A 576,716-nucleotide genomic window follows, 5' to 3' on the forward strand; every position below is an offset into this window, starting at 1 on the left:
GCCTGTGATGGTTATTTTTATGTGTCAACTTGGCTGGGCGACAGGGTGCCCAGATATTTGGTCAAACATTATTCTGGGTGTTTTTTGAGGGTGTCTTTGGATGAGATTAAAATTTACACTGCTAGACTGCATAAAGCAGATTGCTTTCTCTAATGTGGGTGGGCCTCATCCAATCATTCGAAGGCCTGAATAGAACTAAAAGGCTGACCCTCCTCCAAGTAAGAAGGAATTCCTCCTGCCGGATGGCCTTCAAAGTGGGACACTGGCTTTTTCTGCCTTCAGACTCCAACTGAAACATCAGCTCTTCCTGGGTCTCTAACTTGCCAACTCACCCTACAGATTTTTGGACATGTTGGCCTCCATAATCATGTGAGCCAATTCCTTACAATAAATCTCTTTCTGTTGTTCTACCTCTCTGTAGAATCTTGACTAATACACAGTCCTAGCAAACTAATATACCCCATGATAATAGGGAGGGCATTATCAATACCCTCACTTGAAAGCATAATTTTAAAACTTCACCTTATAGTTAAAAGTTATGATAAGAAGCATGAGATAAACAGACATTCATACAGAAATTATATCTAAATTCTTTGATGAGCAAAGTCCAGATGTAGGCCATGCCAATATAATTCATGTATCAAATAATTTGTGATCTGTTGACCATCTGAGGAGCGTAATCAGCAAAAATGCTATCAAAATTAGCAGTACAATAAACATATATGTGATTGCATTTATTAAATGCAATGTAATAAAAAGTATGGTAACATATGGATCACCAATTACCACCTAAGTGCACTAATAAACAATATGGTTTTTATTTATCAAAGAATAATTTATGAGTAAGAATTTGAATCCAGATGAAATTATGGTAGAAAAATATTTTGTCTGCCCAGAGCAGTTCTTTTAAGGAAATTTTCATCTTAATTAAATTATAGGAATGCTGTTGGGGGTTGCCAGTCATATACCTACTCCCATTAATTATTGTGCATGTTAACCAAACTAAGCTAATCATAGTACTCAGTAGCAGGCAAAATAATGGTCCCCCAAAGATGTACATGTCCTAATGCCAGGAACCTGAGAATATATTACATTACATGGCAAAGGGGAATTAAGGCAACAGATAGAATTAAGGTTGCTAATCAGGTGACCTTAAAATAGGAAGATTATCCTGGACTATCCAGGTGGGCCTAAAGTAATCACAAGGTTACAGAACTCAGTCCTACAAGAAGTAGGATGTAAGGTTTGATCCAGATGAGCAATAATAGTTTTGATGTTAAATTAGTGATGACATGGATCTTCTTAACATCTCCCACCAATAAGAGCTTGATTGGAAGAAGCAGGAACTAGGAGTCAAAGAGCCCATCCTCAGAGAGACGGGGTATTCAGAGACAGAGGATTGGTCTCAGTTTGACATAACAGCACTCCTCCAAGGTGGGTTCTCAGAGAAGTACATTTTTTGCCACCCACCTTGCCTTTCTCTGAAGGGTCAGAGCTTGCCCACTGGATTTATCCCTTTACTTCAGCTCTCATATACTCATTTATGCCATCTTGCTGTTTTCAGAATATGTGAAAAAAATAGGCGAAGAATATCAAAAGACAGTTCATAGAAAGGAAATATAAATGACTTTTAAACTTATGAAAAAAATGCTATATTAGCCAGAATTCTAGAATGACCCTATATTCCTGTTCTCTGGTATATACAACCTTAATAATCCCTTCCCCGTAAGTGAGTGTAAGTAGGAACTATAAATTTGTTGAGATAGCCACCCCTTTAAGTAGGTTACATTGTAAAGCACAGGTGGTGGGACAACCACTCCCTTGATTGCATTATGTTACGTAGAACTTCTGTCTTAGCAGACTGAAGCGAGAGATTCTCCTGCTGACTTTGAAAAAGTAAGCTGCCATGTTATGGACCACATGGCATGGAATGGCATTGGCTTCTAAGACTTGAGAGAGGCTCCCAGCTCACAGGCAGGAAGAAAATGGTGACTTCAGTCCTACAACTGCGTAGACCTGAATTCTGCAACCTAAGTGAGCTTGGAAGCAGGCCCTTCCCAGTTGAACTATCAGATGAGAACATAGCCCAGTAGACACCTCGTTTCAGCTTGGTCAGAATCTGAACAGAGGACACAGCTAACCTGTGCCTGGACTTCTGATCCACGGTAACTAAGATAATAAATGTATGTGTTGTTAAAACCACTAAATTTGTGGTAATTTGTTATACAATAGAAGATAATAAAATGTTCAGCCTCCCTCATAAAAAGTGTATATTAAAACTCTATCAAGATATTAATTCTTCACTTGTCAGCTTGGCAAAGAGAAAAAATTGAAAATATGCTATGTGGGTAAGAGTATAGGAAATAGGCATTCTCATAAATTACTAGCAGCACTTAAATTAGTATGATTTCTGTACAGGGTGATTTAAAAATATTTAGCAAGATTTAAAAATACATCCCTCTCATTAATCAAGTCTACTTATAATTTATCATAGAATATATTCACAAACATGGGAAAAGGTCAAGAAACAAGCTTCTTTACTGCAGTATTATTTGTAAGAATAAAAAAGATTATAATCACCCTATATATTCATCGATAAGCACCGGATTAGATAATTTGGGGTATATCCATAAAATATTCTGAAGCCATTAAAAAGAATGAAAAAGTTCTTGAAGTACTGATATCGAAGATATTCAAGAGAGAATATTGAAAGAGTATTTTGAAAGAGAAAAAAGGCTATGTTTAATATAGGGTATAAAATAAGTTACCATTTTTGTAGAGGCCAAAAAGGAGAGGGCAGAATATATTTGCTTGCATATACCTAAAATATCTCTGGAAAGTTTTCAAGAGACTGGTGACATTGGTTTTCTCCAAGGAAGGCAAGTGATGGGGGGGCGGTCATTGCTGCAGGAGTGGAATGAAGTTTTGCTGTTCACTTTTTTGTACACTCTGGGTTTTGAACCATGTGAATGTATTATCTATGAAAATATAAATAAACGTGAAAAAGCAATATGCAGGCTGTCCCTCTCTCAGTAATTGTTCACTCATCCCTTGGAGAAGAATACCACATACCTAGAGAGTCAAGACATCCCCAAGAGAATGCAGTCTACAAATAGTTAACCAACACAAAGTCTCTATTAATGAATCCAATGTGTTTTTCTTCTAAACATTAAATATTAAAAGCTGTAAGCAAGTTATGCTAAAATGGATAAGGAAATGGGCAGCTTTTCAACTATAAGTCATAGTGAATAATTAAAACTCCATTAGATCTGCTGAAGCAGATGAGCATATACTGGAGTTGCTTTTTTTCACCATCTGAAGCACAAGCCTCCCGAGCATCTCTGATGAACAGGAGGATCCACAGTCCTGATAGTCTCTGCCCTAAGGTGCGGGTCAAAGTGTGTTTGTTCTTGATAATACAACGATAGAGAATTCATAAGCTTTACTGAACTGGTTTTCAGAGAAAGGACCAGAGGGCAGCATAGAGTGAGAGAAAGCTCACTAGAAAGTGAAAAAATAAATCAAAAAATGTTTGTTAAATGCAGAAGATGGAGCCTGAGGCACCAAGCTGCCACGTGCCAGGGTGAAAGATAAGACCTCAATGCAGGATTTTCAGTGGAAGTGCTCACCGAAATCAAGGGTACAGTATGACAGCGTTGGGAGGCTAGAGAGGAGTTTCTTTCATGGAAGAGAGATGGTTTTAGAAAGAGAGCTGTTGGTAAACTAGAATTCTATCCCGATGGAGAGGGGTTGATAGCACTTAGGATGACCAACTCTTTTAAGAGAGCAATCATGCACAGCCCTAGTAGAACTAAAAACCCCACATCATACTAGAATACATAATAAACAATTATACACGTATGTTATTGCTTTAACATAAAAATATGGAAGTCGGTTTTTTGAAATTATATATTCCTTTACTTTTGTGCTACATAAATGTTAAACTATTAAAACAACAGTAAGATTGGTTAATAGTGGCAATTAGTAGAAATTAATAGTAGGACTAATTAAAGAAACAGTATTCATGAGAAAACCATATTAATTTTGTGTTTCTTTCTGTTCTTGGAAACAGGAATTTATTTTAACTCTACTTTTTAACTCTTTTTGGATGTTTCATTTTATAGGCCAAATTATTGTGTTTTTTAGATACTTTCATGTAAGACTTTTTAAAAGGAGAAAATAAATACAATAGAGCTATTTAAACAGATATTACCCATATTTAATAAAAAATAACAATGACATGTTTCTTTCTGTCCCATGATACCATAGGAATTTTTACTCTCTGTTTCTTTTCCCAATAATGCTTTTCTGAGCTGCCTGTGGCTTTTAGGACATTGTTCTTTCTCTTTTGTATAGTGATAAAAATACATAGTGGCAAATGTACAATTCACTTTGACTTGCAGCTCCCCTCTTACCAAGCCTACATTCCACTGATTCCTGGCGTCAGTCTAATGTGAGGACATCAAGCTGAATATCCTCTTGACAAAAGCATTTGGGCATGGAATACTTAGGATTTTATTTACCAGCAGCAGCAGGATTTTAGACTTGTATGAAGTCATTTCCAGCTCTCCAAAACTGTTCATCCACTTTGTATCTACAGGCTTGTTTTGGTAGACCAGGAGTTTATCAGTTGGGTCCTTTGCTTCTATAAACTTATCATATAGGCTATCCATGTCCAAAGCCCTTCATTTTAAACACTCCTAAGCACATTGGATGTCATTATTAGTTAAATCTCTATTTCTGAAGGGAAATGATTTCAAAGCACAGAGGTAACTTGAACTTTTCATATCAAAGTTGAATTCCAAATACGTTACAGCTTTAGTAAAGAAATCAAAATCAAGAAAGTCCTGTTTAACTTGGCTGTCTTCTTCTGGTGACTTCATTTTGAGTTTTGAAGCAATATTATTTTTTTTAAAAGTCAGGCTTTTTTGTTTTTTTTCTGTATGAATTTTTGTTGCACCCTAAACATTGCATTGTTTAGTTTTTTTTTCAAAGCTTTTTATGTCCCTTCAATGATTATCAAGCAGTTTTAGAAAAACAGCATATACATTTCTGTTTGTAACCCTTTTCTCCTTTCTTATTCTCAATGTATTTCCAAATTAGAGGAAGACAATCTTCTTGTCCCACACTTTCAAAATCTAATTTTACTTCAGACCAACATTTTCACGTCTTCTCTGTGGCCGGCAAGACTAATAGCTACGTGCAGGCACACGTCTTAGGGGACGATCTCCTTCCATTTCTAGGCAGTCAAAAATCTCAATTGCTTCTGCCCATTTTGAGGAAAGTGACCAAAGACTTTCATGACAAAGACCTCAAGAGCAGAGGAAAACAAAGACACACCCTTTCTTATCAGTGTGGTATACAAGGTATGCCGGACATTTAGCAGGGAAGATCTTTTCATCTTATTGGATAAGTTTATAGACTGAAAATAATTTGCCAAAATTTACATTTGCAGTGCAGAATATGCAGATAAATGAGCAAAGTCTAGTTTGTGTTTGGATGAGATATCAGTAGTCTTTTATTTCATATCTTCTGTGGTTTCATTAAAATATTTAAAGCGATGAAGATGATGACTTGAAACTCTCTTTTTCAAATCAAAGTGTCTAAAAGCTAGCAGGAACATTTTTTGTTGCCATGATTCAATATATCACTTGATACACTGTAGAAAGCATGACTTTTGGTAAGATCTGACTCTCAGCTTTATACTCTAAGAAATCAAAACATCTGTTATCAAAATTTCCCTTTCTGTTCAACCATAGGACACGTTAGTTGCAAACTCTGAAAATGTGGCTTTAGTTGGTTTCATAGAACAATCAAGGGAACAATACTGTAAGTGTTTGCTCCTGTGGTATGCCTAAGCTAATTCAGTGGCAGCTGTTTTCTAATGAGGATTGGTATCTTTTGGGGAATGATAAAACAACTTCTCTCTCTCTCTCTCTCTCTTTTTTTTGGTGAAGAAGATTGTCCATGAGCTAATTTCTGTTGCCAATCTTCCTCTTTTTGCTGAGCAAGATTGTCTCTGAGTTAGCATCTGTACCAATCTTCCTCTATTTTGTATATGGGACACTGCCATAGCATGGCTTGATGAGTGGTGTGTAGGTCTGTACCTGGAATCCAAACCCATGAACCCAGGGCTACCAAAGCAGAGAGCGTGAATTTAACCACTATGCCACTGGGCCAGCCCTGAAAAAAACTTTTGATTGATTTAGAAGTACTCACACAGTTAATCCCAGATTTGTGAGATTCAGTCTCCATATGTGCTCTCACTTTGCCTTCTTCACCATGCCCTATCCCATTTTTTTCTGCATATTGTGCAGTATGCTGTGTTTTGGTTATTTACCTCCTAAATCCAGTTGTATATGTCCTTTAATCTGTCATCAGAATAACACAGTTATTCTTTTTCAGTGATGTCTGGGTTATGCTGGCATTAGTACAGAAACTGTTCTCATTTCTATTAACTGAACCCTTAGAAAACATGGTCACTGCATTCACATTTTAAAAACTAAACTAGGTCTGTCTCACTACAAAGCACAGTTAATTCAAAGTCAAAGATTGACTGTTAACACTCACATTTACAATACACTTAAGCTGCACAGTGGCAAAGAAACAAAGTGGGACACTAGTTAAAGGCGGTAAGAGAGATTTTATTTAGTACTGCTACAGTAGAGGAGAGACCGCGGTGTAAACTAAGCTCAGCTTCACTGAAACAAAAGGCAGGAGGCTTTTTAAATGCTGGAGTCTGCTAGAGGAAGAGTTTTGAAGGTTGTTAAAGGGAGTGGCCAATGTGTTTAGACCACCTGTGTACTTATCAAAGTTACAGATACCAGAGACAGGGGCCCTATCTTTCTTGATGATTACGTTTCAAAAGGATGACTCCAAGGTCCTTGAAAAAGATATTCCTGGGTTGTAAAAAATACATTTCAAGGGAACAGAGAAAGGATTTACAATTGCAAGTCTTTTTTTCTTTTTTTTTTTTTCAGTAAATGCTTCTAAGAAAAGGGAGGTCAAGGGCCTATAGTCAGATATTGACTGGGACAGACAGTAAATTCTTTTTTCAGTGTTGATCTTTCTCAGACAAATTCTTAAGGGGGCTGAAGTGATCATCTTAGGGACACAGTCTTGAACTGTTGGAAGCTATGCTAGTATTTGTTCAAATCTCTTAGTATGGGGAGTGGATGAAATCATTTGTGATGAGAGTCTGTAGTTCTCAAAGGTAAAAGTCAAGGCCTAGTCAAGAAGAGGACTCAGAGGAGCCTAATTAAAGTTAGGTCAAGGAGAGAATCTTTGTCAACATTTAAGTGGTGTCACTTGGAGTGAGGCAATAATGGATGATGCATTATTGTGCACCACAAATCATGATTGTGACAGCCATTATGGAACATGGGTAGTCTATGTCATATCTGTTTAACACTGAAAACAATATAGTTTTCAGTCCCTATTTAGGGAGCTGCCATATGGGTTTTGTGCTTTTCCCCCAACCTTCCATACCCATTGCAGAAAACCAGGACTTTTCACATTCCTGCGAGGGGCTTCCATGGAATTAGGAGTTTCCATTGCCATAAGCAGAACAATCACAGGTAAACTAGGATGGTTTGTTACCCTCCAAACTCCCCCTTTCACCTCAAGTCAAGAGGGATTTAAAAGAAGATTGATGTCATTAAGGATACTCAGTGATTTAATGTCGACCTTGGAAAATACAGAGTAGACATTAATAAAACGAAGGAGGAGTGGCTGCATTGCATAGCTTGCCCTACAAGAAGACATTGGGGCAAAGAATTTGAAATTAGTTATCATGAAGTGATTGGCGGAAGCAGAGAGGCATTAATCTGGATCAGGGGAATTCCTGGTAAGAAATATCAAGAGATGTTGTCGAGGTGGGTATCTGACGATCCCAGAAAAGGGGCCATGAGAAAAAGAATCAGCATTAAACTTGGACCAAAACCAGAGGAAACTAACACTAGATCAGAATCTAGACCCTTCCTCTCTCCCTCTCTCCTGACCACATCCCCTTCCCTCAACAGGAAGGACTTGTTTGGTGTACATAATTAGAACTGAAGTTTTGACTGTTAATGCAACTGGGCATTTTAATTACTGACCAGAGAACATTTACCTTTATGTGAGCAGAGAAGTTGTGAAATTTGCCCTAAATTTCATTCGGTGGATGAACTACTTCCACTGAGTAAATGCCAACTAACAATGAGGAACAAAAATAAATTTGCTTTCTAATTTTACCTCCAAGAAGGCTATAAAAATTACTGAGAAAAGGTGATTTGTAAAAGGACAAAAGGCAAGTAAGGAGCTATTAATATATAATAAATCCTACAATGTCACATTCATAATTTGTTCAATAATTGCATAATAAGCATCAACTAGTCACTTACTCTGACAAAAGCCAGGAACATAAAGATGAAAAAATACTGCCCTCAAGGCCCTGAAATGGAAACACGTAAATATCCTAAGCTCTTTCCAACAGTGATTTGGAGGCTGTTGGTTTTATATTGTCACTCCACAAGGTTAAAGTTCCTCTTCAGTCTACACTGTTCCTCAGCCCCCGATCCCTGCTTCTCAGGAGGGCAAGTCTGAGTAGTAGTGTGGGGAGATTTGTTTATTCTTAAATCTCTTGATGTATGGCCAGAAGATCAAGCCCAGAAAGCATGCCTTTGAGCACCACAAGAATTTGTGAGGAGTTTTGCATTTTACCAAGACTTGCAAGAACAAAACAAGAATGCAGGAGCACAAGACATTACCTTTCAAGCCAGCAAGGGCTGACTTGGAAAATTTTAGAAGAAACACATTTCATGTAAAACAAAACCTATGGCCTCAGCAGATCATCAAGCCAGCAGCAATGTTTCCTGATCAATTAAAGAGGATCATTTTGGAGCAGATTGTTGTACTGATGAAACACATTGCTTCTTTAATTTTTTATTTATTGTGAATTCTTAAAATTAGATTTTATTTTTAAAAATTTTTTAATATTATCATTATTTTTCTTTTTGGTGAGGAAGATTGGCCCTGGGCTAACATCTGCTGCCAATCTCCTTACCATATATTCCCAACCTCAAATTTTCTGAGGTTTTATTGACAATTATATTTTTACTCTCTTTGGAAAGAGCCTAGACCAAAAACTCCTAGAGCCAGAACTATCTCATTAATTTAAGACAGCATTTTGAATGTTTATATTTGTTTTGTCTTTTTTCTCTTTTTTATAAAACACAAATCCTCAGAAAAAGACTTCACTGTACAATTAATTTTTTCATTTAAATTCAAGTCAAATACTGTGAATCAAGTGATGCCTCAAAGTACATAGTAACATACAGTTATTGAAATAACCAGAAATTCTTCCTGATTCAGGACACTCTTTATTGTCTGACACTGGCCAATAATATGTTCAACCATAGACCAAGATAATCCCTGTTATTATTTAATACTCCAGAAAGGGTACTGTGCTTTCAAGGATCCTCAAACCTCCTTGACTTTAAGGCTTTAAAATTGATTCAACTCTTTATTGTGGAAAGAAAAAAGATTCTGAAATGGTGAAATGTCAATGCTCAAGGTATAACATGTCAGAAATAGCTTAGTGAAGCATATTATATAGTTATCATATAAATGAATTAAATGGTTATATTATTTGCTCTCAACACAATTATTGACAATCTGCTATAAACAAAAAATTATATATAACTGGTACTTTGGAGAATGAAATGATGAAGAGGACACAGTCCCAGTTGTTACAATCCAGTGAAGGAGGCAGACATGCACAAATAATTAGAATATGAAATACCCAGAGTTCGCATTGTGGTAGAAGAGAATGGAATTGGAAAATGGAGTAGTCCCAGCAGGAAGCAGTTATATAACAGTAAACATAATTCAGAGATTCTCTGTAACATAGTTCCCTAACATGTAAAATGAGGTGGTGTATGGATTGGTCCAATGGTCTCCAAACATTTTGGATTGCATATATCCATTGATAAAAATTGTTATATCATACCTCCAGTATTTACTTATAATGATGTGCATGCTACATATTATATACACTATAAAGTAATAATTAGCTTGGGAAGCTTTTAAAAAATACCAAGGCTAGGATCCCCACCAAACAAGATATCTAGGAATGTGGCATACATGTGGATGTTTAAAAGTATTCCAAGGCTAGAAGAAGACACAGATGAGTAAGAAATAAAAATTAGTATTTACTTTCAAATTTGTCATAAGTGCTGTGAAGAGGTGTGATAGAATTAGAAAAAATAAGATGGAGATATTTAAATAAGATGGAGGTATTTAGGTAAATTGGATGTACTTACTTAGATAACCCATGAGTAGAGAAGGCTTCTCCAAGAAGGTGATATTTGAAGAATGTGAAGGAGCTCCCTATTAAGAGCTGAGCTGTTTGGGCTTGTGGGGGTGCAAGGCAGAGGGTGTTGGGCAATAAGAATATTGCAAACAGAGAGAAAAGCAGGATACCTACATCCAGAAAAATAAGTGAATGGGAGCAAACCTGGCTGAGTTGAGAGAAAGAATGGCATGAGATGAAGCTGGAGAATTAGATACGGGTGGTCCTATGGGGCCCTATAGTTTGGAGCATAGTTTATTCAAACCGTGAAAGAAAGCCAGTGAGGGTTTCAACAGATGAGTCATGTAGTCTGATGTTCATTTAAAGAAAATACCCTACATACACTTAGCATACCCTATGACCATTGGTTTCACTCCTAGGTGTATACCTAGCAGAAATGATATATGATTTCCAAAGAGCATGTACTAGAATATTCATAACAGCATTCAGAATAGCCAAAAACTGGAAACTATACAAATGCCCACCAAGAGCAGAATGGATTCATAAACTGTGGTATATTCATATAATGGAGTCCTATACCACGTTGAGATTTGACAATCTACAACCACATGCAACAACATCAATCGATGAATCTTACAAAAGTTAGGTTAAATGAAGGAAATTAGGCATAAAAGAGTAACACTGTATGGTTCTGGTCATATAATATACAAAAATAACTCTTCACTTGAGAAAAGGGGCAAGAAGAAAGCAGTGGACAGGTCACTTGAAGCTGTGGGGGAGGAAGACATCTCCTCTACTCGCTCTGAGTCCTTCTGGCCAGAAAATGAATTAAATTCACATAAGACAGAATAACAGGAGAAAATCAAACAAAGCCTTATAACATGTATACATGGGAGAGGCTCAGGCAAACTGAGCAACTCACCAAAATGGTGGAAGTTCTCATCTTAAATACCACCCTCAGGTAAAGACAGAGGATGTTGGGGGTGGGGGGAGTCAGTTATGGGAGATTACCAGAAAAGTACAGTAAACAAGAGTCAGGTTATTATGTAGACTTGAGTCCTTGCCTTCCACATTGATGAGAGTTTCTAGAGATAAGGTCATCCCCTCTTCTTCCTGGTACAGAGAGGGAGACACCTTTACAGATGGAGATTTCCTTTACCAATGTAAATGTCTCTTAACAAAGGGTAAGTAAATTCTACTTTTCAGAGTTTCTTTCCTGTCTGCAGTTTTTGAAAAGTAAACAGCCCAAAATATTCCTCATGCCAAAGAGACATATCTCTCAAGCCTGTAATTCTAAGTGTAGCTAAAGTAAAATTGTTTTCCTGTATAGATACAGATATACAGATATATATGTGCTTCAGCTTCCGAATTCCTTTTTAAGAGAGAGTGCTTTAAAAGGATTAACACCTAAGGGTAGAATAATTCTACCCAGAGACTTTTAAAACTCTCCTTTAAAAAAAGTTTTTTTAAAAATACTGTCTGCCTGGATTCCCCCCCCAAAAAAGAGAGAGAATAAAACAGAGTCATCAGAAAGGGATAGTGGAGGTGCCTTCAAAGGAAAATTACAAAAAGGAAAATCTCAGAAATCAATGAATGTTAGGGGCCTCTTGGCAAGGATATCTCTGTTGTAGAGATGAACTCTTCAAGCTACCTGGAGACCCAGCATGCACTCTTCTGTTTAAAATAAGGCTTCTGAGTAAGAGTCCATCTCTGGGTTGGTCATACTGACATGAACATTTCTCCTTTCCTCTTTCTGTGTCTGTTATGTTCATTTAATGGACAGTCTAAATTTATACTTCAGTCTTTGTAAGCCAAGTAAATATTACTTTTCCTTAGTCAGTGTCCTTCTGTGCCCTTGCAAATTAGTATTCTTAGTTCACAGGGCTAGGGGTAAAGCCTGGACTGTGGTAAATATACATTGGTGAATATATTGTTTCCTCAAATCTAGACAACATTCATTGCAAGATTCACTCCCGTATTTTAATAATGGCTTCACTTCATAGGGTAGAGTAGGGGCTGGAAGAATAAGAAGATGAGAGAAGAAACACCACCCCCATATTAAATGGACCTAGCAATTGTAAGTTAAGTCTCAACATCTGCAGTATTGAAATATGAAAAGAAATGTACATCTTAGAATCAGAACCACAAATTCCTCCCAAACCTCTTCCTGTTTCTTTGTCTGGTGACCTGCCATTGTTTCAGCTTCCCTTTCACCTGATGTTGCACACTGATCTCTCTAGCAAGGTCTCTCAATCTTTTAAAAAGATTAAAAGAGATTACTTCCCTCAGCTGTGACCTTTTTCCACTTGAAATGTTTATTCTGTTGCCCACTCCCTGAAAGAGTCCCCACCACTGCAGCTGAATGCCGCCAGCATCCGCTCTTCCAGAGCTATTTAGGAACGCTGCATGCAGCCGTGGAGAGGAAGTGCATGTGGGTCATCTGCAATTGAAGGGGAGAAGAAATAATACAAAAGACTTGCTAACAAAACCTTAATGTGGATGTGGCCTCCTGGGAAGCACAGGAAGCAGGCAGACCAACCTGGGTGGAGTCACAAGAAAATGGAACAGCTATTTTTAGCTCAAGCGCCTGGCATTTAAAGAAGCTGCAAACAAAGCCTTAACCAAAAAAAAAAGGACTGTGAGTACAACTGTCAGCCATGTTAGACAGCTATGCAGTGAAAATGACTGCTTCCCACACATCACACACATACTCAGCAAGATAGTCAACTACTACCCTATTAAATCAACTGTTTTTAACCACCACATTGAGGTCAGAATCCAGTTGTTTATTGAGTAGCCAGGATTGCAAGTGAAAAAAATGTTCAGTTCTGTACTGTCCATTTGTCAGCCCTTGTTGGTAGAGCCAGTTTTAAGCTACCTCCACAAAGCAGATTGAGCCAAGTCTCAGGGGACTAGATGCTTGGGCTGGCTTCCTGGGAGTGCAAGACCCTTCTGTCCCCTTTCCCACCTTGCCATAAGAGTAAAAGAAAGCAAAAGAACACTTACGAGCGTAATCACTGAGATTACATTTATTCCAAGGATATACACTACTCTCACCTTGAAGACATAAAAACTATTACCTTTAACCTTTTAGAAATATGAAATCCCTTTGATCTTCTAACTATATAAAAGAGTTCACATAAATGCAAGCAAAGTATCAACACATTTCACAGTTTTACGAACTTGAATGTACACACCCCATCTACACAGATTGTCTGTTGTTGTTGTTATGGTTTGTGATCATCAGGCCCCAAATGACTAGGTACAAAAAAGGGAACAGTATCAGGTGGCATCTGATGGAAATCCAGAGAAAAAGAACATCACACAGGAAGTCTCTAGATAACAATAATACCAAGAGACGGTAGAGACTAACTCCAAAAATGTATTGAATATCTCCCATTTGCCAGGCTCTGTGCTAAACACAGTAGAGGATCTAAAATAAAACATGGTCTCTGACTTTGAGGACTTGAGAGTCTAGTGGGTCTAAAGACATATATACAGATGCCAATCAGTCGATAAATGCTTAAATAATTATTGGTGACTGTATGCCCAAAAGACATGATTCAGTAGGATTGGAGTACACCCCTGAAATATGAATTTCTTGAATGACTCATGGCTGATTATGCTGCACAAATTTGGGGACAACTGGTCCAGGTACTTAAAAACAGAAACCAAGTGCTTTGGGAGCACCAACAAAGAATAAAATCAGTTAAAGCTTCAGAGAATGATGGTATTTGAACTGGGATTTGAAGACTTTTTAACAGGCGTGGATGGAGATAAGGCAATTCTAGAATGAAGAGAAATTGTATGTTATGTATTTGTTTATACCTCTGTCCCTTAAAACAAATTGCCAGTGCCCTACAATAAAAAAATAAATAAAATAGTGACAAAATAGGAAAAAAGGGAGAAGAATGGAGTTAAGAGAAGACAAGCAAATATGCCAACCTTAAGTATTCAATACGGTTTCTGTGAATGAGCATATAAGTCTGACTTTATGATACCTGTCAGCATATAAACAGTATCAACAAAAGCAGTCACCTAGAAGGCACAGTAAGTTCAAGGAACACCAAGGGGTTCTATATGAGTTTGGAAAATAAGAAAAGGCTATGAAAAATAAAGCTATTCAGAATCCTTCATTTCTAGCTTGTACGTAATCTCCTACTCTCCCAAAACACGTATTCCAAACTTTCCTATTTCCGTTTTTTAAATGGAAAATTCTTTGATACTTCTCCCAATGAGAGATGAGGTCTATGTTTCCTCTCCTTGAATATGGACTTCTTGACCAATAGAATACAGTAGGAGTGATGCTGTGCCAGCTTCCAGAGCCAGGTCTTAGAAACTCGCAGTTTCACTTCCTGTGTCTTGGGTCACTCACTCTTAGAACCTAGCCACCATACTGTGAGGAAGTCCAGGCACATGGAACAGGCCCATGTAGATGTTTCAGTTTATAGATGCAGATGAGGTCTCAGCAAAAAGCCAGTATCAACTGTCAGACATGTAAATGTCTGGGGTCTCTTTTATAAGGGCACTAATCTCATTCATGAGGGCTCCACCCTCATGACCTAATCATCTCCCAAGGCCCCACCTCCTAATACTATCACATTGGGAGTTAGGATTTCAATGTATGAATTTGGGGGACACAAACATTCAGTCCTTAACACTCCCCTGCTTGAAACATTATTTTCTACTCCTGGTTTTCCTCCTACTACTCTGACCACTCCTTCTCAGTCATATTTGCTGGCTCAGTCTCTTCTACTTAGCCATTAAATTTTGGAGTTCTTTTCTCCTTCTCAATATATACTCTTTTCCTAGGAAATCTTATCCACATCTTTAGTTTAATTACCATATAAAATTATACACTCACATCTCCAGCCCAGTCTTCGACTGTAAGGTATAAACCCATATATCCAACTACCTAGTTAACACCTATTTTCCCTCTTAAACCTGGTCCTTTTCCAACTCTCCCTGTCTCAGTGAATAGTACCATCATCTGCTCAGTTATCCAAACCCAGAAATCCAGCAGTTATCCATAATACCTCCCTTCCCTACCCCATATTCAGTTTCTCACTAGATCCTATCTATTTTACCTACTAAATTTTCCTCATAGCCCGCCTTTTTAATCAACCACTGCTCCTCCCCAAGCGCCTGATCTATTCCCCAGAGCCAGAGTGATTTTTTCAATGTAAATATGATGAAGTCTGTATAAAACACTTCAGTTGGTTTTCAATATCTCATAATAGAAAGAGCAAAATCTTAACATGGTTTGCAAGCCCTGTATGGTCTATCCTGTATCTGCTTGTTAAACCTTAATGTTACTTTCTCTCTTCGACTAAAACCATTCTGATGTTTAGTTCCTTGAACTTTCTGGCCCTTATTATCACAGGCCTTTATTCAGATTTACACCATCTGCACAGAACACTCTTCAACTTTTGCTTCAAACCCACACCATCTAGTTAATCCCTACTTAATAAAATATATGCGCTAATTGGCAGGAACCTTATCCATTTTACTTGTCATTATACTACTAATACCTAGCATAGTCCCTGGTATTCAATAGATGCCTAAAAAATATCTGTTAGATGTATAAACATGCATGTTTGATCACAGGCAAAACACCAGGCAGTCTGAAATGCAAGATAATGCCCAAGGGAGAAGTCAGAGCAGGAGAAATAGATTTGGTGATCAGCCTCATAGACCTGTAGGGGAGGAGGACATTTCCTCTCCCCAAATGGGGGTTCGTCTGGCTGGAGAATGAATTAAATTCACATGAGACAGAATAGCAAGAGAAAATTAAACAAAGCTTTATGAGGAACCATGGCCCGGGGGCTTTCTTCCCGAAGGAAGAAAGGGCACCGAAGAAGTGGGGTGCACAGAGTGGTTATATAGCCCCCAAACGGGGTGTTTCACATGTGATTGAAAAGTCCCTTTTACAATAGTCACGAGGCTGCTCTGTCAGCACAGTGCTTGATGGAAACAGCAGATAGGTCTGCTGTCTCAGTGAGCGCCGCAGGGTGGCAGGTGTGTTGCCTCGGGCTGGGGGGGGGGGGGGGGGAGGGGTCACAGATGAGCGCTGCAATCGGTTCCCAGCCTAAAGAAAGATGCTTAATCTTTAAGGAGATGCCAATGTTGGGAGGGGAAGAGAAGTCAGTTACAGGAGGTTACCAGACTAGCACAATAAAATGCAGATTTTAAGTCCTTGCCTTTGGTATTGATTAAGAGTTTTTGGAGAGTAGGTCATCACCTTTCTTCTTCCTGGTACAGAGAGGGAGGCACCTTTTACAGATAGAGATTTACCTTACAAATGTAAACGTGTCCTAACAAAGCGCAAGTTCCATTCCTCAGAGCCTCCTTGCCTGTCCCAGTTTATCAAAAGTAATGAGCCTGAAATAATCCTGATGCCAAAGAGACATCTTGGGGTGGCCAATTTCAGGTCCCCACAGACCTGATATCTAAGAAAGAGGAAATGAACATGATCCCCCAGGGAATGTGTGGAATAAGGATGGAATAAAGTCAAGAACTGACCTTTGAGAAATATTTTCACTGAAGGGTGGACATAAAAGCCAGCAAAGAGACACGAGGGCAAAATAGCACAAGAGGGAAATGAAAAGTTTTAGGAAAGAAAGGGTAGTCAGGAGGGTCAAGCACTGTGAAGAAGCACAGAATGTATGAGTGCTAAGGTGTTAGACTAGGAAATTAGGAGATTGTTGTTTATTATAGGAGGCTGGGAACGAAGTAAAGAATGCCAATGAGAAGTCCTCCTGAGAGTCCTAGGCAAAGGACATTGACCAAAAAACAAAAAAATCTAACATTCTGTTTAAAGCTGTATGCTATGCTAATCCTTTGCTATAAAGTTAAACTCTGCCGTTGTTCCCATATCTTCTTCAGCAAAATGTTAATAACAAGTTTCTTGTATAAGTGACATATGGGGGTATCGGGGAGGAAAAAAATCTTTTTCCCTCCACCCTCTTAGGTTCTCCATCTGGGGCCTTGTAAATTAGAATGACAAAAGACAGATTAACAAGAGAGAGATAAACATAAGTTTGTTAACATGTGCATCAAGCATACACATGGGAGCCCTCAGAAATGGGTGGTTAGAACTTCGGCTTATATAGCATCTTAACAAAAGAAAAATAAATTTTTAGAGAAATGATAAGACAAAGGAAAATGACTTTGAGATTCTAGAGTGGCAAGTTGTAGAAAGGTAAATATATGGGGAAAAAAATAGAAGATGAAGGCTAGTTTTAGCAAAGTTTGTTATATAGATTCCTCTGGTGCCATCTCTGGGCTGATAAGGGTCTAGCATTGTTACCAGTGATTAACTTCTGTCCTTTCTGGTGGAGAATGGGGGAGGGGACACCTTTACAAATTTATGTTCTACTTTTAGCCAAAAAGGGGGAGGGCAGAGAGCTTTTCTTGTATCTGCTTTTCAGTGGCCCTCAACTCAAAGTAATCCTTACACCAAAGTAGCACGTTTGGGGATAGCATATTCTGCTACTTTTCAGGGGAAATAAAGAGGCTGTATGTGTTAGACTGAGGGTTAAGCTGGTATAATGAAGAATCCAATAGTACTTTGGCTTAAAGAGTGACAAGTTCTTTTTGTTATCATGTAATAGCCCCAATGTAAGCAGTCCAGTGTGAGGAGAATCGTTTAGTGACGTGGTTTTCTTCAGTCTTGTTGTTCTATCATCCCTTAAGCCATTGTCATCATCTGCACAAAGTTAAACTGAACTTCAGACTAGATTCCAGCAAATGGGAAGGAGAAACAGAGCATAGAGGAGGCCATGACCAAAAATGATTCATATTCTTTTGGTTACATAGTCATTATTAACTGCAAGGAAGGCTGGGAAATGTGATCTAACAGGTCAGCCATGACCTCAATCATACTTGTATTACTGTGGAGAAATGGATACTGGGTATTGGCAGATAGCTGGTAGTCTCTGTCAGAACCCACATCTCTGAACATCTACATATCCATGTGCATCTTACTTCCCACGAGTAGAACATACTCTTTCATCAAAGGAGAAACCCAAAGTCCCATCCCGTTACTGAATCCAGCTCAAAGTCCACAAACTATAGGTAGTGTTCTTATGGAACTTTTGTAGTTCAGGTGCCTATAAACTAAAAGATTTTTTTTTCCTCCCCAAAAACCCTGGTACCTAGTTGCGTATCCTAGTTGTAGGTCATTCTAATTCTTCTATGTGGGATGCCACCACAGCATGCCTTGATGAGCAATGTGTAGGTTCGTGCCCAGGATCTGAACCAGTGAAGCCTGGGCCACCGAAGAAGAACATGTGAACTTAACCACTCAGCCATGGGGTTGGCCCCCTAAAAGACTTTTTTAATTTACCCAATTTCCCTACCTCATCCTACTGCCACACCCAATATGCAATGATGAAGCAGAAACAAGATAACCATGATAAAACTCCCACTTGGAAAAGGGAAGAATAGGAAACACACAAAGGTAACTAATGCATAGGAATTATCAAATCCTGTTAGGCAGAAAATCATAGAACTTTACCCTGACAGTGAAATAAGTTGTCTGGTTAGCCCAGTTTGCTTTCTGGAAATGAGTCCCATGTCCTCTTTGAACCCAACTTTGCCTAATAGGAGGTTCTTTCTTGTCCTTTACTACCAGAGTGAAATCTAAAGTAGATATTAGAAAGTATGCTCTACTGAGGAACTGGTTTGGGGTTGAACAACAAGCTTTTACAAGCTAGGCTTGTCGTTTCTTTGGCAGTGCAATTCCTTCAAGTCTTAGTAGGCTTCTGGTGTATTTATTATAGTCAGTTTCATGTGCCAGTATCCACACCCAACATTCTTTTCCAGCCATATTTCTTTAACCTGCTATATTTCTTATTCTCTGAACTCAAGCCTGGCCTCTCTTCTTCATTTTAATGAAGGTTACCTTGAGGCCATCCAAAACAATAGGTTTGGGTAGGAAAGCCACACCCAGTGACCTTGCTCTCTTTGTTTTGCAGAAAAATTTTAATGAGTCTTTCAGAAAAACTTATAGGAGTTCAAAAGTGCTTGGCCTTTCTAACCTTATGAGGCTCCAAAGGTATGGACTCTTTCCATTCCCTTACATCTCTGATTACAAACTGGCTAATTCTTGCCTGAGCTTGACTCTTTATTGAATTCCTTGCTAAAATTTTCCAAGAGAATCCAAAACATACTCATATTCTGTTCCTTCCAACCACTTCCCTTAAAGCAGATAGTGTGTCTTCTAGGTAAAAGTTTTAACAAATATTTTGCCAAGGTCTAAACAAATATCATATTTCCAGCCTGCACTATCTTGTTTCTCGCTGTTTCACTATTGTCAAACAATTTATAATTAATTGGCATGAAGGCTAAGTTGCTTTAACAGAGACCCTAAAATACAGTAGGTTGTAGAACAATGAAGATTATTTCCCTGCCAGGTAATAGTGCCAGTTGAGCAGGGCATCCTCCTCTACGTGGTTATTCATGGACCCAGATTCCTTTAATCTTGTTGCTCCACCTAGGGCTTTGTTGTCACCAATCAAAGCTGAGACTCAGCCATAACCTGGTTCCAAAATCTGGAACCCCTCGTATTCCACTGACAAAACTTTTGTCGTATGTAGGTGGAACAAGAGGTAGTGAACAAATGGAAAATTCTCATTCACTGCACATTGCTTTTCCCAAGTTGCAGACCAAACCTCTTTTACTCATAAGAGTTGTCCAAATTGATTCCTACAGCTGGCCTCTCAGAGAAGGAGTTGGCTTTCTGCAAAGCTCATGGAATCTAGTTATGGCCTTGTGTTGAAGGTAATCAATTCTCATCAATGACATGCTTGGACCTCACCCCCTCAACCATGCCAGAAGAGAGCAGATGTTTCTCCAACCATAAAAACCAATGTGGCAAATCCTTCTGCTGTCTTGTCACATTATACAGCTGTAATTATAGGTCTTGAACACCAGGCCCTTGACTGTATCAAAGAAAAGTCTATGGCTTCTCTGATCATAAACATTGAATTCTCAAGATAAGGTTGGACTTAAGATTCTGCCTGATCATGTTGTTGTTATATGAGTGCTCTGGTCACAACAGGGCAGGGGCTGGTGCTTCCCCAATCATGCAACTTAACTAGCCTGAGTCCAAAGGTTGAGGTCCTGCTGCCATCCTGTCTTGCTAGATCTCTTTGCACTGCCCTAGGATACAGTGTGCAATGATGGACATGCACACCTGCTACTGCTCCTGTCTCCTTGAGTCTTACCCAATGCATACTGCTCCACCAGCTGAAGTGGGTATGTTTCTTGGCTATTTGTCCCCTAGCGAGTTCACTTGTGGACTTTGTCTCTGAAGGAAGGCTCAAGATCTTTTTATTTAAGTGCTAGGAGAGAAAGTCCTTCATAGAAATTTGGAGGACAGAAGATGCATGGGATGCTCATATTTGGGTTTCACCAAATATCAAGCACAACTGGATGATTTTTTTCCCAAAAGCCTAGTGATGGAAGAATTAGCCCTTCATAATAGACACTACATGTAGTAGATAGAGAAAGTTGAAATCTCAGCACAGTGATATATCATTACAGTTTTGCTATTCAAAAAAATGCTGTAATCTCTTTCAAATAAGCAATATCAATACTTCTCTCAAATTGACATTTTGAAATCTCCTAACTTGGGTTTATAAATTCACTTTCTCCTGGTATGCTGAATTTCACAAGGTTTCTCTCCTTCTACCTGTGCATTATGAAGCCCTTCCTTTCCTCCTGGTGAAAAGGCAACTCTCAGAATGCATCTTAGATTGTACCTGTACCTGGAGGAACGTCTGTCATTTTGATGTGTGAAGGAACTGGGATGTGATGTTCGCACAGTTACTGGCTAATGAGCAGTCCTTTCCTTCCTCCCTGCAGTACTCTTCTTAGTAAATGATAAAGTCTTATTTTAAATTCTGAATCCATTTTCTTAATTCCTGCCAAACTAGTGATTACTAATTATGTCCCTATGCAAAGCTTTCTGGTTGATACAGGCATCAGACACTCATAATCCCCTTAGCATCGAACTCTCTGAGCCACCTGAGCTACTTATTCCAGTCCGTCTGCACAAATTCAGTTCTGGAAACTGAGTAAATGAAAGAAGACTAACATTAGCTTAAAAGATGGGATATGAATATGGAATTGGCACAGCAATTACAAAATTTTGTTGTAAAGAATGAATGAGACAGAAATCACATTAGAAATCTAAAGAATCAGCAGACTAGAAAGGATAAAAGGAACAGAAAGGGCAGATGTATTCATGTTATTCTTGTCTATTAATTTGTACCCTATATCATTTTTTAACAGATTTTAAACCAAAACTGAATTTTCTACGAAGAAATTAAATTTTACAAGCTTCTGTTTAACTAAGGATAGTCAGTAAATTATATTAATAGCTATATACCCCGTAACAGTGGTTCACTAAAATTACACTTTTTTTTAATCAACAACCATAGACTTCCACCCCATTCCAACAGGCAGCTCATCATTATGATCTCTAAATTTGTATTATGTTTGAAAGACTAATGATAGCAAGGAAGCAAGAATATCGCCTTTGATATCTCTGATTTGAAGTAGTACTTTGCAAGCTTTATGAGAGCAGAAAAACTGTGTCCTTGTCCGCAGAGTTTCTTGCCCTGGCACAGGGCAGGCACTCAGTGAGTATTTGTGGATTTGATGAATAAATAATGTCTTAGAATATCAGCCCTTGTATTCTCAGAGGTTTTGCCTTCACTTCAATCTCCGCCTAGATCTTTCTAATCAAGCAGCAGAAAGACCAAGTTCTTTCCTTTGTAGTTTAGAAATACAACATATCTGTTTACATAGTACTCAGTTTTCATCTGTCATGATCACAGGGACCAGATGGCTACCTCCTCTAAAACACTTGCCTCCCAAGGAGGGACAGCATGACAGAATGTGAAACTGGCAGTATTTGATATAAGTTCTTCATAATTCTGAAATGAAGGCCTTCCGTTCATTTTAAACTTTTTGGAGCCTCCCCATAAGGTGAACGGTTATATAATCAGGAGACTTTTGAGGCTGAGAAAATTCCCCAAGTTTCCCAGTGGTGTTTTAAGATATTTCCAGAGGGCTATCAGTGCTGACACACAGTTAAGTATCCATTTTTCTACTCTAGGGCACCCCATGCCCACCAAGAAAGGAAGCTTCAGATCTTGCCTTATTTAAAGACTAGAATAACAGAGGTAGGCTGTATTTTTCCACTCGACAAACAGTATTCATATGCCCAGCTGCAAAGGGAAATGAGTGAAATGCAACCAAGGCTTTCAAGTATGTGCACGCCATCTGCCTCAGCTCACTGCATAGCAATGTATCTCATCTGTGAACGTGGAAAATCTGTTTGGGAAGAGGCAGTTCAAATCCTATTACTGGTCAGTTCAGAATCCCCAATCATCTTTCAGGTCAATTTCAAGACTGGAGACAGAATGTGATTTCAGTATTTCACCATATCTGTCTAGAAATTGTGATGAACTGATCATTAGTTTGCATCACTAACAGGCCCTGTCTGGCCTCTCGGTGTTATTTGTGGGGAGGCTGTGTGGGGCCTTCAGGTCTTCAGATAGTTTGCATCTCTGTCCAGTGGCTGTCCACCTTCAGCTCCTTGGGGTTTTGGCCACAATGCTGGAAACTGCTGTGACTTGCAGGTAAAATTTAAAAGCAGTTTTATATCTGCTTCAGAGTGAATCACGAAAGACTATGACTTAGTGATTTGGGGTCCCAGCTACTTTGAACCAAATATATATTTGAGGTTCTTTTGGAGACTAAGTGTGTGTGTATTTAAGGAAGTTCAGCAGGTAGACTTTTCACAAATGTAGGCTTATACTCTCTGTCACAGTGATAGACCACAGCGAGCTTAGAAAATAACGGCAAGTCAAAGAAAAGAGCCATAAAATAAACAGTGAAGGGTGGGAGAAAATCAGGATGAAGTATGAGACCCTCACTGACAGTAAAAGCAAATTAAATACAATAATATAGCCCGTTTCTTTAGCCCCTGTAGTGAAATTGAAATTCCAACACAAACACATTAAGAATTGTCCATTCTGGTCAGCTTAACTTTTTGTCCTTTTCTCTATTTTGTTTTTCAGTTACTGTCTCTGTTAAACTATCTATGGGTATAAGATGGATGGATAGATAGCTTTAATGTATATATATATTTTTGTTTGTTTGTTTTTTTGAGAAAGATTAGCCCTGAGCTAACTACTGCCAATCCTCCTCAGTTTTTTTTGCTGAGGAAGACTGGCCCTGAGCTAACATCCATGCCCATCTTCCTCTACTTTATACATGGGACGCCTACCACAGCATGGCTTTTGCCAAGTGGTGCCATGTCTGCACCTGGGATCCAAACCAGGGAACCCCGGGCCGCTGAGAAGTAGAACATGCGAACTTAACCGCTGTGCCACTGGGCTGGCCCGTGTATATATATTTTAAATCATGAAAATTGAGATTAAAAATTAATGTGGAAACAGCTGTGTGTATATATGTGTGTCTATAAAAATATATACATGTATATATGTGTATATATACATACATATATATAAATCTTATTTTGTCCTTTCTTTGTTACCTAGATAACTTACAGGTCTTCTGCAAAATAAATGTTTCCCTTCACCTCAGGTTTAGTTCTGGATAATTTAAAATGGCACTGTGGGATTGAACAGCAGTGAAAATAGACAAAGGATAAAAGGTCTTCAATAAAATAATCCAATATCTATCTTTGGTTAATCCCACCTTACATCAGCATAGCCATCACCTACATATCCTCACAGGGAACCAAACCAATACGACTTCATTTGTCATTAAGAAAATATGTTGGGGCCGGCCTGGTGGCGCAGCAGTCAAGTTCGCACATTCCACCAGTTTGGATCCCGGGTGTGGACATGGCATTGCTTGGCACGCCATGCTGTAGCAGGCATCCCACATATAAAGTAGAGGAAGATGGGCATGGATGTTAGCTCAGGGCCAGTCTTCCTCAGCAAAAAGAGGAGGATTGGCAGATGTTAGGTCAGGGCTGATCTTCCTCAAAAAACAACAAAAACTTATGGAAAAAAAAAGAAAATATGTTAAGCTTCTACTCTGTCCCAGACCCATGTTAGTAACAGCAAACATTTCTATACTGCTTTAAACTTTCTCAAACAATTTTCTCTACATGTGATATCAGGCAATCGTCCTAACATATTTGTGAAGAAGATATTACTGTATTCCATTTTTAGAGATGAGGAAATTGAATCTCAGAGATGTTGATCACTAAGGTCGCATGGCATTTGAATGGCAGATCCGAGACTCAGGTCTGTGGTCACTAATGGCAGAGCCCATGGGTCTGCCACAATACAAGTGGATGATCCGAGATTCAAAGTAAAAATAAATGAATAAATTGTCATGAGGAAAACACTGGGAAGTCGTCTTTGAGCAATTTTGTTCTAGGAATGGTAACCTTTATTACATGCTTCTTTGGCTGTTGGCCTGATAATTATAAAGAATTGGGTTGGTGGTAACAATTAAGTTGTGTATTAGGGAAATTGTTCAAAAATTGAATAAAATCAGTTTTTTACATTAAAAAGGAGATAGGGTGGGGGTAATAAGCACCAGGAAATTATATAATATCTAACAGTGTTTAATTAGCTTTTCAAAAATGTGTTGCTAGGAAGCAAGGATTGTCTTTAAAATGCTTAAATTGGATTTACTGTAAAAATTATCATTTGAAATAAGTAAAAGTGATCTGGTCCTTCTGTAACTTTTATGAGCAACATCTGTTGCTAAGAAATAAGGAATGGTTAAATAGCTCAAAGCTCCTGTGAAAGGGGTCATTTTGGTCAAGGAGAACAGGAAGACAAAGTTTTTCTTCTGTGGGAATAACATGCTAGTAGAAAATAAACAAATATGAAAAAATAATATCATGTAAGGGAGTGATAAGTGCTAAGAAGAAGAGAAATAGCAGAGTGAGGAGACAGAATGATACAGGGTGCTGTTGTGGATAGGGTGGTTAGGAAATGCCGCCGAGGAAGGAACTGTTCAGTAAAGACCACAAGAAAATCAGAAAAACAAAGCACTAAAAATATGAGAGGGAGGTGCGTTCCAAGCTGAGGTAAGAGCAAGTACAAAGACCCTAAAGTGGGAAAGTCTTTGCCATTTCCAAGAAATAAGAAGGCCAGTGTGGTGGGAGAAGAAGTGAGCAAGCAGAAGATAGAAGTTGAAGAGTGCAGAAGCCTGATCATGGAGAGCCTTTTAGCTCATGGAGTAGAACTTTATTTCACTCTAAATGTATTAGTCAAAGTTCTTCAAAGAAACGGAACCAATAGGAGAAAATTAATAAATAAATATATGTATGCATATATATATATATAAAGAGAGAAAGGGATTATAGAAAATGGCTCATGCAATTATGGGACTGACAAGTCCCAAGATCTGCAGTCAACAAGCTAGAGACCCATCAGAGCCAGTGGTGTTGTTACAGTCCAAATTTGAAGGCCTGACAACCAGAAGAGCTAATGGTGTAGTTTTAGTTCAAAGGCCAGTGGGATTGACATCCAGGAAGAGCTGATGTTTCAGATCAAGTCCAAAGGTAGGAAAAAACCAGTGTCTCAGCTCAGAGCCACTCAAGCAGGAGGAATTTCCTCCTACTTGCAAGAGGGTCAGCCTTTTTGTTCTGTTCAGACCTTCGACTAATTAAATGGGGCCCACCAACATTAGGGAGGACAATCTGCTTCACTCAGTCTACTGATTCAAATGTTAATCTCATCTAGAAACACCCACACAGATACACCCAGAAAATTTGACTAAATGTCTAGGTACCCCATGGCACCTTTAAGTTACACGTAAAATTAACCATCACAAGGCCAACCTTTGTTAAATGGCACCCATATTCATCTCCTTAAACTTTACTTAACTCAAAATAAAGACACTAACAAGTTAGATCAGAATTCTGCCTAACAGGATATAAGCATCTTGCATACAACTGAAACTGCATTACCCACTTCCCCAGAAGAAGGGGTAAAGTCATTGAGGGAGTTTACTCTTCTCCTTAACCTCCTGTAACTTAAATACTATGATATAAAGTTAAAAATTCTTAAATTCTATGATATAAAGTCAATACTTCTTAGGTTACATGATAAGGGAATAAGAGAGAGAAGAAAACATTGGTACTTTATACACATACACACATACCTCAAAACATATTAATAACAAAATAAGGAGGAAATATTCATGATAATTAGAGTCTTTGTTTCTGTAACTGGTCACATGGTTGTAGCTGGTATTTATAGCTACCTTCTTCCACTACCCATTCTGTGTTCGCTTTGCCTTCAGCAGGCCCCTCAGCTGGTCACAGTTCTTTACCTGGTGGGGTGATGCAAACCTTCATTCCTGCATGGTCTGGGCCATTAACAGTCCCACCTAGATTGGGTTGTGGTAGTTTTCCATTGACCTTAATCACAAGGCATGGTAATACTAAGAGATGTCCTAAGGGATCTCCTGTATTCCAGAAATACTCTTCCTTGCAAACACTGTTGTGGAGTGGTAGTCCAATTTCCCCTTGGTAGTCAGGAGAAATCACCCAGCTAGCACAGTAACTCTCTTTGTTGCCTGTTGATTCAGAGGCATGAGGAGCCCAAAGTGACCAGGGTGCAATTTTAACTTCCAGTTCAGTGAAATCATTGTTGTGTCTCCTGGTGGAAGCATTCTTCCTTTGCAGCTAAGATCTCTAGGTCAGAAGAATATAAGGTCATGAGACGAAGAAGCAAAAATTTTGCTAATGGATCACTAGGAGTAATAGTGAGTAATGCCACTCTCATTTCCACCCCTTGATTCCTGGACCTGTGGATCTTGGCAATGGGAGAAACAACACTGTATATTGGATGCTGACTTAGAGCCTATATAGCCTTCTGGAGAACTTTGCCCCAACCTTGCAAGGTACTGCCACCTAGCTGGCACTGTAACTGAGTCTTCAAAAAGCCATTACTTCAGTTGCTTCAGAATAGTGGGGAACATGGCAAAACCAGTGAATTTCATGAGCATGGGCCCATTGCTGCACTTTATTTGCTTTAAGTGAGTTCTTTGATCAGAAACAATGTTGTACCACATGCTGTTTGACCAAATGTCTGAGCATCCCGTGGACCAGTCAAGTTGACAAATGGATAAAAGTAATGATCACAATAAGCTAGATGATAAGTTATGATAGGTTCTGAGCAGATTATTACATGATCTAGTTATATTTCAGAAGGATCAGTTTGGCAGTTGGGTATAGAATAGACTAGATGGAAGTGAAAATAAAATCAAGGAAGATTTACTGCAGGAAAGAGATGATAACTTGGACTAGATGGTGGTGGGGAGATGGCAAGGATATATTTTGAAGCCAGAGTCTATCAGATATGATGCTGGGTTGTATGTGAGTCATGGGAGAAAGAAGGGAGACCATTCGAAGTTTTTGGAATTATGGAACTAACTGGTGAATGATGATGGTATTTACTAACATATGGACCACTGATGAAGAAAGAGATTTGGGAAGGAAAATGAAGAGTTTGGTATTGGATATGTAATAATCAAGATTCCCATTAGAAATCAAGTAGAGGTATAGAATGGGTAGTTGGATTTATGAGTTTAGAGATCCAGAAAGACTTGCTGGGGGTAAAGTTGGGAGTTTTCAGCATATATAAATGTCTTTTAAACTACAAAACTGTATGAAATTGATTAGGAGAAAATAATTGTGGAAAAGAAAAGAAGAATCTAAGGACTGAGCCTGTGGCACTCCAATATTCAAAGGTGAGAAAGAGGAGGAGGGGTCAGCATAGGAGGCTGAGAAGGAGCAACCAGGGTGGGAAGAAGAAAAGTAGGAGATGCAGCCCTGGGAGCCAAGTGAACAGTGTTCCAAGAAAGAATAAGCAGCCAGATCAAATGCCACTAAACATTCAAGTAAGATGACTGAGCAGTGACCATTAGAAGAGCAATGTAGGGCTGGCCCTGTGGTATAGCAGTTAAGTTTGTGTGTTCCGCTTCGGCGGCCCCAGGTTCACTGGTTCAGATCCTGGGCATGGACCTGCACACCGCTTATCAAGCCATGTTGTGGCAGGCGTCCCACATATAAAATAGAGGAAGATGGGCACAGATGTTAGCTCAGGGCCTTCTTCCTCAGCAAAAAGAGGAGGATTGGCAACAGATATTAGCTCGGGGCTAGTCTTCCTCAAAAAAAATAAATAGAATTGGGGCTGGCCCCATGGCTGAGTGGTTAAGTTTGCGCGCTCCACTTCAGTGGCCCAGGGTTTCACCACTTCGGATCCTGGGTGTGGACCTAACACCACTCATCAGGCCATGCTGAGGTGGCATCCCACATAGCTCAACTACAAGGACCCACAACTGGAATATATACAACTATGTACTGGGGGGCTTTGGGGAAAAGAAAAAAAATAAAATAAAAAAATGGAAGATTGACAACAGATGTTAGCTGAGGGCCAATCTTAAAAAAAAAACATAGAAGAGCCATGTGACATTGTTGCTGATTTGACAACAACTGTGGACTCATGTACTCGAACGTCTGACAGAAGTTGTTCAAGAGCCTATGCAGTGGAGAAGTAGAGGCAGACAGTATGGGGCACCTCTTTCCAAGAGTTCTGCTTTAAGGGAAACAGAAAATTCAAGCAGGAATTAAGAGGTAGTATAAAGTCAAGAAAGGATTTTTTTTTTGTTGCTTTTGTTTATTTAAAGATGAAAGATAGTATATCATATTTATATGATGATGACAATGATCCAGTAGAGAGGAGAAAAAAATAATAGACAGAGAAAGGAGAGTTGTAGGAATTTAGTCCTTCAGTAGGTAACAAAGGATGGGATATGGGGCCACAGTAAAGAAATTGGCTTCAGATAAGAGCAGGGGCCATTCCCCCATCATATGTGAAAGGAAAGCAGAGAATATAGACAGTTGCATATAAGGTGGATTGATTTGGCTGATGAGAGGAAGTAGAGATTTTCTTCTGATTGCTTCTCTTTCCTCAGTTGCAATAGAAAGCAAGGTCTCAGCTGAAATATCATTTCAATGAAGGAGTTTGAGGAAAGTGAGAGAGTGAACAGACAGGGGATATATTGCAAGGCTGACAGGCAGTGCTGGGGACCACTTGAGGTTTGGTGTCACAAATTTAGAGTAAGACTTGTTCACTTGTCTTGGCTGTAGACATTAGAGGAAAGATGACTTTAACCAGGTTCAGAGGTTTACCAGAAAGCATAAGAATAATGGAGAGATATAAGGAATTTAAAGGTATATGCAAGGGAGTAATTACAGTGATGAACCATAGACTCTAAGCTGGGTAACTGAAAAGGTGATAGAGTCAACTAATTGGAAGTACCAGTGGAGTCAAAGATTTATTGAAACAGTGGTCCTAAAGGAAATAAGCTATAAATATAAGAGAGAGCATTCAAAGAATACGATGCTTGAAATTAAGATTTTGGTGATTATAAAACTATAGGCAGTGACAACTATACGAGCATTAAAGTAGGCAGCTGAGATGGAATGGAGGGTAAATCGTTGCAAATGAGGAGGTCAAGGAATGGAGAGGTTAGGGTATGGATGGATATCTATGAGGATACCGATGGCCAGAATGATGACCATAGTCATAATGGGGAGAATGACAGTGAGCCAGCTGCTAAGATCTTCAGTAAGAGAGGAAGGGGTAACCAGGAAAATGGTGACTAATTGCAATGTCAAGGGGTAGATGTAGATCTAATCCGATGGCATGTGCTTCAAAAGATCTGGAATGTTTTAGGAAATAGGATGAACAATGGTTTGGAAAGAGCAATGGGGAGCCTGGAGCTACCTGCACCACCTCTAGGCCTAGTCTGAGCAGAGAGCATGAGAAATGGACCACCATTTGAGAGGGCTCTGAAGAAGCCGGGCCTTCAGGGGGCAGCCAGTTCTCAGTCAGAGCAGCACTGTGCTAGAGCAATACAATGTGAGCCACATATGCCATTTAAATTTTCTACTAGTTGTATTTGTTTAAATGGTAAAAAGAAATGGATAAATTTAATTTTAATAATCTATTTTATTTAAACAAATATAGTCAAAATATTATCATGAGAAACCATGGAAGCTAGAAGGAAGCTATACATTTTTTAAGTGCTAAAAGAAAAGAACTGTCAACACAAAATCCTATACCCACCTAAATTACCTTCAAGATATTTTAAATTCTTGTTTTCACACACAGTTTTCAAGATCTAGTATGTATTTTACACTGACAGCACATCTCGGTTTGGGCTAGCCACATTCAAGTACTCAATAGCCACATGTGGGTAATAGCTACTGTATTGGACAGCTCAGAGAGCAAGAAGGTGAAGGAAATGTTCACAGATGAGATTGAAGACAGGCAATTTTATGATGACAGACTCTGAGTTCCAGAGGGCCAGTGGAGTGGCTGGGGGTCAGGAAGGGATAGGAGTATGTGTCAGATGAGAGAGTGTCCTGATCTTTATGAGAATAAGAGTCAGAGTAGAAAGGATGACTTTGAAGACTTGGACTTCTGGAGGTGACGGAGGCAAGCAGGGATGGAAGCGCTGGAGGGATTTGTCCCTGTGGTCTCCTGTGGGGATGTGGATAATCAGTTCTCATTATAGCCTCCTTTGGGAGACTGGTCTCTCAGGCAATTCATAGTGAAAATAAAGGGGGGTGGAGGGGGGTGTGATGAATTATCAGAGCCTTTGGATCGTCATGGCACTCGCTTCACCACTGTCAGGAGTGGGGTTCCGGCTGGGAGAGGGATCAGAGCCCTTCCACATTCCTGCCCTAGCCTTGTTGCCAGCTGTGAAGAGTAGGAATAGAGGACATATAGGAAGTGGCAGGGTACTGAGCAGGATTTGTTAGTTTGAACAAAACAGTATTTTGGGCCAGCCCAGTGGTGTAGTGGTTAAGTTTGCACACTCTGCTTTGGTTACCCAAGCTTCGTGAGTTTAGATCCTGGATGTGGACCCACACGCTGCTCATCAAATCATGGTGTGGCAGTGTCCCACATACAAAGTAGAGGAAGAAAGCCACAGATGTTAGCTCAAGGACAATCTTCCTCATCAAAAACAAACAAACAAAAAACAATATTTTACTTGAGAAAAATATTACAGAATAGTGAAATCAATGCCCCTTAACTAAAGGATACTGACAGCATAGACAAAAAGGGAAACAAAATCAACAGAGCAGACAATAGGAATGGGGAGAAGGCAGGAAAAGGAAGAAGAGATAGTGGAGTAGGAAAGGAAGAGAGAAGTCAGAGGGATGGGTGATACAGGAAGGTTTGTGATGCTCACTGTCCCCCCTTGTTTTCAGAGACCCTAAAAAGACCAGCTTTGTGAACTGGTAGCCCACAGGCTCTTTCACAGTGACTGTCAGTGTTGAAGTGCTGAATTCTCCCCAAGTGCTCTGCCTTCCCCCAGCGCAGCACCCTGCTCTGTGCACACCCATCCAGACCGAATGACCTTTTCTCATGCTGACACTCCAGGCCGTAAGTAGGTCTCCCATTTGGGTCTCCCTTGCTTACCCCACAGAATCATGTGTATAAATGACTTATCTCATATGTCCTTGAAATAAATCCCTCCTCAGCATCTGTCTTCTTATCCATGTTCTTCCAAAGGAGTGGGGCTGCTCCCCAGCCCCCAATCAGCACTTGGTGTAGTGCTAAGCTAAGTTGTCGTCTAAGTGATGACTTGCCTGCCTCATAAATTCACATCCAAGCTCATTACAGTAATGGTGACATCTCCAAAGTCTTCATTTTACTCCAAGCTATTTCTCAAAAGTTTGGAAGTTTGGAAGTATGGAAGTATCCAGCAGCTGTTCTCAAAGAGAAGGTGAAACCAGCATCCAGCACGAGTTCTGAAGAGAGGCTGAGAGGGTGAGCTGTAGGACAGCCGGCTTCATAGGAAACCTCTCCAGAGCACACATCCCACCAGCAGGTCTCCATGCTGTGGGAGAGGCATCCAAATCCTCAGGGGAGGGGCTGGCCCGGTGGCACACAGGTTAAATGCACACATTCTGCTTTGGTGGCCCAGGGTTCGCCGGTCTGGATCCCGGGTGAGGACATGGCACCGCTTGGCAAGCCATGCTGTGGTAGCCGTCCCACATATAAAGTAGAGGAAGATGGGCATGGATGTTAGCTCAGGGCCAGTCTTCCTCAGGAAAAAAGAGGATGATAGGCAGCAGTTAGCTCGGGCTAATCTTCCTCAAAAAAAAAAAAGAAAAGAAAAAATTTTTTAAAAAGATCCTCAGGGGAAATTTCCCTGTGATTAAAAAGGGCTGCCTCATCCAGTCGCATCTTTGCATGAAACCTTATCTCAATCTTGTAAAAAATGCCTGTGAGAGAGTTTCACTAGTTAGTCTAATTTTAGAATAGCGTTTTACACAGTTCAGAGGGAAACAATTGACACTTGCTAAATTGATTCAGGTTGGTTTGACTGCAAACAGAATCACATTCCCCAGGGAAGTCAAACGACCCCATCTCAGGCAGAAAGAGTTGTGAGAGTCTGTCCTGAGCTTTAGCCTCGGGGACATCCCCCATCGCCACCATCTCCCACCTCAGCGTTCCCTCCCCAGCGCACCCGCACCCCATGCTGCCAGGATGGACCCTTTTGGCATCCAGGGAGTAGGATGCCCAGGCACGGTCTGCATCACCCTGGCCTGCCTCCACCTCCCATTCAAGGAAGCACATGCCCATAGAAGTGAAAATGTCTCTGCAAGCAGACTCCCTTTTGCTTGAAGGCATCATTATCTATTTTTGAGTGGCGCCTTTTCTTCCTCTCCCATTTTCCTCCTTACGGCTCCAGATCTAGACGGCCTGAGTGCAGTCCTAGCTCCCCCATTTACTGGCTGGGTTCGTTTGGACTCCCTGTGCCTCCCATTTCCCACCTGTTAGATGGAAATAACAATAGCTCTTTCATCAACCCACATTACTGTGTGGGTTAAAATCTGTAAAGTAAATAAAAGACTATCTCTCATTTAGAGTAAGCACCCAGGAAATATTAACTATTTCTATGGAGAAATCTTTGTTATCTGCCAACTGGGAGCCTCAGTCTACTGGTCTGTTCCTTGCAGCTGCTAGTTTTAAATATAAGTTCCTCTTTCAGTGTAATGTGGTCCTCCCTTACCACCCACCCCAGTCACACAAACACATTCCTCACTTCTACGCCTACCACCATCGCCAACCCTTGAAGAGTCTAAGTCAGAAAGGAAGAAAATCCTCCAGTGACACCAGAAAATTAAACACCTAAAACCATTATTCCTCCCCTCCAATATTTAGTTCATGAACAAGATTGGTTCACTTGGACTTCTGGCCTCAGGGTCAGTATCTGCTGCTGCTGATCCACAGCTTGGGAGTTTAAGGAAAGAATCTTGTCCCTAAATCTGTCCAAGAGGTATTGTGCTAAGCCTAGCTCTAAGGATCAACGCAGCAGTCCTTGACTCTCCAGAAGAGCTTAAAGCAGAGAGAAGCCTTCATAAAGGTCACTGACAGGCCTAAATTCTCGTGGTGGACCTCTTCTGTGTCCCCAGCTATATATATTGAGGATATGTTCCTTTAAGTAAAGTGGCACTTAACCAAGATAGAACCTGGTATCTAAGTTAAAGTAGAGATGAAAGCACTCTTTGCCCTCTTTTTTGGAAAGGTGTCAGGTAAACCCACCCGCTACACAAAGAAACATAGCCTGCCTTTGTGGGAATAACAGGCCTGAGGCGCTCATCAGTCTTCTACTCCTTTTGCTCCCTCTTGGAGCTTCTCTCAAGCACAGCAATAGGCAGCGCTAGCTCCCGGCAGTCACTTTGGTTCCTCTTTAATTGTCCTTACGTCTGTTTTCCCCAGAGTCCCACATCTGCTCATGTCCAAGAACATTTCAAAAAGCCAAAGTAAATAAACAAAAGAAACCTTTCTCCATGGCTCATAAGTTGATTTTCCCAAGTTTTTCCCAGCTATAAAAAGATATTTCAACGGACAGGAAATAGTTTCCTGACTGACACACTGTCTCCTGAGGGGAAGTTTAACTTCTTGTCTCTCCACGTTTCAAGTCAGCCAGAGAATCATCCCAGCTTCCTTTGAAGGCCTCCTAACATGCTCTCTCTCGGTAATTAGGTGTTCAAGTCATGAGCACCCCGAAGTAATCTGAACCTGATGATCCTTTTAAGTAGTCCAGCTTACTGGGAAATCCCCATCTTTATTCCTAATTAGAAATGTTCTTTTAATTAGCTCGGAGAATAAGCCCAGGTATATTTGGAGATCTTTTTCCCTCTTATAGCTGCTGGTAGTTCCAGAGGCAAAATATTTTTCAGTATAAGGTGGTGCATTTCAAAAACATCCATTTAACAATATATGTATTAGTTTCCTACTGCTGCTGTAACAAATTACCACAAATTTAGTGGCTTAAACAACACAAATTTATTCTATTGCAGTTCTGAGATCAGAAGTCTAAAATCCATTTTACATTGGCAGGGCTGGTTTCTTCTGGAGGGTCCAGGGGAGAATTTGTTCCTTGTCTTTTCCAGCTTCTAGAGGCTGCCTTCGCAGTCATTGGCTCATAGCCACATCGCTCCAAACTCTGCTTCTGCCTTCACATCCATATTTTTCCTCCTTGACTTTCTTGCATCCTCTTGTAAGTACTCTTGTGATTACATTTAGAGCCCACCCAGATAATCCAGTATAATCTCCCTATCTCAAGATCTTTAACTTAATCGCTTCTGTAAAGTCCCTTTTGCCATATAAAGAAACATTCACAGGGGATTAGGAAGTAGATATCTTTAGGGGGCTGTTATTCAGCCTAATTAATACATATGACTTTCACTCATTTTGAACAATGTGAACTAGCCTGTACTATTTTTTAAAAACAATATCTTGTTTTATACATTACAATATAGGTCAATTAATAAACTCAAGTTTTCTCTGTCTTGCAGCCCACACTATTTTAATAGCTAATTTGAAATTCTGTCCTTTTCTCTGATTTTCCTCAATCACTCTCCTTTAGGATCATAAGACCTCCTAACAATATTGCATTCTTTGTCATGGCCAATAGTTTCAATTCACAGAAAACTAATTGTGTTAATCAGATCTCTTTCGGTTGCCAGTGTAACTCAGCTTAAACTGGCTTAAATTAAAATAATAATAGAGTATTGGCTCAGAAAACCATCAAGTGCAGGGGTATGGATGAGCTCAGGCACAAAGAGAAGCAAATACTCAATTACATCTTCAGGAATTTCTTTACTTGCTTCATCTCTGATTTGCTTTCTTCTGGGCTGGCTTCTTCTCAGGCAAAGGCTAATGCTTCTAAGTATTTGCAAAAAATGGCTACCAAAAGTGCCAGGCTTCCAATCTATGAACTTGGCAACCCTAGCAGAAGAAGACTCAGCTTTTTTCCCAAAAGTTTCAGAGAGGAGTCTCCTTGAACCAGCTAATGTCATGAGCACATCCTTGACCCAACTGCTATCACTAATGGGACATGATGCTCTGAGTGGTGCTTCTTGAAGCCTAGGGTGAGCATGTGATCCACTCAAATAAAGGTACTGTTAATAGAAGAAGGAGAAATGGATAATGACCAGACAGAATTAACATGTCCACTACATCTGTGGCAGACCCAATTGGCACCTTTTACATGGAGCATCTTTATAGTGTATTTAGATAAAGTTTCTGCAGGCAAAAGTATTGTTGCTTTCTTACAACCAGATCCTTACCTCTGTCCTGGGCTGCAGTGTTAGTGGGTTGTTTGTGGAGTCTCAGATAACAGTGGAGTCAGGGGAGAAACTATCTTTTCTCATGCCTAGGGCTGAATCAGGAAAGGACTATTTTCTTACTAAAATGACCAAATTCTTTAGTATTGCAAAACGGCATCACAAAAATCTGAACCCATAGTCAGATCTGTTAACCCTGGGGAAATTTAAAAGAAAATAAGTAATTCAATTGTCCAAAAGATTAAATGCCCAAAACAATTAAAACGTAGTGTTTAGAGCACTGTACTTTGATTTCCAGTAAGACACAGAATAATCAGAGTAACTGAACCAGAGGTTCTTGATTTTCAAAACTCTCCTGACTAGAAGAAGAAGGGACCAAAAAACTTTCAATTTCATGGCCTTTAAGGGCTTTTAAAGTTTATTTTTACAGACTATTCTTTGGATTCTTGAAGTCAAAAATCTTTTTCTAGGTAGGATATTCTCTCTTCATTCAAGAGTAAATAGATAGTAGTAGATTTTCTTAGTCCGATTTTAATTTTTCTCTTATTTGGAAAAGATGACCTAAAAAATAGAAAATTGTTACATGGATAAAAGAATCTGCAAAATCACAGTTTATACACTTTTAATATTGATATTTGTTATTTCTATTATAAAATTATAATCTTAGTTTCTCACAGTTTCTTTGTTAAATGATTGTAACAGGAAGTATAATCAGATAAGTATATGCTGAATTAAGGAACTGGCCTGCAGATGGCACTGCCTACCTGATTTTCCTATTTTGAGTGACAGAATTTTATTACAATTTTTAGTGGGGATGCACTTTGCCCAGTGGGAATAACTGTGGGAATAATGAAAGGGGTTGTTTAAATCAGAACATTATGTAAACAACTGAAAAGTTAACAAAAATAATTAAACCTGCATTACAAAATGAAAATTACATACATTATTGTAATTAACTTGACCATGCAGGATAAACAATAAATTATAAACTCTGAGATTTTGATATTCCATTTTCTCCTAGGTGCAGGTAAACTTACATCATGGTTAAAAGTATTTTATTCTTTTCTGATTGAATATGTTCTCTTTTTTGTTTTTTAGTTCTGGTTCTCTCTCATTTTAGAAGAACTTTCCATTTTTTAGCTTACAGTTGCATCAAGTTGGAATTTTAAATACAAAGTCTTTATTCTCTATCATATAAATTATTAATAAAAGTTTTTTCCTTTAAAACATTCTGTAAAATTCCTGCAATGACCTGTCTGCTTCTGGGAGTGGTCCTTCTCTGTCAAAGCATGTGAAACCCTAATAAAACAAGGGGCCCCTTGTAGCCAGGTTTCTACTCAGAGTTGCATTCATAGACATCCTATCAGGAAGCAAAATAATTTAAAAAGAGATTCAATCTTCTCATGCATATATTGAAGAATATTGAAAGAGATCCCATTTTGTTTATTTATTTATTTTGCTGAGAAAGATTTGCCCTGAGCTAACATCTGTTGCAAATATTCCTTTTTTTGCTTGAGGAAGATTTGCCCTGAGCTAGCATCTGTGCTAATCTTCCTCTATTCTGTATGTGAGTTGCCATCACAACTTGGCTGCCAATGAGTGCTGTAGGTCCACACCTGGGAACCAAACCCGGGCCACTGAGGCAGAGGGCACCGAACTTAACCACTAGGCCACAGGGCCAGCCCTGAAAGAGATCTCATTTTAAATTCACAGGGACACTTCTCAAATGTCTCTCTCTTTCTACTCACTTCTCTCCGTCTTTGTAACCACTCAGGATCCCCTCATGTGCTAAACCTAAAGCTCTCACTTGAGCCCCTACCTATGCATTTTCTGATCCTCTCTAGCTCTTTCCTCTCCCCAGGGTCTGTATTATATGTAGAGATTTAGTCCCTCTGAGTAAGTCATTACTCTTTTCTCCTACTGCTCAACAGTCCAGTTCCACCAAGTGCAACACTGGAGACTGGAAAACACAGCCAGACAAGTTAAAACAATCCAAAAAGGACAAGGAATAGTAGATTCTTTGCAAAGAAAAATAAAACTTTCTGAAGTCAGAGAGAGGTAAATGGGGGAAAAGGACAAGGAATATTACACAGTACCTACTCATGTTTCTACAACTTTCGGCACTTGGGTTTCAGCACTCTCTGGCTGTTGCCTCTTGTTCAAGCCTGTGTGACTCACATCAGATAAGACAAGGTTAGAAGGGGCTTTACTAAAGCCATCTGCTTTGTATGAAGAAAACATAACTTGCAAACTGAACTAAAAAGTTTTCCCTATTGCCCAGAAATCATGGATGCCAAGCCAATTGCAAGGAAAACAATTTGGGCAACTTTTTTGGACAAGTGATTTAAATGTTTACTGTTTAATTATTCACAGAGCAATGATTAGGAGCACAGACTCTGGAGCTAGCCTGGCTAGGTTCACATTCTAGCTCTACAACTTTCTCATTGCAACTTCAGCAAATTGCTCACCTCCCTCTGCCTCAGTTTCCTCATCTGAAAAATGACAAGAATAATATTATCCACCTTATAGGATTGTGACAAGTCAACCTGTCAATAAATGTGACATGCTTAGAACAGTGCCCAGCACGCAGAAAAGGCTCAATATATATCAGTTATGACCATTCACGTCCACTGTCATGTAGGTTACACAGATACATTGATTTGGGATATTAAAACATTGTCTACTGGAGTACCTTTAGTATATTCATAATGTAGCAAGATTTCTCTAGGCTGTAATACACATAATGCTGTGCGGTTCTAGGTTCACAAAAAGTGTTATTTAGTTAGACCAGAAAATCATAGTAACTCTCAGAGTCTCCTACAAGCAAAAGACTGCCTCTCCTAAGAGAAGGGCTAATGTATATGGATGTGTCCATAAATACCCAGAGTGAACTTTTTGATTGAATTTACCATTTGACAGACGTTGTTGGCAAGTGGTCTGCTATTCCCAAAATGGAAACTGTTACAGTTCTGGGATCTGGGCAAATGGGATTTGGTGCTTACATTTCAGTCTGTCCCGGATCACTCCAGAGCTGTGTTGGGTCAAGAATGGTCATGCTGGTCCACATTGTCTCCTTAGACTGCTTGACATTACCAGGCTTAGAATCTCATGCAATTTTTGCCACAGCTTTAGATGCATTCAATTTACTGGTTCTAAAGCCGGCTCTACTTTTGGACTTTAATGCTCTTATTGCTCTTGGAATCATCTTTAGTCTCTTCCCTTGTTTTCTGCTCCAAATTTGGAGTTAGCTTTTTCTCTCTGCTCCAAGCCTTCCATCCCAGATTATAGCCTCATGGTTATCTCTTATCTCCAATAGAAAGTAACAGATACAGTCATGCCTCACTTAACAATGGGGATGTGTTCTGAGAAATGTGTCGTTAGGCAATTTTGTCATTGTGCAAACATCATAGAGTGTACTTACACAAACCTAGATGGTATAGCCCACTGTATGCCTAGGCTATGTGGTACTATCTATGGGACCACCATAGTAGATGTGATCAGTCTTTGACTAAAATATCGTTATGCAACATGTGACTGTAATATGATGATTTAGTTTTTTAATTTCAATGAGAAAAGGTAAATGTAAAAGTCTTGTATAGGTCCCAGCTCTATCACTAATTATGGGTAGGTCAGTTCACACTTTGAAATTATAGTTTTCTTATCTAAAGTTTGATCCAACTCTGAAAGCATATCTTTCTAAGTGAGGATGTGAGAGTATTCAGTTCTTTTACATCCTTACTGAATTTCAGCCTAATTATTCTATCAGTTGTTGAGAGAGAGGTGTTGGAGTCTCCAACTATAATTTTAGGTTTGTCTATTTTTTCTTTCCGTTTTGTCAGTTTTTGCTTCATGCATTTTGAAGGTCGGTTGTGTGGTAGAAACCTAATCAGGGTTGCTATGTCTTCTTAGTGGACTGATCTTTTTATCATTGTGTAATATCTTTCTCTGTCTCTGGCAATTTTCTTTGTTCTGAAGTCTGCTTATCTGATATTAATATAGCTACTCCTGCTTTCTTTTAATTGATGTTTGCACGATATAACTTTTTCCATCCTTTTTCTTTCAACCTGCCTATATTGTTATATTTGAAGTGAGTTTCTTGCGGACAGAATATAGGTAGGTCAAGTTTTTTAGCACACTCTGCCAATCTTTATCTTTTTTGGGGGGTGGGGGAGAAGATTGGTCCTGAGCTAACATCTTTTCCCAATCTTCCTCTTTTTTGCATGAAGAAGATTGTGACTGAGCTAACATCTGTGCCAATCTTCCCCTACTTTGTATGTAGGATGCCACCACAGCATGGCTTGACAAGTGGTGTGTAGGTCCATGTCCAGGATCCAAACTGGTCAACCCTGGGCCACTGAAGCAGAGTGTGCAACCTTAACCACTACACCACCAGTCCAGCCACCAATCTTTATCTTTTAATTGGTGTATTTAGTCCATTTACATTTAATATAATTATTGATATGTTAGACTTTGTCTGCCATTTATTTTCTGTTTGTTCTCTTTGTTTTTCATTCTCTGTTTTCTTTTTCCTGCCTGCCTATAGGTTACTTGAACATATTTTATTATTCCATTTTGATTTATCTATAGGGTTTTTAAATATATCTTTTTGTATAGTTTTTTTAGTGATTGTTAGGTATTACATTATATATGCATAACTTGTCACCATCTCCTGATGTCAACATTTTACTAGTTTGAGAGAAGTATAGAAACCTTATCTTCCTTTATGTCCCTTTTCTCTTCCCTATTTTAATATAATTGGCCTAAGTATTTCTTCTATATACATTAAGAACCATATCTATCAGTGTTATAACTTTTGCTTCAACTGTGAAACATAATTTAGGAAACACAAGAAAAGAAGGAAAATGTTTCACATTTACAACATACTCTTTCCATTATCCTTTCTTCCTTTCAGATGTTGCAAATTTCCTTCTTTCATCATTTCCTTTTTGTTTCCAGAACTTCTTTTACCCATTCTTTTAGGATGGGTCTACTAGTGAGAAATCTTTTTAGTTCCTTCATCAGAAAATGCCTTGATTTTCTCTTCATTCACGAAGGATATGTAGCTGAGTATAGGATTTCGTGTTGACAGTTCTTTTCCTTCAGCACTTCAGAAATGTTATGTCACTTCTGTTTGGCTTTCATAGTTTCTCATGATAAATCTACTGTTATTTAAGTTGTTTGTCCTATATAGTTAAGGTGTCATTCCTCTGTCACTTTTCAGCCATTATTTTTCAACCATTATGTCTTCAAATGCTTTTTCAGCTTTGTCTTCTTTCTCCATTCCTTCTTGGACTCTTATGTCAAGAATGTTAAATATTTTGTTATAATCCCACAGGTCCCTGAAGGCCTGTTCACTTTTTTCAATCTATTTCTCTCTGTTGTTCAGATTGGGTAATTTCTCTTGCCATATCTTCAAGTTCACTGTTTCTTTCCTCCGTCCCCTCTATTCTGCTGTTGAGCTCATCCATTGAGTTTTTATTTTGGTTATCATATTTTTCAGTTCTAACCTTTCTATTTCTCTCTTTTTGTATCTTTTATTTCTTTGTTGATACTTTCTACTGTTTACTTGTTTCAAGAACATTTATAATGCTTGTTGGAGCATTTTTATGATTAATTCTTTAAGAACTTTATCAGATAATTCTAACATTTTTGTCATCTTTGTGTTGGCATCTATTCATTGTCTTTTTTCATTCAGTTTGAGAACTTCCTGGCTTTTGGGATGAGTAATTTTCTATTGAAACCTAGACATTATGCAATGAAATTTTGGATTTTATTTAAATCTTCTGTTTTAGCTTGTTTCTTCTAAGAAGGGAAAGCAGAAGTGGGGAGTGTTCTGTTTCATTACTGCTGGATGGGGTAGAATTTCAGTTTCCCATTGACATTCATTGACATCTGAGGGGAGGGGCTACTCATTACTGTTGTATGAGAGTGGGAGTTTCTGCTCTACACTCATCCTCCAGTGCCACCTCCCTGGCTCTGAAGGGCTGAGGGGCCTTTTTACTGCTCCCTTCACGGCCTTCACTGACATGGTGAGGGAGGGTTGGCCTCATTACTACTGAATGGGGATAAAAGTCTTGATTCCCAATAGGTCTCCTCTGAAACCACCTCAACAAGGAGGGGCAGAGGCATCTGATTACTGCTGGATAGATGTGGAAGTCTACATGGTCTCCACTGATACTGCCTAGGAGAGATGAAAGTCCCAACTCCCTGCTCAGCTTTCTCTGACAATAGCCTAGTGGGGGTTTTAAGGGAGATTGGTGCCACTGCCAATACAGCCTGAGGACAGTGGAAATCTAGGCTTTCCAACTCAGCATTTGCTGGCATGAGTAGGGTGGGCTACACTTTTTTCTGTAGTGTTTCTCAGGAGCAGAACAGTTGTCTAACAGTTTTCTGTCTTTTTAGCTGCCCATCTCTTAGTTTTTTGGTTAGAGAGCAGGCTTGTTTTGTTTGGTCTTCATTCACTGGCATTCACTGGTTGTCAGCTTCTTTACCTCCACATCTGGGATATATGAGGCAAAAAGAAAACCCAGAGAACACATGACCTCTGGTCCTGAGGTCTCTAGCCAGCCTGCCTTCTTCTCTCCACCTTTCAGACTCATCTTATTTCGTTTTATATATAATTGCAGAGTTTTTAGTTGTGCTTAGTGGAAGGAATAGGGAAAAGTACATTTATTCCATCTTCCAGAGGCAGATTTTTAAAAAATGAAACTGTGGGGACCAGCCTGGTGGCACAGTGATTAAGTTCACATGCTCCACTTTGGTGGCCTGGGGTTTGTGAGTTCAGATCCTGGGCATGGACCTACGCATTGCTCATCAAGCCATGCTGTGAGAGGCGTCTGGCATATAAAATAGAGGAAGATGTGCACAGATGTTAGCTCAAGGCCAATCTTCCTCAGCAAAAAGAGGAAGACTGGCAACAAATGTTAGCTCAGGGCCAATTTTCCTCACCAAAAAAAAAAAGAAAAACCACACTTAAAAATGAAACTGTAGTAAGCTATATAAACACTACAGGTCTCTTCTAACATAATTTTTGATGAGGATTTTTAGGCTGCTTAATTTTAAAACAGTTTATGACGAGGATTTTTAGGCTGGTTACTTTTAAAACTACAGATAAGAAGCAGGCTCCGAGGAGTGGAATTTGTTTGCCCTTTGATCAGAGACAGTTGCATTTGTGAAGGAAATCTCCATGCCTCCCTCTCTGCTCCAGGAGGAGGGGGGGATGGCCTTATCTCTGGAAACTCTTAATGGGGAAGGCAAGAACTTAAGTTGTTTACTGTCTGGCAACCTCATGTAACTGACCCCCCACCCCAAAATCCTCCTTTGTCTTTAGTTGAAGATAATATTTGAGCGGTGACTTCTGCCATTTACTCAATCCTGTTTGATTCTTATCTAAAAGTTGTGGGACCGCCCAATGGCCGGACCCTACCGGCACTGGTACCATTTTAACTTTTTTTCCTTTGTCTTGTAAAGAGATGACTCACATACCCATGCCTTAAATTTAGCCCTAACCCTCAACTCGGGGCAGCAGCAGGAGCTCTGACTGCCCGTGGGTCCTCTCCCCACACACCAGCTCTGCCTGCCCATGGGTCCTGTCCCCATGCCAGCGGGGGCAGCAGCAGCAGCTCTGCCTGCCCATGGGCTCTGTCCCCATGCCAGCGGGGGCAGCAGAAGCGGCGGCACCAGAAGCTCTGACTGCCCATGGGTCCTGTCCCCATGCTATTCTATACTATTCTCTAAATAAAACAGCACTACTGCCAGATCTTGAGAGTCTAAGAAATCTTTCTTTCGACTCCTCGGCTCACCGACCCCGCATCAATTTTTACTTTGTTTTACTGAAGAAAGGCTAATTTTCAGCATTCTCAAACATAAGTCTGAAGGATTAAATTGCTGTTTTAATTTATTATCAATTCCTAAATATCCAAATTTTCTTAAATTTCATCTGTTTTTTTTTTTTTTTGAGGAAGATTAGCCCTGAGCTAACATCCGCCAATCCTCCTCTTTTTGCTGAGGAAGACTGGCCCTGAGCTAACATCCCTGCCCACCTTCCTCTACTTTATATGTGGAACGCCTACCACAGCATGGCTTGCCAAGTGGTGCCATGTCCGCACCTGGGATCCAAACCGGCGAACCCCGGGCTTCTGAAGTGGAACATGTGCACTTAACTGCTGTGCCACTGAGCCAGCCCCTAAATTTCATCTTGAAAAAAATCATCCTTATCTAATTATCTTCTCAAGATTACATTAGTCAGTTGAGAGAGGCTATACACTTGAGTGAACTATGGTATTGCTATTGTTCATCCACATTAGTCAGCTTATTTTTGACGTTATATTCCTTAAAGTCTTTGAAGGAAACACATCACTACCTTCAAAGACATTACAATCTAAAACTACAAAGTAAAACAAAATAAGGTTGCAGAATTTTGAAATTAGTTTTATTATTCACATATCTTTTATCAAAAAGCATTCATTGAAAATCTAAATTGTTCCCACAACCTGAAGAAAAGCAATTTACAATAAAAATCTTTCCCATTGTAACCAATCTTGGTAGCTGGAGTGGGACAGCAGATGTTATAACACTCAAATTTCTAATTTTTTGTTTACCAAATGTAAACAAAAAGAGAATTAAATGTTGCATCTGGAAAAATTGGAAATTCTTGGGGCTATTCTAGTTGATTGTCAGCTCCCAATGGCAGTGTTGCCTGCTCATAACCTCTCACCCAAATTCTTTCATCTTCTTTCAGAATGGTGATCAGTCTTTCCAAGAGTCACCACAGAAATTCAAATTGGAACTCTTAGTGCCTTTGGAAATGTAGATTACCATTCCAGTTCAAGTGTAGGTAAAGGTCATAAACTGCTTCTCTAATCCTGCTCTCTACAAGCCTTTGGCCATCTAATAATTTAACACCATTTCTTTACATTCAGATAGAGGCATTCCCATGACCTCTAACTGGACCAGCAGGATTTTACTATTAAATCACTTATGTATTTAGAATTGCAAAATTACCCTAAAAAAACATGGATACCATTTCAAACCCAGCTTCCCTCAACTTTTGACCTGGATGATTTGTGAGTGAAGGTGAAGAAAAAACTTTCTTCCAATAGAAAGCTTTTTAGTTGCCTGTTACTCAAAATTAGTGATCATGACAGCTTAAAAAAAAAGAGAAAAGAGGTCAAAAATCTCCATAATGAAAGACATTCCCTGCTGTGAGCTCTGAAAGTGATAGATATGAAACAAAGGCAAATTTGCCTGCTGCGAGCTCCAGGGCATCATTTCTGTAGAATATACATGAATCTGCCTGCTGGCGTTTTCCAATGCCCTCCCTACTTCTCCCACCTCCTGACTGCTGCCTCCACTCAGTTTACTCATCCATTGAAACTAATATCTGCCTTCTATACTTGATGAAGATTTTTGAGGGACAAATGAGATAAGAAACAAGGGCAGTATACTGCAAGTCCAAAATAATGTTTGTTTGCTTTGTGAGCAAAATGTAATCATTTAACTCTATAAGCTATTGTTTTTTCAAGTCTGGAAGAGATATTGCTGAAGTTTGACAGTAAGTCAGAGTTTACTGGCTGCCTAGAGGAAAGATGTTAGAAAAAAATAGAACAACATATAAGAAAATACAGTAGTCTAAAATAATTCAGAGCATTGAAGGAAACACAAGGAGTGTTTGTATAGACAGAGTAAGAGGAGAGATTGAAGAAATAAACAGGATTCTGATCCTGATGTCGACGAAAATAATCCATAAGCAATCTATAAATGAAAACTTGGGTGAGTTTATTCTGAGCTGAAATCTGAGGACCACAGCCAGGGGCCTTTCTTCCCAAAGGAAGAAAGGGCACCAAAGAAGTGAGGTATACAGAGTGGTTATATACCCCGACACAGGAGTTTCACATATGATTGAAATGTCCCTCCCACAATAGTCACAAGATTGCGCTGTCAGCACAGAGCTTGATGGACACAGCAGGTAGTGGGTCTGCTATCTCAGAGGGCGGAGCAGGAGGCAAGCCTATTGTCTTGAGCTGGGTGGTCACAGGTGAACGCAGCAATCAGTTCCTAGCCTAAGGAAAGAGGCTTAATCCTTAAGGGAATGCCAACATTGGGAGGGGGAGGGAAGTTTCACCTTTATCTCAAGGGCCTTTGTTCTTGCCATACGGAATATCTAAAGCAGATATACAATGCATGCTCAACGGAGCCATCAAGCCCTTTTGGAAAGACAAGGTCAGGCCGAATTAGGTTTACACCAAATGGCTTCCTCATATTCTCCAATATATCCTATTGCTTGCCATTTTTATTTGTCACTGAGGAGCCTCATCTGTTTCAAAAGGAATGGGGTTTTTTGTCCTTAAATGATAGGAGGCCACTAAGTGCTTCTAAACAGAAGAGTCAGATGAATCAATGTATATTTAGAAAAGATCTTGCTAATGGTTCTTAGAGGAGCAACTGAAGCGGGTGAGACTAGAGGTCAAGAGATGAGTTAGAAGCCTCTTGCCATAGTCCAGGAGAGAAATAATGAAGTCCTGAACTAAGGCAATGACAGTGGAAAGAGAGAGATTGAAGATGTTGAATAGATAGAACTTTGAGTTGCTGGTTGTGTTGGGGGAAAAGAAAGGGAAATTAAAGATGACTTTATATTTTCTGATGTAGAAAACTTTATAGATGGTTTTAAGTGTTGTTGTTGTTGTTTAGTATTGTATTTTCATAAATCTCTAAGAATAGACTTCTTTCTAATTTTGATTTCTGTGGTCTATCCATACACACAGTTTTCCTAAGATACATTAAGCCAAGGCTCCATTATGCACTTGTGCCTTTTGTGAAGTTGTAAATCGTCTCAGCCTGATGTTATATATATTATATATATAATTCAAAATTCAAAAATAATTGAAAAGTGAAAGCATTTTATGCCGAAATGACATGATGTCTTGGATTTTCTTCAAAAGAATCCAATGAGGGGGCAGGAGTATATAGGGCCAAAACTGAAATAAGATTGGCCGTATGTTAACAACTGTTGAAAATGGGTGCAACGAGGAGTGGCAGTATACTATCCTGTCTACCTCTGTGTATGCTTTAAAATTTACATAGTAAACATTTACTTTTTTAAACTAACTAAAAAGCAAATTAAATAGATGCACAAATTTGAAAACAAACATTTCTTAGGAAATTTTGTTCAAAAGAAAAAGCAAGAGAATACCATTCTGGAATTAAGTAGTCATGACAGTACAGTTTTTGAATCTCTCTGAATTCCCCAATAAAAGCAACCAGAACAACCAAGAGAGCAAAACCAAAGACAGGACGCTCCTGAATTACCATCAGTTACTCCCTGAAAAACATGGTGGGCTATTCTGAGAATGGCTGCAGAAACTTGGGAGGGCACTTTTCAGGCTTCCTTGTGCAGATGACTGCAGTAGGGTTGCAGGAAGTTTGAGGATGCTGGATTCAGAGGGCAGGGGTTTGTGCCCATGAATTCTTGAAAATAACAAACCAACTTTCCATTACAAAGCCTTACACTGAGAAAATGCTAAGAGTAGAATCCTAATTGAGTAGGACAGAGACAATAGGGGCAAATGAAAGGGAATGTCCAGATAAAATGAGGGGAGAGGAACAGAAGAGGAAAATCTCAGGAAGTTCACTGCCTTATTTTTTATCACTTTGTGAAAACAACAAAAGAGAGAGGTCTAGAGTCATGGAGTTATAAAAGCTATCCTGGCTCATCCATCCCTCTTAGAAGGACAGAAATACACATTTCACTTAAAAATGAGCTTCAGAAAAGGATTTATCAAATCTCAAACCAAGCTGTTATTATTAGGAAAAAAAAGAAAATTAGAAGTATATTAAATCCTTAGATACTATGAAATAGTGCCAGAAATTCAAGTTCACAAAATGGATGAAAACTATAACCTAACATTTCAAAATATGTAAAAATAATACAAGGAAAACTATTATAAGCTTTAATAAAACACCAAAATCAGAATTTTAAAAAATTTCATAAAATGAGTAAAGAAAATGTTAAATGCGAAGTAAAAGGACTCAGAAAATATTTAGAAAAAAAGTCATTTGAGAAAGAAAGGTAAACCAAATGAAACACAATAAAAAAACACAGCACAAAATACTTTAAGGGAAGTGGAAGATGGCAAAGGAGGAAACTTTTAAACATCAAAAGGAAATGAAGAAAGAGATGAAAAGGATTTGATAGAAACTAGCAGCTATAGAAGACAGTAAAAGAAGATCTAACATGTGTATTATAGGGGATCTCTGAAGAGGAGAACCAAAATAATTGAAATGAACAAATGCTGAAATATAAAATTCAATAAAAATTTCTTTAGGGAAGATGTGAAACTACTTATTCACTGTGCCCCCTGCTTGCATGAAATAGTAGTTGACAACTCACAGGGCAAAAAAGTGTCCTTTAGGCATCAATGCAAAAATGCCACGGTAATTGAAAGGAAAAGGAACTAAGTTTGTCATCAAATTTTGACTTAGTACTACTTTATGCGAGAAGACAGTGGCATACCATTTTTAAGATGCTCAAGAAAAGAAAATATAAGCTAAGGATTTTGTAGGATTAGCCAAACTGAATTTCAAGTGCAAGAACTTCCCCACAAAAAAATTTTTTGTAATGCAACCTTCCTTCTTTGCCTTTAAAAGCCCCTGAATTTTACTCTCTAGCGGGACACTATCTGTGTTTCTACCTGAATCTCTGCTCCCCAAACTGAAATTCTTTGATCCTAAATACACAGTTTAAGTTTTCCTCTTAAACTGGTTTCTGTTTTTGTAGGTTGACCCCTTATTCTCAAGTGACCCTGGATGTCTACAAACGCTTTCAAAGTTCCGCCTAGCAGCTTAGCTGCTCATCATCCTCAAGTAGAGAAACTTATAATTTTCATGGAGGTGATTTGTGTGTATTTGTTTTTAGTAAGGAAGAATAAAAATGGTCTGGATAACAGGAGCCCAACCTAGATTTGAAGGTAGTGATTCTCAACTTTTTGGTTGACACATTTCATTATATAATATTTAAAAAATCACATTCTTTAATAGATCACTACTGATTTCATCAGACGAGTCTTTAACTGTTGGACACTATCAAGTTCACTATGGCAGATACACATTTTCCAACATTCTAATTTTCACTTGAAAGCTTGAATTTTATTATTGGCAAGAAATACTACCAATTGTTTTCCTTGAAGTGGTGGGCTCACTTTTTTCATTTTTGAAAGGAAAAATTTACCAAATGTCATAGTTTGGGCTGCTATTACAAATTACCATAGACTGGGTGCTTATAAACAACAGAAATTTATTTCTCACAGCTCTGGAGACTGGAAGTCTGAGATCAGGGTGACAGCATGGTGGGGTTCTGGAAAGAGACCCCTTCTGGGTTGTAGACTTCCACCTTTGTTGTATCCTCACCTGGTGGAGAGCAGAGAAAGGAAGCAAGCTCTCTTTGACTCTTCTAAGAACACTAATACCATTCATGAGGTCTCCACCCTCATGGCCTCGCATAATCCTCATTACCTCTCAAAGGCCCCACTTCCTAATACTATCACATAGTGGAGTTGGGTTTCAACATATGAATTTTGGGGAGACACAACATTCATAACACCAAATATCCAAATCTGAGTAACCGTAGTCACTCTTCTAGAAAAAATGATGTTCCCGATGTTCGCTGAAAAAAGCAGCTAGTTAAGTTTGCACTCAAACAATCAAAAAAGTGCATTTTCTTTTTCCTGAAACCACTTTATCGAAGTATGATTAACATACAAACAAAAAAGTGCTTTTTCTTGGGACAATCATCGTACTTTGGTAACAGCAGAAGTGCTTTATTTATATTTTCATTTCCTCATCAAGAATATTAAAAAGACAAGTACTCAAGGGACAAGAGTTAATGAAATTTAAAAAGTTTTACTACCTCCTCAAGGATTGGTGCGTTTTTGTTTGTTTGTTTTACTGCAAGTACATGATGGTGAAAAACACGACGACGACTAGTTTAGTTTGGTGCCCCTGCTTCCATTCATGTTAAGGTACCAGCAGTGTATCCACCATTGCTTTTGTACCATGAGTGCAAATGCCAACACAGAGAAAAAAAGCAAATGATCTGTTAGTATTACTATTTTCATAATCATGAAATTTATGGAAGTTTGGACCACGCAGGCCTTCTTAAAAGTGTCTTGGGAACAACTGCTTTTAAATTGTTACAATCATTGGACTCTGATATTTAAAAACTTTCACTTGACTTTTTGAGGCCTTCTGAGAGATTTTCTTTAATCCTGATGCCTGAGCCGTTGGCCTAGGCTACACCCCCACACCCTGCCGTGATAACACTCCGGCCACATCCCATGCAGGTGCCAGGCAGACCATGCCAGTTCACCACATGTCCAGTCCAAGGGTCAGGGAACTGGCCGAAGCAGCCACTTTTCTAGTCCACAGCGGACCTCCACAAGGGGTCTACCCTGCATTGTCACCATTTCCTATAGGAAAGGCTGTGTGTTTCCATCATGGCTCGAACAACATGGCCACTATGCCTCTGGTTTTGAGCCATGAGTCAATCTACTGCCTGAGGATTATAATGCTTCCTACTTAGCTATCACTTTCAGATTTACCTTGTAACAATGTGTGCACATGTATGCCTCCCTCCACCTTTTAGAAAAAATTCCTCAGAAAAATACACAAAATGTTTGCTTCTTAGGAAAAGTTGCCCAATACTAAAAACCAACTACAAGGCTGATTGGTTTTGAGACCTGGGACTCGGCAGAGTGTTTCCTGGGAAGAAACAAGTACTGAGGCTCATTATGAGAGAGCTACAGGACCACAAGTCAGCTTTAAATGATCTTACCCATCATATGCATAAGGAAACAGCACCTGGGAGATTGGCATCAGTGAAGTTTCTCATGTGTGTCCCTTTGAGCTGCTTGGGGGCTGTGGCTTTCAAGAACTTGAGATCTTGCTCTTAGCTACCTGGTGGCTCAGTGACCACCTGGTATAGATTGAGTTGTTTTCCGCCAAATTCATATATTGAAGCCCTAGCACCCAATGTGATTATATTTGGAGACAGGGCCTTTAAAGGAGTAATTAAGGTTACATGAGGTCATGAGAGTGGGGCCCTAAAGCAGTAGGACTGGTGTCCTTATAACGAGCGAAGAGACACCAAGGACGTACACTCACAGTGAAAAGGCCCTGGAGAGAAGGCAGCCTCTACAAGCCAAGGAGAGAGGATTCGGGAGAAACCACACCTGCCAGCTCCTTGATCTTGGACTTCCAGCCTCCAGAACGATAAAAAAATACCTTTCTGTTGTTTAAGCCCCCCAGTCTGTGGTATTTTGTTATGACAGCCCTAGCAGACTAATTCCGGGAGCATAAAGGAAAGAGAGCAATCCAGGATAAACTCATGGGGCCTTTGCTTTCTAATCCCAAACACTGCCTGTCTTCTGCCCCATGCCAGCCCCCAAGGCACCAGAGGTTCGGCATGCACACTAGTAAACATGGTCCCATGTCTCCTTCGGGTACCTGCTGGACTCCCTGTCCACATGACACCCTGTTCCTTCACAGAGCTCCCTGGTCGATGGACACAGATATCTCCTTGTGGCAGATAAGCGTGCAGTGTGTGCTCTGTATTCCTGGTGATGCTTTGGTTTGTCATAATCAATAATGCTTTTTAAGAATAAAACAAGGAACGGGATTTTGCAACCACATTTGTATTTGGATCCTTCCCCTAGGGCTCACACATTCCAAAGAGCTGATTTGGAAACCTTGCTTCAGTGATCGAAGGAAGATCTTCTGACCATGCCAGCCTGACCAGGACCAGGGTGCGCTAATTGAACATCTAGGGGAATTGATCGGGTCCGTGGACCACAGCAGGGGATGCCAGGGGCCACGCTCGGGTGGAAGGGAACTTGGCTCAGAGCGCTATTCTGGCAGCTGAGAACAAGCTTTGTCTTCACCAGGGGAAAAAACCCAAGACATACGCAGACTTCTTGTCACGTTAAAAATATATATAGCATAAAAGTCAATCTACCCTCTTGGAGGAGAGCTTCTGGAAGGCATTCATATACAGCTTTATATACACACACACAGACACACATCACAGGAAAAGTAAGCACAACTGAAAAATCTGAATCATTCACATTCTTATATCCAAACGAGTTCTCAGAAGAGAAATAATCTCTTTTCAGGATGCCTACAGACAGTTTATTTAATTTTCAAAGATAAAGGTTTGTTGTCATGTAGAAATAAGCCAGGAAAAGTGGTTTGCAATGTCTTAAAGAGACATATTTTCCAGAGAGAATGTTTTCCAAGTGCCTTTTGGTTTCTTGACATCTCAGCTTAAATAGCTAGGCTACATTAAAAAAAAAAATTTTAAGCTATAAACTGTACTCACTGTGTATTTACTGTTTCCTTTTTTCCTCTAATCTGTCTTCTTATTCCCTCCCTGCTGTATTTACACACATATTTCCTTGCATGTGCTCACACGCAGAAACATAACTTCATCTCCCTTCACGATTTTTATGTCACAGCAAACAAATTTACTGCTCTTTTTGCACTGCTGAGAGCTTCTCAAAAGATGTTTCATGTAAAAAATTAATCACTTAATTTAGTAAATGGTGATGCTTATTACCTTTGAGTAATTTTTTTAAGGGAAAGGGACAAGCTTATTTTGTTATTGGGGTAGAAATGAACCTTCTCCAGGCTTTTGCGCAGAGGATGAGAGGAGGACTTGGGCAAGAGGCTATACCCATGCACTTGACATCAGTTGTAAGGGTTGGTTTAAAAGAGCCTCAAGCTTTGGCGATAGAGGATTCATAATGAGTCTGAGGATGGGAATTAATGTATTTTAAAATTTCTCTTATGAGAACCACTCTTCAAGAAGGTGTGGGTCATAATAAAAGAACACTAAAAAAATGAAACTATTTTGCTAGGGTAGGGTGGGCGGTGGTGGTGAAGGACGTGGAAAGAACGAGCGAAGGGGGAGGCTGAGAAGAAGGAACTATTTTATGGTAGAAATAAATTAATAAAATATTCAAAGGAGAAAAAAAGCACCACAGTGCTTTCTATCCCACTTGGTTCCAAACACACATTTAAGGTGCTGGTTTGAAAATCACTTAAAGCTCACTAAAGCACAAATCCCTCAATGTGGCTGTCACCACAGGGCGGAGACTTCCTGTGTGGTGGACAAAGCTCCATTTCAAGACACAGCGAAGGCTCCCCAGCATTTGGATGCAGGAGGGCGGAGGCGTTCCACAGTCATGAGAATTAGTTCCTCAAAAAATCTGCTGCCCTAACGTGACCTCCTGTGGGAATTCCTTGACTGACGAAAAGCGTGCAAAGGGGCAGCTTCTGGGAGAGCTGCAGGAAGGAAGAAGAGTCTCACTTCTAGTCACTGGTCAAAAATTAACTCAGTTCAAGGCTTGTAGTGTGTAAAAGCTGATAAATTCTGGATTCCTTTCTGGATCTGGAGAAGGAGAAAAGAATTTAAAGCATTTATAAATATTTTTTTCTCTTAACGATATTTATATAAATACAGATAATTTGCTCCCTTCCTGAGCTGACCAGGTCAAATGAAATCTCAAATACAGTGAGCATGTGTAGCCTCCTATACACTCCCAGTAAAGATTTTCTCGTTTTGGGGAGCCGTGAGGATCACGTACTCTGTGGGAGTAAATGGGAACACGACTATTTCAACTTCTTCGGTGCAGTCATACTTGACTGACCTTAGAAGACACTTGAAATCAAAGAAGTAAACCACTCTACGCTCAAACCAAGTAAACTCTGGGTTCAGCTATCATGTGCAAAATTATGTACTTTAATCTTCATCTAATTAAATAAGCGTATCTGGTAACTATCAAAATCTGAGAATGGAAAAAGACAATCTTTTGCTGTTATCAGAAGTATCCAATATATGAGCCACGTTATTAATGGGAAAATCTCAATGCTATTACTACAGTTTCAAAGGAGTGAGGCTTTCCTCTTTCACAAGGGCTCTGCTCTGCGCCATATATGTCAGCATTTTAATTTTGAACAAAAAAGGAAAATGTTTGTGATATACCCACGTCTGAATAACCATAGTTATCCTTTCATGAAATAAAACTGAATATAATGGAGTCCTTGTCATTCTTTCTGTTGGAGGCCAGGAAATACAACCAAAGAAAACCCTGTCTGTTTTATTAATTTTTTTCTTTTTATTATGGTGATACTTATCACATTATCAATAAAGTGGTGATATTTTTCATATATTATGGTTAACATATGAATATATATTGAATTAACTGAATGAATATGAACCATTGTGGTGTTTTTTCTCTTTTGAAAATGTTATTAACTTATTTCTACCATATGATTGTTCTTCCTTTTCACTCTCCCACCTCCTTCACCACTGTTGATTATTTTCCTGCTTCTTTCCATACCTAGTAAAATTTGCTTATATTCTTGACATCATATAATCGATGATAACATTGTAGCGAATCTGGATCATGTTACCTTCCTCTGAAGAGTATGGAATTTCGTTCTGCATACAGTTAAATTACAAACAGATTACCTTGGTCCTGTGGGACTCAGCTGTAGGCTTTGTTAGGTTGACTCTCCTTCAGTTTTGCCTTAGTCAGAGGACATAGCCCTCAGTTTGGGAGCATGATCTTTGCTCTAGTAATGGTCCTTTTGGACTTTCATCAGAAAGCCCAAGGTGTTTATCAAGCTCTTCTAACTTGGCAGAATTCTAAGTCCAATCTCCATCTCTCCAGAACCAGACAGCAGCTGAAATCTCTGCTCAGCCCTTTAGGCTCCAGCAGCTGCTTTCTGCTGGGTTCTTTGGACTATCACTTCGCACATGCACAGTTCTGGAGTCAGCCAGTGACTTGAAGGGAATTGTTGTGCAGATTTGGCACTCTCTCCTCTGTGACTCTCTCCTCTCAACCTCTCAGGACAGAACTCTGATCTTCCTCTATCCAGTATGACCGCCTTTGTGCCTGAGCTCTATCCCCCATGGGCCACAGTGACTGGGAGATGCCTCAAGGGAAGTCTGTTCAGTGTAGAGCTCACCTAGTTTGCTTCCCTTCCTTCAAGGATTGTGTCCCTACCAATTCTGCTTTTAGTTGCTCTCCAGTGCATTCAAACTGTTGTTTGTTTTTTATATTTTTTCCAGCATTTATGATTATCAGCAGAGGGTTAGTCCAATACAAGCTATTCTTCCGTTACCAGAATTGGAACCCCTACTTCTAATGTTAAAGAACAGAGCAGAAGTGGAATTTAATCCTACTTGATGCTGTGCCTCCAACCTGATTAGTTAGCAAATAGATTTTCTGCTTAATTTCCTGCGTCATAAACATGTATATCATTCTGTTTTCTTAAAACATCAATATAATGTACTGGACACAAGATGTAAACAAGCAAGGTTAGTTTAGGTTCAAATGTTTTGATTCACAGTGTAAATTAATTAAAACTGATTTGCCTTTTAGAGGGAAACTTATTCCTGATTTCATATTTTCATTCTCAGAGAGATCTTGTACAATTTTGTTTCTACCTCTGAGAGATGGATACGAGCAACAAGCAGTGTAGAAGCACATGTGTTTCAAACTACTGTGGGATAATGATAAGCTTAAAAAATGTATGGTGATAAACTACACGTAACAAAATTTACCATCTTAGCCATTTTTCAGTGTGCTGTTCAGTGATATTAAGTACATTCACTTTGCTGTGCTACCGCCGTCGCCATCCATCCGCAGAAGGCTTCTCATCTTGCAAAACTAGAACTCTGTACCTATTAAACAACTACTCCCCCTTCCCCCAGCTCCTGGCACCCACCATTCCACTTTCTGTCTCTGTGAGTCTGACTACCCTATGTACCTCGTATAAGTGGACTCATATGGAATATGTCCTTTTGTGACTGGTTTATTTAACTTAGCATAATGTCCTCAATGTTCATCCTTTTTGTAGCATATGTCAGAATTTCCGTCCTTTTTAAGGCTGAGTAATATTCCATTGTATGTATATACCATATTTTGTTTATCCATTCATCTGTCAGTAGACACTAAGGTTGCTTCCATCTTTTGGTTATTGTGAATAATGTGGCTGTGAACATGGGAGAACAAATGTCTCTTTGGGTTCCTGTTTTCAATTCTTTTGGGTATATACCCAGAAGTGAAATTGTGGATCATATGGTAATTCTATTTCTAATTCTCCGAGGAACTACTATATTACTTTCCACAGTGGCTGCACCGTTTGACATTCCCATCAACAGTGCACAAGCGTTCCAATTTCTCCACACTCTCACCAATGCTTGTTATTTCCTGTTCTTTTGATAGTAGCGATGCTAATGAGCGTGAAGTGGTATCTCATTGTGGTTTTGATTGGCATTCCTTTAAAATGATAAACATTTTGCTTAATTGCATTGTTGCTTGCTTAACAACATACTTTAATTACAAGTAAATATTTAGGTTGTTAATACGTACATACTATTTGGGAAAATATTTTATAGTTTAGAAAATCTAACCGAACGTTTTTTGATTACCTACCATGTGTCACACACTGTGTAAAATGTTTAATATGTGATATCTTACTTTTTCTTTGCTGTTACCCTTGAGACAGATACTATCATTTTGTCCATTTTACACATGGGAAACTGAGATATAGAAATTCAGGTTCTTTCCCAGAGACTCACAGGTAAGAAATCAAAACCAGGCAATTCAATTCCAGGTTTCAAATGTTTAGACCAAAGAAGATTGTTAGGAGGATTGTGAGAGAAACCTTGGCATCTATTCATTTTGAAGCTACTTTTTCAGAAACCTGCAGCCTACAGACTTAGTCATGTTCCAGGTCTCTTGATAAAGTGAGAATCTTAGCAAAGGACTTTTTCTCCCCTCTCATGGGTAGTGAGCGCTTGATACTGTGTACAGTGGAATGTCAAGTCACCAATCTCTTCCCTTGTCAGGAAGGTCCATGGGAGAAGAGACACGAGAGTCAGGATTCTCCCATAGCAGGCTGAGAAGTTTTCATTTTATTGGTCCTCTGGGGACTGCCTTTCGGAGGTGAATCTTTGAAATTCCATATTGTAAATGTCCTTCCCTGGGCCTAGTTTTGCATGTGAGAAAATAATATAATTTTGCAAGGCTGTGGCCTAACCCCTTCCCCACTCACATTCCCCATTTGGCTCCTTCCCTTGTGTTGATTCACGTTCTGTTTGACTATTTCATTTCTTCTACACTTTTGGTCTTTTGAAGAGCTAGAAAAAAAACTAACCAGCTGACCCAAGATCACACAAATTCTATCATTTAAGAGTAAGCGTAGAGAACACTGTGCTAGAAATAGCTTGGTTAGATATAGTGCCTCTGCTCAATGATTTGAAACCTAAGCAATGATGTAAAAGAATGAATTAAGCATGTTCTGGAAAATGCAGTGAATAAGACATGTGAAAAGTGCAACCAATAAGCCACCAGTAATTGTACCTAAATAGGATAGAATGCCCCTGTTCTCCACCACGTCCAGAGCCTCTCCTTGTGGGTGCAGTAGGTGTAATGGGGATGATGTGGAACTTTGAGTCCCATCGACAAGAATCTTTTTTGACTTGATTTTTAAATATCAATATCATTTTCTGCAATTCTCTGTTTTTGTCACTGTTACTTCCTTTTTCTTAAGCCTTCAGACTAGGACTTTTAAGTCTTTTTTAGGGTAGAGGCTTAATTGTTTCTTTAAGTTCTCATATCCTGTGGGACACAAAACTGTATTGATTTTTCTTTTTTTCCTTTGAACTGCCTTTGTGCTTCTCTACTCTCCTGACACCGCTCTTTCCAGGACTTTACCAGTCCAGGCCTAGATTATGGCATCAGTTTCCTAGCTAACTACCTTCCCCTTGCTTCCCCTTCCATCCTGCATAGACTGCCAAACCAAACCCTCCTTTCACACCATTATCTCATCAAAGATTCTTTCTTCTGCTCTTTCTCTTCCTTCCTTTTTTCTTTTTATAAGCATTTATTGCTTCCCTAAAATGAATACAACTTCTGCAAAAAATTTTGTCCCCTGTAGTCTCACATTTTCCTACTGATTCCAACTAATTCTTCAGTATCTCCTAATCCTCATGTCCCATGCGATTAAGCGTGTCTCCTCCTTGTTCCACGGGTGTTGCCTTCATTCGTCATGTCTTCCTGTGATACTTCAAGGCACAGCTGAAGATTCTTCTTAAGGATACTTCAGTCTTTATTGATCTTTCCCCCATCTGAACTTCTGTAGCCACACAAAATTTAACTCAAAGTATTTTATTCTTTGCTCTTTTGGTTAATCTTAAATCCTTGCTAGCCTTGTTAAGAGTCATTTATTTGTCAATCATACCTCAATGAAGAATAAATTAGGGGCTGGCCCATGGCCAAGCGGTTGAGTTCACGCCCTCTGCTTTAGTGGCCCAGGGTTTCGCATGTTCGAGTCCTGGGCGTGGACATGGCACTGCTCATCGGGCCACACTGGGGCGATGTCCCACGTGCCACAACTGGAAGGACCCACAACTAGAAATATACAACTATGTACTGGGGGGCTTTGGGGAGAAAAAGGAAAAAAGAATAAATGAATTAATTTTAAAAAGTGATTTATTTCACTTCTGAATATTCACCAGTACTGGGCACAAAGTTACACATGCCCCTCAATAAATGCATGTTGGCTGAATGAGTGTCCAATTTATCTGTGTAATTTGGGCCCTTTAGGGTGCTTGATAAGATATTCATTTTTTTTCAAGTAATTTTATTGAGGTAATGGTTTATAACATTGTGTAATTTCAGGTGTACGTTATTATTTATCAATTTCTGAATATGCTACATTGTGCTCACCCCCAGTAGTCTGATTTTTATTCATCACCATACATATGTGCTCCTTTATCCTTTTCACCACCCCTCAACCCCCTTCCCGTATGGTAACCACTAATCTGTTCTCTTTATCCATGTGTTTGTTTATCTTGCACATATGAGCGAAATCACGGACGACTTGTCTTTCTCTGTCTGGCTTATTTCGCTTAACATCATACCCTCAAGGTCCATCCATCTTGTTGCAAATGGGACAATTTTGTCTTTTTTTTAAATATCTGAGTAGTATTCCATTGTATATACATACCACATCTTCTTTATCCATTCATCTGTGGAAGGACATTTGGGTTGTTTCCACATCTTGGCTATTGTGACTAATGCTGCAGTGAACATAGGAGTGCATAAATCTCTTTGGATCATTGATTTCAAGTTCTTTGGATAAATAGCCAGTAGTGGGATAGTTGAATTGTATGGTATTTCTATTTTTAATTTTTTGAGAAATCTCTACTGTTTTCCATAGTGGCTGTGCCAGTTTGCATTCCCACCAGCAGTGTATGAGTGTTCCCTTTTCTCCACATCCTCTCCAACATTTGTTGTTTTTTGTCTTGGTAATTATAGCCATTCTGACTGGTATAAGGTGACATCTCATTGTAGTTTTGATTTGCATTTTCATGATGATTAGTGATGTTGAAGATCATTTCATGTGTCTGTTAGCCATCTGTTTATCTTCTTTGGAAAAATGTCTGTTCATATCCTCTGCCCATTTTTTGATCAGATTTTTTTTTTTTATTCAGTTGTATGAGTTCTTTGTATGTTTTGGAGATCAACCCCTTGTCAGATAAATGATTTGCAAATAAGATATTCATTTATTAAAAACCTTTACAATATCCTAGGCATTGTTCTAGGTTCTGGGAACAGAGTGGTTATCAAGAGAGGATACACAAAGACCAGGAATGTCTCTCCTTCCTGGTTTCAGGAAGAACAGTTCACAGAGCCAAGTTGCCGGGAGTTGTTCTGAGACTAGAAATTTATTCACGTACAATGACAACATACCATTTGGTTGCTCCCTAAAAAACAGGTGTCTGTTGTGCTAAGCTTTTAGCACTACTGCCCTTGATTAATCACTTTTTTGACCTCATAGACCCCTCCTTATTCATGATTTCTGCGTACTCATTACCTGTCTCTTGGCTTCTGCATACTGATTTCTCTGAGTACAACTTTTGCTTTTTCTTGCCTTTGCACGGAAATTCCCCAAGGAGAATGTGTTGAATTCAAGTTGGTTATTACTTTTCCTACTAGTCACAGTGCTCATTCTACTAAGGCCTGAGAAATGGGAGACACTGCCAAAAGACAGTGCAATGTGAAGGCACTTCAGTTCCCTTTAGTAAAATCTGGAAATATCCAGCATATAGAAAAGTGCCTAGACTATATAGTAAGTGCACGATATGAATGAAATTAGCTCATTAAACTACATCTGGAAGCACTGTACATATTTTCATCTTAATCCAACATGTGACACTGACTTGATCCTAAATCAATTTTATAGTCTTATTTGAAAAAGTTCCAGTCTATATAAATTAAGGAAAACCTTAAATATTCCAATATACTGTTACTTCATTGGTTCCCATCAGACCACACTGCATGTCAACTACTCAGTGTTAGGTCAAATAGTTAATACTAAAAGTTCCTTAAACTATATTAAACTATTTACACAGAAAAATGGAACTAGCTTTTATTTTTGAGGTGTTGAATAACCTGGACTGAATCTATTCATTATTTTCTCTCCTCTTTAAAATTGGTCATTTGATTCTAAATTTACTTCAGATATTTTATTCTAGGCTTAGACAATTTTTCCCATAATGAAAATTGTTATGATCTTATTGAGTGCCCATGAAATAAAGCCTTTTCTAAGGTTCTTTATCCTTGCTTGCAATGTTTTGATCACGTCTGTAAATTTTCCTGTTATATAGCCATAGCATTGTAAAAACTAATGGGCAAAAAGTATAATTTCAAACACAGGCAGGAATTTTATTGTGCTAGCCTAAAACGTGAATGTTGAAAGAAGTGTCATTCACACATCATTTTTCAGTTCCAATCAATGTTTTTGTCTCGCTCCTAAGTGGGTAAATTCTCAGTCACCTTACAGTCTTTCTAAAGGTGTCATGGCAGTCCGGGCAGCAGTCTGCCCTACTCATTTCCATTACATGAGTGCTCCTTTCATTAAGAATGTGAATATTCACAAAATCATTTGCCTCTCCAATCAAGAACTTGACTCCTCAGTTGCCGCACTTCCGTTATTCTTTGAGTAAGCTATTTTTATTTATTTAAAGTTTTTTTCTTTTTTTTTGAGGAAGATTAGCCCTGAGCTAACTACCGCCAGTCATCCTCTTTTTTGCTGAGGAAGCCTGGCCCTGAGCTAACATCATGCCCATCTTCCTCTACTTTATACGTGGGACGCCTACCACAGCATGGTGTGCCAAGTGGTGCCATGTGCACAACCGGGATCCGAACCGGCGAACCCTGGGCCGCCGAGAAGCAGAACATGTGAACTTAACTTGCTGCGCCACCGGGCCAGCCCCCGAGTAAGCTATTTTTAAAGGGGAACAGTATCATGGAATCAAGGACTAAGAGAGCTTCCTATTTTTCTTTGGCACGAATATCAGTGTGATAATGCATTGAGAAATACATTAATACACAGTCCTAACAAGTGTGTTGATACACACATTCTAGCAGCTTGCATCACTCAAGAACATTTTGAAAGATATTATCAGTGGACTGGAGATAAAATACATTAAAGCATAGATGAGCATAAACTCTACCTCCCAATAGTAAGAAAATGGATTGAAGCTGAGGAAAATATTGGGAGGGCTTTCACCTGTATGTATGAAAATGGACTAGGTCTGTCTGGCCTTTGTGACTAGGGAGGAGAGCATCAGATGTTCACCAGCACTTTCTACAACATTCCTAATACTTGGCAAAATTCTATTCTTACCACGACAGTTTTAACTCTGTCACTGCTATTGATTACATTTGATGAATACATATTTCTGAAAACCCTGAAGCTGAGACAAGTCTTTCGCTACTTAAAGGTAACCTAAACATAAAAGGGTAATGGTAGCCATCATGGCTGATGGATCATTTTCCTGTTTTTAGCAGAATACAAAAAGTGATGATGAAGAGGTTATTATTCAAAACATCAGCTCCTTAACATTTTTTAAAACACATTTGAGAAAAGTAAGCTTTTTGAAGGCCAGAAACTTAAACAGAGCATTGCATTAAATAGAGCACAGGTTGTCGTTTTGATAGCAGTGTCCCTGAGTAATGGGTTTTATAATGAACAGATGATAGAGCAGAACACATAACAACACATATACACACAGAACCGTCATTTTTAAAATGGTACAGTTGAAGCTACTGGAATGATTTTAATTCTCCAAATTGTTTTGTTGGCCACACTTTCAAAATTTACTCACCAAGATAGCTAGAACAAATGCCTCAGAAAGATTTTTAAGTTTGGCCAGTGGCCAGTTTCCCTTTAGTATCAGGACTAAACTCCTGACTTCTTTTAGACTTCCTCACATTTTCTCATTTTTTGTATATGTGCTTCCATATACTTCCACTCCAACTGCTGAGGCCTCCCAGTGAGTGATGGATAGTACTTTTATTTATGCCTGCCTGAGGATAGGAAATGAATCCTTGATTTCAAATGGTGCTTAAATAGGTTGCTGCTTAACTGATTTTTACCTTTTTAAATATAAGTGCCCTTCTGACAATATTATTCAGATTTCCCGCACATTAGAACTCACAGACATAACAATGATATTTTATATGCTCATTAAAAGTCTCGAATCATTAGCTAAATTGTACTCAACTTAGCAGTCATGATCTTGAATGTCAGGTTAAGTTCTCTGAGATCCTGTTTGTCAGTATGTATATTGGGAATCAAAATATTATGTCCCACAGAGATTTTTATTGGAAAAGGGTTACAAATACTGTGTAATATACAGTGATATCATCTTCATTTTTCACTGAATCTCAAGAAACACTGACTTCTGAACATGGTTTGGTTGGTGTTAACATTATTAATATTAATTTCTTTTCTCTGAATCAACAGAAAGCTACCTAAAAGAATAGGCTATTGGCAGTTTTTAGGCTGAATAAGCTAAATCTCCTCAGCCTCCTGAGGACTTGCTCCTGCAGTGAGACCAAAGGGCTCTGTTACACTTCAGTAATAAAAAGCATGCACGATTCATTAAGAATATAGACAAGGCTTTATGTTATATTTATTTATTTTCCAGCTTGTACAAACTGGATGTAGAAGCATAAACATAGTACATTTCTACCATTTTCAACAAAAATATAACCAATATGTACAATTATTGTATTAAAAATACAAAAGGGATACAGACTCCACCAATGTCTTTCTAAAAGACATACAGGTACAAGTAGTATCAAAAGTATGAGGAAATCACCAGTTAATTGTACATTCTGCACTTGACATCACAGAGCGAACTGAGATTAGCAGTCCTATGTTCTACAATTACTTAATGCTTAGATAACATTTGTGCAACTTGTGGTAGAGCTAGATTTCTGTCTTTCTATATGCACATGAGGTCCATAGCCTATATAATAAAACTGGCAAATAATGCATATTACATGTAAAATTACAAATGCATAATTGACAATGTAATATATAAGCAAGTAGACAAATGCCATGATACAGAGGAGAATTATTAAATAAAGCACTGACATTGTTTGATACAGTGAAAAAACACTGCAATCTGACTTTTAAAATTTGAAGCTATTTACGTTTATCTACTGATCAATATGATCAGCTGAATTTAATGGAAAAAAAATCCAAGACCAGCAGTTCCTCACATTTGAGTACTACTCGGATTGGCAGCCTTCACTTTTCCGGAGTCTGTGCAAAAACAACACAAAAATAGAGTGGAGGGGTCATTTCAGTCATTATAGGGTTAATAGCAGCTGTGAGCAGGTGGTTGCTACACTTAGGCCTTCTCTATCCATAGCGTCCATAAAGCCACCTACAGGTTAGTCTTTGGTGACTAACCCTCCTTGCAAAGGCTGGCATATTTAACTAGGTTTTTGATCTTTTATCACGTTAACGGCTTGTTTATTCCCTAATGCCAATTCAATAAAGGGAGGCTGTCTTGAAAGAGCAGTATTAACAGCTGGCATTAGCTCCAACATCCCAAGCTGCTTTCACTGCAATGCTATCCAGTTATAAATGTTTCTCTTTAAAAACAAACAAAAATCCCTAAAACTAAATTAACAAAAATCAAAGAAACATAACTTAAAAATGGGGTTTGCCATCCATCTTAATGGAGCAGAACACGCCCTCAAATGACACTGTCCTGCACTCCATAAGGCTCAGACACAGGACACAAGAGTCCTATTTCCCTCCCCTGGCCATGTGCAAACAGTTTTACAGAAGAACCCCACCCACTGGGGAAGGAGTGGATAAGGTGTCTTGGTATCTAACTAATTGGCTAACATTTTATACTTCCAGGTTAGGGCACTTCACGGGTGAGGCCAGAAGGACATGGAAAGACAGGGTCGCAAGCCAGGTCTTCCCCTCTTCTTGGTGTGGCCACACCCTGTCCGGCATATTTGGTTTTTTAGAATCCCAGGCTGGCAACCCTAGTTAAAGGTTCAAAATAATACTGTAATCATTAAATGGATATAACATTTACTCTCTGAACATAATCTTTAAACTCATTAAAAAAAAAAAAAAGGAGGACATTGTAAACAAGTGGACAAGCACTGTACTCAAAGGATTTCATTGTTTTTCTTTGTCTTTCTTGGTGGGTTAAAGGCCCCAAGTAGTTCAATGGCTAGCTTTTCTCATTATCCCAATGAGACCAAGTGCTAGGACTGGATTGAAATCTAAAAGGAAGATTTTAAAAAATCCTTCCAGGCATTGAGAAGTGCAGCCAGAGTGAATCATCTTGTTGTGATGATCTTGGAATTTGGAATGATACTGTGTGATGTGGCAGGCAGCAACAGTGGGAGCTTGAAGATTGCTGCACTGTGCATTTCAAGCAACAAAGTCTGAAAAGTGCCAGGGCAATTTCTTCACAGTATTTCACATGCAAAGGGGACAGGAAGAAGGGGAGAAGAAGCCCCATGCTGCTTTTAAGGCAGGGAAGGAGGCAAACTGGTCCACCATCCTCAGAATGTGAGTTCCAAGGCTCCAATGCTAGGGACGTCTTCTTGTGCTCTCCTTTTAGGTGGCTAACTCTGGATCCAGAAACACCTGTGCCTCAAACAGCAGACACTTGTTCATCTTCTGAAAACACAACCAGGAAAGAAAAAAAAATTTAATGAGCAAGCAAGTAGTTTCTTGTGCTTAGAGAGAATACATTCACTGATGTGCTCAATAAAAATACCATAGCTATCTTTTAGTATTAGTTCACTTAAAATCCTTGTCTTTTTTCTAATTAATGATTGATGAAAAAGTTTATATATGATGCATATCTTTAAATATATACACAATATAAAAATATATACATTGTATATTTATTGATTGAAAAGATAATAAATACATCGAAAATAGTTATAAAAGAGCACGTGACTTTTTTATAATCTATACTCACACACATAAAAAAGTCTAGAAGAATATATAACAAAATGTTAATAGTGGTAATCTGCAAGTGGCAGGATTATAAGTAACTTTCAATTATTGTGTTTTGCTTTTTTCTATAATCATTATCTGTGTAATAAAACATGTTAAACTCAAAACTTAAAAAAAAGAAGTCCAAATATGATATTTCCACAGAAAACTTTGAGAATTAGGAAAGAAATCCAGCCATGTACACACTTTATTACAAGTGACCCCCTCTGCAATCTTTGGCATTTCTTAACCCTCAGTTTGCAACTTTACCTATAAAATGTTCTTTGTGTAATATATGGCTAAAGATAAAGCTGATCAATGTTAAGAAAACACAAATGCCTTGGAAAGCTTACAGATAGCATGAGTGAGCACATCTAACTTTATGGTTTTAAGAATGCATATATACCATCCTCCTCAGTGGAAAACCCTTGAGGCTGATAGGGGGCGAGGCGCGGGTCACACTCGTTAGGTTTATGCCACTGTGGTTTGTTCACTGGCCTGCCGCTCGCTGGATGCCCATGTGGCTGCTGTGGCGGTGAAGGCCCAGCTGTGTCGGTGGGTCGGGGGATCATCCGAGATCTCTGAAGCGCCACGTTGTAGTCTGGAGGTTTCCTGGCTGGATGGGAATGTCCTTCTGGAAAGTCAGTGATGGGGATTCCAATGTAGCCTGGAGGGGTGGGCGGGGGCTCTCGATACCTGCCTTCCTTTCGTGCTACAATAAAGAAAGTGTACCAGCCATTAAAAATTTTGTGGAAGAATATTTCATGCCATAAATGTTTATAAAAATAATTATTAAAAGAGCATACATAGTGTAATAGCAAACATGATTTTGTGTGGTATGGGATAGAGGTGGGGGATATGGTAGGTGGGTGAATGGATGTTAACTAAACCAAATATTCACAATGGCTATCCCTGTGTGGCGAAATAATTGGTGAGAGAAGCTACTAAGCAATCTAAGTACCTTTAACCTTAAATGGACTACTTCAAAACTTGTCTTTAGCTATAAACTAGTAATAAGGTTAACACTTAACCTTTGGGTTTATTGAAAGATTAAGCAAAGAGAGAATGTAAAAGGTCCCCAGTACGATGCCTGGAACATGTTAGTGGTGCCCGGTACAAGTTCCTTCCTCCCTCCCGGCCCCAGGGGCAAGGTTGGCTATTCCATCCTTGCCGGGCATTTACCCTTATCAGGCAGAGAATTAATTCCACATTACTTTCAGGTCTTGAGCCTCACTTTGGAAAATAGTGAATTCAAATAAATTTGGAAAAATAGTACAAAAAGTGATGCAAATTGAAAAATTCTAACTATATGTAAGGTATGTATTTTTCTTACAATTCTTTTATTAATGTCCATGACCTAGAACACGAAATCTGTAAAGGCAAGTAAAATCAAAGTTTTATTTTCTTGAACTTTCTAGACTCATCTGTTAGGAGCTAAAAATCATTTTTCTTTCATTTACAATAAAAATTCTGAGTACTAGTTAAAAGAAAGTGCTTTAAAAATTGCAGCCTAAGAATAGGTATTAACTGTTATCTCCTTATTCATCTTGAAAGGATATGAAATTTGACATCTACCCATGGCTATGTACATCGTAAAATAACTACAATTTCCCTACTAATAAAAGTGATGTTTGTAATGCTTATATTCCGGAATTTCTGACTCTTATGTCCTATAACGTATTCCTACACTTCAATTACACAGATGTTGAATATGCCATAGAAAATAAAACCTGACGGGACTGAGGGAACACGAGAGATTTCACAACAGAAACAGCAGCAGCAAAGCAACAGCATCTTTCGAGTACTTAGGAATTACTATTTAGGCACTGTTCTAAGTGCTTTGCAGAGGTTTCCTTTAATCCTCACACCAACTACATTAGTAGAAATTACCAGCTCATTTTACAGACGAGGAAACAGACAGTTTAGCATGTTGCCCGATGTCACAAAGCTAGGCAAGTGGCAAAACAGAGATTCAAGCTCCAGTCTGCCTGACTCCTAAGCTCTGCCTCATCACATCATCTCTGAGCGCCTCTCCCTCGTTCTATCTGTCATGTGCAGAGAGGATGTGTTTAGCACAGAAGCAATTTGTCTGTATAACAAAAATCAATAGAAGATTTTTAAATATGCCAAGTACACAGTTCTAAATACACTTCAAGGAAACAAAACAGAATAAAACATTTAAAACCGTTCCAATTAAACAAAAATTCTCCCTCTAGAGAATGGCCATCCTTCCTGCTAATTTTCATCTGAAAAGAGCAATGTTAGACCACATAATATCCATAATGGCAACCTACTGATCCTGATAGCTAAGACGTGCTGAATGCTTACTGTGTTGGGAGATAGCAATATGCACCTGACCACAGAACCTGGGCTCTCAACCACTCTTCATTTCAAACTCCTGAACACACTGCTAACTACACAGCAATGGCTGGGACAAAAGGAGACAAAGACCTACAAACACATCACTTTACTTTTGAAATAAGTTAGATTAGAGCCATGATCCAGACATGACAAAGCTCTCCAATAAGCTTACCAATAAGTCCCTTTGCAGTACTTGACGTCACAGCTATGTGGGCAGGCATGGGAACAGGTTTGGTTTCCTCTGTGGTCACAGATGTTATGCTGCTGCTTTCGGCCTCAATGGAAACATCTTTCCCACCCCTTCGCTTTATTGTGCCGGTGTCGCCTTCTGAGTCTTCTCCCCAGTATCCTGTGGAAGATGCCCAGCTTGCCCGGGATTGGGCTTGTTCAAGACTCTCTCTACTTTGATTTTGCCTGTTATACTTTGTGCTATGATCAGAAAACATAATTTGGTCCATATGGCCACTTGAGGCCCATAAACCTGCAGGATCCCCTGAATAATCAAAGTGAGTGTGCCCGAATGGAAGTGTTTCCCAGCTTCTCTGGTGCTGGATGGTCTGTATATTGTCATGGGAACCACTTGAGCAAGATGTCCAGCTCCCACGGCCACTGTCGGCAGCATCAAGTGAAGCGCGATCCCCCTGGTCTTGGGAAAGTTCTTCTGTGCTTGGAGAAGAAATTACCGTAGCTGTAGCATATAAGCCCCGACTCTCAGACATTGGTGCATAGGACCTACGTGGTCAAAAGAAATTTAAAAATTGAAAAAAGAAAAAGGAACATTGTTAACTAATAAACCTATGATAAAGCCAAAGTACTTTTTCCTTAAAGGTGGCTTTCCTTCATCCCACGAAGAGGATGAAAGGATCACTGAATTACACTGTAGCAGCCAGTTCTAACATGTCCAGTTTTCTCACCTTGTCATTACCATAAAATAAATATAGAGGGAAAAGAACAATTACTTGCTTATAATAAAGGAAAATTTTCCTTACAAGGCTCAATATAATCTGATTATTTCAGGAAGACAGCTCATATAAAAGAACTGGGATATATCCTCAAGTCACCCTCTGCCATCAACACAGAACTGTGATTTAATAAAGAATAAACCCAACTTGAAAAGCTGTCTGCACAACAAAAACAGCATGGTACTTAATAATCTAGAAATTGTGAAAATTAGACCCGAGATGGGAGAAAATTTCTTAGGCATTATGTAAAATAAATAGAAATATACATCTAAAAGAAAGGACTCATTTTTAAAAGATGGAAGAAGGAATGTAAAAGAACACTACAGAAAAGCCGCCTACCCTAAGCTGTACTGATCGGGTTCAATCATGGTCCGCCTTTCCATCCTGCCCACGCCTAGGTTTGTTTCCACAATGCTGACAGAATGCCTCTGGCGCCTCTCATCATGCAGTGAGACTGGCACTGAGTCAAAGGAAGAATTGCTGACAATACTAGATCGTGAAGAAATTTCACTGTGACCAGAATCTGAAAAATTATCCACAGTACCACTGGGAGCCAAAGTATAGCCTGCATGGGAAATACAAGCATATTAATTAGACACTGTAGGTTTATAACATAAAACCAAAGTCTACCAAATAGAAGCAAAAACAAAATGGAGGCCAAAGAGATCACCACTGGAGTGGGGAAAAAAACGTTTTACTTGTGGAGACCAGAAAACTGAGATAAGGTGAATTTTTACTCAAATGAAGCTTAATTTGCTTAATGAAAGTTTAGAGAGGAAAAAGGAAAACATTGTTATATGAGCCAGGAAGTGATGCAGTATCATGGCATTACTCGACTAGTCTTAGCTCCCTTAAATATAAATCACACAACTATTAGTTTATATAAAAGAAACTGTTAAGAATAACTCTGATCAGATTTAAAAGCATGAGTTTTTTCCAAACTGCAAAGTCAGTAATCTTGTTTTCAACAGAGTTTTCAGTTTTTAAAACATGGCATAGAATAATTCAACTGGAAATATTATAACAGTAAGTGGATATATAAGAATAAGATATAAGATCTTCAGATTTTTGCCATTTTTCAATATTAATAATATATTGGGTAAATCACATCAAAGCCAATTGTTTTCAAGGACATAAGTGCAAAATCTCCATTTTCTCCCTGGATCATCACTGTGTCTAAACAGATGTCTGTTTTTTGACCTGAAGGACCCTTAATTCTTCTTTGTTGCTACAAATAATGTTGAGAGTCACAAAGAGAGAGAGGCTTGTCTTGATATTTTTAATGAAAACATCTGAATCTTCTTTCTCTCTACTCATTTTTTTACATTACTAAGGATCTCATGTTACTTAAAATACTAATTTTATATTATATGTATGCAATGCAGATTTTTCAATGCCACTTACCTAATAAAAAATTAAATCTAGAGCACCTAAATGTTGCTAATTTACTCTCTAAATAGTACTTCCCCATCCTTTCAGTAAATTGTTAATTCCTGATTTATTTTTTAAAGGTTGCACAGGTCTTGATAAGATTTAATGTGTTCGTCTATGAAATGGCTTTTTATAAACCATACTGCAAGTTCTAACAGATAAGATTTAAAGCCTTTCATGAAGAGTCTGCTCAAAAAAAATCTCTATAAAAATAATTACTCAGATGGAGCACTTGATATTTGGAGGAATTCTCCCATTTTCCTTAACTAATGAGATGATTCCTCGCTTTCCCACCCCGTTTTTGGTTCTATAACCCCACCTATCCCATAGGTCCGTGGTGCATTGTTATTCTTGTTACTGTTCTCACTTCCAAGAGAAGAGGAGGAACTGGTTAAGTCCAACTGCCCGGAGCCAAAAGATCTCAGCTGATTGCCACTGCCACCTAACAACAGGATGAGAAAAGAATTCAGATATATCCATTTAACAAGGTCAGTAGAGACTGATACCCACATAAAATGCACAGATTCTTTGAAATATCTAAAAAGTAAAGCAGAAAAAGTAGTTGTTGTGCCAGTGAAATCTAACAATTTATTAATCCTTTTGGCTTTCCTTTAGGGAAAACTGTCTTAGCCATTTAATACTGGCTCACACACACCCATTCAATTAAAGGGTAGGAGGAGAAAGTAACCTGGAGGGTTATGCAGCAGAAAATTATCTATTATTTTAATAAAAGAAGGCATCAACATAAGGAAGAGAGTTTGATTGTCTAAAATTTAATCTCTTTAAAAATAAAACAAGACAGCAACAAAAAAGGTAATCAAGACCCATGTTAATACAATGAAAAATAAATCAGGAAGATAGTTTTTCTTATGTTTTTAAAGCCCTCAACTCTGTAATTAATGTTATATAATCATATTTAGTTAGACCAACTTTAGTATAGAATTATTTCCACACTTAGAATCAATAAAAAACTTCAATGTATTTTCTAAAAGGCCTTATATAGTTATAAATTTAACACTATTTACTATAAGTATAATATTAAAAAATACCAAAATCCTTCCAAATTTATAAACTTAGGGAGAAAAAATCCATTGGGCATTATATATTAGATCATTTTAAATGACTCTATAATATAAAAAATGATGTAATATATAACTCTGGAATTTTGTATAGCTGAAACATACAGATTTCTATAAAGGGAAACAATGAGTAATTTAGTAATTCAGTTCTACCTTTCCTTGGAGAACTTTGTGGAGAAGTGGGAGGAGAAGAAAGCTGTGAAGACGCATTTGATATCGTATCTTCTGCTTGTTTCTTGTGACGCTCCAAACTTCCTTCTTCAGATAAAGAAAGAATTTTCTTTAAAGCTTGTGGAGAGTTTATGCCTATAAGAGAAAGAAAATATGTATTCTTAAGATGGAAAATAATATTAATGAGTAAAAAACCTTCTTGTGTTAAGACTTAATAATACATTTAGTTTTCAACCTACTTACAATCTTAATGGTCTTGGTACTCTTCACGGTGTGAACAGTAAGCTTATAGAAGGCACAAGGTACCTGTAGTTTGGTTTCTGACATATCTGCCAGAATACTAGAAATAGACTGCTTCTGATATTTTACTTTAGATTCTGAATCTTAACCACCACTTTTATTCAGCAATATCTTTGACAACAATGAAGAAAAAATAAAGAATTCGGGAATGTTTGAATTTAGGATGAAAGTGACGCAGCTAAGAATATTTATTATTAGAACTTGGGTTTGAGTTGGAAACAGGTAGTTTGGTGTGGTTGGATATGTTAGCTCAGGGGAAGTGGGAATGATGGGAGAAAAGTAGAGCCAAGAGCTAAAAGGAAGTAACAAGAAAAGTGAATAAGGAGCTCTAAGGAATTCCATGCAGTTAATATTTGATCAAATAAATAAATGAAAGAGAAGTCAGGAGGAGACCCATGAAAGTGCTGTGACTCATGAAAGACCCAAGAAACCACAGAAGGTTTTCAGAAGAAGGGAGCAATCCAGTGCAAGGTGTAAGATCAAGGAGGATGAGAGTAGAAGAAAAAGGATTATATATGCCAATATAAGGTGATTTTTTTTCCCCAAAAAATTATTTTTCAGAAATGAAGGAGTCCCATTAAAATATCTTATAAATCCTCTAGTATTATTATAAGGCACTCTCAATTACATTATTTTGAACTACAAAGAGAGATATTTGGGAAGGCATTATAGCCTAAAACTACCTCCATCGATGCTAGTTTTAATATTCTTAGACTTAACAGAATCCATTAAAAAGGAGCAATGAAATTTCACAAAGATCTAATCCTTCACTTCACCTCATGTGTTTGATGTTGTTTTAATATAATTTTCTAAAAATCATTTTTAAAGTACTACTTTAATTACATCTATAGATACTAATATACACACAATGCATGAGAATACGAGTTACATTAAAGCTTTATGAAGGTATAGTTTTGATTGATTTGGAAAAAATTTTCAAGGCCAGCATCATACACAGATTCAAAAAGTGCTGTCTTTCAATGCTGTCAACAATGCAGATGTGTGTGAAGATCCTAAGCCTTAGAAAACTGTGTTCTTCAAAAGTAGTTCTAGTGATGAAAAAGACAGTGATATAAAAAATGCAGAAAGTGTTTAGGAGAAAATTATTTCATGAATTAGAGTAGGGGGACTCAGCATCTCTAAATTAATAGTTTATGTTATATGACTTTAAATATTTATGTTAAACTAAATAATTATCCTAAGAAGACATACAACTAGTGCATCCATATTGCTAAAGTTCATAAATTCAGATAGGCCTAAACACATTCTGAGAGAGATCCTCTCTGGGAAAGCGGGGGATAGCTTTAGTCAGACACACCTACATTTGGGCTAATAGGCTATATTTAGCTAAAGGGAAGACTGATAATCTTCCATATAACAAGTTCAGTGTAAAAGAGGAAATAGAAGTCAGATTGCAGGGCATTTAGGAATATTTGAATATTAAGAAGATAGTTGACGTAGAGACATGTAATTCCGTTTGTGTGTGATGGGGGGGCAATACAAATATCTGAAAGGGAAATGAGAAGTAAAGGTATTCTTTTCTCACTATTCCCCAAACTCAACAAATGGGACATTTATTGACCAGGAGGAATGAGGCAAAGACAGAGTAAATGAAGGATCCACCATAAGACTCTTACCTAACTCATAAGGACAGGTTGTTCTTATAACTAGCTTAGTTACCCATATCCTATTTTATCTAAGTAAACTCTTTGCTATCAGTTTATTTTTTTAAATTTTGTTCTTTTTATTAGCATTGTTTCCTTTCACAGTACTTAGAAAAAATAACCAGTACATTTTATGAACAATAATTTTGTTGTAACATTTACATAAAGGGACTACACTAGTAGATATGTTACTTTTTTTTTTTTTTTTGAGGAAGATTAGCCCTGAGCTAACTACTGCCAATCCTCCTCTTTTTGCTGAGGAAGACTGGCCCTGAGCTAACATCCATGCCCATCTTCCTCTACTTTATACGTGGGTTGCTACCACAGCATGGCTTTTGCCAAGTGGTGCCAAGTCGGCACCCGGGATCTGAACTGGCGAACCCCAGGCTGCCGAGAAGCAGAATGTGCACATACAACCGCGGCACCACTAGGCCAGCCCCAGATATGTTACTTTTTTTTTTTTTTTTTTAAAGATTTTATTTTTTCCTTTTTCTCCCCAAAGCCCCCCGGTACCTAGTTGTGTATTCTTCGTTGTGGGTTCTTCTAGTTGTGGCATGTGGGACGCTGCCTCAGCGTGGTCTGATGAGCAGTGCCATGTCCGCGCCCAGGATTCGAACTAACGAAACACTGGGCCGCCTGCAGCGGAGCGCGCGAACTTAACCACTCGGCCATGGGGCCAGCCCCCAGATATGTTATTTTTAATATGAAAGATGAAGCATGATTTGGCTCCTTAACATTTAAGAATTAATTATATTTTCCCCTGCAAGTTACAGAATCAGTGATTCAACAAATAATTCACCTCCAGACAAATCATTTGACTTAATATTCTGCCTAAATTCCAGCAATTCATTGATCATAAGGCAAAACTAGTTTAAATAATGTATATGGACAAAGCAAGTTCTGTACTCATTAAAAATTAAAGTAGAAAAAGCCTTATGCCTCCATTTCACACATTCCCCTTACACCATGACAAATGAGCATGATTAAATGAGATGCTCTATAAAAACAGTCCTTTCCACTGTCTAACTTACTAAACATTAATATTTTACTCAGAGGTGGCAATCAGGAGGAGACTCAAGTATATTAGATGATGTTATATCCAAGATAAACATTTTTTCTTAATCTGAAAAACATGGCAGTCAAAGGCACCAAAAGAGGATATGAATTTAGTCACCTACCAAAAGGTGGGAGATCCTTTACTGGTACTTTCTTCCGTGAGGGATAAAGGGACACAGCAGGAACCTGCAGTCCTTGGTTGAGTTTATGTGCTGGCTGCGGCTGCTGGGGCTGCGGCTGCGGCTGTGCTTTCTGTTGCGACCCTGCCCTTGGAGCCACTGGGGAGGTCTCGGACTTGACAGGCTTTTTGTCACCAGGGTTCTTAGGCACTGATAATTGTTTGGTTTGAAAATAGAACAAGAAATTAAAGATGTTAGTAGCTACATACAAGATAATTTTAGAACTGCATGAGCATTTTCTGCAGTTAGAATACTAAAATGTGTATCTTTTTTCCTGTTGCCTAGAAAAAGGACAGAAATGAGGTTGGGGGAGAACTCGAGGTACAGAAAATATTAAAATATGACAGGACCAAGATATTTACTTTATGAAACTAGTTATCACAAAAGATGATTACATTATTAAATACATTATGAATAATGTGGATATTTCAGGATGTTATGTGTATATATATATAAAACAGAAATATATGGTAAAAGCTTCAACAGAAAAATTATTAGGAATTACTTTTCTAAAATAGTGTCCAAAATTCCTTGATGTATATGAGCTTATTTTTATTTAATAAATGGTATTAACAAATTCTTTTTACTATCAAATTCTCTCTCCAGTGGGGTAGAATTATCTATGTTTCTAAAATAGTGTCCAAAATTCCTTGATGTATATGAGCTTATTTTTATTTAATAAATGGTATTAACAAATTCTTTTTACTATCAAATTCTCTCTCCAGTGGGGTAGAATTATCTATGTTAGCTAATAGCAGCCAATACTGCTTGAATATTATACTGAGTATATAATTCCATGGCAGACAGAATGCAAACTAATTTTATAGGGCAACTGAATGCTGTATGTATAGTATATTAATATTGAAAACAACTCAATGACACATGTACACTTCTTCCACCTTACACATAATTTATAGAAGCTAAAGATTAGGGAACTCAAGTAACTTGCCTAAGGTGACATTCCTAGCATGAGGAACAAACAGGATTTGAACGCAGACCAATCTGACTTCAGAGGACAAGAAATGCTGTGCTTTTATGGTATCCTGGGTAAATCTAATAACTTGAATCTTCTCAAATCATCTATCTACATTTAAATTCTATAGTAGATATCTTCAAACCAACCCATAAAAGACCTAAATGTGTCCTAAGTGGAAAATGCCTCTGTATTACAAATACAGATGCAAATAAAGAGAAAACTGCTCCTCCCCCAACACACACCCCATTTCTAGCCTAGCCAGATTTTTAAAGGCTGGGAAGCTACACATTAGGCTGAGTTGTGACTCGTTGTGTAGCAGAATTACCACTTTACATGGTTGCTGAACTTATTGCTGGGTGCTGTCTCGGCTGAGGGTATAAAGTGCAGCCAGCACACCTAGTTCTATGCTCTTCTGACCTGCTGGGCCCCTAACCCTTCTCAGGTTGCCCATTACTTCAGAAGTATCTGTGTGAGAAAACAAGGGATGCAAATGGGAGACGCATCCACCCATGTGTCCTGTGCCTGCACACTGGCTGTGTCGGGATGAAACCAAAACAACAGTCACCCCAATCAAGTCTAGAGTGTCATCCCCCCCACTCTAACCCAGTTGGACATGAGACCTAGCTGCATGGTTTTCAAGAGTAGCATTCCAGGTAAAGGCTGGTATGTCTCAGGATGCTATTTCCCCCTCTGCATTAAGCCCTGTTTTGCCACCACCCATACCGTTCCACATGAAACAAATCTGCATTCTAGTCAGATTCCGCAGCCACTTTAAGGAAAAACTCACATGTGTTGGTTGCTGGCTCACACTGCAGTGACAATGTCTGAAGACTCTCCTCATCCATTTCTAGTTCCAAATTGGACAGGTATTGCTTCACTTTTCGAGCCATTTGGGCATCTTCATAAAGCTTTTTGGCATTGAGAAAGGAACTACGACGTACCCGCTTTTTATGACCACCTGTCTGAGCAACATCTAGCACTGTTGCATTTGTACTACCCTGGCTGAGAGACCTGGAAGATGAAAAGGCAGATATGCAGCTCACTCTAGCATGGGATTTCTTTATCTATTTGAAACGTGCCAAGACTTACATAAATATTCTGTGTTCCAAAGGTCACATGCCTCATTCTGGTAAATAAACCGTTACAAAGGACTATAGAATAAATCAAATAAAAATCAAACTTTTTTAAATTTAAAGAATCATGTATACATACATACATATGTTTGGCACCTGTTCTGTTCCAACTAGGAAATTTTCTACTTTGCACATCTGTAGAGAATTCAAGGCAGTTCTCTCACAGAAGCCAGCAAATAATAACGATTATATGTAAAAGCTCATGCAAGAATACACAGTTACAATTAAGATTTACATTAAATTTACTTCTCCTACAGAGGATGTTTCACATAGATTTAAATAAAATTAGCTGCAATGTTAACAATTATTTTCTTATTCCTTGGGTTAAATGTAGTCAGTTTTTAAAGTAATATGGTCAATCTGTTAATAAAATGGTCATGCAAATGTAAACACATATATATAGAAACTAGCATATGAATTGTTAAGAATTATTTTTTAAAAGAATTGGTTTATAGAATGAAAATAGTAGTTAGTTGAGCTGTAAACAATTTAGTTTTAACACCTGGGGGCACCTTTTATAATAAATTATATGTATTTACTTCTCAAATATCTGTGCAATAGTATTTAAATTGCACAATTTTTCTTTCTAACATCCTTCCTTCTCTCATCCCACCTTAGGTTCTACCTATTACAAAACACACAAATTATATTAAAATAAAATCTTTCTGAAAGCTCAGAAGTATGCCTGGCCTACTGTTCCCCCAAACAATCATTAATCATTTCACAGCTCTCATGGATCATGACCTCAAAAGCAAAAGCCCCAACAGATTAAACTTGAAGTCAGTTTGCCAACTGAAATTATGCTAGAGCAAGAGGGTTAAGAAAACATTGCAAAAATGCAAAGCATCAGAAAATATAGCAGGTAAGAAAACAATGCAATGAGCGGAATAAGAACTGTGTGTGGGTATGCAAGATCTCCACCACTTACCCCAAACTCCTCCATTTCTTCTTCCTGTAAGTGAGAGCCATGGAGATTGAAGCATGGGTGTAGAAAGAGAGACAGAAAGATCACAAGCTCAGAAAGAAGGGACTAGACTTCTGGATAAGCAGTACTAGAAGCCCACGAACATTAAACTGTATAATTACCTCACACACAACTTGACCAGAACTGTTTTTCTGGTTCAAGAGACAAATATATTTAATTTTTTTATTTTAAAAGAAGACTGACTCCTGTTCTCTCCTTCACTGGATTAATCAGTTTGTCCTACACTGACAGCTAAGTCCATTGTGTGGACATTGAGATAATATTGTTTGGGTGTTTTACATATTTTAGTTCATACTACCAATTATGAATTTTAGCTCTACAAGGCAGTGTTCTGAAAAATAAGAAATAATTGTGCCTCATGTTAAACGAAAAATGTCTGAAGGACAAACTGTTTTTACTGGCAGTCAAAAATACACTCGATGCAGTATAAGACATTTACTCCAAATTAGAGCTCAGTGGAGATTCTCAGCATGACCTAATAAAATTTCTGCCATGCTACAAATATAAAACTCAAATTTTTCTCATTTATTAGGAAGCTCTAAACTCAACCTTCTCTTATCCCACATGTGCTACTGAAGATGACACACTCACCGAGTCCTAAACATGAGGGCAGGGTCCATGTTAACTGAAGCCATTCGGCCAACATGACGAATTTCTTTTGCAATCATCCTTAGCTTCTCAAAATTGACCAGCCCATCGACTTTTGAGTCATTTCCTATAATTAGCAAAGAAGAAAAAGAGTATCACGTGGCATTTATTCTGTGCTTCCACAAGAGAAGACAGAAATCCTCTCCTTTCTATTTACCTTCATGAAGGAACGTGAGATCCTTCTTGATAACTGGGAATAGAGGGATTATGGGAGGTTGTAGATTTTGACTATTGAGGACAGTGCGATATTTTGCCATGTTTCTGGAAGGATCAAACAGGTCTTGGAGATCTTGAAATAGCTTTTCATATTTATTGGGAAGTTTTTCCCAGGTGGTTCGCAGTCTTGCCACTGGTGCCAGGTTTAGGCCACTGAGAGGAAAAGAGAAAATAGGTATAAAATTAAATGACTTATGAAATGAAGGAAGTAAAATAGTGTATTGTTGATTTATTAACATATAACACCACTTCTGTATATACATCGCAATTTACAGAAAGATTCCTAAGAAACTGTTAGCAGTAATTCTAGCTAATGAGAATGGAAGATGGGAGCAGGGTCAGGGTCAAGGGGTTTTAGTTTTATGACAGAATGTAACTTTCATGAGAATAGGATTTTGTTTTGTTGTTTTGTCTCCATACGTAGAGAGGTGCTTAGCACATAGCAGACTCGCCAAATATCTTACAGTAATAAAATAAAACAAAAGCTGTAATAGTAATGAGAACATGATCAAACTCCTAGACAGAGAAAATGACTAATTTAATAATCACCATCAACATCAATATTGCTAATTGTTTCAGTCTGTATTTTCTTTCTGCCTCAATCTAAATACTTAAAAGGGAAGAAAATTAACATTTACTGGGCATCTGCCTTGTGCTGGCTGATGGAACTCCACATACATCATATCATTTAATCTACTTGATAACTCTTTGGTGTACTGTCATTTTATGGAGAAATAAACTAATATTCAGAGAAGTTCAAATAATTTACCCATGGTCACAAAGCTAAAAAAAAAAAGTGGTGAATATAGATATTTTTTGGGCTCCAAATCAGCTTACAAGAGATTTTTAAATTAAGGATTAAGATTAGGATTCAGAGAAAAAGAATTGTTAAATATGATTCAATTAAAAACTACCAAACTTACACAAATTATTTAGTGTTCCTGGATTGATATATATTTTTAATCTGCAAACTAAACTGAATCTTAAGACAAATGTCGTCTCTTACCTGATGATTGCAAACATTGAGTTAAAATTCTTGCATTCCCTACAGTGCAGCGCTATCTTGATGAAATGCTTAATGATCTTCATCCTTTTCAGCTGGTTTGTCTCTCTCAGAATTTCAGATGCTACCCAAAATGTTTCCTGGTTAATGACTTCTTCAAATTTCTTCAAGTTGACACAGCTGGTTTTTGATTTGAGTTTAAATAAATCATCTATATATTCAGTAGGTTCAATGTTACGGAAGAGTTCAAAATTTCTCATCGAGAGCTGTGTGGCAACTTCAACGGTACTGAGCTGCAGCAGGGAAATCTGACTCTCTCTCAGCAGCTCCTGAGCATCTTCGTCTGAACAAAGGGTTTCTGTCTCCATGTTGTTCTTCAAGTAATACCTACGAAAACACAGAATTCAAAGCCTAAGCAACGGTCACATGATATTCCTTGAAAGAATAACGCTACTTTTTGTAGAACGTTTGAGAGAACGCTGAATCGAATGATGGAAGAATTCTTTTTGACTAAGACAGAGTGCAGCTGCTGCCTCAGTCACCAGATCATAGAACTACTCCTCCAAAGTCGTTGATGGAAACTAACGATCACATGGAATTTCATTTGTGCCGATTGTAATTCCTTTTTTTCCTGTCCTTTCCTGCTTTCTAGATTTTATCTCTGTTTTTGCTAAAAATGACAGAAAATAGCTAAATTTAAATTTTCAGTTTAAGTAAGGAAATAGACTCTAAGGAATGAAGCAGGAGTGATGAGACACAGGTCATCATTCTATTTTCCCAGAGAGAATCTCTGCTATTGATGGGTTCAAAGTAGATCAATCCAAGTTTACTTATTTATTCAAATACCAAGGAAACCTACAAGCTGTTTTCCTCTACTTAATACTATGAGTAGAACAGACTTTAACTTTTAAATATCTGATTTTCATGAAAACCCCACAAGTAAGTGGGTCAGGTATTATTCCTATTTGTCAGATGAGGAAACAGAGGCTCCCAAAGAATAATGACTAGTTAATACCAGTTGCAGAGACTCAAGAATTAGTGCTCCTTTCCCTTTGTAAGCAACTTGTTGAAAATAGAATCCAGATGTTTGTCCTATGATTTTTTTTTTCAATGTTGTAGACAGATGCTTTCCCTAGGCCAAATTCCATAAACGAAGAAACAAATCACAATGGGAGTCCTGCCAAACTGGTCTTTTGCAAATTTCACCTAGGCAAATTGATAGGAACACATACCTTGGGCCGTTGACATGCACAGATTTCAGATTCTCAATCTTAACTGCTTATGAAGCCCATGACATGTATCCATCTATAATTTTCTTGAATAATGAAGGTGAATCATGAATCTGCACCTCAGTGGAGATCTGTAGAACTCCATCATGGTTACAGATATATCAATGTACATTCAAATGATAATGAGAAAAATCAACTTCCTAAAACAATACCACCTACTAGTGTCAGGGTTGGAAATAAAGTAAAACTGAAGAAGAGTAAGAAGGTTATAGTTGACAGCAGGAAAACAGAAGTTTTGAATGAATCATATCATGGTTTAGATGTATAACATGAAAAAGTCAAGTACAATGAAACACTCCATGTGGTGAGAAAAATAGGAAAAATGATTTATGGCACTACTTAATTTTCAGTCAGTGCAGAATCTAGTCATTAAATGAGAGTCAAAACTTAACTTTTTCAACTTTCACTAATTTGTGCCCTGAGGATACAAATTACATGTATCTATAAATGGAAATAAACATTCGAGAGACTGACAAAACCAGATACAACGTTTTCTTGGAAGTTACGTGTGTGATATAAGCACTTAGGCAGCAGGGGACCAATCTTTGCAGCAACTAAAGTTTGGTTCCAAAGGTAAGAAGTATTTTTCATAGTGTAATATACAATAATAGGCAGCATCAGCCAACTATATTGTCAAGATGCCTCCACCTAAATAAACGAAGCTCCTAGAAAAGTTAGGTAGGCAGGAGCAAATGACACTAGAATATTATTAAAAATCATGTTTGTGAATGTAAATATGCAAGGAGAAGAGAACATTAGGGTTTACTCTGTAAGTGATGTAAATTCTGCCATTCTGCCAGACCAGTGTCCTGAAGGTGAACAAGAGAAGTTTGGGTCACAGCGCCCATGTTTTGAACAAGTTTCTAAGAGATCCTTGTTGAGGGTCAACAATCTACTCTGCATTTACTTTGATATAGCAATTCTTGGTGAACGGGGAAAAACTTCTTTTTAATCTGCAAGGGTACTTACTCATTTTAAAAACCCTTTGACAATGTTCATCTTTTAGACTTTGACGTGGGTTTGAAGAGGGGGTAAAGAAATCCAATAGGATAGATATTGTATACCTTCCACTCAGTTGTATTCTATCAGCAAGTTTGGAAAGCTGATCTGGAAGTCTTCTTTGTTTGATTACTCCCTCAGGTGTGACAGAGACCTCACAGAGCGAATACTGATCTGGGGTGGCAGTCACAGCAAACTCCCTGATGGCCTGAATAACCACTTCCTTCGCTGTGGTGTCCTTACTGATCATGATGTATCGACTTTGCTGATCAGCCTTAAAAACCCTTAACACTTGATCTGGCAAGTCTAGGGGAAAGAAAAGCCATACGTAAGTAGAAAGGATTTTAATACACGGCAATACAATTAAGCGAAGTAATCTGAAAAAACCTCCTTAGAAAAGATAATACTAAACTTTCTCCTCTCCCTTCCTACAGCTCTTCTTCAAAGATTCAATCAGTCAACATACTGATATGCTGCAAGGACACATTTTCCCCTATAGATAACTGAATGATCTACAGACAAACGCAAACACATCAATACACAACAACAGCCTACAAGATTGTCAAGTTAGTAGCAAAAAATGAAAAATTTAAATCTAGAGTTCATCTTTATTATATCGAAAAGCCCATCAAGCTGGCCTAAAATATGCCTTTTACTCTATTTAATATGACGTAGTATTACCTCTATCATATGTGTGATCTTCATTTTATGAAAGAGAAAAGTTTAGAGAGATTAATTTGCCCATGACCATATCAAAATAGTCTGAAGAATAAAAAAGAGCTGGTTCCAACTGTTTGAAATTTAAGGTTCACCCTGACTCTTAGCATCTGATATAATCTATGGTAAACCAAGAGTGATACATACAGCATTACCATTATGTTAGAAGGAAAAAGATTACTACAATAAAAAAAAGGAAATATGGGAGATGCTCACCAGGAGTAGTACTGAAGTCTAAAATGCGATGATGTGACTGCAATAAATCAGGATTACTGGATGATAAGGTGCCACTGACGGGCAGTGCAGTTGGGATATGCTTCGTTTGCCTTAATCCTACTATGCTGTCATCTTGAGACTGACCAATCCCAATATCACTGAACAAAGAAGAAAATTAGAAAATAAATAATCAGCAAGTTAGAAAGCTATAACTCCTCAATATATAATAGACACAGACCATAAATAAACCATATTTCATAAAACTTACAGTTAATGTAAAAATATCATTAATAAATTTAGTTGAAAATTGCAAAAGCAACTATTGCTTAAGTGTATCCAACTCATTTTGCTGTTTCTTAAGTGTATAGTATGTTTCTCTAAAACCTGTCTTTTTAACTAGACAAATCATAATAAATATTAGTAGTTTCTCAGTATAGAAATATATTAAAGAAAAGATAAGCTCTAGTTACTGATGGAAATAGATTTAAGAAAAAAGCACATTAAAAAGAATGCATTTTGGGGCCAGCCCTGTGGCCAAGTGATTAAGTTCACGTGTTCCACTTGGGTGGCCTGGGGTTTTGCCAGTTCAGATCCCGGGCACGGACATGGCACTGCTCATCAGGCCATGGTGAGGCGGCATCCCACATGCCACAACTAGAGGCACTCACAACTAGAAGATACAACTATATACTGGGGGGTTTTGGGGAAAAGAAGGAAAAAAAACGATTGGCAACAGATGTTAGCTCAGGTATCAATCTATAGGGGAAAAAAAAATAGAGGAGGACTGGCACAGATGTTAGCTCAGGGCCAACTTTCCTCACCAAAATAAATAAATAAGCATCACATGCAAAAAATAACTAGATCATAAGCAAATGGTTATAGTTCTGTCTAGTTTCTATAAATACCTTGAAACAAGGACAAAGAAAATTATACTAAGTTTGGGATGTAAACCAAGGTGTCATAAATAAATGGAGACATTTATCATTGATTAGGTTTTCAGACATTAGAGCTTGATCATATACCAACTATTTTTTAATGGCTGTGCTCAAAAGAAAGCCAGCAGCATTCTTTCTCTTTATTTTAGGGGGAAATGGAAATTAAAGAGGTAAATAAGCAAGGGCAAGAGCTTTCTTTTAAAGTCAAGATAAAAATTAAAGATGATTTTATAGTAAATTCTCCTAAATTCACAGGTAAGTCCATGACAAATTTAAATTTCCATTTAAGCACATATACTTTTCATAAGCACATATAATTTTCATAATACAATACTTAAATGAGTCACATATTTTCTCAAATACAAATTAAGATGTTTCCTCAGTGTTTTAGAATAGGCATGCACATATAAAGACAAAAAGTTCTGAGAAACATTAAAATCTTCACATTATTAGTAGAATTTTATTTTTCAATCACATAAACCAGTCTTTAATGCCAAAAAGATTAGATGTAATACATGACACAGGACAACTGCTATGGGCTCAGGCTAAAGATATAAGCTCACTGGGCCACTCCTGGCACAAATGGCTCTAGATACTAGTATACGCCAGGCACACCCAAAAAGAGCTGCCTTCTTAAGGAATGTTTCCTGGCAACATTTTAACACCTAACATGATCTGATTCTACTTTCACCTATATCTCTGTGGGGACATGGGATACTCTTGGACTGAAAGTACTTTATATTCAAGACAATTCAGAAATGTCCGTCTCTAAGTACATCCTCTTATTATTCGACCTCTCTAATCCTCACTGTTATCAAATTGTTTTTTGGCCTTTGTTATTTTATAGGCTGTTGACTTATTCCCTCTTTTCTCTGGGTTCAACAATCTTTCTCTCTCTACTTACCTGACAACCAGATCTGAAATCTATAATCCCCTTTTCTTCCCCCCATTCACATCACTCTACTGTGCCTATCCTTGACAATTTCATCATCCAGCCTCTTAGCTTGTGTAATACTGATGATGTTTGAGAGACAGAAAAAAATAGTATATCTAGAAGATTTACCTGACCGACTAATTTAGTGGCTTTGTCAAAAAAAATGTTCATAAACACATGCTGATTTCTAGGAGAGAAAAGTTTAAGTAATAACTAGCATTAAATCAAGTCTATCATACCAATATAATAGGTCCTATAGTTTACTGAGCCTTCTTTTAAATATATATTTCTTTCATTTCAACTGCATTATATATTTGAATTACTTCAAATAATTTTCATAATACAATACTTAAATGAGTCATATATTTTCTCAAATACAAATTAAGATGTTTCCTTAGTTGTTAGAATCAACACATCTAATTATTATCTTTTTTCTTTTCCCTTCTCTAGCTTTTGAATATCTTTCTAAATACACATAGAACAAAATTATACATAGTCTTCTCATACTGTGTTCCTTGCCAACATCCTGTACTGTGGATGGATTACATCTCAGTTCTTACATGTCATATTTCTATTAATACTTGCCAGGGTCACGCTGACTTTTGTTTGATTTTTTTTAAGGTTCATATTTAACTCATGGTCAAATATGACTCTAAGATCTTTCTTGTTATTGTGCTGCTAACAATTCTACATTTAAATGATTTATTTTTTATCCTTTTAAAAATAAGTTTTTCATCAAGAAGGGTCACTTTAAAAATCAATTCCTATTTTCTGTAATGCCAGCAGACCTAATCCATTGTCTCCTAGAAACTTACTCAGTATAAACATACTCTCACGTCTATAAATAAAGCCATCATACTCAACGCTTATCCTTAGGACTCTTCTGTAGACTTCTTTTTTGGCTGATACAAAACCACCAATCATTAGAGTTCAATGGGGAAGACACAAGTTTGACACTCACTCATCAATAGTCTATTCTAGGCCATATCTCTCTAATCTGGGGATGAAAATTTTATCTGAAGTGGAACTAAAAAAACAGAAATGCATGATACAGTCCTGAATATCTATATCTACTGCTCCTCCGTAAGACTCATTGAATTATCAAAGAAAGAAAATAACCTACATGTTTTTAAGTTCTCTCTTATACCATTGTAGTTTGAGGAATATATAATAAATTAATTTGGCACACCCATGTTAACGTTAAAAGAATTTTGGCTGATGGTAATTAAATTTTATTCAGTTTATTCCTTTACTCAGAAGGAGCTAAAATGAAGAAATAAGCAAGCAAACAAGCCAACAAGCAAAGCTAAAAAAGTGTGACACCTACGACTTTGTCTAGTCTGAGCTCCTGGCATAAATAAAACAGCCAAGAAGAGATTCAAGAAAACACCTGACATTCTGACTGTAGAGCCCACTGGGAGGAAGGAAAGAAGTTCTGTGCTTGGTTGGTGGTATCTTGGCAACAGTTAAATAACTGAAAACAGAAGAGAGAGAGAAAAGAGAATGGCAAGGATGAATAGCAGCAACTGAAAGAAGCAATGATTTGGTTGGTAAAGAGCAGATGCTGATGGTAGAGAAGATATACAGAAAGAAAGAAACAGTAGCAAAAACAACTCCAAGTCATGGGGAAGACAGGAGGAAACACATACTCTTATTTTTTAAAGTTCAAATGAGAAAAAAAATAGTTCAAATGAGGAGGTGCTAACCTATCTCTAATGAAGACTGAGATGGACAAGTAAGTGGCAAAATGGGGTTAAAACAAACTTGATTGTTTAATGTTGCTTCTAAGATAATGCAGCTATAAAAGCTTAAAACATTTTTTAGACTCGTATGCAAACTTTATATCACTACCTATGCAAATCATTTTAACAAAATAAAATAATGCACAGAAAATTTATACAGACACTTACTTATATGGTTTCTGTGGCAAGATACTGATCCGAGTCTTGTCGAGTATCTTTTTTAGCTTGTTCCTTCCTCCAACAGTGTTGGCTTTACTTTTTTTATTTACTTTTTCAAGTCCTATCACCTGTTCTACATCTACAGCAAGATCTGGAATGGAGTAGCGACTGGCCTTTTTGATATCTCCAATTTTAGGAAGGTGAGGAGCACCATTTCTTTTCTCTTCTGACAATCTTGTTAGAAGTTCTTTAAATACTAAAATGGAAATAAACAGCACAAATTGGCCATTACAAGAAATCTGAACAATTCACAGGCAACTGTAGAACTTGGCGATAGATGACAAGAATAGGCTTCAGCTATCAAAACTATAATCATGTAGAAAAACACTACTCCAATGAATGAACAACACCAGGAATGTGCTTTGTATATTGCTCTGTCACTTCCACTCAGAATAAGGTAAAACAGTAGTACACTCTTTAAATCTATAGATATTTAAAACATTTATTGATAAAAACATTGATAAAAAATTATTTTTATGGTCTTCAAATCAGTAGATTTTGATTTAGATCAAAGACACATAATTCTATATCTATGCACTCTACTATAAATATTTTGATTCTTATGATGTTTGAAATATTACTTACAAGAATGACTTTTTTCATACTTAACACCTAAATGTAAAAAAAAAAAAAGGACCGAAAGGAGAAAAATGAAAGTATGCAAAAATACTTACCAAATAAATTGGTTTTCACAGTGATAGATAAGTGTGTGTTATTTCTAAGAATTTCCATGGCTTTTGACAGCTGAATATTTTCAAAGTTTTGACCATTTACTTCTAATATCTAAAAATAAAATTATAAAATTAATTTCAGTATCCCAGCTGACTGAAGAAAGAAGACACCAATATTCACCCTTAAGTTTGGATTTAGACATGTCATACCTGATCCCCTCGTTTCAAGCCTGCTTCAGTTGCTTTGCTACCTGAATCTACACTGTCAACAAAGATTCCAAATCCCTTCTCTGAGCCTCCGAGTAAGATAAAAGGCAAAGGAGCTTCTCGGGACGGTTTTGTTAACGTCATCAATCTTCTTTTCGCTTTAGCTGCACATGCAATATTTAACAGCCTTAGATGTCCACCCATTTTCTGTAAGAGTTCATAAAGAGTCGTTTCAAAAGTGGGCTAAATGCAATGAACTTAAAGCTGTTGGTTTTTTAAGAATCACAAATATTACCTCTCTTTCCAGATTATTTTCAAATTCTTCTAGAAATCGAGTCATTGCAGGATCTCCTTCAAAGTCATTGAAGTGATTATTCACCCACAATAATACTACCCGTGTAACCTGAAAAATCAATTATTTTCAATGGGTTTTCTTCTTTTAACTGTTAAAAATTTGCAATTAAACTCATCTCAAAAAAGATATCTAACCGCCAATTTTCCTAATAACAATAAACAAGAAAATAAACTAAGAACAACAAAACCTCTCATCAAGGACTTTTTATTAGTGAAGATTTTATGCATAAGAAAATGACCCTCTAAAATATATATTTATACTTTGAATGTAGACTTTACATTGTTTTGCCAAGAAGGATTTTCAATCTATGAAGGATGGTAATTAACTTACATCTTGTTTACCCTCAAAATATATTTGAAACAGATCACAATAAAAACAAAGCTATAATAAAATCAAAATAAATTAATACAAGACAAAAGAAGACAGAAGCTAATAAGAAAGGTACAGGACAGAATAGACAAAAGGAATGAATAGTATTAAGCCTAGAAAGATCTAATGCAAGGGAACAAGTTGTAAAAGGAAGGAGCTAGCTGGGAGTGTGGGGAGTTATACATTATTTGCTAACTTTAAGCTTCAGTAGGATATTAACACTTAGAGTTCTTCAGGAAAAATGAGTAACCTTTTCTTACCCTGCACACGTGTTTTCAGAGCCCTACACCTTTATACAACCAATACACACACTCACAGTTATGGAATATTTGTTTTGTACCCAGCATGAACTATGTGATGTTCATTAGACTCTAAGTTCCAACAACTTTGCCTACCACGTTCTAAAGGCATACTTAACACTACTTATAACAACACCTGGCACAGAGTAAATTCTCAATCAAATTTTACTAAATGAAGTTAGTATAACTGCAACTTTAAATATGAAGTACTGGCTTTATTTTATATGAGTTTAATTTTCTAAATTTTGAATAACAAGATAAAAGAAATTTCTGTAGAATTGTTTTCAAACAGTGATGAACTTCTTAAAGTAAGAAAATTAAGTAGACTATTCTAGCAATAGAGAAACAGAGGTGACATTATATAGTTAATTTTTAACTATAGTTAAAATACTGTTTTTAGTTCATATACTGTGACAAGTCACAGTATATAATCTGACTAATCACTAAGGAGTCAAGTCTTGATAGTTACATTAATTTTTGTCACTTACTATCTATTGTATGTCACTTACTAGCTATTGCCCATTTTTCAAAGTTAGGAAACCCAGAAGATGATCTCCTTTGAAGCTATAGCTAACACCTGACCTTTTCATAAAATTAAAATTTTGTAGCTGAGAAGCCAACTTAAAGTCATATTATCAGTTAGAAGAACAAGATTCATAAATTAATAAATTGAATACTACCAACTACCACCACCAATAAACCTTTAAGATATATTAAGTGCTTGCTGTGACGGAGGCACAACAGAAAGAACTTCTATTATTCATCTTCACAATAACCCCAAAAGGATTTTTATAAGTAAATAAATGAGTGTCAGGAGGGTTAGAGGATGCATAAGGTGAAAGGCAGAGGCAATATTCAAACCAAGTTTTTATGGCTAAAGAACTTTGCTGAGGTGTTCTAGGCCTGCGACTCTCAGAATATGAAAAGAAAAGCATTGCTGTCCAAATGATTTCTCTAAGGCCACAGAGCTAGTTAGTGACAGGACCAGCACTAGAACTTGGGGTTTTTCACTGTCAGTCTCCTGTTCTGGATTTTCCTAGCTCACCTCTCCCAAGTCTGTCTCATGTAAATCAGACTGCCACAAGGATAGGAGAAATAAGTACAGACTATGCTTAACTCTCAAACCTCCTAAGACTATGTAGTTTATCATGCAATCTGGCTTTGACAGATTTCTCAAGAGCTACTAAAGATGGTCTGTATAATGTTATATTACTGGGGCCTACCAGCCAGCATTGGTTGTAATGAAATGCTGCTCTGGCACCCATTTAAAAATTATAACTTTTGGGGCCGGCCTGATGGCTCAGCAGTTAAGTGTGCACATTCTGCTTTGGCAGCCCGGGGTTCACTGGTTCGAGTCCCGGGTGCAGACACGGCACCACTTGGCAAGCCATGCTGTGGTAGGTGTCCCACATATAAAATAGAGGAAGATGGGCATGGATGTTAGCTCAGGGCCAGTCTTCCTCAAAAATAAATAAATAAATAAATAAATATAAAATAAAAATTACAACTTTTAGGGGCCAGCCCAGTGGCATACTGGTTAAGTTCGTGCACTCTGCTTCAGTGGCCTGGGGTTTATGGGTTTGGATCCCAGGCACGGACCTATACACCGCTCATCAAGCCATGCTGTGGCAGCATCCCACATACAAAATAGAGAGACACTGGCACAGATGTTGTCTCAGCGACAATCTTCCTCAAGCAAAAAGAGGAAGATTGGCAACAGATGTTAGCTCAGGGCCAATCTTCCTCACCAAAAAGGAAAAAAAAAAAAGGATAACTTTCATCTGGTGTAGACTGACCATCTACCAAACTGCAGAATGCAGATTCTTATGGAACCCAGATGTTTGGGGGTTGCATTTTAACACATTCCCAACAGAACTAAAGTTTAAACATTTGTTGGCCAATTTACTGGCCCTTGCATTAAAAAAAAAAAAAAAGACATTTCTAGGGCTGAACTTAGAAATCAATAGCAGTAACATTTGTATCACTTTTTTTTTTTTGCTTAAAAAGTACATTCTCTTATTCTATTAAAATAATTTACACATAACTGGCATGACAAATATATAGTAAAGTATCTTTAAGTTTCTATCTGAATATTTCATATTTAAAACCAAACTAGAATATATTTTCCGACCTTATCCCTGAGGCTCGGGTCATTAAACCACTCCAATAACTTTTTGCCCACTTCCATTGGGCTAGAAAGAAAAGTCCTATAGGTCAACAGGAAGTCTTCTATGAACGTTGGATCCACCACCGAATGCTCTTCCACCAAATGCATTGTTAATCTTTCTGAGGTGCCCTGCAACAAACAAAAGGTTTAATCACTATCCTGCATAAACACCATCTATATGATACCTTGATTTCAAACTCCAACATAAGAACTGGGTAGTATTATATTATATATAATAATTAATAAAACTACTGTTCATCAGCAAATATAAAGAACTTTTACAACTGATAACTTTTAATGGGAGTTACACATAAAAATGGGGTAGGGGGCATCTTAAGTTCTCACAACTGAAAGTACCAAAAAAGTGCTTCCCATGCGACGGGGGCATGTTCGTCTTACCTTGATGACGATGTGTCCCTTTCTTGTTCCAGTTCTATCAAGTTCTCGGTGTTCTTTCACCATAACAATTTCTCCTTCCTCCTCAACTTTTTGCATGTTCTTTTCTACTTGGTTGAGAATACGGCAGTAATCCTGCTGGGCTATGCAGACAAACTGAAATAAAATAAAAGTCACATGTTAATGATAAAGTGCTTGTGAGAGACCTAGCAGTACTAATAATTCAGTATTTTAATTATTTAACATTGACATTTTTCCATGTCTTTCCCATACGTTCTAAATGAGTGCAGTAATAACCTTAATCAGACTTCTCTACTTTTTAATGCATTTCTTACTCAATCAAAAAAAGTTTCATTTTTAGACTATTTATACGTAGCTTATATTAAAAATCCTAACCATTTTAAAAATCAGAAGACAAAATTAGAAGAGCCTTTTTCACGCTGCTTCTTTGACAATTTAAAAACATTGGGTGAGGGGAGTGGAGTTTTAGAAGGACAGATGTAAAGACATTATTTCCATTTAGTGGGTTTTAAAAGCTTGAAAAGATTTTAAAAGTAACAATTTAAAAATAAAGATGGTTTCAGTAAAAGACATTGAAATTCAGAGATACCCGTGAAGTCGATATTATAAATTTGCTAATTATATTGATAAGAAACCATATTAGAGGGTCTGTTCAAAAAAGGTCCACCAAACAAGCCACAGTCTTGCTAAGCTCAAATCCTTATTTCTTATAACTGGTATTAAAGGTAATCTTTGCTCTTAAAGAAAAAGTTAACAGTAATATGCACGTTAAGCCATTACTCCTCCATGACCCCAAATATAAAATATTTCAGGACTTAGAGCAAACCACTCAACTACATTTCTTAGTAGTTTTAAAGAAGGTTAAGAATGAATTACAGAAATCACTTATTACACAGTTTAACCAGAGGCCAGTGAGGAGACAAGAGTAGATTCTTAAGTAAATAAAAATCATTGTCTTATCTGAATTTTGAATAATTACATTTTTATTTAAGAAATCACTGGGAATGAAAAAAGCATGGACATTTCTTTTTCTCCTTTAACGTGAAAAGATGGAAAAAAAGAGAATGGTTAAATTAAAGCATATATAAGATAAAATATGATACAGCCATCCAAAATCATATTCTTATAGGACATTTAGAGTTCTGGCTTAACGTTCATGATACTACATTAAATTTTTTTTAAAGGTGCAAAATCAAATATTGTAATAACAATTATAATGACGATGACATTATTGTAATCATCATCATCATCATCATCATCACATCATACTACAGTAGCCTTATAGGAACTTTCTCAATTTATCCTCCCAATCACCCCATAAAGAAGGTACTACTGCTACCCCTATTGTATAGATGAGGAAACAGCTGTACCAACAGCGTGCTAATTTTCCCAATGTTTCATAATCACAATATTATAATATTAAGTTTCTTCTACTGAGTTCGCTGATACAATCTCACTAATTTTTCTATTAAGAGTTCAGAATCAAAAAGGTAAAATTCAAGAGACATAGGCTTTTCTTGTAAGTAATTACATAGTTTAATTTTTTAATTAATCACAGGTGTGTGTGTGTATGTTTTGAAATATGTGGTCCTTAGTCTCTTGTCTCAAAAATATTTTTATTTTTTATTTTTACAGGGCAGTAAAATTGTTCCTCATGTCTCCAAATAATTTTAGGTGTTCTTTCTTATATTCAGAGAACATAATTATATCATTTTCTTCTTCGTCACCTAAAGAAGAATATATCCCTGAGTTAAAACAAGTAAGTAGATAGAGAAAAGAAGATGCTTTTTGAAGAGAAATGTACTAAAATTAATCTTCTTGACTAAGGTCTTAAGGAAATTAGAATAAGTTTGATTTAAAATTCCTGATGTCTAGACAGACATTTTTGGCATTTCTTCTGTAGCAAATTGAAATACCATCCAAAAAGAAAAAAAAAAAAAAAAAATCCCAAACTGAATTTCTAATATAGCCATATCTAAAAGAAATAAACTTAAGATGAAAACATTTATCTACAATTTTATTAGCAGATTTTTGCTTTAAGAAGTCTGTGGATCTAAGAAAAAATTCATAAGTAGAAATATAATTTTAGCTAGTATGATGAAGCCAGTTGAAAATTTGTGAATTATATACATAATTGTTTTGGTGAAGTTTTATACTTTCAGGTAGCTGTTAACACATGAAAGTACTGTATGATCTTGGCACCCTGATATAAAAATTCAAACAAGATTTTGCTTATAAAAGGCCAAAGGCAGTTTATATCACAGCATTATTTTCTTTTGGGTACATGACATCACAATTGATATGTAGTGGAAAAATTACAGATGATAAAAGAATGAAGTAAAATTAAACTTCAATCATAACACAGTGCAGTCAACTTTCAATTTATCCATGCAACTGCTTTCTCCTCCAAAACTACTTCTTAAATTCAAAGTGTCATTAGCTCCCAGGGTCTCAAGGAAAGGTGAGTCTAACAAGTTAACCTGATGAGGTTAGATCTATTTAAACTGGTACTTTGTGGCCTGTAAGGGAAATCCATACCTAGTTGTTCACACAGGTAGCCAAGTGTTCATTCCCCACTGAAGGGTGTAGGGCAGGGCTAAGCAATGCCTGGGGATCACTGGCAGGCCTAAGACGTAGGCAGTGGAGAAGGGAAAAGGGACTAGGAGAGTAGAAGAGGAGGAAAGGAAAAGAGGGATAGGAAGAGGGAAAAAGAAAAGAAAGAGGTATATAGGGGGAATGCAAAACCATTACCAATTGCCTATACCATAGGATGTCTACATCTAGTCCTGCCTTAGTCCTTCAAACCAAACGGGAACAAGGATAGACAGTGAAAGGAGAAAACTGGAAGAGGAGCAGACAAAGAAGGGACCCAGAGCACAACACAACCTTGAGCATATCATGGGATCCAAACAAACAGAAATCAATGTTAAATTTACCCACTCACTGTTGTGTCCTTAGGCTTAACATGAGCTCAACTAGATATCACATTACCCAATTTTTATTTTTGGAATCCACTGGAATGTAAGAAAATGAGAGCCAATCCTAGGCAAAGTTGCTGCTTCTTGGTAGAAAGAACACCATTTTCGTTCATTTCATTCAATAATTGCTGATTCCCTATAATGTACTCAGTGGAATGAGAGAAACTTATGGAGGCCATTTTCAAGATGCATGAAAATACGATTCTCATTGTTTCCTTTACTTCCTCTAACAAGAGGATGGTCTAACATTTGTACTTTCTGACAAATATATGACATTTTAACAGAAATACACTAAAACACTATCCCAAACAAACATTTACATTAAATGCTCTAACTTCATTCTCCATTCTCCTATTAAGGGATTGAATGTCAGGCCCGAGCAGATGGGTCCATGGAAGTATAGGAATGATGCTTGAAACTCCTGATTTAACATGTTCCTTTTATAGTGGCTTGGAGTGGAGGGGAAAGGAAGAAAGAGACTTTCTCTAGCAGATACCTTACTCCTGATCCTCTTTGTATATCGTAAAAGGAGCTATAGGAGTCTAGGAATCTTAATCACAGGTTTCTTTTTTAATCAGTTTTCTTTTGGAGTCTACCTTGCTGACTGTCACTCTGACTTTCCCACCAATTCCTCATCCAGTAAATATATTAGACTTTCTTTGCTAACATCTACCTCCTCTTTCTTTCCCAGAACTCTCAGATAACTATTTAATGCTATCTGGTACATTTGACATTATTTAAGCACACTAATATTCAGTCATAGAACATTTTTATCAATTATTCTGAAACACTTCTATGCCTCTTATATGATTTCAGTCCCATGATTACAAAATTTCTAACAAAAAGCATTGGCCAATTAAGAGGTGTTAATGCAATAGCTGAATTCTCAGAAATAAAATAACTTTTACTGCCCTTTAATGCTCTAGCAATGCCAACATGCAGAAGGGTTCAGGGAGGAACTGATAAGAGATCACAGGAAACAGAAATCTTCAACAATTTTCTGGTGTGTTTTGACTCAGTTTGGCCTTATTATTTTTTGGAGTACAGTTCCAGAGCTGAAATATCACATATGATCTCTTTTAAATGCACATTTCCAGGCCAAATAAAGACTTTGAGATTTACCTACCATTTTATTTCCCCCTATTATGCCAAATAATTGAGAGTTAATTATATTTAGAATGCTCTTCTGGCATTACATTTTCAAAACATTGAATTCATAGCCATTGTTTTTTCTCTACGGTTTTCACTGAAGGAATTATTTGGCAACACTATTTTGATTCTCCAGGGAAGATGATTATATTTATAGCCATAGTCATTTTCCTTTTAGTAAGTAAAATGCTTAAAATGAAAATTTAAATGAGTACTGTTTTACATTTATCAGATAATATAAAAATTCAATGATGTTCTTTTAAGATTTTTATTTCTCCTTTTCTCCCAAAGCCCCCCAGTACATAGCTGTGTATTTTTAGTTGTGGGTCCTTCTAGTTGTGGCATGTGGGATGCCGCCTCAGCAGGGCTTGACGAGCGGTGCCATGTCCGCGCCCAGGATTCAAACCGGCAAAACCCTGGGCCGCCGAAGCAGAGCAGTGAACTTAACCACTCGGCCACAGGGCCGGCCCCAATGATGTTATTTTAGAATAAAGTATTTTCAGATGTATTTCAGACTGCAGTCTAATAAATACAATGAGCAGCACGTAATGTTTTAATTAGTCTAGGTCAAATCTTTTAGTTTATTTATATTAAAATATTTTACCTTTCAAAGACGAATTTTTTAAGACAAGACATAAACTATAAACACTTGATAACAGAAGCATCTTAAATTTCTTTCTCACTAATATAGAGATTACTGGTTATATCTATCTAATTAAATTTCACATTTGGTCTCAATATTTTCTCTAGTTTTGTTAAATGCTTTTAAATAATTAATATAATATTGACATTGACATTTTTCTTTTGCCATCAAGTATTTTCTTTTTATTAGCAATTTTTTTTTACTTGCAAGTCTTTCTACTGATTCATACTATGATTGATTTTCACGACTTCTAAAAACAATTCCTTATCTTGTATGAATTTAAATAAAATACTGCATAACTGTATAACATCATCTTTATTAATCTACTTATAATTTCTTTTCATAATAAGCATTTTACTTTCATATTATTTGACAAATAGATTATCAGTTATTATTGATGCAAATTTTAAAATACCATATTTATAGAACACTTTTTTTAATAGAACACTTAGCTCTGTAGAGTTCAAATAACTTTGAGAGATTTATTTTTAATTTCCTGAGGTGTACTAACACTAAAAGTAATAGCGCTACTTTAAAATCTTATTTATAAATCTAAAACATGACCTATTTATATAGGCAGAAAAATCTTACCACAACTGCATACATAAGTGTTCTTTATTGAGCATAAAACATACATTTTTAATGATATTTTATACCTGGCAGTCATCCACCTTTGTTCTCATTACTCCTTTCATATATTCTTTGTCCATGGTAGGAGAGACACCAAAACTATTTCCCATACATAATATTTCTGCTTTTCCATCTGGATAAGTCACTTCCACAGAACCATTCAGAATCACTGACCAGGAGTCCAGCTAATTCAAAAAAATGAAGACAATGGAAAAAAAAACCCATCATGATCATGCAGCTGTAAACTCTAGAATAGTCCCTACAAATGATTTAGCAGATCTTTCATTTTAAAGATGGGACAAATCACTCAAATAAAGTTAACTGCTTACAAATTCACAGAGCAAGGAGTAAAGCACAGCCATAAATCTATAGATTTCCATATGCCTAGCACAGGGTTCAGATCATTTTACTCTTTTAATTTGACTTTGGATATTCTTCTCTAAAATGACACAGGAAAGAAACTTTCCTCTGTTCCCCAAAACACAGGTAAAAAAAATAAAATAATCACATTGCCTCAGTAAGAATATCATTTTGTTCCGACAAAAGGCATTATATTATAAACACTTGTTACAAAATCTGAAAAGTTAATACATCAAAATATCTCTAGTAATATCATATGAAATACTGTAAATAAAAGAAAATAAAATAATGGATTTGGAATACTTTGACATAACAATGAGAATATCATAATTCTTAAGTTATTCAAACTTATTGTTGCCTATCGTTTTCTAAGAGGAAAAAGTAAGAACTGGTGTTTTGTTCATTTGCTGTTTTGAGAGATCCTCAAACAAACTTTTTAAGTGGTAGAAATATTTACTAACCTCTTCACCATCATTTAACACTATGGTCCCAGCTCTTTCCACTACTGCAAACACCATCACAGCACAGAGTTCTCGTCTCACTGACATTGTCATATTGGCAAAAGCAGGCAACTGGTGCATAAATTCCAAGAGTTGTTCTGAAAAGTAAAAGACATTCAGTAAAAATTACAACTTTAAAAAAAAAAAAAAAAACATTCAAAAAGAGTGCTCTAGGGTTCTTTCTTTTTAAATGCCCTACAATTCTGCCCACTGAAAAATACAATTACTTTAAGTATCTTAGCAAAGCTGAATTTCTTGCAGGTATACAAAGAATTCTGTCACTGCAGAAACTGACATTTCCTTGTTGATTCAGGAGCATAATATACATTGTAATTCAAATTCTGATGGGAATGAAAAAATTAATAAACTTCAAATGGGGAATTCCTATTGAAAAGGAATCCTGATCTTATTAAGGCTTATTAAGGGGTGAAATGATAACTGAAATGAAATAGAGCTCTGAGAATTCTCCAGAAAGTCAGCAGGCCCATTCCAGTGGCTTTTGGGCAAGTGGATGCCCGAAACAGTCAGCAAAAATAACTACCTTCAACCTAAAGATATTCCAGGATTTAGAAACAAAGGGATATTTTGTATGGATCAGATAAATCCATAAAAATTAATCAACTAAAAAATTACAACATTTTATGATGAATGCAAATGAAAACTGATATATTATTTCTTATCCCACAGATTGGTAGAAGAGAAGTTTAATCACTCTTCATATTGACTATGCTGTGGAGAAACAGCTTAGATTTTGGTATAATTCTAGCTGTTGACAAGATAGGTGACTTCACAGTCTTTTCAAGTCCTTTGGGCTCTATTTTTGATTTTCTCTATTATTAGTTAGCTTTTCTAATTATTCACTAAGTTCTTTCCTTACTCCTTAACATGGCTCTATGAGGTGCATGTTTTCTTTTTAATTTCACAGCAAGGAAACTAAGGCTCAAAGTCATATAATTAGGAGGTGGCAGTGACCTGATTCAGGACTGTCTGTCTCCAAAGCCCATGCTGGACATTATAGGTAGTGATAAAGAGCACAGGGTGTGTGTCAGACAGCATTTGAATACTTACTAGTTATATTACTTTGGTAGGTTGATTAATTTCCTTAAGGCATGTTTTTCTCATTTGTAAAAGAATGATATAATGCCTACCTTCACTGGACAGCTGTGAGGATCAAATCTTAGCACAGAGTAAACAATAAATGAGAATTGCTATTATTGTTATTATTATTATATTTGTATTATTCAAACTTCTGGCTAACTAAACATTCTACTACATTTTTCACGTCCCCTTATAATGAAACTGTCCCTACGCACATTCCTTCTATCCATTAGGATTTAGTAACAAATTTTACGTTATTGGATATAGTTTGTTAATTGCAAAAACAACACAGAATAGAAAGATATATTCCATGAAAACATTAGATTTCCAGAAGGTCAGACAGAGTGGTTTTCTCTGGCTCAGCTGGGTAACATCTGTTCTGATTAGACCCTACATCATCCCTCCTGGTATAAGACTTCATTATACAGGGTGGCTTCGGTAATCAGAAGAAGAATGATAAGTGGTACCCTGGAACTCTGTCCATAGGACAGCGTTCTTCAACCTGACCTAGAACTGATGTGTCAGGAAATAATTTACTGTTGCAACTAGCGTTTTAAAAGAAGAAGAAGAAAGAGTACCAAAGCACATCACTTACAGAAAGAACAAAGTTCTGTTTAATGAAACATTTCTGAAATGAGTAGGTGTGTTTGCATCATGCCATAAAATATATTTATTCCTGGGGACAGCAGTAAAGCAATTTTGAATACTACTGCAAGAGATGACCCATATCTATTACATATGGGAGGTAGTGATCATTGTTTTACAAATGCACTGACCTTTTGATTTGAAACATAAAGGCAAATGAACAAGTTGAGGTCCTCTGAGTAGCACATCACAGTTGCTTCTGCTGTTTCCAGCCTCTGTTTTCTTCAGTTATCATCTCCCACCCCTCACCATAAGGTATTAAAATATTACCTACAGACCACACATTTTACTCTCTTTCCTCCCCTAGTAATAGCTAAATTTCCTTGGACAAGCACGGTCTTAAGAAAAATATAAGACTAGAAATTGTCAGATTTATTTTTATTTTATTTTTTGGTGAGGAAGATTGTCCCTGAGCTAACATATGTGCCAATCTTGCTCTATTTTGTAACTGGGATGCTGCCACAGCATGGCTTGATGAGCAGTGTGTAGGTCCACAGCCAGGATCCAAACCTAGGAACCCTGGGTTGCTGAAGTGGAACACGCAAACTTAACCACTACGCCACCAGGCTGGCCCCATCAGAAGTGTTTTAAATTTAACATAATATGTTTAGCCAATAATAAAAGTCAACTTATCACCACATATATGACTGGAGAATATGAAGTATATAAAATATATTCATTAATACTTGGTGTAATGATTTTAAGTGGTTTGCATAGACATTTTTCTTGCTTTTTGGCAGATTCCTACTCCATTAGTGGGTCATGATAGAACAGGATAGAAAATATCCATGTATTACATATAATAAGGATAAATAAAGGAGAAAGAAAAGATCTAATAAACAGTAAATGTACATAATTTTCTAGGCTCAGTTAAAAAACTAAAAATAAGTAAACGCTTAATCAATGGCATCTAAGAGCTTTTAAGACTCTCAAAGACTCAATAATGGTATCACTGGCTTTGTGATGACGTCTATTCTACTATTTATTACACTGGAGGATTAGAAAAAATTTAAAAATAAGGAATTTCTATCACCAATCTTTAAAAAATATAGTAAATATAAAATGGAAGCATTTGGCTATCACAGCTCAACACAGACTCCGATAGTGACACGGGGATCACAGAGGGCTAAAGGGGTTAGGGCAGCCAAGAATTCAGAGCTTGGAATGAGTAATAAGATAGTTCCTAGGACATCAGGAAAGAAGAAGCTGTGGATGGGGGAAGCAAGACTACTTTCTTCTATATTTCTTGGAAGAATCTATTAGAATAATACATTAATGTGACCTATTTTATTTTGTTAGGAAAAGAATATTCTTGTTTATAAAAGATATTAGACATTTTAAAAAACTTCTTTTCTAGTCAATGTAACACAAAGAAAAGCCAAACAATCAACTTACAGACACCAGAAGCTAAAGTCAATTTAGAAAATTAGCTTAATCCCACAACTAGAAGGACATGCAACTAAGATATACAACTGTGTACAGGGGGGTTGGGGAGATAAAGCAGGAAAAAAAAAAGAGATTGGCAACAGTTGTTAGCCCAGGTGCCAATCCATAAGAAAAAAAAAAAAAGAAAATTAGCTTATCTTATTTGCTTTGGTTTAATTTTATATAAGAAATGATTAATATTAAGATGTTTTTCAAAAAAGAATCTGTGGGGCCTGTTTGGTGGTACATGAAAGGGGGAAAAAAGGAATTCCTTGAAAGGGATCAAAGTAATTCTCTACCTTAATGTGTCAGGGCCTCAAAATAAAAAATTAAATTCTCAACAGTTCAATGGTTGTGCCTACAAAGTTATGAGTTGGACAGCAAAAATGAATAAAGTCTCTTGCTTCAAAGTATCAAAACAAAGGTACATCGAAGAATCCAAGGGAACCCAAAGGCCAAATTTTTTAATTACTGCAGGTTTTAAAATATAATAAAATATTAGCAATTTCATTTGATCCAACTTAAACCATAAACACACAACACCATCCCTTTCTTTTTTTCTAGAGGTGGAGGAAGGTGGTCAGCAAGAGAGGCATCTGGAGAAAGCATCAATTATACAGATGTTTATATAGTTCATATGAAAGCTGTCTGGTTTTAACTAAATACAGGAGGATGAGTTAGATTTAACAAGAGTGACAGCAGAAGAGCTGAAGAGTTCTGTGTATTCATTTGTAGGAATCATCATAGCTCTTGCTTTCCAGAAATTCTGGGAAGGAAACCTTTTCAGATATGAAGTAAAAGTCTTAAATTTTCAGGAATGTCATGCTACACATATTTTAGTAATCATCTTCTTCCATAACCATACGAAAATGAACATATTCAAAAGAGAAAATACATTAGCTTACAAAATAACTTCCACATTAATCTCTTTATAAGCATTGTTCAATCTAGTTTAAAAAAAGTAAACCTATGAGGAAAGGTTCTGGATTAAGATGTCAAATTGAACACACTTTGAATTTCATTTTCTCTTTAAAACTACAACAAAGATGGGGCTGGCCTGGTTGCATAGTGGTTAGGTTCATGCGTTCCGCTTCGGCAGCCCACGGTTCACAGTTTTGGATCCCAGGTGCAGACCTCCACATTGCTCATCAAGCCATGCCGTGGCAGCATCCCACATACAAAATAGAGGAATTTTGGCACAGATGCTAGCTCAGGGCCAAATCTCCCTAACCAAAAAAAAAAGACCTACAATAAATATATACATATATATTTTTAATTTTTTTAAAGATTTTATTTTTCCTTTTTCTCCCCAAAGCCCCTAGCACATAGCTGTGTATTTTCAGTTGTGGGTCCTTCTAGTTGTGGCATGTGGGATGCTGCCTCAGCATGGCCTGATGAGCAGTGCCATGTCCACGCCCAGGATTCGAACCAGCAAAACACTGGTCCACCAAAGCGGAGTGTGCGAGCTTAACCACTCGGCCATGGGGCCGGCCCCTATAATAAATATATTTTTAAAAAGAAGTTGGCAAGGACAAAGAAAATGGGAGAGTGAAATACAATTTTGGACACTGGAAATCAAATGAACATGTGGTATCAGACATAAGAAAGTGAAACCCCACGTTTTCAGAGGGTGAAACGGAACCACTCCAATTTATGCTGTAGAACTCCTAAAAGACTTATGAACTACCAGTACCCTTAGAATGGGGAATGGAGGTGATGAAGTAGGAAATGGGCTAAAATAATGAGGAATCAGGGATGGGAATTTGAGAAACAGTTAAATCCCTAACTCTAGCAGAAATCTAGAAGTTAATTATCCAGAAAGGGTTAATACAGAACAAATTTCTGTACTGGTGGCCATAGGGACAGCTGACTCCCCTTTTTCACTTCATTCAGGTCTGAGCCTCTTAAAGGGGCATTTCCAGCCCTTCCTTCTTAAAATAGGCTCCTGCTCAGTCCACTCCCCGACCTCCATCATCCTTAATCCCCACTTAATTCTTCAGATTGCAGTAGAGCAAGGACCTCATCTACCTTGTTCCCCACTGAGTTGCCAGGACCTAGAAAAATGCTCAGTCACATTAGCTGAATGAATGAATGGTTACCACCACATGATATTCATCCATAAATAGTCAGCAATTCCTATAAATGACTTTAATTATATTTTAAATATCTAATCCAAGGTTTTGGTTTTTCATCCTTGATTTTCTAGCCTATGTATGTAGGTTAAGTGGTATGAATTTTTCCTTATATATAATGTTTGTCTCCCTCAAAACACATGCAACAAGCCGCTCATAATTATGTCCATACTGCCCTATATCTAATGCAAATAGATTCAGTTCCTTGAATTTCTCTTCAAATACATATTGACTCAAACAGAGCTAGAGGAGCAGTAGAACAGATAATCCAGGCTCAAGCAAGGGTTAGAGATTCTCAACCTGTGGTAGGGGGGTGACTCTCAACAGAAATTGCTCTCACTGCCAGTATTCTAAGGAAGAAGCCAGAGTGTGGAAGACATACTCAAGCACTAAACCATTACTACACACAATCAACTCTTGCTCTGATGGCAATGGTAGGCAAAGGGAATCTCAAGGATGGGGAAATGGATACTAAGCCGCTTAGATTTTTAACCTCAGGGTGCATCTAAATAAAGTCTCAACCCCCCACAGCTCATATGCTGCTAACTTGACATTTTGCTATCTTCTTCCACTCAGTCACATCTTCATATGGAGCCAGAATAGGAGCAAATTCATTTACAAGACAGTTTTGGCCAACTGCCCCTTGACTAATGTTTACATACAGAAAACACGAGCTTAATAGGGATGATGCTCACAAGAAAAATAATGGAAGTAATATTGTTAGGAAGACTATTTTAATTTTTCTTTGTCATAAAGTAAGCTAAGAAAGAGCTCATGTGGAAGGATTTTATTAGGAAGTTTTATTATTTGTAGACTCTTGAAGGTATTGATGTAGTAAAATTGATTTTTTCAAATTTTTTTCAACAAATGTTACTGTTTATATAAAGGAAATTTATGTATTAATGGCTTTTTAAAGCCCACTATTCTTGGGCCATATTATATCACACAATTTTACCTCTAAATATTTTAAATTGTTCTTTAATTCATTTTCTCAACTAAACTCACCAATGTCATCATCTGTCCTGTCAATTGGGTCCTTCTCCAGGCAGTCTCTCACAATGTCCCTGCTCATCAGAGGATCTGATGCCCTCTCAATGTCTTCTTCATCATCATCGTCCTCAGAATCCACTGCTGTTTCTGGCAACCCACTCAGGTCCATATCACCAGCCTCACTTTCTGTGGCCTTAAAATGAACCAAAAAAAATTTTTTTAACTGTTTTAAATAAATCTTTTGTATCGAAAAGAAATAAGTCGTTTGAAATAGTAAATTTGTGTTATGTTAATTTTTCTGTAACTAAGTTACATGTATTCAATATCAACAAATATTTATGCACCAGGCATTATGTAAAAGAATTACTTCAACAAACCATGAGTGATTTTATCTCCTATTAAATTTTTAGTTAGGATTAATGATTTTATCTCAATAACTTTAACTTCTTATCTGAGCTGTCATATGGCATTTGAAACAGTAGAATAAAGAAGAAAAAGGTAGTATTTGTTTTCACTCCATTTTTCAAAGAGAATGGCTTAAGCTAAGAGCATAAGGGTGACAACTGGTTCTAAGCAATTCCTTCCCCAAATGAGGTGTGGATTTATTAATGCCAAGAAGACTGAACCACTTCTCTCCTATTAGACAGTCTTTAAGGAAAAGTGAATCACAAATTAAAGGTAACATGATCAATACGCAAACAAAACATTAACAATTAGTTTGATTATTGATTAGAGTCATAAATTTCAAAATGGTCTCTTTTCTTTATCTCAAGCCTAGAACAGTTATCCTTTTTAGGTCATTCTATTGCCTTTTGTGATTTTCATCTCAACAATATGTATAATCATATTGGCCTTGTTTGACATTATATACACAGAATTCACTAACCGCTTAATCATAGTAAAAATGAATTCAATTAAATATTAACTACATCAATCTTGAACACCACAAATGTGTTTTTCCAGATGAAATAAACTCTTGAAAGCATTTTATTATAAAACTGTTACCTTTGTAGAAGACATATATTATAAATTTACCAACTTCAAATAACTCATAACCCACATGATTTTCAAAGACAATAAGGACATCGTATTTTTAATAATAGGCAAATACAGATGAAAAATATGGGAGATTAAAACATAAAATGTTGAACCTGATAATAATAATAATAAGTTAACACTGAATGCTTACAATGTGCTGGGGAACTGCTCTAAGTGCTTTCTATATATTAACCCATTTGATCCTTAAAACAATCCTATGAAGTAAGTGCCATTATTAACTTTTATTATTCTCCAAACATTTAAGTAAAGAGAAAATATTTTTCAAAGGTTATGCTAATGATGAATTGTGGAATCAAGATTAGAAACAGCAATTCTGGCTCCAGAGTCTTAACCACATCCTAATCTGTCTATGATAGATACTTACATACGAATGTGACCTATATAAGGATCTATACTTTTTCTATAATTTAGTTTAAGTCAATATTTTTAAAAAATAAATTGCATTATTTTTTTATCAACAAAATCTCACCTTTCTAAAGTCTTGGTTTATATTATAGAACACAAGATTTAATCCCACATTTTGAAGCAATATAAGCACATGTTAATATTTTCTGAAGTTTAACAAAAAGAATTTTAATCACATTTTCAGTTCTTCAGATACCATTTCCTGAACTAAAGTACATAACATTATAAGAAAAAACTAAGGGGAAAATAAGTGAAGTCAAAATATTTAAAGAAGACAGAATAAGTGAAAATGAAAAACCTAATGTCTACAAAAGCTCTTTAAACAATGGCCTTAGTAAATGCTATTGCTTAGCATTTATTATGAGCAATTATGAGTAAAGGTGCTCCAGGTGGGAGAGCAATAAGGCCTCACGGCTGAGGCAGGGAGAATTAATTGTGGCACGCTCAGAAACACATCTCCAACTTAAATTCAGAATTGACAGAATTGTCTCTAGATTCCAGAATGAAACTGAAGTAGAACTCGATGTGATGTAGTGTGCCAAGGCTATGATCAGAGAAACTAGGCCAACATTGCTATCATCACCTTAGTTCTGAAGTCTAGAAATGTGACAATTTGCTAATGCTTGCTATGATTACATTTTCACCTCAGTTTCATCTTAACATTGCAGATTATTATTCATCACCTTATATTTTCAAATATACATGTAATCAGTCCTCTATACACACATTCTTTAATATTAGCCTAGAGTGAAGAAGGAGCACTACTGAAGACAGAAATAAAATCAAAAACCAAAAACTCTTTAAATAATATAGTCATAGAACTTAATGTTTTTAATTTTTAAACTTCTAACATATGGTAAGAGATGAAAAAGATATTTTATACCAACCCAAAGATTCACTACTATCATTTATATAAACTATATTTAAGTCTTAAGAAGAACGAAAAGACTTCCAAATGTGAAGTGGATTAATCTCTCCAAAACTGAACCCTAAACCTTATTTGTGTAAACGATCATTAGTTGTTTTCCATCTGTTACATGAATTCCATCTTTAAGAAAGCAACTATTCATAAATAACATTCACTAAACAAATTACTTAGAAGATTATTTTTATTCAAAATAAATATCCACTTTATTTTAAAATACTACAGAATATCTTTTAATAATACACTTTCAATAGAACTTGATAAACAATTTTTTAGGAATCTACTAAATTCATAATACCACTTTCTCATGAATAATGAGATGTGTACAGACTCAGTGGAATTAAGTTTAATGAACACCACCTGGTCCGTAGGAGAAGCACACTAGACTTGTAAGGAGTGCCTGGAACCTAGTGTTACTGAATTTATATTCGCTGAATGAACAGACAAACCCAGAGGTTAGTAGTTCAAATCTCAGCTTTACCATTAAGTGACTTTAGCATAAAGCCACTTTACCTCTATGAAAGGAGTTTTATCATCAATAAACTGGAGTTACATCTTGCCATTCATAAGACTGTTTATGGATCAAATAAGAGAAAAGAAAGCCAGTTATAGGCTACATCAAAAGTCCCTTCCTCAAGAGGACACATTTTTCATCTCAGGACTTGCATATATTTACCTCTCCCCATTCCAGCAATAAGCTTGCATATAATTTACATTGGCAGAATTTGTCAAAAAACCCAAAATTCTGTTAAACACTCCAACCTCTTACATACTGTAAAAAATTTTTCTCAGGCGAACTGCACCCATTAAATTCTGGCTAAATGGCTCATACAATAATTATAAAAACAGTGATCCTTACATTAAATGACTACTTATTTGATGCTTTTAATATATAATAAATTTTCATATCAATTCAGCAAATTAAGATTATCACCCCTGTTTTTCAGATGAGAAAACACTAGGGGAAATTAAAAAAATTCTTCAGTGTAAACAAAACAAGACAAAACCTAGTAATTGTGCCAGGACTCAAAATCAGGTCTGACCAACACAAACTACTAAACACTTTGCCCAGTTTTCTCAATAAACTGTCTTCATAAAGAAAACAGTTAAAATATAATAAAGTAATAAAATGTTTTCTGCTTTCTAAGTCAGAAAACATCAAATGTTTAAAAACATATATTTGCATATAAACATAAACAAAACACTTGCTATTTTTTGGCTTCCTCCAAACTACAATATTACTAAGATTAACGCTAATCTTTAAATCCTTTTATTCTAAATAAAGATACGTACATAGACACTTTATATTTAAAAGGTTTTTGATTATATTTGTCTCAGGAGCAAGAAGAAAGGCTTATATGTTTCAGTTAGGCTAATAATCCTGTCCTAAATTAATTCACCTTCCACATGTATAACCTAACATAGATTTAAGTGCACATTATAGTTAAATAGTAATATTCTCCAAAAAACTAGTCATATTCTCAGATCGATGCTGAAAGCTCTATGATTTATTTAAATCACGAGGGACTACATATATTGTCTTGTTATAAATACAGTTCTTAAACCAGTTTATTTTGCATTTTTTAAAGGATATCAAAAAATGAACAAACTCAGGAAATATTAAATGCCATAAAGCTCTAGTGAAGTGTTAATTTAACAAAAACAAAAATAAAATTACTACTAGACATTTTATCATTAAGTACTTCAAAAGCATTTACAAAAAACCTTTTTGCTTACTAAATATCCTACACATATCCCTATGTTTAAGAGGGTTGCCTAACAAGTATTCTTGATGTAAATACATTTTGTGCAGAATTTCAAACATACATATTTAACCCAAATAACTCCTAAGTCAGACTCCAACTAAATTTACGCTAGAAAGTTATATTGAATGCTAATGCTGATATTAATTTACTGAGACAACAAAGTGAGTAGGAACTGCAGACAAAACCATATATATGTAGAAAGTATGAAAATACATTTGAAAATAATCTGATGCCTGCATTAAGTCTACCTTGTGTATCATAATTTATGCTGTTACTAATTCTACACTATCAATGTTCTTTATTTCAATATAGGCTTTAAAAATATATACACATATGCCTAACAGAAAGGAACAGTTCTTTCAAGCTCTTAATGTAAATTGCTAGGTTTCTTTCCAAAAATTATAATCCTAATAGGTGTAGAATGTCTGTCTACAAATATTTGTTCTAAGTAAGAAAGTCTGTGCTAATTTGATAGGAAAAATAGTTTCATATTTAAATCCTCATATATTCAATTACTAATACATTTTAAATATTTTATTTCAGGTACAGACATTTGCATGTTCTCTTCTGCAATTACCTACTTTTGTCCTTTGAATATTGTTATATTGTGAGCTGAATATTTTTCTTGTTAATTTGCATAAGTGAGTTACATGATGACTTTAAATCTGTCTCAATTGATCTTTTAATTATTAAATTTTTTGATCATTCATTATACCATTAAGAGTTTGCTAACTCTTTAGTTTATCTGGAATTTAATCTTAATTATGATATACAGTGAGACTATAAAATGACTCCCCCACCCCAAAGGTCATTTATTGAAGAATCCATCACTTTCTTCATTGATTTGTGAATTTTTCTCTATGACATATTACATCCTTACACATCAATTGCATTTTGCTTGAACTTTCTGTTCTATCGATCGATCTATTTTTATACAACTATTTCCAGTCCACCTAAGCCACTGCTCTGATAATCATACCATTTAACCAGGACCTACTCATGGCTGGAAATTGCATTGTCTCATATCACCAACTTAGGCATTTCGCTTTCTATCACCAACAACCACCTACTTTTCAGATTGCTTCCTTCTGCTTCAAAGGTATGCCTTTTTCAAGTCAAGCATAATCTTCAGTCTTCAAGACTCTACTACCTTCTATGTCTAGCTCTCACACCTCCAGCTTATATTCCCTAGTCTAATATTTCAGTCACATTCATTCAACACATCTTTACTGAATGCCTACGACTTCCAGGCTCTATATTAGGCTCTAGAGAGAAAATGGAGACAAGACAGAGAAGTTCCCTGCCTTCTTGAAGCTGTCATTCTAGTAGGCAGATGGAACAACAAAGAAAGTAATAATTGTTTCAGTTAAAGTCTAAATAAAAGAACTAGTCAGGAAAGGAACCAAAATGTAGGACCCACTTTTCAGAGAATAATAAGGAAAGAACTCTCACACAAGATAGTATTTGAAAATGAAGGCAGAAAAGGATCAAGCTGGGAGAAAACATTCCAGGCAGAAGGCATGCAAAAACAAAGCTCTGCGGTTAGAAAGAACCTGGCACGTTGCTCCATTCGTCTTTGTGTTACACTCATTGAACAAAACGTCAGTCCTGTGTGATGCCAAATCTTTGCTTTCTTTGTGCTTACTGTGGAGAAAATTGCTTAACAGGGCAGAGGGAAATCAGTCTGTATGTGAGAGCACCAACTCAACTGAGCCTCCATTGCTCTGGTCAATTTGCTCTAGTCCTACTCTCTGAAACTATTTCAAAACTTCTCTCTTCTTAAGGCTCTCTATCCACCAACTCTCTCACTCTCAGCAAATGAACTCTTCAGAGAGGAAAATTGAAGCTAACACACAGAAACACCCTCAACTCCCAAATTCCCTACTCCAAACCTGCCATGACCCGTCCCTGTTAAAACAGAGGAGGGTTTCTTTTCTTAAAGCTGGTTATTCCACTTTGCTCTTGAATTCCTCTCCTCTTATTCTCTCAAGAAAATTACTCTACTCTTTTCTCTCTTGTACACAGCATTCAGCTTCAACTTCAGTGACCATCTAATGAGCATTTATACTCGCTTCACTGTGACATCTTTCTCCTAAGTCAGAATTGTACAAAGATTAGATGGGCTGCCAGGGGAGATAGGTGCCCAGACTTGGAATTGTTCAAGAATAAACTGGATGCTCGACTGATAGGAGAGTAGTAGAGGATTCAAATACAAGATTGGGCACTGAACCAGGTGCATGTGTCAGATTTCTTCTCAAGAATTTCTGATTTAAAGATAATAGAAATGATCTATTGGGGATCTCCCTATTAAAAGTTAAGTTTTGTATAGACAATAATTAAATCCTTAGATATACCTATGGATTTTTCCTTATGAAGGATAGAAATTTAACAGGTTATATGCCTGTCATCAAGTTTGAAGTGAATAGCCTTGAAACTCAACTAAAATGAATCAAAATACATAAGATGGATCTTCTTTTCAATCTACACCCCAGGATAAAGTCAGACTGCAGGCTGCAAGCTCCAGCCAAGTCAGAGCAATTGGAATTCTCACCCACATTGTGGATTCTCAGACATTCTGATGGTAGCTGGGGACAGCAGAAGGACCATCAAGGATTTCCTCATGAACTTACCCCAGCCTACTCAAGGTAATAACAAATAATTAGGCTAGAATTCTCAGAATATGTCTCAATAAATTACATAAACAACTTACTTCATTCTTATTATAAATTTGCCTTCTAGAAGTTCCATTCAGGTTGTAGATACTTGAAGAAAGCAGTGATAACTGCAACAACCTCAAGCTGTGTTCCCAATACAGATCTTTAAAATGTATAATCACCTCAAAGTTTAGAAGACGAGGGCTCTATCATGATGTTTCAGTTAAGATAAAGTATAGCTTTTATTTATACTGTTCATTGTTCTATTATAAGGGGTACTCAAATAAACATTAAAAAATCAACTTCTGAAAACAGGCAGGGGGTATGGGAGAGGAGAGTAAATTTCCTCTGATCCACCACCTTCTCCTCCTCTAACATTTGAAAATAGGGTTACTTTCTAAAGACTTAGTTAACACAATGCATGAAAGTAGAAATTTGAAAAGTTACTTTAAGGAGCCAGATAATTATATTTCTTATTCCAAAATAATAAAGAAATTTTTAATCAGCCAAGAATCTGCAAATAATTGCATTTGTGGCTATCAATTATTAGTCTATAAGCTCTCAACAACATCCCTGAATTATCGAAAAGTATGTACCTATTATTTCCTTAAAATAAAATTAATTTTCTAAGATATACTAAATTTAGGACTTAAACAAATATGTTTTGCCCTGATGGTATTCTAACTGTTTAGTTACTTTTAGTAATTGTTTTGAAAAACAGAAACTTAGCACTGCCTGAATACATCAATGATCCTGAAACACTGTAATGTTTCTAAACAAAGGTACTTTTATGGTCACCTCATATCACAATTCCTGAGAAGCCAAGAATTATACTTTGTAAAGTGAGTATTATGTTCTTTTTGTTTGAAACCATCCAAAATCCCATAGAAGTATTATATATTTAAAGATCCCAAAAAAGGACCTTTTATTGCATATTTTAGTCAATTTGCCTAAATTTGCATTTCTAAGCCAGTGAACTATTCCTTAATTAAAATTACTTTGCTTTTAAAACATTTCTGGAATTCCATAGTTTAGCTTTTTCTTTTCCTTTTTTTTAAATTTTTTTTAAAGATTTTATTTTTTCCTTTTTCTCCCCAAAGCCCCCCGGTACATAGTTGTATATTCTTCGTTGTGGGTCCTTCTAGTTGTGGCATGTGGGACGCTGCCTCAGCGTGGTTTGATGAGCAGTGCCATGTCCGCACCCAGGATTCGAACCAACGAAACACTGGGCCGCCTGCAGCAGAGCGCAAATTTAACCACTCGGCCGCAAGGCCAGCCCCAGTAGTTTAGTTTTTTTCTATCCATCAGTATAATAAGAATTTAAACACATAACTAATCTATAGGTAATTTTAAAAATACAAGAAAAACAATTGAATGATCCAATCTTAATAATCTCTTCTCTTTTGTCATACTCAAGACTTTAATAAGAAAAACTTACTATAAACAGATAATGCTGCAGTTTCCCCTAGAGTTTTAGTCAAGAAAGAGTCATAAGCCTAATATATCTTTAGTAAAATTAATAAAATATTTCAAGTCAAGAGAAATATTTCCATTGTAATGACTCTATTTAAATTTCTGACAACCGGTAATAGCAGAGGCAAATACAATTAGACAGTAGTTCTACTTCCTAAAACAAACATATAAGGTACTACATGTCTGTATGAAGCATAAACATTAACATTTTCTGTACATGTATATGCACATATAATATACACATATATTTACTTTATAGATGCTATCAATTAAGAATCATAAAACTCCTTGGAATACAGGAAAATGAAGCAAATGACAAGGAAAACACCTTCTTACCTGGTAGATATCAGAAAGACTGCTGCTTCCAGAATCACTAGTGATACTACATCCTGAATGGCTAGAAGAAACGTGGGTCACCTGTGGGTGGAGACTATCAGTAAGGTGTAGCTTTGTGAAATCTGCAGGAAGCTATGGAAGGAGCAGGAAAAACTAGGATTACAATTTGAATCAAGAACTCCAATAAGACATTTAAAAATTATATTATGCTCTACCCCACACCATTTAGCCAAAAATATTATTAGGAAAGATCCTTATTTTTCAAGTTCACAAATTACTAAATACTGTCCTATTAACCCAAATCATAAAATAATTTTTTTTAAGTTTATGGGCATTCAATGAACCTTAAATAATACTAAATTCAATGCTTAAATAGGTGGGTTGGGTGGTTAAGATGAACTTGGGTGAGCATTTAACTCAGTGAGCTACAATTTTCAAATTACACACCAATGAGCAAATTAGTCTACTACTATTTGTTAGCCATCACAAATGCAACTTTGTAGCAAGAAACACCTTAAATAAGAAAACAGATTTGAGGTTCTTATATGCCCAAATGATGTTTAAAGGGAAAAAAAAAGGGGCATCTTAGAATTGACGAAGTGTATTGTTATTCAAGAAACTGTGCTAGGCTCTATGGAGAAAACAGAGGAAAGAATGCCCTCAAGCAACTTAGAATTGAGAAAGTTATAGACAACATTTACCTGTCTATACACATACACCTAAATATCAATTTTCTACTTACTTGTGTTTAAAGTCTTAAATAAAAATAGCCTCTACTGAACAGATTCACTCACTACACATCCCTGAAGTGCTTCTACCACTCCCCCATATAGCAGAGAAAACGCATTGAAAAAGGACACATTCATACAAATATTTACTGAGCCCTTTTCCTCTTACTACGTGCTAGTCAGTGAATGAGACACTAAGAAAAATTGCCCTTAAGAATCTTACACTCATATGTTATTACCAATTCTTTTGAATTAAGAAAAGGGCACTATTTATCTATAATATCACATTATACACTGGCCAATAACATACAGGACATTTCAAAACATGTGCTAACTGACATCATGCAATACTGATAACATTCCTTCTTTCCTGCCTGCATATTGATCTTATTTAGCTGTTGAATAATAATAAAGACTAACTGTTAAAATAAAACTTAAATAAGAGTTTACCTTAGCAACATTCCCTTCTCTCCTTTGACCCTCATCCCTTCTCCCCTTTGAAAAAGAAGATGCCATTCCGTAGTTTAGAATAAGCTTTACAGGGAGCCGATTCAGGGTTATGACAATGACCAATGGGTTCTGCTACCTCAAAGTTCCAAACAAAGAGGCAAAATGTATTTATATCCCACAGTCATTCAGACCTGATTCGACGGATTATGATATTTAATATTTAATACAATTTGTACAGAAATAAGACTTTTTAACTTCATGGGAGATAAAGTATACAATGAAAAGATTCAAACACAAATTCATTAGGGGGGCATATTATCAGATGCCAAGTAAATGGATAAACATATGAGGGAGGAGCTCAGAGAAGTGAGATGTTTATTGAAATGTGTGAAATCATTGCAAATATGACATATCTCACTAAGAGTGTTTTTAAAAAACTGATAATTGAAGATGTGAAATATTAGATAAAATTTAGGAGAATAGCAGTTTCCCTGTAAGGAATATATAGGCAAATATCTCTAAATTGAGAATTTTTATGTATTTTATTCATAATGTAGAATAGTGGAATATTCGCGAGATTCCTTCAGAAACAATTTGAAGACAGAAGTTTACAGAGATGTGTTAATGACAATGATTTTACATGTAGTTAAGCGACAGATATCAGATATTAAATAATATGTTCAAAGCCAGCATAAACATCCTTCATCATCCTAGCCACATTTCCATTTAATTCAGTTATTCGCCACAGACAGCAAGTGGGGAAATGTTACTCAACGGCTCAGCGATTTTAAAAGGCATCAATCAATACATGTAATTACAGAAAAATAAACTGATTCCTATGGATTATCTTTCATAGACATGACTCATGTTGACATGTGCCACAGTGTGATTTTTTTTAAAAAATTAACTTAAATATGTCAAATGAAGATATAACTATCTAATGAATTTTTACTCACTAAACAATTATTTATTCAAGTCTCACAGGACTCTCTCCACTTCAGTATTCATCAGCCAGTCATCCTTCCTGACTGAGAATTCCCCGTGTGGAAAGTACTAGGAGCCATAGAGCTCCATATCTAACAGAAGAGAGGTGGATCCAGCCTTTATATACCACAATCTTCATCTATTCCTACTTAGAGCCACAAATACAGAATTACATGGCTATATGAGCCCAAGAATTATAAAGACTGCCTACAGAGAGAAGGAGAAATGCTTTCACTCTTAAGAGTTCAATTCTATTCTATAAATGCTTACTGAGGATCTGCGATATCAGACACTCTGTGAGGGGCGTGGAGTATCAAGACGAACAAGACATTCCCAATTCCAAATGCAACATCTACTACCCAAAAAGTCACTGAAATAAGTGTTATGCATAATAGAAAAATAAATCAAACATAGCTTTTTAAGTATGGTTTTTATCTCCCCACCACCACCTATGTTCTTTGCATAACAACATGAAATAATGTTATATTAAACTTAGAATAAATGCACACACAATTTAGTATTAACTAAATACTTCTTTATATTAGAATAGATGCCATGTTTAAGAAAGTTTGAAATTTTTCCCCATAGATTGGGATAACAGTACCATGATTAAACTTTATTGACAATACACATCAGCCAAGGTTATGGAATGGGAAAAGTTGTGGAAGTTGTTCCCATAAGGGAAAAGAGTCTGAAATACATTTGGCCCAGCCATAACACTCTAAGAGAATAGAGACCTGAGCCCATGCTTAGGGACAATGGGTCTTTAAGAGGCAAATGAACTATACAGGGATTGGAATTCAAGGGGCAAACACTGGTACAGGCACTCATGTTTAAACCAGAGGGCAATAGGATAACACAGAATCCCTAGGGAGACAGTAATTCATGGTCTCAGTAAAATATACAAAAAAGGAGCACATATGCCACAGACAACAGGATTCACTTATTCTAAACTTTTCTAGGCTTGATCCAATGTCTATCTAAATTACTATCAGTATGCTATTCAATTAAATTTCAGATTAAAATGGGGCTGTGAATTATCTTGTGACTCTAGCCACCATTTATAACAGAAATTCTGTACAAAGAATAAGAAAATTTTTTGAAGCTGAGACTATACAGAGTAATTATATGAATGAAATTAAATAATAAATAAATTAAAGGAGAATAACACACTTTATACCTTTTGATCTTAGTAATATATTTCACAGCAGTGCATTAAGAACGCTATTCAAAGGAACCTCTTACATTTTTCTTATCATTTAAATATTTTTATTTTAATATTTGTTTATATGAACGTAATACTACTCAAATTTTTCCTGGATCAAGCAACCAATTTTCCTAAAAAGATAGTACTTGTGAATCACAATTGTAATAAACTACTATTAGGCAAATGATTGAATCATAGTTTAACCATAAACACTACTAACTACATAAGAAACAACATAGGTAATATTTAAATCGGATTCTTAAATGCATTAAGTAAGCATAAATTTAAAATTAATCATAGTTTTGTAAAATCTGGATATCAATTGTATAATAACTTGTTTTGTTTCCTTTTCTGGGAGAAACAGGGATGCTACACCAATTAGCTTTAAACAAGAAGTCGTGCAAAAGATACTGAAGTCTCATATATGAATAGGCATTTGATAGTCTTTATTAATTAATCTAATGACTGGCATTTATAAAATTACTAGCTAATAAATGAACTCATTTTGACCATAAATGCAATGAGTATGGAATGCCTTGAAGTCTCTGACAGCACTAAGTAAATACTTTGTTGAATTGGTAAAATTCTTCAACGTGGTGATAATGACCATAGTAGAGACTAGGGTGGCTGCCCTTCTTCCCTTTCTTTCTCTCCCCCCAAAAGACTGCTTTATGTTCATGTTTTCAAGCTCTACAAGGAAGAGTTGGTATATTACTGGAAATGTAATAGAGATTCATGTTCCACAATGTATTATTATGAACTTAAGGTCACTGAGAAATAGTTAAAAAAACAAAATAAAAAACAAAAAAATACTGCCGTCAGTTGAAATTTATTTAACTGAAAATTTCCCCAAGTAACCTTAGAATCACTTTATTTCAAGAAATAGTTACAACAGAATACACAAGGTTTGGGGTGATTGTTGAAATCTACTGAATCTTCCCTGGCAACTTATCTTGAGTAACACTACCTAAGGTAAGTGAAATATCACACTTAGTGACTAAAAACTAACTTCATATTAAGATGTATCACTGACAATTTATCCAAATGAATATTCTTTTCCCTATATTATCACTGGAGTTTTGTGAGTGTTCTTTATGCTCATGTTTTCAAGCTCTGCAAGGAAGAGTTGGTTTATTACTGAACACATTTCCTATTTTTCTCTGAGGTGTCAGTGAAAATGCAGTCTCCTATATTTTCTATTCATTCATCATTTATTGAAAAAACTGTGTTGGGAGGATTAAAGGAATGACTGGGCATAAAGCACTTAAGAGGGGCCTGGCACACAGAAATCACTACGGAAGTGTGTTAGCTATAGATTACCACCTGCCAGACTCTGTGTAAGACACAGGTCCTTTCCAGCTCTAGAATTCCTGTAGCTGGAATCTAAGATTAGATACCAGCAGGTTAGTGAGCTACTCCCAGAAAGGGCTTTAGTGACCAAAGTCATCGATCTGCAGACACTATTCCCTTACTCACTTTAGAACTCAAGTTGTGTTTTAAAAACAGTTCATATTTTCTCTCTGCATGTACACAAACACATACATCGATTTTCTTTTACTACTGATCTTTTCAGATACTACTCTTCCTGACACTATCTGACCCGTTTCTACATACAGCTTGAATGGGCAGGAATATTATTTAACAGCTCATTTTAAAGAACACTTTACAATATGGTCAACTTTTATTTCTCTAAATCATATTTCTTTAAGAACACAAGAAAAAGTAAACATTTGGACTCTTAAATATTATTCATTAGAAGTAACTTTTGCTTCCCTCATACCCTCTTAAGATATGCTCTAGATCCAACAGTCATCCTTGAATATTTCATCCATCAGTATTCCACAAAGCAAAGAGAAAGATTTTTGCACAATATACAATTTCTCTTGTTCATAAATATATATATTAAGGCAAGAAACAAAGTTTTCTCAAAAGTGTCATGAGACAATAGTTTAATAAACTGATAAATATAATAATATTGCTCATTAAAATAAAGTAGATGTTAAAAACACTGATCTGACTATGTTTTATAGTAACGGTTCTACATAAATTTGCTTTACATCCACTGGAGAAAATTGCCAAAAAATTAACAATGTGTAAGAATTGTTTACATTCTCCCAGCTTCCTGCCAGGCTCAAAAGACATAAGCTTCAAGTGAGACATACACGGAGTTATCTTCTGTTCAACTTCCTCATAAGTCAGGTAACATTGAGCAAGTTAATTAACTTCTGTGCACCTTAGTTTCTTCCATAAAATAAGTACAATGTAATACAATGACTAAACGAAATAATCATTGTGACCTATAGAATCTACCTTACAGATGCCTCGCTCTTCCTTTTCATTCTCTCTGTCATTTTTCCAGCCAAGGTCCTCCATCATCTTAGGTCAGATATTTTTCAAATTCAATGAAAAACAAACAAACAAAAAAACTAACTTATTTTTGACATTGTCATACCTAACACTACCATTATAGTAGTTTACTTATATATATTCCCCAAAAAGTCCATATATTACATTTTAAATAAATTATATTTATACTGTTCAGTATATTTATACAGCAGTATATTTATACTGCTCAGAATACTATACTAAATTTTGCAAAGTAAATAATAACCTCATTGTCATGACATGCTTATAGTCTGATTACTCTCTTTTATAATCACTCAAATTTTCATAGCTAAGAATTCTCTCAAAATGATAACAGCTTGGGAGTTTGTGCTTTTGTGTGTACAGTCTTACTCTGTTTGACTGCAAAAACCTCCAAACAGTCGTGTATTTGGCCTAGACACATGCTGTCAACTAGGTGTGGTTTAACCATAAAACATTTTTCTTGCCATCCTGAGCACACTGCCTCTAGATGACAGTCTGAACAGAAGCAGCACTGTGTAGGAAGGAAAGTGCAAGTGTGCTCACGCTTTATTTAAAAAATTCCCAGCTACTTTCCTACATTAAAATAATGTGTTAGAGGGAGCTGTAACAGAGAGGACTTGAGATTAAGATATAGCTTATATACATGAATATTTCACATGGCTTTCCGTCAAACATATACTTTTATGTGTTAGAAATAGCTACTGAAATGTGGTAGTGACCTAGCCCTCTGCCCAGGGCAGAAGGGCCACCCAGATGTTTTTTAGGGTTAGTAACACATAAATGAATCATAAACTTCATTGGCTATAGCTGGGAAAATTACAATCTAACTAAATTTAATTCCTACGTTTATGAAACGGGGTTCGTAAATAGGGTTTATTTGTGTTCAAACTTGAACACAAATAAAACACTTTAGGAGCCCTGATGAGGAAAATAAACAATCAAAACTAGTAAATTGATTGAAAGGCTGTCGGTTACATGACTGATGTTTTCAATCAAATACTTTTAGAAAGGTTTTACTATTGGAATATTGAAATAAAGCACTGAATAGAAGGAAACCCACATGAACTTCACTTCAAAACATAAGAGTGGAATCTAGTAAAGTGAGAAAGTATGATCTAAGTACCATATATTCCAAAATGTAAGGCTATGCCCTATTTTTCTCAAAGAAAAGGCAATAAGAAGATTATGTATATACCATTACTATGTGCCAGGCCCTGTTCTAAGCACTTGCATATATATTAGCTCATTTAATTCTGACAACAATCTTATGAAGTAGGTATCATTACGACCATTTTAGATAGAGGGAAACTAAGACACTGAAAAGTTAAGTGATTTGCACCAAGATCATACAGCGAAAAGGTGGCTGACAGAGATCCCAGCCCTGGAGGTCCACCTCTGGAGCACACACATTTAAGCATTAAACTTCAGTGTATTTCTTAATTTATGAGTTGACTTGAAACTCTCATGGATTTTGATGAAATGGCCAAATGGCTGCTCATATCAATTTACTAATGTAGTTTCTCATACCAATTTCAAAATTACACAGAAAATATTCATCTAAAATAATTCTTCACTCTCACTTTAAACTAATCTTTAAAATGTTTATGGTAATATCCAGTACTTATAATTTTGAGATATGTGTATCCAGGAATCATTATTAAATCTGTGTAAAACGTAAAACTTCATTTACTCCTTTATATCAATTTTATCACGTGACCTTATAAGCATTCCAAGTTAGCACTGCTTCAGGTCATTTCAGCTTTATGTTCCTTATTGAAAAGAACTTTTTTGTATTACAAAAAAAAAGGTAAAATAAATTGAGAGAACCTTATAACAGATGAAAGCAACTCCTTTTCTAGTAGTTAAATTTTGCAGAAATAAAACCTTGCCTTATTTATCATTTCCCTAACATTTGACAATCAGAAAAAAATTTATGCACACACATACACAGTTAGTTAATGATATAAGCCTGTCAATTAATTTCATCACCTTAAAGAAAGACACCCGGCATACTGAGAGCAGTTCTATAATTAATATCAGAACAACTGAAAGTTTGTCGTCTGAAAGAAGGTTGTATTTTTTCAAAATGAAAATGTTTATCTGGGACCTAAAACAAAACAATCCAAACTATTTATATAATTTTCCACAGAAATATTGAGGTTGTTGATTAATATATGTATAGCCAAATGAAATGTACTCATGCCTATGAAGAAACACAATTTTATGATGGTTTTCAAGTGACAGCCACTCCATTCTCACTTCAAACACACACACAGAGCATATAATCCCTTTTCCTTTTCAATTTGTTGTTTGCAACTGTCAATAACCACTGACCTGAAAAGCACACATTTCTATGAGGGATACCAAAATAATTCTTAGATCACTCAGTCCAAGAAATTTTCAATAAAATACATGGTAACTGTTGGCACTGAGTCAAGTAATTTAAAAATCATCTTCTAGGTAGCATTTCACCTATTTAAATCCCGAACTCCTTTGTATGTTTTCTCTTCATGTTAGTAATAATTACCGCCGTTATTCCGGGGACATGTACTATGTAATGAGCAATGTGCTGAATATTCGATGTCTGTTTGTTCTAATACTTACAAAGAGCCCAGATGCGGCATTTAATTGCTGAAGTAAGAGAAGCTCAAACAGCTCCAGTGCTTTGTCCACCAGTTACAAGCTCCAAAATTTATACCCTTCTTACTTTGGACCCTGACTTTATTTATTATTTGAGGCCATATTCTCACCTAATCTTTGCACCTGTCTTCTGTCTCATTTAAACAGTAAATGCCTTAAGGAAATCTTACACTAAAATAACCATAGCTTCATTTTCTAATGGGAAAAACAATTCAATAAATATATTTTTTAGCAAAATTTATGACTACCTATATGGTAATACTGATAATATTCTACAGTTACTAAAACTTGAGTTGTCAGTCTCTTGTTTTCCAGGACCAAGTGGGATTTGTGCTATGGAAGTAACAGTCCCTGGAGAGGGTGGGAGCTGCTGGCAATATCAGAAGACAGTTTCTATGACCAATTAGACAACACCTCTGATGAGGTCCAAAGGGACTGCCCTTCATTATCCCCACTGTACAAATGCTCAAGGGAGTATGGAGCTAGGGAAAAGCATGTTTAAAGTCAAGGAAAAAAATATTCCTATGGGATCCATGGAGGATCCTAAGCTGCCTTCTTTTTGAACAAAAATAAACAGTTGGTTTGGGGAGAAAGCCTCACACAGAATTAAAAACATTAACCTGCAAGTAATTTTTTTTTTAACTCTTTTTTTTTTTTAAAGATTTTATTTTTTCCTTTTTCTCCCCAAAGCCCCCCAGTACATAGTTGTATATTCTTCGTTGTGGATCCTTCTAGTTGTGGCATGTGGGACGCTGCCTCAGCGTGGTCTGATGAGCAGTGCCATGTCCGCGCCCAGGATTCGAACTAACGAAACATTGGGCCACCTGCAGCGGAGCGCGCGAACTTAACCACTCGGCCACGGGGCCAGCCCCAACCTGCAAGTAATTTTTAAGTCTTTAAAAGCTGTAAAAGACCTTACATCCAAACACAAATGTACTTAGGTCTCTACAATAAAATACCATAAAATGGCCAAGACTGGCTAGTTATTGACCAATGTCCTCCTCTTCCAGTGAACACAGCTGGATCACATTTCCCAATCTCCCTTACAGTTACATCTGTGACAATATAATGGAGTTCAAGCCTTTGGAGAATGAACAAACAGAAGTGATACATGCCAGTTTTACACCCTACTTGTAAAAATCTTGCACAAACCCACCATGATCTTTCCCCTTGCATCAAGAGAGTCTCTGTCGGAAGACAATAGAAGCTTTGTGTTGAAGCTTAGCCAACCAAGCCACAAAATGGAGGGGCCTGGATCCCTGAATCACTGCTTAGAGAAGAACTGTCCACCCATCAAGAGTACTTGCTTTGGATTTTACGCAAAGGAAAAATAAACTTCTGTGTTTCAACCATTATGTTTTGTCTGGTTTGGTACAACGGCCAGCATTATCTTAACTCATACAAACACTATGATCATTTTTGTGACCTATTTGTGAAAAATCCTCCACAATGAAATTCTAAATTCCTTAAGGTGAAGTAGTTTGGGCTCTGATGACATTCTGACCTCAGAGTATTGTGTGCAATTTGGATAAAATAAATATTAGATTTCCTTTACTTATTCACTCAGACACATTTATTAAAAATCCACTTTACCAGTATGCAAGGCACTGTTCCAGGTTTTCTAAATATAGCAGTAAGATAAACTCCCTGCTGTCATGGATCTTACAACTAGTAAGTGGAGAAAAATAATAAAAGGATAATGAAGAAAATTGTCAAGTAGTGACAAATAGTATATCCAGCAAAGATTAAGAGAGACTGATTTGGCCTTGGCATGTTTCAGGCATAGACAGGTGAGTACATGCTCTGACAAGATCAGAGGGAATCAGGACAGAGATATTCTATGGTGAAATCATGAAGGAAAGCTGTGGTAATGATTTTGGATTTTACTCTGAGTGAGCTGGGAAGCCAGTGGGGGTTTTGAACACTCACAATGGTTTGCATCATGAAATTAAAACTTTTTCTAAAGTTTTTAATGTGAATATGTATTATTTTTGTTATAACAAAAATTTAATAGTAATTCCACATAAATCAAATAGAAAAAGATGTTTATTACAACTTGTATCAAGAGATCATCAACAAAAAAGGGCATCATAGCTTATTTTGATGGATGTACCATGGGTAGCGACTCAACTGTGAAGCCGTGTCTGTTATTGTTTATGAGTATATTGGCTATATAATGTTATTTACTGAGAAATCCCATCCCATTCCTCTTATATATGTGTGAAACACACACATAAAGGAAACTACCTTATTTTTAAATGACATCTCAGATCTTACCTCTAATAGGTCATTTCTAGATTTCCTTCAAATGCTACCACAACTGCTGCTTTTTCTAAGTATTACACCTTAGCTAGACAATACTCTTTAAATCAAAAAATAATTATATGTTATCCCTCTTAAGTTACTAACAAAAATAGTAGTAATAGTAGGTATTAATTTTATGTGTATAGTACATCAGTTTTTACTTTTACTTCAATGATAAAGATACTCATTTTAGCATTTATTTCCAAGGACTTCAAAGATAAGACATTTAACATTTATTTTCAAGGGCTTTATGTGTCAACTCTGGCACACCAGATAACTTTATCACTTTAGCTCTGTCTGAATGGCACTATGGGAGAACTGACTGAATATTTGGGGTGCATTCCTCATTGCCCAGGGCCAGCAGAAATATATACTGCATAAACTGCAAGACGTCTAATAGATTTTTCTTTTCCATTTGCCTTCATCTTGCCTTTTTTTTTTTGTTGTTTAGACTGGTAAACTTTAGACACCATATCATCAAATGAATAGTGTGAATTACTAAGACACAGTCAAGCACACATTACCTCATAAGAAGACTCCTTCCTAATACCCTCACTTCTGTCAATGCTCCAGCATTTTTCATGACCTTCTCAGTCATCTGCAAAGATTTATTTACATAATCAATTGAGCAACTCTCTTAGAAAGGACATCCTTCCTAAATTAATACCAACATTTAGTATTCTATCACTCTATTAAGCTTTTACTTTCCTTAAACTTCAACTACTCTCTCTGAACTTTTCTGTTACGTGTGTACGTGTATACATATTAATTTATTATCCCAAGTTTAAATCAGGGAAATAGAATAGCATTAATCAAAATACACTTAGGGAACCTTATGACAGGTTTAATATAATCAGTGGTGTCATTAGTGTGTGCATGTGCACACACACATGCAAATACTAATAACTTGAAAGTATCTTTAGATATAAACAGTTTAACTTCCATAACCTAGAAGTTACATAGCCTTAATTCATGTTCAGCAAAAACAAGAACTTACAAAATTAACCAAACTCCCACTCTGTGTTGGGAACACTCTGATACGGGATTTATAAACATCATCCCACTTCACTCCAATACACTGCCATTGTCCTATCTTGCTTCTTGCAACAATCTATTTCCCTTTCAATCTCTTCTCCATGTTGCAGCCAGAGTAAAACTTTTAAAAGATAATACAAAAGTACACACCTGATCATGTCAATCCCCTGCCAAAAATCTTTTAGTGGACTCTCTTTACCTTCAGGAAAAAGTTTACACTCCTCACCACTGCACCCATTATCTTCTCCTTTTGATCTTTTCACAACCTCTCTGCCTCTCATTCTCTGTACTAGATACACAAACTATTCATGATTATTTAAAATGTCACACTCTGTATCTCTCTCCTGGATCTTTGTTATGCCCTCCTCCTAGAACAACACTTTCACCCCAGGGCTAGGTAATTCTCTGAACTCTTCTCCTGGAGTTAGAAGTGCTCGTAAGATGTTCCTGTGGCACCTAGAATGTTGCCTGTCACAGAACTTAACCAGACTTTACAGTAGTTGCTGACTTAACAGTCCAAAGCTTTGTCTAGATGAGTTCAAAAGGAAATATCTGCCTTTTTCATCACTCTTTCCCTTGCTTCAAACAAAGTGCCTAAAATATAGTCCGTACTTAATACAAACACAAATCATTGAACTACAAACCCTCGTTTAGAGTTGAGGATGCTGAGGTTGAGAGAAATTGAACAAAGGCTGTCTGATCTCAATGTTCTCTCCCTTTCCAATTCTATATTCACCCCTTTTCCACCAGCGTTTACAGGTAGGATTGCCAGAATAAAATGAAAAGACATAGGAGAAGGATGAAATTATACTAAACCTAGGCTAACAGTAACTATACTTAGCAATATATTTAGTTTGGATTTCCTAGAAATCAGGACAAAAAGTTAAGGACAAAACTTCTAGATTCAAAAATTTTTGACTTCCTATCTATAGATTCCAACAGAGAAGCCTAGAAAATGAAGAGTTTTTGAATGCTACTCAGAATTCTAAGATTCATTCATCTACTTAATTATTTAACAAGTATTTATTCACCTACTTCAATGAGCCAGGCGTTGTTACAGGAGCTAGTTATATGGCAATGCTTGGCATTGGCAAAGTCCCTGCTCCCTGGAATTTACACTTCTGGAGGCAAGAGGGGCTTGAGAGTGGAAGGGGAAAGAAGAGATAACTAACAAGAAATAAAATAAATATAGATATCAGTAAGTACCATAAAGACAATACTAAAAAACAAGGGTAATGTAATGGACAGTGATGGTTGGGAATGGAGAGGCTATTTTAGATGGGGCAACCTCGGAAGGCTGCTCTGAGAAAATAGCATTTGAGATGAGAGAGGAATAAATACAAAGGATCCAGCAAAGCAAAGATCTGGGGGAGAGCTTTACAGACGGAAGGAATATCAAGGGCAAAGGCCCTAGGTGGGAAGAACCTAGGAATATTCAAGAAACAGAAAGGAGTTCAAGGTGACTGGAGGGTAGAGAGTGAGAATGGTTGAGGGAGAAAGTGGTACAAATGAGGTCAGAGTAATACAAACTAATCCTACTAAAAAGTAGGCTTTTTAAGTGCAATAGGAAGCCACAGGCCTTTTTAAACAGGCAATTAACAAGATCCAGTTATGTTTTAGATCATTCTTTCAGAGGCATTGGGGAGGGAGAATGGATTCTAAAGGATTAGAATGGAAGTGGGAAGAGAAGTTAGGATGGAGTGAGGCATCCCATCTGGACTACAGCAAACAAACTTAAAAATGTCATTTCAAAACCTAACCTGATGATACTTAGAGGGGCTTCTATAATTAACTGTTCAACTTATTCAAAAGATAAAAATTCTATCTACTTAAAGTACCATAAAGGTGATTAGTTATGTGTCACTGATTGCTATAATACTTTAGTAATTAGTTCTGGCCTCTTAGAAGTTATATGGGTGCCTAACCAAATTTCCAAGGAACAAGGGGTCAGATTATAAAAATACTCACATTATTATAGAATAACAATTTATTAAATATCCTAATCAAAATATATACTTATTTTGACCACGTCCCTAACCAGAGATTAGCATTAGGATAATATGAAATTCTAGAAAGAAGATATGGCTAGTTCCAAACTGTCTGTATGACTCAAGAAAATCATTTTAATTCCTTGCAGTTCAATTTCCTCACTAGTGTAGAACAGATATAACAAAGTCTGTCCTACCCACCTCACAAGAGAGTTGTGAGAATGAATGGAGGACAGATGTGAAAGAATTCTAGTAATACAAAACATTATGCAAATGCAAGTTTTTGTATAAAAGTACAATGATAGATCTGGAAGGATTTTTAGGGATTCATTTAGCAAAATATCCTTATTTCACAATTGTGGGATCTGATGTCAAGAAAGGTGAACTAGCTATGGCACTGCTAAAACGAGAATCCAGATCCTACTTTTATGTAATAGAAAAAAAATTAATTTGAATAATTTACAAGTTTCCTACAACATTATTGTAGCGCTAATACTTTAAATAAGTATTCTGAAGAAAACAAAAATACTAAAAGGGAAAAGTAATTTGGAATTCATTAATGATTTATTATATTATATAAACCAAAATTAACATAGGATTAATTTTAACCTCAATTCTATGATATATATATATTAAAACAATGACTGCTCTTAGAGAAGCATATAACTTTCATAATGGTACATGATCAAGGTCCCATCACTTAAAGCCACAAGCAAGTACCTTTACCTGCTTTTTGGCGCTGAATTATATTAAAAGCCTTCAAAGATAGCTTGATCTTCAATATAATCCATAGTAATATTCTTTCTAAGTAAAATGTCTGAGTGTCCAAAACTTCATATCATCCAAAATTCCTAAGCAGCTTATATCAGAAACTTTTTGCTGCTTAGGTGAATAATATTTATTTCCATATTCTATGCAAATGCTAAAAAATCACATGACTTATTATAACAAAATTCTGATCTAAACAATGTTAATCTTAATTTTTCATTAGGATTGCTAATGTAAATATTCAGTGGTTGATGTTTGCTGGCTCCTTATTGCCTTCAGTCTTTATAGCCTATTCAGTTTCATCTAAGTTTGTCTAACCACAGGAAAAAAAATCTTCCCAAGGTAAAATAATTAACTACTAATTCTAAACTTAATGACATTTGCCTATATCTGAATTTTTGTACTTTTTATTAATTTATCTCTCACACATTTAGTAAGTATTTATTAAATGGCTCTTTCATGTTAAGGATATCCTAGGCAGTCCAGATAAACTGCTGAATCTAACAGATGAGGTCCCTACTCTCATGAGGCTTACATTTCAATGGGGAAAGACATAACATAAACAACAACAAAAAGTAAAAACATAACAACAAGAACAAGAAAAACATAATAATAAATTCTTGGCAGAGAATTAAAATACTATGATGTAATAGAAATGCCTGAGTGGCTACTTTGGCTGGACCTGCCAGGAGACCTTCCTATACCTGAGATCTGAGAGTCAAGGAGTCAGCTGGATCAAGATCACAAGAGATTGAATTCTGGCAAAACAACTAGTCGAAAGACTCCATGGCTTGGTCTGTTAAGTGAACAAAAGGAAGGTCAAGGCAGCTGACATGGAGAGGACAGGAAGGAGAGTAGTACAAGATGAGGTAAGAAGAGCAAGCCTGAGCTAGTTCATGCGTGGCTTTGTAGGGAGTGTAGATTTTATTCCAAATGCAATAGGCAGCTACTGAAGAGTGTTAAAAGAAATGAAATGGTCTGATTTATATTTTATAAGATAAATTGGGCTGCTATGTAAAGAATGGTGTGGAGAAGGGCAAGATTAAAAATAAGGGGAACACTAGGAGTCAACTGGAACAGTCCAAGTAAGAAGATGACGGTAGCTTCAACCAGGATGATAATAATGGAGATGGAGACAAGAGCATGAATTCATGACAAGTAGGGCAGAATAAACAAGACTTGCTGAAGAATATGAAGTTTTGGGCAACCTGAAGAACCAAAGATAATTCACAGGTCTGGGGCTTCAAAATCTTAATAGATGGTAATGCCAATGATAGTGAGATGAGGAAACCTGGAGGACCGTAAGAGTTTGTTGCCTATTTGGTTGACTGGTCAGTTGGTTGTTTGGGTTTATATTTTTGGTGGTGGCTGGAAGAACACTCAGGAGTTATGTTTTGGCCATGTCAAATCTGAGATGACAACATCCACATCAAGATATCTAGTGAGCAACTGAATATACGGCCTTGAATTTTATTATAATCAGCCAAGGGGTGTCTGATTTGGGGGGACAAACTTCGTAAAACTTTTCACCTTTTCATTAAGTACTCACATGTTGATACATACAAAAATAAAAAATGGCGATCAAGATAATTATGATGATGAGCAAGAGGATATTTTGATCCATACTGTGATAGAGTAAGGATTCCTGAAATCAGTAAACGGATGGAGTACTGAGAGATAAGAGGTCTCAAGTTTTCTGTCCATTTTGAGCTAAACTATTAATATAAAAGTGTTAGATATATATAGCAAAAAAAAAAAAGGAGCCCCACAGGAATGTAAAATATGAATTCATTGACATTGTAAAGTAAAGTTGGCTTAAACATCTGGAATTTCCCTCATAGAATCTTTTAAGGAATTTGAGAAATACCTAGTGCCTCCTCCAAATGTATAAACCTAATAAGAGTTCAGGTGCGTTATGAACTTTGCTAGATGTTTGTCACTGGACTTAATGCACCTTTGTAAATAAAGTCTGTTCTTTAATACTTTCAATTTTATCAATAGGATTAACGAATCTCCTGAGATTGAAATCGTCCTCCTTTTACATCTTAACTCATAGAACTCAAAGATTAAAACCAAGAAAAAATAAATAGTATCCAAGACACTAATAAGAAAACACATCAAGCAAATAAGACATAAACTCTGATTTCTTGCATGTCCTCTTCCCTTGAAGGCCGTGGTCTGACATCTGTTATTCTCTGATACTTATAAACTACATATCTTCATATACGACTGAACAAGGCTTATTCCAAGGTATTCTACCAACTATGGAAAATTGGACAATGAGAAATATATTCCAATTATGAAAAACTGGAGAATAAAAAATTAAAAGTAATGGAGATGGAAAATAATCTCTAGTCAATGCAGAGAGAGTAAATTAAGGCATCTCTAACTCCAAAGTGAATAAGGGCTTTATATGGTGAAAGGAGGGGAAAGGGGATAAATTACACAATTGCCAAGAATTCTATATATTCCAGTTAATGATGGTTCAAATCTATGAGATATTTTGAAGTGAAAAGAAAAAGAAAAAAGATTTAATCACCTTTAAATCAGAAAAAGGGGGACAGGTGTCAATTTGAACACACACCTGAAAAGTCAGGCCTGAGGACAGAGTGCAAATGGCTGGCTGTGTTTGCAAGTGTGCGCACAGGTGTGCCAGTGGAGGGGGAGGGGGAAAGAGGGGAAAGCAAGGATCAACTACATTCTTAATATTACCAACCTAAATCCTCCCCAGGGTGGTTAGAGTCACCAGGTACCTTAGGAAAAAATCTTGAAGTTTCCAATCACACAATTCCTAAAGGGCTCCTCACGGTTTTGTGTGCAAGAAGTTTGTCTCAGTGTCTCCCTCTAAGTCAGTGATAAGACAAGAAAGCACTTGGCCTACAACACAGCATGTTTAGTTGATACGGTTAGTATGTTACTGTGTTAGAAGAAGATAAGTGCCTTCCTCACTTGATTTGGGGAAAACAATTCTGAAAGAACAAGGCGGGAGGTACTATGGGAAGTAAGAGAAGGAGACAATAAAGCCAGATTTAGGAGCTTTTATGCCACTTTAGAAACTTTAGCCTGAAGTTGGTCACTTTTTTAAGACTGAAATATAGATGATTTCACTGAGAAACAGACTAAATAAAATATGTTACACTTAGCATATAAGAATTTCAGTGCTAACACCTCTTTTGGCACAGATTCTCAATTTTTATTGCATGCAAATTTGGGGGGAAGGGAGAATGAACTCATGGCTTAAGAATCTGGCAACTGCTTGAATTTCACTGTAAAGAAGCATCATTAAGAAGCTAGGAATCTGAGTCACTTAATATCAGGCTTCAGCTAAATTCTTAAATGGTTACATAACACCACTAATTTTTAAGAACAAGAAAGGGTATTTTTTTTAAATGTCAGGGCTTTAGGATTCCTCTTACTGTTTTTCATACTACAAAAATGTCTTGTCTGACCCTTGCATATATATATATGTATTCCTTATTGCTGTTTTCTTGAAGAATGAAAGATCCTCACATCTTCTGATAGATGCCCATTATTAACCTGACTCTCCAAGATCACGTCTTTCTTCAGGTCAAGTAACTCATCACTCTGTGACAATGCTTCACGTTTACAAAATAAGGTAAAATATGAGGAATTCCACTGAGATAACTAAAATATCACTAAAATCCCAGTTGGTTCACACATTATCAAATAACTGAATTAAAAATTAAAAACCATGCTTGAAATCGGGATGCTTCACACCACACAGGTAACACATTTGAATGAATAAAAAAAGTTTTCACTCAAGCTTCGACATTTTGACAAGACACAGATATAAATTTCAAATTTTGGAAAATGAATAAAGAACATATGTTTACTTAATTTAAAAAATCTTTTGAACTTCCATATGAATAGTTTCCAAAAATTAGAGAAACAAATATATATGTTCTATGTTTATTATTAAGGAAAGTTACCCTTTTGTGAGAACAAGTGTCACAAACAACTAACACTAATTTGCTTAAGCTGTAAGAGCTTCTTTCCTCAGAATTTCAAAAGAGATGAAAAGAACCAGATAACAGAAGATATTATCGTAACTTAACACATAACACTATGTTCAGAGCAGCAAGAAAGCAAATAGCCATGTCCCTCTTACATGCTCAGCATTAAATTATCTTTCACAAAGCAAAAGGCATTTTTCTGACCGATAAAGCAATATGTACAGTTAAGAGGCATAGAACTCCCACATCCTGGCCTTAAATTGTTCTTCTTATAAGAAAGCAGCATTTATGAGCCCCATAATGACTATTTTAAATCCCCGGAATCACATCGCAGTAGAAAAACACTGTGTAGCATAATATATAACAGCATATTTAAATACGAACCCAAATTCCATGCTTCTATAATGGATATTAAGTTGTGAGCAAATCAAAGCATTTCTACCTTGATCATTTCTCTAAGCAAAGGTTAACTAAAAAGGCCAGCCTTAGGAAGAAATAGAATACATACCATGATATAGTCTCTTTCGTTAGAAAAGGCAAGAAGAACAGATTTAGATTAAGACTTGGTGTATAACAGCTGAAAGCATAGAATTTGTATCCACATAATGAACTGATGTCTCCTCTAAAGACGTCAGATTGCTGTTCAGCTAAACTATCTAAAAATACCTCCTTGCAAACACACACACACACGAAATGACTACAAAGACAGGTCTTACTAAGCAGCTCTACTTGCACAAAATCACTTAATAAGTGGGGAAAAATTTTAAAGTACTTAGGGAAAATTTAACAGGAATTTTTCATAGCAACTATGATCTTTTATAAGCTATTTTGAAAACCAGTACCAATTTGTAAAAAGTAGTTAATGAAGGATCTTAAAGCAAATCATAACTGATCTAAGATATCCAATAGAGGATCATGTTCTATGAACCTAAAATTAAATAAAGAAAAATAAATCTCTGAATCACTCTATTTAAAAACTATTCTATTTAAAAACCAAGAAAAGGGAAATTTTCTGGCTGGAAAAGCAGGAATCGAATTTATGGATGCCACTGTGTGCCAAACCCTGTGTCAGATATGTAATCCCTACAAATAACCTACAAAGTATGCACCATTAACAGCACTTCATAGACTAGAAAAATGGTTCAAAACATTTAAGTAATCTGCTCAATGTCACACAGCTACAAAGAAGAGGTAGGATTCCAACCACATAGTAATGACTCTAGAGCATTAAAATCTAACTGACATATCATCAATAACTGACATTCACATAGGCTCTACAGTTTGCAAAAAGATTCTGAAAATATTAACTTTTTATATTTTCCTTACTTGAACCTCAAGTTTTCCATCTGTAAAATGGGGAGAATCTCTCTTCACTCCTAGTATTTTGTTCATGATTAAAGAAAACAACATATGTAAAGTACTTAGTTAAAATAATTATAACTATTTCTGTAATCATTAATAATCTTCAAAACAATGTTGTGAGGAAGAACAGTATTATAATCATGATCTCCATTTTGAAGTGAGAAAACAGAAACTTTAAGAAGTTAAATGACTTGCCTAACAGTTGCACAGCGAGTCAACATCACAACTAGGACTCAAAGCAAGGTCTTCGTACATAAAGCATTTTATTGTTTTACTACACAAAAAACCTAGTTGGAATAGTTCGTTCCTATTACTATGGGGACAAGTTCACAGTTGGAATAAGAAGGATTTTGCTTTTAAATATCTCTATTCGCATGCTTGAAGATGATGTGCAATGAGTACTGTTAATAAGTGAGTTTTGCTACACTATGACATTTCAATATGCACCCCTTTTGCTCTGAGGCTCAGGGTAACATTTCAAAGCCACTCATTAACTTTATTATAAACCAATTGAAGGCAACATCTTTTCCCATAGCATCTTTGGATAACCCTTAAGGGAGCGAACAAAATAGAAAAAGAAGTAATGTATACATCCATTGCTAACAAAGCCAATACTTGACACACGACCTTGAAGGATGTTCTTTAATCCTGCCTACTACAATGCGCCGCCCATCGTCTTACTACAGAGAATGAAGACTGAACCCAGGGTCATTAGCACCGCCAAGAAAAGGCCATTCTTAATGCAAGGAGGACCAAAATCAAATGGATTTCAGGTCACTCTACTGTGGCCAGGTTAAAGTATATTTTAATACAGCTTTCTAAAAGGTATAATTATATTCAACAGTCCCAAGAATATGTGTTATAGTGGTGTAGGTTAACGAAATGCCAAAATTGTAATTAAGATGGACCTAATTATCATTCATTTTTCTGTATTTTAAATGGCTAAGACAATGTTGCTAAGTCTGGCTGAGAAAACTGTTTCATCTGGCTATATGCTAAAATTAGCTCCTTGTAAATTACTTATCTAACTGGAAACAAATTAAGAGATCAATCAGATCACCCAAACAATAAGTCAAAAACTGGATTCTTTTCTATATTCAAGTCTAAAAACAGAGTAACATGAAAGACCTCTGGAGAACCATACAGATGAGAAATCTCAGATGAGCATGGCGACCTTCTTGTTAAAGGTTAAATTAACTAGATAAAACTTTCATGTAAAGAGTTAAAGAGTAATTCTTCAATACAAAATTGTATCCTTGCAATTCTGGCCAAGCTTGAAGGGAAATAAAATATAATGCTTTTATTTCCGTCAAGATCAAGGTAGGGATGGTAGTTACTACATCACACATACGAAATCCCTTTGAAACTTACACTAAAGAAAATCAACTCTGAATGTAGGGGGAGGAATAATCTGTTCTCAAACTTTCTGATGAGAATTACAATCCACAGGACACACAGAAAACAACGAATTGGTCCATCCTTGCCACAATGTATTAGGAGCAAAGTTAAAGTATTTCATGCACCTTCCAAAAATAAATCTGCATGTGCACGTCAGGGCGCGCATGTGTGTGTACGCGCACACATGCAGGACAAGAAAAGACTGCCACTGGCTCCACCTTGTATTAGCTGTGTGACTTTGGGAAAGTTACTTTACCTCTCATGTCTGATTTCTTTGTGTATAAAAAGGACAACATACTTATATTGTGAGGATTAAATGAGATAATATAGGAAAAGAGTTTAGAACATTACCTAGAACATAGGAAGCCTTCAATTCTAGCTAATGACACTATTACTGTTGCTTTCTTTTACTCTAACACAAATTAGTTAACAGATGGCTGCCTGCTGAGATGAACCTATAGATGAAAAAAGTGAATTAACTTAAGGACATGTCATCCAGGCAAAGGGAAAACCTGACAGTCTCTGACCCTCTTGCTTGACAGATTCAATTATCCTTACCTCTTGGATAATGGAGTGTAAACAATATCTTTAAAAAACATAAGACTTGTGTTTAGTATGAGCCATGCATTACTCTAAGCACTTTATAGGTTTTACCTCATTTAATCTTCACACAACCCTATTATCTCCATTTTACAAGTGAGGATTCCAAGTAATAGGGAAGCTAAATGACTTAACCAGGGTGACACAAAGAGTGAGTAGTGAAGCCAGAATATTAATCCAAGTTCCTGGCTCCAGAGCCCTCCTCTGACCAACAGGCTACAGCTCTTACTGATCCCTTCTTTTCATGTAACTTTCTTCACAAAGCTTACAACTGGTCAGATTACAGTTTTCATTATCAGATGTATAAACTATTTCCTAAATTGGGTTATTTTTCTAGATAGGTTACAGGAAGCAGTTTCACTTTCTAAGTGAAATCCACCCCCCTCCTATACACTGCTGAGTTCTGAGAGTTCCTGAGGATCCCCAGGCAGTTATTTCAATATATTTCAGTATTCAGGTTCCTTTGGTGGTAGGAACAGTAGCATCACATAAATTACAAGAGTATGGTATTGAAACCAATATGAGAGCAGAGCATCTTCAACCCTGTTTTACCCTGGGCTTCTCAAATCCTGTAATCTAGCTCTTTTGGACGACTCTGCTATGCTGCTTAAAATCTCCAAAATCCATCTACCTGATATACCTTATTCCCTATGTCTACCCATATCCACCTGGTGGGCCACAGCTGCCCCGTGAACATTCCTCTGTTAAGCCCCATACATAACACTTAGTGCAGCTGTCAGCAGGTCTCTCCTGCTACTACTCTGTGAGCATCTCGAAGACAGAGGCCAAGTCTTATTCACAACCAAATAACCAAGATCAAACACAGAGCATATTGTCCTCAAACAAGGAAACTAGCAAGACTAATAGTATATCTAGTTCCACAACTATTTGCACACTGCTACTATTGTAACATACAAATGTTGTACTAAACACACAATTATACTAATGCGGCTAATACCACATAGTGTTGATTCTAAGATGCACAATTTCTGTTTTATTTTAACATCTTTGAAATCGGGATCCATCTTACAAAAAATGAAAAGAAAAAACTGGGTCATTTAAAGTAAGGTCAATCAATCAATGATGTCTTAGATTCGATGAGAAATGATATTTTCATTAAAATATATACAATCAAATTTTTAAGGAAAATAACCCCAGGGAATTCTTGATCCTTCCCACCTTCTAACACAGTGTAGTTAGAAGTGAGAAATGATTTAGTCAGCTATGTCTAGATCAATAGAGATGGTCTGACTCCTGGCTACCCTAAATGAAGACCGAAAATAAAGCCCGTACTTCAGAAACTTAACTCATGAACTTTATAATCCCACAGAGATACCCTGGCCACATCATACTTTGATTTCACTATATTCTACCGTTAATGGCTTTCTAATTATTACATGAATCTCAGCATTAGGTCAAAACTCTTTGACCTGACATTCAAAGGCTTCTATAGCCTCACCCCTCTCTTCTCATCAACCTATGTTCCTCCAGTTGCCCCTCCATCTCAGCTAAACTGATCTACTCATTGTCCCTTGATTGCAAATGAATGCTTTTGATTCAATGCTTTAGCTCATTCTGTTTGCCTTGCAAAAATTCCTCCCATTTCCTTTTTTCTTCACATCTTGTTTATGTCCTACCCTTACTTGTGGCATAGCTCAAGTCTTATTTCCTTCTTTTCAGACTAGTCAAATTACACGTGACACTCATGCCTGTGCACTGTTGCGTATTTTTTGTCCATACTGCTCACCCAGCATTTAAATATATGCTACTCCAACCAGATGTGAAATTTTCAAGCCATATTTTTAAATCTCTGTTACAGAAATCTGAAGAAGATCCACAAGAAAACATTCAAGATATATTGTTTCATTATTAATTTTCTCTTCTCAAAAGGCAAATAAGCAGAACATATAGCTTCAAAACAAAATGAAACTTCTCAGATGAAAAAAGCACAACGGTAATCCAAATAATGTTTTGTAATTTTTTTATTCCCAGGTATGGTTCATTTTTTACAATGATTTGAGATTGCTGCTGCACTAGTCAGTGGCTGTTCTTATGTAAAAACATATTTCTTTTCATCTATATGCTTTTAATATCAATATAGATTTACTTCTTTTCTGCTTAGTCACAAATTTAATAAATACTCAATTTATTTGACATTTTAATTCAGTGAACACTGAAGACACTTTTATTAAATGAGAACTACAATCTATAGTCTCCTCTCCTATTCAAAGATAGCACTTAAGTAGTCTTGCTCTAAGAAAAAACTGAGACATTTAAGTTATCCACATTTCTTTTTCTAGAGCAAAACAAACTTTTCATTTAATATCATCTAGAATCAACTTCTGTGACATTTGTTCTTCAAGAGACATTCTTTAAGTCTTATTTATATCAGGTTGTTGATTTTTTTCGGGGGGGGGGCAAAAAGAAAACAGGATAAGGAAGGGTAAAGAAATCTGGGAATATGACCAACTAAAAGGAGTGCAATGAAAAGATTTCAATGATAAAAGACATGAAAATACAGTGGAAAGGGAAGAAGAAAGAAATGTTGTCACAGGTGTTTATATTTTCTCTAGCTAAGCTATTTAAAAGTTCACTCTTTGTCTTTTGACACTTTAATATTGACTTCCCATATCTAAAAATTTTGTATAAACTTCAAGAAAAGCACAATGTTATGAATATAGAAAGCTTTATTAAAATCACACTGCATTCTTTCTCTCCCACATTTGAGATGGAATTCCAACACTAGCTGAAGAAGCTCTTAAGTAAATAACTTTTCCTTCAAAATTTAAAATATTATATATAATACATATATATTAATATATATTATAATACATGACAAACTTTAAAACTATAAAGTAGACAAAACAGCTTACGATAGAAGCTTCATAATAGTTAGAGTGTGTCTCTTAAATCAGATGTCCTTAGCCTGCATATTAGTTTTTGGGAGGGGGAATCTAGGACAAATTACATTACTAGATTTTATACTATGGTATATTATAAACATTTCCATAATAAGAGGATATGTACCAAAATGTTACCAATGGTTTTATCTGGGTAGTAAAATTGTGATTCTCTTTCTGTCCTTGTCTCTATTTTCTATTTTTTCCTCAATGAACATATAGCTATGTATTTTTTTAGTTATAAATTATGATGCACAAAAATTACCAACACAGACAAGCCACAGACTAAACTGCCACCTGAATAACTATAACACAAAACAGTGAAAATTAACTATTGCAAGGGTATCTCTTCTGAATAAAACAGTTTTAAAATATTTTTATGTTTAGGTAAATGTTATCCCTCAAGTAGTGTAATTTTCACATTCAATTGTTTCCACAAATGGAATTAATTTCAACAAGAAATAGGAAGCCTGATACATTCATATAATATGAATGTATTATAAAACACATTCATATTTTTAATTGCCATTTAAAATGAAGAAAAGTGTATTTTTGGGTTTTTGGTGAGGAAGATTGACCCTGAGCTAACATCCGTGCCAATCTTCCTCTATTTTGCATGTGGGATGCCACCACAGCATGGCTTGATGAGCTGTGTGTAGGTCCACACCCAGGATCTGAACCTGCAAACCCTGGGCCACTGAAGCAGAGCATGCAAACTTAACTACTATGCCACTGGGCTGGCCCTGAAAAGTGTATTTTTAAGGAAACAAGTCAGGGCAAAGAAAAAGTTAATTTCATCTTTCACATTTTCAATCACTGGAAACCCAGGGTACAAACTGTACTTATCACTCACCTTCTGCCAATCTTCCCCCACCCCCACCAACCCAGCCACTATAGGCCCAGTGACCATAGAATCCTTCTAAATCCTTATTGACAACTCTAAGCAATCTTATTTTTCACTAATATTAAGGGTACTATAAACTTCTCAGTTTCATAAAACCTAGAAAAACTATCTGCCACAATACTCCCACTTAACTCCAAATCTTTCTTGATTTACTGAGAAAAATTTTAGAAAGAGTACTTTCACTTGCTAAACATACTTCAAAGAGTAAAAAATATCTAGTTGAATACATTCTTTTTTTCTAGGAGAACAGAAGCAATCAAAAGATTAAAATTCTATAGGTTTTTTACTGTTTCCTTGTCTTCTTTTATTATGAAAGGTGTGAAGCTGTGTACTGGCACTTAAAATTAGTGAAATGTTGACCTATTGGAAATAATCCATAATAAGGTGCCTGCATTGTAATCTTTATTTTTGAGATCTTATATAGGGTGGTAAGAAAATATTTATCACAAGAGATAGGGCATATATTCCTGAAAATTAGCCTTTACTGATAAAGTAAACTAGGCAGAATCTTAAGTTCTAGCTTTTTCCATATGCCTAAATTAGAAATGCAATTATGGATTAATTATATTTATACAAACACACATATATGCATGAAATATGTGCATGTATATCTATGTTGACAGAGAAAGAGACAGGTATGTTCCATTTAATAATCAAACCAAGTCAATATTATAAACATCCAATGTATTTCTCTAGAGCTCCCTAAAGAAGAATATGAACCTTAATTGAAAGGAGTTTTTCAGACTGTCACTTTATCTATCAACAAATCTAAGGTAATCCATGTCTAAGATGTCTCTGAGAACAGCCTTTATAATGAACATGCAGTATAAGTTATAAAAGAGGATCTGGTGTGTTGATATGGAATGAGGAGATTTGAATCATATGAGGAATATCTATACAGTGACAAAGTACAAAGGCAACACAGGTTAGAGATTGACTGATAAGTTATGCAGATACAACACATATCATAGACTATGGAATTAAATAAGACTAATCATTACATATCATACACACACTATATATATAGAGAGAGAGAGAGAGAGAGAGAGAATACAACATAACTAATATAAAAGGCCTAAGCTAGAGGTTCAATTAAGAAGAAGAAATGGCAGAGGTTCACAATTGACTAGTTCTATGTGGCAAAGGTGTTTCTATCCCAACAGGAAAGGTGGGGCAGGGACCAAGAGCTTAAGGGGACTACCTGTGTGATATAATATGTAGAGGGACATGTTGCTTCTGTGAGTGTGCTTTGTTATATCATCTCTTTGTGTGTTTTAGAGTATAAATGTGTATTTATGTTCTCTCATATGTCTTTGTACAAGCTTCTTATCTTATCTATGTTCTAAAAAATAGGTACTATTCTATTTAACCCCTTCTGTGTAATACCTAAGACAGGACTAACAGCACTAGAATTTTAATACTGTAAATGGACATAATCGCAAGCATGTGTCAGGTCTCCAAAAATAAAAAGCACTTCTTAATGATGAAGAAAAATAAAGAGGTCAGAGAGAGCAAAGATCTTAGACAAGGAAATTAACAGAGATCTTGAGGACACATTTACAAACTTTCATTTAAATTACACACATGTACACACACACTTGCACAGCTATATCTAATCTACATCTATGTAGATCCTGACATTAATTCTTGTTTTTAAAATCCTTTTTTTTTAAAAAAAAAAAAAGCTCATAACCAAACCATAATCCAAGTAAAATATATAGATAATGACAAAAGAGGTTATTTGATCTAATCAGGACAAGTTTTCAAAAGTTTAGAAAAGATTGCTATAGACATGACAGTAATGTTATCCCTTTTTTTCTTTTTACTATGCACATAAAGGAAGCAATAAAAAAGTAGTTCATTAAGGACTTAAAAATAATTTCTACATGACTATTATTAAGCATAGGAAAATGAAGAAAACTGAAACATCACTCTGGAAGGATTCTTAACAGATTACCTGAATAAAATATTTAAGAATGTGGTCAGGCCTAAAATCAAGGAAATGGACTAAAGAAATTTCAAGTTATATTTCAGGGATAATTATACCTATATGACCAAATTGATAGCGCATTTATTTGGTGCATATTTCAGTGTTTCAAACATATAAAATATGTTTTAAATGAAAAACTATGATTGGTGATCTTTCCATGATTAAATAGTTAAAGGAGAAGAAATAATTGAGCTTCTAATGATGCATTTCGAGCATTCTCTTTTTTTTTTAAGTTGATCATTCTCTTTTTCACTAATCTTAATTGATTTTATTTTTATGTAGTCTGTTTTTAAATGGATCATTACTAAACAATATTTAAAAGCACGGATGTGAAGTATGCTTCTTCTTTTGACTAAAAGTAAGGATTTTTCTTTAATGTCCTATGAGATAAAGCTTTTTTCAATCTCATACATATAAGTAGTGTATGTAATGCATTGGCAAATTTCTAAAATACATTTTTTCACTTCTAACAGGGTAAAAAGATCTATTATTTGTTGTCAGAGTTTCTTGGCCCAAATCCAAGGCAAGACAACCTTGTCCTTGAGTAAAACAATAGGATACTCCTTCCTCTCAGGCCTCTCTGCTAGCTAGCACGGTGGAAAACCTCCCCAACCTCCCCAAGAGATAAGTTTATTTCATCTCAGGAGATATAGCTGTCATAATAGACAAAATAAAGATCAGATAAAGAAAAGGTGGAGTCTTATCCCAAAAGAGGCATCACCTAACAGCTATAATTAATCTTGGTTTTATTTTCTACATCGCCAAGGAAAATCTATCAATCAAATTATATTAAAAAAGACACTCTACCCAATGTTTACAGACAAGGTCAAATTGTCATGGTAGGATAAAAGCAATTTTTAAAAAACTGAGTTTTCTTAAATCTGTTCTAGTTAAAGAAAGGAAGTGGGGGTGGGGGTGGGGGAGGAGGAGGTAGTTACACTTCTTTGCTGGATCTTCAAATTATAGTCATTAATTTGTCAGTATCCTAACATCTTCTTCTCTGTCACCTGTATTGAACTATTTATTCTCCCTAACACAATCCATTCCAATAGTGATGATCTCATTAAATTTCCTCATAACCTTCTGATTCCTCATATCCTTCTACATCTTCCTGCCTTGGACCCTCACATGTTATTCTTCCGTCCTAGAAAAGCCTTCTCTATACGGCACTCTCAATAGTTCATACATAGTTTTGAATTGCAACCATATCCTTATGGTATGAAGAAGGAGGAGAATTCACTCAAGATATGATCTCTCATCTAAGTGTAAAGACCAAACCAATTTATAAGCACCAATTAGAAGAATTAATAAAATTAACAATCACCTATTAAGTGGCACTAAATCATTAATCAGAGAAAGCAGAGATGAATATGAAGAGACAAGGAGCAAATGAAAGTCAAGCAAGGAGCAGCGCAAGCTGAGAAATGAGAAAAGAAAATGAGCCTGAAGTGTCTGTAATCAGACCATCTTGTCCTAAATTTTAAAAATCATAGTTGAGGAAAAAATATGTTCCTTAGGAAGATAATGCAGATTATAGAGGGTCTTGGTGACCAGTAGGAATTTAGACATACAGTTAAGCTATATTACATCCTTCTTGGTTAAGAGGCTTATGAAATGATGAAATTGATATTTATGGCTACAAACGAGAGATGACCAGCATGCACTTCAGAGAGGTGATCATTAACTGAAGTTGGGCTCCATGATAGATGCAGACTTCACCAAAGCAGAAAGGGAGACAAAACAGCAAGACTAAGTGCTTCCAATAGAGCACAAGTGGCCAAGGTCAGGCTACCAGAAGTTACAAAGGGAACAGACAGAAGAAGTTGAGGCATCAAGTTTGTGTTTAAAAAGCTAAGCTTCAAAATGAGAAAGTACTTGGTAGGGCCAAACACAGAAAAGCAGAAGGAGAAAAGGGATTGGGCTAATGGCATCTGTTCTTGATCAACCCAACCCAAGTCTCAAGATTACATCAAAAAAGATAGACTCATTATTGATTGCATTTTTCACTAAATAACCTTATACAACTATTTTTATAATTCAGAAATTGATAAATAATAATGTACACCTGAAATTACAGTTATAAACCATTATAATCTCAATAAAATTACTTACAAAAGAAAAAAACTATTTTTATAAAATAGTTCTGATCATGATATTGTTATTCCTTTACATTAACAGTGCTTGGAATGTCACCCATACCAGGAAAAACAGAGTAGCAAGAGAAAAATCAAGCTTTTTTTTCAAGTCATGTATTCCACTAGCTAATACCAGCTCTCATAATTATACAATCTACACACGTAATTTAGATTAAATTTGGCCGGGTAAGGAGTAGTAGTATAGGTTTGTGGTTAAAGCAGGGCTACGAAATCAGATGAACCTGAGTTCCAGTGATGACTCCACCACTTACTAGTCCTTGGAAAAAACTGATTTTTTTTTTAAAGATTGGCACCTGAGCTAACATCTGTTGCCAATCTTCCTCTTTTTTTATTCTTCTCCCCAAAGCCCTCAGTACATAGTCGTATATTCTAGTTGTAGGTCCTTCTGGCTCTGCTATGTGGGACACCACCTCAGCATGGATTGATGAGCAGTGTGTAGGTCCATGCCCAGGATCTGAACCGGCAAAACCCTGAGCCACTGAAGCGAAAAACGCAAACTTAACCACTCAGCCATGGGGCCAGCCCCAGAAGAAACTATTTTTTAACCTTGCTAAAGCCTTAGTTTCATCAATCATCTCTTAAGAGGTGATAATACAGCTTTCTTTAGAGGGTTGTTGTAATAATTAAGTCAGACAATATGGAATATAGTGCCTGTCATACAATAAGTGCTCAATTGCTATTTATTCCCTACATTTAAGTAAGACACTTTCTTACGTATACAACTTTTTAAAATTATTTAATCTTGACTAAAGTTTCATTTATTATAAGTACAGCACCCTACATATATCAATACTTTCCATAAAAATGTACAACTGGAAAATAGATTATCAGTTTGATAGTATCAAGTTGATTTGTTTTAAATGGTTCATTTTAAGAATTTACCAAGTTTCAAAGTCATCCTATATTGCAGAACTTCCAAAAGCACACTTAAGGGATACTATTCCCATGAGACAATCTGAGCTAGGCAAAAAAGGGAGAGGCAGGTGAAAAACAAAACAGGTGGTAAATAGAGTAATGAAACCTTTAATGTTATCCCAAGGTTTTCCCCAACTTACCGAGCCTATAGAATTGTTTTCAGTTAACATCTATTAACAATCCATACAACAAGTTTTCCACAGTAGTCTTTTGAATAATGCAGTTTTATAATACATTCTTAACATGTTAATAATCTCCTTTTATTTTCAAAATTTACAAAATCACAAGGTTCCTCTGAAGGGTAACTGAAACCATTAGATGACTATGAGAACACAGGCCAGCGCTGGGTGCATTTTTGCTGACACATGGATTTTCATCTCAGTGTCATCAACTGACCATATATAATGGGGAGGGGGAGGCGATGTGATAAAACATAGAACATTTACTAGTTTAAAGGCTTAAATGAGACTTCATTAACCCAAAATTCAGTTAAATGAGCAGTTCAACAGTATTTATTGTACACCTATGTGACAGCAACTGAGATATGCACTGAGCTAGACAGAAAATGAACAAAGAATAAAAACCCATAAGATCTGAAAGAGTCTGACAAAGCAGAATAACTGAGTTTACTGCTTGTGCCCAACCATAGCTTAAACAAATGCCCCTAATTTAGTTTTTGCTTTTTAGTATCTCACTCCCTTCTGCAGTCAAAGAAGCAAAGCCATTTAAAAAGTCACAAAGTTTTTGAAGAAGCAAAAACGGAAGTACTTGTGAATTTACCTAAATTTTACTCTTTTAAAATTAGCTCTGACATTATTCCAAAAAGCCTCATAGGTCAAAAGAGGGGCATTCTTACTCATTTTTCCTCAACAACTGTTTACTGAGTCATCTATTATGTGACAGCCAGAGTAATTATTCTCCTATTCAACTCCTTGCATATAATTAAAATTTTAAAGGTTTGCTCATTAAACAGCAAAGTCTAGATAACCAAAGGACTCATCAACAAGTATATAGCAAGATCTTGATATCATAAGCTGCCAACTCTACTGCGTATGATGCTCGGGGATGGCAAATTCTAGTATTCCAATTTGTAACAAAAGTATCAGGAAATGCCACTCACATGTTTTCTAGAAATTGCTTGATTCAAAGCTATCTTACAGCTAGTGTTACTTTTGTCATAGCTTTACCCTAAATTTCAGTAAAATATAAAGCACTTGTCAGGAAACAAGCTTACAGAATAGGATACTGGGCACTCTATACGCACTATTTGGTGTTATCTGTCCCAACTGCTCTTGTTTTCACAACTCTAGTAATATTGTTTCCCCCTCCACCAGTAAATAGTTTTAGCAATTTTCTCTGTTCATTAAAATTATATTATTATTAATTTAAACACCCTCCTCCCTTCATTTTGAGAAAGGATATATGAAAAAGGTAAACAAGAAGCCTGTGGTTTAAACTTTGCTTCTAAGGTTCCACAAGTCAGTTTAAGTAACACCTTCACTTTTACCTGACAAAATCATGACTACAGAGGAGCTTTACTTCAAAGGTCCTGTTAACAAAATCAAACTATAGTGGAACTTCTCTATAACAACCTTTCTTATTAGTAAAATTAAGTATAAGGTTGGTCTTTTTCTGGATCTGATCCGAAGAGATTTCATTAGTGAGGTACCACAAGGATCTCATTATGAGGAGGCTGGGCTCTAAGCACAGCACCATATCACGCTTCCAATACACTTCCTGCCTTAAGGACATCCCAAGGTTCACTAGCAAAGTGAGATAATGCCTTAAGAGTCACTTCATCTAAGAAAGTCTCTTGGATTTAGTTAATAATTTTGTTCATAATGAAGAACAAAACCAAATTATAACGATAAATCTAAGCATCTAATATTCTAAATTCATGGCCTTCTGTCTATAAATTTTCAAAGCCTTGGCAATTTATCTCCATTTTTTAAGTTTAACATCTTATCCTTTTAGAATACATAAAAGATAATTCCTCCACCCTAATATAATACCTGCTAGATGCTAGGATGTAAAAAGAGACATTTCAAAAGTACTTAGACTACTATATAAGCTGCCTAAATTTATGCGTTTTCATTTTGGGGATGTAAAATATATATATATATATATATAAAACATGAATTAGTGTGATGACAGAAAACTTCTAACGTGGTGGTTGCTATAAAAGTAGCACTGTGAGAACTCGAATTCCTGTAACAGGAGGCTCAGATTTGGTGTTAACCATAGAAAAGTATTTCTCACAAACTGCAGTAGCTGCCTGTGGGATTTCAGCATGACAAATGCATAGCTGACTCATGGGATCAATTATAAAGAAGTAAGACTTGTGGCATTAAAAAATATATCCTGTGTTTTCATCACCTATTAATATAGGTTAAGAAGTCAGATGAGCCCCACTGATTGTTTTATTACCAAATCGATAACCAAAGCTCTCCCTCCCTCCCTCGAACCTATGTGTGAATTCCTTACTACAGATGCCCGTTCCCAGTAACCTTTTTCATGAGCTTTCATTAAATTCAACTATAAAAACATTTTTTAAAAACTATTTGAGTATTAAGTTAAAGCTGAATTGTCAAGCTTTAATTTCTGATGATAAAAATCAGCTGTCCAATATTTCTCAATGTTCGTGATTTTGCTTTAAATGAATTGTTGGTCTTGTTTAAAATTTTTTTTAAATCACAACAAAATTAGAAGAACAAGCCAGTTTTAACTTACCCTCCCTCCTCCAAGCAGACCATTATACCCTCTAAAAAACCTGTTTTTCCTGAAGAGAAACAGCAATAATTCCCATTTTAAAGCAGTTCTCTATGACGTGCTGTTGAAGCACAAGCAGCATTTGCAATACTTACTGAATGCTTCTCCTGCTGGCCCATAACTCCATGGTTAGCTGGGATTGCTAGTGGTTTCATAATGAAGAAACATATGCTGAACTGAATTTACACATCATGTACCAATCTCTCATGGATGGCAAGTCACCCTCTACAGCATTAAATTAAAAAAGAAAAAGAAAAAAAAAAGAGGGAGGAGGAAACCAAGCTGCAGCTTAAAGTGTCACTACTGGTAAGCTTAAAAAACCCCTCACACTTGTAGACCAGAAAAGGAATCCGAACAACGGTGTTCGTCTCCATTTTTATAACATTGAAACTCTAACCATCTTAGGCTATGACAAGACCGAGGAAACCTTTTACAGCTCTCAGTCTTCCAAGAGAACAAGATCATTTCTGAGATTGAAGAACAAGAGGCAAAAGAAAAGGAGGAAAAAAAAAAGCTAAAATGGCTGACTGCACACAGACTCCCCTCAAAAAGGCTTAATACAGAATTATATTAGTCAGGGTGGTATAAGAACCAGTCTCTAGCATTCAGCCAAGCATTGTTAATACTCTTGTTTCATTTGCAATCACATATACGGACCCCTCCAACCAAGAAAAAAGAAAAAGAAAGAAAAAATCAGGGCAGAGCGTGTGAATCGGGACCTCCTCCCTAGCTGCTAATGATGCTGACAGAGTGGTGACCAGTGATCTCTGTCCCACTCCACTCACCAAGTTTGCACAATTAATCTTAGCAGCATGACACTGATGGACATTTAATTTAATGATGTCTGTCCCTCACACTCAACACAAGCATGACTGCTAGCAAGAGAGTCACTAACAGAAACACAGCACATGCACACACACAATCTCGAGAATCATGAGTCTGAATGCAATACACCAATATAATTACATTATTGTGCTTACTTTGGAGGACCATGGCTGCAGGCAGTTGGCATAGCAACGCACAAGGAAAGCCATTTCCTGGGTAGAGAGAAAGCTTCCTTTTCTAAATAAAAAATTCCTCTTAGGAAACAAACGGCATTGCTGCTTCCCGCAGAAAGCAAGACACTGTAGTCTGTCTCTTAACCTGCAAGGCTCACACTCAATGCAGTTCTAGTGATGTAAGTGGATTTCTCTCTCACCCTCCCTCTCCTTCTATACACTGAAATATTCAGCTCAAATGGTACACACATTCCTTAAGGCTCGCCCCCTCCTCTACTTAACCATTTCACTCATTAAGGTAGCGATGGACAATTCAGATAAAGTAACAAGCTCTTGCCTGTATTATATCAGCGGCTGTAGGTTAAGCAAGTCTCAGAGGGATGGAATCCATTGATTGCTGACTCCAAATAATATCACTGAAGACAGGGTGGGAAAACGGAGCAAGGACTTACTTGAACAGCTTTGAACTAAAATACGATTTTTCACCACGGTGAAGATAAAAGAATGGATGTGACCTCTTCCCCACCCTCAAATATCACTGTGCTATAGGGAACAAGTACCTATCAAAAATTTACAAAATGTACATTTAACAAGCTTTATATAAAGAAGATGTGATTTTCACACACATCCATACACACACACAGCACCTTGCAAATAATGTCAAAATACATCCACTCAGGTTTTTTTAGAAACCAAATCAAACTTCTTTTAGGAGTAGTGAGTTGAAATTTAATGAGGATATGTTATTCTACCATCAACCCTTAATTTCACCTAGGTTAGTAGGTTATTTGAAAGATGTCATTATAGTTGACAAGGAATAAGAACATTTTAACTCTGAAGCACTGGTCAGTTTCTCACAGTGAAATCTATCTATAAATGTTAAATATAATAGAAAATAGATACAGAAAACCTAGCAACTTTAATAATTGACTTTAAAATTGTCAGTGCTTGCTAATTGTGTGTCTTGTCTACCTACCTGATGCTGCACCCATACTATTCTCTTTCCTTTTTTCCTCTCATATCCAAAGGCAACCACTCCCACCACATCACTATTTTGATCCTTCTTCCTACCCATCCTCAACATACCTCTTCCATAGACTTCTTATATTATCCATTATCCCTTTTCTCCCAATTTATTCAACCTCTCCCCAACAACTAGAGGTTCTCCACACTGGCTTTTAAGTATGTTCAGGTCTCTCCCATCTCAAAAACAAAACAAAAACCAGAAACCTTCCCTAGATCCTACATTCTCCTATGGCCACAGTCACTTCACAACCAAATCTCTCCAGAATTTCCTACTTTGGCTTCCACCATTTCTTAATCCCTTGCACTTCTAAAATGAAGGACCATCGTGGTCCTGTTATATAACTTATACACCTCTCTCCATGTCCAATCCATCACAATTCTCCATTGATTAAATTCTCCACCTTTTCTTAAATTCAGATTTCTCTTATCTCTTCTGCTATCTTTCCACTCCAATTACTATTTTTTGCCTTGAAAATTGTAAAAGTCTCCGTATTGACCTGTCTGGATTCAATTCTAACCCCATCCAGCCAATCCATTTACCATACTGCCTCCTGAGATCTTTTAAAAACTAAAATCTGGTCATTTTCACCTAATCCACTGAGCCCCTTTTTCAAATTAAAACACATCAATGGCTTCCCATTGCTCTGGCATACACACTAAAACTCTTATTATAGTCTGCATGATTTATATGTTTTCAAGACCTTTCATGCCCAAGCCCTCCAGGTCACCTGGGCTGCTCTTGGTTCCTTGAATAGGGCAAGAGGCCTTTTTCACACGTTATTTACTCTGCCTGGAACTCTCCCTCACCCTCCCTTTGCTGATTGAGCCCCACCCCCTCCCTGAAAATATTGGAGAAATGCCCTCAAAGTTATCATGATACTGTGTATCACTTCCCTGTAGTGCTTATTACAGTTATGACTTTACATTTACTCATGAAATTATTTAAGCAGTTAGTGTCTGCTCCCCCCACTACACTCTAATCTCCATGACAGCCGGCACCATGTTTGTCTGTGTGCCACTGTACTTGCAGCACCTAGCATGGTACACATTGTAGGCACTCACATTTTTTGAATGAATGAAATCTCTAGTAACTGGGAATGGACATTAGCAAGACTATATTTGATCCTGTAAACTGGTTCCTATCAGAATCCCAAATACTTTCAATAATAGACAAATGAATGATTTAACAGTAAATGGCGCTGATCTTTGACAAAGGAGCAAAGGCAATATCATAGAGCAAAGATAGTCTCTTCATAATGCTGAAACAACTGGACAATTACATGCAAAAAAAAATGAATCTAGACACAGACCTTACACTCTTCACAAAAATTAACTCAAAATGGATCACAGACCTAAATGTAAAATGTGAAACTTCAGGAGCTAAGGATAAAACATCTAAAGATAACAGGAGAAAACCTAGATGATCTTGGTTATGGTGATGCCTTTTTTTTTTTTTGAGGGAGACTAGCCCTGAGATAACATCTGCCACCAATGCTCTTTTTTTTTTTTTTCTGAGGAAGACTGGCCCTGAGCTAACATCTGTGACCATCTTCCTCTACTTTATATGTGGGATGCCTACCACAGCATGGCTTGACAAGTGGTGCGTAGGTCAACACCCAGGATCTGAACCAGCGAACCCCGAGCTGCTGAAGCAGAACATGCAAACTTAACTGTGTTGCACCACTAGGCCGGCCCCTGGTGATGCCTTTTTAGATACAGCACTAAAGACACAATGCACGAAACAAATAATTGATAAGGTGGAATTCATTAAAATAAAAAGCTTATGCTCTATGAAAGACAATATTAAGAGACTTAGAAGACAATCCACAGACTGGGAGAAAATATTTGCAAAAGACACATCTGATAAAGGACTCATCCAAGATATACAAAGGACTCTTAAAACTCAACAATAAGATGAACTTGATCAAAAAACAGACGAAGGGGCCAGCCCAGAAGCGTAGTGGTTAAGTTCACACACTCCACCAGGGTTCACCAGTTTGGATACCAGGCGTGGACCTACATGCTGCTCATCAAGCCATGCTGTTGAGGCAACCCACATACAAAATAGAGGAAGATTGGCACAGATGCTAGGTCAGGGCCAAACTTCCTCACTAAAAAAAAAAAAGAAAAACAGACCAAAGACCTTAACAGACGTACCTCACCAAAGAAGATATACAGATGGTAACTAAGCATATGAAAAGACATTCCACAACATATGTCATCAGGGAAATGCTAATTAAAACAACAATGACATACCACTACATAGTTATTAGAATGGTCAAAGTCCAAAACTCTGACAACACCAAATGCTGGTGAGGATGGTAGAGCAACAGGAACTCTCATTCATTGCTGGTGAAGATGCAAAATGGTGTGGCCACTTTGGTAGATAGTGTGGTGGTTTCTTACAAAACTAAACATACTCATCATAAAATCCAGCAATTGGGCTACCTGGTATTTACCCAAAGGAGTTAAAAACTTATGTCCACACAAAAAGCTGCACACACGTGTTTATAGTAGCTTTATTCATAATTGCCAAAACTTGGAAGCAACAAAGATGTCTTTCAGCAGGTGAATGGATAAACAAACTGTGGTACATCAAGACAATGGAATATTATTTGGTGTTAAAAAGAAATGAGCTATCAAGCCATAAATGACATGGAGGAACCTTAACCATATAATACTAAGTAAAGTCAATCAGAAAAGACTACATACTGTATGATTCCAACTATATGACATTCTGGATAAGGCAAAACTGTGGAGACAATAAAAAGATCAGTGGTTGCCAGCGGTTGTAGGGAGATGAACAGGCAGAGCACAGAGAATTTTTAGGGCATAGAAAATACTCTGTATGATATTATAATGATAGATATATGTCATTATACATTTGTCCAAACCCATAGAATGTACAACACCAAGAATCCTATGGACTTTGGATGAATATGATATGTCAATATAGGTTCCTCCTTGGTAAAAAAAAAAAAAATGTACCATTCTGGTGAGTGATGTTGATAATGGGGACGGCTATGCATACGTGGGGGCAGGGGGTATATGAGAAACCTCTATACCTTTCTCTCGATTTTGTTGTAAACCTAAAACTGCTCTAAAAAATTAAAGTCTTAAAAAAAATTAAGTAAATGGCATCAACAAGTAGAAGCAACCCAAGTGTCCATCTGTGAATGAATGTATAAACAAAATGTGGTATATACATACAAAGGGATATTATTCAGTTTCAAAAAGGAACACAATTCTGTTTCAAGCTAGAACAAGGATATACCTTGAAGGCACTACTCTAAGTGAAATAATCCAGTCACAAAAAGAAAAACACTGTATGATTCCACTTACATGAAGCACCTAGAATAGTCAAATTCATAGACAGAAAGGAGAATGGTGGTTGTCAAGGGCTGAGGGAAAAGGGTAATGAGGAGTTATTGTTTAATGGGTATGGAGTTTCAGTTTGGGAAGATACGAAAAATTCTGGAGATAGATGATGGTAATGGTTGCCTAACAATGTAAATGTGCTTCACCCAGATATACACTTAAAAATGGTTAAAATGGTCAATTTACAAGTTATATATAGTTTACCACAACAGATTTTTTAAAAGTAAATGGCAATTCAAGAACTAAATAATCAAAGCCTACAACTTTCATCCATCTAGCCCATATCCCACACATCCATGTGACAAAAATCTTCTCCAACTTTAAGTCAAATTACCCCTGTGCTGATGGTGTCTGACCTTATATGTGAAGATTTCCCATTGCTTGCTTCTCTCTGGAAAAACGTGTCATTTCTCTCAAGAAGGAAACTAACTTAATCAGGGAACCTGATAGATGAAGTCAGAAAATCACACATCCTCAGGCACTGATGCTTTTCTATGCTGAGACTTGGTGTGATTTTTCTCACAACCTGGCTTCTTTCTTACAACCTACATATCTCTAAACTCATGATCGTTAATACTGAAATTTTACTATTCATTCTATCTTGTACATTGAAACACAATTGTGCCAGTTTATAATATGCCAAACACTGCTTAAGAAATAAAATACAAACTGAAGATTTAAGAGAATCCCATACTATAGATTTGACACAAATAAGAGTAAATCACACTAACCTTGAAGTACCGTAACTTAGATTATATTTATCCCATTCCTTAACCATCTGGATTTAGCAAGTGGCATTAAATAGCTCCAGCTAGAAAAAGGAGCATGTAACAATTTTCTGCCCTGTGTCAAGAACATCTACTAACTTCTAAATTATCAGTAACAATGATCCAAAAGATAGCGATTACATACATAGTTCAGAAAACTACTTAATGTAAAGCCCTTCCATGCTAAATTTAATACCACGGTATTCATTTATATTTTTTCCACTTAAAGTATTTGCTTTCTAATTACTACGAAATTGAGAAAAATGATCTGCTCTTCTCAGTAATTATTAATCACATTTAGGATTAATATGTGTTTATTTTTAATATCTATGGTGTTTATCCACAGATCTCCATGTGCTTTATGAACATAATTAAGCTTGGTCAAAACCCAAGGGAAGCAATAAAACAATGTATTCATCTTTCATAGAAAAATAAAGCGTATTAGATTATAGAGTTAGTAGTTTAGAAGAATACAAAATAGAACTCCAGGTTTCTAGTATCATTTACTTCACTATCCACTATATATTATTGATTTCTTCCCTCTTCCCCCTGCCCCAGAGAAAAGCTATAGAGGGTGATGAAAATTTGTGGGAGCAGCAGGAAGAACTTATTCTTTGATATCTGGAAACGAGAAATGTTATAAATTTGATTCCTAATGTTTTATTGTTCACCAAAGAAATGATATTTAAAAACGCTATTTTCTATATAAATATACAAACCAATTAAGTACCAGGTCAATGAAAAATAAAGCTATTGTACTAGGTATGGTCAGAAGTTTTTCTTCTCTTTTCCTAAACCCAATACGCATTCCCCCATTAGTACTACGATTTCTTTCCAAAAGAAAAGTTGATTATCTGACAAATTCTTTATACCATAACTCAGTCCTACATCTCCCATAATCTCTTCCATCTTTGGGTATACCTCAGACAGGTCCTTCACACAGACTCTCCCAAAGCAATCATAGAGGAAATACGGGCTAGAATTTTATGTTTTTATTTTGACCAAATAAAATGATACTCCAGGTTCATTATTAAAAATAATTTAATTATGAAATAAAATGAAAGATACCAATATAATGTCTGACATAATAATTGTAGAATAAATATCTGAGTTAAATTTAAATACAGGCTTTAGAAATACTGGGAACCTGTTACTTAAATTAGGACTTAGTATCAGAAAGATCTAACTGAAAGTCCAAAAAGATCACCCAGATATACTCCAAAGACATGTTCCAAAGAAATCTTTAGGCTATTTCTTTAATAAAAAGTTTCTGACAACAAACTGTTTACGTTGCATCTGAATCATAATTGGAAAATTAATGTAGTAACCTATCCATAATAAAGATGCTCAATATTTACATGGAACATGTTAGAAAAGAAAGATTAAAAGATGGCATGAGGGGCCAGCCCGGTGGTGCAGTGGTTGGATTCACACAATCTGCTTCGCAGCCTGGGGTTCATGGGTTCAGATCTCAGGCACAGACCTACACACTGCTCATCGGGCCATGCTGTGGTGGCATCCCACATGCAAAAATAGAGGAGGATTGGCACACCTGTTAGCTCAGGGACAATATTCCTGAAGCAAAAAGAGGAAGATCGGCAACAGATGTTAGCTCAGGACCAATCTTCCTCACCAAAAAAAAAAGATGGCATGTAAAACAAGCAAAATAAAGAAGCCTGTAAGTCAGTGAGAAATTCCAACATAAAGAGTGGTGCTTTTAAAAATGCACTTATTTGAAAAGTGAACAAACTTTATTAGCTGATTTAACAAAACTTACTTCATTTCCTAGGACCTATTTTAAGAAATGACCAGACTTCCTCTTGAAATGCTCAAGGTTTCAAAGGTAGAGTCCTTATACACAGGTCACAAGAAAAGCATTTCACTGCTTTTTCTAGGGGAAAGGGCCTGAAAGTGGGCTCTCTACTATAGTATTTCACAAAGCTACACTCCAATGTAAATAGCAATTATCTTTATTACTAATTTGGCATGTAACATTTTCTCTTATGATTAATATGTTTGCATGAGCACAATGAATTGTTAATTATCCCTCTATTTTTATGTAACAAAAAGAGAAATATTGATCATAAACTGGAATACAAATTAGTTGAAGGCAGAGACCATACATTTTATTTATTTGATATTGTCAATGATAAATTATGCTTTATCTCTAATACCTAACACACAGTAATTGCTCAGACAAAGGATGAATGCATAAATGATTCCACTTAAACTTTTTCAAAACTAACCTGTGAAGTACTGTTACACTGGCTTTAAGATGAGAAAACGGACATAGGATAGTCTGTAGCCACAAAAGATGTCCAATTTGTTTACTGACAAAATTAAGTGTTTTAAATAACTCGCCAGGTGAAAAGAGTAGGCTAAAACCAGCAAATTTAAATATAACAGGAATAAATATAAAGACCTACATGTGTACCATCAAAACGTCACTTGTACAAATAGAGGATAGGGGAGATTAGGCTGGAGGAACAATGCATACGAGGGTGGGAGATGGGAAGAGTTATCTGTAAAATTGAGCTGGTCAAAGGCTCCATATGAGCCAATGTACAATGCCTTAAAATCCTAATACAATCTCAGGTCACATTATCAGACATGTAATGTCCCAAGCAAGGAAGACAGGAAGTTCTGCTGTAATCTGTATTTGTAGGGTATTGTAGGACCTTATCATCTAAGTTATAGCAACCAGTTCTAGACATCATGACTTAGGAGAGATAATGAGTAACTGTAGTGTTCAAGAGCAGAAACCTAGGTGATAAGGTGTCTAGGAAAACTACAAGAAGTTAGGAATGTTTAACCCAGAGAAGAGGCTTAGTGGAGTAGGATCTCTTTAAATATCTGAAACACAGTTATATGAAAGTGGAATATGAATATTCATTTATGTTGCTTTAGAGGATACTTAGAACCATGAATTAAAATTATAGAGAGACAGATTTTAGCTAAACATAAGGAAAAGTTTCTTAATAATTACACTCTTCCTACAATACACAGTAGCTGCTATGATTTACTAAAACTTTACTTTGTTATCAGGCAGTAGGGTACAATTTTGACACATATTATGTAAGGACTATCTTGCAAATATCAGCTCTAAGTGTAATTAAAAATCCTAAAGCAGAGGCTGAATGCCAGTGATTATATAGAAAAAAATAATTTGTTTTAAGATATACTTATACTGATAATTAGACAATAGTTTATAGGTTTTCCTTTTAACATCATTACTTTGCTAATTAAAAGTTCCCAAACTTAAAAATAGGTAAGTGAAAGGTGGTTTTCTTAATGTTAGAAATAATTTGAACTATTAAAAATTGTACATACCTAGATAATTGGTTTTAAAGAAAGTTTTAAAACCCCTTGAAATTACCTACTGTGTGTCTTTAATATTCTTAAATATTACCAAAATATGTCCAATATTTTCTGGTGCAGAAGTAAGCAATTTTAAGACAGTGTTTTTTCACTTCTAAAAACTAGGACTACTTTTAGACAACTTTAAGTTGTTTTGATTCATTAAAAAGTAATACTTACAAAAGATCTTTCAGCAGGATTTGGCTTTTGTTACTTATCATATTAGCAGACCTAACTTTTAAAATACACTAATTAATTACATGGTCATCCTTTGTTACGATGTGGTACTACTACTTATCAGTGAAAATCCATGTCTATATCGGAATGAAACTAGAAAGGTTAAAGAGGAAGAAAACATGCCGTGCTTTACTGATGAGAGATACATGGTTTGAAAAGGGAAAGCACTTAATTACAACAAAAAAAGACTGATGAATCAACCAAAGGCTATCATCACTGCAAATATAACTCAGTAATTGTTCTTCACATTGGATATTCTATACTCCAGCCTATTTCTTTTAAAGGTACTTAAATAGTAGGCATCTAAAGTGGTTGAGTTATTTGATATATATCTCTTTGGGATCAAATTTAAAGTATAAGTAACATAAAAGCAATATACGTTAAATTCTTTTTTAAAAATAAATAAGTTTACGTATTGGGAATGGAAAAGACCCATGTCTATGTTTGACTCTATCTCAGTGACCATGAACATTGAACATGTTACTTAACCTCTTTGACTTTAGCATGTTTGTCTCCTAAGAGTGGAGACACCATTGCCCAGCATTTAGAACTGCAAGAGGTTTAATTGACAAAATATATGAGAAAACACCTAGCCAACTAGTATATATCATAAGCATTCAATAAGGGTCAATTTTATTCCTTCCAAGATAGTCTAAAAAGTCAGTTGCACTCAAGGTTTGGGCAACCCATTGATCAATGTTGTATAGATAGCTGGGATTATTATCCTTGTGCAGATAACCCTGTGTGGAATTGTTAATGCAGGTGGATCTACAACGCCACTCCTAGAAATATTAACTAATACTAATTCTGGGAGTTTGATACAAAGACATCAGCATATAACCAAGATACTGCTGAGCACTGATTACATGCAGCACAAAAGGTATACAATGGCATACAAGATGATATCTGCTTTCAAAGACTCTATTGACTCTTCAGGAATTTAACTTTTAACAAACATATTTTCATTTTTAAAATCTAATGTCTTCAAATAAACATCAAAATGTCTAAGTTCTCATAATGGTTCAATAATCTTCATTCTAAAAGAAAATGACAATATTTATAAATGGGAGTATTAATCAATGGACTTCACTACCAGGAATAAAATTGTGACTGCCTCTCTGTTGTAATTAAATATATTCCAGACAGGAAATGCTTCCAAGTAAATTTGCCTGGAAAATAATTAAATATAGAAGATTGTCTCAACATAGAAAATATTTTAGATGCCACAGAAATATTTTAAATGTTCTCTTGAAAAAGAAGTCAGCCTACTGATATGACCACATGAACTTAAGATGACAACATTCAATCTTCCTTCTCATAAATAAATGAACAAAGCCCAAACCACACATGTAATTTCTCCCTCTCCTTAAAAGCTCTTAAAAGGCAGAGTATTTTACCTATTCATATTTTAGTTGTATTTTGAAATTTTCAATTACTACCATGCTGATATTTTAAGAGGATAATATAAGAATATTTAATTGAATATATCATACAGTTAGAATTGCTCACAACTGGCCAGATGGATCATATTCATGGAAGATTCTATCTCCTTGTTGTACCATAAAGTAACAGTTCACAGTACTAACCATAACCATAAATCTATAATGAAATACTAAACAGAATAAGGTATTCACTCATCCATTCTACATTTGACCCCAAGACTAACTGGGCTACGAGAAGAAACAAGAAATCAGGGATGAACTTCAGAAAACATCTTGGTCAGTTTACACATTGGGAGACATAAGTGAAATGTACTGTTCATCATAGGAAATGCTTACTAAAAGATCATCTTAGAGCAAATGTATAACAAAATCTATTTTTCTTGATGGCTGGTATTTTATAGGAAATAAACGTATTTTCAAGGACATAAAGCAAAATAAAAATTTATCAGACCAAGATTTAAGAATATATATCACACAATCCAGTGGGTTTTTAAGATTAAAAACAAAAACCAAAACTAATAAGATATTAATATTATACTCACATTACTAGGAAGCATGGTATTTACAATAAAGGTAAAGATACAGTAGGGACGAAAAAGAGATAATTATTTAAAGGAGAAATTTCTCTAAGTGAGAAATGATGCATGACTGTATAGTGACCATTAACCTCACAGAATATTCACGTGGACATTTTAGCTTCCACCAAGGGAAACCCACCATTTCAAATTTGAGGAGGGGGTAGTTCCAGTCCCTTTCCAAAGGCAGCTCTATCTTTCAGATATTTTGCGTTAGTAGCTGATTACTGAATCACATTGAACCTCAGAGCATGATCAAGAGTAGTAGTCTTAACATAAGCAGAACAAGTGGATAGAAAAGATTGAAGGCAGCATCTTTATTTAGACACAAAACAAAAAATGGAGCCAGTTAAAAAAAAAAAAGAAAATGGATACTCAAAGTAGAGGATAACGAAGATAGAGTTTTAAATACATAGCTAGGTTATTTGTATTTATTTTGTACTATGAAACAAAAACAATTTGTAATAAATTAGATCAGATTATCCTGAACATTAACTATTAATCACCCACACTATGCTGTTAAAACTATCCACGGTAATCTTTTTTTGAGGGTTTTTGGGGGGAAGCACCTTAAACTAGTCTTATTGTATTGGTGTCAGACGAAAAACCCATTTTAAAGGTTATCTAACAGACACTTTACATTTATGATTATACCATACTTTCATACCACACAAATTTTTGCATAAAAGATTTTAAATTATTTTATAATTCCACATAACAGCTCATAATTATCTTAATACAGAAGGGGCGTCAGAGAACTTTTTTGGGAGAAAAGAGACTGCTAAAATAAAATTCCTAAAGAAAAAAAAAACTTTAAATGAGAAATGCTAAATAAATTAGGTAAAAATATCTATCTTTAAAGATCACTGCAGTAACAACAAAATGTATTGTTGATAACCATCCAATACAATTAATATATTTAAAACACAATTATTTAATGTAAAGCATTTAAAAATACTTCTGGTTCCACCCCAAGTTTAGCATGGGATCTTTCCATTTTCTCCTAGTACCCATCAGGGAATTAAGCAGCAAGAAGGAAAAGGAAGTAAGGAGAAAAGTCATACAGCAAACAAAGTCCGGGCCAGCTTCACAGGTGTGTCACACAGGGCCTGGTGCTCAAAAGGGCCCCTACACTTGGTTTTTCCAAGGAACACTATTTTTATTTGAAAAAAAACACATAATGGACAAACTAAGGTTATTCAGACTTGGGCATCTGGCAGACATTTTCTTGAAAATCAACAAACTGAGCTTGTCACTTCAAGGAAAACAGCTGATAGGACTTTGTTTGCCAATGACAAAACTTTAGCTTTTAAGTAAAAATCGGACTTTTGAAAAATTTATATCCAACATCATTAGTTTTACAGCTTCCCAATAATTGAGGCCTTTTCGAATGAGACTGGCAGTGATATTAACAAATGTCATTTTTTTTGATATTGTATAAGGTGCCAAAATTTGGAGGACTGCTTAACTCAGTGACCAATGCATATTACAAAATCACGCATGATATTACAAACCATGCATGAGTAAAAGGATCCATTCGCTGTGTAAGTAAGACCAATGGGTTTTAACAAAAGAGAGTAAGACAAGTTGACTGACATAGTTTCACATTCCTCATTGCAACTAAACCTTTAAGAAACTACCACGTGTCAAATTTTGGTGTAGTATATCAATAAGATTATTTGAAAAAGCTGTTAAAATACTCCTCCCTTTTCCAACTACCTGTGAAGCCAGATTTTCTACCTATATTTTATACACTTCAACCAGAAGAGCATCACAACAGATTGAATCCAGGAGTAGATATGAAAATCCAACTGTTTTCTATTAGGCCAAATATTAAACATATTGGCAAAAGTATAAAACAACACTACTCTTCTTATAATTTTTCTTGTTTTGTAAAATATAGTTATTTTTCACTAATAAAAAACCCTTAACTAATGTATAACGGGTTTACTATTTTTAAATTAATGAATGAATAAATATTTTTAAATTTCTGTTTCAATTTCTAATATGGCAAATAATGATATAGATAACTCACATAAACAAAAGGTTGTTGGAGCCCTCAAAAAGTTTTAAGAGTGTAGAGGAGTCCTGAGATTAAAAAAAATTTGACAAGTGCTGCTCTAGGAAATGAACTAGAAAATAATCAGCCTCTTAGCTCTTTTAAAGAATGCACAGTTATCAACTCTCTTTAGATTCCTTTAATCAAAACTCTGTGTTTCCATAAAATACCATTTCAGCTGAACCCTCTAACAACTTAATCCACAAGCAGGATAGTTAGCTACTCATAGTCCTCCAGGCTAACTAGAGTTAGTACCAAAATTTAGGCAAACATTTGTAACAAGGAGAAATGAAACATCTGGTGAGACCGGCTCTGTGGCATAGTGGTTAAGTTCACACGCTCTGCATTGGCAGCCGAGGGTTTGAGAGTTCAGATCCTGGGTGTGGACCTACACACTACTCATCAAGCCATGCTGAGGAGGTATCCCACATACAAAGTAGAGGAAGATTGTCACAGATGTTAGCTCAGTGACAATCTTCCTCAAGCAAAATAGAGGGAGATTGGCAACAGACATTAGCTCAGGGCCAATCTTCCTCACCAAAAAAAAAAGAGAGAAAAGATGAGAGCTATCATGTGCTCATCAATGACACTCATTGTCAAGCGCATCAATATCATCAAGAATATCAACAATGCCAAAGGATTCTCTACACCCCGATTGGTTGGGGATATGCTTATTCCACCAATTAACAAATGGTAAATGATCTTTTTTCTAAAAACTCGCCTGATATTCCAAAATTCCTGATGATTCAAATAGCTCTTTTAAGGTTCAGTTTTAAAAAGTTGTATAAAGAAATGGACAGAAAGTAGAAGTGTTCTAATAATCAGTGAAAGAGAAATGTTATATTGAGATTTTAACTTTATTTTCTAACACTCCCAAATGCCTTCTGGATTGTACCAAAACCACAGGCGAGCAATTATCATTGTAACCTCACAGACATCTGAGTAAAAATCAAGACAACCTGAATATTTTCTTTTATCATCCTCAAATCCTTCCCTTCTGAATCACTCCACCATTTAGCCCAATCAGCAATTAGTATTTCAGAATTGGCTGTCTCTGCTGTCACATTTCTCCTCTAGGGTAGCAATTCCAAATTCCAAATTCCATCCAACTAGCGCCTACGTTCCACTTAGAGAAAGGAAGCCTCAAGAAAAAAAGATAAGGCTACTTGATCCCATACTAAGTTCATTAGAAATTGCTCTAATACAAACAATTACTCGGTAAGGCTTTTTTTCCCCCAATATATTCTATAATTATTGTTTTCCAAAACATTTTAAAGTTATTTTTTTTGCCCATTTGTAATTTAAACAATCACAAAGGATGCTAGGTCCATCTGTGAATTAGATATATTCAAGTTAGTCAAACGTTTACTACTGATATTCTTAGCAGTACTGAACCGTACACTTTAAAAATAGCTAAGATGGTAAATTTTACGTATGTGTTTTTTCACCAAAAAAAGAAAAGAAAAAAGAAAAACCATTGAATGATGCAATTTGAATGGGTGAATTGCATGGTATCTGAATTATAACTCAATAAAGCTGTTATTTTTTAAAAAGTATAAGTTTGCTCCTAATTCATTTTTAAAAGGAAAAGAAAGGTTTACTGCTGAGATATAAAGACTAATTTTTTGACAAAATAAGAGAGAAAATTTACATAAATATGTACAAAATATAGTAGGCATTTAAAAATTATTTTAATATAAATAATTAACATATTTCTTTTCACGAGTGATTTAAACCTAACACCTATGCTAGAGTTTCTTCCAGAGGTCAATAATATCTTCTAGCTAATAAAAAGGCAGTTCAGGTTAATAATGTTTTAACACTGGATTCAAAATCAAAAGAAAACATTTCTAGTCACCCGATATTTCAAATAGTGAAAACAGACAACTTACGACTGATAACTTAATTGTAAAAAGATCAATTCAGCACTGGTAGGAAATAGGTCTAAATATCAAAGTAGATTCTTCCAAAGAAAAGAGACATTTTTCAAATCAGCATGTGGCACTGCAAAACCTCATGACAGAAAATAAGAAATAAAAAAAGATCACATGATAAGAAATGAAACAGTCAAAGATGAAAAGGATCTTTGCTGTGGAGACTAAAAGCTAAATTTTAGCCAAGTATATTTAAAACATGAACAGGCACAGAAAGCCACCAGTGTTCACAATTAGGGGCAGGACAAAGTGGCAGTGATCTTTCTGACAAATAAATTACTTGAAATATTGCATGACTTGCTACACAACACCCTTATTACTTTCAATTTCCAAGTGCAACCAAAAGATGGGTCCAATTATGACATCAATACAAGCTTTCTTTCAAGAGGGAATGAAAGAACAGTAAATCCCAGTGGACACGGGAGTTCTGCAGCAGAGATGATGTAATATATAAAAATAGACATCCTCTAACAGAAGCTGAAACTTGTGTAAACAGCACACTGCATACTACTCTCAACTGCCTTGCATGAATTTGCAATGCGTACTGTTAATAGCACGAGAGAAATCATTTCATGTTTTAAACTATTTCCTGATTTACATTTCAATTTCTATACATACTCAACAGTGTAATTTGTCAATCTATATAAATTAAATCAACATAAATACCTGATTATAACTGCAACAAAGAGAAATAGTCCCCCTAAGGCAAGGAGATTGAGACCACCGCAGCAGTTTTAACATGCCGCGTTTTGCCAGAAATTGCAGCACATATGGCACAGTATTGTTACATCCACCTATTGTTCAAAGACCCTTCCACAGGGATCTGTCTGCAAGATGTTTAAATGCAACATGATCTGGGTGAAGAGGAACCAGTTAACCTCCTGATAATGAGTGTGAAAAGCAAAGGATACTTTTGACACTTCTCTTTAAAAGACTCTTTGATGCAAATATAAAACATCAGGCACGCAATAATAAATAATGTCTAGCAAAATTTGTGGGGTTTTTTTTATATATATCACTCCTCTCTAACACTCTTGCCACAACTCTCTTTTCCATTCTTTATTACCTGATTCAGTTTTCACATTTCTATTGGGCTTTCCTGGATTAAAGAATATTTTCTTTTGAGCCAAGGCATTAAGACCATTCAAGAAGCCATGCCTTATTACTCAGGGTGCCCTGTCTATGTGCCTCCATAGTACCTGGAATTCCCTACATTTTAGTTGCCCATTTATTTATCTATATTCCCTGTGAGACTATAAGGGCAAGATATAAGGTCGTGAGGGCAAGATTCTGTCTGTCCTGTAGACCTTTATAGCCCTAGAGTCTGGCACAGACCTGAAACAAGGTGGGCACTCAGTACATGTCTGTTAAAAGAATAAAAGTATGTAAATGAAAATACTGAGCTTTTCCTCTCTATGATACAAGAAATAGAATACGAACATTTTTGAAACTCTATCCTATTATAATTCACAAAGAAGCACGGATGGCAATATTGAAGACAAAGTCTTTAAGTTCAATTGAGCAAACATATGCTTGATGAATTTAAATTAAAGAAGAATGAAAATACTGAAATAATTAAGAAATCTCCCCTATATTTGAATAATTTCTATATAAGCATACAAAGAGATTTTAACATATCATATGAATAACCTGTAGTCATGTGGGATATGATATAAACTGATTGTTATAAGTTAAAATTCTAAGATCTTAATATTTTAGGAAATTTAATAGATACACAAGTCATTGATATATTACTCAAAACGTATTCTCTTACTTTTATGTAGCAAATATTGGATTAAATGAAGGAGAACTCAGTAAAAAAATTAAAGAAATAACTGAAATAATAAGTGACAAAGAAAAGCTATAACGTAAGTGAAAATATTGCCTACTTCTAATTCAAGTACAATAGCTCAAGTCAAAAAGTCTAATGCCAAATAAATGTGTGTAGTGACAGAAACAATTTTTTCATGTTTCAATATCTAAACAATTTTTGAAACTAATCAAACCTACCAAGAAGTCCTTAACTGAAGATGAAACCAATCTAAATCAGATCTATCTCTAAAAAAAAATCTACTTCAGAGATATATAATATGTAACCTAAGAATAATTAGATAACCATTATAAAAAATAGGATTTATATTATTATAAAGCATAACCTGATAAAAATGGGACTTATTTACATAAGCCTCATAAATGAACCAATCTTTTATTGGTGCCACATTTTATAGATATTGTATTATCACTGTCTATAATTAAAAACTATTCCCATATTGGGCCGGCCCCATGGCTGAGTGGTTAAGTTCGCGTGCTCCGTTTCAGTGGCCCAGGGTTCGGATCCTGGGCGCAGACATAGCATCACTCATTAGGCCATGTTGAGGCGGCATCCTACATGCCACAACTGAAGGAGCCACAACTAAAATATACAACTACATACTGGGGGGATTTGGGGAGGAAAAAAACAGGAAAAATAATTATTCCCATATTGTATTATACACTGTATTCAACTTACATTATATTAACTTAATTTTACGCAATATTTTTCATTACTTTTGTACATCTTCCCCAAGAACTTTAAGCCTAATCTACTGAAAAAATTCAATACATAATCATTAAACAGTGCTCTGAAGTGTATATTCACATTGTAGAAAAGGACTACTGATAAAATGTGGGAGAATCTTTTTATACAATCAATAGTTTTCATTATTTCAAAAATTTTGCATTGATTGAAACTTGATGAATGTTTTCTGTTATACTGTGTTCAAATCCTCCTAGTTCAAATTTGTATAAAACAGAGCCACACTCTTTTGGGGGAGTAGGAGTGGGAATGGAAAGTCAATCAGAACTTCAAAGTGTGGAAAGGATTTTAATTATGCAACCAGCCAAGAAAGGCTGGAAACTTTTGAAATGTCCATTGGTACACATAACCTCCATAGTGTGGACAGTTTTCAATCTAGTATCTCTGTACAACTTTTGCTCTTTCAAACTGAGAAGAGAGTCGAGCCATTTTTTCATTAGTACCAGTTTCGCCATCACTCCAATTAGGCACAAGTTAAGAAGGTCCTCTTTCTGCCCCTTAAGTCCTACTACCTCTCCTCTCCATTTTTATTATGGAACTCAGATTTCCCTGCCCACACAAACTTCTAGAATAAATTACCCATGAATGCAGAGAGGGCCTGTAATTATGAGTAAAATAAACAAAGCCTTTTTTCCCCTACCCTATTCTGAACCTGGAGACGAGGTAAACCTTTCAAAAGCCCCAAGTCAGTCCCCTTAGAGACTGACCCCAAATCTTCCACCCTTTGCTAGGAACCTTATCTACTACCTGCCTCTATAACCTTTACCAACAATAAGACTGAAAATTCATGCCACATCCTATTTTCTGGCAGTCTTAAATACAGCCTCAACCTCCACTCATCAAAATATAAGAAAATGCTAATGAAGTCATCTCCAATCTTCCCTTCTCACTGCATTTTAAAATGCTTCTTCTCCCTGCAAACCTCACACACTTGTCTTGAAAAAATGTCCTAAAAACACTCTACATGGACTATATGAGTATTCGTGTTTCTGAAGAAAATTATTATAATCTGTTTTAAACTACTGCAACACATCTAATTTTAAAAAGTGTACATAAGGTATACATCATAACTCAGTGCACATTTGAAATTTAATTCCTAGCTCTAAGTGGGAATTAGACTAACTGGTAATTTTCATACTAAAAAAGAAGATGATTAATTACATACTGATGTATCTTTTAAAATATTAAAGTTATATGTTTTTAAAGTATACTTTTACCAGATAAAAGTTCAAAACATTGATGCAATTAAAAAATTCTGATACAATTTTATCAAATTTAAAAATTGTATCAAAATTTTTTAGCTTTATCACATCATTTAAAAATTAGCAGTGCCTCCAAAATACAATATAGCAATCATGCCACCTGTGGCATTTTAATACGTATTCTCTTGTATAGAGCATAAAGTAACTGCCTCTTTTTAATTTGAAAGAATATATAAATATTTTATGCTTTCAGGCAAAGTTACTGTAATAGTCAAAGGTATTATATTGATGGTAGACTTCTTCTAATATGAATTAAATTACTCATGATCTTTCTCCTGTGCAATAAGAAAACACAAGTATAAAATTTTACTAGTTACTTAACCAATTAATTTCCAGAGATAAATCAGATTTTCTTCCTTGACTCCCAATTCCCTGATAACCCCAAATTTGACCCATAATTTCAAAAGAGTAACACTGAAAATCATAAATTAGTCATGTATTGGCATGAAAGAAATGAGCACAGATATTATGATAGGCCTTGATTAAAATACAGAATGAAATAAAAGTATGAAATCCAGTTATAAATAAAGGACAAATAAGAAAATACAAGCAATTTTAAATTCTTATTTCCTTTTTGACTAAGCATTTATTCTATCTGACTAAAATTTTCCCAGTGGTCTCCCAAAATGGTCTCATACTAGATTCCTGAAATTTAAAGCTTTCGCCTATAGCATTTAAAATGTAAATATCTAATGGATTTGCCATAACCTTTCACACAAAAAGCAATTAAACTTCCATTATATCTATCTGTCTATCTTTGTTTCTCGACTTGCAAAGCAGTTTAGTTAAGAACATCCACTCGTTTTTAAAAATGAGTAGGTTGCACTTTTATTCTTTCTTCAAAGAAGGTGGGCAATTCATCCCTACATTTGCACAAATAAAGCAGCCAGTACCATCACCTAAACCACTGATAGTTTCAAAGTTTTAAGAGATTTTACTAAAACAGGGCAAAATACAAAAGAATAGGACCAAGCAAAACACATCAATATTATAAACTCATTAGTTACAAGGCAAATTCACAAATAAACTTAGGTTAGTATTAGGAGACCACACACAAATTACAATACCTGAGATTTAGTGCATTCCTTTGAGCCAAAATGAAATGAATGCCATAAAGGAGGAAAGGAAAAGATGAACATTATCAGACATGCTATATAGTATATCTGCCAAAATGAAGATAATGTTAAAATTAGGTTAAGAATGACCATATAGAATTGCCTATACATATAATGTTCTCTATGTTCTTGGCCATGCACTTGAAATGCACCCGTAATCATTTAAAATCACCTGTGAAGTATGATCATGCATCTTTTAAATAAACTTTCCTCTGTCCCACCTTACTAGGGTTCTTTCGAAGAAAAGTATTTCTTTTAAGAATGAGTAAATATGACTTGGGCTAACAAAGAATAATAATTTTCATTTAATTCTTTTTATTCTGTGGTACCATATATACAAAACAAAATTGTACTGTTTTCAAATGTTAAAATCATGTATTTAGGTAAAATAATAAATATTAGATAAATATAATTAAAACACAATATGCAAAAAGAACAGGATCCAATATTTCCAATTATGACAATGTTGTTGCCAATCTGAACTTAGTAAAATTAATATCAACGTGTCAAATATTAGTAAACTAGCACATGATCCACTAGTAATAAAGTTAAATTTTTCATCTTAGTACTGAATTTTTGCTAATAAAAGTATCTGTTGACCAGGTAAGACATTTTTTAAAACCACTAAAAAAAAAAAGCAATCTTGTAATAATAAAAACTACACATGTTTTTAAAAAAGGGGAGTCATGTAAGAAAAGCAAATGAAATATTTCATAAAAGGGGAAAGCATGGAGATGGGAGAGAGAAACAGTTATAAAATGACACCCCCCCCAACATAAGTGTGACAAATATGACTATAAAATTAAGCCAATCAGCTTTAACACTAAATTTTAAGGGACCCACACTCCTGCCAACTGTCCTTGTATGGAATCTGATTTGGAAAAATGATTCCAAAGCAGAAAGAATATTAATAACATTAGTACTAGACTAAAATATTATAATATATTATACTATTAATATGTACAACTATTTTTAATCCATATTTCCTTCTTCCAAAATGCTACATCTACACTAAAAATACTACCTTCTTTTGTAGACAATGGTAACAAAAAAAACCTTTCATAGGTTTTTTTTAATACCAAGTCTCTCCAACAGACAAACAAAGCTGTCTTTATGATGAGCAAAAAGCAACCCTTTCCAAAAGAGCTCAATGAAATGATTCAACTATGAAATTCATGATAAATTAAAATAATGCATGGGTAGTGAGAGGAGTAGGCGGGTAACTGGTGGTCAAAACTGCTTAAATATTCAAATACAAAGAGCTCTCAGAAATAGAACATATGAAGTGTGGGTATAAAATATATCATATCACTTAAAGTTACTAAAAATTGAGTACATAGTTTTAAGTCTATATAAGTTTTCCCATGCATTTTGCATTTATACTTATTTGCAAAAGGAAAGAAAAGAATAGGTAAGAAAAACAAATGAGAAATGTAAAATAGTTGTCAATTACCTATTTTTTTATCATATTTTTATTTTAAAATTAATTTCACATATAATGACTACTCATTCAATGGTATTATATGTATAGATAAACCATCTTTGACCTTAAGATGACATACATAAGAATTCAAGTTACTTCCTTTTTAAAAACAGAAATTCTCAAATACATTTGCAACTATTTTGGATTGGCCATTGGGGGAAATATACATAGTGCAGCTAAGAAGAAAGAAGGGAATAAGAAAAGTAAGGCTCTAACACAGACTATAGTGAGGTCTTGTACAAATCACTCATTATCTGTGCCTTGGTTTCCCCAAACATAAAAAGTAGCTTATCGAATATTTATGAAATAAATTACAATTAAGTGGGCTATAGCATTTAAGAGGATCTTTGAACCTGTTAGAAATACTTCAGATCATCTTTACATTGGGATTTTAAAAAGTATCATTTTAAATTGTGCTCTCACTTCATTGTATTAAAAACAAAAATATTCACAGATAATATTCTCACAATGGTATGAAAAGCTATGAAAATAATATGTAATTTTTATGTATCTACTTTTTGAATAAAAAACATGTGTGATACCAGTCACTGGGGTTGAGGGGAGGCTAACATTTTAGATTAAGGTAAAAACTTAAAATATCCCAGTTACGATTTTTACATGATCACAAAGCTGATCCTCAGAGAATAATTTAAGAAATACAAAAGCTAAACAATGGCTTTCTTATTTCAGTGCTCTTTAAAACCACTCATATTATGTGTGTTTCCAGCAAAATCTGCACGTTGCATAAGTATACCATAGAAAGGAATCATTCATCAAATAGAGAAAATTTAAGTGTTTTTTCACAAAACTCCCCAAAAAAAACTAAAGATAAATAAAAATATTATACTTTTATAACTTACCGTATGATAGCCTCTAGGCAAAGGTGGTTTGCCCACAGGATAAGGATCCACAGTGTCAATAATTGTTTGTCTTTCACCTTTCTGGTTGATTTTTCTAAATCTCCTTCGAGACTGTCGATGAGAAGCTTGACGCTGAAAATATTCCTCATTTTCATCCATATAGTCCACCTGAAATAAAACGTCAAAAAATTTCATTTCTTCCAATACAACATTCCATATTAACATCAGATGCCGAGTAAAACTTACAGACAGTCCATATTCATTCATTTTGCAAAGACATTTGTAGACAAACTATCTTGACAGACTTTAAGTGTTTTTGAACTTCTCTGGAACTAATTGGTTTTGAGTAACTTTTCTTTTATGAAGAGGCATTTTCAGTTCCACTTAGGACAATATGGGTAAGTCTTGAATATTTTCAGTAGTCTTTGTACTGATTTATTAGTGAAAGATCTCACAGGATACATTACCATGCATTATGAAAGCAACTGCCCCATTGTCTTAACTAAAGCACAAAAACTCTCATGTATATAAGTAAATCTGTAAAAACCCCTAACTCCCAAATGACTCAAACAGGACTGCTAGCAGAATGGCTTTAGTAGATTACCTAAGGGTTTCTCTTCCTACTTTCATTCTGTAGATTCAGTTTCTTTTTTTATAAAATAGAGTTGTTTTAAAAAAATAATTCCTCATTTTAAGGAGAGAAGTTCTGATGAATGGACTAACAAAGAATAAAAGTTACATTAGGTTAATCTTTATCATATTTACCTAATGAAAATATGATTGCTCACAAAAGAGGCATATTTAGATTTTAAGACTACTGGCAAACCCAGGAGTTTGTATGATATCAGCAAGTATAAAATCCTCAAGGAATTTCGAAGATCAAAAATCCTTCAGACAAACACAAAATAGCACTAACAGAGGCCAAAATCTCTAGGAAATATCTAGAAGGCTTTTCAAGACTAATTGCTAGAAAGTCCCATGTATATGCCCACATTTTTCCAATCCTAAATTTTTACTTACTCACTTAGGAGTAAATTTTGTGAAATTTTACCAAAAGTTTTCACTAGCTTCGAGGAGGAAGTTCTCATTTCTGACAGAATTCCTCTCTTACATCATACAGACAAACCCTAAATCTTCTCTGAAAATAGACTTACAGTCACCTACCAAATACTTTATTAAATGTGAGTAAAAAGCTTCCATCATCATCTGTATTAGGCCATCACTTAGTCACAAGGTTTTCCTTCCCAGATGGGATTATGGATGGGAAATAATATGCATATCAATGTCAACTAAATGTCTATATTGGGATCACCCTCCAATCTTATCTTACTTTTGTTGCTGATTTTTTAAAAAGGGTATATATTGTCCTATATTAAAATCACCTTTATATAGTAAAGAAGGATGTGACAGGTTTTTTTGAAAGCATCAATAAAAATAATTATGTTGTTAGTATCTATTTTAACATTCTGTTTTTCGAATGTCTTATCTCGAAATACTTTTAAACAAAATTCAATTAACAAGAGAGAGAAAGATCTCCACAGAGTATTTAACCAGCATACTAGTCCCCCAGTGTTCTTGCAGTTAGAGAAAGGAATTGAAGTGTTCTCCTTACATTAATTGTGGCCTGAATACTTATCACTGTGACTCATTTGAAGTATCTCACTCGTTCTAATCAATATTTGGAGAACTAAACGCCTGCAATTCAAAGATTCTCCCCAAATTTCAACTAAATGGCTTTATCATAGATTGATTTACAAAGATCAAGCACCAAACATTTAGGTACTTGCCCCTTTTAAACTTTCTATCTTTTCCATTTAATTGAATCCTGTAAATAATTGTGATAATACGTTATGAATTCAAATTCATAATAATAAAGTTATGAAATAAATATACCTAAAGTTATAAAATATATAATACACTATTTAAGTAGTTTGTGAAAGTGCTTTTATTTCATAACTTTTTTTAGGAAAAAGTCTTCACAGAAGTATTCTTACCACGATCATTTCAGAAGGCTCTAAAACAATGCATTCACAGCCACGCCTAAAGCTTCCTGCAGAACGCTTGCCAAAACTAGAAAGAAAAAAATATTTAAGATATATAAATTGTGAATTTAAGCCAACCCTCCAGATAAGTAAAAATGAAAACAAAAACAACTACAGAAAATACACATTGGAGAAAGAGAAACTATCTTTAATCATTATTTACACAAAACGACAAGGAATCGTTCAAATTCTTAAATTTCAGAGACATATTTTTCTGGAAAATTCCAATAAAATGTTTTCAAATTAATAATGTAACAGAGAATCAGTATGAATGTTCTTTGCATTAGGCTGTTTTAAATCATTCCCAGTTAGGTGAAGATTTAGAATATTCTAATAGGGATGGGAATTGAATCGATGGTAAATTTTAAAAATATCCAAAGCAGGTATAAAATGCATATAATTCTCTTCTATAACTTAACATGCTTAGGTTAAACATTTCTTTCACCTAAAAGTATATTTATTTTTCTAAATTTTCAAATCAACTCATACTGAATAAGTTTAAGGAAAAGATATTCAACTTAAGCCTTCTTCCTTAGTTATGCAGTGATTTAATTGGATATGCACACTAAAAGTCCATTCCTCCTGAAAACTTTGAACTAGTGAATTCCGAAAGCACCACTGCCCTATCTTGATAACTTCCACCTTAACACTGGAGCAGCTTTACTCTCTCTGACATAGCTATGTGCCAACTACCACCATGAAGAAAAAATCCCGGCGAAGCTAGTGAGTCCTGACTTGCTTTAGTAATGTACCGCCCATCCCTGCCCAACCACTGCTCCCCAAATCCTCCCTTCTCTGCGGGCAACAATTTTAGTAACCAGTTTTAATAAACTATCTTTGAAAAACTATGTGAAAAAAGTTCTTCCAAATAACTATTTTATCAAGCAATTTTTTTCCCAAGTTAGACATTTTGAGTGAAATGGAAATTCTTGTTCCTTTTATAACCCTCTTGACATGGTAGTACACAATGTTTCACATATTAGAAACCAAACTAAAAAAAAAAATCTATGTAAGAGGAATACAGGAAAGTCAACACTCTCACTCTATCATTTGTGATCTCTAGCAAACCAACTTGACCACTCTCATAGTCTAAATTTTACTCATTTGTAGGTTATCACGTTAGACTAGGCCATTCCTTAAGTCCTCTCCTACTCCAAAAATCAATTTCTATGAAATCCATATTCAGCATATTTGAAAATTTTTTAAATTTTAAAATATTTCAAAAATATTCATACATACATTCATAGATACATACTCACACAAGCATACATATTAGAGTGCTTTTTTACAGTGGACAAAGTTTGCCAAGAAAAATATAATAAATCTATCTTCCCAGGCCACCAAAGTGGAGAGCACCGAACTTTACCACTAGGCTACTGGAGCTGGCCCTGAAGCTTATAACTTAATGCTACACTACAAATTAGGAAGTAATCTCAATGTGTTAGTAAAATATGTAGCAAGTTTCATGCCATCATTGCCCATTTAATTCTGTTATGACTAAGTAAAAATACATATTGTATGTTTAAGCTTTATTACTAAATAACATTAAAATCTAAAGAAAATCACAAGTATGTGACTCTAAGTTTTATCCTATTCTATTAAATTATGGAACTAAACAAGTTTTATAAACATAATGATCAAATGGTTTTCCTTTTCAAAAATTTCATGTTAGTAAAAAAGTCAAATATCTGTAATGCATACAATGTTCATATAACACAACAAAAAAATAAAAACCTGCTAGAATTGAGTTGCTTACAAATTTTAGCAACAAAAAGAGTAACGTCCACAGAAGTAAACTATATATGGTAGTCTTTTATTTTATGCATAATTCTTGCACCACCTCCCTACTTCAGAATTAAAGCTGTAAATCCTCTTACCAATCAGCCATTAATTAAACAGACTTTATGGGTAGGAAGGTATTCACATATTTAGTTGTACTAACACTATTACTTTGGGAATAACAAGTTTGCATCCTCTAAAATGTATTATAAAAAATATCTCCATGAGAGTCTTTTTGGAAGTAAGCTGCATGAGAATCTGACAAAACTCTCTTTGCAGCCACAAAAGACTCAAGTTCTACTGATGTGAACCATAGGAGAAATGGACTCCCTATCAAATTAATACCTTGAATATGCTGAGCAGAAAAGGCAAATGCACAAAGAAAACACTCTAGCAAGGGAGAATAAATTATGTCACCTATCCAAAAATCTATTATTTCAAACATAGCCAAGAACCCAGAAGGAAAGAATGGCCTCAAAAGAGCCAAAGCGTAGGTCATGAATACACATGCTAGGCCTAATGACACTGCATTTTGGCTCTTTCCCAGAGATGACTTACTCTTAGCTTGCAAAACAGAAGCTATAAGGTAGGAATGAATAGAGAGAGTAATGAAAAATGTCAGCTAGAAATTCACTAAGTCCACAAAATTCTTTTGCTTCTACTATCTGATTCTTTGAAATAATACCTATATAAACAAAACTAAGTAATATCATTATCTATGAAGTTTTTTTTTAAACTCTTTGACCAAGTTCTATGCAAATAAGCTGTTTTAAAAATTTAGATCTGGAAAATAACTATAGAGATAAAAAAGGAAACCAGATAGAGATGTATAGGGGATAAGATCCTCAAAAGACGATATTAAGAACAATTCTTTTAAATATTTCAGATGACTTAGTAGAAAGAAATGGAAAGAAATCTTCTGGTTTGCAAATGACACATAGATATTTAGATAGTAAAGCAAAAAACAAAGCCAGTAAGAACAAAGTACCAGACACTGTATAAAGTTTTATGTGAGTACAAGAAAGCAGTAGAGGATCCAATTTGTACACTGAAATAGTCTGTGTGAAAGTGATCAAATGCACACAGCATTTAATATGATATTAAACAATAAAGGAAGGGTTCTCATGTTTTAGTTAAAAGCCATAAATGAAAATTACAAGTCTTTAAAAGCATTAGAATAGTAAGTTGCTAAAATAATAAATAACAAATAATAAAGACACACCTTAAAATGATGGACACACTAGGGAGGAATAAAAAAATGAACATTATGATACATATCCTTATAGAAAACCACATAAACCTATGACAGAGTATTGCCCTAGAAAAGTTTCTAGGGGGAAAAACACAGAACTAAAAAGTTTCCAACAAAAAAAATTGGGGAATCCAAAGGGCTTTCTATAAGACCAGAGGCACAAATCAAAAGAAACTTCAGTCTTGGGCTTGCCCCGTGGCCGAATGGTTAAGTTCGCGCGCTCCGCTGCAGGCGGCCCAGTGTTTCGTTGGTTCGAATCCTGGGTGCGGACATGGCACTGCTCATCAGACCACGCTGAGGCAGCGTCCCACATGCCACAACTAGAAGGACCCACAACGAAGAATATATAACTATGTACGAATATATAACTATGTACCGGGGGGCTTTGGGGAAACAAAGGAAAAAAATAAAATCTTTAAAAAAAAAAAAAAGAAACTTCAGTCTTATAAATAGTGTTGAAACTTGGTATCATTTAAGTTTCTAAAATCATGATTTAAGAAAATTTAGAAATGATGCAAAGTAAATAAAAACATGTGTAACTTAAAAAGTACACCTACATCCTTGAGAGTTTTAGGAAAAGTCAGAAATAGGTAAGGATTGCTCCAGAGTCGTGTGACTATATTCTGCTCCAAATGTTCCTCGGTGCCACTGTCAAGACATGGACAATTAGTTCTATCAAATGCACTCTTTTTTGTTACTAAGTCTTATAAGAGACTACACAAAGTGAGCTACAGGTTCACAGCAATCTCTGTCAAAATCCCAACAGCTTCTTTTGCAGAAATGGAAAAGCGAATCTTCAAATTCATGTAGAATTGCAAGGGGCCCTAATTAGCCAAAACAATCTTGAAAAAGAACAGTCAAAGAGCTCACACTTCTGATCTCAAAACTTACTGCAAAGCTGCAGCAACCAAAACAGTGCGGTACTGGCATAAGGACAGACATCCAGACCAATGAAATAAAACTGAGAGTCCAGAAATAAACCCACATATCTGTGGCTAACTGAATTCTGACAAGGGTGCCGAGTTCACCCAATGGGGGAAGAACAGTCTTTTCAACAATGCGCCGGAACAACCATACTTCCACACGATAAAGAACGAAGTTGGACCTTTCCTCTCACCACATACAAAAATTACTGAAAATGTATCACTGACCTAAATTTAAAAATCAAAACCAGAAAAGTCTTAGGGAAAACAAAAAAAAAAAGAGGGATAAATTTTCATGAACATGGATTTGGCAATGGATTTTTAGATATAACACCAAAAGTATAAGCAGCAAAAGAAAAGTTTAAAATAGATAAATTATGCCTCATCAAAATTAAAAACTTCTGTGCATCAAAGGACATTATCAAGAAACTGAAAAGAATCTACAGAATGGGAGAATATATTTGCAAATCATACAGCTAAGACAGGTTTAATATCCGAAATATATAAAAAAACTCCTACAACTTAACAACAATTAAAAAAAAAAATTTAAAAGTGGGCAAAAGATTTGAATAGACCTTCTCCAAAGAAGATATACAAATGGCCAATTAGCACATGGAAAGTCACTCAACATCCTTAGTCATTAGGGATAAACAAATTAAAACCACAATGAGATACCTTTTTACACGATACTTGATGTTAATGAGATACTAGGACAGCTATAATTTTAAAAAACGACAGGCATTGAAAAGGATACAGAGAACTTGGAACCCTTGTATTTGCTGGTGGGAATGCAAAATGGTGCAGTCACTGTGGAAAACATTTTGGCACATCCTCAAAAAGCTAAACAGAATTGCCATATGACCCAGCAATTCCACTTCTACATAAATACCCAAAAGTATTGAAAACAGGGACTCAAACAGATATTTATACCATTTTCACTGCAGCATTATTCAAAACAGCCAAAAGGTGGCAACAACACAAGTGCTCATCAACAGATGAATGGATAAACAAAATGTGACATACACATACAATAGAATATTATTCAGCCATAAAAAAGGACTGAAGTTCTGACACACACTATAACATGGACAAGCCTTGAAAGCATTATGCTAATTTCAACAAGCCTGTCCAAAATGGCAAATATTGTAAGATTCCACTTAGATGAAATATCTATAATAGACAAATTCGTAAAGACAGAAAGTAGATCAGAGGTTACCAGGGTTTGGGAAAATGCTTAATGGTTACAGAGTTTCTGTTTGGAGCTATGGAATGTAAGTTTTGGAAACAGATAATGGTGATGCACAACAGTGTGACTGTAATTCCATTGAATCATACACTTTAAATGGTTAAAATGGCATATTGTTTTAAATATATTTAACCACAATTTTTTAAAAAATCTTACAAGAGAAACTTATCAAGATAATTTTTGTTTGTTTTAGTGGCTTTGAGTTTCTTGGCAAAAATTCAGGACTCGGATAAGAAAAAAATAAGAACTCCACTTTGACCAAAAAACAACAAATCTTAGGGACAAAGGAAGAGTTAAGTTTGATGACTGAACTATACCACCAATAAATCTGGAAAAATCTCTTTTCTACATTAATTTTGCAAGGAAGTGATAGAAGTTGTGAGTAAAAGGAGAAATTAGAAGATATGGGAGAAGCTAAACAAATATTACTAAAATATTTTAAATCAGTTTGGAAGAGTCAATTATACCTACATTTTTCTTTCACCTAGGATTAATCCCATTTTTATTTTACCCTTGGCCATAAATTAGAGGATCCTCACCCCCTGCCCCACCTCATCTCCACAGATAACTAGGGGGCAGGGGGAGGGAGGCACACACGCACAATTTTGCTTCCTATTCCTCTTCCAAATACTCATTGGACACATACTACAGAATCAATATAAACTCTGTAGTCAATACAGAGCTTACAAGAAACTCACTAAATATACCCCCATTCTTAAATAGTCTGTATCCTTTAGAAGATGAGTACGCAAGAAGTTGTGATAATAGGCAGAATACTGAACATGAGTTTAATAAAAAGAATGTCCTATTTGCTTCCTTCAGCTGCCCCTCAAAACCAAAATGGATTTACACAATTTCAGAGTTGAGAAAAAACTTAGAAATCATATAGAACAGAGTCTCTCAGCACTTTTTTCTTTAGTTTCACATCTGAAAGTATGCCATAATCCAATGTATACATGAAAGGTCCTCAAATTTTGGGATTGGCCCTGTGGCCAAGTGGTTAAGTTCACGTGCTCTGCTTCAGTGGCCGGGGGTTCACCAGTTCAGATCCTAGGTGTGGACCTAGCACCGCTCATCAGACCATGCTGTGGTGGCATCCCACATAAAAGAACTAGAATGACTTACAACTAGGATATACAACTATTTACAGGGGTTTCAGGGAGAAAAAAAAGAGGAAGATTGGCAACAGATGTTAGCTCAGGACCAATCTTCCTCACCAAAAAACATATGTTTTAAAAAAAATTTTTTTTAATCTAGATTTAGAAAAAGGTCCCGAGTGATTATAACATGTGTGACCCATGCCATCCCACTCTCCCCATGAGAACTGACCCTCCAGTTCAATTTTCATCTCACTATTGGAGAAACTAAGCTAAGCTCCCTAAGGGTAAGGTTAAATGAGATGCCCAAAATCACAATCAGACTCCGTGATGCAGGATTCTGTTACATCACACTGACCTTACCCTTTCACTTGCTTTCCTCTATAGCCCTTTTCCACGTTCAATAACATAAAGTCTAGTCTTTGGTAAGCTTGACATTTATGAGGAATAATTCCCAGACCTCCTCAGGAATATTGCCATAATGCATTACATTCACACATAAAGCACACACCCAATGGCAAGTGGAAAACAGAGCTTTGCTGAAAGGTAGATTCTCAGAGGTTGGCTAGGCTCACTCACTAGCTAGTTGAGTGAAAAAGACAAATCAGCTTTTGTAATTCAGAAGGCAATTCAAATTCAGCAAAATTACAAATGACCATCAAGAGCTTGAGGGTTGCCCTGGAATAGTCAAAGACGTGAATGTCAAATCTATAAAAATCAAGCCTCTTCAGGCAGCTGCTGCCAGAACTTCAACTAGTAGAACATCTGCTTCTTTGAAATGGCACTCATAATATCACACACCAAGATAAAGATATTTTTAAAGTTTAAACTCCTTGATTTTTAAAGTGACATAGTGTATTTTTTAACTTTAAATTAAAATATTTTTAAAAATTAACCCCTGTCTTCTGGTAATTTCAGTCTTTCTATATATACATATTTGTGTGTGTATAAGACACAAATATTAATACATATGTATAATAACTGTCTTTCAAAAGCAAGAAAGATGTAGGTAACAGTATCAATGAGATTAGGCTTGAATATTTAAAAACCTGTTAGCCCTTTCCATACTAGATACCAGCCTTTCACAAGAGGCCATAAAGTCAGAGGGAAAGAGACAAGGAGAGACGGAGAAGCACGGTGTATGTGTTTTAAGAATGCTGATAGTCTTCTGGTTCTAAACAGTATGAAAATTTAATTGCTACAGTCTATTTTAAATCCTTCTAAGTTGTTCTGTGTAAACCCACTTTACAGCTTGGCTTTCAACTATTAACCTCAATGTAATTTCAGAGTGTCTTTATAATCTTACATTAAACAACCAAAGATGGCAACTTAAATCATGCAGTTTCACTTTGGGTCAATCTATTGGTTCTCTGTGCTATTTACAATCAAAAAAAAACAAAATTAAACCCACAGAAAAAGATTAATGAAAAGACCACTTGCAGTATAACAAGCAGATTATTCCTAAATACTCGTATTCTCTCAGTACAACTAATTTAGGAATGGTTGTTCCAGAAACAGTTTAGCAATCCAGATTTTCATTCCCGGTAAGTTTTTGTATGGAATAAATTAAAAATTAAGAATTACAAACTGTTCCTAAAATTGAAATAAACTATGTTCAACATTTTTACAGGTGTAAAAGGGAATGACTTTATACAATCAAAAACATGCAGACAAAAAAATTACTAAAAGTAATTAGCCTTCTACATAAGGTAAAATAGAGAAAAATTTTAATAGCTTAATAAACTTTCTTTCAAGTTCAAGACTCACAACAAGAAAGTAAAAATGTTTGAGAATATAAAGTCTTACCTAGTTTTCATAAATACCCACAGGTAATGATACACCGGGCAGGGTGTTGCAGGCTCTTACTCCGGTAAGGCCATCCTGTCCTAAGTTTCTGTGACCACATTTTCCCCACCCAGTTGAGTCAAGAGCACTGTCTACCAGTGTGAGTTTCCACGAAAGGCAGTCGCTGAGCACAGAAGCCTCTTCTATCAGTGTCCCTAAACTTGCCCTTTGTATGGGCCTCCACATTCTTGTTGTACGTCAGAACTGCCCAGTGGAATGCAATTCCTCAGTGTTGGAATGTAAACTTATTCATGTCAGGCTATACCCAGCGAGGAAATACACAGCAATCAAACTGAGATTATACTGGTGGGCAATCCTAATTTACAAAATGATGAAACACGTAATACTCCAAGATATCAATTTTTCTTTCATACCTTCATTACTAGAAAATGGGAAGCAGTTATGAAATTTTACTTTCCCCTTTAAAAATCTAAGTAAATGACTGGACTGATGCTCCCAAACCAAAATCAATTTACTTATTTAGGACTTAAAAAAATATTCAGATGACATTGTCTTTAGATAGCAGAATAGCAATTAACTTTAAGGAAAAAAAAAATCTAACAAGTAACTGCTGATGCCATCAATTCCATTCTCAAAAATAAAAGAATAAATTTTAATAGAAGCATAAAAGAAAGTGGTTTGAAAGACATAAGAATGCATTTAATCTTTTTTAATATTTTATCCTCACTCATTAGCTTAACCATAACAGCTATTTAAAACAAAAATATACACACAACAAGTACATATATAAGTTACATGAGTGTAAATTACAAACCATATGGACTTTAACAGGCTCATATTTGAGAAGGAACTATTTCTGAAAACTAAACATACACTTAAGTGTCTCTAAATTTCTTTCAAGACATTTAGAAATATTTTAACAATCATCACTTTGCACAAATTAACAGAAGTTTGCTCCTATGCACAGTGAATCTCAATATTTAACCTTTGCTTATAAAAATAGAGCAAAAGAAAAAAATTATAAGCAAAGGCCTCATAGCTGTGTTTTCCCGTCTCTGTTCATTCCTCAGTAGCCTGTTGTCTATTTAACCACAGGAGAAGTACTAAATATTTGATATTTATGCTATTTACATTTTAATTCCTTTAAAAAAAATCTAACCTGCACTGTCTTCAATATCTTTGAAGCACCAGTAACAGCAATAGCACTGCCACCTTCTCTAGCTCTTTTCTCTGCAGCAATGAGCACTCCCCATTTCCCTGTGTTTGCTCTCAGGGAGTCCATGCAGCTATAGCTTGTGCAGAGAGCCAACATTCCTTCTGAAGGCTAATTTCCTGCTTCGATGACCCACCCACCCCTCCTGGCTGCAGTTATGTGTTACGCATGTTGCATGGGCACTGTTTCCGCATACCAGCCTCATGACCTCAGCGGCTGCCTGACAGACTCTCTTTATCAATTTCTATTAATTCATTATCTACTCTCTTACAAGTCAAGGGCTAGTAGGGAAATCTGCAATGTCTGCTCTCCTATGAGTCTTCAAGGTCAAATGCTTAGATGTGCTCAGCAATGCAATTTGTTATTAAAATTTACCCAAGCTGTATTACACACGTTGCTCTCCACCAAAGGGATGCTGATTGTATCCCTGGCTTGAGGGATTATCATGGAAAAGACTAGCAAAAATTGAAATCAAAACAACATGGGAAAAGTTGAAAGAGGCTGCATTTGCTCTTGTTCTTCCCTTCAAGACAAAAAAGGTGGATCTTACCTCAGCTGTATTGGGGTGAAGAGAACAAGCAGTTTTTCCCTCTTGCCACAATCTAAACCAGCGAAGGACAGTGGTGTGATGATGACTACACTTTGGTAGTGTCTATGTCCTCGTGACCAAACTGCTAGAGAACAGCTCAGCTAAATTGATCTGCTGCTATCAGTCTACACAGTGGCACAAACAGGTCTCTGCTGATCACAGTGCTTTGTACACAGATGGCAGCTGATCAGTTTGTATAAAAGTTATGGCCCATAACAGCTTTCCCCTTCAGCATGTAGACACGTGCCTTATCCAAAATGCCTTTGTTAAATGTTCACCATTTCATTGAAGAAATCTTGCCATGGATGAGTTGAAGAGACAGGGAACATTAGTTCTAATATCTTATCTAAAAATGACCTAAATTTTATAAAATTCATTAAAGAAGTAAAATAAAAAATTATATTAAGAAATAACCAAACAGGGCTATGTAACTTGTTAATGAGAAAAATGGTAGATGAATTCAAATGAATGGTTCAGATTGGCACTTAACAAGTAACCTGACTTAATCTCAAGAATCAAACAAGATCTCAAATAATGGCAACCAAACATCTGATATTCTTTAAAGGCTGATATGAAAAGCACCAAAACCCAGCCAGCAGCCTCTCAAAAATCTGTCATATACCATAAAAGCAGTTAAAATAGCAGACATTTCTTTGTAAGATAGGACCTAAACAATAATTTAGGTCACTTGAATAACACTGAAAATCGAAAATTCCCTTATAGATTGAGGTGGTAAAAACCTACTACTTATCATCAAAAGATAAAACACTTAGAAATAAATTAATGAAGGATGCGCATGATCTGTATGCTGAAAACTACAAAAAGGTACTTAATCTTGCAAAGGGAAATAATGGAAGACAAATAAATTATGAGATATATCATGTTCATGGTTAGAAGGCTCAATATTGTTAAGACAGTAATCCTTCCCAAATTGATCTATAGATTCAGTGCAATTCCAATCAAATCCTAACAAGTGTTTGACACTGACAAGATGATTTGAAAATTTATAAGGAAAGGCAAAGACAAAGAAGAGCTAAAACAATTTTGATAAGGAATAAAGATAGGAATTTATAGTATGTGATTTCAGAAGTTACTATAAAGCTATACAAATGAAGACAATGTGGTATTGGTATAAGAATTGACATGTAGATCAATAGAACAGAAAAGAGATTCCACAAATAGACCCAAACCTTATTGATTTTTAACAAATGTGCCAAGGCAATTTAATGGATAAAAAAACGTTCTTTTCAATAAATGGTCCTGGTATCTGTATGGAAAAACATAAACCTCAACCCTTACCTTACACTATACACAAAAATTAAATCAAAATGGATCTCCAACCTAAATGGAAGAGCTAAAACTATTAAATTTCTAGAAGAAAAACATGAGAAAACCTTTACGACATAAGTTAAAAAAAGATTTCTTAAGCAGGACACTGAAAGTACAAACTATAAAAGAAAACATTGACATAATGGACTTCACTAAGATGGAAAGGTTTTGCTCTTAAAAGACATAGTCAAGAAAAAGGCAAGCCACACATTGGGAGAAAATTTTTGCAAAATATTTCCAACAAAGGAATTGTATCCAGAATACATAAAGAACACTTACAACTTAAAAAAAGACAGTCAATCCAATTTTTTTTAATTGACAAAATCCAATTTTTAAAATAACTGTTTTCAACAGGTGAAGACATATGAATGGCCAATTAAACACATGAAAAAATTCTCAACAATACTAGTTTTCAGAGGAATGCATAATAAAACCAAAGTGAGATGACCACCACATATCCACTAGCATGGCTAAAATTCAAAACACTGGCAATACCAAGTGTTGGAGAACATATGGAACAACTAGAACTCTCATAAACTGCTAGTGGGAAAGCAAAATGTTACAGCCACTTTGGAAAACACTGTGGCAGTTCCTCATAAAGTTAAACATACATTTACCATATAACCCAGCAATTCCACTCCTGCATATTTATTCAAGAAGTAATGAAAACATATGTCCACACAAACAGATATTCGCAAATGTTGACAGAAGCCAAAAATTAGAAGCAATCCAAACCATCATTTTCAAATTATGTTTTGTAAAAGATTAATACTTCCTCGTTTACAACATTCAATAGGATTTATGAAACCTGGCATCCACTTTATATAAGAATTGGCAACATATTTCATAGTTTGCTTAAAATAGGCTATGAGGGGCTGGCCCCATGGCCGAGTGGTTAAGTTCGCACACTCCGCTGCAGGTGGCCCAGTGTTTCGTTGGTTCAAATCCTTGGCGCGGACATGGCACTGCTCATCAAACCACGCTGAGGCAGCGTCCCACATGCCACAACTAGAAGGACCCACAACGGAAAATATACAACTATGTACTGGGGGGCTTTGGGAAGAAAAAGGAAAAAAACATAAAATCTAACAACAACAAAAAAGGCCATGAGATAATTCTGCACTGAGATGGACAGTAAAGCAAAATTTTACTTGTCAAAGTCTGTCTCTGTGGCCTCCTGAACTCATGAGCATCTCTGTTTTGCTTCTGTATTCTTCCTATTTACCTACCCCTTCACCCTACCCTGCGCCATCCCCAAAGCTTTTCAAGTGACTCAATGCTGGTTATTTCTTCATACCTCCCATAGCTCCACTTGTCTGTCAAACCTTGTACCACAACATGCCTAAAATCAAATATATTCATGTCAGCTCTGACATCCACCCACCTTATCCCCTCCAGATTTGGTTATCGCTGTCAAAGTCATCATGCTGCCAGACATGCAACTTCAAAGCATTGAAACTGTCTTCTACTCCATCTTTTCCCTTGTCTATATAGCTTTAGTCACTAAATTTCATCAATTAGTCCTTCTAAATTACTCTTACTTGTGACCCGTCAACTTCTATTTCTGTGAAAACACTATTCAGGCCCTTAGCCTTGGCACACCAAGACCACTGAGTCAGAGTTCCTGTCTCTGGTCCCAGCTTTACCGAATCTTCCAGGATCCTCTCATTCTACTGATCTTAACACTTCAATAGTTCCACACTGGTTTCATAGTCCATAGCCCAGCCTCTCAGTTCAAATTTGATTGACCACCTGCTTGTAAGCTTTGAAAATGAGAGTCTAAGATCCAATCCAGATTGTAGTGAATGAAAATCTCTAGGGACTGGGCCTCAGTATTTCACCCACCCTAAGCCAGGTGAATCTAACACCTAGCCAGGTTTGGAAACCTCTACCTTGGTCGATTACCTTTCATAGTCTTCATCTTCTAACCATCTTTATTATCAAACACAATGACTCTAATCCAGTGTCTTTTCTACTTATTATTCCACAAGCACACTCTTAGAAAAATTAAAACTCATACTTCTTGGGCTTGAGTAGTTATCAAACTACTACTAACTAAAGTTACCAAACAGACAGCTCTTTTCTACCATATTTCAAGGACTACAATTACTTATACTCTGACGTGCATAATCAATGAAAGAAATCTCTGCTTTCACCACAACGATGCTTCCATACACAAAACAAACTATATATAAAGGTTTGTAAAGTTTACCTAATATATGCCAATTATACAACAACTAAAAAAAAAGTTCACTTAAATGGGATAATGATTATAAAACCTGGAAGACCCTATTCACAGACAACTCTTCATTCTACGTTTCCAAGATTATATCATAAGTTAAAATTCAAAATCAGGTGACAAAGTGGTAAACTGAAATCGTCTCGAGATTCTGAATAACAATTAATTAATTATTATTTTGGACAACTTAAACCATCATGGAAGCAGAAAACCTCTGATATATACACCCTGAAATACATAGGATTTAGACTGATGAATAGAATACTCTAAATTTAAGTTTTCCTATTTGTAAAACTGCATTAAGTATGAATATTTAATGATGGCTTTCTAAATTCACCTTAATGAACCAAAAACAATAATAAAAATAAAACACAAGAAAGAACTCAACAGATTTTGACCATTGCTCTAATTTTTCAAATTACTTTTAATTAAGAAATAACATTATCTAAATGAAACTGATACACTAAGCAGTTTATATCTAATAAACATAAAGTAAGCCGTCAATAAAAAATAGAAAGTAAAAACTGTCCTGAAATATCTGACTCAAAAAACTACTTAGATAAAGGTATAACTAGGAAAATAGTTATTTAATGTTTATGTAGATCTGTAACACGTGAACATCCAATACCAGAATTTATATTTTATATTTAATTGAAAAAAATATGCAGGGCCCAAAAAGCCAGAAATGTGCGGCAGAAGTAAGAAACATCTAAGGAAATATTTTTTAGTATTTCGAACTCACAGTTCAATATTCTCATCAGTGATAAATACTAAGCACATAGCTTTTAAATCCACATTATATTTATTTAAATTCTAACATAAAGAAGGCAGTGATATACATGTCAGATATTACTTCACTTTATTTCAACTATTTAATTCTTGAAAATTTTTACTTTAATAAAGACATTCCAATATCACCAAGTATAATTTGCTTCATATATCAATCTCTCTTAATATTCTTACTCTTATTTTTCTATTAGCGTTTCCCATATTGAAAGAATGGTTCTTTAAACAAAAACAAAATTAGTTGCAATATATTTTAGGACACCTGGAATTCATACAGGTGAAACAGTAATTCACACATCCCTCCAAACTAACCCTCCTCCAAAATAAGTGTGGCACAAATAAAGGTTGTGAGTTCCTTTACACTTAGCAGCAGATAAACAATTCCAACATTTTACAGGGAAAAACAATTGTATTTCACTGACACGCCGATGTCAGACTTTAAAACCTTTATGAAATATAACGTTTACTTTTGCAAGAGAAATCCAAACATCACTGCAAATAAGGACTTCCAGGGTGAACTCTCACACGCTCATTCATACCAAGGATCACAAATGACAAACTCCCTGACTGAAGACTTCAAGTATCAGATGACTTGTGCTATCACATCAACCATACACACAAAAACATCAGTCCTTCTCTTTAAGGCTACTTACTTTGTCAGACACTACCAATGCGACTCTTCCAAGGACTACGAAAGCCTGCATTATATGTACAGCACACCTGCAAAGTTGTAGTTATAGCAACCAAATTCCCAAATTGATCCAGCAATTGAACTCTCTCTCTAGAGAACCACTTTGCTCTGTGCATCAGGCATCTCATCAGAATATGATTTAAAAGGGGCAGGGGTGATCTAAATAATGCTAAAAATCATGTTAGCTTTCCAGGATGAAGACGTTTCATACTGAAGCAGAAAGTACACTTAATAACCGAAAGGGGAATTTTAGTATATCCCATTGTATCTTTTACATATTTTATTCTATTCCTTTAATTTAGAGATCAACCTTATTTCAAATTTAACATGGAATGTATTTACATCAAGTGTAACTAACCTCTCCCTTCAATATCATCAACTCTAGTCAAACCAAGTTAACAGTTGTTTCATTATTTTATTTCCTTATTTGGAACTCTTTCCCAGGATTTCCTTAAAATCTTTAATAAATACCTTTACCTTATACCTGTGTGTCATGGGAATACCTGGACTTGAGTCAACTTTAGGTAGGACAAGTACAAATTATAGATGATGTAACACCTGAAGGAGTGTGGCTAAGTAGATGAAGAGTGTGTACACAGGTCTGAGGAGAAGAATGAAGTAGCAAAGGAAGATAATTAACAACTAAGAGAATGTGAGGCTAAACCAAAGAGCAAGTCTAACAAAGACTGCTGGTTGTCTACTCCAATGTCTCTTTTCCTCTTTCTCCTTAGAAAGATATTTTTACATTATTATTTTTAGCAAGCACGTTTGCACCTCAGAATAAAAGACTGCATGTCTCAGCCTCCTGGGAGACCCTAAGCGGCCATCTGACTACATCTGGACAATGCGATACAAAAAGAAACGTTGTTTCAAGGAATCTGATTTGGATGGGAGTTAACTTTTTTGCTGTTCTGCCTTTCCTCCTGCTTCCAGCTTCCATTGCAGACAGGATAGCTGGATTTCGGCAGCCACCCTGTGCTGTGAACTGATGCTGAAAATGGAAGCTATGTGCTAGCGTGAGTAGAGGAAAAGGTGGAAGCCTAGAACTTTTTCAACACTGTTGGAGCCACTAAACCATCCTGGACCATCTACCTTCAGGGTTCTTTTACACAAGAGAAAAAGTAGTTCCTGCTGTGTTTATGAAACCAAAACTAATTGTAATTAATACAGTAAGCAAAACAATATCCAAGAAGATACCGTTTGCCTTTTACCCCCTCTTCTGGACCCCTGCACAGACTGACCAATACCATCTTCTCAGGAGCTTCCCCAGACTCCTTCTTCCATTATGGCTCAGCCTCATTCTTTTCCCAACTCTTCTCCTCTGTATTAACTTGACTTTCAAAAAATCATAGGTTACTGAAAAGTTATTTCTAGCATAATATTGTTAAACTCTTTTTAAAAGTGACTTTTTTAAAAAGGGAAAGTTAAAAATATAGTCCTGAGCCACTTTAATTCAACAAATATTTATCAAATGTCTGCTATGTGCTAGGCACTGGGGAAGCAAAGATGAATAATACAGCCCATGCCCTTGAAAAATCTAACAGTTTAGAATAGATATGAAATAGTTAATCCTGACAGGAATACAAGGGTAGGATTCCCAGAGAATAAAACATGTGGTTTTTACAGGTGGGTAAGGAAGGGTGGGAGTGAAGGCAGCAACAATGATGTGGATGTCCCAGGCAGAGAGAACAACCTGGCACAGGTAGGATCAGACCACAGTGGATCAGCTCAGGTGTCTGGAGAGAGTGTAAGGAATATTGTAGGTTGGAAATATTTTAAGCTGCCCTGTAAGTCTCACTAAGGAGTCTGGATTTTATCTCTTTGGCAGTTGGAAGTCACTTAAGCTCATTATGCAAGGGATCAACAGGAAAAAAATCTGTGCTTTTAAACAATGATATGGTGACACTATAGAAGTATTGAAGGCGATACAGGAACCTACTTCAATAGAGCAGGTGACATCTGAACAAGGGCACCGGCAGTAGTGATAGAGGCATTTGATTTGACAGATACTGTCATTCCTAACTCTGAAGTGTTATTTTCTAAAAAGCCAATTGTCAGGGGAGAAAAGAGGTCAGAATTGAGACTCATAGAAATTTCTAGATTAGGTGACTAGCTGTTTATTAAAGCCATTAGCGGTAGAAAAAGGCCAAGCAGACTTGTAGGTGCTTGTTGCATTTCAGACATGCTATCTAGAGCTCAAGGGACCTGGAGCAAATCCACATAAGTTATGAGTGTTCCAGACACATTCTCAACTCCTGCACCCTTCTTTTTGTTTCCTTTATGCAATGGCAAAGCTCATACCCGAGCAACACCCAACTACCCACTTTCTCCATGGTTGCCTCTAAACAGCTGAAAGTTGCTAGGACAAAAAACAAACATAAATCTATGACCACAAATATCAAATGCGCACTCAACATCCCCTTTGTTTCACCACTTTTCTCCCTCATCAAAACTGCTAAATACCCACCATTGAACTCCCCAATCTACCCACTGATCTACAGCTCTTACCAAAAGCCTGTAAAAAGGGTGAAGCTCTTTCACTATTTCCAAAGCTAACACTTCCCCCTTCGTGGGTTTCGTCCACTTCTGCAATTCCATCCCCTTTCCTGCATTATCCTTTTACCCCTCTCTACTGATCATTCCACCAACATACAAACACACACTAGCATCTTCTAATTTTAAAGAAGCAAATCTCTCTTGATTTCACAACTCCCAGCCACCATACTGTTTCCCCACTCCTCTTCTCAATAAAATTTCTTGAAATGATGAAATTTCTCTTCTGTTAGTTCTTCCCTTCCCATTGTCTCCTCAACCAGCTCCACTACTTCACTGAGACTGGTTTGCTCAGGTCACCTATGAACTCCATGTTGCTACATCCAAAGATCATGTCCCTAATCTCACCTTATTAAATCTCTTTGCAGCACGGGACAAACTGACCCCTCTACCTTCTCAAAATATGTTTTATCTCTTGGCTTGGATGACACACAAACAGGATCTCTGTGTTTCAGCACCATATTCTAGGCAGGCACAGAAGAGGTCCTCAATAATATTTGTAGGATAAATGAGTAAGACAGAAGCATATGCATATAAAAATTTCAGGTGAGCAATTTGGGAGACAGGTCAAAAGGGCTCATTAATACTAATTGAGCATCATCCAGTTGAGGACTTTCTTAAGAAGACATAACTAATAGCCCAAGGTAATGTTTGATTCTAGAAGTCGGTTCCAGTCATTTTGCTCATCACTTTATGTATGTATCTATTTATTTATTTATTTATTTGCTGGGAAAGATTTGCCCTGAGCTAACATCTGTTGCCAATCTTCCTCTTTTTCTTTTTTATGTGAGCCATCGCCACAGCATGGCTACTGACAGACGAGCAGCATTATTCTGCACCCAAGAACTGAACCTGGGCCCCTGGAGTGGAACATGCTGAACTTTAATCACTAGGCCATCAGGGGTGGCTCACTCATCACTTTCGATAATCTTTTTGGTAAACAATCCTCCTAAGATATTAAATTGTTAGACACTATCCCTTGCACTGATTAGGTTTAAAAGATTAATATTTTAAAATAACAATACATTTACCATCCATTCTTCATAATTATCTGTTTAACGTAATCATTACTTAACCAATGAAGTAGAATGCTTTGGCAATCTTGGTACAGACACGCCAGTTTTTTTAAACTGCTGCTGATTAGGTGTGGGGAAAATATCTATAGAAGAACTGAGGGGAAAGCAGTCAAGTCCAAGAAGCCTGATTGACACACAGATACACATCAATACATATCCATGCATATATGTGCACATACTAATCTAACTATATATTCACTTTATACGTACAGGTTTATATGCATAGGTCAAATTGAATATTTTAAAGTTAAAATAGAAGTACATTTCTATGATTCCCTGCCTAACCCACTGTCTTCATTAACGGGCCAACTGGAGGCCCCAATCATCTGCTTCTGCAAAATAATGTGATAATGGTTGTATACGACAATGGCTGAGATAAGTAGTTCTTATAACTTATTAGCTCTTACTAATTCTGCTATCATTCACTAACTTTAGGGTCATTCCAAATATGAATTAAACAAAGTCTTATGGTTTCTCTTGAATGTAAGAAAGGAAGAGAGGGAGGAAGGGACGGGTGGAGGAAGGGAGGGAGAGAGTTTTTCTTTTAAAGAAATAAACAACTTCTAATACTGCTGGCTATAAAGAAAACTTCTGAAAAGCTTATGTATCACCTCATTTAATCCTGTTATAAGTTACTGATATCTTCCCATGGTGAGTGGAAAGGAATGTAAGACCAATACATTATTTTTAAAACTCAGTGAGGACTGTTTTAAGATGATTTCTAGTTTTTCTTTTATTTTTCCCATTCCTTCTTCAATAACCACTCTTCTCATTCCATGCTTAATCTGTGCTATCCATGGTCAGGATTTTGCCAATACCTGAAGGTAAATCTTACCTGTAATGTGCAATTTCCAGAATTCTGATCCTCACTTTTCTTCATACCTTTTGGTTACATTTAATGTCCAATAAAGTTACCCTTCTATAACATGACAGTGAGTTGTTTTTACAATGCCATACTCCATCTTCAATAAGGCATCACATGACGTAACAGATGTGCACTCTTTCAAGAATATGATTTTCTAATCCTACACAGCTCTTTACAAGAAATAAGGAATATTTAATTGTGTCTTCAAGTCCCTACCACATACAGAATCATTCTTCCTTTGTTTCACCCTCTTTTATTACTGAAAAAAACTAGCAACTTCTCAGAGCAATCAATTAACTTATCATGTAGCACTGGCAAGCAGAAAGTAGGCCTGTGATTTTTAAACTCAAGTAGCTCATTGTTTGTCATGTGAATCATAATGAGAATAGTATTTCAGCCTCTCAGAACTGATTAGTTAAATGTCTTGTTTCCCCACTTATCCTCATTATAGCTGCCAGCTCTAATTTAAAATGTGATTATTGAGAGTACCATAGTATAATTTTAATTTTTAAACTGTGGATATATTTGGTATCAATGAAAGAGAAACATTAATTGTAAATGGACACAGGCAATGTGGTACAAATAAATGATTCATGCATTTCTCTCAATCTCCTGCTAATGTTACTTGAGACCTAACTTACCAACAAGCTAGCTTTTCCAACCAAGTTATGCTTTGTAAACTAGACCTCTCATTAATGGCACCATCACCAATGCTTTCGCAACTACTTCACACCCTGAAGTGCAGTTCTATTCTAGATAAATGATCCTATTCTTGTGCTTTCACTCAAGCCACTGCTTACGTTTGCACTGCCCTCCCTCAATCCTATTTCTGTGCCATCACTCATGCTCTCTACTCTGTCCAGATTTGCTTTCCAACCATTGTCCAACAATCTAAATCATAAATCCAACTCAAAATTCACTTCCTTAAGAGTCACCCTTCGTTACCATCCACATACATTAAAATCCCCCTGTCTTTGAAGGAATTTTGCATTCCATGTGGTCTTTGCTATATCAATTTACATTGTACTATTTAATGACCTGGCAATTTTTTTCATGTTTCACATACGACTGCCTCATCTCCTCAACCACATATTAAATTACATGACAGCAGGGAACAGATCATCTTGCTTCCTTGGTAGAGTCCAGAACTTAATGTAGAAACCATACAATAGGACCTAATGCAAGTTTCAACTAATGTTTGAAATAACATGGAAACATGCCACAAGATTTCAACTCTACCAAACCTATTTAAGAATGAGACAGAATAACCCATAAATATGAAAACAGCCCATGAAACAATCCTAAATTTTGATGGCATTTCAATGTTCAACAGTTCTCATTGGCAGTGCTTTGCCAGTTACAGGCATAATTTTTTATGACATGTAGTGTACAGATTACCCTGTCTACTAGGTCTGATGTCTGACATAATGTGGAAGCTAGACCTTAACGTCCGTCCATTAGAAGCCTTCACCCTTCTGTATAGGTCTTTGTCCCCAATTCCCCTGGCTCCAGCTTTAATTACAACCCTTCTCTTGGCATCTTCCAAGTTCCTAGGCTTACAGCCAGCCTGGGCTTATCTTTTCCTTCAAGTTTACAGCCCCTACCCTGCCACCACATTGAGATGAAGTAAAGAGATTGTTTACCAATTGCTATGTATATGAAAACTATAGAAAGTTCTTAACTATCAAAGCAATAAAGACAGTATTTTTTTTTATGATTAAATATGGTGTGCATGATCATTTCTATTAAAAGGCCCTTCCTGGGGCTGGCTTCATGGCCAAGTGGTTAAGTTCGCGCGCTCCGATGCAGGCGGCCCAGTGTTTCGTTAGTTCGAATCCTGGGCGCAGACATGGCATTGCTCATCAAACCACGCTGAGGCAGCGTCCCATATGCCACAACTAGAAGAACCCACAACGCAGAATATACAACTATGTACTAGGGGGCTTTGGGGAGAAAAAGGAAAAAATAAAATCTTAAAAAAAAAAGGCCCTTCCTTGGAGGCCTCTATGATAAAATTGATTCTGTTGAGAAAATCAAGTTCAACATTTTAACAGGAGTGGTCTTTCTCCAGGATTCAGACCAATGTAAATTCAAAGAAGAGTCTGCATAACAATAATGCTTCATGTCTTAAATATCTAGAATACTGTTTGTGCAAATAATGCAAAAATGATTGATAAATTAGTAGAAAAAGATTTCAATTCTATGAGTTAATGTACAGTCTTGGTAAACGGTCTCCTTCACCAACAAATAATCCAAATAGCAAGGTGAAAGTTTAGAAACACAGTCTAAGCCTATCTTTAATAACTAAATTAGAATTTTCAGCCTTTCAAAGAAGCTAGTAGACAAAAAATAACATATTAATCCAAGTTATTATACTGTGACTTTATGATAAAATAGGCTTCAGCATTTATAGAACGGGGCAATTTTAAAAGTGAAAAAATATAAAGTGTATAACAATTTATTAAAATTCCATAAATACACTGACACAGAGCACATTAGGGCAATAAATGTTATTAATATCTTCCTGCCCATTACATAAAATAAACCAAAAGTACATTTAAAAAAACCATTTCTATTACCACGTTAGTCTCTGGATCTCTGCCTACAGGGTGCAATGGAAGCTAGAGTGGTGATACTACCTATTTTGGAAGTGACATCAGCATCATGGCAGAGTGAGCTCTCCCGGTGAACTCTCCTCTCCATAATACAATGAAAAAGACATTCATATTTCAACAGAGACCATCCACACAACACAAAAGACATCTGAGAGACCCACCCAGCCATATGTTGGTTGGTAGAGAGGCTGGAGCCATGCAGGAAGGAGGTGGGACAGTGTAAGAGAAAGCGTTGCTCCCTCCCTAAAAGACTGCAAACCGAGGATTGTGCATGGCCTCTGAGAGGGAAGGAATGGGGGATGGGGCACCCCTTTGCAGGAACGTCAAAGATCCCCAAGGTCCCTCGCAGCCTAGGGGCAAGCCTCCTACCGAGGTGATGAGCTATCACGGGACTGACTTCATCAAGCCAACACTGCAGGAGAGCAGAGAGCGAGGGCAGAGCGAGAAAACCCTAAGAACACGCAGAAGAAAGCCCTTTGCCGCCACCTGATCACACCAGCTGAAAAACCTGGGATCCCAGAGGATCACAGAGGGCTCAGAATACACAGCACTCAACCCCAATCCAGTGCTGACAGGTGGTAACAGTGACCAAATAATATGACAATGTGAAAGAACAGAGCCACAGTCTCTAGCAGTATCAAAAATCATATTAAATCTCCAGACCATAGAGAAAATGACAAATGCCCAGAAATCAGTCATGAGCACACAGAAATATGTAATCTAAATAGACAGAGAATTAAAAATATCTATCATCAAAAAACTGAACAAGTTAAAAGAGGATGCAGAGAAACAATTCAACAAGTTCAAGAGCTACTTCACAAAAGAGATGGAAACTATAAAGAAGCAATCAGAAATATTGGAGATGAAAGACATAATAGATGAGATAAAACAAACTATGGATTCCCTGAACACTCAAACAGATATCACAGAGGAGCAAATCGGCATAATCAAGGATAGACATACTGAAATGCTCCAGATAGACAAGGAGAGAGAACTAAGACTAAAAAGAAATGAAGAAAGTCTCCAAGAAATATCCAACTCAATTAGGAAATGCAACATAAGAATTATACGTATTCAAGAAGGAGAAGAGAAGAACAGAGCAGAAAGTTTGTTCAAAGAAATAACAGCAGAGAACTTCCTAAACCTGGAGAAGGAGATGGAAATCCATATGAAAGAGGCTACCAGAAATCCTAAGTATGTCAATGTAAAAAGGCCTACTGCAAGGCATATAGTAGTGAGATCTTCTAAATATGTCAATATAAAAAGGCTTACTGCAAGGTATATAGTAGTGAAACTGGCAAAAGTTAATGACAAACAAAAAATACTAACAGCAGCAAGGTAGAACAAAATAACCTACAAAGGAATTCCTATCAGGCTTTCAGCAAATTTCTCTGCAGAAACCTTACAGGCTAGGAGAGATTGGAATGACATATTCAAATCTTTCACGGAGAAAAACTTTTAGTCAAGAATACGCTATCCTGTGAAAATATTATTCAGATATGATGGAGAAATATAAACTTTCCCAGATAAACAAAAACTAAGGGAGTTCATAGCCACAAGACCCCCCCACCACAAGAAGGCCATCATAATTAAAAAAAAAAAGAAAGGGAGAAAGAGAATACAAGGCCTGAAGTACAGAGATAAATACATAGAAAAACTCAGAAAATTGTAGCTATACATCAGAACAGGTTAGCAAATACTCCAGTATAGCATTAAAGATAAAGGGGAGGAAAACACCAAAACCAATCATAATCTTGTAATCTTGTCATTTTAACCACAAACTCACAACACAAGACAGAACAAGATGTGACAAAAACAAAATAGGAAGGGAAGAGGAAGGGGACAGCATCAGTTTAGTCTAAGGAAATAAGAGGCCATCAGAAAATGGATTAACATATCTACAAGATTTGGGATACAAACCTCAGCATAATCACTAAACAAAAAAGTGGAACAGAGACAGAAATAATAAATAAGGAGAACATTAAGAAACCCCAGGTAAAAATATATGTAACTCACTGGTAGACCAAAATAAATGGGACTAGAAACAAAGGAAATGCAGGAGAACCAGAAAACAAGCAAGGGAAGGACAGCATTAAGCCCTCATTTATCAACAGTCACTCTAATATAAATGGATTGAATTCTCCAATAAAAAGACACAGAGTGATGAGATGGATTAAAGAACAACATGCTGCCTCCAGGAAACATATCTCAGCTCCAACAAACACAGGCTCCGAGTGTAAGGATAGAAGACAATACTCCCAAGCTGATAGCAAACAAAAGAAAGCAGGTGTTGCAATACTTAGAGCAGACAAAGTAAACTTCAAGACAAGATAGGTAAAGAGGGACAAAGAGGGGCAGTATATAATCATCAAAGGGACACTCCTCCAAGAAGACATAACACTTATAAATATCTATGCACCCAACACAGGAGCACCAAGTACACAAAGTAAATATTAACAAACCTGAAAGGAGACATTAACAACACAATAATAGAAGGGGACCTAAACACTCCACTCACATCAATGGATAGATCATCCAGACAGAAAGTGAACAAGCAAACAGTGGAATTAAATGAAAAGATAGACCAGCTGGACTTAATAGATATATAGAGAACACTCCATCCAAAAACAGCAGAATACACATTCTTCTCAAGTGCGCCTGGAACACTCTCAAGGATAGACGATACAGTGAGAAACAAGGCATGCCTCAACAACTTTAAGAAGACTGAAATAACAACAAGCACCTTTTCTGACCACACTGCTATGGAACTAGAGATTAACTACAAGAAAAAAAGTGAGAAAGGGACAAAGATGTGGACACTAAACAGCATGCTACTGAACAACCAAGGGATCATTGAAGAAATTAAAGGAGAAATCAAAATATATCTGGAGACAAATGAAATGTACCATACCAACTCACATGGGATGCAGCAAAAGCAGTACTAAGAAAGAAATTCATTGCAATACAGGCTCACCTTAACAAACAAGAAAAATCCCAAATAAGCTAACTCAAACTACACCTAACCGAATTAGAAAAAGAAGAACAAAGCCCAAAGTCAGCAGAAGGAGGGAAATAATAAAAATCAAAGCAGAAATAAATGCAAAAAAGACAGTAGAAACAAAAAGACAGTAGAAAGGATCAATGAAACAAAGAGCTGGGTCTTTGAGAAGATAAAGAAAATTGACAAACCCCTGGCCAGACTGACAAAGAAAAAAAGAGAGAAAGCTCAGATAAATAAAATTAGAAATAAAAGAGGAGAAATTACAACAGATACCAGAGAAATACAATGGATTATAAGAAAATACTACGAAAAGCTATATGTCAACAAATTGAACAATCTATAGGAAATGGATAAATTCTTAGACTCTTACAACCTCCCAAAGCTGAATCAAGAAGAAACAGATAATATGAATTAGACCAATCACAAGTAAAGTGATTGAAACAGTAATTAAAAGCATCTCAAGAATTAAAAGCCCAGGACAAGACAGCTTCTCTGGAGAATTCTACCAAACTTTCAGAGAGAATTTAACACCTATCCTTCTCAAGCTATTCCAAAAAATTAGGGAAGATGGAACACTTCCTAACACATTTTACGAGGCCAACATCACTCTGATACCAAAGCCTGACAAGGACAACACAAAAAAGGAAAACTCCAGGCCAAAACTGTTGACAAATATAGAGGCAAAAATCCTCAACAAAATATTGGCAACCCAAAAACAGCAATACATCCAAAAAAATCATACATCACGATCCAGTGGGATTTATACCAGGGAAATGGGGATGGTTCAACATCTGCAAATCAATCAGTGTGATACACCACATTAACAAAATGAGGACTAAAACCCACATGATCATCTCAATAGATGCAGAGAAAGCATTTGATAAGATCTGAGAGCCATTTAGGATAAAAACTTTAACAACATGGGGATAGAAGGAAATTACCTCTACATAATAAAGGCCATATATGACAAACCCACAGCCAACATCATACTCAATAGGGAAAAACTGAATGCCATCCCCCTGAGAACAGGCGCAAGACAAGGGTGCTCACTATCAGCAGTGTCATTCAACATAGGACTGGATGTTTTGGCGGGAGCAATTAGGCGAGAGAGAGAGAGAGAGAGAGAGAGAGAGAGAGAGAGGGAGGGAGGGAGGGAGGGAGGGAGGAAGGAAGGAAGGAAGGAAGAAAAGGAATCCAAATAGGAAACGAAGAAGTGAAACTCTCACTATTCTCAGACAAATGATCTTACATATAGAAAATCCTAAAGAATCCACTGGAAAACTGTTAGAAATAATCAACAGCTACAGTAAATTTGCCAGGTACAAAATCAACTGACAAAAATCAGTTGCATTTCTACACAAACTTGCAGAAAGAGAACTCAAGAATACAATTCCATTTACAATCCCAACAAAAAGAATAAAATATCTAGGAATAAATTTAACCAAGGAGGCAAAAGACTTATACAATGAAAACTAAAAGACATTATTGAAAGATATAGATGATGACATAAAGAGATGAAAGGAGATTCCATGCACATGGATCAGAAGAATAAACATAGCTAAAATGTCCATACTATTCAAAGCAATCTATAGACTCGATGCAATCCCAACCAGAATCCCAATGGCATTCTTTACAGAAATAGAATAAAGAATACTAAAATTCATATAGGGCAACCAAAGACCCTGAATTGCTAAAGCAATCTTGAGAAAAAAGAACAAAACTGGAGGCATCACAATCCCTGACTTCAAAATGTACTACAAAGCCATAGTAATCAAAACAGCATGGTACTGGTACAAAAACAGGCACACAGATCAATGGAACAGAACTGAAAGCCCAGAAATAAAACCGCACATCTATAGACAGCTTATCTTCCACAAAGGTGGCAAGAACATACAATGGAGAAAAGATAGTCTCTTCAATAAATGGTGTTGGGAAATCTAGACAACCACTTGCAAAAGAATGAAAGTAGACCATTATCTCACGCCATACGCAAAAGTAAACTCAAAATGGATAAAAGACTTGAAGATAAGTCCTGAAATGATAAAACTTCTGGAGGAGGAAAATATACGTAATATACTCTGTGCTGTCAAACTTAAAATGATCTTTTCGAATACCATGTCTTCTCAGACAAGGGAAACAAAAGAAAAAATAAACAAGTGGGACTTGATCAGACTAAAGAGCTTCTGCAAGGCAAAAGAAAGTAGGATCAAAACAAAAAGACAACCCACCAACTGGGAGAAAATATTTGCAAATCATACAACTGACAAGGAGCCAATCTCCACAATATATAAAGAACTTACACAACTGAACAACAAAAAAACAGACCAATCAAAAAATGGGCAGAGGCTATGAACAGACATTTTTCCAAATAAGAGATACAGATGGCCAATAAGCACATGAAAAGATGTTCAACATCACTAATCATCAGGGAAATACAAATCAAAACCACACTAAGATACCATTTTACACTTGTTAAAATGGCTATAATCACTAAGACTAAAAATAACAAATATTGGACAGGGTGTGGAGAAAAGGGAACCCTTATACACTGCTGGTGGGAATGCAAATTGGTACAGGCACTCTGGAAAACAGTATGGAGATTCCTCAAAAAACTAAAAATAGGAATACCATATGACCCAGCTATCCCACTACTGAGTATCTACCCAAACAACCTGAAATCAACAATCCAAAGTGATCTGTGCATCTCTATCACTGCAGCACTATTCACAATAGCCAAGACATGGAAGTAATCCAAGGGCCCATCGACCAATGATTGGATAAAGAAGATGTGGTATAAATATACAATGGAATACTACTCAGCCATAAAAAAAAGATAAAATCACCCCATTTGCAACAACATGGATGGACCTGGAGGGTATTATGTTAAGTGAAATAAGCCAGGCTGAGAAAGACAAAGACTGTATGACTTCACTCATGTGTGGAAGATAAACACACAGACAAAGAGAACAGTTCAGTGGTTACCAGGGGAAGGTGGGTGGGGAGTGAAGGGGAGCATTTATATGGCGACAGACAAGAAATAATGAAGAACTGAAACTTCACCATGACATAAACTATTATGAACTCAATAAAAACAAAAAAAATTTCTAAACCTGCAACTTTAAAGATTTTTATTTTTCCTTTTTCTCCTCAAAGCCCCCTGGTACACAGTTGTATATTTTTAGTTGTGGGCTTATCTAGTTGTGCTATGTGGGATGCCGCCTCAGCGTGGCCTGATGAGTGATACCATGTCTACGCCCAGGATCCGAACTGGCGAAACCATGGTCTGCCGAGTGGAGCACACAAACTTAACCACTTGGCCACGGGGCTGGCCCCTAAACCTGCAACTTTATATAAAACAATTTTCATCTATTGCTTTCTAGCCCCACTGCTGTTGTAAATGAAGCCTTTGGAAAAATTAGAGTGAAAAAACTCCTTCTTCAAGATATTTCACTAGCCTCTGCCTGTCATTGTCTTAACATATCAACTACCATGACTATGGATGTAAACAGTACGTCATGGAGTGAGATATACAGCACACGACCTGTACTACTCCGTGACCACAACTGCTTTGCTTACAGGTTTGGAGACACACATGGAGTTTACACTGTTTCTATATTCATCTATGACAAATGTCCTAGCTGACATTTTCCTAAATGAGAACGAGAACAACCTTTGCTGCATTTCACGATTACCTTTGCTCACCATCTTTCTGATCATACAAAAAAACTGAGTTTATTTTAAATAAGACTTTAAGAAAAACAAAACCATAAATTGTACATTGCTTCAAGAATACAAATTGTATTCCAAATAAGAGTTTAGCCCTATCTTAGGGCGACATTATATGTAACAACATTATAAGTGACATTACATCCATTGTACAAATCTCAATGTTTCAAAACTTGATAAATTTCTAATAAATCTAAAATAAAACTCACAAAAATAACATTTACATCACTGAAATTGCTTGGAATGGGGAAAAGTGAGTAAGCCGTCACTGACAGTCACGAAGGAATTCATAGATTCCATAAATGTTATCAATCTTATCAACGAACAATATTCACGTTTGAACAACCAAAGTAAAGCTATGCAACCAAAACAACCCTTATCTGTCTAAAAGTAAAATAAAACATAAAATGCTGGCCTAAGTGTCAACTTAGGAATTCAACTTAGGAACTTGAGGAATTCAATAAAGCTAATGAAATCTGGAAGCCATATGACAGATTTTCTGCAATGTATATAACACCCTTCTTACATGATAATATCAGATGTCAAAGCAATTTCATGAGAATTAGTTAAAAATATTAAAATTTTGCTCCAACTACTTTGATTCAAAACTAACTTTTAAGGATGAATTACCTATCAAAATGAGTTAAAACTTTCAAGAGAATGATCAGGTTACTTATTACATATACTGATAACCGATTTCCAGGCTAACATGATAAAAACATGGTAAATGTAGAGAATCATCTGTGAACTAGTTGTTTTATAAAACCAGACTGTTTCTAACACCTAATCCACATGAAATCAAGCCTCAGTATTTTCTAGAGAGAGAAATATATATGAATCACAAATGTCAACCTTTAGCATAGTACCAGTGAAGACTCTTTCTTGTTAAAACAATCTCAGTACTATTCCTAAGGCAACATCTCCAAAGGGAACAAACAACTTGGACAGAGCAAATGTCACCAGGTGCAACGTGAAGGAATAAGCTATATATAGTACTAGCTTGTCATTCAGTCTGAAACACCATTCCTTCCTTCATCCTATTAAAGTACTGACTTGCATGCATTTGACATCCAGCCAGAGAAAGAGCAACTTATGTCATCTTTTAAAATAAAGACGCAGAGTTCAATGTGTTCGTGAAATAGGTCTGAACTGCAAGTCATCTTTCTTTAGAACAGCAATCTTCTAAACATTAGTTTCCCTTTCCAGAAGTTAGAACAAGCTGTTACTTGACGAGTTGATGATGGCTGGTAGTCAAGAAAGACCATCACAGGCTCCTTCACTGTTCTAGGACCTCGGTCTATAGATTTAGTTTGTACAACAGACCTTGTATCAAGATGATGATCAAATCACTAACCTCTGTTTTAAGATGCATAAATTTCAAATCACATTCATTATAGCATTATTTATAATAAAAAGTATCAAAAATTTACCCTTTACAATCACTAACTAAATTGTGGAAAGTTCAAATGACTGAATATTAAACAGACATTAAAATTTATAAAGAGTAAGCCTTTATAAAGAGTTTTTAATGTTATGAGGCAATGCATACATATGTTCTTTAATTGAAATAAGCAAGATATTAAATTATTTACAAAGTATGCTCTTAAGTATGTGGAACACACACATGAGACTAGACAGAAAAACTCTAGAATACTATTAAAGAATAATTATCTTGGAGGAGAGATTTTAGTTGATGTTTTTCCTTCTCCTTATCTTTGATAATTTATATAGTAATTAGCACTTTTTACATTAAAATTATATGTAATTTTAAAAATATGCTAATGCTTAAATATTGTTTGCCTACACTTTCTTCCAAGTTCAAAAAGAGCTAGAGTTTCCAAAAAGGGACCAAATAGTAGGTCCTGTGTTTGAAGGAGTAGGAAAGTGTTGCTATTCAATTCTCCATTCCTCCTGGAAACAGAATTCTAGAATTATAGGAGTTGGTTCACAGGGTCACTCCATACTTCCTCGGCAGAATTCTAGGAAGTACAACCATCCACCATCTCACACTGCCAGAGTTTTCTCAGTCACAAAATGCAGGTAATAATTGCACCTGTCTCAAATGATGGTTATGAAACTAAATGATTCAACATATATAAAGATTTTAGAATGGTGCCTGGCAAATAGAAATCACTATCAAAGCCTTCGCTATTTTTCTATCATTATATTTACTACTATAACTATTACCACTTCTATTACTACTACTACCACCACCAACACTATTACCATTACTATGACTCTTGCTACTATAAGAACAACAAATAGGCAATAGAGCTTCCCTCCCTCATGGGGCCATTTGCCTAAGAAAATACTGCCTGCCAGTCTGATCTCAGGGAAGCAGAAGGGCAAAGAGGCATGAGAATGGCACCAGAGATTGTTTTTCACTAGATGCAATGTGCTCTGGCACTCCTTCACTACCCATTCTGGCTGCCAAAGGCCCATCCCAAAACCTTTTTTCCCACACCCAGGTCAATCAGTCTCTACAGTATAAATTACCTCTCCTGTCTCACTGACTGACTTTTTATAAAAATGTATTCACATCTTTAAAATAGATTCTTAATATGTCCCTGACCCATTCAGAATTATTTATTAAGAATATATTTTAATATTTTTATGAGACAGATTATAAAAGGTGGGGGGGAGAAGATCACTACATTTTAATAAACTTAGTCCATTTACATAAAATATTTATTTAGTAATTTTAAATAAAGATATTAAATTAGTTAAAATTTTTAAAAAATCTTTAGTCAAAATAAAAATACTTAATTGTGAAAAATACACAATTCGGGGAACAAATAACTACTGCAACTTAGTAGCTGACACCCTCCGGGAACCCGAACATAGGTAGCCATGTATGTAACAGATGGGCCCTAACCCTCTTTGGCCACAGCTGATTGGACCTAGGTACACATCTGCCCCTAGCATAGACAATCAGATCGTAGCCTGAAGAATCCAAAAAAAAGACACAGGCACTGCAGTCAAATTGTGTAAACATGAGGGATATAAGGTCATAACTCAACAGTCGGCATATACAAGCCAAAATCACAGGGAGAAAGAAATTAATAGCATTAGAGAGTGGGAAGCCAGTCCACAGACAGATGCAAAGATGAGAGACCATATGGTCCTGAGAGGCAGAAAAGTTAACAGTGGTTCCTGGCTTTCCATTTCTAATTCCATGTGGTCTCAATGAACTTTCTTTGCATCTCTTTAGATGATTATGAGATCGCCTGTTAAAGAGGCAGATTCTACTCCCTAGGGACAAAAGTGCCCTAAATAAGCTAACATGTTCATGTAACAAATAAACATGTCACTGGCATATCTTTTGTTCTTGCTGTTTGTTAAGAAGATTGAACAATGTTTACAATATAAAACAGTCCTTCCTTAAAGATTTATGTATCAACATCCCAAGGTACTGCCTTGCTTTGTGTCAGTGGAGGAGGAAATAGGAAGAGAAAAGAATTCTGAAAAAGAATTTCAAGGTTCATGGCTAATCTCCTACAGAATGTCTATACAATACCTGCTTCTTGGAAGAAACATGGATTCCTTAATGAACACGGAACCAGAGAGGAGGATATACCAGCAGGTCCCAATATCATCAGGACTGAAAAGAAAAAACAATAGAATCAGATGATTATCTACAACCAAAAAAGAAATCAAAACATAATATAGCACAAAGTACAATACCCATGTTATTTTTAGAATCATGAAGAACAATGAAATAGCACAAAACATGTACATAAAATACCATTATTTGACTATTGTAATTCTTTTTTAAATTACTTTTTACCCCTCAAATAAGCTGAAGCTATTTATCAGTATATTTGTTTTAAATGTTCTTTAAAGCTATAGCACTTAGCATTCCAAGTTTCTTTTTTAGTTTAATTTTTTTGAACTAAAACATTTTTCCTTGCTTCATAAAACAAAAAAACATAAAGAGCTAAATAGTGAAACTCAGTCTTCCCAACCTATTCCCCTGTCTACCAAGCTCTCACATTTCTGTACCACACTTGTTGGATATTCTTTCAAAATTTCTTCATGCACACAGAAATAGACATATATTCTTATTCCCTCCACCATCTTTTTTTCTTTTTACAGAAAAGACAGCACACTCTACAGTGTTCTTTCCTTTGAAACAACTCTTAGAGATCTTTTCATTGGAAGACATCTTCCAGACGTGCCATATTTGACTTGAGCAACTCCCTACAGCCACTCATTTCAATTGTTTGTAATAATACGCAATTACTTAAAAAAAATAAAAACGGCAGAGTAATCTGTATGTACAATAATAACTGTAACTAGTAACTAGAAGTGCAACTGTTGAGTCAAAGGGTACATATACCTAATTTTGATAAATATTCTAAAATTGTTCTCCACAGGTGGTTAGCAACTTCTTTGCTTACCTGCTTCCCCACAGCCTTACTAAGATAGTTTGTTATATCTACTTAACAAATGAGTAACAATTTTATGACAAGGGCTTCCAGGTGTTTAGGATACTTCAGGAAACAACAATAACAAAAAAATATCCCTAGAATTAAATTAAACAAGGACCGATATAGTAAAGGGACAACTGGTATCAATTTAGTGCTTTACAGTTTACGAATCATTTTCTATCACTTCAACTGTCCTGTGAGGGAGTGACATCAGCATCATGGTGGAGTGGGTTCTCCTCTCAAAGATACAATCAAAAGGCCATTCATATTCCAACAGAGGACATCTGCACAACACAAAAGACGTCTGAGAGACCCAAGCAGCCATATGTTGGAAAGTGGAGGAGCTGAAGCCACCCCCCACACTCACAAGAAACTGGAATGAGGTAAGAGAATGATTCTTTTCTTCCTGACGGACAGCAACCCAGGGATTGTGAATGTCCTACGGGGGGGAAAGCAGGAAGGGAGTGGCAGTCCTCTGCAGTAACGCCATAGATCTCTGAGATTCCTCACAGCTGAGGGAAAAGCCCCTCACAGGGGTGACTAGCTATCATGGGGGTGTCTTCATCAAGCCAACATCCCAGGAGAGCAGACAGCAAAGGCAGAGTGAGAATGCCCTGAGATCATGCAAGAAAAATAAAGCATCCCTCCCCACCCCACCCAGCACGCCAGCCCAGCACCTGGGAGCTGTCCCGTGGATTGCAGCAGGCTCAGAACATGCAGCTCTTGAGTCCCACCCAGTGGCAACAGGTGGAAGAAGCAATCAAATACTACCACAATGCAGAAGCACAAATCCACACCATCTAGCAGTATGAAAAAATATATGAAATCTCTGGACCAGAAGGAAAATGACAAGTATCCAGAAATCAATCATGAAAATAGAAATGTATAACCTAAATGACAGAGAATTCAAAATAGCTATCATTAAAAAACGCAAGGAGTTAAAAGAGAATGCAGATAGATAGTTCAATGATTTCAGGAGCTACTTCACAAAAGAGATTGAAATCATAAAGAAGAACCAATCAGAAATATTGGATAGGGGCTGGCCCCATGGCCAAGTGGTTACGTTCACATGCTCCGCTGCAGCAGCCCAGGGTTTCGCTGGTTCGGATCCTGGGCGCAGACATGGCACCGCTCATCAGGCCACACTGAGGCGGCATCCCATATGCCACAACTAGAAGGACCTGCAACTAAGATATACAACTATGTACTAGGGGGGATTTGGAGAGATAAAGCAGGAAAAAAAAAAAGATTGGCCACAGTTGTTAGCTCAGGTGCCAATCTTTAAAAAAGAAGACAGAAAAAAAGAAATATTGGATATGAAAAACACAATGGAAGAGATAAAGCAGAATATAGATTCCCTGAATAGCAGAGCTGATAGCATGGAGGAACAAATCAGCAACATTGAGGACAGAAATATAGAAATGCTTCAGATGGAGGAGGAGGAAGAACTAAGACTAAAAAGAAATGAAGGAAGTCTCCAAGAAATATCCAACTCAATTAGGAAATGCAACATAAGGATTATAGCTATTCCAGAGGGAGAAGAGAAGGAGAATGGAGCAGAGAGCTTGTTCAAAGAAATAATAGCAGAGAGCTTCCAAATTTGGGGAAGAAGCTGGAAATTCATGTGAAAGAGGCCACCAGATATCCTAAAGATGTCAATGTAAAAAGGTCTACTGCAAGACATATAGTAGTGAAGCTGGCAAAAGTCAATGACAAAGAAAACATACTAAGGGCAGCAAGGCAGAAGAAAATAACTTACAAGGGAACCCCTATTAGCCTTTCAGCAGATTTCTCAGCAGAAACCTTACAGGCTAGGAGAGAGTGTAATGATATATTCAAATGCTTGAAAGACAAAAACACTCAGCCAAGAATACTCTAGCCTACAAAAATATCCTTCAGATATGACAGAGAAATAAAAACTTTCCCATATAAACAAAAGCTAAGGGAGTTCATCGCCACAAGAGCCCCCTACAAGAAATCGTCAAGAAGGCCTTCGTACCATAAAAAACAGAAGAGAGAGGCTACAAAGCCCTGAGTAAGAAGATAAATAGGTAGACAAAAACAGAAAATTATAGCTATCCATCAGAACAGGTTAGCAAATACTCAAGTATAACATTAAAGATAAAGTGAAGGAAAACACCAAAAACAAAGATAATCTTGCCATTTTAACCACCAACTCACAACCCAAAATGGAATAAGATGTGACAGAAACAACTTAGGAGGAGAAGAGGAAAGAGATTGAATCAGCATAGTCTAAGGAACCAAGACGTCATCAGAAAATGGACTATCTCATCTACAAGATTTTGCATAGAAACCTCAGCATAATCACTAACAGAGACACAAATAATAAGAAAACTAAGAAACACAGCATAAAAAACTACCTAATCAAATTGGTAGTTTGAAATACACGTGATGAGAGACAAAGGAAATGCAGGAGAAATGGAAAACGAGCAATAAAATGGCAGCAGTAAGCCCTCCTACATCAATAATCACTCTAAATGTAAATGGATTGAATTCTCCAAGAAAAAGACAGAGTGGTGAGATGGATTAAAGAAGACCCAACAACATGCTGGCTCCAGGAAACACATCTCAACTCCAATGACAAACACAGGCTCAGAGTGTAAGGATAGAAAACGATACTCTAAGCTAATGGCAAACAAAAGAAAGCAGGTGTTGAAATACTTAGAGCAGACAGTAGATTTCAAGATAAGACAGGTAAAGAGAGACAAAGAGGGGCAGTGTATAATCATCAAAGGGACACTCCTCCAAAAAGACATAACACTTATTAATATCTATGCACCCAACACAGGAGCACCAAGTACACAAAGTAAATATTAACAAACCTGAAAGGAGACATTAACAACACAATAATAGAAGGGGACCTAAACACTCCACTCACATCAATGGATAGATCATCCAGACAGAAAGTGAACAAGCAAACAGTGGAATTAAATGAAAAGATAGACCAGTTGGACTTAAGAGATATATAGAGAACACTTCATCCCAAAACAGCAAAATACACATTCTTCTCAAGCATGCCTGGAACACTCTCAAGGATAGACCATATGTTGAGAAATAAGGAAAGCCTCAATAACTTTAAGAAGATTGAAATAATAACAAGCACCTTTTCTGACCACATTGCTATGGAACTAGAAATTAACTACAAGAAAAAAACCTGAGAAAGGGACAAAGATGTGGACACTAAACAGCATGCTACTGAACAAACAAAGGATCACTGAAGAAATTAAAGGAGAAATAAAAAAATATCTGGAGACAAATGAAAATGTACCATACCAATTCACATGGGATGCAGCAAAAGCAGTACTAAGAAGGAAATTCATTGCAATGCAATACAGGCTCACCATAACAAACAAGAAAAATCCCAAATAAGCTAACTCAAACTACACCTAACTGAATGAGAAAAAGAAGAACAAAGCCCAAAGTCAGCAGAGGAGGGAAATAATAAAAATCAGAGTAGAAATAAATGCAAAAAAGACAGTAGAAACAAAAATGCAATAGGAAGGATCAATGAAACAAAGAGCTGGCTCTTTGAGAAGATAAACAAAATTGGCAAACCCCTGGCCAGACTTAAAAAGGAAAAAAGAGAGAACGCTCAGATAAAGTTAGAAATAAAAGAGGAGAAATTACAATGGATGCCACAGAAACACAAATGATTATAACAGAACACTATGAAAAGCTATATGTCAACAAATTGGACAATCTATAGGAAATGGATAAATTCTTAGACTCTTACAACCTCCCAAAGCTGAATCAAGAAGAAACAGACCATCTCAATTAGACCCATCACAAGTAAAGAGATTGAAACACTAATCAAAAACATCCAAAAAAATAAAAGTTCAGGACCAAATGGCTTCCCTGGTGAATTCTACCAAACGTTCAAATAGTATTTAACACCAATTCTTCTTAAGCTATTCCAAAAAATTAGGGAAGACAGAATACTTCCTAACACATTCTACGAGGCTAACATCACTCTGATACCAAAGCCTGACAAGGACAGCATAAAAAAGGAAAACTGCAGGCCAATATTGCTGATGAACATAGATGCAAAAATCCTCCACAAAATATTGGCAACCCAAACACAGCAATATATCAAAAAGATCTTACACCATGATCAAGTGGAATTTAAAACAGAGACACAGGGATGGTTCAATATCTGCAAATCAATGTAATACACCACAGTAACAAAATGAGGAATAAAAACTACATGATCATCTCAATAGATGCAGAGCAAGCATTTGACAAGATCCAACAGCCATTTATGATTAAAAAAAAAAAAAACTCTTAACAAAATGGGGATAGAAGGAAATTACAACATAATAAAGGCCATATATGACCAGCCAACGTCATACTCAATGGGGCAAAAACAGCTCCCTGCCTTCATGGAGCTTATATTCCAGTTGGACAATACAGATAATAAACAATAAAAACAATAAATTGGTAAACTATAAGTCAGTGCTCTGGAGAAAAAATTACTGTAGGATAGAAAATGAGTAGTGTGTTACAGTTTTAAATGGGTGATCAGGACAAGTCTCACTGAGAAGAGCACATTTGATTAAAGGAGATGAGTTAGCCAAAGGGATCCCTAAGGGATCAGCATTCCAGGCAAAAGGCAGGGAGGATCCAGGCACAAGTGCAAAGAGCACAGGCTGACACTGTCTTGCAACAGGCCAGTGAGGTGTGGCTGATGCAGCATGGGTGAGGGGCAAGCCATAGGTAAGCATAAGGCATCTATCATTGAGGCTTTTTATCAATCCTTTGGGTTTTCGCCAATTGGCTTGGATGAAAGTGGTATTTAGTGTAATTTTATTTTTCATTTCTTTTTGTTATTATCATAAAAGCATCTTTTTTCTTATGTTCATGACCCATATCTATTTCTTTGTCTGTGAAATCAGTTCATAATTTTTAGCCAATTTTCTACTTGGGACTTTTTCTTACCTAGAAGCACTTTATTAAAAATTAGCCTTTTGAAAACATGGGCTATGAATACCTTTTTCCTCAGTTTGTTGCTTATGCTTTGCCTTTGTTTACTGTGCTTCTTGCCACGTGTAAGTAATTTTATTTTATAGAGCCAAGTTTACCAAATATATTAGTGAGGATACAGGCTCAGTTACTATTAAAACAAAATGCAAAACACAGCAACGGCTTAACCAAGGAGGAAGTTCACTTCTTTCTCACACACATAATAACAGTCTTAGCACCAGGACCCCAAGGCTGATATGGTGGCTCAATGGTATCCACACCCAGGCTCTTTCTATTGTGTGGCTCAGTCATCCTCCACTGGCAGCTTCCATCTCATGTTCTGAGGCAGCAGCTCCAAATCTCAGCACCATATCCACATTCTAGCCAGTGGGAGGGGCAGAGAGGAAATACAGAGCACACCCATTTCTTTTAACAGTTCAACATGGAAGCTGCCTGCTACCTTTTCCTCATATCCCAATGAATCACAAGTGTGTTGCAAGGAAGTCTTTGGAAATCTCTGCCAAGTCATTTTTTCCCCCTTGGTAAACGGATTCCAAACGTTTTTAAAGGACACTAAATTCTACTTACAATTCTGAATAATTTAGTTACTTAAAATGCCAATCACTATCACCTAATCATTCTCCTTTTGCTACTTGCTTCCAAAGTAAATCAGCAGCTGATCACTGTTTTCCCCAAGTCCATTCTTTACCAATTTCAAAACTACGTAGTCCTCAACAGCAATGCCTCAAGAAAACAAAGGGAAATATTGTCAAATAAGAGTTTAGTTCCAATGAAACCATAAAAGTAAAATGATTTCTCAAATGAAAATGCAAAATATCTCCAAAAATAATTTCTACCCTTTTCTCCCCAGTTTTTAATCATTAGCTTTTATAATCAACAATCATTTACCATTTAGGGAAGAAAGCTCACTTGTCTTTTTTTTAACATAAGGTGACAGCATTATTACTAAATTCTGACTTATATCAAGCAAAAATTTGTTCTGCCAGAGATAAGAATAGTTTAAAGCTTTTGTAATAACAAGAAATAAAACATTAAAAATAAAGATCAAACAAAGAAATTATTTTGGAAACTTAATCTGCTTTTAAAATGTTCCCTTTACCACCAAAAGGTTGGTCAAGGAAATAAAAGCTAGAAAAATAGGAAATTAAGGTAGATTGCCATGGCCTTGGGCAAGTTAGTAGAACTGCTGCGAGAATTAAATGAATGATGCTCATTAAATGCAAATAATAATTATTCTATAGTTTTTTATCATGTTAAAAAGTCCAATCAGGGGCCAGCCCCTGTGGCCTAGTGGTTAAGTTCACAGCGCTCTGCTTTAGCAGCCCAGGTTCAGTTCTCGGGCATGGACCCACACCACTCGTCTGTTAGCAGCCATGCTGTGGTGGCGACCCACATGAAAAAAAGAAAAAAGGAGGAAGATTGGCAATGGATGTTAGCTCAAGGTGAATCTTCCTCAGGGGGAAAAGAAATGTGCAATCAATGTCACCATGGTTTAGCTTAACTGTGACATAAAGAAATGTAATATTCAGGGGCTGGCCCAGTGGCACAGCAGTTAAGTTCGCATGTTGCACTTCGGTGGCCCAGGGTTCACTGGTTTGGATCCTGGGTACAGACATGGCACCGCTTGGCAAAGCCATGCTGTGGTAGGCATCCCACATATAAAGTAGAGGAAGATGGGCATGGATGTTAGCTCAGGGCCAGTCTTCCTCAGCAAAAAGAGGAGGATTGGCAGCAGTTAGCTCAGGGATAATCTTCCTCAAAAAAAAAAGAAGAAAAAAGAAATGTAATGTTCATTGACTTCTCAGTTATTCCATAACTGTCCATTCTGAAAGCAAAATTACTATGGAAAACATAAATACAAAGTTTGTAAACTCAGCTTTCCTGGCACTGATCATAAAACATACATGAAGTAGTAGGTGACCAATGATAAAATACTGTGACAGTAAATATTCTGGTACCCTGAATACCCACTGATTAGCCCATAATTAGCTTACCTCTACATGTCAGCCAAGGCTTGGAAAAGATGAAGGAGGTGACAATAAGAAACTGGTCCTCTCAATATCTCCCACTTATAATTTCGTTTACCTGACAGATGGGCTATTTCTGTACCTTCTCCAAAAAATTCAAATGTTAACTCTCAAGAGCTACATTTGCTTGAGTTGGCATTTGCAGAGAATGATCATTCAATCAACAATCACATTGAATTTAGTGAACATTTACTACCTGCCAAACCAAATAAGATCATCATAATTTCTTTATTACTGAGTTATCTCTTTTAAAGATTCAGGTTTTATAAAAGTAAGCACATTAGAACTAAGAATACAAAAACAGTAAATCTTAAAGACGTTCTAGAAATAGCTATAAACTAGAAAGACCCTCCTCTCCTCCTTCTTCCCACCAACCCTGCCCCCCGCCCCCTGGCCCTGGACCTCATGTTTGGTTTCTGTTCTGAAAATTCCTTGCTGTGAGATGCCACCACAAAATCTGTTACTTAGTCTTAATCATCCAGAAAATTCTCCAGACTTTATTAGAAATCACTGGACTACCCGTGCTTACTTTTTTCACTTATGGCTATGCCTCACGAAGGCAGTGTTTCAGCATAGGGTACAACCTGCTTCCCTTCAAGTTCTGCAAACACTCCCTTCTCACAGTGCAGACGTTACCCATGAGGCTTCACAGCACTTTTACATGAACCGAGTGATGACTGTCACCTCAGAAGAAAAGATGAAGAAATTCTAAGAACAGTACTTGGCAGTAGCAGCATCAAACTCTTCTACATTTAAGGGGTTAGCAAACTGAATCCAAGATCTTGCTTGCAGACAACACTGGCAATGAAGCTGGCTAACAGGAGTTTGACTATTATTATTATTATTACTACCACTACTACTATTACCTAGGACTAATAATACTGAGATTTTATTCTGTCCAGTGGTTCCCAAGCTTGAATATGCATATGAATCACCTGGGATACTCATTAAAAATGCATGTTTCCAGGCTCTATCTATTTCACCCAATCCCCCAGTCTGATCATTAGGTGGGAGGTCCATCACAGGGCCTTTTAGACAAATATCCCAGGTAATTCTTATGCATGGGGTTTGTCAACTTTGAAAAATTTTGAGAAAATCTGCCTCAATGTCAAACCCCAACAGGAAGAAATGGCAAGAGAAAAACCCTACAATTCTATCAACATCCACGCAATTAAGTTGCATGTGGTGTATTCACCAGTTTTATTTTAATTTTATGAGTAAGGGTTAAAATTATGAGCTAATGGCAAAAGCTGAATCTTGGAATAAATCTGACAGAGCATTTCCAAACATCCTTAGTCTTATACCACAAGTAATGGGTGCAAAAGAGAAACCCAAAGATTAAAGAGGGACATATAGCAAAGTGGTACTTTGCAAGTCTCTCTGATCAGCCAAAACGGACATTTAGAAAAGATCTACAATTTTTATACTGAGCTAAGAACTGCAATGGACAATTGATTTGATTCTAATACATCCCATTCTACAATCGACACAATGAAAACCACAAAAGCCAGGTGTAAGACAAGGTACTCTGAAAGGCTCCCATTTTTGGTTTTCATCAACAGGGAGGAAACGAATAAAGCCACACAAAACAAAGCAAACAAAGAAAATATAAATAGACCATCACAAAGCGATCAATTCACCTTCCAGTATAATCAGATAGGAGACCTCTGAAGCCATCAAAATTATGGTCCCTATTGCACATTATTCCAAGTCCAAGCCAGAATGGCAAGTTTAGACTTCGAATAAAGGGAAAGAGGCAAAAATAAAATCTGGTCCCACTCTTTTCCCATCTTATTTCCTTCTGCTCCTCAACACAAACCCACCACTGCTGACAGGCTGCTCTCCTGTCTGTTCCTTCCCAACTCTGCCCATCTGTCCAAGATGTCTCCCTCTCTCCACCTTCTAAATCACATGGGACCTTAAAGGAATGGCTCAAACCCTACTTCTTTAATAAATCTTCTCACTCACTGTTTTCCAAACTCCAAAATACTTATCTAATTTTACTCTATCTTATGTTTTTCTCTTTTGATTTCTTATTCCTAAAGTATCTAGCTATCTTCCTCCAACTACACTGAACCTCCTTTTAGGCAGGAACTGTGTGCTGCACCTAGTAGAAACTGGGCAATATTTCAGTTATCATTTGCTCAGGCAAATCAGATCTTGACATGCTCTGCTTATAACCCATGGTTCCTTAACAGCAGAAAGCCCAAACCCCTTGGCGTAGCACATGAAGGAAGCACTATGTTGCCATGCAAAGAGCAAAGGTCTTGGAACCTACTTTCTTTCATACTAGCCATGTGATCCTGGTGGAATCAAATTCTGAGATTCTAGTTCCTCAACAGTAAAATGAGGATATCAATACCTTCTTCACAACAATACTTTGATTTAATAAAACAGTATATATGCAGTACCTTGCATAACAGCCACATTTAAAAACACTAGTTTTCTTCATCTCTTTCCTTCTATTATAACCATCTCTGAAAGGGTCAACCTACAACTTTCCTTTCTTTCCTAACCCCAACATATCCTATACTGCAAACTTCACCCTATTCAGCCATACTACAGTTTTTTCCTACCTATGCCTCAGGGCCTTCAAACAAACCTGCTATTCTAGGTTCTGAATAGTACCTTTTACCTAGTACATTTACTACTCATCCTTTGAAATCTAGGTTAGCTACCAGTTCCTCTGAGAAGTGTTTTAGTGTCTTCCAAACAAAGTGAGTCATTTTCCTCCTGGGTTCCCAGAACACTTTGTACATGCTCCCATTAAGCAGCTGTGGGAGGGTCATAATTATTTATTTTAGGAGTCTTCCCCATTAGCTTTTAAACTCCTCTAACTCATCAGTACCCCCAATATATACACTACATAATGCTTGATTGGCACTCAGATATTTTCTTAATGAATGAATTAATAACTGAATAGACACTAACTCAGATTAAGGTAATAAAGTGTCTGAAAGTCAAAGATATAAGTTTCAATTTACCAGTAACTGGAAAAATGAAGCGAGACTTAAAGAACTTCCATAGGAATATCCTAGAAATCCACAAGGTGGCGATGTCCCCACATGAAAGAGCTGTGTGCACAGCTCCACAGTCCCTATTAATAAAGCAGGAAGCTAATACAATGATCAAGTTGCACTTGACAAAGCGTGCTGAAAGAATAATAACCTAATAAATCAAAAGAAAACTGATTAAATCAGCAAACACGATTATTAGGGGGCAAAAAAGTAACGTGAAAAAGCTACTTTACTCAGCTGCTAATTCGATGTGGATCGCAATCAGCCAAAAAGATTGCTTATGGTAATGAAAGCAAGGAGGACTGAGGAAAGACTTGTTAACAAACCAGGAGTGGCAGGGGTCGGGGAGACGCCTGTGGGCAGAGTACTGAGCTAGCATGACATTCAGCTCAAACCAGGCCTCCTGCCAGCCACAAGCCGTAAACACAGACGTCTAAGTCTTCATGTGTATGCGTGTTAGGGGGAGGGGGAGGACAAACAGAACTGAAAGAATGGTACCCATGCAAAATCCAAACAATTTGGGAGAAGAAGTTAGTGCTTTCCAAGATGATCCTGATAAAATATGGCACGAGGAGGGCATCAGGGCTACAAGAAGGGATTCCTCCCACCTGAGCAGCTCAAGTGAAATACGGCATTAGCACAAGCCAGAAGTGACCCAGAGGAGTAAAGAAGCACCTCTACAATGCTTTATACGGGCAGCATTAACAAGGCTATTGAACACAGAGAAGCAAATGGATGGCAATTGCATGGCAAATAAGAATGGGTGATAGGAGCACTGGTGAAATGTCCAGAAACAGTGGTTAGGAAACCCATTCAAGGAAGAGGTGGTGACACAGCAATCAGAGAGGGGTGAGGTACAACTGAGACCACATGCACCACCAACAACAATTTTGAGGGTAGTTTAGAAAGAAAGATTGCATTAGACTACCCAGGACATTATCCCATATTCAAACAACAAAGCTGTTGGCATCGAGGAGAAATGGAAACAGGATTCTTACAACCTAGGGCTAATGGCTTCACATCTTGAGCTAAAAAACCAGAAAGGTAAATAAAACAAAAGCAGAGACAACTAGCAAGGAATCCCAGAGGGCCAGCCACCAGTGATTAAAACTAGAAAACACCTGTAGCTTTTCCTGTATCCACTGTCTCAGCAACATCATCCAACCAAAGGCTAAAACCAGAAAAGAGAAGTCTTCCCGTTTCTCCCTCTCCACAACCTACTAGCACACTCTGTTGGTTCCTCTCAGAAGACTCTCTTAATCCAAGCCCTTTGCTGAAGTTCAGGGCCTCGTTTTTGCTCCCCTCTACTGTTCTTCCACTCTTCTGACCAGCTTAGACTTGTACTCTCAAATATATGATTATGCCAAAAACCAAAGTGAAAATAACCTTATTTACAACAAGTTATGCTTTATCCTTTCACTGGAGTCCAGCAGTTCAGATCAGAGGTTTTCTTTTTTTCTTTTTCTTTTTTTTTTTTGGTGAGGAAGATTGTCCCTGAGCTAACATCTGTGCCAATCTTCCTCTATTTTGTATGTGGGACTCCACCCATGGCATGGCTTAATGAGTGGTATATAGGTTTGCGACCAGGATCCAAACCCGCAAACCCAGGGCCACCAAAGTGGAGCATGCAAATGTAACCACAACGCCACTGGGCCGGCCCCCAGAGGTTTTCAACACATACTGGTGAGCCCCTTGGGACTGCACACTACCCAGCCCTGTTTCAACCATAACAGCCACTCCCACTGAGCTGAGTAGGATGTCCTATGAACAAATTGTTCCACGGCTTTAAAAAAGTTCTAACAATGGCCACCTTCCAATATGCAGATGGCTTTTCAGATACACAATGATTTTAATCTTTTTCACAAATACATTACTTCTGTTACTGGTTTTATCATAAAGTTTAATAATTATTTGAACTTGTTTGCTCCTCTGCTGGGGCTCTAAGCTATAAGCTCAAAGACAAAATATGTATTATTTCGTTTTGTATGGCCAATGGCACAAAGTAAGCTCACTAGATAAATTAATGCAACACAGCCTCGTAAGCAACCCTAACAATACCTAGTCAAAAGAAAAGTACACTGTGCGCACCATTTTTACTAAGACATAAAGTACAGAACATATTTTAGAAAGAGCTCTACCAAGAGTTAAAGGTTTTGGTATTTATACTTTTGACTTACAGAACAGCAATATTTTATTATAAAAATATACTTCATAATATTCAATTACATATAAATATATAAATTATATATAAATTCTCACACTTATGAAAACAACACATTTAAAAAGTAGGGGATAACGTTTTTCTATTTCCTAAAAGCTCTAAATTATAAGGAAGTTACTTCACTTCTATAGTTAAAAATCCTGAAGAAAAAAAGCACCATTTTAACATTATGTTTTTCAGAAAATCCTTATTCTCCAATCAACAGCAACTCCATTACAAGGGCCTGGAACCAACAAATAGGATAAGTCAGTAACATCAATAAGAACTCTGAAAACTGAGGAAAACATTAAGGATATTTCAGCTTTATTTTAAAAATATTTTATTTTGAAATATATTGAAATATTTATTTTGAAAATATTTTTATTTTGGACAAATATTACTATTTGAAAATATAGAGGATATAGTGGACATTCATTTTTTTAAATCATGATAGTTCACTTAACTAGCAGAGTGAACAACATAAACTGCTAAAGAACCAGTAAAGTAAAAAATTCTGCAGCCTCATTCATGCAGTCATTCTTAAATTTATAAAATTCATTTTAAAAATGAAATAAACAGGGATGCCTTGGGAGCTATGAAGTTATTCAATAAATTTTTTTTTGAATGAAAGAAAAAATGTCAATGCAGATTATGTATTTGTTACACTACATCAGCCAATGATTCAGCTATACTGAGGGCGGAGGGATTTATCCAAGGGCTCAAGGAACAATTCATCAAATTTAAAAAGAGTGGCCAAATCCAAAAAATTGACTCTTTTGAAAACCACCAACGGGTCATGAAATTAATTTACAAATCTGTGTCTTTTAGAGTTACGTACTACAATTTCATTTTCACAACAAACCTGTTCCTCTTCTAGAGAAAATTGGTGCTCAGAAATGTTAAAGTAACTTGAGTCCAATTCAAAGCCACATGTGCCCATCCTCACTAAGCAGGGGTCTCGAGTGACTGCAACCACACTGCCAGTGGACAGCACCCCAAACCTGCACTTAGCAGAAAGCAGATGCAGTAAGCCTTATTTATTGACTTACACATTACTTTAAACAGCTATATCTAAGAGGAGTTCAGAGGTTTTTATTCACTAAGTAGTTTTATAGAAAATTGATACCAAGAATCTAACACCTAATGTGCAGTCAGCTGTTTTATTATGAAATTAGACCATTATCTGCCAATCTATCAAAGGAGCATCTTCCTTTGAAATAAATTCAAAAAATAACAACAAAGAAGAGACTAAATGCAAATTTCTGTGCTAGGCATGGCAAATATAAACTTGAAACATGGAGTCCCTGCCCTGATGGAGTTTACAGACTAAATAAGTTTTTTAATGTTTTTATTTAACTTCTATTCACCACAAAAATAAGACATTTTCATTTAAAGACTAATAGTAAATATAAAAATAACAACATTGCAAAACAGCTTTAAAGTATCACCATATGCACAATCTTCTTAAGTATGGGGGGGGGTGTATTGGAATTTTCATACTTACACACAGCACATGAGTACATCATAACATGCCAGGCTTGGTGGTTGAACATTCTGGTACTACAGTTCTATGCAAAGGCTAACCCTTAAAGATATCATTCTTTCAAATAAGTGAAAACCCTCGGTTTCACTGTTTTCTTTACACACACATACAAGTATAGTAAAATTATGGAAACGTGGACAAGGAGGATACATCTGTGGTTACATCTTGCTGGGGAACAAAGGAAAGCAGATTTGAAGTATTTTGTTTTTCAGGGTAAAAAAAAAAAAAAGAACTAAATTGCAACCCAGGTATTAGATGAGTTCTTTTGTAATAATTTAAAAACAAGACTGTAGGGTAAAATAAAATGAGAGCTCGGCCACATCGGAAGGAAAAGGTAGTACAATAACTGGATATGGGCCAAAGTGTGAAAGAAGAACGTTCTTAAGGATGGAAGACAGTCTGCAGGACAGGAGGCAGGAGGAGCGGTCCACAACACAGGTGAGAACAGGAATAACCACATTGTGCAGGACAAAGGACACCTCTTCCTCCTGGAGGGGAGAGTGAGACCAGACGCAAAGGCAGCTACAGACAAACTGTGGAATCTGAGAAGAAAAGTCAAGCTTGAGGCAAAGCTGGCTAGAGGAGGAAGGGGAGAGCATAAAGGGACAGCAGTGGGCTGGTCGCCTTGCAGAGCAGTGACGGTTGGGACAGCTGCAGTGAAAACAGGAAACCAAGTCAACAAGTGAAGAGACTACTAAAAGCAATGAGTGCACAGCTGAGGCTTGAAGGTCTAAATTGCACATTTACAGATTTAAATGAAAATGCTTTAAAAGACTCAATAAGCCTCAATGCAGCTCTGTTTACGGAGGAACAATTTCCTTTCCTGCAACAAGGAGAGATAAACCCCTTAACAAACTGCTATGAAAACTCTCTTGGAAACCAAAGCATTCAGTCAAACATGTATGTGGAAAACGGGCATCGAGGGGACAGAGTTACATGCATTTACAGTGTGGGTATGTGTGTGTATGCACACTTAAAAAATTCTTTTAATGGTTGAATTTCTGATCCAAAGGTTTTTAGCACTTTAAATACAACTATATATGGCTGGCTATTAAAAAAATACTAAACTGAATAGACATACTTGTTTATGTCATTTCAGATTAAATTCTTAAAGTTATCTCTAAATTAAGTCCCTCGGGTTAGAAATTTATATCGTCCACCTTAGTATTCCGAAGCCAGCAAACTACCTAGCCTATAGTAGATAACAAATGAAAGGAAGGCAGAAATTACCTGACATTCTTGTGCACTGTGTAAAGTTCAACTCATTTTATCTAACTTTCTAATGCAAATACAACTTAGATTCTAAATGAGCAATTCTAAATTTTTTTAAAATTCGATTTTATCAGGACCACAACTTTCTCCCTAATCTCAATACAATTTAAAATGGCATTTTATTATTCTGTTGGTTTACGTTGAGACAACACCACAGTGGGAGTTAGAGCACCGCTATCTAATTCCTTCCTAACAAAAGTTTAAAGCAGCTGAAGAAACGGGGAGACCACAATGCAAATTATCAAAACAACAATGACAATGATCATGACGGCAGCAGCTAACATTTCTGTGCACTTATTATGTATGCACCGCACTAAGTACTTTATACATAATAGTACATCTTATCCTCATACCAACGCTACAGAGTAAGTACTATTATTATTCTTTTCATTTTATAGATGAGAAAAATGAGGTACAGATGTGGATCAAAAGAGTATTATATTTACCTGGTGAAATTATTAGAACCATAGACTCAGAAGTCACCAACACACAAACGTAATAAGGAAAATACTCATCTCTTAGTCATAAAACCAAAGTGTGAAAGTCTTTGATATTCTGACTATACTATGTTCTTTAAGCTCAAGGGAGAACAAGAATAAACAAGTCATCTCCCTCATGAGGTAATAACAACAGGACCCAAAAAGAGGGGTGGTGTTATTAAGTTATCACAGATTTATATACAGCACAAATACAAGTGTTCTTTAATTTTCAAAATTGCACTTACACAAATTGGTAAGAGCAGAAGCATGTCTGTTCAAGGATCACAGAAGAAAATGCTTTAATTACCCTTCACCACAAGATTGACCAAATACTAAGAATCTGATTAAGTGAATCTACAATTAGTATCTGAATTTTTGGTCTTATGAAATCATGATCTACTGAATATCCACAGATTTTTCATTGCTTACTAGCACTGTCACCTAATTCTAACTGGTCAAAAATGAGCAATTGCTACAATCAGCTATAGCTACAAACTCTAGCCTAAATGCATTCAATTTAGGGTTACGTAAGATATGGCTTTGCATTATCAGCATAGCTCACATTCACTGCCTAAACTGACTTAAAAAAAAAAAAAGGAAATTTAAAGACATTGTATTCTACCTCAATTTAAATGAACAATAAATAATAGTTAGGGAGTCAGGATAATGTAGGCAGAACTGTTGATGGGTTTCAGTTGCCACCCTTGTGGAGGCCAGCAGCAGATCCCAACCTGTGCACAAGCATTATCATTTTTTTGCTTTTTTTTTTTTTTTAAGATTGGCACCTGAGCTAACATCTGTTGCCAATCTTCTTTTTTTTTTCCCTCTCTCTCTTCTTCTCCTTCCCAAAGCCCCAAGGTACATAGTTGTATACACTAGTTGTGAGCACCTCTGGTTGTGCTATGTGGGACGCTGCCTCAGCATGGCCTGACGAGCGGTGCAATGTCCATGCCCAGGATCTGAACCAGGATCAGGGCCCCTGAAGCGGAGCACGTGAACTTGGCTTTGGGGCCAGCCGCACGTTATCATTTGTTATGATATGATGGTGGCATGAACGAGGCTGGTGAGGAGGGTAAGAGCTAAGGCTGCAGAATCACAATGTCTGGGCTCAAATCCACATCCCACTTTGAGCAGTGAGACCTTGGGCAAGTTCTTTTTCCTCTCAAAGCCTCCGTTCCCTCATGTGTAAAATTGGGGTGATAATAGTATCTACCTTGCAAGACAGCTATTAGGAGTAATTAATGCATCTTAAGCACTTATTAGAGTACGTGGGACATAGGAAACACTTGTCAAATGTTTGCTATTACTTCATCACCAACACTACCAAAACCTGTTTTGAGGGTGAAGGACAAAATAATAGAAAGTTGACGCTTACTGACACTAGACTGCTTCAATAAATGTCAGTAATATTCATCAGAGATTTCCAACTCTGATATTTGTACAGCCATTCCACTGATAGCTTTTAATTGCTCCTAAAAGAAACAAATATTCTAAGTTATTTACATCTTAATGTCTTCAAGAATAAATATGTTAAGGGCATTTGCCCCTGGTGTTAGTTTTCTTATTATCAATTATGATTTGGTTATTTACTGTTATTCTGTATTTCATAGATGTTCTTTTAAGGTTAGATGGATATTTACAGTTGCCTGCCAAACCGCTCCTAGGTGTCATAGTTTCACAGCTACAACCTAGGAATCATCCTAGATCATATCCACCTGTATCTTCTTGTAAAATCCATCCTTGACTCCCCGAATCCTTCTGTCTTCGCCTCTATTCAAGTATTAGCACCTCAGATTACTGCAATTGTCCCTAGCTATCCACTTGCCTATCCATTCAATCTAATCTACCCTTCATATTTTCATACAGGCACAGATTATTTTGAGGGGATGAGTGGGGTTGGTCACGTCATTTTGCTGCTTGAAAAGTGGCCATCAAGCTACAGATTAAAAGAGACTTAAGAAGGATATCAGGGCTGGCCCCAGGGCCAAGTGGTTAAGTTCACATGCTCCACTTTGGCAGCCCAGGGTTTTGCCCGTTTGGATCCTGGGCGCAAACATGGCACCACTCATCAGGCCATGCTGTGGCCATGTCCCACATAGCACAACCAGAAGGAACTACAACGAAAATGTACAACTATGTACTGGGCGGCTTTGGGAAAGAAGAATAAGGAAAAAAAAGATTGGCAACAGATGTTAGTTCAAGTGCCAATCTTTAAAAAAAAAAAGATATCAACCAGTCAAAATGGATGGACCTTATTCAGATCTTAATTCAAAGAAACTGTAAAAAAAAAAAAAAAAGTTTGGGACAAAGAAATCTGAATATTTTAGTGATATTAAAAAATTATTTTTTAACTTTAATGATAACATGGTTAAGTTTTTTTAAGTCTTCACTCTTAAAGATAAAGATCCATATCAAAATAATTATGGATGAACTGATATGTCTGGATTTACTCCAAAGTAATCCACTGAGAGGGAGGAGAGGGCAGTAAGAGATGAAACACAATTGGCCATCAGTTGACAATGTTGGATAATGAATACGTGGGGGTTTGTTATACTATTGTCTCTAATACTGTGAGCATTTGTAATTTTCCATAATAAAATGTTATTTACAAAAAAAACTCATTTCCAGTTGCCTAAAGAATCAAGACCGACTTTTTTAAACAACACATTCACAAACAAGTGTGACTGCAGCATGCCTCTTCTCTATTCATTACCCTGATCCACACTGCAAGCCAGTCGCACTAAACTTGCCACGATGTTCAAAACATCAGGCCAGGCCCCTTTGCCTCTCTGTGTCCCTGTACATACTGTTCCTTCTCCCAAGAAAGTCTCTCTAGATCACTGGACATACTTCTGAGACCTGGTTCAAAGGGCCACTTCTCCGAGACTCTCCCCATTCCCCTCCAGCCTTCCCCGGCAGTTCTTCAGCCCTTAGCAGGTATCTATAGTCTCAGTTCTTTTGGTTGGTTAGTTTTTGTTGTTGTTGTTTTCCTTTATTGTCCATCCACCTCCCTCAAGAGATTACAGCTTCCTTAAGGGCAGAAGCTGTATTTTATTTATTTCAATAAATAGTCCCTATAATATTCATGGCAAGTTGTAATTATTTAATAAGTGCTTTGAAAACCAGGAAAGAAAGTCAACAGAACGTCAGTCATGACAAACATTATTAACAAAATAATATGTCTAGTAAATCATAGTTTATATATCCTTAATATACCAATATTTATCTACTGTATGTTTATCACATTCTTGAAAAAATTGTCATTTTTTCAAGGAATGTTACATACTTAGAAAACTATATCAATATTATTTAAAGACGGAACTATGCCCAAAGAGAAGTGGACAGCTTATTTTCCTGTTTCTGAAAGAATTATAAGCTAAAATATGACATATACGCTATCTTTGTATCTCTTCTGGTGTGGCTGTGGGTATATTTTGCTCCAGTGGAAAGATTATGCACTATTTCTTATTTCATAATGACAAAAAAAAATCAAAATACTCCATAATGTGAAATAATATTTCTGAGCCACATGTGAGAAATATATAGATACAGATGTGAACTTATCAGCAAAGGACTGTAAACTTTTACTTTATAACAGGAAATAGTTGAAATGTTTCACATTTCTAAACTATGAAAAATAAGTTAATGCAAAAATAAGTTAATGCTGACTTAGCAAGCTGTTACTAATACTTCTTCGATACTAAAGAAAGTATTTAGCCACTGCATTTACACACATTGTACGAAGAGAAAGGAAACACCTACTAGTACAAAACTTCGTTTGCTTCATGTCTTTCATATCTCACAGTTTCACACATTAGCCTGTAAAAGAACAAAGACAAATTCAACATTTGTCATGAAAAAACATACTAATAGCTTAGAAACATAAATGAGCCATATAGTCTAGAAAGTTAAGATTACTTTATATAGCTTGTCACAATCATTTCTTAGCCTCAAGATGAATATTTTTGGTCCCTAGATTAACAAAATAAAATAAAGTCTGGTAAAGAAATGCTAGAAAAGAAAACTTTTGTTAGATGTCAACTTCATCATCTTTATTTTATAGGGAACAAAATTGTATCTTTTATACTTGGTAAATGACATGTGGACAAATTAATGTTCTCCAAGGTAAACAGAAAAGGAGAGGAAACCTAAAAGTTAGAAATACCTATTAATTTAAAAAGTGATAACGTCTTTCACAGCTCAACATCAACATTACCTAAAAGTATGGAATTTAAGGGGCCGGCCCGGTGGCCCAGCCGTTAAGTGTACATGTTTCGCTTTGGCAGCCCGGGGTTTGCTGGTTCGGATCCCAGGTGCAGACATGGCACCGCTTGGCAAGCCATGCTGTGGTAGGCATCCCACGTATAAAGCAGAGGAAGATGGGCACGGATGTTAGCTCAGGGCCAGGCTTCCTCAACAAAAAGAGGAGGATTGGCAACAGTTAGCTCAGGGCTAATCTCCCCCAACCAAAAAAAAAAAACGTATGGAATTTCAGACAAAAGCAGGCTTTTATTAACTCAGTATTTTTATGACTAATGACTAAATAGAGGCTTTACAACTTAAAGATTTATTTTAGCTGATTCATCCCCAAGGAAAAAATTATGGAAATTATGGAAAACATGAATAAATGTTTAAATATTCAAAATTACCTCTAAATCAGCATCTTTAAGAAGCATCCTATTATATTAAGCCCAAGTAAAATTTCCCAAAAATACAGAAATGCAAAAAAGAGAATAACTATTCCTTCTTCTCGAAGGAACTAGCAAATTGAAAAAGCTAGTTATAAAAGTAATTATTTCAACAGCACCTCCATTTTGGTGAATGGGGCTAGTGGTCTCCGATCTGTGAAACACTGAAATCAACCCACATCCATCTTTCCTCAGTTTGCTAAATCCAATAAACACTACATACTCTTGATTTTTCACTTGGGTACTCTTTTTCCTTATCCTACTTGAGCGGTCCTCCTCATCCTCTCAATCCCTAACTCGAAACATTCCAACTGAAAGCCATTCAACTCCAGGAGGCAGCGTTAAATCTTGAATACACATCATTAAACATACAGTTTTCTTTAGTGGATTGAATCATACCAATTCTTCATAGAAAAGGATGATAGTCATAAGTGATAGGCTCTGCCTTGTTTCCTGTTAGAACGAAAGAAGGGTCTTTGCCCCAACCTCTTCACTGGACTTCATTCCTTCTCCTACATAAGACCCTGCATTCCTGCAAGCTTACCTCCATCTCCTACATCGCCATCTACTTTTCCCTCTGTCCTGAATCACTTCCTTTAACACATCTTAGTACCACCTACTGTGTGGAGAAGGAGGACACCTGTCTTGATCCCACATCCTCCCCCACCTATTATCCACATTTTCCTTTCCCCATGATAGAAATTCTCCTTTCAGAGTTGGCTATATACTCCATCTCCATTTTCTCAGCCTCTTTCCACTCCCCTGTCATTTGGTCCCTGAAACTCCAAAGAAAAGGCTCTAAAAGCTATCTGTATCCTCTGTGTTATCTAGCTAACTCTTTTCCATCATCATCTTAATTCTACTTCTTAGCGGCACTTGATGACACCCTTTTCCTTATAGCATTATCTTCTCTAGGCTTGCTGTCCCCACTCTCCAGACTTTTTCCTCTTATTAGTCATTTTTCTGTCTCCTTTGGATTCTCCCCCATCCATTCCTCTACCCGACTTCTAAATGTTATTTATCAACTCTAGATGGTCGTCAGCCCTCTTCTCCTCTGCACATATAATCTCATCCAGTCTGTGATTTTAAATTTAATCTATAAACTGATGACTTCCACAGCAATGCCCCAGATCTAATCTCTCACCATAATATCCACTCATCTACATGCCTAGTCAACATAGCCACTAGCTGTGTAATAAGCATTTCACATTCAAAATGTCCAAAACAGATCTTGAATTTCTTCCCCCAAAAGCTGCTTTCTCACAATCAGTTCCCAATTGTTTAGGCCAAAAATCTTGGAGCCATCATCCTTGACACCCCTTTTTTCTTCACATCCCATCGTTCTGCTAGCACCTGTTTCCAAAATATATCATCGAAAACTGACCAAGTTTATCATCTCCGCTGTGAAAACCTGGTATGAGCCATCAGTATCCCACTATTATCTCTTATCAGGACTACAAATGTAGACTTCTGCTTCTACTTTTGCATGCCTATTGTCCATTCTCCACACAGTTTCCAGAGAGATCTTTCCAAACGTTAAGTCAGATCATCTCATACTCCGCTCTTAATCTCCATTATCTTTAGAAGAAAATCCAAACACCTTATCCTTGAATACACTAAACTATTTACTATACTTACCTTACTATAACTGACTTACTCTACCTCTCTATACCACCGCCCCTGTCTTCCCATGCACCAAGCCTGTTCCTATGACAGAACACCTGGGACACCTCCACACTGCAGAGATCTTTGCACTAGCTGCCCTGACTCAAATGTTACCTCCTTTTCACTACAAAGTCAAAGCAGCCAGCACCCATTCTTACCATGCCCAACACACTAACATCTGAATAAAACAACACTGATCTATTTACCTAACTCTTGTCTGCCTGACTAGGAATATAAGCTCCATGATGGCAGGGGCGTGGTCTGCTCAATGCTGTATCTCCACGGCCTACATCAATGTACAGCACATTGTAGGTACACAATCAATAACTGCTGAATGAATAAATAAATTTAACCAGTGCCATCAAAAGATCATGATAAAATCTTCTATATGACAATGTTCTAAATAAATGAAAAACGTGCCAAATTGGTAGGAAATATTTTATCAAAAGCATATTGATCTTTCCTGAATTCCTAAAGAATCTACTAACCATAATTTGTTGTTTCTTAATTGTCTAAAAGTGCCTATATAATAATTACACTCTTCCATAATGCTGAAGAATATATATATAGTTCAGCAGGCTCTTGTTTCCATCACTGAATGGCCCCAGGCAGCTACTCTGCCTTTTAGAGATTTTTGGCCTCCGCTCCTAACTACATCATCTTCTTCCCCTTTGGCAAATATGCTGCTTTTAATCTAGACGGATTAAGGGAGTCAACATTAGAAAAACTAAGTTGTGTTGAAAAAATGTGTAGTTTTTAAGTGAAGACCTAAAAACCTTTAAGTTGCATAGACTACATGATTTTATAGCAACACAGTCAATTACACGTATGTTTATTAACTGCTCAGAATCAATTTATTGCCTACATATGGATGGGCAACAATAATGCACAAAACTGAAGCTTTCAAATAAAGCCTCTTCCCTCCCTCAGAGTAGAAGACTAATGTCCTACTGCCTAACACTGAATAAACAGACTTTGAAAATCCTGATTAAGAGCCGCTTTTTTTTCCCCTAAAAACGGAAAACTGTCTTATGTGGAAGCCTTAACTGTTCTCTATTAATCCCAGGGGTAGAAGTTTATTTATAAAATTCAAAGAAAATAACTCATCTAAATAAGATGTATTTTTTCCCAGAAATGGTAGTATTATAAAGCATTTTATCCAAATCATCGAGTCTATCTGGACGTCTTTTTTTGTTGTTGTTATTCATTTGGGTATTCTGATGTTGTTCCAAAAAAGGACTTCAGTTAATTTCAGCTTATGGTTTCCATAAATATGAGAAACAAAAGACTTTTTAACAGAAGAAGATAAACAGCTTAAAGACCCGTTCCCTGTAAATTCATGCCAACAAACAAAGCTGTATATAGTCTCCAAAATAGACTTTCTAAGGTGGAAATAGACTAAACTATATCCTTGAATTAATCAGTTATCTTTAACCAAAATTTACCTTTGAAATGGCAGAAAATTGAGAGTTCTAAAGCTGATGGGTGTATGGTACTTCATTATGTTATTATCTCTACTTTTGTAATTTTGAAAATTTCTATAAAAACTATTAAAATTTTCCTTTTTCTATTGCACAGAATTCCTACTATCTAAATAATTTTATAACCACATATACTATGGACACATTATATAATCAATATATCTAAATATTATCCATATGTGTGGTTTTAGATGTCAATGGGAAGATGACATTTCTATTTCCATATTAATTAATCTCATTTGCATTGGAAGATTAACTGCATTCAATTAAATAGACAATTGGTGGTACAATTTTTTCTTAGTACAGTTGTCATTCAAAACATAAAACGAAAGTTACTTTTAAAAATTATTCTTGCTATGATTTAAGCCATCTTCTAAATTCCCAATGGTTTTGCCCTTTCTAATAAAACTTGACTGAATTTTTAAACACTTAATCTGCAATCTGCTTTCATTTAAATGATTTACATTAAAAATTTAATTTTAGAAGTACTCAATCCTCTTGACACTTTTTTCAATTAACAACTAAATATGAAATTGACATGCTCACAAATTAATTAGTGTTTAAAGAGTAAAGGGAAATATACAGAAAAAGTATTCCTTTCATAATTAAACACTGCTGGTTTCACAACTAGCTAGACCTAGAGGAAACAAAACTGTCCCATTACGTTCTAGCTGGTGTTTATACGTAATCAATCTTCCCAGGGTCCTCTATTTTCTGTTCCAGTTAAGGTAAAAATCACTAGATTATATAAGATGTTTTGATCTACTAATATGAAGCCCAGATAACCATGAAGAAGGTTACTGTATCACTGTACAACAGAAGTGATAAGATTTTTATATGAGTGGCCTACATTAAAATAATTATGTATAAACTGCATTTCCCAGAAAGGAGCAGTCCACGTTATGCAATAAATATATTACAAAGACCTAAAACATACTAAAATAATGAACCTAATCATTCTTTAACTAGTTTAAAACATTCTGGTTTCTTATGTATCTGAGTGCTAAGAAGTCGATTTTCATTTGCCAGGATGGCAACTGACACTCCTTTTGGTATATTCACCAAGTGCTATTTATCACTTTAGGTGAGAAGGTCGGTCGGGGTGAGGGATAGAGAGGGAGAGAGGATATCCCTATAGCAGAAATGTCAAAAAATGATTATATAGATAAAACTGAATTCAATTTTGTGAAATTTATAAAGCCAAGTATAGGGGCTAGATGAGGTAGAATTTTCATAAGTTATCTTTAATCTTATTTCTTAACTGTAATAAACAATTACAAAAAATTCTAGCAACCTATTATCAATCAGAAAATGACTTACCTAAGTTGATGCTCCCTCAAGTTTGATAAGGCTTCCATACCATGTAAATAGGAATACACTATTTCCAGATCCTGTTTGAAAAAAAGGATAGAAATTATTAGACTTGTCAGGAAAAGAGATTTCTGAAATAAGTTATTACACTTACATACCAAATTAAAGACAGTTTTTTAATGCAAATTTTCATAGATATTAAAATAAACATTATTAAGAGAAAAGTTGAATTGCACAAATGCTATCCATTACAACCGCCTTTGGGATACACACAAAAGCTATTAAAATAAATTGACTAAAACTTGTGAAAATAAATTTCTCATAAGTGGTTCTTTATTCATCACCTATTTTCTGCCTTTCACAGCAAAATATCAAATGTAAAGTTTTAGTTTTAAAGTACAGATATTTGCCAATTCTCTGATTAAATCATTTTATTTTTTAGCTAATATAAAATTAATTCACATTATTTCACGATTACACTCAAAAATGAGCACGAACTCAATTTTTTTCAATTCTTACCACATTTCTTATATATAGAAATATTTAAGTTTAAATATTTTCTCTTTAAAAAAGAGGCTTGCTTTGCTTTTCCTTTTCATATTGCAATATATTGAAAAAAGATTCAAAGTTAGTCATGAAAGTTTAGAACAGGTAAAAATTCAAGATCCTGTTTATATTCATGTACACAACAAGCCAGCAAGGAATCAGTATTTTAGGACTCCAACGACTATCTAAGATTACACAGTTTGTGATATCAAGAATCAGAATGGATATTTACTTGTCCCCTAAATCTTAGTCAAAATCTAAAACAAAAGTATTTTAAGAAATTTGTAAAATAATCCTCTTTTTAGAAAAATAACAGTTCTATTAAGATATAATTCACATACTATAAAATTTATCATTTTAAAGTGAATAATTCAGTGGTTCGTTTTTGTACAATCATCATCAATTCAATTAAGAACATTTTCAGCACCCAAAAAAACAACTCCACCCCCATTAGCAGTCATGCCCCATTCCCCCTCATCTCGCAAATCCTGGCAACCACTAATCTACTTTGTTTCTATGGATTTGCCTATTCTGGACATTTCGTGTAAACAGAATCTCACAATGGAATATACATTTTATGACTGGCTTCTTTCACTTAACATAATATTTTCAAGGTTCACATATATTGTTGGATGTGTCGATACTTTCCTTTGTACTGCCAAACAACATTCCACTGCAGTGCTGTACCACATTGTGTTTATCTGTTCATCAAATGATGCACATTTGCGTTTTTTCTACTTCATAGCTATTATTAATAATGCTGTGCAAGACTGTCACGTGTAAGTTTTTGTTTGAACATTTGTTTTCAGTTCTCATGGGCATCTACGTACGAGGGGAATTGCTGGTTCATCTGGTAACTCCACTTAACTTTTTAAAGAACTGCCAAATTGTTTTCCTAAACAGCTGCATCATTTATAATTCCATCAGCAATATATGAGGACTCCAATTTCTCTACATACATCCTTGTCAACACTTGTTATTGTCTGCCTTTTTTATGTTAACCACCCTAATTGGGTATGTAGTGGTATCTAATTGTAGTGTTGATTTGCATTTCCCTAATGACAAAGGCTGTTGAGCATTTTTCATGTGCTTATTGGCCATTTATAAAACTTCTCTGGATAAATATCTATCTAATTTCTTTGTTCATTTTTTAATTGGGTTGTCTTTTTATTATTGAATCTTGAAAATTCTTTATGTATTCTAGATAGAAGACCCTTATCAGATATATAATTTACAAATAATTTCTCCCATTCTGTGGGCTGTCTTTACATTTTCTTGGATGGTGCCCTTTGAAGTACAAAGTTTTTAATTTTGATGAAGTCCAATTTATTTTTTCTTTTGTCGTGTGTTCCTTTAGAGTCATATTTAAGAAATAATTACCTAATCCAATGTCACAAAGATTTATTAATATATTTTCTTCTAAGAGTTCTATATTTTTAGCTGTTACATTTAGATCTATGATCCATTTTGAGGGGGGTTTTTTGTATATAGTGAGGTAAGGCTCAACTTCATTCTTATGCATGTGGATATCCTGTTGTCCCAGCACCCTTGGTTGAAAAGACTACTCTTTCCCCATTGAATTGTATTGGCACCCTTGTTGAAAATCAATTGACCATAAATGTAAGTGTTTATTTCTAGATTCTCAATTCTATTGTTGTGATCTTTGTGTCTATCCTTATGCCACTACCACACTGTCCTGTTTATGCAGCTTTGTAGTAAGTGTTGAAATCAGGAAGTGTGAGTGTCCCAACCTTGTTTTACTTTTTCAAGATTGTTTTGGCTCTTTGGGGTGCCCTCCATTTCCCTGTGAATTTTAGAAACAGCTTGTCAATCTCTGCAAAAAAGCCAGCTGAGGTTTTAATAAGGATTGCACTGAATCAGCAGATTAGTTCAGGTAGTCTTGCCATCTTAACAAGAGTATGTCTCCCAGTCCAGGATGTGGGATTTTTTCCATTTACTTAGGTCTTCTTTAATTTCTTTCAACAAAACATTGTTGTTTTGTTCTTTTCAATGTACCAGTCTTGCACTACTTTTGTTAAATTTAATCCCCTCTTTTAATTAAGAAAAACACTTCTATAGCCTTAGGAATACCTTTTAGAACAATTCAAATTATATGTGAAATTAAATTTCATATATTAAGAGTACAGATGAGGGACAATGATTCATAGAATAACTAGATAAGAAATTTGAAAACTTTTTAAGAGGAGACTAAGGTTTTCAGCCTAAAATATTTTATTGTAGTCCTCAAAACAATATTTTGATGTGTTAAGGGTGAAAAAGACCTCTTTTATAATTCTAAATTGTCCCAATTTAAAAGTTACCAGTGTTGGACATTTAGAGTGTAGCCCTCTGGTGGTTAACATTCAAATAAACTGATGGTCTAATTTTATTCATCTGTAGTCTTTATTTCCCAGAAGTTTTTTAAAAGCTATTTAAAGATTAAAATGTAAAACTAGACCCTATAAATTCAATATGAATAAGAAAGCTGAGACAAAATCTTTCCCACTATCTAGTTAACAAAGTGTACATTCCTAAAGCTAATAAATCCCTTCTATATTCTATATGAAAGCCAATAAAAATGTCCTAATTAATGAATTTTCTTTAATATTCATAATAAAAGTCCTTCTAAACAATCCTGAAGTTCACACTCTATTTTAGATATTACAAATACGTGTGCTACTTGCAGTCATTCAATAGTATAGAAAGCCTGCCCTCCCATTTCTGAAAAGGTTATATTCTGAATCTAATACTAAAGTCTTACATTTTCTTCCACTGAAGTACTTATCAACCCATTATAACCTGCCCAAGGCCTACAATGCTTTTATCTAAGCAAATAGACACAACTATTTACATTCATTTAACACTCATCAAGCAAATAAATTTACACTGACCAAAAAAGCATATTTCAGAAAGGAGTAGAAAGAAATACAATTTTTAAAAACTGGAGAAGGGAGAAGTCTAAAAGAAACATGACAGAATCAAGGATTTGCAAGCTTAGGAACAGAACGGAGGAAAGAATGGCCTTAACCCTTAAAAGACAACAGGCCCTCAAATAACTAAGTCTCTTCTCCTTCAAACAGACCAAGCAAAATCAAAGTAAAGCGGCATGTTCCTTGATGAAATGGCACTTTATTAATCTGTTGCTTTTTAACATTATGGAATTTCACAGTTGTAAAAGGGTCACCTTCTTAAATAAGTTAGTCACACCCATTACATGTGTCAGTACTATAAATGTGAACTTCACAACTTTGAATTCGAATGTATAACCTGCACAATTATACAGAATATATCTATTAACACTAACTACCACCATTATTTTTTTAACTTAAGACAATATGTATAATTATAACTGGCAAATCAAATAAGATTGCTTATTGCTTAATCAAAATGTGGAGAACAATGATGTATTCTCACCTATAAGTCACTGACATAAGAGAATGGATCATGAAGCTGTTACTGAGCCTGAATTATAAAACTGAGAGTGTGAAGGAAAGGGACTGCATTATACCATTACTGCAGGACCAAATAAAAAACATAGTATTTCCTTCTGTATGGATGTAGCTGCATAAATAAAACATTCACACCTCACATAATCGTGATTTTTTGGGGAAGTAAGTTTAAACATATGTCACGGAAGCAATACACAACCAAGGAATCCTGTGCAACTGTTTCATGTGAGTATTTTAGATATTTAACTAGATTATAAACTTCTTAAATGAATTCAACAATTATGTCCAGAGTTTCTCCTATTACTCTTCTCAAAAGAAACTTGTTCTAAACATTCTGTGCTACAAAGAACTTAAACCAGGGAAGCAGACAACATTATTCTACATGAAACTGTTAAATGGAAGGCAATATTATGTCGCTTGAATCAGGTGACTTTACAGATAGATTCTATCTAATCTTGAGATCTCTTAATTGTAACTAACAGAAGAAACGGTACAAAATTGAAGTCTAGACAGCAGGCATCAAGTAAATGCAATGCTTCACTGTGTAATATGAACACGACCAACCAGATTTGGGCAAGTAGGAAAAGCAGAGAAGCCGCGGAAAAGGCATTAGGAAATCTCTGCTCTCTGACCCTGAGGAATGAAAGGAAATTGACTAGAGATGAGCAAAAGAAATGCAAACTAAAGGAAAGAGAAACCTGTGGCTAAGCTTTTCTTCAATAAAGAGCTCAGTAGCCACCTATTAGGTTTACCAATGACTAGGGATAATCAGTAAGGTAAATAACACTAAAAGGTAAAAAGAAAGAAAAGTTTTCTTCTCCTTTCATAGGAGCAAGGTGGACTGGGCAATATTTTGAAGACAGCAAACATGGTCTTTCAAATTTTTCCATCAATTTTTTCTATGCTCTCCCCAGGTGTCCAGCAACCTCACATTACCCCAAACCCCATTTGAGGGCACTATGCTCTTGTCTAAAAATTAAAGGAAAGCAACCTGAACACAAATGTGGATGTTAGTGGTCAGCGAGAGCCTTTGAATCTTCCACGGGGAACTGTCTGTCAGCATTTGCATTATCATAGTTCAAACAAATCTCTAAGTGGTCAGAGATTTCAGGCAGCACAGCCAAGAGAAATGAAATATATCAGCAGTGTAAGGAAGGAGATTTGGGGCGTAAGAGGCCATTCAAAGCAACCCAGCTCTGCCCAGGAACTACCTCCACCCCATCCTTTCCCTACAAGTCACCCTAACTGCTGCTCTTCCTTCACTCTTGACATAGAACTTTCAACCCTCTTTTTCCCTTAATGATTGGCCCTGGTTAAAATAGTCTATGATTAGTATGGAATTGCCTTTACCCAGCAAGGAAACTAACAGGCAAAAGGGTGAGGTGCTGAAGAATTCTTGCTCCTCAAACCAACTTGAAACTTGCAACCCTTGGTGAAAACCAGATATGCCACATCACAGAGCAAGAGCTTTCTCTTAAGAGGAACAAGGAAATGCATGGCCTTCAGGGAGCTATATTCTTGGATTCTTTTTTTCTCTCTTCACAAACAGAAGATATTCACAGTGTGAAATTATATTGCAACAAACCTGACTATAAAAAAAAATGCTGGCAAGTTAAATCACCTAAAGTGTTCCAGTTTTCATTTCTGTCAAGAAACTGTGATTTGCAAACAGAACTTTCTAACCTCCCCAACTGCACCTTGCAAGACAAATAATTCACATGACTATTACTATTTTGAAGGACTCTTAAAAAGTGTGAGCTATTTTTCCAAAAAAACTTCTCTAGTCTCAAACACAAACAGGAACACGTTGCTTTAACCAGGAAGCAGGAAAGAACAATAAGCCTTTCCTTTTACCTTAGGAAGGATATCCTTTTTTCAAAAATAGATGCTATTTGAAAGCAGATTAAAGCTATAAAACCACTGTAACCCAGTAGACAAGATATTGACAGGCCAACTGGAATGCAGTTTCCCATGAAAAAGACTTTTTTGTCCCAAATGTAAACCACGTATCAAACCCCAAAAGCATCCTCTATTTAGGAGAATGACTTTTCACAACCTAACCGACACTCGTGCTCAGTCTGTAGACACAACACACGCCCAACAGGAAAGCAGACAGAGGGAAAGTCTCCACATCTTGGGCTCTTTGTCTAATTCTTCCTTAAGACTCATTCAGAACGTAATAGGACTCATAGCAAACTTACAATTCACTTAAAACTAGCTTTCAATTTCACTTGTTTACCAGCATCGGGGCTTCACTAACAACTTGCAATATATTTTAATATGATCTCTGGAGACTGAGAGAACCACTTCTCCACCTCCTGTCCCACTCGCAGCCTGGGGCACGCTCCCTCCTCCTTCCCTTTATGGACTTTTATAAACAATGCGGGTGGCTATATTTTGCACTGCACTAAAAGAAAAAATACATATCTTTTTCATTTAAAATGAGTTTTGTTTTATATATGAATCTACGTATTTAAACTAAAATCAGAAGGTGGTCAAAAGGTACAAACTTCCAGTTACAAGATAAATTTTTTTTAAAAAGGTTGATTCCTTTAAAAAGATTGTATCCTAATCATTTATGCTAAAATCAGTAGGCTTAAGGAGACCTAAGTGGTAAATGCCTGTGGATTTAAACTTAAGGAGGAAGAGAGAGGAGTATCTTGCTTAAGTGGCAAGGTGACATCAGGAATTGTCCTGATGTCAATTTATTCTCCCTTGCAGAGACAAAAAGGTAATTTACCTTTCTTGGCCAAAGATCACTAGCAATGAATTAGAGAATTATATCTTGAACATTATTTATAAAGAGGTTAAAAGCTAGAATACCCAAGGCTCAAACTCATGCGTACAGCCAAATGGAGGAGGGGGTGGAAAGGGTAGGAAGTCTGCAAGTTTCACTGTGTCTGTTGACACAGTGGTTAAGCTTAAAAGTTTTATTACTTGGGAGAGCCCAAAATTTTCTACACTAAAACGCTCTAAGAAGGATAATGGACAGCATATGGGCTTTGGAGTCAAATGGAGTAGAGTTCAAATCCTAGTCCCCATCCAGGCCAAGATGCATTACCATGGATATTGTTACAGAGACTAAATTTGCAAAACAAGGTGAATAATATCTACTTGGCTAGGCTGTGTGGCTAAAACATATATACTTTCGTAATAACACATAGCACATACAGACATTCAAAAAGCGTGGTAGCTGATTTTATTACCTATGAGATCTGAATATAAGCACAGTAATGCCAAGAATATAAAATTAAAAATATTCCTGAAATTTATATACATCAGAATTTTTACAAATTAATGCATCCTCTTCATATGCATTTCTATCCAAGAAAAAGCAAGTCAAGTGATTTATATATAAAGGGCCCCTAACTGTCTGCTTTAGGAATCCTGATTTTTGTATCAGGTCTGGTGGGCAGAGGCTGCCTATGGCCTCCGGAGCACACAGCCGGTAGCACTGGTTCAAGCACATCCCATTGAAACCCACTCCTTCCAAAGCTCACCAGGCTGCCTTCCCAATAGAGCCCAAACAACAATCTTTTGCATTGCACCCTTTCCATACAATGTCCAGCAATCATTGGGCCCAGCCTAACACAAAGGCCCTTAAAACACTCTCCCCTTCCTATCACCCTGGTGAAAAGCACTTCTCCAAGTCCCCATTTACGGCTGGCAGTGACTCTTCCTTTCCGAGCCACGACAGTTCTTCCTGTTTCTACCACTCACTTTTGGCCCTTCACAGGTGCTCTGTGTGGTCCGTTAGTTTCAGGAGTTTACATTTTATCTCTTCAATCAGAGAATAAACACCTGGAACAAAGTCACTGCGTTTTCTTTGACACCTCTTTCTGATTTCTGCATCTAGCAACAGGCTGTGGATGCTCTGGGAGCAAAGAAAGAAAAGGGCAACATTTCTGCAGGGGCGTGGTATGCACAGCCTTAAAGTGAATACTCCTGAGAATAACTTTCCTTCCTGAAAGAAGGAAAGGGAAGAAATGTGTTTTCAATTGTATTCAGAGCTGTGAGGAAACACACTTGCCTGGGCTGAGACAATTCTGTAAATGGCCACAAGGTGGCAGACCAGACCGACAATCCTTTCCTAGGACTCCCAAGCACGCTTCCATTACACAAACATAGATTTCAGTCTTTAAAGCATTTCTTAAGACCATCCCAGAATATGACGAGTCCTTTCTGCTCATGCCTCTAATGAAAGGGGGCAGGGAAGGGGAGACAAGTCCATCAACACTCCTATTAAAATCGCTTAAATTCTGTCATCTCTAGCAGGGAAAAATATGATTTTAAACCAGCCTCCTCGCCCACATGTCTTTGTAAAGCACCAGAGCAATTAAAACAGAAATGTCAGATCACTACACTGCTGAGGTGTCTGGTGCCATCCCAGTCCCTCATACCGCAGAGAGTTACATCACCGCATACTTAAGAAAAAAATCCACAGTAGAGTGATTTTCAGTAAAATTCTTAAATACATTCTTAAACAGCAATTTCAACCCTAAATCATAGGAAGGCTGTTTCTGAGCTTGCTAATTTATACCCAAAAGGAAAACAACCCCCCAGAGTTGTGATTTCATTCAAATTCACATGTTAAAACCCAGGAAAACCTGATGATTACAGTACTGGTCATTTATGATACAGCCTGGAGACACGTCTTCAGCCTCAGGTTCTTAAGCATTGTATCTTTACAAGACATGTGAATAAGGAATTCCAGAAGTAAAACGTACAAATTCAAGCCATTCTGTTTGTCTAAAACGTCCTTGAGTGTCTCCCACTGAAAAAAGCATTCTTTATATATTAAAACAAAAAAAGTGAGTTTTTGAATAGTTATAAACTTGAGACAAAAATAATTATAAGGTTCAACCTCTTGAATTAACCATGAAAATGACAGAATGGACTTCTGAGTTAAACAGAACATTCCCACGCTTCTTCTGATTCAAGTTCGTGTCAGGGAGCCCCAAGAATAGTCATGTTTCAGGCGAGATGAGTGGAAGGAGGTAGAAAAATACTTCAGATGAAGTGTCACATATAATCCTCATTCTCAAAGAGTTTATCTCTTATTGAAGAAAATGCAAGCATTAAATGATAGAGCAACAACAGATGTCAAGGCAGTTTTTATGACTCCTAACTGAGCAGTGTTATGCTTAGCAACTTAGAATACATCTTATGCCCTGTGTTCACTGTCTAACCATCTAAGCAAATAAGTTCCATTTTTGAAGATTAAAATTTCTCATTAGAGAAACCAACAATTAAGTTATGACCAAAAACTCATCTGTGCACAAATAATAAAAATATCAAGTGTCTAAATCAGCCTACAATTCCTGTTTTCAAGAGTCAGTTTAAGTATTTCCCCTTCAGAACAATGCATGACCACCAAGCCTGCAGCTTCCCAGAATTCACATCTCCTAGGCAGCAAGAAGAACACTTATCAAAATATATCTTCATTTTAAAGTAACTATCTTATTTTAATCTCTCAGATTGCAAAATCTGTAGTCAAGTTTTAATTTCACATGTATAGATTAACATACTAGAAAATTATTTCCAGTAAATTTACTTCTAGCCTGGTTTTTGCTCTCTATGATTAAGCTAGCTGGCAGTGAATGGCTACATTTTAAGTTAACATTCAAACATTTAAGTACAACAACCACAAGGTCAATCAGCTGTACACACACACACTTCTTTAATAAAATGATTTGAGGTCTTTCATTTCAATTAAAAAAAAAAAATCAACCAAACTCCCTTCCCCCCATCTCTCTTCTAACAATACAGCTAAAACCTTTGGCTTGGTCTTCAACTCATTTCCCATAGACGGTCTGGCTCCGGTTAAACCCTATAGAAACCTTGCTGAGTTGAGATGGGCAGAAGGGGACTGCCATACAACACTCCACTGAACTCAATCTCTGCAACAAGGGGCCCTGGAATCTACAAAAATCACCCTCAGGATGCCTCAAATTTCAAATACCAACCTAATTCCAGAGGCTCAATTAACGGTACTCACTTTGAACCATTCACTGTGCAAATGTCAATATTGCTACAGCGGTAAAGTTTAGACAGTTCTAACATAATAAAAGCAAAGCAGAACAGGTCACTGAGGACACAGGCTCTTTATTGCCTCTTAGCAAAAAGGAAGCGCTTCTGAATGGAAGCAGGTTTTAAATATAGAAAACTTCATTGCTGCCATTTTTCTAGGACAAAAGACAAAAATAATTTGACATCTGTTTTTCCCATCTTGAATGTTTTACAGAAGAGTCAATCACCAATGGTATTACTTATTCTCAAACTTTTCTATTTCTCAAGAGGACAGGAGAAGCAAATGAGAATATTCTAAATATGTAATTAAAGGCTTCCAACTTTGTTAGTCAGAAGTGAACTAAATGTTAAAGAAATTTTAGGTACATTCAAAATTGATCTCTTTCACATCTGCCCATAAAAGGTGAGGTGACAGAGAGGAGGGGAAGTTTAACCATCCAACCAGATAAACACTTGGGGCGGGGCGGAGGGTGGGGGGGTAGTTATAGAAAAAGAAGCATATTATTAGATTGTACAGAAGAATCAGGGACTTTTAAAATATACATATATTATATATATAATTCTAATCAAGTGTTCCGCTAGAAAGGATAGCAGGGTCAGAGTTTCTGAGGCATCTCACCTTTCAATCATGTTTTGAACTCTCCTTTGAAGCTAAAATCTAACATCTTTACTGACCCGACTATAATCGTTTTACCTCCCCCAACTGTGCACGATGTACCATATATGCCTGACAGCTTACATTTGTGCATGTGTACACTGGATTTATATGATGGATTCCATTATGTTCATAAATAAATAGACCTTTGGCCTCATAACAGCAATACTCTGACGCCAACACACACACACCCCCACCCCTCAGGCCCTCAGAGCATCATTACCAAGATTCTCCAGAAATCAGAAGGATGCAAAGAGCCTTCGGTGTGGCGACAGTGATCATTCTGTGAAGTCAGTTACTGTAGAGAAGCCATCACAGCCAGAAAGAGATGAGAAGGAAAGGTGGGAAGATGGTTGCCAACTCCACATTTCCTAAAATACGTGTTCATAACTTAAAATGTGTGTTACTTCTGAGCCAGTGTTATAAAGGGGAGATTCAGCCACTGCATCCTTGAACTAGAAGATCCATATAGGAAGAAGGAAAAGGAAGCTGTGAAATTTCCTTTTCCTGGTAAAAGACAAATTTCAAAGACGACTAGTGAAGGGGTTCCCCAAACGTAGGTCCACAGGAAAATTTTCACCAGCATGTAGCAAAATGAGAAAACAAGGACAGTCCGGTGAGATTCTTCATGAGCTAAATGTATTCCATTTAAAGAGCTCTCCTTTATTTTGGGATCATAACCATTTTTATCTTTTTGCTTTTATAATGTCATTCTTTAAAATTATGTTGATACTAGATGACAGCAGCTCATCGTTTTGTCTAATATCATTAGTAGAAGAAATTTTCTTAATTGCCCACAGTGGGTTGGTATCCTAATTCTTGAATGGTGGTCAGGGAGGTCAATGGTCTTACTCAATGAAATCCAAAAACTTGGGACACCCACTTAAGCAGTCCTACTAATGCAGGAGTGGGAAGTGACTGCAAATTTCCAAAATTATTCACCTCTTACTTCCAGCTCTTAGGCTGGAAACTTTCCAGAGAAAAACATTCCAGGTATTTTGACCCTCCTCAAAAGAGATTTTTCAGTAAACTTTTATTAAAGAAATCTCTAACGTTAAAAATTTCTGGTAGAATTCTGGGCGTTAGAACAAAATGGAAAATTTGCAGAAATGTGGCAAGATGTTTTGGGAACAGTAGGTAATCAGAGTGAGCCCTGCCAGGCAACTCTCCTATGTACTCTGCTTGCCAGGCCGCTGGGCTAAGAGTATGAATCATCTGAACCACACTGCCCAAGTTCAAAACCTGACTCTGCCATTTACTGGCTCTGTGTCCTTGAACAAGTCACTCAACCTCTCTGCAGCTGTGTGTTTACCTGTAAAATGGAGATAATAACAGTTTCTAAGTTAAGATTTGCAGAGTACATAGAACAGTGCCTTGGCACATAGTGATAGGCACTTTTTTTGAGCATCAGCTACCATTACTATTACTCAATTTTTAATGACAATTATGGAAATCTAAGGCAGAGAGAGGGGTGCCACAGGGTGAAAGACATCAGTAATTTTCCAGCCAAAGTGTGTCAGGCTGCAAAAACCTCTTGGCAACATACTCAGAATAGCATTTCAGTTTTCTTGTTTTGTTTTCTTACTTAGATAATTTCTGGTTTTAAAGTAAAATACAACGCTGCAATGCTCTAACAGTAGATAGTTTAAGAAGTAGAGAATGGGTGGATTTGAAAAGTAATAAGGAATCTTAAACACAACTCACAGTGTTCCTAATAGAAATGACGACTTCTTTTAGTCCCAAATTTCAATAGAGATTGGGGGTAGAGAGAATCCAAATCTGTTTAGATGTTATCGCTTGCTTTCACTCACAGTTCACAGGTAAATTCAACGTACTGAATACTTGCTCTGTGCAAAGCACAGTGATAGGATGTTGTCTTGAAGATAAAGAGATTGGAACAGCACAATTCTGGTCCTCAAAGAAAGTCAGTCTGTTAGGATAGATAAAACATCCTCACAAATGACTACAATGCAAGAAAGAAATTCAATTGTAAGTCATGGATGTCAGAAGTTTTCTTACTCCCAAACTCAACAAATGTTTTCTGCCACTCCACCATTGCTGCCAGCTGTTACCAGAACTTCTAAATCACATCACATATATTCTTCTCCTGTAGGCTCTTGATCCTCAAACTACATATTAGGCAAATTAATTATACCAGAAATCATAAATACCGATAATCTCACTCTTTCACTTGACAAATTGTTATTGAGTACCCACCATGCATAAGAAAATGTGATTAGACCCTATATTTAGCACCAAGTCCTTTTACCATTAAAGAAGTGGTATCATTTCCAAAGTGTATTTTTATTGGGTTATTTAAATGTATTACAGCTCGATAATAAAATATACAGCAATGTCTTCTGACCAAAACTACAAATAAATTTGCATGCCTCTGGGGATGAAATCCAACTTAGCAGAACCACCGGTGATAACTGAAGACGTGTGGGGCCCGGCCTTCCACTGCCTTGCACCTAGTCTAGGGTCAAAGCCCAGCGCCAACACTGCAACAAACTGGGGAGAAAAAGGAAGGCAGAGGACATAATCGCTTCCCCTCTATTCACAGGTCATTCACCATTATTCACAGTAATGGCCTCTGTTGAATGTATGCACAAGCTACGTGAGCGCTAAGAATATTTGCAAGCACATTCTTTTGAATATTCTCATTGGTAGTAATTCTGGGAGATCCGGCTTTTGAAAACATCCAACACTCACCCAGAACAAAGTCTAGTGAACGAGTTGGTTATTTAAGCTCAAACAGGCTCAAAAATAACATCCAAGAATAAGAAATAAAGAGGTAACTTCCTCGCGGGATTCACTAAGCAGCTCTAACAAAACACTAAGATACAGTCTCAAAATGTTCTGAGCAACAGCACCAGAGTTTTTATAAAAACTGTATTATTTGGAAGCGTGACAAATTTTAAGGATCATACTTATTTAGATATATAAGCCCTGTCTTATTTTAAATTTCACTTCCTGATAGCTGCTCCTCATTTTTAGTAGAAAATGCTAGTAAATCAAAATCAAACAGTAGATAATTCTGGGGCTAAATCTACTACATTACACTACCTGTCCTTATGTGTCATTTAACCCTCCTTCACCCTCAAATATACGGCAGATAAATACTACCTGTTAGATTTCTTATTCTTCTGGAACCAAGGCATTGTTTTATTCATGAAAGTAAATAGTAGGTGCCATTGAAATGATCCACATGTAACCTTTAGAAGCCCTTGCTTCGTCACGCCACTGAGGAGTCTACCAAAGATACAGGTACTGCCAGGGGAGACCAATCACCTTGTGAGCAGAAGATTCAGTGCAAAAATCTGAAAGGCAGAAAAACGTCTGGTAGACTTCTCCTCACAAACCCCTCAAAACACTCATGTTGACCCAGCCTCTAGTATTAGTACCCTGAGCACAAATTAAATTTTTATAAGTTAAAAAAGAACAGGAAAAAACCCAGAATGAGTACTTTTTCTTCTCTATCACCTTTTTGGTGTCTTTTCTGAAATTAGTAAGTCATTCAAGCATACAGAATTACACATGAAATAATAGCACACACCCAGATTTTTAAACTATTAACATTGTGTTCTCTGTATTATTTTCAATTCTCTTCTCAGAAATGAACAAGCGTCCCACCTCGGAAAATCTTCACCTGACCCTTCCTAAACCCTCTATAGCAACAGCTCTATTTCTTGGCTGAGATTCTGGAATGCAAGGTGCATCCCTTTTGTCCATTTTTCTCAACTATCCAGTTATTGTATAACCTTTTGGAATCTGATCTTTGCCCTTAAATTTACTGAAACTCTTTTCTCCAAGATCACTAACGATCTCTTCAAATTAATATTGCCTTTTTCCCCCCTGTGACAAGCAGTATTCTAGATGCTAAGGATACACTTGTATACAAAACTGTCCCTGTGGATATTATAGTCTAGTGGGACAGAAGAGACTGAATAAGCAAAGCATAAAAAAAGTTAGTGATAAGCAACACGAAGAAAAAATAACAAAGGCAAGGAAAGCATGAAATATCAGGAGAGGCGGCCAGTGCTGCCCACTCCCTCCCCTCGGGTCTTCCTAGGGCCCTGAAGGGCTCTACAGGCTGCAAAAAGTCAGGGACTTTTCTTACAAACCACAGTCACAACCTGATTGGTTACTATATGAAGTTGCTGGAACATATCTTCAAATAGCAGCTAAAATTCACACTAACTTTCCCCCAAAAGACTAGCTATGCCTTTAGATTTCTCTTCTGCTGCTGGTACAAGTGCCCCAGCTATTCCAGTGAAAACCCTAAGAGTTATCTTCAACTTGTAGTTGCTACTTGTAGCACCTCTTTTTTCTTTTTTCACGCATTTAATTAGGTTTTTAAAAATCCTGTGAGCCTCCTATCACACTTTTTTAAATTCTATTTTCAATGGCATGGACCATTTCGGGGCCTTCTCCCCTTTTATCTTGCATAGTACAAACAAAATCAGAGACCCAAAACAGTTTCTAGACCTTTCCCCTCCACTAGTGAAATACTTTCACTGGTCATCAAATTTCAATTGCATCACACAAGCACTCAGCACTTTCTGCACCCTGCACCTAAGGTCCTTTCCCAGCCTTCTCCCACCCTGCCTCTGCTCCAGTCTCTACTCAGATGGTTTTTCTGCCTCCCATCATGCCGTGCAAGAAGCACACTTCCTCTAGCCTTGCAGATACCCACTGCCCAATCCATCCTGCTGGGCATCTCAACTCACATCCTCCAAGAAGCCTTTTCAGGCCACTCTACCATGCTCTCCTCTCCTCTAATCTCCTAAACATCTATTAAAACATCATTCAGAAGGAACTTATCATATGTTCATTTTTACTGTTGGCTTTTTGTTTTGTTTTGTTTTTGTGAGGAAGATTTGCCCTGAGCTAACATCTGTTGCCAATCTTCCTCTTTTTCGCTTGAGGAAGATGGTCCCTGAGCTAACACCCATGCCAATCTTCCTTACTTTGTATATGGGATGCTGCCACAGCATGGCTTGGTGAGTGGTGTACAGGTCCCCGGCCCTGGATCTGAACCTGCGAAACCTGGCCACCAAAGCAGAGCACACAAACTTAACCACTATGCCACCAGGCAATCCCATTGTTGGTATTTTTTAACATACATGTGAAATATCTGTGAGGACAAGTCAATATGGGCAATACTCAATAAAGACCATATGCTCCCAAAGAGAGACCACATTTTATACCTCTTTTTATTCCCCATAATCTCTAGGAAATATCTAGAATTGCTGAATTACAGAATTTGGTTGGCAGGGGGCTCTATAGCAAGTAGTTATGCTAACTTCTGTAGTTTGACTGGTCCAGAGACCCAGAGAGATTAACAAAGTGATCACACTAAGATCCCAAAACAGAAGATAATGAGAATGCGTGTCTTGTCAATATTTATTATCTGCCATTAAACACATCTTTCCTCTAGCAGAAGCACTCGCCCCTCTCACTCAGTAGCCCTCCTCCTCCACCCTGCCTCACTCCACCCTGCCAGAGCTCCAAAGGGTTTGGCGGCTGGTTTTAATTTATAGCTCTGCTCTTTTCCTTACATCCTTAGAGCACTAATCTACATCTAGCCAGTTCCTCCTTTCTAATATCTTATTTCTCTTTCTTCAATTCTTTTGTTTTTGATTTCTTTCTTTTATCCCATGATTTTTTTTTTCACTTCCACAATATCCATTGTTTATACAATTTGTTCAATATCAACATACTAAAATAAAAATGCCTGCTTCTATGCTCAATCTGATAGGAATTCTTCACTAATGATAACCTGAGTTCGAAAATCTTTAGGCAATGAGAGGGTACATTTAATTCTGTTCAGGTAAACATATATAATATATAGAAAATCATTGCCAAAACATATCTAAACTGTATGTTTTCTTCTAAGATAAAACTGTACTGACTTTAAGTAACAGTTGCACCAGAATTAAAACTTTGTACCAGGTGGTCCATTTTAAATTTTCTACTTGAAGCAACAGTACTTTGAACAAGACTCCTTTATTGTAAGTCATCATTTAATTAATATCCAAATACCTTGAGAGCCAATAATAGTTCAACAAAACAGCTGGAAATCAAATATCAGATATAATTACTCACAGCTGGCTTCATTCAACTGATGTCATATTAAATAAACTTATCCCACAGACCTTTTCCCCTCCCCCGCAACGGGAAAAAAAATCCTTTAAGAAACATAGAAGGCTCTTTGTTAAATCTTTTTTTAAGTTTGTAGAATATATTTCAATATTAAGGATTTTCAGCAGGAGCACATAATCTTAAAAGATTTTCAGCAGAGTACATTGTTGTTTTTGGTACCATTCTGTGTGCTTGTAATATTTCAGAGCCTGGGAGCTTTGTTTTCCTTAAGACCAATATAAAAATAGAAAACTAAGTCAAAAAACACAATGGACATCTGTATTTTCATGATCTGGCATTCAGTTTACTGTTTTGATATTGGACTCTATTATTTTTATAGAGATGTCATGCCACAACAGCTCAGTAACAAACTATCAAACAAGAATGTTGGTTTCAAACGTATGGTTTGAAGACATTATTTAACCATTTTGCTGTATTGTACCACCATGTTATATGAAGGGTAACATTTATAAACAATAACAACTACCCATTATATTCCAGGCCTTATGCTGGACACTCTACATCTATTATCTTTAATTTCAATAACAATCCCACATGTAGATATTTTGTATCTAATAATTACCAAAGGGGAAAAAAATCAGATAGCTTTTAAACTGCTAGACCCACCCACACATATACGCACAAAATCAGACCCTATCATAAGCAAGATTATTATATATCTGCTACAGTAGAATTTATAAAAACCAAATAGATATACTCATTTTCTTTCCTCTCATTCATTCAAATTCATTCTCATATTCATTCATATTCTCTCTCCCTCCCCCCTCCCTTTCCCTTCCCTTTAAGAAAGAAAGAATAAAAATTAGTAGTAGTGATACATGTTATGGTTATCTAACTAGCAAACTTAAAACTAAAGTCATACACTCTACAACCTTACAATAGTCCTGGTGTTTGATTTATGATGCAACCTTTCAGCAATCACCTTTCCAGAAAGCTAAAATTAAATGTATGCTCAGCAGCAATTCAGAAATACAGAAGTCCAATCATAACATATCACTTTAAAAAAAAATAGTTTGTCATTTCTAAACTACAATATACCTTCATAGAAACAAACATAATACCAATTATACTAAAAGCAATTGGCAACCTTCGGAGCCTAAGATTCTAACTTTGGTCATCTTATCTGTGTGCTATTTCTTCACGCTCATCTAGATATCTGACGTGGTTTCCACTGTTGTGCTTTGTTCACTTGTTTTTCAGATCCTCTTTGACCAGTCAATATATCCATCTTGGTGTCTTTTAAACTATACAGCATCTAGCATATCTAGCATAACCTCAATTAAAATGTGAGTCAATGAATAAAATTTTCCTTCCAATGCATTGAAAAAGGTAATTTTCATCTTTATGCCCACCAAGTTATTTAAACAGATTAACACCAAGTTTTCTTGAACTACCTTAGTTCCACTGGATTGACTTAATTTATGGATTTTTAAGAAGGATAAACATTATTTTTTAACTAAATCTTTTATTTTTGCATGTGAAACCAAATTATTTTTGGTAATATGTAATGTAAAAATATGGACTTATGCAGCATTTATTTACAATAGCCAAGATATGGAAACAACCTAAGTGTCTGTGGACGAATGAGTGAATCGAGAAAATGTGGGGTATATATATATATACACCATGGAATATTATCCAGCCTTTAAAAAGAAGGAAATCCCATCATTTGCAACAAGATGGATGAACCTGAAGGGCATAATACTAAGTGAAATAAGCCAGACAGAGAAAGATAAATACAGTATGGTATGGTATCATTTATATGTGGAATCTAAAAAAAAAAAATAGAGCCAATAGAAACACAGAATAGAAAAGTGATCGCCAGGGGCTGGGGGATGGGAGAAATAGCAAGAGGCTGGTAGGTACAAACTTTAAGTTATAAGATGACTGAAGTTTGAGGGTCTAATGTATAACATGGTGACCACAGTTGATAACACTGTACTGTATAACTGAAATTTGTTAAGAGAGTAGAACTTAAATGTTCTAAACAACAAAAAAGAGAAATACATGAGATGATGGATGTATTAATTAATTTGACGGGGAGGAAGCCTTTCACAATGTGTACGTCTATCAAATGTACACTTTAAATATCTTATACTTGTGTAAGTCAATTACACCTCAACAAAGCTGAAAAAAAATTTTAAGATAGAAAAAGAGTTCCAGAAACTGAAAAAAATAAGAACTTATATTTTGAATGCTCTCTTGCATTTTCAATGAACTTGTACAATCTTTCTTATTCACTCTATTCTATCAACATAAATAACCAATTTTACCCCCCAAAACTAAAGTTAAGCATCCACAAGCAACCACAGCTAATTCACTTCAAGACCAAGTGCTTATTCAACACTCAAAGTTTACAGCTCACAATAAAATAATGTTCCCATGATTAACTCTCACTATATAAAGGATAACAGGATGTTATTGGGGCTTTTGGGGAGAAAAAAATTCCACCACAATTTTATAAATCTGTAAAATAGGTACAATGATAATACACAAAATTGAGTAGAAAAAAATTTCACTATAAATAACTGTGCCATTTACTTCAAGTACTCCTATCTTGTAGTAGAAATAAACATGTAGTAATTAACTATCTTTTCTGGAATAAATACGGTACAAAGTGAAAAACAAAAGCAAAAATTAACCACTTTACACAGCTCAGCAAGTGGTGCACAAGTCACTCAAAACGCTTCCTATTTGAAGAGGTGTTTGGGAGTAAGAGGGTAACAGGTAAAGAAAAGAAGACTAGTTACAGTCCACTGCCTACACTGACACTTCACCTATTTCTTCCGTCCCTGAGTAATATGACAGGAAAAAAATATTACAAAGATAAACAGAAGAGACTACTGAAGTGTGTCTTTTAATAAACTTTGCAGGCTAGCACAGTGGGTAAGACACTGAGCTCACGTGCCAGGCTGAGTTACAATCCACAGCTCTGCCACCTGCATGTTTTTGACCGGACAAAGTTTCTTAACCTGAGAAGCAGTTTCATTTGAAAAATGATGACAAAACTAATGCTCAATCCACAGAGTTGTGAGGATTACATGAGATAATAACCGCATAATCCTTAGGAGCTATTTTGATAGCTAGGAGGCGTAATGTGCAGATGTGAGCGGGATTCATGTAGGTTCTCTAGTCCAGGTTCATTAACATACACAAAACAAACTCAAATTTTAAGTGTAAAGATTTAAGAGCTTGCTTCCCTAGCGGTTGAAAATTGTTTTCTAGTAACAATTGTGACAGTTATCAAAGATGAATTTTTTCAATATACATAATGATTCCTGGATTTTTAATAAACACTTAAAAATTTGTTAGAGACAGCATATAAATGAGCAGTATGGAAGGTTTACAGTTGTTTGCATGCTGCATTCTGAAGACTCTTCTCTCCAGAATTTTGTAGTGCAGGCTTTAAAAGATTATGAAAGCTTAGAACATACCTGGAGATAATCTAAATTACTATGGCTCTCAAAAAATATGTCTTAACTGCCTCTATTATGCAACCGTTAGATTCCCAGAAGGTATCACCAATTTTGATTTATTCATTAAACTGACCAACAAACCAGGAATCAAATTTAATATGTATGAAGATAAGCAATTATGAATGGCTATGATTAACATACTATCACAATTGCCATCACCATCTAAATTACTTAATTCAAAGAACACTTTCACAGAAAGAAAAACTACAAGGGAACTACAAGTTACACATGATGCAAACTTCTGAAAATATAAGTTAACTATTTTAAAAGAAAACTACCTCTAAACACTACAGTTAAGATCTCTTCTAACCACAGCTTTCTGAACCCAATTATCACAGAGAAATTCATTACAAAATCCCATTTTACTAACAGAATTTTTAATTCATTTTGAGTAATCAATTCCTGAAAACAAATTAACACATTTATCTCAAAATGTTCAGAATGCTACACAGCAATCCATTTTTTTATGATTATATCCAAGATTTTTTTAATCATATACATGAAAGAATGTTTTCATTCAAGTTGCTATCTTTTTTCCTCTCCTCATGGTCTTTTTTCCAATGTAAGTTCATATATCTTTGATCAAAAGCACTGACGTATACAAAATCTATAGTTTTAAAGAACTTTAATTTCTAATTAGTTTCAAATATATGACCAGAAGGAATTAGTAGAAGACTAAAAATGTAGCATAAGGACAAACTATAGAAGAAATTGTTGTAGTATTTTTTCCTTTTAAACGTCAAAATGGATATGTAAACTCCACTTAAATATAAATTCCTGCCTTGTAGTCAAAAAGTTTGATTATGAAAGAGAAAAAGATGATTTCCAGGATTACATAGATAGAGCATGCATGACAAATTCACCCAAATCAAGTCTACTTCCTTTTGCAGTCATTACTCTAAAGCATAAAGTAGTATATGTTCATCCATACACCTTGTTACATACAGACAGATAAATTAGATACCATATTAAGGACATACACCTGACTCTAGTCTGAGTTCTGTGGGCTGCAATGCAGTCAATTTGAAGTAGGCTTTCTTCATATGTGTGCTAGTGAAACAAATGAAATAAACACCTTCCAGCCACAGTACCAACACTACCAAGGATACTCCTGTGTTATGAGTGGGGCTTTAAAATCACAAAGAAATGGGTTTGAGGTTTGGTTCTACCATTTACTAGCCATGTGACCCTGGGCAAGCTCCTCAACTTTCCTCATGTGTAAAATGAGGGTAAAAGTATGTTCTTCATGGAATGTCAGCTATTGTTAACATTTCACATAGAAGCATGACTATCAGTTACCGACAGAGAATAACAGGGAAGAATCAACTGCTAAAAGATACATTTCATAAAATAAATAACAATTTAAAATGAGGATAGATAGACATGTGTCTACCTGAAGTATACTGAACGTAACAAAAGACTTTTAAAAGTCTTTGTACAACTAGAATACTAAAGTAATGTTGAACAAAGATAGTTTCTTGATGAAAAATTCCTGTTCAACTAAAAAAAATTACGTAACTGTCAAATTAACATGAATCCAGTGCCATATTTCATACTTTGGTATTAAAGTTAAAATGGATTCTCCTTTCTTACAAATTAATAAAAGCTTGGTTAGAGGGAGATTAATACCTGTGTTATAATTGACTCAAATTTTCCCACAGGAGCATTCACCTGATAATCTGAGAACAATAGTGTTCATTCTTCCCAACTTAAGAAAAAGGATGCAGCTGTTTCCATCTATAAATAGGATGCTGCTGCACAAGTTGAGAAAACTATTTTTCACACCGTCAATTAAAATTACTTCCACATTTATAATGAAGAGCTCAAGTTGTAGAACTTTCATATTCTGCTAATTAAAAAAAAAGGAGCAAAATTATTTAAGTCATGAGAAAGTACCTAACAAGAGAGCAAATTAAACCACAGAAAGCAATGAATGGTTTGATAAATCAACGTGCAGTTCCACTATGGCCTAGCCAATGTACATAGACCTTTTAAATAACAAATCACTGGAATTTTGAAGACTGGAAAATATAATGCCTCAAATTTAATTTGCTACAATATATACATGAATAATTTTTCAGTGATTCTGAACTATTTTTTTGATTGACCTCTTGAACAAGAACAACACTATGCTCAGTTTTCTTGGTAACACAATAGGTTGACCCCATTACAAGTCCTAAAATCAAAAGAAAAGAAAGAATTTTCTCCACACAGATTCAGGCAACACATTTTTCCCAAGAGAATAATAATGATGCCCTGTCACTTTTGCCATACAGTGAAATCTGAAGTTATGAATTCTTGTTTGTAAAAACGAAAGAAGATGGTGCAAAATATAAACAGGTGCATGACCCAGAAGGGAAAAGTCTGAAGGAGATACTGCCAATAGACACTGCAAATGACAGACATGGAAGAGGATAACAATTAAGAGAAGTATTCTGGCACCAGAACCTAGCTGCAACCCTGACTTTGCTATTTACTGCTGAGAGACACTGGGAGAGTTACTTACCATCTCTAAGCACAACTTTCACTATACGTAAATTGAGGAGAATACATACCCTTTATAATGCTGCTGTGAAAATCAAATAAGGTAAGATATATAAAGTACTTACTTACACACTGGCTATTATTTAGCTATCTCCTATGTTTCAAAATTAAGGAAAAAAAGGATTAGCCAGATTCCACAATGCCAAATAAGACGGAAACTTGAGTAAGGGATTCCAGCAAGGTGGCCAATGACAATTTCTGGTTCCTTCAAGTTCTCAGGTCCAATTTAGCAAATACTCCAAGTAAAATTTGATCCTTGTCAATAAGATTGAATTAAAATTGCACAAAATGAGCAAATTGAGGGGCTGCCCCAGTGGCATGGTGGCTGGGTGCGTGCACTCCACTGAAGTGGCCCAGGGTTCTCAGGTTTGGATCCTGGGCATGGACCTGCACACTGCTCATCAAGCTATGCTGTGGTGGTGTCCCACATACTAAAATAGAGGAAGACTGGCAAAGATGTTAGCTCAGGGCCAATCTTCATCACAAAAAAAAAAAAAAGGAGCAAATTGAAAAGAATTAGTTTTGCGTGCTTTTCAAGATACTTTGGATGCTCTCCTGAGTGACTTGTAATCTCTGCATTTTTTTTTTTTTTGCAATCACCAAGGGTTGCTATTGGTAATTATCTACTTTTCCCTCCCCAGAAAGAAGAGAACATTTGCACAGAATGTTCAATAAGGAACTATGTAAACGACAAGTGTTCATTACTTAAAAGTAGAGAGATTTAAGTAGGAAATTGTTGAATGACCTCTGATAACCTTTTAACTGCTTTCAATAAAGATGGTTTAGGTACTGGCCCCATGGAAGGATGGAGATTAACCAGATAATCTTAAAGTCCTGCCAGACCCAGGACACGAGAAAGAGAATGAAAGGACAGTTACATGCCTTTCTTTGCTTTTTGTTCATATATAGCCTATATCTGTATCTATATTTACACCTAAGTAATAATGCTTTCCCAAATAAGGAGAACAACAAAAGACAAAAGACCACTGAACTGCAGTTCCTAGAATGTGTTGTTGGGTGGGGAGTGAAGGGGGCAGGGAATAAGCAGTAACTTTCCCTCTTATTGTTTTTGGCAAAAATGCGATGCAGACACTCTTAAGAATAAAAATTATTAAAACCTCTAGTTTATATTTATCTCCTTTAAGAAGAAAATGTTATCAACTTTCAGCATAATTCTGAAATGCTGAATTAAACAAATTAGGGAAGCAATCAATTGGGAGAATGAACTTTTTAAATGATGCGACCACAGGTGACATTTGTTGGTACTACCACAGACTTGGCATTATGTTTTGCCATTAACTGCCACCTGCCTCACTCCACCTCAATTCCTCCAAACCCCAGGCTCCCCACCCCAACCTTCTTGCCATTGTCATTGATACAAGAGGAAAAGAAAAGGGAGGTGGAATGGCTTCAATTGCTTAAGGGATTGTCAGAGGAGAAAGGTCATTCCTTTCTTAGGGAATGAAACTTCAGCAGCAAATAAATGTTGGCGGTCTTTTTAAAATTCCCAGTAAGAAAGTTGACATTTTAATACACAGGGAAAGCCACTGCAACACAAAAATTAAAGTTGTTATCTTGTAAGTTTCCCTCCATCCTAAAGAACGGACTAGATGAAGAATTCCTTTTCACAAATAGATTACAGATAGCAAGTGTAACAAAACTTGTAGTCTTGTAAAACCTGTTCTTCTAAAAGCCATTCATTCATCTTGACTAACAGGTATAGACAAGTTAAGGCAAAGGCATGATTCTGGAACCCTAGAAACCACTTCAAAAGGTCATAGGCTTATGATTCCCAAACTGGAAAGTAAAGAACACAATGAACACATAATTCAGCAATAAAATTTAGGAGTATCAGCAATAACAGATGAATACGATAAACGCATAATTTAGGAGTATCAGCAACAATGGATGAAAACATTTAGACCTCTATCTTTCCCAAATGCTTAGTAACAACCCTTTTGACTTCTTTTTTTAACTGCCACTGAACTTTACACCCTCCAGGCCAGCTTTTTTATGGCTATTACATCACAGTTTCATTCGCTCAACTACACCATCTGAGATCCTTACACCAAAGGGCAAAGCTGCCGTCTAACCTCATGGTTAATGGAGTCTGCATATGTTTATTGACATGTACAGATCATGAAATTCCTTGTGAAGAAGGTACAATTGAGTAATACCTTTTCTTCACCTTAAATGGGCAATGCAAGAATCTTGACCAGCAAATAAAGCGAAGAGCCAATGAACCAAGCTACATGCCAAGTGGGAAAATGGTTCCTAAATTAACTGAGCATCGGAGTCACAGGGTGAGTTTCTTCAATAATATGTATTCCTGAGCCCTTCTCCAGCTGTACTAAATCATTAACACTGGAGACCCAGGAACCTATATTTTTCATAAGTAGAATTTGTGCCTGACCCCCCAAGTAATTCTCATAATCAGATGAGTTTGTAAAAAATAGAAATAAGGAAACACTCGAAGGAATCATTGGCTTCCTGTCATGTGCAATTGGGTTCCATGTCAAAAGCAACTAATTACCACTGTACTTGCTAATCTTATGGTGTTAGATGGCATTGTGATGCCAGAATTTTAATTATCCAGATAGGGTATAAAAATCATAGTTTTTGCTTATGGTACAGCTTTATAGCTATACTATAGGAACATTAACACTAACCAAGGAAGCCATAAATCAGTCAAATGGAAAATGTCACCTTAAGCCATCTTAACGATTACAGCAAGCTCCTACTTAAATTTCTGGAATAAATATATATAAGTATTTATTAGTCCTTCTAGGAAAACAGATACATAACATATTGGAGTATGGTAATAGTAGCCTGACTTAGGAATTTGAACGCCTAGATTTCATTCTCAGTTTTCCTAAAAAAGAAGCAAATTACCAAATTTCTCCAAGTCTCATTTATAAAAAAGGTAATAATGATTTCATAGTTTTACCATTACAACAGGTGTGCCATTAATAAAAATAACTAACATATTCGAGCACTTACTGTGTACTAGACACTATTCTAAGCTAGTCTAACTTTTTTTTTTCCCCCTGCAGAAGATTTGCCCTGAGCTAACATCTGGGCCAATCTTCCTCTATTTTCTATGTGGGTTGCCGCCACAGCATGGCCACTGACGAGTGGTGTAGGTCCACACGTGGGAACCAAACCCAGGCCGCTGAAGTGGAGCATGCTGAACTTAACCACTAGGCTACAGGGATGGCCCCCTACCTTTTTTATCAATCAAAAATTTATATCATCAATTTGAATTATTTTTCTGTCTATAATTTTTCCTTCCCAACCCATCTAACTCCTCCCAAGATTCTCACCTAAAATGCTGCCATTGTCCAAATTAGATTACTGGATTCAGTAGCATCAAACTCATAAAAGCCACTTGTCTGAAAAGGATCATTTTCTTTTTCTTGTTTCAATTGCCCAAATAATTTATTTCTTTTAAGTTCTGTTATCTGAGACATCATAAAGACAAACATAAAAGCATATCAAGGCAAATATAAGAACAGTAAGGTGAAACATGTTTTCCTCTGATAAAGTATATACTTGTACATGCTAATATACTCTTTCTATTTCATTGTTCAATATGAACGGGAACAGCCTTTATAAAATTAAATACTTAGAATGATTGGACTGAATAACCCTTTTGTTTCGAGAAGTTAAAAAAATAAAAGTAAGTTATAAGAAATTTTAGAACTCTGTGAAATTATAGCTCTGCAGCTAGCTGATCTTACTAAAACCACCCTTAACTCTGGTTTATGTTCCTGAGAACAAAGGATATACACAGTGTGTAAGAGTGTGCCTGTCTCACAGTGCTTCAGGTATGCAAGCTTCCCTTCATACAAAAATTACCTATTTTGATAAAACAGTGGGGTTTTTGGAATATAAAGAGCTACTGAAAAATATTGTAAAAAAAAAAAAACACCAAAAGGATCCAAAGGATCCAAGGATTAATCTGGTAATGACATACTGAAAAGGATCATTTTCAACCCTCAGAAGAGTGCTATGAGGTAGATTCTTTCATTATCTCCTATTTTACAGAGGAGAAAGTTCAGATAGGTTAAGTAACTTGCCCAACATCACACAGCTTGTAAATGAAGGAGATAATCTAGCATTCTTAACCACTATGATAAACTAAATCGCTCCAGCAAAAAACACTCAGAATAAATTGTAGTCCTTCCCTCCCAACCTCTGTAATTCAGGATCCTGGGCTGTAAAAACAGACCCATGCTTCCAGTTAGGCTCACACATATTCCTTCCCAAGAATATTAAATGGAATTGTCTCTTTAAACCATTTCTCCACCTCATCTGGTTGGTCATGGATATTCTTGCCAATGTACATTATTTTTAATTCAATGTAAGCCTAAATTTCAAACTTAAGAGTGCTTGCCTGTGTTACCTTTATTATTAATAATTATAATTTATATTTATAATAAATACAATCACCATTTCAGCTGGACTAGTGCTCCACTAACTTTATCCAAAGAAAGCAGTACAATTATTCTGCTTACTTTTGCTTTTTTTTTTTTTTTTGAGGAAGATTAGCCCTGAGCTAACTACTGCCAATCCTCCTCTTTTTGCTGAGGAAGACTGGCCCTGAGCTAACATCCGTGCCCATCTTCCTCTACTTTACATGTGGGATGCCTATGACAGCATAGCTTGCCAAGCGGTGCCATGTCCGCACCCGGGATCCGAACCTGCGAACCCCAGGCCACCGAAGGGGAATGTGCGCACTTAACCGCTGCACCACGGGGCCAGCCCCATATTTTTGCATTTTTATAGCACTTTAGAAGACAGCAATTCCCAACAGGTGGTTTTTGATGAGTTTGATGCTATTTAATCCAATAATTGAATTTGGATGATGGCTTCATTTTGGGTTAGAATCTTGGGAAGAGTTGAGTAGAGCTGGAAAGGAGAAATTATGAACAAAAAATAATTCAACTTGATAATATAAATTTTTGATTGCTTGAAAAATGTGAATCTTTTTATTTTAATTAAGGAGACTTCTCTCAAAGGTTTCAGGGCAAGGAAGTTAGCAAATGACCATTTTCAAAGTAATTATTTACTTCATCTACACTTTGTAACAATATACACGACGAGTAAAATATACTGTTTTTCAGGATCAATCATATTGCTCTTACTTTTAAAAATGAATCTACTTTGAAGCATAAGGATGCATTTACTAATTAAATGGCACAGATCTGCCAAGAGACAAAAGAGTGCTGTTTTATTCCTTGAGAAGGAATCAAAAGACACACTTGAGAATCATCATATCTTCTGCAATATCGCTCAAACTAATTCCAGGAGTTTCTCCTGTTCTAAATAGTCAATTCAGATGGAGAACAATCAAATAATGCCCAGTAATGGCCCTACTAGAGAAACAGATAACATCACACATGTTCCACTACCTGGAAACTTCTCACAAAGAAGCCCATTATCTCCTTCCATTAAATACATTTCTTCTCAAGATACAATTATATCATTGAACATTCCCACCCTTGTTCAAGGCCAAAGGGAAGAAGAAATGCCTAAACATTCAATTTTCTAATCCACTTAGATCATGTCAAAACAAGGAAGAGGAAATAAAAAATGTGCAAGAAGTTGACTGTCAATCAAAATGGAAAATTAAAACTGCTCAACTGGAATTTCATACTGGCTCCAAGTGTGAAGTTTTCCAACTTTTCCCCTCTATCTACACTTTCGCAAAACTTACAAATCGCATTGCCTCCTAATCCTGATTTGAGAATCACTGCGGCAACGCCAGCTAAATGCTTCCCTGTGTTAACTTCTGTGGTTTATGTTATGGAAGTTATAGTATTTTCTGAATTCCAAGTATCATTTTTTTTATAATATTGAGTATTTCACCCCTTAAAGTTATTGATTTAAATAAATAGGTAAGCTACTAAAAAGCAGAGTGCACTATATGTTTATAATAGGTTATACAAATGACTGGCTTCCCAGGTCAACAGAACTGTACCTATGGCACATGGATTATCTTCACATCAATTATGATCAAAACAGAACATCTGTCTCCACCCACTCAGTCTAATGTAGAATTCTTACAAAGCGGTGCACTAACACAGAAAGGAATCTGACTGAGATCTGGAATCAAATCCTATCTGAGATCCTGAACAAGTCACTGATTTCCTCTGGGTCTTTGATTCCAAATGTGTTTTTTAAAAATGGTTAAATCAAGGGTCTCTAAATTCTAAAACCTTTTTAGTCAATCACTAACTCAGCCTCCTATCTATCTCAAGGAACAGTTTATAGTACAAATCATCAAGTACATTAACACAGACAAACATCAATCACTAATCGCTTGATCTTTCTTAAACGCTAAATGCAGTCATGCTTTCCCAGGCAATAGGAATTAAAAACAAATAAAAACCAAGAAACAAAGATAATGTGAATGGAATGAGAGATTACATAAGAATGTGACTGCAACCTGAGTTTAATGATACTAGAAGTATGCATTCTCCAAAGACAACTTTATGAATGAAAGGATTTCAAAAGATGGAAACACACATAAGACAACAATAAGCAATAATGTAATGTGCCTCCTTTACTCCTTAGGAGTACTCAAGAGTTGTGTTGGGAGAGAATGAACCTCTATTTTTGTCCTCTCCAAATCCTATCTACCTGGTAAGTTTTCTTGCCATCTCACCAAGGTACTGAATCTCACTGGCTTCTCTAGTTCTAACTCTGGATCGACAATAAGCCTGCTAAGAACATGCTCTTCTACGGACTTCTAGTAGAGAAAGCATCATTGACTTAAAGTTATACTGCCACATATTTATGGTTATAGAATGCTAGAGCTAGAAAAGTCCTTAGAAAGCATCCATCCATTTTATAACTATAAAGCCTAAAGAAATTAATCAACTTATAGAAGGTCAGATTCCTTATCCAACCAGTCACTTAATCAAAGCAAAGATCCTTGCTGGCTACAGTATTTATGGAGCAAGAGGTAGAAACATGTTTAAAAATTAAAACACAGTCTTTTCACTTATGCATTCAAATACTAAGTGAGCACCTACCATATACCACGCCAAGCACTGAGATTTGTGGGCTTCCTTCTAGTGTAAGGTTAGCTAATTCACAGTTTCATTTAAAACATCCATTACTCACAAATTTGCATAGTACCTTTCCTTGAACAGCCTACAAGAATTATATAAGTAACTTCCAAGGAGTGGACACTTTCTCAAAGAAACAGCAAAGACCCAATTTCGAAAAGTTGTTAGGGAAAACAAGGGGAAGAGTAGAAAAGAAAATGCTACAGATGCCACAGAAAACCTAGCTACACCTGCTCTTCAAAGTCCTCACCTTAGAAAACCATCGATAGTCCAGTTGAAAGAAGAGGCTCTCCTTCTTTAGTCACACTTCTACATTATTAAAACCACCAACATGGACATCTACTTTAAGAGTCATGCTAAATATACCAATTTTACTAATGATTTTGGATCTTCAAAGTAGAAACTACTTGGTAAGTCTGGGTCTTATCTTATCTTGTCCACAGAATGAGAAACTATAACGGTGGTTCCCAAACTTGACTGCACATTAGAATCACTTGAAGAAACTTTTTATAGGTCCAGTGCCTAGGCCACACCCAAGTCAATTAAATCAGAATCTGGCAGGGAGGACCAGGGGTTGTCCTAGTGGCTGCGATTTGGTCCTCTCAGCACCCTGAACCTAGTTCATTTCCCGGTCAGGGAACCACACCACCCATCTGTCGGTTGTCACACTGTGGCAGCTGCATGTTGCTGAAAGCTATGCCACCGGTATTTCAAATACCAGCAGGGTCACCCATGGAGGATGCATTTCAGCAGAGCTTCCTGGTCAAGACAGACTAGGAAGAAGGACCTGGCCACCCACTTCTGAAAAAATTGTCCATGAAAACCCTCTCAATAGCAGTGGAGTACTGTCAGATATAGTGCTGAAAGGTGAGAGGATGGTGCCAAAAGACCCAGCAGGCTTCCGTCTGTACACAAGGTCCCTAGAAGCCAGAAGTGACTCGACAGCACTAACAATAAGGGGTGGGACTCCAGCATGAGTTGTTTTTAAATCTCCCCATATGTTTCCAACATACAGTCAAAAGAACCACTGAACCAGACAATCTCAAGGGTCAATCTAATTCCAAAATTCTACATCTAAGTCAACTCATGTCCACTGAACCAGGTAATTTTAATGGTAATGAAGGCTAGTAATGTAATTAAATTGTCTGCTAAAGACATAAAAGATTATTGAAAGGATATATACTAATATGAAAGTGTGAACAATCGAAGTGAATGGCATATAGCAAGCATTCAAATATTCACTGACCAGCTAGACATAAGATAGCAAAACCTAAAACTAGAAAGCTAAAAAAAAATAGACAATTTGAGCAAAGAACACATTTAAGATATATAACACATAAAAATAATTATAAATATATGAGTCTACATGGTGATTTCTGAGTTTCCTTTTTTCTTATCAATTAATACTCTCATAAGACTACTATCTTAAAATCACATGCCAAAGAATCTTCATCTAAATAATCTCTCCTACCAGAGTTGATGTTAAAAATAAAGGGTGTCAAGATGAAATTCTCTACCTTTCTACAAATATGAAAGCTATACAAGAACACCCTAGTTTTGGACTTGACTTTTCTCATCTTCTTTATGGGCTTTCATTGTAAATTCATGCTACTCTGTAGTTTGCCTGCTACACTTGCACAAAAAAAATAATAAAAACAGCAACAAAAAAATTAAAACCATGATGTGTGGTTTATATGTCTTATTCTGGCTGATTTTATCTTGAACACCAGGTCAGAAAAAATATAAAATGTATTTTATAGTAATCATAAGCATTAATACTTTTTTTGCAAAATGAGACACATTACATTCAGTAAGTAAATTATCTAAAAATGGCAATGCACATAAACTTTCAGCCAGCAGGCACCTGAAAAACAATTTCTTCCCAACTAGTGGCTCTCAGAAAATAAAAATGTATTTTAATATTAAGTAACTACAAAATTAGTAAGATAAACATACTGCAAAATGTATATACATGGACAGTGTTTACGCACAGTAAGCACATACACATTTTGCATAGCACGATGTGAACCCTAGATCACTCAATAAACACAAATGATACATTAACTCACCTTAAGATTATCTGGGCCCATCACTTCACTCCATTCCATGGATAACTGAAGTTGGATAGGCCAATATGATTCCAAATTCCCCAAGAAAAACAAAATGCTTTTAAACTCTGCTTCCTAACCTGATTCTTTACAATATTCTGACAAATCTTCAGGAGTCTATGTAAGATTTTGTAGCACAGTGCCTAGCCCATATCAAATAGTCCCTAAAAAGTTGTTCAATAAAATGTCAAACTTTTAGTTTGACAATAAATGAGAAAGGGGTTATCAGGTTCAAATCAAATGTTCAGTGAAATTTAAACAAAATCAGGTGACTGCACCGTAACAGTATGGAAAAAAATAACTGGAATAACAGATAGGATATGTGGATTGTGGTCCCAATTCTACTGTTAACTGTTAGGGGAAATAGGGACAACAGATTTAATATAATATATAATTGAGCTAAGTTTTCTTACCTGAAAAATGAAAGGAGATAGAATAATATAGCTTCTTAGTTCCTTTTTAATGCAGAAAATTTAAGCAATTTATACATTATGTTAGAAAGTCTAACCGGTTTTACTTAAATGGTCACCATGAGGAAGAAAAGCTAAAGGGAGGCAACATAAAGTAAATTAGCACCTAAACTGTTCTAACTCTTCCACTGCATTCTGCCTTTACTACTGCATATCACAACTCTGAAAATATTTCTATTAGATCTACGGGTACCAGGAATGGTGCTTTACTGCTTGGGTTTATGATCAATTGGTAATTAAGACCAGAAACAGAAAGACAGCAATAATCTTGGGATTATTTCCCTATGTAAAAACATCATATAAATAATGTTACTTACACTAATAGTAATTTTATTTAAAAGGGGAAAAAAAAACCCTACCAAGTACTTTACAGCAGTTTACACCAAACTTGCTTGTGGTTTCCCCTCAATTGTCACAAGGTGATAAAAGTAATTCTAATAACACAATAAATAACTTTTAAAACTAGTTTTTTGAAAGTTTATATCAAATACTACCACATTGTTAGGAAACTGCCTTACTCTAGAAATTAAAATTCTCTATTCTTACTTAGAAAAACATTACAGGATATCTTACTGATTAACTGTTCTGTTTAAATATCTAATCATCTGAAAAATCATCAATATTGTGAGTGCAAAGGCCAATGTGGAAATCCACACATGTGAATCCTCTTTTCATAATAAACTAAAGATCAAGAGAAAATTACCTGAGCTTGTTAACTTATCAAACCCAAAAATGACAGATATTCAAACACCTCTTCATCTAAGACAGACATAACTCTTCTTTTCAGGCAACAAAAAAGGTAGGCCCAAATTTTCATGTCAAAAGAGTTAACAGTAATAAAAATATAATACTTTACAACTAAAAAAGAAAAGGAAGACTTTGGAAGAGATAATTGCTTAACAGTATTGTCTAATCTACTTACAAGATTTATACACTCATACCTGTGCCTAAAGATATGACAATTTGCCTCAGGAGTTTAATTTTAATATCAAAATTTTAAGCTTCACATATAAGAACATATAAATCCCTTGATATAAGCAAAATTATTCCTATGTGAATCAGTACATTTATACTTCTATCCTAGCTCTGTCCAGTAAGCGGGCCTAAAAGGGTAATTTCCCAGTAGCAACAAGCACATTCCGCACCCAAACCTTGGTTTCTAATACCATTTTCCAAGAAAAGAAACTAAGAGTCCTCAGAGAAATGACTGATTCTAGGACTAGGGTGGGAAAAACACAAGATGAACCTGGAGCATTTAGCAGTCCAGAAAGTAAAAAAATGCTCAAGAAAAAACAAAAAGGATGGGAGCAAGTCAAATGGACACAGGAACAAACTTGAAAGCGCTCCAAGGCCAAAAGATGGAAAAAATCTGAGCAATAAAATAATGTATTACTAAATTATAAGCCAAAGTATAAAATAAATATACTGGAGTCCATACTGGTATAATTAATTGAATAAATAAATGAGGGGGAAGAGTAATCTTCCTTACAGAAGAATTCCAAATAATTTATATAGATGTTCCTCCCTCCAACCAACAAGTGGCGCTTAGATCCTCCCCATCCCACCCCTTGTAGGTGGGTTGAATTTAATGACTTACTTCCAAAGAATAGAACAGTGGGGAAAGTAACTTTACAGTACAGAAACCTGACAAATACTACCTCAGCCAGGTGATCAAGGTCAACATCAAGTGTGATTAAGTCATGTTGACTGTATGCACCCTTGATATTATGTGATGAAATAGCACTTTACCTCCATGGTCGTCCTCCCAAAAAACCATATCCACAGTCTAATCATGAGAAAAACATCAGACTAAACCCCAATTGAGGCACATTCTACAAATACCTGACCAGTAGTCCTCAAAACTTTCAAAGTCATGGAAAACAAGGAAAGACTGAGAAACGTAGGTCAGAAGAGACTGAGGAGATATGATGACTGGATGCAATGTGGTATCCTGGATGGGATCCTGGAAGAGTAAGACACATTCATGGAAAAACTAGTAGGATATGAATGAGTCAAGAGTTTAATGTACCAATGTTGATTTCTCAGTGTTTACAAATGAATCATGGTAATGTAAGATGTTTAACAACAGGAGAAACCCAGAGAGGGACAGACAAGGGCTCTCTATACTATCTTTGCAACTTTTCTGTAATCTAAAATTAATTCAGAATAAGAAATTTATTTTTGAAAAAATTATATACATGTGGAGAGATGAATCTAAAAAAATTTGTGTCACAGCTAAAAAATATAACACAAAATAAGTTCATAGGCTCAGGCCATGCGCATTCTGCCACTGATTCTTTAATTTTGGATTCAAGTTTGGGAATGATTTACAGACTAGAGAGAAGAAACAGTCATCATTTCAAAGGCTTAAAAGCTTAAACCACTTACTTTCTCCTTTCTTCTTAATCACATCCAGTGATCAAGACCTACTGATTCTCACTCCTCAACATCTCCTCTCCACTGCCACTGTCAAGCATCTACTTTAAGGCTTTCATCTCTTTAGAGGCAGTAATTTGTCTCCCTGCTATATCAGTCTTTTCCCATCCTGTCAATTCCACACAACTGTTACATTTCTGAAATGCAAAGCTTAAAAACCTTTCATGACACCATACTTTAAACAGACACTTCAGACACACACACACAAAATTATGTATTAAAAGCCACAAAGTAATAACTGATATTGGCCTTTCCCTACCTCTTACTACATCTTCTTCAAGCATCCTATTCTCTACCAAAATAATTTGCTTCCAAAAGCCCACAGTACTTTTGCTTTTTGTTTCCTTGTTTTTAGTATTTTTCATCCTCTATCAGATTGTGAGCTCCTAAAGACAGGGAACAACAGGCCTTATTTACTCAGATTCATTCTCCACAGTCTAGCATAGGAGTTTATACAGAAAAGGTGCTTAATATATGTTTTTTAATCCTCTTAAAAACTAATAGAATTAAAGTTTCACATAAAATCAATTTAAAAATCTCAAAAAAAAAAAAAAACCCTCAATAATCAGTTAACAAGCTTTGCTCAAAATTGGTCATTTGACTGCATTGAAATCTTTTCAATTTCATACCAAGTCAGATGACCAGCACCAAACTGAACTAGACTCCTTAGATAAGCCATTATCTTTGACTGCAGCTGTGAACGACAGTAAGCCCACATGGGAAAAAAAAGAAGCCAAACAACTGGATGGTAGAACTAAAAGTACTTTAAAGAAGTACAATCTGTATGTTATAGACGTGTTGCTATGCTATGGTCTACCTTTGAAAGCAGTATTTATGATCTCCCCCATAAAGTACACTAACACCCAAAGTACAGGGACTTGGGAAGCACAATATAGATCTCTGATTTATCGAACAATTTGGGGCAAAATCAGAAGCAAAACTTCTATAGCCAAGCCCTAGTTCTATTTACTACTCAGATTTCATTACTTGATCACATCCTATTTTTCTTGCTTACTAGATTGGCAGCCAGCTACACACCCCTCACACTGAAGCTACAAAGGAGAACAACAGTACAAAGGAGAAAAGGCAGTCAGTCAACTAAACAAGAGCCTGAGTTACCTGAAACCTGATCTTCTGGGTCGACACCTGATTCCAAAACAATCTATAAACAGTTGGTCGACATTATTTGTGGAACCCACATTCGTGAATTTGCTAACTTGCTAAAATTTTTTTGTAACCCAAAAATTCATTACTTGAGGCACTTTCACGGCCATTCAGGGACACGCACAGAGGGATGAAGATTCTGAGTCATCCCACATGCATGGTCCTAGACAAGGGGGAACAAGGGAATGCCCTGCCTTCTAGATTCAGCTCTCGTACTGTAAACAACGGTCCTTTTCACAGTGTATTTTGTGTCACGTTTTTTGAATTTTTGTACTTTCTGCTGGTGATTTCACCTGTTTACGAGGGCCCCCAAGCACAATGCTGAAGTACCATCTAGTGTTTCTAAGCATAAGAAAGCTGTGATGTGGCTTAGGGAGAAAATACACGCATTAGACAAGTTTCGTTCAGGTATTACCAATACACATAGAAATGATCTATTTAGGGAAATAAACATTCAGAATAATTCTCTAGTTCTTTTTCATCATTTACATAAAATAGTCTCTTATTTGGGGGAAAGAAAAGGAGGAGGGGGCAGGAGAAGGAAGAAGAAAAAGGAAAACTAAAACCGAAATTTTATTTTTGAAATTTAAATTTGCTATTTTTTAAAGTGTCCACAATACAGTTTTAAGAACCAATTTTACTTCTTATTCAATAAGCAGACATTTCAGTTCTTTTTTTCTTATTCTGTTCTCTATATTGTTATTTAAAACAGTATTATGAGTGTGTTTCATGATGCTTTTGCAAAAGGGGTGCCTGGTCAAATAAGTTTGGGAACACACACTCTACTCTCTCCCGAATTAGAGAGGCACGATGCAGATTTCAAAATCAAGGGCTCCAAAATATGCTACAGTAAATAAATTTGCTTAATCCAAGTTTAATTTGGATCCAAAAGATAATTTAACCACAGCACCCTCTTTTCAAGAAACACAGTAACAAACATTTATAAAATGTCAACATTTGACAAAATAGATGAGAGAGAGAGAAACTGCATAAAATAGAAACAACGTGTTCACAAGAATTAGGTTTACTTTCGGTTCTTCTGGACTTGTTCTTTACAGTCCCACCAGAATACAACCAAAAGAGAAAAACATACATTCTACTGTGGGGAGAAGGTAACATGAAATCCAGATTCACTCCTGTCTCCAGTGCCTAAGTACGATCAAACTTGAGAGTGGTTTACAAGAAAATAGAAAAAATCAAAAATCCAAGCAGGGAAATTCCATTTTAAATGGAAGACTAGGCATTCAATAGGTAGTTATTAAACGTGGACCACCATATGTGATATAGATGCTTCAAAGTATTTAGGGGCAAAATGGAAATAAAATCAGGAAAAATAACTGGAAACAGCATTATATGCAACCTCAAATATTAGTAAATCATCTGACAGTTCGACTTTCTCTTTATTAAGAATCACAACACTTCCCAATTCAAGATATAAAAAAGGATTAAAAAAATAAAAACTTTGCTGAAAATATAAGGAACTAGCATTTACAATTTCCTTTTTTTTAAAAAAGATTTTATTTTTCCTTTTTCTCCCCAAAGCCCCCCGGTACACAGTTGTATATTTTTAGTTGTGGGTCCTTCTAGTTGTGGTATGTGGGATGCCACCTCAGCATGGCTTGATGAGCAGTGCCATGTCGGTGCCCAGGATCCAAACTGGCAAAACCCTGGGCTGCTACAGCGGAGCATGCAAACTCAACCACTCAGCCATGGTATTTTGAGATCTATTCTTTATTGAATCTCACCAAAACACCTACTTTAAAGAATAAGCTCTAAGAGTCAATAAACTCTACTATCTTTATAAATACTATTAAATGGAAATGTGGTTGAAGGGCTGGTTTTACAACATCAAATAAGTGATTGTCTAACTTTTCCAATTCAGTAAGCAATATAACAATTTCTGATATACATCTCATTTAACATCTAATCTAGCTTTCTCTATTTAACCTAAAAGCAAATTAAGGTTTTTCTAACCTTTTTTGAAATTCACAAACCATGTCTATTGGAGAAAAATGTAAATAAAGATAGAAAATAAGAAATTTTAAATTATCTGCAATCCCTTCACCCAGAAACAAGATTTTTTTTTTTTAACTTTTGAGGGCCATTTATTAGACACTATGCCAGGCACTGCAGAGAACTCTTTTTGCTTTTTATTTAGTTTAATCATTCCAACTACCTGTAAATTGGTAACAACATCTACAAAGAAAACTAAGGCAAACTCAATAGCAAAAAACACAAATAACCCAATTAAAAAATGGGCAAAGGACCTGAATCGACATTTTTCCAAAGAGTATATATGAAAGGCCAACAGGTACATGAAAAGATGCTCAACATCACTAATCCCCAGGAAAATGCAAATTAAAACCACAATGACATATCACCTCACACCTGTTAGAATGGCCATCACAAAAAAGGCAAGAGATAACAAATGCTGGTATCAATGTGGAGAAAAGGGAACCCTTGCGCACTGCTGGTGGGACTGTAAATTGTTATAGCCACTACTGAAAATATTATGGAGGGACTGGCCCAGTGGCATAGCGGTTAAGTTTGCATGCTCCACTTCGGTGGCCCAGGGTTCATCAGTTCAGATCCCAGGCATGGACCTACCTACCACTTATCAAGCCATGCTGTAGCAGGCATCCCACATATAAAATAGAGGAAGATGGACACAGGTGTTAGCTCAGGGCCAATCTTCCTGAAAAAAAGAAAGAAAGAAAGAAAGAAAATAGCATGAGAGATCCTCAAAAACTTAAAAATAGAACTACCATAAGATCCAGCAATTCCACTTCTGGGAATACAGCCAAAGGAAACATGAGCCGGCCCCGTGGCCAAGTGGTTAAGTTTGTGCACTATGCTTTGGCGGCCCAAGGTTTTGCTTGTTCAAATCCTGGGCATGGACATGGCACCACTCATCAAGCCATGCTGAGGCGGCATCCCACATGCCACAACTAGAAGGACCCACAAGTAAAAATACACAACTTTGTACTGGGGGTCTTTGGGGAGAAAAAAGGAAAAATAAAATCTTTAAAAAAAAAAGGAAACAAAAATACTAACTTGAAAAGATATCTGCACTCTCATGTTCACAGCAGCATTATTTACAATAGCCAAGACATGGAAACAATCTAAGCGTCCATCAATGGATTAGGAAGTTGTGGTATATATATATATACAATGGAATATGATTCTGCCATAAAAAAATGAGGAAATCCTACCATTTTCAATGACTTTGTACTTTGTACAATGATGTACTTTGAACACATTACGCTAAGTGAAATAAGTCAGAAAGAGAAAGGCAGATAACTGTATGATCTCACTTATCTGTGGAATCTAAAAGAAAAAACAACCCAAACTCATAGAAGAGATCAGACATGTGGTTACCAGAGATGGAGGGTGGGGGAAGGGGAAATTGTAGGAAAGTGGTCAAAAGTACAAATTTCCAGTTACAGTTATAAGGTAAATAAGTACTAGCGATGTAATGTACAACACGATGACTACAGTTAACACTGCTATACGATACATAGGAAAGTTGTTAAGAGAGTAAATTTTAAAAGTTCTCATCACAAAGAGAAATTTTTTTCTTCTCTCTTTTCTTTATATTGTATCAATATGAGATGATGAACATCGGCTGAACCTATTCAATGATCATTTCACAATATACGTATATGAAACCATCATGCTGTATGCCTTAAACCTATACAGTGATACATGTCAATTATTTCTTAATAAAACTGGAAGAGAAAAAAAGAAAAGAAAACTAAGGCAATAAGAGGTTAGGTATCTTGACTAAAGTCACACACCTGGTAAGGAGCAAAGCAAAAATTTGAACCCAAGTCTGTTGAGTTGATTTCTACTCATATGCACTATGAGAGTATGTGAGTATATTTTTAAACAAAAATTCAAATTACAGTATGCATTCTGTTTTGTAATCAGCTTTCATCATAAGTATCTTTAGACATTTATAAATATCCTAAAGATCATAAATATCTTTAGGAGGCAAAAGACTACAAGATTGTCTTTCACTCCAAACTCTTCACTTGCTCCATCAAGCCATTCATTTTAGATATTGAAGTTCTTGCTATTTTTTTTTTTTTTGACAACTTTAAGCAATGCTGCAAAATATATCTGCCACTTGATAATGTGTGACCTTGGGCAAGTCAGCTGACCTCTCTGAGCCTCTTACGGGGGCTCTGAAAATTATGTAAATTAAAAAGCAGTTGCTGGCATATAAATTAAGCTCCAAATGGTAGCTTGTTCAAATATCTTTAATTGCTTTCTTACAATAAATTTCCAGAAGAAAAACTTGCTGAGTCAAAGGGCATGTACATGTTCAATGCTTTTAGAGCATATTACCAAAGAACTCTCCAAAAATGGTATAAAATTTACATGCCCACCATCCCTGGATGAAAGGACCTATTCCTTATATGCCTAGAAAAATTGGGTATTATCCTTCTTTTACCAACATTTTTCCAATTTCATGAACAAAAAAACCAGTATTTTGTGCAAACTCCATCTTTAATTTCTAGTGAAAAAAATTTTTTCATATATTTTAGGCCATTTGTATTTCTTCCTTTCCTATTTTTCCTTTTCTTTTGTCTACTATTGACGTGTTTGCATTTCTTATTGGGTTTTTAAAGGGTAGTATCCTTCATGTTGCAAATAATTTTCCCCAAAGATATTTAGTCACTAATGTTTAGTTTCAGATAAAAAGAAAAGCCTGGTTAATAGAACAGTAATGTGGAAAATAAAAAAGAAGAATTATTGGATTGATGTTGTAAATGGTGAGTCTTTTAAAAAAAATCTTATTTTAGAACAGTTTTAGCAGTTTTTGGAAATGCCGCTATAAACACTGGTGTGCAGGCTTTTTTGTGGACGTTTTCCACTCCTTTAGGTAAATACCAAGGAGCACGATTGCTGGATCATATGGTACGAGCATACTTAGTTTTGTAAGAAACCATCAAATTGTCTCCAAAGTGGATGTACCATTTTCATTCCTACCAGCAGTGGATGAGCATTCCTGCTGCTCCACATCCTTGCCAGCATTTGGTATCATCAGTTTTCTGGATTTTGGGTATTCTAATAGGTATGTAGTGGTATCTCGTTGTTTTAATTTGCATTACCCTGATAACATTCGTTATGTTCTTCTCGTATGCTTATTTGCCAATTGTGTATCTTCTTTGGTGACAGATACCTCTTAAACTTGTATTTTCTATACCTGGGCTATCCAATATGGTAACCGTTAGTCACATGTGGCTATGGAATGCTTCAAATGTAGCTGATTCTATGGAGATATGCTGTAAGTGTAAAACCGACACCGAATTTCAAAGACTTGGTATGAAAAAAAAAATGAGAAATATCAGTAAGTTTTTACACAGCTTACACGTCTAAATGACAATATTTTTGGATATTCTGGTTAAATAAAACTTACTGCACCTGTTTCACTTTACATTTTTAATGTGGCTACTAAAAAGTTTAAAATTACATGTGTAGCTTGTGTTATATTTTTACCAGACAGCACTGATCTATATATAGCCTGTATTTTGACAATTGTATTAGGCAAACACTGAGTCTTCTGCAGTACTTTCTGAATGGTATTATGATAACAAGGAAATAAAGAGTAAGAAAGCAAAAAAGTTTAATAAGCAAACCATCAACAGAACTTGATCAAAAGAATTTAAAAGGTTATAGCTTTTCTTTCTCTATATATCCTAGACCCACCAAGATGTTACAGTTTTTTGCAATAGCAATGCTGTTACTTATAATCTTCTGAAAAATGCATAATTTCAGAAAATAATCAAGAACATTCTAGAACCAGGCCAGGCTAGAAGTATCTAGGTAATATGTATCACAGTTCAATTTCACTAGGTTGAATAAGTGAAGAGAAGGAATGAATGGAGAATACCCAAAACAGCATTTTTTTAAATAATAAAATGAACAGAGACTACTGGAAAGAATGGGAGAACAGATTAATGATAGCTTATGACCTAGCTTTAGCCAAATCAAAATTAAATCAAGTATTGAGTAAGGATAGGGACAAATGGAACTAAGGAGTAAGAAATACAACAGGAGAACATTCTAAACATCCATTACTAAGAGACTAGATTAACTGTGATACAATGGAATACTATGCACAAACTAAAGTAAATGAACCAGGTATATGTCAACATGAGGAAACCTCAAAAAATACACAGAGAAAAAGGCAAGTTGCAGAATGATATATGAAGTCTTTAGATGAACTTTAAAAACACAAAGGTATGGTTTATGGAGACATGCATGGAGCAAAAGAATAAACACATGGCTTGCAAGGACATCCACTAAACTCTCAACAGTGGTTAGTTCTGGGTGAGAGGAAGGAGTATGAGACTAGAGAAGGGGAAAAAAGGGTCTTCCTCTATAATGTTGCATTGTTTCTATGTCAGACACACACACAGAGGAAAAAAGAATATGAAAAAAAAAGAAATTATGAAAGACCAATGGGCTTCTGGCTACTGTAAAATAACTTCATGTCTGGACTGCACTCTGCTCTCACAGGCCCCACACACAACCCAATGCCATATTCCTGTCTATTACTGGAGGCTACATTTATAGAATCTAAAGGTCTCCATGGCAACAATATGGTCTGTCAAAAAGGGAAGCATTTGTTCAGAGTCAGAGAAAACACTTTCTCCAAAAGCGCCCTATCTCAAAAAAAAAAAAAAAAAAAAAAAACCGACTAGAAACACCTACTCCATACAACTCACTCCCCAACAAATATCAACTTTAAAGCAACCATGTAACATCTGATTGAGCTCTTATTCAGAGCATTCTATGTATATCCCTGCAGCTGTAAAAAATTTATAAAATTTGAACCAAGCCCTCAGTCAAGATAAACCATAATATCATATGGTTTCTACAAATCCTTCTTTTATTAATCAACTAGTTATGGGCCCAGTGGAATATTTTGTGCCAGAAAATATATTCTCCATGAGTGTACCATATGATAGAGAAAATGCCATTCCAAACATATATTTTTATGTCTCTCTCTTTTTTATGGGTTTCCACTTAGTGTGGGAGTCCCCATAGACTCTTTGGGACCCAAGCAAGAGAAGATTAAGATCTGAACCAAGAGTGGCACAATACCAACATTTTTCATTAACAGAATTAGAGGAAATAGGTATTTATCGTAGAAAGAATGAATTTCTACTTAATCCTTGAAAAGCACTCAAGGAAAATTTTTTAATGTTTTAAAATAAACAAGTACTTATTTTAATACTAAAAGCCCAATTCACGAATTACATTTGCTCCTCTTGATTACTTGGATCCAAACTAACACAGTGCTTAAGAGCACGGGTTCTAGAACTGAGTCCCTGAATTCCAACACCAGCTCAACCACTTACCACCTGTATGAGCCCTGACCAGTCACTGCACTTCCAAAGCCTTCTCCGGAAAATTGGAAAATACGTCCTTTACATAATGTATGTGAAATGTTTTACGCAGTGAGTATTCAATAAATGCTTGCTATTAGTTATTACTACTTAAAAGCTAGAAGACCTTTTTTAATTAACCACGGCTTTCTTGTAATTTAAAACACTGAAACACCGAAAACCTGGGGGGAGGGGGCGGGGGAGGGGGGGACTCTTTTTAGAACTACTGTATGTTTTAAGAGATCTTTTTTATTTATTAGCAATAAACTTGCTCAGTCTACCCTTTAATGCACAAATGCATTTCATATTATTTTTCTGGTTTTTCTGTTTTTTTCTATAAAGCATGAAGTCTTCTGGTAAATCAACCCTTCCTCCACAGCAGCTGTTGTGTGAAACTGACTCATGAAATGTAGACATAGAAATGAAATATTTGATCATCTGGTCCCATCCACTTGCCAATGTACCAGTAGGATTTTTCCATCCTATAATTTATTTTCAAATACTGCAAATAAATTGCTTATTGGTTTTGTCAGAAATCAATCTGAACTCATTATACATGAGAAAAATGTTCTTCATTTTGTCAAAGCTATAAATGCATTAACTTCTGATTATAAGAAAAAGGAAAGGGAATAAAACAAGATATTACCATGATTTTTAATGTTCTGAATGGCATTAAGGTATCTCATTTTGCTTTCAAAGTCAAAAAAGAAAAATATTTTTTAAATTGCTTTAGATAACATTCTTTGCCATAAAGAATAAAATTGCTATTCCTATAATCTTAGATGCAAAAAACATGGAAAAGGCGTTTGGCCACACATACTCGGAAGGTAAAGGGAATTCTCTGTCTTCCGTGCTGCACAAGTGCCCCAGACAACACTGACACCCTGAGAGGGGCATTTCTGTTACGTTACAGAGTTGCTAGGTTTTCAGGATCCCACTGTTTGTTAAACTTGTCTCCACTTAATATTAAGCATTCCTTATTGACATATAGGTAAAAACTGGTTAAAATTACCTTCGATACCAGCCAGTCAACATACAAAAATATGTTCAACCTCACTCAGAATCAAAGAAATGCTATCTAAACACTGCAACACAATTTTTCACTTCTCAGATTGGCAAAATTTGAAAAGTTTAATGAAAATTCATTCCTGGCATGGGTTTTTATACACTGTTGGTGGAAATATAAATTGGTACAACTTTTTCAATGAGCCATTTGGCAATGTCTATCAAAATGTTAACTATATATATACTTAGACTTGGTAATTTTACTACCAGGAATCTAATCTACATATTTATTCACAAAAAGCACCCACAAACACATATACACACATACATAATGATATACACCTTGCACCATGTGTAACAGGTCATGGAATCTGGAAGCACTCTAAATACCACTGTTGGGGGACTACTGAGATAAATGACAATGCATCCAGGGGAATGCTGTACACCTCTGAACGGAATGAGGCTGACCTTGGGATCAACTCACAAAAATGTTACTTAAAAGAAAAGGTAAGAAGCGTGTATACAGAATGACTACACCTGCTTAAATTAATTTTTAAAAATCTAACTATGCTTAGGGGACAGCCTGACGGCATACTGGTTAAGTGTGGACACTCTGCTTCAGCAGCCCGGGGTTTGCAGGTTCCGATCCCAGGTGTGGACCTAGCACTGCTTGTCAAGCCACGCTGCAGCAGCATCCCACATAAAACAGAGGAAGATTGGCAACAGATGCTAACTCAGGGCCAATCTTCCTTATGAAAAAAAAATCTAACTGTGCTGTAGGATCATAAAACCTTTTTTCCAAGTATATAAAAACTTACTAGAGACTTTCGGATGGTGGTATACAGAAGGGAGACTTACTTTTACTTACGTTGTTTTATATTAGGTTCTAGAGTGTTTGCAATTTTTTATGAAAAATGTATTTCTAGAAAAAAATATGAGCTACAAAATAGATTCAACATCACTGCTTATAAGATCTTCCATAAGACATTAAATTGGCATTATCAATGTTAAATTCTCCTCCCAGCCCCCATCTGCTAAATAAATGCTCGTCTTAATTTCATTTTCTACTTATTTGTGTGCTAGAGAACTATCACTGAGACTCTTTCTTCATATCGATCCCCCATAATTAGAAGAATCTTCCGCAACACTACCTTGGTTATCCAGTTCCCCATTTTCCCAGCCTATGGCAAATTCTGAATTCTCTGATTTTTTTCTTTCTTTTTATTTTGAGTGAGGAAGATTCGTCCTGAGCTAACATCTGTAGTCAATCCTCCTCTTTCTTTTTTTTTGAGGAAGATCAGCCCTGAGCTAACATCTGCTGCCAATCCTCCTTTTTTTGCTGAGGAAGCCTGGCCCTGAGCTAACATCCATGCCCATCTTCTTCTACTTTATATGTGGGACGCCTGCCACAGCATGGCTTGCCAAGTGGTGCCATGTCCACAGCTGGAATCTGAACCAGCAAACCCCGGGCTGCCGAAGCAGAACGTGCGAACTAAACTGCTGTGCCACCAGACTGGCCCCCCAATCCTCCTCTTTTTGAGGAATATTGCTTGAGGAAAACTGTCCCTGAACATCCATGCCAATCTTCCTCTATTTTGTATGTGGGATGCCACCACAGCATGGCTTGATGAACGGTGTGTAGGTCCACATCCGGGATCCAAAACTGCACCCTGGGCCACTGAAGCAGAGCACAAGAACTTAACCACTTATGCCACCAGGTGGGCCACCTGAATTCTCTGATATTTTTAACACTTAAAGCTGCCACCGCACAACCTAACATTTGGCAATTACAAAAGAAACAACCCAAAAATATTTTCTAAGAAATAGTAATATCACTGGAATGAATATACAGCTCCCAAAGCAACTGCTTTAAAAGAGAAAGGTAACTGCAGGTTTGTTTGCTGTTTACCTGCTGGATTTCCAGGAGGAGAGAGTGTTTTTTAAACATTATAGCTGGAATTTTCCCAACTTTCTTGAATACACATATATGTAAAAGTAAAATCACGTGGCTAGACTAAACTATAAGAAGCCATGCTAACCATCCTGAAGCACACTAAATCCATCTCTACCTAAAATGCAAAATTATCTCCTTACAGTGTAAAACGTTGACAGACTAAAACCGAGACTAAACACCACAATGGATTAACCTGTGAAAATACAACTGAATTAACTTTCAGACCTTCAATCTGCAACCTTAACAAAGATAATTTACAATCCCTAGTAGTGATGATAGAAAAGACCACTTGGCAGTCCATTAAATCTAACATTCTTAAAAAGGTACACGGAACAATGAAGTATTCCACTGACATTCTCAGAGCATGAGCCTTCATTTCCCTTTCAAAAAACGTGTCTCTCAGCATGCAATTCCTGTTTACCGGATTTCATTCTTCCTGTTTAATGACTCCTCCACCCCTGGTGTGACAAAACCAAAAATCTGAGGAATCTATTTTTAGCACAGACATTTACTTAGGTATTTTCTATTTAATCAACAGGATGCAAAGTTGTTTACACTTGACAGAAATCTGCCTGCTTTGTTCGCTGTCCACTTGCTAATAGTGAACAAAGGAAAATCTTTTAACAAAGTTTATTTAACAAATATAACTTTAGAATAATATTGAGCTTAATCTCTCTCCAATAACTATGTTTCAGGATTTAAAACTACAAAATAACCTTTAAGGAAAAAGTTAAAAGTATATTTATTTGTATTAGTGAAGTATTTATGGAGTATATATTTGGAGTAGATATGACAGTAGAGGAGACATTGCTCAAAATGCCTTAGAATCTTCTTTTGTCATTCTATGCTCTAAATGTGTGCTTTTCACTCTTCTCAAAACCCTAAGTATTACAGAATTGTAATCGGAAATGAGACTGAAGGAAGTATATAGAAGAGGCTGCTGGGGAACCAACAATCCTTTCAATAGAAACAGTGATGGAGTCTATCATTTGACAACTGCATATTAAAGTTCCTTTCACTCTTCCATCACCTCATCACTGCTCTTTCTTCTCCTATGGGAATTGCCCTCCTTGGACTGTGAGTTCCCTGCATTATGTCTTACTCAACGGTGTATCCCACTATATCTGGCAGTACAGTGCCACAGACCAAACAGATGTGTTCAAAAATATTTGCATGTGTCAGAGTGCCTCCGGTACGTAAGTGTGCACGTCCTAGAACTTTGCAGTTATGACTTATGCTACTGCATTCACTGAAAATGTTACTTAGCCAGGTGTACAAAACCGCTTGAGACTATTTCACGGAAAATTTACCGTAATTCTTCTGCTCTGCCTTTGCAGTTCATTATTGTGTGGAAATCCCCTTCAGGTTGCAGTTATACTGCGTATCCTTTCAATTCACATGGACTGACCCTAATCTAGGACTACATGATTGGTATCCTGGTCCTTTTATTTTTGCTTCAAATGGTCTCAGAGATGAGTTTTATGCTCCAAACACTGAAGTAGCAAAAAGATAAAGATACAGTATAAGATATTTACACTGTATTTCCAAATCTTTTCAATCAACCAAATTCAAAATATAAATTCAAAATTCTCTTGCCTTCATCATTTAAAAAAACAATATAGCTTTTTCCCCCCAACACATAAATCCTATTCCTTCAGACAAAGTTTATAATTTCCCAAATATTAAGTTAACTAACTCACCACACGAGGTGTCACTTTACTCTTACTGGTGTACTCAAGTCTATTTATGCAACTCAATGAGATTTGAACAGAGCAGAATTTTGACAAGTCTTGGCCAATATACTAAGGTATGAACCTATCCTTACTCCTCCCCACAACTTCCTAAATTTCAAAAGCTGAAAAGAGACAAAATTTTATTCAATGTGGCAGTGAAAACTAATAACCAAACTAGTTGTATCACAGTCTTTATAACATTAGCTAGATAACATGGAGATATGAAAATATGAACCCTATACTTTTCTACTTTTTATCAAAAAGAAGGGAGTATTCTATATCAATGCTTTTAGATGTTTTGTGTATAGAGACCCATTGTGTGTGTGTGTGTGTGTGTGTGTGTATCTCCATCTACCCCAAATCACAGGTCCTTTCAGCTGCGTAGGGGTGGGATGAAACAGATACCAACATAAAATCTCTAGGAAGACACCTGTTATTCCAATCTCTCCCTAGAGAAAGCTTGTGGTTGATATATCAGGTTACATTATGTGGTAAAATTAAATCATATTCATTAAGTTTCCACTAATTAGTAATTCAGTCCGTGCAAAAGCCGATTATACCATGAAAATGCTAAGCAAATTAATAATGCAATTAAATCTGTATAGGGGCACATTTACCCAACTTAGGAAAAGAATTTAAGAATCCTGGGGCCGGCCCGGTGGTGCAGCAGTTAAGTGTGCACGTTCCACTTGGCGGCCCGGGGTTCGCCGGTTCGGATCCCAGGTGCAGACATGGCACAGCTTGGCACACCATGCTGTGGTAGGCATCCCACATATAAAGTAGAGGAGGATGGGCACAGATGTTAGCTCAGGGCCAGCTTTCCTCAGCAAAAATAGGAGGATTGGCAGCCGTTAGCTCAGGGCTAAGCTTCCCCCCCAAAAAAAAGAATCCTAACACATTAACACATTAGTTGAATGCTAATTACAAATGAACAATTTCTTAATTCACTAAATCAATTCTATCAAGATAAAGTTTTTAAAGTATTACTGTTACTCTTTATGCTTATAGGTAATGAGTTGCATGTATTTAAATGTTCCACAATGTAGCATTCTACAATCTCAGAAATTTAAACTACCCTTCCCAGTAAACTTAAATCTTGCATTATTTTTGCACTTAAAACTCACTCTCGGGGCCGGCCCAGTGGCGCAGCGGTTAACTGCGCACATTCCGCTTTGGCGGCCCCAGGTTCACTGGTTCAGATCCCGGGTACAGACATGGCACCACTTGGCAAGCCATGCCGTGGTAGGCATCCCACATATAAAGTAGAGGAAGATGGGCATGGATGTTAGTTCAGGGCCAGTCTTCCTCAGCACAAAGAGGAGGATTGGCGGCAGATGTTAGCTCAGGGCTAATCTTCCTCAAAAAAAAACCTCACTCTCATTTCCTAGAATGGTGCCTCAGGTATAAATACCTAAAAAGATGTGTTCTTTGTGTTTTTTCCCCCACACACAAGAGAAATGCAAAATAACCCCAATATTTAAAGATGTTACCATGGTAAGTGTTATGAATCAAATAGTGTCCCCCCAAAATTCATGTGATGAAGCCCCAATCCTCATTGTGATGATATGTGAAGAAAGGGCTTTTTTGGAGGTAATTAGGGTCAGATGGGTCATGAGGGTAAGAGCCTTGGTCTAATGGGATAGTTATCTTCATAAATAAGGGAGAGAGATCAGAGCTTTCTTTCTCTGCATTTGCACAGACGAAAGTCCCTGTGAGAACACAGCAAGAAGGCAGCCCCAGGCAAGCCAGGAAGACATCCCTCACCAGAAACAGAACTGGTCAGAACCCTGATTTTGAACTTCTAGCCTGCAGAACTGTGAGAAAATAAATTCCTGTTGTTTAAGCCATTCAGTCTACATTATCCAGTTACAGCAGCCTGCGCAGACTAACACAGTAAGTTTCTTAAACCCACTAAAGAGTTAAGCCAGTTTTAAAAACGCATTAAATAACATACTCAAATGTATCTCTAAGCCCACTGAACAAAGGCAAAATACAGTTACTATGAAAACTCTCACTTTGATTACAAACAACCTATGATGCATATAAATTTAACTTCTTACAGAGTCTAAACATTAGAAATCAATGGCCATTAGGGACAAGAAGCCTAGGATCAAGGACAGCACTGTTGCTAATCTTTTTTTTTTCTCTGCTTTTTCTCCCCATATCCCCCCAGTACATAGTTGCATATCCTAGTTGTGAGTCCTTCTAGTTGTGGCATGTGGGATGCCGCCTCAACGTGGCCTCACACGCGGTGCCATGTGCGCACCCAGGATCCGAACCGGTGAAACCCTGGGCCGCCAAAGTGGAGCGCGCAAACTTATCCACTCGGCCACAAGGCCAGCCCCAAGGACAGCGCTTCCAATTGTAGTAAGGAATAGAGGTCATAAGGGGGTAGTGTGAAGAGATCCAGCTCAGCTGCATGCTCTACTTTTTCATGTCTACATATTTCCAGAAATTATTGATTAAGAAGGGTTACCAAACTTTCTCATGACTTAATACAGTTACATTTTATTAAAGTTCATTTGAAAGAAAATAATATACACTTCAAATACCAGAAACTATGGAGTAAAATATAGCATAACAGAAAACAATATTGAGATTTACACTTCAAGTCTATTCAACAAATATTTATTAAACATCTCCTGCAAGTCAAGCACTGTGCTAGGCACTCATTTCACTAAGAAAAGATAGAGACTTCTAATGCTGAAGATATGTCAGGTGTGAGTTAAAAAGTGTCATAGCCTCAAATCTCTAGCCCAGCGAACTCCAAACTAGTTACTTGACAACAACTCTTTGGATCACAAATAGGCATCCAAAATTCCACTTGTTCTAAAACTGAATTCCTGATGGCTATCACGACCCACATCACCATCACATCCCTCTTTTTAATTAAACCTGATCTTACTGAAGGTCCCTTCTCTAATAAATGTCATCCCTATCATTCCAGAAAGCCTTAAGTCATCATCCTTGAGTCTTCTTTCTTTCACACCCAAATCTAATATATTATCTGTTCTATTTTCACAATATATCCAACATGTGACCATTTCTCCCATCCACCAGCTGCTATCACAGCAAGCTGACTGCATTAGCTCCCTGACTAGTCTCCCTGTTTCTGCCCTCTCTCCTCTACTGATGATTCTCAACCCAGCATTCAGAATGACCTTACCACACTGCTACTCAAATCCCTCCGACTATTCCCCAACATACACAGAATAAATGCCAAAGTCCCTGCATAATCAAGCCTCCTCTGCTAACTCTCTGATATCACCACCTTCCATTTGCCACTGCCTAACTGCCCCAGCCCTGAAGCTTCCATTCTTCACCATGCCAAGACAAGATCTCACCTAGAAAGCCTTTGATGTTTCCTCCTCTGTTCCCCACAAAGCTGACTCCATTGCGTCTTCCAGACCTTCTTCAAATACCACTTCATCATCAGTGAAGCCTTCTAAATGTGGCCTTAATCAACTTAATTGTTTTCTATAACACTTATCAACATCTGACATGCTATATCAAGTGTACAACTCAATGATTTTTTAGTAAATTTACCAAGTTGTGCAAACATCCCCATAAATCAGTTTTAGAACATTTCCATCATCCCAGTTAAGATCCCCTGGGCCCTTTTGCAGTCCCCACCCCCAGCCCCGGGCAGCTAACTCATCTACTTTCTGTCTGTAAATTTGCCTTTTAGAGACAGGGCCTAAGTTCATCTTTTTTTATTATTATTAATTTATTTGAGTTCATAATAGTTTACATCATTGTGAAATTTCAGTTGTACATTATTTCTTGTCTGTCACCACATAGGTGCTCCCCCTCGCCCCCTGTGCCCACTCCCCCACCCTTCTTCCCCTGGTAAGCACTGAACTGTTTTCTTTGTCCATATGCTTGTTTATATTCCACATATGAGTGAAATCATCTGGTGTTTGTCTTTCTCAGTCTGGCTTATTTTGCTAAGCATAATTCCCTCCAGGTCTTTTCATGTTTTTGCAAATGGGATGAATGTGTCTTTTTTTCTGGCTGAGTAGTATTCCATTGTGTGTGTGTGTGTGTGTGTGTGTGTGTGTGTATACACACCACATCTTCTTTATCCAATCATCAGTCTATGGGCACTCAGATAGTTTCCATGTCTTGACTATTGTGCATAGTGCTCTGATGAACATAGGGATACGTGTGTTACTTTGGATTGTTGATTTCAAGTTGTTTGGGTAGATACCCAGTAGTGGGATAACTGAGTCATAAGGTAATTCTATTTTTAGTTTTTTCAGGAATCTCCATACAGTTTTCCATAATGGCTGAACCAGTTTGCATTCCCACGAGCAGTGTACAAGGGTTCCCTTCTCTCCACACCCTCTCCAACATTCGTGACTTTTAGTCTTAGTGATTATAGCCATTTTAACAGGCGTATAAGGTTATAATATCTTAGTGTAGTTTTGATTTGCATTTCCCTGATGATTAGTGACGTTGAGCATCTTTTCATGTGTTCACTGGCCATCCGTATATCTTCTTTGGAAAACGTCTGTTCATATCCTCTGCCCATTTTTTGATCAGGCTGTTTTGTTTCGTTGTTGTTCAGTTGTGTGAGTTCCTTATATATTACGAAGATTACCCTCTTATCGGATATATGATTTGCAAATATTTTCTCCCAATTGGTGGGTTGTCTTTTGATTTTGATCCTAGTTTCTTCTGCCTTTCAGAAGCTCTTTAGTCTGATGAACTCTCACTTGTTTACTGTTTCCCTTGTCTGAGAAGTATTGGAAAAGATCCTTTTAAGTTCAATGTCAAAGAGTGTACTACCTATACTATCTTCCAGGAGTTTTATAGTTTCAGGACTTATCGTCAAGTCTTTGATCCATTTTGAGTTTACTTTTGTGTATGGTGTGAGATAATGGTCTACTTTCATTCTTTTGCATGTGGCTGTCCAGTTTTCCCAGCTTCATTTACTGAAGAGACTGCCTTTTCTCCATTGTGTGTTCTTGGCACCTTCTGACATGCTATATATTATCTTGTTTGTGTGCCTCCCCTCACTAGAATGTAAGCCCCATGTACTAAGCAGGGGCTTTATGTTGTTCATAGCTGTATCCTCAAAGTCTAGAACAGTGAGTGGGACACAGCAGACCCTCAATAAACATTTGTTATATTACTTAATTTGTATTACAAAGACTCACGGGAGTAATGAATGTTTACTGATATCTGCTAAGGTACAAATATTTCTGCAGTGAGATTCACTGTAAAAGGAAAAAATTAAAATAAAAAACTACCCAATTTAAATGTTCCTAGGCCCACCCCCGACATCCTCATGTTTGCAAAGAGTCATTCTCTGTGTTTGTCAGAAAAATTACCCACCTCACACAGGGAATATTTCAGCAATAGGAAAATATTTTTCTGAGAACATGCCTATAAAACTATGGTAAAATCTGGGAAAAATATTTTTTCACAATTTTTGAAACATATTCATTTGTTATATGAGGGGAAACTACAGACCTCTGATGTTAGGTAAATTAAATCAGCATTAAAAAATACATTATGTGCATTTAGCCAAAACTTCAGAATGAGTAATGATTCTGCTACAAACAAAAATTATTTTGAAGAATTTTGCAAAGTTACAAAGTGGCATTCAATCTGATAAAGGACTTTTATCCAGAATATATAAAGAACTATCACAACCCAAGGGAAAACCCCTAATTGTTCAAATTGCTAAAAGTAATGTGGTATCCTGAAATGGATCCTGAACAGAAAGATATTAGTGGAAAAACTGGTGAAATGCAAATAAAGCCTATAGTTTAGTAAACAGTATTGTTCCAACATTAATTTCTTAGTTTTGATTAATATACCACGGTTCTGTAAGGTGTTAATAGAAGAAACTGAGTGACAGGTATACAGGAATTTTATTATTTTGGCAACTTTTATGTAAATCTAAAACTATTTCAAAATAAAAAGTTAAGGGGAAGAGAAAAATATTTGCAAAGAACTTCACCAAAGAGACACGGATGGCAAATAAGTATATGAAAAGATTCTCATCATTAATCATTACAGAAAGGTAAACTTGTACATGAATGTTTACAGCAGCATTATTCATAATAGCCAAAAGGCAGAAACAACCCAAACATCCATTGACCAAAATGGGTTAACAAATTGTAGTATTATCAATATGATGAATATTATTTGACCATAAAAAAAAAAGAAGTGCCGATACATAATATGACATGGATGAACTTTGAAAATACTGTGCTAAATGAAAGAAGTCAGTCACAAAAAAAATTTTTTAAACATATTATTCCATTCATATGAAATGTCCAGAATAGGAAAACCTACAGAGACAGAAAGTAGATTCATGGTTGCTTAGGACAGATAGAGGACAAGTAGTAATAGCTAAAGGGTGCAGAGATTTTCTTTCTAAGGTAATGAAAATGTTCTAAAATTGACTGTGGTGACCATTGCACATATCTGTGAACATACAGTCAGTGTGAAAAACTATATACTTTAAATGTAATGAATTGTAAGGTATGTATATCTCAATAAAGCTCTTTTAAAAAATATAACGATACCATTACATACCTATTAACATGGCTTAAAAAATAAAACTGACACATGCAAGTGCTGACTAGAATGCAGAACAACTGGAACTTTCATACATTGCTAATAGAAATACAACATGAGACAGCCGCTTTGGAAAAGAGTTTGTCAGTTTCTCACAGTTAAACATGCACTTACCATATATCCCAGCCATCCTACACTTAGGTATTTGCCAAGAAAAATGAAAATATATATCAACATAAATACTTATATACTAATGTTTGTAGTAGCTTTATTCATAATTGCCAAAACTGGAAGCAACTCAAATGTCCATCAATTGGGGAATGGATAAACAAATTTTAGTACATCCACACAATGAAATAGTACTCAGCAATAAAAAAGAAAAAAAAACTACAGATACATGCCACAGCATGGCTGAATCTCAAAAGTGTTATGCTTAATGAAAGACGCCATAAAAAAAAGATTGCACACTATATGATGCCACATATATGACACTCTGGAAAACGCAAAACTATAGGAACAGAAATCAGATCAATGGTTGCCAGAGGCAGGGCTAGTCAGAGCAAACTGACTACAAAAAAGGGACAAGGGAACTTTTGAGGGTGATGAAAATGTCTTTATTTTGATTGTGGTTGTGGTTATGTGACTGTACACATGTTAAAACTCATAGAATTTTACACTTAAAAAGGTTAAATCTTAGTATATATGAATTACACATGACTTTTTAAAAAAGTTGCGTCCAATTTAATTGCAACTTGATTTTTTTAATTCCTAATATGTACAATGATAGTAGTAGTGTAAACTGCTACTACAATAATCACCAAAACTAGAAATGTAAGCACTCTTTGGCCCAGCAGAAATATACCAGATCACAGATGTAAGGGATATTCATTGTCACTGTGAATACTCTGTAATGGTTAAACACACATGCACACCCCACCCACAAGGGAGCTCTTTACGTACTGTTCTAGAGAGATCCCCAAATTATATTTTGAGTTAAGTAAACAAACTCAGGACAGCTATATAAGTACAATTTTGAGGGTGTGGGGAATATATTTTGTATGGGTGTATATACAGATTTTTTAAAAAATCTTTGGAAGAATAAACAAGCAACTAAAATCACCGACTGACATTAGAGGATTGGGAATTAGGCAGATGTGGAACAGAGGAGGAAGTAAGACTCGCCACTGTATACCCTTTTATACTTTTTAATGTGTGACTCAATCAAGAAAAAACTAAATAATATTTAAAGCACTAACTTAAAAAATATATAAAGTACAACTAACAAACATTTTTGGAACACTGAAAACATTCCTGAGACAGAAAACATTATCATGTCCACTTACAATGCAAGTTAACTTTCAATTACCAGAAGAAAATGAGCAATCCACATAGGAGACTATGTACTTAAGCTTTCTTTCTGACCCCAGTACCCCACAAAAATAGAAGAAAATATGGAGTATAAGAAATAGAGAACAAAGAAGGTTTTGGAAGGAAAAGGTATAATTTTTTTTAAAGGAGGCATAAATGAGAAAACTTGGATAAAAAAAGCCAAGAACTTGTTACACCTTTGCAAACTCTCTATCTTTCTGTCCTGGAGTGCTGTGCTCTTCTGTCCCTAAAGTAAGGATGATATTTTCTATGTCTTGTAAGGGCCAAAGAGAAACAAATAGGACTTCTTGTCACAGACACAAAGTGACACAAGTTCTCTGCAACTGAACGACTCAAAGATATCATTTAAACACAGCTACACAACTGGCACAACCAGAGCATCTGGATGGATTATTTTAGGATTTCAGAAGCACTTAAGATTCCTTAAGATCTCACATTCCAAAATCCAGCAATCTGCCTTTCATTCTGTAGTTGAGACCGTGAAGTACAATCATAAAATGGTGTTAGAGCTAGATAACTTCAGATAACTTAAATGGTATCTCTGTGCAAGATATAGCCTTATGAATTAATTCTTAGCATATCTGAATAAACGTTTCTCAATTCTGGCCAAACTCTAGTCTGATTAGCCCTTTCTGAATAGTGTGGCCAGACAACAAATTTCACTTACAAGCTGAGACATTATCCTCATTGCAACAGTTAGAAAAGCAGAAGTGCCAGGAATGCTTTACCCTCTAACTTGCTAGTTTCAAAGTCTATATAACCCACTCAAATCTGAACCCTGGTAGCAATCTCCCAAACCTTTCCTGTGGCTTTTTCTGTCAGCATGGAAAACCAAGGTTCTCAGCTATGTTCCTATACTGAAAGGCTAAGCACTAAAGTAATTCCATGTTTAAACTTCATAAGCAATGGAAATAAGAGGAATACCAATTCTATGTTTATGACAAACCAGCAGATGCCTGGCTGTGCTACCGCTGAGAAAAACTGGTTAATTTCCCCAACACAGATCAATTTGAAAGACATCAAGCTAGCCCATTCCAAAAACCAATAGCAACTAACCAGAAGAAGATATCGAGATCACACATTTACATCCTTAACAGCAATGTCTGGTCACAAAATAAACAATCAATAAATATTAGATGTTATTAAAAACATCACGTGAAACTCTGTATTATTTTCAGATAAACCTCAAGATTAAGACAGGCTATTGAGAGGTATAGTTAAAATATCAATATCTAACACTTACTGAGAGTGAGCTATTTGCTCTAAGTACTGTATCTAATTTAAAAGTAGACCTTCCAGCACCACTTTAACTCCAATCATTTTAAAAGTTAAAAGTTTAATAGAATTACACTTTAGAGCTGAAGCTCATCTCTAAAATATAAGTAACTTAATGAAGCATTTTGAATAAAGAAAAACATCCTAAGCAAATCAAAACTTCATTTTGTAAAAGTTCTTATTAACAACAATACATTTATACCCAATCTTATTGTACAGACAGTACACCATAGTGGAAAAAATATGGACTTTGAAATCAGACAGTTATGTGTCCTCAAGCAAAACACTTAACCTCTTGTTATCTCAGTTTCTTAACTGGTAAATTGAAGGCAGCACCTCCTGCTTAATCGGGTTGGTGTAAAAACTAACTAAAAAATGAGAAAACACCTAGTTGACTTTATGGCACATAATACACACTTAACAAATGTCAACTGCTTCTCCATATCTTTCCTCAGCTCTTCTTTCTATGTTTTCCCTAAATACAAAATGAAGAACAAATATCACAACTCAAAGTATTATATGTTATTACACTGACAGGCAACCTGAAACAGCTAATGTAGTACTTGCAGAAAGGCCGCATTATAAAAATAACTCTTATTTATGGATAGAAGCATGATATAAAGATTCATTTACTGTTGCACCTTTCAATGTTGAACATTTATATTATTAAAATAATTCAAATTTCTCTTCAAATTCTTCAAAAAGTCATGAGATTTCTATTTGATTCTTATTTCTATTAACACTATTGTGCAAGTTTCTAGCTATACATCTAAGTTCACACTGCATTCAAATTTAAATACAGTATGATGACAGATTTCAATAATGAAAAAGGAAAATAAAATTTTATCCATTCATAGCACAGAATTACAAAGCTTTTATTCTAAAAATATGTATTCTGATAAACACATTTAGAATATAATATATGTACGTGTTACACACGTGGAATGACTTTGCCCCTTCCGAGCACTTTTGAAAGTGATTTTTGGGTTCAGCTTTTTTACTCAAAATGATCAAAACTATTTGAGATACATTGGTGCAGATGAGTTTTTACACAATGGTTCTTTGAAGTCTGAAAATGCTTTAACAAAGAAAAGCTCTTTATATAACTCCACATGAAGCCTATGCTTCTAAAACGATCCCGATGAAGTATTAACCTGGACAACTAAATAAAAACAATTATTTGAAAACATGGTTTTACTGCCTTACACACACCAAAATGAGACATACTTCTATAAATGCTACCAGCCAACTATTGAAAGGATCTTAGCCTATTACCCTTACAAATGGTTCACAATTTCTACTGGCACTAATACTTTTGTTGTGTCAGGGATAGTAATGCCTTACATTAGTGTAGACTTTTCCATTTGCAAAGTACTTTCTCACATACTACACTCATTTCAGCTTTACAACCACCATAGTTAAGGCAGACAGTGCACCCTATTTTACAGACCAGAAAAACAAGGCCAAAGAAAGAAGCCAAGATCACAGAGAGTAAGGGGTACACCACCAGTCCCTCCCTTCCAGCTACTCTTCGCCATTAGAATTACAGACCCCAAAATGAGTGACACCATTAGAGTGTCATCGATGGAAAAGAAGTTAAGGCATTATTAGTCTCCTTTTTTTTCCTTCTTGGATCTTACAAGAGATTGAATATGCAATTTAAAATATTGTTGATCTAAGTTAAGAAAGGTTACAAGGTAGACGTACAAAACAAAAAGCTCAGAATCCAGTGAAAGCAAATGTATACATATCCCAATATAATCTAAGGCAACAAAATTAAAGTCCAGGGCTGAGGAATTCATGCCATGCCTCGAATTCAGGTTTTTACTTCTGACTTGCTTCTGTGACTTACACAAGTCATGGTGACTAAGTAAAATTTGAATCCTTCTCGCCTAACCAGGCAATTCTAAGAATCAATCTTGGCTCAGTCTTAAAATAATCACAAGCCTTAATTATGTTACATTCAAATAATAAAAATAATTTTCTAAGAGTTAAATTTTAAGTTTGTACCAAATAGGGTGGTGCCCCATCAGTATTGCTTGTTGAATTACTATGAGGATGTCTGACGCATACTTCATACATTAAAATATGTATAGAATGCTACGGTATTATGAAACACCATGAACAGAAACATCAGTAAGATAGTGTCACCTTCAAGGAATTTTGCAGTTTAAAACAGGAGATAAGATATGTCCACCTAAAAACTATGAAATAATTACCAGAGGATAAATGCCTTAAAGAAGCACAAGCCAAAAACGGTTAAAAAAAAAAAAAATCCCATAAAGAAAAGTTCAACCTCTAGCCCAAGTTACCAGAAAAAGCTTCCTGAAGGAGGACACATTCAAGTTAGTCCTTTAAGAATGACCAGGATAGGTGTGAGGGAGGGAGAGCTGCATCCAATGAAGAGTTAGCAGCACGGGTGAAAGCAGAGGAAGCCAAAAGCTTCATTTGTGGGACACTGATGAAGCCTGAGAACAATGGCAGTTAGAATGGGAAGAAGAACTCCAAAGGAAAATAAACTAATGCTTTCTTTCCCAAACTCCACAGTTGGCTTTTTACAAAATCACTTCATCATAGGAGCAGTTTACCCGGAAGATAATGCAGGATGATTGTTCTTTGTGGTTACAAGTATCATTCCTGACAATTACCATCCACATGAATGGGTCCTACTTGACAATGAGAAATGAGGCCTTAGGTTTTTTTCCTCTAAAATACCATCCTAAATAAATAGACCCACAACAGCATTTCTCTTCTTGTACCTTTGATCTTATAATCAACTGAGAAAAGTAAAATGAAGGGAAATTGAAATTAGGACCTATCCTAAAAGCAGAGAGGAAGGATAAGCATGGGTTCCTGTAAACATTTGTAATGTAGTCATTTTCACAATCAGCAGAGTGTTTATCCAATAAGAAGAAAATTCTTATAATCTTATAATCTTCTGATAGAGAGGAATTAGGTTTTTTTTTAAAGCTTTGGACAAGAGAGAGAGTAAATGACATTTTACAATAAAAGTCATTTAACCCATTTCATATATAAAGAAAATTGTAAAATATACAAAAGCCCAGATTTTAAGTTATGGGTGAGCTCTTTCTTCTTATTTCTCCTGAAAAATTTCACCAAGCTTGATGAAAATTATGGATGGCTTTACACCAGACTTTCAAAGATTTACAGGAGATACTAGTTTTTTTTCTCTTTCCTCCATGCTACTTTGTATTTTGTTTCAAGCAATTTTAAGGTAAGTATTGTTTTCCTGAAAATTGATTCACTGTTAGTATCTACTCCTTTCTTTAAAAAAAAAAAATCCACAAATAGAAATGCACAAAATACTGTATGATATGCTTGAAGTTTTAAATTAGTTTTTTATCCTTTCCAGAAGACTACATTAATTAACTGCTTTCATAAATAACTGAGGTGATGTCTGAAAGTATAAAAACTTATTATCTTCTAAGGATAAGCGGCCAAAGGAGAGTAAACACTAGGCATTTCATTTCGGGGTGAGTAGGTCTGACACTATATACATTGTAATAAGGTTTCATTAGCATTTCTACAAAGTTTCACTTAACACTGGCAAGACATTGTTGCAGATTTGGAGTTGTTAGTGTCTCTCTCCTACCATGATGAGAGCAAACGCTCTCATCTAAGTTATTTCACTTCTAACCCCAAAAATCCTATTGGAATAGTCTCTTTTCTTTACACATATTGATATTATTAAGTACCAGAGACATACAAGTTATAACATGTTCACTAATTATTTAAAAATTATTTTTCTGATTGCCAAGAAGTAACAGCTACTGAAGACAACTCCATAGCACACTACAAAGAGGAAAGACTATAAAGTCACGCAAGTTTCTGTGTGGATGCAAGACAGCTAAAGGTTAACAGCTTAATAAAAGGTGAACAGTTTTATCTCTGAACCCAATTTGGAGGTTTAGATAATATGCCTACAATCATATTAAAGAAGACAAAGCAGAAAAATAATTCTTGATTGCAAACTAAATGGAAATTAGGGTATATTTCAGACCAACACTATGTTAATTGAGCAGAGTACCCAGCATGCGCGAGGTACTAGGGCCTGGCACATCCCATGGGCTTAAAGAACCAACCAATTCAATAATGAAAGCCTAATTTGGAAAGAAAATTTTATTAAAACTTATCATCTAATTCTTTAGTTAGTGCCGAGTTGATTCTGACTCCTAGCGATGCTGTGTACAGCACCTGCTTGGTCTTTTTGCACCATCCTTTCACTTCTGGGGCTATATCAGACAATGCTCCACTGCTATTCATAGAGTTTTTATAGCCAATTTTTTTTTTGGAAGTGGGTGGCCAGGTACTTCTTCCTAGTCTGTCTTGGTCTGGAAGCTCCACTGAAACCTGTCCACCATGGGTGACCCTGCTGGTAGGTATCTGAAATACTGGTTGCATAGCTTTCAGCATCACAGCAACACACAGCCACCACAGTGTGACAACTGATAGGCTGGCTGGCTCGTCTAACACTAGATTTCTTGAAAACCTAGTCAAAAACCACAGGTGCAGTTTCAAGGTTAGCCTAGAAAACTAAAGACAACAACCTAGACAAAAATATGTCTTTCCTAGGAGCAAAACTGTGTGACTCAGAAAAACTATATTGGATGAACATTAACAGAGAGCAATAATATATAATACATATTATGCTCAGTGTCTTTAAAATATTTTATGAACAGTTATGTTAATAATGCTATTGTGGGTAAAAAAAAAAATTTCCTTCCATAGTGTACTTGTAAAGATCATCAAGAGATACTTTAGAATAACTAAAAGTCCTAGTCCTTGTATGGCTATACCTAGAAAGAAAAACCTAATTGAGATTGACAAAAGAGCTTTGTTTTTGCTCTTTTAAAATGACAGTGAAACTAGGCTGGGGTGAGTCTCCTCCTCTTCATTCTTCTTCGCCTAAAGATACCTCTCCAGCAAAAAGATTACAGGCTTGCAATTATAGAAGACTTACTAGATCCTTGAATCCTGAAATCAGCTGAAATTTCTCGCTGAAAGCCCAAGAGACAATCCAAGAAAGAAAAACTTAATGTGTTTAATAACTTCCAAAAAGGGGGTAAAATAATAAGAGCCCATGTGTCACCTCCCCTCCCCCCTTCAAACGCCCTTTGGTTTTCCTCAAAGCAGGTTTCCACATTCACTTTATCCTCATCGTCTACACCAATGGAAACCTACTGTAAGATGTTATTCTCAACAAACTCCTAATATAAAATACAAAAACAGTCGTATATCTGGCTCTCACACCATAACTGATCATTCAGCATAGTCACCAAAAAACAACAGTATTACAAAGTCATTAAAAAGTACAGTCCTGAGCCATTGCTGGTTCCCCTTCCTCCCAAGTTTGTCAGTTTCAATTCAAACTGAAGCAGACCTGTTTCCTACCCATCTCTACGTAGTTTCTAGTCCAGTGTACCCAGTCAAGTTGAAGGGTATGCCTTAAGCATTCTAAAAGCCTGAGCTGTCCTCCACAACTTCCCATTCATCCCAACACTACTAAATTATTTGTCTTCAAGCACTTTCTCAACTCATGACTTGGATTCAAAAGCCTCCAACGATTCCTCACTGTACATCAGATAGACTAGAAAGTCTCAGCCCAGCATTGTTAAATTTCTCAAGCTGGTAAGCCAACCAGAAGGCAGTGAAACCATTTTTTGTAACCATTAGGACAATCAGCAAGATACTTATTGAATATACGCAAAATATGAGGGAACTAACACTTTCAGTACAACAAAAGAAAAATATGTAATTAAACGTTCCATCACAAAGGTAGAAAAGTCTTGCTAAGATTCAAAGAGTAAACTTACCTTACCAAGCAACTAACTTTCTAAATATTCAGTTGGAACGTTTCCTAAGCTTTTGCTGTCATTACTGGCAAAATGGAGGATTATAATAATTTATCTACTTAAGAAAGTATTTAAGAAATATAATACAAAGCTCATGGATTGATTAATAGAGTTGAAAATCAACGTTGTCATTTCCTGTATTATAAAGTACATCAATTTCATTCACAAAGAGCACAGTGTTTCCTTCTAAGGTAACAAATTTGTTTTCTGTGGAAGCAAAAAAAACTAAACAAAACTTCCATCAAGCTATCTTGCCTTGAAATAAGCAAGAAATGAAAATATGTGGCATGTGCCAAGAAAATTAATCTTACAATATGGGGATGTACTCCTCAAAAAACACCTAAGGTTTTCATTTGTAAATTGGCTAGTAATAGACTACGGAATAGCAACTGTAACATCCCTAATGGTCATCACTCGAGGTCAAGTGACTTTCTGACATTTCCTAAAAATCATTTTACACACAAATAAAATCTGAGTTAGAATAATACTGAATGAGAAAGAAAAACAATAATCAGGTGTGTTAATGTTTTGACGAATTCAACATCTATTTCCCAACCTATCTCCTTCTGTCTTTGAAGTTTTCTAAATTGTACAGCATACCAATCAAGGTTAACTATTTAATCAGATTTGTTCAGAATTACATTACAAATAACTCCAAAGGAACTCCACAGTTATCTAATACTTGACTGAGAAAACAGGCACACTTAAATTTAAGGAATGTAATTAAAAACAAAGACAAATTCTGCAGCATGAAAGCAGCCACCGACAATATGTGATGAATGAGCTTGGCTGTATTCCAATAAAACTTTATGCACAAAAACAGGCTATGGGCTGAACGTGGCCCAAGGGCTATAGTTTGCTCACCCTTGATCTAGGGGATTAAATTTTCAGGTTTGCTGGCTCTGCCCCTGTGACATAGAGAAAAATACACTCAACTACTCTCGGTATTTATATCTTCTACTCAGGAGTCAAAACTAGATGAGGGGTTTTCAACAGTTTTTTAGTGGGAAATCTCCTTTTCCTAATAAAAATTAAGTGTGGAGGCTAGGCAGGTCTGTGAGATAATGAGAAAACCACTGTCCAGCTGATCTCTAAGGCTCCAGTCAATACCAAGAACCAATACTGACCTATCATCTGTTTTCCTCAATGTCACTTCAAGCATCACCAGAAGGTGAAGGAAGCATTCTCTGGATTAGGGGCCTTTCAGATACTCCAGAAACCACACTATCTCCTTCCATGAAGAACAGCAGTTCCATGTCAAAATTAAAAATAAAGTACAGGAGGGGCTGGCCCTGTGGCCAAGTGGTTAAGTTCGAGTGCTCTGCTGCAGGTGGCCCAGTGTTTCGTTGGTTCGAATCCTGGGCGTGGACATGGCACTGCTCATCAAACCACATTGAGGCAGCATCCCACATGCCACAACTAGAAGGACCCACAATGAAGAATATACAACTATGTACTGGGGGGCTTTGGGGAGAAAAAGGAAAAATAAAAAAAAAATAAAGTACAGGTGAAAAGTAGAAGATAATGAAGTGAAAGTTAAATGCTGCTCTATATGTGTATTTAATTAAGATGTCTTGAGCTAAAAATCTGTAAAAAAAAAAAAAAAATTTACCTAGAATAAGTTTTATTACAGCTTACGTTTTTCTACAGTTTTGTATATAATCAATAAGTTAAGTAAGATTTCATTGGATCAAATTTAATCTATTTCTGATACCACCCCTTAAGAAGTTAATATATCTGCATGTAAATCATTCTACAATTAAAAAACAGTCATATCTAATCTATTTAAATGGATCAAGGCCAGGATCTCTACCTAGTAACAGTTAATCAGCAAATTAGTTCTAAATACTATAAGTGAATTGAATTTTATAATTTTATAATTTAGGTCTGTCATTAATTTAAATTACTGTTCCTATTCAAAAACTCAAAGTAATAAAAAATCTGAATAGAACAAAAGTGTCACAGGAGCCCAGAGGGAGAATTTATGCACTCTGTTAAATGCCAGTGAAAATATCACATAAATGACAGTTCAAAATACCAGTACCAAAGTGATTAAACTTACAGGGAGGCAACTGCTCACTCAATAAAAATAAATTTGTCCCACACAGGTACATGTTTCTATAAAGGAAGACAACGTGTTACAGAAACTGAACCAAAAATTTCTGCTCCTTTTCAGCTTTTATTCAATTTGCCATTAATAAAGAAGTATATAATTACTTTTTCCTCTGTATCTCAAACTCTCGGGAAAGAAAGTTGAAGTCATTAAACAATATTAACTCCAATTCTGTGCTAAGAGGTGTGCCAAGTCCTGAGCTTTAAAGACGAATAGTAAGTCCCAGCCCAGTAAGCTCTCTAGTGAGACTGATAAACACAGTGCAAGTTAATCCATTTTAAATGAAGTCAGGGTCCTAACTAAGGCTAGAAATTCAGGCAAATATTACACACACCCCCCAACACCACCAAAACAAATTGCTTACGAAGACATAGAATATTTTAAAATGACAAATACCCTCAACTCTTTCCAATAACATTTCTAGCCATAGCTTCTGATAGCAAATTGTTTAACTGACTTTACTACACATTAAGAGCAGTTTATCTATATAAATCTTGAATGCTATCATAAAAACTCATAACCAAACACAATTGCTCAAGGCAGCATACAGTGCAGACTTAAAGTTTTAGTATCAGAGCTACTCTTGTATAACATTCAACATAAAACCATTTTTCTTAAAGACATGTTTATGATGTAAGTATGAATTCAACAAATTACAGAAAATTCTATTTAAACAGCTATCTTTTACAAATATTTTATATACAAACGTATATTTTTTTTTTACAAAAAGTGATGATTCAGCTTTGGGGAGGAATGACAAATTGAAACCTTAAAGTCCCAGAAAAATGACAAAGTATTACAAGTAGAAATATCAGATTACACAAATGGGGCACAAAAAAATGAAATAAAATTTCTGGGATTTAAAAATAGAGTAAATTTGAAGCAAAAGGAATTGATTTAGAAAATAGCCTACAAGGGGCTGGCCCAGTGGCACAGTGGTTAAGTTCTCAAGTTCCGCTTCAGAGGCCCAGGGTTCGCTGGTTTGAACCCCGACTGGGTACCTATGCACTGCTTGTCAAGCTATTCTGTGGCAGGCGTCCTACATATGAAGTACAGGGAGACAGGCATCCATGTTAGCTCAGGGCCAATCTTCCTCTGCAAAAAGAGGAGGATTGGTGGCAGATGTTAGCTCAGGACTAATCCTTCTCAAAAAAAAAAAAAAAAAAACTGTGGGCTGGGCCAGTAGCTGAGTAGTTAAGTTCATGTGCTCTGCTTCGGCAGCCCAGGGTTTCACCAGTTTGGATCCTGGGCACAGACATGGCATCCCTCATCAGGCTATGCTGAGGCAGCATCCCATACAGCACAACCAGAGGCACTCACAACTAGAATCTACAACTAGGGGACTTTGGGGAGAAGAATTTAAAGAAAAAAGATTGGCAACAGTTGTTAGCTCAGGTGCCAATCTTAAAAAAAAAGAAAGAAAACAGCCTACATATTCTTTTTGATCAATATTTAAATCAATAGCTAACATTTAAAATAATTATATGTAAAGGTTACATGCAGTGCTTTAATTATATTTATATAAAATGCTCACCCATTGGTATTTTTATCTCTATTTTCAAACAAGAAACCGCAGTTTGGAAAATTAATAATCATACATCTAATAAGTGAACCAAAAAGTTTAATATATCTATATGATTCCATAACTGTAGCTACAGTAACGTAGCTCTATAATCCAGTAAGAATTTCAGAGGTCTCCTGAGAATCACTGCATAAACTTAGTACAATCATCTGTTTCCTATGGAAAGTATGTTGGACAAATACTATCAGCTCACAGCACTCATTCATCTTAATCTCTTTCTTTCCTGCTTTTTTGTAATATAGAGGTTTAAAAGCAAAATACTCAAATTTCCAGCCTCCTTTGCAACTAGGAGTAGCCATGTGACAGAGCTTTGGCCAATGACAAGTACCTGGAGAGGGCTTTCCTTCATTGGAGATAAAAGACAAACTCTTACAAGAAAAGGACTTTCAACATCCTCCCTTCTTCTCTCCTGTTTGGTGATGCAGGTGCCATCTGTGACTTTGAAAACTAAAATCACTTGCTAAGTAGAAGATTGGGCCAGTTCCCTTCACAACATCCTTGAGCATCTGCACCAACCCTACAGTGCCTACCTTCAGATTTCTTATTGTGTGAGAAAAATAAGCCCATAATTAAGCCTCTATGTGTGCAGCTTTTGGTATCCTGCAGACTAATGCAATCCTATCATAATCTATGTTATGAATCAAGTCTATCAACGCAACTTATATTTATAAATCATTTTGGTGAATTAGTCATAAGATATACTAATGATGAAAAATTATCTAGGGGAAAAAGTAAGATCAGAGAGTAAATAAATGCCAACTATTGAAAAATAGTAATATTAATAATAACAAATATTTGTTAAACACTCCATACCAGAGACTGTTAAAGAACTGTAATATACATGAACGTACTTAATCTTCACAACCATATGAGGTTGGTAATATTACCGTATCCACCCATGGTAAAATCTTCACCAATCTTTGACAAAAACAGAATAATATGGTAAAACAAAGCTAAATTTATTTATTCAAAGTTTATGACCTTTCCATTTTTATGATATTAAAATGTCCTTTCTTTTACAAAATGAGAATAGTGGAGAGCAAGTTTACATTCACTTTAACATGCTTACTTGGCAAAATAAGCAGGTGACAAATCAGTATCAGTGCCCCAGTGTTTTACGAAATTTTAAGTCCATGAAATCCAAAAGCCTGAGACCCACTGAAGTTAAGTAACCTGCCCACGACCACAAAGCAGTCTGTTTGTCACCAAAGTCCAGGATCATAACCACCAGGCTAGATGACGGAAATAGATTAAATTCAAAACAACTATTCTGTGAACAGAATTAAAGATGCAAATGTATAACTACAAAGGAAAACAGCTATCCCAGAAGATATAAAGTGGGAACAAGGACTTTTAAAGTGAAATGGTTTTACCGTGTTGTCTCCCACAGAGTTTTCTCTAGCTGTGATGCAGATTTAAACCATACCAGAGAAAATGGAATCAAGATAGGAATTCCCACCCATTCCAACTTAAGTCTCAGATGATGATTAGGTTTGGAGATTCACAGTTACGAATAAAGAACTTTTGGGTCTCTGCGTACATTATCTACGTCTAAAAGAAGTTTGCGGTTTCCCAAATCACAGGCAAGCAGATAACGTTTGCCCCTAAAGCTTTCTCCTCAATTTCTTCCAGCTCTACAAAAGTAGGGGGATCAGGCATAAATGAAGATTAGAAACAAAACTGAAATGCAGTCGAAGTCCTCCTTACCTCAATTCTTGGCATTTTATGCTACTGTATTTCAATTTTGTAAACTCATGAGTTTTTAAAACATCCCTAGTTGTTTGAAAATGTATAAATTTGATCAAGCACTTTCTTAATACAATAACTAAATAAAGTAATTTAGCCAAATATTTCTGACAATTGGACCAAGTATTTTCAAGTAAATTTGAGTGTGCTTAAAAGAAAAGGGAGTTTGCAAAACTGCATAATGTAGCTTAGGGAAGAAATCAGAAACTTATTGCCTTGAGGAATTCTAATAGTTACTTATATATATGGAAAAACTGGATGAATGTTAAAATAAATTGGTTTAGTCTACATGTACACATTTTCACATTTTTTATGTTATAAGATTTTAGTTACTTCACAGCCTGAGTATCTCTTTTCTTTTTCACTTGTACCATCAAATGCAATTATACTTGAAAACATCAAACAGAAAAAAATTATCTTAAAATGTAGAAAAGAAATGCTTATATCTTTATTACACCTGAAAATCGTAAATACCTTCCAGCTTGTATTTTATTTGTAGTTATCTCAAATGTTAGGTCTCATATTTTTTAATACTATCTTCCATACCAATTTCAGTTATAGATAAAAAGTACACAGCATACAAAAACAGCATGCATTCTCCAGTATTTACCACAAAGAAAGGAAAGGTAGGTGCCTAATGCGGGGGCGGGGGGGGGGCACTTTATAAGAAACACAAAGGCATATACATTATGGAAAAAAATACTTGTAGAGATATTTCTACCTTGAACTCACTTTCAAAGAAATTTCCCTTTGTTTTTCTTTTTGAATCCTAATAGAAAAAGGTCCTAAAAAGTCTAAATGAAAGTACTGAACACACTCAGCTTAAATAGTATTATCATCTATAGCTACAATAGTAGCTCTGACCAGATTTCTTAAACACACCCTTGCCATTCCCTTCCCTCTCTTCCACTCATGCACTCCTACCAAAAGTAACAATTTAAAGAATTTTTAAGTTCACAGGAAGGGAAAAGGGGGAGGTGGAAACCTACAACCTTAATTTCACCTTGCTTGACTTCCTTGAGCTACTATCATAAGTTCTTTTCTATTGTGCTTAATATACATGGAATGTTTTATTTTCTACAAATTTTTTCTTATACCAAGTATTCTAATTTACTTAAATTCAGGATCATGAAACATTCAAAACCGAAAAAATACACTCTATTTTGCGAATATCTACAAAATGCAGGTGAATAAATAAAGTTATTATTTTAGCTCTTCTTGTCCATTTATTTATTGGCTAGTGCGTGTATTCGTATTTTAAATTTTTTTCAACTAATAAATTGCTTTAATCATATCACTAACAGTCCAAATGCATACAAAATATTCAGCTGAAAGGTACTGAGCTCTTCTTTAAGATTAAATCATTAGTCAGAAAAAGATTATCTTTAAAAATTTCTTAATTTGGTAGCCCCTTGTCAGAGTCACAATAGGGCCGGCCCAGTGGCGCGGCAGTAAAAGTTCACATGTTCTGCTTCAGCAGCCAGGGGTTTGCCTGTTCAGATCCTGGGTGCAGATATGGCACGACTTGGCAAGTCATGCTGTGGCAGTCGCCCTACATATAAAGTAGAGGAAGATGGGCACGGATCTTAGCTCATGGCCAGTCTTCCTCAGCAAAAAGAGGAGGATTGGCGGAAGATGTTAGCTCAGGGCTAACCTTTCTCAAAAAAAAAAAAAGAGTCACAATAAAACTCCAAAAGCTATGCTTTTTTTCACTTCACTTTTAATTTTGAAATTACTCTAGACTAAAAAAAGTTATTAAAAAAATAGTTCAGATATCCTATATACTCTTCATTCTGCTTCCTATAATTTAACATCTCAGATAACCATAATAAAATTATCTAACTATTCAAATTTCACCAGTTATCCTAATAATGTTTTTTAGTCCAGAATATAATCCAGAATCCCACATCTCATTTGGTTATCATGTTTCCTTAGTCTCCTCCAATCTATGATGGTTCTTCAACATTTCATCCTTTCATAACCTGGACACTTTTAAGTACTGGAGACTTATTTTGAACAACATCCTAAAATTTGAGTTTGTCTACTGTTTTCTGACACTTAGATTGAAAATTGTTTAGTAAGAATACTATTGCAGATGTGCCCTTCTTGGTGCATCAAGATGTTGATATGTCTTATTACTAGTGATATACCTTTGATCATCGGGTTCATTTGGTGTCTGCCAATTTTCTTCACTATAAAGGTACTGATTTCCCCTTCATAATTAATTAATCACCTTGCGGGGGAGACAATTTGAGACTATGCACATCATCTGACGATATCTGATATATGACATTTCTCATCATATTTTCCTCTACTAATTTTGGCATCCACTGATGATTGCTGCTTGCAACTATTATTACTCTGATGTGTGCCTACTGGTGATTTTCTATTTCCAACATTCTGTCTACATTTTTTATTGGAATTCTTCTGTAACAAAGAGCTGTCTTCTCTCCCATTTATTTATTCAATTATTTATTTTATATTGGTATTACCTCATGGATATGTTTTCCCCCATGGAGGTTATAATCCATATTTATTTTGTTGTGCAAATTGTCCCTGATTTGGCCACTGGGACTCCTCTGTAAATACATTCATTAGATTTCCTTCTGAATTGTAGAAATGCCACTTCAGTTGGGGAAAATCAAGTAATTTCTTTGAATGAGAGATCACTGATGGCTGAGGCTAGCATTATCACTTCCATTATGACCAAAAAGAATTTCTTATAGAAAGGAACTCATATATTTCGAAAACCCCAAATGTGTTGTACTATCACAATTCTTGGTCATCCAAGACCTTATGATCTTTGGTCTTTATTTTACACATACTGTTATACAATTTTCTCATCATGGTCATTATTCAAATCAACCTCACCTTGCACCTCTCACCAATTCCCAGATATTATTGGTATTTCAGGAACACAGCTCAAACCACTCAGTGTCAATAGCAGAAATTCATTTTAGCCAAAAGGTAATGAGCCTTAAGTATGCTGAGTGAAAAAAGCCAATCCCAAAAGGTCAAATACTGTATAATTCCATTTATATAACATTCTTGAAATGACAAAAGTATAGCAATGGAGAACAGATCAGTCCTTGCCAGAGGTAGGGTGGGGGGACGACTGTATCTATAAAAGGGCAATGAGAGGAATTCTTGTGGTGGTAGAATTGTTCTGTATCTAAACTGCATCAATGCCAATATACTGGTTGCGATATTACACTATAGTTCTGTACGATATTAGTAATGGGGAAAACTGGGTAAAGGGTACACAGGATCTCTGCATTATTTCTTACAATTGCATGTAAATCTACAATTATCTCAAACTAAAAAGTTTATTTAAAAAAAAAAAGGATAATGAGTTTTGACTGTAGAATTAATACTCAGGAGAAATCAGATAATCACAACTATGCCCCAACCCTTTAGATCCACTGATTGCTATCTAGCTTCTAGGAAAGTTAGTATCAGGCCTCCCCGGAATAACCAACTAATAGCTAATTCTTCTTTAGGGTCTCTTCCTTTCTTATTAGTTTTTATGTTGGGTAGGAACAAATACCATAAGCTAGAAAAGAACAGAAAGGTGCCGAGGGTCAAATATTATGGTGAGTGTTGGTTTGTCAACTAAACCACCAACAGTTAACAGGATCAAAACATAAATTTTTATTTCAATTCATTTAGCTCATATTAAATATCTGAGAAATTCTAAACATCCACAGTCTATGATTTTCAACTTGTAGGAGGCAAGCAATGAGAAACTACAGCAAGAGGGAAGAGAGTGTTAGTTCCAATGACAAAACCAAGTTCCCCTTCAAGTCACTGACACCAACTCTTCCAACTCTTCCAAAATACTTCTTATGCTTAATGGATGTGAAAGCACAGAAATGGTGGAACTAAGAGAATTTAAAATACAAGAACTAAACTTGCCACTTCACAAAAACTAACCCCACCACTTCCACACCAAAGGTAAATCTTTTCACAGACTGAAGAAAAGGAAACACCTGAATACAGCTCCATTCATACAGTTCGGTAAGTAGTAGTTTAATTAGCAAGTGAGACTACAGGTTTTTTTTTTTCTGAAAAGATAAAAATCCTAACAGTCAAAATAATGTGGCAATCAACTTATTTTTCTCCCCACAAAGGCCATCATTATAACCACTGAACATATTTTTACTAAATATATATGTCCGAGCTCTGACACAGCTACAAAAGACCAATTATATGTACTACAAATTGCATCCCCCTCCTAATTTACCAACATTAATTTATCTAAACAAAAAAATGGTGTAGGGGAATAGAGAACTGTTCTCAAAGGCTCACTGCAATCACTACACTGTGCCATCAAAAGTCATTGTGAGTTTTTATATTAATAAATCCATTCTTGTCTGCTTAAATTCAGTCATTCCTCAACTCTTCCAAAGGATGGAATGCTTGGAAATCATATTATCATTTCAGATTAAGAAATACTAATATATTTAGCATAATGATATGATAAATCAGATATTTCGTATTAGATTCCAGAATGTACATGTAGAAGATATCAAAGTTTAAGGAAATATATTGTAAGTAAAAGAAACCTTAAAAATCAATAAAATTATATTCAGCTTGGATTTTTTTCCTATGAACTAGGAGATGGCTACCATTGTCATTTGCCATGATTAGGCTAAACCGGCATAAGGCACACATAGCGTGAGTACCTGATATGAATGTTCACACATTTAGCCAGACTGTCCCGCAGATTCCACTCCTACGGAATTTCTAGAGCATCTCCACTGCATAACTCAGGCTCCCAACCAACTCAAGCCTGAAGAACAGACATCTGCCTTTAACAGAACGCTTGGTCTCCTCTCACTCTCCTCCAAATCACAAGCTTCTACACTCGGGTGGAGTCACTCCCCATCTCCTACTCACTCCCTTGGCTCCAAGCACATGGAATAAAGGTCAACACTTCTCTGACAGTGGGTCAGTCTGGAATACCCTTCAAGTCCCCTAGTCCACTGGTATGCAAATTCCTACTCCCCAAAGACTCAAAACACACTCAACTAGGAAGTCCACAGCCTCTTCAGTGTTGGCATAGGACAGCTGTTATGGCACTAATGAGTCACATCCTACTTATCAGATACAATAGGTTGGTGGGTTACTTGACGGACAGACGTCTCATTTCATCTTTCAATTCCCAAAGCCTAGTAAATAATAGGTATTTCATTAAAATGTGCTGCAGTAAGAACTATCATTAGATACTGCACTAAATAGTAAATGTACTTTCTTTCATTTAATCCACAAAACAACCTCAGGAAGCTATTATCTTTATTTTACAGACAAGGAAATGGACTGTTACCAAAAATGAAGCAGAGATAGCACATAAAAGACAGATATCAAGGGACCATCAGCAGAGTCCACATGTCTGTATCTCCTTAGTCCAGATCAAAGTTACTTCAGGTAACTACAATTCTTTTTCGCTACCTATGAAACTTACTAAATAAGTAATAAATAAAAGGGGGGGGTAAGTTTTCAAATGAGTCAAGAAGCATCATAATCTTTCTGTGTTTTTAAAAGGTTATTATATCTTTATTTCAGATAGTTAATTTATATCTGAGGCATATCCCCCTAGTACTTAATGTGACTTGAATTTCAAATATCACCAAAGGTAGACCTTATTGTGATCATTTGACTCCCCCCAAAATCCACCTGGATGAAGTTTTTTTCAGGCCCACAGCAAAAAATTTTTTTAAAGAAAAAGACATAGTAGTTTTCTTATGATGCAAAGAACATTTGATTCCAAGAACCAAGCTTCGGAGTGACAGGGTAGCCTCCCTTTCTTGTTAAATGGCAAGACCATTAATAAAATGATAGTGATAGGAGGGTATAGCTGGCTTTGATTTTATTTTATATCTTTCCTTGAGGAGGAAAAAAAGGCAATAAAATGGCAACCAGGTAGTCCTCTTCCTTTTTTTTATTTTTTGGGGTTTTTTTTTAAACTGTTCTGTGAAGGCCCAGGGTCCAGGAAGGATGGCGTTAAACCAGTCTCTACATATTGCACTGCAGTCGGAGAGACTCATTTTGAACCCCGGCCAAGATAGGCAAAGCTAATTATGGAACTGTTAATTACTACATGTTTAAAAGGTTATTTGAAAGCGACTAAGTTTCCACCAATATTACAAAAGAACGTTAGCAATTCTTACCATAAATTTAAGTTCTCGCTTGTTCAAAGTTACATGCTAATACAGTTTGAAATTAGTATTTCAGTTATAAATGTATATTTTTCAAACTACAAATTCAAATATCTGTTGTGAAAGCTAAGTGCTTGTGGCCAAACAGGCATTACTTTGCGAGACATCCTTTTCAAAACTGCACACACATCATTGGGTCGGGTTTTATGAACAAAAACTACTTAAGAAACAAATATTTATTACTAGATCCCAAAAATGAGCTAAAATATAATCAAAGTATAAGTTGTCAAATGAAAACATGAGACTGCTCATAAACAATGATAAAAAGAAACTCAAACGGAAAATTTAACTATAAGAGACACAACTCTTCCACTAGATTTGAAAGTTAAATATTTACCAGAAACACTCTTTTGTGCAGATTCTCGTAATTTAAAGTTCTCTGGGGTAAAGGTATTTTTTCAGCCCTCCCATTATGACTCAAAATGTATTCCACTGAGTGACTTTGCAAAGAATTAAGTCTTGTACTGTTATGAACTCCCAGCTGACAAATTCATGAGTTAGCAACTAAATCAAAAGGTGCAATAGCCAAAAAAATTTTCAACAGTGAAGGAAAAAGTAATATTATTAACTAGGAGGGGATGAGGTGGGGACTGCTTTACACAAATGATTTTAAAAAGTAACTTTTACAACTAGCTAAAAACACATTAAATTAGGTCTTTAAAGTAAAGGAAACAATTCTGCAATAGATGTTTCACCTGAAAAACTAAAAACTCTATGCATTAAAACATTCTACAGAAGCAATTTCAAAGGGTCTGAACTCAATAAGTTAATAAAATGATTTGGAAAAATCACTTTATTGTCTAAAGCCTTGGGGAATAAAGCTGTTTGTAATTTATTTACCTCTTTTACTTCACTAAATTGCTTTGGTGACCAAGCTTCCCATTTAAGTGATTAAAGGCATAAACCCAAATAGTTTAATAAAGTAATTACTTAAGAGTTCTGTTTTTCAACAGAAGTGCCCTGAAAAATATCAATAGAACATTTAGTGTTATTTTCAAGCGGGTTTATTTAGAATACAGTGCCTCATTGAATAGAACTTAGCCAGGTTTCCAGACACACATTGGATTAAAGACCAGAGAATATCAGGTGAAACTGACAGCCCCTTAAATCTGCAGGATTTAGATGACAATTTTTTTTTCTCCTTACCATTCCCCTCTCTAATGACATGCCTAAATGAATGGGAAAATGGATTCCCAATTTTCAAAGTCCCTCTGTTTACAGTGGTGCTCTCCCCACCCCCAAATTCTTGCCTAGCTAACTTCTTAGGTTACACTAGTGACATCGAGATTACTTCCATGCAATTGATTGACCTAAATATAAAACTGTATCTTCACAGAATTTGGGAGAGAAACTGGGCTGGGGTGTTTTTAAAAAAAGAAAATGAATTTAACAAAAAATATTTAGATATTTTCCTTTCTTTTCTTTTAAAGGACCTTCCTTTTCACCTGTAATGTGAATCCTACAAACTCCTTTATTGAGTCTATGCTGAGAAACAGAAGGAAGCAGGACAGTAAAACGTTCCTAATTCATATGCTCCTGTTCATAATATCAAGTTTATTTACTGTCTGTTTTTCTTATATCACAAAATTCTAACTTTTAACCATCCACGAGAAAAGATACTACAGAAAAACTTCCAGCCCTTGTTTGTTAACAAAGCACTCCATAGAAAAAATCACCTTCTATCAAAACATTTTTTAGTTTTCTTTGAGTAAATTTCAAACTTTTAGAAGATTAATTACTTTTGACAAGCCAGGTAAAGATGGAGAACATTCACATTTCAAACTACTTTCTCTTTAAAACAACAATAAATAAACATGGAGGTTTGTATTAGTAATAACCAAATGAACGTCAAACTTAATAGGGCTGATACTTAAAGAAGGTTCAAAATGTTTGGTAGCTTCCTCTATATTTACGTTTTCTATGAAGGTTTAATGGGGGGTAAACGTGCTGCTTTCAGACTGTCAATGAAGCTTTCACGTCGCGGTGTTAGTAGTAACTGGCCCACTTCTGACTCAGGCCAAGTTCTATGCTGGGTCAGTTTTTATTCTACACAACTGGCACGGGAACTGGAAAGTTTAACAGTTCATTTATTTGGCACAATCCACACGTTGTCACAGTGAAGGTTTTGTCTCCGCCAGTCCTGTTTGGTGACAGCCCCCACTCCCCCCCCCCCACCTGATAGCTTTCCAGTCATTGCTATTCTAATTAATCAGCCAAAGGCACCACTCCCCACCCTCTCTACTTTCCACTAAAGGCCTCTGACATCATTTTCTGACTCCCCTTGCTAGGTTCTAATATTCTCAGCATGTGTGATTTCACTGGCACTTCAAACACTGAAAGAAACTGAAATATTTCACTGAAATTTGCTTTTCCATCACACTGTGACTGAGAACATGCATCTTCAGATGCAGAAGACTGATTCAATTGATAATTTAAAAAGAAACAGTTGGTAAGGCAGGTACATGAGACAGTGCAAGGCCCAGGGACAAGATCAAAGCAGCATATTCCTTGTTTTTGATAAAATAATCCTTTAGAATAGGAACTTTCTGGGGATAATGAAATGAATTTCTTGTAAAATTATCACCCATCTTCCACACGTTTGGTAAATGCGTGCAATCTATCTATGATCCCCCAGATGTGATGGCTCCATCAGGAAAAATGAAAAATCAAAAACGGTACCAGGTGCCATTCTTGGGTCTTGTCCAAAGGCAGTCAGTGGAAGAGTCTATTTTATTCTGTTCTCCCCACATTAAACAATAATAATCAACGTCAGAGAAGGAGAGCATTTGGATTTGAACAGATGGTACCCAACACCTAACAAGCGAAGCAACTCTTTCAGGCATTAGATCCTAAATGTCTGACGGTCCCAAGGATCAAGAGGGCTTATTTGTCTTAAGACGGTTGGCAGCAGGATCCCCTGTAGTCACCGTTCCAACGCTTAGGAATATGCGTCATTATCCAGTCAGCAACTAAGAGCAAAAAAATCAAACCGCCACATTTTTATAAAATTTCCCCCCCTCTAGTCCAACTTGAGACGACCAAATCCAACATCATCTGCGATTCCTCTCCACTTAAAGTAAGGAGAAAAGCCGCCTGACGGTAAACGAACCTATAAAGGTTAACAAACTTAGCTAATTTTGACAAGGTTGTGCAACCCCAAAAGAATCCGCAGGGCGCCCTTCCCGAGGGTGTATTTGAATATGCCTGCTTTGCAGTTATGTCTGCAATTTAAACTAAAAGCACTAATCTAGCTATTCAACTCTTTTCCCCTTCATGGGAAAGCAGCATCTCTTTTTCAAAAAAAGCAAAATAGGAGAGATACAAACATCTCAATGTGTGACTTTAGAAGGCGAACACGGATTTGTCTTTCTCAGAGCCACACAAGTTTCCTCCCATACCTTTTCAAACATCACAGAACTCCAAAGGTAGAAGGGGCCACATGCAGGAGGAGGAAAGGAGCCTGCAGCCAGGGCGGCAGGAGGAGCTGGTGGCCCAGGGAGGTCAGCCCCTCACCCCCACCCCGAGATTGAGAGGCCCCCTGTGCGGCTGGGGACAGGGAAAGCTAATCGCCCCCTCCGCCGGGCAAACGGAGGGGAAAGGTCAGGCATGCGGAGGGAAGCGAAAAGAAGGAGACTATCGAGAAGAGGGCAAAGTAAACCCGCGATGGCCAGGGAAAAAGACTGGAAGATGAGATGCCATTGGAAGTTAGGGGTCCTGATGAGAGCACAGGGGTGCGCGGGGCAAACTGTGTCAGGAAGGGGAGGGGGGGCCGGGGAGGGCGCAGCCTAAGAGGCACAAATCTGGCCGAGGGCAGCCTGCGGCTCTCACCTGGGGGGTCCTCTCGGCCGGGTTCTTCATCACCGCCTGGCGGAAGCTGTTATCCACGTAGGACGCCATCTCCCCCCGCGGGCCGGGCCGGGGCCGCTCCGCGCCCTCGTCAGCCTCCTCCCGGCCCAGCGCAGCCGCTGCCTCCGCCCTGCGCGCTCCGCCCGCCTGCCTGCGGCTAACAAGCCAAACCGCGGCGGCGGCGGCGGCGGGGCCCGCGGGGGGCGGCTCGGCTGGGCCCGGCGGCCCGGAGCGCGGGACGGGCGCGCAGGAGAGCCGGCGGGAGAGCGCGGCCGCGCAGAGGGCGCCGGCGGCGCGCAGCCCCGAGCCCCGCGGCCCGGAGGAGCCCGGCGGCGCGCTGGGCGGCCGGCAACTCCCCTTCCTCCTCCGCGGCTTCCTCGCCTCTCGGCCCGGGAAGGCTTCCTGGCGCGCCCGGCTCCCTCCGGGCCCTGGCTCGACACGCCTCCTCCCGGCTCCACTCCGGGGACAGTGGCGGCTCCTCCTGGCCCCGGCGGGCCTGAGTTATTTTTAGGAAGGTACAGCTACAGTGAGGAGGGGGAGGGCTGCGGGCAGGCGGGGCCTCCTCTCCCCTCCCGCGCCGGGGTCGCCCCCTCCTCTCAGGGGCTCGCGCCTGGGGGTCTCCGGGAAGCACTCGGATCTCCCGCGTCCCCAATCCTCGGGCACTGGGGCGCCGCGGCCGCCGTCGGGACGACTGGCTCAGGTCCGGGCGCTGCAAAACCTGATCGCCTCGTCTGACGTCCCTGCTGCTCCTGGTCTCCGTCTACTGGGCTCGGCCGTCCCTCCCGACTGCTGCTGCATCCCCTCGGGTCGCCCCGCCGCCGCCGCCGCCGCCTCTGCTGCTCCGGCCGCCGCCGTGGGCTCCGCCGCCGCCGCCTCCCCCCATCAGCGCGCCCGGAGCGGAGCTGCCCCGGCGCCGGCGCCGCCGCGGCCAGAGCACCCAGCCGGGGCTGCAACCCTCCGGCCCAGTCGCTCTCGGCAACTTTGTTCCTGGTCTGCGCGGGGCGGGAGAGGGGGAAGGGGGGCCGCGGGCCGCCCAGGTCCGGACTCCCGACGGCGGGCGTCCGAGGGCCGCGAGCCGCGCACAGCCCCCTCGGAGAGACTGTTTGGGAAGCGGCGATTCCCCTCCTCTTCCTCCGCCTCTTCCTCCTCCTGCGCCTTCTCCGGCCGCCCGTGCCGCTCCTCAGGGAGGAAGCGGCCTCCGGGGCTTGTTGCTTTGTGCTGCAACCATGGTGAGGAGTGAGTGACAAGGCGCGGGCCAGTCGGCGGGCGCCGCATCACCGGGGGGCGGGGCGTCCCGGCGCTCTGGGTCCCGCCTTCCCGCGCGGCCCGCCCCCGCCCGCCGGCCGCGCCCTCGCTCCGCCGCGGCACCTTCGGTCGCGCCCAGGTGAGCCGGGGGCTCGGGCCGCAGCGGGTCGCGGCGCCCTCGGCTGAGCGGGCCAGAAGCCCGCCAGACCTGCCCCCGAGGGGGCTGCGCAAGGGCTGGTGCCCGGGCGAGAAGCGCAGGGCTCTGTCTCCCAACTGCCTGCACCCCTTCCCTGTCTCTCGCCGTGCCCGTACCCACACCCCCCGCCGGTTCCTGGGAGACCCAGCCGCGTCGGGTCGCCTCTCTCAGACTCCCCCTGGCGCCACGCAGCGGCTAAGGAGACTGAAAGTTGACCCGGAGCAAAAGTCCGGCCGGCGTGCTCGGGCCGTACTGGGCATTGATTTTGAACCCGGGAGTGGACTTGGAGTTGCTTCAGAGGCGAGAAATCCTCTAAGGATTTATTTTGCCTGTTTGTGACTTGCTGCAGGGAAAGCGTTCCTCTCCTGCCTGGCGCCTGAAATGACCACGAAATTAAGGAGATGGAAGCGTCCCAGTTTCAACACTAAACCCAATACCGTCGAGACATTGCAAACACGCCACATTTAAAGGTGATCAGTCACAGAGGAAGATGGGCACGGATGTTAGCTCAGGGCCAGTCTTCCTCAGCAAAAGGAGGAGGATTAGCAGCAGATGTTAGCTCAGGGCTAATCTTCCTCAAAAAAAGAAAAAAGGTGATCAGTCGTTAGCGAGAGACTCCGACGACAAGTTTTGTGACATAATCTGACTTTCCATTAGGCAGAGCAAACGTCCTTCTCCAGATCCCAGAGTTCCAAGCTGGACTCACTTGGTGCAGAAAACACCATAACATAGCCCTTTAAGATGTTACCGTTGCTCCTGCTTCATTTCCCCCTCCCGCTCCGGTTCTGAGCCAGGTCAAGTTGTGTAAGGTCAACCAAGGACCTGGGACAGCTCTGGTGTTCTGATCCTAGGGTTTTATTGTCATCTGTCTCTTCTCTCTACCCCCCTCCCTACCCCCAACAAGATAATGTTTTGATGTCTGTATGGAGGCTATACTTAGAGGAGCGTTGTTACCTATATTGTGATATTGAATATTGAATGTGATATTGAATACTGTGACCTATATTGAACTTTTTTCAAATTTTCAAACATACTTTGTTAACATCTAGTTTATTTTAAATACTGGGAATAGGTTGTGAGCAAACATTGTGGGGTCCTTAAGTCACCTGTGGCATTAAACAGATTGTGTGGCTTTCTAGAGAAGGGACTGTACAACCTTGTGAAACTGGATCTGAGTTATAATTTGTATCTCTAGATCCTTTTATATTAATCTTGCTGAAACTGCTTCCTGATATTTCTCTTTCACCCCATAGCTGAGCTCCAGCAGCAAATTTTCTATGACGTAGACCACCACCTTGAAAGCAAAGGAACATGAATAAGTGCCATTATAGTTCTATAAAGAGAGAAGAAGAAAAAATCAAATCCAATGAAGTGAAAAAATATACCTGACAACTCCATCTGGTGTCTGATAGACATCTCAGAATTCACATGTGCAAACCAGGCTCCAGGTCTCCTGCCCCAAATGTGCCCCACCCACAGCTTTCCCCATTCCTGTTAGTGCCATCTACACCGTTCCCATTGCCCAGCTGAAAAACCTTGGAGTTTTTCTCGACTCCTTCCTTTCTCTTAGAACCCACAAGGATCAGTAAACTTGTCAGCTCAACCTTCAAAGTACCATTTCTGGAATCTAACCTCTATCTGCCACCTCTACTGCCATGACCCTGGTCCAAGCCAGCATCATCTTTTGCCTACAGTTCGCAGTAACCACCTGCCTGGTCTCCTTTCTGCTCATGACTCCAGAAGTCTACTTTAAACACAGCAGCCAGGGTGAGTCTTTTCATTCCAGCTCAAGTCAGTCCTCTGCTGAAAAAAAAAAAAAAAAAAAAAGGCCATTGGGGGCCAGCCAGGTGGTGTAGTGGTTAAGTTTGTGCTCCTCTTCAGTGCCCAAGTTTGCAGGCTCAGATCCCTGGTGTGAACAATATACACCACTCATCAAGCCATGCTGTGGTGGTGTCCCACATACAAAATAGAGGAAGATTCGCACAGATGTTAGCTCAGGGACAATCTTCCTCACCAAAAGAAAAAAAGGTCCATTGGCTCCCTATCTCATTTAAAGTAAAAGCTAAAGTCCCAACCAGGGCCTAAGTAACCTATGGATCTGGTTCTGGTCTTCCCCACCACCACCACCACGCCCCACTTTATCTCTCTGATCTCACCTCCTACTACTCTAACCCCTACTGGTTTTCCCAGCCACATTGGCCTTTATGCTGTTTCTGGAACACAGTGAGTAAGCTCTAGTCTCATGGCCTTTCCATTTGCTGTTCCCTCTGCCTCCTGTGTTATATCCCTACTCCTGCAGCCTGCCAAAAACTGAAACCTAGAATGTTGTTCCCTCACCTCCTTCATATCTTTATTCAAATGTCATTTCCTCTGTAATTTCACATGCCCTAGTTCTCTTCCTTGCTTTCTTTCCCACCATCTAACATACTATATATTTTACATACTAATTTTATTTGTCTCCCACCACTATAATATGAGCTTCTGAAGTCAATGATTTCTCTTCCTTTTGTTTGCTGCTATGTCCACTAACACAATGTAAATGATTTACTAACTAGTGTTACCTTGTATGTGTATGAGATTGTTACATACACTCTCTCACTTGTGTCACAGATGGGGGAGGGGAGGCTAGGAGGGAAACAACCTCTTTGAGGCTGTTTTCTGTTCTATAAAAAGATGATAAAAATTGCGTGCCCTGGGCTGCCCTGTGGCCAAGGGTTTAAGTTCGCACGCTCCACTTCAGTGGCCAAGGGTTTCGCAGGTTCATATCCTGGGTGTGGACATGGCACTGCTCATCAGGCTATGTTGAGGTGGCATCCCACATGCCACAACTAGAAGTACCCACAACTGAAATATACAACTGTGTACTGGGTGGATTTGGGGAGAAAAATCAATAATAATAACAAAAAAATGATTGGCAACTGTTGTTAGCTCAGGTGCCAATCTTTAAAAATAATTGCATTCCCTGAAGATTTGTAAGGATGCAATACAATGTGTGCAAAGTGCCTTGCATAGTGCTTGAACCATAGTACGTACCCAACAAATGGTAGTTATTTTCAAGATTGTTCTTTTCATCCTAACCCTTTGAGGTTAGTGGAACAGTTATCATCATCCTGTTTACAGATGAGAAAACTGAGACTAAAATAGGCCATGTGACTTGCCCTAGTTCCAGCCCTGCCTTTATCTTTGGAAGGGTCTGGGGCAAGCTAGCAAATGGAGACCTATATACCCTATCATAAATACTTAAAGCTATAAATTAACTAGAACGTGGTGCTGCAGGGAGTACTGGCTTCAGGCCTGAAACTCGTACCTCGTTTTCTTCCCATCTCAGCCCTATCCCATACCACAAAAAGGCTCTCACACATGAGGACACCCCAGCGTGCACATCCAAACTACAATGTACCCGTCAGAAAAGCCACCCCTTGCCAATTCTTCCAGCCATGGTCCAGCCTTGGAAGTGGCAGGGCAGTAAGTACCAGGATCCCAGATGCTCAGAGAGTATGGAACTCCCTGCCCCACAGGGAAGGGTGAAGGTAGAGCAGGGCCCTTCAAAGCAGGAGGCAGGAACCCCTCTCACCCAGATCTCACAGCCAGAATGTTGTGAATTCCGGATGCAAACCCAACTCTCTCTTTTTGGTGTGCTCTGCTGTGATATTGAATTGCATCCATGACCTCAGGTAAGGCATAATAGTATGTCTTATCCACCAATAAAATGACTAACTCACTGTCAACTTCTAAGCTATCATTTAACTTTAGTTAAAGCTAATTTTCCCACTATAATCTGCTTATCTACATATGTCAATAATGCTTGTCGTCATTCAGTATCTAGGACATCTGATACTTAGCATGCATTGCTGTTTTATTAATATTTGAGCCCCAGCAGTGTTCTAGGTCTAACATGGGCAACAGAGCTAGACACAGATCTGCCAATCTGCCGAAATGTCCAAACCAAACTGTATCAACAAACCAACCATAATCAAAGTAAGCCATCTATTATGCTGCCTCATAAAGGCAAGATTAAAAATGAGAGTTTCTTTGTTCTGTCCCTGCAACCATCATATTATCTAGAAAATCATTACAGGATAGATAGAGCCCTGTATTTTAACTCTAGAAATATATTTTAAGTTCTGGCCTTAATACCATTTACTTATAACTTAACAAGCCTTGATCTTTCCAACTGTAAAGTCTAATATATCCCTAAATACATCATGAAGGTTAGATGTTTAGAGTTGTCTTTAAAAGTGAGTTAAAATAATTTTTTAAAAAATTCCTGTAAGTCTAGCTATGACACAAGATTAGGGGTTGATATACCTTTATCTATATGTATGTCTATCTAGAGAGAGAGAGAGAGAGAGTCATTTGTTCAAAAAAACACTTTGAATGTCTACTGTTCAATCAGTCAATAAGTATTTATTATGTGCTATGTGCTAGGTACTGATCATGATGGTTGGCATACCAATAGTAAACAAGACAAGCATGGTCCCTTCTCTGGCCTTGCAGGAACTTGTTCCATGTGCCAGGCCCTGCCTTAATTTACACACCTCACTAGGAGCATGGCCAGGGTAATAGAAAGAATCCAGGAAGCTGCCCTGCTCTGCTAAGACGAGAGCTTCCTCTGGTTACCATTTTCTCCGGTTGTCACAGCCCTCTGAAGGCAAAGTTTAGAGCAGAGAGAGGTTGAATTCTCTTAAAGACATTCCTCACATACTTCTCCCTCCCCCCACCGCCCCAATTTTTTTTTGCATTGTTTTGCAGTTACTTCTACCCCTGTAAGTAACAATCTCAGGAGAGTGGAAGGCTGTGGTTTAGATGCTGTATCACTCTCAGTGAGCACACTCCTCTAGGAAATATTGTATTCACCTGCAAAGAGCATTCCAGAGAGTCCCTGGTGGAGAGTACAGTTACAGACATCCAGGGAAAGATACAGTGTGTTCTTGGGATAGAGCTCATGAAATAAGTTAGATGAAGTGTCTCAAAAGCACACTTAGAATCAGACTCTCAGGTTTCATTTTACAGGAATCGGAATAAATTCAGTTTTGAGGATGCTGCCACATAGGAACGACACTAATGTAGATATCATGTAGCTATTTAGGTATTTGATTCTAAGAAAAGAAACTCATTTTTTCCTAATTTATCAATATTGTTCCCTGATTCTGCCATGGACATAAAGTTAAATAAATATATAAATAAAAAATATTCAAGCTAGCAAATAAAACTGTTCTATCCAGTTATACTATTGTATCCCTCACACTGACATAATGACTTTCTTCCACTGATTTGTTTGCATTTGAAATATTGGGCTAGTGGGAGAGACCAACCTTCTTTATTTTCTTCTTGTGAGAAGACCGATGCTGACATTTCTAAAAGGAAATGCATTGTTAAACTTTTGATCCACCATCCATTCCTTCTACTGTTGCCTAGTCTTTGGCATTTATTTTTATGAATTGCTCTATGGAACTGTAGTCCAGAATCAGTCTACCAAGTTAAAGGAGTTTAGGTAAGAGATACAGATTAAGCCTTTTTTTTTAAGCTTGAAAATAGGTAAAATTAAGGACTTCACTTTAAAGCCTAACAATGTAAATGCCACTACACAATCAATGAGTACTTAATGCATAGATTTTAAAAGCCCATACTGTATGTCATGAATGCTCAAGTTAATCATTCAAAGAGAAAAAAAAAAACCCTTCGATTTCAAACATGCAAAGTTAAAGCAGTCTGTCATAACGAGCCTGGTATAAAACTGTATCAGGGTTTCTTCAGCTATATGAAGGTGATTACACACAACTGAAATTACATCCACAAGCAAACTGGTATGCAGTGCAGAATTTGTAAATGAGTTCTGAAGAAGAGCAGCCACAATTATTGCCACCTCTGGTCTCCAAGTGTTATTCAAGGGTAAATGCAAGTGTGCTGTAATACAGCTGTCTACTCTAGGAGTGTCAAAATCAGACAAGGTCATTTGAGGGGAAAAAAAAAAAGCAATATTCTTGACCAGCTGTGATTTTTTTAAGCTCCAGTACTAATAATCTTTCTGAAGTCATGATTATTTAATATTTGTTAAATCTGAGACTAGTGCTAGGCACCCTATGTACATAAACAAAGGCAAAGTGCCTATGTGTTGAGCTTACAAATCTAAATTAGGCAAAGGAAGTGAAGGGCAAGCAAGGGCGTGGGAAATGCGCACTGAGGGCCTATTAAGAAAATGGGGCTGTTTTATTGTATTGTTATTTTGGTTTTAACTATCAGAAGGCTCATTATGTTACAACACAAAAATGTAAAGGAGAGGAGTCAAAGGAGAAAAGCACGTTGCTTTACAGGAGTTGAAGGAGGAATCCTTAAATATGAAATGGCAAAATGTATCAAGTTAGATACCTAACGGAGGGAAGCACAAGGAAATGGCAAGAAGAGAGAAACTCTGAACCCTGGAGGGGGTATGACCGGATAAAGATAGTACTTGAGATATGGCTCAGAAGAAAACAGAATGCCCAAGCCTTTGAGAGGCATATCACAACTGGTCCTGGCCATCTTCAGTGCTTTCCTTTTACTAACGTTTTACTTATCACATAACATAAATATGACCAGTGATAAGTGCTGGTAAGACATTTAAAGCAGAGCTGTTTCACCTTTTGCTTATCTCACCTACAAGGAATGAGTCTGTGGCATCATAGCTGTAAGAATCCAGAGACAATTAAATCAAGTTAAAGACCAACATAAACCCACATACTCCACCCTGACCTGGCCGGGTGCCTCACAGACAGGTCTATTGACACAAAAGAAACAGCATAGAAGTGATTGGATTAACAGAACTTCATCACATTGCTGCAGGGAAAAAAACGTAATCTGTATTTTCAGTGGAGTCAGTAAGCACAGCTTTAAATGGCATAGTGGAATATATGATATAAGTGATATAGTGGGAAAACCTTGGAATCTAATATCAGACAGTCCTGAATTTGAAAGTCTATTCTGATACACATGAGCTTTGTGACCTTGAGGAAAGAACTTAACCTCTCTGAGCCCTAGTTTCTACCTTTGTAAAATGTAGTTAGTAATATCTTCCTTGCTAGATTAACATGACAATGACTCAAAATAGGATTTATAAAAGTAAAAACTCTTTCTCATCTCTCTCTTCTCCCTAAAAAGAATAGCATTAGTCAAAGAATATTTGTGTGGCCCTTCACGTTTCTAGGAAAGGAAAATTTTAGGTTAAAAATATATTGACCCATCTAATTAATATATAGACTTTTGAACTTAGAGTACCAGAGTAAGCTGTAATTACTTTATTGTAAATAGCCCAGAGCCTCAAAGGTAAATAATTTTCCATCTGGCCAGTGGTTCCATCTTCACAGTGCTGAGAGTGCTAGAACAGCTGGCCAGAGCTGGCAGTCTCCAGAAAGCTTCTAGTGTTCCACGGGGCAAAATAGAAGCTGTTTATGAGATGTGTCGAACCTGGGTCTGACGGCATCTCTGCCTGTATCAAATAAATGAAAAACTAGAATTTACTCTTAGGAATATTGAATCTATTGCCAGGTTTATGTCCATTTCAAAAAGCAAGGGATACTTACCATCTACTAATTTGTGTGGTATTGTCCCAATTTTTTATGTGTCAGAATTATTGATTCCCAAGTATCCATATGTGTAAATCTACACATAGCGCTCAAAAGACTAAATCTAAAAAATGTAAAATGAGATTCAGTGAACAGAGAGATCTAATTTAATTGCATACAAAAATAATATTCACAGTGATATGTTTGTGACATTTCCAACTCCTAGATTTTTAACAGATTTTAAAACCTAATCAATGTGTGCCTACCCTGGCCTACCATAGGCCAAAGAATGATGCTCCAGAGCCTCTCAGTGCCCTCCACCAAGGTTAGCTGCAGTGCTACAATACAAGTGACCAAGCGGAATCTGTGCAAAGTTACCTGAAGCATTTCTTCCACCCATTTATCTTTATGGTGATTAAAAAACACACTTTCAGGACATGCTTTCTGCAGTGTAACACAACTTCCATCAGGAGCTATGGAAACTTGTGAACACAAAAGCACTACAGAATTTCCAGAACAGATAGTTGTGGCAGCATTGGCAATTGGGTCCCAGACCCATTGGCTCTCTCTTGACAATATACTACAAGAGATCTCAAAGGAGCACCTATATAGTTCCTTTGCCTGGTTGAAGCATCTGCCATCTGTGCTCTACTATGTCAGAGGCAAAGTTAGCTGTGGATCTCTTTCCTGATACCTGCCAATATTAGAGAGTAGTCCTCTTTTTGGCCAAGACATTCCTTTGACTCTTCTTTTAAAGACAATGGTATGAGAATTGAAGGGAAATAAAGACTTTCCGAAAGAGTTTTAATTCTCCCTTTCCCCTCATCAAATGAAGCACCAAGTAATGTCCAGACCATCCAGTTGTTACTGCACAATTTCTGTCCTTGACCTGAAATGGGATTCTTTTGAAGGGGTCTGGGTCCCGGGTTGGTCCAGCTCATGCAAAGCCAGAGACAGACTAAACCAAGGTGGTAGGTCAGGCAACCATTGGTGGTAGAGAGGGATGAGAAGGAAGGATATGAGTTCTGACTACTTTTCTTGCTTCCCTTTGGGAAGAAATTGTGAGTCCATGGTGATATCTAGTCACAGCTCTCTTACTTTGGGAAATCTTTGAAACACGTCAAAAATTGCAAGCAGACGTGGTTTCTATCAAAGACCTTCGAGCAGGGAGTTTCAGACGTTACATATTCTTTCTTATACGCAGTTTATCTTTGAAAGGGGACATCAAGACCTGGGCATGTAATGTGCAAGAAAAGTTAGCACAGTCAGGGATCCCATATTTTCTTATGAAAATCAATCATCATTACCAAACAATGCCAGGACTCTTAAACACCATAGTTTTTTCCAAGGCATTCCCACAAGAGGCTCCTGGCAATTCATTCATGTAACTAATAATAGTAGCTCGCCGGTATGGAGTGCTCACTATGTGCCAAGTATTGTTTTAAATCCTCCAGGTGCACTGTCTTAATTAATCTTCCAACAACTCTGTGAGGTGGGAACTATTCCTATACGTGTTTTACAAATAGGGGGAACTGAGACTTAATGAGGTCCCAGAGCCAGAATCTAAACGCATGTCCTCTCGTGCCAAAGTACATGTGCTAAGCCCTCGTCATGGGAGTTCTCAGGTCTTCCTTGACTTATTTCTTAAACTTAGAACATCAAGTGCCAGAATCAACCATTTTTGGTCATTAAAGTGATCTTCAGCCCTATTTTCTTTTCTATCTTCTGTCCCTGATAAATGTGACATTTCCTGAGAAACGTGACTACACTAAACCTGAATTTCAGCCTAGACAACATCCCAGACCTCCAGGCTTCCCCACAGGGTATCTTCACATAGATGTACACAGACACCTCAAAATCAATGTGTCCAAAATAAACAAATGAAGTACTTAGGGATAAATCTAACAAGCCACTTACAAGAGCTGTATGCAGAAAACGACAAAACTGATTCAAGAAATCGAAAGTGTTTAAGTAAAATAGGGAAGTATACCATGTTAACAAATTGGGAGATTCAGCATTAAGATGTCAATTTTCCTCAGTTTGATGTATTGAATAAATGCAATCCCAATCAAAACTCCAGCAGCCTTTTTTGTAGATATTGACAGTATGATTCTAAACTTCATAGGGAAAGGCAAAACACTTCTGATTAAAAAAAAAAAAAAAAAAAAGCTGAAGGACACATGTTACCCAATTTGAAGACTTACTACCAAGCTACATTCATCAAGACAGTGTGGTATTGGCAAAGGATAAACACATAGACCAATGGAAAGACTAGAACTAGACCCACAAAAATAGGGCCAACTGATTTTTGACAAAGGGGTAAAGGTAATTCAGTGGAGGAGGGAGTCTTTCAATAAATGGTGTTGGAACAATTTGACATCCAAATGCAAAATCAACGTGTTCTGATTTGAACTCAATATCATTCTTCCAAAATCTTCTCTGCAAATATTTCCATATCTTGGAGAGTGGTACCACCATCCACCCAATTGCCCAGGCAAAAAAACAAGAGTCATCTTTGACTCATTTTCTCACTTTCAGTCCCTGAGTTCAATGACTCATTAAATTATGTTGAATCGCATGTCCAATCCTCCCCACCCCATCTACAGCCATTGACCTAGTTCAGGCCCTCTTTCCCGTGAACCTTATTTCCTGTCTCCAACTCCCCCAAAAGCCCTCCTAAGGAGAAGCATGGCTCGAAGTAGCAGAGGGAACCATTGCTTCCCTGAGCTCCATCTGAACAAGTGGTACATTTCCAACATTTTTAAAAAGATCATATTGATATGATGGTTTTTAGGATTACAGTGAAAAGATGTTACATTTAGTCATATTGAAAGAGGACCATAAGTTGTGTAGAGAATGCCGGCGAAGCGTGAAACCTCTTTATGCTGCCAGGGCCCTCCAGCCAATGTGCAGTTCCACTCCCTGGGGGTACTTGGCCAGGCCCCCGGCCTTGCCCCTGGCTACCTCCCCTCCCATTAGAAATTGCCTGGGCCTTTGCACAGATGATCTTTTGAAAAAGCAAATCTATCACGTAATTCCAGAGCTTAAAGCCCTTCAGTGGCTTTCCAACACTTACTCCATAAAGTACAAGCCCCTTTGCACAATGTTCAAGAGCCCTAAGTATTCTGGCCCAGGAACACCTATCTAGTTTTCTCTCCCACCACTTTCCCACATAACTTCTACTCCAATCATTCCTAACACTCGAGACTATGAGATTTGCCAAACTCTCTGATTCCTTTAAGCCTTGCATATGCCCCTCCCGCCTAGAATTCTCTTCTGTCTGATGTTCACCCGTGAAATTCCTACTCCTCCTTCAAGACCTTCCTAAGCAAAGGTCTGCGGGCAGGTGGCGTTACACACTCGATGGGGCAAGAGTCTGAGACACCTGAGTTCTAACCTAGATTCTGTCTTGCTGCATACCAGCTGCCTGTCCGGAGGCAACTCGCATGCCTCCTGTGAGCCTCAAGGCCTATTTAAAATGGAGGTTACATTATCTAGATAACATATGGGAAGCACCTGGGAAGGGAGTCTGTGGCAATGGCAAAAATGTTCTAACCGGGTAGATTGTTAAAATTTATTACCCAAGATTTGTATAGATGTGTCCACGCACCTTCCCTGCTGGTAATTTGGATTGGCTTCAGCCAACAGGCCACCTCCTTAAGTACAGCTGTTCTATTTAGGACTTGCCTGGTATATGACCACTATTATTGTTGTTGTTACCATTATTATTGATTATTGTATCATTAGTCCCTGATTCTTCACCTCCTTTTTCCCCTACCAGGTAAATTAGGGCTTCTTACCTCATGTCCCCACAGCAGCTTATACATCCCATTTTATAATATTTGACATTATACTCTAATCATGTGTCAAATGTCTGCCTCTCCAATGGACTCTGAACTCCTTCAGGACGGGGCCCATTTATTTGTGTGTGTGTGCATTCCGAGCCTATCACCGGCCCTGGCACAGAGTAGAGTCACTAAATTTTTGGTAATTGGATGAATAAAGTAAGAAAATACATCTTATTGATTAGGAGAGTATAAGAAATATTGCTTTATTGATTCCTAACAGGTTCTGAACGGCTAGAAGGCTGATGTTGTAGAAGAAATTCACCAAAAGAAGCCAGTTAGTTGGCTTTCAAAGGGCTGGACTTCCTCAGAAAGCAATCTGCGTTTGGCCAATGACTTCTAGGGTTGATTAAACTCAGGTCTTTGTGTGTTTTTGTGTTTTTGCCTAAATTCACTTATCTAAAATATCTGACTAAAAATGCTCTTTAAAAATTTAGATTTTTTTTGATGAATCTAGTGAATCAGAGCTGTAGTCCCCCAAATCCCTCACAGACCATGAAGAAAACCCAAATATTAGCTCCAAGTAGTATCAACTGTTTCTTTTGATACTTGGCATTCTAGTTTTAGTGATTATGCGGTTTTTCTTCTACAGAAAAGTTGAAAAACATGCACATATTTCGCCACATTTGGTCACTTTTGCATTCTGTCTCTTTCTCTGTCTCTCTCTATATGTACACACGTAACACATACATTTTTTTTTTTTTGCTGAATAATTTACAAGTTATAAACATCATGACACTAAACCCCTAAATATTTCAGCATGCACTTCCTACTGAGGAGAACATTTCCTGTGAGCACAAGACCAGTATAATTCCTAAGAAATTTAATTCAATAATGTCTAAAATTCAGTCAATGTTCAAAGTCACTCAATTTTTCCTAAAATACCTTTTTATTATTGTCAGTGATTTCAATCAGAATTATGATTTCTTTTCACTTTTGAAGGAAGGAGACAGGAGCAGCAGTGAACTCATCTTCATGAAGTGAGTGAGCAGAGAAATGTAGACACATTATCTCGTTGAGATTCATACTAGGGGTGGTTTGTAGAGGATCCAGCAAACTGGGGACACGTAGAGAGGTGTCCATTAGTAGGGAGTGTTGAGTAACCAAATAGACAGACTAAACAAGTATTTAGGGTACCAGCATAGCACGGGTATTTTTTTTTTTTTTAAGATTTTGAAAGGATTCAAAAAAAAAAAGGAGGAAAAAAAGGAAAAATGGCAGAAAGGGAGAGAGAAAGGAGAGAAGAAAGAAAGAAAAGTAGAAAAAGTGTCAAAAAGAAAATCAGAATTTGTTGTACTCTATCTTACATATGGGTATTGTTTTTGTTTAGAACTGCATGTGGGAGTGGGGCACCATGATTTTTTCAGTGTTTAGGATTTCTATGAGTCTGTATCCAGGCCTGATTGGCTGTGACAGGGAACTATGGAAAGACAGTCCAGCATGATCTGGAGGCACCTCACCTAACCAGAAACAACTATGTCCTGTGACTATGATGTGAGTCATCTTTTCTTCTTCAAGGACCACAATAGGAGGGTGATATCAGCCAAAAAGGTATCCGAGTTAAAATGAATACTTTTAAAAAAGACTAAATATAATTTTTATATAATAGAATGGGTACTGGTTTGTTTCCTAGTATATGCAAGGTGATCTCAACCCTGTTTAAAACTCAGGTGTCAAGCATTGTTCTGGTTTCTATGAGAAAGTGTGTAACACAAAATACATTTGATAGCTTTGCCCTACATATATCCAAACTGTGTGATTGCTCTACACTGTATATAGCCCATTAACTTTTGTAATTGTACCTCTCCTCTAATGTACCTCCTTATTCCACACAAAAAAGATAATTTATCCCCATTTGTATTCTTAAATGTATAGATAGCTGACTAATTCATAAAACACAACACGTACACAGGACCTAGTCCTAGTTTTTCACCCAAGCAGCTTTGAGTAACTTCGACCATTTTCTTAAATCAAAATACCTTATTAAGGGGCCAGCCCAGTGGCGCAGCAGTTAAGTTTGCACATTCCGCTTCAGTGGACCGAGGTTTGCTGGTTCAGATCCTGGGTGCAGACCTATGCACCACTTGTCAAGCCATGCTGTGGCAGGTATCCCACATATAAAGTAGACGAAGATGGGCACGGATGCTAGCTGAGGGCCAGTCTTCCTCAGCCAAAAAAGGAGGATTGGCAGCCGATGTTAGCTCAGGGCTAATCTTCCTCAAAATAAAAGAACAAAACAAGAATACCATACTAACATTTACCACACTCACTTGTATGTAACTATAGAGTTAAACTGGGGAATGTTGTCCCGTGTGGTTCCAGAAGCACTTTAAAAGTAATGGAAATTACAATGCACTCTGGAGAGATTTATGAGAATATTAATTAAAATAACTTGTCCTAGTTTTCATAGTTTTTCAAGAATGGAGAAGGATGATGAGTATGGCAAACTGACATATTTCCAAAATATGACTGCTCCTCAAAGCTATGGTTTTAAACAAAGTCTAATGAATCTTCAGAAAAGATGATTTCCGGTAGAACATAACATTTTTATCTCAAGAATTACACAGTAATTTATACTCGGGATACATGAGGGACTCAGCTGAATTAATGAAATATGAAAGAAATAAGGCAATTTCTGACAGTGTCGGAGAAATCTGTACCATTTTATCTCCCAAGGCATGGCCTATTCATAGTTTTACTTTGATGTGCACACATAGTATGTATTAACATTGACAAGAGTTAAGCACACAATTTAAAGGAGAAAATTGCACCATTTTGAATTTATCTCCCAGATGATTAGTAAACACCAAAAAAACTACATTTAAATAGAAATATAAATCTAACTTAAAATGCCAAGAGCCAAGAAATGCAGCTCTTATTATGCTGTTAGGTACTAAGACAAACTGAAGCTGGTGAGGGGCAGAGAGACCCACAAGTTTAATTTCATACACAGTAAGCACTTAAACTGTTGAACTGAATCGATTATTTACCTATCAATTTACAGACAGAATTGTTCCTGCAACCTCATTTTCTGATTATGATCAGATTAATTACATTTATGAAAATGTAATTGAAAAATTTTTTACTAAAATTGTATGTTATTTATTTGAAGATGATGGTTCAGGACTCCCAGCTTGTCACCCAATACTGTTCTCAATTTCCCAATCTTGAGTCGCTTCTTCTTTTTCAAGCTCATATTTGGTCCACCCTCCTACCTCTCAGGTCCGAAAGCAAAACAAAGCACACGCACACACAGAGGAAAGGTGAATTGCTAGATTTAGATTATGCTTTCTTCTTCTTGATTTTTTTTCTTTATGGTTTTTTTCTCAGAGTAGGAACATGATTTTTAAACCAAGTGCATTAAATGTGAATCAGGTCTATTAAATGACTAAGTGTTGAGTCTCAATAGGGACTGGACAAGAGAAGATGGGAAAATCAAGATTGTAACACTGCATATACTTAGAATTCCAGGTCCTCCACAGAACTTTGACCACTAGGCCATCAAGGCTAGCCCTCTAGGTCCTTCTTAACTGACCATTTCATTTCCAGAAACTGATTATAAATAAATATCAAGAGTTATTTGCAGCACTGTTTACAATAATAAAAAGTGATAACAATCTAAATATTCAACAATAAAGGGCTTATTAAATTATTCCAAACCAATAGAATAGAATACTATGCAACTATTAAGATCACATTTTCAAGATTATTTAGTAACATGAGTATATGCTCACATTATATTGAGTGAGAATAAAAAAGTAGACTCTAAATCTGAATTTACAATGATATCCCAATTTTATTTTTAAAAAAGTATGTATTGATAGATATAGAAATAGAAATAGATAGGAGTAATTTTCATGCATTTACTTATACAGAACACCAGATTAAAGCAGAACCTAAAATGAAATTCAGTTTTCCAAATATTGTACTTTAAATACGTAGTTGAGCTCTGGCTGGTAAAACCAACCAATTTACCAACCAAACAGCAACCACAAAAATACCAAGTCTTCTTGACTGGCGATCGGTATGTTTTAATGTGTCCAGTTGGTTTTCAGGTGGCAAATTGGTTTATCAATTGGAAACACTGATGCAGTAAGTAGGTCATGTTTGAGTTGTGTTTTGACCAGCTCTATCCCCACAGGGAAAATGAGAAGTTTGTCTTTTTACATCCAGTCTTTCCTTTGGTGTCCAACTCGTATATTCCTCAAACTTTCTTCACCTCCTCAACCTCATCCATTCTCTGCTAAATAACACCAGACTTAGGAAAGCTTCCAAAATTTCATTCGGCCTAAGATAAAAAGTACAAGCCAGCATCATGAAGCACTTCCACCGCAGGTATTTGAATTTTAGCAGGGAATAAGCCGTGAAGCCCACAGTGTTTCTCAACTGGAACGCTATTTGCATTTGGGGCAGGGCGATTCCAACACCAGCAGGAACTCGTCACCCCCGTCACCCTGAAAATCAAAAAGTTGACGTAGAACCAGTATCATTGTGTCCTATTCTGGACTCCTGCTGATTGCTCTGGAATTCATGTATTTGTGGATATTTATTGGGGATCAGCTACAGGCAAGGCACTGTTCTGGGATTTCAGAGCAAACTTTGGTGATCATGGTTGCACAGAAATCATGAAATAAATCATATAACACACTGAAAACTTTAACAAAAATTATTCATGTGCTGTTCATTCTAGTTTTTTCCCCCTCTACTTTCTGTTTAATGTTTTGAAGAAAATCAAAAATAAAAATAAAAAAGGTTAGATTTATCTTGGAAATAGCTGTCTCCCCAGGCCTCTGTTTTCTTTCACATTTCAAATACTATTTGCAGAGATACCTTGACTATTTTTCTTTGTCATTTACATATGGACTTGAGACTCCCGCTTACATCCCCTCTTTAGTAAATGAACAAGAAAATGAAACTGCCACCTGGTTGCTACCACAATAGCACTGTCTTGCATATCTAAGTTTCAGTAGTTTATCTGGGAGGATGATGCTTTGTTCCATCAAATTGGAGCCTCTGGGTTTTTTTCCCCCAAATGTTAATCACTGTCACTCGGCTACTGAAGAGGTTTCGTCTGGGTAATTAAAGATCTCTTCATATCATGCTTGAATATAAAGTCCTAAATCCGTCATGCAGTGAACTTTGGTCCTCTGAGTATAATGGAGGAAATTGTTTTTTGAGAAATCTTAAAACTGTAAAAGAAAAATTTGATTATACATTCCTAATATAGCTGGATTTAAATAACATTTATGCTTATTAAATAATGAAAATAATTTATAAAAACTTTTACAAAACTCAAACTTTGGGTTAAAAAGCAAAGAAGCAAACACCCCACTCCCCCAGAAACATTCTCCTAAGAGAAAAATTAATTTAGAAAAAAAAACTTTTAAAAGAAGTATTTATTACTGTTTATATGACAATTTTTTTGTGGACATCTAGATTTCACCCATACTTCTTTTATGTTTTAAGTAGTACGATGTATTCAATTTGTGGATGAAAGTAATGTTTATTTTAAAAGGAACTTTTTTCTCGATATACTGGTTGTTTCATTAATATTCTAGTAATGAGACATTATATATATTTCAACTAATAGAAATAAGAATAATTACAAAAATAATCAGAAATAACTGTGAAATCAATTATAGCTTGCTAGATGCTATATACAAATAATATAAACATATTCACCCAGAATTAAAACAATAGGTCAGAGGAACAATCCTTTGGGAGTCAATATTCTATAGCCCTCACGATGAGGATTGAACCAGACAGACCAGAATTTGAAAATCAGTTTTAACACTTATTAGAAATGTGACTTTGTTTTAATAACCCTCTCTGAGCTGCATGTTATTCATCTGTAAAGTGGAAATCGTAGCACCTGAGTCATAGTTGTTGGAAGAATTAATATGTGTGAAGCACACAGTACGTAGTCTTCCATACTTACTGGCATCACCGTCATCATCATCCTTGCCATTCAAGACACTAGAAGCCAACTATTGATTTAAAGGCCTAGTTAGTGGCAAAAATTTCTTGACTACATGAAAAAAATTAGTCCCATTAACCAGGGCTTTTTCCTGCTATCCATAGTTAAGCAGAATTTTTAGCATTATCCAATGCTCGTCAATTTTTTCATAACTGCAAACCCAAAGCACTCATTACAAAATACCAAAGAGCTTTCAGAACTTAAAAAAATAGTCAAATTATATGCTACTTATTGATCTCGCTATTTTAATTGGATCTAATCATTTAAGTGTTGGTGATTTATATACGATGGAAGTTGCAGAATATTGGTCTGTCACCCATCCTGTCTGCAGATATAATTGCTTTGGCCTACCCAGTGTTGGCAATACGAAGTTAAAGTGACCAAGATTAGAGGACAGGATTCAAATCCAAGTTAGCTCTGCTCCAAAAACTTTCGTTATGCCGTGCTATCTCTTTGATTTTCTTCCAGGCAATATATAGAGAGAGTATAATGCATAATAATATTTAATTATTATTATATATTATAAATATATAACAATGTTGATTAGATATTCAATTGCATGGTTGTTTCTATTGTATTAAATGTGTATGTGTGTGTGTCTGTCTGTATATAAGACTGTGCTGGAAATTTTCTGTTTGTCCCTCCAGATCTTCACCCTTTTCCACTCTGGTCTCTGCACTGGTAGGCTGATCTGTAAGAGCTACATCAATGGACTCCCTTGTCCACTGGGTCCTAGATAGGTTCAGTCAATGAGGTACATCAGCAGAAGATGGAAGAGAGGGGACAGCAAAACTTGGGAATATTTCTTCTCCATATCCTTCCCTAAAGTGGTCACTTGAGAGGAAGTGTGCTGCATCCGGTGACCAGACTTAAGATGAGTAAGGCCCTTGTTCTCACTAGCCCCAGGGAATTGCATCTCTATGGTTTCCCAGCATGCTCCTCACACCTTTGTTAGCAGTCCCTTTATTTAAGATCTCTTCAAATTACTCAATATGAGTATTCCCTGTTACCTGTCCTGACCCTCTGATTGGTCTGCCTCCCAGCTTTAATATCCTCCTTCTTCTAGTCAACTTCCTTCTTCTGTTGGGATTGTAAGATATGTGCCCATTCCACACTGCCTCACTGCAACAACCATGCCAGGACCACGGTGGGCCAATTGTATTAATACTCCTCCCGGAGTAGTGATTAGTTCATGTGGTGAAGCTGCAATCCAAGCTGGGATAGGGATTCTTCACCCAGAACTTCCCAAATTGAGATAAAGGTTGCCCTTTTCTTCTTGAGCCAAGAATTGTTGAATGCAACCTTGGGGCTTTATGTGGCCATCTTCCCTATTTTCCAGTAGGGCATTCTCTACAATAGAGCTCAGCAGAGACAACTAGAAATGAATGACAGACAGATGACACCAAGAAGAGGTTCCTGGAGTCATTATGCAAACTTCCAAACTCTGAGCCCCCAGTCCCTGCAGCTCTCTTCTACAATTGCCTTCGGCACTGTGTGAACATATACTGTATTTTCTTTTTGCTTGAACTATTTGGAGTTTCTGTCACATGCAACTTTAAAAAAAAAGGACTGATTAAAACAGTGGCAAAAACTTTGCAGACTGATATGTTTCTAATATTTTGAATTCAATTGTTTTGAAGAATTCAATGATACTGGCAAGAAATGCACTAGAAAAATCCTGATCCATATAGACATCAAAATCTGTGGGACTTTTTATTACCAGGAGACTTCAGAAAGCCTCTACTGAAATTCAGTTTTCTTTAGGACATATTTTGGTCATATTCCTATTCCAGATTATTTCCCAGAGGGAAAAATGGCTTGACTGGGAGAAGAAGGATAGCAATGGAGTGTGCAAAGAGGAGAGAGCTTTCATTTCTCTCATTTTAAATTAGCAAGTGTGGTTAGGTATCAATGATTAATAGTGGTGTTTTTGTTTGACCAGTCATTGTGGAATTTTACTTATTTATTTTTTTGGTTAAAGAGTGTCTAAATGAATATTAGGTAGGAGAACAGAAGAAAATTTATTTTTCCTAAACAGAGAACTTTTCCTCTGTAAGTGTGACATTGTGTGGATTCAAGAAATGTACAAATGCAGCACAAAAGACTGGGGTGTATACTCCATTACAATAGCTTGCTATGTACTAACAATACTTGTCACCCAATTCTCTGACAGTACCATTGTGAGGTTAACAAAGCCCTTGGAAAAATAGGAAATGGTCCTAATAAATATTAATAATAGTTTACTTTCCTGCATTCCAAAGTAGTAAGCCAACACAACTCACCACTTTCTGTTGTACTTATCAAAGCACATGCTTTCACTAAAATTCTAAGTTTAGTTTTAGAGCATTTATATAGTGACTGATGTAGTGGATCTCTCAAAGACTTGGAACACTGAAATAAGAGTTTATAAGATTAACAATGAACATCATTAAAACACTATAACAGAAAAGAACAAGAAACAACCACAAAGGAGGGTTGGAGAACATTGAAAAAATATTCCCCAAGAAGAGCAACTTGGATTCCCCAAATCCAAGTTGTTTCCCATCTACCAACTGCTGTTTTTACTCTCAGAATGGATATTTGTGAATTCATTTGGAACTTAGAAGAAAATATTCCTATAGAAACAATGTTAAGAATGGTGGTTAGGTTTCTGGCAGGACTTGCAAGCCTACTAATCCCCATTAGCTGAACCGAAGAACTCTAGCTCACTGTTGGTCCTGAGAGAAAATAGCGGTATTCCGACCTGCAATCCAGGATGCTGAAAAATCTTCCTATTTCCCAAACCGCCATCCACCACAACCCCGCAGTTTGGAAAGTAGGAGTGGAATCCTCCAGTGTCCTTTCCTTCTGGGCCAAGAGAGAAAAAGAATTCCTTCCCTCATGGTGACTAAAGAAAAAAGAATTCTCAGGTAGCCAATGTTAACAGGAAGGGGGCAGTGACTCTCATTTGAGGAATGTTCATAAGTTAGTTTTCAAGGCTTGGGAAGGGCCCATGTCCGGGTACTTGCTTCATTTTCTTTCACAATGAGATTGTCATTGATGCCCTATGTTTGGTTTAGTTTAATAGAAATAGCTGTGTTACTTTTCAATCATGAGAGGTGGCAGGTGTTTTGAATCTTCTTCCTTGTGGGCAAATAATGGAACCTATAAATCCGAGGCTACTCTCCTCCCTTTGCCCTTTGACCTCCATAGAGCCTCAAAGGGAAGGTCACTCTTGACCTGAGGTGCAACTTGAACTGAGGTGTCAGAAACCACACACAGATTCTACCAGCCACCTCACAGGAGTCTCTGATGACATAACAGAAGCACAATCTCCTTTACATTGTTTTAACAGCTAAAGCCAGAAATAACTCTGACATACATTAGAAAAAAATTAAGCCTTAAAAGCCTTTCTTTTTTCCTTAAAAAACATTAGCATACAAATGAGTTAGCTAGTAGTCATAAATCATTTTTTTTGCTACAAAATTATTGGCTAATTATACCAATTATTGCATTCTTAGCCTATCAGACTATGCTTTGATCATCCAGAGACAGAAATGTCTCTTGGAACCAATCCATTGGACAACAAACGGAGTCAGTTTGGATTGTTCTTTCTGAAAACCATATTGCCGGTAGTGCTCATCATCATTGCTGACCACTGAGGCTTGGTATGAATCCATCAAGAATGGTTACAGCACGCCGTCAAGAGTTCTTAAGAGATGAGTCCTCACTTCGCAACTCTCCCTTCTAAAAGATTCATGAAAATGAATAATTGCCATATAAACGTGGCACAGAGTTCTCACTTTTATTTATTTGTTTATTTTTTTAGTGAGAAAAGATTGTCCCTGAGCTAATATCTCTTCCAATCTTCCTCTATTTTGGATGTGGGATGCCACCACAGCATGGCTTGATGAGTGGTATGTAGGTCTGCTCGCGGGATTGGAACCCACAAACCTTGGGCCACCAAAGTGGAGCACTCGAACTTAATCACTATGCCACCAGACTGGCCCCCCGAGTTATCACTCTTATCTTTCAGAATACTGGAAATTCTGACTATATGGGTATGTACACATTTAAATGGTAAAAAGCCTGTCTCCATTTTAGAACACCCTTCCTTATGCACTGTATTACATTGCATATTTCCATACTGAGGACAATCTGTTAGGTCTTCTATATGAAGAAGCTAAGAAATATCTACAGAGTTAGCAAAATATTTGCATATCTATCATTTGGTTGATATTAATAATTTAAGGTTCTTCCAAACCATATGTGTATCTTTACATTTGAAAATGTCCAGGGATCATCTGACATTAAAACAATCACCATTCAGAAAAGTTTTCTCCATGTAGGTCGAAGCTTAGTGAACTATTAAAGCAATATAAGCTTGAAGTGGAATTGTCAAGATTATACCAGACAATATGATAGTAATATTGTACCTTAAAAAATAACAAAGTATGTTTACATTCTATTAATTAAATACTTGACTATTCATATTCATTATGCCAGAAGTTTTTCTAACTCCACTGTATTCACTGTTATATATGTACCCAATTGTTACATTGTGGTTTTAAATAATTTGATAGCACAAACTATTGTAGATTTTTATCTCTGATGATTTTTTTTCTTTCACAGTTTTGGTACAAACATTCTATTTATGGTAGGGCATGGTAATTCAGGTTAGGGGCAGGTCGTAACAGGAACCCTCTGTCCTTTCCCCCCATCTGAGTCCTTCTGTCATGATTAATTTCTGTTACAAAAAAAAGAAATGTGTACCATCTGTTTGCTGGTGCTTTGCAAGAGGTTAGCAGTTATTGCCTTCTTTTAGAGTAACGGTGCTTAAAATATTACATGATTTGTTCTCTGCGGCACTAAACACACCGTCTCTGCCACTGTGGCTTCGAAGCCTTCCGGTAGACTGTGAGAGACAGGTGGAAGCCACTTTTGTTAACGTCAGAGTAACGAAATGGAGACAAAATTTAAATTGTTAGTCAAGAATATTCCAATTTGTATTAAGCATCTCAGATGTCTGCCTCATAGGAGAAAAAAGAAGCAATTGAAGAAAAAAATATGCACATCACATTTACACTGATAAAAAAGAACTTCTAAAGAGTATGAGAAAAATGTGATATTGCATCAAGGTGTAACAATGGTTTTTCTTTGTTTTTTGTTTCTTCTCTCCAAAGCCCCCCAGTACACAGTTGTATGTTCTAGTTGCAGGTCCTTCTAGTTGTGCTGTGTGGGACCCCGCCTCAGCGTGACCTGATGAGTGGTGCTAGGTCTGCTCCCACAATCTAAACCAGCGAAACCCCAGGCTGCCAAAGGGGAGCGTGTGAACTTTACCAGTCGGCCACAGGTCTGGCCCTGTTTTTTATTTATAGAAGTTCTATTTAATTATTTTTTCAAATCTATGTGTTGATTTATCATAGACATTATTTTCTCATATTTCAGAATTGTATGTGCTCTTAAACACATTATATTTATTTTATAGTCCTTATCCAAGAGTTCTATTATCTGAACGTCTGAGGAAACCTAATCCCCCTACCTGTTGTGTCTGCTGATTCTCACACATGGTGAACTGTTCCCTTGTGTGCTTTGTATTTAGGAACGTGTGTTCACCTTCAACAAGGGAATCCCTCAGATCCTGAGCTAACAATGCGTCCCTTCAGAACAGTTTTGCATCTTCCAGGAGCCTTAGGCTTATCACTGGACAGGATCAATTTTTACATCAATTTTTTGACTCACAGATTCTCGCTCCAGGCAGATACCATAAATCACCATTTAGCAAAACATCATCTTCTTTTGTAAATAAAGTTTTATTGAAGCACAAAATATGTTCATTTGTTTATATACTGTCTACAGCAGTTTTCATTCTGCAGTGGCAGAGCTGAAGAGCTGCAACAGAGACTTTATGGCCCATAAAGCTAATGATATTTGCTATCTGGCCCTTTAAAGAAAATGTTTGCCAAACCTTGGTATAAATTCAAACCCTAAACCTGAGTAAGAGCTGGTATAAGGTTCCAGATTCTCAGGGGAGAGACTATTTCCTTCCACTCACAGTCCAAGCTGACGAATTTCCTTGTTGACTCCATGTGCTAGTGGGTAAGTTGCTTTTTTTTCTGTTAGTAGTCCATGCTTTCACTAAAGACATAGCTTTTTGAGGGTCTTGAATTCATGCAGATTTATTGATTCTAACCCTCTACTTGCGTGAACCCAGAGACTAAGGCCTCATCTCCTGAGAGCATTTAAATTCAAACTCCTCGATCTAGGAAAGCACATTTTCTTGCCACACCAGCAGCCCCCCGCATAGTGCTGCATAGGGGTGCACCCATAACTCCTATACTAACTCCTCATTTTTTGTCTCCTCGGTTATCACTTACAAATAAGCTAGGTATTAGCTTGTTTTCAGCGATTATAGGTGTTTTATAGCAAAATATTTCTCAAGTTATGTAATATGTCATATTTCTGGGACTTGAAAGATGTATAAAATGTGACCGAAATCTTGAAGGACTGAAAAATTTTAAATTTTGCTGAAACAATTTTAGGATTTTGAATAAAACTATCTATGTGGAATCAAAAAGGTAGAAGCTATTTAGGAAAATTGAGAAAGAAGTGGGCAATGAAGGAAGTAAAGACACATCATGGCCACCAATGATTGGAGGCCATGTAGCAGAGAGGACTCTGATATCAGACTTGCCCCAATTTGAATCTTACCTATGTGACACTTGGAAAAGTTATTTAACTTCTCATAACCTCATTTTCCTTATCTGTAAAATGAGCGTAATAAGGTCCAACCTATAGCAAAATCTCAAGACATGACCCTTGCAATTAATGTGGATGTATTGCAATGTCTTTAGAATGTTATTCACTCTGCAAATTGCCTCTCTCCTGCTTCAAGGGAAGGAAAGAACCATATTTAACATGTGGCATATATAACAGCAAATATTTCTAGCTGAATTTAGCCATTGTCATTGTTTCCATGGCAACTACCTTACTCTGAGAAGAGGGCCAAAACACATAAAGATGCTAAAAAAGATTTATAGTCACTTGTTTGGGATGATCTTCATAACTCTCGGAGTTATGAGGGAAGGAGTTATCCCAAACATGTGGTCCTAAAAACTTAAAGCAGTTACCAACTGTTTCCCTTGGGAAACTATTTAATAATTTTTAATTGTTTAATAATCTGGTCTCATTTTTTAACCATTTCTACACAACTGTCCTAGAAGGTTATCAGATTGGTACAAGTAATTTGTCAGAGTATACTCATTAGGCAGACATTAAGAAGGGAAAAATTAGCCAGAAAATATGATGTGAGGAAAAAGGCGATGTTCAGGTTTGGGAAAGGAAGGCAGGATATTGGCTCTAATTGTGGGGGTAAGAGATGTGCACAGCCTCAGTAACAACAGAAGTGAGGGGAGAGGTGGAGAGGAAACTACTGTCATAGGCATAGTGCAGTTCAATGCTATTCCCATTGTATGAGTGGTACACAACCAGTGTGAAGGCTGTGTTTGCATCTTATTTATTCAGACGTAACATTTTTTTCCCCACTAAAGAAAGCAGTAACTCATTTCTCCAAGAAATTCTTTGGACCAAGTTTGTTTCCAAATCCAGTATTTTCAAGCAATCTTTCCTGATATGACTTTTCAGAAACTCACAGAAGACAACACAAATCAATTCCCGAATAAGTTTTCTATATCTTATGGTGTTTTCATCAGTCAACAGTTTTGTTTCTTCAAATCTTAGACTTGTCTTCAATTAGAAGAGAACCTGTTCAATTATAGTGAATATAGGGATGCAAATTCCCTTTGCTTATATATTTTAAATGATTTCTAAACACATAATGAACATGATGTAATTTCACTTCTAGCCATGCCAAAAGAAAAAGGGAAGTTACATAGTGCTTGAATACTTTCAGTCTCTAAAATACAAATATCCTCAATCATTATGAAGCTTATGTTCTACAGAGAAAAATAGCTTGTAAAAAACTGACTAGATTAATAAATACTTCAAAAAATCGTAATTTTATTTACTATGAAAAGCTGATGAAAAGACATTCTTCCTCACAGTAGGAAACATAGGTTATGATGAATGTGTCTAGAGATATCCAGGGTATTTACTTAGAAGGTGGAGAGTAGATTCCACTCCGCCCTACCCCTCTTTCTTCAAAATAGGTGCTGCTATTGGGTCTCTATTCTTTGTGAAGTATTCAAAATCAGCTATCAGTTTGTTACAGACTGAATATTTGCGCCCCCCCCCCCCATTCATGTATTAAAACCTAATGCCCAATGTGAGTGTGTTTGGAAGTGGAGCCGTTGGGATTATTTAGGTCATGAGGTGAAGCCCTCATGAATGGGGCTCTCATAAAAGAGGCCCTGGAGACATCTCTGGCCCCTTCCACTAAGAGCCGATGCAGTGAGAACATGGCCATCCGTGAACTAGGAGATGGGCTCTCACCAGACATCCAGTCTACCTGTGCCTTCATCTTGGAATTCCCAGCCTCCAGAACTGTGAGAAATAAACGTCTGTCGTTTATAAGCCGTGCAATCTATGGCATTTTGTTATAGTAGTCTGAAAGGACTAAGACAGGTCCAAACGAAAATCTGCTTACAGAGGAACTAGCAAGACCTCTTTGCTTGGGACCTTCCAGAACAAAAGTGTAAATTGCTCATCACTATGTTCTAGCATATCAGTACAGGGGTAGCCTTAATTTATGTGAGTAGGTATGATTTGAAACACTCTGAAAGATCCCCTGATCTAGTGCACCTTCCCAGGAAGGTGAAATTCTATTTGCAAATAACTGCGTGCGCTATTAATGCAAAGGTACAGAACCAAACAAAACCCAATGTTGTGTTACATTAATATAATTTGAGAGCTAATCAACGCTTCCTTTTATCCCCTCAGTACACATGTGTATCCCTTCCATATGTGGAACTTGATTTGAAAACTCTATACGATTTCACAGGTTAAAGAGAGTAGTTTTGGGGTCAGCCCCATGGCCGAGTGGTTAAGTTTGTGCCCTCTGCTTCAGCGGCCCATAGTTCACTGGTTTGGATCCCGGGCACAGACCTACTCACCGTTCATCAAGCCATGCTGTAACGGCATCCCACATAGGAGAACTAGAATGACTTACACCTAGGATACATAACTATGTACTGGGGCTTTGGGGAGAAAAAAAAAGAGGAAGATTGGCAACAGATGTTCTCTCAGGGCCAATCTTCCTCAGGAAAAAAACAGAGAGAGAGACAGTAGTTTCAACAGAATTAGACTAAGACATTTTAATGAAAAGGGCTTTAAAACATTTTATATATAAGTATATATATTCTGAATATATGCATATATTCAGAACTTTTAACATTTAGCATTTAATGTAGTTTTCAAAAATTTGAGAGTATTTCATATTTTTCAATATGATTTTAAAAACCCAGCATTTGAGGGAGGAATCCCTAAACATATAAATGTTAGAGAAAAAGTTGACACAAAATCCAATGATGCTTTTTTAAGGATCTTTTCAGACACCATGCCTTCTCAGAGAAAGGAAACAATAGAAAGAATAAACAAATGGGACTTCATCAGACTAAAGAGCTTCTTCAAGGCAAATGAAAACAGGATTGAAACAAAAAAACAACCCACTAACTGGGAAAAAATATTTACCAGTCATATATCTGACGAAGGCTTAATATCCATAATATATAAAGAACTCTCACAACTCAACAACAAAAAATCAAACAACCCAATCAAAAAATGGGCTGGAGACATGAACAGACATTTCTCCAAAGAAGATATATGGATGGCCAATAGGCACATGAAAAGATGCTCATCATCGCTGATCATCAGGGAAATGCAAATCAAAACTACGCTAAGATATCACCTTACACCTGTTAGAATGACAAAAATATCTAAAACTAATAGTAACAAATGTTGGAGAGGTTGTGGAGAAAAAGGAACCCTCATACACTGCTGGTGGGAATGCAAACTGGTGCCGCCACTATGGAAAACAGTATGGAGATTCCTCAAAAAATTAAAAATAGAACTACCATACGATCCAGCCATCCCACTACTGGGTATCTATCCAAAGAGCTTGAAGTCAGCAATCCCAAAAGTCCTATGCGCCCCAATGTTCATTGCAGCATTATTTACAATAGCCAAGACATGGAAGCAACCTAAGTGCCCATCAACAGACGAAAGGATAAAGAAGATGTGGTACATATATACAATGGAATACTACTCAGCTGCAAAACAGAACAAAATCATCCCATTTGCAATAACATGGATGGACCTTGAGGGAATTATGTTAAGTGAAATAAGCCAGCGAGAGAAGGATAATCTGTGTATGACTCCACTCATATGAGGAATTTAAAATTATGGACTAAGAACAGATTAGTGGCTACCAGGGGAAAGGTGGGGTGGGGGGTGGGCACAAAGGGTGAAGTGATGCACCTACAACACGAATGACAAACATTAATGTACAACTGAAATTTCACAAGATTGTAACCTATCATTAACTCAATAAAAAAAAATAATTAATTAAAAAAAAATCCAATGATGCTTTTTTAAAACAATTCTGCCAGTCACCATTTTGGAATAAGGTAAGAGGAAAAATATTATTCATCTGTATTTCTTTCAAACAAGAAACAATGAAGAATTCCAGGAAGATCATTGATATCAGAAATGTGATTTTCCTTAGTAATTCTTTTCTCGTTTACTTGACTGGTCATTTTTCAAATTAAAACAGAAGACATAATGGAGAGATTTCTATTAAACACTAAATTGAGCAATGAGAGAGAATAACAGTTCATTTTGAAATGTTTTAGAATTTCCTAATACATTTTTCTGGTTCCACATGATCCTTTTTGCCTTGGTAAAATTTGAAGAATGCAAACCCATGACACACCAAGCATCAATCACTCTATTCTAACCACTGCTCAATCCAATTTTGTTGATTCAAAAATATTCATTGTTCATCTCGCTATTCATCATTTATTCATCAACGCTCATTAATAATACATAGTCATAAATTACAAATATCAAAGTTAACACTCTTATGACTGTCTTTTGACATTATCCGTGCAAGTTCCTAAGTAAACAGATAAAAACTAGAGCTTAAGGAATAAAGTTCAGTGGAAAAAAACAAGAAAAATACCACCTTCTTAAAGGCAAGTTTATTTATTTTTAGGACACAATGAAGCTAAGTAACTTACTGAGTCAGTCCAGCTCTCAGTACATGTTGTAAACCTTCTATTTTTGCTCAGTATCTTCCCTTTTGTTGATCTTTAAAATGAAAGCATTGAAACTTTGCTTTGCAAAGCCATCCTAACATGATATGCTACAATTATCTTTATGGGGTTGAGTCATAAATAGATAAACCAAACGGTAATGCCTTGATACATTTTTATCAACTTTTTGGGGGTACAGACCATTTAAAAATACAATCAGCCTGAATGAACTAAAGACGCACGGCTCAGCAATCTAGACAGTGAATCAGGAGCAGTTTGCAAGACGAGTTGAGACAGTCACGTGAGACACCAAACTTTACACGCTCAAAGTAAAAGGAAAGAGGGAGAGAATGGTGAGGAAAACCTGAGTTTGGGAACTAGGCATCAAACCCAAGTCTGAGTCTCAGTTAATCTTTCTGAGCATCAATTTCCTTATCTGAAAAAAGGGGATAGTTAAATCTTTCATAAATGTATAAATACCCTATCCTATCGTGTTGACTAGCATGTAATAAGTGTTTTAAAATAGTGCCTCATATTACTAACAAGGAAAACTAGTAAACAACTTAAACTGCTTTAATATTGCAACTAAAGTCAATCGTCTTAGTTGCAAACTGTAACACTTGCTTTCTAGGCCATAGCAGCCTGGCAGGGGACAATCAAGGGATAACTTCAAAGATAATAAAAATAGCCTCTGGTTTTTAGTGCTCAAAGTGGAATAACTGAGCCTCTTTCTCTCCTCCTGTCAGGCCCCTGGATGGTCCTGTCTCCTCTTGGCAGCCAGTGAAGTTCCTCCGAGGTTCAGCCCTCGCCACACACACCTGGCCTCTGCCGTTGCTCCTGCAGATGTGGGCTGTGCCTTCCCCGCTGTCCCTGGGGTCACTGCCAGCCTCTGCACCACCGCTATTTCTAGTTGCTGATGTTGACCCCTCACTCTCAATACTGCCAGGCTCCCATCAGCAGCAATAAGACATTTGCAATTTTCCCAGAGGGATGCCCTCAGTTTCCAAGGTGCTCCTGCTGTTTCAGGTCTATCTTTTAAGTGTTTAGTTCTCTTACAAGCCTGTCATTTTGGTTCAAAGGATTAGTGGAGGACCCTGTACCACGTCTCTCCCTGCCCACTGTGAACAAGCATCCCAGGTTACCACCAAGGGCCAGCAGTGTCCCTGCTCTCAGGGTGAGGCAAGTGTCTGTATTTTGGGAGAGGAAGGCTGAGGCCTCTGGGCATCAGGCCTGGGGGTTATGAGGGGACAGAGGAGAGAAACACAGGCCTGGGGCCAGCTCCCACAGGTTCTGAGGGCATGTGGAGTGGTGAGATTCTCCCAGCAGAGGCCAAACTTCAGAGCCCCCAGCTTTTTTCTGTTTTTTCTGGTTCTCTCTTTCTTCTTCATTTTATTGAGCTGTCCTGTGATAAATGTCTACATTCGTGCTATCCATTTTAGAACGTAAACGCTCACAAATTAGCTCTATGTTCAAGATGTATTATTCTGTAAAGCACCTATCACAATGACATTTGCACTTAGATTTTTTTTTAACTACTGTATCTTTGTTGTAACGATTATCCTAAAATTAAAGCAGGAAGGCAATTGAAAGGTATTATTAGCCATTTATGGATCAGTATGTTGCTTTATGTAAAGCTGTAAAGATAATGAGTATGAAAGTGCTTTGTAATATACTCTTCAATTTATTATTCCTATATTATTGCACTTTCATAAATGTGCCAGTTAAAATAGAAAAGGTATATTGTCCTCTATATTATAATTATGCTTTTAACTAGAAATAAGCCACTCTTAGACATGCTTCCATTGTTTCCTTTATAGCTATTTATTTTCTTTATGCTGTAATAGCCATGAATTTCTAGAATGATAGTCATAGAATTGTACACTTAAAAGGGATGTTAGAGCCCTTACCCATTCCTATGCCATTAGGCAGAGCTGCCCTTCAACCTATTCAGACAGGTGAAGACATACACCATTGACAAAAATATAAAGTGAATGTTTTTCTGATTATAAATGCAAGACACATTTTTTAAAAGAAGTTCTATATCTTTCCTTCATTCAATATCAAATACTCCTGGTTTAACAATATAAATACTCAGTGATCAAGGGCAAAACAAAACAAACAAAAACTATATTTCTTTTGCTAGTATTTAGCATAAAAAGCATCCATTGTGTTTTGATATTACTGTTCTTTGTGATGGGTTTTCTTTTTCCGCTCACCCTCACTGCTATTGTCTGCAACCAGGACATTTAGAAAATCACACCATTAGAAAAGGTTCACAACAACAAGACAAGAATTTTAAAGAAAAAAAAGCCCAAGCCAATACAAAGACCACTTTCCATATTATTCTCCTATGGTTATTAATACATAACTGATTTTTTTAAAATTATAATCACATACGCAGTTTTTTTATGTAACATGACATCATATTTCCAAGTTCTGACACAATGCTGATATCTTTCATTTTAATAAATTCATAATATTTCATTAAGTGAATGAACTATCATTGTTTATTTGCTATTACTATATAATGAGACAATAAGTATGTTTGGTTACACAGTTTTCTCCACTTGAAGCAGTGTCTTAATCTAAATTTCCAAAAATTTAGATTTGCGGGACTTGATCCATAATTTCAAATTACTTTTCCAAAAGATTCTCCTAATTTTTCTACCATCAGCCATGGCATGAGTGCTCTAGCACTCAGTGTTTCAGTGATTGTAATTTGCTAAGTTTGGAATAGGTGTCTTTGATGTAATTAATCTTTGGGGAACAAAATAAAAGGAAAGAAGTCACCTTAGCAGCTGCACACATCAGATCATAAAGAAACTCAGATTAATTTCAGATTATTAGAGACTGATCTAAAAATCTTATATCAGATTATCAGTTTTCAGATGTATTAAAAGGACAGTCAGGAAACGAGAACTACTGCCCCTTGCGTGCTAACTGACCCATCTGGACCACTTGCTCTAGAAGCCCTTTCTGAAGTGTGAGAACTGAACATCCTAAAGATGGTTCTCTCTTTTCTGATCTGATTGTATTTCTCCCTTGCTGAAAAAAATCTTCAGTGACTCCAATTGTCCATAGATAAATTCCAAATCCCAAGTCCTGCCTCTGAGGCAATAGAAAGGACACATGGACAGCAGTACCCTGGAAGGAGCACATTTCACAGACTCAGAGGACCCGGGTTCAAGTCTCATCCCTGTGCTAATACTTAACCTTTCAATGTGCTTATCTGCACAGCAAGAATAATAGCGTATATTTTACAAGGCTGTTTAGAAGATTGGATGAGAATTCATTTGAAATGGCCCAGAATGAAGGGCCTCGTTAAACTGAATTGCTTTCTTTCATTCCTCTTCTTACTGGGCTCAACCTTCTTTACAGCATGGGTCCCCACACCCACCTGTTGCTTTTCTGTTTCGATACCTCTGCTTATTATATTGTCTCCATCAAATGCTTGTTCTTCACATCTCCAAAATCCTATCTAACACTCAAGTAGGAAGACTTTCCAGATTGATCTCCCCAATGGAAATGGCCTTCTCCTGTGCCACCATCAGCATTTATCACAGTTTGCTGTATGTGATGCCATATATGGGGTGTCACATGTCCTTCAGAAATGGAGCCCATGTCTCAATTCTCTTTGTATCCCTCCATCACCCTAGCATAGTGCTTAGCACAAAATAAGCACCTGTCTATTGTTGCTTTTATTTAATTCTATCATATTACACTCCATGCTTTTTTCTCCTGCTCTCTCCTCTGCCTTTATCCTTTGTCTTTCATATGAAGTGACATTCCACATTGAACACATCCGCCACGAAAAATAGAAATAGAAGGCTGTGAACTTCCCCTAACCTCCAAACAGGCACACAAAAATCCCAATAAGCAAATGAAATGACAGTTTTAAGAAAGAGAGGGGGGGAAGTAGCCTGCCAAAGAAGCAGCTTTTGCATGTCTAAATCTGTCTGTTTTGGGATGTAAGCCAAAGTCAGGGGTCCAAGACTATTCCAATTCTATTGCATTCCATTTATTATTTATATAGTGCATATTGCTGTAGTCTCTAAGCACTTTAAAATGAAATACAACATACCTCTGGGAGCGAAAAAGGAAATGAGGAACAGGGAAGGGGGGTGTGTTGGAACATTGGTTATCATTGTGAGCTTGGTGAGGTCTAAGCTGAGACAAGCAGCTCCTCCTCTGTCTGACACAGGTGTGAATAACACATTGTTCAATGTCAGTGGCATAAATTTCCACTGGGAGCTGGAAGCCAACCTGTGCAGAAAAGGCTTTCTTTATCCTTTGCTCAAAAATCTCATGATCCTGAGGGGAAAGGACCCCTTCCTTCTCTGGTATCCACCCTGAAATTCAAAACCTGATTGGAGCATAATTAATACTGATGCTCACCATATCAACTTCACCCTTCAAGATAATTTTTTTTTATTCCTTGTGGCAGCAGAGACTACAACTGCTAAAGTTGCTGGATGCTGAGTTTTATTCATTTGGTTCAGTTTCCTATGGCATTTGAAAATTCTCAAAGGGAGAAGAAAAGGAGAGTCAAGTAGTGTCATCAGAGCACTGTGGAGCAGCCCAGGTTCTGTCATTTGTTCTGCAGGCAACACCACAGATACACATACATTAGGGGGTCAATAAGTGCTTTCTTCTAACTGAATTCTTCAGGTATTTCCTGATAATGTGCCCTTTATTAAGGAGGTCTAAGGAAGCCTCTGGGTCTCTCCCAAAATAGAAAAGCATCCAAATGCTTTGACACCAGACTCCAGCATTTCTGATGGCTTTACATGTGGTCTTTAGGCAAACTCAAACTTTATGTTGGGGGGAGCTTTGATAGGCTTTTTTACTCAAGCAGATTTTCTTGTTGAAGCCTGGGACCAGGGGAATAAGCTAAATAGAGATGCCTCAGCCTGGGGTGTTCAATATTCTCTTTAATGATTAAAAATGTTGACTCCAATGGGAGCAGAGCTCATGCTATAGAGATTATTATGGTTTGAAGCATTTTCTGTATGAGTGGTGAGGGCAGGGTGGGAGGGGCTAGGGAGTGAGACCATGAAAGGCGTCAGCTCCTACAGGGAGGAGGTAAGAGGGTCTCAGTGATTCAGCAGCTCAGCTGGAGGACAGAGGCAGGCAGGATGGGCGCTGAGAAGGGGATGGCTGCTGTCCTCCACAACAAGGTTTTTTAAAACTTAAATCTCAAGTGTTTTTCATTATGTGTGTAATATCCCTCTGTAACTGCCCACCCATCAGTGAAGAATTATAAACACAAGAGCTTTCTGTTAGCGGCACGTTGAGGAATATGTGGGAAGCATGTGTCTCTGTTTGGGGAGGGAAGTGAGTTGGAAAGAAATGTTAGCATGAGGTGAGTGAGGGAAAGGCTGAGTGTGGTGTGGAGAGAAGGGGGACGGTGGGCCAGAATGGGCTTGTAGAACATGGACACATGATCCTCAGCTTCTCAGAATTGTTAGGAGTTGGGCTGTATTTCCTGCACCCATGTAATGTGGGGGAGGGATGGGAATGGGAGGGAAGATCATTATTACATGACCTTTAAAGTAACAGTTGAGGGGCCAGCCCAGTGATGCAGTTAAGTTCACACGTTCTGCTTCAGTGGCCCGGGGTCACCGGTTCGGATTCTGCGTGCAGACCTACGCACCACTTGTCAAGCCATGCTGTGGTAGGCGTCCCACATGTAAAGTAGAGGAAGATGGGCACAGATGTTAGCTCAGGACCAGTCTTCCTCAGCATAAAAAAGAGAATTGGTGTCAGATGTTAGCTCATGGTTAATCTTCCTTAAAAAAAAAAAAGAAAGAAACAATTGAGCTGGAATGAGGATAAACTGGAATAAGGACTGCTACAGGATAAAGTCATGTCTAATTCAAGAAAAGAAAATAGGAAGGAAGGAAGGAAGGAAATCTCTGCTGACCTATCCCAGGCCACTCATGGCTTCAATCTTCTTAGAATGGGTAGTGCGGTCCGTGTCTTCCAGGGACAGCTTTAAGTGATGGGGAAGAGAGAGGAACACAGAAACAAAATACACTTTTGAGCTTTCATAAACCATGCTAGATCCTTGGAGGTGACCTGAAAGAGGTAGAGGTGGGCTAGGGGAACCCAAGAACAGGAGGTGCTCAGTTCCATGCCTATGGGCCCCTAACTGGCCCATAACCATCCTTCTGTTCTCCCAGGTGTTACTATGCATCCAGAAATCAATACCTTACCCATGCATGTATATTTGTATTTCAGAAGATTTCACATACAATAGATAAGACTTAAACTCAAAAGAGTGACCAACAAAAAACTAGCTGCATACAATTTTGTGTGTCCTGGGTACTTTCATTCAAATTGTCTTTTAAAAAATTTGATTTTCATGATAACCCTGTGAGGACAGACAGAAGCACCACTACCTCATCTCCAGAAGAGATCGAGGCTTACATGGAGAAGGTTATGCATTTAGCAAGTGGAAGAGTGGAGTTCTAAACTCAAAACCTTTCACCATTTTCAGGCTGCTTTACCCCACATAACTGGGTAGTTGCGATCTGTAGCATCCGGGTAGATAACTCTTTTACTGTGTGCAAGAGTTGTTTGTGTGTGTGCTTCAGGGTCTCCTTAAATCATGGGACATGGGAAACTCTGCTCAGCCCTAGCTGGTTCTTGACATGCAGGAATGTAGGCCCAAGTCTTCCAATTCTTCAAAAGAAGCTGGACATTTATATTTGTATATGAAGTCTGATATTTTAATGTTGGCACATTCGAAAATGAAAAGAAATAAACACATTCTGCAAACTAAGCATCCTGGCCGCCGCTGTGAGACTTCTGCCTTAAATCTGTGTGCTTGGCTGCCTCTCAGCGCTGTTCCCAGAGGGAGTATAAAGGTGATGCTGCTAATGTCTGCCCTCCCTTCCTGCTCCTTTCTCTCCAACAGACTCTCACCTCATCTGAATATCTGCTCCTGGATTCCTCATCTCTCTTGTCTATTTCTCCCCATCTGAGTCGTTTTCATTTTTCTTTTGGGACCCTTGGAAATCAAGCGGTGTCAAGAGAAACTTGTTTTGTTTGTTTTTTTTAGCATCCTAAACTAGGGTGAGCTAGATAATAGACAGCTAGAGGGAGTGGGGGCAGGGATGGAGGAGCAAGGAAGGCTGAGGAAAAGGCACACACAGGCGCTGCCTGTGAAGGAGAGGAAATGAAAGGACGGAGCTGACAGCAATCTTAGTAAATATTAAATAGTAATGAAATAGAGAGTAACAGGCCACAAAGAAACTGCGATAAGCATGCCAGTAGTTTACTATATTTTGGCACACAGCTGGTATTAGAGCTTAACACATCTCTTCTGATGTTACAGACAGTTTTACTGTGCTGGGAGAAAAACCTGAGTAATGAATACAAGGCAAATGCTTTTGCTATTACAGAGACAAATAAATGGTAGACTGAGAATGACAGAATAAAAGAAAGAAACTCTATTTCCATCATTTGAAATAGATGTTACATCTTGTGGCAGATAAGCTTTCATTAATTAGCAGCAAGAGATTTTGGAAACAATCATACTGTGAGTGGTCACCGCTCTGCATTTGGTAATGAAAGTGCTTTTTTGAATGTGACGCTTTAGTAATTCAGGCAACAATATTTCTCAGCTCCTATTGTGTACAAAGTAGCAGGCACTGTGAGGGGAGGCACTGGAAACAGTGGATGTAATCTTTTCTACTGAACAGCTTGCAGTCTAGTGGTATTAAATTTGCAAGAAGGATGAAGCTCCCCACGAAACGCCCATATCAAATCTTAAAGAATAAAAAAAAAAATCTATGTACTAGATACCTCTCCCAGAAAACGTATCTCTTTGCATTCATTTGAACATAATTCAAACCACGTTTACTAAAAGTCTCTGAGACCCTGTTATACAGCCACTTTGTTTTTACTTTTCTGAAAGAAAATACGAAGACTTCCATTTTCTTGGAAGCGTCTTTAAGATTTTAAACAATAAAACAGTGTCTACATTTATCTAACCTTAAGGCTACCTGAGTCTAAGCTGGAGACTTCAATTACAAGGTATACAGTGATCCTTTCTCCTGACTCTCCCCCCTTTTTTCCCACCTCCCTGCCTTTTGATTGTTATACCCATAGTATCATGAATTGCATACATATTTATTAAAACTGCTATCACTTCTCCCTCCCATTCAATAAAACAGGCCAATACCAAAGTTAGGTTGTCACACCTGTCTTCCCACTTCTCAAGCCTGACGGGGTTATCAGTAAGCACAATCAGTCAAAAAGCAAAGCAGAACAGTGGTAGTGCCACCCAGTAAGAAGAATGAAATCCAGATGCTGTCAAAATTAAGAGAGATTTGATTAATGCCACCATTAACTTTATTTTCACTGCTTCCCCAGCAGGGTTAAAAAAAAGCAGTTCAGGGCGAGTGATATACTGACACTGAGGGGCATCTCTTAGCAAGGCACAATTTTTCAAATAATGTCTAAGGTACTTGATGTGTTATCAAAAGATCACCTTGCATCTATCAAGAAGCTTTAATTATAGGAGTTAAAAGTAGCCTTTCCCTCAATGCCCATTTCCTACCCAAATTTCTCTAATATCAAATTTACTTTTGTCTCTTCTGTGACAGCAGAAATATCAGTGATGTAATGCAGTGTATATTTGGGGTCTCTACGACATCTGTGGAAGTCGAATCTTATTTTCCAGACAGACACAAAATTCACATGGCTTTTAACTCATTTTTAAGTAGATCCTGACTTAATATAAAAAATTGAGAACAGATGACCAATATTCACAAAGAATCGTAAAAATTCGGAACATTCTAAAGAATAAATATCTTCAAGAAAAGTTGACTGAAAATCCTAAGTTGAGATGACACAAGTGACTGTGTTTCAAATCACTTGGTTTGCATTCCATCCTTTAATCAATCTCGATGAATCTTGATATCATCTGTACATTTCAAGCTTCTTCCTAAATCTTCTCAACAGTTTTCAAAGCTATTTATTTTGGTGCTTTCAGGAAATCAATAAAAACGTCTTACTCTATTATGCGTAGTGAAAGAACAGAAAAACAAAAAGCTTAATTGCTCCAGCTGTGCCTTCTTGTTTATTTAAATAAAAAAAATGAGCTAATCTGTGTTGAACGCAGAATCCATTGAATTGTGATAAACTGATGTTACTTTATCCTTCTTGACAGCAATTTTTCAGAAATCCCTGTCATTTTTATAAATTTCAATAGTTGGAAAACTCTTATTTTCTCTTTGTGAAAAATCAATGATCGGTAATTTTTTTATAAGTATAGTGAACATATCTGACATAACCTTAAACTTTTGACATCTATATTTTAAGTAATTGAAATTACATATTTCAACCTAAAATTTTATGTTTTCTATTCAGATGTTAAATAGTTTTTGAACTCTTCATTTGGCAAATTATCTCAGTTTTTAAAAATAATTGTCATTGTTAGCAAATTTATTTGACAATATCTTCATTAGCAAACGGATAGGCATTTTCAATCAGAGTCCTAGGTTGAATGTGGGGAAAAATCTGTGCAGGGTCCTCTCCCCGGCTTGTCTCCACTGTGGCCCAGTGGCTGTAACTCACGTCTACATGGCTCTATGCCAACAGAAATGCCTATGGAAAGGAAAGCCTGTTCTGAACTGAAGGCTGCTGCCTTTGTGAAAGATGAGAAGACAAAGCCTAATACAGTGAAACTTCTTTAGAACATTTTCCAGGGAACTGAACATTTTGAATGTTCTACGTGGGAAAACATGCGCTGGGAGAGCAGCACAATGACGCATTTCACTGTACTTCCACTTTCCAAGCATTCCAGGGCACTCTGCATACGAGGCTAACAAACCGCTTAAACAGGAGATGGTCACAGGCTCGGGAAAGCTTTCCTCCCGCCCTCTTTGTGGTCACACAAAACAGTCAATTACTTCCGTCTGAAACAGAGGCCAGGTCTGTTCTCAAAAACCACGCTCTGGAGGAGGTATAGGAATATCCGATGGTTACTTGAGCTAGTTCAGGTGGCTTAGAGAAGGGCAAAATGGTTCCTTTACAGACTAGAAAAATCACTTTAACAAAGAACAAACGTCTCCGGGGGAAGGTAAGCACACCAACACAGTAAGTATCATCTTCGCTGAATGTTGAGTTGGAGCCATTTTAGTTTGCCTGTCTGTGCTTTTCTCTATTAAGTGTTATTTTGTTATGCACTAGCGTATCATGGTTCTCACATTTGAAAGCCTCTTTTCTTATACCTTTTAATTTATTTCAGATCATACAGAACCTCAGAAAATTGAGGACAAAATCACAGAACACCAGATACCAAGGCAGGTCGTACTGTGCTTTGAGCAACCTTTCTATAAACTTCTCGCGTTCCAGCCTAGTTATTTTCTCACAGAGCTTGTTTAGCGGAGTGTAGGAAATTCTACTTACTGGGTTTTTTGGTTATCTAGGAGCATCTCGGTATTTTTCAGATTACTAAGAATCTGTTGTAAAGTGACTTCATGACACAACAGATAAAGAGATCAAGATAAATTGCTGATGGAGACTGTGTTTTCTAAGAAGGAGTGATAAGCATTAGCAGATAAAAAATGTAATCAATCAAGAATGGAACAAGGCAGGAATAGGGAGAATGTTTTTCCATTTAAAATCTAGTGTAAATTTTGTCCTTAACAAAGTCAGAGAAAATATAAAGAATCAGAGGGAATTGTTAAAATACAGAATAAAGGAAGAAAAACTTTGCTTAAATAGATGAGTGAAGGGTTTCAGACATAAATAAATGTATGTTTGTATGTTGATATGTACGTACGTGTGTTTTGGGTTTTTCCTTTCCTGTTAGGATTAAGTAACTGTTTAAATAAATTTATTTAGGAGTTGATTATTTAGTTTGTCAATAATGAAAATCTACTTTTTATAGCTCTTTAAAAAATAACTTAAAAAATGTACAAAAATAGATCTGTTTCAGAAAATCAGGAATAATATTTTTCACTTTTCTAAATTCTAGGTTCCAGAATACTAGTGGTCTAAGAGAACGGATAAGAGTCATGGTCACTAGAAGTGGAATGGTCCAAAAAGCCTCAGAAAGTACAGGATTGAAAGAATGAGACAACCAAATATTAACTTCTGGATAACTTCCAACTCTCTATCCACCAACCCACCCCCCCAATGCCCACCTCACCCCACCCCATCTCTTTAGGGATAAGTCAGTCTCCTAGCATTTGACTGATGGTACAAGAGTCAGTTTTTTGTTTTTGTTTTTGTTTTTTTTAACTTTTTATTAAGATTATGATAGTTTACAACCTTGTGAAATTTCAGTCATACATTATTGTTAGTCATGTTGTAGGTGCACCACTTCACCCTTTGTGCCCTCTCCCTACCCCCCCTTTCCCCTTGTAACCACCAATCAATTCTCTTTGTCTCTATGTTTAACTTCCACCTATGAGTGGAGTCATACAGAGTTCCTCTTTCTCTGTCTGGCATATTTCACTTAACATAATACCTTCAAGGTCTATCCACGTTGTTGTGAATGGGACGATTTTGTCTCTGTTTATGGCTGAGTAGTATTCCATTGTATATATATATACCATATCTTCTTTTTCCAATCATCAGTTGATGGGCGTTTAGGTTGCTTCCACGTCTTGGCTATTGTAAATATCCACGTCTAAGCATATTGTAAATAATGCTGCAATGAACATAGGGGTGCATGGGACTTTTGGAATTGCTGATTTCAAGTTCTTTGGATAGATACCCAGTAGTGGGACGGCTGGGTCATAAGGTATTTCTATTTTTAATTTTTTGGGAAATCTCCATACTGTTTTCCATAGTAGCTGCACCAGTTTGCATTCCCACTAACAGTATATGAGGGTTCCTTTTTCTCCACAACCTCTCCAACATTTGTCACTTTTTGTTTTGGTTATTTTTGCCATACAAGAGTCAGTTTTGATGTTTAAGAGGCTGAAGGAGCTCCACAAACAATTGAAACTTCCCTAATCAATATCACTTCTCTTAAAATACCCCCAGCCACGCTCTCCCTGAGGATTTCCCATTAGCTACCTGTGACAGACAGTCTCTAAATGGCCCCCAATGATCCCTACCTCCTGGCATTCATGCTCTTGTGTAATGCTGTAGCCTTCATTGTGCACTGGATTTAGTGACTCATTTCTAGCAAATAGAATGTGGCAGAGTTGCAGGGATGTCACTTACAAGATTAGCTTACAAAATGGCTGTGGCTTCTGTCTGGGGTGCTCTCTCTCTCTCTTACTCTGTCTGAGGGAAGCCAGCTGCCATGTTGTGAGCTGTCCTCTGGAGAGGCACACAACACAGCCCAACAACCTGCCAACCAATGAGTGAGCTTGGAGTCAGATCCTCCCCAACTGAGTCTTCACATAAGACCTCAGCCCCATGACATCTGAACTCAATCTCTTGAGCCAGAGGCACCAAGCTAAGCAGCACCCAGATTCATGACAGAAACCATGAGATACTAAGTATTTGTTGTTTTAAGCCACTAAGTTTTGAGGTAATTTGTTATGCAGCCATAGGTAACTAATACACTTTTTTGTCCAGTTCCAGTTTCCATCTTTTTTAGTCCACCTTCTCATTTGCCAATTCCTGCCTTTTCTCTCCCATTGTCCTTCCCCACCCCACATCCTTTTACTTCTTTTGTGGGACACTTTAAAACTATCTCTGCTTCACAGGTTCCTTCAGGCCAATGCCCTCAGGGCTTCTCCTTCTTCACCTTAAATGGCCTAAAAATAATAAAGCAGGTTTTCAACCTAAGAGAAACTCTAGTACTAGCTACCATAAGAACAATTTTTCCAGTTTTATATTAAGAAACTGTGAGTCATCCAAAATAAATAATGTATCTATGATTTCGTCAACTTAAAAACACTCTAGCTTTGGGATGTTTCATAAAGTTAAGATGAAAACCCCTGATGATTAAATAATCAATTCCCTGATTACTTAAACTTCCTATAGTAATAACATAAATTATTTTCAAATGTTTTAGTTATTTTTGGTAACATTTGATTTGGATTATTGCTATACGTTAATGTGAGACATCCATACCTGAAATCCTCAAGTTTTTCAGCCTTCTTCTGGGCTCAGTTGTTACTTCAATACCCCCAATAAAATGCCTTGTGCCCCCTATTACCATCAGCTTGTAGAAATTGCTCTCTTCCAAGATTTTGGAGGATACCCTGAAGACCTACATTCTCATTTGTCATCTTTCTCTTTGGAATTTCTCCACTATCTTCAGCTTCCCCCAAATGCCAATCACACAAGACTGCTGGATTTCCATTTGCTTACTGCAAAGCACAAGATAACAAAGAACTTATAAAATTGAAATTAGACATTTGCTGAAACCAGACTTCTCTTCCAGTTTCTTGGATAACCACAGCATACGCAGGTCATCAGATTGTCCTCCTCAGGGCCCTGTGTGCCCCTCCCTCACCGGCCTCCCATACTGCTAAACCCTTCTCTTGAATCTTGCTATTTTTCCTCTAGTCCAAGAGCCCCCTGGATCCATTCCCTACCACAACCTTAATAAGGGCATTTTAACTAGGTTTTGTTTAAACTTCTCACATCTAGGTTGTGTGATAGTGGGGACTGAGGGGAAGGGAGTCTTAACTTCCACCACCAAGGACGTCCCAGACCCATTTGTGTGTTCTTTTCTAGATATTGTCGTCCTCCTCAGCTCAAATTGTTCCTAGCCACTTAAAATAACATTTTGTGTGTGTGTGTGTGTGTGTGTGTGTGAGGAAGACTGGCCCTGAGGTAACATCTGTTGCCAATCTTCCTCTTTTTGCTTAAGGAAGATTTTTGCTGAACGAACATCTGTGCCAATCTTCCTCTATTTCATATGGGATGCCGCCACAGTGTGGCTTGATGAAGGATGTTAAGTCTGTGCCGGGGATCCGAACCTGCGAACCTTGGGCTGCCGAAATGGAGTGTGCAAACTTAACCACTACACCACCGGGCCATCATATTAGGGTTTAGATATAAAGATTAAGTTTAAAAATCCTAATAAAATATTCAAGAAGACAAATCATTTTCCCATTGAAATCCTCCTGAATTTACTAACAAAATTTTTTAAAGAAGTGGAGTTTTTTCCTTAAGACTAGACTGAACACCTATTCTATAAAGCAGTGTATAGTCCACTTCAAGTAAAAGGTAACAGCTCTTTTTATGATTATTTGTAATTATAAGACCCTCTTTGAGGATCAATTTCTATATATTTGAATGCTTATTCTATGGCATGGCAAATGATTGGCAAATATTAAGAAGCTATGTCTTCTTTTCCAGTACCAAAGGTCTGACACTGAATCAAATCCTGGATCGTAGAACTGCTGTAAATTATGCTTCGTCTCAGGAAACTAGATGAAAATAAGTTCTGAGCTTCCTTGGTTCTAAGAAGGAACTTTAGAAGAATTTATGGAAGAATACATGTCATTCTAGATGACACTTAATTGCTTTTTCCCCCGATAAGTGTAAATATTTATATTCCATTATGAAAATACATTTCCTCAGAAAGGTAAGGAAGACTGGCTCCCGGCTGTGCGCTGGGGAAAACTTCCATCTCTGCTTCCCCTCCTGGTAGCTACCTGCCTCTAGTGTTTTCAAAGGCAGCTGGGAGTTTCTAGGGAAAATAACTTGAAGCATGTCTGGTGAACTGGATGAAGGATAGGAAAAAGGGAGTTGGGTGGAAGAAGGGTGCTGATGGAAGAAATTTTCCACAGGTAGATTTTTCCAGGCAAGAGAAAGAACTCAGCAGGAGCAAAGATTAAGGATAGCATAGTGCATTGGATTCAACTAAAGACATGAGGGTTGGAGCAGAGGAGTTTCCAGATCACAAATACCTGCCCTGACCCCACCGGTCAGGAGTGTGCTGGTGAAATAATGGGAAGAGCTGTCATCCAAAGTTGGGATGCCCTTTGGGGCCTAAGAAAATCTATTGGTGGCTCCCTAAGAGATCATCTCCTAGATGAAGGGACTTGTTTCCCTTCCCACTGCATCAAGGAGTCTGAGTCAGAATGGCGCTACAGAGGATGGAATGGTAGTCCATAGCCCAGTGACAGTTGAGTCAGCTGGGGAACAGAGATTAGCAGCATTTCCATTTTGCTGGTGGCCAGTGTGGATAGGCACTCCACCAGCTTAAGCAAAATATGTTTGAGTAACAGCTGAATTCGAACTTGAAGAGCAACAGCCAAAAAGAGAGCAGAGAAGAAAGTACGGGCATTTGGAGACCTCCAGAGATTCATGCTGTTGGAGGGGGAAAGGGAGAAATTTGGAAGCGGATTGATTTTCTGTGATTACAAAGGTGGGAAGTGCATTAAGCTCGGAAGATTTAGGATTGAATGTCACTGTCACCCCACTTGCATTCACAAGCTGGGAGATTATAATAACACGCAGAGAGAATAGTTTCTACCTATGATCACTTTTTCATATGGGAGAATTTCACTCATATTAAAGGTACCATTTTGACAAATATGATTGTTGAAGATCAGACTTAGATATCAATTATAACAACTCAGAAATAATTAGCTAAGTTTGAGAATCCACATTCTCTGTCATGGGTGTACAATAAGACAAAACTTTGACACAAACTCTCTGGAACACACTGACTTCGTCAATAAATCGGGGCTAATAATTCTGTGTCACAGTAGTATTGTGCAGATAATGAGAAAACTTTGGGGAAAGTGTCTAGCACATTGTCGGGCACATAGTATTCAATTCTTTGTGTTCATTGCTCAATGAAGAAGGTTTCACCAGAAAATTTAACTGGTGGCAAAGAAAGACAACATACAACATTAGAGCAAAATCTACAGCACCATGCATGAGGAAAAGAGAGGACAGATTCTTCTACAAGGTGGGGTAGGGAGAAAAGCACCCTGAACTGAAGACCATGAGGGTGGGTTTTTGTCCTGGCTCTGCTCCCAGCTCCCCTGTGTCTCTGGTTAGCTACTTAGCTAATCTCTCCCAGTATCAGATTGCTCCAGGGAAAAATGAGGGGCTCAGTCTCAGTAAGAGCTAAGGTCCCTTTTAACAATAACAATTCACACATTTGTAAGATATGATCATTTGTGTCGCTAAAACACTTGCTTTAATTATTTATTGTTTCTTAATGTATAGGATAGCAATTAGGGGATAGCAATTATTATGTTTTGTGGTTTTAATTTTTTAAACTGTAGTTTTATAGAAAAAGCGTAAGTGTGCTATAATCCCCAATTAAATCAACTACAACTGTGGGAAATTGGTTTGACTGGATGCACAGGGAAAAAGCACTCTCTATTCCTGATCCCAACTTACCTGAATTCTAGCTAAACGAGCAGGAGGGAGACTACAGACCCTCTTGGGAGCTGTCCTTGCAAACCCAAATATAAAAAGTAAGATTATGATAGTCATACCTTAAATTTGTATTCCTCTGTGTATTTTCTAACGGAAGAATGCGGAGTGGCCAGGGTGAAGGCGAAGGGTGCAGAGACTAACATACAGCGAACATTGACTGAGTACATACTATGTGTCAGGCAGCATGACAAGCATTTTACATATGTTACCCACTTTGTCTTTAGGTAAGCACAATAATTCTCATTGTACAGAAAACCAACTTGCCAATGTTACACAGAAGAGTCGTTGGGATTCAAAGCCAAGTCTGTGACTCCATTCCATGCGTTTTCTAAATTGTCGCCTGAAAACAGGAATGTAGGGAAAAGACATAAAAGTAATTGGTGCTTAAAGGTTTAAGGAAAGAACTACTGGTACAGGGGTGGAAAAACTCCCCAGTTTGCAAAGTGTGCTTGGTAATAGGATGTTTGAACATTATTATGTAATTTTAACAAATTCTGACCTATATTTACCTGGAGATACATACTCCCATATTATAAGAGTTTCTGGTTTGTATCATTTTTGCATCATCAGAGGAGGCTGCTATTGAGTCACAAACAATAGGGATTTTTCTCTAATAGAAATGCATCTGGTGGCCAGAGGAGAACATCTTTAATCCCCTATAATGAGTTCAATAGCCGTCACAACATTTTATGACAATTTGGGCTTAATTTTAATTGCTCTATCAGTCTGTTGTGTAGCATAGACAAATGCATACCTTGTTAGTACAATCACTTTGTCTATTGGCCTTGGTTTTTTTCTTTCTTTTTTTTTTCTCCGTTTTGTTTTGTGGTACTGCTATCCCTAGTCACCCAAGCTGGAGAAATGGGGCCATCCCCACTCCTTACAACCTCTACTCAACACTTTTCCCAAATGTGTCTCTTCTCCATTCCCATCACCTCTGCTTAGTTCATGCCTGCATCTTCACTTGCTGGACCACTTCAACAGCTGCCTGCTGGAGCCCCCTGTCTCCAGACTTTTCTCCTCAAGCCTCTTCTCCACGTAGCCAAGCATCTTCTACTTAACCCAAGACTGACCAGTCTCTGCCTGTTTAAAACCCTCCAGGGGTCCTCATTGCCCACAAAATGAAGTCCAAGCTCCTAGGGTGGCTTGCAGAGCCTCCCCAGCCTCATCTCACATCTCACTCTCTTAGCCATGACCTCCAGCAATGCTGAACTTCTTGTATTTTTGCTATGCACAGTTCTGTTGGCTGTTTCTCCCTCTGAGCCTTTTGCTCAAGCTGTCTCATTTGTCCAAAATGCCCTCTCTGCCCTCTCCATCCTTCAGCACCCCATTCCTTGCCTAGATTCTCGTTATTCTTTGAAACATGGTCCAGATGTCACTTCCTCCAGGAAACCCTGCCTCACTACGTTGTGAGCCCTCACCCTCTGTCCCAGACCATGGCAGGTGATCCTCCTCTCTGTCCCCATGTCTCTGGAAACAAATTAGGTATTTATTAAGTGTATTACTGTAACCATCATTGCCCTTACTACATTTTATTGTCATTTTCTGTTGATGTGTCTGTTGTCCTTCTTTAGAATGTCAGCTCATTCTTTTAAAAGTAGGATAAAAAAAGGTCAATGGCCTGTTAGTAAAACACACAAGAGATATGACCAGAAGGGTCAGAGAAAATAAGGCAAATGGCCCTTAAATGTACGAGAAGATGTTCAGTCCTGCTAATAAGAGAAATGTAAATTACTATGCTATCGTTTTTCGTACCCCTCATAAATCCAGAAGTTTGGCAACATACTCTGTGGGTGAGGCTGTGTGGAAATAGGCATTATCAGACATGGCTGGTTGGAATACAAAATGGTACAACCATTATGGGGGAAAATTTGGCAATATCAAGCAAATTTATATATGCTTTTATCCTTTGGTCTGGGAATTGCCCTTCTAAGAATCTATCCCAAAAATATGCTGCAAAATACATGAGAGGATGTGTGAAGAAAGCTCTACTTTGTAGCACTTTTTATAAAAGCAAAATATTGGAACAGCCCATATAACCATTAGTAGGACTGGTTGAATAATTTATGGTAAATCCATACATTAGTCTGTACAATAGGCTATATTGAAGCTGTATAAAAAAAGAGAAATATCTTTATACAATGCCGTAGAACGATTACCAGATGTGTTAAGTGAAAATAGTGGGGTAGAAAAACATGTGTTCAGTTTGCTACTGTTTTTCTGAGAAAGAGGAGAATATGATTATAAATATATGTTTACTTATAGTTGTAACAAGTTTTTCTGTAATAAAAAGGAAGTAACAAGATGGAGATGACAAGGATAAAAGCTAGACTTCTCTAAATATCCCTTATTTTAAGGATTTTATTTTGGAACTATGTAACTATTTTATTTAATTATAAAATAATTTTAAAAATCTCTAAAAAAATGAAACAAAACAAAACAGATGAAATCAGTATTGAGTTTGGTGGAATAATCTTCCAGAGAAGAAGTAACTCTGATTTTTTTCCTCTATTTTCCCTCCCCTCCAGTTTTTGCCATCAGACTTGCTGACCCTGAGCCCACAACAGATTGTAAAGTTTATAACAGTCTCTAAAGCAAAGCAGAAGCTTGCATTTCCCATGATGGGTTAATGGGAGGTCCTGGGCCAAAAGCCAAGATCTCCTTTATTTTCTGCTTATTTTACTAAAGAATTACTTTTCCTCATTCAGGTTCCTCCTTCCTTTCTCTTCTCATCATCATGAAAACCACAAGTGACATACCCAATGGGCATATTGTCATCTTCCACTAGGAGGTTTCAAACCGGGATGACTTGGGAAATGGTGGTTCCAAGGACACAAACAGGGAATTTTCAGAGAAAAGATTTCAGCGAGGGATGGAGAACACTTGACTATACTAACGAGAACCAGGTAACCTCAGAAAGAGTAGAAAAGCTTCTCAGACTGCAGAGGCCAATATAGAGGTAAAGAAGAGTGCAGTGCAGGTCAGGGTCAAAGAAAATGACCCTAAAGACTGACTGTAGTTGGACACCCTGGGGAGAAATAATCCATTTCTGGTTAGAAGGGTTGAGCAGTTAAAATGAGAAGTGTTTCTGTATAATACATTTGTGCATATGCATCTATCCGGCCTGGCTGTCGCAGGTCAGGTTCTCTGGAAGTTGCGGGGCAAGATGGTTATTTGGGATCTACACCTGTGAACGGAAAGTGGCAGAAGCAGGATTGGGCGGAGGAAGAAGCTGAACTGTGATGGGCTCGACAAAGCTTCAGCCCACCAGCTGAGAAATTGTCCTGTAGCAGGCAGAAATGACTGGCCATTACACCCTCACCACGCTTAGTCATCTGACACAGGCTGCCCCAGAAAGCCTTGACCTCAGGCAGGAGACGCAGCTCTCTGCAGCTAAAGCAGACCCTGAAGGAGCCGGCAGCCGGGCGCTGCCTCCTGACAACATTTCCCGCAGCTGAGATACAAGCCTTCCTTGAAGGGGGACCTGGGTGGCAGGTTTCTCTGCCTACCATACTAGCAAAACTCTCCATGGTTAATAGAGAGTGTTTTTATTTTAATCTCTCTCAACCAACAAAAGCTATTACGTTTTCAATAAAGAACCCCATATATTTAGTGTTGAATTTGAAATTACTCTTCTCTTAGAGTTTATATTCCATGGATTATCAGGTCATCGATACTATATTTCTGAGCAGGCTGGAATTAGCTATTTATTCATTTATTCATCCCACAAACATTTATTAAATATCTATTGCATGACAGTCTCTGGGAATTGAAATATGAATAAAGATGCTTTTCCTGTGGACTCCTTGGAGTTAGATTCTAGTGGGGAGGCAGACAAAATAGACAAACAAAGCAATGTGGTAAGAGTTAAAAAAATACAGGCATAAACAAGATACTATAGAAGTTAAAGGGGCGTGAAGGAGAAAATACTTAGCTGTGTCTCCAGGCATCCTCCTGGAAGAGGAGATGTGGGCTCTGTCTCTGACTAAACAAGAAACATTTGCACGGGAACATTATAGGAAGAGCAAATTACGTGAGTAAGGTCTCAGAAGAATGAAAGAGCATTGCACATCATGGGAACTATGAATAGATTGATTGATAGGACCGACGCATAGATTGCAAGTGGTTATATTTGGGGCTGGGGAAAAAATATATACATATATATTTATCTTATTCATTTGTTAATTGTACTTTATCTAGCCAGTGTTTCTCAAATGCAATTAGCAATTCTTTTCTTGTTTGTTTTTTCAAACACCCTCTGCAGAACATTCTTTGGGAAATGTTGAAAGACAGTGTTGATGGAGCCAGCCAGGTCATCTGTTACATAAGCTTGTTTCAGACCCAGTACCTGAACAGGTCTGTTCTGTCTTCCTATTGACACATAAGGGAGAGGTATTATTGGATGCACTTCCTGGGAAGGCTACAGCTGTATCTGTCCATCCTTGGAGACTAGAATACGGAACTCTGTTAGAAGGAAGGAACACTCCATCTCCCTGTCATAAAGCGTCCTTAGCAACCATCTACCTAGTTCAGGTCACAGACAGGGAAAGTAGAGACTGTACAGTCTTTGACTCTTTCTGGTGCAGACAAACTGGTTTGAGGAAGCTGAAGAAGATAGTCCAGTGACACAGTTGAGACCTTAGCCATGGCATCTGTATCTTATCGAGAGCCAATATCTACCACAGTGGGAAAACGGATGATTGTTACAGGTAAAGAGTTTTTGTGTATGTTTTCACAAGGAGATCTAAACTGTCTTTATCCCTCACTTGTATGATGCTCACATATGATACAGAATGGGTATGAAAATGAAATAGTCACATGTGTTTATCTTATACAACACTGCTACTCTAATCATGCACACTCAGTCTGGGCATCAACACCATGCTGCCATAAATTGGCATCACAGTTCTCACTGTATCTGAGCTAACTTTCACAAAGGGACATTTTTATGTCATAAAGTTTCTGTTTGTTTAAGAACTACTCTGAAGTTAATAAAAAGTATACTTTTGATCAAATTTTAATTATTAGTGATTTAAGCTTCTTGTATTTTTATAAACTTGATGGATTAGGTTGATAAAAATTTGAGCAAGATGTACACTAAAACTAGTGCGACTGTTAGCTTGCATTTTGTTCCTTCAACTTGCTTTAAATGATTTGGGTGGTATATGTGTGTGGAATTACAATAAAATGTAATTAAATAGAATATGACTAATTGAGTAAGTCTATAAGAAATAAACTAAACTTCATCTTATTTCCTTTATATTTTTAAATCATGAGCATATTTTATAAGCTATATGCCCTTGCTTACCTGTAAATTTTCACTTAAGTCCTGAGAAACCTGGCTTAGACTATCTACCATTCATTTATTTGTTTAATTCCAGTGTATACATATACAAGTATCAGAATTGTTAACCTGTACTCCATGGAAAAAACTTTATCAATGAGAGTACGGTGCTTCCTTGCAATTCCTTTTGCGTCTAGACTTACAGACTCTACTCATTTCCAAAGTTACTTAGGTCAGCACCTTTTCCTCCCACCCGTCTAAGTTCCTTCTTGGAATCCCCCAGCCTGCTAAATGATTTTTTGAAATGTTGCAGACATCAAGCTTTGCTCTTTGTGCTGTAAAGTCTATAAGTTTTGACAAATTCATAAGTCCATATATCCACCATTATAGTATCATATGGAATAGTTCTGCCACTCCAAAAATCTGCCGTGCTCCAGCTGTTCATTCCTCCTTCTCTCTCCCCAAGCTCATAGCAACCACCGATCTTTTCACTGTCTCTATAGTTTTGCCTTTTCCTGAATGTCATAGAGCTGGAATCATACAGCATGTAGCCTTTTCAGATTGGCTTTTTTCAATTGCCAATATGCATGAAGTTTCCTCCGTGTCTTTTCACAGCTTGATAGCTCATATTTTTCCATCACTGAATAATTTTCCATTGTATGGGTGTACCATCATTTATCTGGTCACTTGTTGAAGGACATCTTGGTTACTTGCAATTTTTGCAGTTCTGATAAAAGCTTCTATAAATATTTGTATGCTGGCTCTTACATGAATATGTTTTCAAATCAATTTGGTAAATACTTAGGAAAGTGACTGTTTGATCATATGGTAAGACTATGTTCAATTTTGTAAGAAACCACCAAACTGTCTTTGAAACAGTTGTACCATTTGGTATTTCCACCAGCAAGGAGTGAAAGTTCCTGTTGCTTTGCACCCTTGTTAGCATTTGGCATTCTCTGTTTTATTACTTTTAGCTATTCTAATAGGTATGTTGTTACATCTCATTGTTTTTTTAAATTCACAATTCCCTAATCACCAATGTTCATATACTTATTTGTCATCTGTATATCTTCTTTGATGAGATGTCTGTTCATAATGTTTGCCTGTTTTGTAATTGGGTTTTTTGTTTTCTTACTGTTGAGTTTTAAGGTTTCTATGTATATTTTGGATACAAGTCTTTTATCAGATAAGTATTTTGCAAATATTTTATCCTAGTCTGTACTTGTCTTTTCATTCTAATGTAATCTTTCATAGAGCAGAAGTTTTTAGTTTTAATAAAAGTGCAAGTAATCCATTTTTTCTTTCATGGATTGTGTTTTTGTTGTATCTAGAAATTCATCGCCAAATCTAGGGTCACCTAGATTTTTCTCCTATATTTTCTTCTAGAAGTTTTACACTGTTGTGTTTTCATTTAGATCTATGATCATTTTGAGGTGATTTTTGTGTCAAACTTTTTATTTCTATCATCCAATAAATTTTCTCTCTGCCTAAAGCCAGTTTGGGTTGGGTTTTCTGTCACTTGCAACTGTGATTCTTCATTGATGCTTAAAATTTCTTCTACTTTATGTCAGTGTATGTATATCCATATAATTCAAATTCTTGTCACCTTTGATAGACTTATGGTCTTTTATTATATTGATACGTAATAATTAACTTCACGTTCTCCCATACTTTATATTTAATTTCCAAATTTTTGCTGTTATAATGAAGATACATGAATAATTTTGCATAAATTATTTGTCCCTTTCTGTTATTTTCTTGAGATATATTTATAAAGAGTGGAATCAGCAGGTGAAAGATACAGATTGTTCAAGCCACGAACTTTGGAGAATTGTGTGAAATACTATGAACAATGTATTTGTTTTAAAGCTTGCAAATACTTTTTAAGACCACTTTTATTTATCTTTAATAATTGGAGAGGTATAAGGGCCAGCCCCGTGGCCTAATGGTTAAGTGTGGTACATCTTGCACCTGGTGACCCAGGTTCAGTTTCCAGGCATGGACCTACACCACTCATTGGTGACCAAGCTGTAGCAGCAACCCACATAGAAAATAGAGGAAGATTGGCACAGATGTTAGCTTAGGGTGAAGCTTCTTCAGCAAAAAAAAAAAAGAAAAAATGGAAAGGTATGTATCAATCTTGTTTTTTTTTTTTTTGAGGAAGATTAGCCCTGAGCTAACATCCGTGCCCATCTTCCTCTACTTTATATGTGGGACACCTGCCACAGCATGGCCTAACAAACAATGTATAGGTCTGCACCCAGGATCTGAACTGGCAAACCCAGGGCCACCAAAGCAGAACATGCAAACTTAACTGCTGCGCCACTGGGTCAGCCCCTATATAAATCTTTTTTTGAATGTAACTTTTAAAAATTTTAATATGAATGTTCTTAACTATATACCAATAAACTCCCACTTACTTGTCACTCATATTCAACAATCATCAAAATTTTCCACATTTGATTCATGTATCTTTTTTCTTTTTCTTTTGCTGAAATATTTTAAAGTGAATCGCGGATACTGTAGTATCTCATCCCTGTATATTTCATTGTACATCTCTAAAAAATATGAACATTTTCTTATATAACCACATTACCATTATCACACCTAATAAAATTAACAATTATCCTTTGGCATCATGTAATAACTAGTCCATAATAAAATTTCCCTGATTGTCTCTAAAATGTATTTTTACAGTTGATTATGAGAATAAAGACCAAAATGAGGTCCACACATTGCATTTGGTTGTATTGATTCTTATAGTATCTTTTAAACTGGTGCAACCTTCCTTCTTTTTTTCTTGCCATTTACTTGTTGCAGAAATTGGGTCAGCTATCCAGCAGAAAGGTCCAATGTTTTGGGTTTGTCTCTTGCTTCCTTGTCACGTCACTTAACTTGTTCCTCTATCCTGTGTATGTTCTGTAAATTGAATTTGACTCTAGAAGCTTGATTACAGTCAGATTCAACTCTTTAGGAAAGCTCGTCTCTTGGATGCAGCTGTGCACACACAACACTCAAACTTTTAAGCAGTTCAAACAACAATTTCAATTCCAATAAAGCCCGTTACTTAGTACCTTTCTAACTTATTGGGACTCAGACCTCTTTCCTCTATACTTGCAAGTGTTTTTAATGGAAAGCTCATGTTCTCATAAAAATGTTGGCATAAGTCGTTATGTACCCTGGTTAGGCAAACAAAAAGTTGATTTAATCCATACCATACGTCAAATATTGTATAGGTGCAGTAAAAACATAGGAAATGTCTTGTCACCATTAATAATTAATGTAAAAACAAGAAAATGTCATGAAAATAATTTTTAAAAATTATCTTGAATGCTCAGATGTAAGGAAAAACTAACCAGATTATAGGAGGATAAGAAAATAGCTGAGAAATTTTGTGGCAATTCTGAGGATGATTTTGGAGCACTTTTAAGAGTTTTATAGGATTTTTATTGATGTATAATTTTGTTTTAAAATCAACTTTTTCTTCTTTTGCTGTAAGTGTAACACTAGTCTTATACTTATCATTGATAGCTATAGTTGTTTTTTGATTTCTTTTATTCCTAGTGGGACTCCATTATTCTATGAGATGATTCAAAGTGTGTATTTACTTAGTGTATCTTGACTACTTAACTAATTTGACCATTCATCAAGTTTTATTTGTCAATTAAATTTTAATATTTTTCCTTTTAAAATATATTTTTAAAACTAAATTTTTATCTTATAGATTTGAAATCCAGTTTAACAAATACAGATCAAATCTCTATTGAATACTAAAAACTTGGCCATAAGCTTTGAACAATACAAAAATGAACATGCATAAGATGTTCTCTTTTTTCTAGAAGCTTATGATTTATTCTTCTGGTTAGAACATTATAGGTTATCCTGTTATCCTATCTGTTTTATTTAAATATCCATCACACCATACTGTGGCATTGAAAGACACACAAATCCAATTCCAAAGACCTTGAGAAATAATGTAAAAGAAGTGGAAAAGGAAGAAAATTACTTCATACGGGACTCCACACAACTCAGCCATATGTTTTGTTTTGTTTTGTTTTTATACTCATTTTTCTTTTGAATATCGTAATTAAAGCATAAATTACCTCCTACATTACAGATGGATCTTAGAATTTATTTAGTTTGCAATTCATAAAGGGGTAGAGATTCTTTTTGAAAAAACTGTCAGTGAGTCCAACTTTTAAAACTTTTTAAAAAGTGATATGTAACATATACTCTATCAAGTACATTAATCTAGTGTTCAGCTTGATAACATTTCACAAAGTGAACACATCTACGCATCTACTTTTTATATCAAGATCGTGAACATTTTCATTACCCTAAAAAGTTCCTTTATGCCCTTTCCCAGTCAATCTCCCCAAAGTCAAACACTGTTTTGATTTCTGTAATCCATGTTTTTGACAACTCTGAGTCTAATCTGAAAAGGTGAATTATCATCTGTATTTTTAAAACATTTTATTTGCTGACTTATTCTTCCGCATAAATTTTACTGTTAATTTGCTGTTTTAATACATATTAAGGAGATTTTATAGATAGGTTTTTTTGCATTACAAAGATCTTACTATGAAAACTAATACCATAAGCAAAATTATGAAGAGAGTTTGAGTATTCAGAGCACAGCTATGTATTTTTAAAATATCTGTTTACATACAAATGATATAGTTGGTTTATCCAGTTCCAGATTCTGTTTTAAAACTACAAAATTACATTTAAATGACACTTTTTTTATTCATATTTTTTCATGAATTCCCACTTGCTCCAAATTAAAGAGATTTATGGAATAAATAACATGGGATGTTAAGTTTAAAAGGCAGCATAATAGATAATCTAATTTATACCTATCATTTTTCAGATGGGAATACTGAGGTTCAGAGAGCTAAGCAACTTGCTCAAGGTCACACAGCCTTGATTAGAAGGATGGCGGTCTCTGTCTGCCCCTTGTTTTTATGATGTATTTACGTGCATTATATCCAGATTACTGACTAAATAAAAATATTAATGTATTCAGTTAGCCGTCATATATCTACTAGAAAATCTGCTTGTGTAAACCAGGAAAATTGCAGAATTCCATCTTATAAAGGAGTAATCACAATATGAGATTTCTGTTAGAAATATATTAGAATTGGAAATATTCTCTAGGAAATGGCCAAAAACCAACATGATGAATGAAACCATAAGTGGTAGGAGAAGTACATAAATGTGTATGTAATTTTGAAAAGCATTGCTCCATTAGCCTGGGTTTCAGATCCATTTATTCATCTCGTTTTTTCCCTGTGAAACTGTCACGCTAATAGTTATGTCTCAAATTCAATTATTTTAAAAATAGAAAATGACTTCACACTGAACTGCCAGTGGTTTTCTATTCGAAGAACAAATAAAACAGTCCTACTGCAAATTCAGCTGAAGTCTCAGAACTATAATTCATAAAGCAAATATTTCAGATTTTTAAAAACTGTCATGACAAAAGCTTACATGTTTTAATGGTACTGACACATGTGGTTGGCTAGTCTGTATTTTATTCTGTAGTCCTAGAATATGACTTGCCTGAATCAAAACTTATCTACAAGTGACGGCAGTTCCAAATCTATCCTACCTTACATTGCTGGCCATCTAAATCATCAACAATATGATTTTTAGGAAAAAAAATTAGTTCCTGCCATCACTTTGAGGAGCATCTAAAGAGGACTGCGAAGGGCAAGGCTTGCCTCATATTCCAGTTTTTGCTTTTTTTAGAACAATAAACACCTTTATTACATGAACTAAGATGGGAAGGAGAAGGGTTTATTTGCCTTTCTGGGTCTTGATTAAATTGTCCAAACTTGATACCTTGTAGCTTACATTAATATCACTTAATGTAATCAGAAATGCTCAAGATTAAGCAAAAAAAAGTTTTTTGTTGTTGAAACAGGGTTTGAAAAAATTAATCCTTTTGTCAAAGATTAGTTGATGGTTTACTGTGGGCTGGGCACTGTGCACCCTTCTAGAAAATAGAGATGAACATGAAGATCCTGCTTCAAGAAACAAGGACTGTAAACTTAGACATCAGTCTTGGCTTTTCCTCTTAAACCTTCCGACCTCAGTTTTCTCATCTGTAATTTGGGGATAATAGTTCCTATTTCATAAGGTTTTCTATGATGAGTTAACGAAATGAAAGTGCCTACATATAATATGAATTCAATAACTTTTTTGCACTTTTTTTCGTTAAGGAGCTATACTGTTTTTTTTTTTTTTCTGGAGAAGCTGACTTTCTGGAGGAGGCAGTTGCTGGGAGAGGACACAAAAATCATCCTAAAATCCTATTTTTTCTTAAGAAACAACCAAGTACACTTGATTTCACAAAGTCAGAAGCCATGAGCAGGTTTTTAAAAGGGTACAGAGAGAAATAATCTAAGATTGCCGAAACCAGTGGTTTTTAAACTTTAATGTGCATGTTAATCACCTGGGGAGTCTTGTTAAGCTGGTTGGGAGATGCTTGAGGGTTTGCCTTTTTATGAAGCTCCCAGGTGATGCCCATGTTGCTGGACCAGGGACCATGCTTTCAGTAGCAAGGATCTAATTTCTTCTAGCTCCACCATTTACTTACTATCGTGACCTCAGAGAAGATATTTACCTCTGTGTGCCTCAGTTATACAATCTGTAAAGTGGCAATAATAGTAGGTACTTCGTAGGGTTGCTGGGAGTTTTAAGTGAGTTGATACACACAGAATACTTAGAACAGCGCCTGGTACGTGCTAGGCTCCACATATGTGTCAACTATTGTCATCCGACATAGATCACTAGCAATATAAGTAAACTGCCGGCTACTGGGCCCAGAAGATGAAGTTATTTGTGATGCTAATAAATAGAGCCCACACAAAATATATTTTTTTAACGTGATAACTATTGGTCTTTTGGATTTTCCTATAAACCTGATCTAAATAATGCTAAAGAAAACAAGTTCCATTGAAAAGATGTAGCTTTCCATTTGAAAAGAATGGCAGATTTTGGAATACTACCTATAAACCTCATAATTTACATAATCTTGGTTGATGAGAACTATATGGCATTCTCTAGTCAGGCTGAAGAGAAAGATCTCCTCAGGGTGCTCTGGGTGGGGAGTCTTTCATCACAGGCACCATCTTTGTCTGTTCACTCTGAGTCTCTTTCCCTTGCCTTTCCTCACTCTCCTGCAAGAGGAGAGAGAGCACAAGGAAGCACTTTACTCTTGACACCTGCTGCGTATGACGCTAGTCAATTTCATTCCCAGCAAGTGATAAAGGATGACGTGCCTCACTGTCTTGCTAACCCCGGTTGCCAGCAATTATCTCAGAAAAGGGAAAACTTTTCACAGCACCTATTAAAAGGCCCCTTTGACGGCAAATATCATCTTTTAGAAAAATACACTCCAGGGAAAAGTCCGAGACAGAAGATTATCCGTGCCTTTAAGAATAACAGCACTGGGGTTGGCCCCGTGGCCGAGGGGTTAAGTTCGCGCGTTCCGCTGCAGGTGGCCCAGTGTTTCGTCAGTTCGAATCCTGGGCGCGGACATGGCACTGCTCATCAAACCACGCTGAGGCAGCGTCCCACATGCCACAACTGGAGGGACCCACAACTAAGAATATGCAACTATGTACCGGGGGGCTTTGGGGAGAAAAAAGGAAAAAAATAAAATCTTAAAAAAAAAAAAGAATAACAGCACTGAAAGAGACCTCAAATTATTTACCTGATCAAATCATTTATCTGGGGCAGCACTTTCTAAAATAAAGGTAATAATTTCTGGAAATTTTACAGAACTGCAGAGAGGCATCATTTGAGGAGAAAGAATGAGCAGACTGATTGCTCCTGTTCTGTTTTAGGGTTGAACTAGACAAACATCACAAGGAGTCCTACTACCCCATTTCCAAGCAGAGTTTAAGCAGGACTGAGTTTCTCTGACAAGGACCTAGGACAGCCTTAGGAAATCTTCTGGTGGAAGAAAGGGGGAGATTTGGTAAATATCTAAGCCTCATTCCTGGCAATCAAGTGAATTGCCCTAGGAATGGAAGTGGAGGGACCTGAGGGAAGACCTAGGAGCCCTAAGTGGCTGGAATAGCACTTGGAATAGCAGCAGCTCCCAAGTTTACTAAACAATGATGAAAACTCACCACCGCAGAGTTGGGGGAGGGAGGTGGCTACCGAGGAAAAAAGAGACATGGTGTGCCATGAAATAGCCAAATCCAGTTTCTGGGTCCTTTGTGAGATATTTTTTTTTAATTGAGGTCTCATTGGTCCATAACATTGCCAATTTCAAGTGTACATCATTATATTTCATTTTCTGTATAGATGGCATCATATTCACCACCAAAAGTCTAGTTTCCAGCCATCACCATACATATGTGCCCCTTTATTCCTTTCACCATCCCCGACCTCCTTCCCCTCTGATAACCACCAGTCTGTTCTCTGTATTTATGTGTTCGTTTTTTTATCTTCCACATATAAGTGCAATCATATGGTATTTGGCTTTGTCTGACTTATTTCGTTTAGCATAGTACCTTCAAGGTCCATCCACGTTGTCACAAATGGCATGATTTTGTCCTTTTTAATGGCAGAGTAGTATTCCATTGTATATATATACCATATCTTCTTTACTCATTCTCCCATTGATGGGAACCTAGGTTGCTTCCAAGTCCTTGTTATTATGACAAATACCGCAATGAACATAGAGGTGCACATAACTTTTCAAATTACTATTCTCGTGTTCTTTGGATAAATACCCAGAAATGACATTCTACTGCTAGTAACAGTAAGATCTCCCTGAAGGGGATTCTGAGCTTGCCATAATCCCAAATCTAGGGTACTGATTCTTGAAATGTAATATGTGTAAGAACCACTTATGGAGACTTTTAAGAATGCAGGATGCCCCAAATTCTGAGTTAGTTTTTCTGGAGCCCTTGAACCTGCTATTAAACAAACACACCAAGAGACTGTGATACAGATAGTCCATGTGACACATGGTGGGAACAGTAGACCCTAGGGCAATAGAAACTGTTCATATACTGTTCCTAGAAGCTCACATATGCTCCAATTCTATTGCTCTGTAAGGTCTGACTTGCCTCTAGTCAGAAGAAGATCAAGTCTTGCCTCACAGCCATTGATTTTTTTTTTTTTTTTTAAGATTTTGCTTTTCCTTCTTCTCCCCAAAGCCCCCGGTACATAGTTGTATATTTTAGTTGTGGGCCCTTCTAGTTGTGGCATGTGGGACGCCGCCTCAGCATGGCTTGATGAGCAGTGCTAGGTCCGCACCCAGGATCCAAACCAGCGAAACCCTGGGCTGCCGAAGCAGAGCGCGTGAACTTAACCACTCGGCCACAGTGCCGGCCCCACAGCCATTGATTTTTAAAAGTAATTTAAAAGGTCACAATTAGAAAAAAAGATGAGAACATTTGTATGATTCAAATTAGTGTGCATTATATCATTCTGTAAATGATTATATAAAAACAAAATATGTTTTTCAGCCCAATGAATTATGACACTGATGACAGGATAATTAGGAATCTAAGTAGTCAAAACTCATGCAAACAAAGCTATCTGAAGTGAAGGGAGATTAGTGGATAAACGCTGGTAGCAGTCAGGTGAGATAAAATCTTTGTTCACAGGAAAGAAATAATACCTCCCACATCTCTTTCTTTTAGGGATTTCCAGACTCTTTTAAACTTTAATTTAAAGACTAAGTAGCTATCACTACCCTATTTTCACAAAATGGAAGCAGAACAAAGTAGACATGCTAGTCATGTGGACTAAATAAAGAAGTTTAAAAAAAAAACCCACAAAACCGATGATTCTATAATCCTAGGAACTGACATGGTAAATCACATTCTCTTTTCTGAGGATTGTGTATCCACTCAGAACACAGGATTCAGTGCTGAACTGCACTTCCCTACCCATCACCACCCACACAGGGTGTGCGTGTGCCTGTGTGCACACAAGCTTTCACACACACCCTTTGACGTGTGGAAATGCCCTGAGGAGTGTCACCTCCTCTTGTCTGCAGGGATAAAAAAAGAAACCCACAATGCAAAACCCAGAAGACTATCAGTTCTAGATATCAGGGATTTCTTTTTTTTCCTCAAACCGAGCGTCTTAGACTCGCTAGAAATGGGCCAAAAAAATAAAAGATAGGAGGCCAGCCCCCTGGCCCAGTGGTTAAGATCCCATGCTCCACTATGGTAGTCCAAGGTTTCGCTGGTTCAGATCCTGGGTGCAGACATGGCACCACCCGTCAGGCCATGCTGAGGTGGCATCCCATGTGCCACAACTAGAAGGACCCACACCTAAAATATACAACTATGTAACAGGGGGGTTTGCGAGAAAAAGCAGAAAGGGGAAAAAAAAAGATTGGCAACAGTTGTTAGCTCAGGTGCCAATCTTTAAAAAATAAGGAAAAATAGGGGCTGGCCCCGTGGCCGAGTGGTTAAGTTTTCGCGCTCCACTGCAGGTGGCCCGGTGTTTCGTCAGTTCGAATCCTGGGCGCGGACATGGCACTGCTCATCAAACCACGCTGAGGCAGCATCCCACATGCCACAACTAGAAGGACCCACAACGAAGAATATACAACTATGTACCGGGGGGCTTTGGGGAGAAAAAGGAAAAAATAAAATCTTAAAAAATAAATAAATAAATAAAATAAAGAAAAATAAATGATAGCTTATCATTGACCTTGGCATATAATTACTCAGAAGATAAAGATTGAAATGAGAGTTTTCAGTAAATCCCCAATACCGTGATAACTCTCCCTGTGCTTTCCAGGGAGGAGAGATGCTGTGGAAATACTGTCTATATGTATGGATTGTTTTATGTGAGCGCTAAAAGTAGGAAGCTATTTACGTCAGTCTATATATTGGCCAAGAACTCCATTAGTCATTGCTAAATAAATGGCACCCTGCTGCTACTCACCCGGAACGCTCTGAGGCACGATTGGCAGCATGGAGAGGCAGGTCATTCACAATCAATGTGGGAGATCGAAAGCCTCTGCCTTTGCGATTTTGGGTCTGAGGCCCATGGTCATCCTGGTGCATAGCATTTTTTTATGGTTTCCTCCAATTGGCAATCACAGTTTTAATGGCCGTGGCAGATGACTTTGGAAGATTGCAATATTTATTCACAACATCCAGCTTTTATTTCAAGTCAAACTGTCTCAAACCTTATCTTCAAAGTTGGGTGGGAGTTTGTCCAGCCATTTTAGCGTGAAGATGTAACAAATGTAGACAAAAAGTATACATGTACATGTTCACTTCACCACTGTGAATCACCGAAAATAAAGACAGAGTGCCTTGACTTAAAATGTTTTGAAGTTGAAAGATACATTTGGGATTGAGATTGTGCCCAAAAGAAAATTATGTATTGTACAAAAGTTAGGGCCACCTATTAAAGCAGAGAGTTCACAAAAGGTGGGGTAGGGTAGCCCCACAGACAAGTGGAAAGGAAATGACACCCGACCCACCTGGCCTGGAGGCAGAGATCCAAGGTCAGGGCTACTTCAATTTGCTTGCGCTCACCTTCTCACATCTCAACTGGACACAATTGAGTAGATAAAATTTTGAGCAAGTGACTCCAACATAAGTCACCTTCAAAGACAACTTCTACCATAATGGTTATTCCTGCCGTCTGTTCATCAAAAGGGATCACAAGCATTTGGGTCTTCTATCTCCTCCCTTTACCAAATGACTGATATACTCTTAATCTCTGTCTACTCCCCACCCCCCCACCTCCAATCTCTCCCTATTTTCTTCTCTTCTACAAAGAAACTGAAGAAGAATGAGGAGCAAAAAAGCCGCACATACATAATCACAAATCCTAGTTGCTCTGTGTTTACATTTTCTAAAACTGCTACCAAAGGAGATTAGGGAATCTTGATTAGAGCTTTGAAATTCAGCTCCAATACAGAGCTGATTTGCGGTACTGCCAACGCCCAACAAGTAAATCCAACAGGCCAGATGACTGGTGTCCCAATCCTTGTACATTTATTTTGCCTCTTTCTGGCTTTCGTTTCTCTTGTTCTCCAGATTGAGACCGTCTTGTTTCAGTCACACCCACATTCTGTCTTAGGATGACCCACTGTCCCAGTTTACCCAGAATAAGGACTTTCCCGGAGACACTGACTTTTCAGTGCTAAAATTGGGATGAGTTGGTCACCCTAACTCTGACCCTTAGTTGCTGCCATAGCCAGGCCAGCATCCTCAACCCCAACACATCTACTTCAAGTTGCAGATAGAATTCATTATCTGAATTCTGCACAAAGCAGGATGGGGAAGTGTTCATGACATCAGGGCACCAGGCAAGAGTTCCCTCATATAAAGGCCATTACTAACTTCCTCCCTTGCAGGCAATCAGAGTAAGATGAAAAGGTTCAGGCTGTTCCACAGATATGATTAGATAGATGTCCACCTCTACTTCAAGGAAATCTTGCACAGTTATAAACAGGTGACATTCACTGGCCTATTTATCTGGTCTGATTTGGGACTGCTGTTCCTCTTGACTAAAGATGACTTGTATCAGACCATCTATTGAGTTCATTGTAAACCCGAGCAGAAGACCCCAAATCTATCCCAAATTGTTTCTAGTAATTCAAGATGGCCTCAAATTTTGCAGGGGGAGCAAGACCAGCATTTCGTGCCATCATACTAGCTCAGAGGGCAAAGAATATATAAAATCTTCTTTCCCCTTTTGTGTTTTGAACTTCTTTTTTCCTTGTTTAATGATCAGCTGTCCATGTATTTGTCCAGTTTCTATCATTAGTTGATATGTATTATCTAACATTAGAGTCAAATAAATCATGTAAAGTGCAAATAAGAGGAACAACATAAAAGAACTCTTGGCCACAACCTAAATGTGATGGGTTTGTACTGTGTCAGCTTAGCTAAACTGGAACTACATTTCCCAGAATTCCCTTCTCTGCATAGTTTTGGGTTAGTCTGGGCCACAGGAGACGTTTCCTTTGAGATTTGGAAGGGGGAAGTGAAGCAGCAGACATATTACTTAGGTTGGTACGGGCCACCAGGTGCTGTTGCTGTTCATGCCTGCCATTGCTGACATGTTGGCCCACCTTGTTGGTGTGGGGTAGCTCTTCCAGGGTCTTCCATATCTCCTTCTTCAACTGCATTGACTTCTGGGCCAGGTGATGTTCAGCACCTGCTGCATGCTAGTCATCTGAATCATCAAATTTGGAGGCTTGGAGGCAATGAGAGACTTACTGGAGCCCAGCTAACCTTGTGGGTTCCAGTTTATCCTACAACTGTAAAGCCCACTTTCAGTCTGTCAAGAGCATTCCCAAGCCACACATGGAACTCAGTAGCCAGGATCCTGGATTTTCATGATTTATTCTTATTCTAGCCCCACACCTTCCTCCGTCTTGCCTTGCTGAACGTCTTATTGCCCCAAGACTCCTTCTTTACCATTTTCAGACCCACATTGGCTTGACCCATTGTCTCTGATCTATGCTTGTTTCCCAGCATCTGAATCTCTTTCCTGAACTAGTGGCGATGGACTGATGATGCATGGTGGTGATATCACAGAGTCTTTCTTGTGAAGCTGCCTATTTGGGCAGCTCCAGCTAGGGGACCAGGACATCTGGGACTCACCTTCTTTCTGATTCCACTTTCAAAGGATAAGGAGACAGGACATCGTCTTAGCATCAAGGGCAGCCTAACACAGAGTATGCTACTGGGTATCTACCCAAACAACTTGAAATCAGCAATCCAAAGTAACATATCTTGAATCCAAAGTAACATAACTTGAAATCAGCAATCTAAAGTAACATATACACCCCTATGTTCATTGTCCCACTATTCCCAATAGCCAAGACATGGAAACAATCCAGGTCCCATCAACTGATGATTGGATAAAGAAGATGTGGTGTATATATATATATATATATATACACACACAATGGAATACTACTCAGCCATAAAAAAGACAAAATCATCCCATTTCCAATAACACAGATGGACCTAGAGGGAATTATGCTAAGTGAAATAAGCCAAACTAAGAAAGACAAACACCAGATGATTTCAATCATATGTGGAATATGAACAAACATGGACAAAGAGACCATTCAGTGGTTACCAGGGGAAGGGGGTGGGGGTGGGGCACAGGGGTTGAAGAGGAGCACTTATGTGGTGACAGACAAGAAATAATATACAACTGAAATTTCACATTGCTGTAAACTATTATGAACCCAATTAAAAAATAAATTAAAAAAAGTTTGTAGAAAGAAGGGGTGAACGAACTGATTTACAAATCCTTGGGAAGTGCACAATGTAGGCATTTTCCTTTATCATTCTGTTCATAGGCACTAACTTACACATTTGACTGATTGTTCTTCTATCCAGAGAGTCCTTCTGGATATCTCTTTATCCCTAAACTGGGTCAATAATTATCTCAGCAAAAAAGACCACTGCAGAAGAAACACATTTTTCACTTTTTCTGCTTACTTCTTTGCCTGGAAGAGATGTGTGTTGGTGGAAAGGAGAGGAGTCCTCCACAGCGTCTTCTTCCTCTCTCATCCAAAATTTCTCTAGCACTACTTTCTCAGTGACTTACAGGATTTGTTCACTAATACAGACTGCTGAGACTCCCACCAATCTATGCTGTATTCACCCAGGCCTCCCTCTCTCATTATGCCCTACAGAGCTTTCCGGGGTAGTGGATACTTCTGTTCATGCTCCTTTGGAGGAGATAGAAATTGACTTTTTAGCAGAAATGGAAAAGTAAAGGTATTGCAGATGCATTGTGGGAAGCAATGGGAGGGAATCACGTAGCTTCAAAGGGAATGCATTTAACCCCCTCCTCTTTCAGGGGCTCAGCTGCTGCTCACTCAGTGTCTCCTTGTGGGGGGCAGGCTACTGTAAGAAAGGAAATTGAGAGCACAGTAAGACCTCCTACTTCAGCCTTTTGAACTGGCAGACAAGCTCAAAGTCGCCAGGCTGCAACCGCAAGGGGTTACCGAAGAAAAAGTAGGAAGATAAAACGGGAAAGATGACAATCTACAAAGCCCCTTTAAGAGAAAAGAAAAAAGATAGAATTAATCCTCTCCCTTTTTCGTTAACTAGAGGATGAGAAACTAGAAAAAAAGATCTGTTATTTTTCAGTTGTTGCCTTTTCCCCGCTAGTAATTAACATGAAAAAGTAATACCTGAGGGAGCAAAGGTACTGTTAGTTTGTAATTTGTGAACACTGCCATGGTAAGTGGGTTAAGAGAGTCCAGCTATCCATCCACGTTTATTGTTCTCCCTCCTTCATCTGCTGTAAGGAAGAGTCAGCGCTTTAAGAGGGCGAAAACCATGAGGTTTTCTATATGAACCTATACATGTCGTAATGGTCTGATTAATGGACGCTGGCAGTGATTTTGGAAATCTGCGTTACAGTCCATTTCTCTTACACAGATGGTAGGAAAATTTAACAGATTCCCGTCCTCACAGTTCACAATTATTCGATTGTATACTTATATTTTTAGAAATTACAAATTCTAATTTTTCAAACTTGTGTGTTGGCTTCATTGATCTGTCCAAGTCCTGCTCAAGACCCACATTTTCCATGACTACTTCTCACTCATCATGCCCTTCCTTGCGTTTCTTTTTCAATGAAAGAAGCAGCATCCCTAGCTTTGCTCCAAGTGCTCCATGTGTAAGATGACTTTCTTAGCTAGAGTAGAAGCTCTGAGGGATGGGCCAAGCCTTATCCTCTGCCTCATCCTCGTCCATCAACATAACATCGCACATGTAGTAAGCAATATAATTTTTAAACAGCCATAATCATTAATCATTCTAATTGCACAAAAATCTAGGGGTTTTTTTGTTAGTATTTTAATATATTTTATTTATATTTATATATAAATTACAGTGCAAAGCAACACATAAAGCTGATTTCTATATTTGCTCTGACTCTCTTCTTTCTAGTAAGATAGACTGCGTCTCTTTCCTTGGTCCAGCAAAACTTGAAACTTCTGTATTTTACAGTATTTGTAAGGGCGTGAAGACAGATACCCAGAAGTCACACCAGTGTTGCTGGCCTTTGCTTTACAAAACAGTCTCAGTAATATTGAATTAAATTTCATTTCTAAATGGTTTGCCACACTTGAAAAATAATTCTTTCTAAATGGCAAATTATTAGCTGTATTTTAAAAACTGAATTCTTCTGCAATAGCATAATACTCTTTCAGAATGTGTTGCTGAGAGGTCTGCACCTGACTAGTTTGCACATGACATTGGATTTCTCCCTTCTTTCAGTAAGAGAATTCTTTCTGTAGCATACACATCACACGTTTCGCTTTCTTTCTTGCTTTCTTGCTTTCTCTCTCTCTCTCTCTTTTTCTTCCTTCCTTCCTCCCTTCTTTCCTTCCTTCCTTCTATCCTTCCCTCCCTTCTTTCTTTCTTTCTTTCTTTTTCTTCCCTTTTTTTTGAGGAAGATTAGCCCTGAGCTAACATCTGCTGACATTTCTCCTCTTTTTGCTGAGGAAGATTGGCCCTGAGCTAACATTGATGTCCATCTTCCTCTACTTTATATGTGGGACACCTGCCACAGCATGGCTTGATAAGCGGTGCATAGGTTTGAGCCTGGGATCCGGACCAGTGAACTCCAAGCCACCAAAGCGGAGCATGCAAACTTAACTGCTATGCCACTGGGCCAGCCCCCACACATTTAGTTCTTTATTCCACAAATATTTATTGTGCATCAGGGCACAGGCATACCCTGTGTTTGCATATTGGTTGAGGAAGGGAAAGAGACGAAAAGCAAAAAAACCTGGGACTTTCCAATTCCGCTAGTTTAGCATCAATTAACATCTAACAATATTGTTAAATTATTTACATTCCTGTAGGGCTTGGAAGTCCCCAGACTGATTTTCCCATCATTCAGTAAATACATGATTTTATTACCATCACTGTGATGGCAACAAACGAGAAAAATTAAGTTCCAGTTCATACTAAAAATTTAGGAGATTCTATGAAAAGGTAGCTGTAGATGATGAAATATAAATCTTATAAATTTGAAAAGGCAATGTAGAAAAAAAAGCATAAAACAAAGAATGAGACTACTGGTTGATAGACTGATGGCACATCATGGCAACGTAGTAAGTGTGTGTGTTTAAACGTATGTCAGGAGAAAAAGATCCACTGAGAGTGAGTGCCATTTGGGGTCACATACTAAAGCATGAATGGCGTAATCTGATTGCTTTTTTCATTTTTTCTTTTAAAAATATAGTAAGATAAACATAACGTAAAATTGTAAATTTAAAATTTAAAAAACATAAAATGGTGAATACTTAAAAACATACAGTTCTGGGGGCCGGCCCAGTGGCGCAGTGGTTAAGTGAGCATATTCCGATTCAGCACCCTGGGGTTCACCGGTTCAGATCCCGGGTGTGGACGTGGTGTTGCTCATCAAGCCGTGCTGTGGGAGGCGTCCCACATATAAAGTAGAGGAAGATGGGCACAGATGTTAGCTCAGGGCCAGTCTTCCTCAGCAAAAAGAGGAGGATTGGCAGCAGATGTTAGCTCAGGGCCAGTCTTCCTCAAAAAAAAAACCCACCAAAAAACCTATACAATTCTGTAGCATTAAGTACATTTACCCCATTGTGCAACCATCACCACCATCTGTCTTCAGAACTTTTTCATCTTGCAAAATCGAAACTCTGTTCCAGTTAAACACTAACTCTCCATTTCCCCCCTCCCAGGCCCTGACAACTGCCATTCTACTCTCTATCTTGACGAATTTGACTACTTTAGTAGTCTCATATAAGTGAAATCATACAGTATCTGTCTTTTTGTGATTGGCTTATTTCACTTGGCATAATGTTCTCAAGGTTCATCCATGTTGTAGCTTGTGTTAGAATGTTGTTATGGACTGAATTGTTCCCCAACCCCCAATGTGGCTGTATTTCGACACAGTTCCTTTAAAGAGAGAATTAAGGTTAAATAAGGTCATAGTGTGGGACCCTAATCCCATAAAACTGAGGTCCTTATAAGAAGAGGAAGGAGCACCAGAGCTCTTTCTCTGTCTGTGTGTGCAGAGGAAAGGCCATGTGAGGACACAGACAGGAGGGCCATCTATAAATCAGGGAGTGAGGTCTCACCAGAAACTGACCCTGAAGGCATCTTGATCCTGGACTTCCAAGCCTCCAGAACTGTAAGAAAACAAATATCTGTTGTTTAAGCCACCCAGTCTATGGTATCTTGTTACTGCAGCCCCAGCGGACTAACACATGTACACACCACATTTTGTTTACACGTTCATCCGTTGATGGATGCTTGTGTTGCTTTACCTTTGGGCTGTTGTGAATAACGCTGCTATGAACTTGGGTGTACAAATATCTGTTCCAGCCCCTGATTTCACTTCCTTTGGGTATATACCCAGAAGTGGAATTGCTAGATCATATGGTAATTCTATGTTTCATTTTTTTGAGGAATCATCACAGTATTTTCTACAGCAGCTGCACCATTTTACATTCCCACCAGCAACGCACAGGTGCTCCAATTTCTCTGTATCTCTCATTATAAAAACACTTAAATATGATATTTTGGTTCCCGTGAGGAACCTGTGACCACTCAGTAATAACTGTAGACTTGGGACTATTGACTACCCATTCAAACGTATCAAGTTAATTTGCTTTCCCATAAGCAGTAAGGTAACAGTACACAATACTGCTTTTGACAGGGGATTCAAAATGAATGGGAGCATTTGGTGCCATTTTGTATCAGCCTTACTTCATCAAAAGTTATTTCAAAATTCTGTGGTGCTAGGCTAGCCATGGTTATTCATGTTAAAAATGAAAAAGTCACCCTTCCTCCCACAGTGCTTGCGCCCATTCAACTACAACATCTTTTCAAATCTTTCCTCTCTGGGTAGTCTAAAGCTATCAGATTAGACGTCATCTCAGAGCCCACGCCCTGAATTGAATTATGGTGTTTGTGATCGTGATGTTATTTGCTTTCAGCTCCAAGTTTTATAAAATCACGTAGCTCATAAATAGAGATTAGGAATTTGTTTCTCCACATAGACTGTAAACTCTGTTAATACTCTCTGCTAAGTAGGATATCTTTTAAAAATCTTTCCTTATAATTATTTTCAATTTTTATAGATTTAAGGAGCCATTTGAGGAATAATTTTCATAAACATAAAAAAATTAAAGAAAATTGCAAAAACCCCAAATTTTGTAGTACGCTTTTCAGTATAGTAGCAATACCCTCCACATACTTCAACTACTCCAGGATCATGATTACAGCTTTTAACTATTCTGTACTATTCTTAAAGTGTCTCCTTCTGCACACATTAAAGGATAGGGATATATATTTCAAGTATTTAGTATCTGTTAGGTATTCTAAATGCTCACTAGGAGTCATTTACAGTGATCGCAGCATCTTCCTTTTTCAGGCTACATCAGCCGAAAGGCAGACTGAGGGAGAATTGCAAGTCAAAGTCAATATTTAACTGATACTTCACTTGGACTTTGTATTCTAATTTCAAGCTTTGATGTTTAATAATTGATTGAGGGAGAGGAGTAAAAATTAGCTCCGTTTTGTTCAACAGTTTTCTCAGTGATTTGAATCAAGAGAAAGCAGGCTGTCAGGTTATCAGAAGGCATAAATCTAGGAGAAAGAGAGTAAAAATGAGATGACAATTTGGGTTGTAAAAGGTAATATTTTAGAATTAGGGGCTGAAACTAACAAGATTATAATTTAACAGGAATAAATACGAACCTTGTACTTAGGATTTAAAAATCAACAATACATCGTGTGATTGGTTGGTGTGGAGGTTGTAGCTGACTGTAAACGCAAGATGAGCCTGGAGGTTAGTGTGGTTGCCAATAACGCTGACACAGTCACAGATTCTGTGTTCAGCAAAGAATCAGATGCTGCCCTAATTGGACCACACTGTAGCACTATTTTTGGTTGTGAGTGCCACATTTTACGGGAGATGTTAATAAACTGAGGAGCATCCAGAGGCAAGATGGTGAAGAGTCTGAGAATCATGGTACATGAAAACACCTAAAAAAGCGGGGCAGCTGAATTTGCAGAAGAGCCTAATGTGAGGCTTTCCCGGTGCCTGACAGGCTGCCCAATGAGAGAGGGATTATTAACCAGGATTCAGAATTCAGACCAAAGTGTGACTGGCACAGGAAGGCAGATTACAGTTCAATATAAGGAAGAATAATTAGACCTGTCCAAAAATAGAATGTCCTTCTGTTGCTGGAAGTATTTTGGCCATTGGATGAACACCAGCTGTGGGAGGGAACTCTACCTAGGATACAAGGTTGTACCTGCTGACCTCTAGAGGCTGCGCCAATCTAAAGCCCCCCAAAACACACTGGAAACGTGCACCTCTCTGCCAATACTCTGCATGCCATAACTGGATTTAGGGCTGTATTAATGTGATTTCCAAAGCTAACTGGCAACACAAGTGGATTAATATATACACCAATGCAACAGGGCATGGATTTATTTTAGTACAGGAATTTTGCCCATGGTCTCTTACTGCAGAAGCCATCAGAAATCACAACCAGTAGCACTTAATGACCCATTCTCAGAGCCTCTGAGTAGCAGCTGAAACGGAAATATTTGAAGATGAAATTACCTTCCTACCTTCCCATAAGAGTGGCAGCTTAGTATTCTTTCTTGAGTCTAAGAAGATATGAGTTACAATTTCAGAGGCCATAATCAGATGCTTTCAGGAATCAAAACGTCACCGTCATTAGTCTTGGTACACTAATATATGTTAGAAGCTGCTTGGCACTTCTGCTTCTTCTGAAACAACAGCAATGGTCTAAGGCAGTGGTTCTCAAACGTTAGCATGCATCACAATCACTTGGAGGGATTGTTAAGACACAGAATGCTAGGACCCACCTTCAGAGTTTCTGTTTCAGGCGATATGAGGTGGGGGCTGAGATTTGGCATTTTTAATAAGTTCTCAGGTGATGCTTATGCTCTTTCCACCTCTGCATTCAATGAAAGCAGATTGATAGTTTGAAATTGGGCATGGTGGAAATGTTTACACCACAGAAATTAGTAAGTGGGAAAACCACAGCTTTGAAAACTGAGAGACAGTTGTTGACTGTTTACCAGTAAACCACTGCGGTAGACTGAGAGCTGAAAGAAAGTATTGGATGATCTAATGTCTAATGCAACATTGCTCAAATTCACTTCCTTCATGGATTTAATGAATATTTCTTGAGTCCTAGCCAAGTAACCACAGCAATAGTTCTTCAATTAAAATGTGTTGAAAAGATTTCATAAGAATGGTGTACATGAAATAAATGTACTCTTGGATTAAAGCAGACAGTGAAATATGGTTTCATATATTAATTATTTACTGTAAGAAAAAGTCAACATTTGATCCATTTCATAAATGTGTATTAAAATTATAACATGAAAATGCACTTAGAGCAGCGGTCATTAAATAAATGTACATATCAGTTCATCATCATCTAACATTCACTGACTGTTTAAAATATATCAGGCACTGTTCTAAATTCTTTACATGGATTATCTCATTTAATTCTTATAAAAATGTGTCACAAAGATATTGTTATCCCCGTTTTACAGATAAAAAACTGAGTCACAGTGACAGGTATATGATACTTGGTATCAAAGTGTGTATGGTATATCAGGCAGCCATATATCAGGTGATCTCACAGGTAAGGTCCTGGAAACCTCAAATACAGCATTTCTTAAAGACAGTTTAGTGACAACAACCACCTTATTATTATATAATCACTATATTCTTAAATATATTTTTAATACATATTAGAAGAAAATACTGCTAGCATCAATACTTTCATAAAACAATACTAGAATAACACCGGCATTTCAGGGAAAACCATGTTAGACATTGGCTTGATGGTATCAAACCATGATAGCCTACCATCCTAACTCTCCTCTTTTGAGCTACACCTCTCAGAAGCAGATTCCTTGGCCCTCTTTTTATGTTGGGTGGACACTATCATCGGTTGCCATTCTGGCTCCCTAATTTCTATGCTTCCATGAGGTTGACCTACCTATACTTGACATATTTAAATTTATACATCATTATTTGGCTATTATCTGTCTATGATCACTCTGACTTAAAAATCTTCTGTCTTTAAGGTTCTTTTTGATCACAACTAGTGTAGACCCTGGGGATTTCTATTTGTTACCACCCAGTATTGCCTACAATTCATCTTTCACGCTCAGTGCTTTGTTGAAAGCCATAACATGACCTAAAATGAGTATTATGTGGAGCGAAAACTTAGAAACTCTCGAGATGTCAGCGTGTGAAACATATCCTGTAGGGAGTGTAATCTCGCTTTAAAAGGGATCCAGCTGTGAGCAATTAGCTATAGAAACCTGGGGGGCAGGTTTCAGGGTTGAGTAACAAGTTAAACATTGCATTGACAGGGCGTGGTCACTTAGCCACACGTTATAGCCACTAGCTTTTCCCCTGCATAAACACAGTTGCTCAAATTAGTTTCATTTTCGTCTTCTGAATAGACCCTTCTAGACTGCCTCTTTCTGACTCTTCAGCAAGTTATGTGCACTAAAAACCACACCCTCTCTAACAAACATTGCAACAAGTTTTCCGAATCTTAATGAGCCACATTTATCATTAACCACTAGCTTAAGTATCATAGAATTTCACAAGTTTCCAAACTGTAGACCAGCACTGTTCAATAGGAATATAATGCAAACTACATATATAATTCAAAATTTCCTAGTAGCCACATTTAAAAAATTAAGGCAGGTGAAATAACTTTAATAATATACGTTATTTAATCCAATATATCCAAATTGTTATCATTTCAATATGAAATCAATATTGAAAGTTATTAATGAATGAAATGTTTTACATTCTTTCTCTTGTACTAGTCTTTGAAATTGGATACATATTTTCAACTTACAGTACATTGCAATTTGGAGTAGATGCTTAACGAGTCCTCGATAGCTGCCTGTGGCTAACAGCTACTGTATTGGAAAGCGTAGCTCTAGACTTGTTACAGGTCAGATTAATATTTTCTTGGAACATCCAACTATCCAAACATCCCAGTTGATGAGTTTTTAACGAAGTTTCTGGAATGAGGTATCAATTAAACACTCTTGACCTATACCTTCTATGCCAGGTCATCGTTTATAATTAGGATGAATAATAATGAGTTATTTATGGTGAAGAACAGCTAGAAACTTACTGTGTATAAATAAAAATGAGTAAATTTATTAAAATTGTGATATAGTGCAAAAATAGCACAACCGTGCTAAGTGCTATAATTCAATTATTTATAATCAGATAGGGCCTGCCTAGGCCAGGAATCTAGGAATTCACAGAATGGATTCTTAGTTATTTTTAATATTTAATGAAGAAAACATAACAAATATAGAGTAGGTTCAGACTGTCTCCCGTTCATCTTCACAATGGACTCACAAGGTGATAACTTAGCGATCCAGTCTGAATCTCTTTTTGGTGCCCAACATTTTCTTATCTGGTTAAATTGGAATATTCTTGCTCCCATAGGTCATCGCAGAGCATTGTTATTTTTGGCTTTTAGGTTCTGAGGAATGGTAGTTTAAGCCCTCTTAGCTGGATGGTTAGTATTTATGGTAGCTGCATTCTCTTTAGAGAGGAGTATTTTTCTGTCTACCTTGACACTAGGAGGGAGATTGTAAGGTCTGTTTGGTGGAAAAGGAATCTTTCTCTTTTAGCATTAAAATTTAGCAAATTAAATCTGCTCTCCATCTGTTTGGCACCATGGTATTTCTTGTGTAATATCATTAAGCATTTCTCACTGCAGTAGTTCAGGGCTTTGCATTTAATCATCTCAGGCCTAATCTTGTATAGGGTACAATAGCATTAGCACAGAAGAAGCTATGGGCCTGGCAGAAGGTGATTGAAATAACAGAAATGGTTAGAAGCTATATGATATGGTAATAGGCATCAGGCAACTACTATGTGCCAGGTACATGTTTAGACATGGTATACATGTTCCACATACAATATCTCTCTTAATTCTTACAACAATTGTATGAGGTTATTAGATGTGATTTCATTTTTCAGGTAAAGAATGTGAGCCTGAGAAAGAGAAAATCTTTCCAAGAAGGTTACAAATCTATTATGAAATAGAATTCAGATGAAGTATGGTCCATTCTCTTTTCTCCACACCACACTCTTTTCTTTCCTCTCAATAAAACAAAACAAATGAAAAAGGAAATGGTTTGCTGTAAACCAGTTGCAAACCACAAGAAATATTGAATGCAAGGGCAGAGTGTGAATTACACAGAGAGAATGATGTAAACTTGGTGGAGGAAACAAAGCATTCCATCATTTCCCTGTGCAGCAGAGAGGAGGGAAAAATTGAAGAAGCAGTGAAAACAGTGGTTTCCTGAGGTGATCATAAATATGCTGCCAGAGAAAATGAAGTTTTAGAGGAGCAGTGGAAGTTGAAGAAGTGGAAAGGACTGAATGTATAGAAGTGATAAGTATGACTGAGAGACCAAGGGAGAAAGAAAAAAGTAATTCTGGTGACCATTGATTGTATCAGTGGCTTTCAAACTTTCCTGACTGTAGCCCACAGTAAGAAATACATTACATTTTACACAGGGACCCAGTTAACTAACACTGTGTTTGTATGTATGTATGTGGATAGATAGATAGATAAATGGTGACATATATAGTTAGTGATATATATATCGTATCACTAAAGCAAAGGTGTAAAGGCAGTTGAGTAAAGAAAGGATAGTGTTTTTAACAAGTGGTGCTAGAAAAATTGCATATCCATACACACAAACCATTGAACTTCAATCCACATCTCTCATCGTATACAAAAATTGGCTTGAAATGGATCATAGACCTAAATGAAAAACCTAATATTATAAAACTTCTGAAAGAAAACATAGGAGAAAATCTTTGCGACCTTGCATCTGGCCAAGATTTTTTCAACACCTGAAGTATGATCCACAAAAGAACAAATTTGTAAACTGGTCTTTATCAAAATTACAAACTTCTACCCTCCATAAGACACTGTTAAGAGGATGAAAATACAAGGACGGACTAGAAGACAATGTTTGCAAAGTACACATTGATGAAGGACTTGTATCCAGAATATAGAAATAACACAAAACTCTCAATAAGAAAACAACACAATTGAAAAATGGGCAAAAGATTTGGACACTTCACCAAAGAAGTTATACAAACAAATAAGCACAAGATGCTCAACATTATTAGTCATTAGAGAAGTGCAAAATAAAACTGCAATGAGATACCGCTACACACCTATTAGAACAGCAAAAATTGAGAAGACCAACTCTACCAAGTATTGGCATGGATGTGGAGAAAGTGGAACCTCATATGCTGCTGGAGGGACTACAAAATGATACAAGCACTTTGGAAAGCAATTTGACAGTTTCTTAAAAAGTTAATGCACCTGCTGTGTGATCCAGCCATTCCATTTCTAGGTATTTACCCAGGAGAAATGAAAGCATACGTCCACACAAAGATTTGTACACAAATGTTCATAGCAGCTTTATTTGTAACAGAAAAACCTGAAAACAACCCAAAATCCACCAACAGGTAAATGGATAAACAAATTGCTGTATATCCATATAACAAAATACTATTCAGCAATAAAAGCAATGAACTATTGGTATATGTTATAATAAAGATGACCTCAAAATAGTTATGCCTAGTGTAAGAAGCCAGACAAAAGAGTGCATACCATATGATGTATTTATATAAAATTCTAGAAAGTGCAAACTAATCTATATTAACAGAAAGCAGACAAATTGTTGCCTGGGTGTGGGAAAAGGGCAGAGAGTGGGAAAAGGGAGGACTTACAAACGGGTATGAGGAAACTTTTGGGAGGGATGGCTATGTTCTTTATCTTGATGGTGGTGATATTTCGTGGATAGAGTGGCCATACTTAGCAAGTACAAACGTAAGATGCCCAATTAAATTTGAATTTCAGATAAAGAATATTTTTCAGTATACATATGTGCTAAGCAATGTTTGGGACATACTTATACTACAAAAAAATTATTCATTTTATTCATTGTTTATCTGACATTCAAATTTAACTGAGCATCCTGTGTTTTATCAGGTAACCCTGTTGGTGTGTGTATGTGTATGTAAAACTTAAGAAATTTTATACTTTAAATAGGTGCCGTTTATTGTGTGTCAGTTATACCTCAGTAAAGTTGTTGGAAAAAAAAGAGAAGAAGAAACTGAGGTTAACCAAGGAAGATGAAGTAATTTTCCCAAGTCTTTCGAGCCGGTGGCCACAAGGCCAAGACCAAAGTCCCAAATGCCGTTCTCCCCCTCTAAGTGCTTCTTCTGTTATCACGTCGATTCTAGAAGAAAATGTTTGCTCGCAGGGTTGGAAAAATAGATCCCCAGAGTGAGGATACTCAGATAAGGACTGGCAAGGAAATTGAAATTAATTTATAATTTATAAATCTCTGCTCTTGCGTGGCTTTACGAGTCTAATATTTCAACCGTCCACAAATCCATTTTAAAAGCCAAGCGCTGCAGCATAGTGACATACATTCTTGGAATAAATAGTCATTTTATTTCAATCCTCTTAACTATCTAGGAGCACAACCGGTCCCTTGGCTGGCTAAGTAGAGAAGGAAAATGTGTAAGAAAAGGATACAAAATGTGAAGAGGACCTATCTGGTGATTACCACTTACTTGCTTTTTCCAACTAAATATTTCTCAATAATCCAAATAGCAGGTTCACATGGGGGTTTTTTTGTAGCATACTTTTAGCCATTTTTACTTGTGAATTAAATAATTTACACGATTGAGAAATACCACTTACTAGTCTAAAATGCCCTGGTCTAAATTGAAGTCACTTACTGCCATTTAGAAATAGACAACCTTTTCCCAATGGATTGTTTATCCAGGGAATAGAGTAGGAAATTGCCGTCCTTCAGCTAGGCTAACAAGTGTTATTTTAATAAGTTACATTTTAACTTGTCTGTAATTGTGATGTGCCTTACTATCAATGTCTACATTTAAAGTGGTAAATTTCTTTTCTTGTCTCTTTTTGAAGCAAAGCTGGTATTAAGTCAATAGTACATTTTACAACCCACAGCACGATAACTCGGGTAGAGATTTCCACCCAGTCCAGTGTCAACCACGCTCTTCTCTATGAATTAGGAGCTAATTACCATCATTACACCCTCTCAGCTCTTTCCAGTGTGGGTAAAACCGGTATAATTCCTACCTAATGTTATTATTTCCAATCTATCTGTATAATTTAGCATCCCACTCCACTTTTCTATTTTTTATTTGCACTAGCAGTCTAATTATATTTACATCTCCTCACAGGTCACTTACGAAACTCTAATAATAAGCAAACCAATGATCACAAAGCCAGAAATGAGACGGGGCCAAATTAACACCAGCAAAATAGAATAAAGCAAGGGTCTCTACTGGGACCTGTTGTACAAATAAACTCAAACCCTTTTGTGCAAAATTGAGCATTTAAATGGAATACTTATTTTTGCAGTAATGTAATCAACTATTTGACTCTAACAGATAGAAAGGTTTCTATGTAAAATATGCGTGGAGGTGACGGCAGATAAAAGGCAAATGTGAGAGAGATTCTAGATCAGGGGTTAGTAAACCACAGCCCAGGGGGCCAGATCTGGCTTGACATCTGGTTTTGTACAGTTAAAAATGGTCTCTAATTTTGTAAATGGCTGAAAAAATTAAAAGAAGAATTATATTTTGTGACACGTGAAAATTATGTATAATTCTAATTTCAGTGTCCGTAAATAAAGTTTTATTGGATAAGGGCACACACTAGTTTACATATTGTCTATGGCTGCGGTTGCACTGAAATGGCAAGGCTGGAGCTGTGACAGAAATGGTATAGTCTGAAAGCCTAAAACATTAGCTCTCCAGCCCTTTACAGAAAAGTTTGCTCACCTCTGCTCCAGATCCAAGGGTTTGACTAGAGAGGAACACCGACAGCTGCTCTCTCTCCGTTGCATTTTGTGAAGATGAGTTCTGCTGGAGCCCTGGCTTGCCTTGATTCTTTGTATTGTTTCAGTATAAAGCCGTGTCCTCACGTTTGATAGCATAAATGCCGAAAGAATTATAATTTAGCACGTGATCAAGAACCAAAGGAGAGGAAAGTAGTGACTTTTTAAATAATTTCATGTGGTCTTCAAAGTAGATTGTAAAGCAGTGAAAAGTGGGATTCTATGTGTGTGTGTGATTTTTTTTTCTGTGAGGAATTTTTCCCTCTATGGTTTGTAGCAGATAATCCAGAAGCCAGGACAGCCTTCTTCCCTTTTTTTCTTTTTTCTTTGAGGAAGATTAGCCCTGAGCTAACATCTGCTGCCAATCCTCCTCTTTTTGCTGAGGAAGACTGGCCCTGAGCTAACATCTGTGCCCATCTTCCCCTACTTTATATGTGGGACGCCTACCACAGCATGGCATGCCAAGTGATGCCACGTCCACACCTGGGATCCAAACTGGTGAACCCCAGGCCGACAAAGCAGAACGTGCACACCCAACCACTGCACCACTGGGCTGGCCCTGCCTTCTTCCTTTCTAGAGAGGCTGCATTTTGTTTGGGTGTGTACCCTGGCCTCACATGACTCAAGATCAAACTCTGATTCATCAAAGCCAGTCACTGAAATCTCAGTCCTCCTGTCAGGGCCTGGTTTCAGGGAGAGATGAATGACTCAGCCCTGGCCAATAAAATGAGAGGAATTCACCTGGGATTTTTCTAGGAAAGGCTTCTCCACTGATGAAACACACATACCTCCTCTTGGTCATTATGGTTTCTGCAGATACCTGGAAACTGACAGCCTCTTTGGAATCTCAAGGGGAGTTTGCCTGCAGGCAACCTGGTACTCTGAGGATGCTGAGCACGTAGACAGCAAGCACTTGTGTTTCTGAAGACATCGTTGAGCTACTGAATTAAGCAACCCCAGATTCCTCCTACTCAGAAGATCTTACTAGACGACACAATAATTTTTCTTATTATTTAATCCATTTTGCAATGAATTTCCTGTTACTTTCAGTACTCTGATGGGTTTTTATTAGTTTTACACACACAGATGTTGTTAATATCCTTTTTCATGGGAACATCTAAAGTCTTATCTCCACAAATGGTAGAGTTTCTATAATACAATTGACTATTTTATGCACATTTACGCCAGGAAAATTCCAAGCCAAAAACCAAAATAATGAGACTTATTTATTATTATCTACTTAGATTTCCCCTTCAGGCGAGATGAATATGTGGAGAATCACCTGGGTGCAAAGTTTTGTCAAAATGACTCAGTCAGGTTTATTTTCCAGGTAAAAGCCCAGAGATGTTTACACAACTTTTGATCCTGCCTTCTCTCTGTACTCACCAGGGAAAACAAGGAATTTTATATTTTTGAATTACCTCAGCAACTTTAATGATAAAGTAGTCATTTATTCAACAATTCTTACTAAGCATTTGCTTACCGTATTGCATCGCTCCAGCATGCTATGAAAGTTACAAAGCAAATGGAAGGCAGTTCAAGTCTCCGAAGGGAACTAACAAAGGGTGACTTGACATGCAGGGAGAAAAGACACACTCAGGAGACACCTAGGAAGTCTAAGCATGCACTTGAGACATAGGTCAAACTGGACTTTAAAGTTCCAATGAATAATAGTGTCTGTCATGGTTGCAGACAATGCTTCCTAAAGGAGAAAAACACAGTCTTTTGTAGCTTGTATGGTGCGCTAGTCCATTTGGGGCTGCTAGAATAGAATAACATAGGCTGGGAGCCTTCTAGACAACAGAAATTTATTTCTGACAGGTCTGGAGTCTGGGAAGTTCAAAATCAAGGCATCTGGTGAGGAGCAGATTCCCTGTCTGGAGAGAGCCTGCTTCCTGATTTGTAGATGGTTGTATTTTCGCTGTAACCTCACGTGACAGAAGGGGTGAGGGAGCTCACAGGGGTCGCTTTTATAAAGGCACTAATCTCATTCATGAGGGCTCCACTCTCATGGCTTAATCACTTCCCAAAGCCCCACCTCCAAATTCCATCATATTGGACCTTAGGAGTTAACACATGAGTTTTGCAGGGACACAAATGTTCAGTCTATAGCACTCGAGAAACCAGAAAAACAGAGGCCATGTCATACTAATCTTTGTTCACACTGACCCAGTGCCAGGCACACAGTAGGGTGCCATCAGTATTAGTAGAACCATTGGTCGAATACGCATAAGTATCAAGTGAGTTCTCTAATCTTGAGAACTCGAATTTCAACTTATAATTCTATGTGTAATTATTGTATAAATTACCCTATTGACACAATGACCCCATGAGTTTATTGGAAGCAGTTTGAGTTTATTAGAGGCTTACTCTAATGCTTTCTGATTGTCCACAGGATGCTTATTGTTTGAGAGAAGAACAAATAAATGTGGCAAGGATGTTTCTGCCTGATGTTTATTTGGCTTTTTCAGAAATTTGACAAACTGAATCTTTCAGTTCCTTCAGTGGTTAGACCCACTGCATAAATGCACCCACTGGATTGAAGTGCAGTGTTTAAAAATTTTCCAGTCCATGCGACTGTTCTGTGGTAACTGTCAGAACTGGAGAATCCTATTCACATCAGCAGTTGCAGTAATCAGTCTCTAACATTGTCTCCTCTCTTCTTCCCTCTACATGCATATGTGAGATGTGTCCATTAGAGTTCATTTCACAGTGTCATGCTCCCACCACCACCTTGTAACCTTCGTCTTGGCTTGATTCTCTTGACGAGCCCACCTGTTATGCACAGCGCATCTGCAATGGCCAATGTATGCCCATATTGTCAACAGATTTTCAAATGTATTTATTAAAACACAAATGTTCATGTTCCATTTGATTCCTGTAGATTTATTTTCTTGGTATGTTTCATTTTGATCACTGAAATGGAGAATTGGCCTCACGAGACAATGAAGTAATGTATACTATGAACTCTCATCCCTCTCTCTGCTCTTAACTACAAAAAATAAATGTTGTGGGTCAGCCTGGTGGCGCAGCGGTTAAGTGCACATGTTCCACTTCGGCGGCCCGGGGTTCACCGGTTCAGATCCCGGGTGCGGACATGGCACTGCTTGGCAAGCCATGCTGTGGTAGGCGTCCCACATAGAAAGTAGAGGAAGATGGGCATGGATGTTACCTCAGGGCCAGTCTTCCTCAGCAAAAAGAGAAGGATGGGCAGCCGTCAGCTCAGGGCTAATCTTCCTCAAAATAAATAAATAAATAGATAAACAAAATAAAAATAAATAAATGTTCTGAACATGTAGATACAGAGATTAGATTGGTGGTTACCAGAAGGGAAGGTGGGGAGGGAGGAACGAGACAGGGGTAATAGGGCACATGTGTACAGTAACAGATGGTAATTAGTCTTTGGGTGGTGAACATGATGTAGTCTACACAGAAATAGAAATAGAAACAGAAATAGAAATATAATGAAGTACACTTGAAATTTATATAATGTTATAAACCAATAAAATAATAAATAAATGTAATGAAAAGCAGTTCTCCCTCTGACCTTATGCTTAAGTGTCATATCATAAAGTCCTGAATAGGAGGATTTAAGGCAGTTCTGGAAGGTAGATTGCTCATTAGATAAGGTGCTTGCTTCTCTTTCAATATGACTTTATGCACTTTCAGTCTTATGATGGAATTCCTTAATTCACTTATTCAACAAATAATTCACTCCATTGCTTCAGCATTCAACACATATTTCTTGAGGACCTACTATGTTCAAAGAACTGTGCTGACAATTAAGAGTTTATAGAGATAATATATATACAATGGAATATTATTCAGCCATGAGAAAGAAGGACATCCTGCTGTTTGCGACAACATGGATGCAACTTGAGTGCACTATGCTAAGTGAGATGAGTCAGACAGAGAAAGACAAATACTGTATGATATCACTTATAAGTGGAATCTCAAAAAGCCAAACTTGTAAAAACAGAGAGCAAAATGGTGGTTACCAGGGGCTGGGAGATAAGAGAGATGTTGTTTAAGGGCACAAACTTGCAATAAGTAGCAAATAAGTCCTGGAGATCTAATGTACAGTATGGTGAATATAGGCAACAATATTGTATTATAATCATCAAACTTGCTAAGAGACTAGATATTAATTATTCCAACCATTAAAAGGAAATTGTAATTGTGTGACGTGATGGAGGTGCTAATTATCACTACAGTAGTAATCATACCACAACATATAAATGTATCAAATCAACACGTACGTCTTAAATTTACACAGTTATATATCAAATACTTTTCAATTAAAAATGTTTTTAAGTTTACAGAAATAAATAAGATATGCATTTACCCTCCAGGAGCTTACAAATAGAGAAGATTCAATATGTATAATATAAAAAAGAAAATAAAATTAAAAGAAACTACTGTGAAGACAGCATGCTGAGTATCTAATTTTGACTTGGGAGGATTGGGGATGTTTTCCAGAAAAGGCAGCACTCACAGTAAGCCATGAAAGATGAATTTTAATAATGAGGAAAAGTAAAGGGAGCTAAGAATCAATAAGGAGGCTAGAGTCAGATTATGAAGACACTAGGCAGCAATCCTAAGAAATCTGGATGAAAAAATTTATTGGCGCTGGAGAAAACCATCTCATGTTTTTAGAAGAGCTGATATTTTATTTTATCTGAGTTTTAGATCACTCCTGGCAGCAGTGGAGAATGGATTGGAAAGGAGAGAAACTAGAGCCAAGACTAGGTAGGAGGTTATGGGGACAATCCAGATGAAGGATAATGAAGGGCTGTTTACTTGTGTCACCCGCCCTTCAACTAAAACATAAGCTCCATGAAGGCAAGCTCTCTGCGTTATTCCCTGTTACGTGCCCAGCACTCAGAACAGTGCCTGACATATAGTTCAATCAATGTTTGTTGAATAGACGAAGAAATAAGTCAGTGAAAGAATGAATGAATGAATGAATGAAATGAAACAATGGAAGTGCAGAGAAGAGATCAGAAACAGACAGTTGCCTCAGAGATGAAATTTTCTCTTTTTCTGTGGACACATGCCATAGCTGGATCTTTTTTGAGTGTTGGCAACAGATGAGATGTGTTGGGAAACATCCCAGACTCTCCTGTCTGTGTCCTTTCCAGCTTCTGTGGCATCTGCTTCCTCAGTGTCCACTTAGAGGAGAGGTTGGCAAACTGTGGCTCCTGCATCCCCTTGGTCCTGCCACCTGTTTTTGTCAGACTTGTGAGCAAAGAATAGTTTTTACATTTTCAAATGGTTTGGGGGAAAAGCAAAAGAATAGTATTTTGTAACACAAGGAAATTACATGAAATTACAGTTTCAGTGGCCAGGTCCATAAATAAAGCTTCACTGGAACACAGCCATGGCTGTTTGTTTCCAAATTGTCAATGGCTGCTTTTGCCCTACCGTGGCAGAGTTGAGCAGTTCAAAGAGAGATTATATGGCCCAAAAATACTTTTGTATTTATTCTCTGGTTCTTTATGGGAAAAGTTTACCAACCCCTGATATAGCAGAGCTCTCAGGAAAGGATTTGAAGTTTATTCATAATGAGGAATAAATAGTTCATCGGTGAAAGTTTCTAAAATATACTTTAAAAAACGTAATAGGTAAGACAAAGCATCAAATTAAAACAAAAAACAAAGTGAAAGGAGGAAAAGACACTAAGAATAATATTAGTTGTATATTATGTGCCAGATTCTCAGCTAAGCATTTCTTTTTTTTAAAGAAAAAAAATATATATTTTAATGTAAAAATAGGTGAACTTAATTTTATTTAATTTTATTTTTTCTCTTTCAACTAAGTTTCTTATTCTTTTCTGGCAATATTTTATTGAAGTAACATTAGTATATAACACTATATAAATTTCAGATTTACAGCATTATAGTTCGATTTCTCTGAAGACTACGCCATGTTCACCACCCAAAGACTAATCACCATGCATCACCACACATGTGCCCAGTCATCCCTTTCACCCTGCTCCCTCCCCACTTCCCCTCTAGTAACCACCAATCCAATCTGCACGTGTGTGTTCGTTCGTCGTCGTATTTATCTTCTTTTCATGGGTGAGATCATACAGTATTTGACTTTCTCTGACTTATTTTGCTTAGCATAATACCCTCAAGTTCCACCCACGTTATCGCAAATGGCAAGATTTCATCTTTTTTATAACTGAGTGGTATTCCATTGTGTATATACCACATCTTCTTTATCCATTCGTCCCTTGATGGGCACTTCGGTTTTTTCCAAGTCTTGGCTATTGTGAATAATGCACTTAAGCACTTCTTTAAATAAAATTGATTATCTCCTCTCCTTCCAACAAAGTTGCAAAACAGACATCTCTATTCTCATTTTATAGAGGAGGCACCTAAAACTCAGAAGCTGAATAACTTTCCCTGGATCACGAAGCCAGCACAAGACAAAGCCAGGATTTGAACCTATAGTAGTTTAGCTTCAAAACCACATCTTTAACTGTCACTTTAGAATTACAGACACAAATGAGCAAGTAATGTTGGGCATGTGTATAGGGGAGAGGGTAAGTGGGATCCTTGAAATCACAGTTTCTCCAGGGCAGGAAGATGGAGAAATGTGGAATCATGAATCCTAGTACAGGTTTTTGTTTTTTCTGAGGAATATTGTCGCTGAGCTAACATCTGTGCCAATCTTCCTGTATTTTGTGTGGGATGCTGCCACAGTGTGGCTTCACAAGCAGTGCTAGGTCTGCACCCGGGATCCAAACCTGCAAACCCCGGGCTGCCGAAGCAACATGCGTGGACTTAACCACTATGCCACTGGGCCGGCCCCCTGTGCAGGTTTTAGTGGAAGTACATCTTCTTCCTGCATCATAAGGTGACTATCACAATAGAGGGAGAGTTGGGGCTGATTGACCAATACTGGGCATCTCTGAATAGGCATTACAGCTGGGAGTCATCCCACTAGAGCTGGTCTTCAGATATGAAAGAGAACTCCAAAGAAGATGGGCAAGTGAGGGTTTGGTAACACAGGAGCTGCCCACTTCATTGTCGGCAAATGAGGGCTGGAGTTTTGGGGAAGGATGAATGATCAAAGAAAACTTTTCGTAGGATGAAATAAAACCCCTAAGGGATGCAGCAGTTGAACAGAGATATTAATTGTTAAAGGAAAAATAAAGAGACTGTAGATTGGATGCGGACTGGAAGTTTTACTTTTAAGCAGGGAATCAGATCCAGCATAGAGTCTAGGACTCTGGAGGACGAGGTTTGGGAGAGGAAAAATGAGTTATATAGAATCAAACACCCATGGTACTGTCTCCTTAGGGAAACCACATTTCTGTGTGTTGCTGGTTGGGTAGTGATATGGAGACGTTTTGGTTAGGTAAGCACTGGGCTGGCTATAGGATATCTGCTGTGAACGTGGGGCCCACCTTGGACTATGACATCCCGCTGTCTCTGCTTCATAGACAGGTGCCTACGTCAGCTGTGTGGCCAGGGCAGGGTCTCCCCAGGAATCTCCTGTGCCATGCACATTGCATCACACTATTTCTAAAGCGCAGATGAGGAGATGGGGGTTAAGAAAAGTCCAGTGACTTAAGCCAGAGAGAATCTCTGTTAGAGCACACATACCACCACCCCCTGCCCCCACCAAACACACATTCTTGGTTTTCAGAACACGTGCACTTTCCACTACACTGTCTAAAACTAAGTGCTTTTGACTCAGCTGTCAAGTAATGGCTTTTTAAAAAATTTATTGCAGGCCACAGAGTGACTAAGAAACTAACTACAGATATGTATCTGCTCTGATGGTTATGGTAGTACGTAGTGACAACAAAATTTTAACGATGATTGAAACATTCCACAGACGATCAATATTTCCCCACATCTGTTGGTGTCTGTAGGATGTGTTTATGTGACCCAGTGGGAAAAATAGATCCATGTTTAGATAAGTTTGGGAAAGCTGGGTTACATAATTGTAAACAGGTTTATTTACCATAGGATTTCTCAGCACTTTTTAATATGCTTTTCGTTCGCCATGAATATCTAGAAGACGAATGTAGCAAGCAGTGATCCCAAACGTACTTGACTCTGGAGCACCCCACCCTCACACACATACATCTCAGGGTGCACTCATGGCGGCAGCATTTGATGAAACATTTGGGAAAACACTGGCCTGAACATATACTGAAATTCCAGCAAGACTAACACAGTTCTTCTGTATTTCATCCTGTTTAGGGGAGATTGCAAAAATTTCCCTATGACAGGAGTTTTATAGGTGAGACCTCAACACCTGTCACATTGAGAAAGAAAACAGTTTTCCATGCTCTGGCCGTTCTATGCTTTACCAAAGTAGTTCTACCTGAGTGAAAACCGGAAGCAAATAAAACTGAAGCTACAATATATCCATCCAGGGAATTAGCTGCAGTGAATACGCAACACATCGTGGGTAGCGAAGGTGATTAGGAAGCTGTGAAAACATCTGCCAAAATCATGTGTCTGAAGAGCGATTTCTTGCTTTTTAAACTTCCTTGGGAAGCTTAGATTACTCCTCTAAGCACAGACTTGTTATCACATTGACCATTGCATCAGAGGAGCAGGTCAAAGCCCTGGTCACCTGTGTTCTCTGCAAATACTGAGCTCCCTGATCCAAGAGCAAAAGGAAAGGAGCCACAGAGCCAGGAGGGGCCAGGTGACATCATGACCACAGCACAGCTTCTGCCTCCAGGGTCTTTGGTCAACTTTTGGTAATAGGAATGAAGCTCCTTCTTTATGTCCCCAATCTGCCCGTATAATCCTGCACCCATTTCCCATTTGGGCTCTTGGATTTCTGAAAGTCTTCCTGGGCCAGCAGTTCATGGTCTGTTTTTGATCTGTACCATTATTCCTGCAAATCTTAGCTCCCCTTTATGCCTTCACATCAGCAACTTTCAATACCTTTATTTAAGTGATCTTTTCCCAGACCACCTCTTATTTTTGCTCGTTTTACTCACTTCCACAATTCACTGATTCCTTTTTGTTCGTTGTCTTACATTTAAAATACCAAAATTTATTAAATACCCCTGCCTTGGCTCATCATCTGTTACAAGCTATCCTTTTCCTCTGACAGTCTTCTCCATTTTCCAAATGCTTCTGATACATTTGGGGAATTTTCTAATTCTCTTTTCAGATTTTGTCTACCTAGATAAAACACCGCACTGTCTGAAGGCCTACATTCTGCAAATGTGTCATGAGTGAGGATTTTTTATGTATAAAACATGTCTGTATTAAGTTGGTTATAAAGAGAGCGGTGTAGTGGGGCAATTGAGAGCCCACCTTGTGAGGCAGCCCATCAGGGAATAAAGAGCTTGTTAGCTGTGACTGTAGACAAGTAACCAATCTTTCTCTGCCTCATTTTCCCCACTTATAAACTGGGGGAACTACTACTACCTATCTCATTTGGTTATTATAAGAATTAATTGAATTAACATATCTAAAAGGCTTATAACAGCACCTAGAACATAGCAAATGCCATATAATCATTAGTTATTATTATTTCCACTGTTTAAAATAAGAAAAGCATCTTAGAATAAAATGTGGAGACTTTTTTGAAGTATTTTTTTCTGTCTTTTTAAGGCCCAGATTATAAAAAGGATCATCTACCTAAAGTTCACCGGGACACTTCCTATATAGGAGAAAAACGTCCGGCATTAGAAAAAACTGGAGATCTCAGATATTTATGGAGGCCTGCCTCTGACAAAAGCTTCTCAGCGAGATATAAACATGAGTATGTTGGTGAAATTGGTTGGAGAATACCAGAATATGATTTTATCAACAAAACAAGGCTGGAGACTGGCTTTCACTTCAAGGTATGGCTCTTAAATTTATGTTCTTCATAGCATCCTGTTTTCCGATTTGAATTTCTTCTGAGTTTGCTGCCATAGGAAATGTCATGTTCTTGATCTGCTGTTGAGATGTCATGGAATTTGGGTTTCTCAGAAAAATAAACGTGTGAATAAATGTACTTCTACCATCATTCCCTTTTAGTCCCTTTTATGCATGAGCGGAGAGGTGTGAGGAAAATGAAGCCATGGGTGATCCAAAAGCATTTGTGTTTGGTTTTGGAATGCGTTCAGAGTCACATTTCTGCTGCGACATTCACACACACTCCCCCAGCTTAGCACAGCTCTCCGAGTGGGTGGTGTGAAAGAGGAAGCCTGAGCTGGACAGCTTCCACAAGCCTAAGACACGAGTCCCAGATCTTTAAATCCGCTGTGTTGATAATGCCTTTGAATCAGGTAATCCAGGGCATGTAGTCAGAGGTTTCTTAGAAACCTGTCTTATTTCCTCTCGGTGATATGAACATGGGCATAAGCCCATGCAATCTCTTCTGAAACAGAAGAGAGCACCACTGATTTTAGAAGTAAAATCTGAGAATTCAGACTTTTTTCCCAGGGAGGCCTTGGCATTCTCTGAAAGTTGAACACTTGCCAGTTATGTAATAACCGGATTTCTTCAAATTCTTAAGGCAGTGTAGTACAGCCTCATACAGTAAATGTTAACAAAAGAAAAACACTTTTTCTGGCCCAACCTACGGCAGTGTAGGAAAGCAGCTGGGAGCTCAGTCTTTGAAGTCAGACAGACCTGGTTCGAATCCTGACTCTGAGTCAGGTCTAGCTCTGTGACCTTGAGCTGGCGAGCTCACCTCTCTGTGTCTCCACTCCCTCTTCTTCCACACGACAGTGTTTAGTGTGCCCACTTCATAAGATCATCTGGATTCCTATCCTAGTTCTGCCACCCACTAGTTGTCGGTGGCCTTGGGCAAGTTCCCTAGCCCCTGGACTTCAGTTTCTTCATCATGAATCTAAGTATCTACCTTATCGGGCTGCTGTAAACATTAAATAAATTAATTTATGTAAAGGGCTGGAAACAGTGCCTGGTATGTATCAAGCACTCTGCGTGTTTAATATTGTTATTCTTATATTGTGCGTATTTTATGTAAGAACACAGGGAACACACTGAGTGAGATACCTGGCACTTGGTGACATCCAATTTCTGCTATTAGTAATGTGGTTGTGTATTTAATGTTACTCAGTGTCAGTTAAACAGAATGAATGCTCAGGTTCTTAAAATGTGTCTTATTCCGCTTAGAAAATAAAGATGAAGATCAGAAATTTGGTTAAATTTCCAAACTGGCCCCCAGCAAGGAGGGTACAGCCCCAAAGCAAGGCAGCTGGTTAGAATAGAGTCCAGAGCTTTCGTTGGTTTGTTGCTTCTCTTTGGGTGATGCTCTCCTTTTGTACACAGCCCTCAATCTGTCTGCCCATCTTGGCTGTGCATAACTTCTCTTCCTTCTTATCTTTAACTTACGAACTCATTTGTCTGCTCAAATGAAGTGCATTCAGGCATTCCTTGGTTTTTGAAGCAAGCTCTGAATCCAAAAGAGATGTCGGCCACGACTCAGCCTTCCAGGAAGGTATTTATTCCATTTCTTTTGTTCATATTTCACAGACGGCTTTAATTCGCTGCTCCGCTCGGTAATACTGTCCTCTTAACCCCTGCAGAAGTCAGTGTGAGCCAGACAATGATTTTCTCCCCCAACTAGTGGCACACTCAGAAGCTGGTCTTGTTTGGCACAAGCTGTAAGGGCTGTTGCTTATCATCCGTGCACTTTCTTGGACCTAGCATTTTGACAGTAGCTGTTTTCAAGCATTTACCTATCTCAGATAACAACCTTAAACAATATCTTAAAGGGTCCCTTGGACTTAGAGCTTTATAATGAGAAAAAAAGGTTCACTGAGAATGACTATACATATTAGCAAAAACCGTATATAATTTACTCACCAGTTAAGGCCTTAAGTGTTGTCATCGAGGCGGCTAATCTTCTCCTCTGCATCCAGGGCATGACTCCCTCTATCTCCAAAGCAGAGGGCAATATTAGTTTTTGAGTCTAGCCTCAGACTTGCATTCCTTATCAACCCAGTGCTTCAGGCAGTTCTTCTGATCAATAAGACTCGGCAGGAATTGACATTTGAGCTGATACGTACACATACATTCCATGCATAAAAACAAGCTCCTAATTACAAATAATACATGAGAGTTTGTGGCATTAGCTCACGTGCCTCCTCACTGAGGAGCTGGCAATTTCCTTGGTGTGCTATAACTTAGGGAAGTGCTTCCATCCACGTCCTGCTCTTTCTCTGGCTCTCTGTCCCTGGCGGATCTTCATTACTTCCCTCCCTCGCCCGGAATAGTCCCAAACAAGACGGCACTTTGTTCCAGTCTAACTTCAGAGACTCCTCAGTGTCTCTCACTGCAATTGTTCAGAACTTTGATTTTAAGCACAAACCTTCATCTAGTGGATTTTTATAGCCTGAACGTCTGCTCTTCCTAATTTACTGCGCCAGGTTTGCATAAGACTGGCAGCTTAGGAAGCTCGGGCATCTCTAGTAGATTCTTGGCAAAATGCCTAGGGCAGTTGCTTCCTACCTGGGAAGGGTCTCTCCTATTTGGAGCAGTAGGAGGGGTCTCTAGATCATCTAGATTTTGGTAGAGAGATAATAGCTTCCAGGCTGAATGACACCTGAATACTTTCCCCACGTCACAGATGTCAGTAAAAATCACAATATCGGGTTTCTCTTCTGGATCTTTTTGTGTTTAGTTATTTCCTCCTCGTTCTTATGCAGGCTACAATGCCATAATAATACTTGTGCATATAAACCAGTAAAGACCACTGCTTTTGCCATTATCTCCAATTTAAGAGCAGTTTTTTGTTTTGTCTCTTTATGGATCTAGTCTCTACCAAGCTATATGCGTTGTTTCTGCAAGAATCTATGGAGATCATTGAAACAATTCCTTTGATTTCAACCCCATGCTAAACTCAGGAGCATTTCTAACTGCTTCTTAGCTGGGCATCTTCTCCTCTGACCTTTCTTTAACCTAGACTTCAACAGTGTCAGCTGGCTTCCTGATGCCCATTTTGGGCTCCCACACTCTGACCTCACGACCAAATGATTTAAGTTATTTGGTTTTCCCACAGAAACAATATTGTACTGGACTTGATGACTAACTCTCCATGGGTGTGATCCCAAAGACAATATTAAATCAATGAATCATAACATATAGTAGAACCAATATATCATATGGTGTAACAACTTGAAAAATCTATAGAAGGTAACTATGGGAATCCATCAATATGTTTATATGTGAAACAACATAATATAATAAAAAGTAAAATCTCTGATGCTTTGAAATTTCTTCCTCATTTTCACTTGCCACATATCCCAGCATTATAAAATACAGGGCGCTTCTTTGTGACAGTTTTATGGACATTTGAACAGACTTCTGATGAGATGTTCAGTTTTCTGACGTCTGTCGAGTAAACTGATCCACGGCTGGTTGCTTCATTAGACATTTTTCTCACTGTGAATTTATTTAGAGAAAGTAAACATAAAAAGAGCTATCACTGACTATTTAGTATATAAGTAAACTATACTTTATACTATGTGAGTAAACTTTACTATCCATTTTGCAGATGAAGAAACTGAGGTCTTGATACATGAGGTTTTTGCCTGAGGCCACACAGCTAGTAAACGGTGGAGCCAGGATTTCAACCCAGGCTGTGAATTCAAGGACTTAGTGAGAGTTCAGTGTATATGAGACAAAATGATAGAAAATGAAGTGAGAACATTAGACTGGCGTCACTGTGTAAAGCGCACGTCTGTGTTATCATTTTTCTGTAAGGCAGGTCTGGCTGAGTCAATTGCCATTGCCTTCTTTTATAAGGCCTGCATCCTTTCTTCAGGGTTCTCTCAATTTTCTCCCAGCTTCCCATTCTACATCATTTGCACACCATACACCTCATTTATAATATTAAAATGAATTATTAGTAAACACCCACATATTTGATTTCATAAGAAATAGCTTAGTAATAGTTATCTTTGAATTTTTATTTAATAAGCACTTTACGGTGTTTCAAAACATATCATCAAATACAATCTTTGGCATTATGGGAAAAAAAAGAAGACAGTGGGGTCCCACCAGACTGTATCTTCTTTCCTTGTCCCAACCTGACCCCGTGTGTTCTTCCAAACTGTCCACCTTTACACAACAATGTCCTGGAAAATTTTCAAATTCGCCTGAAAAAAAGAAGCATTGCCAATGTGAAGTTGATCAGCACGTAGCCCACCAGTCACGTATTTCAGTATTTCTGGGTGTTTTTCACCACAAATTTCTCATTTACCTTTGGGTTCATTTGGACGAATCACAAACAGTTGCATTAAAATTCCTGAGATCTCATGCTCCTGCTCGCCAGATGTTACCGTCAATATAGAAGATTTCTTAAAGATAATAAAGCTTCCTTATTCAACCAAGTTATAAAAGCAAAACAGAAAATAGCTTTTCTAAAATTAGGCGCGTCTTGGGATTGCTGTTCTTCCCCAGAAAGGCGTGTGTTTAGTTCTCACTTTATACTTCTTAGAGTTATTTGCATCCTAACAGTTTGTGGTTTAATATAAAAATAATTACATTAGCACCTTTCATCCTTCAGTGCTGTATAAAGTAATGCATTTTCTGATCCCACGGGAAGCTTTTAGGAAGGGAGTGCCACACACTGACCATCTGGGAGGGAGGAGAAACATTGGCCAAGGAGGCCAAATGACCCTCCTTTTTCTTGAAAATAATATATTAATACCATTCACCTCCTTGTACACAGATGTTATATTTCCCCCATTTTACAGAAGTTAGCTTCATAGGATTCCTCAAATAAATTCAAGGAACTAATTTCCTTATAAAATCTTACTTGTATCTGAACTTCCAGAAAATACATTTTACGTTTGATGCTTCCTTCCTCTAACAGACCATGGAAACAACAAGGGAGGTGTGGCTCGCTGATTTGCTCTCTCTGTACTGTGCTCAAGGTAGTTCCGTGAAGAACAACGTGTTTGGAATGGGAAGCGTCTCTGCTGGTAGCCAGGAACACTGCCACTCCACATGTCACTGGGCATCCCAGCCCGGGGACCCAGCTCCTCAGCTAAACACAGGGCTTTGTCTTTCTTGTTGTGGTGACTTTATAGATCATTATTGACAAATTGGAAAAAAGTACATCCTAATTTTCCCATTTTTGTTAGAATGCGGAAATATGAAATAGAAAAAGGAACTTGGTGTAATGTAGCTTGGTGGGTGCTTTTATTCCTTAATGAAGGAAGGCTGAAAAAATGCCACGGTGGTTGCTAAGTTCTGTAGGACTTGACATGACATCTTGAGTATGTGTCTAAATGTAAACATCAACTTTTGGTTTTTTTTAATTATGCTTCTTAAAGTTAGTAATTAAGCATATGCCATAGATTTTCAACAAATGTTATTTGATGAGGATAGGGAGATACAAAGCTAAGAAAAGATTGTATAAATTAGAATGAGGTCTAGTAAACCTGTGGTTTGGCTCCATAGCCAGATTCTTTAAATTATGGTCAAAGAATTCTGAAACTTGTGTGTGAGCTAATATCCCAAGCACAGGTGGCTAAAATACCAGGACATCTGTTTTCTAAATCCAGCATTTATCCTGGCTTTTAAAGATCTTTGGGAGAAATTCTAAAATCATTATAAATTTAGGGTTATAGTTTTCCCTGCTGTTCGTATACTCCTAGAGTACCTCAGGTGTATTAGCAAACATGTATAGAATGCATGGCAAATGAGAGTAGCAATCTGGTGATATCCATTCTTTTCCCAAGATTGAACCTAGGATAGCAAGAAATCTTAATAGAGCAAATTAAAACAATTCATTAAATATAGGGGCCCCGTGTGCTATGGTCCCAGTCATGTCTCTGGGTACAAAAAAATATGGCACTAAAAATAAATGCTGTAGGAGTCCACATAAGCTCCTTCAGCTGAGGAAGAATTCATAGATGTTTCTTTGCGTTGTTGTTGAAGTTTTTAATGTGACTATTGTCAACCGTTGGACTGTACAATCCCAGCCACATTCCCAAGAGCTTTAAGCAACTTGAAGTCTGAGATCGGTTCTATTGAACTTTGTACTGACATCAACTCGACTCCTCCTAGTGCTTAGCACGGCCTAGATGATTGTCAATAAATGATGGGAGATGGGGACAGAGAGAGTTTCTCTGCTCACGCAGTGTCTTTGTTAAGAGACCAAGTTGCAGACGAGGAGAAACGAATTTTTGTTTGTTTGTTTGTTTTTTAAGATTTTATTTTTCTCCCCAAAGCCCCCCGGTACATAGTTGTATATTCTTCGATGTGGGTTCTTCTAGTTGTGGCATGTGGGACACTGCCTCAGCGTGGTTTGATGAGCAGTGCCATGTCTGTGCCCAGGATTCGAACCAACGAAACACTGGGCCGCCTGCAGTGGAGTGTGCGAACTTAACCACTCGGCCATGGGGCCAGCCCCGAGGAGAAACGAATTTTTAAGTGTGCATTAGACGGAGACTTATTCTACTCCTAGCTGATTCAATAGTCATTTGAAAACTATTTACCATTTATTTTTTTTACTGAAACGTAGTTACACTGTTACTGTTCACAATGCCTGAGCTACCACTCCTAGTGTAATTCTGTGTTGAAAAGCTAACTGGACAATTAACTTGAGAGCAGCACACTTTTTAACCTTTGAATTAACATCAGTGCTGACACATTAGAAAACGCCAAGGGTGAGAACAGTTGCAAAACAGGCGCTTGACGATATTTCAGAAACTGTGCACTGAGCGCGAATGGAGACTTGGGAAGCTCTTGTGTAGCTTTTCTGTAGCTTGAATAGTTGAATCTGCTCAGATTTCAGACCCTGGTAGGGATTGTCAACAACTCTGGATAAAGGGCTGATAGCAGGATGATTGGTTACTCATCACACATCCTAACAATTCCCAACAGAATAAGTTCTAGTCTTGCTTTCAAAGAAATCCTAGTGTATCTTGAATTATAGAATGACTAAGGAAAACATTTATTTCCCTGGAGAAGTACAGGGAGAAAATAACAGATATTTGCCTTCTCACTGAGAATAAATGAGGCAACTGGTACTCATGATGCTTTTCAGGGCAAATCTATGCTTGCGGCCTTAATGAAAAATTGAAAGTGACTTACAAGCAAAAGTAGCCAGTTGAAGAATTTTCATTTTCCTCCTTTTCTCTCTTTGTATGCTAGGCTGCCTACTATTTTTTGTAACATCTCAGTTTTCCCATCTATAAAAAGAGACTCTATTAGCGTTCTGTTGGTCATAGCAAATTACCACAAATTTAGCAGCTTAAAGCAACACTCGTTTATTTGCTCACAATTCTGTAGGTCCGAAGTCCTGGGAAGGCATGGCTGGGTTCTCTGTTCAGGTCTCACAAGGCTTAAAACAAAGTGTCAGCTGTGGCTGTGATCTCATCTCAGGCTTAGGGTCTCTTCCAAGTTCATGTGGTTGTGACAGATTTCAGTTCCTTGTGGTTGTAAGATTGAGGTCCCATTTCTTTGCTGGCTGTTAGCCAGGGGCCATTCTCAGCATCTAGAAGGTGCCCACATTCCTCACCACATGGTCCTCTCCATGTTTAAAGCCAGCAACAGAGAATCTCCTTCACGTCAAATCCCTCTCATGCTTCAAATCCCCTTTGCCAGGAAGAGCCCAGATCTTTTTAAGAGCTCACCTGGTTAAGTTAGGTCCACTGAGGATAATCTCCCTTTATTAAAGTCAGTTGGTTTGGGATCTTAATTAGAACTGCAAAATCCCTTCACAGCAGTACCTAGATTAGTATTTGGGCAAATATCTGGGAGAAGGTATGCACACCAAGCAGTGAGAATCTTGGGGGTCATCTTAGAATTCTGCTACCACAGAGATAACGATAATACCTTAGAGGGTTATTAAATGGATTAAGTGAGATATGCATGTAAAGAACTTAGTATAGTATCTAGTTTAAGTCCCAATAAATGGGATCTATTATTACTAATGTCTATATATACTAGATTTTCTTGCCTATCTGGATTTTTTAATTATATTACTATAAGCACATTAGAAACATAATGGAATACGTTGCTCATTATTTGGACACTCCACGGAAAACAAAAGTACTGGGGTCATAGTCAACAAACTCCCAAAACCCGATGTTTAGTCTATTTGCTGAAAGTTGGTGTACTAATTCAAATTATCTAAAAACACTGCAATTAAAAAAAAAAGACGACAGGATACAATTTATGTTGGTATTCAAGCCCATATATAATGTAGCATAAAATGAAGTATGTGCCTCTGCATTGTTCGTTTTTTGCTTTTTAACAAGAAAAATTCATCACAGAATCCACGCCTTAAACACTGACATCTTTCAGAAAGAATTGTTTTGTTTCCACTCATGCTCTGAATATAAAATGAATACTTCAAATGCTGCATTCACACAAAGGCCTTTATGCCCCCTTTCTCCCTTCAATAGTTCCAGTCTAGAATAGGCAACATTATGCAATTTAGTGATCCAGCTACAACAGTGGGAATGCTTCTCACTGGCTGTGGGAAGAAAGACACCTAAGGGGTTAACAGTAATATTTTGCAAATTGAGGCATGGAAAGAAAAGTTCATTAGCATAAGAAAAGGTAGCCTTAGGGGATTTTCCACTCAAATGTTTGGTACTAAGAGCTCTCCATTACCAAGGAGGAGGGTAGAGAAGGGAAACCCGGGTGTCCATGCATTCTTGAAATGCATTGCCATTGTATGCATTCTCCTGGTGAGAAAGACCTCATAGCTATAGAGATGGAAAATGCTTCTTTCTAGTAAGGAAACTCAAGGATAGATATCTTAAGAGAAGCATCTTGAGTCAAGTATAGCAACAAAGAAAGAGGATTCCTGTGATCAATCCCAAAAAGAAGATTTCCTAAGTGTGTCAGGACTAGACCAGAAGTGATTTCATATTAAAAGCAAAAATATTAAGCAACGATTTTATTTTATTTTATTTTTTTGAGGAAGGTTAGCCCTGAGCTAACTGCTGCCAATCCTCCTCTTTTTTATTGCTGAGGAAGGCTGGCCCTGAGCTAACATCCATGCCCGTCTTCCTCTACTTTCTATGTAGGACACCTACCACAACATGGCCTGCCAAGTGGTGCCATGTCTGCACCCAGGATCCAAACCAGCGAACCCCGGGCTGCTAAAGGGGAATGTGCACACTTAACCGCTACGCCACTGGGTCAGCCCCTAAGCAACCATTTTAATTGTTTACTAGAATGAACCCCAAATATCTGTGATTAATTTAACTCAAATTCATCAGTTTTTAACTCATTTCAGAAATTGTATCTAATTCACAGTATCTGAATGTGGTTGGCAGGTACTTCCATTTTGTTAATGTCTAGACTTATTTAAAGATTGCTTAATAGGAAATATCTAATTTTTTTTTAAAGATTTTATTTTTTTCCTTTTTCTCCCCAAAGCCCCCCGGTACATAGTTGTGTATTCTTCGTTGTGGGTCCTTCTAGTTGTGGCATGTGGGATGCTGCCTCAGTGTGGTTTGATGAGCAGTGCCATGTCCGCGCCCAGGATTCAAACCAACAAAACACTGGGCTGCCTGCAGCGAAGTGTGCGAACTTAAGCACTCGGCCACGGGGCCGGCCCCAGGAAATATCTAATTTTGAGTTATGATTATTTTTGCTAGTTTAAAACATTCAAATTAACTGTAAAAGAGTCTCACTGACTTCCTTAAAATAGAGAATATACTAATCAGTTGTTACCTGTTTCCATGATGATGTTGAATTATTTGTTTTTGTTTTTTGGGGTTTTTTTGCTGAGGAAGATTTGCCCTGAGCTAACGTCTGGGCCAATCTTCCTTTATTTTGCACACGAGTCGCCACCACAGCATGGCCACCAACGAGTGATGTAGGTCTGCATCAGAGAACCGAACCCAGGCAGCCAAAGCAGAGCATGCTGAACTTAACCACTAGGCCATGGGGCTAGCCCCTTCAATTAGTTTTTGAATCAGTCTTTCATCTGATTCAAAACTGACCAACTGATCAGTAAAAAAAAATGATCTTTTTGATTCTGAATTTCATTAGATTTAACACCACAGTGAACATATCTGTCCAAATAAATCATGATGGATTTCATTAACAAATTAAGATGGAGAAAGGCCAGCTTATTTTAGATAAATTTTTTATAGCATTATACACTGATAGCTATAGGGGAAATGAGGAGCACAAAAGAATCTGTTGTTTGTTTCGAAGAAAAGTCTTTTCAGGGGCCAGCCCAGTGGAGTAGTGATTAAGTTCATGTGCTCTGCTTTGGCAGCCCAGTGTTCATGGCTTTGGATCCCAAGCATGGATCTGTCACCACTCATCAAGCCACACTGTGGCTGCATCCCACATAAAATAGAGGAAGATTGGCAACAGATGTTAGCTCAGGGCCAATCTTCCTCACAAAAAAAAGAAAAGAAAAGAAAAGAAAAAGAAACATCTTTCCAGTTAGGATGATGCAATTTTTGATTATTAAAAATGGGAATGAAAATCAAAGAAGATTGTCCAAGTCCTAGAAAATTTGTACAAAAGCTGATAACAAAATAATTTATAAGTCAATTGATAAGGTCAATTTTCAGGGAATCACATGTCAGAAATCAACTGAGAAATAAAGTTATACCATGATCTTACCATTACACAGTCATGAGTCGCTTAACAATGGGGATGCATTGTGAGAAATGCATCGTTAGGCAATTTCATCCTTGTGCAAACATCATAAAGTGTACTGACACAAACCTAGATGTATAGCGTACTACACACCTAGGCTGTATGGTCCTAATCTATGGGGCCACCATGTTATATGCTGGTATAAGTCCATTGTTGCCTGAAATGTTTGCAATGCATGACTGCATACAGATGCTCACTTTTCAAATTTTCTATGGAATAGTGGGTCATACGTGCATTTAAATCTTGTTTATACTGTCCCTTCCTTTATTTATTTTACAAATGGACATTAAAAAGCTGGAAGTGATCAAGGTTTCAGGTCTTCATCACTGAGACGATGACTTAAGTAAATAGAGCTGCTTTCCCAACACAAATAACTGACGCACGTGATCAGGAAAGTCATGCTAAACGAAAGCCTGAGGGAAAAGGAAGAAAAAAGGGAAGAGAAAAAAAAAATAGTGGGTAATTCCTGTGATGTTGAAATTGTAGTATGACCGCTACCTTTTGAGATGTTATGAATATAGAGCATCCCACATCAATGTAAGTAAAAAATGCATTCAAAACTGAAGTGAAATACTTTTGATAGTCCATATCATTGTTTCCCAATCCTAGTATGGAAAAATTCAACATAAATTTGACACCTCTATTTCCACGCTTATGTATAAGATGTACCATCCATTGGCTACTTCTTGGGGAAAAGGAGCCAGTATATGGAGGTCATTTATTCAGTGATAACAGACTATGTCAGTGTACATGAGAAGGTGTGGGGATTACTTTTTTTATGTGGGAACTGGTTCTAAGCTACCAAATATTTATGAATATTCTAAATTATGCTTCCTGAAAGGAGTATTCAGAGCTACACTTTACCACAGGCTGTCTACAATCCAGCTCTTTCCTACGTCATTACCACCACATTTCTAATTCTGTGGGGATTAGGTGAAGTGGGAAGAACTAAAATGTTTGAGTCTAAATGATAAGTGGTAGTTTAGAATGCCTTCTTATTTAGACACAGAATCATAAAGATAGAAAAGAGTTCTGAGGTCGCGGACTATACTTTTCTTGCTACCTAATCCCCGTCCTTCCACAGAAAGGGAAAGTAAAGCCCATAGGATCACATTTATCTTAGTCTTGTACTTTTTCCTCTCAGTTCAAGAATCAGAAGACTATCTTCTTTTAACTGAATTTAGCATTTCCTGTTTCATTTCCCAATCTGACTTCCTTTTTGATTACGAATGTGGACTGTTAGACATCTTGATGCCAATTTACCCTGGAATTAGAGTACATTAATTTTCTTCCTTTTACAGTATGGAGAAGTAAGTGAAGCTGCTATTGATGAAATAAGCCACAGACACCAAAACCCATGGTAAGCACCTGCTAATACATTTTTAATTAATTAATTAGTGTTTCCTTCCTAAATTAATATCGGTTAATTTTTGTAACTTTTAAGTATATTACCACTTCTTTTTATTTCATGTAGATTTCTTTGTAAAATTGTGAATTTTTATTCTTAATAAAAACATAAAGTTTTCACTATGTTTTAGGTGTTAATTAAAGGGAGGAAAGAGACAAAGCAAAGATAGAGTAAACAACTGTCAGAATATAGTGGAGAAAAAGAGAAACCGCCTGTAGCTACTAAGAATAGCAACTGGATGTGTAGAGTAGCTTTAACTACGTAAATAATTCTCTCTGTGGAAAAACAACAATATAATTTTTTTGTCCAAAAAAAACTCATTTCATGCCGTTGGCCTAGAAACCATCATAATGGGCAATCTTGGTTAATAAACGTAATCCTACCGAAGTCACACAATGACCTGAATTCACGCTATCATGAGGCAGCCTCTAACCTAAATTAAACACGTCTAGCTCAAAGTATGTTAAAGTATAGGAAAAGAGCAAAACCTAGGCTTGTCGTCTAGATATAACACATAATTCAGATGCCTAAGAGGGAAGGGATTGATCAGCATTGCTCTTACAAGACTGCAGATTCAATAATGACTTTGTTATCCTTCAATTTTTGGAAGTGAGGATTTCTGGAGCCTATTTCATCTCATTTTTAATTGTTGAAGGACACAGCTATTACCATGTGCAAAATTAACGAATTTTAGTCTCTCTCTGATATACCACCACAACATAAGCTGCGCCAAAAAGAGACAAGCCCTCAGATCCGATATTAAAAGCTTATTAGTTACTACAACAATGCCAGGACAACAAAAGTTCTCACTGGGCAGTTCTTTTAACTTATAAAGCATATCCTATGTTTAAAAACATGGAGAAATGGTTAGAATATATTGCATGCAAAGCACATGTTCTCATTAAAATATTCTACTTTGTTCAGATACATTGCAGGCATCTATTTACAAATGCCCTATCAAATATTTCCAAGCAAAAAAAAAAACCCCATTAAAGGCCATTGAAAATCAAAGAAACTTCAACAAGCATTGGCGATATGTGTGAAAATTTGCTGCATTTATTTAAATATTAAAAACTTGTTAGAAAGTATCTGAGAAATATTGAAGCTTTGAACATTTTCCTTGGGTGAAAGAATGTTGGCTGTATTCATTTCTAGGAAATATGATGTGGATTATACCAGGCCATGAGGTCAAACATTTATGAAAAACACCTTGTATTTAGGGAATTATGGATTCAGTTGGAGAGATATATGTACATAAATTACAAAAACAATCTGCATGTGTTGAGTGCCAAATTCATAAAGAACACAATTATAATTAGAAAATTTTAACTAGAAAAGTTTAAAAATTTTTTACAGTATAATGATGCCCCCCTAAATTTGCCTGTAGCCTCTGGCCCAGGTCCTATTTTTAACTAATCTGATGCCAATAACCTGAATGCTACCTCAGTCTTGAGACTCTAAGCACGTCTACTGCTTAAAAACCTTCCTGCCCCACTCTTGGGCTGAGAGGATGTTCTTAAATAGGATGCTGACTCAGACAGGCCCAGGTGTTCTCCACTCCCTTGCCTTTTCTAGGTGGTACTGAGCCTCGTGTCCTTCTTGGGCAAGGTTAGTGCTTCGCCTCCCAATCTGTTTTCAAGTTCTGACCTCCTCCGTCAACAGCATTGGCTCAATAAATCTAGTCCCTCCTGTGTTCGAAGCAGTGTTGATTCTGGGGTCACAGTGGTGAACAAGACAGGCCAAGCACATGCCCTTCCTGAAATTTGTATTTTAGGAGAGGAGAGAGACGTTAGGCAACTGTACAACTTTTAAAAAACAGTATACTGTTTTTCAGCCTTGTTAATAATCTTTTTAAATGACAAATATAGTTCATACTTGTAGCAACAAATCAAACAACATAGAGGTATATTAAAAAGTTAATATCCTGCCCTAATCCATCCAGTTCATGATAAAACATTTCATTACAAAGGGTGTTTATGGGATGTAAAGAGAAGGTTTTACTAGGGGCATCTAACTTGGAGTGAGGGTCAGAGAAGTGTTCACCAAAGAAGTAATTATTAAGCTGACTTTGAAAAGGCAAGTATAAGACCATTTCTGGCAGAGGGAATGGCATGAGCAAGGCCCAGAGGAGGGGAAGAGCATATCCAGTAAGGACCAGGCCAGCTGCACTCTAGAAAGCAATGAGAGGGAAGCAAGATGAGGGTCAGATTTTGTAGAACCTTGTGGCCGGGTTAAAGAATTTGGACTTTAACTTAAGAACAGGGAGAATTGATTGGAAGGTTTAAAATAGGAAGCAACAAGATTAGAATATTTTTTTTAATGATCACTCTGGAATGTTGCAGTGTTGTGTGGAGAAAGAATTGAAAGGTGACGAGAACAGCTGGAGGAAGCTGGGTAGGAGACTTTCACTTTCAGCAGGTCTATCTTGAGTTTTCAGTGTGCTTTGCAAACAATCTAAAATAAATTTTGATTGTAAAGGGCTGTGAGAAGGAGGGAGGATTTGAGTTGAGCTTTCAAAGAAACATAGGCATTAAATAAATGGGGAGAAGAGAAGATGAGATTTGCTGTAATGATGGGGAGTACGAATGTATTCAACAATCTATGGAGGAGATTTTAACATTATCTTAATTTTACAGGTGAAGAAATTTTATTTCAGAGGCTAAATTACATGACCAAGGGTCACAGAGCTAACATTTCAGTCCAAGTTGACTGATTCCATTGATCTGGGTTGGGATCTGGGCTTGGACATTTTTAAAGGCTCTCCAAGTGATTCCGACATGCAGCCAGGGTGGAGAAGCACTAACAAAGACTGGGAAAAGAAGGGGACTGAGCCTTGGGGGGGATGCCCACACTGAGGACAGGATGAATGAGAGCCACTGAAGGAGCAAAGGAGTCTTAGAGGTAGAGCCTTTAAGACAACAGACCGCTATAAAAGGCAGGGAAGAATTTTGAAGAGGAGGGTTTAATATAAGGAAATGGAAATTAAAGAAAACAATAACAGACAAATATTTGTAAACTGCCTGTGGTCTCAGAAAAAGCACTGTAGGAAGAGTAGAATGATTTGAATCAATACAACCAGTGCTCAAGAATTTTTGTCTGCTGACACAGTGGAGGCAGGAGTCTACCCTGTTTTTGAGACCGGAAGTCCAGTAGAGGACAATTACAGGATTTCCTCCATTCTGAGGCATACTTTTTAAATTTTGACTTTCTCGAAATCAGGATGTGTTTTATAATAGTTGTTTACAAATGTAGTCTACAAATGTGCTGTCTTTTTTCCCTCCCATGAAAAGCTGATATTAAATCAATGGTGTGTTGTACAATTTATTGCATCTTAAAACCAATAAAGATATACTTCAACAAACATGAAATGAAGACCTGCCCTGTGCCAGATGCTAGAACTTAAAAATTACTAAGCAGGGGCCTTACTCTCAAGCAGCTCACAGACTCTCAGGAGAGAGATGTAAACAGAAGATTTCAATACAATAGGCATGGATGGAGAATGATTGCGGTAACTGGGTGTGGGTTAACCCTTTTCTTTTTTCCTTCTGAATTAAAGGAAACATTCTCTTGTTTTAAATAAGCTTTTCTAGGTATGTGATCCAATGACTAACTCATTTTCATACGGTTTCTCCTGTTTGCAATTGGATGTTTTCCAAAACAAACATACAGTATTTCTAATTTCAACAAGAAGAATAAAAAGCAGAGATAGGAAAGGGAGGAACAGTTTACAGTCAAATTAAAAGAGGTCATAAGAGAATGTACTGCAAACAGTGAATTGGCAGGGATTTTTGTTTTAAGCAAGTGAATTCTGAGAAGCTACACGGCTTTACTGAAGATTGTGGGGCATGGAGGTATCTTGTTTTCTTTTTTGCTTCCACACATTTAACACAGTGCTTGGCATACATGGGCACTTGATACATATTTGCTGAATCAGGTATAAAAGACAAATCCCACTTCTTCTTGTACTCATAATGGCACAAATTGGTAGAGTTCAGGTCAGAGAAGCTGGAGGAGTTCAAGAAATGAGCACTTCCTGAGAGAGATGAAATTTAAGCTGAGTTTAGAAGGAACATTTTAGGAAAATCTCTGGCTGCCTACTCGGGTGAATTTTTTATCCATACAAATGAGAGACTTGCTGAGATGATGAAATCAACAGAATTACTTACAGGCAAACATCATTCAAGAAAGGAGCTACTGACATGCTTCTAACCTAATGTCATGACAAAGTTGTCTGTCAACCAGGGCCCTTGATATTTGCCACTTATTGGACAATTTATAGATCTGTCTTAGAAACAATGTCTTAAGGAATATTCAAGTTCCTGTGGACAGCCATTGTAAGTAGATGGCGGGGGGAGGGAAGGTTGGTGTCAAGGAGGCTACAAATTCCAAGGTAAGGACTGTGAAACTGGATGTCAGCCATGAAGAGAAGAGCAACATGAGTTTTAAAGGATCAGAATTAACTCCAACATCCCCTAACTTTTCATTTACTTCAGAGTCACAGACACACAGCTCTTTTCCGAGTGTTGGCTCTCCCAAGCTGCTTTCTTGTTGTCTGTGTTTTCCTAATCATAGGACTTGTTAGTCAGCACCCATCCTCAAGAGGTGGACAGCATGGCATTTTGAAAGAGGGCTGAATTGAAAATCAAGAAAGCTGGTTCTCTAGGAGTGTATCCTTCCCAAGGATATAATAAAGGAGACATACAAAGGTTTAGCTAAAAGAAAGTCTAACAGTGTTTGCAGTAATACAGTCAGAAATAACATAACGGCTCAAATAGGGGATTATAGGCAGTTATGAAGCGGTATCTATACAGTGATTCAGCACAAGGGCTCTGAAGACAGATTTGCTGAGTTCAAGCCCCAGCCCCACTACCTGGTAGCTGTGACCCTGGACAAGTTATTTAAACTGTCTATGCCTCAGTTTCCCAATCTGTAAGACGTTGGTAAAAGAATCTACTCTACTGGGTTGTTGTGTAGATGTGTTATTGCATATACAGTGTCTCAAACAACACTTGGTAAATACAAGTGCTCAGTCAATAGTGTGACCATATAATTTATCACCCCAAACAGGACACTTTTAAGAGTGAAACAGAAAGCTAACTGAATGGGTCACCTGCACAATAGACTAAACTAAAGCTGTCTTGAGCAAATCAGACCACTCTATTAATAAATGTTTTCTATTAGATAAATAAATGAAATACATTGAAATAGTGTAGCAAAATACATCTATTAAAATCCATATTATATTGTTAGATAAAAATCATCATAATAGAGATTCACTATAGGATATAAATCCCATACGATATCGCTGCGTTAATCTCCCATAAGTAGAACTAAAAGTTCAAGAGATAGAAAAAAAGAAAGAAAAAAAATTTGAAAATAAGAAATCAAGATTAAATTAGACTAACATCTGACTAATAAGAGATCTAAAAAGAGATCAGAGAAAACATCAGTAAGGAAATCAATTATACAAGAAAATTTCTCAGAAGGGAATTTCCAGATTGAAGGCTCCATCAAAGCAAATTAAAAAGAAACCTACATCAAGGCATATCACTGTGAAACTTCATTAGGCTGGAATGAAGAGACAATTCCAAAGCCTTCCAGGGGAAAATTAGTTTATATACAAAGGATCAGGAACCAACAAGGCATCATACTTCTTGACAGCAGTACTAGACTCTAGAAGACAATGGGGCAATGACTTCCATGTCTGACAGAAGGTGACTTTCAACCCAGAATTCTATACCTAGCCAAGTAATCAAGTGGGAAAGTAGGCAAAAGATGTTTTCAGGCATGCACGTCCTATAAAAAATGAACCTCAAAGCGCTTTTTCCTAGGAAGCAACTGGAGAATATAATCTAGCAAGACAAGGGGATAAATCAAGGAAAGAGAAAGGAATACCATCCAAGAAACAAGAAACCCAACAAAAGTGACAGGCAAAGGAGATTCCCAAGACTGTGTTAAAGGAAAGTATTGGGAATGTGGCCATGCAGGGGTCTAGAGAATTCTTGATTCAGATAGGAGCAGGACAAATGGGAGCTCCAGAGAGAGTGTTTATTGTGTAAAACATTGGGTTAAGTTCCAGAAGGAACAAATGAGCTAAAAAGTGATTGCTCTTGTAGAACAGAACTTTGGGGCAGGGGAGAAGGAAAGAAGGAGTGTATTTATTATAAGCATTTTAGTACTATGTATATGGATTATGTACATGTACCTAAATCATTTCATTAAATTGAGAAAACCCTGGAATTAGGTACAATGAACAAGCATTTTATTTTTATAAAAGTCAAAATTAATTGTAAAATGGCAGAAATGGCAATAGTCAACTAGAATTTTAGTAGTTAGGGCTCTTAAATTGAAAAAATTTCTGCCTAAAACCAGGATTACAGAACCAAAGAAATATTCACTGACTTGAATAAACAGGGCTTTCTGTTTATTCAGAAAGGTGTAAGGTGTGCCTGTAATTGGCATTAGTTAGGTGGTGTGTAGAAAATTGCCTATTTTATTCCATAATGAAATGCTGCCAAAACCATTTGTTAAACTAGCACAAGTTAATGACAGCCACTATTTAAAAATATATTGGTACATAAACGCGTGCTTTTTTTCTTGGAGTTGTTTTCCTCAAAACATCCATAAATCTTGACAGCTTTCTATTTTTAAGGCTGTCAGTGTCTGGCACATTGGAGGGACTTCCATGAGCATTAAGTAGCAAAGTTCTGCAATTTTTGAGATTATCAGCATCCATTCCTACTTTGGCCTTTTAGGTGCCTTACCTGGAAACTGTCTTTGTACTCTCTTCCCCTTAGCCTCCTCCCCCAGCCTCTTCTTCAGCTAAGTGGTGAGGGAGGAGGCTCTCTGGAAGCTGCAGGTGTAGTCAGGTCAGTACAGAGCTCCCGCAGTTGTCACTGTTGCAATGCCACATAGATAGTTGGTGCTCATTTATCCATTAAGTAATGATTCAACTGCCAACTACGCGCCAGGCACCACAGCTTAGCCTGGGGATTCAGGAGTGAACAAGAAAGACATAATTCCTGCCTTTCTTATATTCTTTCAGAAGAGACAGGACAGAAACAGCCTAACATATGCTTGATAATTTGATTGTAGGGGGTGCCATAAGGGAGAAATGCAGGATGCGTGTAAACGTTTCTTGCTGAATGAATGAATATTCCTCATCTCAAGATGCAGCACTTAAAGCAAAAGGATAAGATGCAACTGCTTTTGAAAGAAAAGCTAGCTAAAGGAGACAGCGCTGTTATTCTTAAAAAGAAAACTTAAGAGGCTATCACTTGATGGCCAGGTGGGGAAAAATTCAGTTCATTTCAGAATGTGGCCCTTAACTGCGAATTACTCTCTGTGTAATTTATGAAAGATACTGACGGCTGAAGTGTGTAAGAAAGAGCCACCTTCAATTCACTGGCCTATCATCTATAATTTCTCAGCATTTCAGATGTCAGAACTGTAGCTCTTAGAGCTTGTTTCAGGGGACCAGGGTTACCGAGAGAGCAGCTATCAGACCTAACAAAAGGGTTTATGGCAACAAAATCCAAGCATGGACTGCAAACTAACAGTAAACAGATGAGCTAAAATTTTAGGCGTAGGCAAATAGAGTTTATATACTAGCAAGAGCACAGAAAAACAAGGACAAGGCATGTTACAGGTGTTCGGATTGTTTTTATTTCACTATCGTCTATTCAATTTTGTAAAGCAATGAACACGTCCTGATGATGGTACAGGCATACCTCATTTTATTGCACTCCATGGATATTGTGTTTTCTACAAATCATAGGTTTGTGGCAACCCTGTGTCGAGCAAGTCTATCAGTGCCATTTTTCCAAGAGGATACTTTTGCTCATTTAGTGTCTCTATGTCATATTTTGGTAATTCTCACAATATTGCAAACTTTTTCATTATTATATTTGTTATGGTGATCTGTGATCATGATCTTTGATGTTACTATTGTAATTGTTTTGGAGCGCCAAGAACTGCACCCATATAAGATGGTAAACTTAATCAATAAATGTTGTGTGTGTTCTGACTGCTCCACCAACCAGCTGTTCCCCATTTCTCTCCCTCTCTTCAGGCCTCCCTATTCCCTGAGACACAGCAATATTAAAATTAGACCAATTATTAACCCTACAATGGCCTCTAAATGTTCAAGTGAAAGGAAGTGTCGCACATCTCTCACTTTAAATCAAAAGCTAGAAATGATTAAGCTCAGTGAAGAAGGCATGTGGAAAGCCAAGATAGGCTGAAAGCTAGGCCTCTTGCACCAAACAGTTAGCCAAGTTGTGAATGCAAAGGAAAAGTTCTTGAAGGAGATTAAAAGTGCTACCCCAGTGAACACATGTATGGTAAGAAAGCAAAACAACCTTACTGAGATATGAAGAAAGTTTTAGTGGTCTAGATATAAGGTCAAACCAGCCACAAGATTCCCTTAAGTCAAAGCTTAATCCAGAGCAAGGCCCTAACTCTCTTCAATTCTCTGAAGGCTGAGAGAGGTGAGGAAGCTGCAGAAGAAAAGTTTGAAGCTTTCAGAGGTTGGTTCATGAGGTTTAAGGAAAGAAGCCATCTCTATAACAAGAGTGCAAGGTCAGCAAGTGCTGATGCAGAGGCTGCAGCAAGTTATCCAGAAGATCTAGCTAAGATAATTCATGAAGGTGGCTACACTAAACAACAGATTTTCAATGTAGATGAAACAGCCTTCTATTGGAAGAAGATGACATCTAGGACTTTCATAGATAGAGAGGAGAAGTCAATGCCTGGCTTCAAATCTTCAAAGGACAGGCTGACTCTCTTGTTAGGGACTAATGCAGCTGGTGACTTTAACTTGAAGCCAATGCTCATTTACCATTCCAAAAAATCCTAGGACCCTTAAGAATGATGCTAAATCTACTCTACCTGTGTACATTGAGATGTACAATGAGATGAATGTTGATTCTATGCCTGTGAACACAACATCCATGCTGCAGCTGGTAGATCAAGGAGTAATTTTGACTTCCGACTCTTGTTATTTAAGAAATACATTTTGTAAGGCTATAGCTGCCACAAATAGTGATTCCTTTGATGGATCTGGGCAAGGTAAATTGAAAACCTTCTGGAAAGGATTCACCATTCTAGATGCCATTAAGAACATTCATGATTCATGGGAAAAGGCCAAAATATCACATTAATAGGAGTTTGGAAGAAGTTAATTCCAACCCTCATGGATGATTTTGAGGGATTCAAGACTTTAGTGGAAAAAGTTACTGCAGATGTGGTAGAAATAGCAAGGGAACTGGAATTAGAAGGGGAGCTTTAACATGTGACTAGACTGCTGCAACCTCATGATAAAACTTTAATGGATGAGGAGTTGCTTCTTATGGATGAGGAAAGAAAGTAATTTCCTGAGATAGAATCTATCCTGGTGAAGATGCTGTGAAGATTGTTGAAGTGACAGCAAAGGATTTAGAACATTGCATAAACTTAGTTGGCCAAGCAGCAGCAGGTTTTGAGAGGTTTGAGTCCAATTTTGAAAGAATTGTAGGTAAAATGCTATCAAACAGCATCACATGCTACAGAGAAATCGTTTGTGAAAGGAAGAGCTGACTGATGAGGCAAACTTCCTTGTTGTCTTATTTTAAAAAATTGCCACAGCCATTCCATCCTTCAGCAGCCACCACTCTGATCAGTCATCAGCCATGAACATCGAGGTAAGACCCTCCACCAGCAAAAAGATTACGACTTGCTGAAGCCTCAGATGATGGTTAGCATTTTTTAGCAATAAAGTACTTTTTAATTAAAGTATGTACATTTTTTAAGACACAATGCTATTCACACTAAATAGACTACAGTATAGTATAAACATAACTTTTAATGCACTAGAAAACCAAAAAATTTGTGGGATTTCCTTTATTGCAGTGGTCTGGAACTGAACTTACAAAATCTCTGAGGTATGCCTGTAATTTCAAACATTCTTGTATTACTAACATCTACATAAGTGGTTTACACAGATCAACAATATCATTTAGCTTATATCTATATTACTAGTTAAAATGACAAGATAATAATCATCCATTCCATTTAATATGTATTACTTACCATCATCTGCTTTTCATTATTTTTTACTTTTTCTTTTAAGCCTGCTCATAATTTCAGGTTTCTATAACTGGAAGAGCAAGACTTTGAAGTTGGACAGAGTTAGGCTTACTTGCATTCTCTTATGAAATGTAGATGCCCTCTGAACCTCAGTTGCAAGGGAAAAAAGGGGAATGAGACTATCATGGGTTTGGCTTGAGAATGAAAAGTCAACATGTGTAAAGTACCCAGAATGGACCTGACACACACAATGTTAGCTCCCTTCTCCATTATAAGAAAGTCTCAGAATGACCATAGCGTTAGCCACTTTCTTGAGGCTTTCTATTCATTTTTGAAAACTATCACCTCAAAGTAGGTGAATTCTAATTTTTTTTTTGTTTCATAAAATTTTGTCCAAGGACAATGAACTGTTTTGAGGTATATTATTTGCTTTCTGCTTTAAAAAAATGATCATTAAACATGTTTTTTCCTTCCTACTCCGTGGTAGAGTTCAAACCATTTCAAAGAATTTGAGCTTGGAAAAATTTCAGCTTTTAGTAGTGGTAAATTTATTATCTGTGGCACATGATTTCTCATTGATGTCATCATTAGGTCCATGACTGCTGTGTTTCCCCAACTGTTCACTGAGCAGAGCGGTGACGAAGAGAGCTGCTCTGCTCAGATGTGTTATTTGAAGACTATGAGAAACAATTCCAAGAGCCTCAGTAGCAGGGGTGTTTTGAAATTACTAATATTCAAAAGGAAAATTTTTGTTCAGCATTTGCATTTTTCTTGGAACTAATTCCAAATTAAATAGTCCCCTCAATATTCAAGGAAGAGAAAAATACCCTTTTCTGACTACTTTGGTATATAGTCCTTAATTAGACTACTCACTTACTGAGTCAATAAGTTAATAAATACTTTTGGAGCACTGTCCTTTCCATCAAACAGCTCATAGTGTAGCGGGGAAAATGGAAACAGTATGGCAAGAGCAGGGATTTAGCTACACCCTGGGTGTTATGCATGTAACCCAGCCCAGAGGTGGGCAGAGGAGGCACGGGAGGCTCTCTGTGGAGGAGTCTGAAAAGGTGAGGTTAGCGAAGGAAGGATGGGTAGGCACGCGGGGAAGGAGTGTTTCAAGAAGAATGGCTGTCAGTTGTGAAAGTCTAGAAGTGATCAATAGCATGGATTGATGCAATAAGCGTTTCAGTGCTGCTGGATCCCCAAGTGTAACAAATGGTACAGAGACAGGTGAAATCAAAAGCTAGACTATGAAGGGTTCACACTTGAATTCTGACCTTTAGAGGATGGGAACCCCAGGAAAGAATTAAATGTTATCTACTCACCCTTTCTCACAGTACCCAAAGTGATAAAGTCAGATTTACGTTTTGGATAAAGGATAGACATGAGGGGGCATTACTAGATACAGACAGACTGGGCAGGAGTCTGTTAGCCAGGCCCAGGAGAATGATGGTCATCCTGGGAATAGGAGTCAAGATGGACGGGAGGGAACAGATTCTAGAATTATCAAGGAGTAAAACTGGCAGGACTCAGGTATTGGATATGGGGGATGAATGCAATGATGGAGGCAGTGACAACTTCTAATTTCTAGTTTGAGTGAATAATTTGATAGGGGACCAGCTCAGACTGAGCATAAAAGGAGCATCTTGTTTATCAAGGAAGAAGGTGATGAGATGCTGAGTTCAGATGGATTTGAAGTCCCCGTGGGAGGCTTCAGATAGATAAACATGTGAAGCTAGATGGAAGTACTGTGCTGAGGAGCCTTTTCTGTCATCATCTTTAGGTTGTACTTGAAAATATATGAGTGGATGAGAAGAGAGAAGACCAGATAAATAAGAGCAGAATTGGAGGGAATTCAAACTCTGTTTGAAAAAAGGAGAAGAGCTGTGAAAGAAGACATGGCAGAAAAAGAGAACTGGATCTTCAAAGTTAAATAAGATGTGAATTGAACAATGTCCACCTTGGTGATCAGAGTCCTTGGTGAGAAGAGAACAAATAGGACACGTTGGGAGAAGGGGAAGGAAAAGAGGAACGGAAGCTCAACAGTGGATTGAGGTGTGAAGGGGAGGTGAAGTGGAGTCAACAAGTACAAGCTATGGTTTTGAAAAATGTGAGTAAGAAAGGGAAGAAAATATGAGCAGTAACTAGAGGAAGATGCAGGGCCAAGTGTAGGCTTTTTTAGGATGTGAGAAACTTTTTCTAGAGAAGGGCTAACTGCTACAGAGCAATATCCTAGGGTAAGTGGTGATGGAGTTGTGGGTTCAGGGGCACAGGTGAATGTGGAGGCCCTGGATGGGAAGAAAGGCTCCTTCATTCCCAGAGACTAAAAGGAAGGAGATAGGATTTCTTTGTCTATGTAGGTGGGGATGTACTTGTACATGTAAGTGCGGAGTGGGTGTTGAAGGAGCTTAGACCTGAGGGCCTCTGTGTTCTCATGAAGTCTTCTGTGTGTGCGTGTGTGTGTATGTGTGTGTGTGTGTTTAAGGTGGTAAAACATATACAACATTAAATTTCCTATTTTAACCATTTTTACGTGTACAATTCAGTGGCCCATGAAGTGTTGTACAAGGCTCTGCACTGTAGAGGACCGATGAAAGTAATGGGAATGAGATGGAGTAGGGGTCTTGAGGAAGCAAGGAAGGTTTGGAACAGCTGCTGCAGGGACTGAGAAAGATATGCACCAAGGAGAAGTAAAAAGATTTCTGGGTTTTTGTTTTTTTAGATTTTTTATTTTTTTCCTTTTTCTCCCCAAAGCCCCCCAGTACATAGTTGTATATTTTAGTTGTGGGTCCTTCTAGTTGTGGCATGTGGGATGCCACCTCAGCGTGGCTCAATGAGCGGTGCCATGTCCGCGCCCAGGATTCGAACTGACGAAACACTGGGGCCACCTGCAGCAGAGCGCACGAACATAACCACTCAGCCATGGGGCCGGCCCCAAGATTGCTGTTTGTTAGAGTACAGAAGGCCCACCTGAGGTTGGAGGCCATGTGTTTATATCAGCAAGGTTATTCAATTATTCTGTAGAAGAGTTATCCACCATGATATAGGACCCAAGGAAAATTGGAGATAGGGCAACTTGGCTAAACTTTTAGAAAAAATAAAATTATATCTATACCTCACAACATGCAATAAAATCAATTGCTGATGGACTAAAGAATTAACTGTTAAAAAGTGAAATCGTAAAATATAGAATGAAATTTACAGGAACATTCATATTATGTTTATATAGTCTGAGGGTACAGAGGTCAGACTGTAGCATTAAAGCCACAGTTGAGGGTTTATGAGTATGTTATTCATCACTTTATCTTTAAATGTTGCCTCATGTTTGTAATATGATCCTCAATAGCATCTTATGTTTATCCTCTATAATTTTAATTCAGTTTTCAACAGCATCACTTCTGTTCTGTATTCCATCCAAACTATGGACAAGTGCAGTACCAAGGAAATAAGACATAGTTCCCGCCCTCAAAGAGCTTACCCTATTGTGGGGGGAACAGACACATAGGCAGATCCTCCTACTAAACTATATTAGGCTGCAGTGATAGAAATATTGAGTCAGCCAATATTTGTTGATTACTTATTTCTATCTGGCCCTGTGGCTGGAGCTGGGTTTAGATACTTAGCAAAGTGTAACAATTAAGTGCAAGGCCTGTTACTATAGGGAGTATCTTGGAGGATGCAGCAGAAACATATCTGGGAATCTAAACCTTGAGGAAGGATCAGGAAGGCTCTACAAGGTCTCTTGATCTTGCAGGACGGGTAGGAGTTAGTTCCTAGAATTGCTGTATTTAGATTCCAAGATGCTATTATTTTAGAGATGGAACTTCACATGTTCAGACGAATGACCTTGGAGCACAATTACCACATATTTGACAAAAACTTTTCATTTCTAGCCTCTACAGCAATAAAGATGACAGGGTTAATACTGAATGCTGCAGCTTATTTTCTGTCTAGCAGCCTAAAGGCTAACTCATTAAAATTCAATGACAAATTACATGGTGGGTGGCAGAACAAATGTTTTCTCCACTGAGCAGAGCTAAGGCCTTCAAGACAGTTTCTCCCAGAATCTAAGTCACTCTTTGCAGCTGTTCAGTAAGACATAATTCAGGCATCGCCGCCTCCTCCATATCTATCAGGACACCCAACCCTTTCTCTGGGTTAAATGCATGTGGCAACAACAAGGAAAAAAACAGGAAAGCAATACTGACTCCACACTTGGTTTGATTTTGGAATCGTACATATCTTATCTGTCAGACATACCTTGTATCTTACTTCTTACTTAGAACATAAATTAACTTCTATTTAAAATGAAGAAAACAACTAAATGCGTATCCAGTTGGTGATTTAACCCACAGAGAGTTAAAGCACAGTAATTTGACTATAAATCTATATGGGGTATGCTATCAGAACAAAAGAACTGCAAAAAGCTTTGTGGAGGCGTTGGTAGTGTTACTCTGAGTCTGTTGTGGGATAAAGCAAATGAGCAATAATGTGATGTTCTTATTCAATCATTCCTGATTTGGTCGAGTACCAGGATTCTTGGAGTGGGAGAAAGGAAATACAGATGTTAAGGTAAAAAGAGTTGAAAAGCAAACACTGAATTTGATTGGAAGATGGGTATGTACATAGATGTAATGACTGCGTGTGTTTACATATTTTTTTTATGACTCTATTCACTATAAAGGCTTAGACATAGGAACCAACTCAGAAGCTGCAAGCGCCCCTAGTGCTCAGACTCTGCTCTTCAAACACCTTTTCTGTTAAAAGGAATTGGGGCTTCTTGGAGAAATGGTTGACTCTGGATCTGGAGAAGGAAAGGGAAAGCACAAGCCTAGTACAGTATGCCCTACCAGACAAGGAAGCCGTCCAAGATGACCACAGTCCTGTCTGAAGGACTTGGGAGCCAAACCTGAAGACACTCCCACTGGCCAAAATAGGAGAACTTGCAGAAAAGGGTAATAACTTCAATGGATTAACATACATGATACCTACATATACATATACATGAACATTCATGAGTCCATAATGTCACTTAAAAAACCACAATGACCTGGTCACATTGGAGGATTCCAATGAACCAAGCTATTATTTTGAAAATGAGTGAATAGAAGGAAAGAATCAAATATTAATTCTGCCCTTTCTAATACTAACTTTACCACTGCACACAAAATAGAAGATGACGTGACTTTAAAAAAAAATAAAGTAATCCAGCTAATACACAAAGAAGGAAGAATGGAATCAGACATTACCACTTCACAAACTCTAATGAATTAATGAATCTAGGCACTGATCATCAGTGGCCGCCAAAACCACAAAAAAAGAAATGATCAGTTGTTATGCATCTCTTGATGAAAGAGCACACCACTACCTGGAAAGTAGTTGTTATGGGCTGAGTTTTGTCCTCCTGAAATTCAGCGTTTAAGTCTAAACCCTAGTGCCTGAGAATGTGACTGTATTTAGAGACAGTGTCTTCAAAGAGGAAATTAAATTAAAATGAGGACCTTTAGGGTAGATCCTACTCTAATATAACTGATGTCCTTATACTAAGAGATTTGAACACAGACATGCACGGAGAAATGACCGTGTAAAGACTCATGGAGAATATGGCCATCTACGAGCTGTGGAGAGAGGCCTCAGAAGAAACAAACTCAGCTGACACTTTGATATTGGGCTTCTAGCCTCCAAAATTGGGAGAAAATACATTTCTGTTGTTTAAGCCACGCAGTCTGTATTAGGCCTGATACAGCCCTAGCAGACTAATACAGTAGTCTTGCCAAAAATCCCAACCTGACTTGGATTAAGCCTGTAAATCCAACTAACAATGTATAGGAAATAAGATGACAGCAAAAAATGTTAAATGACAATGAGCTGTTGCCAGAAAAAATGTATTTTGGGAAATTTTATGGGACAATGGAAACAAAATTTTTATAGAAACAAACTTTGTTTCTTCAACAAATAGTGAGGAGAAGGATGAGGAGGAAGAAGAGGAGGAGGAGGAGAAGGAGAAAAGAGATGAAAGAGAGCCTATGAATTAAAAGAAACTTAAAAGACTTAGCAACCAAATTGCAAGGTGTGAAACTTATTTGGATTCTGTTTCTAACAAACTGCTAAAAAAATCATAACATTTATGACACAACTAGAATTTTGATGGCTGAATGTATGGTGAAATTATTAAATTTTTAGGAGAAAAAAGTGGCATTGTGATTATGTTAAGAAAAAGAGTTTATATATACGTGTGTGTGTGTGTGTGCCTGTGTGTATGTGTGTGTATATATACATATATATATATATATATATATACATATATATATATATATATATATATATGTGGGGTTTTTTGGTGAGGAAGATTGGCCCTGAACTAGCATCTGTTGCCAATCTTCTTTTTGCTTGAGGAAGATTGTCACTGAGCTAACATCTGTGCCAATCTTTCTCTGTTTTATATGTGGGGTGCCGCCACAGCATGGCTTAATGAGCTGTGTGTAGGTCTGCGCTTGGGATCCAAACCAGTAAATGCTGGACTGCCGAAGAAGAGCCTTAACCACTACACCACCAGGCCAGCCCCCAGGCTTTTGTATTTTTGAGAGTCATACCGGAAAGATACGATGTCATGACAGGGAAAGGATTATGGAGTAGGATAGAGATGAAATAAGATCGGCTATAAATTGATAATGTTTGAAGTTGGGTAATAGGTACTTGGGGATCTTTAAACTATTTTGTCTATTTTTGTGCATATTTAAATTCCCAAAGTAACTAAAAATAAGTTGTATCAGCTTTATCCTTAGTTAATGAAGGCCAAGAATTACTATTTGGATAAACAACCTTGTCGAAAACTCAAATGAGCCAATACTGTTATTGTCTCCCAGCTAACCTTTACTTGGATTGGTGCCAAGCAGCTGAAATAAATTTGCTTTCCTTTCTTCCTCTTGCTATTTTCTGACACTCACACAAGTAAGCAAGTGATGCCCAGGAAGCATCAGCATGAAGAGAAGCCCAGGACTTGGTATTTCAGAAGCCCTGCCTGAGCTGCGGAAATTGGCAATCTTCCTGGATGTCTTATATAAAACCTCCCATATCTCCAGCAACATCAGGAATTATATTCAATCTTCCTAATAGGTGACTCTAGACATTCTAATATGCTGCATTTCTGCTAAGATTTTGGACAGCTGCCTCTGCGGCGATGTGCACGAGTGATAGTCACTTCATATAAATCATTTTAAAATACTGAATGAAAGTCAATAAACACCTCTGTGTGGTTCCACATCGTGGACAAACCCTTGGCAACAGGAACCTTTTGGAGTACGTCCTTCTGCACAGGAAGACAACACATTTGATTTAGGTTGCATAGCCTGTGTAACGAAGCCCAGCTGGCGCCCATAAGGGCAACCAGCAACGTGCTGGTGACATCACCGTGGCAAGGACAGCATTTTTCACATTCTGGAGCTCGGGGAAGACAATCTGGCAAAGTCATGAAGTGTTCACTTAGGGTAATGCGAGATCTCTTTTGTTTCAATTAATTCTTTGCTTCAGCATAGTGGTAGAATCTTTAACAAGCCTTTCAAATAAAGTAGTTGTGTTTCCTATGAAATAAAAGCAATAAATCAAACCAAAATAATTGCAATCTGAGGTTTGAAGCATATGGTGTGTGTAAGATTACAGAAGTGCACAAGCCTTCAATGCTCTCCTTCTAGAAGAAAGCCCAAGAAAGTAGGCTTTTTCTACTTACAGGGAAAACATTCTTACATTTAGTTATCTCTTTCTGTCTTTTAAAAATAGCATTCAAGCCATGTTCTTATGCCTGAAACAGCTACACTGGCAATTTGGGAAGATTGCTCTTGAGATTTCCCAAACGCTTCTTTGAGAAGCGGTTTCCTTTTTATCCTTGAGACGGTATATTTCACACTAATGTGAATTACGGTTTTGTTTATAAATTTAAATAATCCTAAACTTTGCAAAATAGTTTGTGCCCATAGATGTGCAGACCCACTTAATAAACTGGTTTTTGATTTGTTAACGCTGTGAAACTGATCATGGACATTTTCGCTATTTTGGAAAGCAGGAGACCACTGAGCAAGAATAAAAGATCCAAACGGGCACAAAAATTTCTCTCTCCATTTCATCATTAATAATTAACCTTGGAGGTTGATTGCAATCAAATAATCTCTTAGTAGCCATTTTACTCATTTGCAGGTAGAGGAGTAAATCAGTAATTGTTTTTCATATACTAATGTTTTGGTTCTTTTGCCATGTGTCCGTCTTATACAGACTTCTATAAGCTATTAGCTTCTGTGTGGTCTCCCAGGCGACCTGGTACTCTGCTGAACACATAGTAAGTGCCTGCTCAATAAACTCTGGCTGAGACTCTTGCTGTCTAAAGACAGGATCCACAATACAGATAGCTTCTGGATCTTTGAGGCTATAAATTACCTCAAATTGTTCTAATCATTCAGTCAAATATCACTTTAGATCTTTATCTTAAGCAGGTTAGGTTACAATTCAGAGGTAGAACCTCAGTTTCCCGAGCATCTTGAAGACTGAACATTAGGTAAGCACTGCACATGCCTTCTAGATAAATCTCTGTAAGCTCCTTTGGATAGGGGTTACTAAAAATTAGCCTTTTTTATAAGCCTATTTCTCTTTCCACTCAACAAGAATCTCCAGGGCAACAACTAACCTAGGATAAATTTCATTAACATTAAAGTTTTTCTCTATTAATAATTGCTAAATACAGTTGTGTACTCATTTTGTTTGTTCAAATATGTAATACCAAAATAATTTCATGTTTTTAATCATCTCCATGACAGTTATTGATCCAGGATCAAATAAGTGTTATCTCAGAAGATTAAGAGTAAATCTTTTGAAAACAAGACATGACATCATCCTGTGTGATTCTGTAGGGAGGGACAAGAAGGGAAGGAAGATCAATGTGTAAGAAATAAGGTTGGACTTCACTAAATGGTGATATGGCTGAAACTGATCTGCAGCATCCCAAATGTCTTCACTTCCTCCTTTATGGTTCTACCCCTTCAATTTACGTTCTCTTGAGAAGGACCAGGTGACAATGCTTTATAGTACCTCCCCCCAACTGTGTGCATTGGAAGCCTGGTCTCTGGTTGTGGAATAAAAGAAAGCAGCAAGGGAGGGTTTAAAGGACTGTTTTCTCGGCAGCTGGTGTCTCTGACATCATACGACATATGTGGCTGTTTGTGTTTGCAGTAACACCCACTCTGTCTATGTAGAAGGCCAATTCAGAAAAGGAAAATACAATTAAAAACATCTTTAAAGCTCTAATTATAATGCCTTAGGAGATTCTGACTTTAGATGTAGACCATACCGTAAATGCAGAAAGATCTTTAAAAAACAGGGGTCTTATTTTCCTGCAAATGTTCCAAAGAGAAAATAACAGAGAGAGAAGGCCTGTTCTCCCAGAAAGTGCAGATCCTGCCAAATGGTTTCTAAATGTGTTTCTCAAAAATTTCCATGTGCCCTCAATGGCTTTTGAGTACTTCTGGAAATGGAAAGAGCAGAAATCAATGACCCTGTGAGAAAGCAAACATTTAAGGGAACCAGCTTGCTGAGAAAACAGGTACATAGTCATGCTTTTAAGTCATCATTTAGATACAGCACCACTCTTCACAGGTTAGAAATACACGGTTACATCACTTTGTGATGCTGCAAGTAAACTGCTGCAGCCCTAAAGGGGACTTTCCACATATTTCTCTATTTGAAACTCAAGTGAATAACTGTGTCTGGGGTATATATTAGGCAACCAGATTGACTCACTGGAACGTACACAGTTAGTGATTTGTTTCTTTAACTTTGGAATCTAAAAGACGGTAATTTTACCACTTATTAGAACTATTTTTAGTCAACCAGAGGGAACATAGAAGATCACTAAACAGTAGAAAAAGCTTCGCTTCTGGGCAAGACCGATGCTGGGTGGTCAATCTCCAGAATAACGGGCTACTTTGATCAATTTAAGTAAACATATTAATTTAAGCTGGTTATTTCACCAACATACTGAGAGTTCATTGAATTGTCTGGTCATGAATCAAAGTGGCTGCCCTGGCGTCTCCTGTGGGCCCAGCTTGAGTAATCAAAAGTTGGGAACCCAGAAGACCAAGCAGACCACCACCCTTAGCGGGGCCCCTCTTCAGCAGTCCAGAGTATTTTCTCTGGCAGAAGTGTCAAAACAAAAGTTAAGTTTGTCCCATCTGTTTTAGACAGTTACATAAGCAAGGACCAGCCAGTCATTTCCTAACTTAGCGCTAAAGTCTATTTTATCTTCTTACTCCATTTCTCTGCCATTCACGGTGCTGGGAAAATTTTGGTCATTTCCCAAATAACCAATGGTTTTTAAGGAAAATTTAGACATGTTTTATTATAAAAATAATACACGCTCACAGTTTTAAAAATTCAAATAGCAAAAGAGATTGTGAATTTAAAATCAGTTCCACCTCACCCCAAACCCTCGGTCACGTACAGTCACAGGGTCTCTTGCTGCAGATTACTATGAAACCATTTTTTTGTATCTTTCTAGAGGCAAGCAAAATTGACTGAAAATGTGTTCTATGTTCAGGAACTCTGCTAGACACTGAAGATACAAAAAAGGAAGAAATGGTTCTTTCCCTTTACTCACAGATGTACTGGGGGTGAGAGTCAACATGACAATACCAAGTGTAAGAGGGATGAACAATGTACTCAGGGGAACACAGGAGCCCATGATTGTGCCCCAGTGTTGAAGGTGGGGTGGCCATTCAGGAACGCTTTGGAGGAGAGATAACACGAGCTGCATTTTTAAGGCTGCTTGGGAAATCAAAAGGAGATCTCGGAGGTGGAGCCAGGAAAGGCATTCCAGCCATGAGGAATCACAGAAGCAAGGCCACGAAGGAGTGAACCTTCATGGTGTGTTGATGAAATGGCTGGTTGTCTGATGTGGCTAAAACATAGGGTATTGGTCCAGGGGAATTGCAATACAGGGGCCAGATTGTGTAGTGTCTTAAATTCCATACTAGAGATTTTGTGCTTAATGCTGTAGGCAATGAATTGTTGTTTTTCAAATTTTAAGTAAGGAAGTGATGTAATCAAACTTGTGTTGGAATGAATACTTGGTATGCAATAGGTGTAGAAAACTGTTTACTGAATGGGTGGAGCAGAGACTGAAGAGAAAAAGACAAGTTAAGTGAGTTTGCAATAATCGCAATGATGAGAACCTGAATTAGAGAGGTGGGGATGGTGAGACAGTTGAGAAAAAGACTCAATGAGACTTGGCAACCAACTAAATGTCAAAGGATGCGGGAGATGTGAAAGTCAAAGGCAATTTTGATATGTCTCTTTTGGGTGGCTGAGTATATGGTTATATCATTGACCAAAATAGGGAACAGAGAGGAAAGAAAGGGTATTTGGTGAGGGAAGAAAATAGGGAGATGGGGAGATGAGTTGAGAGGCAGCATCTTATATAACAATAATAATACATATAGCCAACATTTACTGAATTTTTACTATGGGTTGATACTTTTTTAAGTATTATATAAGTATTAACTCATTTAATTCTCATATAGAGTAGGTATTATAATATTACCCCCATTTTACGGATAAGGTAATTACATAAGTTTAGAATCAGACAATTCCAAGTTGAAATCCCAGCTCTAGTCCTTTTTGTTTGTGAGGAAGATTCACCCTGAGCTAACATCTGTGCCAATCTTCCTGCCTTTTGTATGTGGGATGCCTCCACAGCATGGCTGACAAGTGGAGCAGGTCCACACTGGGAGCTGAACCCACGAACCCAGGCTGCCAAAGTGGAGCACATGGAACCTTAACCACTTGGCCACAGGGCCAGCCCCACTACTGCTTTTCAATAGTTTGATCTTGGATAAATTAATCAATCTAACCTCAGATGTAAAAAGTAGGAAATGATACCTTTCATATGGGATTATTATGAATATTAGAGTTAATTCTTATGAAGCAACTAGCATAGTGTCTGGAATCTCATGTATCTCAATAAATGCTAGAAATTATTATTGTTATTATTAGCTACGAGTTATCCTGGTAATAATGTTCAGTAAGAAGCTGAGAGTTTGCGTTTAGATTGTAGAGTTGAAAGTAAAAACTTGAATGTCAGTGTGTTGATGTTGGTTGAATCCTTGGATATAAATGCTATTCCATGGTTTGGAGGTGGGTGGTGGTATATCAAGAGATGAGACTCAAGGATGATATTCTGGGGAATATCAATGATAAAGGAGCAAAAAGAATGAAAGATTCTTCCAAAAGAAATGTAGCTGTAGTAACATGAGAAGTCAGAGGACAGACATAAAGAGAAGAGCTTTGGAAGCCCAAGTGGAAAGGAATTCCAGGAGGAGGACAATGTTAACAATCACAAACACTTCTGGGAAGTCATACTAGAAAATCTGAAAAGAGATGATCTGATCTGACAGATAGAAAGGAGGTTGCTGTTGCCTGGGCTAAGAATCATCACAACGAAGTAATAGTAAAACAAAGTAGAATGCAGTACTGAGGAGGGGTGAAAGAAGAAGTGGAAACATAAGGCACAATTTTTCTTTAAACAGTGAGTCTCCATTTCATTTTAAAATGATTAAATTTGGGAATCATTTTAGCAATGGTGGAGTAAGGACCTCCAAAAGTACACTCCTCTATAAAAGAAATGAGAACACTGGCAAAAGTTGTCAAAATCACCTTTTTCAAAATACTGGGTATTACCCAAATCCTTCCACAATCTGTGGAGTATTTATTTAAGAAAAATGGCTGAATGTTGGAAAGAACAATGATCTTTGTGGCATTTCAAATTTAAATTAAAATTGTCCTAGTCACGTCCTCTCTTGCCAGCTCTATGGTAGCCTCACAACCATGGTAGCTGTGAAAACGAGCAGTTTACTGATCATTGGAGGAGAAACACAGATTTGAAGCTCCCTGAAAAGCCTCATACTCAGAGAAGTGTTATATTTGATCCACCTTGAAAATTCCTGGAAAAGCTCCATTCTCAGTGCTTGTCATTATTTGACCTGACTCTGTGTAGGAACAGCTCTATCCTGTGGGCATTCATCAACAACAATCAGCAACAGTTGTTTAATATCACAGCTGCCTGAGGGAGCATCACTAGTTGGGGCAAACAAGGAGCTGACCAAAAATCTTAAAAAGAAAAACTGGGAGATGAGATGTCCATAGAGGATTTTGAAATTCTACAACATATTTCTAGAAATTTAGAAAGCTGTGAAGACATGCAGGACTGCATACATGCCCAGGAAAGACTTGAGAATGTCCTATTCTCTCACTTTTGTCTGATCTTGAAGCTCCATATAAGCAGGAAATGGAGGCTAATATGGTGCTGTAAGCTGCCTGCCAGAGCATTGAAAGTACGCCTCGACACACACCAAGGCCAGAAGATACATTGATTTGAGGCATTTAAGGAAATGTCTGTCCAATCAGTAGCTGACCACTGAGCTAGCCAAGGAGAAAATTCAGGGGGTACACAAGACAGCCTTTAAACAATTAGTCTAGGCAAGTCATTAAAAAACAGCAACATCACCACCACCACCAAAACAACAAGCAGGAACAAGAACGAGCCCTAAGAAGGAGGAGGAAATCTCATTTTCAGAAGTGACACTTTATATTAATTGAAATGCTGCATTTTCAACAAAAAATTATGAGACAAACAAAGGAACAGGAAAGTATGGCCCAAACACAGGTGAAGAAAAGCAGTCAATACGTGCTGTCTCTGAGAAAGAACAGATGTATTTACCAAACAAAGACTTTCAGTCAGCTACTATAAATATGTTCAAAATGCTAAAGAAAACCGTTTCACTAGCTAGTCATGCTGTGCCACAGGATAGAATATAACATGAGTGTGACCAAGGTTAGAAGGCAGGTAAGCACTACCAGGGAAGAGACTAGGGCATGATTCAAGGTCACTGAGAACAGACAACAAGCACACCAGGCTCAAGTGGTACAGTGGTTACTTACAGCAAGAGGAGAGACTATACCCAAGATCTGGCTCCTTGCAATGTGTTGGTCCTCCATGGCTAATGGATCCATTCAGCAGCTGCCATGCTCAGCATGGCTGCACTTACCTCACATTGTGCCATAGTAGAAGCACCTCAACCCCTGCCTCATACAGTCTGAAATACAGGAAGTATTTGAAATATTGCAAGTATTTGAAAGTATCTGAGAAAGCTTACATGTGCCCAATGCAGAGACAACAGGAACATACTGGCTGTGCTCTGAGTTCTTTGCATGCAATGCAATTTGTGAGCATGCCAGTATGTCCTGTACTGAATGCAAGATTCTTATTGGGAACACAGCGGAGGTGTTGGGCTACATTTAGACCCTTCCCTCATAGAAACCATGTCAAAATATTAAAGGAAAGTATGACAATAATATCTTGCTAAGCAAAGAATATGAATAAAGAGATAAAACTTACAAAAAAGAAATAAATAAAAATTCTGGAGTTGTAAAGTACAATACTGGGGCTGGCAATGTGGTTGAGTGGTTAAGTTCACATGCTCTCCTTCAGCGGCCCAGGTCTTTGCTGGTTCGGATCTTGGTCAAGGACATGGCACTGCTTGTCAGGCCATGCTGAGGCAGCATCCCACATGCCACAACTAGGAGGACCCACAACTAAAATATACAACTACATACTGGGGGGATTTGAGGAGAAAAAGCAGGAGAAAAAAAAGATTGGCAACAGTTGTTAGCTCAGGTGCCAATCTTTAAAAAAAAAAAAGTACAATACTGAAGTAAAAAATTCATGACAGGAGCTTAATAGCAGATTTGAGCTGTCAGAAAAGAATCAGTGAACTTGAATATGGGTCAACTGAGATTATCCAGTCTAAGAAACACAAAGAAAAAAATGAACAGAGCCTCTGAGGCTGTGTACTAATATAGCATAATGGGAATTCTAGAAGGACAGGAGAAAGAGAAAGGGGTAGAAAGACTATTTAAAGAAATAATGGTCAGGAACTTCCCAAATTTGATGAAAAACAGTAATTGACACATTCAAGAAGCTCAACAAACTCTAAGTAAGATAAACTCAAAGAGACTCACATTTAGACATATCATAGTCAAACTGTTGAAAGGCAAAGACAAAGAGAGAATCTTGAAAGCAGTAAAAGAAATATGAATCATTGTATATAAGGGATCTTCAAGATAAAAGTTAAATTCTCAGCAGAAATTATGGAAGCCAGAAGGCAGTGGAATGACATATTTTTCGAAGTTCTGAAAGAAAAAGATTATTAGCCAATAATTCTATATCTAGCAAAACTATCCTTCAAAGATGAAGCAGAAATTAAGACATCCCCAAATAAGCAAAAACTGAGATATTTTTCTCACTAGTAGATCACCCCAAAATGAAATGCTAAAGGGAGTCTTTCAGATTGAAATGAAAGGACAATAAACAGTAATTCAAATCCACATGAAAAATAAACAAGCACTTGTAAAGGTAACTACATAGATAAATTAAAAAGTCAGTATTGCCATATTTTGGTTTGTAACTCCTCTTTTTGCCTGTATTATTTAAAGACAATTGCATAAAACAACACTTATAAAACTGTGTTGATGGGCTTATAATTTAGAGAGGTATAATTGTTATGACAAGAATAACACAAATGAATAAGGAGAGAATGGAGTTACATTGAAACAAGGTTTCTGTATATGATTGAAATTAGGTTGTATCAATCCAAACTAGATTATTTTGTAATCCTCATGCCAACCACTAAAACAGAACAAAACAAAATAAAACCCTCAAAAACATACAATAAAAGGCTTGACAAGAGAATTAAAATAGAATGCTAAAAATACTTATTTACCACAAAAGAAGACAGTAATGAAGAAATAAAGGAACAAAATAGACATAAGACATATATAAAACACATAGCAAAATAACAGATGTAAATCCTACCTTATCAATAATTACATTAAATGTAAATGGACTAAACACTCCAATCCAAAGGCAGAGATTAGCAAAAATAAATAAGTACATGATTCAAGTATATGTTATATAGCCAATTATAAGAGAAGCACTTTAGATTCAAACATACTTGTAAGTTGAAAGTAAAAGAATTGAAAAAGATGTATTATGCTGAGTAACCAAAGAGAATTAGGATGGTTATTCTAATAGCAGACAAAGTAGACTTGAAGACAAAAGTTGTTGCTAGGGACAAATAAGGACAGTTTATAATGATAAAAGAGTTAATCCATCAGCAAGACATAAAATTATAAACAAATGTGTACATAAAAATAGAGCCCCAAAACACAGGAAACAAAAACTGACAGACCTAAAGGGAGAAACAGACAATTCAACAATAATAGTTGGGGAATTCAATACCCCACTTTCAATAATAGATAAAACAAGCAGGAAGAACATAAGCAAGGAATTATAAGACTTGAACAACACTGTACACCAACTAGACCTAACAGACATCTATAGAACACTCCATGACAACAGGAAACACATTCTTCTCAAGTACACATGAAACTTTCTCCAGCATAGAATATATGCTACGCCATAAAACAAATCTCAATAAATTTAAGAGGAGTGAAATTATACAAAATATGTTCTCTAACTGTAATGGAACTAAATTTGAAATCAGTAACAAGAGGAAATTCTGGGAATTAACATATATGTAGACGTTAAACAGCAAACTTAAATAACCAATAGGTCAAAAAAGAAATCACAAGGGAATTTGAAAATACTTTGAGATGAATGAAAACAAATACACAACTATGAAAACTTATGGGATGTAGTGAGAGTAGTGCTCAGAGGGAAAATTATAGCTATTAAAAGAAATACCTAAAGAATCAAACCTCAAACCTTAAAAAACTGGAAAGTGAAGTGCAAATTAAACTTAAAGCAAGTAGAAGGAAAGAAATAATAATGAATAGAACAAAAGTAAATAAAATAGAACATAGAAAAACAATAGAGAAAATAAACAAAAAATGTTGTTTCTTTGAAAAAATAAGTGACAAACCTTTGTGAGACCAAGAAATACAAGAGAAGAGTCAAATTACTAAAATCATGGACATCACTACTAACTTTAAGTAAATTAAAAGTGTTATAGGAGAGTACAGTGAACAATTATATGTCAACAGATTACATAAATTGCATGAAATGGACAAATCCTTAGAAAGACACAAATTACCAAAACTGATTCAAGAAAAAATAGAAAATCTGAATAGACCTATAACAAGTAAAAAGATTATCAATCAAAAAACTTCCTACAAGAAAAAGACTAAGCCTAGATAGCTACTTTTGTGAATTCTAGCAAATATTTATACAAGAATTAACACCAATCCTCCATAAATTCTTCCAAAAAAAATAGAAGAGGGGGAACCCTTCCCAATTTATTCATTACTTTGTCAGTAAACCAGGCATAGATATCACAATAAAACTACAGAACAATATCTGTTATGAATACAGATGCAAAAATCCTCAATAAAATACCAGCAAATCAACTCCAGCAACATATTAAAAAGATTATACACCATGACTGAGTGGGATTTAGCCTAGGAATGCTAAAGTTTGTTTCAAAATATGAAGATCAATCAATGTAATACACACCATATGTTAAAGGATAAAAATTACGTGATTATCTCAATAGATGCAGAAAAGCATTTGGCTAAAAATCCAACACTATTTCATGATAAAAACACTCAATAAAGTAGAAATAGAAAAGAATTTTCTCAATCTGATAAAGGGCGTCTACAAAAAAAACCCACAGCCGACATCGTACTTAATGGTGAGAGACTGGATGCTTTTACTCTATGATGAGGAACAAGACTCTCTTCTCTCACCATGTCTATTCAACATTATAATACAGGTTCTAGCCAGGGCAGTTAGGTAAGGAAAAGGAATAAAAGGCATCCTTCCAGGAAAGGAAGAAGTAAAACTACATTTATTTGCAGATGACGTGATGTTATATATAGACAATTCTAAGGAATCTACATAAAATCTATCAGAACCAATAAATGGGTTCAGTAAGGCTGCAAGATAAAAGATCAATATACAAAAATCAATTGTATTTCTATACACTAGCAATGAGTAATCTGAAATGAAATTAAGAAAAAAATTACATTTACGATATAATCAAAATGAATAAAATATCTAGGAATAAATTTAATAAAAGAAGTGCAAACTGAAAACCACAAAACATCATTAAAAGAAAGTAAAGGAAACCCAAATAAATGGAAAGATAGCCTATGTTCATGGATTGGAAGACTTAATACTGTCAAGATGACAATATCTTCTAAATAGATCTGCAGGTTCAATGAAGTCTCTCTCCAAATTCCAGTTGGCTTCTTTGCAGAACTGATAGGATGACTCTAAAATCTATATGAAAATGCAAGGGACCAAGAATAGCCAAAACAATCTTGAAAAAGAACAAAGTTGGAGGACTCACATTTTTCAATTTCAAAATTTACTACAAAGCTATAGTAATCAAGATGGCGTGATACAGGTACAAGGACAGATGTATAGATTAATGCAATAGAATTGAGAGTGCAGAAATAAAACCTTACATTTATGGTCATCTGACTTTTAAAAAGGGTGCTGAGACAATTCAACAAGGAAAAAAATTTTTCAAAAAATGATGTTGGGATATCCACATGAAAAAGATTGAAGTTCGACCCCTTTCTCACACCATAAACAAACATAGACTCAACATGATTATAGACCTAAATGTAAGAGCTAAAACTATAAAATTCTTAGAAGAAAACAAAGAAGTAAATCTTCATGACCTTGGAATAGGCAACTGTTTGTTAGATATGACGCCAAAGAACAAGTGACAAAAGAAAAGCTGACAAATGAGACTTAATTGAAATTAGAACCTTTTTATGTTTCAAAGGATAGTATCAAGAAAGTGAAAAGACAGCCCACAAAATGGGAGGAAATATTTCCAAATCTTATATCTCATAAGGGACTTGTATCCAGAATATATGAAGAATGCTTACAATTCAACAACAAAAAGACAAATAGCCCAATTAAAATATGTGCAAAGGGGATGAACAGACATTTTCCAAAGAAGACATACAAAGGGCCAAAGAGCTCATGAAAAGATGTCCAACATAATTAGTCATGAGGGAAATGCAAATGAAAACCACACCGAGAATGAGATACTACTTCACATTTGGATGGCAAAAATAAAAAAGACAGTGTGCTGATGAGGATGTGGAGAAATTGGAATTCTCATACATTGCTAACGGCATTGTAAAATGGCACAGCCACTTTGGAAAACACTTTGGTAGTTTCTCAAAAACTAAGCATATGACCCACAATTCTAATCCTAGGTATCTACCAAAGATAATTGAAAGTGTATGTCCATACAAAAACTTGTACATGAATATTTATAGGAACACCATTCATAATAGACAAAAGTGAGAAACAACCCAAATGTCTATCAACTGATGAAGATAGAAACAAAATGGCATAAATAAAGTGCAATATTATTTGGCCATAAAATGGAATGAGGTATTGATACAGCTACAACATGGATAAATCTTGAAAACATTATGCTAAGTGAAAGAAGCCACTCACCAAAAGCCACATACTGTATGACTGCACTTACATGAAATGTCCATAATAGGCAGATGCATAGAGTCAGAAAGTAGATTGGTGATTGCCAGGGGCTGGAGACGGGGGGAATGGGGGGTGACTGCTAATGGGCATAGGGTTTCTCTTTAGGGTGATGATAATATCTGGAATTAGTGTTGATGGTTGCACAACTTTGTAAATATGATAAAAAGCCATTGAATTGTTTACTTAAATTGGATTTTATGGTATGTGAATTATATATCACTGTTAAAAATTACATAAAGCACAATTGCTGCATTGAAGGTTTAACAATCTAGATCTAGCAATAGGAAATCCATTTATTCAAGCAGCTGATATATACAAGGTACTCTTCTTGACAATTGGGGATGTTTCAGAAATATCTGACTGCCGTCCTCTTCCTTTCCCCAACAATTCAGTCTTAGAGCTATCGGGGGCAGCCTAGCAAAGGAATTGCTGCTCCAGAATGAGGAGTTGGGGAACTGTGGCAGTTCAAAGCAAAGTGAGAGGCATCTGCTGGGGGCAACCTGGGGCGGGGTGTTGGATTCCAAATGGGGTAAGAGGGGCAAGCCTAAGGTGGAGGGGGTGGTGGTAGCAATGGGACATTGGTTACAGACAGGAAGACTGGTCAAATAAGTAAGTAAATAAAGAGAATGGGGGCCAGGTTTGCCACTATAGGACAAAAGAGTTACAAATATGGAAAGAGAGAAAACAAAACGAACCCTCTGATGAATCCTGTGTAATTTTGTCTGATATGGCTGTGTGAGAGTGGCACCCTGATAATAAAAAAATCCCTAGCACCCAGATCTTGGCTTCTAACACCACTTTCCACTAAAAGGAACTAGAGTTCCCTCAAGAAATGCTTATTCGAGAACTGGGGAAGGGAAAGATGAATTTGGAACATCTTTTTGTGTTAAAAAGCAAGGAAATGTTCAAAGAATAACAAGGCTATTTCAGAAGGACACAGAAGCCAGATTGAAAGGCTCCCACTAGCCAAATCTGGGACAACTTGGGCATCAAAATGAGTGTTATTAATGGATTATATTCCATTGAATAAAGTAGGAAATCATGAGTCCCTACTGATATAAACAAATTAATGAATAAATGGAAAGTTTGATATGGGATGAGATATTTACATAATTTCAAAGTATTTTCTCACAAAATACTAACAACAAAAAGGCAAAGGAATTTTACAAAGGAGAAGCCTGGCTGATATCACCTTAATCAAGTGACCTAAGTGAACCTCACCAGCAATGGGACAAGTCGCACCATGGCCTTTCTGTGTTATTCCCACTCAAAGATGCATAACCTGAATCTAATCAAGAAGAAACATAAGACAAAGCCAATTTGAGGGACATCTAAAACATAACTGGCCTGTGTTCTTCAAAATCATCAAGGCTGTGTGAAATTTACAGGAAGATTGAGAAACTGTTCCAGATTGAAGGAAACTAAAGAGTGAGAAAACTGAATGCAATATCTGATTCTGAACTGGATCCTTTTGCAAAATGGACATTACAGGGACAACCGGAAAATTTGAATGGTGTCTGAGGATTAGATGGTGGTAATAAAAACATGTTAATTTTCTGATTTCCTCTGATTTTGATGGTTATATTGAGGTTATGTAGAATATCTTTGTAGGAATTACACACTCAAGTATTTGGGGATCATGAGTATCGTGTCAATAATATATTTTCAAATGATTCAGGAAAATAAGCTTTTGTACTGTGCTTCCACTTTTCTATAAGCTTAAAATCATTTCAAGAAGCAACAAATCTGAGGGCCTGCCCTGTGGCCGAGTGGTTATGTTTGCACACTCTGCTTTGGCAGCTCAGAGTTCTGCGAGTTCGGGTCCTGGGCGTGGACATGGCACAGTTCATCATGCCATGCTGAGGCAATGTCCCACATAGCTCAACCAGAGGCACTCACAGCTGGAATATACAACTATGTACTGCGGGGCTTTGGGGAGAAGAAAAAGGGGGGAAAAGGGAAAAAATTGAGAAACAAATCTGACCTTGGGACCTACTTAACATAAGAATTAATAGTAAGAATATTACACTCTTAGTGTAATGTTTGGTTGCATTATTTATTTGGGGGTTTGTGTTTACTGATATGTGTTTGTCACTAACACTAAACCATCACTGATGGCCCGGCATTGGTGTTCCATTTGGAGCCAAACCTTCTGCTCCTTGGTTTACCCTTTTTGACTTTTGTGGCTCATTTGTAAGTTCAATATGCTGTGTGTAAATCTCCATAGTTGACGTGGCTAGTATTTTTATAAGAACTTCAGAATCTTTGAATTACAACTAATTTTTAACTTTCCGTTGCTCCTGGTGATTCAAGATTCAGCAACATAGGATATTCTGAATTTAAAATAAAAGATTATAAAATATTTCAGCACTTAAATGAAGACTAAATACATGCAACGATTTTTCTTTTCTAAACTATTCGGCATAATTACTTCTATAATACATTATTTTTAAGAAAATATGGCACATTTGCATGAAATGGTTTTCTGTGAATCATTAATCAAGCTAATATGAACTATAAACAATACTTGTTCCATAGATTCTAACCATTAGCTATCTTGCCCTTTAAACTTTCTTGAGATTATTCCCTGCTATTAATTTGTACTTGTAATAACAAAACTCAGACAAACCAGACTGTTGGGATCCCTTCCTGCACACCTGCCACTGGTGGGAGGGGAAAAGGAGGCTGCAGGAGAGGGGGAGTGGAGAGGAGTGGGAAGGAAAGTAGATAACCTCCAAAGTAATTCAGCTCTGATCTTCTCTCTCCTGTCCTCATTACTCCATCCATCACCGATTCAACTATGTGTCAGGCAGGGTAATAGGCACTGGGGACGCAATGATGAATGAGACACATTCTGGGCTCTTTAAGCAGCACTGAGTTCAGAGGCAGACTGCTGGGCTAGAAATTTAAGTGTATTCTGATAGTTTCTACAAAAGAAGTCAAATACAATGTGCTATCAAAGGAGAAAAACTGCTGCCTGACAAGAATAAGGAAAGTCTTCACAGAAGAGGTGACATTTAAAGCCTTGGCTGCAGTTTGTCAGGAAAGGAGGAGGAAGGGAGCTGTAAGCAGAAGGAAAAGTTGAAGCAGAAGGCTGAAGGTCTGAAAGCACGGCTTCTGGGAGCCCCTGGAGGGTTGGGGGAGAACACAGTGAAGTGCAGTGTGTGTGTCTGAGAGAAGGCAGAGGCTGCAGAGCAGACCAGAAAGGCCCATGTGGGCAGACCATTTAAAAAAAGAAAACAGACAAAAAACAACACAGCAATAACAAACACCTCTGTGTTCTATGCTAAGGAATTTGGACTTTATTCTGAAGCTATGGGGTGTCAGTGGAGGTTTTGCTGGAGAGTGGCATGGTCTTCTCCCTCCCAACACAAGGATTCTGTGATTCTGGGGTGTGGGAAGGGAGTGTCTTACCCCTGCCCACTGCTGGGAGAATTGCCGGCTCTCTCCCTTCATTTAGCTCTGCTCTAACATTACCTCCTCTCCGCCTGCCTACCCTGACGAAAATAGCATGCCCTTCATTTCTATTTCTTATCTGGCTTTATTTTTCTCCATGGTACTTCCTAAATATTCCCAAATATTTGACCTATTTCCCTGTTTATTGTCTGTCTCCCTTACTGGTATGATAAGCTCTATGCTAACAGGGACTTTGTCCTATTATTGCTGTCTCTCCGTGCCTCATACTGTGCTGAACGTACAGTGAGCGTATGTTCTGGAATGAGTGAAGAGCAATACAGACCTGCCACAAATCTTGGTCCAAAGATTTGGGAACGCATAAAACTCAGATTCTAGGAAGGGAAACTCAGTGGCCAAGAGACTCTGAGCCTCCAGGTAGAGGGATGGTTGGGTAAGAAGCCCCAAGAAGATCTCTAGAGCAACAGCCTTCCACATGAGATGGTGAATCCTTACCCTGTGATCCTTTTTGTCTTTTTCCCCAGAGCTGACCCTTTGTAATGACAAGGCAGGACTCAGAAAATATTCTAATTTAGGGGTGTTGGAACCCAGGCAAGGATTTCACTGGGAAAGAGAGTGAAGCCTCGATCTTTTCTCCAGCACATTTTGAAGCCAGAGACTGGAAACACGAAGCTGGTCTTTTCCTGAACTACCCTGAGATCTCGAAATGGGCAACCCATGTCCTGCAGAACTCGTGGGTCTCATGAGGTCTCAGCCTGAACATGCCATCTTCAACTTCCCAGCATCTTGCATGCTTGGCTCTGAAGGACATGAGGGGCAGTCATGCTACAGGGGCAAATTCATCAGGAGTTACCTGAATCTCCAGCAGCTGGATGTCCAGAAACTTCAAACACTGGCTCATGGCTCAGGTCCTTAGCTTTCAAAGCCACCTGGCTAGAAGTCACTTCAAATACAAGACAGACAGACAAATCTCAACTATCGGAAAAATGGCGGCCTTGTTTCTAGATCTTTCCAATTTGAAAACCAACTAATTTCTTTCTCTTTCAGGCAACCAAAACCTTGTATTATGGACGCACTAGGAAAATACAGTCGTGCTTTTATTGCCTGGCATATGGGTGATTTTGAGCACACTAATCAAAGAAATTCCAAATGGGCTATCCTCGTTAGGCAAAGTAAGGCAGCATTGCCAAGAGCTTCCAGACCACCTAAGTTGCCACAGCTACCCATAAAGGAGGAGGTATGATCATTTGCTTTTCTAAATAATCATAGAAAACATCAAGCTGTTTTAACATATGAATTAGAGAATGCTGTTTAATGGTAATACTACTAATAATCAGCTTTACAGCTCCTTTTAACCAATCAAAACATCTTGTAATTTATATTGGATTTCCACAGTAATGTCTATTCTGTGGATAGGGGGATGTTATTGCCATCTTATAGCTAAAGAAAACAAGAGGTTGTGGGGTTCAGTCCTTACAACTGCTTATTTATCATATGGTTTAACCTGGAGAGAATGGCCTTCTCCTTGATTTCCAAAACCTGAGAAAGCTCTCAATTTGTGAAATGGAGGTAAATTTACAACCCCTCTTAAAACCCTTATAGACCGGTGAGCAATGTAAGAATATACCAGTTCAAATTCAAGGTGTTTTTTCCCATTACTATCTATGAAATCTTGAGCAAGTTGCGTAATTTCCCTAAATGGTTTTATTAATAACTAAAATAGGAATAATAGTAACTGTCCTGAATATTTTGTAGAGATATCACGAGGATCAAGTAAAGAATGTGTAAGTATGTATTCAAGTCAACAACTCTTTCCTGTATAATGCACAGCAAAAAGCACTTTGTAGTAGTCCAGTGTTTCTTTTTTTTTAATGTTTTTTTATTTTTTAATTGTAGTAACGTTGGATTATAACATTACATAGCTTTTGCTTTAGGAAATGTGGACATTTTAACGGTGTTAATTCTTCCAATCCAAGAGCACAGAATATCTTTCCATTTCTTTGTGTCTTCTTTGATTTCTTTCAATAATGTTTTATAGTTTTTGGCGTACAGATCTTTCACCTCTTTGGTTAAGTTTATTCCTATGTATTTTATTCTTTTTGTTGCAATTGTAAATGGGATTGTATTCTTAATTTCTCTTTCTGCTACTTCGTTGTGAGTGTATAGAAATGCAACCGATTTTTGTACATTGATTTTGTCTCCCGCGACTTGACTGTATTCCTTTATTATTTCTAAAAGTTTTTTAGTGGAATCTTTAGGGTTTTCTAGATATAAAATCATGTCATCTGCAAAGAGTGACAGTTTCACTTCTTCTTTTCCAATGTGGATCCCTTTTATTTCTTTTTCTTGCCTGATTGCTCTGGCTAGGACTTCCAACACTATGTTAAATAACAGTAGTGACAGTAGGCATCCTTGTCTGGTTCCTGTTCTTAGAGGGATAGCTTTCAGTTTTTCTCCATTGAGAATGATATTTACTGGGTTTGTCATATATGGCCTTTACTATGTTTAGGTATTTTCCTTCTATACCCATTTTATTTAGAGTTTTTGTCATAAATGGATGCTGTATCTTGTCAAAAGCTTTCTCTGCAACTACTGAGATGATCATGTGATTTTTATTCTTCATTTTGTTAATGTGATGTATCACGTTGACAGATTTGCGGATGTTGAACCATCCCTGCATCCCTGGACTGAAACCCACTTGATCATGATGTATGATCTTTTTAATGTATTGTTGTATTCGATTTGCTAGTATTTTGTTGAGGATTTTTGCATTGATGTTTATCAGTGATATTGGCCTGTAATTTTCTTTTTTTGTGTTGTCCTTGTCTGGTTTCAGTATCAGGATAATGTTGGCTTCATAGAATGAGTTAGGAAGCCTCCCCTCCTCTTCAATTTTTTGGAAGAGTTTGAGAAGGATAGATATTAATCTTCTTTGAATGTTTGGTAGAATTCACCAGGGAAGCCATCTGGTCCTGGACTTTTATTTTTTGGGAGGTTTTTGATTGCTGTTTCGATCTCCTTACTGGTGATCGGTCTATTCAAATTTTCTACTTCTTCTTGGTCCAGTTTTGGAAGCTTTTGGATGTACATCATAATATATTTCGAATTCTGTGTAGATTACATCATGTTCACCACCCAAAAACTAATTATAGTCCATCCCCTCACATGTGAGCCTAATCACCCCTTTTGCCCTCCCCCACTCCCCTATGGTAACCACCAATCCAGTCTCCAATGCTATGTGTTTGTTTGTCGTTGTTTTTATCTTCCACTTATGAGCGAGATCATACAGTATTTGCCTTTCTCCCTCTGACTTATTTCACTCAGCATAAGACCCTCAACGTCCATCCATGTTGACACAAATGGCCGGATTTCATCATTACTTATGGCTGAGTAGTAGTCCATCGTGTATAAATACCACATCTTCTTTATCCATTGGTTCCTTGATGGGCACCTAGGTTGCTTCCAAGTCTTGGCTATTGTGTACAATGCTGCAATGAACATAGGGGTGCAGGTATCTTTATGCCTTTACCTTTTCAAGTTCTTTGGATAAATACCCAGCAGTGGGATAGCTGGATCATACGGCAGATCTATTCTTAATTTTCTGAGGATACTCCATGCTGCTTTCCATAGTGGCTGCACCAGTTTGCACTCCCACCAGCCAGTGTACAAGTGTTCCCTTCTCTCCACAACCTCTCCAACATTTGTTGTTTCCTGTCTTGTTAATTATAGCCATTTTGACTGGAGTGAGGTGATACCTCATTGTAGTTTTGATTTGCATTTCCCTGATAGCTAATGATCTTGAGCATCTAGGCCTGTTGGCCATCCGTATATCTTCTTTGGAGAGATCTCTGTTCAGATCCTTTGCCCATTTTTTAATTGGGTTGTTGGGGGGATTTTTGTTGAGCTGTATGAGTTCTTTGTATATTTTGGATATTAACCCCTTGTCTGATATATGGTTTGCAAATATCTTCTCCCAATTGTTAGGTTGTCTTTTCGTTTTGTTGATGGTTTCGTTTGCTGTGCGGAAGCTTTTTAGTTTGATGTAGTCCCATTTGTTCATTTTTTCTATTGTTTCCCTTGCCCGGTCAGACATGGGACTTGAAAATATGCTGCTCAAAGAGTGTACTGCCTATGTTTTCTTCTAGAAATTTCATGGTTTCGGGTCTTACATTTAAGTCTTTAGTCCATTTTGAGTTGATTTTTGTGCATGATATAAGGGAATGGTCTACTTTCATTCTTTTGCATGTGGCTGTCCAGTTTTCCCAAAACCATTTATTGAAGAGACTCTCTTTTCTCCATCGTATGCTCTTGGCTCCCTCGTCGAATATTAGGTGTCCGTAAATGTGTGGGTTTACTTCTGGGCTCTCGATTCTGTTCCATTTATCTGTGTGTCTGTTTTTGTGCCAGTACCATGTTGTTTTGGTTACTATGGCTTTGTAGTATATTTTGAAATCAGGGAGTGTGATACCTCCAGCTGTTCTTTTTTCTCAGGAATCCTTTGGCTACTCAGGGTCTTTTGTTGTTCCATATAAATTTTAGGATTCTTTGTTCTATTTCTGTGAAAAATGTTGTTGGAACTTTGATAGGGATTGTGTTGAATCCATAGATTGCTCTCTTTTTCTCTTGGTGAGTCTAGCTAAGGGTTTGTCAATTTTGTTTATCTTTTCAAAGAACCAGTTCTTGGTTTCATTAATTTTTTCTATTGTTTTTTTAGTCTCTATTTCATTTATTTCTGCTCTGATTTTTATTATTTCCTTCCTTCTGCTGATTTTGGGCTTTGTTTGTTGCTCTTTTTCCAGTACCTTTAGATGCACTTTTAGATTGTCTATTTGGGATTTTTCTTCTTTGTTGAGGTAGGCCTGAATTGCTATAAACTTCCCTCTTAGAACCACTTTTGCTGTATCCCAGATTTTGGCATGTCGTATTTTCATTTTCATTTGTCTCCAGGAATTTTTTGATTTCTCCTTTGATTTCTTCATTGACCCAATCGTTGTTCAGTAGCATTTTGGTTAATCTCCACATCTTTGTAGCTTTTCTGGTTATCTTCCTGTAGTTGATTTCTAGTTTCATACCTTTGTGGTCAGAAAAGATGCATGGTATTATTTCGATCTTCTTAAATTTATTGAGACTTGTTTTGTGGCCTAATATGTGATCAATCCTGGAGAACGTTCCATGTGCATTTGAAAAGAATGTGTATTCTGTGGTTTTTGGATGGAATGTCCTGTGTGTATATCTACTAAGTCCATCTGGTCTAATGTGTCCTTTAAGGCCAGTATTTCCTTATTGATCTTCTGTTTGGATGATCTATCCATTGGTGTAAGTCGAGTGTGAAAGTCCCCTACTACAACTGTGTTATTGTCTATTTCTCCTTTTATGTCTGTTAATACTTGCTTTATATATTTAGGTGCTTCTATGTTGGGTGCATAGATATTTACAAGTGTTATATTTTCTTGTTGGATTGTTCCCTTTATCATTATGTAGTGCCCATCTTTGTCTCTTGTTACAGTTTTTGTTTTAAAGTCTATTTTGTCTGATATAAGTATTGTTACCCCCACTTTCTTTTCTTTGCCATTTGCGTGGAATATCTTTTTCCATCCTTTCACTTTCAGTTTGTGAGTGTCTTTAGGTCTGAAGTGTGTCTCTTGTATGCAGTATATACATGGGTCTTGTTTTTTTACCCAATTAGCCACTCTATGGCATTTGATTGAAGCATTTAGTCCATTGACGTTTAAAGTAGCTATTGATAAATATGTATTTATTGCCATTTTGTTACTGTTTTTTCTGGGTGTTTTAGTAGTTCTCTGTTCCTTTCTTTTTCTCTTGCTCTCTTCCCTTATGGTTTGATGGCTGTCTTTAGTAATATGTTTGATTTCTTTTCTCTTACTTTTTTTCTTGCTTATTAAAGGTTTCTGATTTGTGATTATCATGAGGATCCTATGTAATATTCTATGTATATAACAGTCTCTATTGAGTTGATAGATTCTAGCTTGACCTCTTTCTAAAAGCTCTATGTTTTTACTCTCTTCCTCCCACATTTTATGTTTTTCAAATCATGTATAATCTCTTCTTTAGTGTGTGTCTATCCATTACCCTCTTATCATTGAAATAGGCGATTTTAGTACATTTGTCTTTTAACCTTCATATTATCTTCACAGGTAGTTGATCCGCTGCCTTTACTATATTTTTACCTTTACAAGTGATTTTATTGCCTGTTTTTTTTGTTGTTTTATTTTTTTGATATATATACATACATACATATATATATTTATCTTTATTTGTGGTCATTGCTTTCCCACTTAAATAAGTCCCTCCAGCATTTCTTGTAGAACTGGTTTCTTGGTGATAAACTCCTTTAATTGTTGCTTGTCTGGGAAGCTCTTAATCTCTCCTTCTATTCTGAATGACAACCTTGATGGATAGAGTATTCTTGGCTGTAGGTTTTTTCCTTTTAGCACTTTAAATACATCATGCCATTCTCTTCTCACCTATAGAGTCTCAGCTGAGAAGTCCATTGATAGCCTGATGGGCTTCCCTTTGTATGTCACTTGTGGCCTTTCTCTTGCTGCTTTTAGGATTCTTTATCTTTAATTTTGGATTTTAATTAAAATATGTCTTGGTGTGGGCCTCTTTGGGCTTATCTTGTTTGGAGCTCTCTGTGTTTCCTGAACTTGGATGTCTGTTTCCTTCCTCAGGTTAGGAAAATTTTCATCTATTATTTCTTCAAATAAATTTTCTGCCCCTTTGTCTCTCTCTTCTCCTTCTTGGACACCTATAATCCAAATGTTAGCACGCTTGATATTGTCCCAGAATTCCCTTAGACTGTTCTCATTCTGTGTAATTCTTTTTTCTGTTCTGCTTGGGTGATTTCCTAGTCTTTTGTCTAGTTTGCTGATCCGTTCTTCTGCATCCTCTACCCTGCTATTGAGTCCCTCTAGTGAATTTTTCACTTCCAGGATTGTATTCTTCATTTCTGATTGGGTTTTGTTTTTTTTTTTTATATCTTCCAGTTCTTTGCTGATGAGCTCCCTGTGTTCATCCAGTCTTCTCCCAATATCTGTGAGCATCCTCATGCTATTTTGTTTGAACTCTTTGTTGAGTTGGTCGCTTGTTTCTGTTTCATTTAGTCCTTTTTCTGGGGTTTTGTCCTGTTCCCTTGCTTGGAAAGCATTCCTTTGTCTCCTCATTATGCCTCCTTCTCTGTGCTTATTTCTATGTATTAGGTGAGTCGGCTATGTCTCCTGATCTTGGAGAAGTGGCCTTATGTATGAGATGCCTAATGAGGCCCAGCAGTGTGCTTCCCTCTCGTCAGGAGACCATAAGAACCAGGAGTGACCCCTCTGTGGGCTACTTGTGTCCTTCTGCTGTGGCAGGGTTGCTCCCACTGCAGGTACCCAGGGAGTCTAGTCTTTCCTTCCCTGGCCAGCTGTTTGTAAATCCGGTTTGGGAGCCTCAGCACCGTTGGCTACAAAGCCTATCAGCACACTCCTATTGCAGTTTTCCTCTTAATTGGGTTGGTACCCAGTGTAGCTGGTTGCTAGGCTCAGGGGCTTATGGTTGTGATGGGCTCAGGCCTACAAGGCTGTTGTCAGTTCTCATAGGAGTGCAGCTGAGTGGGGCTGGCCCTAGGCATGGAGCACTGAATTGTTTCAGGCTTTGGAAGGTGGGGCTGATCCTTTTTATGGCTATTTGTGAAGCACAGGCCTGCTGCTGCTGCTAAGCCTCACACCCCACAGGACCACACACACCATCAACACAGTCCTGGGCCGTGCAAACTTCTCAACCCCCTGGAGTGTACCCTGACGCCGCACTGCAGAGGCCCCCACCTCTCCACCAATGCCCTCTACAATTCACCTGGTCCTCACACTGGCCCTGCCCCACAGAGGCAGACACCCTTGCCTGCCCGTAGAGGATCAAGACACCCAGTCAATGCAGGCTGAAAAGTAGCCTGAGGGCTTGCTGTTAGGTGGGGCCAGTCCCTAGGGCGGGTTGCCTGCCCTGGCTGAACTGGATTAAATCTGAGCTCTAGTGGGCGTGGCAGATCCCTGGGCTAACAGGCCAAGGGATGAACCTCAATGGCGCCCCCAGGGGTCTGTGTCAGCATGCCTGGACCAGTATTTCAATGTTGGTTATGACAATAAATTTCCATGATAGAAAAGGGAATTGAAGAGCTCAGATACATTCCGAGACTCCTGTTCCTTACATGAACTCTCTCCACACTCCTTTGAAGAATCTTGCCAACTCTCTAGAATATTGCTTACCCTCTGTCGCCAGAGATCTGATTCCTTGGCAATTAATTATATTTATTTGAAACGTTCTGTGAGGGAGCTGTAGAAGTCCTTCTTGGTGGGTCCTGACCCAGGGATGCTTTGTATTGAAAAAGGGAGCAGTTCAGCTGCTAACATTCCTATGTGGTCTGAATTTTGGGCTGGGTCCGAATGAGAAGATTTATTGTGGTATGTGGAGGAGGCTTAGATTAGTTACTTTCCATCACTGAACTAATTTTGTGTAGGATTAGAGTGATTATGGATTAAAAGATCCCAAATGACTCCTTCTATGATTCACTAAATCCAGTTGAGATATTTTTGTGCATTTAGAAAAAAATCTGCTAAAAGATTTTATTTTGAAATGATTGCAAACTTACAGAAGAGTTTCAAGAACAGTACAACGTGAACTCCTGATACATTCTTCCCCCAGAATTGTCAGTTATTAATTTTATTTGCTTTAATGCTTACTTTCTATATGTGTGTGTGTGCATAGATATACACACACACACAATGGTTTGGTTTTCTCCCAAACCATTTGAGGGTAAGTTACGGACATGATGTTCCTTCACCTCTAAATATTTCAAGGTGTATTTCCTAAGGACAAGGATGTTCTCTCACATTACCGCAGTACAATTGTGAGATTCAGGAAATGTAACATTGATATATTATTATCTAATCTATAGTTCATAATAGAATTTTATTAATTGACCCAATGGTGTCCTTTTGTTCCCCCCGATCCAGGATGCAATCTAGGATCATGTATTACATTTAGTCCTCATCTCTCTTTAGTCTCCTTCAATTTGGAGCAGTTCCTCAGTCTTGCTTTTTTTATAACACTTACATTTTTGAAGGGTACAGACCAGTTCTGTAGAATACCTCTCAATTTGGATTTCCCTGACGTTTTCTCACGAGTAGATTCAGGTTATGTGTTTTTGGAAGGAATTGCAGATAAGTGCTTCTATGTCATTGTCAGTGCACCATATGAAAGAGGCACCTGAGGTCAGTTTCACTCATAACTGGTGAGGGTAATCAATTTCTTGGTCACAACACTTCCCTTCCAGAAATAAGCAAAATCCTCTATTAATCAAAATAAGCTCTCTCTCTCTTTTTTCTTCATCAACTAGGCTTTCTTCTAAATATCCAGAGATACATTAGAAACGGGTTCTCCACACCCATTTTTCGGACCATCCCCTAGGGTTCTTGTGGATGATCCTTCAATAAGTACTCAACCCCCACCCGCACTTTGAATATAAATCCTCTTCAGTGGAAATAACTTGAATCAAGTGTTCTTATAAATTCAAAAGCAAATAATGAACACAACATGTGTAAAGCTTCTAACATAATGCCTCACACTTGCCACCCATGAGTGGCCACCATTCCCGCACTTACCTGAGATGCCAGCACATCTTCCAGTCTTATGCTGCAAGAATCAGAAGTATGCACTGAAAGCAGCCTTGAAAAAGTAAAAATTTGCCAATGGTATTGAGGGATTTGGGGAAAATTTTGAAAGCATAAACCTATACACACTATCACACACTTTCTCATTAAGACAGATCGCTGAAAATGGGGATATTTTATACTCACATTCTTCAGTTTGGATTTTGACTTATAAACCTAAGTTTGGATGGTAATTACAGTGTTTCCAAAAGTACTATTTATGATACTTAACAGTATGTATCATTCCCGTATATACACATTTACCCAAAATACTCTCACAAATATTTTTTAAAATCAATTGGGAAATTTCTAAACTGTTTCTTCTACTATATTTCCTCAAATTTCTGTTTTTTTAAAGTCACAAAATGTCCCTCACATCCTATCTTCTAGTGCATTTGTTATTTTCCTTTCTTGATCTTTAATTTTTTTCTTTACATAAATAATAGCTGTAAGTGTTGTCAAATTTATGTGTATGTGCCAGACACTTCTAACATCATCGATTTCTATTTCATTTCTTTTCTTGCAAACATTCTCATTGTCCCCCTTCATTCCAATATATGGGTATAATCGCAGTGATTGATATGTTCTTTCCCTCATCTCTTCATTCACACTGAGTGAGGAAGAGTAATTCTCAAATTTTAATGTGCATATGAATTACTTGGGGACAGCATTAAGGTACAGATTCTGATCCAGTTGGTCTGGGATGGGGCTCGAGATTCTTTTTTTTCTTTTGCTAAGGAAGATTTGCCATGAGCTAACATCTGTTGCCAATCTCCCTCTTTTTGTACATGAGCCACCACCCCAGCATGGCCACTGACAGATAGAGTGGTGTAGGTCTGTGCCTGCGAACTGAACCTGGGTTGCTGAAGCAGAGCATGCCGAACTTAACCTCTAGGCCACTGGGGCTGGATGAGATTCTGCATTTCTATCAAGGTCCCAGGCAATGAAGTTGTTGCTAGTCCAGGGATCTTGAGTAGCAAGGTGCTAGAGGATTTGACTAAATTGCTTTTTGAGCTAGGAAGAGAAAGGACTTGATGGAGCAAAGGGGAGAAGGAGACTAGGAAGAATGGATTGACAGGACAGAGAAAATGATAACCTAGTACCTTTGGGGAAGTGCATGTGGTTCAACATGGCTGGATAATAGCGTGCAAAGAGGGGTATCTGGTGGTGAGGCTGGAAAGAGGGACCAGCTGCGTCATTTGAGCTCACGGTGCTAAGGAACTTGGATTTTACTGGGCTGACTTTTAAGCAGAAGTGACCAGATTAAACTTTCATTTTGGAAAGATTAGGCATCAGCCTGGAAGAAGGTTGATTAGAACTGTTTGATATGAAAGGGAGATGAGTTCAGATGGTATTTTGGCAACTCAATTCAGAAATGAGAAGGGACTCAAAGAAGGCAAAGGAAAAGGAGAAAAGGTGATGCATCTGAGACACAAAGAAAGCAGATTCAACAACTCTCAGTGCTGACTGGACGCCTGGAACGGAGGAAGTGGAGGCTGAACCGCAGACCTTGTGTGTGGGGGTGGGTGGCCCAGGTGGCAGTGAGTAGAGAATGAACAGGAAGTAAAGAAGTGAACGCCAAGTAGAGAGCTCTAGAAAATGCTTAGTTGTCAAAGGACGGAGAAATTTAGGATACAGAGGGGGGACGGGGAGAAAAGTTTAATACAGGTGAAACGACTTTTGTTTTCACACTTTATGAGTAGAAAAAGTCAATAGATTGAGAAGTTGAAGATGACGGAAAGGGATGATATCTGAAGACCTGAGGTCCCCAAGAAAGCAGATGGAGATGCACAGCGGTAGGAGCTCACACACGTCTGCAGGGATCAATCTTCAGAGGGAGGGGGCTTTTTTCTTCCTCTGTGAATGAGGCGCCCCCTCCTTCCTTGCCATTTCAGAGGGTTGTTTCTAACTTACGCTTCCCTTGTTCTCCAGCATCTCCTTAGCAGCACATACTCAGTGACTATGTGACTTGTATCTCAACCCTTAAGAGATAGCTGTGAACTCCATTTTTTATCTTAAAAGATCTTTGCTTCCAAGTCTACTTCCTATAATTTGGTATGACGATTTCCTGACTACCTAACTCCATTTTTGGGTCATTATATATTATCACTGGATTGATATCTTAAGTACTTGTATTAGTCAGGGTTCTCCACAGAAACAGAACCAATAGGATGGAGAGAGAGAGAGACTGATGGATCTTAAGGAATTAAAAAATTGGCTCGTGATTGTGGAGGCTGGCAAATCCAAAATCTGCAGGGTAGGCCAGCAGGCTGGAGACCCAGGCAAGAATGATGTCATAGCTCAAGTCCAAAAGCAGTTTGGAGGCAGCATCCTTCTTCGTTGGGGACCTCAGTCTGTTTTCTCTTAAGTCCTTCAACTGACTGGATGAGGCCCACCCTCATTATGGTGGGTTATTTGCTTTACTCATAGTCTACTCTAAATACCTTCACAGCAACATCCACACTGGTGTTTGACCAAATATCTGGGTACCATGGCCTAACCAAGCTGACACATAAAATTAATTGTCACAGCACCCATCTCATCCAGGAGTGAGGAGTAAATAAGGTAACACATGTAAAGCATCTGACAGAACAGTCCAGACACCAGGGAACCAAAAAACAATGCGATGTGTATGTGTGTTTCTAAGTTCTTTCTCAATGGCATGATTTTAAAGCTTCTTGAGGGAATATGGAAACACTTGAAACTTTCATTTAATCCAAAAAAGACTTTGAAATGCCTAATGTTATATAAAACAACATGATTCAGTATGGTATTATATTGCTACAAAAGTTACACTTAACAGCATATTTTTTCCTGAGACTATGTATATCAACGATCTCATCCCTTTCATAGCAAATATTTTATAATGCCCTTTACCTTCCTAAAATAAAATTCATAAATAATATAAACTACTCATATACATAATTTGTAACAGACCAATATAATCCCTAGATGTACCATTTAAGAAGTAACTTATATTAACATATATTAATATATAGACATTGGGGCGCTAGTAGAGTAGAACAGAAAATAGAATGAGGTAGGCAGATGCTTGCATCTGTATGTAGTCTTCATGAACACAACCGCTACTGATGAAGGCTGACACACACACTGCACTGATGCCTCAGATTCCACGAGTACCATAGCTGTTGGTAATGTTGTTTTCCAGATTTATGTCAATTCTTGTTAAAACTCTGAACCTTACAAAGTAAAATCTTTCCTCAATTTATACAACAGTAGCATTCCTGGAAAATTCAGAATATATTAAAATATGGGAAAAATACATTGTGCTTTTACGGAAAGCAGAATCAAATTCTGAGTTTAATTATAAACAGTTTTTTCACCCACATGAATGTCCAGCAGGATATTTAAAAGTCATGCAGAGTGGGGTCGGCTAGGTGGCCAAGTGGTTAAGTTCGCACACTCTGCTTTAGCGGCCCAGGGTTTCCCCGGTTCGGATCCTGGGCGCGGACATGGCACCGCTCATCAAGCCCTGCTGAGGCGGCATCCCACATGCCACAGCTAGAAGGACCCACAACTGAAAATATACAACCATGTACCGGAGGGCTTTGGGGAGAAAAATAAAATCTTAAAAAAAAAAAAAAAGTCATGCAGGAAGTGGGACAATTCCTCATCCCGTGGGGTGTCTCACACAGTACAAGACATTTCTCCTACCATCCTCAGCCCCCAGCCATGATATGCCAGTAGCTCTCACCCATCCTTATGCTAACCAAAAATGTTCTTACATTTCCAAAACACCCCTGTTGAAAACCAGTGACATATATAATGAATTTGTTTCAGCATGAATTAATGAAAATGAGACCTCCAAGTTTTTAAGTTCAAGATTCAATAAAACAAACCAATCAAATGCAGTACCAGGAAAATGTTCAAGATAAATTCAAAAGGTTTATTGCACCAAATGCCACAGAAAAATGGATCAAAATAATACATGAACAAGTTTTAAGAAAAATTTTCCATACATTGACATTGATACCTATTTAAACTGATCAAAAATATAAAGTCCTATTAATTTGTCTTAATGGAGCTTCAATAATAACAAATCCCGGATTTTCTCCTTTTTGAAACACCACTTAAACTTAAGCATATTGCAATCTTGCTTCCAAGATATATGGTTCACCAAATTTTGACATTTAAAAATGAACATTCAGAGGGGGCTGCTTGATTTAGGCAAATACTATATTAAAATATCCCCTCCCCCAAAGCACAATAAAAAACAAATGGTTCACATTTACCAAAAGAAGCTAAAGACTTTTTCAATTTCATGGTGAAAGTATGCATGAACAAAATACTTTCAAAAGTACATATTAGTGGAAAATCTAGACATTTAAAAGATTTTTGGGGTCATTTTATATTCTTTATTTTTATGTACAACCAACTCTAGTGAAGAACCTAAAAAGCTAGAGACTGAACTTTATAAAATCTCAGGACCTAATCAGAAGAGCCTGAACAACGGTTCAGCATCGTTTAGCAAGCGGGGATTTCCCTCCCTCCAAAAGAGTTAATTTTGAAAAATACGGTAAGTTTAAAAAGTTGCGATGTGTAAACGGCAGTTCCATGGGATGTGAAAAGGTTATAGTTACTTTCATTAAAAAACAGCACACTTCAGAAAAATGGATTGAAGCCTGTACAAAAAGCTATTTAACACTGATAAAAATAAAATACTTTGGAATTATGCACAAGTATGGAAGCTACATTTTAAATTTTCATTGTCATGTTTAAACGTACACAATTATCTTTACATTCATATCACTCGTCAATCTATTAAAAATAAAATGGCAACATGCTAGAAAGAGGTCCATCACAGTAACATTTACACACTTCTGCTCTGTCATGCCTCACTAGCTTGCTTAGAAAAGCAAGATGCTACAAAAGTTACACTCAACAGGTAAGACTTAAAAGTTGAAGAAACCCTAAAGGTGGAATCCTGTCAACTGAGGTAGTTTTCTTTTTTTTTTTTTAATTTTTCTGTTTTTCTTGAGGTGGGCATTGGAGAGGGCGGGATCCCTTTCTTGCCTCTTCGGTTAAGACAGAATGAAGCCACTGGGGGTATCTGGTGTGTGAGAGGGTATCTGAACACAATTCCATGAGATTTTTTTCTTTTCCACTTTTGGGAAGAGGTTGAATTTAAGACAGACAAAACTTGAATGTTGTTGAGAGGAGGATTATGAAAGAGCAGCAACATTCTTGGTCTGTTTTTGTAGGCAACAGACGTGAGGATTAGGTCCTGACTGAATCCTGAGCGTCACAGAGACAACCCCCACATGTGACCCACCTGCAGTTTTCCAACAGACATTTTCCAAGAGAGAGTTCTGGACCAGTAGATTAGGAGACAAATCTTCTCAGGCTTTGAGGGGGCTGGGCTAAATCTTTTACGTATGGAGTTTAGAATCAGCCATTCAAAGCCCGATATCCCCCTACATGGGTCTAATTTTCAACATGCCACTATGTACACACTAGAAAGGAACTGATTTTGTATCTAGTTATTTTCTATGAAACCCTGGAAGGTGGTGAATGAGAGAAAGTGCCCAAAACGTGTAAACACAGAAAAGGGAACTAGAGATGAGAGAAATGCTTTAAACTGGTGCAGATGGAAACAATGTAACATCAGCTATTACACTTTATTCTCACGTAATGAAAAACAATTGATGAGTGAGCTGAGCCACAGGTGAGGTTCATCCTCTTTGTGTAATATAACAGGCAATGATGTCATGGAGCTAGAGAATTTAAAACACTGAACTCAGATGTTAGACAAAAGGAAAGAGAAAAATACAGACAGAATGGAAAACTTCAATTTTATGAAAGAAAGATATAAAATTAAAATTAAAGATCTTAAGAGCCTTAATGCACCCATCTACATTTCACATCATAAAAAAGAGAGAGAGAGAAGGGAAGGTAGCAGTTCTGACCTATTCCTAAGAATTGTTCCTAAGAAATGACATACCTGTTCTTCTCCATTGGTACTGCTGCTATATTCTTTGAAACAAATAGTTAACTTGTATTTGTAAAAGAATAAAGAGACAATCTTATGTAACTTGGTGTTTGGGATCAGGATTTTATCAAATAGAAAATCTAGAGTCATTCTAACCCCTAAGATGGAAGTTACTTCATGTTCCTAGGTACAAATACATGGAAGGGACTGGAATTAATTCATAAAACAGTGAAAGGAGATCAGAACCTGGTCATAATTAGCTGTAGTCAAGATCTGCAAGGTTCTAACAATGTTTGCTTTACCACATTAGCTGATGTCTTTTAACGATCAATTTTTTAAAGTCTTCTCCTTTGCCCTGGATGTCAGTACATAGTCTGACATGGTCATAGTTCATGGTCAGGAAATTAAGTAAAGTTTCTTATAAACTAACAGAAAACTAAAGTTTTTAAAAAGCTGAACTATGCTACTAAATAAACAATTCTTCATTTTGGCAGGTTTTAGAGAGGGTAATTTAATTTCTGGAAAGGTGTTTTGAAAAGGACGTAGGGATTAGAAGGCACAAAGATGATAATGTAAAAATTTAGATCACACATGGATTGTTTATAAATGTTCAAACTAATTACTTTCATTAGTCATCCTGAACTGTTGCAGGTTTCATTTCCCACCACAACAGCTGTGCCTCTTAAAGTGTAAATAGTCGTTTGTATTAACTATTATAGGAAGAAAGTGGCTTCGGCTGGAAGAATTTAGCAACAGAAACACTCGAGCTTATAGAAATAACTTTGGTAAATGGCCTCTCTTAAAAAGGCTGCTGAAAGCTCTAAAGTATCAGGATAAAACATATGGTATCAGACTATGCACTCTGCTGCTACAAACTACATCTCGATGGGATTAAGATGCTACATTGATCCCTGGGTTTATTGCACCAACAATCCATCTCTAAACGACCTGTGGTTGCATCTGAAACAAGGTAAACTCCAAGACGTGAAAACAGTGGGTCCTAAAGCACTCTCTTCCCAATAGTCAATCCTCTTTCATGTTTCACGTCAGACAGTAACTCCTATAGCCACCAGAGTTGAAGATGGCACAACGTGGCTTTATTTATTTCACCTTTTGTAAAAAGCAAACTCTGACCTGGATTCCAGAGTCCTTGTTCTGACTGTCTTCTTAGAACAGCAAAATATGCTTCCCCCAGTTTGGAGAGCTCATGCTTACACTCTGTCACATTTTCCTACTAGAACGGTAGATACATTGTTTACCCCCTGCTCCAAAGTCACTTGTCACTATTCTGCCCAAACACACAGCCAATCTGTACCAACAGCTTAGTGTTCAGTGTAGTGCTTGTGTTTCCTCCTACCAAAAAGGTCACTCTCTCTGTTGATTCACCAGTGACAAAAGGCCTAAAGTGTTCATGAAAACACACATGCCATTATGTCAAGTAAACCTAAGTCTTCCAATGAAGCATCCACTTGAAAGCAACGAAATAAAACAAAACAAAACAAAGAGGTGGAATGACTGTTTCTGTTTGCTCTTCTTATGCTTTTGACGTCACAGAGAGCTTATTCTTCTTCAGTTGAGAATCTGATTTTTTTCTTCCGAGGAAGAACTGTCCTGAGCTTTAGCTTATAAGAGTATTTGAGCGACGTAAGGAGAATGAGTACTGGCAATAGCAGTCAACAGAGGCAGGTCGTTCGATTCAATCCTGAAGATTGAGAAAGGAAAAGAATATTACTTTAAAGTAGCAGGATTTTACAGGAAAGTATTATTGCTAGGTACCAAGCTTACCAGATCATTGCTTAAAACTAATGAAAAAGCAAAAGAGATGGAAAGATGATAAACTTGTTATTTTGATACGATCTCCCAGTGGACACTGCCCAAGGGAGCAAGGGTCATGCAGGAGGGGTGCTGCGCACGTGTGGACACAGAGCTATTCTTCCCACAGCAGGGGTGACCACCAGATTCTAAGTCTGGAACTCTTCTTATCACTATGCTGTACTTTAACACCTTCTGCAGTATCTCCTCATTCCTCCCATCAACACTCCTGAATGCAGACTGACTCTGCATCTAGGTTCAAGTTAGTCTTAGGAAAATGAGGAAGGTGGGAATTTCTTCAAAAACCATTTGTTCAAGAGGTTATACAACTTAGATCCTCTATAGGCATTTGAGCCACGACATTCTGAGAGCAAAGTGACACTAATAAACACTGAATCAAGAGAGATCACGGCATCAACGGACGTGGCTTTGGCTGCCTCTCTTAAAGCAGAGGCAGATACAGCGTGGTCCCTGGCTCAATGCTGCCAAATGTCCTGAAAAAAATTAGAACTGCTTCAGTCCGTGGAATATGTCCTGATTCTTTCTATTGAATTCCAAAAATAAAAAATTAAAAATAAAAATTTAAAAGGTAGCTGGCATTACTTCATGGAGTTTTTTTATGCTTTCTCCAGTAATGCCCCCTACAAATCTAATTTCAGGGTAGACAAGACATTCTCCAGTACTTTTAGTGCTGCTGGCCCTGATTATGGGAGGAAGGGGCTAAAGAGAGGTTGGATATGATTCCCACTAATACTGAAGTGGGAGGGCCTAGAGATGAGGGTAAATAAGTCCTTATGATCCTTCTAACAGTGTTGATGATGGACACCTGTCAGAGTCAGGGACCCGGGAGAAGTCCCCGAAATACAAGGCACACATCCGGCAATGGGAAACCTAATGAGGCAGGACTAAAGTATAAGGCTGGTAAAGAGGTTGAAAAAAAAACTAGGGAAAAAAATATGACAAAGAGATATATTGCAAGTTAACTGCAAAAGCAAATGCCTCAAAAGGGGAAAATATTTTTTAAATGAAGTATGTAAGAAAAATGTATGACAGGAAATGCTAAGAGCCAAACAATACAGTAAGTCATATCCTGGGTGTGAAAGACGAAAAGGCTGACAAGAATGCAAAGCCTGAGTCTCGAAATAACCCTGATTAGCAGGCTTAATAGAGAATTTCAAGGTCGATGTTATGTACACATTATTTTCTTGCCCCAAATTAGGGAAATCATCATCATAAGTAAGGGGTACAATTCCCCATATACACAATGTCTTTTTGTTAGCTCTCTGCTGAAAAATTAGGCAGAGAGTAAAAGTCAGAATTTCTTCTCCTGGAGAAGTGACAGCAAAGGCCCTCTGGAAGATGATATCCGTTATGAGTGACATTAGCACGCCTCCCCTTCTGGTGGGCTGATAATGAGAGGAAGGAGAGTACAGTCACCCTGCAGTCGTGCAGACAGGCCCCTTGAAAGCCCAGGAGGGTGGCCTTTCCTGTCTCCTCCAGGGAGTGAAATATAAACACGAGCTGCCGCCACTTGTCTGACTGCTTGCGACTTCAACATCGTACTGAAATGAGTAGCAATGGGCAGAGTGGGATTAAAATTTTCACTTCCAAGCATAAAATAATCCAGGGAGAAGACTAACATAAAGTACCACCAGCTTAAAGTTCTGCGTTTGTTTCCAGGTATGAAACTCCAGCATCGAACACAAGGAACGTGCTGTTCACTGGGGAGGAGCAGAGGCACACATCTGATGGACCCCAGACACTTCAGTGGGGCGCCAGGGCCTGCAGGTTTAGGGCGGCGCAGGCTAAGAGGGTCAGTGGGTACACAAGTGCCAGAAACAGGCCCATCCCAGGGAGACATGGTGGCACTTCAGAGGACTCACCCCAGTACGACACCTAATTCTTTCACATGGACTCGTGTGTGTCCACGAAGATATTCAGACAGCATCTTACTTTTCAGATACATCTCTTGTAGTCTGTCTTCAAGATGCATGATACACTGTGAAGCCAATAACATTCACAATGAGGGCTGGGATTCAAATCTCTGCCAGTATTCTACGACCTGGAAAATTCTCTTAATTCATTTCTAAGTACACAGCTATAATCTGCCCCCTTTCACAGACACTTAACAAGCCATCTCAAATCCTACCACTAGTAGGTATGAGAATAGGTTTCTGTAAAACAATAAAGTTTACTTTTCCTAACGACTATTAAGATTTTTATATACATCTTCTAGTCTTTCTTAAAAAGCATTTTTTCATAGTTGAAATCATTCTGTAAGTGCACGTATTTCCTGCTTTTTAAAAACTTTCTAATAATCCTTTCCCCATGTTATTAAAAATTCTTTATCAATGTAATTTTTATGGCTGAATAATATTTGAGAATGTGAATTTACCATTATTTACTTAATCACACAGCAATTTGCAGTTTTGATTATAAATAATTTTGTAAAGAATATCTCTGTCTTTACTATTTTCCTATATCTCAGATTACTTTGGTGCAATATATTCCCAGAAGTAAAATGACTGAAATAAGGTTATTTTGAACTTTTTTTTTCCTCTCAAGAGTGTATTTTAACTAGGTCTTTAATAACAATAAAGAAAAGGCAATTATTTTCAGGACATCTCTACCCTTGGAATTGTGTCCAACTTCATTTTTTAGAGAATAGCAACCATCTGTGTCTTTCACCAGAGGCAAATGCTTTCCCATTTGGCAGGCAGAGCTATGCAAGCATCTTCAGTAAGACACCTGATGGCTTTGGCAAGGCTAATTCCATCATACATAATTTTATTCTAGACCATTACACCTGCTATTTTCAAGGTAAAAAGATTAACAGATGCATTTGAAAATGTTGATCTTGACCATCTGGACTGATCAGTGACATGGAAAAAGTATCTATTAGAGATGCAATTTTTTCAGTTTTTCATTGGCTTAAAACCTTAATGCATTGTGTTGGGTGGATGAAACACAACTGGTAAGTGACTAAGAATAATCATCAAAGTGAGGATTTCACCAATTCTCACAAAAATGTTCCCCCAAGTAAACAGAGTTAAGTGGTGAAAGGATCTCCTGTTAAGTTTCAGTTCCTTATGGAGTAAATACAAAGTTTTTAATAAGAGTGTTATAAAATATTCAAAAGAACATTCACATTACATTGAATCCTTTATGTTTTAAAACAGTTAATTTACAGCGTTTTCACAGGCCTCAGGAAAACTGTATGTGGCAATGTGGATATAAAGAGAACATTGGTCTATATGGAAAGTTTACTAAACTTGAAATCAAAGCGTCTAGAAAACTTTTTAAAAGCCTTGATTATCAAACAGAACTGTTTTGGGTTCCCTCCTCCCCTATTTGGGATTTTATTCCTGAGATGGATTTCTTCAATTTTTAACTTCTGAAATTTTAAATAGCTACGTTCTTTCATACTGAAGGCTCCAAGAGCCATTTAATCAAGTGTTTCATTCAAGTGATTTTTAAGGAGAATTTTAAACTGCAGATGGAATTTCCTCTGATCTTGGTTTTGTCGGGGTAAATAAGTCATTGGTAGTATTAGATGGCTAAATATACTTCAATCCAAATGAAGCAAAAAGAATTAGCTCCAGTAACGTATTGCTTGGATAACTATGAAGTCAAATGTAACAACATCTATGTGTTATAGAATAACACATAAAAGTTTGGTAAACACTAATATAACAGCAAAACACTATAAAATCTAATATTTCTTTTTTCCCTTACAGAAAAGGAGACTTTGGTCTCTAAATCAGCATCACGCAACTTGCTACTAGAAAGAAAAACTGCCTACAAATGCAGAACAAAAATAAGGTCATGGCAACCCCTAAGTGCTTCTCGTATTGTCCCTGGGACGGACGTCCTGCTAGAGTATGCTTCAGTTTAAAGCCCAAATAAAGATTTTAGTGAAAAGGTGTTGTCAGTCTTTACAACCATTAAGATTCTTTCATGAAACTAATTATTATTAACAATCATATTAATAGTAGCTGTTTCCTGAGAGCTTATAACATCTATCAGTATTCCAAGCGCTCTACATGAATTATCTAATTTCGTTTTCATAACCATATGAGATAGGTTCTATTATTTCCCCAGCTTTACAGATAAGGAATTGAGACTTTGAGAAATCACACAGCTGGGATGCAGCAGAGCTTGGACTGGACTCCAGGCCATTGGTCTCCACAACCTGTGTGCTGGCCACTGTGCACTGGCTGTTAGAGTGGCTCTTATTGGCATGTGCTTCGACAGTTTCAAAAGCAGCGTCTTAGCCCTGAGTTTCAGAGGATTCTCACAACATGCTCGTTGAATAGGTACTATCTCCATTTCACAAATGAGAAAGCTGAGGTCCAGAGACGCTCAGGATTGTGCACCATCACACAAGCCATCAACAGCAGAACTCAGCCTATAACCCAGTTACATTCAGGGGTCTCCCTATCCTGCCACACTGCCACTACTTGGACGACAACCAGACAGTATTCAAAGCATCTCCTTCAAGGCCATAAGAGTCTTGACTATTTCTGAGGAATGTGGTGCAATGGTAAGATTTGGTCATAAGAACTCAGGAAATTTACCACTCCATTAGCAATGAGTGTAGGTAATTTATATTCAGCTTCCTATTTTGTTGATAAATAGTTCTGTATCTTTTGTGGAGGCCAGAAGGGAGGTAACAGATGTTTTGGTTGGGGCAGTCATACAGAGAGAACAGTGTACACAAGGGGGAAGCAGGGGGAAGGCAGGCGCTCTTCCATCTACGCGCTAATGCCCGAGGGCTGCCCTCTCCGCTCTTCCTAGCTCCATCCGCCCCTAAGCCTCTCTTCTACCTTTGAAGCCTTTCTCTCTCCCCCTCTGTCTAAATATATTTTCTCTCAATCTCTCTGTACACACATCCATACTGAAAAGAATCTGTTTTGTATACTAATGCCAGTGACTGAGGAGGAGCTGTTGATAGAAGTTTACAGGCTCTGTTTGTCGCTTGTATTTAATACAATATTATGAAAGTGATTTTAAAATCCCATTTGAAAAGGAACAATTGATACCTCTTCTATGGGTACGGTACTTCAAAATTTCAAGCATTTACACAAACAATATTCGATTTTATCCATAACAACTTTGTGAGGATGGTCTCTGAACAAAAGGAACTACAATCCCTTCAGAAGCTGGCTTGCTTGATATCCATCTAACAAAAGGAGAACTAATGAGTTCTCCAAAGGAGGATTTTAAATTTACTTTTGTGCTTGATCCCTGCTCTCCATCTTATTTACTTTCCCATATACCTTGTTCAAAAAGATTTGTGTCACTCTGTTATTTGTTTCGTGGAAGTGCTACTGTTACTGAAATCTATCCTGTTTGCTGGTTTTATGTTGCATGTTCTATTTTTACTTAAGCTAATGTCCAATTATACTAAAAATAATACATATGAATTTGTGACTTTATAATCCAAATATTGTTAAAAGTGCTTTTTAAACTATATTTCTTTGATAAAATGAGAACAAATACTTACAAAATCAGCAGGGAGGTGAAGCTTGTAAAGCTGCAAAATGGATTGAAGTAAACTGGACACTTGACTAGAGACCAAGACGTCCTGGCCTAGTTTCATGTTGTCCGTCACTTTCCTCTGACTGGTGGCGACCTGGACGCTCCACTTATCCGTGTCTGCGATAATACAGACAGCTTCAGCTATCGGCTCATCAAGCACTGGGTGCTGAAAGAGAAACACAGTGGGTCAACTTTTCAGGACACCCCCAAGCGACACTCAAAATGTCCAGAGGGTTTCTGTTTAGCATTAGACTAATGGTTCAGAAGTTGATGGTGGGAGCTACAGAAATTTAGAGCTTTACAGGGACTAGACAGAAGTGTCATTAAGTCATCATTTAAAAATTCATTTGATAAAAACTACATTTGATCATTTTTTTCTTATACCCAGGAGGTATGCTATAAATATTGTTAAATGTTCACAGATGAGTGAAAAGATACGTACCCTCGCTACATTCCAGGACATTAAAATTCATTTCCTTTTGAAAGACTGTACTCTCCTTTTAAAATGGAGAATATCAGACTAAGGTGTAGGATTCGATTGCCATTTCTCCAGTAACAAGGTTTAGCAAGGTATCTTAATATTCCCTTAAAGTTATAGCTTTAATCATTAAGCAATATTTACTTAGTAACTCTGTGCTGCATATATAAATCAACTCCAACAACCAACTAAAATCAGACTGGGGGATGAATTTATTTATCTAGATGAATCTAAAAGGTAAAAAGTATGGCTACTGATAAACATACTTAAAATACAAAATTGTCCATATCTGGGCAGTTACGGATAAGGCAGGCTAACTAGTAAATTGTGCCACAAGGTAAATAGGCTAATACTGATTCAGTCAGGGAAAAAAGGCCTTACAAAAAAGGAATTTCTCGAAATGGATCAAAGTACAACAGCTTCACCATCAGCCCCTTTGATGGACATATTTAGGATCCCACATGTGTTCAAATCAACATCAGAACAGCACTGCCCTCCTAGGCCCAAACTAAAAGAGAAGAGAGAACGGAAGGGTGGCAGGTATACAGAGATACAGAGACAGATAGCCATTCCTCGTAGCCAACATACCTGAGCACATTTTTCTAACTCTCATTTACAAAGGAAAACTAGTACTGGCTTTCTGTCATTTAATCCTCTCCACTACCCTGTGGTGGTCATTTGTCGCTTTTGGCGGCTTAGCATAACATCCTCCCAACACGTTCACCCTAATTTCCCTTTGGAGAACGACCTTTCTTGGAGAAGACCTGCAGGGCCCCACCCACCCTCCATGAAGATGTAGTAAGATGACCCAAGCTGGGCCAACTAGATACTCCCTCTGGCAATTTTCCTGTGAGCCGGAGGATAGGCGGCTGAGAATGGTTGGCGCCCCCATTTTCCTGCCCAGACAGCAACTCCTACAAACACCTTCAGGTAGTTCTTGCTTCCTGGACTTCCAGAGTAGCCTTGTTTCCTGTCTATCCCAAGCCTAGTTGTTTGATCTCATCAATTCCATGAATACCTAATACCCTTCCAATAAAGACCCTTCTTCTTAAGAGGAGTTGGTTTCTGCTGCTTATAATAAAGAATCCAAACATATACAATCTTCCCATTGTACAAGGGCTATCTGTGACTTTTAAGACAACACAAGTAGTGTGAAGGCTGCAAACAGAAATCTAAGATATATGCTGTCATACTGTAATTTTAATAGGTGACTTGGCTCCCCAGTCTTGGGCTTTTTTATTAAAAGGGAAGCCTATCCAGCTTTATATTCTGTCTCACAGATGGGGAAGAAGTGACTGGTGACCTGAATGAAAACTTTGTTGGTACCAACATTTTTTCGCCACATTATCCAAGGGGGAACCTTTCAGGGTTTAGAATATTTTTCCCATTGAAAAGAATAGCAAATCAGGAGAAGTCCAATGGTCTAACATTTATTTAAGCAGAAGTTCAAATAATCTTAACATGAGAAATAAAGAATTTGACAAAGCAGATTCTTGAATTAATGAAGACCAGTTTCCCAAGGATGGTTCTCATTTCGTAGACCTATTAAACAAACAGTAGAAAGGTTTTCTCACACACATTCCCACTCTCATCCAAAGGTTTTTGTGACCCCCTCACCCCTACCCTTTTTACACACACATATACACATCCTCCAAAATTGCTAAAGACAGGGCCTCAATGACTTCCCTTTACAAATTCCTGCAAGTTCTTGCTCAATCAGTGTGTCATAAATTCACAGCAAGATGACAAAGATTTGCCATCAATGTACCTGGTTCTTATGAGCAAAGGAAATGGAAATTTGGAAATTTACAAGATTTGTATTTTGAATTCAAGTCCCTCCAATGGTTTGCATCTCTCAGAAATTCAGTGTGCAGAGAATAGATCTACACTATGGACTTACACTGTACTTTATGGGACTTACATTCTGAAAGTATATATAATCACTACTAATCATATGCCAACCTATATATAATGAGTTGAATGAATGTCAATCATCTTTCATGGTAAAATCTAGCTTTTTAAAAATTATTATTTGCAGTAGATAATTTGGGCCCTAGACCCCAATTCAACTCAATTTCCTAAATGATCTCTCTAGCACAGTGTAGGGAAAGGAAGGGTATGTCAATCCAAGGAAAGCACATAGACTATAAATTATATGGAACCATCACCAAGAACACAAAGAGCTTCATTTTAAAAAGTGAACTGCTAGAATAAGGGCAATGAAACTCACTGGGGTGGTGATGGGGAGAAGATTCTCCAAGCATGAGTTACTTCAGAAGACTATAGATCTAGATATGATAATAAAAAGGGACTGAGAAATTGGCTCAATTATTTTAAAGGGAGGAACTAAAAGGGCACAAGAAATGTAAAAACAAAACAAAAAAAATCAAACGTGAAAAATGAGCAGGAGTCATTTTTAAATTGCTGGAGCAGAGAGGCAGAATCTGAGGTAGAAACCTGACGACTAGGTCCAAGCAGTCAATCTTTTCAACTTCAAGATCTTTTCTCCCTATATTCTTAGGTCCTTGCATAGGATCTAGCATTTGAACAATGTTATTAAATTAAAATGAAACAGGTTAAGCAAAAGCAAATGACAGAGTTGATGAGCATCCTGCATTCCTTAACACAGCATGATATTGCTGACTTATGTACGCAGGCTCCAGGAACAGAAAAGAACCAGAAAATGCTGAACATCTTCAGAAGAGTACTTTAAAAACACAGTCAAAGAATTACACATTCTCGGGCTACCAAATACCTAACACGCAATTGCCTGAATATGTCCACAGGGCAACCCAACTGCCTCCATCTAACTACACTGTTTAGTAGCTACTCCCTTATTTACTGAAGAATAAACACTTTTTAATGGAAACAGAGGGAAATGCAGAGTCAAGAAAAAGAAACGAATGCCAGAGAGAGAATAACGTATCAGCAGCAGCTACTATAGTTACAATGTAAGGGGCACCAGGGTGACTGGCTGCCCATTCCTGATCTGGTCTAAAATTCTGTAGGGTCAGAGAAATTGGAGCTTAAGTTCCAAAGATTCTGGAGAATTCTAATATATATCTTTCAAGTGGAAACACAACCCCACTAAAGAGAGGGCAGTTTAAATATAATATGATTTGGTTTATCAGTCAATTTCTAAGCTTTTAGAATTTGAAGAATTTTAAGATTGAGAAGACCATGTTCGGATTTATCACAGAAACACACACCCACACACACTCTGTGTCCTGGTATTCAATTTAAAATTCCTCTAAGGAAAGGCTCTATTTTCAAGACATATATAGAACCACAATAAACAGAGGAAACACTGAACTAAAGGTATGCTTTTTTTTAATACTAACTTTCTCTTATTAGCCATATCTTAATTGTAGAAGTAATTAAATAGTGAAATCTGTCAAGTATATATATATTTATTTATTATTATTATTTTTTGCTGAGGAAAATGTGCCTTGAGCTAACATCTGTGCCGGTCTTCCTCTATTTTGTATGTGAGATGCCACCACCGCATGGCTGACAAGTGGTATAGGTCCATGCCCGGGATCCGAACCCGTGAACCCAGGCTGTCAAAGCGGCGCACACCCAACTTAACCACTAAGCCACGAGGCCAGCCCTTCAAGCAGATTTTTTAAGTTCAAATTTTCTCAAGTTCACACGCACACCAGGGTACACACAAACACACACACACTTATCATCAGCAATAACACACATGGAGCAGCAGTTTTGAGAAATTAAGTACTTAAGAAATGCTAAAAAAATAAGGCTGAATTGAATGATTCAAACACCATTTAAAAGTCTGATCCATCCATCTGCTATTCTTAGGGCTTGCAGTTTGGCCATGGGGACTAGAGAAAAAAGAAATAGGGGGCCGGCCCTGTGACACAGTGGTTAAAGTCTGGAGCGCTCCACTTTGGTGGCCTGGGTTTGGATCCCGGGTGTGAACCTATACCACTCATCAGCCATGCTCTGGTGATGACCCACATACAAAACAGAGGAAGATGGGCACAGATGTTAGCTCAGGGCGAATCTTCCTCAAACAAAAAGAAGATTGGCAATAGATGTTAGCTCAGGACGAATCTTCCTCAAGAAAAAAAAAGAAATAGGCAGGTGAGGCTTGGCTGCAACCTGACATTGACACACGAACGAAAGGAGTCTGACTTTGGCCTCCTATAGATCTCAAGAAAAGGGAGACAATATGGATAACTAGTAGTTTAGGAAGTAGGATTCCTTGGTAAGATTTCTCTTCCTAATGATAAAACTCTTTTTTTAAAAAAAAGGGGCTTTGTTATTTTGACTAAATATCATTAGAAAAACAGCACAAAAACGTCACACTATATATTTACCCTTTAAAAACTTCTCCCAACATCATTGTCTCAGATTAAACATGTCCTTTGATGTTTGAGTCTTCAATGAAAATCTGAAGGAAATATTAATACTAAAAACAGTCACTTCCACTTAAAATGCTTGTTTGGTTGAAAAGTTTACAAACCTTGTAGACACTGTAAAACATCAATTGTCCTTTTCTCTCTCAAGCTAAAGAGAATCCATTTCAAAGCAAGTTTCTTGCCCACAGAGTTTGTCCAATTCTTCTATCAGAATGAGTCTGCCATGTGTTCTACTTTCTCCATAATCTGAGACTTCCAAAAGTGCTAACCTATCACAGGCCTCTAGGATGCCGGCACCCAGGAGCACCCATTCCAACTCAGGGGGCACCGCAGAGCTACTGGCCTCAACAGTCCCAACAGCCTTCCTGCCACCTCTTCCAGACACTGCCAGCAGTATCCATGCCTCCCTCAGAAACTTAATCGGGCACCTCAGAAACTTGTGACAGAGACTGGAGGATGAAAGGACACTGGAAATCAGTAAAGGCTGTAGGCGACTGTTAGGGTGGATGGCAACCTCCATCAGAGGAAGGAAGCGGGGGCAATATGCCATTATCATTTTTGCCTTCTCTACTCCATGCTAGTTACAAACATTTATTTAGCTCTACCTTGTCAATATCTCATTCATCCAAACGATTTTCTTGTGAAGATTTCTCAAGATAAATTAACAAATGAAATGCTTTGTATTACAGACGTTTAAAGACTTCTTGAATATTCTTTGGCTATTATATCTTGTTGAATCAACAGAGTAATTCTAGGGGCCGGCTCCGTAGCCGAGTAGTTAAGTTCACACCCTCCGCTGCGGCGGCCCAGGGTTCGGATCCTGGGCGCGGACATGGCACCGCTCGTCAGGCCATGTTGAGGCAGCATCCCACATCCCACAACCAGAAGGACCTGCAGCTAAGATATACAACTATGTAAGGGGCGGGGGGTGGGGGGGGGGTGTTGGGGAGATAAAACAGAAAAAAAAAAAAAAAGACTGGCAACAGTTGTTAGCCCAGGTGCCAATCTTAAAAAAAAAAAACAAAAACAGAGAAAGTCTAGTTAATCCATAGCCACCAAGGATCTGTGAGTCTGTCTCCTGGGAGTGTTGGATACCTAGGTCACTCCAGTTTCAAGGTTCTCGATCAGATCTCTGACTACACAAAATATGCTGCCTTGCTTCACACACACATGACTTCTGCTTAACTCAAACTTCCAGGAACAAGATACGTCAGCATGGTTTGGGTAATCAGAAGAGCTGTGGTTCTGCTATTTCAACAAAGGGCAATGATGAGATGACAGCAAAGGCTCTGAAGTCAGACGGCACTGGGCTTGAATACTACCTCTGTCACTTACTAGCTGTGGGACCTTAGCAACTCATCAATCTGGGCCTGAGTTTCTACATCTGAAAAACGTGATAGCACTTAATTCACAGAGTTTCTGTGAGGTTTAACTCACAGAAGTCTTCTGTGAGAAAAATGTGTATGAAACATGCAGCACAGTGTCTGACATTTATTAGGTACGTTCAGTTCACTTTCTTACACCACTCCCTCTCTGTGTTAATCATGTCTACTGAATCCTCAAACTTCCTGAAATACCACATTGTCATTTCCCTTACCAACTCAAAACCCTCGAGCACATATCACCCAAACACTGAAGTTCAAAGTTTTCTTTTTCCATAAGGTCTTCACAGTCTGGGCCCACCTTCGCCTATACAGGAGAAGAGCCCCCTTCTCCAGGCAGCGACGACTCCTGCCTCTTACCTTAGGCTGTGCCCAGAATGTCTTTCCTGCTACCTTGTAAATTTTCCAATCCTTCAAGGACCCAGCTTATGTCCTACCTGTCTCCTTACCCTCACAACAAGACTCCCTACGTTACTATTCTTCCTTTGACTTCTGAGAGCATTTACTATCTACATTTTGGCGTTTCATCATTGTCTTAACCTATTCTTGACTTCACATCCATTTGTCTACTGAGTGATCTCATAAGTAACTCAAGGAGAGAAAATACATTTTATTTTTCTTCTGTAGCCTCTGAAATGAGAATAATAGAATGCTAGGCATATGCTAAATATCTAATACATGCTGGCTCTGTTGAAAAATTCTCTATTCAGATTTATTTTGGGATTCAACCCAGTTCCTATTAAGTCATCACACAATTGTTAATATATTTCTTTTCCATGCACCACATTTAAATGATTAACATTTCATGTGATTACCTATTTTTAAAAGTAGGAAAACACCGATCTCATATATATGCTTCCTATAACTACTTATCAGTTCATCATGCCATTTTTCTTATGGGGTGGCCAGGAACACAGTCCTGCTCTACAGATAGGAACACTGAGGACAAAATTTAAGAGTTTATTAAGCATCTTGGCATGTTAGAAACAGAATTAGGAACTCATTCAAGTTTTTCCAACGTTTACCTCAATGAGTTTGCTACGCCCTCTACTTTGAAACCCTAGAACTTTGTGAGTGTGGAAATCCCTCTGAAGATGAGATTGCAAGAAGTGTGAATGACCGTCTCAATGTAACGTCAATAAGGGAAAACACAGTTGCCTCTATTATGACTTTGCTAAGAAACTTCCCCATCTTTATGCTGTTGGCAATGCCCAACACATACTCTAAACTGACCCATACTTATTAATCCTCAAAGATGTCCAGCCTGCATGTGGATTATAGACAGCAGGAGCACAGACAGACTTCTGTATTCATAACCAGCTCTAAAATCTGCACAACTAGCTACAATAGTGCAGATTTAACTACTAGGGGCAAGCCACTGGACACCCTGTTTCAAATACAAAGGGAGGTGATTTATGATTCAGGTAACTGGAAGAATCTCCCTGTATCTTTTATTTTTCTCTGAAATATTCTGGATGATAAAACGTAAGATTCTTGGGCATCACTTGAATGTAAATCTGTTAATCATTCTATACTTCTGGTAAATGTTTTAACTTTATTAAACTGAACTTGAATAAGAGGATGCTATGTGACAAAATACCTTTCAAAAAGATTCTTACTGTTATGTACAGCACCATGACTTAATAATATTAGCCTTTACAGAACTTCAAGTAAGGCCTTAATTAGTCAGACAAAGAAAACGGGATGATTAATGCAGTGAAGTTCACCTTCTCAGCACTTGCTCTTGGTTAAACGTCCTCAGATTCCCTTTTTTTATTCTTCCGCCTCCTTAGGGGTGGTGGCCCACCTACATAACCACATCCTCCACTGCCTTGGAATTGAAGATTTAAGCAACATTAAGATAGTCCTTGGCCAACCCACCCCACTTCTCGATGGCTGAGAGCCACGTGAAAGGACTGCAGATATGTGTGGACTGATGATCAGTTTCTAAAAAAAAAAATAAACAAAAAACCCCCTTCAGTCTCACATCTATCCAGAGAAAAGAAACCTGTATATCACTCACCATTGTTAAACACTTTCTTCAGTCTATAAAATCATCCAGAATACTGTTTTTTACTAAATGCTCAGCATCCAGACTTTCCTGACAGCAGTTTTACCAAGAGAAGGGACAGAGAGAACCTCCTGTGGTGGCAAAGCCAGCTTGCCTGTAGGTTAAGGTGTTCATCAACCCAATCAACCAGAAGAATCTTCAGTCCCTTGAATCTTCACTCCCTACTGACTCCCAGGCCAGATGTTGCTTCCTCCAGGAAGTCCTTCCACACCCGCTGCAGTAGACTCTACCGCACTGTTATCGCTTATTTCTTTGTATTTCCTGTTAAATTTCAAACTGCTTGAGGACAGGTGCTTATGAGACTTTGTCTTTGATGTCCTGTAGCTAAGTGTGGATTTGTTTCTATCCATCCCGCATGGGTGTCGGTGTGCTTATTTAATCTGAAAATCCGCAGCCATTTTTTCTTCAAATATTGTTTCCCCCCATATTCTCTCCTTCTGAATATGCTATAAATCTTCTCATTCTAACCTTGTCTCTTACTTGCTTTTCCATATTTTTTCATGTATTTTTGCCTCAGAGCTACCTAGCCTCCATTCCACAAATTCTGATTCTCTCGAGCTGTACTTCATCTGCTCTGCTCTTCACCTACCCTTGAGCTTTAATTTCAATGACTGTATTTTTCAATTTTACAGGTTCTTTTCGGTTCTTTCACAAATCTAAGCAAGCATTTGTCACTTCGTTCCATCTTTCTTTTACAGTTCTAGTTCCTTCTTTCTCTCACCATTTTAAACACAGTTCCTTAATCACTGTTTCGGGTTAACACTTCAGTGCCACGTCTCCTGCTTATATTTCCTTACTCTCCCTCATCACAGTTTCCTCATACATGGCTTATAATTTCTGAACATGAGCCCATCTTGTCGGAGTTGTTTTGTTTTATGTGCTATATGTGTCTCTTGGAAACAGGCTCAGTGTCAGTCACTAAGGGCTTAAGAGCTGTATTAAGGTGGAGAAGAGGAAAAGAAGCTGTATGTGTCTTAAGAGCTTGCAGTTGTGAAAGTGTCCAGCGTGCGTCTTTCTGCCGGATTCCCAGAGGTTTCGATGCCTCTGGTTTTCATGTCTACCTGTTGTGTGAGGATTCCCAAGTCGTAAGGGTAGGATAAATCTGGCCCCCACACCACACACAGCATGAGCCTGGGATTTTGATTTCTCATGGGTGACTTTATTTTCCTCCACTCAAGCTCCCAACTTGTTTTTTGCTGCTTCCCTGTTTATGGCTGGAATTTTCTAGTTGCCTGTTCATGGAAGGATAGCTCTTTGAAGCTCCAGGCTTTAGGGAAAGGGCTCAATTCCAGGTCCCAAGCTTTATGTTCATATAAGACCACATATCTCTTCCTGAGATCTTGGAAATTCAGCACCTAATTCCTAGGACTTGTATCCAGACTGAGATCCCAGGGGGCCTGGCTGCATTAGCCCAAACTTACTGTTCTGGCTTTGATTTCTATTTGTTTCTAACACAAAAGGATTTCCATTTTCTTCAGGCACAGGTATAATAACAATGGGGCTTGGGTTGGGATGGTAATATTTTATCCATTATGTCTATAGTTTTAGAGGGGAGGCATGCCATGTGCATCCGTACAACACGTTGCTGGAACCCTCCCACCTCATATCCTGGCTATGCCTAGCACATAAAAGGTGCTGGGTCAGTACTTTCTAATAGATACATAAATCTCCAAGGCATGACTCGCCTCTTCCTCCCCAAAAGCCATCTCCAACCTCCCTGCCCCATTTTTGGCCAAACAAGTCATCCAGACCACCTGAAATACTATCAGCAGAGATTTCCAGTTCATCAAGCAGACTGTTAACATGTGAAAATACCAGAATGGATAATAATGATATGATCTTAGCATAACTCTGTAAGCATTTGTTTATCAAAATTTTTTTCTCGGGGCCAGCCTGGTGGCGTAGCGGTTAAGTTTGCACGTTCCGCTTCAGCGGCCCTGGGGTTTGCCAGTTCGGATCCCAGGTGCGGACACGGCACTGCTTGGCAAGCCATGCTGTGGCAGGCGTCCCACCTATAAAGTACAGAAAGATGGGCATGGATGTTAGCTCAGGGCCAGTCTTCCTCAGCAAAAAGAGAAGGATTGGCAGCAGATGTTAGCTCAGGGCTAATCTTCCTAAAAAAAAGAAAATTTCTTTTCTCTTGGAAACAGGTTCAATGTCACTAAAGACTTAAGAGTTGTAATAAGGTGGAGAAGAAGAGGAAAATCAATCAGTTTGGACTACAGGACATTGCTGAGGGATCCTGGTATGTACACCACGGTGGAGACTCTGGGAAGCCTGAAGACATCATGAAGACACAGGGACCTGGGGGCAGAGGGAACGAGGGAGGGGTGCAGTGAGGTGGTCTGGGGGGTACAAAGGAAACATCTTCTGTGTGTCTGTGCCTGAGGCTGTGATCACCGGACTCACTGGACAGACACCCAAGTTTAGCCTATGGCCCTGCAGATACAGTGTGCAACCTTGGGAAAGGCGTAACTGTCTGGCCAGTCGCTTGCTGAGGAAAGAAACGGTTTAAAGTCAAGGAAAGGTGCTCGAGATCAAAAAAGATCAAGAGAATAAAGTTATGTGAGGATGTGCATGACTCCAAAATAAAATGTAAGAAGGTGGGTAGCTTTTTTGCAGAGAACGGCACAGACATCCAAATATTTTGCACACAGCGAAAAAATTGGGGCAAATATAAAAATTAGCCATGTGTCTAATATTAAAAAAATACAAGAAAAATGAAGCCTGACAGACCCATAATAAGCTTTTTGTTCTCCTTTAGGTAAAAAAAAAAAAAAAAAAATGAACACAAAGAACCACAGACATTATGTCTAAACACATTAGTCTTTCTCTTTATTTTTTAAAGATTATCTGCCATTTCTCTTTACTTCAGAAGAAAGAGACATGCTAATCATCAGTTTTACCCACAGTAACAAACACACATCCTAAACCCAGTTCTACGGGGAACAGTTGACTAACATCCCTGTGCACTTTCTCTGACAGGCACCCAGCGAGGTGCGGAGACATGAAAGGAGCCAAGTCCTCTTCTCTGCTTCCAGGCGCCTGCAGCCCTAGTGGGAGAAAGACGTTGGAAACAGAAAAAAGGTCCGGTGCGACGTGCTAAGGAGCCTAGAGGTGAGAACAGTTGAGTTCTACCTGAGGGTGCTGGGATGTTTGCAAACAAGAAGCAACATTTGAACTGGGTCTTCAAAGATGAACGAAAGAGCCTCAGGCGAAGGACGCAACTGCACACAGGTAAAAGGGTGAGAGAAAGGCGGCCCATTAAAGAATGGCAAACAGTGTGACCAGGGCAGAAAAGGAGACGTGGGCTGTGTGTGTGTGCATTTAAAGGACATAAAAGGGACAATTCCAGCCAAGGAGTTTATATTTTACTTTGGAAAAAATGGGAAAATATTAGAGCAGAAGAGTAGATGATCATATTCATGTTTCAGAAAGAGCTCTTTTGTGGCACTGTGCAAGATGACTGGAAGGGGAAAATCGGACAGAGGGATACTCGTTGGGACAGTTAAGGGGGAGTTTACTCAGTGTACATGCTTATACATGTGTGCCCATAAAAACATGTGTGTATACATGTATGTATATACACCCCCCCAACAAATATTTCACTAAAGAGTAAGACAGTGCTATAGGCTCAAAGAATTGTCATGCTCATTATCCAACAGAGGGAAGTGAAAGCACCAAGAGGTGTTCTAAAATAGCAGATCTGCCCTACATAGATATTTACCTCACAATACTATTGATCTTAAGGTTGTTGTTGACTTGAGGCACTTAATGCTGTCTGTGTTACTTAAGTAATGATTTATCATTTGCTGTGACTTGCTGTTCTTTTGTAGTCTTCCTGGTTGATTACACTGCACGGCTTAATTAGGTATTCATGAGCGTATATCGCAGCCAAGCTTTTAGCAAAGCTCCTTATCTGTGCTACTGATTTCCGCATGATATTTCTGGAGTCAATCTGTTGCTACTCTTAAAATTAAATGAAAGAGGCTGCTACAGCCAACTGTTAGTTTTATAGATTATTCTGTAAAATGTCTGAGGCCCTGGAACACAGTTTTTAAAAAAACATCAAAATGTGATGTTAATTTTGGTCTTGATGACCCTATCCTGAAGAGTTAGAGCAGCATGGCCTGCTCCTTGTGATATCAGAGGCAAAGGGAAAGTGGACGCTTTTAGCACAGAACGAATGTGTGGATGGCTTCTGACCCATCATCTCCAACAGGAATTTTGTGGGAAACTTTTTACAAAGCACTTTCACATGTATTATTTTATTAGCTAACATTTATTGGGCATTTAGTAATGTGCCAAAGCACTGTGTTAAACATTTGATATGTATTATCTCAGTCTTCAAGCCAGACCTATATGTATTGTTCATTTTATAGAAGATGAAACTGATGCTTAGAAAATTAAAGAAACTTGCCCAAGGTCACAAAGTCACTAAAGGGTGAGCCATGATTCAAATTCAGGTCTGTCTGTCTTTAGAAACCAAACTCTTAACCACTGGGTTATATTTCATCTGTTCTTCTACATACATTTTTCTGAGGCTTAGTGATGCCAATTGATGTACTTGACTACCAGCGAATGAGTGGAAATTCTAAGACTTGAACCCAAGCCTTCAGTGTCAAGTCAGTGCTCCTCCACCACCCTCCACTGCCCCATAATTTAATACCCCTAACACTGCCCTGGACAGGAGTATTCACAGGCAGACAAGCATACGGGAGGAAAAAAGAAGAGAGAAAAAGCTACTTGAGGGTCGCAAGTAGAGAAGGAAGCTGGCTCTCTCATTCTCTCCCACTTTACCATTTAAAGTCAAAAGGAAAACAGAGGACAGAAAGCACATTTAGATGTGGCAGGAAAAAAAATGAAACTAAATATTACTTTAGCCTAATTTAAGGCAGCTGTATAATCTATATGTTAGGAGGCAGAAAAACAGTTCAAATGACAGAAAAGAGGTACTATATGGATTAAACAAGAACATGTGTTTAAATATTTAAAGACTATCAAAATCTTAATATGGGAAAGCCAGTAATAAAAATGAAAATAAATGCAATGAAGTTAATATATCTTTCTTTCCTAAGAGACTAGAATAAGGAAATGTACAAAAAGAAACTCTTAGTATTGGAAGCTCTAGAATGCAATCTCTCAGTGAGGAAAAAACTCCGCAGACTAGTCCACGAAGGTTATAAAAGTGCACATTTACCTATCACAGATTTTACAATGCCATCATGCATATGTCTAGAAAATAGATCAATAACTTAAATCAACTGCTTTTAAACTGTTATTAAAAATTCTTCTCCAAAAACAATTATAAATATCAAAGCCTGATGAAGTCTAGCATGCACACTAAGAATTATTAACATCCAAAAACAGGCTTTTGAAAGCAAGTTATGATCAAGCAATTGATCCCAACCTTCTGTTCCTCAACAAGCTATTATTTCAGCTCTTACTCTGGTCAGGTACTTATTCTTGGATCCTTGCTTCTCTCTTTGGCAACATACTTAAGAATTTAAATAATTACTAGGCTTTATGGAGCAGTAAATTCCATACAATGCTCAAAAAAACCTTTCTAATTTATTTTTCAACAAATATTTGTAAATGGCAGTTGAAAGTACGGCTGTTTTTATTTAAAAACTACCACAGACCAGAGTCCCAGTCTGAGAGGCAGTTTAAATGGAACACTACTTCAAAAGCAAAATTCATTATGATGCATGTGCCAAGCGAAATTAGAAATCCACTAATGCTAATTGGATACATTCTGAAAGCATTAAACTTCTGAAGATATTTTTATGAACCCTTCACAATTCCTATTAACACCCATGCATGGCTGCACTTTGGATGTACCCACAATTTGACACAATATAGGTTATTATGCTTAATAACATTCGCTCTCTCAGGGTGACAGCATAATCTAAAGAAACGAGAAAAGCTACAGTGTGAAAACACTACTTCTGAAAGGCAGGGAAAATGATACAGGAAAAGTCTTTAAGAGTACAAATAGAGGAAACATAGCTTTGTTTTTTCAAATATAAGAATGATAGAGCTAGATGGTCAACATGAAAACCTAATACACATAAAAAACACAACTTGTCAGCCTATGGAAAACATAAAAAATGTCATGAACGGTTTTGCAGATAAATTCAAGGAGAGATATCAATCAACAGATTGCATTTCTATAGTGGTTAGTGAACAAGTCTAGGGTATTTGGGCAACAGCCCCCAGTTGGTAAGATCAAAGGAACTGAAGAGAACCCAGTTAGTTCACATGCTATCTCTTGACACCTTTGTCAGAAGCAGAACGTGGGGCTTCCTGGAAGAAGGGTCCAACAAGCAACACCAACATTCTTACAAATCAAACCGACAGCAGAGCAGAAAGAAAAACCCCACCGGTTTTGCATATGTGGATATAAACATAAGGCGCTGACAGAAAAGGAAAGGAGGGTCTCTAATTCCCTGCCATAATGCTACAGATGGCGACTAACCAAACGCGAGTCTCTAAAATCACTGAGGTTTCACACATGGTTTAAGACAACCTAGAAAGATAGTACCATACAAGGAGGGCATTGTTCTTATTCTAAGGTCACTGATGTACGGACCTCTGAAATGATAAGCAAGTACACACTGTTCATCACAACTGTGAAAATAAAATATTATGACATTCCTTACAGAGACAAAAGCAACTTCATAGCTTCATTCCAGGAATATCCCGGTGAGGGGTGGTGTCTGACCACAAAGCAGGGCAGGGTTAGGAATGTTTGGGTACAAATGCGTACACTGGGTTGGCCTTCCCAGCTTCAGATCGCCCCCTCCTCATCTCTTCTCCCTCCCCTTTCTGGGGGGTTATGAGGACAACTGCTTCACTACTGAGCTTTTCTTCCCGTTTCACACAAATATCTTCAGACTGTTTAGCCTGTGTCTGACGTATGCTTAGTCTTCACAGAGGAGATGCTCAAGGCCAAAGATAACATGCAGTACCTTCTGTTCCACCTCCCAAAAAATACTTGTTGGGTGACAAGGTAGGTAACAAGCCAAATTCTAATTTTCTTAATGCAATGAGGACTTTCTCTATTGCACAAGATACAATATGTTTCCAATGCAAAACATCTATTTTTGCACATCTGCCCAATAGCAGCTCAATTAAAAACAGGCCCATCAGATTGACACAGTTTCCTTAACTGCTCAGTTCCTGTCATGCTGTGGATAGCAGAAAAGCACTTAACGGCAGCCACAAGGCAATTTTCCAGTAAGACTTGTTAATCTTTATGCAGCCATCTTCATGCAGCCATCACAGTGAACTTAACGACAAATCAGTTAAAATAAATTACTTTCAGGAACTTGTAAGGATCAGATAAAAAGCAAACCATATGTGACATCTCTTCAGTCCTCCCCGTGACAGCATATAATTGTCACCATCTGTGCTCTTTATTCTATTTGCCTGGCCTCTCTGCCCTCACTCACCCCCAGATCCACTCTTTGCCCTTCTCTGTCTTGTGCGGGCCTCAGGAGGCTGACCTCTGTGGACTAGAGGACTGGGTCTGCATCAGTATGACCCTGCTCTCTGGCTTTCAGAGGGGCTTAGCCAATGGGAGGTGACAGAAGAGCTCAGAGGCTGGAGGAGAGAGATGTCAGGGGTTATCCCCTACCCTGCTCAGTGCTCCTGCAGCCAGGCAGGCCCTCTTCCAGCTCCAGCTCTCCACAGCTGCGGTGGCACTGCTCCCTTTCTTTACTCCTTTAGGCCCAGGTGTGCTCATAGCTTCCGGCTGCTGCTCATAGCCAGTCCTTCACCAGCCCTCGTTGGTTCCAGTAACCCTGGCTGCATCTCTCTGAACAATCCCTTAATTACACTTGCTTCAGTATAAACACCTGTTGCTGGCTGACACACTGCCAGCAGCCAGAGGCTCCAAGCTGGGATCACTTACATGGACGGTGTGGACCAGATCCGCCAGCAGGCACTGCCTCAGCTTCTCATCACTGCTGGTCCCATGAAGCACCAGATCAGGCATGTACGTGGGGCAATAACCCGCCAGAAGTGAGCGGCCAAAGTTTCTTACATTTGGGTTGCTGATGCTCTGAGATCTAAAACAATATCGACCCATTAGAATACACAATTAAAAACGTACTTCCTTCTTGTGTTACAAGTGGAACAAAAACAAGTAAGAAAAATAGATTCAGGGTGTCCATTTCAGCAATCCTTCAGTAAGTGGATCATTGGTGTGGGAAAAGGAAGGGGGTTGGAAGAGAAAAAGGCATTTTTTCTTTAACGGAAAAAAACGCCAGTATTTTGATGCCTGGTTATGAGTTTGTTCTTGTACCTCATATCGAATATCCACCAGGCAGTCTGTGTCAAGAGAGTGAAGAAGGAGAGTCTACTGATGGGGAGATCTTGCCAAAAGGGTGGCTTTAGGAACTCGACACATCTGCACAGGGTGGTGCCCACAAGAGTGCAGAAGAACAGAAGAAATCTCTAATTACTGCTTTCAGTCATCACACGCCAAATAATCGACCTGATGGAGTGTTAAGGAAGAGGTGTTGTTTCCCGACCACTTCACACTGCTCCGAGCGGCAGGAGAGAAGCCGCACGGGGAGGTAATCCACCACCTCCGAAGCAGCACATCTGCTTCATTTAACTTCCCTACAGATGACAGAAAATTAAACTCCCTGCTCCCCACCACCACCTCCACCACATCCCTTAGCTTCCCCAAATTGTCACAATGGTTACAAAAGCAACCACTTGCATCCTCGCTCAGATGCACTAAGCCAATGATCATCCATGGAGAACGGGCAGGCTGGAAACCGTTTTTATCAGTTTGATAACACTTCTAATACTATGAGAAAAAAACCCATATGTGTAAAACAGCCAGCAGCAGCTAATGTGATCATGGGTGTCGGGTCAGGAGATCAGTATTTGAACCCAGTTCCCTCTGCTTCCCAGACTGCTAGTGTTACCTTGGCAGAGGCAGCTCCACTTCCAAGGACCCTTCAGGCCGGTCACTGCTGTGACCCAGATCCAGCGTGGCTGAAGCACATGCTTCGTCGTCGCTGTCTCCGAGAGCGCTATCTGAGCTTTCGTTTCTGGGAATGTCTCCTTCAATCCTGAAGTCAGCCTTCCTGTCGGCATCCCCACAGGGGACATCTGCCTCAACCGAGAAGTCCGAGTCCTGCTGGACACACCTGCTCGGAACAGGCTCTACCAGAGATCCTTCCGCAACCTTCAGATACAAACCTCTCGTTTTCTCCAGCGTTCTCTGTCCAGCTCCTGCCGCACTGTCATTAGGAGCTAACAAGTGGACAGATCGGTCAAGCAGCCCAGCAGCATCTGCTGTGACCTTGGTTCTGATGCCTCTGTCCTCAGCAAAACCCCAGTCACATGCACTTTCGCCCCCTTCAGAAGATTGATTCTGAGGACAGCAGACATTCTTTTGGAAGCCAGGCATGAAGGAGCACCGAGAAACCTGCTGGTCCTGAGCCACGTGAGCAGCCCCGCTGGGCTCAGCAGAGGGACAACTGGCTGACTCTGGATATTGTCTACAGCCCTTTAGCCGTTCCTCCATTTTTTTTGTGCGGCTTTCAAAGTCAGACTCTGGAGACACGGAGCTTCCAATTTGGAAGGTGACCTTTTCTAAGGGAGGCTTCTCCCGGGAATGTCTGTCAGGGCAAGGCCAGGCTGCTGACCGGTCTGGTAGTTTCTTAGGCATCTCCCCTTTCAACTCCTCAATGACAGTCTGTTGGCCAATCTGCAGTCCTGCCCCCAAACCTTCACAGCTGGAGAATCTTGAAGAGCCATCTCGTGGTGCCTCTTTTTCACTTTCTTCATCCCCAACAGAAGCATCCTGAGGTTTCCAAGAGCTGTCCAGTGCTGTCTCTTGGTATCCCATGCTGCCGACCTCAGAACTCTTGTTTCCTTCTTTGTCAGGTTTGGGACACAGCTCTCTAATGTCTACGCCCTCTGGGACCCCAGCCAACCCCTCCGTCCCGGGGCTCCTGCCCTCGGCCATCGTCGTGGGTGGCAGGATGGGGGGAAGGAGAGCAGGTTCACTTCTCACCGTAACTACCACGTACTCAGACTCCTCCACCTCACCCCTCTCCAGCGCTGTCGTGATGTTGCTCCCGTTTACCACTTGGTCACCTTCACCATGATTCCCACTCCAGGTCAGCTGGTTCTCTTGCAGCTCAGAGCAACGGAGAAAGTAGGTCAGGACATAAAGTATGCGCTGGACCAAATCCTTCTGCTTCCCCACCACCACAGTGCGAGTCAGCCTCACTGGAGAGCCGATAGCTCCATAAAGATCACCTGTAGAGCAAAGGGGACACAAAGACAAAGTCGTCTCAGGTGAGCATGTCATGGACATGTCAGCCTTTACAAGAGAAAAACAATGACCTATCCCCAAACTGGAATGGCTTCCTCACACACCTGACTGAGGCAAAGAGGTAATTCCTAGTAATGACTGTGTGTTGGTTTTGCCTCTACAATGGAAAGTGTGCCTGGAAGGCCAGGCACAGGATGTGGCCCACTGCTCTTAGTGCATGGGTACAGTGCTGGTGTACACAGCACCCTGCTGTGCTTGTTAGGTCTTTCCACGAAGCTTACTGGGCTGGCCAGCTCCCAGCTCCCCAAGGAAGGCTAAGGCCAGAGCCCTGAATACGTGACCAAGTCAAATACTGTATCTTGGAAACTAGAATGATGAGATTTTCTTAGAAGAATCCCAGGACAATAGGCGTTGGAGTGAAATCCAAATTCAGGATGTCTGAACAGAAGTACAGGGAATCAATTCAAAACACTTAATGAAATGGCCTGCTCAGAATTCGCCCAATATACACACATGCACCAAGTAGAATCAATTTGATCAAGGAGAAGAAAACCCCTTAGTCATGAATAATAAATCTGAACATTTTCTTTCTATTACTTCACATGAAAATAATTCTACTGGAAAAAAATATGTCCCATAAATTACATCCTGAAAAGCTGATTAAAAACCGGCTAATGAACCATGAACATTTAGCTTAAAGGTGGAAGAAGGGCAAACGTGTCAATGAACCCAGCAGTATGAGCTTTTCATCAAAAGTATTTGTCAAGTGCCTAACTATTAAAATTACTGCATTTAATAGGTTGTACATTTGACACTTTGATAATAATATTGACAACTACAACAAAAAGCCAACTTTTACTGACTCTGCAGGCACAATGCTAAGTGTTTTTACATGGATTTATCTCATGTATATCTCTGTTTAACCAACCCTGAGTTAGAAACCACCACGGGAATAATCAGAATGTTGGAATAAATCAAAACTTGAAAAGATACTAAATAAAGGAGAGGAGATACATGGTAATAATTATAAATAAGAACTCAGGAAGTTAGAACGCATCTGAGGAATGCATCCAGACAGAGAAGGGAAGGCATTTATAAGGGCATATACTAGATAAAACTAATTAAATGGATAGATTAAGACTGGAGAAAGTTATGGGAACCACCAGGAAGTCCCTCGTCTGGAGAGTATTCCCTGGTGAAAGGCTACTGGTCCTAAGAAAGTTTAAAGGGTAGGACAGAGACGATACTAAACAATCCTCTTATAAAAAGACTAGGTTACTTGCTAAGAGAGCTTTATCTCTGAGGCTGTTGCAACTGACTGAGAAATCATCCAAGAATTCAAAAGAATAACTCAGAACTGTGGTCTGATGGTAGGACAAGTACTTCTGCTTGAGAAAAGCTTCCTGACCAAGAGCCCATTCCGGCCCCTTCCCTGTGATTCCAGCGCCCACTGCTGCAGGAGATCACAGTCACTTCAGGACTTCATGGGACACTTGTGTTAAATCAGTCCCAATGTTAAGAAAGAAGATAAGTATGACATATCCCAACTCTGGTACAAAAAAACCACAGAAGAAAGGCCACTCAGAATGACAATATTATTTTTTAGCAATGCATTTAATTTTTGGTATTGCATGTTTTAACAACTAAGGCATAAGTGGGAAAAAAGTAAAACAAAGGAAGGTTATTAAAAGTAAAATTTATAATAATTTAAACCATATAAAGAAGGGAAAGCAATGTGGGTGGAAACAGTGCTATTTCTTTTAAGGCCAAACTTCATAAAATAATAGACCTGTAATACTAAAGAGTTACTGGATCTTGAAGGCAATTTTTTGAGTCCTGGACTGACAAAGCCACTGATTTTAGAGTAGATTCCTTTGTTTTCATGAGCATAATTTTACAAAATGAAGAAGAGGTTGCACAACAATGTGACTAACAGTACTGAAGTGTACACTTAGAAATGGGTAAGAGCATAAATGTTATGTGCTGTGCTTTTTTACCACAATTTAAAATACAAACAAGTTTAAGAAAAAGAGAGACAATGGGAGAAAGACAGAAGGAAAAAAAGGAAGGAGTAAAAAGATTGTGTGCAGGTGAAACAGAGAGAGAGGGCATGGGGCAGCAGGAAGGGGTGCAGGGCAAGGTGAGAGGAGAGACCATAAGGAAGAGGAGACAAACAGAGGGACCCAGAGAGACAAGGCAGCAGAGGACAGAGCAAGGGGACTGTGGAAGGGGGAGGGGAAGATCAGAGGGAAGAGGAACGGAGAGAGAAAAAGAGATGAGGAGTATAATGGTAGAGAATCGGAGAGAAGCAAAAAGAGGGTGAAGAAGAGATGAGAAAAGCAGAGAGGGTAAAACACACAAAGGAAAAGAAAAAATATCAAGGGAAACAATGAAAAGACAGAAACAGAAAATAGAAAGAGAGGGCGGAGAATAGAAAAGTGGGGAGAGGGGCCGGCCCTGTGGCTGAGTGGTTAAATTTGCACGCTCCGCTACGGTGGCCCAGGGTTTCTCTGGTTCGGATCCTGGGTGCGGACATGCACCACTCATCAGGCCACAGTGAGGTGGTATCCCACATACTACAACCAGAGGGACCTACAACTAAAATATACAACTATGTACTGGGGGAATTTTGGGGGAAAAAGCAGAAAGGAAAAAAAAAAAGATTGGCAACAGTTGTTAGCTCAGCTGCCAATCTTAAAAAAAAAAAAAGTGGGGAGAGACTGAGGTGAGAAGCTGAGAGGACTGAGGAGCCATGTAAAGAGGGGATGGCAAAAGGAGGAAGGCTGAGAGAGGTGGGGGGACATGGAAATGGTGGGAGAAACAGAGAAAATGAAAAAGGAGACAAGGAGAGAAACTGAGTATTATACATTCTAATAAAATGACATGCTATGAACTCCCCTTTGAGCAGTGCGTCCAGAATCCTACACATTGTAATTTACTGTACCTTTGTTATCATTTAGTTCAAACTATTTTCTAATTTCTCCTGTGAAGCATTGTTTGGCTTGTGGGTTATTTAAATGTGGCTGTTCAACTTCTGAGCAGGGGGAGATTTTCACCTTTCATCATTTTATTTATTTGTAGTCTAATTCCACTGCATTCTGAGAAATATAATTTAAACTTATAGAGAAAAAAATAAAGAAGAAACTTCAGACTTTTCTGCTTACATTATCTAAACCAATGATCTCAAACCTTTTTTGAGAAAATCTGCTTTTCATTTCCACAAATCCTTTAGGTCACTAGGGTCAAAGAGAGACCCACATGGAGCTCCTTCAACCAGTGGTGAGAGAGTGGCTTTCAAACTTCATATACTCATTCCAAGAAAGACATACATTTTACACTGCAACCTCACACACCCTCTGAAACAAACATTGTACAAAACATATATGTCTCGCTCTGATATTTTCTACTCTATTGTACCCTTTAAATGCTCTTCTGACCCACTAAATTGCTGCCACTCCCCACTAACGAGTCGTTATCCATACTTTGGAGAACTCCTGTATACTGTATAGAATGCATGTTAGGCAGAGGCAGGGATGGCTAAGCTCCTGAACAGCAAGCCAGTGAGAGTGTGAAAGGGTTTCTTGCTTCTAGCTTCTCTCCTCCTTTCCCTGGGAATGCTGAGAAGCCAGGCCAAAGTGGCCACGGCAGTGGTACCTGCCCTGGCAAGCTCTCAGATATGCCTTTGAAATAATTCAAGATGGAATCTTTTCTATTACTTAGGAACCTGGATTAAAATTACTCTGCATCAGTGTATATTCGCAGCAATGTACACTTTCCTGTTTACTGTGACTTGGTAAATATTTAATGAAAATAATATTAATAATTGGAAATAAGAATCTCCCCAGTCACATTATTGAAGGCCCTCAATGTTCTGTAAAATGGAAACTCAGCCATCATTTACACTTGGCTTTACAAAGCTATCACGTGACTCTGCACCAGGGCCTCATCCCTCCTCACACCACTCTTGTCAACAGCCAGACTGCTGCTGGATGGGAGGAGGGCAGGATTAGAGACTCGAAATAACACATGATCTCCTGTGAAAAAGGACTGTGAGCCCACAGGAAGGGACTTCACCCTGTTAGGCTGAACACAGGGAATTAACGGCTCTCAATTAGCTAAATTTCAAATGAGAAGCATGTCTAATTATAAATACATTTATCTAATTAAATGCACACTGCTTAATTAGCATTGTTTTTAAATGGGTGACCCAACAGCATGAAACGCCATGTTTCCTTAATATCCAGCTCCTTTCCCTTTGCCACTGAATGATACTACCTTTTTTTAAGACTATTGTTCCAAAACAAGAACAATAATGCTCTGTCCTCCCCGGGAAGAACTGTATGACGGAGTGCGTTAGGAATGCTCTGAGTTTTTCCTGACCTCAGTACTGATCAGTTGTATTAAGTCCTTTTCTAACATCTATAAATTCTTTAGTTAATTCATTTAACATGCACCTATTATTTCCCTAGCTGTGAGACATGTATTGTCTTTCTTACACACATCTCATGACCGGGGGCACAAGGGCAAGACATCTTTATTATCTGCAAAGCGAGGCCAATAGTAACAGGTTCGCAATGAAAATCTAATTAATTAACACGTGTAAAAAACACTAAAAACAGTGCTTGGTTCATAGTGACAGCTTTCATTACTCTTATTATAACATGCTGTTTTCTAAGATGAGATCATTTTCCCCCAGTCTACATTTCTTTTTCTAGAAAATGCCATTTTAACATTTCCTCAAGTATGTGTTCCTTGAAAATTCCCTTGATCCCCTCACTTTGTCTCTCAGTGCCCTGCCAATCTTAACGTTTTCATCAGCAGCATGGATAACAAAGGTGCTTTACATATAACTAATTTAATTCCCGCAGCAACCACGAACTATTACCACCCCATTTTACAGATAAAGAAACCAAGGCACAGAGAGGTTAAGTCACTTGCCCACGGAGCCTGGATTTGATCCAGGCAGTCTGGCTCTGGTGCCCACACTCTTAACCTCTGCACTACACTGTCTCCTCCCTGCATCCTTCTGCACACTCCTATCAAAGGAGTAATCAGGATGTTTTGAAGTCATCTGAATACAAGTCTGCCTCCTCCATTAGGCAGTCAGCTTCCTGAGGTTAAGCAGCATGTTACTCAACTCCGCATCTCTGGCATCTAGCACAGGCTCTGGAAGACAGTGAGTGTGCAAGTCCTACTTAGCCACTCTAAATGTTTGGTGAGTGAGAGGTCCAGAGTATACCTCTCTTCCACGTGAACCCAAATTCGCAAGATTGGTCTCACAAGTCCCAAACTCTGTAACCAACTATGCCAAAGCATTAGATTCCTATACCATGTTGAATCACAAAGCTTTGAGGAAATAAATGCCACCAACCAACAGCTAGGAAGCAAGGTTTCTGACTTAAGCTATTAAAAAGGTGGTGAAACTGTAGTGTGTTACTTTCTTTTCTCTCTTATTTTTCTCCTATCCAGTCCATCCTCTAGTGCAGTGGTCCTCAGCCAGGGGGTGTCTTGCCCCCCAGGGGACACTCAGTAATTTCTGGAGATATTTTTGATCATCACAACTTTGGAGGGGGTTTTTCACTGGTAGCTAGTGAAGAGGCCAGTGACGCCACTAAACATCCTATGATGCACAAGACAGCTCCCCCAATGACCCACCCAACAGAGAATTATCTGGCCCAAATGTCAATAATGCTGAGGTTAAGAAACCCTGTTCCAGGGTGAACTGTCACTCTGGTACGGGGCAACAAAGTCTACCTACGCTGCTTTAAAAGAGTAGAACAAAGCTGCTGGCATGGGGAAGGAGAGGAAGGTGATGGTCCTACAATTAGAATCTGTGGGCCAATCTTCTATTCCCTGTCTGGCCAATGACACCCCCTGAATTACCCAGTTGAAGAGCGAATATCAACTAAAAATGCTAGCATGTTTCCTGTTCCATCCCATATAATCTGCAAATAGTCAAATTAGGTACTAACCCAGCTGCGCCCAGAGAGGATTATATGGATGTGTTTTGGCCAGTGTGTTCACTGACTGAGAGGTGCGTTTCTCTGAGAAGGCTTTAATGGGAGGGTGATCAACAGGCATGACAGTCGGTACCCAGGCCAGGTGGTAGGTTAACACTGCAGTCAGCAAGGCAGCAAAAAACCTTGGAGAAAGGGAAGAAAACACAACCAGATGAATCAATACAGGGAGAGGCATGTCATGTACACACATACACTGGCCCTGGAATTTGCATACAAGGCTCCAGAAAGTTGAAGCTTACTGGTTTTTGTTGATCTGTTCTATCAGAAGTGTAAACTCCTTGAGAAAGCGCTGGCAGAGCTGGGTTTTTTCCAAAGTGCTGGACATCATGGTAAGCCATACGGGTTCAGCTATCCTTGGAACAGAGTATAAGTTCCAGATAGTCCCTCTATAGAAAAGAGAAGGGATACACAAAACTGTCACAAATATTATTTTGGATAATCTTTATATAAAGGAATAAAGAAGAAAACAATAATCTGGATCTATGTAGCCTTAAGGGATTCAAGCAGTATATAAAACAGGGGTCAGCAAACTATGACCCACAGACCAAATCTGACCGCCAACTTTCTGTAAATAAAGTTTTATTGGAACACGGCCATGCTCATTTCTTTATAAATTATCTGTTGCCACTTTAGCACAATGGCAAAGTTGAGTAGCTGTGACAGAGACCCTTTCCAGAAAAAGTATGCCAAGCCTTGATATAAAACATTCATTTTTTTTTTTGAGGAAGATTAGCCCTGAGCTAACTACTGCCAATCCTCCTCTTTTTGCTGAGGAAGACTGGCCCTGAGCTAACATCCATGCCCATCGTCCTCTACTTTATGCATGGGATGCCTACCACAGCATGGCTTTTGCCAAGCAGTGCCAGGTCCACACCGGGGATCTGAACCGACGAACCCTGGGCCGCCAAGAAGCGGAACACGTGAACTTAACCATTGCGCCACCGGGCCTAATTCATTTTTAAAACAATTTATTTTCACAATACCTTGCATCAGAACTTATGCCCATTTTTATAGTAAAGAAATAAAGGAAGAAAGAAATTATATGCTATACTAAAAATGTGACCAGAGGCAACTCAACTCTCCCACTTTCCAGTTAGGGCTTTAGTTCTATAAACCAAAGCACTCTATTCATTTTAGATGAAAAAAACCATAAATGGCTCTTCTTCATTATACTATATACTAAGTTTTTATACGGATTAACAGAATCAAATTCTTAGAACTGCAAGGTATTAGAGAAACTGACTAGTCTAATTCTACCACTTTACAAATGAAGAAACTGAGGCCTAGAGAAATTACGTTACTTGCGCAAGACATACAAATATTGAATGACAAGGTCAGGATGAGAATGCAGGTCTCCCGCCCTGGTGCCAAGGGCTCTGCTCCAAGCTACAGGACTCACAAGTGTTTTTCTAAAGAGCACACTAACTTAGCTTACGATCTCCACCGGTATGTCTGAATTTAAAACACATCTACTCTTCCTAAATCAAGATAGATGAGACATATTCTCACTTGATTTTCAAGCTGTGTGCATAAAAGAACTATGATACAACAGAATTCCACCTTGGCAAAAAAAAAAACCAGAGCATGTGCTGAGTTAGGCAGCAACGATCAGTTACGGTCACATAGAACTGGGATTCATTTACTAAAACTAAAGTCTCCAAATGCTAACGCTCTAATTTGTCACCACTGCTGGAGGGGTAGGTTGTTGACTTAAGAACAAGACCCCTCTATGTACAAAGTGAGGCTTTCTGGTTCTGTACTTTCAGATTCTTGACCTCTGAAAAAATTGATACTTTCATTAAACTAGTGTCCAGACTCTGAAGCACACATCAGCTTCTGGACTGAGCACAGCAAAGCAACAGGCAAATCCAGCTTTGCCCACACCAACTATAGAAGGTTTGCTAATCATCAGATTGCCATCAAAAAACACAACTTCACACTATTTCTCAAACATACAACTTAGGTCTTAACAATCACCAGATAACGACCAATGTGTTACTTCAGTACTTTATATGTACCTATGGGTTCAAAAAAAGCTGGGGATTTTGCTCCAAGTAGATTATAGAGTTCACCATCATATACCTTAAGCATCACAAAAATGTTCTAATCTTCTAAGAACTGTAACATTTTTTTATCCCTCAGCTGCAGAGTAACAGTTTGACTCATTAGCTCAGGACTGCTCTGGAGTGGGATTCCATTCCCCACTGAGAAATTGGCTCTAAGGACTGGTGCAACAATCCCGGCTCAGCACGGTGGAAGAGAATCCCACCTGCCACCCCAAGCAGATTACCCTTCCACCCAGACATTAGGAGCAAAGACTCTAGAAAACCAGTCTCCAGAGTACAAAGACCATCAATTAGAAACTAACAATGAAGACACACTAGGGTGATTAAACAATTTAATGTCCAGACCTTAAGAGAGGACAGTGGGTATAAACTAGGACTGTCCAGGCAAACCGGAATGTGTATCTCCCTGGCGTGCAAACTCTCTCCATATATGCTTTGGATAAGCATCCTTGAACTCAAGTTTTCAAATCTGTAAAATGGGGTTAACAGTGCTTACTTTTAGGGCTTTTGTGAGGATGACATGAAATAACGAACAGGCTTATAAGACACACCTGGATATTAGTTTTCTCCATTGACCCTATTAAAAACAATCACATCAAGAACTGTCCATCAGGCAGTAGTGAGGATTACTTGGTGCTGGGTGACTTAAATTTTTTGCTCCATTTGGTCTTAGTTTCCACCTTGAAGGAGCTGCTCAAGTGACTAATAACTGCCAGCTCCCCCATTCTTCAAGTCATGGTCTCTATGTATCCCTAGACCTATGGCTGCCGCTGCCACTGCTGCTCATGAATTTCCTGTTGGCTTCACCAAACTTTGCCAATTTACCTGAATTCTCCCAGAGCTTCCATCAGACGGCTGACATAAAACTGGACACGGAGACTTGATTCTGCAATCTTCCTACAGGAGATCATGGCCTTCATTGAAGAGAAAATAAGCCAAATTACTCTCTCAGAAGAAACTCCTTTATAACTATCTACTGGGCTTTATTAATAAAATACAATATTATAATCAAAACATTCAAGGTGGTAATGACTGAAGTCTTCAGGAAGCAGTAATTTCCTTTCCTAAAACAATCTAGTATCTGATCTCTAATACCAACATGCTAAGGATCTATCACTGACACAGGTGACTTAAGTTCTCTAGGAAAGCGATTTGATACATAAACAAAGAGATTCTACCATCTGTAAAGCGCCGTAATTGCTTCTCTGACACTGGATTATACTCTTATTACCTTTTCAATTGCACTCTTCAGCCTGTTCATGTGAGATTCAAACAGGGGGAAATGAGAAAAAAAGAAGTCCTGGAAATTCCTTTGTGCTTCCTCTTTCTCACATAGGGCAAAGATGATGCTTATGGCAATTTTCTTCCTCCGAACTATGGCCGGATTAGAACTACAGGTTTCTTCAGCCAGGCTGAATGTCTCATCAGTTGACCTGGAGGAAAAATAAGTTTGAAAAATTGCCATGCATCAATGAGTCACACGGAAGATAAACTGTAATGCCAGGGGACAACATTCAGACAGCTGGTCCCGAACACTCAGAGTCTTAACCAAGAGTTTATCTGCCTCTAATTCATTGTCTTCTATAATCTTCTGTCATGAAAAATAAAAATATCAGCTTGCCAGACAGTATTTTCCTAACATGGAAAGAAACTTAAATGAAAACTGAAAGTAATTTCAAATGTGCCCATTAGACTCTCGTCGTTTTCCCTTGGACTATTTTGCATCAGATTGGTAGTATTTAGGAAGGGGTGTGAAATACCTGTTCACTCAAAACACAGAGGCCTTTCATTTTGGTTGACAGATACTAAGAGATAAGAATGTCAGAGGAGACTGATCCTATGCGGTATTCTGTTGAACCAAGGCATCATGTTTGGATATTTACTGGTAGTTGAGGCTTACTTCCTAAGGCCATAAAAACCATTAGATGAAGTTACTCCTGTAGATGTTCAGATTAAGCCATGCGACTGATTAAGCTCTCTGGGAAATACTGCAAGCAGAAAGATCCACTTCTCTTCTGGTAAAGCCAAATTCTCAAAAGGCTTAAGATTCTTTCAAGAGACTCTGCTTCTACGATAAGAGAATCATGAAGTCAATAACTTCTGAGTATATATCCAATTTTTCTTAAGGGGTAAAACACACAAATATGGCCCAACCATGTCTCTTATTTAACTATTCAAAAAACCAGCATAACTACCACATAGCTACCAACAGCAAGAGTGGAAATAAAAGAATTAACTTGCTTTTTTCTACAAAGACATCAAAGCAAAGGACATAACATTGCAAATGGAAGCGCCTAGCCTGATGGCACATAGTAGGTATGCAATAAATTTTCTCTTTCTCATTGACCCCACAAGTTAGTCTCGTATCTCTGCCAAATATGGGAGGATTCTGCTTCCTCCATTTTCTTTACTACAAATTGCAACATAACAATTACTTATGCTTAGCAGAATTCAAGGCAGCCTCCTACTCTTGGTCTTATTTAGTGCTCTACTCACAGTCTGTAATGTTCCCGTGATTTCAAACATATCCACATTTTTTTAAAAACATACATATATCAAAAGTTTTATGGTCAGGAAAGCTATTTTATTTTTAAAGGAAAGGAGACAGACATCTTATTCTAACTTCAGAAGGATATGTTATTTTTCTTTTGACTTTAAGCAAGATCCTGGAGATGTAGATGGGGTTGAAAAATCAGTAAGAGGAGCTCACTAACAGACACGCCACCGGAAGGATGTGATCTCCACATGCTATTGTAAATGCTGTGCATTATAATAAACCATCAACTGTTTTCTCTGAGGAATTCCTAGATCTTAGTCATCTGCTCGTCAGAAGAAAATTCTTGAGGATCTCTTAGAATTTTTTTTAATTTCATACATTGCTCCCTCTTTTTTTCCAAAGCACTCGTACTATAACTTCGTTTTCCTGCACCAGTTTATTTCCATTCTTCTGAGCTTATATTATACCAATACTTTCTTGCAACCCTTTCTTCTTCGTCTATTATCTCCGATTTCTCTTCTTTTTCAAAAGTAAAATGACCATATCAGTCCATTCCTCTTTGGCCAACGTCGTCTTCAATAATCAAATTGCAGAAAAACCCTGAACCCTATGCAGATTTATGCATTATCTTAATCTCTACCCTACAAACAATAACCAACTCCACTTTAACACAGCAGAGAGTGCCACCTACTGAATTTCTGAAAAACTTCCACAGCTATAATAGCATGGTTAGCTCTTACTTCATTATATCTTTCTAGTGAATTCTAAAGCAACTGAGCTTCATTCTGTAGTCTTGGATCAATCACGCAACCTGGAATAAATCAGGTCATGTGGTATGGTAACGATATTTTAAAAATTATTCCACGATGAAAGGATGTTTTAAAAAATTTAAGTATGTACCCAAATACTTCATCATATTTTTACCCTCAAGCCAACAGGTAAGGTACACAGACCATTTTCCAAAAGTGGAGGCAGAGTGATTAATCGACTTGCTTCAGGAACAGAAAGCTTCTTAGTGACAAAGCTGGAGTTAGAACCCAGGTTTCTGTCCGCTAGTCTAGGCTCATTTCTTGGACACTGGAAACAACCATGGACTCTGCCCCCACGTCTGATCCATCTGCTATTGTTCATGCCATCAGATACATCACGTCGGCTGGAGCACTGAGGGAAAACAGCTGGGAGTAATCAGATCAGCTGACAGGCCTTCAAGTTAAGGAAGGACCACCGCTACCCACTTAATTATTCTCCTTATAAAAAATCAAATAGAATTTTGTTAACATTTATGAATAAGTATTTACATACATTATGAGTACTTCACGATCATAAATAAAGCAAAAACTATGATTATGTAAGTACATCTCAAAGATCTATAATTGATATTAGGACTGCTTAGTTGAATGGTTTATGTCAGCTTTGAACTTATGCTGAATTTATGTATTACATCGGAACATATGAAATTGCCACTTTTGTAGGTCAAAGAACCATCCCACTGTATGGTTGGTTCAGTTTAATAATTCAAATCAAAAGCCTTTCTGGGACATTATCACTTGTGCCTTTAGGGTTTCCATAACCTCTCTAAGGGATGAAATCTCTGCAACTTCTCTCCTATAGGCAGTAGTTCTGTATCAACTGGTAAATGCCCAAGCCTGACTCCCCACCCAGTAACCAAAGTTTACGACCTGGCACAGCAGGGGCCTTGCAGCCTTGGCGTCAGTGTGGAACCAACTGTTAAGGATTGTAAATATCCTCCCTGACTATCTTTAACTCTCTCAGGAAGAAAGTTTTTGATTACTGTGACTTTTCTCTCAAGGCCAGAGGCAATCATATTTTTGATACCCATTGTTCTCCTGTCTAGCATAAGAAACTAATTTTCCCACTCACACATCTGCCAAAAGGGAGAGATCCACTGCGCTATCCTTTAAATGAAGGGATCTTCACAGGCACAGTGATCACTCAAAATGCCTGCTGCACTGACATTCTCCACGTTCCACAGGACTGAATCCAGGGCCAGCTTCACGGCATGAAACCCCGCTCATGCAGAGCACTGCTCTCAGAAGGGCCCAGGTTTGGTTTAACGTTCTGTGTTTGCTACCTTGAATTCTTAATAATTTTATCTTTGAACTTGTGTTCTGTAAGTGAAGTCTGATGGGACAATGAAGCACGTATGTGAGCAGTAAAGACATCAGGCAGCAGAGCATACGGTGGGCTCAGGTCCAAGGGCATGCAACCCAGACAATGAACAACTGGACTGGGGGTCAGGCATACCCCCACATGTCTGGGCAATCCAGGGTGCCATGTGGCCCCACGGCGGCAAGGCTGGGACCTGGGCCCAGCTTGGTGGTTGTGACAGCAGCAGCAGCAGCAGCAGAAACAGCAGCAGAAGCAGCAGCTGTCACGGCCACAGGAGAGAGGAAGGACTTGGGCGGGGCCATGACCCACGGTGGGAGGCCAGCTTGTCCGTCCATCATCAGAGACCATTCCTATGGAGTCTGTACAAATATTTAACTCTCCAACCTGAGCTCTAGGGCAGTAAATCATCACAAAGTAAGAGCCTACAGTGGACACTGCAATAAAGCATATCAGGGAGTTGGAATTCTTCAAAGAGTTTATAATCTCTGGTTTTGAAAACTGCAGCAACACTGCAAAGCAAATATCCACAGGCATAGAAATAGAAATGAAATATAAAGATGGTTGCATTGAACAGAAACAACCCCACTATTTTCACATGAGGCTTCAGACGAAGAAATTATTAATAAGGAATCCCATTTTAAAATTAATTTTTCCATATAATTGAAGATACACTGACAGAATGCATAAACAGGCATTTTGAATTATATACAACTCATGAAGATACTTTCTCTTTCTTGTAAGGCCTCAATAAGTTACAGGAAATGTCAGAGGAAACATTAAAATAGCCTTGTATAAATTTACATTTAAAATTAAATTCAGACTTACACAAAATGGATTTGTGTGAAGGATTAAATTTTTTTAGAAAAACTGTTCCACAAGAATCATCTGATCTAGATGTACCAAAATTTACATTTTGAAAGTTTATCAAAAATTTATCTCAATGTATAGAGCTCCAGTAAAAGCTGTATCAGAAGAAAGATCTTTCTCAAAATAAAAAAAAACTCATCAAAAATTATTTGCCACCTTGCATTTGCCAGGAGCAACTAACACTACTTTCAATTATATTGATGTATAAATTTTGATGACCTAAACAAATGAATTTGCAGAAACACGAGCCAGAAAAATCTTACAATGACTCAAGATACTGCATTAAAATTACTATTATGTTATATAAAATTCTGACATCAAGATATCATTTTTTGCAATTTAAGTTTATGTTATTATTCATGTGTCACTATTATTTCTATTACATTTTATAAGTAAAATATTTTCAAAGGAAAAGCTTTACATTTTAGTACCTTTAACAGCACTTTCTCCTGCTTTTTGAACAAGGGACTCTGCCTTTTCATTTTTGAGCCCAAGGCACTTAGTTTAGGTGTAAGTCCACTAGAGATTCCCTAGTCACCAAGTTTCAATTCAAATTAAAGTTTTTGAAGAATTCGGAGGAGTTGGTTGGGGAATGCTATTCAACTTTGGATTTAAACCTGAAGGGATGGAAAAGCATTTTTAGTAAAGAGAAGATGTGAAAGAAGCCTTCTAAGACCCATTGATCTCTTCACAGAAGCTGTCATAATGACACTGAGGATGGTGGGATGCCCTCTCCTGACAGTTGCAGTAATGGTAATGATAATAATGGTAATAATAAAAGTAAATAAGTCATATTGGCCAATATTCTATTTACCATATCTCGTCCTGGCCTGACTTGACTTGCTGTATCTCATTTAACTCCCCCAAACAATGCTGTGAGGCTGGTTCCAGTACAATTATTGTATCGCAGATGAGGAAGCAACACTTAAAATCCAGGTTAACTTGTTTTCGCATTCATCTAGTGAGCGGCAGAGCTGGGACTTGTCCCCATACCAAATTCCAAGCTCTTAACCATTCCGCTCGAAGTCTACCAACCAAGAAGCGGTTTCTCAGTGAGTGATGAAGAAGCTGTAATTTTTTCTTTTTGTCCAGCTCCCTAGGATGGTGAGAGCAACAGAAGACAGGCAAGCAGCCTGACGTGCTATACACACGTCTTGACCCCTCGTTTCTCAGCTTGTCCTTTCAGCACCATCTCTTCATGAAGGGCTCCCCAATTCTCCCCAAGACCACCAGCAAGTGTTCTCTCCCTCCTCTGAGTCTTAAAGCACTTTACGCCTCTCTATAGCATTTATCATTTAACATCTTTATACGATTATTTAAACGCCTATCCTCTTTTCCATTAGTCCGTAAACTACTTAAATGCAGGTGTGTAGCCGAGTCATCTTTGCATCTTCACAGATCCCTACACATGGTGATTACTAGTCAATTTACTAAATCAACCAATTCACATGTGAATTTTTATAGGTACAACCTATCTTAATTACCTTTTAAGTTTTGGGGTTGTAAGAAGAAGAGGTTGGAATCTACTGCTGTAACATCATAATAAGCCAAAAATGTATATTTTGCACACAACTAAACTTTAGATCTAAAAACCAACTGAAATGAAGGCAGAAAATACATCGATGCTATCTCTATTCATAATCAGATTTATCTCTCTTTAGCTTAAGAATTTACGATTTACAAAGAGAGTATGTCACAGTCATTGAGTTCATATATTTTCAAAGACCACATTGGTTTCACCATAAGACAAGGAAGAGATTGAGGCCACCCTTCTAACTTACAAGAGCAACACCTGGAAGGAAGCCAATTAAAAGAGAAAGCATACTCATTTTAAATTAACATCAAATCTAACTCATACATGGCACAACTACCCAGATATTTCCCAGTGTCTTCCAAACTTGGAGATTTTTTTTTTTTAGTTTTTATTTATTCTTTCCATAAAACTTCTCACTTGTAAACTTTCAAACTAAGCTGAAGCGAATCAAAAAGTTTCAGCTCTCTTTTTCCACTGAGGACAGGTGAGTACTGTGCCCTGCCAGCCTCATCAAGCTGCCCACACTAGCACCTTTCTCAGCAAGAGGAAACTTGCAACTTACCTCCTTGGAATGATGCCATTTTCCAAGCTTGTTGTCTGACTTCGAAGCCAGCGGCGCTGATAACTGCTGGAAGAAGACGTAGAGGAACTTGGAGACGGGAAAGGTGTAATCAAAAGGCTGCTTAGTGAGGCTGTGAGAAAGAAAATTTGAAAGTCAAAAGTTCAGGTAAATGAGTCCTCGTGTAGCTACACAAAAAAATACACTGCCAAGTAACCTAAATTTTCAGGTTCTACTGGTCACATCCAGCAGGGGGAGACTGTAACTTCTCTCTTACTAAGACTTCTGTACAGCAAAGAAAACATCCTTTAAAAAGGAAAACAAATTAAAAGAAATAAGGACTACAGACACAGCAAGTGCATTAATTATCAGGCCTCACATTACAAATGCAAAATAATTACTACTCATGCAGAGTGTAGATTGCAAATTTCTGATAAAATGGTCCACATAACATAATTGTTTATATTGCTACCCAGTAAGTAATGCCATACACAATGTTTACTTACACATATTTCCTCCTTTTGACCACTTCTTCACTCTACATTCTGAGGTGAAATTAGGCAAACAAGTAGTTCCTCACATAGTAGTCTCTCTCCTGCCTCCTATCTCCAAATACACATGACTCATCTCCCTGGCCCCAATCCCCCTGCCACTCCTTGGCTGTGAAAGAGTAACCTCTAGTCTTAAATACATTTTCTGCTTGGATTACTTATTGCCTCCCAGCCTCTCTCTACTTCCTCCTGCTACACAATATTACATGCCTGCACTTGGGGCCTCGGTGAGTGTGAGCTGACATGCCAGCCCAGACTCCTCCAACAGGCAGGGAGGGACTGGTCCCCGCCAGGGTAGGCAAAGGGATTCTTTCAAATCACAGCTGCTTGGCGGATGTCTACCGGTTTGGAAGAATGGAAGGACGAGACAGACTTTTCCTCCTTTTACTTCCCTAGGGCTAAAGAAGTGGACAATGAAATGTCACTCGGTCCAGTGGAAAAGGAAATGGGGTGTTACAGGTGGCTGGTCAAGATTTTCAGAAGCAAATCAGAGCAAAGGAAACTGATTTCAGTAAACACAGTATACTATGCTCATGGATATCACTTGATAAGGCAGTTTCTCCATATTAACTATTTACACTTCTACAGGCAGATGGCAATAAGGTGACTTCCTGACCTGAGTACTTAAATACTACCAAATTTCCTTGGCTACTAGTCAATAATCAATAAGCAAATGATGATGTCCACAATGTGCCGGGCATTGTGCTGGGCAACTGGGATACAGTGGTGGATAAGACACACACACACAAATCTGCCCGCATGGAGCTTTAAATCTACGAGAATATCAATTAACTTCCCAGGCTACAAAATTTAGATGCATAATGACTCAAGCTTCTTTCCATAGCAGAGGTCTATGAGATGCTTTTCTTTTAATCTAGTCAATATTCACAGAAAACTTGCTGGGTAGATCTTAACCATCTCTGTGTCCCTTGTACCCAGAACAGTGCCCTGAACACAGCAGACTATTAGTAAATGTTTACTGAATGTACAGCACTTCTTCACTAAAGTGTTACCCAGATGTGGCTGGCCCTAGCAGGTGGCCTCTGTTCTAACCTGGTTTCAGCCTTGAGGTTGGGCTTAAATCTCCAAAATCAAATCCACAGTTCAAACATCAGTGAGAGGGTAATTCTACAGAGAATTCTGAAGAGAGATAGAAGAGAGTTTCTCTTCAAAGTCATACATAATTACTTCATAAAAAACCCCGGTTAGACATTTCTGCCACACCCCTAAGTTCTGAAAGTCCCTTCTAAGATCCAGAAGATCCTGTTCCCTATTCCCAAATCTTCAGGGTCTCCTGTCTTTCTCCCTGTCTTATGCTGAGCAAATCGACTTCTCCTTGGCAGGTGGAGGACACAGTTGAGGCGTAGTACTTGCATTATAAACATTTTCTCCCTATCACAGAGGCGAGATGGAGATGACCTTGAGATCCAATTTATCTGGAAATTGTATTGCTGTATAATTCAGGTTTAATAAACTGAGTAAGAGCCCAGGCTCCTGGTTCGAATCCCAGCTCTGCCACTCACCGGCTGTGACACTCAGGCAGCTTACTTAACCTGCCAGCCTTCTCATCTGTAAAATGGAGACAATGCCACACCTCAGTATTTCTCATGAGAGCTGCAACCTGCTACGAATTGGACACTGAAATGTCACTGGGTCCACTGGAAAAGGAAATGGGGTGTTACAGGTGGCTTGTTTGAATTGTTTAGTGGATTGAAACCAACATGAAAAAAAATAAGAAAAGAGAATATATTGCAGTGTTAATATTAATTGATGCAACTTTTGTTACAAATAAAGATATCTGATATTGGATCATGATGTAAAATGCATTAACATGGGTTGCAGACGAAAGAAAGGTTTGAAAAACACTGACCTATTTCATAACATTCCTGTGACAACTAAACAAATCAATATATGTAAAATGCTTAGCCCAGCACCCCATAAAATAAATGTTAGCTCTTCACTCTCTCTGACAATTCTTGGAAAAGGTGGGCTAAGTAAAACATTTTGAAGTACTAAAAGGTTATTAATCCTAATTAGTTAACTATGAGAGAAACCAGGACGTGTAACAGAGACGTGAAAAGGAAAGGCAAAAAATTCAAATAAAAAACAGAAGAGAATATGTCTTTTCATTATAAAATGCTGAACAATAATTTTTATGGCATACAAATGAAATATTAAGCTAACGTGTTGGTTGGCTTAGTGCTGTCTGACACTTCCTCATCAAAAAAATTTTAATGTTATTTAATCAGATTTTTATGTCAAGTACTGTGGTATATCATTGTCAATCACATGCCTAGGAAACAGTACAGTTACAACTCTCAAACGCAAGAACTGCTGGCCTAAGGGTGGCTTGCAACCGACTGCATTTTCATGAGAAAAAGTGGATTCAGATTACCTGTTCTATCAACATTTAGTGCCTTTGACTGTTGGCCAGACTCCGGGTCTGAAAGGCAGTGCAGTCTGATGCAATGCTAGGGCTCTGGGTGCATCCCAATCACCTGAGGAGATGGTTCAAAAACAGAGCTGCATGGGCTCAGCTGACGCACGCTACCTTTGCTATGGGCCTGGCATCTACAGGAGACGGAAGAAGTTCTGCAGGAGAGTTAAGTGAGGTGGGTTCCAGCCCCCAACTGTGCCCCCAGTTAGCAATGTGAGCTGGGGAAAAAAACTCTCCAACTGGTGCCTCCGTTATAAAATGTGACACTTTTACATTATTCACAGGCTCAGTATCAGCTTTAAAAGTTCTATGTCTAATGTTCCCTAATATCTTTAGTATCATTTTTTTTAGAATACTTTTATAATTAGAAAAAATATGAATACATATAGATTGCAAAGACTTTGGCAATTCTGTGCATCGATAAGGAAATAAAAATCAGCCTAAAGCCCACCATCAGGTCACTGTCCACACTTTGTACTTGGCTAACTCCCCATTTAAACTTGTGCTTTCATTCTCACCCTCCCGTCTGAGGAGGACTCTTCAACTAGCACCCATTCATTCCTGCAGAAATTAGCAATGAGAACAAAGAATAAGTCTACAGGTTTAAAAGAGTTGACTGCTGGCTTTTCTTGGCCTATGCCATTCAAGTTTACAACCAATGTTTAACTTCCCCTGAAAATATGTTTGTTGCTTTAAGAGTTTACCAGAAACAGTGTACTGATGATTTGACTACAGAATTTGGATTTGACTAAATAATGCCCTGAAGCTCTTAAGCCAAATCCATTTACTCAACAAATACTTACTGAATATCTACTAAGAGCTGGGGTGCCATGCTAGGCACCAGAGACAGAAAATTAAAAGATTATAGACAGACTTTCTGCCCTTAAGAGGCTTCCACTCATGGAATAAATAAGGTGATTTCAGACTGTGATAACTACTCTAAAAATAAGTTAGTATGATTTTCTTTAAGCAACTAGGGCAAAGGTTTATAGGGGTGGTAGAGGTAAATTCTTTAATCAGTAGTCAGAAAACACCTTTACGAAAATGGGACATATCAACTAACACTTAAATGCCAACAAGAGCCAGCCATGGAAAAGGCTAAAAGGGAGGGCATCCCATATATTCCATATGAAAAGAACTGGGTAACACCAATAATTTTTTTTAACACCAATAATTATTTTAAAAACCTATGGGTATCTCTCCTATGTATTCCCTCCCCTCATTCAAATATCCATCGAGCATCTACTATATACCAGGCACAATTCAAGATGCTGGGGACAGAGCAGGCAACGTGACAGAGTAGGTGGGTTTCTGCTCTCATGGAGCTCACTTTCCAGGGGAGAAGAAACAAAGAAAAATCCCCCAGGAATTATAAGATAACCACAGAATGTCGTAAGTCATAAGGAACAACCTTCACACTGGCAAAGGAAGTGCAAAAGTCAAGAGCTCAGAAGCAGTTATAATTTCTGCAATGGGAAGAATTTTGAGGTTCGCTAATTGATGCTGCCGAAAAACGGGATCATAAGACCAAACAAGTGGCAGGCCCCCTTGGGACAGTGTGCAGGAACAGGGCTACATCAAATGTGCAGGGCAAGTGCAAACTCTGGTCTATGGCAGCAGGTTAAGACCCTGCCAAACATATCTCACTCGCAAGGAGACACTTGGGGGAAGGACAATGCAGAGAATTCCTACTCTTCTGTCATCAAAATAAAAACTGTATCACTGTGATCAGGCCACTTATTTCCTCTCCAAGCTCTTGTACTACTCTCCCCTCACTACATTCCAGCCTTCTCTCTACTCCTTATACACAGTGGTCTTTCTATTCCTTACATACAAATCTCCAATGCCTGTTCTCACTCTAGGTCTTCCCACTAGCTATTCCCCGTGCTTAAAATGCCCTTTGCTCTGATCTTCACGGAACTGGTTACCACTGGCATTCAAGTCAGCTGAAATTTCACCCTCTGGGAGAGGCCTTCTGTGAGCACCCCAGATGTTTTATTTTCCTCAGTGATAAGTGCTTGCCAACATTTTATTGTCTATTATCTGTGTCTCCTTTACCAAATATAAACTCTATTAGATGAGGGATCATGTCTATTTGATCACTGATCTATCCCCATATCTCACAAAAACGTCTGGCACAGAAGATGCTCAAGAAATGTTTCCGCATGAAGAATGAACAAATGATTATATGGAGCACAGTGATGTCTGTCTCAATCAATAATTACGACAGAAAGAAAACATTAGAGAAACAAATTTCTAGAGAGAATTCAAAGCCTGAATGTGTTAAAAGTTTCCTGTGGTCAAAGCTATATACACAGCATTTGGATTTTCTCTTTTCTCCCCCCACCTTCATTAAAAATATAATTTGTTTTCTTTTTGAGGAAGATTAGCCCTAAGCTAACTACTTCCAATCTTCCTCTTTCTTTTTTGCTGAGGAAGACTGGCCCTGAGCTAACATCTGTGCCCATCTTCCTCTACTTTATATGTGAGACACCTACCACAGGATGGCTTTTGCCAAGCGGTGCCATGTCCACACCCGGGATCCAAACCGGCGAACCCCAGGCCACCAAGAAGCAGAACATGTGAACTTAACCACTGTGCCACCTGGCCGGCCCTAAAAAAATAATTTTTTTGTGGTGGTGGTGGTAGTCTGGCTCTGAACCAGAACACTTTTTATATCTGTTCGACACAGAGGGTACTACATCCAAAACACAACAATGATCTTTGTTTACTCTAACACTGACAGTACTTCTCTTACAGTATTTGCTTAAACACTTGAAAAATATAAGGTTCCTTAAAGATTACCAGTTGTATCTCTAATCACAACAGAAGAGAAGCATTTAAAGGGTCAATTAATAGAGCTGTAATTATTGTCTGATAGGAAAGTATCATTTTTTACAAATGAAATGTTAATAGGCAAATCAAATTTTAGTTAATGCATTTTAGTTCCTAAACCACAAAATGACTTTCAGACTATAAAGGGTCCTCAAAAGCACCACAGGTACTTTAAGTTTTAATAAACTTCCTATAAAGTCCCCTGAATGAAAAGACAAAGAAAATGTTCTTGCCACCATGATTTCAAAACACCTTAATTTTTTAAAATAGATTTTATTTTTTAGAGCAGTTCTAGGTTCACAGCAAAGCTGAATGGAAGGTACAGAGATTTCTCATATGCCCTGTGCCCCTACACATGCATGGCCTCCCCCATTATCAACATCGCCACTCAAGTGCTACATTTGTTACAAGTGATGAAGCTACAGTGACAAGTTATAATTGCCCAGAGTCCATACTTTACATTAGGGCTCACTCTTGGTGGTGCGCATTCTATGGATTTGGACTCACCACTATGTTGTCATACAGATGGTTTCACTGCCCTACAAATCCTCTGTATGCCACCTATTCATCCCTCCTCGCCCACCCCTCAGCCGACCCCTGGCAGCCACTGATCTTTTTACTATCTCCATAGTTTCGCCTTTTCTGGAACGTCATACAGTTGGAATCATACAGTATGTAGCCTTTTCAGATTGGCTTCTTTCACTTAGTAATATCCCTTTAAGTTTCCTCCATGTCTTTTCATGGCTTAACAACTCATTTCTTTTTAACACTGAATAATATTCCATTGAAAACATCTTAAATTTTAATTTATCTACAACAAATTCTAGCCCAGACGTGGTGATCAACTCACTCTCTACGTTTACACGCTGTTATTTAACCAGTGTGTATGTCTTTTTATCTATAGTCTGCACTCTAAGAATGAAGTGTCTACAAAGACATTTGGAAAGCAAAAAAACTCTCTTGGTCCTTTGATCTTCCACATAAATAAGAGTTATTTTGTCTGGCTTCACAGGAATTTTAATTGAAATTACACTGAATTTATAGATTTGTGGAACTTGATATCTCTCCCCATTTATTTACGTCTTCTTTTAATAAAATTTTAAATATCTCCATAATAGTATCACATTTTTTCTTGGAATTATTCCTAGATCCCTTATAGTTCTGGTTGCTTTACATATTAGATTTTGCTTATAATTTTTCTTAAACAGCGTATAAGAATGCAAGTATAGAAAGGAAAAAGCTTAAGTAAAAGAGTCAACAAATTTGTGAAACTGAAGAAGATAAATATCCAGTCTAGGAGAAGAGCAAAGGTATGACTTGAAATATGAGAAGTACAAAGAAATGAAGAAATTGAGTTCTGCCCAAGCTGCGGTACAGATTGCCAAGTTCACATATATAAGACAAGGCAAAGCCTAAGGTAAAGATTTGATAATAAAGATACAACAGGACACTTTTAGATTTGGACAGTTTATTACTTACATAGACAGTGAAAAGAAGAATAAGTGAAAGATGCCAGCTCCCCATGATTCTTGTCCCACATACCAGGAAGGACAGCACTGACACAAAAGGGGTCAGATGCCTGCAATACAAGTTGTGGGAGACCCTGTTGCTGGGAGCCAGTTCTAGACTACAGCTAGCAGTGTTATATTCTGCAGCTCTGGTCTGACGGGGGTAGGGCAGAAAGCTCTATTATCTCATCAGAGGAGGTGATGAGAAACTGTCTCATGACAACTTCCCAGGGGAGATAGAGAAGTGAGTGGGAGACGACCTCCTAGCAGCTCCTCAGAGACCTCCCATTCTCTCCTGTTCCCTGCGGAGCACAAGTTGTGCTGCCAAGACTCAGATAAGCTGCAGTTCAAGCCTTTGCCTATATGGATACATTTAAGGTCAACAGGGTGCCACGGCCTTTTCCCTGCATAGACGACAAACAAAACAGTACCTTACTTGACTCTTGCACCTCACCACAAAGCAGTGTATCAGTTAACTCAATGAAGGTTTCAGGTACAAATGACATGTCATTTTGCATTATTCAATGGTGATCCATGTTGTAATGAAGAGTCTGACTCCATTTTTTTGATGTTTGACTGCTGACAGCTTTTAAGCTTCACCTCCACCTCCTTCCCTTTCTGTCCACATCTGGGCAAACTGATGAGAAAGTCCAGTGCTCCCTCCTTTGGAGCCAGTGGGAAGTTCAAACCACATGCAAGAACTCTCACCCTGGCCATACTTCCTAACCACCATAAAAACCCCAAGGTAGTCGCCTTTCCCTTTCTCTCATTTTCTGACCAGCTTGGGAAGCCCACTCTACTCTCACCAGAAAGCCTCATTATGTGAATAATAAATCTTTTCATATCCTCTTGGTGTGTGTGTGGTGTTCCCAGTCTTGACATCTAAACCAAATTTTAGTGGGGTCCATCCACTAGCTGCATAGTGGCCAAAACACGTCCTATTTGAATACTATGATGATGTGTATTCTTACCCTTAAGGTTTATTTTAAAACACTTAAATAAAAATGTTTGAAGGTTCATATTAGAAGTTTTTCCTCATACTGATCTTCTTAAGAACAGAGGAAATGCAGTTGCACAGAGAATGGGGGAATTATTTTTCTCATCAATGATTTGAACATTTTGATGAGGAAGAGAATCTAAACCTGAATTAAGGTGATAGATAACAAGGTCAATGACTCTGGTCTCAATCCTGGCCCTCTGAACCTTACTCTACTCATGCACCCTAGACTTACAAATTTTAGCTTCTGCTCCAATCCATCTCTTCAGAGCCAGTTTCCCATTTCTAAATTACAATGACTATTCACAGCTGGAGAACTTATAGATGCTTCCAACTAAAAACTTATCTCAATATTCGTCTCCCCAGACAGGCCTCCTGCTTTCCCTGTACTGGTTAATGCCATCATCTTCCGCTTGTTTTTCCTAAGTTAGAAACTAGAGTCATCAGTGCTTTCTCCCTCCTCCCCCAGATCCCATGTCCCATTAGTCACTGAGCCCTGCCAATACTACCTGATAGTAAGGCTGAAACTCATCCCTTTTCTCTCCCAAAACCTTACTTGAAAATTTCTAATGGCAACCACTAAAAGAACCTCTTAAAAAATCACTTAGGTTTTTGATTCCTGTATTCACAGAGGACACTTTCAAAATATCCAAAAGAGAATACAATGAGAATGTATATCCCCTCCATACCTACCCCAGCTTATATCCCTTCCAGAGACATTCTACAAATATACTTATCTATCTTTATACATAGAGAGAGATCTTGTATATGCCTTTTTTTGAAACAGAAATGATAGTTTACTGTAACACACTGTTGATACACCTTTCTTTTTTCACTTAAAAATATATCTAAGAGAGCTTTTCTATTTCAAGGCATGCTGAGCTGCCTCAGGCCTCTGCACTGCCACACAGTATTCTTTTCCTGGGAAGTATATAATTTAACCAGACCTTGCTTCCAATTTTTGCTAAGCAACAATATCTCATCTTGTCTCCTACTTCCAGTTCTCAGCTTCCACAATGATGCTAGAAAAATGGTTCTCAAACTTGTTATAAGTAAAAGTCCATGAATACAAATGTTCAATTTTAAATAAAATATATTTCTCACTTGACTTCCTTAATACAGTCCAAACATTTAGGGAATAAGGCAAAGATCTTTGCGTAAACTGCTAAATTATAACGTAAAACACATTGTGAGCTTATTATTTATTCACTTACTGAAGAAACTTCTTTTAAAAAAAAGATAGATGAAAAGATAGTCTTTCTAACTAGTTAAGGCAGTAAATAAGTTGGACACTCTTGGTTGTGCTCTATTTCTTATTCTCTCTCCATGTGTGTTAAAAGTACATCAAGAGGCATTGGAATACTTATTAAGAGGAGTAAAATGTGCTCAGGCATAGATTAGAATTAAGATTTTATTTTCTCTCTGTTATTACAAAAAGCTACTTGATAACCCAGAAAAAAAGTTGCATACTTTTCAAAGATACTATTCCAAAAAGGGAAAGAGGAAAAGATCCAATGAACCGTTTTTCAAAATTTTATCCTAAATCAGAATTATTTTATTATACCAGCTTTACACACGCGCGCGCACCCAAACACACACACACAGTGGCAAGAAGCCTGAAAAGTCTGAGGAAATTATATTGAAAAAAAGTTAATGGAAAAAAATCTATTGCCTCTCCCTGCCCCATTACCCACTGCTAAATTAGAAAGCGTCATGATTAATCTATTTTAGCAATGAATATATTAGCTTAGTTTTCTCTAGAGCAGAGTTTGTGAAGCACCACACGGATCTAAAATATAAAGCCAATCAGTTTACATCCTTTAGCTGCCCCCACTAACAAGATTAAATCCAAACTCCGTAGCATGGCACCGGCGCCATTCAAAATCAGCCTTTCATAACTAGCCTTACCATCTGACCTTCCCAACCCTCTGTTCCGCTCCTGCCACTGTTCAAAGATTCTAGCTGTGTAAGCCCAAGGATCTACACCCTTGCACAAACTATTTTCAGAAATACTCTTTTCCTAAACTCTGATGCAGTTTTCTTCCAACTTCAAGGTGTCACTCAAACATAATCTCTTCTATGAGGCCATCCTCCTAACTTCCCAGGCGAAGGTTCTCACTCTTCCTCTTTGTTCTGACAGTATGTTATGAGGTAGTACTTACCACACTGTATTTTAACTCTTGGTTTACACATGACTCTTCCTGAGGGCAGCTGCTACATTTTACATTTCTTCAAAAACACTGTATCAAATTGCTCTACTGCAGAAATCCCCAAAATAATTTAGCTCTCTAACAACAGAGTTCCCTTTGGGAATTCAAAACCATATGGCTCTTTGAATTCCTTGAGCATACTATGCAGAGAGCAAATCTGCTGCTGAACAAGAAGCAAGCTCCTACATCCATTCCTTCCCTTGAAGGTTGCCTGAGGAAGGGGACGTATACGGAAGGGATTGATGGGAGAGGACAAGGAGCCTCAGCTTTCCTTTTGTTGGAGAACTGTAAAGTCTCCTCCAAAATTCCTTTCTGTCCTGGAACAAGTTTCTCTCTATAAATAACGATTTAAAAAACAACAAAATAAAAGCTTTTCTAAAGTTACTTCTTTACTGGACTACTGGAAAAAAAAAAAAAAGAAATTTAAATTATTGTTCAGACCTGACTTGCGATAATCAGAATTTTGGGTAGCATTCATGAAGCCAGTTGCAAGATGAACTGGTCTCAGCTATGATTTGAGAGATTCTGCTAGCCTGGTATATACAGCTACAAAAATTCCCCAATCTTGAAAGGTGCTGACCTAAGTAACTTTGGAAATGAGTGGATGTCTGTAAGACTAAAGGTAAGAGGAACTACACACATAAGCTCTGCACTCCGCTTAATAAAGTTGTTTCCTACAGAGGTACAGGTTAACAATTCTGACACTGCTATATATGTATACTGAAATGAAAAACACAATTAATTAAATGGATGGCAGACAGTGGGAGCCAGGTTTCTCACTGTTGGAGTGGGAATTTACAGATAAGCAAGAAGAGTAGGAAGGTAGAATGTTCCATGTGGTTAATGGGTAATGGATAATAGAGATATCAGTACAAACTCATGTTTAACTTATTATAGACACAGATGTTACATACAGCAATATTTATAGATATATGTATATACACAGTCAGCATAAACCCATATTTTTTGCCTGTCAGCTGAGAGGGTCTATAAGAAATGACACTCCAGTAGCAAGAAGCACATCTATCATCCAGATCTTGGAATCTAATACCATTCTCTAATAAAAGGACAAGGCTCCGTGGAGAAAAGGCTGATTCTAGGAATGGGGTAGGAAATACACAAGACAAGTCTGGAACATCTTGTAGTGCCAGAAAGTAAGGAAATGCTCAAAACACGCACACACACACACACACACACACACACACAGAAGGAGGTATGTTAAAGACATGCAGGAGTCAACTGAAAGAGCTCCATGGTTTCCATGGCCAAAGTTGGAACAATCTGAATAATAAAATAAAGTACTATTAGGTTTTCCTTTTTTTTTTTTTTTTTTAGGAAGATTAGCCCTGAGCTAATTACTGCCAATCCTCCTCTTTTTGCTGAGGAAGACTGGCCCTGAGCTAACATCCATGCCCATCTTCCTCTACTTTACATGTGGGACGCCTACCACAGCATGGCTTTTACCAAGCGGTGCCATGTCCGCACCCGGGATCTGAACTGGCGAACCCTGGGCCGCCAAGAAGCAGAACGTGTGAACTTAACTGCTGCACCACCAGGCTGGCCCCTAAAGTAGTATTAGGTTATAACCCAAAGTATAAAATAAATATCTATGAGTCCTTATTGATATAAATGACTGACTGAATGAATGAATGAATGAGGGACAAGAGACAAATCTCTCATGCAGGAGAATTCCAAACAGCTTATGTAGATACTCTGCTCTCAAGGAGGAGGAGCATAACTCTCCATTCCCTAGGCATGGGCTATGCATACTGACTTCCTTCCTAAGTTTCCCCCTAAGTGAGGGGGAAATAAAGAGCAGCTTTACAGTGGAGAAACCTGACACACACTATGTCAGCTGGGTAATTAAGGCCAACGTCAATGGTCATAAATTATGCTGATAGTATGTACCCTTGATATGATATGTGATGAAAATGGCACTTAACCTCTGTGATCTTTCTTCCAAAAACCCCTCTAAACATGTGAAAAACATCAAACAAATTCTAATGGTGAGGATTCTACAAAATACTTGACCACTGCCTCTCAAAACTGTCAAGGCTATCAAAAACAAAGAAAGTCTGAGAAAACGCCACAGCCAAGAGGAGCTCAAAGAGACATGACAACTAAATGTAACAAGGTCCTGGAACAGAAAAAGGACCTTAGGTAAAAACTAAAGAAATAAGCTGCCTATGGACTTCAGCTAATAATAATGTATCAATATTGGTTCATTAATTATAACAAATGCCAATATTAATGTAAGATGTTAATAATAGGGCAAACTGGGTACAGGTTATATGGGAACTTTCTGTATTATCATCTCAATTTTTCTGTAAATCTAAAACTGCTCTAAAAAATAAAATCCATTAAGAAAACACTTCCCGTCTCTCAACTCTTCAAACAGAAAGTTAAAAACTATAGAAAAAAGGAATAAACGTGTCTCTAATGTCTCTACAGCTTCTACTGCTAATTCAATGCAAACATCTGGAGTCTCTATTCTGTTTCAGAATTAGGACCTTGGTCCCTTCACAATGTAAGGTGGGTATAGGAAAAGAGCTCTTGGAGAACAAGCTACAGTAAGAGGATAAAGAGGACTTTAACAGAGTTCTAACTCCACCAGAGGTGTAGAGCTCCCACCAGACTTTACATGGACGCAGCGATTTTAGAACAGCCTCCAGATATGAGCAGATGGTATGTGAAGGCGAACACATCTAGCAGGCACACTCCGTCTCTGCCCCCTTTCTCCTAAGGAGAACTGTGAGGCTGTAGGTAAAGATGGCCTGCAATAGAAGCCAAACCACTAAAGAAAGTCAGTCCTCTCTAATGCTCATAATTCACATTTGTATCAATAGTGCCCCTAATCTGGTCACTCTCAAGGTCCTCTCATGAGAAAACATTCAGATCTGGCTGCTGTAGACTTTTCACCTTAATTCAAACTTGGCCCCTCAACTTTCCTGCTTCTCAAAGGGCGAGGAAAACTAGTTTTAGGAACAATTTAGAATCTGAATAGTACCAAACAAGTGAGATTTTGACAGGTACAACGTGAACCATTTACATCAATTACACTTTTGCTTGTTTGTTTGTGTTTTGCTTTTTTTTTATTTTGAGGAAGATTAGCCTTGAGCTAACATCTGCTGCCAATCCTCCTCTTTTTGGTGAGGAAGATTGGCCCTGAGCTAACATCCGTGTCCATCTTCCTCTACTTTATATGTGGGACACCTGCCACAGCATGGCTTGATAAACAGTGCATAGGTCCGTGCCTGGGGTCCAACCGGTGAACTCAAGGCTGCCGAAAGCAGAGTGCACGAACTTAACTGCTGCACTATACTGGGCCAGCCCCACATCAATCACATTATAAACTGACAAGTTACCCAGGAAAACCCAAACTTCTGCTAATGTTTCTGTTGGTATTAGTTTCCTTAATATCTCTTTAAATCTTTTCTGGAACAAGAAGGGACATAAACAAACAAACAAAAGAAAGTTACTGCAGGAACTGCAATATCAGTGTTCAGAATGGGCCCCAGTCGAACGGTACTCATCTCTCTTTCTTTCACAGAGAGGTAAAGAGCTGTCATCACACAAAGCTAAACCTATTAAATTTTGTCAGCCATTAGACAGCAATTTGATTGAGAGTGATCTTGGTTCCATGGTAGTACCCACATTTTCTTGCCTGGAAATTCAACTATAATAAAGCCAGCCCCAGTGCCAGTCCTGACCCAAATGGCTAGGCCCTAAAGGGCATGGAGCTGAGCTCTGAGATAAAAGATCTTCAATGTACACTCATAGCCTTTGAGTAACTGATATACTAATGTAATTCAAAGAGTTCAGAGCCAGCCCTAATGGCCTAGTGGTTGAAGTCTGGTGCTCTCACCGCTTCGGCAGCCTGGGTTTGGTTCCCGGTCATGGAACCACACCACCCATCTGTCGGTTGCCATGCTGTGGCAGTGGCTCACATAGATGAACCAGAAGGACTTACAACTAGGATATACAAACGTGCACTGGGGCTTTGGGGAGGAAAAAAGAAAAAAAAGAGTTCAGATACTCTTACAGTAGAGAACACTGATAGTGCCCCATATGGAATGGGGCAATTATCCTGAGTTCCACAAACACAAACAAAAATAAAAACAGTTCTCTTAGCACTTCATAAGTTGCTCTTTATCTTCTCAGATTTTACATTTGTACAAAAATTGCTATAAATGGAAATGATACAGGTCTAATCAAGAGGAGTTACATTTCTGACTAAGGGTTCACTGTCCAGCTTTACAGAAAAGGTTCTGAAAAACAAATCGAATCAAGTATTTTTATTTAACCATAAATAAAATGATGCGTACTTTACATTATGTGACATATATAAACCAAATATGCGGATTCAGTAACAAATTACATTTCATTTAATAACTCAGGAGCAAAGTTGAACCCAGTGGGATGAAGGACTCTGGTGCTACACAGAAGGAACACACAGACTCCTTTGAGCTGTGTCTAAGGGCAGGAGCTAGCAACAGAAATGAGCAAACGGCCAGGAGGAAAAGCACCTGAGGCCTGGATCCAGTCCTAGCACATCTGAGGACTGACCAGCTGGCCCATTGGTGAAGGTGCCGTGTGTCACTGCTGAAACCAGCAGGGTGCTCCTAGTCTCTAGCGGAAGGTGGAGGCTGCGTGCATGTTACGTGCTCATCAGGTAAAGCCCTGCACACCTCCAAGTCTTCAAATTGCAGATCGTTAGTTCACTACCCTTCTTTTACAGCACCGAATCTACCTCACATCTGAACCACAAATCAAAAATCTATAGCAGAATCATGTACAAAAGCAGAAACAGAGATCTTAAAAGCAGTATTAGAAAAGTTTAAGGCTTAAAGTAAGGAGAGAAGGGGTACCTGAGATAAAATCTAGATCAGCAAGACTCTAGGACAGAAGAAAAGGTGACCAAGTAGTTGGCAGGCCCTCCCACAGCCATGGACAGAGTTACTTCCACATATGCTTTGCTTCCTCTGATTTTATACTCAATAAGCAAATTCTCAATACAATTGGTTCAAGGAAGACTCCCTCTAAAACAAAAGCTTCTCAAAGAACATCAGTTTCATATGAGTTTGGGTATTAGGAAAAACTGGTCCATGTTGCACAATCACTCCTCGATGCTGTACATCAAAGTTCTAGATATTCAGACATGTGAGACTATCTTAGAATATGGAGAAGAAGAAAACAAAACAAGAAAGAAAATGAGGTCTGTCTTCTATTTCCCCAACTACATCACCATTACGGATAGTTCACTCTATTAGCTCAACCAAGAAAAGGAAGTACAAGTACCTGATCGAGCAATGCCACTGTCCCTGTCTTCATTCTGTCCTCTGCTTGGCATGTCAACTGGAGTGCTATGTGCTAAGAGAAAGGCAAAAGGAAATCATGTTATTGGGCTCTCCAAAGAAGGAGTTGTTTAAAAAGGACTGCAGTAATTTTTACATTTCAAAGTAGGCTACTGCTATTGATGATTGGCATAAGTTTATATGGAGATTAACCACAAAGCGAAACTAAATATATAAAAGAAGATGGTGAGAGTAAGAAGAAAACAGAATCAAGTAACCCTCTGCCTTTAACTATCCTACTGTAGCACAAAAACTGTTTTGAGTGGCGCTCATCTCTAAAAAGAACTGAATAATAAACTATTCATGCAGTTGATACAATGAACAAATATAGGCAGATACTTTTAGCCATTTTCTTCATTAGTAGTAGAATTTAAATAGCACTGTATCTTCAAAATGCTTTATAATCAGTTTCAGTACTAACTACAGGCGACTTAGGGAAGAGAAATACTTGAAAACCATTTCATAAATTTAAAAAATGTTTCTCTGTTTATAAAACCCACTCTCTTGGCAGAGAGAAAACACTTATATTCATTTTCAAATATTTCTTCCTCCACTTCTGTTCCATATACACCCATACACATTATTATTATAGAGTTCCTTAGAGAAACTCATGTCCTGGCATGAATTTTAAAAAATACTCTAAAGTATTACAGACTTCGAGGAATGCTTCAGATTGATCTACATTTCACACTTATTGCACTAGATGGTAGATGACATGTTGCTATAGTAAGCTTTACGATGTTCAAGAAGCCAGGTGCCCTGCCTGATTATTACACTTGCCAGCTATTTTTTGAAACATGTTTATATTCACAATTTTAAAGAGAGTATATAAACATGTTATCTTCACTCTCAGTAGGTGGGAGGGTGTCAGTTTCATTAGGGTGTCAGTTAACTATGGTGCTTAGCATATTTCAGGCTACAAAGTAGAACAGAATGAAGAATAATACCATTTGCCATAATCACAACCTCTAATGTTAGTAATGAAGGTTCCCCACACTTGTTAATCATGCTAGACTACAATAGACATTCAACAGCCTTAGCTAGCAAGGCCAGTTAAGTCTCAGAATTTACCTACCCAGAGAGACCCAGATGATTACACCTGCAAAGAACCTAGAAACTGTATTTAAACTACTTAAATGAGAGAGAGAGAGCAAAAGAGAAGGAGAGAGAAAGGAGAGAGGTCTTCCATGCTCTTATTAGAGTGACTTTTGAAGAAAACCTGTGCAGGTAAGGATGCAGGTGAACAAATGGAGAAAAGATATCATGGCAAAGGGAAACAGTTCATTGCAGCAGAAGAGGCCCAGGAAAATCAGAAAATATAATCCTCTTAGAAACACTAAGGGCTCATATCAGATCAAAATCAGCTTACACTGGGGTATTAGCAAAGACATTTACAATAGAGGTTCATTGGTGGAATTTTCAAAACACCATGAACTTGGCTGCATTTGAAACTAATATCTCAAGAGCCCCTTGGATTTCTAGAGAGGTGCCAAATAGGATTTTTTTCTAAGAACTTGCACAGGATTTATTAATATGTGTGTGGTTCACACTGTACTCAGCATTCCACACAAACCTGCAAAGAAAGAAGCACTCCGGGTGAGCCGGAGAGGTCCTCCTTCAGCCACCCCCGGCAGCAGTTTGCTGCTGCATGCTTGCAGCAGACCTAGAGACAGAAACACACAGAAGAGGGCAAACAAAGTACACACACAAAAATAAACACAGATTAAAGATAATGCAAAAAAAAAAAAAAAACACAACACAACAAACGCAAATAAAGCAAAACACACACCCACAATAGTGGTATTCAGAAAGAAACAGCCTACTTATGTGGCTGATTTTACCTAGGTTACTTCCAGCACGACAAGGACCCAAATTATTCTGATTTGTGTTCAGTTTGCCCAAATTAGGGTCTTGATTGATGTATTCAAAGCTGTCCTGCAGGCTAAATCCAGAGAGGGGGAGGGAGGGAGAGAGGAGAAGATCGTCAAGAGACGAATAAAGCTGTTTTCTAACAGACTCTCAGATACAGACAACTTAACAGTTGCTCAGACTTTTCCTTATAAATGAATAAACTCTCACATCTATAAAAGAGAATTAAACTTTCGGGGAATTTGTTGAAGGAAAAAGACAAGAAAAGCTTTTTGGAGATGGTCCAACTGATAAAACGAAACAACACATTCCCAACAATTTCATATTATATAATGGGACACAAAACTCTACAAATTTTTGCTTCGGAGACTGACACCTAGGATATTGCTATTCATTTCTAAATTTTGCTTTAGTGACTGACACCCATGATGTTGCTATTCATTTCAAGGGTAGTTTTACATAAACCCTCAAAATGGAATTAATTTTCACTCAGTTCACATTTATGAGCAATTCAGCAACTTTTTTGAGAAGAAGGATATAAAAGAAATTATGACTCCTATAGGAGCTTGGTTTCATAACTTCTAAAAAATTATAATTACTCATAAACACAAATGTGAGGGAAGCAGATTTTAACACTTTATTGTATTTATTAACAAGTAAAAGAAATATCAAGACTTCAAGGACAATACAGTATAATGAGGTCAAAATAATTTTTACTTAAACCTGAGCTCAATATTTCATTACAGGGAGTCAGTGTAATAAATGTTCAGGTAACATCAAGTGTCTGGAAAAAAAGATCTTAAGAAATAAACATTAATTCCCATACTGGATTAAGTTATGAAAGTCCAATGTTAAATGCTCACACAAGCAAATTCATCATTTCACTGAAAAGTAAGCAGACTTAACGGTACCCAAATCCACAGAGGAATATATTTTTAATTTCCTAGGATTATTTTTTTTAAAAAAAGCCTTCATTTGATCCCAAAGAATGCCCTTCTAATTTATAACAAACGTTTCTTTCAAAATCACCAAAGTATAACACATTTTGTTGTTTTATTCAAAAAAAAGTCTATGAAATATTTTTGCTTGAAAAGTTCAAAATATACCAACAAATGTGCCAGAATGAGAGTTTTTAGACACTTCAGTATTCTCAGTCTACACAGAAGTATAAAATTAGAAGGAGAAAAAACTCAAGGAGTGAAAATCAAAATATTGCATGGCCCAAGTGCCAATCAATCACAGAGTCTACACTGATGGCTCAGAATAGATGGCAAGCACAGACAACCCATCCTGCCACACAGATGCTTCTCAGCCTGGAAAAACTTGCTATGTACTTCATTCCTTTAGAAATAAATAAATAAATAAACTAACAGACAAGTTTTTTTTAAAAAAAGATAAAATAATATTGGGAAATACGAGAAATTCAGTAATGTAGCCCCCTTTTTTCCCCTTCACTTTTCATTTTCCAGGGAATGAAAGCTTGGCAAGTGACAGTAGGAACACTGTGGGTAACAGATGGACACCTAAAATATATGTAGTCATTTGTCTTTAAGGCCACCTGATAAAGTCAAGGCCTTTTCATAGTATGTGTAGACAATGGCCATTTTTAAAATCCTTTTGTTAGTGTGGACTCATCCTGCTTCTCATTTCAAAAAGCCTTATGGTCCTCAAAGAATTACTCTATCCAGAAATAGCCACTTTAAAAAACAAGGGGTTGCAAAATCCCACGCTTACTTATTTGTACTCCCACAGAAGCTGCCCATTCTAGCAGAGAAGACTTTACTAATCATCAATTGTGGAGGAGACCTGGAAATAAAAAAAAGATGGAGAAATGCATTTTTGAATTAAGGAGTCACTATCAGCATTCCACTTCTCACAACTAGTAGAAAAGGAAGCCCCAACTCACCGTATGTAGTGTATCTTTAAGGTGGATCCTTTGTAACTCATTGCAACTGAGCCAAACATCATTTCCCCCAGCATGTTGACATCAGAAGCTGGTCTTGTGTACTACCATACATGAAGGAAACCAAAATCAAAGTTAGTATGTGGCACAACATGACATGCAATGCAACAGAGAATAGTGTTTATTAATCTCTGGATCCCTCCTTGGTTTAGTGGGTAATTAAAACTCTTTTTCAAAGCAGCAATTAATCATTTTATAAACAATCTAAAATGGTGGTTGCCTATTTTTTTCCCCAAATTATTACTGATGTTCATGATTTCTTCTTTATACACAATATCTTCACACAGGATCCAAGTGTTTTAGCAGAGTTTTTAATCTTATTATGAGAAACAAAGATTTTCATTATTTCCACTTATAAACTCTAAATAGAAAGATTAAGTTATGAAAGAAAAAGGGTAACTCTTCTCTTGGTATATTAAGAATACATCCTGAAAAGAAATATGGTTCAGTATTATTCAACCAAATAATTAACAGCGTTGAACAAAAATGCCAATTGGTACAGGCAGGGTTCTGAGTGTCCAAAAAACACGTGGTCTGATACCTCTAAAGTTTTAGAAAAAAATTACAAAAATATTTGACCCTTCCAGCTTCTGACCAGTCTTCCCTGTCCCTTCTGTCATCTAAAAGAGTGGACCGCATTGCCTCTACTTTCCCCACCTCATTTGCTTGTTAACCTACTGCAGCCTCATGCATTCAACTGCTGTAGTAATGACCTTTACCTTCCTGTCAAATTCAATGAACACTTTCCAGTTTGCTTTCTTAAATGTCTCTCATGGTATCTGATGCTCTTAATTACTCTCCTTTGTGAATCTCTTCTTTCCCAGATCTCCCCTTGAACAGGGTTGTTCCTCAGAAGGCCTCCTATCATTGCTGGCATTCTCAACCATTGATTTTGATTATTCTTTACATAGGAATAACCCCCACATCTTTATCTCTAGGCCCAGACCACTACTTCAGTTCTAGAATCCTATATCCAAATACATTCAGTCACATATTATAATATTTGAAAATTATGAGCATATTATGATATGTGAATGGATGTGTTTGGTTACAGGATTCAAAGCACCTATTCAGTTGGTGACACACTGAAGAACGGGATAGATACGAATATCAACCAAGCTGGTATGCCATAGGCACCCCAGCATAGCTTGACCAAAACAAAACTCTCTTGTGACCCAGCCCACCAGCCAAATTCTCTGCTGCTATGCTTTCCACCTAAGCAAAAACATGGGAATCATCCTTAAGACTCTCTTCTCAATCTTTTATTTTTTTGAACTCCAAATACACACACATACATATACGCACACACTAACGTACATATGCACACCTACTTATACGTGTTTGCAGAGGAAAGAGAAACATAAATCTATCAGCTTTATTTAACCAGGCTTCTCTCTGGTTACAGCTCACACCAACCTCTTCTCACTATATGCAGACAGAAACCAACTGGCTTCCACATTCTTTATTAATGACTTCCACCCACCATTTCCATTTAATTATCTGCTTTTTCTTGGGATACAAGGTCCACAAGCCGACTGTGATTCTCAATTAGCTGATAATTTCACTCTATACTTTTTAAACTACAAATCACTTTGAGACCCAGGAGCCCTGTGGAATAAGGGCAAATGCACAGCACAAATCCTGACCATGAAATTAATAAAGTTCTACAGACCTGTGGCTGCTGGTAATTTCCCTGGCTTTGTTTTTCCAGCAACATGAAAAACAAAATTCCACATGGTCAAAATATAAACTGATATATCCTTCATCAATTAATACTCTTCTGCTATTCAATATTTATGAAACATTTCTTCCCTTAAATCTAGTCAGCCAATATTTCTCAATAACCCTAATCTCTATCCTCCAGTGCCTTATACACACACACACACACACAGAGCATAGAAAATGCTACCAGCCCTCTGTCCTTCACACTCAAGTTAGGTCTTGCCACTTCTGTCCTCTCCCACACAAGGTTTTCTTCCTCCTACTGGCAAGTGCTATTTTCTTAGGATGCCCATATACATCCCCAGAATCCTTAGAGTTCTTATTTGCAATATTTCTTCCTCATTTGGTATGTATTATACTGGATCACCTCTGCTCAATTATAGTTTTTATCAAGAAATAAAAGCCAAAGTGTGAAAACAGCCTTGACACGAAATATTTAAGAGCACATTTTTGAAGACTTATTCTCATATTCCTGGAGTAGACCCCTCAAGCCGGCACCGTTCCCCATGGAGAAATCACAGTAAATGACTTCAGCCCCCTGGGGTATTCCACACGGAAGGCATGTTTTTACCTGGTACTTCGGAAGCTGTTCCTTAGCATGTTGTAAAGATCCCCCAGAAGAACTATGGGAAGAGGAGATGCTGCCACTGCTGCTGCTGCCACTGCTGCTGCTGCCACTGCTGCTTCCTTGACAGCACTTGGCTGACATTTTAATAGGGACATCCTCTGTTTTCTGGGTTAAGAGAGACAGGCAAGGTAAAGTAATGCTAAGTACATCAGGCTTCCTCAACACGTTCTTCATTGGGAATTCCTTTGTTAAATTCTTCTGTTATGTTGTGCCTAAGCTGCACAGAAAAAAGAGTTTTTATTTCTTTTTAATGAGGGCAAAATGTGGTTCCTGAGAGTCTGTAATATTTGGGAGGGGGAGATACTGAAGAAGGGTACTAGTCAAAAGGTTATTTATTAAAACTTCATTCTCCTTAAATAATTCAACTATTATTTAGATTCCAATTCATATTTTAAAACCATCAATGAGATCTGATCTCTGTTTTGGTTATTAGAGGATTTTTAGTACTATGTATAGTCATCATCTATAAAATTGATGAGGAGAAAGACATTGCCTCAAATTTAAATTTTACCAAGCAAATGAACTAAGAAGGTAAAACTATTAATATGGAAAGACTGGGCTTGTCTTTTTAATGACAAACCTCCTCTAGCTTTCTTTCAAAGGTAATAGGAAAGAAAATCATGAGGTCGAGTTTGTGAAAGATGAAGCCAAAACTCTGAAATAGGAGCTCCTGTGAATTATACAGCATGTGATGGAAATATGGCCTTTAAAGGTTAGGGGTAATAGAGGATTATCTACTATATAGTCCCGAAATAGAGTTCACTGTCAGTTCTTATGACAGTGACATAAAGGTATAAAGATAGACCTTTATTAATTTTTCCCTTCCTCCTACACCAAAATATATTGCTCCCTACAGAAGCACCCTGTGCCCTCTGTGCTAAGTTGTTTCTATTCTGAGTCTTATTTGCTTTTTTTGTGTGCAGCTTTTGCTTGGAAAACCATGAATGCAACTGCAGCTTATCTAATCTCCAATGTGACAGTCACACTGGTGGTCTAATGCAAATGCCTGCAGTCATGTGCTTGATACAAACTCATGATGTTTTGTGCTTGCCAAGGGGGTGGGGGGCTGAAAATGGGAAAAGAATGTAAGGAAAACACAAACTGTGCTGGTCCATAACAGTCACTCCTGCAGTGACGGCATTCGAAGTTGTACTTGGTTGTTCCCGAGTGTCTGGCACTCCCTCAACACCCTCTTCAGATCTAGCTGTTACTTAATACCACTTAAGCCAGAAACACAGCCCCTCAGAGGGCTTAAAGTGACACAAAGTCCACACCTGCCTCGCAGACTGCTAGACCTTTTGGCTGGGGTACAACACACTGAGCAGCCTATAATTGGAGATAGCACCTGGTACAGTAAATACAGCACTGACTGGACTCTCTGTAGCCTTCAGTAAGTTACAAGCCTCCCTAGACATAGTTGCCTATTTGACTAAATGAGTGCTTCCAAGAAAGCTTCTGCTCCAGATTCCAGTGTCATCACTGCTCCGATATACTGAAGATTCAGTTCCTTTTGAAAACAGGAGTGAATTTTTTTCCCTCCACCTATTACTACCATTAGGAGCCCTAGTGATAGAGTGTGGGTGTTCAGTTAAACTATCTGTTCGAGGCCTTCAAGGAAACGGGAACTGATGTGGGAAATCAAGGGGAAACCATGTCCTGTCCACCAAACAAGGGTCAAGTGCTGGCTCACGTAAACTTTCACACGAATCTACCATTAAAGCCTACAGGTGAATCACTTAAGAGATTACTCGCCTCCTGTTTGCCTCCCCCTAACACCTACCAACCTAACAAGCTCAACCACTACTGTAATGATTAGCTATCTGGCAGACTTCCACTTTAAAGCACCACAGAATCCACCCAGCTAAACTGCCTCTAACCAAACACTTCCTTCCTGCAGAAATGATCCTCATCCAAAGCAGGAAAACAGCCCCTGGCCCTGATGAGACAAAGATCATGATATAAACTATTCACTTCCTTAGCTACACATTCTATAAACTGCCAGAATTTTGTCAGTATACATGGCAAGTTATGGAACATGAAAAGAATGAATACAAATGGATTTATTTAATTTGTAGACAGCTGAATAACTACTGAAGAGAGAACGAAAGGTCTAAAGTGACAACTTAGAAGTACTCTGGACTGAGGTCCAGTTGACTCAGGGAGGACCAGACTCTGGCTCGTTATCTGGACACATCAGTTTCCTGTTCTGGCTCCAAAGGATCCACAGCTGCTCTGTCCGCACTTTAACCATCCTCAGACACCCCCCATGCCCAGCCCTACAACACTACCACCACCATCCTGCCCTCCTCTAAAAAAAGGAAATAAATAAAAGCTTCATTGGTCAGATAGGTTTGAGAAGCACTCCCTTTTGAAGATGACAATGCCTGTTAGCATCCTGAAGCCCTATAGTGAGGAAAGCTATTTAATTTTGTTTAACCCAGTGCTACATAATACCTCTTACTATCTATGAGAAATACTAGACATGATGATCTATCAACTTCCCTTCAGGCTAACACTTCACGAATTTGAGAGTTCTTGGTTTTCCCATTACACGTATTATCTGGCATCAGACTCTTACTGGATTGCAATACACCAGCAAATCCACCTCTAGTAATATTTACAGTATGTTGCTGAGCATTTGTCATGATTACTTGCTAACAGTTTCACCTGTGTATATTAATAAGACTACAAATGTGGCAGTGGGGGGGAGCCTTTGTTTATGTTTCTTCTGAATTGTTAATGGCATTGTACAACATAGCTCACAGAGAAGATTATGGATTAACAAACGATTGATCAAACAGGCGGTTAAAGCACAAACAAAAAAGATGAAAGCAAATCTGCATTTCATACCTGAGCTGCCCCCTCTTCAATCTTGTGAACAGCTTTAGAATCAAACAAGACTTGACGGCCTCTCCTTTCACAGTCCTGGTAAACTATCAGGCGAATCTCGTTCAGGTCAAACTCCGAACATGACCAACTGTGGATGAAAAAGAGAGAAAGCAGTTAACGTTATCTGCAACACTTGGAGTGATCTCGGAGAGAGAAGTTTCCCAGCCAATGTGCCTGTGTGCATGTCAGAAGGTTGCAAGTGTGCAGAGACAGTGATCTTCTCAGACCTGGGGCAGACAGGACGTCAGTGGACCATACAAATATTGCCGGTGTCCTTGACAAAGTTTGGGAAGACTGCTTTACATAATAAATTACTGGAGAGAAAGCTTCTCCTACTAGAGCCACTTTGGACAAAGATGGCAGCCAGAAAGTGGAGGACATGTGGAGAGAGCTGAATTTGGACACCTGGGTTCTGGGGATGGCACACCTGAGGTAGAGGAGTGTTCGAGCTTCTATGTCATTGAGCAAGGCACCATTTGGAGCAAGTCAATAGACCCTTCTCCTCTCTTCCTCTCCCACTCACCCAGGCTCAGGTCAAATTGAGAGCAATTACACATTCTAACATTTAGTATTTTCCTCTGTTATGGCTGGCTCTGATAGAGAAGTTTTAAAAACAAAGTGCATCAATGTATAGCATCTGAATTACTAACAATAACAATCAGCAATACAGGAAGCATGGCTTATTCCTGCGTAAAACAAAAGCTACTGGGATAAAACTGCTCTAAATATAGGTTTGTTCTTGAGTAATAAATGAAATCAGAATGTAAGAACTATGGAAGGGGTCATCATTTACAATGCGCTGCTTTAGGCATATTGTTATTAGTCTGTCAATCCATTCAACACATATCTGAGGACCTACTGTGTTCCAGGCACTGTGGGTGATACGACAGATTCAGCAGTTAATTAACTAAAAAGACTTGGTCCCTGCCTCATGCAGTACCTGGTTTAGAGGGGAATACTGAGCTGATAATCATATATAAATGTATAACTACCGATTGTCGTAAGTACAAAAAGGAAAAGTAAAGGATGTGATAAGAGTCTCCTATTTTTCAGATTTAAGAGGTAGGGGGAGGGGGGCAGGGAAGTCCCTAAGGATTTTAAAAAGTGACATTTAAATAGGACTTGAAGAAGTAAGAGTTAAAGAGAGAAAGTGTGAGAATGAAGAGCACAATAGGAAGAGGGAGGGACATGGTAAGATGTAATATTGACCTACCAGAGAAAGGAAAAAAAAAGCCAGAGAGAGGAAAGCTGAGAGGTGGGCTGGGAAGGCAGGCAGGGCATGGGTCGCACACTAAGTGCACCGAGAAGCCAAGGTGAACACAGGTTGATAAGCTCAGGTCTGGCTTTTTAAAAGTTCAATCTGGCTGCTCCGAGAAACAGGGGTGGGACAGATTAAGACCGGAAGCAGGAAGGCCAAATTGAATTTATTGTTAAGAGTTCAGGCCCTTCATAATGAAGGCCGGAGTGAGAGGAACGAAGGTGGAAGAAGGGGGCAAATACTGGAGGCATGTTCAGGAGGCAGAATTGGTAAGATTCAGTGGCGGACTCGATGGGTGCCTAAGGCAAAAGGGATGCCAACTGCTTAGAGAACGCTGGAGGAGGAGTAGTTCTGAAGGGATGCCTGAAAGATGGATAGTGAGACAGACAGACCGACAAAAGCGAACTGTACCACTAAGAGACAGGATAAGTGAAGCAAAGTCAGACACATTTGGATTCAAATCCAAACTCTCTGAGCTTCCATTTCCTCATCAGCACAATGAGAATATTAATGCCAACCTTACGAAGCTGCCGTAGGGATTATATGAAATATGTAAAGTGCTTCACACAGAGGCTGACACACAGTAAGTGCTCCAGAATGGTGATAATTACTTAAAAGAACTGTTAATGTTACAATTTTTCTAAAAAAATTGATAGTCTCTGGTACCCAATGACAAATGGTGCATTATTGGTCCTTTTTTAAGGCAGTGGTCGTTCACACTGAACATATTCTTTTAAGGTAGCAGATTTGTTTTCTTAAATCCTAGCACCAAAAAAATAGAAAGTTCTGGTTGTACCTTCTTTTAACAACCTGTGTTCTAAGCTACCATGCCCAGTATCCTTTCCTGCTAATTTTGATAATAACATGGCAAGTTTATTTTGGAAATCATTTTTCTTCTACTGTCAGTCCAGAGGTAGTCCATGTTCCAGGCCTGGCCAATCAGACATGACCACACGACCCCCAGCCAGCTGTGAGAGCCAGGCCTCAAACTCAGTTGCTCGGTTGGTAAATGGTAACCCTGGAGTTGCTGGTGCCTACGTTTTGCCATTATGAGTCAAGAGTCTATCTGAAAATGAAGTGGAGGAAAGCAGAGGTGAGCAATGGAATGAGACAGAGTCCTGTTGGCAATCAAAGCCAGCTACTCCTAAGTGAGTGTTATTCCTGGAGTTAGTTTTCTGTGACTTATAACCAAAAAAGTCCTCACGACTGTGCCCCAAACCACTAAATTTTAAAATTACACAAGGTCATTAAAAATATCCTCTGAAATTAATAAAACATAGTACAGAGGTTGAAATTAATAAAAGTGAAAAATCAACAAAGATTTAATTGCCTTGTGTTTTCTTGCTCAATCTAATTTGCCCCATTACATTTTGCCAAAAAGGCATTATAATTTACAAAGCAAGTTGTTCAGTCCTTATTTTTGAAGAGTAATGCTGACTCAAATATCAATCAAACTGAGGACAGCTTGTCTAAAAGAGCTAAAATGTAATAATCAACACAGCTTAGTAAATGTTTCATGTTATTTTTCAATTTTAAAAAGATGAAAATAAAAGCTATGGGAAGGGGAAAAGTATGTATGTCAGATTGTCGGATTTTTTGACCCAAATATATTAAAGAGTGTTTTATGAAATATAAGGAAACTCTATTCTCCTCCTTCCATATGAATACTGTCTTTCGTCTGATACCTAATTATAATTTTGACATTTACCATCACTAATATTAGTAGAGGAAATCACAGTTGGGTAGTTTGGTAAAGGAAGCACAAGCAGGAGAAACGAGGTGAAACGAGTGCTTCAGAATGAGGCAGCCCCAGGATCCAGTCTCAGCTCCGGCTCCCACTAGTTCTACAGCCTTGGGGCAGTCCCCCAAGCAGCACTAGGGCCTGTCATGAAGATTACAGGAGATAATGTATGGAAGCCTCCCGGCACACTGCCACCTCTTTTCCCTACCATCCCCCATACACGGGGCTTGAGTTATTTGTAATCACATGACACATATATTCTCTTCATGTCCACATTCACTTCAGCCCAGTTATCGCAGAGCTTCTATGAGCACCAACCATGGTTTCCGGCACTTTACTGAGGGCAACTCTCTGCGTGATTCAAAGAGGTATGAAAAATAACCCTTGGGCTTATGCCTTAAAATACGTGACTGAAAGACATTTATTCTAATCAGAACCACCTCATTTCTTTGCTTTTGTTGAAAGCAAGAAAAGAACACTGCCCCTAGCATCAGGGGACATGGTATTATTTGTCTACTTTATGGTCACAGCTGTATGACCCAAGGCACAAGAAAATAAGATGGTTTGGTCTAACTTTTCTCACTGTAAAATTCAAACAAAAGGACTTACAGGGACCTTTTCACTTTTAAAATTCCAGGATGCTAAGATTTGCCTGGTTTGAAGTGAAACCAGATCTTATTTCTGGAACTACTCTTCAAGAGTGGGAAGCAAGTGACCAAAGTCTATGTTACTTACCTGAAAGGTGACAAGAAATACATCAAACGATTTTAAGTACAGAAAACAGAATTCTCCTTAAAATACATATAACCATGTGTTGTGGGTTGAATTGTGTCCTCCAAAAAGATATGTTCAATTCCTAATTCCTGGTACCTGTGAATATGACCTTTTTTGGAAACAGGGTCTTTGCAGACGTAATCAAGTCAAGATGAGGTCATACTAGAGTACCAATGACTAGTGTCCTCATAAGAAGAGGGAAATCTGTACACAGACACAGAGGGATGAAAGCTATGTGATAAGAGAGACATGAAGACTGGAGTTATGCTGCTACAAGCCAAGGAAAGCCAAGGAATGCCGGCACTCCTGGGCATACAATAAATAAGAAATGTGAGCCCCTATTCTCAAGGAACTTTAAACCTGCAAGAGACAATCATGTGGGTAACTACACGAAAACAAGAGGGCAAGGCAGAAGATAGAGAGGAAACAGGAAAAATTCCTGGAAGAATCAATATTCGGATTAATGAAGTTATGAAGGATGGCAAGATTACACAAGTAATGATGAAAAGGGAAGAGAGCCACTGCGGGCTGAGGGCACATCACAAACACAGAGTCAAATGGTACAAAGCCAGAGTCTTGGGTGGCTGGAATGTTCTACTGCAGAAGAACTACACAGGAAATGAGGCTTGAAAGACATTTGGGATTACTTGTGGAGGACCTTGAATGCTATGCCAAGGAATGTACGTTGTTCTACAAGCAGTGATGTGCCATTCCAACGTTCTGAGAAAGGGAATGACAAGACCCTACCTGTGTTTTAGGCGAGAACTAAAGCTGCTTGAGAAAAGCATTTTCAGGGCAAATGGAGGGTTGGGACTGACTCACATACCCAGGGCTTCAAGAAGTCACGGCTAATAAGGGTGAGAGCAGTAGTTCGATTTGTTGTAGGGTGATTTGCTACGTCCTCCAAGACCAGCTCTAGTATTGGTATTTGATTCCTCCCTTGAACTTTTACAGGAATCAGGCTAGAAGTGGGCTCAAGTATGCCCATGATGAAGTGTGATCTATGAAATAAGAATACGTAAAAAATGCTTTCCCTCTTACTCTCACACAAGGAAACAACCCTATATGGTCAAAAGTAAGTTCACATAAAGCGTTTAAGAAGCATTATTGTGATTCAAGAATGTGAATGTTTAAAGAGTCAGGTATGATAGGGAACTTCGGTCCAAGAAAAGGTAAAACTAAACAAAACAAACAATAATGATCACAATAAAAACTGGCAAATACTATGCATTTAACAGGTAGCTCCTGCATACCTACTGTTGTGCCAAGCATTCTTCCAGGCACTGGGATGAAGCAGTGAACAATCATAACTCCTGCTCCGATGAAACTTACTATATTTAGGATGATATTTTCCAGTCACTCTTAAACCCTATTCTATGCTCTCTTTTCTGCCAACTCCCACTGCTTTTTCTCTTTCTCAAAAAAAGTTTCTAAATACAAACAGAAATATTCTCAAAATGTTTGCTCAAGAACAGTGAGGAGACCCTAATAACTATGACCTGAAAATAAAGGAAGACTAGAAGTGGAGAAAAGAGAAAATTATGCTTGAGATGGCACAGTGTTCACCCTGTCAGCACAAATGTACATTATTTCCCACACAGTAACAAACTATTTCAAGGAAAAAAAATATGTAAATAGATGGCAGTAACAGATCTGGAATTGTTTTTTTTTGCTAGGTTAGTATTGTCAGGAAGATGGCTAACAGGAAAAATACTTTCAAATTAGTTGACTTTCCTTTCTTCCCCAATATTGTATGGATACAGCCACAGCTGCACAAATTGGCTGGCTTAATTTCAGAGGAGCTACTAAAAATTGACCACTGAACTGCCGTCTTGAGGTCAAGAGTATAGTAAAAAAGCTTAAAGATTCCAATTCTCATCAGAAACGTTAATACATAAGGCTAACCTAAAGATATAATTTAAAAAGGATTCCAGTTAAATGTATCCCTCTCTGTTATTTTACCAAAAGAAATTTACATTGGATTTGGCTGCAACTTTTTCTGTCTTTAAGAAAGTACATGATAGGCAAGGTCTTTGTTTCTTTTGTAAAACAAATGTGTAGAATCCTGGAATGAAAGAATAAATCCCTAGAATCAGCAGCATGGCATGGGAAGGGCACTGTAACAGGAGTCCAAAAGCACACTCCTGCATTCATTCCTTCTACAAACTTTTAGCACCTGGCTTAACGCAGGTAATATGAAGGATACCAGGAATAGAAATGAACCATTTCCAGTTCCTGTCTCAAAATGCTTACCATCTGATATGGGAAGGCCAACATACAAACAAGTAAACTATATTGTTACAGGTACTGAGATAAACGTTGATGTGGCTTACGGGGAACCTAAAGAATGATAAGGTCAAATCCACCCAGTAGGGGTGAGCGATGGGTGCAAGTCACAGAGGACGTGATGCTTGGGACATGGATTAGTATTTGCCAGGGTAAACAGAGCTGCTCACTCTAGCTCTGCCACTTTCAACCCACGTGACTTTAGGAAGGCACTAGGGCTCAGCTTTCCCAAAATGCATCTGCCTTACTTATCTCACAAGGTTGTTGGGAAAAACAGAGAGTAAGTATGAAAGTACTTTTAAAATTGTAAAGCATAACTTGAGGATAAGTTCAGATACACAATCCTTTAACTGAGATCCATGGGGCCAGATGTTTCAGAATTCAGAAATTTTTTAGATTTTAGAAAGCAGCTTACACCACATATTACGTAACACCTCCTCCAAGGTCTGAGGTGTAATCAAACCCCCAAAAGCAAACAAATTAATATTTTACCGGCTCAAGTTATGAATATTTATGCTGAGTGGATTAGATAGAGACTATAAATAGCTTCACATCAGTTCAGGTCAGTTCTGAAAAATTTTTCAGAGATTTCAGGATTTTGGAATTGTAGGATAACAGATGGCTGACCAATGTAATGCTTACCATGTCTGAGGGAAGGTCAAAAGACTGGAATGAGTAACACCCAGGTCCCCCACATTTTCCTGAATATAACCGATCCCTAACACATATGACCACCAAAGTGTATATGTAACTAAGTTGTTTGAAACTAGGAACTTGTTTCTCTCCACTGAAACAATGCTATAAATGGCTGCGAGGGTCACAAGCTAAAACCACATAAGTCTTTATATTATGTGTTCATACAGCAATGACAAATCATTATGATATGAGTCATAATACAGCCTGAGGTTTGGTTCCTGTGAACAGGGAACTCTGAAGAACAGAAGAGAAGATAGAATTTCTTCCTTCTTTCCTGCGTGCAGGGTCAAGTCAGGTAAAACACTGAAATAGGTAAAGTTTATGTATGGCACTCACGGCACCACCACCTACACCCCACGGCCCTGGGGCCACCACGTCATCGCCAAACAGCAGAGCACTGCCCTGGACGTCAGAAGGCCTCCGTTCTGGGAAGGAGGGACCGACAGTCTGAGCTACTCACACTCCTTCACCTCCCAGTCCACTGTTTCCTTTTCTATAAAGTGATGGGTTGGGGCTGAAATTACCCCTCAAGGTCTCATCCTTCCCACTCTACCACACTATAATCCCAAATTATCTAATGAAGTGTGCACAGTATAATTTAGAATAGATGGTTTCAGCCAGGTACTGAGAGGAAAGCAGTGTTAATTAATCTACTTTACTGCAAAGCATCCCTTAACCTTTCTAGTGTACTCTACACTTTGATAAGCATGCTTCTTAATAGAAACACACCTCCAATTGATAGAACTTTCAAAAGATGCTAACAAAATTTGAAGAGGAGAAGCTCAAGTAAGTTCTTTTGAAGCAAGAGGAACATGGAGTAGTCTGGTCACCGTGCCAAGCAGGATTCCGCCCCTGGCTAGCTTTCCCAGATTTTGTTGTTATTCTTAATAGGTTCTTCCCTTTCTCCCCTTTAAAATCTCACAAACTCTCTAAAATGGCCCATATTTTCCAAAATGGTTCCTTTACTGCTTAAAACAGCACTAGTCATTCTTTTCCGGTATCTATAAACTAGAAACTACCTATACCAAAAGGAAAAAAAAAAAAAAAAAAAGAGCTTTTGCTGTTCATCTCCATGCATGCATTAATTCAATATTCAATGAGCTGATTCTTTCACACTCCTGTCAGCATAACCCAAACAGTCAACACTCATTACTATATTCCAGGATTACTGAAATGTATAACGGCTCTGCTGAAAACCAACTTGTATCAACATGTTTTCACATCTTTTCCTGAAGGTAAAGTTTGCCCATCCTCCTCTCCCAGGGAAACTGTATACCAATAGCAGATAAACGAATGAATTTCAAAGTAAATACTCAAGACATGGCCTTATATATTCATTAATTTTAGATCCACTTAAATTGTACACAAATAAGGTAATAATTCTATTCTCTTAGAGGTTTCCAGAGGTCAAAAGCAGGATTCTCTGCATAAGGTCTTTTGTTTACAATATAAGAAAGCCAAAATAAATAGAACCCATATCTATCTTTGGTTGTAAGATATTATCTCGAAAAGAGATGGGTACAGGTGAGCACACGGGAGGGCAGTGGGAAAGCAGCGCTGCAGGACTGGGCTGCAGGGAGGGGCCAAAATAAGAAAAATTTTAAAAAAGAGAGATAAGTACAAACAAACGTACTCACATCCTCTTTGACCCAGCAACACCACTTGTAGGAATTAATCCCACAGATCAACTCACACAGGTCCGACATGATTATGCACAAAAAGGAATTCAGTGCAGCACTGTTTGGAATAGCAAAGGACTGGAAAGGAACTGTCAACATGGGATGGTTAAACAAATGAGGGCACACCCATACAATGGAGTACTGTCCGGGAACAACAACAAATGAGGAAGCTCCTTATGTAATCATATAGTAAGCTCTAAGACATCATTTTAACTAGAAAAAAGAAGTACAGAACATTGTGTATAGAATGCCACCATGTGTATTTTAAAACAGGAAAAACAGAGGGGGAAGAAACTCTCAATTTTATTATATACATATAGAGTACCTCTAGAAAGATATGCAATGAATCGGTAAGACCGGTTGTGTCTGGAGTAGAAAGCAGGGTTGTTGAGGGGGAGAAGTAAGCTGAAGACTTCACTGTGAACTCTTTACAGAGCCCAGGGAAAAGGCTTCCCCTGTGCTATTTAGTACACATCTGTTCAAAGGGCATAGTGAGGAGGAGTGTAGACTCTGGAGCCAGGCAGCCTGGACTCAAGTTCTCGCTCTGCCTCTTCCTAGCTACGTGACTTTGACGAGTTACCCAACCTCTTTGTTCCTCAGTATCCTTGTCTGCAAAATAGGGATAGCAGTACCTACCTCATAAGCGTTGTTTTGAGGATGAAATGTAAAGTACTTAACAAGAGCCAGGCATATGGTAAGTGTGTTGTAAATACTAAGACTTTGTGCCTTTTGAATATTTAACTATATGACTGTACTATCTTTGGAAAAAGTAAAAATAAATAATGAAATTGAGGAATACAATAGGAACAACCTTTTTTTAACCCATTAAAGATTTCATTATTGCCCTAAGACTAACCACCATAATTACTGTTTGGTTTAAGAGGCTTCTTGGGAGCTGAAGCATGAGGCAGTGGGTGAACTCCTACTTGGAAACCACCTTAATGAATTCAAGGCATTCAGATTCAGTTTCAAATATGGAGTTTGGCCTTAAACAATGGCATTTATTGAGCTTTCTTCTCAGCATTCGTATACCACATTTTTGTGTCCTCTTTTATCCCCTGCATCCTCCAAGGACAGGACAAAGTTTTTCTCCATAAAAGTAATCCCCCTTCTCATTTATTAAATCTCTTTATGGCTTTGAGTCTGTTATTACTGTTCTAGTACTGTATCAAATTGGTTTCCATTGTATTAAATACCTGCCTTTTTTTTACTGCATCATCTCACAGAGCCTAGGGATACTAGTTCCAGAGCTCCGATGTTTGGAGGCAGGCAGAGGAAGACGGGTGATCAGAGCTGCACACACACACAAATAATTGCCTAACATTGTAAAGTTTGCCAAACGCTTTTACACAATTCACCTGAGCTGACCTTCACAGATGTCCTGTGAGAGCCTATATTATATAAACTCTTTTACATAGAACTTCGGAGACTTTAACAGGGTTTTAAACAGTAAGTGATAAAGTTAGGACTCAAACCAATGTCTCCTGACTCCAAATTCTGTGTTCTTCCAACTCTGCTGCACTATCACCTTAACTTCAGTACCAAACAAGTCAGGGCAACATCCTCTACATTCCAGGACCTCCCTCTGCATTTCCTTCCGCGGGGTAAAAACATGCTACATTTGAAAAATAAAAATACTGGTGACATAATGTTACGACTGAAAAGCAGAACACAGAATTATGTATATAGTATGACCTTAATTATGCTAAAAAAAAAGTTAAAAGGCTTTTTTAAAAGTTCACAAAAAATTAGCAGCTCGTACCACAAAGAATTAATCTCCCTGATATATAAAGAACAACCAGAAATCAATAAAGAAAAAGATTTAAAAGATTACAAACCAATGGAAAAAGTGGACAATGAATATAGATACTGCACAGAAAAAAAAATTAAGATGGTCTTTAAACATAGGAAAAACATGCTATATCTAACTCCTAGAAAGACAAAAACAAATTAAAATAATATACCTGTTAGACTGGCAAAAATCTTAAAGTTAGACACCCCACACAAGAGAAACACAAGTAGAGGCACAAAATGGCACAACTACATATGGAGGGTCATTTGTCGTAACTATCAAAATTGCAAGTATTTTTCACCTTGGGCCCACCAATCCCACTTCTGGAACTAAACAGATATAAACATGTGATTGTAGCATGTTTGCTAAGAGCAGAAGACTGGAAACAACTGGAGAGGACACTGTAGGAACAAATTAAATCATTTATGCTGTATTCACACAACAAAATACCAAGCAGCTGTTGGAGAGAGTGGGAGCGTGAGAGCAAGATCTATAGGATCCCCAGATTAGACTGTCAAGTCCACACAGCAAAGAGCAGATTCTTGCGTACGGTATGCCACCTTCTGTGTAAGAAGGAAGAAGAATACGTATTTGTATTTGCCTACTTCTGCACAAAAGAAACACAAAAAGAATTTGTAAGAAACTAATAAAATTGATTACCTGAATGAGATGGGGAAGAATAAAGAGCTGGAAGCAATATGTTTCGAATATATATGTTTATTGTTGAACCAAGTGAATGCATTACAGATAAAGAGACATATAGATAAAATGCTTTTTAAAATGTTAAGGAAAAAACCCCTGGATCCATATGCTTTAAAAGGTGACTTAACCTACAAAAGACATTAGTGTTGGTGGGCCCTCTTACCTTTGCTTCAGGTTTCTAAGAAGCATAATCTTGATTAGTGTAACATTCCTGCCTGCTCTTCACCCCCACTCGCTCCTTCCCAATGGAAGAGGAATGAATTCTGTTTGATACATTTTCCTTTATTCTTTGGCATCTATCTCCCTGAAGAGCATGTGTTTTTGATCCCCAACTTCTCAACATCAAGTTTTACAGGGGCGAGCTCTGACGTGGCAAGACCTGTGGGTGTCCTAGGGTGCTTAGGACAGGGGAGGTGATCTGGTCTAACCATGAGGTTCATTATTAGGCAGCTCCTTGTTGTTACACACACGAGCCATTTTCTAAATGTAGATATTTTGGTTTCCATCGACCTGACCAATTTCTCTCTCTCAATTTTCAAATTCCACTGGGGAAGGAAAAATGGGTCTCCTTCAAATTTCCTACAAGGAAAATCTCCTACAAGGAAAATTCCCTCCCAAGGAGACTATCAGAAATTTGAACAAAAATTGGGTCATTCTCTGGGTTGTAAAAGTCAAAAACTGGAAACCTAAATATCCATTAGCAGAACATACCTTAAGTTTTCTAAAGCCATCCATTTAAGAAAATACTACAAAGTCATTAAAAATTGTTCTCAAAAACATTTTAATAACATAGGAAAAAATGTCATGGTATTATACTGAGTGAAAAAGTAGATTATATAGCTTGATATACAATATGATTCAGTTAATACAATGCAGTTTATACCCATGTACCCAAAAAGGGAAGTAATTGCAAGGAAATAAACAAAAGTATTAACAGTAGTAAAATTTGTATGATAGTTTTACGGGTAATTTGGGTTTTCACTTTTATATTTGCCTCTTTTCAAATGTTTTGTAATAAAATTGTATCAATTTGATAATCAGAAAAAAGATTTAAGAAAAATCTTAAAAACAAGTTTAGTAACAATACAAAAGAAAAAGATGGAAGCATTTACAAAGAAAAGGGAAAGGTAGCTAGCCTGACAAGAATGGAGCCATACTCTGAAATACACACCTGTTAAAATATCTTAAAAATATTTCATATACCAGTAATTAACAATTAGTGGAATTTAAAATTAAAAACACAATACCATTTATATTAGCACTCCCCCAAAGAAATACTTAGGTGTAAATCTAACAAAATATGTACAAGACATATATGAGGAAAACTACAAAATTCTGCCAAAAGAACTCAAAGAACTAAATAAATGGAGAGATATTTCATGTTCATGGGTAGGAAAACTCAAGATGTCAGGTATTCCCAACTTGATCTATAGATTCAGTGCAATCCCAAGCAAAATCTCAACAAGTTATTTTGTGGATATTGACAAATTGATTCTCAAGTTTATGTGGAAAAGCAAAGAACCCAGAATAGCCAATACGATACTGAAGGAGAAGAGGAAAGTCAGAGGACTGAAACTACCCAACTTCAAGACTTACTAAAAAGTTACAGTAACCAAAACAGTACAGTATTGGTGAAAGGACAGACAGATCAATAGGAAAGAATAGAGAGCCTAGAAACAGATTCACATAAATACAGTCAACTGATCTTTGACAAAGGAGCAAAGGTAATACAACGGAGAAAAGATAGTCTTTCAACAAATGGTGCTGGAACAAGTGGACACCCACATGCAAAAAAATTAACCTTGACACAGACCTTAAATCGTTCCCAAAAACTTAACTCAAAATGGATTACAGATCTAAATGTGAAATGCAAAACTATAAGACTCCTAGAAGATGATATAAGAGAAAATCTAGATGACCTTGGGCATGGTGATGACAACATCAAAGGTGAAATGAAAGGAATAACTGATAAACTGCACTTCATTAAAATTAAAAACTTCTGGTCTGTGAAAGACAACAGCAAGAGAATAAGAAGACAAGCCACATGCTGGGAGAAAACATTTGCAAAAGACATATCTGATAAAAGACTGGTATCCAAAATATACAAAGAATTCATAAAACTCAACAATAACAAAACAAACGACCTAATTAAAAAATGGGCAAAACAACTGAACAGATACTTCACAAAAAAAAGATATATAGATGGAAATAAGTACATGAAAAAGATGTTCCATATCATGTCATGAGAGAAACACAAATTAAAACAACAGTAAGATATCACTATGCACCTATTAGAACCAAAATCCAGAACACTGACAAAACCAAATACTGACAAGGATATGGAGTAACACAAACTCATTCATTGCTATTGGGAATGCAAAATAGTTCAAGCAGTTTGGAAGTTTGGTGGGTTTCTTGCAAAACTAAACAAACTCTTACCTTCCAATCCAGCAATCACACTCCTTGATATTTACCCAAAGGAGTAAAACTTATATCCACGCAAAAACCTGCACAAGGATATTTACAGCAACTTTATTCATAAGTGCCAAAACGTGGAAGGAACCAAGGTGTCCTTCAGTAGGTGAATGGATAGACAAACTGTGCTACATCCAGACAATGGAATATTATTCGGCACTGAAAAGAAATGAGCTATCAAGCCATAAAAAGACGTGGAGGAATCTTTAATGCATACACTAAGTGAAAAAAAGCCAATCTGAAAAGGCTACATACTATACAATTCCAATCAAACGACATTCTAGAAAAGGCAAAACTGTAAGGGAAAGTAAAAAGATCAGAGGTGGCCAGCAGCTAGGAAGAGAGAAATAGGCAAAGCACAGAGGATTTTTAGAGCAATGAAACTACTTTGTATGATATTATAAAGATGGATACATTTCATTATACATTTTTCAAAACCCAAATAATGTACAACATCATGAGTGAACCCTAATGTAAATTATGGTTTGGGGTGATGATGTGTCAATGTAGGTTGATCAGTTCTAACAAATGTATCACTGAAGGGGAGAAGATTTTGCTACCCCAAAATATGTCTCTTTGGCATAAGGATTATTTTGAGCTAAAGGCAATCAAAACCCAGCAGATTCAGGAAAAGCTCTTTCTACTTCCCCCTTAATTGCCTAAATTTACATTGGAAAGGGGGCCTGTATCAGGAAAATAGCTAGTACCAGATACCTTTTTACCTAAGAAACTTAACCTGCATAATACGGCAACTTTTGTTTTCCAAACATCCCATCTGCCTTCCTGTGAAAGGCCTTCCTCCCTTTGTATCCTCAGATCTCTACCCCTTTCCTTAGCTCAGGATGTTACTTAAGCTTCAGTGATCCGGCTGCCTTTTGGATCTCATATTTTCATGGGGTTCCCATAAGTACAAAATTAAATTTTTTTCTCCTGTTACTCTGTCTCGTATCAATCTGATTATTAGACCAGCCAAAGAACCTAGAGGGAAAATTTTTCCATCCCTTCAACACTCTGGTGTGGGATACTGACAGTAGGGGAAGTGGCAGGGAGCGGGGGGGTGGGGGGGGTCAGGAATAGGTAGGAACTTTCTGCTCATTCTTGCTGTGAACCTAAAGCTGCTATTTAAAAAAGTCTAATTAAAAGGGAAAAAAAATTACAGCTGTCAAGGGAACTTTTAAAATATAGGAACTTTCAGTAATAAGCACTAGTTTTAAAGTTTGTGATAGGACAGAAAGTGCCCAATCCTCTCACATGGTCTTGACAGAGGAACAAGTTCTCATACAAGAAGTTCACACTAAGGTATCAGTTACTGCCTAGAGAGAACAACACTTAAATACAAAGAAATGAGGTTCTAATAACAGGAATTTTCGTTATCAAGCAAGGGCCAATGAAAGAGCTTGGGGGCAGGCAACCTCCAGCTCCGTCTCATATCACAATGTGCGGCTGCTAGTCCTATCTACCAGCACACCTCTGTCCCATTGACATTTCCACAAAGGACCATTTACTCTCTGAATCCAAATCATCTTTGCCCTGAGGCAATATTTTTCCTTTTAGGGTGCATACCAAGCACGTTCAGCCTTAGGATCTCTGTACTTGCAGTTCCTCCTGTTGCGAATACACTTCCTCAAACATCCACGTGGCTTGCTCTCTCATGTGGAAAAAAGATGACCACTGAAATAGTTTTGAGTCCCTTGACTCCCAAGGTCTTCACATTATCTCTATCATCTTTGGGTCTCATGGGTCACTGACAATCAGAATGTTAGAGCTAGAGGGACCTCAGACAGCCCCTATCCAGTGGTTCCCAGATTTGACTCATCATCAGAGTCACCCCAGAAGCACTCTGCATCGGTTTTTGGGGCTTGTTTTTTAATCAACAAAGTTTCACAGGCTCCAGCTCCAGGAATTTGGTCCAGTGCATCTGAAGTGAGGCTCAGAAACCTACATTTTTTAAAACATTTCACATATGTGGGGATTACTGACCCAATCCTCCACTTCTATTTTTTTAGAAGAGAAAATAGAAACAGAGAGATGAGGTGATGTTCCCCAAAACACTATGAGTTCAAGGCAGAGATGGACCCTCAGATCACAAAATCACAAGCTCCCTGGGTCAAAGATGCTTCCACTATATCTGGTACTACAGTCTAGGTTCTCACATGTTAGAGTTAATTTTTTTTTAAATTTTAAGTCGAAAAACTAGCTTTGCTCTACTCAGTTTTTGTTTCTTGTTTTTTGCCTCTGGGCAGGGTGAGGCATGAAAGTGAAAGGAAATGGCATAGTGAGAAAAAAGCCAGGATTTTAATTCATATATGTTCTGTAAAAACCTGAGAGTAGTACTTTTTTTAAAAACCTTTTTAAACTAATAAGAGAAGGATTAAACCCTTCAAGATATAAACGTTGATGGATGGACATATGCCTGACATCCAGCATCAGATACAAATTTGGGATCCCATAAAAGGGGAAGAGAATTACCAGGAACGTTGGTTGGTATTTCTAGAGCCCACAGGCTGGATTCCCTCTGGTGAGTTTTGATTGGGAGTTTAATTATCGTCTTAGACAGGTCACAGGTTATTGCTCTCACCAATTCCCATTAGGGCTTGCTACATCATTGTTCAGCAGTTATTCAGCTTTTGTTACTATAACAATAAAAGGATAAGGCTAAGCCACAGCCTGACTCACAACAGGAGTTATAACAGGAGAACCAGGAATCGTGGGCCAGTACAGCAAGTATTCCATTTCGGCATACATGCATACGTACATACGTAGAGCTGAGCAGGAACTGGACGGAGAAAGGCTTCAGCAGCTGCCCGATGACTGACTTGAGGACCCCAGAGTTAGAGTAACCTTACCTTCCATCCAGAACACTGTCATTCTGGACACAATTAGTTACAGTGGCTGATAATAAAGGCTTTACCCTGTTATGTCATCAATACTTACCAAAATAAGACCCAGATAAAAGTTTATGTCAGTTGACACTGAGTCCACACTCCCTTCAAAACTCCCTTCAAAATTCAAAATGAATCAGAATTCATTCCCAAGACATGTGGCCTCAGAGGGGCAAGATGAATGCTCTTTAAACCTAAATCAGACATGACTTTGCAGAAATACTAAGTTACCACTCCTTTCCTCCCTCATTCACACAATCATTCTCAAATTACATCTCTAAATCTCAACCATCAACCAGTGGAAACAAACTCTTTTAACCAGTCAAAGAAAATTCCTCATTGCACATAAAATCAGTGAAAAGGTAAGGAATGCAGGAAGGGCAGAAGAACTTGTGACAGCAATACCCAATGCATCTGAAAGAGTCACACCCAGCAATTTACCGCCTTCCTGGGAAGCTTGTCACAAGACACAAGACTATCAGCTGACTAGGGTTTGGTTTTTTCCCTCTACCCACTTCATTCAACCTGTCCAACAGCTAACCTGTCCTTTTCTAAGTAGTATCAAAGCAGAATGGTTTTCACACAGTGTTTCTAAGTGAAGAACACCATGAAAAACACGCTCCTCACCCCTACAATCTGCATTATTAGACTTTCTTTTAATAGCCTTTTACGAAAATCTTCAGAATTTTTTGGTCTTTTGCCTTAGCATATCTCTCTCTCAATCTGTGACTATTTTTGTATTTCCTAGTCAGTAATCCTAACTACTATAAATAAAGACTTGGTAGTAAAATCATGGGCAGCTTATCTCTGTGAGGCAGTTCACCATCGGAAAATACACCCTGGTTTCTGTACTTATTTTCCTGTTAAGCAACTACCACAAACAATCTAAGGCTCTTTCTTTTTTAGTAGAATTAGTTCATCCAAATGCAGGTAAGTCAGATATGTACATTCCTTAATTCTTCTGCTCCTTCCATCCTGGTGATTCTAAAGCAGTACAAAAAATCTCTTCTGACTCTAAATTTCAAGACATGAAACTTAAAGCTCAATTGACTCCGAAGTGCTTTGTTTCAGTTCCTCTTCAGCGTGTGTAGGGTACACTTTTTAAGACAAGGTAATGTCAAATTTTCTCTTTCCATCAGAGAAAGAATGATTCACAGATAAGCTTGGCAAATACTCCCCAATTCCTCACATAAACAGCCCCATGGACTTATCTAATTTGCTGGGAAAGTTTAAAAAATCAAGTTATTAGCAGCTTTGCTATGGGTATTTTAAAAAGGAAGGTTGGAAGCAATTATTTGAAGACTACACCATATACCCAGCATCATATTTCTGAGTTACTAGATTTGAAGTGAGTTTAGCAAGGAACTTTATACTGACAAACCATTTAAGATGCCTCATCAAACTGTAGGCTTTTACTGATTCTGTAATTTTATGAAATAAATTGAACTCCAATATCTGTCATTCCAGAGATTAAGAAGAATGGGAGGGGCCGGCCCGGTGACGCAGCGTTTCAGTGAGCACGTTCAGCTTCAGCGGCCCCGTGTTAGGTGGCTCAGATTCCAGGTGTGGACATGGCACCCCTCCGCAAGCCACACTGCGGCAGGCGTCCCACATATAAAGTAGAGAAAGATGGGCACGCATGTTAGCTCAGGGCCAGTCTTCCTCAGCAAAAAGAAGAGGATTGGAAGCAGATGTTAGCTTAGGGCTAATTTTCCTCAAACAAAAAAAAGTCAAGTGCCAAATAAAACCTTATAAAAATATTTAAAAAAAGAAGAATGGGAGTGAAGATACAGAGGACAAACCTCTATCCTGAAATGTTTCATTTCACATGAACCATAAAGGGAAGATTAAAATGTTTCTTTCTGCACTGAACTGTGTCAGTTTTACACTGTGGCCACTGTTAGATATCCAACATGACTTCAGCATATTTGCGGAATTGTTCTCCACACCTTTGAATAACTGGAAAATCATGAGGAAAGGAAAAAAAAAAAACAGAAACTACTTATCAAGAGTGCTCAGCTAAGATGATCAGCTAAACTATTGATTTAAGATAGGTCCTCAAGAGCAAAGAGTTGGAAGTCACACCTAACTGACTGCCACCTGACCTGGACAAACAGATAACTTGTGAGCGCTCTGGAGCCAGAGCCTTACAGTGCGAGCTCCTGCCAGTAACTCACTCTACCCTTGAGACTGGCCCAAGTCCTAGAGAAATTCAGGAAACCAAGCACGATACTGCACATAATGAATATGTTTTCAAGAAGGGGAAGAGAAAGTGGACAAGGCCTACCAAGACAACCGGTCTGACTACAGATGAATTCCAATTAATTGACAAGTATATGTCATCACTGTACAGAATTCTAAAAAAAAAAAAAAAAGGTTAAAATAAGGAAAGGAGATAATGGATATGAAAATGTTTTGTTAAGTTTAAAGTGTTGTTTAAATAAAAATGATTAAAATCCACCACAGAACAGCAATTCACTGAAAGTGAGAAGCAGAAGCTCATAGCAAAAACTTTAGTAGAAGTTTCTAAAAAAAAAATTGGTATGGTCCTGCATATTATTTTCTTATGTGGATGCCACCCACCTCAGCCTAGAGTCTAGAATTGTATGAATAACAAAAATAGGGAATACAGAGGGTCCTGATGCTATATCTTAGAATCTCAGAGGAAAAAAGAATTTTTTAAATAACCTAAACCAACTACATAGCTTAATAGTTAAGAGCGAGACCCAGAAAAGCCAGGAGACCTTCCCGTGGTTACAAGACTCTGGAAGCAAAGCTGGGGATCAGGATCAGGATGGGGATGGAGATCAAGATAAACTAAGTGTCAATCCATTACTCTTTCCTATCATCCAGCTGTCCTTTCTTGATAAGAAACAGATAATATAAAAGTGAAATTCTTATCTGAACACTTCAACGTATTTTTCGAATGTACCACGTCATTCATTACCTCTTCCTCTACAAATCTCTCTCTTTAAATGAGAGGACAGCAGGTGACCCAACACCCATAAAATGATTTCCTCACTTCTCCCTAACTCTCCAATCTACTGGGCTCTTACACTGGAGGAGACTATATACCATTTTATTAAGTTTCTACTAAAGAAAGACAAAGATTTTTACATGACAGTAACTATATCCTGATTATCTTTAACCAACCAAGAAATATATTTATGGGATAAACAGCTTATGAGACATGGTAATTTTGAGAAAACTTTAGTAAGGAAAAAAATAACACCATTTAAGTATATTTAGAAACTTACTTTTTTATACTAATCACAAGAATCAGGGCTTAACCTTTGGCTCTCCTTACTTGTCTATCTATGTAAGATTTTGGAATGAAATGCAATTCTCAAAGGATTTTTCCTTTTCATTCATATACAATAAAATTCTTTACAAATAATGTTTCAATTAAGAGCTACTACTAATAAAATCAATGAATTCTTCCGAAATGGAACAATCAACCTAAAAGAATACAGCAAGTATAATGTTATTCTTTTTAGGTAAGCTCCATTATTAAAATTAGTTTATCATAATACCACCCTTCCCATGAGAAGGATTTTCCAGAAGAGGAAGATTGAGTTTTTACTAACTACTCTGCCTCCAATCGGAAAAGCACAACCATCCACCCATCATTCAGACTAAGAAGTGAGAACTCCCAGTCCTGTGCCCCATCTGCCAACTGGGGTGGTACTTCAGGACTGCACCTCTTTTTCCTGATGATCACTGTGAACGGTACTGTTCAGGCTTCACACAGGACAAGGATATAACCAAGCTGGCTCCAGCTTCTTGCAAGTTGGCTCCAGCAGAGGTAATGAAAAGTTAAGAAGAAAGCATATGGGTAGTAGAATTGAAACAGTCACACACAAAAAATACCCATGCCTACACCTTCTCTATCAAGGAAAGAACTTGTTTCTGCACACCCACCAACCACCCCGTGTCTCCCACTTAGAAGCACTCAACTTTCAGATCAATACAATTTCATCTGCTTGGTACACAGTGAGTTAAATAAGAATTTCTCTGAGATTTTAAAATAGAACTAAAGTTTCAAACCTGTTGTCCAGTTCCGTGTGATCAGTGCCCCTTCCTACCCTGGTGCGTTTCCGAATCTTTCTGCATAAAAGGGTCTTGTAAGTTCTCCCAGCACCAGAAACGGCATCACTCACACATGTGGCTGAATGCTGCCAGCCCTGGGGCTGGTTTGCGGTCTCCGTTGTGCAGCCACACATCTCCTGAGCGGTTTAACCTTCTGGTTTATCTTAACTGTCAACATGGACCTGGACACAAATGTTGAAGATCCTTTGTTGTTAGGGATATTCCACAGTGACCAGCCGTCCTAAATGATCATTGCACTCCCCACAGAGTAGGTGAGACAAGCTACTTGGCAGCAGCCTACTGATTTCCTCTTTCAAAAGTTAAAAAAAAAAAAAAAAGGAACACTCATTTGTTACGTAAATTAAGCCCGCCAATGATTTAGGAAGTCAGATGCATCCATCACGTTATAAAACATGCTCTCAGCAAACCCATTATAAACAGACAAGTCCAAATCCCACTTCCTACTTTTGTTTCCAAGCTTGTGCTCCAGTTAGCAAAAGACAAAACACTCAACAGGTTGAGCAGCTTGGACTGACTCACTCCATCTGTGCTCCCCTGTTGGAGATTGCGTAGGAGCCAATTAATTGGTCACAAGACCTATTCATATGGCTCTGGGCAAATGCAGTGACTTGCCTTCAGCTGCAAGGTTGTTCTGACATTGGCCACACCACCCTCTTAATGGCTCTCATGTGAGGAAGTGTCAGCTGACAGGTCTTACTCTGCAACCTTGCAAAATTCTACGCATAGCAAGTGAAAGAGATGGTTACCCACAAGAGACAAATACAGGGCTTAATGTATAGGAGGTGATGTGGCGGAGGGAGAGTAGGGACACATTCTTGCTTTAATACCAAATATATATACAAATAAAATTTTTAAATATAAATGTATACATTTATTTATTAGTAAGAAAAATCATAATAAACGAGAAGCCATAAACCTTCAAAATGCTTGCACTAAATTCCTGATTCCTGGGCATATTCAAGATCTGAGAAAGCCCTAAATTACCAGAACCCAAGGACAAGAGCAGCTCAATTTTGACTTCTGACACTAACATATTCATCTGTAAAATGAAAATAATGCCAATCAATATGATTTTTCCCAGTACTGTGAGTTCATGGAAAAAATAATTTTTCTTTTAGAAGAAATAAAAAGCATAGGTCACTAAAATACAGGTCAAACTTTGATACAAAAAACTACAAGCAGGCCAGCCCCATGCAGCCGCGGTTAAGTTCGCACGTTCCACTTCGGTGGCCCGGGATTCGCAGGTTCAGATCCCGCGTGTGGATCTACGCACTGCTTGTGGCAGGTGTCCCCCATGTAAAATGGAGGAAGATGGGCACACACGTTAGCTCAGGGCCAGTCTTACTCAGCAAGGAGGATTGGTGGCGGATGTTAGCTCAGGACTAACCTTCCTCAAAAAAAAAAAAAAATACAAGGGATTGTTCCAAATCCCTTTCTTTTTCATCCTTCAATTCGGCTGAAGAAAATATTAACGGATCCCTGAAATCTGATGACTGTTTGGCTGGGTCTTTAGTTTCAGTGGATTGTAACTGCATCTTTATACACGGCAGCCATATATTTCACTCCGCAAGTATGAGAAAATCTAACGATGTTGTGGCAGAGGCCTCAATTACCTTTTACTACATCTATGACCCTAAAGTTCCTCTGTAACAAATCCAAAAAAGATTCTAAATACAGTCATGCATCACTTAACGACGGGGATATATTCTGAGAAATGCGTTGTTAGGTGATTCTGTCATTGTATGAACATCATAGAGCGTGCTTACACAAACCCATGTGGTATAGCCTACTACACACCTAGGTACATGGTACTAATCTTAGGGGATCACTGCCATATATGTGGTCTGTTGTTGACCAAAAACGTCCTTATGTGGTACATGACTGTAAACCCTCCTCTGAGAAATATAGATTGCTACACACCTACAACAATGACTAGACTTCTCTGTGGCATATGCTAAATTGATAGTGTCAAGATAAAACCAGATTAGGAGAAAATGAATTCACTTTTCCAAGAAGGGGAACACATTTTGAGCTTGAAGCTTAACTGCATGCCACAGTGTGATCATGAGTTCTTTTTTTTCCCCCTAAACTGTCTTTAAAATCACTTTCTCTTCTTAATAGAGAATCAGAAGATCGCTATGCAAGCACTGTAACGTTTCCACTTTAGGCGCAGGGCAGCTCAGTGAGCAAAGGCTGAAGGTCAAGCCTCGTTTCACCATCGTCATGCCCACCTAACACCACATGGCCCAAGTGATGACCCAAATCAACATCTCCAACTCACCTAGGGTTTACCTCGTCCAAAATCATAGGAGACATGAAAGTACAGTGCAATGCTGATGGGGTGGGATCTGTAAAAATGCCAAAATAATTGAATTGAACAAAATATGTAGAGGAAACAGTGGGAGGACACATCCCACTTTTTATGTCGGGTCCCACTTTTATGTTGTGGGCTCTGCCACGACATCATTGAATGAATTTTATTTTTAAAACTTCAATCTCAAAAAATATTTACCTAAGACCTGATGAGAGGACATGAATCTCTCTTTTTAAATACGTATTCTGTATATACATTTACCTAGTAGTTAGCCACAAAGCTGTTGATTCATTCTGATAGTTGACATTTTCCAAAGACGTCAAATACTGTTATAAAAATGCAAATTTTATCCCTATCCACATGATGTGAACATTTTAAATGATCATAATAAGAAGATATGGAAAGGACAACATGGTTACAAAGGACATCTGGATGAAATAAGGATCAAACTGCACTGGGAAAGAATTCCTTTATTTTATTTTTATTTTTATTTTCTTTAAAGATTGGCATCTGAGCTAACAACTGTCGCCAGTCTCCTTTTTTTTCCCTGCTTTTTTCTCCCCAAGTCCCCTCAGTACATAGTTGCATATTTTAGTTGTGGGTCCTTATTGTTTTGGCACGTGGGACGCCAGTCAGCATGGCCTGATGAGCGGTGCCATGTCCACACCTGGGATGCGAACCAGCGAAACCCTGGGCCAAAGAAGCAGAGTGCGTGAACTTAACCACTCGGCCACAGGGCCAGCACCCAGAAATTCCTTTAAATAGAAACTAAAGCAAAAGGCAGTGGAAACTCTAAACCCCCTTGGTGTGTTTCCTTCATTCAGCCTGCCATCTTTAACTAAAAACTTACTATGTACCAGTCATTGTTTCTCCTCAAACTCAGTCGGCGCATCTTTGAGCCACCATTTCCTTGGTAGAACGGTGACTAAACTTTAGCAGGCTTATAAACATAAATTGCTGGGCCTACCCCCAGGGTTCCTGCTTCAGCAGATCTGGGGTGGAACCTGAAATTTTACATTTATAATAAGTTCCCAGGATGCTGTTGCTGCTGGCCTGGGAACCATACATCTGAGAACCACTTTCTTAGTAAAAATTCCATCTTTCCCAGGAAGACTTCCTAGACTGGAAGATCTTTTTCTCCCTTAAATTCTTCTATAATTTTTTTAAACCATACTTCTAATATTTAACACACAATTGCTTTGCAACAGAGTAGTGTACATGTCTTACGATCCTAACTAGATCGTAAACTCTTTGAGTATAAAAACTGGGTCTTGACATTCATCTTTGTACCTCATACAGGTCTTATACCTGGTAGATGCCCAACAGACAAGTTTTTGATTGGTTTCATACACTGAATATTTACATTAAAACTATGATATGAATCTATCTGCAATAAGCAGAATGCTTCTTTGACAGTCTGATGCATACATTCTGACGGGGCAGGGGGTGCTTGTGCTCACACACACACACACTCTTTCTTCTCTCATTTACTACAGCAAAAATTCCTTTAGAAGCTTTAACATCTTGTGTTCATTCCAATCAACATGACTCACGTGGTATCTTAACAGAAAGGACTTTAAGACTTTTAAAAAGTGAAAATGCCATTTCCTCTGTTCCTCCCCTTAATAACCTTTAATTCCACAGTTCAAAATCTGATAAAATGTAATAAGGCAGAGATGCATATCAAAACCCCAACCATTGTACTTAAAAGGGCTGCCTCATATGGCTCCAAATTTCCTTACATTCAAATAGGAGTTTTAAAATTTCTTCAGTAAATGGAAAAACAAGTAATAATTACATTATCATAACTATTCTTACGAGACATTAGAACAGCTCATAGGGTAGTTAAGAGAAAGGTACGTTTACACCTCAGAATTCTGTTGTCTACCTCAATCCAATCTTCGTTCTCAATCTTCTCTTTTCCGAAATGGAATCATACTCTCAAATATAGGTACTTAACACTATTACTCATTATCAAACTGGATATCCTGCACTTAAACATTAAATAATATACTTCAAATTAAAATTTCTCATCAACTCTCTTTGTAACCCTAATCATGATCGAGTTCTCCATTTCCTTCACACAGTTCAGCCATGTTTACACATTTAGAGAAGCATTGGCAATCACTGACTAGACTCCCACACTCCACCTGCAGTTCAGTATGTTGACTGGAACTGCTGCTGCCACCACAGGTATTTTCACAATACAGATGAACTTTCTCAGATGTTGGCAAGGAGGATCAGAGAAGTATGGAAGTATTATGAATCCATGTGATATATATAAGGAAGGGAGACTACTGGTTCAACTCTTTAAGCTGTATTTGCACTGCACCCAATCTCATAGTGCAGGTACTAAGTAATCCTAAAGAAGAATGCTAAGCTTACAAGTCAAGAAACGGCATAAGTATCATTTAGATCACACAAGGCAAATAAATCTGGTACTCAAGATACCAGTCCAGTCTCTTTTGCCCATGGCCAAAATCTCTAATCAACCAGAACACTCTTTCCTGTTGTACCCATACTCCACACCAAACCCTTCCAATCCAAAGGATCTGGCATCTGAAGAAAAATCCATTCCCATGCCTGATTTAGAGTTGGGAGAATTAAAGTCAGGAAAGCTTCAAGGTAAGTTTTCATGTGTTTCTGCATTCCCTTGACCTCACACTCTTCAGGTAATAAAAAACAGTGATCACTGCATATAATAAAAAATTAACTCGAGGAGCTGGGCCAGTGACGTAGTGGTTAAGTTCACACACTCTGCTTCAGCAGCCCAGGGTTCACAGGTTCAGGTCCCAGGTGTAGACCTACATACCTCTCATCAAGCCACGCTGTGGTGGCGTCCCACATATAAAACAGAAGATGACTGGCACAGATGTTAGCTCAGTGACAATCTTCCTCAAGCAAAAAGAGGAGGATTAGCAACAGATGTTAGCTCAGGGCCAATCTTCCTCACCAAAAAAATATATATATATTAACTCGAAAGTCACAATTGAAAGAGATGGGTTTGAAGAGAGAAAAAACAAAGGCTTAATACACAGTTCTGGAAAAGTACAGTCTAATTATTTTTTTCAAATGAATCTTTCTCTAAAGCATCTTTCCCTAAAGAATCTTTCCCTGCCTATTCACATTACCTTAATGAGAAAAAAGGAAGACTAAATGGAAGGGAAGGAGTGGTGGGGTCTGTGATCCACAGCTGCCACAACTGACCCTCCCCTTATTGGGGTAATTCCCTCTCTTCCACAATTCCTTTTCCACACCCACCAACAACTGATCACAAGCCTTTCTACCTATAGGTGGTTTTCAAAGCATGATCCCCAGGAGGAGACACAAAAAGGTTATGGGAGGCTGGTAAACCACCGTTTCTTGATTAGGCGCTGGGGCTGTGAACACACAGCAAGCAGAATATGTACACCTTTCTGTCTGTATGTTATAGTTCGATGTGAAGTTAAAAAAAAGGCCCTCACGCTAGGCTACAGCAAATGGACTAAGGTAAGGGGGTGAGCAGCTTTCTTGAAGCAGTGTGCTTTAGGGGAAGAGGCTTTGGAGAGAGATCCAGGATTAAGACCAAGCCTGTCAATACTTGCTGTTTTCAGAAACACGATCATGAATAGCTCCTAATACCTAAGCAGCGGCCCATCCTCACAATACCCATTCCACGTGCAATCAGAAGATAACATACCTGCCCTAACACCATCTCTACTTATCTGACAAGCACAGCACTCAGGAAATTTGGCAATATGTACAAACTAAGTCACATGAGTTAGATAATAACTAGCTAGATTTATCAAGTGCTTATTCTATATGCCAGGCATCGTTCCAACAGTGTTTCATTTAATCACAGGAAGCTGGTAACACTAATATCTACTTTTAATAGATGAGGAGAATGGAGCACAGAAGGATTAAGGAACTAGTCAAAATATGTAGCTTGTCAGGGACAGAGGAAGGACTTAAGTCCAGGCATCCTTGCTCACAAGTGAGCCACGTCACTCATCCTCACACTGTTCTGCCGGGAGGTGAGTATGTGTACCTGACCATCTGAGGACTGACTGAGGAAGAGGTTACGGAGGAGGCAGCTGGGTATCACTGACTGATACATTAAATCAAATTCATTCTCCTACATCTTGAATCTCACGCCACTTACAGTCTTTAGATTCTCACTAATTCAGTCCTCTGTGAGGATGAGGCCCCAGTCACGTGGACTCTGGGTGACTAGGTCTCCTGTCAGACACCTTGCCATGAACCCTGCCCTGCTCTGGTAAACAATCCCTGTGTAGGAGCCAAGCACACCAGCCACCCAACAGGATGCCTGCTCTGCCCTCCTCTCTTGACTCTGCCCAGTCTGGCACTTCAGCTGAGGGACAGACTCCTAAGCAGAGTGGTTTTTTGATCCATACAAAGTTAGCTTAAATGTACAATAAAATCAACCAGTACTACCGCTTTGACTTCAAATGAGGAACTAGCTGGGAGATAATTTAACTTTCAGATTGAGATAAAAGCTACATGAAAATTCAGGATGATGTGCAGTTCCTAATTATAATCCAGATTATTTTCCACTCCCATCTCCCTGTACTTCAAAGAACAAAGCATTCAGCACCCAGCACAGAAAAGGCACTCAGTAACTGAAAGAACGAATGAATGACTGGCAAGTCTTCATTAAATCTGTGAAATACAGAAAAATTCCTGTTATAAAGTTAAATAAAAAGAACAAGACACAAAATTGTATATGCACTTTGATAAGTGTGCTTTTTAAAAACCAAATGTAAAAAAAAGAACTGGAAAGAAATATCAGAACATCTTTGAGTAGCAAAACCAAGATCGCTTTTCCTCTTATTCTTCTCTGTTTCCTAGTTTTCAACAATAGGTATGTATTGTTTACAAATAATGGGTAAAACTACTTTGTTTTTTTTAAACTCTTGCTGCCAAACCAGTAATGATCACTTGATTTCTTTACTCTATAACCATTCTGCAGGCTCTATTGCAAGGGAATTGTCAGAGTCAAAACAATTTCAGACAGCTGAAAGGAAAAGCAAAGTGCTCACCCAGTAAGACTGCAATTCTCCTCACATTATTTTTCCTTCAACGTAACTGTTATCATTAATATTTATATAAGCCAGCAAAAGAATACAGCTACAGCTACATACTCTTCCAAAGTACCTAACTAAAAACAAAACTCCCCAATTTCCTTTTATTTGGGGACTTAGTTGAGTACCTACTAGCAACAGAACAAGCATAACAATGAGAGGATTTCTAAGCTACACACACTACACCTTTTTCGAAAAGGTGGTACTCAAAGGCCATCTAACCAAGTACCAGCATGCGGACAACGCAGAGATAAGAAAAAGAAAGATGAGACTCCAGGAGATCCCCAACCTAATAAATGAATCAGTGGCCCTGAGGAGAAGAGTCACAATAAACAGTGGCTCTAACTATTTCATATCTAAACTTTAACCTGAACACGAGGCAGCAGGGCCAGACCTGCTAATTCAAGGTTGCAAGGCTCTCCATGGAACTCTCACTCACAAGAAGGGGCACTGCTTATCTTTCCGCCTTAGTAAAACGATTCATCCTTTCTGGAATCAGCTAGAGGACCAGCAATTTAGATAAAAAACTTTCATCATTTTAAGGTCTAATATCAGACCTCAATCTACAGTCTTTTTCCCCTATGTATGATTTTTACAACCTATCTCCATGTTTCATAGAAATTAATAACAACCACACGATTATTCTTAAGACTTCCAAAAGTTAGAAACACATTAGCGACAAAATATTACACAACTTTTAAAGTTTAACTCTGATGTCAAGCCAGGCTGTCACTAGCGTTTGGACCTTAACAAAAGTATCAGTAGTCCACATCTGGTTAAGAAGTTGGAAGCTGAGCTGTTGGGTTAGGGCCATCATCTCTGGAATCATTCACAGTTCTCTCATTCTCTGCAAAGCATGTGATTAGGGCACACAGTTACAAAGCAAAGGAGAAGTCGTCTTGAAGAGCTATTGCAGAAATTCCGATTCAACACATTTGCTCACTCTACCTATCTGACCAAAAACGGCTCTGCGGTATTGACAGTTTTCAGTGCTCCCACTCTCCCCATCAAAACTGTCACTATTCTTACCAAAACTGTATCATTCATGAGAAGCATGTTTCAAAAAATACCTTGCAGCTATCTCCATCTCTCTTCCATTTGGATGTAAGGCTACAACATAATTAAACTTTCCTGTAGATGCTTTGAAACAGATGCAGCCTGAATTACTCAAAGTGCAAAGGAGAGCTGCACAGGCAGGGTCAAGTCCTAAGATGCTGTCTGTATCAAGACATGGCAGCTCACGTGCTCAAGCCACACTGAAGCTTTAGCTCCCTTAGCTGAGCACTGAGACCCTCAGCAATAAGCCTTCTTGTTGTTCTGCATGTTCTCATATGCTTGTTCCACTCAGGTAAACTACACACCTGTGTCCCATGCTGGACTGGTCTCTGAGTCCTCCTGGAGCAGAGTTTTATCATAAAAAGGCCTTTCTCTCCCTCTCTCTCTTACATTTATAAAATCTTTTTAAACATTTTTTAAGCATTTATAATTTTTTTAACATTTATAACATGGGGATACAACCATTTATCTCAGAGAGGAATAAATAATTCAATCAAATTACTGTAAATGGTATCACACAAACAATAACTATTATTATTGCAACTGTTATAGCCATTGGGATCATTTTGGAATTACTGGAGTTATTCATTAATCCATGTTGTAATTAAGCCACCAAATGGGATTAAACAAAATAAAAAGCATTTGACACCCTTCTACAGTTTATAAAGATATCTCATTGGTTTTACAGAATAATTTATGAACTTCCTTTTAAAATATGCTATCTAGGGCTGGCCCGGTAGCACAGTGGTTAAGTGCGCACATCCCACTTCTCCGTGGCCCGGGGTTAGCTGGTTCGGATCCCGGGTGCGGACATGGCACCGCTTGGTAAAAGCCATGCTATGGTAGGCATCCCACGTATAAAGTAGAGGAAGATGGCCATGGATGTTAGCTCAGGCCCAGTCTTCCTCAGCAAAAAGAGGAGGACTGGCAGCAGTTAGCTCAGGGCTAATCTTCCTCAAATAAACAAATAAATAAATAAATAAAATATGCTATCTAAAGACTCAGGACTCCATTCATTTATCCTTTCAAATATGCGATGTGCCAGGCCCTGTTCAGGATGCTGATGATACAGGCAAAAACAGAATTTGTGTGCTAACAGTCTCAAGGTAGCTGTGGTGATGGTGTGATGGAGCTGTCAGTGTTGTAGGGTGGGAGGAGTGGGAGAGGGTCTTACTAGAAGTACCCAGAGTATTAAGGCCCTTTCTTTGCTCACCAGTGGTGATATGAAAGCTGTAGAAGACAAAGAAGTCTTATCTGGAGCATGTGGCACCCCTGCCCATGGAGATATGGCAGCCCACATCACAACTTCCACTACTCCTACCCTAGTCCAAGCCCCACGTTTTACCAAGACTTCTTACTTGTATCTCACTCATTCTTGGCCTGCTACAAGTCCATTCAATGGAATAGTCAACACACAGAGCAGAATAAAGTTAATGAGAGTTATTCAAGGAAATCTATGTAGGGCTTAAGTTAAGAGATAAGTTAGTGACCGAAGATGCTTCTCCCCTGTTCTCCTTCAGTTTCGGTTTGACAGGCAACAACAGTGACACTACCATAATATAACTAAAATTAAAACCTTCTCATATAATAAGTTGATCACTGGCAAATTAAGTGAAAAAGACTCAAAGTGCTTTAAGAGTTCTAATAGCTACAAAAACTAAGAAGGCTGCTTGGGAGTGGATAAAAATCAATGCATGAGAAGAAAAGCTGGGAAATGAGAGGCTGGGAAAAGGATATTCAGCTCTGAATCAGCAGGCTCTCATTTCTCTGAGTCAGTTCCTCATGACAAGGCTGAGTACTAGGAACTCAGGAGATGCCAGCAACTAGATGAGCAGCCACTGTCAGCAGTATCTCTGCTGAGAAAGGGTGTCATACAAGGGAAAAGAACCCTGGACTAGAAGGCAAGAGCTGTGTCTAGTTCCGGCCCAGTCATTCACTAGCCACATGACTGGGGAAAGACACTCGGCCTCTCTGAGCCTCAGTTTCCTCATGTGGAAATAAATGGGTGATGATGATACTTACTCCACCTATCTTAGAAGGTTGCTAAAAATGGTAAATGTGAGCATGTGGAAGTCCCTCTGAAAAACTGTACAGCTCTAGACAAATGTGATGTGGTTTTTTTTTATATACATGCATCCAAAAGCACTCACTGTCCTATTTGAGTTGCTAAGCTCATAGATGACTGCATGGTATTTATACAACATGAAGCCAACATAAATAACTTTGGCCACAATGACATCTGGCAAATAATTTTATCCAAGAAAGTCAGTCACCTCCCCACTCCCTACCCCAAACACAGCCAATTCTCTGGAAGCTCCAGGCAATTAAGCCCTCTAAAAACAGACTTACTGCAAAGTCCCTTGGGAACAATAAACTCCAGAACAAATTATTGCAACAGCTAGAAAATCATATCTATGAAATGATTAGCTTTCAAATTAACAGTCTTTCTTCCTTTCAAATCCATATTCTTTCTTTCACTGATAAATCCCTTTTCCATCTCCTGTGTACCTTCAATCATACCAATTTCCCCTCCTAAAATACCCTTCATCTAACTTCTTTCAGGACCCAAACCAAGGACCAACTATCCCATAAAAACTTCCCACAATTACCCTTTGCTGAAGATTTTCAACATCTATATTGGAAAGACAGAACGGCCTCTACATACAAGGCCACCAAAGGATTCTCTATTTGTTTCTTATAGCCCAGAATCTCCCCAACGATAATGGTTCAACTTTTCCCCTTGGTTACACCTTAGAACCACAGTCCCTGTGTCTTATACACCTCGACGGTCACTTGGAGGGAAGAACGGCTGGAGGCCATGCACAATTTCCATAAAAGAACACATGTGGAAGTGGTATTTATTTAAAGCAACCTTGAATCTGCATTTCCGTTATAAATAATTTTCAGATTTTAAGGTTTTAGCTGCCATTGTAAGGTATTAATGTCTCCTCACACTTCATCACATACATCAGAATGTTAGAATATCCCTTATGAACTTCTAAATCAGATGATGAACTTCTTAAGGATGTGGACACCACATCTTTAATTTCTTTTGTGTTTCGCTTGTGTAGCTAAACTAATCCTGAGAAGAGAAAAGGCACTTGGTAGATGGCTCTTAAGTTAGAACTAACCTCTTTTCTGTCATATTTACTAAGGCTGCCTCACAAATAGCTGTTCACCTATGTTCTGGCAATAGTCACTCTCTCAGGGACAACAAAACCTCATTATACTATGGCTCAAGGCGACACAGATTCACATGCTCCTTTGAAAAATAATTACACATTTAAAAAATCTGACTGTGTTTGATTAGTCCAAAACACAAGCTAATGATAACCCTGATATCAATTCTTAAAGGGATGCAATTATATTCCATCCAGTAGAACCGTCATGAATGCTGACTTTATTTTATTTATTACAGAAGAATTTGTAAAGAAAAAGAATAAACTTCTTCTTAGGGAGAAGTCTTCTTAGCAGTGACAATTTTTAGCACGCATGACTGTATTCCTTTTGTTAATGAGAGCTACAATCAGGTACACTAGCAACTTCAACAGCATTACAAATATACGTGGACCCAAGAACTTGATCTTTAGAAGTAATACCATCTAACAGTCATTTTCAAATTATTCCCTGGAAATTCAAAGGGAGCAATGAAACACTATCCAACAGAAATATATGGTGAGCTACATACATAACTTAAAATTTTCTAGTACTCACTAGAAAATTTTAAAAAAGCAAAAATAAACCAGTGAAATGAATTTAAATAATTTATTTTATTTAACCCAACACATAGAAAATCTTATTTCAACATGTAATCAATATAAAAAAATTATTAATGAAATATTTTAATTCTTTTTTTCACACTGTCTTCAAAATCCAGCGTGAATTTTACACTTAGAGAACATCTCAATTCAGACTAGCCACATTTCAAGTGCCCGTCAGCCACATGTGGCTAGTGGCTAAAAAAGTGGGCTCTAGAAAATTCTTAAGAATTACAGTGGTAGTGTATGTATATGATGCCTCGCCTCCACTTCTTAACCCCACCACAACAACCAATGAGAAAAGATACAAAACTTAATCTGGTGACCAGTGGGAAAGTCTGGAAGGCTAGAATCAGAGTGTCCAGAGTTGTGAGTGAAACCTTTACAAGAGCCAAGAGGAAGCTGGCTCATCTCCCCAACTCCCACACAAACAGAACTGAGAAGAATCATTACCTCTATTTACTAAAACATAAGTATGCAATTCGCCAATCTCAAATGCCATAATAATGAAAATCACATGACAAGGGAACTGAAAATTAAAGAAATATGGGCACCAAGAAATATCAAAGAGCACTCCGGATGTATAACATCAATCTAGCATTCTGTAGAAGAAAAAGTATCTCATGACAATTAGTCAACACTTTGTGGCAACTCGATCATTCACTCCTTCCCTCCTCTCCTCTCCCTAAACCTAATAAACAAACAAATCTTGATTGTTTCTCCATGTCCTTCCCATGGTACAAAGGGGGTGGGGCTTGTAAACCAAAAATGTACATTGTATTCTGTGTAGTAAAGAACTCTGCCACTCATGTGATACTTTGCACAGGCCTCTCTAATACCCACTTCTACACCTGGACTTTTAAGATTCCTGGATCATGTCTTAGCGCTCTTGGAACCCTTGGAAACATGCACACAGCTGCACCCAGTGGGCACTGACACTGTCTTTGTTAGCTCTCTGATCTAAATATCACTACATCGTCCCCTCAGAGCTCCACGTTTCTATGAATAGTCGATCCAACAACAAATGTGCTGTTCTTTGCCTTCTTTCACAGCCTTCATTTCTACCCCCATCCATTTTCCAATATGACTTTGACTGCAACCTCCTATCCTTACAGCCATCCTATTCCCTCCAAGCCTGCCCTCTGACTTTACATAATCTTCCAGTGCCTTCCTGTATCAAACCCACCCTGGCTTTTCTTCTTTACCTTTCAAGCCCTACAAAGTCATCCCTTTGATTCGCCACCTCATCAGTCCTGCAGTTGGAACAGCCCTCAAAACTCATTCTGGGATCAGCTGCCCATCACCTTCTTCACTCTAAGGCTGCTGAGTGCTGTACAGTATTTCCATTGTACAATCGATTCTCGTGATTCTATAAAGTCTCTGCGAAAACCAAATTAGCGAATAATGAACCACTGCTTAGGGGAAATACAGGTTAGGTTCCTTCAAGCCTCTGGCCACACATTTTCCTCAACTGTTTTTATGTGTATTCCTGTTTAAAGACACTTTACTTAATATATATTGTTGCTTCATTAACATTGAAATCACAGCCAACAGCACTATAACTCATCCTGAACGAAGCTTATCTGACACATACATTTTTTCTGTAAGGCATATCACTGCCTTCTAGCCTTAGGAACACTAGACAGTGCTTCAGCACTATGCTTGGGGGCTATTTTAAATAGCGAAATCACCAAGAAAAAGCAAACACAAACACACAAAACCATCAACACTAAGTAGATTGCAAAAAGGACACTTATTTACAGTATGAGAGCCAACATAAGAAGGCAGAGTGTTGCCCTGCTTGACCTCAGCTGGGAACACGCATATCAGGTACCTCCAATATTTTGCCAATCTGCTCATGTCCCTGAATGACCATAAAAGCATCACGAGCATTGACTTTGGGGTTATAAACAAATTTTAGCAAGTAAGTGAATTTGCAAACATGAAATCCACGAATAAGAGGATCAACTGTACTTAGTACCTGATATGTTTTTTTGTGACCATTTCATCTACTGAACTGTGAGCTCCCTGAAAGTAGCTCAAGTCTTAGTCCTCCATTTGGTCCCATAAACTAGCATAGTGCTTCGTATCTAGAAGGCACTCACTGTTTGTTAACCAGAACCTTACCCACATTCACCTTTGGCTTCTCCTGTGGCAAAAAGTTTTGCTTCTTCTAGCCTAAGAAAAAGACTAGATAGACTCTGATCTCTGGGTCTCGCTGCCTCTCACCTGCTCTGGGACACTGTTCCATCAGTTGCCCCCACCACCACCACCTTTTAACTACTTTCAACCCTTCTATATATGGCCCGTAATGCACTCAAGATTATTGATTTATATAACTTTCATTTTTTATTCCACACAACACAGAGAATGTGTGGGAAATGAAGCACATAGGGTCATTACTGACGTCCATATCGACAGTCAGGGCAGGGAGGCATTACACTCTGTAAGCCGGTGGAAAGCAAAGACATTGCAAAAGAGCATTTCCTGCATTTTTAACAGCGGCCCGTTCTAACTGGTAAAATTCCTAATATCACAAACATACCAACATGAAAGCTCCTCAGGATTCTCAATACAGAAAAAACATCTAAAGCCTAGAGTATCCGTGGACACTAAAAATAAAAATGAAGTTATAGAGGGGACTGGAAGCAATACTGCCTGAGAGTGTTTAGGGAGAAACAACAAATTCCTATCAGAAAACTCCACCTTCTCATTTATTGCTGGCCCCACCCCCACCCATCTCTCACCCTAACACTCTCCATTCCACTGACTAGGTTTTCAGAAAAACAGTAAACAAATTCTAATCACGATAACTTGGCTTTTATTTTTAGAAAATCATCTGCATATAAAATGGAAAGATAAGCATAGAAAGTTATGAGCTCAAATGTCAAAATGACTTAAATATATATATTTAGTATCTAACTTTCCACATGGAAAGATAAAAACCTAAAAAGAGCTAAGTGAAAAATAAGACCTGAAAAATGACTCTACCAAGCTTAGAGACCTTAGTCATTTAACAAATGTTTACTGACACTTTTGTAAGGCCTCCTTGCTTCTATCTTTTGGTATACTGTTAGCTCCTATAACACACATTACAATAGAGGAACAGTATGGAATAAACCTTCATGAATGGAACCGCTCAAGGGTAGGGATGTACCTTATTCATTCTTGTATTCTACCAATTCATTATACCGGGAATATGGAAGATATTCAATAGATGCTGTTGAATGAAGATTTATTGTACAGGGTCCTATAAGTTCATTCATAAGTTTACTTTTAGAGTTCAGGACACATATCAGAAACATTATTATAAAGGGTGGTTGGTCCAAGTACCTGGCCGTCTTACCAAAACCAGGATAATCTGTAACATAGCCATTATTCTAAGAAATAAATGAACTAACTGTTCTTCATAACATAATACCTTAACATCTTACCTATGAAAAAATGTCTTCTAAGTGGTAAGAGCCTGCTATTTTACATAGACAGACAGACAGACACAGACACAGACACAGACACAGACACACACACACACACACACACACACACACACCCCTCCCAATCCTGCTCTTTCAGAGGCTCTGAGGGTAGGGGAGGATGGCAGGAGGCTGCTCAAAAACCGAGGGGATAAGCAGTTGCTGGAGGAAGGTACAGCTTCAAGAATAGTAATTAGAGTAGTTGAGATACCACAAACGCATCCGTCCCCTCTTGCTCTGGGAAACAGAGTGGTTCAATGAGGCACCACCTCCTGATGTGGAGAAACACACTGCTCCAATTTTTTCTGATTCCGTAAAGAAAAAAAAAAAACAATGACAAGGTGTGACTGGAGATCAGGAAAGGCCTGGTACGCCTGGGCAGAGGTTACGGTGCTCTCATCCCTTTTTGGCAGACAAGGGCAACACCGTGGAAGCGCTGATAAATGCATCTAATTAACTTGCCAGTCGGGGCCATCGTAGAAATGCTTAGAAAATTTTCATAAATTTCCCCGGATACCAGTCACAATTAAAGGTCACACCCAGTAGAAGACAGCACAACAAATTTAGCTAACACAGCTGAGCAGTTTGCTATGTGCCTAGCACAGTACTTTTCTCCCACTATCTCATCTAATAGGGGCTCTATTTCAATTTATAGATATGAAATCTGAGATGGGAAGTAATTTGCCCAAAATTGCATAGCTACTAAGAAGAGGTAGAGTTCAAATCCAACATGCATACACACATACTCTTAACTGCTATGCATCCTGCCTTGCTTTCTTCAGAAAGAAAAAAAGGCTATATAAACAAACTATAAATACTGAACATATATACACTGGCTCTATATGGAAAGTGCTTAGAACAGTGCCTATACATGGTCAGTGCTAAGTTTTATTATTACCATTATTCTATTAGGGCAGATTATATGTAGGAAGGCAGGAGCAAGCTCAGGAAATGGAACTTGTTTTTCAAACTATACTACTGTGAAAGTCCAGTTTGGAGTTAGGTAATCTTTGCTTTTCACTACTGCCCCTTGAAAATCCGATAAATTCTACAGCTATTAATTGTTAGTCTCACTTTTGTAGTACTCCAAACCTTTAATGGCTTTAAACAAAGGAATTACAGCAGCATAGCAAAGCCCTTCTGCCTTCGTAAGCATTATTTTCACCAGGAACACCCCCTACCACTCGGGTGACTGCCAGGACTAAGCCAGATCACCAGCACCCCTGGAGTAGAAAAAGATTCTCATCCCTTTCACCCAGAAACTATTCTATTCTTACATAAGCTTTTCCTTTACACTGTTTTTATTCTTCACTAAACGCGTAGCATGTAGGAGGAAGAAGTCAAACGGCTTCTACTGCTACATTATGGCCACAGCACACCTGATTGCCAACAAAAGCTCAATGCCAGGAAATCCTGTGAGTGTGTCTTTAGAGAGCTGGGGCCAGGAGGCTGTGACAGCTATTAGGTTAAATCCAGACTGTCTTCAACATGAACCGGGTGTTCCCCGTGAGTCTAGCCTGTGCTATGTGGAACCCACTTTAACCTGTTCTTAGAGAACACAGCAACTTTTCAAGAGGCCTGTCCATATGTACTGCCTCTTCCAGGGAATCAACCACACTAAGCAATAATGTGCTACAACTCTAAAAGCTTCCACAAGAAACCTAGGCTAAACTAGGACATGACCTTTTCTATCATCTCCCTTCTCCTAAAATTACCCCATCAAAAGCCCTAAGTGAACACTAAAAAGGTCTTCACTAAAGGAAAGGAAAGCTGAGGTCAAAGACATTAAGTTTACATCATGAGCTAATGGGCCTTTTGCTTATTCATTTATTCAAACATTTCCCAAATACCTACATATGTGCCAGGTGCTATATTCCAAACTGAACAGTACAGACGTGGCACGGTCATCCCTGCCCTCGCAGTGGAGTGGTAGGGTCATGCACAGGCAATTACAATCCAGCAGGTTGGGGCGCTAAGTGTAAAGATGAGTATGAGAAGGAGCAGGGTTATCTAGCCCACTGGGGGTGGGGGTGCTACGAGCAAAAGCTTCCAGCCATCAGGGCACTCACCATGTACCAGGCACTTTTCTAACTTTTCAAGAACAAACCCACTTAAATCTCATAACCACACCACGAGGTGGTTACTATTATTCCCAGCGTACCAACGAGAAAACAGCAGCACAGCACAGAGTGGCTCCATAACTTGTTCAAGATCATAGAGTTATTAAGTGATGACATCAAGACTGGAAACCTGAAGTCTGGTTCCAGAGCCCAGGCCTCACCTAACCACCACCCTAGGTAGGAGTCAGCAGGTTAAAGGTGAAAGGGAGGAGGTGAATTCCAGGCAAAGAAGTCTTTATTAAAGGGAAAGCTCAAAATTGTTTGAGGAACTAGACAAATTCACTTTGACTGGTTTAAAAACGGAGAGTCCGGGGAGAGCAAAGAGAAATGAAACAGGGCCAGCCATGTGCAGGAGTCTGGACTTGATTTTCAAGAGTTACATGTTATAGTTCTGAGCACTCAATACCAGAAAAGAGCACAAATCTATTGAAAATAACACAAAGGTTCAACAACACACAAAAGAATGCAGATTTATGATCAGTAAAAATTTCTTAAGTGCATTTTAGCTACAAATTCATAACAGCTTTTAACAACTACGAAACAAGGCAACTTGCCTTACGCAGAGGACTGAAAATTGGCTGAGGCCTAAAGCAGGAATCAAGAGGTCTGTGTTCCAGATCTGGCCCTACCCATACAGGCAACCATCTCTGTGACCTTGGCCAGGAAACCTGTTTCCTATTCCATACAATAAATGCAACTACACTGGAAAATAAAACCCATGTAAATGTGAGCTATTATAGTTAAGTCCATTTTATCAGCTATACTTTCTCTGAAATATGGGTCTTTAACACAGCAGCAATTTAACCAATAGGCACCTCTCTCTCTTTAGAAAAGAAAATCATGGGAAAAATTAGTTTCTATGGCACGTAATTTCTAACTTCAGCATCCTAAACCTCCAGCATGGCTTGTTTCTGCTTTGAAACCATCACCACTACATTTCATAGGCTAAACAAATCTTTCTTTGTCTTTGCTAAGGAAAAGAAATGATTCAATTAAGAGGACCTCAGGCTAATTGCACTCATGGGGGGAAGGGAATATTCCTAACTTTTTCAACAACATCTCTAAGTACAAGGTTCTCCAATTCCTGATGCTTCTCCTCCTAGTCTACTGGGAGATGGCAGCAGCCACCTGGAGTCACAGGTGCTTCTGCCTCAGATGTAAAATTCAAATCACAGACTTAGGGATTAAAAGAAAGCTTAAGGCCTTGAAAATCAGTATGTACACAGACAATAACCGCTCTCCCTACTGTTTCCTATCCCCACCCCACTAAGAAATTACCTCATCTCAATCAATTAAAGAAGATAGAGCATGATGAAGAGGAAATCACAAGGAGTCATAGAGAAAGAAACCCCAGGAGATCGAAATTGCAATACCTTTGACTCTGGTTAATTTGTCACTGCTTTTTTAGGAAACAGGGAACAAGACTCTCAGAGAATAAAGGTTGCAGAGAGTGACAATCAGAGCCTCTTCCCAAGCTAAGCCATGTGCTTTGGAAAATAAAAACGACTGTCAACTCTCATTCCTATTTGAGGACAGCCACAATTTACGGGTGAAACAAATACTTTCAAGCCCTCTTTGGTTCTTATTTCAAAACTGATATCCACAAAATTCAAAGGGGAGGAATGAACGTCTGAGAGCCCCCTGAAGCTGTAATAGTAGAGTCATGTGTCACTTAATGATGGGATACATTCTGAGAAACACACGATTAGGTGATTTTGACGTTGTGCAAACATCATAGAGTATACTGAAGGGGAACAAAATTTGCCACCCCAAAATGTGTCTCCTTAACATAAGGATTATTTTAGACTGATTTTTTTCTTTTTTAAGATGTTATTTTTCCTTTTTCTCCCCAAAGCCCCCCAGTACATAGTTGTATATTTTCAGTTATGGGTCCTTCTAGCTGTGGCATGTGGGACGCCACCTCAGCATGGCTTGATGAGCGGTGCCATGTCTGCAGCCAGGATTTGAACTGGCGAAACTCTGGGCCGCGGAAGCAGACCGCACGAATTTAACCACTTGGCCACGGGGCCGGCCCCTAGGCTGACTATTTTTAAGAAAGAAAAGACTCAAAGTTTTTCTTGCTAGCTTCTCTTTAAGCGCCTAAAAGAACTCAGATTCAAAAATCCATCTCAGGAAGTGAGCTACCACCTTAGAACAACATGAACTAGGCAGTAGACAAGGAGAAAGCTAGAAAAACCTATTTGCTGGGCTCTCTTCTGTGTCCTTCTGTTTCTGTGTGGCCAAACACTTGTTTTCCAAACGTTTTCTCCTTTTCACCTACCTGTGAATAGCCTGCCTTCCCTTTGAAGTCCCTGACTCTCCCCATCCCCAACATCTTCCTTTGTCTTTAGCTGAGGATGGTATTTAAGGTGAGGACTTTGGCCATTTTGGTGAGTTACTCAGTTTTCCTGGGTTTCTCTCACGTATACATGTTGTTAAACTTTTGTTTGTCACTGTCCTACTAATCTGTTTCATATCAATTTAACTCTTAGACCAGCCAGAAGAATCTACCTAGAATGGTAAAGGAAAATTTCTTCCTCTCTTACAGTATTTACACAAACCTCGATGGTACAGCCTACTACAAACCTAGGATACATGGTACTAATCTTATGGAACCATTACCATATATGTAGTCCATTATTGACCAAAATGTCATTATGCAGTGCATTACTATATATGATTTACGCACTAGTGAACTTAGGTTGTCTTATTTTTTTTTAACTATGGCCATGAGAAACCAAAATAAGTATTCCTTTATTCATCTGCATTTCATTTGCCATTAACATTTTTACTATATGAACTGCATTAGTACTCAGGTATTTGGTCACTTGTTTTTATGAGGATAAAACAGCATGAAGCCAGTAGAACATTTATCTTGGACAGAGAACTGGATTAGGACCAGAAAACAAAAGTAGGAATAAACAAACATTTCTCTGGAAGAAGTATAACACAGTGGTCTTTCAGTCATGGGTGTGAGGATTGAACTTAACATTTTCATAACTGATGAGTGACAAACTGGCCAAGGATAGGGCTATATTTATAAATGGCTCTCAACATTTTCACGAGGAAAATGCCCAGCTAAAGGAAACACACAGTAAGATCTTTCAGGGTTCTTTGAACAAACAAATAAGTTAGTGGCAAATGAGTTTCAGTTCAGGCAAACGTCTGGTCAGTTTAGGTAAAAAAACTATCTTTATGACAGATCAAAGCTCTAAAAAAAAGGCATATTCTTAATAGAATATGTCATACATTTCTTGGCAATGAACCTTAGAAGTTTAAATTGGAACAGGTATAGGAAAAAAATTAAGCGATCTATGGAGAAGAGTCTCTGAGGTTTAAAAAAATTATATAACCCCATAGCTGAAAAGAACAAAAAAGGGGTAAAAACAGTAAGAACTATGGACAGAATAAACATACTTATTGGTTAAATTCTGAAATACAAACACTGGGAGATATTCTTAAAGTTCTGAAGAGGCAAATCTATGCAAAAATTTAAAAAGGAATTTTACATAATGCCTAATAAATTTATATTTCTTTAAGTAGTAGTACTAGCTGAAAATAAACAGGTTCAAATAAATGTATTTAAATATTTACTGCGCTCCTACTAATGTACTCAGTGCTATGCTATGCACTGAGGGGACATACATATATGATGTTCCTTGGACTCAAGGTAAGTCTGGCAGTGTTTGGATAATTAGAAAAACAGCTAGTAGAATGTTGTAAGTCCCATAAAAAAAAAAAACACTGAGCTCAGGAGTTTCGAGGGCATGCCCATTCGGGACAATCAGCAAAGACCATCAGAGGTGGCATCCGAACTAAGTTTGGAAGAACAAACAGAATTCTGACAAAAGTAATCTTGGGGAAAGGAATAGAAAAAGAAAAGTCTTAAGAGCAAAACATGGATTTCCTGGGCCCACTGGCAAATACTAGCTTAGTATCTCCCCTAACAACCACTGCCTCATAAACATCACTACGTGGAGTGTCCAACTGCACCTCAAATTCAGCATGTGCAAAACCAAACACATATATTCCCTCTTCAAAAGTCACTTCTTGGGGCCGCCTGGTGGAGCAGTGGTTAAGTGCACACATTCCGCTTTGGCGGCCAGGTGTTCGCGAGTTCGGATCCTGAGTGCAGACATGGCACCGCCTGGCCAGTCATGCTGTGGCAGGCGTCCCACATACAAAGTAGAGGAAGATGGGCACGGATGTTAGCTCAGGGCCAGCCTTCCTCAGCAAAAAGAGGAGGATTGGCAGCAGATGTTAGCTCAGGGCTAACCTTCCTCAAAAAAATAAAAAAATAAAAATAAAAAATAAAGAAAAATAAAAGTCACTTCTCCTTATAACTACCTTATTTCCATTAATTATGCCACCATTCTCCAAGATTACTCACACTCAAAACCTTTATTTTATATATTACTAGTTTTTAAAAATTATTTATTCCTCTCATTTACAATTCTCTCTCCCTCACTTTCACATCCTGTTGAGTTTTTTCTCTGAAATACGTACATTCCTCCAGGCGTACCAGTTAGGTCCCCAAGGAAACAACATTCAGAGAAAGCCATGGAAGACATACAAACTCTTAATGACTTACTAATCTTTGATGCCAAATCTCAGCCTCAATCCTAATAAGCTAGCCTGGGCCAGGTTCTGGAACTGGATGGGACCGGATGGAGGATTTCAGTTATGAGTACTGTAGGCCACCCAGAGCCTAAACCAGTGTAGGTCAAAGGACCTTCTCTTCTGCCCCCATAAGGCCACACAGGAACTAACCTGATGGTGATGAAGGACTGTTCCTGAGAACGGCAGCCAGTAAAAACACACACACATATACATATGAAGCTTGTTTGCCCCAAGGCTTAGGACAGAGCTGGTCAAGGTCCCACATCCCAAATATTTCTAGGATGGGAAGAAAAGGAGCGTCTTCTAAACAGAGGGGTGATAACTAACAGATTAACAATACTTTAGGATTTGTTTTGAAGCAGAGGAGAGACTGTTATTTTATCCTTGAAGATAAGTGTGCCCCTCCCCCACTAAAAATTCTCTGGGGCACTGGAGGCCCCGTGCTTTGCACATAAAGGTTTCTAACATAAAGGGAGAGAGAACACAGGTCTAACACATTATGGCAAGACTTTAACCTCAGAGAAGTCACCTATGATGGTCTGCTGATTGGACAACAATTCTGACAATCGAGTGCTAATTTTTATATAATTCTGAAAAGAACCCCCCTTTTCAATAGCTACTTAACATGCCAGTGGGTCAAGGCAAGCTCAAGACAGCTCCCGCTGCTCCCGCTGTGTTAAACACAATATTGACTTTAACGGTCCAAGCTGTAAAACTCAATACTGGCTGGAGTAATCTAAAGAGCAGCACAGCATGGTAATCAGCTGTAAGATCAAAGTCCAGTGCAACCTGGATTGGAAGGGAAGAAGCCTGGAAGAAGAAAGGCACAATGATGAACAAATTACAAAGCGTGGGTTTGCACCTACTGGAACTAGACTACTTCTGAATAGCTTTATGAGAAGCAAGCAGAGGCTGCACACTTCCCTTGGCACATATCTAAACTAGCAGCCCCATGCAATCAGGGGCAGTCCTTAGCACTTCAGTAAGATAAGATTACTGGACACTTGGATGCTTTTCCTTTTTCTGGCTTCTGAGACAAATGTCTCTCTCTCTTTTCCCCTTCCCCCCTCACCCCGCCCTTTCTGTTTATAAAAATCTCACTATCGTGAGTAACTGAATTAGTCAGAGTCTTCAAAGACAAATTCCTCTCCTTCGTGTAAGTCTGGAATTTTATGATACAGCCACAAGCGCCTCCTCACAAATGTTTGGGAAATTAATCAATACAAACAGCAGAACTGTTGGGAAACTACTTAGAGAAAAAAGAAGCTTCTGAGACACAAAAAGAGATAGCTGGGGGTGGGGTGGAAGGATGACCAGGCAGAGAGGATTTCTAGGGCAGTGAAAATACTCTGTACAACATCACAATGATGAATACATGTCATTCAAACTCATAGAATGTAAAATACCAAGAGTGAACCCTAAGGTAAACTATGGACTTGGCGTGAATATGATGTGTCCACGCAGGTTCATCCTTGGTAAAAAATGTACCATTCTATTGAGTGATGCTGATAACGGGTGAGGCTATGCATGTGTGGGGGCAGGGGGTATACGGGAAATCTCCATACCTTTCTCTCAATTTTACTGTAAACCTAAAACTGCTCTAAACAAATAAAGCCTTTATTTAAAAAAAAAAGAGAAGCAGAGAGAGAGAGATCTCTATCTGATAGGTTTACCAAGTATGGATTTTGCCACAGGCTGGGAGGGAAGCCATAAAGGTCGGAGCAAAACGTTATCGGCTTGTATCAGTTTTGTTTCTTCCCTTTGGAGATGAGAGGTCTGGGATTGGAGGAAAGAGGGAAGACTAAGGAATACAGATATGTTTTGCTTGCTGATACCGTCTACAGTAAAACACACTAACTTCCAACCTAACTTCCAACTTAACTTCCAAGTTAACTAAATTTCAACTTAGGCACTGAAACTTAAGTTAAGGTACCTGTACTGAGCCAGATGCTTCACTAGTCCACTACTGGAAATGGCAGTGGCTGCCCAATGCCTTCAGAGAAGGAACTCCTCCTTTTGATGAAGACAAGGTACCTTCCATTTCCCTACAATCTGGAGATCACCCAGAGATGGGACTAACACAGGGAAGTAGCTGGAGAAGCTGGAGGGAGAGACAGATAATATTTAGTCTCTGAGAGTTAACAGAGTCGTCACTTATCGAAAGCCTAATAGATGCCAAGCACTGTGTAGTACAACTGACATATATTATTTCTAGTCTTCAGAACCACCTCACAAGAAAAGCGATTTTCCATCCATTTTACAGATGAAAAAACTCATCCAGAGAGGATAACGTGCCCTACATCGTAAGTGGGGGAGCCAGGTTTGAACTCAGGAATGCAAATCCTTAACAAAGTCCTTACTCTTTCTATTAACCCTTAAAGTATAGACTGCAGATGCCCCATATACTCTTTAGGGTCACCTAAATTCAAAACTTAAAATTAATAATGCTTGCAAGGCCCTGCACAATCTGGTCCCAAAGGATCTTGCCTCACAAGAGCACTCATTTCAAAAAAACCAGTCCATTCATTAACTCAAGAGCACCTCCAAGGTTAAAAGTCTCCACTGTCTTCACCTCTGAATTCGAGCCCGCAGACCTGATCTCCTCGGTGATGTCTCCCCTGACCAGCCAGACTGAGAGCCCTCACTCTTTCCTTTCAGCTTTCCCTCACATTGGAGACTTGGTCCTGCACTACTGCTTTATATTACCAATTAGTTTTTCACACTTAATATCTATTATTTGCACAATCAAATGGGAAAGTGCCTAGAAATAATACTTAGACTTCATACTTTTCCTTATAAACCCCACAGAATCTTAACCTCTTAGGCACTTCAAATATTAATCTGCAGAGAGGTAATATAGATGATGTATTAGTAAAGAACTCACTGACTCGGGTTTGAATTCCCAGTGTCACCAGTTAACCACTCAGTAATCTCAAGCAAGTCCCAAATTTTTCACCTGTAAATTATTATGACTTTATAATATATAAATTAGCTAATGAAAATACCAACTCCAAAGGATAACTGTGAGGTAAGAGTGAGATGATGTAAGGCAGCTCAGCACATGGTAAACACTTTTATTTTCTACAAACATCAGAGGGGTCTCCTTGAAAATTCCTGATAGGTAGCTATTTACAGATTTAAATTTAATTTAATTTAAAAGATTTCAGAGAAGTCATTTACTTACATATTCTATAACGTCTTCACTAATTAAGATTTACAATATGAAAATACATCTTTAAAACCATAAATAAATGGCTATTTGCATTATAAAAGAATTTATTTTTTCCCCTAACTTTTATTTTTTGACTACACCATTTATAACAGTAAAGGAATTATTTTTTTAAAAAAGACATTTACCTGCAAGCTCATTACCCCATCACATCAACTGTTCTATTTTTCTGTTTTCCTTTCTAGTCCTTGGTCATATATTTACATATTTTACTAATATATTCCTCTTGTAGGTACTAATTGGCGGGGGATTTTTTCATTTAACATATCAAACATTTTATATTAATAGTCTTCATAATCATTTAACCATCAGATAATATCCCACAAAGCTAACATCACAATTTACCACTATCCTGCTGTTAGGCAACTATCATGATTCTTTTTAGATTTTTACTATTATGACAATATCTGAAGAACATCTCCACACACAAAAGTTTTTTGCTTTTTTTAACATCTCCATGCAGAGAAGTTTTTTTCTTTTAAATCACTGGGGTCAAAATAATACCAGCATTTTTATGTCTGGATAACACTGCCAAATTGAATTGCAAAGAGCTTAACAATCTGCACAGACATTAGACTAGACAAGCGATCAACCACCACCAAGAAGGAGCCAGGGTCCAAGATTCACTACCACCCCACTGTATTGTTTCTTTATGGTACTTTAAATCATCTCTGCTAAACAGCCATTATTGTATGCTGTCGGCAGGAGTATAAATAGGTGCAACATCTCTGAAGAGAAATTTGGCAGAAATCCCATCCTGGGTCCTTATCCTAGAAATATACTTGAGTTTATGCATAAGGATCTTCCGACAAGGAAGTTCACCATCTCTAACAAAAAAGCCTGAAAACAATCTAAATATCCATCAGTAGGGGACTGGTTAAATCAGTGTGCTTGGCTGCACACTAAAATTTCCTGGGGAGGGTTTCATAAAGATATATGCAGGCCCCAACGCAGACCAATTAAATCAGGATCTCTGAGAGAGCAGTCTGGCCATTTAAATCTCCCTAGGTGACTTTAATGTCCAGCCAGACTTGAGAACCACTGGGTTAAATATGCTACATGCATTTATTCAATGGAATACTAGGTAACTATCAACAAAATGCAGAACAGTGTGTATGGCAACTACTATTTTGTGTGAATGAAATAAAATGTTTTTTTCTTCTATTTGCATAGAACATTTTGGGAAGGGTATAAAAGAAACTGGTATAACAATGGTAGCCTTTGGGAAGAGAAATTAGGGGTGTGAAATGAGAGGCTTATAATTCAACGTATATCATTTTATATTGTTTGATTTTTTAACCACGGGCATTTGTGCATTTAAAAATTAATAATCTTGAACAAAATCAAATCATAATTTAATTTACAAAGAATTTTTCAAGAACATATGGCACTAAGCAGTGTAAAGCATCCCACCACAGGGAACACGTACCAGTGTTCGTAGGGTGTTCATGGATACTTAAAAAGAACCAAGTGGTTACCAGGGGTCCTCCTTCACCCTCTGGGCGGAGACAGAAGTTCCTGCTACCTCCCTCTGTCCTAGCAACTAACTTACTCAATGTACCATTCTAAAGCAAACAGTCATTGCCTGATATGCCTGGGGAAAGTGTTTACTCAGAGTTCACTTCCTCACGCAGTGTAGGCCATCATTTATGATATGTTAGTCTGGCTATACTCTTCTTAAAGAACGTGTCAGATTCATAAACCTATTTTTTTTTTTTTTAAAGATTTTATTCTTTCCTTTTTCTCCCCAAAGCCCCCCGGTACATAGTTGTGTATTCTTCGTTGTGGGTTCTTCTAGTTGTGGCATGTGGGATGCTGCCTCAGCGTGGTCTGATGAGCAGTGCCATGTCCGCGCCCAGGATTCGAACTAACGAAACACTGGGCCGCCTGCAGCGGAGCGCGCGAACGTAACCGCTCGGCCACGGGGCCAGCCCTCATAAACCTATTTTTAAGTTAGTTTTTCAAATGGAAAAATCATACATAGAAAACAGAGATGATTCCATCTTTTTTCTAAAGCACTTCATGTAATATGCAAACACAGTCTCTCCAGGGTTCAGAATACCAACATTGGTTTTATAATTAAGTGCGCTCTATCTTAAATTTGAAAAAACCAATTAGCTAATTTCATTCTATAATGTGTTTCAGTTTTACTAAGCCACACAAAAATTCAAATGAACCTGAAAAGTATAGAACAGAGTTTTACATTTATCAACACACAGCTGATAATTTCAGAGGTTCACAGATATTTTCTGAATTAAATACTTTTTCAACAAGTTGCTTTCAACAGATGTGGGATTTTATAACTGGGTCTCAGATATATTGCTTAAGTGTCTTTTTCAGTTTTGTTTTGTTTTGTTTCCTTTGAGGAGGGGGCAGTTCCCTTTAGAGTATTTACTCTATGATCTTGATACCAGAAAAACAATTCACTAATATTAATGGAAAAAGGAAACTGAGTTGTCTATAATAAGGGTCCTTTAAAAAATGTCACAATATATGCAAAAAACATCAAGAAAGGCAGTTCTCCCACAAAAGATCCTGAACAGGCAAAGTAATCTCAAGAAAAAAGAACAAAGCCGAGGGATCATGCTCCCTGATTTCAAACTATGCTACAGTAATCAAAACTTTATGGTACTGGCAGAAAAGCAGATACACAGATCAATGAAACAGAACTGAGAGCCCAAAAATAACCTCATACATATATGGCCAACAAATTTATGACAAAGAAGTCAAAAACATACAATGGAGAAAGGAAAGTCTCTTCAATAAATGGTGTTGGGAAAACCAGAAGGCACATGCAAAAGAATGAAAGTAGACCACTATCTTACACCACACACAAAAATTAACTCAAATGGATTAAAGACTTGAATGTAAGACCTGAAACCATAAAATACATAGAAGAAAACATAAGCAAGAAGCTCCTTGACATTGATCTTAGTGATGTTTTTGTGGATTTGACTCCAACGTCAAGGGAAATAAAAGTAAAAATAAACAAATAGGGGACAGCCCTCATGATCTAGTGGTTAAAGTTCGGCAGCTCACCACTTTGGTGGCCGGAGTTCGTTTCCTGGTTGCGGAACCATACCATCTGTCTATCAGTTGCCATGCTGTGGTGGCAGTCCACATAGAAGTATTGAAGGGCTTAGAACTAGGATAGACAACCATGCACTAGGGGGTTTGGGGGAGGGGAAAAAAAAGAGGAAGACTGGCAACAGACGTTAGCTCAGGACAAATCCTTCCCTGCAAAAACAAAAAATGACAACAATGAAAAAAACTGGGGGGCTGGCCCTGTGGCCAAGTGGTTAAGTTTGCATGCTCCACTTCAGCGGCCCAGGGTTCGCCAGTTCAGATCCTGGGCATGGACCTACACAACACTCATCAAGCCATGTTGTGGTGGCATCCCACACAGAAGAACTACAAGGACCTACACGTAGCATATAAAACTATGTACTGGGGCTTTGGAGAGAAAAAAACAAAGAAAAAAAGAGGAAGACTGACAACTGATGTTAGCTCAGGGTCAATCTTCCTTACCAAAAAATGTATACTTACAAAAAAAAAAAAAAGGACTCCACCAAACTAAAAAGCTTCTGCAGAGCAAAGGAAACCATCAACAAAACAAAAAAGCAACCTACCAAATGGGAGAAGAATTTGCAAACCATATATCTGATAAGGAGTTAATATCCAAAATATATAAAGAACTTATACAACTCAACAACAAAAAAACCAAACAACCCAATTAAAAAAATGGGCAGAGGATGTGAACATTTTTCCAAAGAATACATATAGATAGCCAACAGGCACATGAAAAGATGTTCAAATCACTAACTACCCAGGAAATGCAAATCAAAACCACAGTGAGATATCACTTCGCACCTATTAGAATGGCTACTATCAAAAAGACAAGAAGTGTTGAAGAAGATGTGGAGAAAAGGGAACCCTCACACACTGTTGATGGGAAGGTAAAGTAGTGCAGCCACTATAGAAAACAGTATGGAGATTCCTCAAAAAATTAAGAATAGAACTACCTTATGATCCAGCTATTCCACTTCTGGGTATTTATCCGAAGAACACGGAAACACTAATTTGAAAAAATATATGCACCTCTATGTTCACTGCAACATTATTTACAATAGCCAAGATATGGAAACAACCTAAGTGTTCACTGACAGATTAATGAATGAAGAAGATGTAGTATGTATACAGTCATGTGCTGCATAATGACATTTCTGTCAATGATAGACTGCATATACAATGGCGGTCCCATAAGATTAGTACCATATAGCCTAGGTGTGTAGGAGACTATACCATCTATGTTTGTGTAAGTACACACTATAATATTTGCACAACAAAATCACCTAACAATGCATTTCTCAGAACTATCCCTGTTGTTAAGCAATATGTGACTATACAACAGAATACTACTCAGCCTTAAAAAAGATGCAACCTTGCTGTTTTCAACAACGTGGATGTACCTTGAAGGTATTAAGCTAAGTCAGATGGAGACAAACATCATATGATTTTACTCATATGTGAAATATAAGACAAACAATACAAATGGACAAACAAAACAAAAACAAACTTAGAGATACAGACCGCAGACTGGCGGTTACTAGAGGGGAAGGGGTTGGGAAATGCGCGAAAGAGGTAAAGGGGGCCAGTTGTATGGTGATGGATGGAAACTAGACTTTTGGTAGTAAGTGTGCTGTAGCATACGCCAACGTCAAATTATAATGCTGCACATCTGAAAGAAAAATAAAATAAATTGGGAGATCAATGGTGGGGGAAAACAAAAGAAAGGCAGTTCTCTACTAAAAATCATTAATATTTCAAAAGATAAGATTCTGGAATAACAGAGAACCTTTAAGAATCATCAGTTTTCAAAACTCAAATTCATTCATTCCTTCATTCCACAAGTATTTATTAAACACAACTTCCTGCCAAACATTGCATTAGCACGACAGACATAATGGCAGGGCTAGGAGTTAGAAGAACCCCCAACCCAAGCTCTAACCACAACATGTACATTTTCTTGTTTCATTCAATTACTTTCAAATATATACTTTAAAGTGGCACCAAGTTTAAAAGATATTCTTGTTACTTCTTTTCACCCATATTTTATAAAGGACCTTGAGTAAATGAGGATAATTAAGAACTAAATGATAACAAGCAAACTAAATTTTTTCCCACAATTCCGAAGGTTTCAACTGTAAAACAGAAAAAAGATTTCCTGAATACGCCACAGAGAAAGAGTTGGCAGTCCGAGGTATTTATAAGGTGTTAAAGGCAGAACTGATTAGACTGGTGATTTTGTTGCTTCTTCCTAACACATCCTAAATCAACACCTGTTTCATCTCTTGAGGAATGTGCAGGTTAACATCTAACTAGGTTTCAACTTGTGAAGAAATGGAGTTGCCATGACAACGGAATGAAAAAGTTTAGTTAGAATCTAATAAAATGCAAACATCTACTCAATTCTGTTCAACTGATACACGTGCACTTGTAAGCAAATTCTAGTTTTCTGTTTGTTAAACTGTCAAAGTAAAAGTTAATCTGTTCTATAAAAGTTTCATGGATAAAACATTAAACATACAAACACACATACACCCTTTTGTCAGAGTAGGCTACAAATAAATACAATTAAACAATAACTGGGGCCGGCCCTGTGACCAAGTGGTTAAGGTCGCACATTCTGCTTCGGGGGCCAGGGGTTCACCGGTTCAGATACTGGGCATGCACATACATACCATTCATCAAGCCATGCTGTGGCGGCATCCCACATAGAAGAGTTAGAATGACTTACAACTAGGATATACAACTATGTACTGGGGCTTTAGGGCAGGGGGGAAAAAAAAGAGGAAGATTGGCAACAGATGTTAGCTCAGGGCTAATCTTCCTCACCAAAAAACAAAACAAAACTATGGTGTATGGGGCCCGCCCAGTGGTGCAGCAGCTAAGTGTGCATATTCTGCTTCGGCGGCCTGGGGTTCACTGGTTCGAATCCTGGGTGCGGACACAGCACTGCTTGGCAAGCCATGCTGTAGTAGGCATCCCACATGTAAAGCAGAAGAAGATGGGCACGGATGTTAGCTCAGGGCCAGTCTTCCTCAGCAAAAAGAGGAGGATTGGCAGCAGATTGTTAGCTCAGGGCTAATCTTCCTCAAAAAAAAAAAAATTAAAATTAAAAAGAACTATGGTGTAATAAGATCCCAGGTGATTTGCGTCACATTAAAAAGTTTTAAAAAACCAAAACAAAACAATAACTGATTGACCATTATATCCTGGCAATGCTGCATTTAGTATTAGAAGG

The 576,716-nt window shown here is 37.7% G+C and overlaps 3 protein-coding genes and 1 long non-coding RNA gene across 33 annotated transcripts in view; 2 read left to right on the forward strand and 2 right to left on the reverse strand.

Annotated features, from left to right (window-relative positions):
• Positions 1–63,000: 63,000 nt before the first annotated feature.
• RAPGEF2 (Rap guanine nucleotide exchange factor 2) lies at positions 63,001–307,967 on the reverse strand. Of its 25 annotated transcripts, none has more exons than XM_014737927.3 (32): positions 307,450–307,967; positions 228,690–228,760; positions 223,298–223,354; positions 203,084–203,167; positions 170,733–170,808; positions 168,739–168,906; positions 166,348–166,365; positions 117,911–117,976; positions 112,232–112,363; positions 103,629–103,806; positions 97,285–97,421; positions 96,490–96,648; positions 91,046–91,198; positions 90,611–90,775; positions 87,752–87,859; positions 87,460–87,663; positions 87,253–87,361; positions 86,528–86,774; positions 82,749–82,906; positions 81,881–82,121; positions 79,531–79,914; positions 78,466–78,677; positions 78,252–78,375; positions 77,604–77,627; positions 76,330–76,553; positions 74,510–74,716; positions 71,350–71,502; positions 70,437–70,559; positions 69,026–69,251; positions 67,897–68,456; positions 65,770–66,075; positions 63,001–65,039 (listed from the first exon to the last, which is right to left on the reverse strand). In XM_014737927.3, the coding sequence occupies exons 1-32, from the start codon at positions 307,516–307,518 to the stop codon at positions 65,014–65,016; spliced, it is 5,169 nt and encodes a 1,722-aa protein (XP_014593413.1). In that variant the 5' UTR covers positions 307,519–307,967; the 3' UTR covers positions 63,001–65,013. The 25 variants fall into 25 exon arrangements, with proteins under 25 accessions (XP_014593413.1, XP_070117529.1, XP_070117528.1 ...); XM_070261428.1 differs by having other exon boundaries at positions 70,485–70,559; positions 307,450–307,645; XM_070261427.1 differs by lacking the exon at positions 77,604–77,627 and having other exon boundaries at positions 307,450–307,646.
• Positions 201,511–265,041, forward strand: LOC111772532 (uncharacterized). The gene is made up of 3 exons (XR_002806453.2): positions 201,511–201,606; positions 204,274–204,379; positions 264,654–265,041. It is a non-coding gene; the product is annotated as an uncharacterized lncRNA (long non-coding RNA).
• A 50,391-nt stretch (positions 307,968–358,358) lies between the features above and the next one.
• On the forward strand, positions 358,359–463,494 carry SPMIP2 (sperm microtubule inner protein 2). Its single transcript, XM_005607794.4, has 5 exons — positions 358,359–358,498; positions 396,650–396,882; positions 408,943–409,001; positions 443,158–443,347; positions 463,311–463,494. Exons 1-5 carry the CDS (start codon positions 358,435–358,437, stop codon positions 463,356–463,358), a joined length of 594 nt encoding a protein of 197 aa, XP_005607851.1. The 5' UTR covers positions 358,359–358,434; the 3' UTR covers positions 463,359–463,494.
• FNIP2 (folliculin interacting protein 2) overlaps positions 455,698–576,716 on the reverse strand; it is a 129,312-nt gene continuing 8,293 nt past the window's right edge. The window contains exons 1-18 of one of the 6 annotated variants that reach the window (XM_005607792.4): positions 544,699–545,078; positions 524,328–524,454; positions 521,421–521,582; positions 519,071–519,171; positions 518,899–518,970; positions 517,137–517,237; positions 516,869–516,958; positions 515,240–515,311; positions 499,407–499,536; positions 493,048–493,249; positions 492,642–492,730; positions 489,990–490,136; positions 489,703–489,872; positions 482,370–483,714; positions 481,343–481,499; positions 465,080–465,280; positions 461,457–461,572; positions 455,698–459,463 (exon numbers count right to left, since the gene is read on the reverse strand). In XM_005607792.4, coding sequence (XP_005607849.1) covers positions 459,385–459,463; positions 461,457–461,572; positions 465,080–465,280; positions 481,343–481,499; positions 482,370–483,714; positions 489,703–489,872; positions 489,990–490,136; positions 492,642–492,730; positions 493,048–493,249; positions 499,407–499,536; positions 515,240–515,311; positions 516,869–516,958; positions 517,137–517,237; positions 518,899–518,970; positions 519,071–519,171; positions 521,421–521,582; positions 524,328–524,454; positions 544,699–544,874 — 3,537 coding nt within the window. In that variant the 5' untranslated portion in view covers positions 544,875–545,078 and the 3' untranslated portion in view covers positions 455,698–459,384. Of the gene's footprint in view, positions 459,464–461,456; positions 461,573–465,079; positions 465,281–481,342; positions 481,500–482,369; positions 483,715–489,702; positions 489,873–489,989; positions 490,137–492,641; positions 492,731–493,047; positions 493,250–499,406; positions 499,537–515,239; positions 515,312–516,868; positions 516,959–517,136; positions 517,238–518,898; positions 518,971–519,070; positions 519,172–521,420; positions 521,583–524,327; positions 524,455–532,758; positions 532,873–544,698; positions 545,079–576,716 lie in introns of those variants that run through there. The other 5 variants (XM_023636380.2, XM_023636378.2, XM_005607793.4 and 2 more) reach the window with 5 other exon arrangements.

Source organism: Equus caballus, chromosome 2, assembly GCF_041296265.1.
Source record: "Equus caballus isolate H_3958 breed thoroughbred chromosome 2, TB-T2T, whole genome shotgun sequence".
In the NCBI taxonomy this organism is placed as follows: domain Eukaryota; kingdom Metazoa; phylum Chordata; class Mammalia; order Perissodactyla; family Equidae; genus Equus; species Equus caballus.

Coding starts and splice junctions, on each gene's coding strand:
- RAPGEF2 (XM_014737927.3), bottom strand. CDS start 307,518: ATGGCGTCCTACGTGGATAACAGCTTCCGCCAGGCGGTGATGAAGAAC. Junction 103,807..112,231: donor GTCTTTCTGATATCTACCAG/GTAAGAAGGTGT, acceptor GTTCATTTTAAG/GCCACAGAAAGTGAGGCTGG. Junction 77,628..78,251: donor GCCCTCATGTTTAGGACTCG/GTGAGTGTGTCA, acceptor TCTCACTTACAG/GAAGAAGAAATGGAGGAGTT.
- SPMIP2 (XM_005607794.4), top strand. CDS start 358,435: ATGGCATCTGTATCTTATCGAGAGCCAATATCTACCACAGTGGGAAAA. Junction 396,883..408,942: donor AGACTGGCTTTCACTTCAAG/GTATGGCTCTTA, acceptor TTCCTTTTACAG/TATGGAGAAGTAAGTGAAGC. Junction 443,348..463,310: donor AGCTACCCATAAAGGAGGAG/GTATGATCATTT, acceptor TTTCCCTTACAG/AAAAGGAGACTTTGGTCTCT.